Source organism: Pleurodeles waltl, chromosome 2_1 (genome assembly GCF_031143425.1).
Source record: "Pleurodeles waltl isolate 20211129_DDA chromosome 2_1, aPleWal1.hap1.20221129, whole genome shotgun sequence".
In the NCBI taxonomy this organism is placed as follows: domain Eukaryota; kingdom Metazoa; phylum Chordata; class Amphibia; order Caudata; family Salamandridae; genus Pleurodeles; species Pleurodeles waltl.
This window is the reverse complement of record NC_090438.1, coordinates 208037513-208614228: the sequence shown is the minus strand read 5'-3', so window position 1 is coordinate 208614228 and position 576716 is coordinate 208037513.

Below are 576716 nucleotides of genomic sequence, written 5' to 3'. Positions count from 1 at the left end.
CTAGAGCTGTGTGACATAGGTATGTAGACATTTGAATGGACATTGGGTTTTTCCTCAGTTATTGCAAATACACAATTGTGAAAGCACAGAATGACTCCAGATTGTTTTGTGATTCAAGGGTGTTTATTTAAGTGCACAATAGTGGAGGGGATTGTAAAATGGGCAGGGTTGTTGGTGGAGGAACGTCCATGGCAGAGTCCAGTCTATTTGTCTCACAGGTGCATTGCCCAAAGGGGCATAGAAAGTGGAGCTAGGGCAGTTTAAGGATGGACAGGGTGAGAAAGTGGGACAGTAGGATGACATTCAGGGTGGTCTTATTTCTTGCCGGGGGTCTTGGCATTGTTCTCTGTCTTTGTCCTGGATCTCAGGGACCGCTTGCGGGGTGGTTCTCCATCTGCAGGGGGTGGGGTGCTGGTGTCGTGGTCATGTGGCGGTGCCTCCTGTCCACTAGCGCTGGTGAAGGTGGTGGGCAGTTCATCGTCCAGGCTAGTGTCAGGGGACCCTTGTTGTGCCACAGTGTCCCTCCTAGTGTTCACAAGGTCCTTCAGCACCCCCATAGTGGTGCCCAGGGTGGTATTGATGGACTTGAATTCCTCCCTGATCCCCAAATACTGTTCCTCCTGCAGCCGCTGGGTCTCCTGAAACTTGTCCAGTACCGTTGCCATCGTCTCCTGGGAATGATGGTTCGCTCCCATGAAGTTGGAGAGGGCCTCGTGGAGAGTGGGTTCCCTGGGCCTGTCCTCCCCCTGTCGCACAGCAGACCTCCCAGTTCCCCGGTTTTCCTGGGCCTCTGTCCCCTGAACCGTGTGCCCACTGCCACTGCCCCCAAGTCCCTTCTGTTCTTGGGGTGGTGGGGTTGCCTGGGGTCCCTGTAGTGGTGGACACACTGCTGCTTGACGTGTCCTGGGGACAGAGGTTTGGGCCTGCTGGGTGGGTGCTGTGGTGGTGTTTCCTGAGGGGGGAGGCTCTGTGGTGGCTTGTGAATGTGTCAGGGGAACCGACTGTCCCGAGGTCCCTGATTGGCCGGGCTGGTCATCTAGATCCAGTTGGACAGAGCTGCTGTCATCACTGTGGGGGAGTGGACCTGTCTGGAACCTCCTGTCCGGTGACTTTGGGTAGCGGTCCTGCAGGGGTGTAAAGGCATGATTATTGCATCTGTGTGTGCCATGGTGTGCAATGGGTGGGTGACCCTGTACCCCAGTGCTTACATTCTTGTGTAGGACCTTGTGTGATAATTGTTTTGGGGTCTGTGTGGGTATCTGTAGTGGACATGCATTGATGATGGGTGTCCATGTTCTGTTGTTGCATGCAGGACTTGGTTTTGAGATGTGTGGTTTGTGATAGTGAGACATATGTTAGGAGTTGGAGTGATACTTTTTTCTATTAACTTCTGTTCATACCTGGGATGAACTTAAGAGATTGCAGGAAGACGTGGCAGAAGAGGAACAACAAAGTTAGGTTAGAGCACAATGTTTCAAGAGAGATGAGGATGATATTTGGGTTTCAAGTGATGAAAGAGCAGTATTGCCGAAAAGTTTGTTGTCACCCATCACTAGAAACTATCATGGACAGGCTAATAAAGGTAGAGATGCCATGAACAGAATTTTTAGAAAGACATGGTTTAACCCCAGATTCATAGTAGGTGCAGAAGCTGTGTGCCACAGGTGTGTCACATGCCAGCAGATGATTGAAGGAAAATGCACAGTTGTCACACTGGAGACCCATGAGATTTCCAGCAGTACCTGTAAATGCACTTGTGAACATTAAAGATGACTTGGTAATGGATTATTTCAAAGGACTGGCTGGCGTGGTTCATTCTTTGTCTCATCAGGTTGGAGAAGCTACAGTACTGCCACAGCAGGAGCTCTGCCAAGCCCTATGTGCAGGTGATTGGGTCATGGTAAAGAAGCATGTAAGGAAACCACGTTGGAAGAGTCCCTACCAAGTGGTTTTGATAACCACCAAAGCTATGACGTGTGCTGGTGTCCCCAACTAGGTACACGCATGCCACACTCACAAAGTTCCAGGGCATCTAGATGATACAGCACCTGTCTAAGAAGGGCCGGTTACAGTGAGCGAGAGGGATCAGGTTAGTCAAGCTGTTGGAGCTGGACAAGTGACTGCTACAGCACAAGTGTGGTCTGAGGCGAGTCTGAGCAAGTCAACAACAGTGACTGGTACAGAAGGATCGAGACAGAATCCGTTGACTCATGCAAGCTCGGATACTGACGAAGGACCAGTTGCTGTAGATAAAAGAGATGTACCAGGAGACAAGTAGCCAATTGAGCACCCAGTGCCAGCTGTACAAGTGCATCCGACTATTGCTGAGGAGACTGAAGAGTCGAGTCAAAGTGACAATGATGCTTCACTCAGACATTTCAAGAAAGGGCTCAAAGCCTGGCTTTTTGAATGAGACCATCCTTTGCGCCTGGATACCCTTGAGGATTACAAGTTGCGCTGTACAAATACTTGATTGATTCAATGATGCTGAGGTTTGAGTAAATCAGAGATCAAAGGGAAAGAAAATACCAAGTTGAAAATACTCAGAACCTGAATGGACATATTCTGCTGCTAATGACCGGGAGTAGGAATTTGCAACCTTTTGCTTTAACAATTCAAATCCAGTTCAATATTCTTGAGTTTGAAATTGTGGTGGAGCTGAGCTTTGAAATCAAGTCAAGTCAAAGTATCTTTAATTGGTTTTGTAGTCAAATCCATTAAGGAACATGAAATAAAAGTCTATAAATGCATAAATATCATCAATCATTTAAAATAAGTGCAAATATACTATGCAACAAAAACATTTGAATAATAACATTATTAGACAAAATCAGCCAAAATGTATTATCTTGATACAGTAATCACAGGTAGTTATTTCATGCGATGCTATTGCCTCAAGTGCTGATGATCACAATCATCCTGCTTTCCAAGCTAATCAATCAAGGCATGATTTAAAGGTAAAGTCTCAAGAGACATTAAGAATTTCTTCATACAGCAAGTTATCTAAGTAAGTTAGTGATTTGTATCTCGGAGGGCCTTCTGAATATATTCAAGAATAACACAACATGTGAACATATTTGGCAGGTTTTTTTGAAAAATAAGTGCCTCCTGATGGTATTAAATGCCCTCTAAGAAAAAATGAGGACATAAGGTAGAAGATCTGAGATCACTGTAGAATTGGCAGAACTGTAAAAAGTGAATGTTTTTCTTTTTTGCCTTTCCATCAGACGGCAACTTGGCAAGTTCAAAAGCCATGATTGCATTTTAGGCAAGGCCAGTAGCTAGTGGATCCACTCTATACGTAACCTGGCTAGAAGAAATCTGTTGTAAAACAATTTCACATTAATCAAGTATCCTTGGATCCCCTGACAAATTCCTCCCCTAGAGTATCTATCTACTGTAGGTTTAATTTTTTCCAGAAATTCCCTATGTCATTAGGGGCGCCCATAGCTATTTATTTCCACCAATGTTGATATGATTTCTCTTTTATTGAATTGCATAATACTAAGAGGTTCTAGTGGATTACAATTTACCGCTAGATCTAACAACAACCGTTTTTTATGTTGAATCCACAGAATTGTACTATAGTGATCCAGACCCAAACAATCCCTAATTATTTACCTTATAAGCTTAGTACTTTGTTTTGTCCAGATGCTGTACCATTTAGGTAATACATTTAGATCAATAATGTCCTCTGTATATTCTATTTCCAGTACCAAATGTGCAATATATGCTGGAGTCGACTTTGGCACAGCCAGGAGCCTACATAAAAAAACATTTTCCTGAAGCTGTAATGATTTATGCTTACACTTACCCCATATTGAGGAGCCAAACTGAGCCACTGGGAGACACTTACTTCTATACAGTTTATGGATTTCTCTTAACGGTTTACTGCCTAACTTCTTGGCAAAGCCAAGAACAGCGTCAGTAGCCCTTCTAAACTTTAGCTTGGCCATTTTCATATGGGGCGACCAATCACCATTCTGGGAGGAGACAATACTCAGATAACTAAAAGTTTTCAATTCTTCTAGCATGTGTCCATTCACAAAATGCCTTGTCCCCTATTTTAACCTCCTGCCACATACCATGGTGCAGGTCCTAGTCAAAATCTTTTTAAATCACTTCTTCCATAAAGGTAACACAATTTGTTATCAAGTGCTAGGGGCTGATAGCCCTGGGTTCGTTTGGCGTGTTTCCTCTGACTTTTTGCCTTTTGACCTAGTGGATATGCTGGACTCTGTTTATGCTGGTTTTAATGTTTCTGCGCACTTAAGTTCAGATGCTCTCTTTGTAAATTGTATTGGTGAATCGGTCTATCCGAGATTGCCATATTTGTCAAGTGCACTATATGTGCCCAGGGCCTGTACATCAAATGCCACTAGTGGGCCTGCAGCCCTGATTGTGCCATCCACATGAGTAGCCCTGTGAACACGCCTCATGCCTGCCCTGCAGTGTCTGTGCATGCAGTTTTAAACTGCCAGTTTGACCTGGCAAGTGTACCCACTTGCCAGGCCCAAACCTTCCCTTTTACTACATGTAAGTCACCCCTAAGGTAGGCCTTAGGTAGCCCCATGGGCAGGATGCAGTGTATTTAAGAGCTAGGACATGTACTGGTGTGTTTTACATGTTCTGATAGTGAAATACTGGCAAATTTGGTTTTCACTATGGCAAGGGCTATCTCTCCCATAGGTTCATATGGGGACTGCCTTTAAATATAATTTCAGTGCAGTTTCCCATTGGGAGCAGCTAGAGACCTGAAGTTTGGGATCACTGAGCATCTTCTTGTAGATTTATTTTTTAGATTGTCTGTTTGAAAATGCCACTTTTAGAAAGTGAGCATTTTCTTGCTTAACCATTCTGTACCTCTGCCTGCCTGTGGGATCCATGTCTGGGTCAGACTGACAGTTGGATTCCCTCTAGAAAGTGACACAGAGGGAGCTGAGGTGTGTCCTGCATATCCTGATGAGTCTCCTGGGCTAGAGTGGGGAGGGAGGAGCTGACACCTGCACCTTAAAAGGCTGTGCCTGTCCTCACAGAATGCAACCTCCGACCCCCTGGTGTGTGTCTGGGACCAGACCTGGGCAAGGCAGGATCTTGTGAACAACAGAGACTTTCCTCTACCGTTTGCCTACTTCAAAGGCAGAAATTAGTATAATTAGTCGACCCAAAAACACACACTTTTAGAACACTTCTGGATCAAGAGGAACCTCTGCCAAGGAGATGAGCTGAAGAGCTTGAGGAGGAGTACTTACCCTTTGCTGTGTGGCTATGCTGGATTGGCCCGCAGTTGCTGCTTCTAACTTAAAGGGTACAAAGACTAGTCTTTGCCGTGTATCCTGCTTATGAAGTTTCTCCAAGGACTTGAAGTAGAGCTTGCCTCCTGTTGGAAGTCTTAGGGATGTCAAAGACTCCAGGTTCACCTGCCTACAGCACCGTGAACTGTGTGTTTTGTGCTGCAACAGAAGAAAAACCACCATGATGTAGTAAACGACGCTGCGGCCTGCACTGCAACCTGACGCTGCCGCCTGGAGCCGTGCCCCGCTGCTACCACAACCCTGGTCTCCCGCCCGCCACCACCTGACTCTGTCACAGAGCTTCTGCTTGCACTGTGACCTGTGGGCCCTGCACTCTGCATCACCTCGCACACGCCGCAGCTTGGGTATCCCCGCCCCCCAACGATCTGCGTTGGCAACTGCACCACTGCCTGCACAGTGGCCTGAGGATACCGCTCATGAGGTAAACAAAGCATCGTCCTGTCTCATCCTGCACCACAGCCCTGGTCCACCGATGCCAGTGCAATTGACTCCAGCATCATCAACAGATGCCCCTGTCTGCACCGTGACCTGTGCGCACCGCACGGAGTCTGCCCACATCGTACTGCTGCCTTGGGCCTAGCAACGACAGCACTTCTGAAACAACGATGAAGCTGCCTGCACTGCCACCTGGAGACACCACATGTTGCACCGCCCTGCTTTACACCGCAGCCCTGGTCTCACCGGAGCCACAGGACGCACCACATCCCCGACACCAATAAAGCCTGCGCCCCTGACTTCATCATCTGCTCGGAGTTCAATCTGCAATGCTTGTGACTTCAAGGGGCTGACGACCCCTGCAGAGACCTCTGGAACCGACAGCCAACGCCTGCCAATGCCAGTTATGTCGGACCTCATCGTGAGGATCACGATGCCCTACATTTCCAAGGTACTGTTTGCGGGTCTTCCCGACACTGTAGCTGGCCCGCGACCTTGCAGTCGGACTGAACTATTGGATTTGTTGTTCACGACACTGTGATAGCCCCAGTCAGAGCTATGGACTTCAAGGAACTGTATTTTTAAGTAATTCTTGCAAAATTCATATCTTTATCACTGTATGTTGGATTTTTCTCGTTTTGGTATTGTTTTACACAGATAATCATTGGCTATTTTTCTAGTCCTTTTGTAGTGTTTCCACTGTATCACTGTGTGTTATGTTAAATGCTTTACACATTGCTTCTGATATAAGCCTGATTGCTCGTGCCAAGCTACCAAGAGGGTGAGCAGGGGTTATCTGAGTGGAGTAACTCCATTACCCTGACTAGAGTGAGGGTCCCTACTTGGCCAGGGTGTAAACTGACTGCCCACTAGAGGCCCCATTTCTTACTGAGGCCAATGGCCATTCTAGATAAAAGTACTGTATCATCTGTGTAGAGAAGTAAAATACGGGAACCCACCCTAGGGGCATCAGCAATTATATTCTGCAGGTAGCCCCATTTATGTGTAATGAAAATAATCGTGGTGCTAACACGCACCCCTCCCTAATCCTCTGGGTCACCTGAAATTTATCTGTTCTTTCCCTATTCTTCCCATAACGTACACAGGAGGTTAAGGAGACTTACAGCTGAGAGAGGTGACTTACTATGTCATTTGGGGCACCCATAGCTATTAACACCTGCCTTCACAAGATCAAAGGCCTTGAGAGGTATGCAAAATACAGATGAATGTGCCCCTCCCTAGCCAATGGGTACTTGCTAATGACTAGATGTAAGTTTATTCCCTGTTCCACAATGCCTATTTCCTGCCTGAACCCATATTATGATTCCATCAGAATACAGCCCCAAGTACTCAGGACCGCAAGGCGCTTTTATAGCGCTGTCAGTCGCTGATGGTGCAGGGAGGGATGACGGGACTTGTAATCCCCAGCGGGTGGTTTGTGGATGTTGGTGGCTTTTTTCCCTGTAGGAGCCTAGCCCAATGTAAAAAAGCACCCCAGTGACACTCAGTACTCAGATGTCCTTTCAAAACTTGCTCCAAGCAGCCTCCAAGTGCTCGGAACCACTGCATGCTTTTATAGCACGGTCAGTAGCTAGTGATGCGGGAAGGGATGACAGGACTTGTAGCCCCAAGTGGCCAGTTTGTGGACATTAGTGTCTCCCCCACATGCCCCACCCCGTTGGAGCCTGGACCAGTGTAAAAAAGCACCCCTGTGACACTCAGTACTCAGATGTCCTTTCAAAACTTGCTCAGAACAGCCCAAAAGTTCTCGGGACCGCCACATGCTTTTATAGTGCCATTAGTCACTGGTGATGCAGGAAGGGATGACAGGACTTGTAGTCCCCAGCGGACGATTTGTGGATGCCGGTGGATTTTCCCCCATAGGAGTTAGGTCCAATCTCAAAAATCACCCTAGTGACGCTCAGTACTCTGATGTCCTTTCAAAACTTAGTTCAAGCTGCCCCCAAGTGCTTGGGACCGCTGCACTCTATTATAGCGCCGTCATTCGCTGGTGTTGTGTTAGACCTGACAGCCTTAGAGTGGTCACCCCTAACTTTTTGCCTGCGTCTCGCCACTTTTTGGACATTGTTTTTGCTGGTTTTTAGACTCTGCGCACTTTACCACTGCTAACCAGTGCTAAAGTGCATATGCTCTCTCCCTTTAAACATGGTAACATTGGATCATACCCAATCAGACTATTTAATTTACTTATAAGTCCCTAGTAGAAGGCACTATATGTGCCCAGGGCTTGTAGATTAAATGCTACTAGTGGGCCTGCAGCACTGATTGTGCCACCCACTTAAGTAGCCCCTTAACCTTCTCTCAGGCCTGCCATTGCAAGGCCTGCGTGTGCAGTTTCACTGCTAGTTCGACTTGGCATTTAAAAGTACTTGTCAAGTCTAAAACTCCCCTTTTTCTACATATAAGTCACCCCTAAGGTGTGCCCTAGGTAGCCCCTAGGGCAGGGTGCTGTGTGGGTAAAAGGGAGGACATGTACCTGGGTAGTTTACTTGTCCTGGTAGTGTAAAACTCCTAAATTCGTTTTTACACTACTGTGAGGCCTGCTCCCTTCATAGTCTAACATTGGGGCTGCCCTCATACATTGTTGGAGTGGTAGCTGCTGTTCTGAAAGGAGTAGGAAGGTCATATTTAGTATGGCCAGAATGGTAATACAAAATCCTGCTGACTGGTGAAGTTGGAATTAATATTACTATTTTAAAAAGTCCACTTTTAGAAAGTGAGCATTTCTCTGCACTTAAATCTTTCTGTGCCTTACAATCCACGTCTGGCTGGGTTTAGTTGACAGCTCCTTGTGCATTCACCCAGACACACCCCTAACACAGGGTACTCAGCCTCACTTGCATACATCTGCATTTTGAATGGGTCTTCCTGGGCTGGGAGGGTGGAGGGCCTGCTCTCACACAAAGGACTGCCACACCCCCTACTGGGACCCTGGCAGACAGGATTGAACTGAAAGGGGACCTGGTGCACTTCTAAGCCACTCTTTGAAGTCTCCCCCACTTCAAAGGCACATTTGGGTATAAAAAGAGGGCCTCTGCCTTACCACCTCAGACACTTCCTGGAGAAGAAACTGTAACCAGAACCTGCATCCTGCCAAAAAGAACTGCCTGGCTGCCAAAGGACTCACCTGACTGCTTTCTGTGAAGGACTGCTGCCTTGCTGTTGCCCTGCTGCCTTGCTGCTCCCTGGCTGAGGTGAAGAAGTGCTCTCCAAGGGTTCGGATAGAGCTTGCCACCTGTTCCCTGAAGTCTCAGGACCAAAAAGACTTCTTTCTTGCAACTGGACTCCTTGTGCGGCAAAAATTCTACGCACAGCTTGCTAAAAACAACGCACAGCCTGTCCCGCGGTGAAAAATTCACTGCACGCCGAACCAGAACGATGCTGCTCGACTTTGCAAGGAAAAGATTGACGCTGCACCTGCGGTGTGACCGGAACTTCGACGCACGGCCCACCAGATCGACACACAGCCGACCTGGGACGACGCAGCCCGACTTCCAGAGGAGAAATGGACGCTGCGCCTGCCGTGCGGGAGGAATTTCCCCGCACCGCACACCGGAACAACACAGAGCTTGTCACAAGCCCAGGGTTCCACGCACAGACCCCGGGGCACCTGAAAACCCCGCAACCTGAAGAGGATCCACGACCGAGTGCTGGAAATCAACGCACAGCCGTCCCTGCGTGGAAACTAAACGACGCATTGACCGCGTGCGGCCCAAGAAATTGACGCACACCCCTTTGTTTCCCCGCTTCTCCTCCTCTGCGGTCCTTTGCGGAGATTTTTCACGCGAACCAGGTACTTTGTGCTTGAAAGAGACTTTGTTTGCTTTTAAAAGACTAAAGACACTTTATATCAGTTTTCAGTGATATCTTTACATTTTCTTATTGCATCTTTTGATCGTTTTGACCTGCAAATATCCAGATAAATATGATATATTTTTCTAAACACTGTGTGGTGTATTTTTGTGGTGCTATATTGTGTTATTGTATGATTTATTGCACAAATACTTTACACATTGCCTTCTAAGTTAAGCCTGACTGCTCACTGCCAAGCTACCAGAGGGTGGGCACAGGATAATTTGGATTGTGTGTTACTTACCCTGACTAGAGTGAGGGTCCTTGCTTGGACAGGGGGTCACCTAACTGCCAACCAAAGACCCCATTTCTAACATTGGTGATCAGCGGTGAGGATAGGACTTGTATTTGTGCAGTGAGATACAGTAGCTAAGTATTTCACTACCTACCCACAGTTGAAGGTCAACTTGATTTTTATATTCTTTCTGCAATTTCGTTTTTCCTGTCAATTATTTTTACCAAAATCCTCACTCAACATGTCTCAGGCTGGGTCTCAAGCAGGAGATTTTGACCTAGCCCTGCTGGAGACATACACTGTAAAACAGCTGAAAGGATTCTGCAGGGATATGGGAGTACCCACCCGAGGTGCCTCCAGAAAGGAAGAATTTCAAAAGGCGCTGAGGGCCTGGGCAGAAGCCCATTCAGAGAAGAGTGCTGAGGAGGAGGAGCCAGAAGATGGCTCCCCAGAGGATTTTTTGCCACCAGTGGATGTTACCACTGCAACTGTGCTGTAAGGAAATGCCTCCTCGGTTTGGTTACCCCCTGACGTTTTGCCTTTGCTGATGCCAAGTTATGATTTGAAAGTGTGCTGGGACCCTGCTAACCAGGCCCCAGCACCAGTGTTCTTTCCCTAAACTGTACCTTTGTCTCCACAATTGGCACAACCCCAGCACCCATGTAAGTCCCTTGTAACTGGTACCCCTTGTACCAAGGGCCCTGATGCCAGGGAAGGTCTCTAAGGGCTGCAGCATGTCTTATGCCACCCTCGGGACCCCTCACTCAGCACATACACACTGCTTGCCAGCTTGTGTGTGCTGGTGGGGAGAAAATGACCAAGTCGACATGCCACTCCCCTCAGAGTGCCATGCCAACCTCACACTGCCTGTGGCATAGGTAAGTCACCCCTCTAGCAGGCTTACAGCCCTAAGGCAGGGTGCACTATATCACAGGTGAGGGCCTATGTGCGTGAGCACTATGCCCCTACAGTGTCTAAGCAAAACCTTAGACATTGTAAGTGCAGGGTAGCCATAAGAGTATATGGTCTGGGAGTCTGTCAAACACGAACTCCACAGCACCATAATGGCTACACTGAAAACTGGGAAGTCTGGTATCAAACGTCTCAGTTCAATAAATGCACACTGATGCCAGTGTGCACTTTATTGTAAAATACACCCAGAGGGCATCTTAGAGATGCCCCCTGAAAACATACCCGACTTCCATTGTGGACTGACTAGTTTTTGCCAGCCTGCCACACACCAGACATGTTGCTGGCCACATGAGGAGAGTGCCTTTGTCACTCTGTGGGCAGGAACAAAGCCTGTACTGGGTGGAGGTGCTTGTCACCTCTCCCTGCAGGAACTGTAACACCTGGCGGTGAACCTCAAAGGCTCACCCCCTTTGTTACAGCGCCACAGGGCATCCCAGCTAGTGGAGATGCCTGCCCCTCTGGCCACTGCCCCCACTTTTGGCGGCAAGGCTGGAGGAGACAATGAGGAAAACAAGGAGGAGTCACCCCCAAGTCAGGACAGCCCCTAAGATGTCCTGAGCTGAGGTGACTCTTACTTTTAGAAATCCTCCATCTTGTAGAAGGAGGATTCCCCCAATAGGATTAGGGATGTGCCCCCCTCCCCACAGGGAAGAGGCACACAGAGGGTGTAGCCACCCTCAAGGACAGTAGCCATTGGCTACTGCCCTCCCAGACCTAAACACACGCCTAAATTCAGTATTTAGGCCCCCCAGAACCGAGGAAGATAGATTACTGCAACCTAAAGAAGAAGAAGGACTGCTGACCTGAAGCCCTGCAGTGAAGACGGAGAAGACAACTTATTTGGCCCCAGCCCCACCGGCATGTCTCCCTACTTCGAGGAAAACTGCAACAGCAACGCATCCAATAGGGTCCAGCGACCTCTGAAGCCTCAGAGGACTACCCTGAATCTAAAGGACCAAGAAGCTCCCGAGAACAGCGGCCCTGTTCAACAAACTGCAACTTTCTGCAACAAAGAAACAACTTTAAAGACCCTACTTTTTCCGCCGGAAGCGTGAGACTTTCCACTCTGCACCCGACGCCCCCGGATCGACCTGCGGAAAACTAACACTACAGGGAGGACTCCCCAGCGACTGCGAGCCCGTGAGTAGCCAGGGTTGACCCCCCTGACCCCCACAGCGACGCCGGAAGAGGAAATCCAGAGGCTCCCCCTGACCGCGACTGCCTGTAACAAGGAACCCAACGCCTGGAACCAGCACTGCACCCGCAGCCCCCAGGACCTGCAGGAACCGAACTCCAGTGCAGCAGCGACCCCCAGACGACCCTCTGCCTAGCCCAGGTGGTTGCTACCCCGAGGAGCCCCCCCCTGTACCTGCCTGCATAGTTGAAGAGACCCCCGGGTATCCCCATTGATTCCTATCTGAAACCCGACGCCTGTTTGCACTCTGCACCCGGCCGCCCCTGAGCCGCTGAGGGTGTACTTTCTGTGCCTGCTTGTGTCCCCCCCGGTGCCCTACAAAACCCCCCTGGTGTACCTTCCGAGGACGCAGGTACTTACCTGCTGGCAGACTGGAACCAGGGCACCCCTATTTCCATTGAAGCCTGTGTGTTTTGGGCACCACTTTGACCTCTGTACCTGACCGGCCCTGAGCTGCTGTTGTGGTAACTTTGGGGTTGCCTTGAACCCCCAACGGTGGGCTACCTTGGACCTAACTTTGAACCCTGTAAGTGTTTTACTTACCTGTGAACTTAACATTTACTTACCTCCCCCAGGAACTGTTGATTTTTGCAGTGTCCACTTTTAAAATAGCTTATTGCCAGTTTTGTCAAAACTGTACATGCTATTGTGATCATTCAAAGTTCCTAGAATACCTGAGTGAAATACCTTTCATTTGAAGTATTACTTGTAAATCTTGAACCTGTGGTTCTTAAAATAAACTAAGAAAATATATTTTTCTATACAAAAACCTATTGGCCTGGAATCAGTCTTTGAGTGTGTGTTCCACATTTATTGCCTGTGTGTGTACAACAAATGCTTAACACTACCCTCTGATAAGCCTGCTGCTCGACCACACTACCCCAAAATAGAGCATTAGAATTATCTCTTTTTGCCACTATCTTACCTCTAAGGGGAACCCTTGGACTCTGTACACACTATTTCTTAATTTGAAATAGTATATACAGAGCCAGCTTCCTACATGTGCCCCCTACAAAACCAGGAAGCAGTGTCTCTGATCAAAGCTTAACTGCAGAGGAAAGGAGAGAGGAGAGAGAGTTTCAGTTGCAAATGGCAAGGCTAAAAATTGAGGCTCAACAGGAGGAAAGGAGGGCAGAGAGAGAAGCCAAGCAAGGTGAGGCTGAAAAAGCAGCCAAACAGATTGAGGCTGAAAGAGCTGAAGCTGCAGCTGAGAGATCCTTGGCTGAGAAGAAACTATTGTTGGCTCATGAACTGAGTCTCAAGGAGCTGGAGATCAAGGCGAGACAGTCTGAGTCCAGCAGTAATGGTGGCAGCATACAAACAGGACCTGCTGGAGAAAAGAAGGTTTGTATACCCACAAATGTGGTGCCCAGTTTTGTGGTGGGAGATGACATAGATAAGTGGCTAGCTGCTTATGAAGTTGCACTAGCGGCTCATGAGGTTCCTGAAGGGCAATGGGGTACAGTTATGTGGAGTTATGTGCCAGCACTGGGGAGGAACATACTTCTCACACTGGATCCAAAGGATCGAAACACATACCCACTTCAGAAAGCTATTTTACTTGCCAAGTTTGGGCTGACCCCTGAGGGATACCGTCAGAGGTTCAGGGCCAGCACCAAACAGTCCACACAAACATGGGTAGATTTCTTTGACATTTCCAGTAAGGCACTGAATTGTTGGGTGCGGGGCAGCAAAGTAGATGATTATAAAGGGTTATATGACTTGATTCTGAGAGAGCATATACTCAATATTTCTTTTACAGAGTTGCGCCAGCACTTTGTAGATAGTAAGCTGACTGACCCCAGGAAGCTTGCTGAGGAGGCAGACCTCTGGGTTAGCACCAGAGTGTCCAAAAAGGCATCTGGGGGGGACTCCCACAAAGGTGGTCAGGGTTCCCAACAGAAGAAAGAGGGGAGAGAAAAACTTAAAGATAAGGAGTTTTCAAAAGGCCCCTAAAAGAATTCCCAAGGGGGGGGGTGGATGCCATTCCTCTTCTAGGTTTGCAAAGAAGCCAGGGTATTTTGATAAAACATTAGGGAAGTTCATCCCCAAATGCTTAGAGTGCTACCAGTTTGGACACTCTAAGGGTGACTCCCAGTGCCTCAAGAGGGCATAGTCCACCACTGGACAGCCACCTGGGTTGGCTAGTGTAGCGCTCGGGGGGGAGACAGTCCCAGTTAGCTTTGGGGAGCAGGCAGAGGTTTCCCTAGTGTCCCTGGGAGAAAGAGAGATGGTGCCTAAAGCCTACATGCCAGAAAATACTTCCAAGTGTAGGCAGTGGGTCACCATTGATGGGCAAAGAGTGGAGGCTCTGCGTGACACAGGAGCCAGTATGACTACTGTCAAGAGTCAGCTGGTGTCATCAGAGCAGATAGTCCCAAATACATTTCACCAGGTTATGGTCGCTGACAATCGTGAGAGTCACCTACCGGTGGCTCTGGTTCCCTTTGAGTGGGGGGGGGGTCTCTGGTACTCTGAAAGTAGCTGTGAGTCCGTCCATGCCTGTAGATTGTCTGTTAGGTAATGATCTTGAGCATACTGCCTGGAAAGAGGTAGAGCTCAGATCCCACCTGGAGATGTTAGGTTTGCCTGAGTGGGTCTGCATGACCACAGGGTCCATGGCTGCCCTGGAAGGGAGTCAAGGGCATTTGGAGCCTGGAACAATGGCCCAGACAGCTGCAAAGAGGAAGGGCAAGAGGCGCGGGAAACCCGCCTCAAATGTTCCCATGGTGGTGGACGGGGCCCCTGAGGAGGAGGAGGAGGCCCCTGAGCCAACTGGGGAAGACATAGCTGACCTGGGTAACCTACCTGAACTTGATGGCTAGCAAGTAGAGGGTGGGCCAACCTGGGCAGAATTCTTCAAGGTGCAGAAGGAATGCCCAACCGTTGAGGGTCTGAGGTGACAGGCCACAGCCCAAGCAGCAGGTGACGCCTCCGGCACTCACCATATTTACTCGGAGAATGATCTCCTTTACAGTGAGCCCAAGGTTCCAGGTCCTGGGGCAGCACGTGTGCTGGTGGTCCCCCAGTGTTACTGGGCCTTCCTACTGGGTCTGGCTCACAACATCCTCCTGGCAGGACACCTGGGCCAAGACAAGACCTTTAACAGGCTTGTCGCCCACTTCCATTGGCCCAGAATGAGGATAGCCTCAGATAATTTCTGCAGAGCTTGCCCACCTGCCAGGCTAGTGGGAAGACAGGGAAACAACTTAAGGCTCCCCTGCTCCCACTCCCGGTCGTAGGCACCCCCTTTGAAAGGGTGGGAATCAACATTGTTGGTCCCTTGGACCCCAAAACTGCCTTAGGCAACAGGTTTATCCTGGTTTTGGTGGACCATGCCACCCGCTATCCAGAGGCAATCCCTTTGAGAACAGTGACTGCACCGGTGGTGACCAGAGCCCTGTTGGGAATATTTACCTGTGTGGGATTCCCTAAGGAGGTTGTGTCTGACAGGGGCACAAACTTCATGTCTGCGTACATGAAGTCCATGTGGGATGAGTGTGGGGTGACCTACCGGTTTACCACCCCTTATCATCCTCAATCCAATGGGGTTGTTGAGAGATTCAACAAGACCCTGAAGGGTATGATTAATGGCCTGACTGAAGCCATGAGGCGTAAGTGGGCCGTCCTCTTACCATGCCTGCTGTTTGCTTACAGAGCGGTGCCCCAGAAAGGGGTGGGGTTCAGCCCCTTTGAGCTTCTCTATGGTCACCCTGTCAGGGGACCTCTAAGCATTGTTAAAGTGGGCTGGGAGAAAGCTCCCAAGACACCTCCCCAGGATGTGGTCAGCTACATGCTGGCCCTCCGCAACCAAACCCAAAGCTTCTGGAAGCAGGACAAGAGTAACCTTGAGGCCAGTCAAGAGATGATGAAGGAGTGGTATGACCGGAAGACCACTCTGGTTGAGTGCTCACCTGGAGACAATGTTCAGGTGATGAAGCCAGTAGAGCCCAGGGCTCTCCAGGACCGCTGGATTGGCCCCTTTGAGATCAAGGAGCGTAAAGGGGAGGCCACTTACCTAGTGGACCTCAAGACCCCTAGGCACCCCCTAAGGGTCCTCCATCACAATAGGCTCAAACCTCACTTTGAGAGGTCTGAGATCAGTATGCTCCTGGTCACAGATGAGGGCATGGAAGAGGAGAGTGAACCTCTCCCCGACCTCCTCTCTGCCAAAGAAGGTGATGGGTCAGTGGAGGGTGTCATTCTCTCTGACTCCCTGACTCTAAACCAGAGATGAGACTGCTACAAGCTGTTAGAGCAGTTCTCCTCCCTGTTCTCCCTTACTCCTGGACTGACCCACCTATGTGTTCATGACATTGACACGGGTGACAGTCCCCCTGTGAAGAACAAAATTTACAGGTTATCGGATAAGGTGAAGGCCAGCATCAAGGAGGAGGTCTCCAAGATGTTGACTTTAGGGGTTATTGAGAAATCCAGTAGTCCCTGGGCCAGCCCTGTGGTGCTGGTCCCTAAGGCTGCTGCCCCCAGTGCAAAGCCAGAACTCAGGTTCTGTGTGGACTACCGGGGTCTCAACTCAGTCACACGGACTGATGCTCACCCCATCCCCCGAGCTGATGAGCTCGTTGACAAACTAGGTGCTGCCACGTTCCTGAGTATGGTTGATCTTACTTCAGGGTACTGGTAGATCGCCCTGACTGAGGGGTCTAAAGAGAGATCAGCATTTTCCACACCTGATGGCCATTACCAGTTCCGGGTGATGCCATTTGTGTTGAAAAATGCCCCCGCTACCTTCCAACGGTTGGTTAACGGGGTCCTAGCTGGCAAGGATGCCTACTGTGCAGCCTACCTGGACGACATAGTTGTCTACAGTTCCAGCTGGGAGGAATACCTGCTCCACCTCAAGGAGGTGCTTCAGGCTCTGCAACAGGCAGGCCTGACCATCAAGGCTAGTAAGTGCCAGATTGGACAGGGTTCCCTGGTGTACTTGGGACACCTAGTAGGTGGTGGCAAAGTGCAGCCACTCCAGGCCAAGATTGAAACTATCAAGGCCTGGCAACCACCTACAACACAGACTGAGGTGAGAGCCTTTTTAGGCCTCACTGGATACTACCGCAGATTCGTCAAGGGCTATGGTACCATTGTGTCACCCTTGACAGAACTCACTTCCAAGAAACAACCTAGGTTGGTGAATTGGACAGAGGCTTGTCAGAAAGCCTTTGATTCTCTGAAGGAAGCCATGTGCACGGCCCCCCTGCTCAAGGCCCCTGACTACTCCCAGGAATTTATTGTGTAGACAGACGCTTCAGAGCATGGCATAGGGGCTGTTGTAGCACAGCTGAATGAGGAGGGCTCAGAACAACCAGTAGCCTTTATTAGCAGAAGGCTATTACCACGGGAACAGAGGTGGAGTGCTATTGAAAGAGAAGCATTTGCTGTGGTCTGGGCACTGAAGAAGCTGAGACCATACCTGTTTGGGACTCACTTCCGGGTTCAGACAGACCACAGGCCCCTCAGATGGCTCATGCAGATGAGGGGGTGAGAATCCAAAACTCTTCAGGTGGTCCATTTCCATACAGGGGATGTACTTTACGGTGGAGCATCGCCCGGGGATTGACCACGCCAACGCTGATGGTCTCTCCAGATACTTCCGCCTTAGCGATGAGAGCTCCCAGGAGGTTGGGTAGCTCTACCCACTTTCAGCTGGGGGACACACATGTGAGACCTGACAGCCTTAGGGTGGTCACCCCTAACGTTTTTCCTGCCTCCCTCCACTATTTGGACACTGTTTTTGCTGGTTTTTAGACTCTGCGCACTTTACAACTGCTAACCAGTGCTAAAGTGCACATGCTCTCTCCCTTTAAACATGGTAACGGTGGATCGTACCCAATTGGACTATTTAATTTACTTATAAGTCCCTAGTAGAAGGCACTATATGTGCCCAGGGCTTGTAGATTAAATGCTACTATTGGGCCTGCAGCACTGATTGTGCCACCCACTTAAGTAGCCCCTTACGTTGTCTCAGGCCTGCCCTTGCAAGGCCTGTGTGTGCAGTTTCACTGCCAGTTCGACTTGGCATTTAAAAGTACTTGCCAAGCCTAAAACTCCCCTTTTTCTACATATAAGTCACCCCTAAGATGTAGCCCCTAGGGCAGGGTGCTGTGTGGGTAAAAGGGAGGATATGTACCTGGGTAGTTTACTTGTCCTGGTAGTGTAACACTCCTAAATTCGTTTTTTCACTACTGTGAGGCCTGCTCCCTTCATAGGCTAACATTGGGGCTGCCCTCATACATTGTTGGAGTGGTAGCTGCTGATCTGAAAGGAGTAGGAAGGTCAGATTTAGTATGGGCAGAATGGTAATACAAAATCCTGCTGACTGGTGAAGTTGGAATTAATATTACTATTTTAGAAATGCCACTTTTAGAAAGTGAGCATTTCTCTGCACTTAAATCTTTCTGTGCCTTACAATCCACGTCTGGCTGGGTTTAGTTGACAGCTCCTTGTGCATTCACCCAGACACACCCCTAACACAGGGTACTCAGCCTCACTTGCATACATCTGCATTTTGAATGGGTCTTCCTGGGCTGGGAGGGTGGAGGGCCTGCTCTCACACAAAGGACTGCCACACCCCCTACTGGGACCCTGGCAGACAGGATTGAACTGAAAGGGGACCAGGTGCACTTCTAAGCCACTCTTTGAAGTCTCCCCCACTTCAAAGGCACATTTGGGTATAAAAAGAGGGCCTCTGCCCTACCACCTCAGACATTTTCCTGGGGAAGAAACTGTAACCAGAACCTGCATCCTGCCAAGAAGAACTGCCTGGCTGCCCAAAGGACTCACCTGACTGCTTTCTGTGAAGGAATGCTGCCTTGCTGTTGCCCTGCTGCCTTGCTGCTCCCTGGCTGTGGTGAAGAAGTGCTCTGCAATGGCTTGGATAGAGCTTACCTCCTGTTCCCTGAAGTCTCAGGACCAAAAAGACTTCTCTCTTGCAACTGGACTCCTTGTGCAGTGAAAATTCGATGCACAGCTTGCTAAAAATGACGCACAGGCTGTCCCTCTGTGAAAAATTCACTGCACGCCGAACCAGAACGACGCCGCTCGATTTTGCAAGGAAAAGATTGATGCCGCACCTGCGGTGCGACTGGAACTTCGATGCACGGCCCACCAGATCGACGCACAGCTGACCTGGGACGACGCAGCCCGACTTCCAGAGGAGAAATCGACGCGGTGCCTGCCATGCAGGAGAAATTTCCCTGCACAGCCCACCGGAACGACGCAAAGCTTGTCACAAGCCCAGGATTCCACGCACAGACCCCGGGGCATCTGAAAACCCCGCAACCCGAAGAGGATCCACGACCGAGCGCCGTAAATCGACGCACGGCCATCCCTGCGTGGAAACTAAACGATGCATCGACCGTGTGCATCCCAAGAACACACCCCCTTTGTTTCTCCACTTCTCCTCCTCTGTGGTCCTTTGCGGAGATTTTTCACGCGAACCAGGTACTTTGTGCTTGAAAGAGACTTTGTTTGCTTTTAAAAGACTTAAGACACTTTATATCACTTTTCAGTGATATCTTTACATTTTCTTATTGCATCTTTTGATCGTTTTGACCTGCAAATATCCAGATAAATATTATATATTTTTCTAAACACTGTGTTATGTATTTTTGTGGTGCTATATTGTGTTTTTGTATGTTTTATTGCACAAATACTTTACACATTGCCTTCTAAGTTAAGCCTGACTGCTCAGTGCCAAGCTACCAGAGGGTGAGCACAGGATAATTTGGATTGTGTGTGACTTACCCTGACTAGAGTGAGGGTCCATTGCTTGGACAGGGGGTAACCTGACTGCCAACCAAAGTCCCCATTTCTAACATGTTGCAAGGAGGGATGATGGAATTTGTAGTTGCCAGCGGCTGATTTGTGGACGTCAGAGGTTTTCCCCCATAAAGAGCCAGGCCCAGTATCAAAAAGCACCCCTGTGATGCTCGGTACTCAGATGTCCTTTCAAAATTTGCTCCAAGCAGCCCAGAAATCTCATTGCCGCTTGATGAACCAAAACATTACATTTTGGAAGTGATTATTAGTGATTGCAACGTGTGCTTTTATTAGAGACATTCAAACTTTTGTTAAAAAAAAATTTAACATTTGCAATTTAAGAAACCTTTTGATGAACTTTCTAGAAGTTCAAGGAACTTTTTGTGAATAATTTGAACTTTTAAAAAGCAATTTTATTTTTTATTTTTGCTTTGCTCACAAGTAAAAAGGACAGTGATATATTAAATCCTCTATACATTTTTTAATTTTGGTTATTGGTCTGTAATTAGAGAACTCATGGAGTAAAATACAAATAGATGTTGTAAGTGTAAATACATATGTATAGGTTTAGCGGTTGTGACAATTATCATGATTATATTATCCCGCATTGGGCTGATTCTATCCACAACAAGTGATTCAGAGAAAGTTACACCTACAAGTGCCCCGAGTTTAGCAAATCACATAGCAGATCAAAATCCATTTTATATTGTTGAGAAATTCATACATGCTGAGAAATATTTACATACTGATGGTTCAAAATATGATTTATCTGGAAATGTATATCATAAACTGTTTTACTAATATGTAGATACCTTGGAAGCTGAGAAGTGTTTTCTGTGCATTCAATTACCTTCATTAGTAAGCGAGGAAATCACCTACCATAGTTTACCCTTAACCTATGGAATTTCCTTACACTCTTGTATCAACCGGAGTTTTATCAATGTTATTACTGGAATTATGACCTTTTGTTTTCAATTGTCCCAATCATGAAACATTTGAGCAGCCTTGTAAAGAAGAAAAACATTGACACAGTGGGAGGTTTATTTGAGCTTACATTGACATTAGGTACAGTTTATGCCCAGTAAAGAAGGGGTTCATTGGACAAGTTGAGGAAAGGAGAAGAGCCATGAAGACAAACATAGAAAAGCGAATAGTTTTACAAAAGTGGGTAAAAAATGAAACACATTCAGTAGCAGGAAGGATTTTTTTGCTTTAGATTGGGAACATGTAAGGAAGTTATATGCATATAGACTCAGATCATAGACTGGCACACATTTTTTATAAGAGCTAGTGAATGTAGGTTTTGGCTTAAGAGTGTTTGGACCTTTATGTTGAATGGACAAGACCCCGCCATACCAGGTGTTTATTTCATTTGTGGAAAGAATGCCTATTACAAGCTGCCAAAAGGCTGGCATGATACATGTTACCTGGGAGTAGTTTTTTCAAAGATATATCATGTGGACCATTTTTACGATCCAGTCTGAGATGAGAAATCTAATGCCTGAGTTAAAAGAGGTGCTAGGACTTTAGAGACTGTAGGAGATATTTTTGGTGCCATCATTGCATCAGTAGGTGTTTGCTTGAATGATCTTAAGATAAGGAAGTTGTCAACAATAGTAGATTAGTTATCTACAGACACCGCAGGCGCCATTTTGTTAATGGACACAGAAATGGTAATGGTGTAGGATCAATGTTTTTACAAAATCACATTAGACTTTTTTCTTGCAAAGGAAGGCACAGTTTGCAAAATGTTGCAAGCCTAGCAGTGCTGTACTTATACACCTGACAATAGTAAAGAGATAGTAAAGTACATTGCAAACATGTCAAAACCTGAAGGCGGTAACAGCAACAGGTGCCTGGGAAGCACTAGGTAATGGTATTTCAGCAATTGGAAGATGGTTTGGAAGTCTAGGGAAAGGAATTGTTGGTACTATTTTTAAACCTCTATTGATTATGATTTTGTGTGCCCTAGTTGAAGTTGGTCTTTACAAATTGTTCAAGAAGCTGAAAGAGAAAAGAGCCGCGAGTTAACAGAGTAAGGAGGAGATTGAGATAGAGACTATTCTATAGTAATATCAAGCAGTTAGAGGAGTACAGAAGACCTTACCTGGATTGACCTCTGACATTTTAAACTCTCTCATTGAAAATGAGAGTTGGAGTATTTTGTGATGGCTAGATTCGCCATTAGAGAGGGGACAGATGTAGCAGAAATGTTAGTACTGTCCCTCATGTCACAATGATCATCGATATGTGACAGTTTATGTATTATGTTCATCAAAATACTAATAGTTTGATTGTAAAGTAATGCACTGAGAAGCCATGATAGTGTAAATTCACAATAGACTAATGACTGAAACCTAGGTGGTATCAAGACTAAATTACATGTTTGGAGAATTATTCTGCCATTATGGCATAATTTAGAGTCAAAACTAATAGTCTGCATTGAAACAATATGGAGTTTCTGATAATAAATGTTTAAGATTCATATGCAAAAGTGGATAAATGTAGTTCTGTGCCACACTAATGGAAATGTATTGACAAAGTTATTTTGTTTTAATGTTATTGTAACGCGAATGCTAATGATGATTTATTAATGCTAAATTTATAGTTTGCATATTAATTTTTATTTGAATGTATTAAAGTGTTTTTTAATTCACTTGCCTTAGCCTAAGTGAGCCTGCTGGGCCCTATATTCGTGACTGCAGAAAATGTCGTAATCTTGCTTACTTGTACCTTTCTTCCAGATTTTGTTCCCATGAGAAGGCTAGCTTGGTAAAAGATGTCTGTTTTCTACACAAAGAGAGTGTGAGAAAGCATCCTTGAGAAGAGAACATCCTGGACTGTGAACTGACAATTTAAACATTTGTTTCAATCTTACATGGAAGAGTACAGATGAACACCGTTCTCATGACAACCTCTGAAAGCATGCAGATGTTTCAGGTTGGAGCCACATGATCGATTTCTATAGGATGTTGCCCCTTCAACTTCAAATTGACTGTTGCATTGAAATTCAGCTTGCCCTATGAACTTTAAAATATTCATTCCCAGCTGGACCTGGGCAGAAGCCCTAGAGATCCAAGCAGATGCCGGACTTGCACTTCCCCATGCTGAATTTCTCTGGCCATTGCTTGCTGAGCCCTTTGGACTCAGAGAGGTATTGGCCTTTCTGACCTTGCCCCTTTGAAATGCCTTCCTGAGACTTAGAGATTTCCCCCTAACCCAAACAAGAAAACTCTTGACCAAGCTTCTGACATTCTGATGCTTTCACTTTTTACTTACTTTTCCCCATTTTAGCTAACATGATGCCCAAGATTACCTTTTTCTAAATTCGTTTTATCCTTTTTGTCTTTTACCCACATGTGTTCCGCCTAGCACATATTATTCCCTGATTGGTTAACCTGTATGGTTTTCCCTTGACCAAATTAGCTGAACTTAGATCATTTGAATTTTCTTAATGCTTGTTATTAATGAGCAATGCTTGTTTTCCACCCAAAAGATCATTTTACGTATGTTCTGTATCGTCTTTATTGGATTCCTTTTTCTCTTAATGTTAGTCAGCCTTAACTTATTTCATCGTCCTGGTCAGCCCTTGATGATACTGTATCTCTATAATTTTGTCTTGAGAATTGTCTATATGACTATGAGCTTAAGTTTGTAATAAAACCCCTTAACTTTATTCCTGGCTGGAGTTTTCCTTGTATGGCAACATTGGTCATACAGTGCAATGTAATTGGTTTACAATGAAATTTGTTGTTTGGTTCTACTACACCGTTATGCAGGGTCCAAAGATCCATTGACCTAATCGGACATTGATTCCTCCAAAGGATGAAAATGCTCCAGCACTAGCCAAATGGATGAGGGAGAACTGCCTAAAGCTCAACACAGACAAAACAGAAATCCTGATGTTTGGAAACAAGAGGTCCCGATAGGACTCCTCCTGGTGGCTAGCCAAACTGAAAGCCAAGCCCACACCCACAGACCACGCTAGAAACCTCGGTATCACCTTGGATGACAAGCTCAAAATGACTAAACTGGTGAACACAGTGACATCATCCAGCTTCCTCATACTGAGAATGCTCTGCAGGTTTTGCAAATAGCTTCCCATGTATCCGAGGAGCACTGTTACCCAGGCCCTCATAAACAGCAGACTGGTTTGTGACAAAGGCTGGCATCTCCAACCAGCCCCCTCAAAGACTCCAGACCATCCAAAACACCGCTGCCAGACTCATCCTTAGATGTCCCAGGAGATCTCATGTCACTCCCGACCTCAAAGAACTGAAGTGGCTAACCATCCTGAAGCTATACCAATTTAAGCTGCTCGTCCATGCCTACAAAGCCCTCCATAACACAGGATTTGCGTACCTCACCAACCGACTTCAAGTCTACCCTCCAACAAAACATTTATGCTCAGCCTCACTTTCCCTTGCACGTCTCTCTCGCATTCGCAGAAGCAAGTCAGGAGGATACTCCTTCACCTACATCACGAAGACATGGATTGAACTCCCTCAAAACATCAGGACCTCCCTTTTGCTACTCAGCTTCTGCAAGAAACAAAAGCTCTGGCTGTTCAACTAGGAGCTCCACCTGACCTATGTTCCTGCTCCAGTGTCTTGATACCCTCAGGAGCGATAAGTTGTGCTATACAAATTGACCTAACATAACTGGGATGGATGACTTACTTGCACTGCATTGATATGGATGACATTATTGAGTTTGTAACACTCACACATGAACACAGAGACATATCAGATTGCACTCTAGACCAGGCCAATAGTTTTTAGGCACATGAAATGTTCTATTGAGATTAATAAACACTTGATAAATTCAGTTGTTTTGTTCTTTCGAGTATACATTGATGTCACACATAGATGACGGGTGTAATCTATGTTTCAGGGCACGTGTATTCAGCTAGTGTGGACACATTTATGCCGTTTTTAGCGTGTCATGTGCTTATTCTGTTGTCTGGCAAATAACAGTACCCTCCCATGCGATACTGATTTGTGTAGTGCACAGGTGATTCGTGTTATTTTGTGCTTGAAGGAATTTATAGCAAACTCACATTTATATATTGTTGCTGTTTTGGATATGTGGCTTACGCTTTGGCAAAGTCAATGTAGCAAATGGGAAATGTTTGAAATCTGTGCTTGAAGGTAATTTGTAGCCAGTTCGCAGAGATTTATTGATGCTGCTTTGGGCTGTTAGTGCTTTATTAAGCACTATGTAGAAGTTTAGTAAGTGACTAATGTTCAAGAATTGTGGTTTCCCAGAATGTGAAACAGGCAGACTGATATGATTCTGCTTCATACACACTGACACATTAATGTGCATCTTTTCATTGCAGTTGAATTTAATGAGCCAACTTCTAGGCATCACGATTAGACAAACCTCTGCATGTGAAGGATATACACATCTTTTGAAGTATGTTTTGATGATTCATATATTGTAACTCAGACATTTTTGTCTGGTCCATGACGTAAATAGCCTTTCTATATGCTTTATCTTGTAGGTGTGTGCCAGAAAGCATGTTTTGTCCTGAGGAGACCCACTAGAATTTGGGTGTGAATCGAAGTTTCAACACTGGAATAGGGATTGTTTACTGTATATATGATTCGAATCAGAAATCAGAATTTGTACTGAGCCATGTATTGTCATACATTTGTGGACATCCCTACTGTATATATGTATCATATTTTTGCTGACATCACTGCACACATGAGCACCACTGTAATTTGCAAACCACGTATTTGGAGGATAAATACAAGAAGTCATTGTTGGCACTGAGAAAGACATTATTGTATGGTAACTCCTTTATGATACATGAATGAGACCTATGGAACTGCTAAAGTTTATTCTATGTTATACCCCGGCTCGGTTAATGGGCAAAAGGGTTTGGTCCAGTGTATTTTCAATATATGACCTATTGCTAACATTCAGTGAATCTGATATTTGCATACATTTGTCTTATGTATTATATTGAATTGTTTTTCATGTTAGACAAATATATTTTGCATAACCTATTCAGAATAAGCATTATTTCGTATATATTTTCTAAGGTTCTCTAGTTGTTACTAGTGGTCTTTTTCTTTTGACACCAACCATCTAAATTAAGTTGAAATTACATGTGAGTTACTCCTTCAGGAGCTGCACTTTTGGGGTATTTAACCCAGAATTTTTGGGTGTAGGGTACCCTAATACTCTAGACACCCTAAAATTCACCTCAATGAGAATGTCCATTTTTGCTGAATTGGAGACGGTCTTAACTCTCAATTTCCTGACGAAATGTGACTCTGTGTTAAGGCACCTCCTAATGCATAAAAAATCGGAAGTACAATCGATTTAATAAATGGTGGGGCACACTCAGTAACTGAGTTCTAGATCAAAGGAATAGTTAAAGGGTTTTATTCCAAAATTCAAAAGTAAAGCGGTACAGAGTCAGTGCCATGAAAGTGCTCAGTGAAATGAATAATACAGCTACGTTCAAAATCAGAAATTATTCTAAGTTTCAAGTGGGCAGCACGATCATGAGAATAACGGACAGCATCCCTAGGAGAACAGGAAAGTCTTCTGGCTTATGCCCAAAATCGAGGGTTTTAATACATTATTATTCCATCTGAAATTAATCGAACTGCAGAATCACTGTGTTGTGAGCACATCATAGAAAAATTGTTTCAAAAGCAACAGTACTATTGTTATGTAGCCATTTTAGTTATAGCTTCATGCACGTTATTTTAACATACTAGGCCTGCCGCTGTGCACTTTAACCTAGATATATTTTTATTTGGCTTTTCTTTATTATTGTTACAGAAGTAACTTTTATGGCCTTGTTTTATTTTCTCTCTATCTCACTGTTTTTGCCTAGGCCGGCACTCTGTTCTCAAACAAGACATTGCTCACTCTGTGCTTCTTTCAAGACTGCAGTAAGATAGGTTGCAGGTTAACATGGTATAAGTTTAGTCTCTGACATTCATAGAAAATACACATCCTTACGTAGGGACATTTTCTTAGAATGACAGCTGTTTTATTATAAAAACACTTCCCTCTCCCTTACATGTTAGAGTGAGATTCCAGCCAGAGAGGCACGACTGTATGCTGATTGCCGAATGCTTTGATACAGCTGTATTGAAGACTTCAGGCCTTTGCTCAGGTATGGGGGATGATGTCTTCCCAGGGGAACATGAAGGGCAGAATTAGAGCTTAACACACTGTGCTCTATCATAGCCTAGGTAGGAATTAGTCTATTGATTCTAGTGAAAATATGGTAGCATTTTTCTTTTTTTATTCTCCTTGTCACAATTTTAATCTTGTCATGCTGTATCGTCCTGGTTATTGCAGTCCACGCTTTGCTATCTAAGATGCAGTCCCTTTATGAAAGCATTTTTAAAATATATACTGCCTCTGTTTGACATTGTGTATGTGAGACTAATGTAACTGAGAGAAATGGATGAGACCTGAGTGACCACGGCTTCCCTGAGAAACCAGTTATGTCATGCTCTTAGCTGCCAATCATCCCTGTCCTTGGTTAGAGATGAGGCCCTGCTAGTTAGCCCGAGCAGAACCAGGATTGGAGCGATAGGTGTCACCTGTAGTGGGTCAGACTCAGTCTCCCACACCGCAGGCAATTCTGCCACTTGAAATCCAGTAGTCTCATTAGAATAATGAGAGCCTATGCAACACTATATCTGTCCACACATGTGTAATCAAGTGTGAAAATAAATTTACGTTATTAATGATGCACACAAATGTAAGCACATACAAATCTCTAACACTGGCTATTGGTCCATGTTCTTTTAAAGGTTTATATTTGTCAGGAGTATCAGTTGTGACCAAAAATGTGTTACGTGAATTGAATAGTTGCTTAATTTCAGGAGCTGTTCCATAATCATTTGGCTAATTATGGGGGTCATTCTGACCCTGGCGGTGATGACGGAAGCACCGCCAACAGGCTGGCGGTGCTTCATAGCCCATTCTGACCGTGGCGGTAAAGCGCGGTCAGAAAACCGGGGCCGGCGGTTTCCCGCCGTTTTTGCCCTAGCTGGGCGAATCCGCAATGGCAGCGCTGCAAGCAGCACTGCCATGGGGATTCTGACCCCCTTACCGCCAGCCTGTTTCTGGCGGTTGTCACCGCCAGGAAGAGGCTGGCGGTAATGGGTGTCTTGGGGCCCCTGGTGGCCCCTGCACCGCCCATGCCACTGGCATGGGCAGTGCAGGGGCCCCCGAACAGTGCCCCGGCCGGCTTTTCACTGTCTGCCTAGCAGACAGTGAAAAGCGCGACGGGTGCAACTGCACCCGTCGTACGGCCGCAACACCGCCGGCTCCATTCGGAGCCGGCTTCTGTGTTGCAGGCCTCCTACCGGCTGGGCCGGCGGGCGCTAACATGGTTAGCGCCCTCCGGCCCAGCGGGAAGGTTGGAATGCCGGCAGCGGTCTTTTGGCCACGTAGCGGCCAAATGGCGGTTCCCGCCTGGCGGGCGGCTACAGCCGCCCGCCAGACTTGGAGTGACCGCCTATGTTTTTGAGTTAACTATATATATTTTGTGCTGAAGTTTTGAGCTTAGCATTGCTTCAGTTGATCTTCAAGTTTTATTGTCTTGGCTAATCTTCCTTTTTACTTTATTGCCAGATCTACATGCAATTTAACAATTATGAAAACATGGCATTAGCTTTTGTTTAAAGAGGATAAAGGTGCCTTAATCAACCTTCTTTATTTTATACCTCTACTGTCTGTCTTGAAGTTGTAAATATCTTACACTGATGGTTTTTATTGTTAAAGAATTTAATTTTTATTGTTTGTATTGAATTTTCTCCATTAAAATACTGTACATTGGAAAATAAAATGATTCACTGCAGACATATCTTTTTGGTTTTCCATTGCTATGAACAGTAAAGTCGCAAAAAGAACAGATGATGGGTGGAATGCTGAACAATGCAAACATTCACCCCCAATCACAAAGAGCTGGGTTTAATTATTTGTTTTTTCCCCACCACACCACTCCAATTTGGACCCAGCCATATGCAAATCACTCTTGACCCTGCTCCCCAGGGAAACAGTCCAGCCCGAACTGCCAAGCGAGGTCCTCCCTGGACCGGGAACAAGTTTCCTGGGACTGGTTTCAAGGTATCACTCCGCTCATCAGCCAGGCTCACTTGAATTCAGTGGTGCAGTGAGCACGGGACCCACATCTGGGCATTCCCTTTCCACTTAGGTCGACAAAAGAAAAAAGAACAGATGATGGACGGAATGCTGAACAATGCAAACATTCACCCCCAGTCACAAAGAGCTGGGTTTAATCCATTGTTTTCTGCCTACCACACTACCCAAGTTTGGACCCAGACATATGCAAATCACTCTTCACTCTGCTCCCCAGGGGAAAAATTCAGCCGAACTGCCAAGCGAGGTCCTCCCTGGACAGGAAACAAGCTTCCAGGGACTGGTTTTGAGGTATCACCCCTCAACAGCCAGGCTAGCTTGAATCCAGTGGCGCAAGCGCAGTGAGCACAGGGCCCACATCTGGGCATACCCGTCCCACTAAGGGTGACAAAAGCAAAAGAACAGATGATGGACGGAATGCTGAACAATGCAAACATTCACCCCCAGTCACAAAGATCTGGGTTTAATCCATTGTGCTTGGTCCAAACTGGGATGGTGTAGTGAGCAAAAAAACAATGGATTAAACCCATATCTGTGACAGGATGAATGTTTGCATTGTACAGCATTCCGTCAATCATATGTTCTTTTTGCGTTTGTGAACAGTACAGTGTCAGAAAATAATGGACACGGGGGTCATTACAACATTGGCGGTAAATGCCCCTTACTGCCGTGCAGAAGACCGCCAACACACAGCCACGGAATTCCGCCACAGCTATTACGACCCACAGCTCGGAATCCGCCAAAATCCAGACACCCACACAAATCCGCCACACCAAAGGTCAGTGATAAACTGGTGATAACAAAACCCACACCGTCACGCCAACAGGAATACGCCCACACTATCACAACCCACGAATCCACGCGGCAGTCTTTCAACCGTGGTATTCCTTGGCGGTACACACGCCGCGCTCAAAATACACACACATTTACAAAACACTGCCACATTGGACAATTCCAAATACACACACCTGATACAAATACACACACCACACCCACACACCCAATCCAATATAAAGCACACACCCACATCACCCACAAACCCTTACGACCAGAAATTTAGACGAAGGCCAGAGAGACAGCACAGCAAAGACAACCCCATCATACAGAGGCACACAACACCATCACACATACACATCCACGCAAAAAACACCACACACCCCTAAACATCACATCACACATCACAACACACCATCTCACACATCACCCACACCAGCCCATGGCACGGCAAAGACACCCCAGGTTTTCTGAGGAGGAGCTCAGGGTCATGGTGGAGGAAATCATCCGGGTAGAGCCACAGCTATTCGGATCACAGGTGCAGCACACCACCATAGCTAGGAAGATGGAGCTATGGCTCAGAATCGTGGACAGGGTCAACGCAGTGGGACAGCACCCAAGAACTAGGGATGACATCAGGACGAGGTGGAACGACCTACGGAGGAAGGTACGTTCTGTGGTCTCAAGACACCACATCGCGGTTCAGAGGACTGGCGGCGGACCCCCACCTCCTCCCCCACAACTAACAACATGGGAGGAGCAGGTCTTGGCTATACTGCATCCTGAGGGCCTCACAGGAGTAGCTGGAGGAATGGACTCTGGTGAGTCAAATCTTTCACTACTTCATCCCACACCCTACCTGCATGCTATCACATACCCCCACCCTCGCCCTCACCCCATCACTCCAACTCCTCACATATGTCTCACTATCACAACCCACCCATCCCAACACCAAGCCCTGCATGCAACACCAAAGCATGGACGCCCCTCACCAATGAATGGCCACTGCACATAACCACACACACCCCTAAACAATTATCACACAAGGTCCTACACAAGAATGCAAGCACTGGTGTACATGGTCACCCACCCATTGCACACCATGGCACACACAGATGCAATAATTATGCATTTACACCCCTGCAGGACCCCTACCCAACGTCACCGGACAGGAGGTTCCAGACATGTCCACTACCCCCACAGAAGAGGCCCACAGTGATGACAGCAGCTCTTTCCAACTGGATCTAGATGACCAGCCCGCCCCATCTGGGACCTCGGGACAGTCCTCGGTCCCTCACACTGGCACAAGCCACAACAGAGTCTCCCCCCTCTGGAAACACCAGCACAGCACCCACCCAGCGGGCCCATACCTCTGTCCCCAGGACACGTCAAGCAGCAGTGTGTCCACCACTACAGGGAACCCAGGCTAACCCACCATCCCAAGAACAGCAGGGACCTGGGGGCAGTGGCAGTGGGCACACGGTTCAGGGGACAGAGGCCCAGGAACACAGGGGAACTGGGAGGGCTGCTGTGTGACAGGGGGAGGACAGGCCCAGGGAACCCACTCTCCACAAGGGCCTCTCCAACATCATGGGAGCCTACCATCATTTCCAGGAGATGATGGCAACAGTACTGGCCAAGTTTCAGGAGACCCAGCGGCTGCAGGAGGAACAGTATTTGGGGTTCAGGGAGGAACTCAAGTCCATCAACACCACCCTGGGCACCATTGTAGGGGTGCTGAAGGAACTTGTGAACACCAGGAGGGACACTGTGGCACAACAAGGGGCCTCTGACACTAGCCTGGACGATGAACTGTCCACCACCTTTGCCGGCGCTAGTGGACAGGAGGCACCGCCACAGGACCACGACACCAGCACCCCACCCCCTGCAGATGGAGAACCACCCCACAAGCGGTCCCTGAGATCCAGGAAAAAGACAGAGAACAATGCCAAGACCCCAGCCAAGAAATTAGACCACCCTGATTGTCATCCTTTTGTCCCACTTTGTCACCCTGTCCATCCATCAACTGCCCCAGCTCCACTTCCTATGCCCCTTTGGACAATGCACCTGTGAGACTAATAGACTGGACTCTGCCATGGACATTCCTCCACCATCACCCCTGACCATTTTACAACCCCCTCCACTATTTTGCACTTAAAAAAACACCCTTAAATCACAAAACTATCTGGAGTCAGTCTGTGCTTTCGAAAATGTGTATTTGCAATAACTGAGGAAAAATGCAATATCCATTGTATTGTCAACATACCTATGTCACACAGCTCTAGTCCATGAGAAAACAAAGCAGATGTCACACAGTGGGACCCACATCTGTGAAATTGAAAGGGAAAGTGACAACTCAGGGTCCATACACTGAGTGAAAGTGACAGACAGATGAGAGGTAGAACAAGTGTATCAGATGTAGCAGGCAGTGATGTCTTCTTACCTGTGTCTCACTGGAAGTATTGATGAATCACCTTTTTTCTGTTGTTGATATCCTCTTCTTCTGCTTCCTCTTCTTCACTGTCCACAGGCTCCGCAGCTGCCACAAGACCTCCATCTGGACCATCCTCCTGCAGAAAAGGCACCTGTCGTCGGAAAGCCAAGTTGTGAAGCATACAGCAGGCCACCATGATCTGGCACACCTTACTTGGTGAGTAGAATAGGGAACCACCTGTCATATGGAGGCACCTGAACCTGGCTTTCAGGAGGCCGAAGCTCCTCTCTATAACCCTCCTAGTTCCCCCATGGGCCTCATTGTAGCGTTCCTCTGCCCTTGTCCTGGGATTTCTCACTGGGGTCAGTAGCCATGACAGGTTGGGGTACCCAGAATCACCTGCAAATGTCGAGGGACAACTGTTAGACACACAATAACCCTTAGGGACAACCCCAGACCCAGACACCTAGTCACACTGTATAGGGTCCTCACCTAATAGCCACACACTTTGCTTCTGGAGTTGGCCCATCACATAAGGGATGCTGCTATTCCTCAGAATGTAAACGTCATGCACTGAGCCAGGAAATTTGGCATTCACATGGGAGATGTACTGGTCGGCCAAACACACCATCTGCACATTCATAGAATGGTAACTCTTCCAGTTTCTGTTTACCTGTTCCCTCCTGCGGGGGGACCAAGGCCACATGTGTCCCATCAATGGCACCAATGATGTTGGGGATATGTCCCAGGGCATAGAAGTCACCTTTCACTGTAGGCAAATCCTCCACCTGAGGGAAAACGATGTAGCTGCACATGTGTTTCAGCAGGGCAGACAACACTCTGGAGTGCATAGGCTGGGACATCCCTGATGCTAAGGCCACTATCGTCTGAAAAGACCCACTTGCCAGGAAATGGAGTACTGACAGCACCTGCACTAGAGGGGGGATAGCTGTGGGATGGCGGATAGCTGACATCAGGTCCGGCTCCAACTTGGCACACAGTTCCCGGATTGTGGCCCGGTCCAGTCTGTAAGGGACAATTACATGTCGCTCTTCCATTGTCGACAGGTCCACCAGCGGTCTGTACACCGGAGGATGCCGCCATCTCCTCACCTGCCCCAGCGGACGTGCTCTATGGAGGAGAACAGCGAGCAGAGGGTCAGCCAACACTGAGGTACGAAAACACAACTTTATTGCACACATTTTTCAATCCGCTATGTCCCTGTCTTAATGCGTATGCAAGGTCTAGATATGTGTGACGCATTTAAAAATAATGCCATGTGGCCCCCTGAAATGGCTTCTGCCTGACCTGTAATGTGGGACAAGGGGATATGAGGTAACTGCACTGGCGTTGTACACCGTCGCGGTTGGCGGTCGAAGACCGCAGCACAATCCTGCATTGGTTAACATTGGACCCTATGGGTCCCAGGAGCCAATGGCGATTTACGCCGGCGGTGACGGTACGCACCGCTGTGGACGTGACCGCCATTTTCTATCTGTTCACTCACTTGATACCTGATCTTCGAAGGGAGAGGACCTACACTGCAAGTGCTGCTGTGACCTCAGTCTGGAAGAGACAATGGCTCATGTGTCTGGGGAAAGGGCCCCTGCCTTCACCACGGAGGAGTTGGAGAAACTAGTGGATGGGGTCCTCCCCCAGTACACGCTACTCTACGGTCCTCCAGACCAACAGGTAAGTACACTGTGAGCATGCTGTATGGGCAATGCCTGTGTGGAGTGGTGTGGATGAAAGATAAGGGGGGGAGAATGAGGCGTGCATGAAACGACGGTGAGTGCAAGGGTAGGAACGCGGGCCAATGACTGTGACTGTCCGGATGGTTATATCTTCTCCTTTTCCCCTCTACTATTCCTGTAGTTCAGCGCCCACGAGAAGAAGGATATTTGGTGTGCCAACGCCAAGGAAGTCCGGACCCTGGAGGTCCACCACAGACAGAGCACCCACTGCCGGAAAAGATGGGAGGACATTCGCCGCTGGAGCAAGAAGACGGCGGAGGCCCAACTGGGGATGGCCTCCCAACGTGGGAGGGGTGCCTATCGCACCATGACCCCTCTTATGTTCCGGATCCTGGTGGTGGTGTATCCAGAGTTAGAAGAGCGCTTGAGAGCATCACAGCAGCCACAAGGGGGTGAGTACAATCTCATTCAGCTGAATCAGCGTGCATTACAAGGTGTCTGGGTGGGGGAGGTGGGCTGTGGGTTTCCCTAGGCCAGGGCGAGTTTAGTAGGCAAGGTCCGTTCGTAAGGCAGGCCATGTGGCACCCCACCCCACCAGTGTTTAGAGCCAACTACACCTAGTCAGGTTCGTGTGACTTCCATGTGTGCAGCAATCGGGCATAGGCCTTGTACCCCATGTCCCTGTGATTAATTAGGGAACTCTAAGTGAACGGTGTAGTGCAGAGGTCTTCTGTGTCTGTAGTGTCCGCCAACTGTAGCGGTATTGCATGCACTCAACATGTCTTTCTTCTGTCTCTCCCCCCCCCCCCTTTTTAGGTCTCCCTGTTCTTTTGTGCAATAGCATCATCAGGCAGAGGAGTAGTGGCACCGTAGCAGGAGGGAGCTGCATCCCACATGGCCCTGGAGGGTGAGACAACGGAGTCTGAAGGAACCAGTGGGACGGAGGGCGAGGGGAGCTCCACGGCGGGGACAGGAGCTGAGACCAGCGACACGGACTCCTCCTCTGATGGGAGCTCCCTTGTGGTGGCGGGCCCCTCTGCGCACCTACAGGTACAGCCGCCACCCCACTACCAGCACCGCCCTCCCAGCAGCCCTTCAGCATGTGCCCCGTGGCCGATCACCCAGGAGGGTGGGCATCTCCTTCGCCCCAGGCACCTCAGCCCCTGCCCCTGTCAGCCCTGCTGCCCTCAGTGAGGAGGCCATTGACCTCCTCAGATCCCTCACTGTTGGGCAGTCTACCATTCTGAATGCCATCCAGGGTGTAGAGAGGCATTTGTAACAGACAAATGTATACCTGGAGGGCATTCGTTCTGGTCAGGCAGCCCAACAGCGAGCTTTTCAGACTCTGGCCTCAGCCCTGATGGCAGTCATTGTCCCTGTGTCCAGCCTCCCCCCTCCAGCTTCCTCCACCCAGACCCAAACCCCTGTACCTCAGCCTATCCCAAGCACACCATCAGACCAGCATGCACACACCTCAACACACAAGGGAAGCTCTGGCAAACATAAGCACCACACATCCCACAGGCACTCACACAAGCATCATACCCATGCAGACATACCAACAGCCACTGCCTCCACTGTGTCCCCCTCCTCCTCGCCGCCCTCCTCCCTCCCTGTCACGTCTCCACTCACACCTGCATGCATTACATCTTCATCCACTACGTCCATCACCAGCACACCCATCACCACACACCGCTCACGTGCACTCACCACCCCCACTACCATTCACACATCCCCTGTGTCCTCTCCCAGTGTGTCTGTGAGCCCACCTCCCAAGGTACACAAACGGAGTCACACACCCACCCAACAGCCATCCATCTCACAACAGCCTCCAGCCCATGCAACTTCACCCAAAGTCAGCAAACGTACACCTCCTACAACCACTACCTCTTCCTCCAAACCCCCTCCATCTACCCGTCCCAGTGTGTCTAAAAAACTTTTCCTGTTCAACCTTTACCTCTTCCCCTCATCCCCCCCACCCCTTCAGTCCCCTAGGGCACGCCTTTCCAGGTCCCAACCCAGCACCTCAGCCACCACATCAGCTGGATCAGTGGTGCCAGCAGTAACCGGCTTCTGGAGTGTGCCAGGCAGCAGGGCAGCCAGTGTGCCTAGGAGCCAGACCACAGACAGTCCCCCACCTCAGAAGCATAAGAAGTTGGCCACTGCCCAGAGGGAGAAGGGCAACACACCTGCCACCAAGGGCTCTCCCAGGACTACAGTTGGGAGTGGGAAGACAGCTGTGCCACCATCCAAGGTGGGGAAGGGCCACAGAAAGAAAGGGAAATCACCGCCAACCTGCACGGCGGACAAGACCGCCACCAGCACCGCTGCCAAGGACACCACCGCCACCAGCACCGCTGCCCAGGACACTGCCGCCAGCAGCACCGCTGCCAAGGACACCACCGCCACCAGCACCGCTGCCAAGGACACCGCCGCCACCAGCACCGCTGCCAAGGACACGGCCGCCAGCAGCACGCTCACTGAGCCACCCACCAGCACCGCAGGCCAATGAGCGGCGCAAGCACCGCTGCTACTGAGGCCGCCACAAGCAGGATGAAGCACTCTGGGCACAAAGCCCCCTCCAGAACCAGTGGAGATTCACATCCACTACCTAAGTCCTTGGCAGGATGAAACACTCTGGTCACAAAGCCTCCTCCAGAACCAGTGGAGATTCACATCCACTACCTCAGTCCTTGGCAGGATGAAGCACTCTGGGCACAAAGCCCCCTCCAGAACCAGTGGAGAAAGGCATCCACTACCTCAGTCCTTGGCAGGATAAAGCACTCTGGGCTCAAAGCCCCCTCCAGAACCAGTGGAGAAAGGCATCCACTACCTCAGTCCTTGGCAGGATGAATCACTCTGGGCACAAAGCCCCCTCCAGAACCAGTGGAGATTCACATCCACTACCTCAGTCCTTGGCAGGATAAAGCACTCTGGACACAAAGCCCCCTCCAGAACCAGTGGAGACTGTTATCCACTTGTGAGTCTGTGGCTTTGCACTCCCCAGGATAAAGCAGTGGGCAACCCACCCACTGGAGAGACTTGAGAGACTGTGGCTTTGCACTCCCCAGGATAAATCAGTGGGCAACCCACCCACTGGAGAGACTTGAGAGACTGTGGCTTTGCACTCCCCGGGATAAAGCAGTGGGCAAACCACCCACTGGAGAGATTTGAGCGACTGTGGCTTTGCACTCCCCGGGATAAAGCAGTGGGCAAGCCACCCACTGGAGAGACTTGAGAGACTGTGGATTTGCACTCCCCAGGATACAGCAGTGGGCATGGAGCCCCCTTGTGGATCTGGTGTTGTGCACTCATCCGGCTGAGGTGCCCCCCCTTCCTTTCCCCCTGAGGTGCCTGTTGTATTTCTATCTGATGCCCCTGCAGTGCTCTCTCGGTTTTGATCGGGTATCTTGTGTGGGCTTCGCCCATGCATTTTGGGCTCAGTGGTCCACGGACTATAAATGGTGCAGTCCCTAGACTTGTATTCTTGGTGTATATATTTGTTAATAGTGTATATATATTTTTGAGTACTGGATTTTAATTGATTACAATCGTTACAATCATTTCCTTTTGTCTTTTCATTCTTCCAGGGGGTTTGGGGGGTGTAACTGTAATGTATCAACCTGTATTAGTGTGTGTGTTGTAGTGGGTGAGGGTGGGGGTGGGGGTGTTGCATGTGTGTGTCACTCTCTTTTCCCTCCCCTGTGTCGTAGGTGCAGTGCTCACCGTGGTCTTCGCCGCCGACGTTCGTGCTCCTGGTAGAGGAGCAGGAAGACAAAGGCAGGTAGAATATGGAGTTCTGGCTCCATGGCGTCCTGGTTCCTCGTGGGGTGTGTAGAGGTGAGCGTTTTCCCTTCCAAGTCCTGTTTCTGCTGTGTTTTTGTTTGTGGTGAATCCACCCCGGAAAAGGTGGAGGAATGGCCTGTTGTAATACTGTGGGCGGTACATTGTGTTCCGCCTGTCTGTTGGTGGTTACTTCCGCGGTGTTTGTTTGTACCGCCGTGGCGGTCGGAGTGTTAAAGTGGCTGTCTATGTTGGCGGTTTCCGCCATGGTCGTGATTCAATTTTTTTGCCGCCGGCCTGTTGACGATTTTACCGCCGCTTTAACACCGACCATTACCGTTGTAATGAGGGCCAGGGTGTTAACAAGTCTTATTTTTTCACCCCTGTTCTTACAACCCCGTCCCAAATAATCTTAGACTCAAAGAACTGGAAGAGCCAGTGTGTCAGCCAGAGACATTTATGTGTAAAGGCCACCTGTGAGAGGAAAAAAGTAAAGAAAATACTTTTGTCACAGGAGCTTTCTGCGATTTTCTCAGTACTATGCCATCCCATTCTCATATTCTTTATAATTTAGGAAAATGTAACATATACTGAAATTTAGTAGATAAATAGATTTATGGATCACAGTTTTTGGGGACAGAAGAAACTTCTTGTGAGGAGTATGGCAGTGACGGCCCCAATATTGCAACTAAGTCTTTGTAACAATCAGATAGTGTCTTTGACAATCATTCAGTTGCCATCACATTGCAAAGTCGTTGATTCCTGGGCGAAATGAGGGTGAGAATCTCTCTTGCAAGTATACCGCTAATGTGGATGTGTCAGCCCCCAGGCATTTCCAATTAAAGAGGCATTCTGCCGTATTGTTGTCTTGTAAGATGGGACTGCGAAAACTGAGTAGTATAAAGGAGATATCTAAGGGAATAGGGTACCGCAGAATCCCTTTCATAGCAGCCATATTGACACCAGAAAATGATTTATTGATTGAATGTGAGGGTAGTCCCCCTGCACCATAGAGCATTTGTTGCTGAGTAAAATTCCATTGGACCTCCCATATCTCCCTATCTAAGACTTAACCCCATTTCACTCTATGGGGGGAGTGGGGGACAGGTGCAGCCTCTAACAGTAATGCTATAGACAGCAGAAATAATTCAATTTGTACAACAAGATGTCTTTACACATTTTCTGTTTGTGGTTAGGTCTCTCATGCCAGCTTCTCAGTAAATGTCTCATCACTCAGTGTCACAAGTGGGCACAGTGGTAACATTCAGTTTCACCTAGATGAAACCTCTGTTTGCATGTCTTAAAAGACAGGACTCTCTACCATGGAACATGTTTGGCATTAAAAAACAATCTCCCTCACTCCATCAGTCAAAGGGAGTAGGTTCTTTGGCCGGTTTAAAGTCTGAGTTGTAGTGAATAGGGGTATGTAGTGAGGAGAGTGTGGTTAGATGTTTAAAGTGTGGGTTATAATAAATATGGGTGTGTAGTAAAGGGAGTATGGTTCGATGTAGGTGATTTGTGATCATGTACTATACTGCCAACATAGCGTTCGTGGGGGCACTGACATGGGCACCTTGATGGTCTGTCTTGCTTTATTTTCCATGCTAGGTCCCAGAGGTTTCTGTTTACTACTGCTCGGTCAATATGTAGCCATGGTGTATCAGTTTGCCTGAGGAACCACTCTGTAAGTACTCACTATTGCATTTGTGCATCTGTGTGATAGGTTTGAAAGTTTGAAAGCTCCAAACATTCAGCAAGCTTAGATGGGCACAGAACCCCATATGCTAGCCTGGATCGCCGCCCAAACAAATTCCCTACATGAGGGGGACAGGTAGAGCCTGGAAAAAAAGAGAAGACCCTAGATAGTACTTTCATTTTGACTGCATTTATCCTGCTCAGTCATGGAACAAATAGAGGTGACCATTTGCGATAATTGCTGCTAGAATTACGGGTAGGTTTAGGGTAATATTAACCTCGAGGTACCTAATAGAGCAAGCAAGGCAGTTTAAAGTGCATATGAGATGGGAATGTACACACCTCCTGTGGAGTAAGTGTGAGAGTTATTATTTCTGGTTTTGAGAGATTTGATTTGAAACCTGCAGATCTCTCATATTGTGAAAGCTTTGCCTGAAGTTGGAACATGGATAGGCTTTTGTTAGAATTAATAGAACATCATCTCCAAATAAGTGATTTTATAAATGTCTGAGACAAATAGGATACCCCTTATGTCCTCATCTGCTTTAATTAAAGTTTGATTATCGAAACAAATAAAAGGAGAGAAAGTGGATACCCCTGATGAGTTCCCCTACCGAAGACAAATGAGCATTACAGCTTGCCTTTTAAGAAGACCCTAGTGCCATAGATATAAACAGTATTTAATTTGTAAACAAATAAGTGCCGGGTGCCTCAGTAGGTGGCTACTGCTGCTTGCACAACCCATTGCCACTGCCAGTGTTGCCAGTGACAGCACTAACAGAACTACTGCCTTCACGCACCTACACGTGTTATAACGCAGAATATTCCAGACCTCCAAAGCTATAAGAATTATCATTCATTTATGATGCACAGTGAATTAATAAACAACTGTTGTTGTGCAAATCCCTAAATCAGACAGACAACACCAGCATGTGTGCAGACTGCCATAAGTGCCAATAGTGACAATTAAGTACTGGTGCCAACCACCGGAAACCACTGGCTCAAATTAAGCACTGGATATAAATGTTGGGTTCAAACGTGGGTTTATGGAGGGTTTTTTTTTTTTTTTTAAACTATTCATCAGGTTAAAAAGCTTTCTCAGTATCTAAAGAGACCCATATAGCTGCTTTTTCATTTTTTTCCTCCTTTTCCAACAGGTGGAATTTGTGGCAAATATTATCATGATTTTGCCATCCTTTGATGAATTCCAAATGATCAAGGTGTATGAAGTTGGGAAAAAGGCTCCAATCTAGTCAAAAGAATCTTTTTAATCAATTTGGTGTCAGTTGGGAAATGGGCTTTTAAAAGGCGTACAGTTTGTGATTTTTCCCGGTTTCAGTATTAGGGAGATAATTGCCTCGGCCATCGTCTAAGTCGCTTTCCCCTTGGTCTCAAATCCATTGAACAAATATGTTATATATAGGACTTTGGTAGTAGAATCTCCTCATTTGGGGCCAGATGTACCAAGAAGGCCTTTTGCGAGTCGGAAATAGCGATTTTTAAGAAATCGCTATTTCTGATTCGCAAAATGCAATGTATCACATTTGCGATTCTGTCATAGCGATTTCTTTAAAAATCGCAAACGCTATTACCGAATCGCTAATTGCGATACCGGCCCCATTCGCACCCATGGGCCTGTAGGCCCACATTTGCTAATTTTTTGCATTTCCAAAATTGTGATTTCTTAACTGGAAATCGCAATTTTGGAAATGCTGGGGGCCTAAGGCCCCCTCTGCTGCACCCCAAAATGTTTTTTAGGACATGTAAGGTGCACACATGCAAAAAGGGCATGTGTGCTTTACATGTACATTTTAAAAATGCATTTTAAATGCATTTTTAAAATTTGCACATGGTCACCACCAAGTTCAACTTGGTGGTAAATAGCGATTCCTTAATGCTCAATTCGCATTAAGGAATTGCTTCTTACATGTGCTTAGAAATCGCAAATAAGGAATCCTTATTTGCGATTTCTTATTTAGAGAGTCGCATTTTGCAACTCTCTCAACAGGGTCGCAATTTTAAGGAATTGCTATTTTAGCGATTCCTTAAAACTGCTTTCAGAATGCCTTTAATACATTCTGAAATGGCTTTTTGATTCGCAAACGGGCATTCGCACCGTTTGCGAATGCAAAAAGCTTTCATACGTCTGGCCCATAACCTTTAGTCCAGTCACATTTAATATTTTAATGGATTTAATTGTTGCTAGCACTTTTGGTTATGTAATGGTCTCTTTAAGGGTCTCCCTCTGGTCACTGGTCAAGCATGTGATATATTGACATTAAGGGCCTCATTACTACTTTGGCGGCCTTTTTGGAAGACCACTGCAGTGGCGGCCGCCAAAAGACCACCATGTTGGTGGTAATCCGACTGCGTATTATGACTCAAACCGTTAAAACTGCCAAAAAACTGACAGAAATCTGACATCGCCAGGAGACATGAGGGTGGGAAAGAGGCGGTTCCACCACCAGCACAGCCAGCCCAACAGAATTCCACCCACCATATTACGAGCCACAAATCACCACAGCGGTTCTTTCACATCTGAAAACCATTGGCGGTGCAAACTTCAGCACTCAGAACCCACTACAGTCAGAACACAACACCACATTGGACAGTTTGAATAACCCACACCAGACACACATACACACCTCCTCACTGCACTATATAACACACCCCCACACCACCCACAACCCTTTGCTACAAAATCGATTTTTACAAACACCAAGAGCAGGCAAATACACTTATATAGCACCATTACACCATAGGCACATATACACATCTCACTCAGCCCACACCACACAACTGTACTGCCAACACAAGACACACAAAATGAGCACACACCACAAGCGTCCATCACCCACTACGCACCACCCTTACTCCATCAATCACCCTACACAGCGCCCTTAAACACACAACATACCCTCATCCTCAACACAGCCAAAACGATGTCCCCCCAAAAGCTCCCACTGTTCACAGACGACGAATTGAGGGTCATGGTGGATGAAATTTTCAGGGTAGAGCCACAACTGATCCAGCAAACCTCGATAGCCAGAAAAATGGAGTAGTGGCAGAGAATAGTTAACAGGGTCAATTCAGTAGGCAACCATCCATGTACAATGGAGGAGATGAGGAACAGGTGGAATGACCTTAGGGGGAAGGTGCGTTCCATGGCATTACAACACCAGATCGCTGTGCACAAGACTGGCTGTGGGCCCCTACCTTTCCCTCCACGGTTCACATCTTGGGAGGAGAAGGTCTTGGACATTCTGCATCCAGAGGGCCTGACTGGAATACCTGGGGGACTGGACACTGGTAAGTACCCACAACTTCCATGTCACACAGTTGTCATGTCCTGCATGCTTCCTCTCACCACCCAAATACTCCCCAATGTACTGTATGTCTCACTACACCTCCCAACTATCCACCTAATGCCCCTCTCCGGCATGCCACACCTCCACCCACCCCAACTGCTCACACAGCCCTTGGCTAAGGCACAGATAGCTTTGGCTAATACTATCACTACGACTCCCACAATGCACTAGCCCATCTATGTGAATACCTGGAATGTGCACATCACATCACATCCCTTGCATGTATGGCTATTGTACTAGCTATACCAACTAAATGAGGACTAAGGACCACTGCATGGCAATGACAGGAATGTAATGCACAACACAATGCCAAACAAGGCTAAACACAGCTGCAGCACTGTCACTAACCCAATTGGCCACTAATCAGGATCCACAACCCCGAAATTGATCCAACACTGATTTGCCTCCCCTGTGTGCCACTGAGACACCCTGTTGACTGTTCAATGACATAACTCCATCTTCCCATTGGCACATGGACACAGGACCTTTGCGACCAACAGCTGGACCACCTACTCTGATGATTCTATCAAGCATGACCTCACTCATCACCTGTTGGACAATGTATACACCATTATTCTGTTACCAAAATTTAATTATATGCATAATAAACACTAATGGAACACAGCTACTGTATATGTGCCTTCATTAAAACATTAACAGTTATCATGATTGCTAAATGTGAACTGGTTATGCCCCCCTACATCCAACATGCAGTGTAATGGACAGCAGAGGGAGGCATCCTCAGCAGGAGACACAGTACAAGACATATGTCCCAGGACAGATTTCAGACACTCAAAAATCCAGGGCTACACAAGAGTATAGTCAGTATTCCAACCTGCAAAAAGGCAATGACAGAGAGTACCATGCGGATGGAAGGCATAGAGCCACACACAGCACATATGCTCACATTGATGTTGTGCCCAGTGTATAATACCTCCTAAGTAGGGGTCACTGGAGATTACCTATACATCACCAGTCCAAGAATATTCATCATAAATCACTTTAGCTGCCATCTGTCATGTGCAACCCTCAATTCTCAAATCATTTAGCAATGGCTAATGATTATGAATGCCTCAAGCAATAGGTGGTAGAGGAACATATTGCAATACCACAGTCAGTGGGTGGAATGGCATGAGAACAGCAGAATGCAGCAAACATAACTCAATACTGGTCTGTACATTGGAGATGTGAATCTTGGAAACTTCAGTGAGTACACTTGTTAGAGTTGAGACACATTTACTGTGCACCTTACATTCATTCAGTCAGCTCCCCTAACACACACATAGGGATAGGACCACATTACACCCCAACTGATGAGTCAACTCAGGAGGACTATTGTCAGCAAATTGTGTGGATATACAACACTTGCAAACCCACACTCACCATACCTCTATGTCACTGGAAGTACTGATTGATGAGCTCAGTTCTAGAGTCAGCTGCACTATCCTCCTCTGCAACCTCATCACTTGCCATGCCAGCATTGCCAGCCACTGGTCCAGCTGCCTCACCCTCATCAGCTAGCAATGGTATCCGACGTCTCAGGACTAGATTGTGGAGCATGCAGCATGCTACTGTTTTCTGGCATACCTTTTGGGGTGAGTAGAGGAGGGCACTTCCAGATAGGTCCAGGTGCCCGAATCTGGCTATCAGGAGGCCAAATGTTCTTTTGTTTACATGCCTCACACTCCCGTTGGCCTCATTGAAACGGAGTTCCCCATCCGTGGCAGGGTATCTCACTGGTGCCTACAGCCAGGGAAGGTTAGGATATGCAGAGTCACCTGTGTGAAAAAATGTAGGACCAGTGAAAATACAGATACAGTGACAGGGAAGAATGTGATGACAGGTGCTATAACAATCAAACACCTTCATATGCATACACACCAAAGAGCCAGCCTCTCTCTGTGTGTAGTCGTGTCATCATGTGTGGGACATTGCTGTTCCTCAAAATGTAGGAGTCATGCACAGATCCAGGAAACTTGGCTGTGACCTGTGATATATACTAGCCTGCCAGACACACCACCTGAACATTTAAGGAGTGATAGTTCTTCCTATTCCTATACACCTGTTAATTGGCACTGGGAGGGACCAGGGCTGTATGGTTATCATCAATGGCCCCTATCACTTGAGAGATGTGTCCCATATCATAAAGGTCTGCCTTCACATAGGCCAAATCTGCACGTTGGGGGAACCTGATGTAGCTGTCCAAGTGTTTCAACAATGCCCACAGTACATCCTTCAACACAAGAATGACCATGGGCTGTGACATCCCTGCCGTCATGTCCGCTGTATTCTGAAAGAAGCCTGTGGCAAGAAAGAGTAGCACTGACAGGACTTGTACTGGGGCAGGGATGCAAAAGGGATTGAGTATGGCTGGTAAGAGATCAGGCTCCACCTGTGTACATAGATCCACGATGGTCTGACAATTCAGACAATAGGTCTGGATGATATGCCTTCTCCTTCATGGTTGCAAGGTCAACTAGTGGATGGTACACTGGTGGTTGTCTCAATCTCCTCATGGCAGGATATCTAGATAGAGAGGAGAGAATGTACGTTGAGAAATGCACTTGGCATATGTAAGCAGAACATGTAAAAAAAGCACACACCTAACACTGTAGGACATGCATAGCACTGCTGACATATACTCATATGGGCATGCTGAAGCACTTTGGACACCATCCTTGCAGCACAATGCTGAACCTGTAAGTCGTATAGGACCCATATCACATGTGTAATGTACCATATGTGGCAGACTGAGTTGATCTGCACTTATCAATAGAATAGTAATGGGACACACGAATATAGTGCCACCGCCTATGTGCCTCCGAGTATCTAAGCATGCCATCATCAGATATACTGCCACATCACATCACTGTGTCATGCATGTCGCATGTCTTTGCAATGCCATGATGGCACAACATAGGCTTTCTCCGCCATTTGGCCGAATATGTGTATCCCGCACTTATTTTGACACATCAGTGCATGCTATGGGCACAAAATGGCAGCCGCCTGTCCTGCTGCACTGGACAGTTGGAAGTGACCAACGTTCGCCGGCGTATGTTGTCATGGAGGTAGGTGGTTGTAACCGCCGTGCAACTTGTCATTGGTTAACATTGCTGCCTATGGTGGACTGGGGCCAATGGCGATGACCGCCGGTGATGGCGGTCTGTATGTGGCGGCTGTGACCACCATTTTCTGCAGCCTTACTCACTTGACTCCTGACACTGTTGCTAACAAGACTTCCCTGACCTGAGCTGCTGTGTATTGTCTATGGGAGCAATCATGCCTTGCCCTGCAGGTGATAGGGCCCCAGGCGTCACCCCAGAAGGGTTGAAGAAGCTTGCGGAAGGGGTCCTACCCCTGTATGACAGCTATATGGGGCACCAGAGGAGCAGGTGAGCCCAATACCATAGTCATGTGTAATAGGGGTGCGTGTGATGGTGAATGGGGTAAGTGTCTCGGTGAGGGAGTATATGCATGTGGAGGGCATAAAGTAATGGCATATGAGCAGAGGGGATGGGCATGTGTGGGCACTTGTAGACAGATGTGTATAGGCCACTCCTGTTGGTACGATGCCAGTGTTCATGACTTTCTCCTTTTGCATGTGTCTTCCATGCAAGTGAACACCCACCAGAAGAAAGGGATCTGGCGTCGCCAAGCTAGTGCAGAACCTGGGGATCCAGAGCCAGTGGACCACCCATTGCCGCAAGTGGTGGGAGGACCTGAGATGCTGGGGCAGGAAGACCGCAGAGGCCCAGCTGGAGATGTCCTCCCAAAGAGGGAGGGGTTCCAGACAAAGCCTGACTCCCCGAATAGCCCGCATTTTGGCAGTGGCCTACCCTGAGGTGGATGGGCATTTGAAGGCAGCACAGCAGCCATAAGAGGGTAAGTACTGGCTGTATCCTGGGACTTGGCTCGAGTTGTATGGGATAAGCTGCCTCACTGTAGCTTGTGTGACAATGTAGTCAATGCAACATGTATGTAGATTAGTGGGATTGGGTAGTAACCACCCAGCCTGAGTATAAGTTGTAGATGTGTTTTGATGGTTTGGTGTCAGTGGATGTACATCTCTCATAACAATACATCTCCATGTCTGCATTGCAGAGATGCTCTAATACCATTGGCACATGTGTGACTCCATCCTACCTTTACTATGAATGTGAGCTTGTGTATCACCCTACCCATTGAGTATGACCTGCTCCATCCATCTGCATTTGAGCATTTGTGGCTCTAAGGTGTCATTCCACTCCCATCTGTATAAGCAACTGTGTGACTCACATTTTACCACAAGGACTATATTTATCAAGTACTGCTAATGGTATTGACTCCATGTGAGGCAGCCATTACATTTACACCACAGATATGTCCTGTATATGATTGTACTGTGTTTTGTTGTGGCTGATGAGCAATATCTCTTGGATATTGCCTGTGTTTAAGACAAAGGGCCTGATTTAGAGTTTGCCAGAGGTCACAAACGTGATGGGTAACCTGTCCGCCATATTATGATCATATTATAGCCTACTGAGATTGTAAGACCTAGCCTAACAAGGAAAGTATTAATGGAGGAGAGCAAAGCTTAGGTAAAGGTAAGTGCTGGACCCAAAGAGAGTCAGACAAATATGAATAAATCTCTACAGGAGTACCGTTCACTGTTTTGCAAAAGAGTTGATGCACATGTATTTGGAGACACCAGATATTTAGGACAGGTTTGTGAGTTGTGAGATTGCTTGCGGAGCTCAGGCTTTGAATGATGTATGATAGGCAACTTTGTTATTAAATTGCTTGCCCTTAGAAGGTACAAAATTCATTGGAAGGATGCATGTGACTGAGCAAATAGCTATTACTGTATAAGCAAACAAAGGCAGCTTTTACTACACAGTTTTGGCTGATGCCAGTTCAGTATCTTCACAGCAAGATAGTAAATGGTGTTCAATTTGAAACCTGGATGTATGCCATATTGCTTGACTGGAATGGGTAGGTGATATGGATGGAAGCAAGGATATTCACACCCTTATCCAGTTGATGGGGAAAGACAGAATTAAAGAGTGTGCCTACCCCACTTAGGCAATACCTGTCAGTTCTGAGAGAGAAGGATCCAGAGAAATCTGTTAGGTAACAATGTGATTAGCTAACAGAGTTAATTAAAGGCTGGAGCAGCATGACTCTATGCCATAAGGAGAGAAGAACTTTTAACATTCTGCATCCAAATTGAAGGAAAAGGGACATGGCAATTTTCAAGGTTCCAAGGGAGGACACAAGCAGAAAGGTAATCATGTTCCAAGCCAGGAACCACAACAGAAAAATGAAGGACAGGAATGTTCTTCAATGCCCAAAGTGATTACTTGTTTATGTGCCAAAAGGTGGAGCATTATGTTGTCAGGTGAAAGACCATGGACCAGTTGTACCCATGATAGCGAGCGTGTTGAGTGTGGGCAATGGGACTGGAGAGGTCCCTATTGCACTCAGTCTAGGGGCTATGGACAATTGGTTGGGGGACCCAGATGCTTAGAAGCACATTCACCAAACCATGATGGGGTTTGTGTGAGAAGCTACTATCGATGGGAGGAAGGTTCCTGTCATGAGAGGTACAGGAGCTTATAGAACTATGGTTGAGAAGAATTCTTCCTGGGGCCAATGTCACAGGTTTGGGAGCCTGTGGAAAGGACATTGGTTATCTGATTTCTTGAGTTGAGGTAGAGACCAATGGAAGTCAGCCAGAGTATATTTAGGGTTGAGAGTGAAGCAGGGTGCTGGATGTCTCTTGGGTAATGATTTGTTTGCCCTTTGTTTAGTACCAGAACCAGATACTTTCACAGCTTTGCCCACATCAGCTGAATTGTCAAGACCACAGGCTGCACATCTGTCTCAAGAGGAGACTGGAACCATTCCACAATTATCTAGACCAGAACAGGAGAGTAAGCAATAAGGGCAGTGTTGGGAAATTGCCCTCTCTAAAGGGTCACCCCAAACTTTTTGCCTTCCTCCTTCTCTTTTTCTGACCTCATTTTTGTTGGCTTTAGGACTCTGGGCACTTTACCACTGCTGACCAGTGCTAAAGTGCATGCACTCTCTCCCTATAACATGGTAAGATTGGCTCCTACCCAATTGGCTTATATAATTTACTTATACGTCCCTAGATGAGCCCAGGGCCTGTAAATTAAATGCTACTAGTAGGTCTGCAACACTGATTATGCAACCCATACTTAACCATGTCTCAGGCCTGCCATTGTTAGGCCTGTGTGTGCAGTTTGGCAGCCACTTCGACTTGGCATTTAAAACGACTTGCCGAGCCTTAAACTCCTATTTTTCTACATATGTCACCCATAAGGTAGGCTGTAGGTAACCGATGGGGCAGGGTGCTACGCAAGTAAAAGCCAGGACATGTACTTATGTGTTTTACATGTCCTGGTAGTGAAAAACTTACACATTCTTTTTCCACTGCTGTGAGGCCTGCTCCTCTCATAGGCCAGCATTAGATTTGCCCTTATATACTTTTAAGTGGTAAATTCTGATCTAAAACAAGTAGCCCTGTCACGTTTAGTATGGCCAGAATGGTAATGTAAAATCCTGCTTACTGGTGAAGTTGGATTTAATATTACTATTTTAGAAATGCCACTTTTAGAAAATGTGAATTTCTCTGCACTTACTGCCTTCTGTGCCTTACAGCCTATCTATAATCCGCATAATATATAAAAAAAATGTTTTGGTCCCTCTGGGGGAAGGAAAGGAATTAACCTCCATGACAGTGGTTGTACCATAACAAACTTTCTGTGCCAGTGAGGTTTGTGAGTAATATATCACATTTATTCAAAACTTACATTTAACAATTTAAAGTAAAGTAATCGAGATGCTCCCATGTAAACAGCACTGCAACACTTATACTTACACATAATTCACTCACACTGCTCCATTATACAGGAGCACTTCAATTACTTTACTTCAAATTGTTGAATTTAGACGTAGTTCTGTCCCTTGACATGAAAGAGGTCCTGGACCTGTGTGATGACCAGCAGATGTGCACCAAGCAAGTTCTAGTTTTGCTGATAGTGTACTACTGTGCCTGTCATGGGTGACCCAGACAGGTCACAGTATAGTGGGGGAGAGAAGGGGTCCACGTCTTTTCCAGGAGTAGGATAAGGGGTGGGAGTGATCAGAGGCCCAGGGTGCCCTATCTTCAGCCCCAGTGCTTGGATTGTTCTCAGAGGGGGCACAGGCAGGGGGACCTGCTCTGTACCAGACCATCCACTGATGGGAGTCCCATAGTGTCAAGAAACCTTTTAGGAGGGGGCGGCTGTGACAAGCGCCCCACCAGTTCTTGTGTCTGGCAGCACCACTTCAGAGAGGAGGGTGCAGTAGCCCATATGGAGGGAAGAGAGGGGGAGGCAGTCCCCAGTGAGAGGATCAGTGGGTCAAGGGTTGCCAGCTCTGAGGTCAAAGCACCCTCAAAATGACCCTGATGACACCTCGATTGACTTGTGAGAGCTTGATGCTCTGTCAGATGGGTAGGGGTCGGGAGACATGTGCCAGGCACATACTCACAGAACACGTGAGGAATGTGTTTCCATTGGGGGGTGGTTTTACTCCACTGAAAGTCCTGGCTTACCAGGCACATGATCAGCCCAAGGGTACTTGCCCTGGGTTGGGGTACCAGTTGCAGGTTAGCACCCCTAAACTGGTGGAAGGGATAGTGGACAAAGGGTGCCAGTCACCTGGGGCTCATGTGCCCCCCCCCCACTCTGAGAAACCACAGTGGTTAGAGAGTCCTGGAATGGCTGAGGCCTGACTGTCATCACTGACACCTGTCAGTGGCCACTGTGGGTTTCTGTCCTTGTGGACAGAGTCGCCCTTTGGTTGAGGACAGGAGTCACACCCCGAGGGTGAAATGGGCCACACCACGTCTTTGGCCACGGTGGTACTGCCTGCCTCCTGGGATACATCTGTGTGCAAAGTAAGTGCTGGACAGATGGGGTCCACAGGTGAGGAGAAGGATTCCCCATGCGTTAGCTTAGTGGGCCCTGAGATTATGGACAGAGAAATCCAACTGGGTTCAAGAAGGCGTAGAACTGGAACGCATTCCTGCTATTGTGGGCCAGGGTCCATGTTCTATCGCCCTAAGTATGAAAGTCCATCAAGGTATTGGTTGGTCTACCCTGGCTTTAGGCTGAAAGGGGGTTGTGTTGGACCTGGCCCTTTTTGCAGGGTTATCCCCACACATTTTTCCTTCTTCCTTCTATTTTTTCTGACCTGTTTTTGTTGGCTTTAGGACTCACAGCACTTCACCACTGCTAACCAATGCTAAAGTGCATAGGCTTTCCGTCTAAAATGTATTGGCGGTTGGTTTATCCATGGTTGGCCTATTTGTTTTATTAGTAAGTCCCTAGTAAAGTGTACTATGTGTGACCAGTGTCTGTAAATCAAATGCTACTAGTAGGGCCTGCAGCACTGATTGTGCCACCCAGATGAGTAGCCTTGTAAACATTTCTCAGACCTTCCACTGCAGTGCCAGTGTGTGCAGTTTTAAACTGACATTTCGAACTGGCAAGTGCACCCACTTGCCTTTTACTACACGTATGTCGTCACCCCTAAAGTAGGCCTAAGGCAGCCCCATGGGCAGGGTGTAGTATATTTAAAAGGTAGGATATGTACTGAGGACTTTTACATGCACTGATAGTGAAATACTGCTAAATTCCTTTTTTCACTATTGCAAGGACTATCTCTCCCATAGGGTAACATGGGGATTGCCTTTAAATATCTTTTAAGTGTAATTTCCAATTACGAGCAGATGGAGATATGGAGTTTGGGGCCTCTGAACTCACAATTTGAAAATATAACTTTTGTTGAATTGTAAGTTTGAAAATGCCTCTTTTATAAAGTGGGCATTTTCTTGCCTAATCATCCTGTGCCTCTGCCTGTCTGCTGAATACACGTCTGAGTCAGGATTACAGCTGGGCTGTTTGTGTATTCACTCTAGACAGTCAAACAAAGGGAGGTGAGGAGTGCCCTGCAGATCCTGATGGCCTATCTCCAGGCTGATGGTTCTTTCTGAGCTACAGTAATGGGAGGCGCTGACACTTACACCTGACTAGGGCTGTGCTTGTCCTCATACAAAGCAGTCTCCAACCCCCTGGACTTTGCTTTCTGCACCCTGCTTCACATGAGCTTGCCTCCTGTTAAGTCTCAGGGCCATCAACGACTTCATCTGCCAGCACCTGGGCTCTCTTGGTGAGAGTCCTGACTTGCCATGTGGTGCCAAATCCAGTTCCTGGGCCCTTGGAAGTGAGTTGTGATTCAACTAAGAAGAAACTAAGCACATCGACTCCAGAGCAACTTCAGAACTGGCGTCACTCTCCGACTCCACACTGCGTCTGTACCGGAGGTGTGGTCCCCGCTGAGTGCAACAACCGCAACCTGCAACACAGGCCCGATGCTGCCGCAACGCCTCGGAAGTCCTGCCACAGCATGAGCCCCAAGTGCAGTGTCACTGACATCCAGGATACCGGACTTCACCGCATTACATGTGGCCCCATCGTGTGATTGCAACACCGTGAAGTTGACACCTCGCATCTTGACCCTGCCAGGTCGTAAGGAACCAACACCTCACCATCAGTGCTGCATCACCTTCCCTGCAACCATAAGGAACCAACACCTTACCTCCCCTGCCTAGTTGTAAGGAACGGATGCCTCACCTCCCCTGTAGCAGTAAGGAACAGACGCTGCACTGGCTCCAGTGATGCCTCACCTCCTCGACTCTGTGCTCCCTTTGTGACGTACCTTGCAAATTGTTTCTCCCTCTTTGAATTCTTGTTCAAACGCAACTATGGATTTACTTGAAATTTCAGCATTACATGCATTTGGAACAACATCATCCAAAGCTGAATCACCATTTATCCACAAACGCTCTTGAATTGCAAGATTACACGCATACATCACTACTTGATCATGTATAAACTCATCTTGTAAGGTACCAAATCTACAATCCACAGCTAGTTCTGGGATGCACATACAAATTGAAGGTTTAAAATACAAATCAAATCATAAATGCCAGTATCAACAACATTCACATCCCCCACAACCACTGCTTTGGTCATTTGTGAACAAACTTTTAATCCATGAGAACTTATATAATGTAATAGAATCAGTTTTTTCTGTCCTGCAGACATTTTGTTTGCGTTGTCCATGGGTGCAAGATAATTGAAAAAATATTCCTTCCACTCTACCCATTTTAATTTGGGTGCAGAACCTGAGGACCAACATGGGTGTGATGCACTGATATTCAAATTTTGATTAGACATATTATTATGCAAATATAGATGTGTTCAATGTCCAATCTTCACCAAAAATATGGACTAGTCCACTGTCCTTTCCTCACCACAAACTGTCCTTTCTTCACCACAAACACACCCTAAAGTAAATGGTGATCAAAATAAAAAAAACAAAGATGCTTTAAATGATCCAAGTATTTGAAGAACTTAAATGGATGTATTTGCATTCAACTTATCTTCAAGGTTCCTGTGACAACAGCTATTACTGTTTTACTTGAAGCATGCTTTGTAGAAAATGTAAAATGTGAAGGAAAATTATTAATCTTTCTACCACATCAATAAATACCTTGAAAAATGGCATTGAGAGTATTTTATCTATTATGATGTTTCATTCCGATACTGGAAATGATTAATTCCGATTTCCTCACCCACGTCAGAAACTTTGTACACACACGTGCTATGCAAAGAACACATCAGGGCTCTTGCGGTAGAAAGCTTGTGCAATGCAGTAATTACAAATGACAGCGAAGATGCTACCTTAGATGTAATGACAACTTTTGCTGTACCTCCAACAATGAAATGCGAAGCACAAGGTAAGATCAAGGTATTTAAAAATGTGGCCAGTAGATGAAAAAGCTGCCATATGCAGAGTTTGTTATTTCACAATTAGGAGTCTACTGATCCGATACCATCTTTGCCACAGCTATCGTCACCAATTGTTGTAGCAATAAAATCAGTTAGGCATGACTAGATGAAAGTAATTTATTGGAGAGAAATGGTAGTAGCAATGTACAAAGGCAGCACACGCCCTCCTACCTCTATATCTTCCTCCAACTGTCATTCCTTGCAGTTCCCTAGAATATCAATCATGTCACGCTTATTATTACATGCTCAGAATTCCAAGAGTACCCATTACAACACATTCCTAAGTTCCCCTTGTAGTATAGATGATCTTAGTACAGCATTCTCTGTACATTGCACTGCCCTAATACAAGTATGATGTAATAAGCACAGAAACCAGGAAAATTCTGCTTGTTTGTTGCTAAAAGCAGGACACAACATAGTAGATCATGGAAGATATTTGAAACATTGTTACCTTGTGTGATAAAGTTATGTTTGAGCTAAACATTCCCCAGAAGTTTCACATTGCTTTAATCAGTTGGGAAAGTGTCCAGTGAATGATGGCAGCTCAACAGGAGGGAGGAGTTTTCAGAAGTCTCTTGAAGAGTGAAATGAGATGTCCATCTTGGATACATAGAAGATAAGTTGTGTCATGACTGAGGAAATTAGAAAACAGGTACCAGGCACACACATGAATAGGTACCATTATGTTGACAGAAAGGAGCTTCTGAATACACAAGATACCTAAAAGAAGACATACCTTTTAGGTAGACAGGCCACCTACCTAGAGAGAAGACCTAAATATCCAAGAATACATGGAAATTATTAAGAAAGAGATAGGCGACTATGACTTAGCCGCTTTGGAAGATAGGAAGGTTGTGTTTGTAAAGAAACTAGCACATGCTTGACAGTGTCAGAAGCTCAGTTACTAATTTGTGCGGGGGCCTAACAACTTAATAAATATAATTTGGTAAAGCCAAAATACAATTCTGAGAGAATCTCTGCTCAAACCCTTACAGCTATGGCTTAAACAGCAGGCAATTCTCCGAGTACTACAGGTTGGATTCAAGCAACACCAAAAAAATTTACAATAAAGAACAAAGCACAATTAAATTTTCCAAACAAATTAAGAAAAATACAGAAAAAGTTAATGAACAAAAAGACACCAGTAAGTGGTTTATCAGGACTGACATGCAATTTCAGATCAACTCTGATGGAGCAGGTCACACATATCAAGCAGCTCATACAGGTCAACATTTTTACTTTCAAACAGTCTGAAATGGAAGTCAAAACCTTCCAGTGTGGCAAGGTCCACATCTGTGGCTGACAAGGGTCCCATGAAGTCATATAGACAATTGTTGATCTACAGATGAAGTCATTGGTTCTGCCGCTGGAAGCTCAGGCTAGACAAAACCACGGGCCAGATGTAGCAAAGTTTTGCGAGTCGCAAATGGCCCGAATCGCTATTTGCGACCTCGCAAAATCAGAAATGGGCTGCAAAAATCCCATTTCTGAATACCAAATGGTGATGTGACACAGCACCGACTGGCAAAAATTGCGACCTGATTTTGTGACCCGCAAACAGGAAGTCGCAAATTGCGAGTCGCAAACCATATGCAAAAGCCAGTCGCAAATTGCGACTAGTCGCAAAAGGTCAGTTTTGCACATCCAGATTACCACTGATTCAGAGCAGGTGGTAACCAGAACCAAAGTATAAAAGGAGACCCAGAAGGCATTGAACTGTACGTGATAGCATGGAGGAGGAGAGTCCAGGCTGCCCAGCAGATGAGGAGGAGGCAGAGACAGGAGAGGATATACCAAACCAGGCAGACACTATTTCAACAAACTGAGGAGGAGATATATGACAAATATAGACTGAGCAGTGCTGTAATCTTAGAAATAATTGAACTACTGAATCCTAAGCTTGAACGACAGACAATGCGCGGCAGCGCCATCCCTACACCTGTGCAAGTGCTATGCTCACTGCACCTCTTGGCCTCGGGTAGTTATCAGGGGGTGATTGCTGTGGCAGATGGGGTATCCCAAAGTGCACTCCCACGATTCTTCAGATGTTTCCTAGATGCCATACTCACACACATGTCCAGATATATATACCTACCCAGGAATGAGGCAGAAATTAACAGCACCAAGTTGGACTTCTACAGAATTGCCAACTTCCCCCATGTAATGGGGTGTGTGGACGGGACACATATACAAATTTTCCCACCTGTAAATCTGGAATATGTATTCCGCAATAGGAAATGTACCCACTCACTAAAAATCCAGCTGGTATGTGACATCCATAATGTCATTACTGCCATTGTAGCTAAATATCCAGGGAGTACACATGACTCATACATATTCAGGCACAGTGGGATACACCAACGCCTAGAACGTGGGGAGTTTGGAGACAGATATCTATTAGGTATTGCTGACTACACCCTGAAGCCATACATACAGGTCACCGTGTAACCCATTGATGCCCTGCTAAATTTGCCTTTTTCGTCAAACAGGTGATAGTGCATATGCCCTGAGACCATGGATACTCACCCCGTACCTAACACCTGGCAATCAGAATGAGAGGCGATATAACAGTGCACATCGGCGGACCAGAACTGTAGTGGAGAGGACCTTTGGCTTACTAAAGGCAAGATTCAGATGCCTCCACAAAAGTGGAGGTGCACTCCAGTATGCCCCAGAAACAGCATGCAAGATAGTTGCCGCCTGTGCCATCTTACACAACATTGCCACCAGACGTGGGCTACATATCACCCCTGAAGACACAGACACAGAGGATGATGAGCAAGAGCTACAACACCGACAGCATGGGGATAGAAGCATCGCAAATGAGGGCAGACAGAGACGGAACCACATTGCAACCCAATACTTTGGCAGGTACGTGGCAACTGTGAAAACACTCACTAATGTCAGACACACATAGCCCAGTTGTGTAGTCAAATAAACAAAACCTTTTTATTGCTAAACTATGAAAAAATTTGAATTGTTCTGTATGCCACACTCTTGAATTGTCAAAAGTCATTTCAGACACATGAATTGCATGTGCCTTATTAAGAGTACATTTTGGTGGCTCACAGCCTCCTCCTTCTGCGGCCACCATGGCTCAATCCTGGTGGGTCCCCTGACCTCTGCCGTACACTGCTACTCTGCAGCACACAGGAATAGGTGGCAGACACACTGCTGATGGTCGAGCCCTCCTCGCTGTCCTGCAGGGTATCTCCTGTGCCCCTTGCAGCCTGCCTGGTCTCCATTATGTCTACCACATGGCTGATGCGGCCAAGTCCCCATGCCACATCCCCTGCGAAATGACCTAGTTCAACCTGCAGGCTGACAGTACGCCTTGACAGGTATGTGGTGTTTGTAGCCAAGTGCCAATTGAAGCTGCTAGTCAGTCAAACTGGGCGGCAGTGTTGCGCTCCCTGCGCCGTGCCTGTGCCCTGTCTGCCACGAGTTCCCTGACCAAATATTCGATGGCCTGTGTAAGGTTCCCCAGATGTTGGTTCATGTGTTGGAACTGACTGTCCACATTTGCCATCCCATGGGTCATGGTGGTCTGCTGTCTATTAAGGTTCCTATTTATTGACCGCAAATGTCTGTTTTGCAGGCGCTGACCCTGAACCAGTGATGCCTCCAGTCCTGCAAACTCTACGTCTGCGACATCATCCCTGTGCACAGACCGCACTTTGTGCCGGCGTCTGCGCACTGCTCCTGTTGCTGGCTGTATGTGCCTCTCTGTGGGGCTGGGCCCTGGTGCTACCCCTGCTGCCTCCATGTCCTGCGCAGGATCTTCCATGGACCCTGGTGGCATTTCCATGGGTGGTGGCGTCCTGCTGGGCCCTGCTGTGTCTCTGGCAGCCTCCTGCTGTGGGTCTGGCCCATGTTCCTCTCCCTGCGTGTGTTCGCTGATGGGGGTGCCTTGTGGGAGACCTGTGGGACATAGGGGATACACTGTCAGTCTCGCACATCTGTTTTATGCCTCATAATAAACATTTGCCTATATTAGAACTACTGTACTACATTGCCCATAATGCACTATTCTAGAGGTTGCTAGACTGGAATGGAGCTAGTCTGGTGGTGCCTGCTGCTGTGTACTGGGATAGTGTGTATACTGCATTTGTGGGTGTCAAAGCATATATCATGGTACTCACTTTTGTATGATCCAGGTGCTGAACTGTCCACTTCTCCTATGCCCAGTACGGCCCCCGGCTCCAGTGTCATCTCCACCATGGTTTCCAGGGCTGTAGGTGGTGGAACGGTGGATGGGCCTCCTCCGGTGCCCCTCATCTCCCTCATGCGCTCCGCAACCCTCTCCTTGGTCCTGGAGCGAAGGTCATACCACCTTTTCCGGATTACCTCTAGGGTGCGGTGGCTTACCCCAATGGCATTGATTTTTTCTTGAATTTCTAGCCAAATTCTTTTCTTCTAAGTGTCAGGGACACTCATTGCTGCCTTGCCAAAGAGTTGGTCATGGTGCAGGCAGCACTCCTCCGTTAGGACCTCCATCTCCTTGTCTGAGAATTTCAGTTTTCTCCTCCTGCCAGCACTGCCTGTCTCCTCCAGGGTTGCTGCAGCTCCTCTCCCCTGGGTGTGGCTCTGCGGTTTGGGCTGGGTGTGCTCCTCCCCCCTCCCAGTTCTATTTGATGACTTCCTGGTTCTGATGTCATCACCAAGAGCCAGGAAGTGGGTTTCCCAAACTTTTTATGTTGCACCTGCAGGCAGTTTGCGAGGCAGTCGCAATTTGCGACATCGGACCACACCCTTCATGCAAATTGCGAGCTCGCTTTTTGCGAGGTTGCAAATTGTGACGTCGCTAAAAACGGAGGTCGCAAAATGCAGTGCGACACATCTGCGACTCGCAATTTGGTATCGCGAGTCTTTATGGCATTTGGTTTTGCGATTCGCATGGAGTCGCTATTTCCGATTTGCACATTTTTAGCTACCTACATCTGGCCCCACATTTCTTAGCCACCAAGGGGGCTTTTTCTTTCAGATGAATCTGCCACCTAGCCTTGCTCCAGGGATTTACCTTGAAACTTAGTTGCTTTCTTGGAAGTCTAAATTCTCAAGCTGGACAATGCTGGATCTGTAGCAATAATAAACACAATTTTTGATCAAGATGGGGAAAATAGGTGCCTTGACTTCCACAGCAAAGTTAAATTATCAAGCAAAGGAACCCTTTTCACTCAATATGGTATCCTTGAGTTATTTCATATTTTATTTGCAAAAACATTCAATATGACCTTTTTGTTCAAATACAGATATTTTTTATAATTTTAAAATATTAGGTACTAGGTGCTCCTGAAATAAAAACACAGTGAAAGTGAATATTGTGGTGCATAAAGTAGCAGTGTTATGTACAATATATGTAAGAATGTGGTTAGAAACAAGCAGTGAACTTCCAAAAGACTCCTTCAATCCAGGAGTCTTGAAGTCACTATATTATTTTTACAACAATCAACATCGATTTTTTTTGTCGACGTTTCGACCCTTTACACAGACGTAAATCAATAACAGGTCATCATTAGGACTGGAAATTTCTCTATATTGGTAGCACCTAGAAACAAACTAAATATTTATTTTATGATCTTTCCATGAGAAAACTTCATGTTTTTAAACCTTTATTTGTGTAATTGTCCAGAGTAGAGAACCACTCACCTATTTGTTCCAAGATTATCTACATTAATCCTCACAATTGTTTCTTGGTAGTAGTTGCCAACACTACTGATTGTTTTCCTAATAAAAAAATGAGTAAATAGACTTTGTGACCATCTCATTTCCTAATTTTGTCAAGTTATCTATGGTAAAATAGTAATAGGCCAGAGAAAGAAAAACAGACTATCTCTTAATCTATATTTTCCTGTGATGTTATTGATATTTGCTCTTTTAAAAATTATAATTTCTAATATTTCCTTAATGAGAGAGCTGAGAAACCCTTACGTTGGGTAATAATTAATATTAATTAACCAATTTTGATTTTATATTTAAACCCCATAACGATAAAGGTCACGTATTCGAATGCAACCATGAATACTACTGATTAATCTCATGAAATTTGATGTTAGTCACTACTTACGGCGGTCCGAGACTAAGATCTAATTGTTTTAAGAGTGCAGCCTTCGCAGCGATGTCAAACGCCGTGGCTTCAACGCCTCCACCCTGAAAAACAGGGCAGGTTTCGTCAAAAAACATTTGTAGAATTACTCAATCTAATAAGCCATATTGAACCCACTCAAAAGTTCTCTTTTTCATCCTTTTTGGTCATAATCACTACTTACATAGGTCAGAGACTGCCTGTCAGAACAGCGATCTGTCTTTAAATTACAGCTTTTGTAGCTCTGTAAAACGCAGCGGATTTGGCCTCCTCTACCCTGAAAAAACACACACAGGGCAAGGCTCGTCAAACCCATTCCTACAGCTAAACAATTGAATAGGATATATTTGAACATATTCATAAATTCCCTTACTTCATTGGTAATAGTCGAGACAAATTGCATCCTTCCATGTCTGCCGAAACCGGCCATTTAAATAGATTACGATCATACACAGTGTCTATGTCTCAGTATAGCGGTGCCCTCTCTCGTCCGCCCGAGAAAAGCCCGGGAAGACTGGGTCGGTTTCTCCATTCTCGTGAGACGCTGATCGTGTTACAACCTGACAGTAGTTATTCCCTTGTTTACGCAACGTCTCTGTCTCGGTATAACGGTGCCCTCTCTGGTCCGCCCGGGATTTAGCCTGGGAAGACTGGGTCTGTTTCTCCAGCCTCTTGAGGCGCAGATCGTCTTACAACCTAACTGTAATTATTCCCTTGTTTTTTGCAAATGTGATATGCCTCGTTAGAATATTAATAAATCGAATATTATAAGCTGAGTGAGGAAGGGTTATTTTCACAATTCCAACGCTCAACAACGAGTTAACATGTTCTATTCACAGTAGCCAGCTAGTGTATTTTGTAAGTTTTTTTTTTATTATTTACTTAGCCAAAGATCCTATATATATTTAGCCTGACAATATGATTCAAAGAGTCAGAAGATTATTTTCAGCTAACTGTGACACATGTATGTTAACACATTATATTCACAGTAACCAACTAATGTATTGTGTAGTTTTTTTTACTTATTTATCCAAGGGTCTTGTATTTATTTATCCTGAGAATATGACACAAAGAGTCAAAAAAATTATTATTTCTGCTAGCTATGACACCTGTCCCTTTTCAGACAAAGACGTACCAGGTTGACAATTGCATGAAGATAGCATGACAATCCAATTAAATTGTCGTAGCTTGTCTCCAATCCTCTAGAGTGTTAAGTCCATTGTTTATAGTTCCACATTTTTCCATCCAATACAATTCACGTTTGGAGAGGAAATTATTTGTGTCCCCTCCTCTCGGACCCAGAGTAATTTGTTCAATGATTTGCCATCTCAACTCATCACTATTGTGTTGAAGCCTTTGATAATGTTCCACTAGTGGCGCCCCCACAGTTTTGCATTTGATTCTGCTTTTATGTTTTAAGATCCTGCATTTCGCTTCTGTACCGTTTTCCCAATGTACATGAGATCGCAAGGACACCAAATTACATAAATTACATCATGTGTTTAGCAATTTGTGAAATAAATCAATCAAAGTGAATGTGTTATCCCCATAACAAAAATCAGTTGTGTTAAAACTCAATATGCATGCCGCACAATGCCCACAGTTATAATACCCCAATACAGCTGGAAGGCCCCATAGTCTATTGTTTGGTGTTTCTAATGCCTGTGGTAAGGATGCCCTTGTCAAGGTGTTCTTTAAGTTTCTTCCTTTCTTAAAGGAAAAAAGGGGGAGATCTTGTGTATTAAGAGATGTTTCTTAACCAATTTCCAATGATGCATGATGTTCTTTTTAATGTCATTACTGGATGGGCTAAATGTAGTGGCACAAGCAAGGATTGTGCTCTAGAAGACATTCTCTATGATTGTACCATGCTCTCTTTCTTGCTCTTTTACCAGTCTTTTAGGATAACCCCTCTCAATAAGTCTTTCTATAAGGGTATTGGATTCTTTAAAATAATCTAACTTTTTTGTGCAGTTTATCCGAATCTGGAGAAATTGTCCAAAAGGGAGATTATCCCTCAAACATTTTGTATGATTGCTGTTATAATGTAGTAAGGTGTTCCTTTCTGTTGGTTTTCAGTATAGAGAGACAAATAGCGTGTCTTCATCTACTCCTATTTTCAAATCTAGAAAAGGGATGTTTTCTTTCCTATAGTCCATGGTAAACTGTATAACAGCTGACCTTTTATTAAGCCAAATATGAAATGCCTGTAGTTCTACGTTTGAGCCTCGCCAGATAAGAAAAACATCATCAATATATCTGGACCATTTCCTTATATTTTTTAAAAAGGGATTTGTCTGATTGAAAATTTTATGGGTCTCGTAGTCAGCCATGAAAAGGTTTGCTAAATCCGGTGCAAATCTTGCTAATTTGGCAGCACCTTCTGTCACCAGACAGGCTTTTTTTCTGCTCCTTGGCCACACTACTAGTTAAAGGAGCTCTCCTGACAGGTTCCAAACTGGCTTTCTCCCACCTGTGACAGGAGCCTGTCCACCTAGGAAGGTCATGGAAATGAATAGTAGACACTGTCCCAGTTGATGATATCCTTGGTTTAACCACCTGTTCCTTTCCACTCCTAGATGGCTAATCCCTGCTAAGTGGTCAGTCCTCCAAAACTGCTGGCCAACCTCCATCAGCAACAACAACTTATGGTAGCAGACTTTCCAACTCCCTACTCATAAAGAAATCATGAAAAGACACTGGGGTTAGATAGGTCACACTCTCTGGAAGTCCGCATGAAACACCACATGGGAAGCCCTGACCTGGAACCCTAAAGGGAAAAGAAAAAGATGGAGGCTAAGAAACACCTGGTGTTGAGGCTTTGAGGCTAACTGCAATGAGATGGGTTACACCTGGAGTCAGATTGAAAGAAATCATCTGGACAGAGATGGCTGGAGAGTCCTGGTTGAGGGCCTATACCCCAGGAAGGATAGTAGGCATAAGTAAGTTCTATGAGGGCACTCTTTGTAAATAGATACTGAGCACTCTGCCTTGAGGGAGTACAAGGTACACTTTAGGGGTGAACTAATAGATTAAAAAAAATTCTGGATGGCAAATGTACTTTTTCTTTAGTGCCTTTAAACTACAACCCAGAGAGCTGCTAGCATGGGCAGTAGCATGATGTACCATAATTGGGGAAGTAGACAGCATTTGGGGGCCATGGACAAGCAGGGACTACTGTGCCTCAGCTATGGGGGCTGGTGTTTTTTGCTTCTAATGTTCCAGGGCTTATCCTACTGTAGCTCTGCAAACTGGGCCAAGTACAACCCCATCAGCATTTGAATCAGTGGTAGTGAAAACAATCAGTCACAGACTTCTCAGGGAAGTAGTGTTGGGGTTGCAGACTCAGAATTCAACAATCACATAGCAGAACAATAACTGATTGTCCATCCTCAAGACTTTAATTTAATAAAGAAAAATATTTTATTACACACACTTAAAACAGAATACTACACAGGATAAACTAACCGGCACAACTAAATGAACTGGCGCTAGAGATAGTGTACCACCCACTCTTTCCCTTTCCCTTTACTGGGGCCAGTGCGGCGTCCGTTCCTTACTGCTTCTGGGGAGGTGAGGCATTGAACCGTAAGGCTAGCCAGAATCCCCTTAGGGTTAGAGTATCTATGCAGCACTAATCAGGGGTCAGTTGCATATGCTGAACAACTGTTCAGCATAAGCAGCTCTCAGTTCATCATAGTCTCACCAACTTTGGTCTCTATGTTCAAATTGTGGCAGACAGGGAAATATCAGAAAAAGTACCTACCCACTTCTGGGAGGGGCCATGCTATTCACAGAATCAGCCTTTGTACTACCCAAGTTGCTTTTCAGAAACATCATTTCTGTACAGTAATCCTCCTCTGCACATGGCTAGCATGGCTAGCATAAGCCACGATGGACAATGAATAGGGTAAAGACTAAAGGCTGGCCTCAGGAAGCCCAATCAGCAGCTTTTCTCACCAGAAGGCCTAAATGAATTTCTAAAGGAGTTCGGTCTCCCTTCTCCCTACTTCAATGTCTAGGTCTCCTCCAGCCTGCTTCAGGAATGTCAGCAATACACTTCCATTTTCTGGGAAAAGAACCTTGGCAGTGGTATCCAAACTAGATCTCACAGGTCTTGATTACTCTGGTTTATTCATGCACACAATGCATATAACAGGCACACCTAACGCACACACAAAACATGCACAACATACACTTGAAATGGCACAACTAAGACTCAGATTAGCTAACCAAAGTAGGTAGTAGGTCTCCACTTCAATGACACAGATAAGAAGGTCTTGTCTCAAAAATTGATTAATAAAAATGGTGCTTTACCATCACTGTTAAAAATGGGGTCTCTAGTTGGCAGTGGTGTGCAACTTGTCCAGTTAGGGATCTTAATTCTAGTCAGGGTAAGGGAGCCACATAGCTAAGATAACCCCTGCTCACCCCTTTGGTAGCTTGGCACGAGCAGTCAGGCTTATTTCAGAAGCAATGTGAAAAGTATTTGTACACACACAAAGAGTAACACAGTAAAAACACCACAAAAGTACTCTACACCAGTTTAGAACAATAGCTAATATTTATGTGAGTACAAAAAGACCAGAATAATAATTATCCAACATACACAAGTAAACAGACGAATTTTGATGATTAAATCTTAGTAAAGTGTTTAGAAACACAATAGCTCCAACTGGGGCGATCACGAAGTCTTGATGGAGTAGTCTCCAACGGTCTGACACCACTCGCGAAGAGTGCGGGCCAGTCACAAAGTCACACAGACCCCAGGTACCGTACCTTTGAAAACAATGAGGAAACAAAGACGTTGGCTGGAGCAGTGACTGCCACTAAGACAAATTCTGATGCTGCTTTCATGTTGTGTTTAGCATGAAAGCAGTGCCAGGATTGCTAGGGACCCTGTGCTGCCCACATGGAGGGAAGAGGAGCACGAGGCAGCAGGAGATGGAGACGGAGGTAACCCAAGTTTATTTTAGTGATTTATTTCCCCCCTCCCTCTCCGTCTTCTCCTCCTCCCCACCCCTCCCGTTGAGATCTGTGGGGGCCGCAACTGTACATAATGCAGTGGAATAGTGGGCTTCTAGTTAACTACTATGGGCCTCATTATGAACATGGCGGTCTAGACCGTCATGCCGGCGGCGGCGGAAATTACTGCCACCGGCATGGCGGTCTAAACCACCATATAATAATCAAGGGAAGACCGCCACAGGCAGCCCTCCGCCACCGCCAGGCTTTCACCGACAGGCAGCCTGACGATGGTGGATTTCTCTATCCGACAGGGCAGGGCTGCAAGCAGCGCTACCCTCCGAATAGAGAACCCTTGTTCCTCCAGCCTTTCCCTGGCAGTTTCCCCTGCCAGGGAAAGGCTGGAGGAAGTGATGCTTTGGGGCGCTTGGCATGGGCAATGCAGGGATCCCCGTGCACAGCCCGTCATGCAGGTCACCGCCCGATTTACGGGCAGTGATATGCGTGATGGGTGCTGCTGCACCCGCCACACTGCGGCATTCATGACTGCTCCATGTGGAGCCGTCGGCAATGTCGAGGCCCAGCGTTCCGCTGGGCCAGCTGGCGGAATGACTATTTCCACCCGCCAGCCCAGTGGAATGTATATTATAGGGCCAGCGGGTTCTTCTAGGGGCTGGTGGTCTATGCTGGTGGTCTATGTTTAGCTGCCAGAATGAACACGGCAGGGAATCCCGCCTTGTTCATAATGAGCCCCTATGTGCTTCCGTCCCTACAATCACACCAGAGGCGTAAGGTTGACTTTTCCGAACTAACTAGCCATCCGACTGGCAAGAGCCAAGCTGATTGTCAAGAAATCCTTCCACACATTCACCTCGGGCTCAATGAAGAGTTTAGAGGGTTTAATCTGTCCAGTGCAACATTCAAACTTGTAATGCCATGATGCTCATGGAAACTGCCATCACAAAGAACTGTACAATGTGTCTGTCCCCTTTCTTTTCGTGGGTTGCAACATTGACTGTGCAAAAATATAACGCATGCAGAATTGGTGGAAAGACCTTGCCCGTATGAATCTCTATCCATTTACGCATGCTTAATGTAGGCGAGAAAACACACAACCGATTCCTTCTTCAAATATAATTTGCAGCTGGGTGTTTTGAGTGTTCATCGACTCTCTAGTCTGCATAAATGTCTAAATTAACATGTTTTTGTTTATTTACCATCATCATTGGTTTATTTATTGAAGCACCACCAAGCTCTTGATTTTATTATTGCTTCACATAAAAGTGAAATTTTATATTTACTCCCCGCTTACATTGCAGTGAAATGTCTGCAATCAGTTAACTTTCAGTATCTCTGGCTAGCGGCAAGCATTTTATGTAGGACAAAATAAAGCCTTTTTTCCAACCAATAATGAATTAAATGAAGTGAAGCCATTAACATTCCCATGTCGGGAATGCAACTGAAAGCGAAGTTCTGATATTCCTCGATTCTGTGAAATGCTAATTTCTTTACGTATTCGGTGATAAATGAGTTCTTTCCTTTTTTGTTCAGGGAAGCATTTGTTTTGCTCTGTGCTGTGACTGCATAATGAGCTCCTGCTGACACAGCATGTGTAGGGCATACTTGGATGTATCAAATCACAGAACAGATCTCCATCATATGGCATTGTTTACAGGATGGTGTGGCAGAAGGGAATTATGGGTGGCTGCATGAGGTGAGTGAACTATGCTTTTCTTATTTTTATTGTTGTGAATTGTGATTAGTGTAAAACAGCTGCCTCGAAGGCTCTTATTATTTAATTGGTATGTAATTTGTGCATAAAAAAAGGAAAATGAGCTCAGAGGCTTCCAGTTTTTCACAGGAGCCCTCCGCTGAGGTGGCCCAATGCCAGGAATGGCGAAAACCAAAGGTGCCAAGCATTTTCTTTGCAGAGTTATATAGCGCTACCAGGAAGTCAATATATTAAAACGCTTTACATCAGCACCAGTTACATTTACAAGGACACATTCAGTTTTATTTTTTAAGGCACTAGGAGGTTAAGTGATTTGCCCAGAATTACAGGTCGTTGAGCCTATGCCAGACTCAGACCTGATTCCGTTACGCCACATCCTCTTTCTTTTTTACTTCACTTTATTTTCGAGTTCTTTCCATCCCTCTTTCTCCCACTGTCACTGTTATCATTTCTCTCTAGGTCCGCCTGATAATGAAAAGTGAGCCCTGGTCCAACAAATGAGTGTCGGCGAACACTACAGAGGCGGACTCAAACAAACAATAAGCCCAGGGCCAAAATAAAAGTGGCCCCATTAGTGAATCAAAAAGTGAAATAAACAAGCATTGGTAAATACATTACTTTTCGGCGATGTGATTAATAATATTTTTGTTGTTGTTATAAATAAAACAAATTCTAACTTACTCGTCAAGAATTTTCAATTGTATTAAGGACACGGAGGCGAGGATTATGCTACCTCTTTCTTTACTGACCAAACACAGCAGCCAATCAATTAACAGTTAACAAAAAACTAAACATCCCATGATGCTATAATACAGTATCACATGCCCCAATCACCAACCACTACCTCCATAAATAGAATGACCCCAAATGTCACTTCCTCTTTCTTTGTCCAAGTTCGATAATCCTTTAACTTCCGAAACTTCTTACATAGTCGCTGTTCCCTCGATCTTCCAAATCAGATCTGGAAACACCAAAAGAGCTCAACAGGAGCCAGATGTTGCAGAAACTTCCAAAGGAACTGATCCACATATAGATGACTTCATTTACACACAAACGGATTAACCTTCAGGTGGTCTTCTGATCAGACCCTAGAAATATAAAATAATAGAAGGTAATATCTCATAAAGCTAAAATAGTCAATAATACTTTGAACTATCTAATATATTAATAAGGGAGGGAAAAATAATATCGATATAAGATCCATGTGGGACCTACATATTTTTTGAATAGATGACATAACACGTTATTTAAGGGAGGGATAATCCTCATCTCCGTGTCCGTAATTGAATTGAAAATTCTTGCCGTGTAAGCTAAACTATTTTTTATTCTATTTTAGGACCGGAGGCTCCGATTATGCATGTTTAAAGCTGTCCAATTACCACAGTAGCAACTTCTACCACAGGTTTATGATAACATTTACAAAACGTAGATTCAGAACACCATTCAGCTGCCTTCATAATGTCCTCCAAACAAGAACCTAAGGCATACGTCTTGGAGGCCATAGCCCCTCTAACAGAATGCGCTCCAAATTGACTGGTATCTATACCTGTTTCACTCATTAACCATCTCATCTATCTTGATAAAATGGCTGATGAAACTGGTTTAAAAGTTTTTTGCAAGGAAATTAGTAACTGACCAATAGCAACCTGCCTAAATTCGTCGGTAACCGCCTCATAATCATTTAAACATTGAACTTCACATATTTTTGAATTATCCGGATACATTGGATAAGTTACTGACCTGCAATTCGTTTTTGTTCTTCTGGTAATAGTAAAAGTAACTCCTTCAGGGGAATACACCTTACCAGGCAGATCCAAAGCCTTGAGATCCGATACCCTCTTACAGGAAATCAGACATAATAACATAGTCAGTTTTGCTGAAATCTGTTTATGAGACAGATATTTATTGGCAGGCCACACATCTAAAAACCTCAATACAATGTTCATATACCACAATACAGAATATCTGGTTTGAAGAGGATTAGATAAACAAATACCCCTCAACAATTTATAGACCAGAGGATGTTCACCTACAGGCTTACTATCAATATGAACATGGCCAGCTGAAATGGCTGATCTGAAATTATTAATAGTTCTATAAGACAAACCTGAACCAGCCAGTGCAGCTAAAAAATTACAATCAGCTCAACGTCTGACTCCACAGGATTAATACCCCTTACATCACACCAACCATTCCATCTGCACCATGCTGATGAATATCTTTTATGAGTGCCTGAGGCCCAAGCCTGCCTGATGAAATCTGCAGCTTGTTGCGAAAGGCCTGGGGAATTCCATCTTGACCTGAAACCATCCAAGCCATCAATGTCAGTTTTCCTAATATGATCAGTGGATGTTGAAGGCATTCCAGGCTCAAGAGAAGATCCTGACGAGGAGGAATGAGAAGCGGGAGAGCACAAGCTAACTGTAGAGCAATTGGGAACCAAGGTTGAGCTCTCTAAAATGGAGTCACCAGTATAATGTCTGCTTTCTGTCTCTGAACCTGAGACAGGACCCTGAATATCACCAGAAAAGGAGGAAAGGCATACCCCCGAAACTGAGACCAATCCTGAAGATAGGCATCTGTCACCAGGGCCAGAGGATCCGGGCACCAGCTGAAGAATTTTGATATCTGAGAGTTGAGGCGAGATGCAAAAAGATCCACTTCGCAAGAGCCCCACTCTCTGATTATCTGAAAGAAAATCACTGGATTTCTGCTGCCATTGTGAGGGACAGCCTGTCCCAGGAACCACCAATGAGCCCAGGGGGTGGGGCCACACACCCGCACCAGCACTACAAAGTGCCACCGGCCCCCCACACCGCAGGACATTTCTGCTGCTATTGTGAGGGACTGCAAGTCCCAGGAACCACCAAGGAGCCCAGGGGGCGGGGCCAGACATACACACCAGTGCTACAAAGCGCTGCCGGCCCCCGCACCGTGGGACGCGTGGGCCATGCCCGGGTGAAGCCCGGGCCAATGGCGGGTCTGTCCTCGCCTGTCAGCGACAGGAAGAGGCAGGGCTCCCCCTCTTGGCTTCTTGGCTTTTTCAACAGGAATCCTCCTGGTGAGGTGTTAATACTAACTTCCTGTGCTCTTTCTTTTAGCCTCTCAGAGCCTATTTGAAGTTTTGATTATCCCCACAAGCAGGATGGGGAAAAGGAAAGCCAGTCGCAACTGTACAGGACAGGGAGGGACTAGGAAATTACCTGGACATTCAGCTGAGAATTGTACCATGGAACAAATAGACAAACTTATAGAGGAAGTGGAGTGTTTATTACCCCCAAAGTCCAAAATACCTGTGAAGATGTTCCAACGAAGGACATAAAGTCCTTCTTCGCCCCCACAAGTAGAAAATCTCAGCCAAACTCACCAAGGAGGAACCACTCGGAGCCCATTATCTCCACAATCTCTGCATCTCCCACAGATCACTTGCAAGTTAGGGTGCCAATTTTGCACTGGCCCATAGTTCCCTCATAGAGTGCTCTAATCGTTTTGCACTACTTGCGTCTCTACTGACCAGCAATAACGATGATACTAAATTAAAGGGCAGAGAGGAGATATCAAACCAGACAGCTAATATGGGGGAAGATTCTGTTGGTGAGATTGTGACTCTAAGAGAGTATATGATAACCTTGAGTTACACGATCCATGAGAAGCTGGATGGCATAACTGCTATAATTGGGAACATAAGGAAAGCGTCTTTCGGGTCTGACCCTAAGCGCCTTCAACCATAAATCCAGCAAAGTGGAACCCTCATCCTTGGAGGGCGAAATGAAGAGAGAGTAAACATGGCGCTATCGAGCAACAATGGGAAGGTATGCGTTGCCTCTGATGAAGGCCAAGTGACAGTGACATTTTGGAATGGGAGAAACAGGATTTGTATCATAAAAAAGAGTGGCTGAAACCTAGGAACAGAGATACCTCCTGGAAACCTCCCCAGGCTCTTAATGGTTCTAGTCAGCCTGATTTGTTCCTGATGAACATCCCAAAGTTAACCTATGGACACAAAGAATCGCAGAACTCACTAAAAAACAAAGTAATCCATTGGATTAGAGAAATAAAGAAATGTAGATGAGTCCTAAGAGAAGATATAGTTCATGCCCAGAGATACTCAGGCGAAGGTCCTGGAAGGGACTTTATAGGCCTGAAACTAACCAACCAGTCACTAGTAAAAGGATTACTAGCACTCAAACAAAGACCAAGACCTTATATCCAGTCTCAAATTAGTCTCAGCTGGTCAATCCCTGTACCGATTGTAAACCTTTGCTGCAGGGGAAACCAAAGTATTTCCCCTTCCAAAAGCACACATAGCTTAGATCAAGCCCCAAGGGATGAAATTTAAAATGTCGATTGACAAAAAGCCCCCCTCCCAAATGGATTGGTAAAGGGCATCCCGACCAATAAAACTGTGGAGTGCTGTGAATTGATTAGCCCTACACCTGGCTGTGTGGAAGTGAAGGATACAGTGCACTGGAACATCCCCAGTGGACATCAGGTCGGGAGGGATAGGGTAGTAACTATTTCTCCTATCAGGGGCACAGACCAGAGGTTGGATGTGGGAGGCCATAATGATTTTCAAATCAAACTTCTATCTTGGAACGTGGCAGGATTGAGACTCAAAACAATTAACCCAGAGTGGTGTAATTTCATAGCTCAGCAACAAGTTATCCTGTTACAGGAAACACGGGCACCCTCACCAACCCATAGACCAGGCTATCTGACTTTCTAGAAGGTTTCTCTCCCTTCTCCATCTGGGAGAGCCTTGGGGGGATTAATAATCTGGCTGAAACAAGATTTGTTCCCGAAGGCAAATGAGTTACCCTGCCCCACTAGCGATATATTGGCAGTGGAACTGGGAATCAGGAACCCCAAGGGCTACACTCGGGTAGTGATTGTAAATATCTATGTTAGACCTGGGTCACGAAGCGCACAGATTGCTATGCTGAACCTTCTTACGGGTCTCCTGGTCCAGCTGCCTGGGGGAACAGACCTAATTGTAGCAGGGGATTGTAATATGCAACTAAGTGCCAAGGATTACTTTTCCCGACTAGGAACACAGTATGTAGACCGTTGGGATAGATCAGGCTCAGCTAAGGAAATGACTGAACAAACTGGGGGAGTGATAGCTCTATTAGAGAATTTAATAAACAATTTAGGGTTAAGGCAAGTGAATGGGAATACCAAGTCGGATACCCCGGCTAAGCCGACATATAAAAAAGGAACTTATGCAAGCCTCCTTGATTACATTTTTTTGGATGATATCCTTTTGCATTCCCTTAGCGATCTGGCAGTTATTCCTAGGGCTGATAGTGACCACCAGGCAACACAAATGTTAGATGGGCAGCAATGGCAAATGATAAGAAGAAACAGGTTGCAATCTATGATGCAGTTAAAATGGTTTTATCTCCCCTGAAGTATATTGATAAATCGGTTGAGGCCACTTTTTCTAGTAGTGAGAGAAGGAGGGAAAGCCATAGGCAGACCATTGAGATGGTTCTCTAGCTGTTGCCACCAGGCCAAACTGCAGCTGCTGAGAGTGTTGCAAATAGGGAATCGCCCTGAGATAAGAGCGGCGAGGAATTTATTGAAAATACTGTTAAAAAATGCCAAAAAGGATTGGGAAAATAGCAAATGGAACTCCCTGGTCCACGCTCTCCAAGAGGGCGACATAAAATTGTTTTGGAAAATGGTGGCAGAGAAGAAAGATCCTCAGAAAGATGAGAGTGATCCAGTAATCCAGCCAGCAAGTTGGGATGCACACTTTGAGAACCTCTACAGGGTAGCCCCTAACTGTTGTAACAATGAACCTCAACTAACAACCGTACCTCCCTTAATTAATTCCCTAGAAATGCAAGTCTGCAAAGCTTTGGTTTTGCCCAATTCTCCCTGAAAGAAACCTCTTTGGCTCTCCAATCACTGCGGAGAGGGAAGGCTGACATTCCAGGCGATCTGGACCTATCGCGACCTGGAACATGGTCGCGTATTTAAACACTCTTAGTAATGCCATCTTGAGGGGAGGTGACCTTCCCCCTACGTGGCGAGGAATAACAATAGTCCCCATTTATAAAAAGGGGGCAGGAGAGCTTCCAGCTAACTATAGACCAATAAGCTTAATTGATGTTAGCCAGAAGGTATTCTGTAAGCAGGTCCTGGCCAGACTGCATTCCTGGATCAATGATCACCAGATCCTTTCAGATTTGCAGGCCGGATTTAGGAAAGTGGTTAGTACAATTGATCAGGTCTTTATATTTAAACTCCTTTGCTGGAAATACCTGGGGCTAAAAAGAGACCACTTGTACATCACCTTTATTGATCTAAAGACTGTGTTTGATTTGGTCCCATGTGACTTGCTATGGAATGTTTTGGAACTTTACAACCTCGACAGCGAACTGCTGAGGCTGATAAAGCATCTTCATGAGGGAACTTACGCTTGGGTCCAATGGACCCAAGGGGGTAATTTGACAGACGCCATCCCCATTGAGAGAGGGGTTAGACAGGGGTGTGTTTTGGCCCCCACCTTGTTCAACCTCTATATCAATGGGGCAGTAGACCAGCTGATGCCCCCAAGCTAGAAGGAGCATCAGTTCCGATCCTTATGTTTGTAGATGACACTCTACTGATGTCAAGAACTCCACTGGGTCTCCAGAATGAATTAGATGCTGTTGCTACGTTTTGTGAGAAGAGGGGCCTTGAAATTAACACAAACAAGACTAAGTTCATGGTTTTAAATCCACCTAAGACCTTCAGGGGGAATATGACCACTGGTGGCCAACCTATAGAACAGGTTAACCAATTCGACTACCTGGGGATTAGACTAACAGATGCCCTCCAATGGTCGGCACAAATAGAGAAGAGTGTCACTGCCCTCCAACAGCAGTCAGTGGTGATCACAAGGAAAATCAAAAACACCATGGTGGGGCAAATTACACCAGCTATCACCGTATATAAGGCTGCAGCAGCGACGGCTGCAACTTATGGTGCTGAGCTCTGGGGCCATTGTAATTCTAAGAATTTGACCCTAGTTGAAAACAGATTCATACACCTTTTTCTGCACTTACCGACAAGCACACCGCTCATACCTCTTAGATTTGACCTAGCATCTAATCAGATCCACAATGAAATTGCTTTCAGACCGCTCATATATTGGGTGCGCCTTTGGTCTTCTGATCATTTGCCTCTCTAACAAGCAGCCGTAGCAGAGCTATTAGCTCTTGATGGTGTGGTGTCAATTCCTTGGTTCAAATACATTAGAGATATGTGCCATCACATCAGAATGGAGGAGGTGTGGAAAGCTCCTCGCAATCTATCAAAGGAGGTGACACCACACATAAAGGAATGCTACTGGGAGATGGTCCTGACGCAGATAGTGTCTAGCCAGAGACAAGGTAGCAGGACAGTCCATATTTTAAATCATAAATGTTCACCGAAGTTTGAAACCTACATGGATAGTGTACAACCAGCTTACATTAAAATTATTTTTATTAAATTCAGATTGGGGATCCTGCCACTGAAGTCCTTCACCTCGGGTTGGAACAAGGCCAATTCCAATCCGGGTTTTTGGCACTTTTGTCCAATGCAACCTGAGACCTTGGCCCACTTTGTTTTCTTTTGCCCTAGATATTTGATCTCTAGGAGGAAGTGGATTATTCCCTTATGTAGATTGCTTGGAATAAGGAATTATAGACAATCTCTTCGCATATTGATAAGCGATACAAGTGATAAGTTAGTGTTTGCAATAGCAAGGCATCTTCAATGTGCTTGGGCGGTAAGATCCAGAGAGTCCACATCTGACTGACTTGTAATCCCGTAAAAAGATGTGGCTGACTATTGATTTGTTAAATTGCCATATACTGTCAGGACATCAACTGTGTGACAATACAGACTGATCTTAAATAGTTTTATTCTTTTAAGATTTTATGTATATATATATTTATTATCTTGTAAATGTTTTAGGGCTTGGACTGTTTACTAATTGTGTGATATCTTAGATTACTTTTTAAGCTAAGTCTTATTTTAAGACTAACGTTCACGTGTATTTATTTTCTTCAAATGCTTTTATGGCTTTTAGCCGAAATAAAGAAATATTTGACAGTTACTTTTGCAGTCTCCAGTCACTGGAATCCGACAGAAAACTGGAATTCCAGTCAACTATTGTATTCTGAACTCCCTGGAGATATTCTGCGAGGACAATCAGACAATGATTGAGACAGTAGTGCCAGGAATCCTTGGCAATCTCTTTCAGGATCCTGGACTTCGTCCACCCTAACTTGTTGACATACCTCACAGCTGAGATGTTGTCCGTCCTCAACAGTATGCAACAATTCGTCTTCTGAGGAGAAAGACTCTTTATGGCAAAAGAACCCGCTAGTAGTTCCGGTCAATTGAAATGAAGAGTCTGTTCCAATTTCGACCATTGTCCTCAGGTCACTAAGGATCTGCAATTGTCTCCCCAACCCCAACGACTGGAATCTGATTTGATCACCACTTCTGGGTAAGAACCGAAAATGGCCCTGCCATTCCAGGCTTCCATGTGCTGGAGCCACCAATGAATCTCTGACTTCACTTTGACGGTTAAAGGAATCTGTTCCGAATAACTCAGACCCTGTTGCAGATGTCTAATTTTGAGTCTCCGCAAAGCACAGTAGTAAAGGGAAGCTGGAAAGATTGCCTGAATAGATAAGGCCAGAAGACCCACTATTCTGGCAATGTTCCTCAAAGATATAGTCGGACTGGACAATCCAGACCTCAGTTCCCTCTTGATATTGCGAATCTTTTGCGAGGGTAGAATTAGCTGAAAGCGGACTGAGTGTATCTTGAATCCCAGAGATTCTATCACTTGAGTCGGTTTCAATAACGACTTCTGCACATTGATAAGGAAATGCAGATCCTGTAAAAGACTGATGATCCAGTCTAAATGAGTCAGAAGGGATTGAAGATCCTGAGCCATCAGTAAGATATCGTCTAGATAGATGATCAATCGAACTCCCTTTGTCCTCAGCCATTTCAACACTGGTCTTAACAGTTTTGTGAATCACCAAGGGGCTGATGACAGGCCAAATGGAAGTCCATTGAATTCCAGACATTGGCCCTTCCAAAGAAATTGTAGAAATCTCCTGTGAGGGGCAAGACGGGAATTAAAAGTTAAGCATCCTTTCTGTCCGGGCGGACCATCCAGTCTCCTTCTAATAGAATATCTTCTAATAGAATATCCCTTAACATGTGAATCCCTTCCATTTTGAAATGTCTGTACAAAATCCAATAGTTGAAATCCTTTAGATTCAATAATAGACGATGACCCCCGCCTTTTTTGTCTACCACAAAAATGGGACTGAGAAACGTTGAAAAACGTACTGCTCCTTTGTCTAACAAGGCTTGAACCTCTATGTCTATAAAGGTCTGATCTGCAAGGGAAAAAGTAATTTGAAGCGGAGGGGTTAGTTGTTTCGGAGTACTGATAAACTCTAGATGAAAACTCAAAACTGTCTAAAGAATCCAAGGATCCCCAAAATTATTTTTCCAGTTTTCTAGAAACAATCCCACTCTGCCCCCAAGAAGCACCTGAGAAAAGGGTATAATGCTCACCTGAGTAACCAGTTTCTTGGATTGCTCCTTGTTGTCCCCCATGGGGTCCTCTGAGAAACCTGGACCGACCTCCTCTGGAGCGAGTGGGGTAGAAAGTAGATTTTGATTGGTCTTCATACCAACCAACTCTCCCTCTAGGATAATAGTTCTGAGGACTTGTGAAAGCTCCTTGGCCGGACATGGGTCCTCCATAACGACCGGCCCTGACAAAAAGGCCTCCTTTAAATATCTTTTTAAGGGACATCTGCGCCTTTTCAAGAGAAGAAAAGGTAGAACAAAAATTGGCCAGTTCTTTGATAAAAGATGATCCAAAAAGAAGGCCATCCGCAGCCGGGCCTGCCTCAGAAGAGGCTAAATCAGATAATTTAGGGTTAATTCACCTGAGAATAGATTTCCTGTGCTCCGAAGACATTGCGCAGTTAGTATTGCCCAGTTGACAAATGGCTCTCTGGGCCCATCCAATCAGTACATTAGTGTCTACAGGACACAGGAGTGTTAGACTCCTTGGCAAGAAAGGCCATATCCAGAATCTTAGTTAATGGACCTGTTAAATCAAGTGATTTATCCTGACAGAGGCGCCAAGACCTATCCAGTCCTTTCTTTGGATCTTTCATGAATTTTTTCATGAAAGTGACCATGGTTGGGTCAATTTCAGGAGTGTCGGACACTTTATCGTCTAAATCTGGTCTAGGGCATTCCACCAGAAGGCGCAACTGTACCTCTTTGTCAAAACTTTGTCTCATATTGGAGTGTACATATTGTGCCACTGCAGAGGATGGGACCCAATTGGAAGATCTGGGGTGCACAATTTCAGTGAGGTCAAAATCAAGCACCTGAAGAGGAGGTACCTGTTTCTTTTGTTTCTTACTGGGACCTGGAGCCTCCGAGTCATCAGAATCCTTAGAAGAGGAATCCTTATCCGAAGAGGATGGGGAGAATGTAGAATCCTTTCTTGAGCTATAGTTATGTTCGGTAGCTCACATTTTATGCAGTTTTTCAAAAATGTCAGCATGCAAGTCCCCAGAAGCAGCATCAGTTCCTTCTAAATTTTTCGATTTAGACTTGGACTGTGATTTAGCCCCTTCAGATTGCGGTTGCTGCCAGTGAAGCCAACCCTGGGAGCAGGCGTAATCAGAAAGTTGGCATGAAAAGGGCTCTAACGCTCTCACTAGGGCATCATTAACTGATTGCTGAACCCTAGTATCAAAGGCTTCTACAAGGTTAACCTCAAGCTGGTTACCAATGTCTTAAGGGTAGTACCCTGCTTCGTGCTTACTACACTGAGCCATAATGTTAATGTGGATCAAGCAATAGTATAATATTAATAGTAAATATTATTAAGTAAAAGGGGAGTGCAAAAATCCCCTTACAGGCAGAGAAAAAAGGGGGGGAGCCAATAAAGAGTGGAGGGAGCAGTCTGTCAAGCACTTTAGGCCAAGCCTTCTTAATTTTACAACACAAACGTTTTAGCACACGCTGGGCGTCAGGGAGCAAAGAGGGAATGCAAAGCACGGGTCTCCAGTGTAGCGCGAGCAGCAGACACGAGCCGATCTCCCAGAAAAGTGAAACTGAAAGGATCAGCTCGTGAAATAGCCTGCAAACACGGGGAAAGTGAGAGTACTAAAGAAAGACTACGTGTGACGCGTGTAGCACGCTCCTGCTCGCAGTCCACATAAAGGGCACCAAAAATCGCCATAAAGCCGATACCTCAGTAGCGCACCAGGTGCTAAAAATAACAAACAAGCGAGCGAAATCGCATCGCTGTCAACAATAAAATACAGAAAACATACATCGATTCAATAGTAATTATAAACAGTGAAAGGAAAAACGCATAGTACTTTTCTGCTGCAGCAAAGAACGAGGAAGTGACATTTGGGGTCATGGTATTTATGGACAGAGGTCGTGGTTGATGATTGGGGCATGTGATACTGTATTATAGCATCATGGGATGTGTAGTTTTTTGTTAAATGTTAATTGATTGGGTGCTGTATTTGGTCAGAAAAAAGAGAGATAGCATAATCGGAGCCTCCGGTCCTGAAGAAGAATACGAAATTTCCTAGCTATCGTGAAGGAAAGTTTCAATTCTATTAAGGACACGGAGGCGAGGATTATGCAGATCTTTCTTCACTTTTAATTAAACAGCAAGTTCAAAGTAAAACAAAACATGAACAAAAAAACTACAAGTTCCATGAGCCCGCCGCCATGGTAACGAGTATCCAATGAGGTGCACTCCTTCACGTTGGTATAAATATCCCGAAATGCGTCACACTTCCTCGACTTCACTGCGGAAGGAATCCTGGTAGAGTCAATTGGTCGTAGTTTCGGAACCTACCAAAAAAGGTATAATTAGATGCAAATCCGATAAAACACAGATACATACCGACTGCAATAAAGTCATGAACCTTAAAATACCTCTAAATAGAATGTGATCACATCTGAATCAAGTACTACATGATGTATTTAGAATATGATCAGAATAACAATAAACAAATGTACAAACTCAAGTATACTACCTTGTTACGCAGGTAGATGTAATCGGGAGGGGACACACCAGCGTAATGTATGTGGGTGGGATAATCCTCGCCTCCGTGTCCTTAATAGAATTGAAACTTTCCTTCACGATAGCTAGGAAATTTCGTATTCTATCACAGGACCGGAGGCGAGGATTATGCAAGTTTAAAGCTTACTCACCACAAGTGCGGCTGCTTCATGAATTGGTTTAAAGTAAAACTTCTTAAAAGTAGACTCTGAAGACCAATCAGCAGTATGCATGATGTCCTCCAATCTGCCCCCCACTTGTATGGCTTTGGAAGCCATAGCTCCCCGAGTAGAATGGGCGCCAAAAACTTGAACATCTACTCCTGCCTCAGAGAGAATCCATCGAATCCATCTGGCAACGGAAGGGGAAGAAACCGCCTTGAACGGTTTCTTTATAGAAATCAATAATTGCTTGACACCTGGAGGTCTACAAGAACTGGTTACTTCCTCATAGACTTTGAGACATCGAACCACACATAGCTTCGGGGAATCAGGAAAAGCGGTATAGGATACCGACCTGGTATTAGACTTTGTCCTCCTTGCAATAGTAAACGTGACTCCCTCTGGAGTAAAGACACGAGCGGAAATATCCAATGCTCTGACATCGGACACTCGCTTACAGGAAATGAGGCAGAGAAGCATGACTAATTTGGCTGACAATTCTTTCAGTGACAAATATTGGTTGTCCCGCCAAGAGGACAAGAGATTAAGAACTAAGTTCACGTCCCAGAGTTCCGAATATCTGGGTTGCGGAGGTCTGGAGAGTCTAATACCCTTAAGAAGTTTACAAATCCAGGGATGCTCCCCGATCGGGAGATTGTTAAGGGGCGGGTGGCCCGCCGAGATGGCCGAACGAAAAGAATTGATAGTGCGATACGCTAAGCCAGATTCCCCTAATTCTGCAAGGAAATTGATGATGTCGGTAATATTGGCCCCCATGGGATCGCAGTGTTTGCCCACACACCAACGAGACCATCTGTTCCATGCAGACCTGTATCGTTTGCATGTACCCGGGGCCCAGGCCTGTGCGATGAAGTTATTAGCCTCCTGCGAAAGTCGGTTGTCTTGCCAACGATGCCGGAAATCTTCCAAGCTATGAGGGAAAGATGACCTTGAAGGACCAGAGGGTGATAGGAACCCAACGGATCCAGGAGTATTGAGGGAAAATGCGGGAGGCGAAGAGGACACTCGCACGAGAGTTCCAACAGGGTCGGGAACCACGGCTGTGACCTCCACCAGGGGGTTATCAGAACCACCGTCGCCTCTTGGCGGCGAACCTGAGCCGCAACCCGCGGAATAAGGAGAAACGGGGGAAAAGCATAACCCTGAAGGGTACCCCAATGTTGGAGAAACGCATCTACTGCCGCCGCTCCCGGATCCGGCCGCCAGCTGAAGTATAGGGGAAGTTGAGCATTCCAACGAGACGCAAAGAGATCCACTGAACAGGGACCCCAACGATCCATGATCGGCTGAAAAACCGAGCGATGTAGTCGCCAATCGCTGGGATCCTGGAGAAACGGAGAATTCCAGTCTGCCCATACATTCTGGGTTCCCGGAAGATACTCTGCTGTGACTGAGATTTGGCGTTGAAGGCAAAAATGCCAAAAATTCTTCGCCAGTTCCGCTAGGGCTCTTGATCTTGTTCCCCCTAAGCGATTTATGTATTGTACCGCCGATACGTTGTCCATCCGTAGTAGAACAACACATGAGACTTTGTCTCTCGTGAGAGATTTGATCGCAAAAGATCCCGCCAGGAGTTCCAGGCAGTTGATATGCATGGTTAGTTCCTGCGGGGTCCAGCGTCCCCCGAACGATATGTCTCCGCAACGAGCCCCCCATCCCTGGCGACTGGCGTCTGATTCGATCACCAGATCCGGGGCTGCACCAAAAATGGCCCTGCCATTCCATGCCTCCATGTGGTCCAGCCACCAAAACAACCCCGTCCGTGCCTCTGGAGACAGGGAGATCAACTCGGAGTACGTGACCCCTCGGCGAAGGTGAAACGCTTTCAAGCGTTGCAGGGCTCTGTAGTGTAGGGGACCCGGAAAAATGGCCTGAATCGAAGAGGAAAGCAGGCCGACCACCCTGGCTAATTGACGTAGTGTCTGTAAACCACCCATTCGTTGAATGCCCGAAGGTTGATAACGGGACGAAACCCCTTGTCCTTCTTCTCCACCAAAAAGATGTTGCTTACGAAACCTGTGGGGTGAAGGGAAGTGAAGGAAATGGCTCCCTTGTGGAGAAGGGCCTGAACCTCTAACTCTATGAGCTCTGAGTTTTCTGCCGAGAATACGATGGGCGGAGGCAGTTTCTCCTGAAGTGGGGTACCCCAGAATTCTATCTGAAAACCTGAGACAGTTTGGAGAACCCATGCGTCGGAGGTAATGCGCCTCCAATTGTCCTTGAAAAACCTCAATCTCCCTCCAAAATTTTTTGGGGAAAAAAGGGATAAGCCTCACCAGAGGGACCTCCAGGGGCGTTAGATGCTCCTCGCGTGTTTCTGGACCCTCTGCCTCTTCCCCACCTTATCCGATAAAGACGGGCGTGGGCACTCCGCCCGTAGCCGGGCCCGCACCTCCTTGTCCAGAGGTTGCCTAATTTTGCTGGCGACCTACTCAGCCACCTTGTGGTCTGGGCGCCACTCCGAAGAACGTGGATGGTAGATACCCTCCGGCTCAAACATATCGGAGTCAGAATCAGCGCGATCCGAAGGATCTGGTAGGGTAGCCCCAGGGCGCCAAGGGCGACCTGAGTCGTCATCCAAAGATGATGAGTCCTCATCTGAACCTCCCATGAAGCCTTTGGGGGATTCCAAATCAGGGTTCAATAGGCGGTGAAGCTTGTCACCCATTACCCCGGGCAAACAGCCCTCCCGGGAGGGTAAGCGCGTATGCGCGCGCGCACTCTTGGGATGGGAAAAAAACTCGCCCTCCTCCAGGTGCCCCGCGTCGCGCTTGCGCAGTTTCCTGGGAGCCGAAAGGGTAGAGGAATCACCCTCCGCTCCCGTCACACCAAACATGCCCGTACCTCTGGACACCTGTTCAGTAAGTTTAGCTACAGTATCCCTAAGAGGGGCTAAAGCGTGGGAAATAGCTTGTGAAAACAAAGTGTCCACCCCGGGGGGGAGGGTACGGTGAGAGGAACCCTCACCTGGGGACATGTTGGGAAAAGGTTCATTCTCATGAGAGGAGTGCATAATGAGGACTGGACAGAGTGTACACCCAACAAAAAATATGATATATAGGGTAAATCCCTACCCACTCTGTCACTGTAAGTGCAAGAAAATAATGTCTTCCCTAATGGGGTAAACCTTACCCAAATGGGTGTCACAGGTAGGGACAAAACTGTACCGAAGGTACAAACGTGTTATTGAGGGCAAAACCCTCAATTTGGAAAGAAAAGAAAACAAACGCGAGGCGCGAGCGCCGAGCGCTGAGAGCTACATGCTCTCCGAAAAAACAGCGTGCGCGCGCCCTCTAGTGGGCCCGACGTGTATTTAAACACGCCGAAGTAAAGAAAATGAAAAAACGCTCGAACGGAACGTTCGTTCCGGCGAACGAAATAATACAGACAATGCAATGTAGCAGAGACGCGCCAAAGCAATAAACAGAACCCCCGAACCGGAGGCAGAAAGGCACTTATCTGGCTCACAGCAGTGAAGAAAGAGGAAGTGTGACGCATTTCGGGATATTTATACCAACGTGAAGGAGTGCACCTCATTGGATACTCGTTACCATGGCGGCGGGCTCATGGAACTTGTAGTTTTTTTGTTCATGTTTTGTTTTACTTTGAACTTGCTGTTTAATTAAAAGTGAAGAAAGATCTGCATAATCCTCGCCTCCGGTCCTGTGATAGAATTTTAGCTTGGTGAGCAGTTGTGCAATGTAAGGTACTGAAACTCCATAAAAGTATTATGACTCGTTTATTGAGAAAGCCAATACGTTTGATAATATAATGCGGGGAGGTTCAGTAACGGGCAGCAGACAAAATAAAAAAACACTCATACCCTGCTCAAAACACCAGGCAGTTTGACAGGCAAATGAGACAATAAACGAGGCAGGCGGGTGTAAAGCTGCATTTCAAATGTGTCACTGTGTGTTCTGCACAGACTGTCGGGCATGGATATTGAGGAGATTGTGCAGCCACACAGGATGATACCTAAAGTCAGCAGAGGGACATCACTACACAAATGCTGTGTTTAGAGTTCAGCCTTGAAGATATTTGAAATGTAAACGTGTTGAGTCAGAGAACTGTCTCCACAAAGCCCTTGTCTAGTTCAATCGAGTTGAGCAGGAAAATACAACACAAACTCAAGCCACAATGCCAACTTTAATTCTTAGCTCCGTCCGGCTTTGTATAAGAATTCACATTGTAATGGTCACTACTTAGCTGAAAGTACAACATAGTAATATTTATACAAACTTGTTAAAAGAGACTCACACTCAACATGAACCCTTGATCACATTTCTACATCACTAAATACAAAAAAAGTAATTTGGTTTGGGTATCACCGCACATGAATGCTTTCCAAAGTAATATGAAATTATAAAAGTAAACAGAATGTGAATTTAAGTGCAATGTGAAATATGAACAGTCTCAAATTGAAGTCGCATTCACATAGTCTCATCTAAGTCCTTAGAAGCTTCCTTATCCATGTAAGACCGGAACTGTGGATAACCTATTTTGAAAAGTTTGTGGAGTATTGAGTTTTTAAACTTTGTTTATCCTTCTTTCATGCTGGTGAGATGGACCAGTGGGTTGAGCGCCGCCCGTTGAACTCAGACTGCTGCCTCCATTGTAGAGAGAAGCGCGTATACCATGGGACTGGCTCATCTGCTCATACCTCATAAAAGCATATTTCGATTGTTACTGAGTTAAGCAATGGTATCTGCCCAGAGAGGCGATAAAGCATGCGCTCTGTAAAACCCCAGTGAATGCCTGTGATTTAATAACTGTGCTCCACCAGCTTATAGGCAGCTATCCTTGGGTTTAGAATTCTTCTAACATTTCATCTGCAGTGCTATCACGAGAGAAGCGGGCGCATTAATAATGAGAAAAAAGTCCACAGTGGCTACAAATGTATCAACACATGTAGTGGACTAAAAGGAAAGCCATGGTATGACAGCTGGGACACGGACTGTGTCAGAATATATTTATAAAAGACCTTTGCAAAACCAGATGGAGAAGCAGATAGATACCCGTGTCGACAAAAAACAAGGCAACATTTACGCCCCATGACAACAATAAACAGGGAAAAAACATGCATTTTCGGAGTCAGCGGGTGGGTGATCGCAGTGTTATGGTATACACCTTACGATATCCAAGTGTTTGTGTAGTGAAACGAATGTAGCATCACCAAGAACATTTCTAAAGGAGACCAACACATACTCACACTGACGACAGTGTGCAGGACTGCTTCCCGAGCCGACACTTCTAACGGCTTTGCCCCATGCCCAGGCCATGTTCATGGATACCACAGAACATGTACACTCCGTAATCCCTGTGTGCACACAGACTTTGCACGCACAAGAAGCCTGCATTTTAAGACGTACAGAATTGGCTTTAGCAGCATGTGGGCACAGAGGGTACATTAGCAGGCAATCTAAAATGAGCTGTTTGAAGACCTGTAGGGGTTTGGGGTACACGAGACATCAGGCAAGCCTTCGCAAAAGATCTGCTCACATGCACAGCCAACACACAAAAACAAGGTGGGTATATAATTAGGGTGAAGTTGTACTGTCCAATTGGGAAGTGCACTGGAAAATCAAGAGTTAATGTGGATATAATGAGTAATGGTGCAGAGAAAGCAAGATAATGGCTATGAAAAGAAGAACTAACCGTAATCAGTTAAGAATGACTTGAAAAATGGCACATGGAATCCAATGAAGGCATACACATGACCAGAGGAATGAGAAGATGGGGCCACGACAATAAAAAGTGTTTCAGGCCAGGTGAACAACTGTGAACAATGGTCAAGAATTAACGGCGGGGGGGGGGGTGTTCAGGGGGTCGGATGGGTCAGAAAGAGACTCAGCATGCAGCAAAATGCCGGGAGGGATTATGCCTAACACAGGTAAGTATAGTGTAATGGCAATACCAACCATAATTGCACAGGTCACGCTCTGCAAGGTAACGTGGCTGGGGAAAGGAAGGCGGGGGGAAATCAGTGAGAATGGAGACTGGTGGGTTGGACCAAGTGCGTGGGAAGCAAGGGAGAAGAGGGCAGTCACTGGGGAGCAGCAGTGACCGGTCAAGGTTCACTGCATGTATCCGGTCCAATCCTGCCGAGATGAAGCGAGACACAGGTAACTCAGGTCGGAGGAACAGAGGTGAAACTGAATAGCTGCGCATGCATGTTAAGAATTGAGAGCGTGCAGCATACGACAGCCAAAACAGGGGAAGTAGGCAGCCAGCGTATTGGAGAGGGACCGCAATGAACCTGAAACACCCAAAGCAGCCAAAGGAAATAAGGGTATAATGTAAAAATGGTTTCAAAAACAGCTGTCATAAAGAGAAAGGACCCAAAGCATTGGGGACAGTTAAGGGAAATAAGGAAATACATGCAGACAAAACTAAAGGAGCCGCATATACTCAGTGCAGTGTGCCCATGTGTGCTACCATGAGGGGGCACAGAGTCCATAATGACGACTCGGCATGCGCAATGAAGAAAAGTCAGCCATACAGAGAGGCAAAGTAATTCCTGATGGCGAAGGCAGACTGGCGGATATCCATGAGATAGAAACTATGGGAAAGGAAGTTGGGCACACAGTGAGACCGATGTAAAACCACAGAAACAATTATGCAATGTAAACCACAATGAGTGTGGGCCAGTGACAGAAAATAGTCCCACAAAGTGGATGAAAACAGTACTTGGTCCTCGGGACACTGATCAGAGCAAACACACGAGGAACAACAGGAAAAAGTATGCTACAGCCAAAAGAAATGGAGGAAAGGTAAGTGGTAAGCATACCAACCACTGAAAAGTGAGGGCAGGATGTACACCCTTTTTTAAGATTTATATTAACTACAATAGATTTCATAAGCACAGATGGAAAAAAGGGGAAGATTGAATGGAAGAAAGAAAGATGTAATTGAAGAAGGAAATAAACAAAAAAGCAAGAAAGAAAGAAGAAGAAAGGAAAGAAAAAAGCAAAGAAATGATATAAGGAAGAAGTAATGGAAGAAAACAATGGAAAGGAGGGAAGAAAGAAAAAATGAAAGAAAGTAGTAAAGATAGAAAGAACAAATGGAATAAAGAAAAAGAAAAGGAAATAAAGAAATCAAGAAAGATAGCAATAAAAAATGTAAGAAAGCAAGAAAGAGAAAGAAGGAGAGAGGTAGAAAGAAAGGAGAAAGAAATGGGGAGAAAGAAACAGTAAATGAAGAAGATAAAAAGAAGACAGGAGAGAAAGAGAGCACAAAAGAAGGGAAGAAAGAAAGAAGGAAAGAAAGAAACAAAGCAAGGAGGTAAGACACAAAGGAGAAAATAAATACATTTTTAAAAAATGTTGCAAGTGCTCTTAAATTAAATATGAAAAAGGCTGCTTTGTTGAGTTCTGAATTAATGTGTTCTGAAGAATTGTACACTTATGAATTCACTTGTATAATAATTAAGCTTTCGGTTTGTGTACTGAGTGCACAGTAAAAAGAGAATACCTTAAAAGTTTCAAATGGAAGCAATCTGATATGCTGTGAAATTCCAGAATTGAGATAAACAAAAGACACTTCAAAAGGAATTTACTATAGCATTGGTAGGACACAGGAACTGATAAAGCATGGAATTGGCCTGTGCTGACATCTGGCAGAAGGGTCCTGCTTTTACCTCAGGCTCTAAACACAGAGGCAACCATAAAGTGATTATAAATTAAAAACAAAAACACTAGCTCTGAAGGGAAGTGTGTGTGTGTGCTCATAGTTAAAAAAAAGCAAAACGCAGCCACTCAAAGTGAAATTAGTCAGTGGCTGATGTAGTCTGACCCAATGCCCTATGCATTTTGCTGTCGTGGACAGAAGCAAAATGTGAATGTCACAACAGACCAGTGGATGAAGAGAGGTGGCTGAAAGCTCCTATGAGTATATTACACATAGAAGTAAAATCAAAAGGTCTTTAGCTTGCGCCAGGCCTACAAAACGGCCAACCAGTTCATAAAAGAAGGCCACAGACAGCCAAAAACCCACCTTGATGTGTCATGCCAACCTCTCTGGCACTGCCTTATTGCTGTATAGGCCAGTCTGACTTTCTCAGGGGCAAGATGTGGCCATCAAATTCACTCATGGCATCTAGCAGTGAAAGAAAACGCAGCAGATGCTGATCACAGAAGTAGCACTCTCAGTAGGACAATATCTCAATCTGTTATTGGAAATATACGAGAGAAGAAATAGATTGATGTGTCACAAGTCTAACAAAACTCCCCAAGTAATTTAACAAGTCCTGGAGGAACAATTCAGTGAGATAAAACTGGCTGCTGAAACACTGTGATCTGAAGCTCACAATTTAAACCCCTTCAAGGGAACTCAGGCCCTCATTACGACTTTGGCGGTCAATGTCCACTGACCGACAAAGCTGAATCCGCCTTATTACGAGTGGGGGCTGCTCACCACCATTTGTGAGGCGGAGAGCAGCCATCATTCGTTCTGACAGTTTTCCTCGCCAACACCGCCACACCAGCAGGCATCTGCCTTCCGTATTACAAGCCTTAATACGGCTTGGCCATGTCCTGCAGGCAGTGTGGTAGCAGACAGGGAAGACCGTCTGGACCCATCCCCTCCTGGACGTCCTCCTCGATGGAAGAGGTGAGTGGGTGTCCGAAACGGGGGGGTCAGAGGGAGGGTCTGTGGTGTGTTTGGGTGCGTGTGTGTTTGTGGAGGGGGTGCTGAATGCGTGCATGTCTGCAAGTGTATGTGTGTGTGTGTGCGCGCACGTGTATGGGGGTGCCTGTATGGATGAATGCGAGTGAGTGGGTGTGTCTGAGTGCATGTATGCGTTTGCTGAATGGGTGTGTGTGTGAATGCATGCATGCGTGAAGGGGTGTGGGGTGCCTGTGAGTGTATGGATGGGTGGGGGGATGTGTGCATGTGTAGTGAGGTGTGTGTGTGTGTGACCGCCAGGCTTTTCATGGCGGGGTGACCGCCACGGAAAGCCTAACGGTTTGCAACCTTGTAATCCAGACGGTGGCCTGAGGCCTGCCGCCTGATTGGAGGAGGTCACCGCCAGCAGTGGCAGTGCAACCGCACCGGCGGGCCAGGCAGAGTTGTGGAGGTTTGGCTTCAGCCAAACCCCACAACTCGTAATACGGCGTTCTTCACCGCCAGCTCTGCGGTGGTGAGACACAGCTGCTTATTAGTTTTTTCATGATACCATCTAATGTACATTTACATGGGCAATGTGTTCACATGGGCAATATGTTCAACAGTTAGCTTGCAAATACAGTAGGTATATACATGTTTAGTGATCTCTCTACAACCAGAAGCCATGTGAGTTCAAAGTGATATAACAGCATTTACATAACTTTGTCATGCTAGAAGAACTCCAGTTTAACCCTGCTACACCTATTGTTTGTTCCATTAATCCATCCAGTTATCCATGTACATCCCTCACCTATTTGTCACCTATTGCTTATTTTCTCTTGTTAGTGTCAGTGTCCAGTGTTGACCTCTCAGTAGCTCTTTATGTTGGGCGTTGCTTCGCCGGTACCCTTTGTCTGGTCGGGGCTCTATGTATGTCCATGGAGTGGAGGGCTGAGTACCCAATATTGCCTAGGTACTTTAATAGTGATCATATTGCTGCATTCAAGGGGAAATGTCATCTGATTTAAGCTGCAGTGCCAGAAATAATGTGTCCCAAATGGCGGTGGCCGCTCCTTTCCCTGTCTGGGGAAATGTGCGTGTTAGTACCTTGAAATGCACCATGCTTCAATTAATTACTTTCTAAAGTCGATGCCCCATCAGTGGTGTTGAGGACACTTTTCCCAAGGAGTAGAGACAGATCTACAGATCTATAAATTTAGAGACATGTTTAGCATTTTTATCTCTCTGCTTTGTTATGTAACAGCCTACTAGTTAGGTCAGTAACTGGAGAGCACCTGTTCAGCAAGTTACAATATGTGGGCATTCCCACAACATATGAAAATAAATCTGCCTCTTCAGTTGGGCATCGGGGACATTCCGACGGATACCCCAAGTGCATGTTGCCTAATCTCCCTGGAGTTTATTAAATGCATTGAAGATAGTTGAGTTGTGTAAATTTAAAACAACGGGTTCAACTTACTGTTTTGGTGTATTCTAATATTTTCTCCCAATTTTTGTCAGATATGTCATGCTGAAGTTTTTGTTTTAAGTTAAACTTCAGGGAGACATATAAAGAGGGGGCAAGTGCCTGGTGAATGTTGGTCACTTCCTTACATTAAGTCAGTAGGGTAGTCAGTACCTCTGACCGTCGATGGATTCAGTGTCTCCTCCCCACATGTCTTGGATCACCGCTCCAAGTACGCAAAGGTTAGGAATTGTCCCCTGTTCAGTCCGAAGTCCTTGACGAGCACTTCAAATGTGAGTAGTTAGCCATCCACGTATGTCGCCCAGATGTGTTGCTTCCAGCCTGTTGCCACATCTGTGTAGCATGATTCGCCACCATTCCTGCTAGCTTCACAACCAACCACAATAGGAGGTCGGGGGAGGATGGGTCATCCAGGTATACACATCCTGGCTGGATTTAACCAGCCTAACCACTCTTGGGTATATATGTTTAGTCTTGTCCCATAGTGTTTTCAGAAAGTCCTGTTCCACAGTAGGTGCCTTAAGTCTTCTTGTTCCGAGTCGACCTCAAGCATCAGCAAACTCATCATCCACACTAGTTGAGTAGCTATATATATAACCTCAGGGTTTGGGACTCTCATTCCACTTCCATCTAGGGGGCGCATGACTGTTGATTGTGAGCCGTCTACTTTGAGTTCCCCATATCAGTTCTGAGAATAAGGATCTCAGGTCCCAAAAGAAGGTCTTCAGTAAGATCAGGGTAAGGCTGTACAGAAGTATACTAAATGAGGTAGAACTATACTTTTTAAGAAGCCACCCGACCCATTAGGGAGAGTGGTAGTTGGTGCCAGAATGGTAATATGTGGTGCACCCTGGCAACACATTTATTCAGGTTGCCATCTTCAGAGCTGGATCCGCGTGGTAGATCTAAACTTTTACATATTTAAAAGTGATGTTTTCCAAATCAGCATGTCCCTAATGTAGTGTGGTCTGTCCTCCATAGGTGGTGATATCAGTGGGTATAAAATAGGACTTTTCCCACTTAACCTTAAGGCCCAAAACTCTCTGAAAGTATGTATGCACCGATTCAAGCAAGGACAGAGCTAGCTCTGGGTCTCTCAGGAATATTAAAGCATCACCTGCATACAATGCCACCACACAATAGTTACCTCCCAGTGAGATCCCCCATTGTAGTCACTTACTCCATAAAAGACAAGCTGTTGGCTCTAGTGCCAGAACAAACAGGATCAGGGACAAGGAGTACCCCTGTTAGTACCACAATGCAGTTGCCATTTGCTACAATAATCCCTGCCTGTGTGGTTCCCAGCCACAGGATCTTTGTGCAGCATACAGATCCACTTTAGTAACACTTCTCTTTTCCCCATAGTGGAAAACACATCAAACAAGTAGTATGACCATAGTAGAGTGTCAAAGGCCCTTTCAATGCCAAATGACACCACTGATTTTTTACCATCAACAAGAAAGGGACTGGGAGCAAAGAAGGTCTACATGCTTTCCTATATTCAACTAATACACAAGGAGTATGCAGTTTACAATGTTATCTGTAGGTGAAACACCACTAGAGAGTCTCCCGGGAGATACGGTGTGGAATTAAATATTAAAGAGCCAGGGACCTCACCCATCAAACTTGGTGGCATGCTTCATCATTGGGCAGCTCCCTGTTCGGCCACTGCTGCAATAACCAATGGGCCCCTCAAGGGGGTTCTTTGCCAGAGATCTTTTGATTTGATTTATCATAGCAAACCTATAGTGTGGGTACTAAAGTGATGTAGACTGGTAGACTGGAGTGAAAGTTAGTGAAATGCTAAAGTGAAGATTAACCAAGGGCCCCCATATCACCAGTATATTGTAGTGGTGGTCCTTATTAAAGATTAAAAATAATGTGAAGCTAGAAAGGAAATAGTGTTCCTTCTTATTCCTCTAAAATTGGGTTCAATGATTGGTCAACATGTTTCTTGCCATAAAGGTAGTCGAAGTGCTCTGTGGCTATTCATCAGAACCTTGTGATGTCCTAATATACATACAATTGGGACCTAAGTCTAAAGTGGTGAATTGCCCAATACTATCGTCTACCTGCACAGTATGGAAAAACCTGAATCTCTTACTTCTGATGGAGATACTGTTGTGAAGAGAAAGGCTAAAAAAGCTTTCGACCTGTAGAACAAATAAGAAAATAGAAGCATACATTAAGTATCTCCATTGATCTAGTTTGACAAGTACATTATGCAAAATCTGTGCAGTAGAAAGCATGGCTAAATATCAAAGTGGTTCCGGCATTCACCTGTGTGTGTGATGCCATAAGTGATGACTGCAATATAAAACTCACATCACACACATCCCAAACAGTAGTGAAATGCATTTCAGTGATAGATTGAAAAACATATTTTTTCCTGTCTTACCCTGTGGGACGAATTATCAGGTTCCTTCACTATTTCAGGAATCAAGTATCGTGCAGTGTGTGGTTTCTGAAAATGAAGATGAGTACTGCTGTCATTGTCAGGCACTTACGAGGTATTTAAAGAGATATTGGGAATAGGAGTATACTCACGGCCTCATGTGTGGTCAATGCTAGATGACCTACCCCATCAATGCAATCCTGGAGGTAACCAGAAAGGGGAGGCTGCAGCTTAAATCACAGCTATATTTGCACGTAGGCAGCGCTGTACTATCATTGAGTCATGAGCATTGAAGCACTGGCCCAAGAGGAGCTGCCCGATGATGAAGCATGCCACAAAGTTTGGTGGGTGAGGAGTCTTGCTCCTGAATACTTATTTTCTACCGACCATATCTCCCTGCACACACACTAGTAGTGTTTCACCTAGGGGTAATATTAGGAACTGCATACTCTTTGTGTTTTAGTTTTATATATATAGGGAAGTATGATTACAGGACCTTAATTGCTCCCAATCCCTCTCTTGTGGTGGGTACTGCACAGCAGCTCAGCCATGGGACATTCATTAGTACTTAGGGCCTCGTTACGAGTTTGTCCTGAAAAGACCACCACATCAGCGGTCTCCCAAATGGGCGAATTATGAATTATTCAGGCAGGACCACCAGGTAAAAACGGCAGACCGCCAGCGGTGCGGAGGCTTGGATATCAACAGGTGGATCAGCGCCGCAGCCAACCACCGAGCCTATTACAATCACACAGTCACTGTGGCAGTGTTCTCGTGACAGTCAGCCAATGGCAGTCGACCGCGGCAGTTCGCGGTCAGCAAAGTAACAGACAAGTGCACATTGGATGAATTAAAAAAAAACACAGCTGACATACATTGGCCAAGTGGACACCTGTAAAGGACCCTATAAGACACACCCCTTAACAGGCAAGAATACTTTCAACACTGAGCCAAAGAACTACAACCAGCACATATTGATTATTACATAGACCAGGCAACCCTTTTTTCATCATCCCATAGAACACCCTGAACACACTTTTGTTCATTCACACTCTATTGTACTTACCCGTTAAGTATGTTCCTGTCACCCTCTTTTTTTTGTCCACCATATCACGTGTAAAAAATTCCTGATTCTCTGAAGATGAGTTTAGAGTCATTGAGGATGAAATCATAAGAGTAGAGCCACAATTGTTTGGAGCACAAGTCCAGCTTACTCTTCTCAGTAGGAAAATGGAAATGTGGACAGGATCATCGACAGAGTGAATGCTGTAAGCACCACCCTGCGCACAAAGAAGGACATTAGGGAGAGGTGGGACGACCTGAGGTACGAGGTCTGTTCCCTGGTCTCCAAGCACCAGCGGCAGGCCAAGAAGACTGGCAGTGGCCCTCCCAGTGCCCCCTTACAACTCTTTCCCTGAGTGAAGGTCTTGGCCACCCTGCATCCTTAGGGCTTGACAGGAATACCTGGGGGAGTGGAGTCTGGTAAGTTACAACACAAAAACTGTCAAACAAGTTCAATGTCATGCATGCTGACAGCTCAGCTTTTGCCACTGTCTTGTTCATGTACTTCACCAACATTCAATACCCAGAGCCTCTGTATTGTTGGACCCAACATCTATTGTTGGACCCAACATCTGCCAATTTGTATTGTTGGACACCACATCACAGTTACCAAGGCCCTTCACATGCCTTATGTCCAAATGGTGCCTGGAAATCTCACAATAACAAAAAGACATTCCAGGATCCATGGTATGTCCCAGAATATAAATGTATGCTCAAACCTAAATACAGATATGTAATACACAACAGTTAGCAAGTGTTGGGGAGTCAGAGAGTGACCTGACTGCAGCTCCTACCAGGCCCTTTTTCTATAACTTCAACCACCAGCCGAAAGGTCACTTGTCCAAAGACCCCTGTTTGTCAACTCCCAAATGAAGATTACTCACCTGAGGGGATAACATTTGTATAGTGTGTGTTGTAGAGAGTGACATGACTGCAATTCCCTGTCGGCCCTGTTTCTATTACTCCACCCCCCAGCCAAGTGTTCACTTGCCCAAACACCCCTGTTTGTCAACTCCAAAATGAAGTTTACTCACCTGGGGGATAATATTTGTATAGTGTGTGTAGTAGAGAGAGTGACCTGACTGCAACTCCCAGGAGGCCTTTTGTCTGTAACTACAAATACCAACCCATGGTACACTTGTCCAAATCCATATTTTGCCTCGCCACTATGTTGGCTGCATTGGTGGTAAAATTTAATTTTCAGGCCATCTTCCAAAGTGTAAATGATCTGCACATCTTATCAGCTGCTTGAATCAAATTGGGTTGGCATGCTTTACACATCATGTCAGATCACCAATACCATGGTTACTTAGCACAATTGGATAAACTACAACTTAACTTTGTTCAAGGTCTCTGCTAACTGTAACACTAAACCTTTGGAGGTAGATGCAACAATGCAGCCAGTAACAATCTACGTTTTTCATCAACCGATGGATCTGCTGCTGGGCACACGAAGGCCGCGGAACATACTACCACTACGCCATGGATGAAGCCCTCACTGACAACAACACTCCTGGATGTGGAGGACAGTTCTGGCCCCTCTGGGCAATCTGGTCAGATGGCAACAATGACTCTCACTGTGCCCACAACATCACCCCCCAGCTCTGTTGCTTTAACATCCTAGGTAACCATTCGCCCCCTGACCTGTGTCCCTAGCAAATTGTCAACCATCTTGTGCCCCCCAGTCCTGGATCCTGAGTTGCAGCCCAACACTTCAGACAATGAGGGTCCAGGAAGAGGTAGGAGAGGGCATCCTGTGGCTGAAGCACATTCCCATGGGGGTAGGGTGCATGGGAGGCATGCTATGAGCCAGTGGGGTAAAGCCACTGGGCCTGCTCTTGGCCATGACACAATGAGCCACATCTTGCGGGTCTATCAGGAGTCCAGAGGCTTGATGGGCCAGGCGTTTACTGAACTCTGGGAAATCAAGCAACTACAAAGGGACATGCATAGGGACATTCATGAACAGATGTAGGCCCACAATTCCAACATGGCCTCCCTAACAGGGGTGCTGAGGGACATACACACCACCCTGAGCAGGGCTTTTCAAAACAAGTCCACCCTTTCCTTTGGCTCATCAACAGCAGGCCAATCGACATTGGTGCCAGCCACAGGAAGGGAGGCCCTGCCAAAGGAACAACAAACCACAGGTACCGCTGCCTCTGTAGCAGCTGATCCCCTCCACAAGCGAGAACTTCCAGCAAAGAATCCATGAGGTGAGGATGGCAAGACACCCACCAGTGCCAGCAATAACTCTCTTCCTTAAAGACCTCCTTTATGTGTTACACATTCACTCAGGACTGACCCTGAACCACCTACCATTTCCAATGGGAGGAGTACTCTGGATTTTGGACTTACAACGGGGTGGCATCTACTCCAATGATTTCATTCACCATGACTGACCTCTTCACATCTGAATTCTTGTTGAGTCATGTCTTTTATATTTCCTGTTAGTCGTAGCTTCACAATAAATGATTTCATCAGCTTGACCCTTATCACATAATCCAAGATACAAACAGATGGCAGTACAACAGTCCCAGATCACAGGCCCATCATAATCCAAAGCTCATGCATCTAGTGGTATGACACAAACATATGTCAGTATTATGGTACAGGCACAGAGACCTACAATGATAAAACACATCTACAGCTATATAAAGGTCATATAATAAGAGTGTTTAGCCAGTGAGAAGGGAGAATGACTTGGTTGTAAGCTAGGACTACATATTTCATGTCCACATGATGACACATGATGCATCATACAAAAGTTCAATGGGTCCTTCTGGCCCTCCACCCAAACACTGTGAAAGCTGTCTTGGCACAGGTCTCGTACACCCAAAGTCTGTGACCTACATTATCTTGAACAATCCATGTCCACTTCGTATGTCAGAACAGCATTACATACCTGCCAATGTAACACATCTGAAATGCCCACATGAAGATGTCATGGTGAAGGTACCTTTACAAAGAACAAAACAAGGATTATAGGATTGAAATCATACATATGACGCAAGTCACATAGAAAGCATCTGGAAAACAAAGTACATTGCAAGGGGACGCTCTGCAAGTGACGACGGGGCAGGAGCCCTTTAACTTTAATTATCCGAGAGTGCCCGCCTCGCGGGAACGCTTTGATTGGCTGGGAAGCCCTTCTTCTGCAGGGGAGCGCTCCCGCTGCGCGGGCGGCGCCCGGGCAAAGCCCAGGCCAAGGGCAGGCCCGTCCTTCGCCCGTCATCGCCAGGAAGAGGCTGGGCTGGGCCCCCCTCTTTAATTTTTGGTTTGGCCTCCCTTGGAACAGTCCCTTTCAACTCTGCGGTCAAAGGTTAAAGGACGGAAAGAAGCTTCATCTACACCGGGCAGATAAGGATTTCTCCTGTCTTGTCCAGCTTGATAGGGTGTGAAAGGCCCAGGGTCATTTCAAGAGGCTTGAACAAGTGAGGTCGTTCCTTCATATACGACATTTGACTTTTTGAGCAAGCTGGGAACTGCGAATATTGAGTGTTGAATGGGATTTGTTGTTAAACCAGGGTAGTGCATTGTAGTGGATTGGTTAGCTAATTTAATTGGTACCTTTGTTTTGTTTTACCATCCATATAGGAAAAAAATTGACATCATATAAAATATGGGTAAAAGGAAGCATTCAAAATTGAATCACCCTTCAAGTCTAAAAGATAGCACATCTATATTAAAATATATTTCAGGGGCGATGGGGATAATAGACAAACAAATTGCTACTGTGGAAGGGAAACTGTAGATGCCTGAAGAACAATCTTACGAACTATCAGGAAATACAGAGATGCATAATAATTCCCCGCTTGGTGATCACGGGGATGTGTATACAGAAGTAAGGTACGCAAATGGATGTATTAAAGATACCTTGAATCTAATTTACTACCTGGATGAACTCTCTCCTGTAGCTAAACGACCAAGGAATCCGGAGGTGGGAACTGTAGATAAGACCCCAAAAAAACTGCCAAAGAAAGATTTAATAACCACCCCAGCAAAAAAAAAATCAAAGAAACCATCTCGAAAGAAATCTTCAAGTAATTTAGGAGATACGACTCGATCCCTCCTTATAAATCTTCATGAATTAGTAAATACTTTGAAATCATCTATCGGAGCCACTTTGTATTCTATGTTAGAGCGTTTAAAAGGGGTGGAGAGTAATCTTGAGGCAGGTTTAGGAATGATAAAGTCCTTACAACGTGAAGACATACATTACGCAAAAAAGGATTCCAACACCACTGTTGACTCCAAATTATGAGAGTAACATCCAATTTGTCATGCAAGATAGGACAAATGACGCACATTCGAATGCAAATCCCCTGAGAAAGCCACAACCTCCACCATCAGTGTTAAATCCTAATCAATTATACCGGACTCCAACCCCTTTGACTAAAGTACAAAAACCTCCTACAGACCCAAATGCTACATTACCTAAGCTAGCAAATAATATTCCATCTAGGACGGTGACAACCCAGCCCCATTTAAACTTAGGGGGGAATCAATCCAGCAGGACAAGACCCTTGGATCTTGTATACTTGCCAAGTGATCTATTACATCTCCCTCCGGAGGCAACACCATATGTAGTGGTCTTGGCTAATGTTCCATCTATAGATGATCAACAGCGGGAATCATGGTCGGCTTTGAGAAACAAGGCCCTCAACTGGATAAGAACACGCTTGGGCTCTGGAATGCTGGGGGTTCTCTTTGATGACATAAAAATGGCTAGAAGAGTTAAGTGGATAGGAAGTAGTAAGAAAGCACTGGAAGGAGACTGTGTGGTTCTTTCATTTAGATCTCCAGACATAGTGGATAGAATAATTCACGAATTAGGAGCAAGGCAAGTTACATCCCAAGGAATCTCGCTATGACCTCTAGGTTTCTTTTATCAAAGACCGGTGGGGTATAACCTTAAGAATCCACAATCAGTAAGAAGAACAACTTTAATTATACCAGACCCTATCCCACTGTGTAATAGATTCCATCCTCTTACAACCTTAGAAGATATAGATTGACTTGATAAGACGAAGAAAGTTCTTTCCAACGGATCGGTTCAACAAGTATATACACCAGGGCCTGGCATAATTAAGGAAGATATATCCCACATAGTGGCACCTGTAAGAACTATAACACAAACTCAGTTAAGTGGGTAACTCCCCTACAAATATAATTCACTCAATAGATGGTGACATACCTCTCCGAATTCCAAATGACCAGTACTGTCAACTCCAACAGAAAGCGGAAATAGCCTTACTTTTTTGGAATATTGCAGGTCTACCTAATAAGATCAGTAATGAGATGTGGGTGAACTTCATAGAAGATTTCTCATGTATATGTCTCCAAGAGACTTGGCTATTAAACCCTGTCCACATCAATGGCTATAAAACATTTCACACACCAGCCGCCCAGACCAGACATGGCAGGCCAAAAGGAGGACTGTGCACATACATCTCTAATAAGTTATGCTTACAGAATTTAGAGATGCAAACTATGAGTTTGTACTACCAAATGATAGAGAGTAATTTGGATCATAAGACTCATCTAGTAATCATTAACCTTTATAATAATTCATCCCCAGGAGAATTTTCTAGTATTCTAATGGCGATGGGAAACGATCTAAAAAAAATATGTGCAAATAACAGACGCAAGATTTTCATTATTTGGGGTGGTGATTTTAATGTCCATCCTTGTAAAGAAATCTCGGAAAAGGTATGTGGCTGGGATCCTGAAGGCGTTGGCTTAAGACTTCACTTCTCACATAATATTCAAGGAGACGCAATGAACCTAATGGCTCGAACTTATAACTTGTCTTTTGTAAATGAATTACACTTGGATGAATCTCAGTTTAAACCAACTTACAATGGAAGGGGTGCTAATACTGTGATTGATTATGTCTTAATGTCAAACCACTTTGCACACTACCTTATGAGCTATATTTTGCACGACATTGCAATTAGTGATCACTTTCCTCAGAGCCTGAACCTCTCACTAACCCCTTTTATAGCGGCTAAGGGTGATAGGGCCACGCTGGTAAATTATATTGAATTAGTGCCGTGCAATGGATACATACTGAGATGGTCTCAGACAGACCCAAAGATTCTGCTGAAACAGTTAATATGTGATTGCAATCAAGCCTTTGTAGACTTTCTCAGTGAGAATTTAGACCCAGGAAAATGTTTAAGTGCTTTTACACAGACCGTGCAAGCCATAAAAGAAGCTCTTACTATTAGAAGAGGGAAGATGGGACAGAAAAGGGAAACTGGATGGTTTGACCATAATTGTACAAAAGCACATAAGAGATTAAAAAAGGCTTTAAGTGCCCCCAAAAAATGCCTGACTGATATACGCATGTGTAGACAGGAATATAAGACAGCCATGAAGAAAAGGAAATTGACCTTGAAAAGAACCTTGTGGGAAACCCTACATAAAGCAAGCTGTACGAACGATAATATCCTCTTCTGGAAAACAATAAATTCTCCTGTGCTAGGGGATAGAGATACCCCTAGGGTGGAAATTGCAATTTCTGAAGAGGACTGGATTGCATACTTTTCCAAGATATATTCGCAGGCCATTGATATAAACCCCATAGATCCCGTAAAGGGCCTAGGCCCCCAGGAAGACCCATGCTTGACCATAACCCCTCAGTTCAGCCTAGAGGAGGTAGTGGAAGCCATAAATTCAAGCAAAACAGGGAAAGCGCCGGGCCCCAATGGCATTCCGATAGATTTATATAAGGCCAATATACAGCTATGGGGTCCTCTATTGACGCAGACATTGAGGGCCATTTGCATTCAAGGACCCTTACCATCATGGCGAGACTCTAATATTATTCCAATTACAAAAAAGGTGATCGCCTCAATTTAGCCTGCTATAGGCCAATCTCCCTGCTGGATACATCAGCTAAACTAGCAGGGAGAATCATTCTGAATAGACTGCAAATATGGGTGGAAGAAAAGGGCGTTTTATCTCCAGTACAGTATGGCTTCCGCAAAGGAATTGGGACAGTGGAACAGAGCCTGAATTTAAGTATTATTATTGGAAAGTATACAAGGATTAGAGTAGGTAACTTGTATTTGGCCTTCATAGACTTATCATCAGCATTTGATTGTGTACTACATGACAAGCTATGGGACATTTTAAGCAGCATGGGGGTAGAACCAGCTATAATTCAATTCATACGGGATATGTACACAGGGTGTAGAGCAAGAGTAAGGTATGGGCTAAGAGGGGAATGCACTCGCCCTTTCGGCATACATAGAGGAGTGCGCCAAGGCTGTGTTCTTGCCCCATTCCTGTTTTCAATGTATATAAATAACTTAGAAAGCGAACTGACAAGTAAATGTGAAGCTCTACCCCAAATAGGTAATCGCGCTGTCCCGGTATTACTCTATGCAGATGATGCAGTACTTATGGCCAGGACCCCATTAGCTCTTCAAAAACTTTTAACTACTTGTATCACTTTTATGTCAGACTTGGGACTCATCGTCAATCGTTCCAAAACGTTTATTATGAACTGCGGTGGGAAACGCAGTAAGATTTACAACACCACCATCCAGGACGGGAGGGTTGAAATAGCTCGAACATTTTCATATTTGGGCATAATGTTTGACAAACAGGGTTCTTGGGCTAATTGTATGAAAATGAAAAGAGATCAGATTATTAAAATAACGGCGGCTCTAAGGCTTTTTTCAAAAAGGCTCGGGGGGATTACCCCGCTGAACATGATAAAAAGTTATAAAGCCAAGTGTATTCCGGCTGCTATGTATGGGTCAGGAATTTGGGGGTACATCAATTGTAACCCAGTTCAGACAGTGGAAAATGATTTTTTCAGATACCTGTTGATGGTACCAAATGGTACATCATCGTATATCAGCCACTCGGAACTGGGGGCCCCCTTTCTAGCTGACTTGATAAAGATTCAACCATTATTGCTATGGCATAAAGTCTGGACCTCTGAATACACTGGATTAAATAAGGCCATTCTGTCTGACTGCATGGAGTCAACATATTCAGCGAGGGTCCTCTGGTTGAGATATTATGATCTTTTTTGAAAATATGGGTAGTAAAGACTATTACACAAACCCAGTCTCATTAGGAAAAATCACCAGGAAGGAATTGAGGGCCCTGGCATTAAAGTACTTAGAAGAATTGCGATGGGAGGCAGAATCAAAAAAGGCCAGTGTCATGTCTAACCAATTAATTTTGTCGGTGGGGGGTATGCAGCCCTACCTGGTAAATGTGGTAAACCACCGACACCGTTTTGTTCTTACTAGACTAAGGTTAGTTACTTTTCACTGTTTAGTAACCTTTCCAACTATGAATGACTGGAGCACTACACTAAGGGTATGTCCCTGTGATGCAAAGGCATCTCAAACTACGATCCATGTGGTCTTATTTTGTAAATTCTATGCCAAGCAGAGAAAGCGCCTATTAGTGCCTCTTTTAAGATTAATTAATTTGCCCCAGTGTTGTACTGCGTATGTTAGCCTTCAGGTTTTATCCTCTATTGAGATGTGTGGAATTTTGGCTAACTTTTTATGTTCTGTATTAACTATAAGAAAGTCAATGGGGGTATTGGTGTAATTTTTACTCAACTCATTTAAATATTTGTGAATGGGAAATTTAATGCTATGTATTATTTTTCTCTTTTTGCTGTTTATCTGTTTACTATTTTATCCTATTTATTGTATTTATATATTGAGACGTGTTATATCTGATACTTTTATGACTTGCTGAAAGTCGAATAAAGTTATTTCTACCACTACATTGCAAGGAAACTGACACAAACAAAGCAACATCATGTGTCAAAAGCTATCTAAGAGATCAGCCTTTGACCGATTATTGCACAGCATCAGCTCCCTGTTTCTCAACTCCACATATTCTCACAACTTCAATTCATTGTACAGATACAGTCATAACATTAGATGACATACTTACATTCATGAGAAATAGCTGTGGATGAGATCTTCTTGCAAGACAGCACCTTCCTCTTCCCACTGTCATCTTCAGTTGCCATTTTAGGATCCTTATCCGGTGGCACTGCAGGCTCCCCCTCCTTTAGGATATAGAGGATATTCCTCTGCCGGGTGATGTTGTGGACTATGCATCATTCCACAGTGATCTGACACACTTTCCTAGGTGAGAGGACGAGGGGACCACCAGTCCTGTCCAGACACCAAAATATGACCTTCTGGATCCCAAAAGCCTGCTCCATTGGCCGCCTTGTTTTTCCATGAGCCTCATTGAAGAGAACTTCCCCTGGCATAGTTGGATTCCTCAGCAGCGTCAGTAACCAAGTACAATTTGGATATGCTGAGTCTCCTGTTAAGGAATGGGACATAAGTGAAACAATGAGTCACTCACTTCATGATTGTAGCACCTGACATTGCTCACACACATTCAGGACAGACGTGACTTACCAACCAGCCAGGCCTTCTCTAGTTGCAGTTGTGACATTAGCAGGAATATGGTGCTGTTCCACATTATGAAGAAATCATCAGCTGATCCTGGATACTGGGCACACACATTTAAAATGTAGAGATCTGCCAAACAGACATCTTGCACGTTGATGGAATGGGAGTTAATGGAAGTTCTTTCTGTTGCAATAGACTCGTTCAGTGGCCTGCGGTGGCACCAAGCCAACATGTGTGCCGATAATGGCCCCTACCACATGTGGGAGTTGGGAAAAACCATAGAAGTCAGCCTTCACATTGGCTAAATCCTTATGTCAGGGAAATCGGACAAAGCTGTCAATGTGTTTCAACATTGCTGATAGGAAATCTCTCAACACCATACTGAACATAGGTGGGGACAAACCAGCAGATAGGGCCACTGTATGTTGGAAGGACTCTGTGACCGGAAAGTGCAATGCTGACATGACTTGTAGAATGAGTGGTATCCAGTATGGATTACTGTTAGCTGGCATCAGATCTGGCTCCAACTGACGTCCTAAGTCCACTAATGTTTGCGTATTCAGACAGTATTACTGGATGACATGGCGTTCCTCCATGGTCTGAAGGTCTGGCAGTGGACAGTAGACAGGAGGTTGTTTCATCTTCCTTCTCCCAGTTTACCTTTGTGTGACAAGACATGATTTGTATTAGTCAGTGTGTCCACAGCAACATAAATGATGTATGGCAACAATAATTGAAAGAATTTCTGACTTGATAGAAATGGCATCCAGTACACATCACAGCTGACAACTACACAAGGGTCAAATGTGAACCCCTTGGTTGTCCACACATGGGTCCACAACATGGTTCCGGGCGATACCCAACTATCTGCTACACATTTGCCACTCTAAAATGTGACTTTATTTTTTCCGACCGCCGAAAATACCATCATATGCCGTCTGTAGCCTGCAACACACTACACTGGTGGTTGTGTACTAGGACCTACACAACAAGACAGAATAAGGATGTTTGTGATGATTCTACACATATAATGTAGGTGTGATGCAATTTACAGAGCCATATACAGTATTTCAAACCACCAAAATGGAAGATGCCTGACCTACTTCACTGGACATTAGGAACTGCTCACGACCGCCGGCAGAAGTTGTCTGTGTGGTAGGCGGTTCCAACCGCAGGGGGCATAGCCATCGGCTAATATTGTTGCCTTTGGTGATCGTGGACCAATGGCTGTGTCTGTCGGTGGTAATGACTGCCTGCTTGGTGTAGGTGTCTGCCATGTTGTGCCAAATCAGTCACTTGACTCCTGAAACTGCTGCCAGCAACACCTCCACTACTTCAGCTGCTGGGTGCCGCCTCTGGTAACAATCATGCCACGTCCAGTAGGTAAAAGGTGCCCTGCCTTCTCTCCAGAGGAGCTGGAGAGGCTTGTGAATGAGATCCTTCCTCTGTATGGACAGCTCTATGGCTCACCAGAGGAGCCGGTAAGTACCTCATGTGCACAATTTACTCTGTTCAACACCATCCTTTCCCTCCTTACAGTCTACAATGTGCCCCTATGTGCTAGTTAGACTTCTTGAGTGTCTGTTGTTGCAGTCTGTGTGTCATCAATAGGATGTACATGGTGCAGGTATTGGTGACCAGTACTATATGTTGTGTTCATTCACATGCTGTTGTGTGATATGTTTTGGGGTCCTAGATCCTCCTTGTGTTGGATGCACAAAACTAGGCAAGGAGACTTTGCTGCATGCAATGACATTTCTTTCCTTATTTGGCTGTAAATGTTAGACAACATGTATTTGCATGACAGTATGAGATGTGTATGCATCTTGTCTGAGTCATTTAAGGATCTTGTAAGCAATGTGTATAATGCAACAGATCTTTTACCCCACATCCGACCTTGCCAAATTATTATCTGGAAAGGCATATTGTTAGACGTGACAGCTTAAGGGTGATCATCCCCAAACTTTTTGCCTGCCTTCCTCCACTTTTCTGACACTGTTTTTGCTGGTTTTAGGACTCTGCGCATATTACCACTGCTAACCAGTGCTAAAGTGCATATGCTCTCTCCCTTAAACATGGGAACATTGGTTCATACCCAATTAGCATATTTGATTTACTTCTAAGTCCCTAGTAAAGTGCACTACATGTATAGATTGAATGCTACTAGTGGGCCTGCAGCACTGGTTGCACAACTCACATAAGTAGCCCCTTCACCATGTCTCAGGTCCCGCCATTGCAAGGCCTGTGTGTGTGGTTTCACTGCCACTTCGACTTGGCCTTTAAAAGTACTTGCCAAGCCCTAAACTCCCCCTTTTCTACATATGTCACCCCTAAATTAGGCCCTAGGTAACCCATTGGGCAGTGTGCTATGTAGATAAAAGGCAGGATATATCCATGTATGGTTTATATGTCCTGGTAGTGGAAAACTCTTAAATTAGTTTTCCACTACTGTGAGGCCTGCTCCTTTCATTGGATAACATTAGGGCTACCCTCATATACTGTTTGAGTGGTAGATTCTGATCAGAAGGGGGTAACCAGGTAATACTTATTATGGCCAGAATAGTAATACAAAATCCTGCTTATTGGTGAGGTTGGATTTTATATTAGAATTTTAGAAATGCCACTTTTAGAAAGTGAGCATTTCTCTGCACTTAAAATCCCTCTGTGCCTTACAGCCCGTCTCCAATCCACATCTGGGCTAGGCTGGTTAACAGCTCCCTTGTGCATTTCACCCAGACAACAACAAACACAGGATACTCAGTCTCACTTGCACTCATCTGCATACTGAATAGGTCTTCTCGGGCTGGGAGGGTAGAGGGCCTGACACTTACATTTCAAAGGCTAGTGGCCTGCCCTCACACAATGGACTGCCAAACCCCCTACTGGAACCCTGATAGACAGACCTGTACTGAAAGGGGACCTTGTGCACTTCAAAACCACTCTTTGACATCTCCCCCACTTCAAAGGCATTTTTGGGTATATAAACTGGGTCCCTGACCCCACCAAATCAGACACTTCTGGACCGGAACCTGCAACCTGGCAAGAGGAACTGCCTGGCTGCCCAAAAGACTCATCTGGACTGCTTTGGCTGTGAAGGACTGCTGCCCTGCTGCCCTCTGACTTTGCTGAGACGTGCTCTCCAAGGGCTTGGATTGAGCTTGCCTCCTGTTTTCTGAAGTCTCAGGGCCAAAAATCTTCATCTCTTCAAGGAACTTTTTGTCTGCCAAAAATTGATGCACAGCTTGTTGGAAAGCGACACACAGCCTGCCTTAGGATGAGATGAGAAAATCGCCACTCAGCCGAACCGGAACGACGCAGCCCAACTTCCCGAGTCAAGATTTGATGCAGCGCCTGCCTTGCGACTGGAAATTTGACGCACAGCCCTAACAGATTGACACCCAGCCGAACCGGAATGACACAGCCTGACTTCCTGAGTGAATAATCGATGCAGCGGCTGCCGTGCAACAGAAAATTTGATGCATCGCCACACCAGATTGACGACACGCCTTTCACTTCATCCTGCACGCCTAGAATTTTCACGCATCGGTGCTGGGCATCAGAAAGATCCCTGCCTCGCAGAGAGGAACCAAGACTGCACACCAGAAATCAACACAAAGCCCCTTGAAGCATGGAAAGAAACGGATCATTTGAGCCACGCTGGAAATTTTGATGCGCACCATTTCCATGCATCTCTTCCTCTGCGGTCTCTGTGCATGGTATTTTTTTACACAAACCAGGTACTTTGTGAAACCAAGAGACAACTGTTGATTTCTAAGATTTACGACTCTTTTTAATTTTGCAAAAGTAATATCTCACCTTGGGCTTATTGAATCTTATCGTTTTGACCTTAATTTAACCAGATAATTAATATATATTTTTCTAAACCTGTGTGGTGCATTTATGTGGTGTTTTCACTGTGTTACTTTATGATTTATTGCACAAATACTTTAACATTCTCTTCTAAGTTAACCCTGACTGCTCAGTGCCAAGCTATAAGAGGGTGGGCACAGGATAATTTGGATTGTGTATGACTTACCCCCTCTAGGATTGTGGTCCCTATTTGGACAAGGGTGTATACCTCTGCCAACTAGAGACCCAATTTCTAACACATAACATGACTCACTCTGCCCTTCATTTTGCCGTACAAACCACAAGTCATTTGCGATGGCCACATGATGTCCTGTTAGGCATGGAAGTGACGGAAATGTGAGTGACATGTAGGTGCTGGATGCTCAGCCTGCAGAGACTAAGGTCTATCAAATGTAACATTTGATTGGGACATAGTCCAGGCTGTGGCTATGCAACTGTGGCACTGTGCACACTCCCTGTACACCAGCAGATTCTGTCATGTGGACAATACGAGGCTCTAGTTGCAATCCTTGCCCTGAATGCCTCAGTCCATTAACTAGATTAGGAAAGGGTACAGAGGTAAATCCCTGAATAAGTCCATATGTGCATTTTGCATCATTGTCAATGTGTGTCCCGTACTCCCACAGCTCTGTTGTCACTTTCACAGAAGTCATATTTGTCCTGTACAGGCCTATTGCACAAATGACAGACCCACAGTGCAGACAGTTTGTAGATTCCTGGGAGGCCATGACATGTCCCTCAGTAGCTTGGTTACATAGCAAAAATAGTACAAGGAATACCTTTGAATGTTGGATGCCTCCTCTGTAGTTTAGACACATATGTCGAAAGCAGTGTTCTGTGGTACAGGTACATACCACAGACCCCCCCCCCCGAAGTAGCATGAGTCTGCATTTGGAAGGCCACATGTCCACACATGCACAGGGAAGACACTTTCTGTACCCACTATGACAGCCCCTTTATTGTCATTCAAGTGTAAGGGTGAAGTCTGTGGAATACTGCCTATGGAAGTTGCCTATAGGGACTGTATGCAGAGTCAGTCTTGCAGCATGTAAATGTGTTGGTCCATTCAGGCTTAAGGAGCTTACTCTTCAGAAGCCACATAGGTGTGTAGTGTTTCATTGTGGCTCACATCACAGTACTTGTTGCTGGAGCATTGGCTATTGGCTACTTGATCTCAGTAGGCTTGCTTAGTCATTGTAGGCCATGAGCAGGGTAGCTAGTTAGTCTGCAGATGGATACAAACGTTTGTAGTCATGTCCTTGTACCTATTGGCAAGCATGCTTTACACTTGTGGTGTGTTGAAAAATTGTAAATTTTTGATTGGTTTTTCTAACATGTGTGTGACACAACCATTTGGGCTCAAACTTGTGATTGTAATCACTTCATTTGTCTCTTGCGTCCATACAGCTAAATGTCCATCAGAAGAAGGAGCTATGGAGAGTCATCGCCTGGAAGGTGCGGACCCTGGGGGTCTTCAGCCAGCAGTGTGGCCACAGTAGCAAAAGGTGAGAGGACCTGAGATGCTTGGACCAGAAGATTGCAGTGGTCCAGCTGTGGCTGTCCTCCCAATGTGGGTGCAGCACATGTCAAACCATGACACATCTGATGGCCCGCATTTTGGCGATGGCATACCCAGACCTTGACGGGCATACAGCAGCTACAAGTGCAGGGGATATTCCTGCCTGTCACATTGCTGAGTTTATGTGTTAGGTTCTGACATCTCCCCCTGACGGTTAGGGATGAGCCATGTGTGACACAGTAGATGAGTAACTGTTTGTGTAGATATGTGATGTGCTACAAACTGATCTGCCTTGCCTGTTGGTCCAGGGACCTAGAATGTAAATGTAAATTAGCACTTGTATAGCGCACTACTCACCCGTTAGGGTCTCAAGGCGCTGTACTCATACCACTATGGAACCCCTCCTGGCTTTTCCCTGTGAGGCACCCACTCCTGAGCACCCCCAGGGTGAAGCCAGGCATCCAAGCGCTGTTGGGGCCGTTGTGGAGATTAAGCAAGCTATTGCCCAGAGTTGCAGAGTGGGACCCATGAATTAGATTAGGCACCGAGGCCAGAATTATCTGGTCAAGGGGAATTGAGCCCAAGACCTGCCGAAGCAGGACTTGAACCCTGGTCTTGAGCCAGATCTCTGCTTCAGGGTCTGCCGCTCTAACCATTGAGCCACACTTCTCCACAAGCTGTGTACAACCCACAAAGAATTTGCTCTCCAGGGACAACATATGGCTGTGTACATTGATTAAGCAAGTAATGTTTGTTGTTGTAGTGGGTGTACATTCTACGCTACAGACCAGTACTCCTCAGTGTTACAGGCCAAAGAAAGAGAAGGGATGGATTACTTTCCTTAGCCATGTGTCAGGTCCCAGACGCCTCTTGTCTTCAGTATGTGACAAGTGCTGGTGCCTCACTACTGTCAGTAATATGAAGATGACCATCATACATTTGACAGAGCATACATTGCTCTCTGGGGGCGCCTACAGACCAAAACTTTCCCTTGGTAAGTGGGGAATGTCCATTGACATGATTTATGGGCTTTCAGTGTTGCCAACATTCCTTGTGCCATCATGTTAGCATGTGCCCCTTTCTCTTTTTTTAAAAATGTGTACACTGCTGTTTCATGCATGGGCTGCCTGTAGTTATGGGACGATTTCTGTATTCTTTCACATACAGGTGCATGGCAACCTGTGTTTGGAATAGGATATTTGCAATGGGGCTACATTTCATGTGGGGCCACAGACAGGAGTGTGTCATCATTGATTGTTGGCTCACACATACCCTCACCCATCATAGCACATCATTTGCTTTCTACATGTACTTGCAAATCTTTGGGCCTCTCCAACATACAATGTCATTGTAAGGGGCACCAGACATTAGTGGTGATGTCCCTGGGGATTGCTGATTCATTGTGTTTTCGAATTTAGACACATACCTTCCTGACCCCCACAAGCACCCACCCCCCACCCCAAGAAGAAGCCCACCCCTCCAAAGAAAAAGACCCTCCTCCCAAACCCAAACCCGCCCATCCTAAATGTGATCCCACCCCACCCAAGGATAATCCATGAGGTGCCTTCATGCCCACATAATGCCCCTTTGTGAGGCAGGTTCCCTTGCAGTGATTGGAGTCAAGTGTGGGCACAGTAATGTGCATGGACATCTAACTGGACTGGCCAATGGCCTTTGTTCTAACTCATTTGGATAGAATAAACCCAAGTAGTTATTTTTTGGGGTACACATGTGTCCTTCAATTCCTTTTCCACCTTTATGTTGTTCCTGGGTAACTTGCCTTGTCTGCCTACAGTTGTATGTGTTTCAGCCTGATTGCTGATCCATTTGCTGATGATTGCAATATCTGACATTGTGGGCAGTGCTGGTGCCACCCAAGACAAAGTTAGATGTTGACTGTATAGATATGTGGGTGTTAATCCAAATGGGGTGTCATTGCATTGTGTTATGTTTGGTATGGTAAGTATTTTATCTTGTGTTCTCTAATGTCAGCATGTGTGGTGTTAGTCTTGTCCCCCTGATATGAACTGTACATTTGTCTCATGTGTGGAAGCTAGATTTTTGTTTGTCCACACATGGATGCTGTTCAATTATGCTAGCTTCCTTTGCATTTGACTGAGCATGTGTCCATTTTGATGTGTGTACCTTGCAGCTACTTCATCTAGATGTATGGCCCATGCTGCTGGTGTTGTATTTGCTTTCTTGTCTCGCACTTCCATATTATGCGGATAGGCATGTCATTTGGCTCTACTGTTGTTTGTCCCTGAGATACATGAAGGGCAAGTTCCTGTAAAAATTTTGTTTTAGGTGCATGAGCAAAGTGAAATGTGTCCCAGGGCAGCATCCTTCCATGAGCGCTCCCGATGACCCCATCCCTATTGTACAGGTATTGTTTGCATAGTGAGCTTTAGATATTTGTCTCTCAAACTATTGTGAATCCCATTGACCTTCCATTGTGTTGCAATGTGGGTGATGTGTGGGTCCATTGCAGGACTGTTTCATAGGATGGGTGATGTGTTGTATGACACATCCATACATATGTGTGTTCAATATGATGATAGTCCATGACGTGTGCAATGTAAGGGTGTCAGTTGAATTGGTAGATGTGATGTTGATGTGGTCTTGCTGTTGTGTGACACAAAGTTGTGTACATTTCACTGTCGTTGTGCCTGAGATGGGCAGACGTGTGTTTTTGTGAGGTGTGGTGGTGCAGTGTCAGTGACCTGCCCAAAAGGGGGCATTTGTGGAACTTGTGGAACTCTTTGTGAATGACTGTGACTGCGGACACAATGAGACCTGTACCTTGTCCTCGTAGCATGACCCCTATATCATGTGGACGATGGCATGACAATCTGTTTTTTAGATTAATTTCACAGGTAGGTATTTGTACTTACTGTCGGTTGCATCCACAGCAACGTGGTTTTTGGGCACCTTCGATAAGCAGCTGCAGTATTAACAGGACATATGTCATGGGACCCACGTTGGCACAGGATATGTAACGCTGCCTACAGGTGAGTTGCTTCCTTCATGCTCTCTGTTTCTGACAGCTAGGACGTGGTGGTTGGACCGCCACGGTCACATTGGCGGTGTGCAACATCATAGTGAGTCTTGTGGGATCACTGGCTCTGTCGCCCTGTTTGCCCTGCCTCGTCACCTCAGCGGCCTACGCTACCTGGTGGTACCGGCGGGATCTCAGCGGTCTTTCTGCTATGAGCCCACCAAAATCGTAATACAGTGGTCCAAATGACCACCAAGCTCATAATCAGGCCCTTACTCTCTTATCCAGGAAAAGATTCTCCTGATTTTTTCTGATTGATACTGATCCAACACACTAAGCATGGGCAACACCTAAGGTCTCAGCTATCATAACACTATCATATCTGAGATCCTGAAAGCACCATCCTTATTAGGGACGGATGGTAGCACACCTTCTTGCATTGTTAATGATGAGTAAAATTCACTGGCAGTATCAAAAAAGAACAAAGATAGCTCTGCACGGAGCTCTTATGACTGAATATTTGAGAGCCAACATATCACCTAACAGTTTAATAGTCACTAATGCCCCACTCATCTTTCTGGAGGACTTGTCCTTCGATATTAAAGATCACACAGTGCCTGGAAATGTATGCACAACTGGCTGGTTTGTGTCATTAACCCAGGAAAGAGAGGCTCTGCTCATTAAGTTCAGTATTACTGAGAATGCCCTAATAAGAGCATCAAAATCTTGACTTTTAAAACACAACCAGCAGAAATGACCATGTAGGCTTCTAATTGCAACAAATAATATCTAAACTGCAAAAAGACATCAAGAAATTTGACTTGGAAAAAAATCTATCCCTACAGAAGAGAGGACTTCCCAGTTGGGAATGACACGTCCTGAGATGAGGGTGTCCCCACACAAAAAGGCACACTCAGTCATTTAGTAGTGCATCTAGCACTGACAGTTGGGGGAGTGATGGAAGACGAATGGGCCCTCCCAATATGTATGGATATCCAGTGGGCCCATCTTAATTTCCACAACCGATGTGGCCAAAATGATTTCAGATGTTCTCTCCAGGACTCTAACCACCTATCTCTCAACCTTTTCCTCAATCTTTTTTTAGGCAGAGGCTGAGACAGAGGAAGAGTCAGAAGAAGAGGAGAGGGCAATCAAGTCCAGTGTAATCAAGGAGAATCCTAGATGCTCACAAGGAACAAGACAAAAGATCAGAAGAGAAATTGATTGTTAATCTCTGTCATAGAATACTCACCAATGATGAGAGTAAGATGCTCAATAAGGGCTTAGGGTCTGTATTAACTCCCAAAGTGCTTCAGACTCAATAGCGAGCTACACAACATTTTTAGAAAGATAAGTCTGCAAGCCTTTTTTTCACAAAAAGACCCCACCTGACTTGACAGGAAACTCAGGATTGAGAAATCCTTCTAAATTCACCCCTAGTGCGATGCAATGAGATCCTCACTTTTGAACAAGCGTTTTTTATGACATCAAGGACTATGAAATCCCTTGCAGATGATCCATCTATAACGATCAAGCCAGCTGACGAGGAGGAGCCATTTTGGTCTTCTCTGCAACTGACTGTAGAGAAGAATGTAACAGCCAATTAGCAGAGAGCAGGTACTACAGGATCATTAAACACGACCCCACATAGAACCTCATCGTTAAGGTGCACTCTTTAGTGGAAGAAGCAGAAACATTAGTCTGGGTGACTAAAAAAAAACAGATTTTCTGATCAGTGTTTAACCTAGGAAACATTAGTTCTACACACTTCCCAAAATATGTAAGGACATTTTTCTACCACCAGGCACACCACGTGTCATGGATCAGTTCCCTATTAGAACCTCTCTTAAAATTCTTCAACCACTTTCTTAAATCTCTGGTGGAAATAACTCCATCATTTGTAAAAGACACCAAAGATGTTCTCAACCTTATTGAGGAGGTTAATCAAGGCAACAGCATTGACCAATCGGTCACCTCAGATGAGGAGGCCCTCTACACTAATAGCCCCCAGGATGCAACCTTTGAGGTCTTTGAAGAAATCATGGGATCAGAAATGTGGACCTCCCTCGAACCCTTACATTTCATCATCGATATGCAGCCATTGCTTTAAAAGATAGCATTATTTCAGTTTGAAGACAACTTGTATCTTCAAACACAAGGTACATCTATGGAAAGCACATTTGCTTCAAGTCTATCCTGCTGGTACATGTCCAACTTCTGAGAATGAATTTGTCCTTTGTACCGACAACCCATATACAGATAATATACAATTATGGAGTCCCTACATAGATGACATTTTGATATTATGGAAAGGTGACTTGACCACGCGTAAGGAATTCACAGTCTTGATTAATTCTCTTAATCTATACCTACGTTTCACAAAAAATGTATCTAATAATTAGCTACTTTTTCTGGAGTATCACATTTGACAAAGGGATCCTGTTAAATATAACATTCAAGAAACCTACGGACTGTAACAGTCTCCTCCTTTACAATAATGTCCATACTATTGTGAGGGTCCGCCAAAACTGCAGTGACATTAAGGACTTTGGAAGGCAATCTGCGATCCATTATAGACAACTTGCGAGCGAGGAATTACCCACAACATATTATTAATCAAGCATGCAAGAGAGACAGGAATAACAACCGGATGCCCGGTTAGGGAATATAATAAAAGAACCCATGACATTCTCACATGTGTAATTACTTTCACCCCCAGTTCCAACAAAATTAAAAAAAATCATTCATAAATGATGGGACATTCTCAAAATTGGATCCCTGTAGAGCTCCACCCCTATATTTGCGCACAAGCATACTAGTAATATAAGAGACATGCAGGCTCAAACTAGACAAATTCTTCAACATGTAAAGAACAGCTTGGATCTTCCACCTGTAACAGGACACTATTCATGAATCAATTGCTGCATTTGCGGGCTTACAAAACCTAACCTACGATAGTACTTGATGACACACAAATGTGGTCCCTGATTAACTATACAAATTGCAATACAAGGAACGGTATTTGCATGATCACATCTCACTGTAGATGTAGGTGCATAAGACCTATTAAGAGGTCAATGCACACAGAAGTGGCATTAGATACAAAGGGGTCACCACCAAAATGTGCGCCCATTTCCAAGAAATCAATCACACCTCCAATTAAATGGACAATACTGGAGCATAATGATAATAAAAACACTTTTCTTTACAGAGAACAATACTGGGGGTTCCTCCTCCAATCACAAATTACTGGTCTTAATGATGATATCCCATGGAGTGAAATCCTCCAACTGACTGCTCTGTAGGCTTTACATAATTTTTTCTATACCCTTTAAATCATAAAATAACTTATTGTGACATTTTTAACTCCACACAGTCCCATATGTAGGGACTGTGGTCCTTAAAACATTGTACATATTGAGCCTTCATTGAGCCCTTCTCCTTATATTTCCCTTGGTTAATAACATATAGGTGGTCATTATGACATTGGCGGTCTCTACCGAAGACCGCCGTGGTGACGGCCACCAACAGTGTGCCGCGGAGGCGGTAATCTGCCTGCCAGATTATGACACACAAATACAAAACCGTCAGAAAACTGCCACAACCACAAGTCCGCCAGACCCAACTAAGGCGAAAAAACTGCCGGACCCACTACCCACACCGCTATGCCAGAAAAACACTGTCCTCCAAATTATGACCCACAAGTCACCACAGCGGACATTCAACGGCGGTCAACCATTGGTGGTACAAACCGCCGTGAAGGAATTGGGTACCCATCATCACTACAAGCCAAGATTGGGTAGTTCAAAAAACCCACACCTGACACATTAACACAAACCCTACATACCCACCAACAGCACTATAAAACACACCCCCATACAACCCACAATCTTGCAAACACAAAAAGACTGCCACACCTTGCCAGGCCAATCCCTGACAGAACTGCATACACCTACCAATTCCACCTATACATCAGTCACGCATCACACATCACACACCACACACCCCACCACAACACTGAACACACTCTGCACAACACACAATAGGCATGTCCCCACAAAGCACCCCAGTTTCACAGATGAGGAGTTGTGGGTGATGGTAGAGGAAATCGTCAGGGTAGAGCCACAGCTGTTGGGTGCACAGGTTCAGCAGATCTCCATTGCCAATGAGACAGAGCTATGGCAAAGGATCTTGGACAGGGTGAACTCCATGGGACAATATCCACGCACAAGGGACGACATCTAAAAGAGGTGGACTGACCTACGGGGGAAGGTGCGTTCCATTGCATCAAGGCACTAGGTTGCCATCATGAAGACTAGCGGTGGACCCTCACCTCCTCCCCCATGGCTGACAGCACAGGAGGAGCAAGTCATGGCAATTCTGCATCCTGAGGGCCTCACTGCAGTCACTAGAGGGCTGGACATGGGTAAGTCACCTTTATTTACCTACCACCACCGATACCTGCATAGCATGTCATCCCCTCACCCTGACCCCCTTTACCCCCACTCCATCCCATACAGTGCACCACCCCAATGACCAAAGGTAAATCTGTACCCCTGCATGACTTACCCAATGCAGGCACTCCCCTCCAAGCACTGCATGCACATCCACCAGCAATGCAGGGACAGCATGTAGTACTATGAATCCCACAATCCAACACCATACACAACCAAAGGTGGGAGGACAACACCAAACCCATAGGGAAAGGCAAAAATGCAGAAAATGTGACAGACAATGACCCTAACAAGTCACTTACATCCCCACAGGTGCCCCAGCCAATGTCAGTGTCGAGCAGGTGCCACCGCAACCCAGTCCCCCACCAGAAGATGCCCCCAGTGATGACAGCAACTCTGGATTTTCTGAGCTGGATGAACTCCCTGGCCCATCTGGGACCACAGGTCAGTTGGCTTCAACATCCCACAGTCAGTCCACCACAGCCCCCCTCTGACTCAAACACCACAGCAGCCACCCAACGTCCCCAATCCCCTGTCCCCAGGACACGTCGATCAATAGCGTGCCTACCTGCACAGGGACCCAAGCCGATAACACATAAGCAAGATGAAGAAGGTCCTGGTGTAAGTGGGAGTGGGCATACCATTTAGGGGACACAGGGGGCCAGGGACAGTGGCAGGTCAGCTTTGTGCCAGGACAGGATGGGCCAGGTCATCACTATCATAGAGGAGAACCAGCTGCTGCAAGACAGACACCAAGACTAAGACCAACGCCAGGAAATTAGCCCCTCCAGAATGTCCCCCTTGTGTACCACTGAGTGACTGAGTCACCTTGTTCACTTTGGACTGCCATTGCTCCTCACCCTATGGCCCCATGGACATTGTACCTGTGCTCCTGACCAAATGGGCCACTACACTGTGGTTTACCTCATCCCTTCATTATTGTCACTTCAATAAACACCCTTGAACACAACTGGTGTAATAGTGCTTTACAGACAGAAATGTGCAATGTAATGGACTGTATCATACTGTGCAAATGTCCTGTAAAATGTGATTCCGTCAAACAGATGTTGTAAAGCAGTTTGTATCCATCACATCACTACACAGTTATTACCACACCAACATCTCCACAATGGGAAGGCATAAGTAACAATCAATTGAAAGGGTAATGCAGTGATTGGCTCAACACAGCTGGCAAACAGTACTCCACAGAAATTAATAGCTCTACCGTCTTACCTGTGTGTCATTGGAAGTATTGTTGTATGATATGTGTCCTGTTGTCCACATCCTCCTCCTCCTCTTCCACACTGTCCTCATTGTCCACTGCTGCCACAGGTGCATTGTTACCCCCCTCATCCTGCAGGTAGGTCACATGGCATCTGAGGGCCAAATTGGCATAGCATAGGGACCCACCTGTCAAATTAAGGCACCTGAACCTGGCTTTCAGTAGGCCAAATGTGCATTCTACAACCCTTCTATTACGGCCATGTCTCTCATTGTACCAATTTTCAGCCCCTTTTCTTGGATTCCTAACAGGGATTCACAGCCAGGACAGTTTTGGGGAGCCGGAGTCACCTGGAAGTAGTGAGGGACACACATTACCCATTTATATTGGCATGGAGTACATTTCCAGTTGCCATACCCTGACAAACATTGTGTGATGCCTCATGCTCACCTGTGAGCACACTCTGTGCCTCTGTAGTCATGCCATCACCTGTGGGATGCTGCTATTCCTCAAGACATAGGCATCATGCACAGATCCAGGATATTTGGCAGTTCACGTGGGAGACGTACTGATCTGCAAGGCACACATTCTGAACATATTTGAGTGGAAACACTTCCTATTCCTGTATACCTGCTCATTTGCCCTGAGAGGGACCAAGGCAATATGGGTCCCGTCAATGGCCCCGATCACATGTGGTATGTGTCCCATGGTGTAGAATCCAGCCTTCACAGTGGTCAAATCTTCACTCTGGGGGAAGGTGATGTAGCTGCTCATGTGTTTGAGCAAGGCAAACAAAACCCTACTAAGCACAATAGAAAACATTGGATGTGACATTCTTCCTGCCAAGCCCATAGACACCTAGAAATAACTACTTGCCAGAAAGTGGAGCACTGAGAGTACCTGTACTACATGGGGAATAGCTGTAGTTCCACAGATATCAGGCATTAGAGCATGTTCTAATTGTGCACACAGCTCAGCAATGGTGGCCCTTTCCAGACAATAGGTTAGTATGATGTGCCAGTCCTCCGGTGTAGCCAAGTCCACAAGGGGTCTGTTCACGGGTGCTTGCCTCCTCATCCTCATGCCCCACAGTGGTTGGTATCTAAGTGTGTCAAAAGTAAAATGGGTGTGACTACAGGACCTATGGACACACAACATCATAGTACACAGAGCATGTATGTACGTAGGAGACTGGAATTGTCTAGGTGTGAACAGTTGATACCAATGATGCACATATATCTTCCCAGCATGAGTACTAGCAGTAGGACATGGCAACTGCCTGTCCTGTATGCAGGGAGAAGTGGAAGTGACCTCACTCTGCAGGCGTTAGGTGTTATGGCAGAAGGCGGTCTGCACTGCCGTGCAAAACCTCATTGGCTAACATGGGGCTCTATGGAGTACAGGAACCAATGATGATCAACGCCGGTGGTGATAGTGTTCACCACCGTGGACGTGACTGTCATTTTCTTTCTCAAACTTCACTTGATTCCTGACTTTCCACGGTACTACATCTCCAATGCATGTGCTGCTGTGACCTGTGTCTGGAACCTGCGATGGCCCGTGCTACAGGAGAAAGGGCCCCAGCCTTCACATCTGAGGAGTTGGAGAAGCTTGTGGATGTGGTCCTACCCCTGTATGGGTAGTTGTATGGGCCTCCAGACCAATAGGTGAGTATGTTGGATGCAACAAAGCTGCATGTAGATGTATGTGAGTGCTGGCAGTGTGTCATTTGGGGGGGGTTTGGCTGCATACAATGTGCATGCAGAGGTAGGGGTCATGTGTGTGCCTGTTGGGGGTCAAATACAGTATGTGAGCCATTTGTGTGACAGACTGGATTGTATAGTTCATGGTTTCCTTTTGTCTGTGTTTCCTCTGCAGGTCAGCGCTCATCAAAAGAAAGGGTTGTGGCATGCCATCACCAAGGTCGTGCAGACCGTGGGGGTCCATAGCCGGCGGAGCACCCACTGTAGGAAATGGTGGGAGGATCTGAGATGCTGGGCCCGGAAGATCACAGAGGCCCAGCTGGGGACCAGCCCCCAATGAGGGAAGGGTGGCCGTCGGAGCCTGACCCCCCTAATGGCCTGCATACTGGCAGTCACCAAGCCTGAGTTGGATTGGCGCTTGAGGGCAGCACAGAAGCCACAAGGGGGTGAGTACAGAGTGTGTGGTATTTTGTATTTGTTGACTGCCATGGGGTTTGGGTGCAAGGTTTTAGTCAGTGGATGCACCAATATGCCGGTTTAGCTATTCCTGTGTGGTCCTGCTTAGCTATGTAGGGTGGTATGCATTTTTGGTATTGCTTAGTAGCTAGCATACGATGGCAGACAGGGCTTAGTTAGTCCTAGTAGGTGTGCAGTTAGTAGTATTTGGGTTCCTTACTACTGTTATACCTAGGCAATGGTTTGTCACTGTGGTCCATTCTTTGCAATGTAAGTCCCAGTGAGTGATTGTGATGTGTATGCCATATGTGCTTTCTGTGCTGTGATTGACCCTCTACTACCTTGCTCCCTCTCCTTTTGTCATCATGTCCATGTGTGCATTAGCATCATCTGGAAAAGGAGCAGGGGCACCGGCGAGTGGGGGAACTGCAGTCGACAGGACCCAGGAGGCGGAGAGCACAAAGGTTGAGGGGACCAGTTGGTTGGAGGGTGAGGGGAGTACCACGGGGGAGACAGGAGCAACTACCACAGACTCAGATTCCTCCTTCGATGGAAGCTCCCTGGTGGTGGCGGACCCCTCTGGGACCACCCCAGCTACTCCATCTTCCACTGCCCGTACCAGCACCTCCCTTCCAGTTGCCCTTGCCCGCTCACCCAGGAGTGTGGGCATCTCCTTCACCCCAGACACCTCAGGTTCTGCCCCAGTCAGCCCCACTGCCCACAGTAAGGAGGCTATTGACCTCCTGAGATCCATCTCTGTAGGGCTGTCAACCATAGTGAATGCCATCCAGGGGCTGGCATCCCAGATGCAGCAATGCAATGCCTTCCTGGAGCACATTCATGGTGGCTTGGCTGTCCTAAATAGATCGTTTCAGGCTCTGGCCTCCTCTCTGACAGCAGCCAGTGCCCCTGGTTCGTCCGTCCCCCTCCAACTACCCGTTCCCAGTCCCATAGCCCTCTCCCCCAACCCATCCCATGCACACAATCTGACAAGCACATACACAAAACAACAGACAAAACTCACACCGACAAACACAGGCACCACTCTTCACTCCACAAGCATACACACAGCCAACACACAGATGCACATACTACAACAGCCACTGCCTCTAATGTCTCCACTCCTCTTCCTCCCTTACAGTCCGCCTTGCCCACAGTCACCACAACAGCAGACACGTGGACATGTACCCCACACACCACATGCGCAGTCACCACCACCACCCTCACCACCTCATGCAGCACACCCACCTCAGTTGCAGACACCACCACAATATACATACACACATCCTGTTTGTCCTCCACCACCCTATCTGCTCCCCCTCCAAAGACACATAAATGATCCCACTCCGAAACCCAACAGCCATCCACCTTACACACGCACACTGTCCATGCACCTGCATCTAGCACATTTCCTTCTCCTACAACCACTCCCTCTACTTCCACTCCCATTCCTCCTCCCACACCCCCCATTGGTCCTGAGAAGCTTTTCCTTTCCCACCTTGACCTCGTCCCTCCTCCACCCCCGTCCTGCCCGTAAGAGAAAAGTCCCACCCCCAGCCCAGTACCTCCAGCTCAAAGTCAACTCTGGCCCCCTGTCCCAAGGCCACTCCTCCGCCCACTAAACAGAAGGGCAAGGGCCCGCCCCCTCCCAAACCCAAGCCCAAGGAACCCCGTCCCAAAAAGAAACCCCACGCCCCCTGAGGTGCCTGCCTACCATCGCCTTGATGCCCCTGCCCAATGGAGGACTGGGATGTCAGGAGTCAAGTTGGGCCTTGGACATTGCCCTGTGGCCATTTAATGGCTTTGGACTGGTCAATGGCCCTTGCTGTACATGTGTACAACTGTGATTTATTTATTAGAATTTGAACATGTTTTCCAACATGATTACAGTGGTTGGACCAGAGGTATGTTGGCTTTCTTTCCTTCTGGATTATGTTGATGTTGGATTTCTCTGCAGATGTTTCTGTGTGTGTGGTGTGTGTGTATGGTGTGTGTTGTGCGTGTGTGTCACTCTCCCCTCCCTCCCTTTTGTGCTAGGTGGCTGTACTCACCGTCGTCGCCGGAGTTGGTGCTCCTGGATTGCCATCGCGTGGTACAGCATCGGGAAGACTTCCAGTTCTGGTTTCATGGCGGCCACGGACTCCTCTGTGTCCCTGAAGGTGAGTGTCTCCTTTTATATGATGTGCTTCCAGCAGGCTTTTGATGGTGGTGATCCTGCAACAGAAATCCTGGTGTTCTGCTGTGTCATAATATGGTGGGCGGGTCATTGTCTTCCGCCTGCCTGAAGATGGCTGCCGCTGTGGTCAGTGGACGGACTGCAATGGCAGTTCAAGTGGTACATTGGCTGTCTATGGTAGGAATCACCGCCATGGTCATATTTGACCGCCAATGTCATAATGAGGGCCATAATGTTTTCCATTAACAACTACTCCAGACAATGAAATATAGACAATATGGGGCACCCACACTGAGGGGCCGATTCACAAAGGTAAATGTAGACTTTTGGTCTAAGTTCAGACCAAAAGTGTATGTTTACGATTTTCAAGTTTTCACAAAGGTGACTTACAAGTAGTATCTTTACGTCCACAATCGGGGAGGATCATCTGCACTTGGAGCGGCTCATCCACACTCAGGGCAGAACATCTGACCCTTGGCTGGGATCAATGTAATTACATGCACCTGCACATTATCAATCCCGCCTGCAACCCAGATCCAAAAAACAGATAAAAGTAGCACACAAGCAAAGGTCTGGTTTCTCCACAACCACACTGTGCCTGCCTGTGCTGCATATCCTGAAGCCATGCTGCCCACTAGGAGGAAAGGAAACCATACAGAGGAGGAGACCACCATGATCCTGAAATTGATTGTGAGGAACTACAAAAGACTGCACGATCCCCAACCCTACAGCAGCAGTTCCTCTCAGAAGCAGCCTTATGGCAGCAGTTGTCCATGGCAGTTATGGCACTGGGGAAGGACATCCATACCGTGAATGACGTCAAGAATAAGTGGCAAGATGAGAAGAGGAGGGTGAAAGAAAAGTACACAAGGATAGAGGTGGCCAAAGCTCTCCTGAGTGAACAAACTAGAGCCCGCCTCTGACTCACCCCACTTGAGAAGGATGTCCTCTCCACCACAGACCCCACACCTGCTCCATGGGCTGCCTATGAGTGCTGCACACAATGTGGTGCCAGGTATTATGCAATGATACTAACAATGACACCAAATGAGTAATGTTTGTGATACTAAAAACAGGTGACCATGAATGTTGTCCCAAGTAAGTGCAATCTGCATGGTGACTGAGATGCTCATGTGTCTCAATTAGCCTATTACACTACAAGTACCAGAATCCTTTGTGATGGCAATTGCAAATTACAAACCCCAGGCCCAAAGAGTGATAAATCACTGCTGCCTCATCCACTAAACACTGCTGCAAGTCAATTGATAATGTCCCTCATTCATTTACCGCTGCTGTTGGCATATAGATGCAAATGTGTAGTTATGTGACAGGTTGCACATAATCAAATATCTTGGTCATGTCTGATGACCTTTCCCTTCTCTTGACACATACAGCCAGAGAACAGTTACACACAGGTCTCTGCACCATCAGGGAGGCAATGTCACGGAGCACAACAACCCATACCATCAGCACAAACTGATACGTAAATATGAGCAGGGGAGGACATTATATCTTACATTGTTACCAGTTAACTCATAGTTATAGTACATGGAATTCATAAACTGTGGCAAACCTGTGCAATTAACTAGGTAATGTTGTGTATCACATGTGTCAACTAGTATGTTAACTGAATACACACATATTACTATAGCCCATGTAACATTGTCCAGAAAGGAACAGCCTGCAGTGACCTCTGCCACATGTTTGGGTGTGAAATCTGCTCAGGCACCACACATTGGGTGGATGTCAGACATTGGTAAGGATACATGAAAATTACTTTACCAAATGCTTATGTTCCATAACTGTGGTGTAAATGCCAGCAGTCTGTGGTGTGTGTCTAATGTCACTGTCGTCACTCATTCCCACATGTTCATATATGGCTCATAACAGAATACCACATCCTGACATGTTGGTCAATGATAGGCCAACCAAACATTTATGTGTACAGTTCCTACCTAAGGGTTAATTTTGAGCCTCATATAGTTTGATAAGCGTGGGTCAGTGCAGCAAGCCTAGATCTTACAAGCCAGTGTGCCTCACCTCACAATGTGTAAGGTATTTATGGCTTCTAAGATATACATGGTTCTGTCACTCTGGGGAACTGCCACAAGTGCTTCCATTGTTGATGGAATGTACTCAAGTGGGGAGTGAGGCAACACATGGATTTTTTTAGCCTTGACACAGTCTAGGAGGCCATTTCAAACTATGCAAAGTTCCTTGCTGTGACCTCATAGACATGATTTACTGGTTATGTGCAGCTGGAGTTGCACAAAGAGTGAACCTCCAATGCCTTGAGGGGCTCATAAATGTGTCCCCAAATCTATCATGGCGAGGTAGAGTCACAACTTGTTTCTAAGTTCACGACATGGCTACTTGCTGACAAAATGCCAGGAACCAACAGCTAAAGTAATGATGTTAGTGAGGGGTGTACTGATACCAGTAGGCTTGCATTTTGGGAGTGTGGTAGTGATTGGCATGGTGGTTGTAGGGGAGGGGAAGCCTACACATCAAATGGTTGAACTGCACAGCGTGAAAACAGTAAAGGTGGGGATCAGCCCAGCTTTTTCGTTTGAAAAAATTCTGGGATCCTAGAACAATGTTTATTTTACTTTGCCACCATGATCACAAATGAGTGGACCTCTGAATAGGGGACTAGAGAATGTGTGCTGTACATGACTGTATTCAATGTCAGGTAAAATAGACCATGATGTGGTACACACACATTGGAAACACAGGTCAAAGGAAAAGTGCACAGCAGAAATGGCTGGACTCACATTTCCAAAATAAGCAATGTTGTCCTGGTTGGGGGTGTGAATAAATGTTACCCATATTTTGGTTGATTGTGTATATCAGACATGTACTTGTCACTGTACTGACAAAATCTGATGTGCACAGATTAACCAGCTCTGCATGTTCTGTCCTTTACAAATTAGTTATTTCTGTCCTATTGCTCTCAGTAACCTCCAAATACATGTTTATCTATAATTGTGATACCTAGTTGATATGAGGGCTGCCTGTAACTTCTAGATCACTGGTCCATGCCTCTGGCATGTACATGTAGAATCATCACCATCATCCTATGCACTCAGTAATGCATACATAATGCATACATATGTTACATTGCAACTGCTGCCAGGACTACTTTAGTGTTACGGATGACACCATCCAGGGGTTTAGGAGACATCCTGGATGCAGCAGTCAAACCCACTGCCATCCGTCCATCAAATAAGTGTGTCATATAAGCCCTAATTTTAACCTCGGCGGTCTTTTTTTCAAGACCGCCGAGGTTCCTCCGGGCCGAAGACCGCCAGTGGTGGCGGTCTTCCACCAACCATATCATGACTGCTGGCAGCCCTCTGCCCTTTTTCAGACGGAGAGCCGCCAGTAGCCATACTGGCGGTCGGCGGTGAAGTGGAGGCTGCTCCACCGTCACCGCCACGTCATAAGAACACCGCCCACCGAATTACGTCCCAATATTCGGCGTGGTGGTGTTCTGGTGACGGGGTGCTGGTGGCGGAGTAGCTCCCATGGATCCCATTCCCTCCCGGAGGATCACCGGAACAGGTAAGGTGATTGTCTGTTAGGGGAGGTGGGTGGGTTTTGGTGTTGTGTGGTGTGTGCGTGCATGGTGGTGTGAGTGTGTAGAGGGGTGTGTGAGTGCGTGTATGCATGCGGGGTGTAATGTGTGTTTGGGAAATGTGACGTGTATGTGTGCATGTGTGCATGTATGTGTGCGTGTATGTGTGTGAGTGGTGTGAGTGTCCGTGGAGAGGGTGTGGGGGGTTTCTGTGGTTGTGGGGGGGGTGTGGGGGATAGTCCTACCACCTTTGAGGGGTGTAGGGGGGTCGTGGGTGTTGGGGGAGGACTATGGGTAGGTGGAGGGGAGACGGGGAGACCCCAATTAGTGCCAGGGAATGAATTCCCTGGCACTGATAGTGTCTACCGCCATGGATTTCTTGGTGGTACAAAACCCCAGGAAATCCATGGCGGTATGCGGGATCCTGATACCGCAGGCGGTCTAGTGACGGCCGCCGGGCTGGAGACCGAAGTCTCCAGCCCAGTGGTCGTTACCACCCTGGCGGTCGGGGTGTGAAAGTGGCAGTTTTGCATGGTAGTAACCGCCATGGTCAAAATCCCAGTTTTTTTCTGCCGGCCTGTTGGCGGTATTACCGCCGCTTTAGCACCGACCGCCAGGGTTGTAATGGGGGCCATAGTGTTGTAATTTATTGATACCTTACCCATGAACAAGAACTAGGGGCCAGATGTAGCAAATAAAAAATTTGCGAGTTGCAAAGTGCGAGTCCATGCGACTCGCAATTTGCAACTCGCAAATTGGTATGCAGTACGGTGTCTCAGACACCGACTGCGACTCGCTATGGGGTCGCAATGACCCACCTCATCAATATTCATGAGGTGGGTCGCAAATTGCGGCCCCATAGCGAGCATAGGCACTCGCAAACATGGAGGCCTGCTGTCGTCAGCAGACCTCCATGTTCGTGACTGCTTTCAATAAAGCAGTTTTTTTTTTTTTAAGTGTAGCCCGTTTTCCTTAAAGGAAAACGAGCTGCACTTAAAAAAAAAAACGAAACCTTTAGTTTTGGTTTTTTTTCAGGGCAGTTAGTGGTCCCTTGGACCACTACCTACCCTGAAAAAATAGTTTTGGGTCCATTCACAAAGTGGAAGGGGTCCCATGGGGACCCCTTCCAATTTGCGAGTGGGTTACCATCCACTTGAAGTGGATGGTAACTGCGACACCATTTGCGACCACGTAGGCGGTCGCAAATGGTATTGCATACCACTCAGAATCGCAAATAGGAAGGGAACACCCCTTCCTATTTGCGATTCTGAAATGCATATTATGAGTCGGTCCCGACTCGCAATATGCATTTCTGCATAGCAGAGAGGCATTTGCGCCTCGCAAACGGCGATTTTCGCCGTTTGCGAGGCGCAAATCCTTTGCTACATCTGGCCCCTAAATCCTTGTGGAAGGGGATGAGCAGATTTTGCCATTTTAGCATTACTCCTGTAGTTGGTGTAAAATATACCCAACAAGATCAGTGATGTGTGAGTCAGGTGTGCACAATCACATATAATACATGCAGAACAGTAATCAGGGTGTCAAATCTTTCCAAAGCTGCTGGTTTTCAGACCAGTTCTTTTGCTACACACTCAAGGAACCCGGTCTAACAGGTAACATCCAGGGGGATCTCAATACCACACAGACCTGTGTTTCGAACTGGTGCATTTGCTTTTGCATTTGACATCTGCATTGAACACCTCAGTGCCACAGTGTGAGGTATCATGTGTAGGGGTACACAAACCAGGTCACATGTGTAACATCCATTGATGTGAAGATAATCTGGCTCAATCCCTGTGGTGCAGCACATCATTTTGTAAGCCACATCCTTAGCCTGTTGCAACCTCTGTCTCACAGGTGGTGAGGATGAAGACTGAGGCCCTCATTATGATATTGGGGGTAAAAACCGCCTACCGCTGCGGCGACGGCTGCCAAAAGACCGTCACCACGGCTACCAGCTGTCTGCCGTATTATGACCACAGCCGGATTTCCACCACAAGAATGGCGGAAATCCGGCTGTGGCCATGCCGGCGGATGGCGGTAAGGTGGAGCTGCGGCCTTCAGCAGCACCACGCCAGTAGACTGCCGCCAGCTGTATTATGTCAAATAATACGACCTGGAGGTGTTTTGCTGGCTGACGCTGCTGCTGACAGCAGCGCCCCTTCCTGTCTCCTGCCAGAGGACCCCCTGCACACAGGTAAGTGGGTGCTCTGACTGGGTAGGGGATGTTTTGTGTGTGTGTGGCGGTGTGTGTGAATGTGTGTGCGTGTATACGGGTGTGTGTTTCATGTTGAATGCGTGTGCATGTATGGAGGTGTGAGTGCGTGTATGTTGTGTTCTGTGAATGCGTGTCTGCGTGTATGTATGAAAGTGTGGGCTGATGTGTGTGTGAATGGATGTATGGATGAAGGGATTCCCTGTCACTGATAGTGCCTACCGCTATGGTTTTCGTGGTGGTAAGGAAACCACGGAAACCATGCCGGTAGGTGGGGTCATTATCCCACAGGCAGGACAGTGATGACTGCCGGGCTGGAGATTGATATCTCCAGCCCGGCGGCTGTTACCGCCGTAGCGGTCGGTGTGGTACATTGGTGGTTTGGCTCCAGCCAAACCGCCAATTTCATAATATGGTGGAAAGTACCGCCAGCCTGTTGGCAGTACTTTCTACCATATTACCACCGACCGCCAAGGCCATAATGAGGGCCTGAGTCTGGAAGAAGGACAATCTACTAGCGATGGGTGACGGGCAATCCGAAGGGAGAACCCACTCCTCTTGCAAGCTGCCGTGTCAGCTGCCAGAACAGCATAGGAGGAGGAAACAGAAAAGGAGGAAGAACAGGGGATGATTTCAAGTGATGTGGAGGCCAATCCCCTGACCACTATTGTTGGCCCATGCAGCTAACCAACAAAATCTACATCTGCTGTGGTTGGCATGATGCCTCATCCTGCACCCACAAAGGACTGCCCAGTCCCCACACACCTCAACCCAAACTTCACCTGTTCACAGCGCTCACATCCAGGTCAGATGTGTTGGTTCCCCTACACACTCCTCTGACATTTTCTCCCAGGCCTTTTCTCCAACATCTGAGGGACATTCTAGCCCTAGTGAGGAACAGGTAGCTCCTAGGCAGAGATATAGTCCACACAACCTTCTACTTGCCACCTCCCACCTGCTGGTGGACCTGCTGGTCGTATCCGAGGCTGTCCCAGGTTGAGAGGGCTGGCAGATATCCATGTTGGAGAGAGGGAGGAAGATTTTTTTTAGTAGCAGTCAGATGTGAGGCAGGACATTTGTGACATAGAAGCTACACTGTCTGACATGTCTGCCTCACTACAGGACATGTGCCAACTCCCACAGCCGGTGCACAGAATAACCCAGGTGTTTAAGAGGATGAATAGATCCTGGCAAGACATGGGGAAGAGGCTGAATGATATCATGGTCTAACGGAGGGAAGAGAGTGCAAGACACCATGCATTGGCTATGAAGATAATGGAGAGGATATGCTTCACAGGCAATGCATGGAGGGGAGCCAACACATCTACCTGTGCCATCTCATCTCCAACTCCTGGTTAGGCAACCTGCACAGGCCCCAAATAATCCATGACAGTGAGACTCCCCTTGCACACGCCCTCCACTGCACAGTCTCGTCCTCTCCTGCTACAGGGTCTGACACCCCCTGCTTAAGCAGACCCCCATCATGTACAGGGTCTGACAACCGTGGCCCAGGCAGTCCCCACCCTTTACATGGTCCAACAGCCCCTGTCCAGACAGACCCCCACCCTGTACAGGGTCCAACACCCCCTGTCCAGGCAGACCCCCAGACCGGGAACACCACCCCCTGTCCAAGCAGACCCCCACATTGCACAGGAAATACCACTCCCTGTCCAGGCAGACCCCCACACTGTACAGGGAACACCACCCCCTATTCAGGCAGACCCCTACACTGTACAGTGAACACCACCCCCTGTCTAGGAAGACCCCACACTGTACAGGAACCACACCCACCTGCAACTAAGAACCCCAAGAGACATGCCAAAATCCTCACCACCAAAACTGAGAAGACAGAAGCGAGATCCCCCATGGGCACTGTAAAATATGTTTACACAGCACTGTGTAAATAAAATACATATTCCATATTTAAAATGAGCTGGGTATTAGTTGATGATGGTCAAATGCTTAATGTGGCTGTACGCCATTTATGTTTCAACAACGTGGGTAAGACATATTCATCACTAGAACCATCTATGTACAGTTGTGTCATGTGGCAGGCGTAGCTAACCAACTCCAGATGTATACTTTAATACTTTAGTTCTAGCATGGACAATGAACTACACAACATACTTTTTGGTTTTCTTTTTTTATATAAATATCATGGTAAAGTAAACAAAAAATGTCCAATGGGAAAGCAGAAACAAAGTCAACTCTTCATGGAGTAGGGGTGGGGGACGACGAGGGGGTTGGACAAAAAAAAATACGTCAGGAAACGTCAGGGAAATCAGTCTATGAACAAGGAGGAAAGGAAAAGTCCAGGCAAAGTTTAATGCCCAGTCAAATGTCATCCTGGCCATCCTACTTTTCAATGACAATCAGATCTTCTGCAGTAGTGGCCTCTTCCTGGCTAGACGTTGGAGGACCTGACACTGCATGGGACTGAGACACACAGGGGTTATGAGGGTTAATGGGGGGAAACATAGGGGGTGATTCTGACCCCGGCGGTTCACTACCGCCGGGGCCAGGGTCGGCGGGAGCACCGCCAACAGGCTGGCGGTGCCCCGCAGGGCATTCTGACCGCGGCGGTTTGGCCGCGGTCAGAAAGGGAAAACCGGCGGTCTCCCGCCAGTTTTCCGCTGCCCTGGGAATTCCCCATGGCGGCGCAGCTTGCTGCGCCGTCATGGGGGATTCTGACAGCCCATACCGCCATCCTGTTCCTGGCGGTTCTCCCGCCAGGAACAGGATGGCGGTATCGGTTGTCGTGGGGCCCCTGGGGGCCCCTGCAGTGCCCATGCTAATGGCATGGGCACTGCAGGGGCCCCCGTAAGAGGGCCCCACATTGTATTTCAGTGTCTGCATTGCAGACACTGAAATACGCGACAGGTGCCACTGCACCCGTCGCACCTTCCCACTCCGCCGGCATAGTGGGATGATGAACAGGGAGACACATGGAGGGTGGTATGGGAGGGACGCTGGCACAGTGAAGCCATCATGGCAGCTCCCAAGGAAGTGAGGGTGGCAAAGGCCAAAGTATTCTCCTCTCAGGACCTATGCAGTTCCTCAAGCATCTGCTATAAGAGCCGAGGGGAGATGCGCTGCTCACCGTCAGATGCCACCATCCCTTCCTGGGATGCAGCCACAGGGGGAAAAACACAGGGAGGTGTTTGGGTGGAACATGAGGGATCTGGGGGTGTTGGGGACATGGAAGCTCCTCATGGGACTGAGGCAGGCACTTGGAAGGAGACTAGTGACAGGGAGTCAGCTGGGGCCCCAATGGAGTTGGGGTCCATGAGGTAGGGAGGGGTCAGAGGCAGGCCCAGGTGTAGAAGTTTCCCACTCTGGGGACACCTTTGGCAGGTCATGGTCTCCAGTTTCCGGGGGAGGAGACACCCCCCCAGCCCCGGCCAGGAGTGTCCAGTTCAAGGCTCCCTCTACATGTTCCGCAGCCTCCACCTGGTCATTGTCAGCTGAGTTTGTCTGGGTGGGCTCACTCCCTCTCCCTGTAGATGTCGCTGGTCCCGTCTCCTCCTCTTCCGTAGATGAAAGAGGCTGTGCACGCCGATGTCCCCAGGAAGCTCTGCTTGGTCCCCGGTCCTTTTCCTGGCCAGCCGAGTCCACTGAAATAGAAGTGAGAACATTATGTAGTTGATGTCCAAATCAAGGCAAGGTACATGAGTACAAGAAGCAAGTGCTGACTTTGTTCTTTTTTGACCTCACTGACCAATTCCAGGTGACTTAGAACCCAAATGTATGTGCACTATCACTGAGATGTCCAGATATAACTCACACATTGACATCTATCAAATTATGGGTGGTATACCCTTCTGTAGGGACAAAGCCTAACCTTAAGCAAGATTGCAATATCTAGGGCAGATTCTCAAGGGCCATAAAAGCTGTATGAGTGAAACATTGGGCAGAAGTCCAAATTTACCTAAGTAATTTGGGTCAAGGGTTTCCTGTCCTCGCTACCTAGTCATCTTCACAAGTCAGTCTACAAGTGGAGATGGGACACAGTCTGGATGGATCTGTCTGCCCCGAAGCATGTGGCATGTGTTCATCCTGTGAAGTGCAGACTTGATAGTCTCAAACTATTTCATGTCATCTGCTGTGTAGCATGGTCTGATTCCACATAAATACTTGAATGGGTGTACATGTAAAAAACAGCCCTTGGTTCTGACCTTTGCTAAGCTGTGAGTACATATATTGGAGGATCCCTGAAACTATCAGTCTGTCTACATGGCATGTGCCACATTTGGCAGGTCAAGACTGCATGTTGATGCCGTACACCAGTTGGCAAGTGTGCAAAGTTGGCTCAGCTATCTAGATGTTACATAAGACATATAAGCCACTGTTGGGAAGTCATGTGCATTTGTTTAACCTTGGTAATGTTGGAACAATTTTGTGTGGGACTAGTATTCAAAACTCAGCCATTACTCCAAGATACATGAAATAATACTTTACACTGATGAAACACACAACAAAGGCATGTATGTGACAGCATCTGGCACCCAAAATAACCTCTTGAGCCCACACTGGACAGTGTCTGGACCATCCCTTTGCCTTGCACTCAGCAGTGATAAGACCCTTGCTTCACCAGTCATGGTGTTGGCATTGCAATTCTTCATATAAATGTAAGACTGATGACTATTTCCGGTGTAGTGTTCAGGACACGACAAATCCCAGAATGCATTTTGGTTAGTGCTTCCAATATGATCCCATGGGGCATTGGCCTTATGACTGCTGCCACAATTGCCCAGATTGTGTGTCATGTGATACATGTTGGTGTAGCTCAGTCACCGCTCTCACCATGCTACCAGACACAGTATGCAGCACATGCACTTACCAGGTCTCTGCTGCTCCAACTCCTCCAGCTGGGCATGGAGGGTTGACCAGGCTGTCCTCAGGAACCTCCTGTATAGTGGCTTGAGGCGCAGCCAGTGCACATGGAGCTGGGAGGACTGTCCCAATAGTTCTTGGGCCCTATGTCAGGCCCAACGTTTCAGGTCCTCCCAGCACTTGCGCCATGTCCGCCGGCAGTAGATGCTCACTGCACTGTAGTGCTGCATAATCTCCTCCTCGGACGCACACTGCATTGCTTAGCTGGTCCTCTGGGCCCCCATAAAGCTGAAAGGTAATTATCTAGCACCCCCCAGCCAAAATGTCCAATTCTGCCTCACTGAAGGAGGTGCCCTCTCATCAACTCCCTCAGTCATGTTGGGGGCAGTTAGGGTGAACAGAGCAGCAGGATGATAGAGGATCCTGCCTGTAGGTGAGAATGACTCAGAATGGCAAGAAAATGTCTGGCTTCAACTTTGTGTCATGGAATTCCTGCCTTGCTTGTCCTTTGTTTAATTTCCTGTTGAATATCACTGGGTTGCAGCCCATCTCTGGATTCTACACCCTGAGGGGCGGTTATCCGCTCACGCTGCATACACTCGGAGAATAGGATCTGCATGTGGGGCGAACAATCTGCAATCAGAGTGAAATAAAAAACAAAGACAAGTGTGACATATGCAAATGTGAAGGAAGGGCAGGAATACTAACAGAGGAAGGAAAGATTTTGTAGATACACTATACACTATAGCACTTCCCAGCATAGTTTGGTCCTTTTCATTGCATTATGGCGCATGTGGTCAACATATCTTGCTTACATCTAAGAAGACTGTACTGTATCACCAAAGTAGGCGCATGTAGTGATGCCAATCCCTGGACACATAGGCCCTCATGTGGCCCGCACTCCCGCCGCAGCCATTATGAGATCCCCGCTGGGCCGGCCGGTGGAAACCTGGTTTCCGCCGGCCAGCCCAGCAGGGATCTCGGCCACAACACAGGAGCCGGCTCCAAATGGAGCTGGCGGTGTTGCGGCTGTGCGACGGGTGCAGTTGCACCCATCGCGCTTTTCACTGTCTGCTGTGCAGACAGTGAAAAGTTGCACGGGCCGTGGCAGGGGGCCCCTGCACTGCCATGTGCCAGTGGCATGGGCAGTGCAGGGGCCCCCAGGGGCCGCACGACTCCCCTTTCCGCCAGCCTTTTCATGGCGGTTCTTACCGCCATGAAAAGGTTGGCGGGAGGGGGACTCGTAATCCCCTGGGCAGCACTGCAAGCAGCCCTGCCCTGGAGGTTTACTTCAGCCGGGACAAAAGTGGCGGAAAACCGCTAGTCCGCCGCGGTCGTCATCCCCCATGGAAGCACCGCCAGCCTATTGGCAGTGCTTCCTCCAAAACAGCCTTGCGGGTCGAAGACCGCCAGGGTTGTAATGACCCCCATAGTGCCAATTACACCGAGGGCCAGAGGTACAGAGCAAACTGGGAAGCCATAGCAGCAATGGCAAGTTTGTCACACCAGCCCCAACATAGAAACAGTAAACCCAAGTGTGTGGATCATACAAGATTGTTGCTTTGAAACTGGAGGCACATACTGCTGTGACATTTCTGAACCAAAACACAGTGATGAGACCCGCCCCTCCCCCTACAGCACCCCTGACAGAAGCCCAATAACCCCCTGGCCAGTCTGACCATGCCCACATGACCTATTCACTAGTGGCAGAGGCTCCTCAATCATTGCACGTGGGGCACAATCCCTACACTGTGAAATCTCATAGCAGGAATTTCCCCTTGGTTACAGGTACTCACCCTCTGATATGGCACCTTCACCCCAATGGGCAAGGCCCTTTATGAAGAACAGCCCTCTTCTGATACTGTTCAGGGAGGTCCCACACATGCAGACATTTGATCCCCAGAGTCAATGATGCCTTAAGAGACGTTGTCTACGGTAGTGCATGACATGTGCACATGATACAATGCACGGCCAATCTTCTGAATCTTGAGAACAGCTGTTATACAGACATCATGTATAGCTTACAAAGTAGTCTCAGGATGGCATATGTGGACAAAAGAGTCCACCAATCATCATTGACAACAGACTACAGACACAACATGTTGAAAAAAAGTGTCACCAGCTGGTTATGCACCTGCATACGCTTCTCTCTGTTTTGTTCAATGGCCCAGTTACCTGGATTCAGACCTAGATGAGGGTCCAGAGGTATGTGTAAGCAATGACTTAATGCTATGTTGTGGAAAACACAACAGGCTACTATAATCTTGCACCTAATTTGCATCCCTAAGCACAGTCAAGGCATCTGCATCTTGACTTCAAGAGCCCAAAATTGTGCTCAAAGATCGTGTATGTATGTGTGCCCTATTGTACCTCTGCTAAGGTACAGTGGTTGCACGTCTATATGGTGTGAGGAGATGAGGGGAGAGTGCTATAGAGTGATATTTGTAAATGTCCCTCATGCATCTTTACAGTACGTGCTGTATGAAATGGTACATACTGTGTCCATTGGGGGCATGTATGTGGCATGAGGGTTAGTGTTGTCTAATGGTTGTGAACATGTACAAACACAATTATACATATCATACTTGCGGGGTGCTTGGTACTTACCCAGTAGCCACATGTTGCCAAATTCTCCCTCTGCCATCTGCCGGGCAAGAGGTGACCTGCGGAATACATAGCTGTCATGTGTACTGCCTGGGAACATGCACAACAATTAAGCTACCACTGGCATCACAGAAACCCTGCATGTTAATGGAGTGCCAGCAGTGTCTGTTGCAGAAGATGTGTGCATTGCGGTGAGGTGGCAGAAGACTCACATGAGTGCCATCAATTGCACCCACCACACGTGGGAAGCGATAAATTAGGTAGAAATCCCTAGCTACCCTTTGCCTTCTTGCCAATGTATGGGGCATTCGTATGTGGTGATGGGCTTTCCTATTGATGCAGCTCAGTACCTGATGTAGGCATCGGATGTGTTGCCAGGGAGAGGCCCACAAGAGCACCGAAGACCCCCTGGAAGTATGCTATAGCAAAGAAATGGAGAGCTGCTAGGATCTTGATATAGGCAGGGATGGCATGGGAGTGGCAGGTCACATAGTCAAGATCCTGCTCCCACTCACAAACTATCTCCAAGATGATATCAGGGGGAAAACAGTATCTGGCCATGACATCTTGGCTGGACATCCCAAAGAGGTTTATCCTTTTTCTGGAGATCCTCTCTACTCTCCTCCCACTTCTCCTTCTCCTCAAATAATCATGTTGCATAGCAAGGAGCAAACCAAAAAAACATTCTGCACCTTGTTGAAAAGTCTGAAAGGGTTTGTTTGTGGCACCTGTGCTTTTATGTGTGTAGCACTGCTGGGATTGGGTTTGGGCCGAGGAGTTTCAGCTGGAGTTGGGTGGGGGTGATAGACACTTACACAGGTGTGTCAGTATGCATTTGCATTTTTTGCCTCATCCGGCCCAAGTGCAGATGATCCGCCCTGAGTGCGGATTATCCGTCCAGGGTGCGGATGATCCACCCTGAGTGCAGACATAAAGATACTACTCGCAACGTACCTTTGTGAATACCTGAAAATAGTAAACTTACACTTTTGGTCTAAACTTAGACCAAAAGTCTACGTTTACCTTTGTGAATCGGGCCCTGATTGTTTTATGACGTGTTGCTTTCACTTTAGCCTTGTATCCATACAAACCTCTTCTAGATAGGTGGTGTTGGGACATTTGTATTCCATATATGTAAGGAAATGCCTCCTTGGCATGGTTACCCCCTGACTTTTTGCCTTTGCTGATGCCAAGTTATGATTTGAAAGTGTGCTGAGGCCTGCTAACCAGGCCCCAGCACCAGTGTTCTTTCCCTAACCTGTACCTTTGTCCCCACAATTGACACACCCTGGCATCCAGGTAAGTCCCTTGTAACTGGTACCCCTGGTACCAAGGGCCCTGATGCCAGGGAAGGTCTCTAAGGGCTGCAGCATGTCTTATGCCACCCTGGGGACCCCTCACTCAGCACAGACACACTGCTTGCCAGCTTGTGTGTGCTGGTGGGGATAAAAAGACTAAGTCGACATGGCACTCCCCTCAGGGTGCCATGCCAACCTCACACTGCCTATGGCATAGATAAGTCACCCCTCTAGCAGGCCTTACAGCCCTAAGGCAGGGTGCACTATACCATAGGTGAGGGCATAGGTGCATGAGCACTATGCCCCTTAAGTGTCTAAGCAAAACCTTAGACATTGTAAGTGCAGGGTAGCCATAAGAGTATATGGTCTGGGAGTCTGTCATACACGAACTACACAGCACCATAATGGCTACACTGAAAACTGGGAAGTTTGGTATCAAACTTCTCAGCACAATATATGCACACTGATGCCAGTGTACAGTTTATTGTGAAATACACCCCAGAGAGCATCTTAGAGATGTCCCCTGAAAACATACCCGACTTCCAGTGTGGGTTGACTAGTTTTGCCAGCCTGCCACACACCAGACATGTTGCTGGCCACATGGAAAGAGTGCCTTTGTCACTCTGTGGCTAGTAACAAAGCATGTACTGTGTGGAGGTGCTTCTCACCTCCCGCTGCAGGAACTGTAACACCTGGCCGTGAGCCTCAAAGGCTCACCCCCTTTGTTACAGCACCCCGGAGCATCCCAGCTAGTGGAAATGCCTGCCCCCTCCGGCCACGGCCCCACTTTTGGCGGCAAGGCCGGAGGAGATAATGAGAAAAACAAGGAGGAGTCACTGGCCAGTCAGGACAACCCCTAAGGTGTCCTGAGCTGAGGTGACTCTGACTTTTAGAAATCCTCCATCTTGCAGATGGAGGATTCCCCCAATAGGATTAGGGATGTGCCCCCCTCCCCTCAGGGAGGAGGCACAAAGAGGGTGTAGCCACCCTCAGTGCTAGTAGCCATTGGCTACTAACCCCCCAGACCTAAAAACACCCCTAAATTGAGTATTTAGGGGGCCCCAGAACCTAGGAAAACAGATTCCTGCTACCTGAAGACGAAGTAGGACTGCTGACCTGAAGCCCTGCAGAGAAGACGGAGACACCAACTGCTTTGGCCCCAGCCCTACCGGCCTGTCTCCCCACTTCAAGAAAAACTGCAACAGGGACGCGTCCCCCTGGGTCCAGCGACCTCTGAAGCCTCAGAGGACTACTCTGCATCTAAAAGGACCAAGAAATCCTGAGGACAGCGGCTCTGCTCCAAAGAAGAAACAACTTTGCAACAAAGAAACAACTTTTAAAGGACTGCACGTTTCCCGCCGGAAGCGTGAGACTTTCCACTCTGCACAGGATGCCCCCGGCTCGACCTGCGGAGAAACAACACTACAGGGAGGACTCCCCGGCGACCGTGACCCTGTGAGTAGCCAGAGTTGACCCCCCTGAGTCCCCCCAGCGACGCCTGTAGAGGGACTCCAGAGGCTCCCCCTGACCGCGAAGGCCTGCTCCTAAGAACCGACGCCTGGTAAAGACACTGCACCCGCAGCCCCCAGGACCTGAAGGATCCAACCTCCAGTGCAGGAGGGACCCCCAGATGGCCCTCTCCCTTGCCCAGGTGGTGGCTACCCCGAGGAGCCCCCCCCCCCCTTGCCTGCCTGCTTCGCTGAAGAGTCCCCTGGGTCTCCCATTGAACTCCATTGCAAACCCGACGCCTGTCTGCACTCTGCACCCGGCTGCCCCCGTGCCGCTGAGGGTGTACTTTTTGTGCTGACTTGTGTCCCCCCCGGTGCCCTACAAAACCCCCTTGCCTGCCCTCCGAAGACGCGGGTACCTACCTGCTGGCAGACTGGAACCGGGGCACCCCCTTCTCCATTGAAGCCTATGCATTTTGGGCACCACTTTGACCTCTGCACCTGACCGGCCCTAAGCTGCTGGTGTGGTAACTTTGGGGTTGCCCTGAACCCCCAACGGTGGGCTACCTTGAACCCAACTTTGAACCCTGTAGGTGGTTTACTTACCTACAAAACTAACAAATACTTACCTCCCCCAGGAACTGTTGAAATTTGCAGTGTCTAGTTTTAAAATAGCTTATTGCCATTTTTGTGAAAACTGTACATGCTATTTTGCTGATTCAAAGTTCCTATGATACCTGAGTGAAATACCTTTCATTTAAGGTATTGATTGTAAATCTTGAAACCGTGGTTCCTAAAATAAACTAAGAAAATATATTTTTCTATATAAAAACCTATTGGCCTGGAATTGTCTTTGAGTGTGTGTTCCTCATTTATTGCCTGTGTGTGTACAACAAATGCTTAGCACTACCCTCTGATAAGCCTACTGCTCAACCACACTACCACAAAATAGAGCATTAGAATTATCTCTTTTTGCCACTATCTTACCTCTAAGGGGAACCCTTGGACTCTGTGCATGCTATTTCTTACTTTGAAATAGTACATACAGAGCCAACTTCCTACACTGGTGGATCAGCGGTGGGGTACAAGACTTTACATTTGCTGGACTACTCAGCCAATACCTGATCACACAACTAAATTCCAAAAATTGTCATTAGAAACTGATTTTTTAAATTTTAGCTATTTTTCTAAATTTGTAAAAGTCCTGCTAGGGCCTTGTGTTAGTCCCTGTTAGCATTTCTTTTAGAGTTTAAAAGTTTTGTAAAAGTTTGAATTAAGTTCTAGAGATAGTTTTAGATTCTTCTTAAAAAGTATTCCAACTTTAAGAAACAGAATGTCTGCTGCAGAAGAAATAGTGATGGAACTCAACCTCACCCCTTACCTGCATCTTAGGATGTCAGAGTTAAGGTCTCTCTGCAAAATAAAAAAGATAAAGACTAGTTCAAACCCTACCAAAGTACAGCTCCAGGAGCTTTTGGCAGAGTTTGCTAAAAACAACCCCTCTGATGATATCTTCACAGAGGGGGAAGCTAGTGATGAGGAGGGAAATCTCCCACCCCCTCTCCTAGTTAGGGAGCCCAGGGTTTCTCCAACCCTGACTCCAGAAGTGATAGTCAGAGATGTTGCTTCTCTCACAGGAGAGTCCAACAGCTCTGCAAGCATTGAGGGCAGCCTCAATGAAGATGACCTCCTGCTAGCCAGGTTGGCCAAAACATTGGCTTTGGAAAGACAATTCCTAGCCATAGAAAGGGAAAGACAAGAGATGGGCTTAGGACCCATCAATGGTGGCAGCAACATAAATAGGGTCAGAGATTCTCCTGACATGCTAAATATCCCCAAAGGGATTGTAACTAAATATGAAGATGGTGATGACATCACCAAATGTTTCACAGCTTTTGAGAGGGCTTATGCAACCAGAAAAGTAAACAAATCTCACTGGGGTGGTCTCCTTTGGGAAATGTTCACTGGCAAGTGTAGGGATAGACCCCTCACACTCTCTGGAAAAGATGCCGAATCCTATGACCTCATGAAGGCTACCCTGATTGAGGGCTTTGGATTCTCAACCGAGGAGTACAGGATTAGGTTCAGGGGGGCTCAAAAATCCTCGAGCCAGACCTGGGTTGATTTTGTTGACTTCTCAGTCAAAACACTGGATGGTTGGATTCATGGCAGTGGTGTAAATGATTATGATGGGCTGTACAATTTATTTGTGAAAGAACACCTGTTAAGTAATTGTTTCAATGATAAACTGCATCAGCATCTGGTAGACCTAGGACCAATTTCTCCCCAAGAATTGGGAAAAAAGGCGGACCATTGGGTCAAGACTAGGGTGACCAAAACTTCCACAGGGGGTGACCAAAAGAAAGGGGTCACAAAGACTCCCCAGGGGAAGAGTGTTGAGACATCCAAGGGAAAAAGTAAAGAGTCTTCTACAGGGCCCCAAAAACCTGCTCAGGAGGGAGGGTCCAAAGCCTCTTCATAATCCAATTTTGGGTACAAGGGTAAAAACTTTGATCCCAAAAAGGCCTGGTGTCGTAGCTGTAATCAGCAGGGACACCAAACTGGAGACAAGGCCTGTCCCTAGAAAGGTTCCACTTCAAACTCTACTCCAGCTAACACTGGAATAGCCAGTCTCCAGGTGGGATCAACAGTGTGCCCAGAGCAAATCAGGGTTCACACCGAAGCTACATTAGTCTCTGAGGTTGGGGCGGACTTAGCCACACTGGTTGCCTGGCCCCCTAATATGCAAAAATACAGGCAGCAACTCTTGATTAATGGGATTAGTGTAGAAGGCCTGGGGGATACAGGTGCCAGTGTCACCATGGTGACAGAGAAACTGGTTTCCCCTGGTCAATACCTGGCTGGACAAACTTATCCAGTCACCAACGCTGACAATCAGACTAAAGTACATCCCATGGCTATGGTAACTTTAGAGTGGGGAGGGGTCAATGGCCTGAAACAGGTGGTGGTCTCCTCAAATATCCCTGTAGACTGTTTGCTTGGAAATGACCTGGAGTCCTCAGCATGGGCTGAGGTAGAACTCAAAACCCATGCAGCCATGCTGAGTATCCCTGAACTGGTGTGTGTCAAGACAAGGGCACAGTGCAAGGCTCAGGGTGAAAAAGTGTTGTTGGAGCCTGGAATAATGGCCCAACCCTCCAAGAGGAAAGGAAAGAAGACTTGGGAACCACCTTCAACACAACAAAAGAAAAAGAACCTCTCTTCCCAGGAAGAAGTTCTGCCCTCTGCGGGAACTGAGCCCATGGAGTTGGAACCTTATCAGGTTGAGCTCCTAGCCCCAGGGGGACCCACAAGGGAACAGTTGTGTAAGGGGCAAGAAACCTGTCCCTCTCTTGAAGGCCTTAGGCAGCAAGCTGCTGAAGAGACCAAAGGAAAAATCACTGGAACACATAGGGTCCATTGGGAAGATGGACTCCTCTACACTGAGGCAAGAGATCCCAAATCTGGTGCCACTAGGAGAGTGGTAGTGCCTAAGGAGTTTAGGGAGTTCATTCTGACCTTAGCTCATGATATTCCGCTTGCTGGGCATTTGGGACAAACCAAGACTTGGGAGAGGTTAGTCAACCATTTCTATTGACCCAACATGTCCCAGAAAGTAAAGGAGTTTTGTGTCTCCTGTGCCACCTGTCAAGCCAGTGGTAAGACAGGTGGACACCCAAAGGCCCCCCTCATTCCACTTCCAGTGGTGGGGGTTCCCTTTGAAAGAGTGGACATAGTGGGTCCACTTGAACCTCCCACAGCCTCAGGGAACCAATACATACTAGTAGTAGTGGATCATGCTACTAGATACCCTGAAGCAATTCCCCTTAGGTCCACTACTGCCCCTACAGTAGCTAAAGCACTCATTGGTATCTTTACCAGAGTGGGATTTCCTAAGGAGATGGTGTCTGACAGGGGTACCAACTTCATGTCAGCATACCTGAAGCAAAAGTGGAATGAGTGTGGGGTGACTTATAAATTCACCACACCATACCATCCACAAACCAATGGTATTGTAGAAAGATTTAACAAGACATTGAAAGGCATGATCATGGGGCTCCCTGAAAAGCTCAAAAGGAGAAGGGATGTCCTCTTGCCATGTCTGCTTTTCGCCTACAGAGAGGTGCGTCAGAAGGGAGTAGGGTTTTCCCCCTTTGAACTTCTGTTTGGCCATCCTGTCAGGGCACCACTAGCTCTTGTAAAAGAAGGCTGGGAGAGACCTCTTCATGAGCCTAAACAAGATATAGTGGACTATGTACTAGGCCTACGTTCCAGGATGGCAGAGTACACGGAAAAGGCAAGCAAAAACCTTGAGGCCAGACAACAACTCCAGAAGATGTGGTATGACCAAAAGGCTGCTATGGTTGAGTTTCAGCCAGGGCAGAAAGTCTGGGTTCTGGAGCCTGTGGCTCCCAGGGCACTTCAGGACAGATGGAGTGGCCCTTACCCAGTGCTAGAAAGAAAGAGTCAGGTCACCTACCTGGTAGACCTATGCACTAGCAGGACCCCCTAAAGGGTGATCCATGTGAACCGCCTCAAACTCTTTCATGACAGGGCAGATGTGAATCTGTTGATGGTAACAGATGAGGACCAGGAAGCTGAGAGTGAAACTCTCCCTGATCTCCTCTCCACAGACCCTACCTGTGGCTCAGTAGATGGAGTGATCTACTCAGACACCCTCTCTGGCCAACAGCAATCTGACTGTGAGAAGGTCTTACAAGAGGTTGCTGAGCTCTTTTCCCTAACCCCTGGTCAGACACACCTGTGTACCAATCATGTGGACACAGGAGACAGCATGCCTGTCAAAAACAACATTTTCAGACAGTCTGACCAAGTTAAGGAAAGCATCAAGGTGGAAGTCCACAAGATGCTGGAATTGGGAGTCATTGAGCACTCTGACAGCCCCTGGGCTAGCCCAGTGGTCTTAGTCCCCAAACCTCACACCAAGGATGGAAAGAGAGAGATGAGGTTTTGTGTGGACTGCAGAGGACTTAATTCTGTCACCAAGACAGATGCCCATCCCATTCCAAGGGCAGATGAATTGATTGATAAACTAGGTGCTGCCAGATACTAAAGTACCTTTGACTTGACAGCAGGGTACTGGCAAATCAAAATGGCACCAGGAGCAAAAGAAAAGACAGCATTCTCCACACCTGATGGGCACTATCAGTTTATTGTTATGCCCTTTGGTTTAAAGAATGCCCCTGCCACCTTCCAAAGTTGGTGAATCAAGTCCTTGCTGGCTTGGAGTCCTTTAGTGAAGCTTATCTTGATGATATTGCCGTCTTTAGCTCCAGCTGGCAGGATCACCCGGTCCACCTGAAGAAGGTTTTGAAGGCCCTGCAAGCAGCAGGCCTCTCTATCAAGGCATCCAAATGCCAGATAGGGCAGGGAACTGTGGTTTACTTGGGACATCTTGGGGGTGGAGGCCAAGTTCAGCCACTCCAGCCCAAGATCCAGACTATTCTGGACTGGGCAGCTCCAAAAACCCAGACTCAAGTCAGGGCATTCCTTGGCTTGACTGGGTACTACAGGAGGTTTGTGAAGGGATATGGATCCATAATGACACCCCTCACAGAACGTACCTCCAAGAAAATGCCCAAGAAGGTAAACTGGACTGTAGAATGCCAACAGGCCTTTGATACCCTGAAACACGCTATGTGCACAGCACCAGTTCTAAAAGCTCCAGATTACTCCAAGCAGTTCATTGTGCAGACTGATGCCTCTGAACATGGGATAGGGGCAGTTTTGTCCCAAACAAATGATGATGGCCTTGACCAGCCTGTTGCTTTCATTAGCAGGAGGTTACTCCCCAGGGAGCAGCGTTGGAGTGCCATTGAGAGGGAGGCGTTTGCTGTGGTTTGGTCCCTGAAGAAGCTGATACCATACCTCTTTGGTACTCACTTTGTAGTTCAAACTGACCACAGACCTCTCAGATGGCTAATGCAAATGAAAGGTGAAAATCCAAAACTGTTGAGGCGGTCCATCTCCCTACAGGGAATGGACTTTATAGTGGAACACAAACCTGGAACTGCCCATGCCAATGCAGATGGCCTTTCCAGGTTCTTCCACTTAGAAAATGAAGACTCTCTTGGGAAAGGTTAGTCTCATCCTCTTTCTGTTTGGGGGGGGGGGGGTTGTGTAAGGAAATGCCTCCTTGGCATGGTCACCCCCTGACTTTTTGCCTTTGCTGATGCCAAGTTATGATTTGAAAGTGCATGAGCACTATGCCCCTACAGTGTCTAAGCAAAACCTTAGACATTCTAAGTGCAGGGTAGCCATAAGAGTATATGGTCTGGGAGTCTGTCATACACGAACTCCACAGCACCATAATGGCTACACTGAAAACTGGGAAGTTTGGTATCAAACTTCTCAGCACAATAAATGCACACTGATGCCAGTGTACAGTTTATTGTGAAATACACCCCATAGGGCATCTTAGAGATGCCCACTGAAAACATTCCAGACTTCCAGTGTGGGCTGACTAGTTTTGCCAGCCTGCCACACACCAGACATGTTGCTGGCCACATGGGGAGAGTGCCTTTGTCACTCTGTGGCTAGTAACAAAGCCTGTACTGGGTGGAGGTGCTTCTCACCTTCCCCTGCAGGAACTGTAACACCTGGCCGTGAGCCTCAAAGGCTCACCCCTTTGTTACAGCACCCCAGGGCATCCCAGCTAGTGGAGATGCCCGCCCCCTCCGGCCACGGCCCCACTTTTGGCGGCAAGGACGGAGGAGATAATGAGAAAAACAAGGAGGAGTCACTAGCCAGTCAGGACAACCCCTAAGGTGTCCTGAGCTGAGGTGACTCTGACTTTTAGAAATCCTCCATCTTGCAGACGGAGGATTCCCCCAATAGGATTAGGGATGTGCCCCCCTCCCCTCAAGGAGGAGGCACAAAGAGGGTGTAGCCACCCTCAGGGCTAGTAGCCATTGGCTACTAACCCCCCAGACCTAAACACTCCCCTAAATTGAGTATTTAGGGGCCCCCAGAACCTAGGAAAACAGATTCCTGCAACCTGAAGACGAAGTAGGACGGCTGACCTGAAGCCCTGCAGAGTAGACGGAGACACCAACTGCTTTGGCCCCAGCCCTACCGGCCTGCCTCCCCACTTCAAGAAAAACTGCAACAGCGACGTGTCCCCCACGGTCCACCGACCTCTGAAGCCTCAGAGGACTACCCTGCATCTAAAAGGACCAAGAAGTCCTGAGGACAGCGGCTCTGCTCCAAAGAAGAAACAACTTTGCAACAAAGAAACAACTTTTAAAGGACTGCACGTTTCCCTCCGGAAGCGTGAGACTTTCCACTCTGCACCCGACACCCCCGGCTCGACCTGCAGAGAAACAACACTACAGGGAGGACTCCCCGGCGACTGTGACCCTGTGAGTAGCCAGAGTTGACCCCCCTGAGCCCCTCCAGCGACGCCTGCAGAGGGAATCCAGAGGCTCCCCCTGACCGCGACTGCCTGCTCCTAAGAACCCGACGCCTGGTAAAGACACTGCACCCGCAGCCTCCAGGACCTGAAGGATCCGACCTCCAGTGCAGGAGCGACCCCCAGGTGAGCCTCTCCCTTGCCCAGGTGGTGGCTACCCCGAGGAGCCCCCCCTTGCCTGCCTGCTTCGCTGAAGAGACCCCTGGGTCTCTCATTGAAATCCATTGCAAACCCGACGCCTGTTTGCACTCTGCACCCGGCCGCCCCCGTGCCGCTGAGGGTGTACTTTTTGTGCTGACTTGTGTCCCCCCCGGTGCCCTCCAAAACCCCCCTGGTCTGCCCTCCGAAGACGCGGGTACCTATCTGCTGGCAGACTGGAACCGGGGCACCCCCTTCTCCATTGAAGCCTATGCATTTTGGGCACCACTTTGACCTCTGCACCTGACCGGCCCTGAGCTGCTGGTGTGGTAACTTTGGGGTTGCCCTGAACTCCCAACGGTGGGCTACCTTGGACCCAACTTTGAACCCTGTAGGTGGTTTACTTACCTGCAAAACTAACAAATACTTACCTCCCCCAGGAACCGTTGAAATTTGCAGTGTGTCTAGTTTTAAAATAGCTTATTGCTATTTTTGTGAAAACTGTACATGCTATTTTGCTGATTCAAAGTTCCTATGATACCTGAGTGAAATACCTTTCATTTAAAGTATTGATTGTAAATCTTGAACCTGTGGTTCTTAAAATAAACTAAGAAAATATATTTTTCTATATAAAAACCTATTGGCCTGGAATTGTCTTTGAGTGTGTGTTCCTCATTTATTGCCTGTGTGTGTACAACAAATGCTTAACACTACCCTCTGATAAGCCTACTGCTCGACCACACTACCACAAAATAGAGCATTAGAATATCTCTTTTTGCCACTATCTTACCTCTAAGGGGAACCCTTGGAATCTGTGCATGCTATTTCTTACTTTGAAATAGTACATACAGAGCCAACTTCCTACAATATACATCTGTTAGAAATTGGGTTTCAGGTTAGTAGATGTATACACCCTGTCCAAGTAGGAATCACAATCCTAGTCATTGTAAGTGTCAGGGAACCGTAGGTTAACTTGTGCTCACTACGTGGTAACTTGGCACAGAGTAGTCAGGCTTCACATAGAGGCAATGTATAAAGTATTTGTGCAACATGTCATACAGTTCACAGTGAGAACACCACACAATAAAGATACCACACTTGGTTAGAAAAATAGAACATAACAATAAATAAATCAGGACCAAAATGTAAAAATTCCAGGAAGTAAAATTTGAGGTATGAATTTTTAAAGAATAAACTGTACAAATATCTCTTAAAGCAAGAAGTACCAACCAAGAATATTTGGTCACACTGGACTGGGACAAAGTAAAAAGTTCAGGCTGACCACAATGGAGCACAGGCTGGATACAGAATCCCAGTGAGGCCTGCTGAACGAAAGTACCTTATTCCTTGTTGCATCAATGGCAGAGATGTGTGATGAAACTGAAGTAATGCCCGGGTGTCGTTCCCCGCTGCAGAAGAGATGTGTTGATTTTTCCCATGCAGTAGAGGAGATGCGTCAATTTTCTATACCCAGCAATGGCAATGCATCAATTCTGAAATGTGGTGGGTTGAAGGTGATGTGCTGATTCTCTTCCTGCAGTAGCAGAAATGTGTTGGAGTTGATCCCCACAGCAGAGGGCCTGTTGTGATCCATGCAATAACGGCTATGCTGCGAGTTGGCAGAGGATGCTTTGGTTTGGGTGCTGCTAGCACCTTTGGCCCACTTTCAAGGGTCCATGACTGGAGTGGCACCATATGACAGGACAGACTCACAGATGACAGTGTCCAGGTGGAGCGGTAGATTGATTGGAAGTCTTTTATGTCCCTGAGACTTCCAATCAGGAGACCAGTCACCTAGCCCTTGGAATCACTGTGGGTTTTTGGTTGGAGAGATGCAGGTCCAATCCTTATCACTCCCAGGCAAGGGGGCAGAAGGCAGAAGGTCTGTACAACAGAATAGAAGTCCAGCAGAGTGGCAGTCCTTGTAGTAGCACAGCAGTCCTTCTTCCTAGCAAGGTATCCACAGGTCCAGGAATGTAGTGAAGCAGTGGGGTCTAAGGTCCAGTTCTTATGGTCATTTGTGCCTTTGAAGTGTGGGAGACTTCAAAGAAGTGTCTTTAAAGTACACAGAGGCCCTTCCTTCCTGCCCTGGCTCCAGACTCACTACAGGGGGGTATGTGTGGGGACAGGACATAGCCTATTCAGGTGTAAGTGTGAAACTGTGCCCGGCTCCCACCTCCCATCCTTCCAGGATGTCCCATCAGGACACACCTAAGTTTCCATTGTGTGTGGTTGTCTGGAGGAAATACACAAAGCCCAGCTGTCATCCAAACTAGATGTACAATCAGAGGCAGTCTGCAGGCACACAGGGCTAAGAGCAGGAAAATGCCAACTTTCTAAAGGTGTTATTTGGAAAATGGTAACATTAAATCCGTCATTGCTGTTTCAGAGGATTTATAATTACAATTCTATAGCTACTAAACATGCTAGATCTACCTCCTATTTACTAGGAATTACATCTTATTAAATGTAATAATGAATCCCAAATGTTATGCTGTGAGAAGGGTAAGCCTCACAGTACTGAAAAATGATTTTTTTTTTTTTTTTTACCACCAGGATGTGTAAAACTTAAAGCACATTACTTACCTTTAATGACATAGCACCCTTCCCTCTGGAGTACCTAGAGCCTACCTTAGGGATGACATATGTAATGTAAGGGATGCTTGAGGCTTGGCAAGGGGTTGTAAATGCCAAGTTGACATGGCAGGGTAACACTGCATTCAGCCTGCAATGGCAGGCCAGGGAAGTGTTTTAGGAGGGATACTAAAGTGGGTGACACTGGTAGCACTTAATTTGCAGGCCCTCAGTATATGTTATGCTACTCTACAGGGGACTTACAATTAAATCAAATATGCCAATTGGAAAAATGTTTTAGATATAGAGCACTTTAGCACTGGTTTGCTGTGTTAATGTGCCCAGAGACTTAAGGCCAATAAAAATGAACTAAGCAAAATTGGAGGCAAGCAGGCAAAAGGTATGGGGGATTACCACCCTAAGGCTGACAGGTCTAAGAACATCCAATATAACTCTGCTTTGTTCCACCCAGATGCTCACCTCTGTCTTCATGCTAATGCAGGTACACGCTGCATACATGCGTCATGATGCACCACACGTCATGATGCAATGATGGTACGGTGTTGCCAAGGCATAAGTATAGCAACGATTTAAGCCACGGCTCCTATTTCTTGTTACCTTCACGATTGCAGTGACAGGGTAGGTTGTCCTGTGCACAAGGCTGTGAGTATACTCCTATTATGAACATTGTTTCAAATACCTTGTAAGTGCCTGACAATGACAGCAGTGCTCATCATCGTTTTCAGAACAGAGAGGAAATAAATTGCTTTTCAACCTATCACTGAAATGGATTTCATTATTCAATCAATCAATCAATAATTTATGAAGCGCGGTATGTACCCGTTAGGGTTTCGAGGCGCTAGGGGGGGGGGGTGCTGCTATCGTTCGAAGAGCCATGTCTTGAGGAGTCTCCTGAAGGTGAGGAGGTCCTGGGTCTGGCGTAGTGAGGTTGGGAGTGCGTTCCAGGTCTTGGCGGCGAGGTAGGAGAAGGATCTGCCGCCAGAGGTCTTGCGCTGGATTCGGGGGACGATGGCGAGGGCAAGGTTGGCAGAGCGTAGTTGACGTGAGGGAATGTAGAAGTTGAGTCTGGTGTTCATGTAGGTGGGTCCGGTGTCGTGTAGAGCCTTGTGTGCGTGGGTGAGGAGTTTAAAGGTGATCCTCTTGTCCACGGGGAGCCAGTGGAGGTCCCTCAGGTGAGGGGAGATGTGACATCGGCGGGGTATGTTGAGGATCAGGCGGGCGGATGCGTTCTGTGGCCGTTGTGTGGGGTGTGTGTGTTGTGTATTTTATACTGCAGTCATCACTTATGGCATCACGCACACAGGTGCACGTCAGGTACACCTTGACACTTATCCATGCTTATTCTGCTGCACTGATTTTGCATAATGTACGATCTATGACTCTCTTTTCTTATTTGTTTGACAGGTCGGAAGTTTTTGTTACTCATTCTTTTCACATAAGTATCTCCATCATGAGCTCTCCCTGACAGCCATGGCCAATGCCGCCCCACTCTCGGTGCCGGCAGCACACCCGGAATGCACACTTTCTGCCATGGCAGACAGTGTGCATTCCGGGTGTGCTGACAGGGGGGCCCTTCCAGTGCCCACCACATGATCGTGGGCAGTGCAGGCGTCCCCCTGTAGCCCCGTTCCTGCCTTTCCATGAGCCTTTTCATGACGGTGACCATGCCATGGAAAGGCTTGCAGAAAGGCAATTCTGACTTGCACCGCTGCAAACCTGTCTGGATTCATGTGCCTGGCTATGGTGGCAGTCTCTTGGCAGTTCAACAACCAGGATAGTAATCTGGTGTTTGGACCACCAAGATTGCGGCCGTCAGACCACCACAGTGAGTACGGTAGTCTTAGGATCATCGTACTCACAATTAGCCTCTAAATTATATTTAAATTGTATTGCATGTTGCACATTTTCCACTTTTAAATTGTTTACATTTTTAAAAAATGTTAATACATGCATTCAACATTTTTAATTTGTTTTCATTCATTTCTAATTGAAGATAGTATTTTTTTAGCGTCATTAACAGCCATTTTTTTACCGCTCCTTCTATTTTGTTGTTTATTTGTGTCATTTTTAGACTATTTTCATGGATCCAGGTGGCAGTAAGGTGCTACTGTTCCTCAGACCAAGTACGTCCTTTTTAAGACTGTTTTAAGGTTTTAGGGGTAGAAGAATTGTAGGGAGGAGGTCTAGAGGTTAGTTATAGTTATGTGCTAAATTTCGTATACAGTTTTAGTAAAATATTGTTATGTTATATTACATTGTGTTCTATTACTTATTTTCTAATGATTAAGCATAATGTATATGTGTTTTTGGGAATGTAATGTTCTTTGTGGGTGGGTTTTCTTGATTACTTTACATATTTTTGTCTACTAACATCCTATGGACACTGGGAATTACTTTTTTTTCAAGTAAATCACTTCTGTTTCACCAATATTTTTAACTGTGATTCCTTAAATTTTTTTTAAACACTTCTTCAGGTTTTGTATGACTCATAGATACTTTGGTTTGCTTGCTGGGATGTATTTTGGATTCATTTGTTTTATTGCATATTTTATTTGGGATTTTTGGAAAATATTTTTCCATTTTTGGTGGATTATTATTTTTGACTACGTGTTTACAGAAGATATGCACGTACAGAAGAATAAATCATATTTATTTTATTTCTTTGGGATGGAAAAGGTTATATTTTATTGTTTGTATAAATATTATGTGATAGGTATTTGCACATGTGTGGTTTATGTGCTACATTTATTGTACTTGATGAATTAAGTTTGTTCTTTGAGCTTTTTGGTTGGTGAGGTTTACATTTTTCATATAAATAATTAATATATTATTTTATTATCTCAGTTTTATTTCATGTTTTCATATAAATAATTAATATATTATTTTATTATCTCAGTTTTATTTCATGTTTAGACTGGTGTAATAAAATATTATGTTTATTATTTATATTTCAAACGGATTTTAAATTTTATTTTATAATATGATTCAGCCCTTTATTTTTTAAGTAATCTCCTTGTTTGTTGTTTATGAAGTGTTTGTCTTTGAATTTGTAGCATGCTGTATGTTCTTTTGGCATGCCTGCTAAGCTTAACTACAATTTGGCTAACAGATTGCTTCATTAGTAGTTGTTGGTAGCTTTGCTGTTTTTATAATGCTTATATAAATTTATGGAGTGTATGTAGGGTTCTGGCTAGTGTGAATTGGAAGGCATTCTGCCATCCTTCCACTGCAGTGTTTGTTTTGGCTTCCTGTGCCAAGCTGCTGTCATGCACATTCCACCATGCTATTTGGAATTTGGGTTGCATCTGTGTCCAGAATGAGTCAGTCTGCCCACCCAAGTATCTTCAAAATAATCCATTAGAGGGCTTAGTTTGTCTTAGTTTTGTTGGTAGAAATGGCTTTCTATTTGGCTTGTGAGGTGCTCAGGGACTTTAGAGAGTATGGTGGTCATTATGACATTGGCGGTGAGTGATAAAGTGGTGGTAATACCGCCAACAGGCTGGGGTTAAATTCTGCCAAATTATGACCATGGCGATGATACCTCCCGTAGAAAGCCAATGTACCACACCAACTGCCAGGGTGTTAACACCACTGACCACGGCCGTAGCCATCAACAGCAAGGCGTAAGCCAAGGTACCACCCACCATATTATGACATAGCAAACCGCCACGATTTCCGGGGCGGTGCCAACGCCATCAAAAGCCTGGTGGAAACAGAACACAGAAAACTAAAGACTCACCAACAGGTACACAGAGGACTCCGCCGGATGGAACCGGAACTTCAAGTCTTCCCAATGCTATTCTACACCATGGCCCTCATGGAACACCAACGCCGACAAAGACAACGACAGTGGGTATAGCAACCTAGCACACAAGGGAGGGAGGGAGGAAAAGGAGAGTAACACACACACGCACAACACACACACACACACCTTACACTGTACCAGCAGAAGAGTTAAACCAATGTCACAGGACACATGTTAAAATAAAACAAGTACAACTATGAGAATCAGCAAACACTGTAATTTGATGCCAACAGCCACCATATTGTCCATTCGATTCCAAATGCCGGCGGCGATCTTCAGAAAGGGCCAATGGCCAGTCCAAAGTACAAAAGGGCCAAATGGCCACAGTCCAAGGCCCAACGTGACTCCTAACAACCTACAGAATCCACTGTTCTGGGGCATCATGTTGGAAATGGGCAGGCACCTCAGGGGGAAAGGAGGAGGGGTGGGGGGGGCACCTCAGCTGAAGTAAGGAACTTGCCCACTGGTTTTGGAGGGGGCTCCATGCCCATTTTCTTTGCTGGGGAGTACAAGGCTGCAGTCTCTGAAGTGCGGAACCTGCCCACTGGTTCTGGAGGGGGCTCCATGCCCTTTTGTCTTTGCATGGGAGTGCACGGCACAGCCACTGAAGTGGGGAACTTGCCCACTGGTTCTGGAGAGGGCTCCATGCCCATTTGTCTTTGCTGGGGAGTGCACGGCCACAGCCACTGAAGTGGGGAACTTGTCCACTGGTTCTGGAGGGGGCTCCATGCCCATTTGTCTTTGCTGGGGAGCGCAAGGCCACAGTCTCTGAAGTGGGGAACCTGCCCACTGGTTCTGTAGGGGGCTCCATGCCCATTTGTCTTTGCTGGGGAGTGCACGGCCACAGTCACTGAAGTGGGGAACTTGCCCACTGGTTCTGGAGGGGGCTCCTTGTACAACAGTCCCTGGAGGTTGGCCTACATGCCCTCTGTTGGAGGTGAGGGCTGCTGTGCCTCTGCTGGAGGTGAGGGCTAATGTGTTTCTGCTAGAGGTGAGGGCTGCTGTGTCTCTGCTGGAGGTGAGGGCTGCTGTGTCTCTGCTGGAGGTGGGAGCTAATACACACCTGGACAGAATGACAGAAGATAATAGGGAGAGAGAGAAAAAGGAAGCACTGGGTCAATTACAGCAAAAATACCATAGTTGGCATACACATTACCATCACACACAGGGATCAGGATGGAGCACTATGCATCGCACTGGCATTACATTGGCTAAGTGCCACAGCAAGATTAGAGCCAACTACCGCCAACTGCACCCCTCCTGGGACACACAAAGCCCTATCGGACATGGAATGATACCTATCTAGGTTACCAGATTTTGCTATACACCCATTTACCTTGAGCAGGATCACGCAGCAATGGCTGAGCTGGCATTAAGGGGCACCCACTAACTGAAACCCACCACCAGCATTCCATGCCACCTAAAAGTAATTGTTGTCACCCTCACTGTACTCATCCCCTTGTGGCTGCTGTGCTGCCCTCAAGCGCCCATCCAGCTCTGGGTAGGCCACCGCCAATATGCAGACCATCGGGGGGTCAGGTTCCGACGGGCACCCTGCCCTCGTTGGGAGGCCATCCCCAGCTGGGCCTCTGCGGTCTTCCGGGCCCAGCGTCTTGGGTCCTCCCACCTTTTCCTGCAGTGGGTGCTCTGCCTGCTATAGGCCTCCAGGATCCGCACATCCTTGGCAATGGCACGCCACAATCCCTTCTTCTGATGGGCACTGACCTGCAGAGGTAATACAGACAGGAGGACACCATTAACCATACAATCCAGCCTGTTACACATATGGTCCACAAATACCATTTCCATCTCCATTGGCACACACATCACCCGGAGCACTGCATGTACACTACCACCAGACATACCCCTACCCAAATTACTCACTGCTAGCACACACATCTCCATGCAACCTTGTCACATGCATCATGCCCATGGTGTACTCGCCTGTTGGTCTGGAGGTCCATACAACTGTCCATACATGGGTAGGACCCCATCCACCAGGCGCTCTAACTCCTGCGAAGTGAAGGCATGGGCCCTTTGCCCTGTCACACGGGCCATGGCAGGATCCAGACACAGGTCACAGCAGCACACGCAGTGGGGATGTTGTCCTGTGGAAAGTCAGAATCAAGTGAGGTTTTAGACAGAAAATGGCGGTCATGTCCACGGAGGTGTAGACTGTAACCGCCGCCAGTGATCCCCATTGGACACTGTACTCCATAAAGCCCCATTTTAGCCAAGGAGGAATAGCACGGCGGTGCAAGACTGCCTTTCGCCATGATGCCCAGCACTGGCTGAGTTACATCACTTCCACCTGTCCATACTTACAGGACAGGCGGTCGCATTTAATGGTGGTGGACAACATTCAGAAATTGGAAACTGTGTCATTGCTATAAATTGCACATACATTGCCATTCACATTGTCCGATTACATACATGCTCTATGTACACTGGGGTGGTGGTTCTATTGTTCAGATTGTGACACCCTTCTCACTCTTGTGTCCCTTAGATACCTACCACTGTGGAGGAATAGGAGGAGGAGACAAGACTCGGTGTACAGATCCCTTGTGGACTTGGCTACACTGGAGGACAGGCGCATAATACTGACCTATAGACTGGACAGGGCCACAATCACAGAGCTGTGTACTCAATTGGTGCCTGATCGGATATCAGGTATCTGTCTTCCCACTGGGATCCCCCCTCTTGTGCAAGTTCTATCAGTGCTCCATTTCCTGGCAACTGGTTCTTTCCAAGTGATGGTGGGCTTGGCAGCAGGAATTTCACAGCCAATGTTCTCAATACTGCTGGCAAGGGTGTTGTCTGCCTTGGTCAAAGACATGTGCAGCTACATCGCTTTCCCCCAATTGGAAAATTTGGCCACTGTGTAGGCTGTATTCTATGCAATGGGACATATACCAAATATTATTGGGGCGATTGACGGAACACGTATTGCATTCCCCCCCCTGGCACAATGAACAGGTAATCAGGACTTGGAAGAGTTTCCACTCACTCAATGTGCAGATGGTGCACCTGGCTGACCAGTACATCTCTCACGTCACTGCCAAGTATCCTTGGTCAGTGCATGACGCCTTCATCCTGAGGAATAGCAGCATCCCAAAGGTGATGGCACAACTACAGAGGCACAGGGTGTGGCTAATAGGTGAGCCAGAGTCCCCACCCACTGTATGTCAGTGTATGCCTTCAGGAGTCATCCACCATACCACTGTGTAAGGCTAAAGTTTGTCCCTCAATACTTGCAGGTGACTGTGGATACCTAAACCTATCTTGGCCCTGACCCCTGTGAGCAATGCCAGGACAGGGGCTGGGAATCGGTATAATGATGCACATGGGCGAACCAGGAGGATCATAGAACGTACCTCCGGCCTCCTGAAGGCCAGGTTCAGATGCCTCCATCTTACAGGTGGATCCCTGTGCTACTCCCCTGAGAAGGTTTGCCAGATAGTTGTAGCATGCTGCATGTTGCACAACCTGGCCCTCAGACGACATGGGCCTTATCTGCAGGAGGAGGAGATTGGAAAGGACCATGTGGCAGCAGTGGACCCTGAGGACAGTGAGGATGAAGAGGCAGAGGATGAGGATGTGGACAACAGAACATCAGTTATACGGCAGTACTTCCAATGACACACAGGTGAGACAGTGGAACTGACCATTCCTCTGATTATTTATCCTTTCAGTGTGGCTGTAGCATGATGGAAGTCAATTCCTTTGCATCTCAACTGACTGTCACCTATGTCTTCTCATTTTGCAGATGTTAGTGTTATACCAACTGTGTACTGATGTGACGACTATAGACAGCTACAGGTCATTATTTGAATGCTATCAAAGAGTTCAGGTCATTTGCACAAGATGTAACTGTTACCATGATTGCACATTTTCTTCACATAAAGCACTATCACTCAAGTTGTGTTCAAGGGTGTTTATTGTAGTGAAATGTATAGGCGGAATAGTGCAATGGAATGGGGTGATGGTAGAGGTAAGTCCAGGGTATTGGTCCAGTCTATTTGTAGCACAGGTTCAGTGTCCAAGGGGACATAGGAAGGGGAGCAAAGGCCGTTCAAAGAGGACAAGGTGACAGAGTGGGACAAACAGGGGGCATTCAGTAGGGTCTCATTTCCTGGTGGTGGTCTTGGTCTTGGCAAGTGTCTCTGGCACCTGTCTGGGTCACAGAGACCATTTGTGGGGTGGTTCACCTTCTGCAGGGGGAGGGGTGCTGGTTGCCTGTGGGTCCTGTGGCATGGCCTCCTGTCCACTGGCTGCAGCAGATGTGGTGGGCTGTTCAGTTGACTGGCTAGTGGAAGGGGCCCACTGGTTTGCTGTATATTCCCTCATTATGTTGGCCATGTCAGCCAGCACCCCTGCTATGGAGACCATGGTGGTGTTGAGGGCCTGCAAATCTTTACTGATCTCCTGTTGGTGTACCTCCTGCAGCCGCTGGTTGTCCTTCATGATGTAAAGAATCTGGCCTATTTGCTTGGCATTGGGATTAGTCATATGTGAAGGTGCACTGTGTGGGATGAAGTGGAGTGTCCAGTCCTCAGGCTACTCCAGTGAGTCCCTCAGGATGCAGTATTGCCAAGACTTGCTCCTCCCATGCTGTCAGCTGTGGGGGAGGAGGTGGGGTCCACTTCCAGTTCTCTTGATGGTGAGCTTGTGCCTTGCTGCCATGGAACGTACCTTCCCCCGTAGGTCGTTCCACCTCTTCCTGAGGACCCAGTCCACAATCTTCCAACATAGCTCCATCTTCCTTGTAATGGATATTTGCTGTACCTTTGCTCCAAACAACTGTGGCTCTACCATGACTATTTCCTCCACCATGACCCACAACTCCTCATCTGTGAAACTGGGGTGCGTTTGTGGGGACATTGGTGTTGTGTGGTGTGTGTTGTGCAGTGCGTGTTGAATAATGTGGTGGGGTGTGGGGTACGTAACGGATGGCTGGGTGTTAGTGGTGTGTGTAGTTTTGTCTGTGATTTGTGTGTCTGTCTCGTGGCTATTTTTCATGTTCGTAAAGGGTTGTGGCTAATGTGGGTGTGTGTTTTATAGTGCTGTTGGTGGGTGGGTGTGGTGTTTCTATTAGTGTCACATGTGTGTTTTTGGAATTGGCCAAAGTTGTGTTGTTTTGTATTTGGGTGGCCATTCTCACCGTGCCAGTGTGTACCGCCTATGGTTTACCGCAGAGGGCATTGTTTGTTGGCGTGACAGTGTGGGTGTTTATACCGATAGTTTAACACTTATCTTTGATCTGGCAGATTTGTGTTTGTGGCAGTATTCTGTTGGTTTGGTCTGTGTATATCATAATATAGCGAATAGATTTTTGCTTCAGTGACGGTATGTTGGCGGCTATCACTGCAGTGGTAAGCGGGATTTACCGCCAAAGCCATAATGACCACCTATATCTTTTAGGATCTTTATTGTGGGTTCCTAGGAGCTAGTGCTTGTCTCTCTTATATCCTGCAATACCCCCTTACTTCTATTTTGTCATTTTTGGTGGTGGTTGTTTTCTCTTACATTATTTACAATATCAGATTTTGCAGTGGCATTCCTATGGCGTCCATTAGAATAATATTTGGTACAGTTCCACATTCACAATTTCTGTTGAAGCACTTTTTTGGTTGTAGGTGTAACCCATATGGCTTGGCAATGACTTTTCTTTCTGGGATGTTATATATTTGTCTCTCTGTGTGTCATGATGGGCCTACCTCCTAGCCAACTCCTTGCCCTGTCCAGTCCTATTTCATAGTCTACCTCACCTACTGTGGTATCAGAACCTCCAGGTGCTCCTTATTAGTTGTATCTCAGCCCCTGAGCACTGTCACATTCCATGTGCTTCTTATTATCCCACTGACATCTCAGCACTGCACCATCAATGATATCATTCTGAGCCCCAAGTACCGAAACTTGGTTTATTGTTTTTCTCAGCCATTGGTATTGTGTGAAGTACATATTGTGCTTACCAATTTATGTGCTAAATATTATCATTTGTGGCTCCACTGATATTGAGACCCTCACCAGGACTCTGCTTGCCACAGCAGGCCACTCTTCTCTTTGCCGCACAATGAGTTCAGCCTCATCTGGATCTCCTCACTGGGACATCACATGTTTGCCGTTCACCGCCTAGAAAAGCAAAGCAAAGCCAAACAAAAGAAAGCAAAAGAAAAAGCATGCTATGTTTAAGGTACTAATAATGTTTCAATATACCTCAGGAGCGTAACAAGGCATAGCAAGGATTCTTTGCTTATTCAGAGGGACAGACTTTACATGAGCAACGCAAGTAAAGATAAAGTCAGTTTGGTATCCGTAATATTAAGTAACACAACTCGAGAACTTAGAACTGGAACTTTCTAGTTAAACTGAAAGAGGTAACTAATTCCAGCCGAGTTTCCTGTGAACTTACATTGTTTGACAAAACATGTTGTGGTTAATTAATAACTGTATATTCCAGATGTGATCATATTGGAAAAGGTCAATAGCAAAATATTGCAGAATACAATTACCAGAAGAACTGCACAACTCCACAGACGCACAAACAAACACTTATTCTTTCACCCCAGTCGCTTCGAAGGCAGAATATACTCATACATACACTTACAGGGAATCATTGGGCAGATGAGGCTGCAGCAGCCACATTATCAATATGATTATTAATCATAGCTTTTATTTTAAGGTTGATGGCTGTCAGATATTGAACAATTCCCAAGAACAAGGCCCCTTCCCAGGTTCTAATACCTCTGCTTGACATTCAACCAGAAGTCTCAGGTAGGGACAGTTGCAGCACTGAAGGTGTATCATTATTGTCTCTGAAAATCCACATCATGGACCTTACAAGGTTAGAGCCTATGTTGCTAGTTCTGGCACTGTGCCATTGTAAATGAAAGTAGTGTAATAGAATAAATATTTTTTTTTAGGTTTATATGTTTGTTATTTACATATAAAACTATGCAACCACTTCTATTTGTCATACTTACCTGTTTGCTCTTTTTAGATGTTTCACATTGTTTTGCATCTTTTCCGGTGGGGGTGTTATAATCTGGAGCAGGTGGTTTCTTTTCTGTTGGAAGAAAGAAAAACATCAGTTCCATTTTAAATGTTTATTTATGGGTAGTATGAAGAGGTTGAGGCTGTTATGCTTATTTTTACTCATTATTGAGGTAAGTTGTTTTTAAATGATTTGTGTATACATTGTTATATCTTTTTGCTGGTTCGTGATGAGTGTTTTTTTTCTGGCATCACTTTTCAAAGTCACAGTGTTTTCTTATAAGAAATATATCTAAAGAAATAGAAGTTGGAGAGTGTTTTGTTAATTATTTGCTATTTTACATTTCTAAGTTTATTTACAAACAAGTTTTAGTTTAAATATATGTTTTACTTACATGGGGCCTCATTACAAGTTTAGCAGTCCATGCACTACCAGGCAGTGGTTGTGGTCTGACCGCTATTGTCTTGGTTGTCGGGCCACTGCATTTCGAGTTATGTAGGCCTATAGAGCAAAGACGGACACGGTCCCGCTGGCACCCCCAGGCAGCGCAGACCGCCGCGGTCACGTGGCAGCACAAACAGACCGGCGGAGACAGTGTTGCCTATGGACACATTATGAGGTTGCACATTGCCAATGTGATTGTGGCGGTCCAACCACCATGTCACAGCAGGCAGAAATGGAGAGTATCGAGGGAGAAACTCACCTGCAGGCAGCCTTACACATCCTGGTCACACCCATCACACCCGTCCTGCTGCTGCTCATCGATGGAGCACAAGATCCATGCCGCCATGGACGCAACTCACTGTAAGTACACACACCTACCTGTGTCATAACACTCAACAACAGATCATCGTGCTGTCATCCACATGAGATGGGGGGTCATGCTACGTGGGCCAAGTACTCATGTCACAGTGTACACAGTCGGAGTCATTCACAAAGAAGGACACATTCACAGCCACAAAATGCCCCTTTGGGCAGGTTGCTCACACTGCACCGCAACACTGCACAAAAATACACATCTGCACATTTTAGGCACAGAGACAGTGAAGTGTACACATTGTGTCACATAACACCAACAACACAGCAACTTCTCATCTACCAATATAACTGACACCCTCACATTGCACATGTGCCATGGACTGTCATCAGATTCAACACACTTATGTATGGATGTGTCATGGAACAGAAACACAACTCCCATGAACCCACATATCACCCACATTGCAACATAGTGGAAGGACAATGGGAAGCACCATAGACAGAGAGACAAATATACAAAGCTCACTATGCAAACAATACCTGCACAATAGGGATGGGAGCATCAGGAACACTCAAGTAAGCATGCTGCACTGGGGCACATATCACTTTGCACTTACCCCTAAAACAACATTTGCACAGGAACTGGCCCTTCAGGTATCTCTGGGACAAACAATACTAGAGCCAAGTGACATGCCTAGCTGCATAATGTGGAAGTGCAAGCCAAGAAAGCAAATACACCAGCAAGAGCATGGCACATACATCTAGATAAAGTAGCTGCAATGTGCACACAGTAAGATGGACACATGCAATGGAAGACAGCACAATTGGACACCCTCCATGTCTGCAAGAAAATTTGAGCTTCCACCCATAAGATGAATGTACAATCCATATCCGGGGACAGCCCCAACACAAATACATGCTGACATTGGACAACACACATATTCATACAGTCACCATCTACCTTTGTCTTGGGTGACACCAGAAATGCCCACAAAGTCTGATATTAGAAACACCAGCAAATAGATCAGCAAGCAGGCTGAAACACACACAACTGTAGGCAGAAAACATAACTTACTCGGGAACAACATAAGATATAAAGGTAATTCAAGGACAAATGTATACCCAAAAAACATCTGTTCGGGTTTATTGTTAAGCCATTGCAAAATGTCCAAGACCATTGGCCACTCCAGCAGTCTTTCAGTGCATAGTACTGTGCCCACACTTCATTCCTATTACTGCCAGGAAACCTCCACAGGAAGGTCCATCAAGTGGGCAGGCATGTACCTCAGGGATCATCAGGGGGTGGGTTGGATTTGGTATGGATGGGTTTGGGAGGGGTGGACTGTTTCTTTGGAGGGGTGGGCTTCTTCTTGGGGGAGGGGAAGGGGTGCTTGCAGGGGGGCAGGTGTGACAGGGGAGGCCTTAGATGTGGAAGGAATGGGTTGGGATGTGGTTTGGGGCCTTTTGGGTTTGGGACAGGGGTGGAGAGAACAGGGGAAAAGGCAAGGCCAAATAAAAAAACTTCCTTGGGAACAGTGGGAGGGTCTTGAGAATGGTTTGAGGATTTGGAGGTTGAGGGAGTGGTTGTCTGCTGTGTTGGTGTTGATGTCTTGGATGTGTAAGTGCGTGGGGTATGCTTATGTTTGAGTGGTGTCTGTTGCATGTGTGAATGTGGGTGTTTGTATGTCTTGGGACCTGGGAGGTGAAGGTGCTGGGTGATGCTGGAGTGGTGGACGTGTGCTTGTCTGTTGGGGTGGTGTCTACACATATGCTTGTAGTGGTGTGCTAGACCTGACAGCCTTAGGGTGGCTGTCCCCCAAATTTTTGGTTGCCTCTCTCCACTTTTCTGACACTGTTTTTGCTGGTTTTAGGACTCTGGGCACTTTACCCAGTTCTAAAGTGCAAATGCTCTCTCCCTACAAACATGGTAACATTGGTTCATACCCAATTGTCATATTTAATTTACTTGTAAGTCCCTAGGAAAGTGCACTACATGTGACCAGGGCCTGTAAGTTGAATGCTACTAGTGGGCCTGCAGCACTGGTTGTGCCACCTGCACTATTAACCCCTGTCTTAGGCCTGCCATTGGAAGGCCTGTGTGTGCAGTTTCACTGCCACTTTGATGTGGCATTTAAAAGCACTTGCCAGGCCCCAAACTCCCCTTTTTCTACATATAAGTCACCCCTAAGGTAGGCTCTAGGTGACCCACAGGGCAGGGTGCCATATAGTTAAAAGGCAGGACATGTACATGTGTGGTTTGTATGTCCTGGTAGTGGAAAACTCCTAAATTGGTTTTCCACTACTGTGAGGACTGCTCCTTTCATTGGATAGCATTAGGGCTACCCTCATATACTGTTTGAGTGGTAGATTCTGATCAGAGAGGGGTAACCAGGTAATATTTAGTATGGCCATAATAGTAATACAAAATCCTGCTTATTGGTGAAGTTGGATTTTATATTACTCTTTTAGAAATGCCACTTTTAGAAAGTGAGGATTTCCCAGCACTTACAATCCATCTGTGTCTTACAGCCTGTCTGTGGCTGGGCTGGTTGACAGCTCCCCTGTGCATTTCACCCAGACAACCACAAACGCAGTATACTCAGTCGCACCTGCACTCATCTGCATACTGGATGGGTCTTCCTGGGCTGGGAAGGTGGAGGACCTGGCACTAACATTTCAAAGGCTAGTGGCTTGCCTTCACACAATGGTCTGCCAAACCCCCTATTTGGACCCTGACAGACCTGTACTGAAAGGGGACCCTGTGTACTTCCAAACCACTCTTTGAAGTCTCCCCCATTTCAAAGGCATTTTTGCGTAAACAAACTGGGTATCTGACCTCACCAAATCAGACACTTCTGGACCTGAGCCTGCAACCTTTCAAGAGGAACTGCCTTGCTGCCCAAAGGACTCAGCTGGACTGCTTTTACTGTGAAGGACTGCTGCCATGTTGTTGCCCTGCTGCTCTCTGACTTTGCTGAGAAGTGCTCTCCAAGGGCTTGGATTGAGCTTGCCTCCTGTTTTTGGAAGTGTTAGGGAACAAAAGGAATTCATCTCTTCAAGGAACTCCTGGTGACTCAAAAATCGATGCACAGCCTGTGAGAAATGATGCACAGCCTGGCTTGCAATGAGGAAATTGCTGCACAGCCGAACAGGAACGACGCAAACCAACTTCCAAGTGAAAAATTGATGCAACACCTACCTTGTGGCCAGAACTTCGACTCACAGCCCTACCTGATCGACGCACAGCCGAACCAAAATGATGCAGGCCGTGAATAATCGACACAGGGACTGCTGTGCAACAGAAAAGTTCAATGCATCACCATACCGGATCGACGCAATGCCTGTGACTTTGTCCTGCATGCCCAGGATTTCCTTGCATCGTCCCTGAGCATCAAAAAGATCCCTGCATCGTGGTGAGGACCCGCAACTGTGCACCAGAAACCGATGCAAAGCCCCTTGCAGCGTGAAAAAAAAAGACACATCGTCTATGCAGTGCCATGCCGTAAATTTCAATGCACACCTTATTTTTCCACGCATCTCCTCCTCTGCGGTCTCCGTGCATGTTATTTTTGACGCAAACCAGGTTCCTTGTGCAAACACGAGACAACTGTTGATTTCTAAGGTTCAAGACTCTTTTTAATCTTACAAAAGGGATATCTCAACTTGTGCTTTTTCAATCTTTATCTTTTTGACCTTAATTTAACCAGATAAATATATTTTATATTTATAAACCTGTCTGGTCTATTTTTATGGTGTTTTCACTGTGTTACTGTATGGTTTATTGCACAAATACTTTACACACTGCTTTCTAAGTGAAGCTTGACTGCTCAGTGCCAAGCTACCAAGGGGTGGGCACAGAATAATTTGGATTGGGTGTGGCTTACCCTGACTAGGATTGTGGTCCCTATTTGGACAAAGGTGAATACCTCGGCCAACTAGATACCCCATCTCTAACATGGTGGATATGTGTGTGTCTGGTGGGGTGGTGTGTGCAGGTATGGGTGATGTGGTGGATGTATGTGTGTCTGCAGGCATGGTGGGTGTGGTGGATGTCTGTGTGTCTGCTGGGGTGGTGTCTGCATGTATGGTGGGTGTGGTGGGTGTGTCACTACCTGTTGTTGTGGTGCCTGTGGGTATGCTTCATGTAGTGTGTGGGCTAGTGGGGGCTGCTGGGGAAATGGTGGCTGATATTGTGTATATGGGTGTATGTTGAGTGCCTGTGTGCCGCTGCGTTATATGGTATTTATGTTTATGTGTGCTGCTTTTATATGTTGAGTTGCGTGTAAGTGGATCTGTCTGTGTGCATGGGACAGGTAGGGGAATGGGGGATTTGGACTGGGAAGAGGGAGGTGGAGGGGGAACTGAAGGTGGGGAATGACTAGCTGCCGTCAGTGAGGAGGCCAAAGCCTGAAAAGATCTCTGTAGGCCGGACATGGCACTATGAATGACTTCCAGGAAAGCAATGGTCTGCTGAAGGTGGTAGTCAACCCCTGGATGGAATTCACAATGGCAGTCTGACCCACAGATATACTCCTCAGGAGGTCAATAGCCTCCTCACTTAGGGCAGCAGGGTAACAGGAGCTGGGGCGGAGGTACCTGCGGCAAAGGAGATGCCTACCCTCTTGGGCGTGACCAATAGGGTGGGGAGAAACTGGGAGGGTGGCAATGGAACTGGAGGTGGCGGACAAGAATGGTACTAGAGTATGTCCTGATGGGCATGACCAACTGGGTGGGAAGCAACAGGGAGGATGGTGATAGAACTGGGAGTTGTGAACAAAGATGGTACTAGAGTATGCCCAGATGGGTCCGCTACCACTTGGGAGTGGCAACTGGAGGAAGAATCCGATGATGATGATGTAGATCCAATCTCCTCTGTGGCACTCCCCCCACCCTCCGGGCCACTGGGTCCCTCTGTGTTGGTGGTGTCTTGGCCCGAGGTCCCATGGCCAGATGGTTCCCCACTTGGCTGTACCCTGTCTTCTTCGCTTATCTGGGCTGATACTGCAAATACAAAGAGAAATTGTGTCATCACATGTCCCTGATCACACCTGTGATTAACAAACATGACCATGATTGCAAATAGGACCTAGCAACAAACTCCAACTAAGTGGCCCCTGCATGTACCATACCATATTCATGCATGCCATCTGAACTGTCAACATTTTCCCAAAGGAAAATCAGGATCTCAGATAACTACAATTGCATGGCTAAAGTAACCATTCATCAAGTAGGAGACCACATCACCTTCAATGATTTGCCTCATGGAGCATTCATCACTTACCTGTTGACATACAATGCATTGCCACGGATCCCACACAAGGTCATGCAGACATTCATTTGTCACAAACACAATAACACAACAATAAAAAATGATGCTCCCAGAACATGCCATGTTTCTGACAAGAGTACAGCAGAATGGAGAAGGTGGCATTGAAATACCCATGTCACACTGGAAACATAGACAGAATGCACACTTAACCAAGTGCAATTTGTCCTAATGGAGTCATGGTGGTAGTATCAATGTTGCTCTGTTAGGCCACACATTTGTACTGAAAGGTAGACTATAGACATCATGTGCAAATTGGCAGGGAGAAATGTCCCTCAAATCCACAACACAATGAATCAGCAAGCCCCAGGGAAATCACCACTGATGTCATACACCCATAACAATTACATTGTATGTTGGAGAGGCCCAAAGATTTGCAAGTACATGTAAAAAGCTTTCAACATGTTGCCCAGTAGGAAGCTACATCATTGTCTATTCTTAAGACCTGCAAACCCACCAGTAGATGCCATTAATCCTTTGTATGTTGGAGAGACATAAAGATTTGCAAGGACCTGTAGAAGTACCTGTAGAAGGCCATCAACATTTAGCTCAATGAGAAGCTACATCACTGTCTATATTTTGGTCCTGCAAACCCAGATATCGGTGGATGAATGGGTGTACCTAAACACATGTGATTTCAACATACCTGCAAGACATTCCATGAATCATGCCAACAGTCAGGTAAAGAATCTTACTGGTTGCACATGTGCAGTGCACTTTGCTACATGATGACACATCAATAGCCTTGAAATGTAAATTGTGGCTAATCTATCTAGTCATACAGGTCTTGTCCCTTATTGTTATTGCAGTTCTACATGACAAATTACATACAATCACGGTTGAGGATAGGTGTCAGCCAACAATCAATGGTGACGCACTCCTGTCTGTGGCACCACATAAAATGTACTCCCATTGCAAATGTCCTATTACGAACAAAGGTTGGCATACACATATAATGAAGAGAATACAGGAATCCTCCCATGAACACAGGTAGACCATGCATGAAAAGGCAGCGTACACATTTTGTCAAAAGAGAAAGGGACACATGCTAACATGTACACACAAGGAATGTAGTATTTTTTTATTTTTTTTCATTTTGCATTTATTGGTAACAGAACCCAAACTGAACAAAGTTCTGAGGTCAACAAGCACAGATTATGGCAATCATAAAGTACAAGCCTCAACTGGAGTCACAAGAACAATCATAAGTCTAAGTCAAGAAGAGGACGGCATGTCGCCGCTAAGCACTGTGCAAACAGAACTGCATCATTTAAACATCCTGATGCAAACAATGAAAGGAATAGGGAAGGAAGAGGAAAGGAGGAAGACCAAAGAGCAAGATGAGGAAGAAGAAAAAAGGGGGGGGACAAGGGATCAATGCAGCCTTCAAACCACCAACATAAGTTCAAGTAGTAATTGAATGGCAGTTTAGGGGGGTGTAACTACTGAATAATCAGTGGGAGGCATTGGGCAACTGTGTGTTATTCGATGCTCGGGACTCCAAAAAGGAGTGCAGGGGGACCCATATATCTCTCGGTCAGGAACCTTCAGGCATAAGTTCCCAGTTTATTTTTAGCTGTTCCTGACAGTACGCAGCGTCCTGCAACCATTCACAGCAACTGGGAGCCCGCGGTCGCCCCCAGCACATTGCAACCCTATGCTTAGCCAGCAGCAGTCCCACTAGTCTCATGTGCCCGAGGGGGGATCTCCTTGACATATCCCAAAAAAGCAAGCTTAGGAGTGTGCAGCAACAGGGTCCAGTCATCCCCTGAGTCACCTGCAACACCTCAGTCCAGTATTCTTGCAGTGCCGCACAACTCTACGCAAGATGCAAGACGTCCACCTCAGGAGCACCTCTCGCAACACGCATCAGCTCGAATACCCATATTCTTCAATCTACTGGCCATATAATAAAAACGATGTAGAAAATTTAAGTGAATAAGGCGCAGTCTATAGTTAGGGGACAGCTCTCCTATGTGTGTGCAGCAACGTCACCACACGTCATCAGGAATGGTTTCACCTCCCAGTGGGTTTTAGCTTTAAGCCCAGCCTCAGACGCCGCACTCTGCATGCAAACATATGTACTCATGATAAGCCTGCGTGGGGGCCGGGTTTGATACATAAGTTCCAGCACTCAGCACACCGTGGGCATTACAGGAAAGCAGGGGTAGTGCGTGCGGAGCATGGCTCGAACTCTGAGAAAGAATAGTGGGTGGAGTGCTGTGTCAGGCACATCACCAAGGGCAGCCTCGGAGGAGATAAACATCCCATCCAAAAATCAAGATCCCAGAGTATTTAAGTTCAGCTCTCCGAGAAACTCACAGACTTGAACGTCCTCCGACAGCGGCATGTCCGCAACATCTTGCACCAGCATCAAAGGCAAAATGGGCCTGTGCGCAGTGATAATAGAGTTCTAGATCCGGGACCGCCAAACCACCCAGTTTGAACGGAAGTGTCTGTTTTTCCCATTAAATTCTGGGCTGTCGACCAGCCAAGCAAGAGATACAAGCGCAGACTTAAGCCTCTTCATCAAGTTCATTGTAAGGACACGAGGTAGATTGATTAATAAATACACGAATTTGGGCAGAATGACCATCTTCGCTATTGCTATGCGGCCAGTCAGCGAGAGCGCTAACGAACGCCACGCCTCCACCTTAACTTCCAACGACGCAATTGCTTTGCCGTAATTTGCTGACCAAAGAGTATTAGTGTCCCTACTCAGCAAGATACATAAATACCGCTCTGGTTCATCAGCCCAGCTGAGGGGATATCTAGAGGGGCACTGCACTGTAGCTTCGGACAAGGGCAGCATCACCGACTTGGACCAGTTGATGGTGATCCCAGAAATCTGCCCAAAGCAAACTATCTCATCTAACAGAGCGCCAAGGCGCAGCTGCGGATCGCAAACGGATAGGGCAACATCATCCGCCTACATAGAGATCAATATTGGACGCTGTTGAAATGCTTATCCGCTGTGGTTATGGTGTTGCCTCAAGCGTGCTGCAAGCGGTTCTAGTGCAACTGCAAAAAGCAGCAGAGAGAGTTGGAATCCCTGACTAGTGCCCCTAGCTATCGGAAAGGGGTCAGAAATTGTCCCGTTGACTCTTAGCCGGGCGGTTGGCTGCAAGTAAAGCAGGCCGATCAGTTGAATGAACCTAGGGCTACCCTAGCTAACAAAGCGAACATAAGAGAGTCAAAGGCCTTAGTGGCATCAAGGAACACCGCCGCCGTGTGGTCCTCGGGATCGATCATACTAGATATTACACAGTAGGTGCCGAGATTATACAAAGTAGAGCGCTCCGGCACAAAGCCGGACTGATCCGGCAGCACCAAGGAAGGGAGCAAGGGCTGCAATCGGGCCGCAATACGTTTCGCTAGAATCTTAATATCTATGTTTATTAAGGAGAGGGGCTGATATGAATCACAACAGCACGGGTCCTTCCCGTGCTTCAAAATAGTCACGATGAGAGCCTCCCGCAACGAGGCCGGGAGAACACCGCTCTCAAGTGCCTCCGCATAGACCTCCAGGGGGTGTGGCACTAATATATCTGCATATTCCTTATAGAAGGACCGCGTCAAGCCATCCAGCCCCAGGGCCTTATCACCCGGCAGACTTTGTATAGCCTCGATCACATTGTCCACCGAGAAGGGAGCATCTAGATATTGCCTATGCGAATTCTCAAACCAAAGCAGGCTTATATCCTCAAAGTAGTCAGTGGCAGCCGCAGATCTCAGCCCGAGTGCTCAGCTTACAGGTCAGAATAGAAGTCAGTGAGGACTCGCCTGATCTCCTCTGTGCCAGTATGACGCGCACCAGTCGAATCACTCAGCTCTACAACATAATTATCTGCCCACGGCTTACGAAGCATTCCTGCCAGCGTTCGGCCAGCCCTCTCACCCTCTCACCCTCACTGTATCTACTCGCTGTAACATTTTTCCTTAGAAAACAAACCTCGCAAAGAGCAGCCTCTTCATACTGTGACATCTTTCCTCTCAGTTCAGCCAGGTCACCAGACCAGTCAGAGACCAATTATTTTTCTAGATCAGGGAGCTGGGCCTCCAGATTCACCAAGTCCCGCCTTTGCGCATTCAGCACTCTGTGCTGTTTAGAAAGGCAGAGCCCGCAGATTACTACCTCAAAAGCCTCCCACACGGTGCCCGCAGAGGACACAGATCCCTGATTCTCAGCAAAGTAGTGCACAATAGCGTCACGGATCTCGTCCCTAAAAGCCTGATTCCTAAGCGCACCATGGGGCAGCCTCCACATGAAGGCACGGCTGGGGCCTCCAGGAACAAGCAGCTCCAGCACGACTGGCGAATGGTCAGACAAGGTACGGGCTTTATGCTCAATGGACTGCGCCCACAGCTCTACGTCTCTGGTGCCGAGCCATCTATCTATGTGGGACCAACTGCCACGCACATAATTGACACAGATACCCTCCCTGCCAGTTCCATGTTTTGCCCTCCATAGGTCTATCAAAGCACCCTTGGCCATCACAAGAGACAAGGCCTTAGCAGCTGCCACATGCTGTGGCCTGGCCTGGCTTTCACAGTCCGCCACAAAATCCAGTACCCTGTTGAAGTCCCCTACAACAGCAGGGACCCGGAACCTAGTGAGCCAATCAGCCACCACACTCCCCCCAAAAATTCGGGGTCATCAGTATTTGGGCCATAAATCGACACCAACCTACATGGTCTATCTAGCAGTGTTCCTCGCAACATGACATTATGACCATTCGGATCCACAAGGGCCTTTTCAGTATGCCATTGCAGCCCCTTCTAGATCAAGATCACCACGTCCCGTGCATACCTCAAATACATCGCAGCATGACACTCAGCAATCCAGCCAGCTTTCACCCGGTGTTTCGTGGCTTCCACCAGGTGAGCCTCCTGCAGCATACAGATGTCTATCGCATGGCACTGCATATAGGCAGAGGCAGAAGGAATGTTGGCAACAGGAATGGCACACAAATCATGTCCATGGATATTACCCACATACCGAGGAAAAGTGTTGATCTGTAGCTGCACCCAAAGATAAATGTATGCTCTGTCACATGCAGTATGGCAATCTCCACATTACAGACAATAGTGAAGCACCAGCACCCGTCACACGCTGAAGACAAGTAGCCTCTGGGTGTCATATGCCAATATACTAATTTAACCAGACGCATGGCTAAGGACAGTGATCCATAACTTCCTTTACTTTGTCCTGGAACACTGAGGAGTAGTGGTCTGTTGCATAGAATTTACAACCATTACAACAACAAACAGTACTTAATTGATCAATGTACACAGCCATATGTTGTCCTTGGTGAGCAAACTGTGGATTGTACCCAGTTGTGTCCTAGCTCCCTGGGCCAATAGGCAAGGCACATCAGTATGTACCACATTACATATTCACGCAGACAGTCACTCATCTACTATTCCACAAATGGTACATCCCTAATCGTCGTGGGAGATGTCAGAACCTAACACATTAATATGGCAGTGTGCAGGCAGGATTATGCCCTGTACTCACCGTCTTGTGGCTGCTGTGCTCCTCTCAAATGCCCATTATGGTCTGGGTATGCCACCGCCAGGATGCGTGACATTAGGGGGGTTATAGTGTGATGTGTGCCCCACCCCCCTTGGAAGGACAGCCCCAGATGGACCTCTGTGATCTTCTGGGCCCAGCATCTCAGTCCTCCCACCTCTTGTGACAGTGGGTGGCCCACCAGCTGTGGACCCTCATGGTCCACACCTTCTGGGCGATAACTCTCCATATCTCCTTCTTCTGATGGGCGTTGACCTGCATGGATGTATAGGACACATCAAGGGATAACAATCACAAGTTCTCACACAAATGGTTGAGTCATACACATGTCAGAAGAAAACAAGCTAGAAACATTCAATTTGTTAGCACACCACAGGTGTAAAGCACACAAGTCAATAAGTACAGGGACAGACTACACACTTTTGTATCCATCTGCACACTAACCCACTATCCTGCTCAGGGCCTACAATGAATAAGCAGGCCTACTCACATCAGGTAGCACATGCTCCAGCAACATGTACTGTGTTACGAGCCACAATGAAACACTACACACATATGTGGTTTCGGAAGGGTAAACCCATGAAGCCTCACTGGACCAAAACATTGATACTCTGCAAGACTGACTCATTGCATACAGTCCCTACAGGCAACTGTCCCAGCACAGACTTCACCCTTACACTTGAGTGACAATGAAGGGGGAAGACATATGGACTAGTTCATGGATTAACCTCAGTACCCATTCCTAATCTAGTCAATGTACTGAGGCATTCAGGGTAACTAGAGCCTCATTTTGGCCACACTACAGGATCTGCTGGTGTACAGGGAGTGAGCATAGTGTCACAGTGTCACAGTTGCATAGCCAGAGTGACACTACCACAACATGGAATATGTCCAGTACTGTGAGATGTATTTGACAGGGCCTGGTCTCTGCTGGCTGACCATACAGAACATACATGTCACTCCAATTCCATCACTTCCGTGCATGACAGCACAGAATGTGGCCATCAGCAATATGGCATGTGGTGTGTGTGGCAACCTGAAGGGCAGAGTGAGTCAGGATATGCTTTCCAGACTACAGTTTGGTAAGGCCAGATGTGGGGTGAAAGATTTGTGGTACTATACACATTGCTTACAAGATCCTCACATGACTCATACAAATTGCATACATAGTTTATGTTCTCATGCACATACATGTTGTCTATCATTTACAAACATCATGAAGAAAAAGATGGCAGTGGATGGCAGTAAAGTCTCCTTACGTAGTTTATGTGCATCCAACACAAGAAGGATCTAGGACCCCAAACGCCTCACACAACACAATGTGACTTAACTTAACATATGTTACTGGTCACCAATACATGCACCATGTACATCCCATTGATGCCACACAGACTGCAACAACAGGCACACAAGAAGTCTAATTGGCACACAGTGGCACATTGTAGCCTGTGAGGAGAGAAGGGTTGGTGTTGAACAGTATCAATTGTGACTATGAGATTCTTACCTGCTCCTCCGTTGAGCCATAGAGGGGTAGAACCTCATTAACTAGCCTCTTCATCTCCTCTGAAAAGAAGGCACTGGCCCTATCTCCTTCTAGATGTGGCATGATTGCTCCCAGAGGCGGCACACAGAGGCTTAGGTCATAGAGGTGTTGCTGGCAGCAGTGTCAGGAGTCAAGTGAGTGAATCTGAACAACATGGCAGTCACGTCCATCATGGACGTGGTCATCACTAGTGCCAGACACAGCCATTGGGCTGCGACCGCCACAGGCACCAAACGTTAGCCTATGGCTGTGTCCGCAGCGGGTGCAACCGGCTGCCGCTCTGATGACTTTGCCGGCGGTCGTGGGCGGTTCCTAATGTCCAGTGGAGTAGGTCAGGCTTCTGCCACCTGAAATGCTCTCTTTGACTTTATAAACTGCGTCACATCTACAATATATGTTTAGTTGCATCGCAAACATCCTTATTATATCTTGTCATGTACTTCTACTCAACCACCATTGTAGCTTGTTGCAGGACACAGATGACATTTAACAGATGTACAAAGGCCACTATCACTAATGCTCTTTCTGGAGGTTGGAATATACAGTCACATTTTGAAGGGCAATTGTATAGCACATCTTTGAGTTCCATCGAAATCCATGTTGTGGGCACGTCTTGTAAACCATGGGGGTCACATATGATCCTTGTGTAGTTACCACTGTGATGTGTACTGAGTCTCATGTCTATCCAATCAGAAATGCTTTGTCACATGAGATTGTTGGCATGCTGTCACGGGGTCCTTTCCTCTGGATCTGCACGTTGCTGAACAAAAGGTTCACCTCCTGGCGTCACCAACTCAGAAAGCTATTATAGCATAGAGTTATGGTGAAGCCAGTTGGGTGAAGGGAATTTAGGGAAGGGAACAGCAGCGAGAGAGATCTGAAAAGGAAAAGGTTAGAACAATATGCATTTACTCATTCATAGAAAAACGTAAATCGTTTATAGACTCTTGACTAAATGTGTCTCCGAGATATCAAGTAGAGACCTCTTCTAAAACTATGATTTTACACTGAATATCCATCCTGTAACATTTATGTATTCACATCATAAACCTTTGATCATGACTTAGAAAATGTCAAAGACTTCAAAGTTTTTTTTTTCATATCTTAAGTAATTCAAAGATCAATGAAAACTTTGATTAGTTTTATCTCCAAAATACTTTCACATTCATGAGAATAACTGACAAAAGGGTTTTACTAATCGAAACCTAAAGCGCCTTACTTAATAACACCAGAAAGCACTTTTTATCTGTGAACTGAAACACCTTGAATTACTAGTACACATAACGCGCTTTCTCTGTGAACTGAAATGCTTGAATTACTACGCCAAAAGAGCGTTTTACATCCGTGAACAGAAAGCACCATGAATTACATGTGCACTAGGCGCGTTATCTCTGTGAGCTGAATCGCTTTGAATCACTGAGCCAAAAGAGCGCTTTACATCTGTGCACGGAAACACCATGAATTACTTGTGCACTATGCGCGTTATCTATGTGTACTGAAACACATTGAATCACTGGGCCAAAAAAGCGCTTTACATCTGTGAACAGAAACACCATGAATTACATGTGCAGTAAGCGCGTTATCTCTGTGAACTGAAACGCTTTGAATTCACTGAGCCAAAAGAGCGATATACATCTGTGAACGGAAAACCATGAATCACGCGTGCACAAAGCGCATTACCTCTTGGAAGTATTAACTTCCTCCAAACTTAGATTCAGCAAGACCTTATGGCTACGAGTGTGACCTACTCATTTTTTAATGCACCATGGACTCTGGTTATACAATACTCAGAAACTCTGGACTTTTCCAGAGAAACCTCCACGAGGTCTGGCTGCATCGAAGTTTTCAAAATAGTGAGCAACGTGCTTGGGTGTGGCTGATCTTTATTGGCCTGCCACATCCCAAGATGGCCGCTGCCTCTAAAAACATGGGAAATGTAGTCCTTTCATAGGATAACACTGATAAGTGCATCTTGACCACCAATGCCCTTAACCTGCAGCTACGTGAACTTTACCACAGGGCAGACGACGCTGATGGCCATTCTTGGAACAAGCGGGGATGACCAATGGTGCGCACAAAGCGCCACAGAGTTGCGCAGTGGAATTTTGGGCGAGACCTAGACTGCGTCTGGCCTTATTCCTGACACATGCATCATGTGTGTTGCTGGGGGCACACTGACTAATGTTACATATCAGGTCTTGTCAGACATAGGCACCCTGGAAGAGGGAGAATGCGACAACCTCCAGTCTACCGCCCACTGCCAGACCTTCAGACCATGGAGGAATGCCACATCATTCAGCTCTACCATATAAATTGGCAAACAATAGTGGACCTATGCATCAGTTGGAGCCAAATCTGATGCCAGCTGTTTCCAACCTGCATACCACCCACTGTACAAGTTATGTCAGTATTACACTTCCTAGCCACAAGGTCCTTCCAACATACAGTTTCCCTGTCTGCTAGTATATCCTGACCCATCAGTCTGGTGTTGAAGGATTTCCTCTCAGCAATTGTGAAACATGTTGACAGCTATATCAGGTTCACCCGACGTGAAGGCTGGATTTGATGGTTTTGGCTGCCTCCCACATGTGGTGGGGGCTATTGATGGCACACATGTTGGCTTGGTGCCTCCGTAGGCCACTGAACAAGTCTATTGCAACAGAAAGAACTTTCATTCCATCAATGTGCAAGTAGTCTGTTTGGGGAATCTCTATATCTCACTTCTGGGCCCATTATCAGGGTTCAGCCCAAGATTCCTTCATAATGCGGAACAAACCATACCCCAGCTAATATCAGAACTGTACATAGAGAGGGCCTGGCTGGTTGGTAAGTCACATCTGCCCTGATTTCGTGTATCCCATTCCTTGACAGGAGACTCCGCATATTCAAACTGTCTTTGGTTTTTTGACGCCACTGAGGAATCCAACTACACGAGGGGAAGTCTGCTTCAGTGTGGCTCATGGAAGAACAAGGTGGCCAGTGGAGCAGGATTTTGGGCTCCTGAAGGCCATATTTCACTGTCTGGATCGGACTGGTGGAGCCCTCCTTTACTCACCCGGGAATGTTTTCAGATCACTGTGACATGCTGAATGCTGCACAACATCACCCTGCGTAGGAATATCTTGTACATCCCAGAGGAGCAGGAGCTTGCATTGCCACTGGGTAAGAATCCTGAAATGCCAAGTGAGGATGACAGTGGTGAAGGGAAAGCATCTTATTTGTGTGAAGATCTCATTACCAGCTACTTTTTGTGAGTGTAATCATGTCATGTGATGTAATGGCTGTGTCTGTACAATGAACTGTAGTTGTGAGAATATATGAAGTTGAGTGTTTTAGAAATAGCTAGGGAGCTGATAATCTAAAATATTCAGCCAAAGACTGCTTGATATGAAAGCCTTTGACACATCTCCACCTTGATGATGTTGCTTTGTTTGTGCCAGTTTCGTTGCAATGTACTTTATTTTCTAGATGCTTCCTATGTGACTTGTGTCATATGTATGGTTGCAAGCCTGTACTCCTGGTTTTGTTCTTTGTACAGGTACCTTCACCATGGCATCTTCATGTGGGTATTTCAGAGTTGTGACCTTGGCAAGTATCTGATGGTGTTCTGACATACAAAGTGGGCATGGAGTGTTCCAGGTAATGTTGGTCGCAGAGATTGGATGTATGAGACCTGTGCCAGGACAGTTGGTGCAGCGTTTGGGCGGAGGTTCAGAAGTGCGCATTGCACTTGTTTTGTGTCTTTTGGTGGGCCTGATGCATCATTTGTGACATCATGTGGTCTGAAAATATGTAGTCCTAGCTTTTGATCAAGTCATTTTCCCTTCGCATTGGCTAAACACTCTTTTTGTGTGACCTGTATATAGCTGTAGATGTGTTTCATCATTGCAGGCCATAGTACATGTGCCACAACACTGACATATGTTTGTGTCATACCACCAGATGCATGAGAATTAGAATATGATAGGCCTGTAATCAGGGACTGAGGTACTCCCATCTATCTGTATCTTGGATTATGTGATGTTGGATTACTTTGGTGTGGTATGTGATAATGCTCAAGCTGATTACATCAACCACATCAATGTTTGCCCATTCTACAGGACAATGTCTGACAAATCCCTTCCTTCCATGGTCTGGGGGTCTGTACCTTTAAATATGTATTTTGACTTAGTATGAGTCACACATTATTTTTCCTAAGAGTCCAGACATATTGACAGCCTTTGTGCTGTGCACTGTAATACCATTTCTGCTTTGAGCGGACACTTGTACTGATGTGTTGGTGTGTAATGTATCTAATCCTGAGCTGGACACTGTGTACCTGTAACATAGCCCCGCTTGCACAAGTAGCGTGTGTCTTCATCGTATGTTTCACAGTGGCCTGCCCGCACACAATGTACTGCCAAACCCCCTACTGGGACCCTGGCAGACAGGATGGAACTTAAAGGGGACCTGGTGCATTTCTAAGCCACTCTTTGAAGTCTCCCCCACTTTAAAGGCACATTTGGGTATTTAAACAGGGCCTCTGACCCTACCAACTCAGACACTTCTGGACAAGATACCACTGGTGAAGACCCTGCAACCTGCCAAGGGGATCTACCTGGCTGCCTAGAGGACTCACCTGACTGCTTTTCTGCAAAGGACTGCTGCCCTCTGGCTCTGCTGAGAAGTGCTCTCCAAGGGCATGGATAGAGCTTGCCTCCTGTTCCTTGAATTCTCAGGACCAAAAAGACTTCTTCCTGCAAAGAACTCCTTGTGCAGTGAAAATTTGACGCACAGCCTGCCAGAAATGACGCACAGCCTGCATCGCGGTGAGAAAATCACCACACGCCGAACCAGAATGACGCAGCCCGGCTCCCTGAAAGGAGATTGACACAGCGCCAGCGTTGCGAACGGAACTTTGACGCACGGCCCACTAGATCGACGCACAGCTGAGCCGGAATGACGCAGCCCGACTTACTGCGAGAAGAATCGACGCAGCACCTGCTGTGCGCAGACATTTCCCCGCATCGCCCACCGGATCGACACAGCTCTTGTGACTTTGTCCTGCATGCCCAGGATTTCTCTGCATCGTCCTCGGGGTGTCCGAAAACCCCGCAACCCGAAGAGGATCCAGGTCCGTGCTCCGGAAATCATCGCAAAGCCTTCCCTGCGTGGAAAATTATCGACGTATCGTCGGTGTGCGTCCATTTTTCACGCATCTCCTCCTCTGCGGACCCTTGCGGAGAATTTGAATTCAAACCAGGTACTTTTTGCTTGCAAAAGACACATGTTGCTTTTTAAAGACTAAAGACTCTTTTTATCATTCTCTGAAGTGATATTTCAACGTGTATTTATCAAATCTTGATTATTTTGACCTGCATTTAACCAGATAAATATTCTATATTTTTCTAAACACTGTGTGGTGTACTTTCGTGGTGTTGTACTGTGTTATTGCATGATTTATTGAACAAATACCTTACACATTGCCTTTCTAAATTAAGCCTGACTGCTCAGTGCCAAGCTACCAGAGGGTGGGTACAGAATAATTTGGAATGTGTGTGACTTACCATGACTAGAGTGAGGGTCCTTGCTCGGACAGGGGGTAACCTGACTGCCAACCAAAGACTCAATTTCTAATGTTGCATAGGCTCTCATTATTCTAATGAGACTACTGGATTTTAAGCGGCAGACTCGCCTGCTGCGTGGGAGACTGAGTCAGTGACACCTGTTGCCCTAATCAGGGTTTTTTTCTCTGGCTAACTAGCAGTGCCTCATCTCCACCCCAGGGCAGGGATGATTGGACAGCCAAGCGCATGACATAATTGATTTCTCAGGGAAAACCGTGGTCACTCAGGTCCCATCCGTTTCTCTCAGTTACATTAGTCTGTGTCAGTCTCATTGAGGCCGCAATCTGCAGCTTTTGTGTTAGACAGAGGAGCAACATGCAACATCATGTGTAGGCCTGAACACAACGTGTCAGTCTAGTTGAAGCTGTCACTATCAAATGTGGATGTCTTCCAATGGGTAGGAAAGTACCCTGTGGCAAATCTGGGAAAGCTCTGCAAGACCCTGACTTATAGCAACCTCAAGCCAAAAAGAGGATGTATGCTCAATAGTTAAGTACCAGAACCTTGCCTCCTCAAGAGTGACACAGCAAATCTCACAAGGCAGTTTGCCATGACTGACAATGTGTTGCTCTGTTAAAGATGAAAAATGAAAAGATGAAAAACACGTCACAGTTCACTTTAATGCAGTGATTCACCAACAAGCTACATCATGTGTCTGCACTCCTGTAGTAATAAGCACTAGAAGAACTATAGAGTCTGATCAAGAAAGACAACATTTATCATGCCAGTGGTCCTGCTCCATGGTGGCCCCACATTTGGACCATGCCAAAGTGAAGCAAAAAAAATCTGACCAACATGATCAGTTGCCTCAACAAAGCATGCGTCTTCTCCAAACTGGATCTTTAAAAAGGATATAAGAGCTAGAGCTGAAACCACATCCTTGCTACATCATCGCATTCTTAGCTTACCTGGGTCTGTTTTGGTGTAAATGGTTCTGTTTCAGAGTGTTGTGTGCAGCAGAGATCTTCCCTACCCTAATTACAGCGATGACATGCTTGTTTTAGGTTGCACCAAAAAAGAATGTGACGCTGCACTGGTGGTAGTATCTGACCGCCTGGCGGGAACTTGGTTGACCCACAATGCTGAAAAGTGGGAGATGGAGAAAGAGGAGTTCATGTTCTTTGGTCAAATCAGTCTCATGGTACTCTTAATTACACCCCAACTTCAAATCTTATTCTCAGGTAAGGTACTGTTTACGGTATGTAAAAGACTTTAGCATGCCACTCAGGGAACCCAAAAAACAAGAACAACCATTCACAAGGTCGCTAGGGTGCACCAAGGCATTCAGAGAGAAAAAAGAAGCAATGGCATTTGTAGATCATCTTGCATGCTTCAACTCAATTGCTATACCGAATTGACATTTGATTGCAGCACTATGGGGCTTGGTGCTAAACCAGCTCAACACAAGCTAGGGTGAGACTTCCCTAGGATGGTCATTGGCTATGCATGTCAAAGTCTGATGGTGATAGAAAATGTTGACTCCTAGCAAGAAAAAAGAGTCTTCCCATAGTTTGGGCTTGTGAGCATCACCGTATATTTCTGTACAGAAACCCATTCATCGCTGTGATGGCTTGCCAGGCTCTACTGACATCCTAAGGAAAAGTGAGAGCCACAATTCCACTGAAGATAGAAAAGTGGAGAATATATCTGATGGAATATTATTTCAGGAGAATACACTGGCCCAAAAAACACTACAACCTTGCAGACTATGTTTCGAGACATCCATTACCTGTCACTTGAAGAGAAACCAGCACTTGCAAAAGAATACATTAACTTGGTGCTAAGTCAGTCAATACCCGATAAACCTTCGTTGAAAGAACGCATCCAGAAATTAAAAGGAAAGAGAAACAGAGATACAGATGTATCAATCACAACAGCCAATGCTAGTTGTAGATCAACAGAGAGGAATTGCTAGTGTTCAAGAATGTGCAAGAAGAGTTATCAGAGACTGACATTGAATCCTCCTTCATGTCACCAGAATAATCATTCCAGGGTCACTATTCTGGCAAATCGTAAAACTTCCAAATGAGACTTTGCAACATAGTAACCACCAAGAAACTACTACAAGTAAAGGTTGTCTTCCAGAAACTAGACACTCTGGTGGATGAGGTGCCAGAGCACAGAGAAGACTTCAGGATCAAATCAACTGAAGATGTCCACCCGCCCAGAAGTAGTGTGGTCAACACTAGCTATGGACGTCTGCGTAACTTTTGACTGAGGTCAATATCTCCTGGTGGTAATTGATGAATACTCTTGTTTTCCCTGGTGTGACATGTCTATTTCACATCCACCATAGCAGTATTACCCATACTTGCAAACATGTTTGCTGAAAGCAGATAAGAGCCCTTCATTTCAACAAATGTATGGCTTATGCAGGGGTTACACTCTGAAAGATCACATCTCTCTGGCTGCAGGCAAATAAAATGGACGAATGCTTCATGTGTACAGTCAAATAGATGATTCCACATGCCAAACCAATCCAAATATCAGTAAGGCATGTCCCCTGTCAGGCCCTCAGAAATTATTGCCACACCCTGCATAGCTCCTCATGAAAATGTCCTTCAAAGCAAGCACGCAGAAGGAGCAGTGAGACAAAAATGGCACTGTGAAGGAGTGAACACCCAGCAGAACAATATACCTTTACAGCATCCAATCAAGAAAGTAAAGGCCAAATTGAAGAAGTATTTAGAGAGAGGCTTCATTAGACAATATCCAAATTGATGCCTGAAGACCTAATGCTGGTACACCAGCGTGAGAACTGAAATCTGGATTCCCCATTTTTAGAAACCACAATGATGGTGCCCCTCAGCAAGACAACCATAGTATCAGCAATCAGCAGCATCAGACATACAGTCCATCATCTCATACTTCTAGAAATTCTGTCAGTCTGTTGTAAAGGGTGAACAACTGATACACATGGATGATGACAGAAACTGGAAAATCATGACCTCAGGTGAAGAAGCTGGTGGTTATGCTGTCAACAACTGACCAGATGGTGAGAGGAACACCAAAATGTCCAGCCCACAGGTAAACTCTTCAACTACTCCCCATCGTCTCCTCCCATCAGAAGACTCTACAACCCTTTGAGGATTGCAACATAATTACAGCCACTGATCGGTCCTCTCCCATTTCCCATTTCTGCTGCTTTTTAGCTGGCTTAAATTTGAGATAATTGATTGGTAATTTCCAAAATCTCAACCAATCCACTGTTAATTTAGTGGAGTGGAGTGAAGAAACTGGAGTGAACGCATGGAATGGTTTGCTTAAGCACACAAGACTAATCCCAATAACTAACAGTAACCAACAACACTGGACTTCAATAGTAGTGTGCTGCCCATATAAAGTGCTTCGATGCCTCATCAGGGGCGGTAAGAGCTATATAAATGCAACTATATTTATAAAAGTGCAAAAAATCTAAAAATACGTAAAATGTGCAGGAAAGTAGGAAATCTGAATGGAAAAATAAAATGGAGTTTCCATTGAACAATCTGTGCCATTGACTTGAGCAGTACCTACCGTAGCTACAGGGTTTGCATTAGAGATTGTTTGGTTACTATTATCTCAAGCTCTAATCAGGAACATGTAGACAAATAGTATCCACTCAGTTTATCTGCTGGCCTGATAGGTTTTATATATATAGAAAAAAACCTAGTGGCGGTTGCCACTAGGCAGTTATAGTCATATAGTTAGGACCATGTGCCCAAAGAAAAAACGTTTTTTGACTTGCCTATATCTTTGGCACATTTGAGGCTTCTTCAGAAAACTTTCCCCCAAAAATTTGCTGGAGATTCTTGTTGAGCACTGAAAGTTTTGGGGTGATCCGTCAAGCATAGGCCGAGAAAAGGGGGGGGTAAATAAAATTGCGTTTCCCATGTTTATTCCTATATGACCTTTAGACACAACTACAGCCTGACCCGCTGGATGGAATTACATCAAGTTTAGCTGAAAGTTAGCTTTCCGTACACAGATGGTGCTTTTGCTTATTTGGTGTAAATCCAATCAGTAGTTTTGGAGATGTTAAAGGGAAAATACATTTGCATATCTCAGGCCACGACCACTTTGCAAAAAAAGATGAGCTCGTGCTCATGGACACACTGCCTCCTTAGCTCTAGTGGTGGGTCCCAGAGGGACCCCCCCCCAGGGATAAAAAGCATACTTTGAAAACAAATTTCGCCACAAATTCACAAAATTCCTGGGGAAAAAACAACCCAAAAACAATCATGGGCTCACACGCTTGTTTCTGTGAGGCTGAGGGTGGGCCACGTCCTGGGGTCTTTTACATTTTTAATACAGGTGGCCCTCGATTACCCCCACAGCCCCAGGGACCACCACCTCCATGGCGCTTCAAACAATTGTAACACGGGCTGTCTGGGCCCCCACAGCCCCAGGGACTGGCACCTCCCTAGGGCATTGCTGAATTGGTGTGCTGGCGGGGTCGTGCGGCCCTGCCCATCCCTGGTGACCACCTCTTCCCAGGGTCAAATATTAAAAAAATAGGAAGGGGTTCTGTTTCGGACCCCTGCAGCCCCTGGAACCACCACCTCCCTAGGGCTCTTTTCATGCGAGGTTGGCTGCGCAGCTCTCCTCAAGGAGCTACCGGTGGCTGCGGGAACTACCTTCCTCTAGGGCCAGCTCCAGATATTTACCCGGGTGCCCACCCCCCGGGAGATAGCTGTTTGCTGTGGCTTGGCAGCAGCATTGACAGCTGCCACCAAGTAACAGCAAACAATGTGCTCACAGTGAAGGAGAGCTGTCAAACATCTCTCCCTCGCTGCAAGCAGAGGTTTCCTCTTTTTCCCTTCCAGCGAGATGCAGGCAGGGAGGCAGAGGAAACAATTACTCTCACAGAGAGGGACCTGCTTTAGCAGCTCTCTGTGACAGCAATGCTGGCTCTTGCAGGAGTCAGGGCTCCGGCTGGGACTGTGGGGTCTTCAGTCTCCCTCCCACAATCCCCAACATTTGGACTGGGTGACCTCAGGGGCACCCTGGTCACATGCCCGGGCCCTGGGGGATGGGGTGCACAGGGCTAGATCAGCCCTGGGGAGGGGGTTCATGCGGCTCCCTTCCCCATAAATAATAAATAATTAAGCCGGACTCTTGGTATAGGGACGCCGGGACTGAAATTGGCCTGGGGAGGGGGGCTTGTGCAGAGTTTGCTTGTTATAAGGGGTTGGCTGCAGGGACTGCCCACATGCCAAAGGCCGTGCACAGCCAAAGGCCGTACGCAGCGCGGATTGGATTGTTATAGGGGTTAGCTCTAGGCCCTGCGGCCAACCACCGTTGCGCATGGCTGAAGGTGGTGCTCAGCGGGGGCGTTCGGTTGTTAGTGGGGTCGGCCGCAGTGCCTGGCCGCGGCCAGCCTCTCTGGACAACCACCACTGTGCATGGCCAAAGGCCGTGCGCAGTGGTTGTTGGATTAAAGTATAGTAATGAAAATTACATTTAAAAAAATCCATAGAAGTTCACTGAAAAAATAAAGTTTACAGGGACGTTATAGGTAGGAAATTAAATTTTAAAAAAACCTTAGAAATTCACTGAAAAAAACAAAGGTTACAGGGAGGTTATAGTTCTAAACCACAGAAATTCAGCAGTTATAGTTCGAGTTCTTTCAAGTAACTACAACTTGTGTCCTTAGGTAAACTACAACTTGCACCCTTGTAGGTGTAAATTCAGAACTGTAACGTCCCTGTAACCTTTTGTTTTTTTTCAGTGAAAAAATAAATATATATTTACATCACCAGCTGTATTAAAAATAGCAACACAGTATGTTCCGTAATTTTTAACACATATCGAGATTGTGTTTACACCAAGGCAGCGCCATTCTGGAGATTTTTTTCCCCAGACAGGTCCCTTTTCTATCGGGCACCGGATGGAGCTGAAAGAATCATGAGGTTAATATTCAGCCACAAGATGGTGCTACTCGTTTTGATATTACAGCGAAATTGTAATTTTACACGCTATTATGGAGCTTTGTGTAGCGCAGCGCTACACATTAAACCATGCGGACATAAATGTGTTTGAAACTGTTCTCTCAAATGGATGGAAGGGAAAATGTCGACAACGGCTCCTTTTGGTGCTTGTCTCAAAAGGTAATACTGAGAAAGCTTGCTGCGACGTTATTTTTTATCTGACCATATCAAAACGCAAGCCGTCGTACACTCCCCTTCAAGACACAGTTATCTTCGCCTTTCCAACATATGATAGTGTTTCCCGACCTCTAGTCGACAGGGGGAATGGGTTTAGAGTCACTATGAAGGAGTTCATATATATTTAAAAAAAATCGAAGCTTCACAGATGCTGCTGGTGGTAAGTTGGCTTTCTCGCACCACGAGACCAAGAACTGGTTTTCTGCAAAGGAGTGCTGCTGCTATGTATAACTCAACAGATGAAGCTTACTTGTTGCATGTGAGAAATATGGGCTGGACAGAGCTCAGGGCATTGCAGGGTGACTGGGTCTCAATTTTGAAAAGTGGGCTGTTTTTACTTGTGGTGTTCTGGAGCTCGTAGACTGCGAATGCCCTAGACAACTACCCCTTTTGGCACGAGTCTCATGGAAGAGTGGCAGAGCCGTCCAAGGCTTACCGTGGACTGGAAAGTTAGAACTCAGTAACACACCAAATGACAAATAAAACAAAGTCCAGTCAGTGTTTTAATTTAAAAGGAAAACCACACAAAAGTAAATACTATGCACACATTTCCAAATATATACAAGATGGCAAAGGGAACACCTGGCTAGAGGGTGCCACAAATTACAGAGGGTGCAAACTAAGGAAAGGTCACTGTAAACAAATAACCCCTTTGTTGCCAACTAGACACCATAGACCACAGGCACTTTTAACATTTTACATGCAGCCGACCCTGTCCCCTAAAACCATAATTACCCATAAATGCCAAAAGCAAGCATGTAATGCGCAATGATAAAAAGTTAGGACTATTGGCTTAGTCACTGGATGTCTACCAACAGTAGAACTAAGCCCTTCAGTAATAATAAATATGTCACCAAACTGAAATATTTCACAATGGTACTACAAATGTTCAAGTATTTTGTCTTTTACTGTACATGAAAACATCCCTGTGGATTTGTCAAACGTGCTATAGAAAACGATACAGAACAAGTAACATATCTTTGAAAGTCTTATTTCTGCACATAAACAAGGTTACCAAGACCCCAGAAAATGATTAGGTTCATGAAATGATAGGAGTCGCCAAAATGCAAACCCTAGGAGTTCTTAAAAAATATTAAACCCTTTTCTGGGTTCATTTATCCTGAACCCCTGCAAACGTTAGTGGACTGTAATCCTAAAATCAAATTGGACAGTTCCTAGGGAGGCTTGCAAGGCTCCAAACAACCCCAGGGACACAGCAGTGATCTTTTTAAATAATTCAAGTGCATCCTGCCCCTCAGTGAACACAATAAGGGTAATATCCAAAATGTTTATGCCCATACAGGGGCTTGAGGGACACTCCTTTGTTGGCAGGCTATTCTGTGATGCAACTCTTGGCCCATATTTATACTTTTTTTGTGCCGCATTTGCATCACTTTTTTGATGCAAAAGCGGTACAAACTTACAAAATACAATTATGGGGCATAATTATACTTTGTTTGCGCTGGATTTGCGTCATTTGTTTTGACGCAAATCCGGTGCAAACTTAACTCTTTATTTATATTTTGAGTTAACATCATTTTTAGCCTGCGGAAAACTACCTTGCGTCAATGAGATGCAAGGTAGGCGTTCCCAGGCAAAAAATTACTCTAAGGCCTTTGCGCCTTATTTATCCTCCTGTGCAAAAATCATGCACGGGAGGAGGAGGGCCTTAAATAATGACGTTAAGCCTGTTTAGCACCATTATTGAACACCTGGGTCAGGGCAGGAGTGAGGGGACCTGTGAGCCATTTTCCATGGTCAGAGGCCATGGAAACAGCCCACAGGTGTCCTTCCCTGCACCCAGGGACACCCCCATCCACACTTGGAGGACACCTAAGGATGGGGGGACCCATCCCAGGTAAGTCCAGGTACGTTTTTGGGTTTAAAAAAAAAAAAGCCATAGGGGAGCCTAACTTGGGCCACCCTACATGGCACTGTGCCCAATGGCCAAGCCCAGGGGACATAAGTCCCCTGGGCATGGCCATTGGGCAGGAGGGCATGACTCCTTTCTTTACTAAGACAGGAGTCATGTCCATGGGTGTTACGCATCACAAAATGACACTAGTCAGGTTAGACTCATTTTTCTGACTCTAACCTGACTAGCGCCATTCTTTGACGTGCAACCTCCTCTTTCCCCTACGTCTCCCCCACCCAAATAGCGTAATTTATTTTGATGCTAATCAGGCCTTACCACCGGCTAGCATCATTCCTTAACCTCTTAAGTGCGGGCGTCGGCCACTGGCCGACGCCCACACACCCTCCCTGGTGCGGGTCACGACCAGGGGCCGACACCAGGAAGGGCATTAATAAATCCTCGGGTGCGTCGCACCCGAGGATTTTTTTTTCCCCCGGGAGACACGGAAGCTACCGTGTCTCCCCCCATCCCCCACCCGCCCCTTTGTGACGTCAGCGCGCCGCGAGGCGCGCTGACGTTGCAAAGGTGTTTTCCCCATGAAAGCAGGAAGCAGCCTTGCGGCCGCTTCCTGCTTTCATGGGGAAAACGGCCTTTTACACTTTCAGGAAGGCCTCGTAAGAAAGGGGAGACACTCCCCTTTCTTACGAGGCCTTCCTGAAAGTGTTTCCTGGCCCCCGGTCGCAGCTGTGCTGCGATCGGGGGCCAGGAAACACTTTCAGGTTTCCTGGCTCCCCCGATCGCAGCACAGCTGCGATCGGGGGGGTCAGGAAACATTTTGAAAAGGCATCGTAAGAAAGGGGAGACTCTCCCCTTTCTTACGAGGCCTTCTGAAACTGTTTCTGGCCCCCGATCGCAGCTGTGCTGCGATCGGGGGCCAGAAACAGTTTCAGAAGGCCTCGTAAGAAAGGGGAGAGTCTCCCCTTTCTTATGAGGCCTTCTGAAACGGTTTCCTGGCCCCCGATCGCAGCACAGCTGCGATCGGGGGCCAGGAAACCCCACTAGACACCAGGGATTTCACTTTTGGGGGGCGGCCCCCCCCGGAAAACGGGCCGCCCCCCCCCCGGCATAATTTTCTTTAAAAAAAAAAAAGGTAGGTGCCCCCTGGGGGGGGGGGGGGGGGGGCGTGATCGCGCCCTGCCCCCCAGGGGATTTAAAAAAAAAAATAAAAAATAAAAAAAAAAAAAAATGAAATGGGTGACCCCCTGTGGGGGCAATTTTTTTTTTAGATGTTGTAGGGTTTCCCTGGGGGCCATTTTGGCCCCCAAGGAAACCATACAACAACTAAAAAAAAATATATGTATATATCTATATATATATATCTATGTAGATAGATATATCTAGGTACATGGATATATCTATAGATATATCTATGTAGATATATATTTATATATATATATATATATAGGTAGATCTGTATCAAAGAGATTTATAAAGCGCGCTACTCACCTGTGAGGGTCTCAAGGCGCTGGGGGGGGGGACGGGGGGGAGGGAAAGGGGCTAGGAGGTTCACTGTTCAAAAAGCCAGGTTTTGAGGCCCTTCCTGAAAAGAAGTAGGTTTTGGGTCTTGCGAATGTGGGTTGTGAGTGCGTTCCATGTTTTGGGTGCAATGTAGGAGAAGGATCTGCCCCCGGTGGTGGTGTGTTTGATGCGGGGGTCAGAGGCGAGAGAGAGGTCAGCTGAACGGACGTTTCGTGTGGGGGTGTGGAAGGTGACTCTCGTTGAGGTAGGCAGGGCCTGTGTTGTGGAGTGATTTGTGTGTGAGGATGAGGATCTTGAAGGTGATCCTTTTGTCAATGGGGAGCCAGTGGAGGGATTTGAGGTATGGAGAGATGTGTTCGTGTCGGTGGAGGTCGAGGATGAGTCGTGCTGCTGAGTTCTGGATGCGTGTAGTTTGCACTTGAGTTTTAGAGTGGTGCCGGCGTAGAGGGCGTTTCTGTAATCAAGCCTGCTGCTGATGAGTGCATGAGTGACAGTTTTTCTGGTCTCTGTGGGGATCCATTTGAATGTTTTTCAGTATACGGAGTTTGTTGAAGCATTAGGAGGTAAGAGCGTTGATTTGTTGGGTCATAGAGAGGGAGGAGTCTAGGATGATGCTGAGGTTGCGTGCGTAGTTGGCGGGGGTGGGTGCAGGGCCTAGCGTGGTGGGCCACCATGGGGGGTCCCAGGTTTTTTGGTGAGGGCCAAAGAGGATTATTTTGGTTTTGCTTGAGTTGAGTTTCAGGTGGTTGGCTGTCATATATACATCACTTTTGTCAATATGTGTGTGGTTTCCCTGGGGGGAAAAGGGTCCGACTTGTCTAGTGGCAGTTTTAGTGCCATAAAGAAGCGCAGAAGGTTTATATGCCTACTGCAAAGAGCACATCTGTATTTTATGTAAATAGCTGAGTACATTAGTAAAGTCTATGGAGAGATGAAGGGCACTTTTGCTGGGTGGTAATGAGGGAATCCGAGGAGGAGGGAGTGGGAGCACCAATAATGATTGTTGGACTGGGCGCAGGAGGTGCTAAAGACTGTGACGAATGGTATGTGACAAGGTGTTTTTTGAGTGTCTTGAAAGTACGTGCTGATTGAGGGAAGAAGCGCAGGTAAGGTGGCCTCTACTGTTGCACGTATCTCACACACACCATCGATTTTGTGACTGTCTACGTAGGCTAGTGTTTTAGAGCAACAGTTTAGCCAATAGCAGAGATGGCATCTTGATGGATGACTGCTGCCTGCACTCGGGTTATAGAGGACCGCTCTGACATAGGATCAGAGACTGAGACATCAGATACTGAGACAGCATCTGGGGGATAGGACAATGGCGCAGACTCTGGGAGTGATTTTTCAGTCAGAGGAGTCCCATTCGAAAACTCCTCTTCCAGTACATTATGAGGGAGGTGATGAGGACAGTCCTGCTGTCCCTTCGCAAGCTGTTCGTGCAACTGGGTAATAGTGGGTTAGGCCAACCCAGAGAGCAGGTGAATGCGGCGGCAAGCAGAGAGAGAGTGCTCTCTTGGGAGCTCACCAATTTAGTTCAGCCCCAAATTCCACCACCCAAATCATATTGTGGAGACATCAAAATTGTCTATGGCAAAACAAACTGGTTTTGTAAGGCAGGCACCTGTGTTTTTGGTCCTGGATTCGGCGGCCATATAGAGAAACACACTAAACCCAAACATTTCTGGAAACTAGACATTCGGGGGAGTCCACAGAGGTGTGACTTGTGTGGATTCCCCAAAGTTTTCTTACCCAGAATACCCTGCAAAGCTGAAATGTTGAAAAAAAACTCTATTTTTCTCGCATTTCTGTCACACAAACTACAGGAATATGCTGGGATCCACAACATTCCTACCACCCAGTGACTCCTCACCTGTCCTGATAAAAACACTACCCCACTTGAGTGCCTACACCTAGTGCCTGTGTCAGGAATGGATCACCCCAGGGTCAACAGCTGCCTCACGTAAGGACCAACATTGACCGTTGTGTGATCTATTCCTGTCGCAGGCACCAGGCCTAACCACACAAGTGAGGTATCATATTTATCGGGAGACTTGGGGGAACGCTGGGTGGAAGGAAATTTGTGGCTCCCCTCAGATTCCAGAACTTTCTGTCACCGAAATGTGTGGAAAACGTGGTATTTTAGCCACATTTTGAGGTTTGCAAAGGATTCTGGGTAACAGAACCTGGTCCGAGCCCCACAAGTCACCTCATCTTGGATTCCCCTGGGTTTCTAGTTTTCAAAAATGTGCTGGTTTGCTAGGTTTCCCCAGGTGCCGGCTGAGCTAGAGGCCAAAATCCACAGGTAGGCACTGTTTTCTATGAAAAAATGTGATGTGTCCACGTTCTGTTTTGGGGCATTTCCTGTCGCGGGCGCTAGGCCTACCCACACAAGTGAGGTATTATTTTTATCGGGAGACTTAGGGGAACGTCGGGTGGAAGGAAATTTGTGGCTCCTCTCAGATTCCAGAACTTTCTGTCACCGAAATGTGAGGAAAACTTGTTTTTTTGGCCACTTTTTGAGGTTTGCAAAGGATTCTGGGTAACAGAACCTGGTCCGAGCCCCGCAAGTCACCCCTCCTTGGATTCCCCTAGGTCTCTAGTTTTCAGAAATGCACAGGTTTGGTAGGTTTCCCTATGTGCCGGCTGAGCTAGAGGCCAAAATCTACAGGTAGGCACTTCTCAAAAAACACCTCTGTTTTCTTCCAAAAATTTTGATGTGTCCACGTTGCGTTTTGGGGCGTTTCCTGTCGCGGGCGGAAGGCCTACCCACACAAGTGAGGTATCATTTTTATCGGGAGACTTGGGGGAACGCCGGGTGGAAGAAAATTTGTGGCTCCTCTCAGATTCCAGAACTTTCTGTCACCGAAATGTGAGGAAAACTTGTTTTTTTAGCCACTTTTTGAGGTTTGCAAAGGATTCTGGGTAACAGAACCTGGTCCGAGCCCCGCGAGTCACCCCTCCTTGGATTGCCCTAGGTCTCTAGTTTTCAGAAATGGACAGGTTTGGTAGGTTTCCCTAGGTGCCGGCTGAGCTAGAGGCCAAAATCTACAGGTAGGCACTTCTCAAAAAACACCTCTGTTTTCTTCCAAAAATTTTGATGTGTCCACGTTGCGTTTTGGGGCGTTTCCTGTCGCGGGCGGTAGGCCTACCCACACAAGTGAGGTATCATTTTTATCGGGAGACTTGGGGGAACGCCGGGTGGAAGAAAATTTGTGGCTCCTCTCAGATTCCAGAACTTTCTGTCACCGAAATGTGAGGAAAACTTGTTTTTTTAGCCACTTTTTGAGGTTTGCAAAGGATTCTGGGTAACAGAACCTGGTCCGAGCCCCGCGAGTCACCCCTCCTTGGATTGCCCTAGGTCTCTAGTTTTCAGAAATGGACAGGTTTGGTAGGTTTCCCTAGGTGCCGGCTGAGCTAGAGGCCAAAATCTACAGGTAGGCACTTCTCAAAAAACACCTCTGTTTTCTTCCAAAAATTTTGATGTGTCCACGTTGCGCTTTGGGGCGTTTCCTGTCGCGGGCGCTAGGCCTACCCACACAAGTGAGGTATCATTTTTATCGGGAGACTTGGGGGAACGCCGGGTGGAAGGAAATTTGTGGCTCCTCTTAGATTCCAGAACTTTCTGTCACCGAAATGTGAGGAAAACTTGTTTTTTTAGCCACTTTTTGAGGTTTGCAAAGGATTCTGGGTAACAGAACCTGGTCCGAGCCCCGCGAGTCACCCCTCCTTGGATTGCCCTAGGTCTCTAGTTTTCAGAAATGCACAGGTTTGGTAGGTTTCCCTAGGTGCCGGCTGAGCTAGAGGCCAAAATCTACAGGTAGGCACTTCTCAAAAAACACCTCTGTTTTCTTCCAAAAATTTTGATGTGTCCACGTTGCGCTTTGGGGCGTTTCCTGTCGCGGGCGCTAGGCCTACCCACACAAGTGAGGTATCATTTTTATCGGGAGACTTGGAGGAACGCCGGGTGGAAGAAAATTTGTGGCTCCTCTCAGATTCCAGAACTTTCTGTCACCGAAATGTGAGGAAAACTTGTTTTTTTAGCCACTTTTTGAGGTTTGCAAAGGATTCTGGGTAACAGAACCTGGTCCGAGCCCCGCGAGTCACCCCTCCTTGGATTGCCCTAGGTCTCTAGTTTTCAGAAATGGACAGGTTTGGTAGGTTTCCCTAGGTGCCGGCTGAGCTAGAGGCCAAAATCTACAGGTAGGCACTTCTCAAAAAACACCTCTGTTTTCTTCCAAAAATTTTGATGTGTCCACGTTGCGTTTTGGGGCGTTTCCTGTCGCGGGCGGTAGGCCTACCCACACAAGTGAGGTATCATTTTTATCGGGAGACTTGGGGGAACGCCGGGTGGAAGAAAATTTGTGGCTCCTCTCAGATTCCAGAACTTTCTGTCACCGAAATGTGAGGAAAACTTGTTTTTTTAGCCACTTTTTGAGGTTTGCAAAGGATTCTGGGTAACAGAACCTGGTCCGAGCCCCGCGAGTCACCCCTCCTTGGATTGCCCTAGGTCTCTAGTTTTCAGAAATGGACAGGTTTGGTAGGTTTCCCTAGGTGCCGGCTGAGCTAGAGGCCAAAATCTACAGGTAGGCACTTCTCAAAAAACACCTCTGTTTTCTTCCAAAAATTTTGATGTGTCCACGTTGCGCTTTGGGGCGTTTCCTGTCGCGGGCGCTAGGCCTACCCACACAAGTGAGGTATCATTTTTATCGGGAGACTTGGGGGAACGCCGGGTGGAAGGAAATTTGTGGCTCCTCTTAGATTCCAGAACTTTCTGTCACCGAAATGTGAGGAAAACTTGTTTTTTTAGCCACTTTTTGAGGTTTGCAAAGGATTCTGGGTAACAGAACCTGGTCCGAGCCCCGCGAGTCACCCCTCCTTGGATTGCCCTAGGTCTCTAGTTTTCAGAAATGCACAGGTTTGGTAGGTTTCCCTAGGTGCCGGCTGAGCTAGAGGCCAAAATCTACAGGTAGGCACTTCTCAAAAAACACCTCTGTTTTCTTCCAAAAATTTTGATGTGTCCACGTTGCGCTTTGGGGCGTTTCCTGTCGCGGGCGCTAGGCCTACCCACACAAGTGAGGTATCATTTTTATCGGGAGACTTGGAGGAACGCCGGGTGGAAGGAAATTTGTGGCTCCTCTCAGATTCCAGAACTTTCTGTCACCGAAATGTGAGGAAAACTTGTTTTTTTACCCACTTTTTGAGGTTTCCAAAGGATTCTGGGTAACAGAACCTGGTCCGAGCCCCGCGAGTCACCCCTCCTTGGATTGCCCTAGGTCTCTAGTTTTCAGAAATGCACAGGTTTGGTAGGTTTCCCTAGGTGCCGGCTGAGCTAGAGGCCAAAATCTACAGGTAGGCTCTTCTCAAAAAACACCTCTGTTTTCTTCCAAAAATTTGGATGTGTCCACGTTGCGCTTTGGGGCGTTTCCTGTCGGGGGCGCTAGGCCTACCCACACAAGTGAGGTATCATTTTTATCGGGAGACTTGGGGGAACGCCAGGTGGAAGGAAATTTGTGGCTCCTCTCAGATTCCAGAACTTTCTGTCACCGAAATGTGAGGAAAACTTGTTTTTTTAGCCACTTTTTGAGGTTTGCAAAGGATTCTGGGTAACAGAACCTGGTCCGAGCCCCGCAAGTCACCCCTCCTTGGATTCCCCTAGGTCTCTAGTTTTCAGAAATGCACAGGTTCGGTAGGTTTCCCTATGTGCCGGCTGAGCTAGAGGCCAAAATCTACAGGTAGGCACTTTGGAAAAAACAGCTGTGTTTTCTATAAAAAAAATAGGATGTGTCCATGTTGTGTTTTGGGGCATTTCCTGTCGCGGGCACTAGGCCTACCCACACAAGTGAGGTATCATTTTTATCGGGAGACTTGGGGGAACACAGAATAGCAAAACAAGTGTTATTGCCCCTTATCTTTCTCTACATTTTTTCCTTCCAAATATAAGAGAGTGTGTAAAAAAGACATCTATTTGAGAAATGCCCTGCAATTCACATGCTAGTATGGGCACCTCGGAATTCAGCGATGTGCAAATAACCACTGCTCCTCAAAACCTTATCTTGATCCCATTTTGGAAATGCAAAGGTTTTCTTGATACCTCTTTTTCACTCTTCATAATTCAGCAAATGAATTGCTGTATACCCAGTATAGAATGAAAACCAACTGCAGGGTGCAGCTCATTTATTGGCTCTGGGTACCTAGGGTTCTTGATGAACCTACAAGCCCTTTATATCCCCGCAACCAGAAGAGTCCAGCAGACAAAACGGTATATTGCTTTCAGAAATCTGACATCGCAGGAAAAAGTTACAGAGTAAAACATAAAGAAAAATGGCTGTTGTTTTCAACTCAATTTCAATATTTTTTATTTCAGCTGTTATTTTCTGTAGGAAAACCTTGTAGGATCTACACAAATGACCCCTTGCTGAATTCAGAATTTTGTCTAGTTTTCAGAAATGTTTAGCATTCCGGGATCCAGCATTGGTTTCACACCCATTCCTGTCACTAACTGGAAGGAGGCTGAAAGCACCAAATATAGTAGAAATGGGGTATGTCCCAGTAAAATGCCAAATTTGTGTTGAAAAATTTGGTTTTCTGATTCAAGTCTGCCCGTTCCTGAAAGGTGGGAAGATAGTGATTTCAGCACCAGAAACCCTTTGTTGATGGCATTTTCAGGGAAAAAACCACAAGCCTTCTTCGGCAGCCCTTTTTTCCCATTTTTTTGGAAAAAACTAAATTTTCACTGTATTTTGGCTATTTTCTTGGTCTCCTCCAGGGGAAACCACCAACTCTGGGTACCATTAGAATCCCTAGGATGTTGGAAAAAAAGGACGCAAATTTGGCGTGGTTAGCTTATGTGGACAAAAAGTTATGAAGCCCTAAGCGCGAACTACCCCAAATAGCCAAAAAAGGGCTCAGCACTGGGGGGGGAAAGGCCCAGCAGCTAAGGGGTTAAATATGACGCCCGGCTGGCGTCCAGGAATGGCGCTAGCCGGCGGTAAACGTATAAATCAGGGCCTATATTTTGTAAGTTTGCACCGCTTTTGCGTAAAAAATTACGCAAATACGGCACACAAAAAGTATAAATATGGGCCTTGGATTGGTAATTTTTAGGATCGAGCCTGCGCGAACCACTCCACAGCATTCTGTAAAATAAAAAAATGGCAGTTTGCATCAAGAATGAAAAACAGCGTTTCTTCTAGTCAGACCCCTGCCTGTCTAAACTGGCTTCTCTCATCCAAGACTTCAAAGGAAAGCCCTGTGATGGCTGGTGCAAGTATTTTGCTTTTCCTACCTTTGTCCATTGAGAGAACATCCTGCCATTGGTTGTCAGGGAGAAGAAGCTAATTACTCTATGGAGATTTCTTACCTGCTCGCTTCCTCTTGTCATGAACTGTGGCCCAAGTTTACATCTTCATGCTGGTCCTGCACGGAGATTCCGTATTCAGAACATTTTCCGAAAATACTCACTTTCAGAAGCAGAACAGGCTGGTGCGGTGTGCAGAATGGGGACGCTGCCTGAAAAGCAGCTTTACATCTCTGATGGATCAGCTTCTCAAGACGCCCAAGTAAAGTCAAGGAAACCTACACGTGCAATGGAGCCACATGACCCTTGCAAGACTTGCAGTGATGGTGGCCATCTTGAACTATTAGCGTATAAGTTCCTCGTGCTCCAAAGGGCCCTTGCTAGACAATTGAGTAATATGTTTGCTGCAGCCAAAGCCTTATTTTAGAGTTTAGAAATGTTGCTGACTATCATTACCTTCAGAAGTTGACAAAACAGGATACAGAGAAGTATTCTAGGATACGTATTGTATTATGGTATCAACTTAGGTAGGGAAGCAATTGCTTGTTGTTAGGGGAGCTCCATGTGTTTGTTGTGTTTTAGTTTATGAACCTGTCACATTAAAAGTAATTCAAACTTTACAATACATTCATATTAAAATGAAGACTTTTACCTAGAGTAGGAACTACATTGTAGCTTGGAATAACCCTGGCATATTTTAAAATGCTTACATTGTGTTTTCAGCTCTAAGAAAAATAGTTTCTCAAGACTGTAGAAAGTGGAAAATATAGAGATTATCAAGAGGTATATCAATATTCAAACCCCGGGGAGGTGAGCATTAGGTACAGAGCGGGAGTGTCACTTTGAGGAAAGTGTGACTACAAGCATCCCAGAGGAGCTATGATATGAGAGTCCAAATACGACCAAGTATCAATGACTGTCACCATAAACGATAGGTATCTTATGACACCACATTAGTTAGGTGAATTGCACCATATCACTGAGCATGTATTATTTATGCTTTCTTTAGCCGTAGTCAAACTAGGAGTGGCACCAGGGAGTCCACCTTAGTCCTGAAGAGGAGCCTAGGGGTAAGGCTCTGAAACATGTAGACTAGGAAGTCAGGTACATTACATCCCCCACTTCCGCAGCCCCTTTTTAATCAAAGAGATCTAATAAATCATTGGAAGTACTAGGAGACAGGTATTTTTATCTCTCCCAAGACCCCACTTCTCCTATCCCTCCTGTGATTCACATTGACAAGACTACATCAGTGTTCTCATGTACCCCATAGCTCTTAGCACGCCCGCTCCATAGCGGAACGGGAAGAAACCCAATGATGAAGCATGCCACCAAGGCGTAACCCTGGTGGGTGAGGGTTTTTCTAACACAAAAATCGTTTCCCTATCCATCCTGTGGAAGTTCTTTTAGCTGGGCCTCTGTTGCAATGTTACATTAAAGGTAACTCAAACTTACAATACATTCATATTATACTGAAGACTTTTACCTATAGTAGAAACTGCATTGTAGCTCAGAATAACCCGGGCATATTTTAAAATGCTTACATTGTGTTTTCAGCTCTAAGAAAAATATTTTCTCAAGACTGTAGAAAGTGGAAAATATAGAGATTATCAAGAGGTATACCATACACAACATTAGGGAATACATTTCAAATCCTAAATGACAAAATCAATGAATATTTCCTCTTATCCTTAGACATAAATGACCTTGCTGTGCAACCTAAGTACAGAGGTGCTAGGCGACAGGTGAAATAAGTCCAGAGTCTCTATTTCTCCCTTTTATCAAATTTTCCTTTCCCCAGGTCTACTTCTAGCCAACATATTATCAGTGTATGACTGACTCAGGGAAATGTGTCCAAATTTAAAGTGCAAAAATAAAATGAATGAATATAGGACAAAAGGAACTGGCACTGACACTGGTTATGCTTTTAGGGCCCAGGAATTATCACGGATAGTCATGTCAACTGCTTTCCTACCCCATTCAAAACTTGCATTTCGGCACATTTTAGCCATAGTGTAAAAACATTCAAAGCACTGCAGATGCTAAATTTCATCTAAAAAGTGGCATTTCTACTTAGACACAAATTGAAATATAAGGCATAGAATGCCATAGCCAGTTTGATGTGGATCCTATTTGTGACAATAGTTTCTGTGCATAGATAGAAACCAGACTGAGAGGCTGATTATGAGTTCAGCGGACGGTTTACACCTTCCGCCGAACTTCTGACAGAGAGGTTGCCACCATACAGGCCACCTCCGTGCCGGCCTCATTAAGAGTTTCCCACTAGGTCAGCGGGTGGAAACCTGAGTTTCCGCCCGCTGGCCTAGTGGGAAACAACCTACAATATTGTCTCCGGCTCGTAATCGATCTGGCGGCAATGCTGTAGAGTTCAGGGTGCACCAGCACCCTCGCAATGTTCTCTGACTGTCAAGCAGACAGTGAACATTGCAATGGTGTTGGCCAGGGGGGGCCCCAGCACTGCCCATACCAAGTCCATGTTCCCTTGGGCCCCCACATCCATTCTTCGCTGGCAGAGAAGGGGGTTGTAATCCCTAGGGCAGCACTGCCTCCTGGCAGATTAGGACTACACCACCTCCAGACTGCAAGGATCTCCGAACCTGGCAGAGGCAGCAGTTCCCTGGTGGCCCGACCGCCAGGGTTGTATTGTGGAGGTCTGACCGCTGCATTGGTGGTGGTGTGACCGCCATCCGCGAGTCTGACGTTCTAGTGACCGCCAGACTTGTAATGAGACCCTGCGTTTCACAAGCAGTCCCTATCTCAGCCTCTACACATGTGCACAAACAAATGGATCTGTGATGTGCACAAAATACTCTGAGCCCTTTACCCAGCTCTACACATCAGCTGACCTTAGGTTGACAAATAGACTTGTCAGTTGCATCTCAGGTCCACTTAAAATGTATATTATACCAAAAGGAAAGATGAGAGCAACAGAGAATTATAGTGGATATCCATCTAGCTAACCTAAAAATAAATACAACTCTAATGACAGAGCGGTGGACATCGGTTTTGGCATCTTATAAGCATCTCTGCAATGGCTTGGTAGATGACATTAGCTAGCGTTTGATGCCCTTATTATTCTTTTTGGTCTTCCCCTTTACTGCTGCAACCATAGTTCAAAACAGTTTAAATGTGCGGTCCTAGAGTGTGCAGCAAACGGCGCACTTTAGTGCTGTGTGAGCCAGGAGGGCATACCACGACAACTGTCAGGATAATAGCAAAGTGAACAGTTTAAAGAGAACTGAAGGACAGCAAATTACCTTCCTTAAAGTAAAAGGCCCAGCATTAACCCAACATATTTTCTATTTTGCTAAAACCTACAATTGGCGTAACACAGAATTGTGTTAAATTATCACAGCGTGTTCTGGAAATGAAACACAGATGGGGAGGAAATTTCATGAGAGACTTATTGATTCAACCCAATTTTGCTGAATCTGTTAGTAAAATTATGTCTACTCACTCTCTATCCTCGGGTCTGCGCTGACACTGCTCTCTGCATTTATATCCCACTTTGTAAAATTCACACAATGGCAATAAAAAAGACGAAAGTTTATTGCCCATCAGCACAGTACAAATCAACCTCCTCCGACCATATCCTTCTCTCGTATATCGATTCTTCGAACCCCCAAGCATTCCAAATTCCCACCTTCCACTCCCTTTAACATTCTACTTGACTCTTACATTTCAAAATATAACACACTTGTATTGTTGCTTCCACCTTAGTTCGAAATACAACCATTGTTTTTATCTTATCAGAATCATTCTTCTGTTTCCTGCAACAATAACAGTAAGACTTTCTTTTTTGCTGAATCACAGGTCATGGCTGACTGGGTTGTTGCATTAATCGCCTACAAAGAATCTATGTGAGATGATCTATTTCTATTTCCCCTTCTCACAAAACTTTTTTAGCATTTCTTTTATTTTATTAAACCAGTAAAAGAATCAATAAGGACAAGTGCTGAAGTGTTTTTATTAGTTAGACAATATTATTTATTTACTTGTGTTTTAGTTAGAATAACTCGGCTGCACAATCTAATTTACTGAGCCTTTGGCTATTTGCACAACATCCATTAGAAAGTTGCTGACTTTTAAAATTGCATGAACAATGTTCTTACCTGCATGCTTCTCTTCTGTTTTTTTCTCCGCATAAAAGATTTGATGGAGCATTTCACTCTTTGTCTTTAGGGGATGAGTCTTTTCTTCTTAGAATGACAAGCCAACATTAATTTACAGTGTAACCAATTCCTCACACAATGAAGACCCAAATCGGAAATAAACAAAACGCTTTATTACAAATCAGCACTCAAGTGAATGTAAGCAAATCTCAAAACCATACTGTAAAAATACAAAATAACAATAGAATAGAAAAATATCCTGAAGAAATTTAAATGGATTAACAAAGGCAAAACAAGAATTCAGTTAGTGCAATACATAATATCAGTAATAGATGTCTCTGATGTTCAGAGAAAAGTCTTCGGTCCCCCCCCCCTTACACATGAGTACAATCTAAGAGCATCTAACTAAATCAACCTATAAATTAATGAGGGAAATCTAAAAAGTCAAAAAGCTATGGTCTAATGGAAAACTCTATATAAAAAGGCAGAGGATAAAAAATAGAACCTGAAAGTGTCGGCATTTCAGAAGCTCATTCAAGAGTTTTCTTAAAGAGAGTTAAGTTTTAGCCTAAGCCACATTCCAGCAAAGCATGGAGACAGATGAGGAAAGTAAGAGGTCTATACCTTTCAAAGTCCAGGGGAAAATGTCCTAAAATCAATCTGTTAGAACACTAGTTAATACCACACAATGTCTTAGGTAACACTCTCTATCACACCATCTGAGCTCCATTGTATTCTCCTGTCCCATATTGCAACAATTGTATTTTCTCCCAGACCATTCCTGAGAACGTTGCTGTCCTTGGTCCTCTAGACATCGTATGCAACATGTATGAATAATGGACAGTCCTCTCATACTCGTGTGTCCATGTTCTTCCATCAAGGTCTCTTTCTCAGACTCTACGTTACTACAAGAATAGTACATCTCTTTCTAAACTAATATTTTGTGTGAATGCACCAGAAATTAAATAACATGTTAGCAGAAAATGGAAATCAGTTTTTTCACGTTAAAAGAATTACAGGCCTTGTCAGGAACTTTTAAAGAATATTATTCACTAATGCACACTTAATTCCATATTATACCATGCATATGTTATCTTCATTTTTCATGTGAATGTCATTTGCATAATTTCAAATAAACTTCATGTTACAGTCAGAATAAATGCAATACTTGCGAATGTATGAACATGAATATATATGAGAACTACATTTTCAATGTTAGCCGTAAACATTAGTGCACACATCTACAGAGATTCTCCTAGTTTCAAAGATGAATACACCCCATTTATGTGAGGATGGTTTTTATAATATATAACAATGATTACATTTTGTTAAATAAAAGTTAGAGCACACGGTGTACATGATTTACAAACACTACAGTAAATGCACTTTATTACTGAATTCAAGCACAACACTTTAGACTAATAACATTAGAAGACACAATATATATCAAGTTACACATAGGTCAAGATTGTGATATTTGGAGTGCAGAGAAAATTCAATGATAGATGAAATTGGATTATTTTATGATGTTGTTTTCTTGAACTGAATAAAATGTATTTATCTGAGTGCCTTAGAATGAAGCCATGCCAAGATGTTCTAATTTCTTGCAATGTTGAAGGCTGCTGTTGCCCTAGCCACAACTATATCTTTATTTATTCTAAAATCACTTATTTGATTTGCTTCCATAGAGCAAAGCAAACACCCTTGCTTGTAGGGTAAAGGATATTTAACATATATTTATGGCTTAGGCATTTCCTAAAGTAATTTATTTTATGCAGCATAATTTCCAAACAATGTTGATTGATTTATGTCATGTATTATTTTTAGTAGAACCCTTTGATACCACTTCCGGTGGGTTTGTTTTTCACTTATCTGAAACTGTAAAGTTTCCTGTTTTAGAGATGTGAGCCAGACAGTTTGCTGTTTTATCAGTGACAGACTACATGTCAGCCTTCTTGTCCATTGCTCTCCTTTGACTTAGATTTATGCTAGTTCATTTTTTAATTATATATTTTGTTATGATTAATTCATTCCCTTTTGTTAAGACCTCTTGCACCTGGCTTCTTTATGCATTGTTGATGATAATTTGCATCTGAATAAATCTTTATGGTTTTGACTTTGAATATTGTCCTGCAAGGTTTTCTTTATTTGCTCAAGGGCCCCTGTTATTTGTGAACCACCTGACCTTGCAGTTAGAACCTTTGAATTAATTAGTGTAAAGCATAATTTTGGCAGATCAATGCAGGCAATGCGGGCAATGGTAGAATAGAATTAGTAGATTTAGAATAAGACATTAGGTGCAAATTAAGGTGCACATTTTAATGAAAAATGTGCACTCCCAAATTTGTTAGGCATGAGGGAATCCTAGAAGTGCATAGGCTAATGTTGCTTTACCTGTTGGTAGTGTCAGGAGCTGCTTTACATGATTATCAATAGGGCTTTTTTGTGTGAAATTAGTTGTCTTGTGTGGTGAGTTGTCTTATGCGAATTGTGATCATGTTGCCTTGCAACATGATTTGAAGTGAGTATTTTGTTTTCTGAAAACTACTTAGCAAGTTTACTTTCATTTTATGCATGTAAAACTGTGTTGCTTTGTAATGTTTTGCACAAATTGCTGAAGCTATTCAAATGTTGCTCTTAGCAAAGATGTATTGTTATTTTATGTAACCTATGTGAAAATATCTATGGATGGATGTGTGAGGTTTATGGATTTATGGAATCTAAGATCTCAAGACAATATATTAAGGTTGTCTGAAGGAAAGGTATGTGGCATTCCATCAGGTTATAAGTTAAAGTACTACAGGTTGAAGTTCTATAAAAACCCTTAATAGTCTAGCTGTGTGTGAAGTAATCTGGGTAGTGTTGTTTATTCCTTTTTTCACAAAGCTAGACATTCTGACTCTAGGGGTAGGTTCCCCTTTTATGTAGTGATTTTGATTTTCCATATCCTGACAATCAGACCAAGGTTATTTATACTGGTGTTATATTTTGCATTTGAAATCCCGTTTTGGAACTGTATTGTGATTGGTTGTATTAACCGGTTCTGTGCACAGGACGTAATGGCTAGCGCTCCCTCTATGGGGTTCCCCCCACCCCCCCAAGTCAGGGATGGAAGGGGAAACCCTTCCCCTTCCACCCCCCACCCCCCCTCCCCCCCTGTGACGTCAGCGCGCGAGCGCAAGCTGATTTGTCACAGGGTCTCCCCCATTCCAGCGCGATTGAAAGAGAAATGCTCAGCAGAAATGTATTTCCTTCCCTTTGAAGTCTCTCCCAGCGTTTCAAAAGCCGGATTGCTTGCAACGCTGGGAGAGACTTCAAAGGGAAGGAAATACATTTCTGCTGAGCATTTCTCTTTCAATCGCGCTGTAAGCAGAGCTTTCAGCGCGATGGGGGAGACCCTGTGACAAATCAGTTCGCGCTCGCGCGCTGACGTCACAGGGGGGGAGGGGGTTTGGGGTTTGGTAGGTTTCCCTAGGTGCCGGCTGAGCTAGAGGCCTAAATCCACAGGTAGGCACTGTTTTCTATGAAAAAATGTGATGTGTCCACGTTGTGTTTTGGGCCATTTCCTGTGGCGGGCGCTAGGCCTACCCACACAAGTGAGGTATCATTTTTATCGGGAGACTTGGGGGAAGGCTGGGTGGAAGGAAATTTGTGGCTCCTCTCTGATTCCAGAACTTTCTGTCAGCGAAATGTGAAGAAAATGTGTTTTCTTAGCCAAAGTTTGAGGTTTGCAAAGGATTCTGGGTAACAGAACCTGGTCCGAGCCCCACAAGTCACCCCATCTTGGATTCCCCTAGGTCTCTAGTTTTCAAAAATGCACAGGAATGGTAGGTTTCCTTAGGTGCCGGCTGAGTTAGAGGCCAAAATCTACACGTAGGCACTTTGCAAAAAACACCTCTGTTTTCTTTCAAACAATGTGATGTGTCCACGTTGCGTTTTGGGGCATTTCCTGTCGCGGGCGCTAGGCCTACCCACACAAGTGAGGTATCATTTTTATCGGGAGACTTGGGGGAACGCTGGGTGGAAGGAAATTTGTGGCTCCTCTCTGATTCCAGAACTTTCTGTCACCAAAATTTGAGGAAAATGTGTTTTTTTTAGCCAAAGTTTGCAAAGGATTCTGGGTAACAGAACCTGGTCAGAGCCCCACAAGTAACCCCATCTTGGATTCCCCTAGGTCTCTAGTTTTCAAAAATGCACAGGTTTGTTAGGTTTCCCTAGGTGCCGGCTGAGCTAGAGGCCAAAATCTACAGGGAGGCACTTTGCAAAAAGCACCTCTGTTTTCTTTAAAAAAATGTGATGTGTCCACGTTGTGTTTTGGGGCATTTCCTGTCGCGGGCGCTAGGCCTACCCACACAAGTGAGGTATCATTTTTATCGGGAGACTGGGGGGACGTTGGGTGGAAGGAAATTTGTGGCTCCTCTCTGATTCCAGAACTTTCTGTCACCAAAATTTGAGGAAAATGTGTTTTTTTTAGCCAAAGTTTGCAAAGGATTCTGGGTAACAGAACCTGGTCAGAGCCCCAGAAGTCACCCCATCTTGGATTCCCCTAGGTCTCTAGTTTTCAAAAATGCACAGGGTTGGTAGGTTTCACTATGTGCCGGCTGAGCTAGAGGCCAAAATCTACAGGTAGGCACTTTGCAAAAAACACCTCTGTTTTCTTTCAAACAATGTGATGTGTCCACGTTGCGTTTTGGGGCGTTTCCTGTCGCGGGCGCTAGGCCTACCCACACAAGTGAGGTATCATTTTTATCGGGAGACTTGGGGGAACATAGATTAGCAAAACAAGTGTTATTGCCCCTTGTCTTTCTCTACATTTTTTCCTTCCAAATATAAGAGAGTGTTTAAAAAAGACATCTATTTGAGAAATGCCCTGTAATTCACATGCTAGTATGGTCACCCCGGAATTCAGAGATGTGCAAATAACCACTGCTCCTCAACACCTTATCTTGTGCCCTTTTTGGAAATACAAAGGTTTTCTTGATAGCTATTTTTCACTCTTTATATTTCAGCAAATGAATTGCTGTATACCCGGTATAGAGTGAAAACGCACTGCAGGGTGCAGCTCATTTATTGGCTCTGGGTACCTAGGGTTCTTGAAGAACCTACAAGCCCTATATATCCCCGCAACCAGAGGAGTCCAGCAGACGTAACAGTATATTGCTTTAGAAAATCTGACATTGCAGGAAAAAGTTACAGAGTAAAACGTAGAGAAAAAGCGATGTTTTTTTCACCTCAATTTCAAAGTTTTTCTTTTTCAGTTGTTATTTTCTGTAGGAAACCCTTGTAGGATCTGCACAAATGACCCCTTGCTTAATTCAGAATTTTTTCTACTTTTCAGAAATGTTTAGGCTTCTGGGATCCAGTATTGGTTTCATGCCCATTTCTGTCACTGACTGGAAGGGGGCTAAACGCACAAAAAATTGTAATAATGGGGTATGTCCCAGTAAAATGCCAAATTTGTGTAGAAAAACTGGGTTTTCTGATTCAAGTCTGCCTGTTCCTGAAAGCTGGCAAGCTGGTGATTTTAGCACTGCAAACCCTTTGTTGATGTCATCTTCAGGGAATAAAACCACAAGCCTTCTTCTGCAGCCACTTTTTCCCATTTAAAAAAAAAAACGAAATTTTCACTGTATTTGGCTAACTTCTTGGCCCCCTTCAAGGGAACCCACAAAGTCTGGTTACCTCTAGAATCCCTAGGATGTTGGAAAAAAAGGACGCAAATTTGGCTTGGCTAGCTTATGTGGACAAAAAGTTATGAGGGCCTAAGCGCAAACTGCTCCAAATAGCCAAAAAAAGGCTCGGCACAGGAGGGGGAAAAGGCCTGGCAGCGAAGGGGTTAATATTGTCTATTGTGAGCTATGTTGAGACTACAATGGGTTCACTTTTTATATGTTTTTGATTCCTGCTAACAGAGGAGATACTCCACCCCCAATTGATAATCCTGGTCACGAAATGTCTTTAGACCAAATTACAGGTTCATGTGTACCTTGAACTTTTGTGGCTACATGTTTGTGGCTTAAAGAATGCAATAGAGTTACAGATGACAATAAAAAGTTACAGTCTTCTGTACATGGTACATTTGAAGTAAGAAAGATTGAGAATTTGAGGCATGCCATGTTTGAGAGGAAGCCAGGCACAACTTGATGCCTGGAATGAATGGGATTATGCGGAAATTGAGACGGCACATATGAAAATGCCGAAAGGGCAAATTGGTAAGTCTATCAACCTTGGGATGGATGTGAGATTGTGTTTACTTAAGAAGGCATGGAGACAGGAAAGTTTTGGAAACTATGGCCCTCATTATATCTTTGGTGGTAAAAAACGCCTACCACTGTAGTGACGGCTGCCAAAACACCGTTGCCACAGCTACCTACCATCAGCCATTTTATAATGGTAGCCAGAAGGCTGGCGGAATTCCAGCTACCGGCATGCCGGCGGATGGTGGTAAGGTGGCACTGCTGCCAGCAGCAGCGCCACACCAGTAGACCGCCGCAGACCGTATCATGATCCATGAGACGGCCTGGCAGTGTTCTTCTGGCGGACACTGCTGCTGGCAGCAGAGCCACACCCATCTCCTGCCGGAGGACCCCCTGCAAGCAGGTAAGTCAGGTGCTCCGACAGGGGAGGAGGGTGCCGGGTGTTTTGTGTGTGTGTGTGTGGGGGGGTGTATGTGTCTATGCGCGTGCATGTGGGTATGTGCATGTGGAATGCGTGGGTGCATGAATGGGTGTGAGTGTATGTTGTGTTGTGTGAATGCGTGTGTGCTTGTATGTATGTCAGTGTATGTGGATGTGTGTCTGAATGTATGTATGCATGCGTGGGTGAATGTGGGTATGAGTGTGTGTATGCGTGTGTATGTTGGTGTATGAATGTGTGCGTATGTCGTGGGGGGATCGGGAGGGGGAGGGTGACAGGGGACTCCGGGGAGGGGGGCGGGGGAGACCCCTATCAGTGTCAGGGAAGGAATTCCCTGGCACTAATAGTTCCTACCGCCTTGGTTTTCGTGGCGGTACGGAAGCCACAAAAACCATGGCGGTAGGTGGGGGTCATAATCCTGTGGGTGGGACAGTGACAGCCTCCTGGCTGGAGACTGAAGTCTCCAGCTCGGCGGCTGTTACTGCCCTGGCAGACGGAGTGGTACATTGGCGGTTTGGCTTGAACCAAACCGCCAATGGCATATTTTTGGGGAAAGGTACCGCCAACCTGTTTGCAGTACCTTTCTCCAAAATACCACCATCCGCCAGAGTTGTAATGAGGGCCTATATGTGCTTTACCTATGATTAATAATGAATCAGCTAAAAAGAAAACAAAAGATGATAAAAATGAGAAGAAGAATGAGCTGAAAAATAATGTGCATAATTATTAGGGTGAGGATGAGTTTATGGACAGATTGTTGACTATGAAGGTGAAACCACCTACATATAACGAGGCTCATGTTCAAGTGCAGGTGAAAAAGTTAGGAGCAGGAGAGCTAATTATCAGGAGAAATGAGGTGGTATCTAGTTCACCTTCATGTGGTCAAACTAATGTGATGGAGATTGATACTTCAAAACTCAAAGGAGATTTGGAAATAATGGCAGAAATGGGAACTCATAAAGGCAACATTTCACTGTAAATAAAAATGAGTTGCCGCTTTTCAGTGCAGAACCAGAAAGCCATTCTCAACATGCTTTTGAGAAAGTTCAGGTATTGGCTTAATTGACTAAAGAATTAAAAGTGGACTTATAACAAAGGAGATTTTGTGAGTCATATAAGAAAAGGGTGATTGAAAATGAATTGATAAATCAGAACCCCAAAACAAAATTGAGTAGAATTATTAGACATGAATAGAAATTATAGGAAGATGTGACAAGGTATTGTGAAGAACGGATAGAACCACCCAATAAGCCTGGGTTGTGAAAAACTGGTAGAATGAAGAAAAGTGTGAGTGATTCTAAATATGAAGTTGTTGTTGAAAAAGAGTTTCAATTGACAGAAGAGCAGGGAGGAGCATATGTGGATGTACCTAGGTAAAGGAGTGATATTTACATATTTACAAAACATTTTCAGAAGCTCAGAGATAAGCCTGAAAAGTAGCATACAGAGGTGGAAAAGATTCTGACCATTTCTGAAAAGCTTTGGGCAGATTTGTATGCATTATTTTAAACTGTTGTGCCTCAAGATTTCTGGACTGAGCGAAGACCATAGTACAGTGGCCAAAAAAAGAGTAACAAAGAGAAGCCCCTCACAATAAGCCATCTCCAATTGTAATGGAGTAATATAATCAGGTTAGTGAGCAGTTGAAAATAAAGGTTCCCCAGAAACTAGTATAGTGGGCAAAGATCATGAGAGCAATGCAAACGTCAGGTAAAACAGTGCATGAATATTATGAGAGATTGATGCAGATTTACGGACAGCATAGTGGAGTTGAAGACCCCATGAAAGAAGGAATTTCTGTATTCCTTTCAGCTTTTGTATTAGGATTGTGCCCAGAAATGAGTGTGCATTTTCAGCAAAGTGTGATGTGTTGGCAGACCAGATCGTTAGATTAAATATTGGCCTAAACGAAGTATTGAAGTGATTGTTGCAATGCTAAAGGGAAAATAACGAAAGAGATATTGATGTTAGTGTAAACAAAGTTTTTTCCAAAAGAGTAGTCGGGCTGGTTTTCAGGCCCCTTCTTTTGATTTTGGTACTGATGCTCGTGTTTGTGTACAAGCTGTCAATGCTCAAGGAAATGGTGCACAATTTGTGCAAAGTTGAAACAATAATCTTCGTGGCAGAGATAGAGGCCTTACTAACAAAATGCTTAATTTATATAGTAATAATATGTACAGATAAGAATTGGTCCTTGCTACATCTGTGGGTAAAATGGACACTGGAAGAATGACTGTAGGTTTTAATAAAATATATTTCAATATGAGTCGCAAATGATTCCCCAGAAGCAACAGAATATGAATCAGATGGTACAGTAAGGGATGATACAATACAGTCAATGGTCCCAGCCATTCAATTGGAATATGCCTTCAGCTTCAGTCATTCAACAGCCCATGCAAAATAATATGCAAGGTTTCCAACATAGTTTCACTTTTCAGCAAAAACCTTCAGTTATTAATGTTCATTTTCTACAATTTACAGGTACACTCTGAGTCCCTAAAGGATTGAGTTCAAAACAGTGATTGCACCTCAGGGGGGATGAGACATACCTGTTTGGTGCAGTCCTAATGGAGAAATCAAGATAAAAAATTGCTTCAATCATAAATTAACATGAATTCATAATCAGTGACACGAGTCCAGTTAATTTGTCTTGTGCAAACTTGAAGCGTGATTTACTGCACACCAGATGGTGTTGGTATTCACACAAAGGTTGAGGATTCTGAGTTTAAAATAAAATCACAAGAATCAAGATTTAAAATGTTTGCAGTTCTCACAGAAGATGGCTTACCTCCAGATTTAAGGCACACCGGGAACAAGGAGGTGTGAGATTTCTCAGAAAAAGAAATTGGATTGATCAAAAATGGAGAGCCAGCACAGATCACTGTAAAACTGAATTCAGTGTATTCCCACACTCCTGAATAAAAGCTTACTTGTGAAGCAGAGGAGGGGATTTCACCTGGTATCGATAAAATGTTTGATTAACGCATTCTAAAAGAAGTACTAGTGAGCACATGTAACTCTTTGATTATGGGGATGAAGAAATCTAGTACAAAATGGAGGTTCGTACAGGACCTGCGCAAAATGAATAATATAGTGATCCCTTGCTGTCCCTTGTTAGAAATGTGGTCTCTAATTAGCAGAGGTATGCACCCTGTCTAAGTAGGGACCATGATCCTACTCAGGGTAAGTCAGTTACACACCCTAAATTAACTTGTGCTCTTCCTCTGGTAGCCTGGCACAGAGCAGTCAGGCTTAACATAAGAGGGAATGTGTAAAGTGTTTGTGCCATGCTTAAATTGCAGTAATTCAATGGAAACACCAAAAAAGCCTCCACACCAATTTAGAACAATAGAGTATATTTATCTGAGAAAAACAAGGCCAAAATGACAAAACTCCAATAAGTAGAAGTCTAAATATTAATTTATAAAGATTAAGGGCCTGAATATGACTACACAATGGCGGTCCCAGAAAGACCGCTGCAGCAGCAGTCTCCAGACCGCCATATTATAATGTGTACAGGCTGAACCACAAGACAAAGGGTGGCTCACCAGCTGTGCAGCGGCTTGCAATCTTGTTGGTGCACACTCCATCGCCGTCCTGGCCACTGGTGTCCGCCGAGCTTTTTACAAAAACAAAGTTGACGTGGACACCTCCTTATGGCACTTAGCTGATGGCAGTTACCTGCCATTGTATGCTTTCAGCAAACCAACAAACAAGTGCCAATTGGATGGATTCAAAAACAAGACAGCTGACATCCATTGGTCCAGTAGACATATCTGCAAATCACGCTAAAAAACACACCCCTTCCCAGGCCATGATCCTTTGCCTTTCCACTACAGCACTGCAAGAAAGAGACAACTATTTTTTTATTGATAAATAAGGCACCCCTTTTTATTACTATCCTATTTATCACTTTCAAATGCTTTTGTTCATGTACTCCTATATAACTTTTCTTGTTAAGTAAATCCCTTTCTCCCACTTTAATTTAACACTCATGTCACATCCCAAAAATCACAATTTTTCTGAAGATGAGTCGTGAATGCAATCATAAGAGTAAAGCCACAATTGTCTGGAGCCCAAGTCCAGTATACTCAGCTCAGTAGGAAAATTGAAATGTGGCAAAAGATTGTCAACTGTAGGCACCACCCTGCATACAAAGGAGGACATTAGGAAGAGGGGGAATGACTTGACGGAGAAGGTACATCTCATGGCCTCCAAGCAAGACATGGAGTCCCTAAAGACTGGTGGTGGTCCTAACAGTGCCCCATTACAACTCTTTCCCTGGGAGGAGAAGGTCTTGGCCATCCTGCATCCAGGAGGCTTGATAGGAATAGCTGGGGGAGAGGAGCCTGGTAAGTCACAACACAGAAACTCCCAGTCCTCCCAGTGCCCCATTACAACTCTTTCCCTAGGAGGAAAAGGTCTTGGTCATCCTGCATACAGAAGGCTTGGTAGGAATACCTGGGGAGAGGAACCTGATAAGTCACAACACAAAAACTGTCACAAATCTTCAATGCCCTGCATGCTCACATCTCACCTTTTGCCACTGTGTTGTTCATCTACTTTCCCAACATGCAATGCCCAGAGCAACAGAGATGTACGCTTGTCAATGTGTATTGTCACACATAACATCACATGTATGAATCCCCATTACATGCCATATGTTGGAATGGGGTCTATAAGTGTTTCAATATCAAAAGAGCATCCCAGGACCCATGGTATGTGTCAACATGTAAATGTATGGGCCAACATAACTGCAGTGTGGCAACAGATATTTAAGACTAAACATTTGTCAAGTGTTGGTAAGTAGAGAGAGTGGCATGACTAAAACTACCAGGAGGCCCTGTTGCATAACTCAAACCAACAGGCCATTCTGCACATGCCCAAATACACCTGTATGCCGTCTGTCAAATGATGTACCCTCCCCAGGGAGTATAGCACTTGTGAAGTGTGGGTAGTCAGCAAGTGACATGCTTACAATGACCAGGAGACCCAGTTTCTGTAACTCAAAGCAACAGGCCATTCTGCATTTGCCCAAATACATCTGTTTGCCATCACACAACTGATGTTCACTCAGATGGGAGTGAACAATCTACATATCATGCTCAACTCAGATACGTGTCTGTCTACACAGCTTGCTCTTGTTCTGGAATCCTAAAATTAAACTATTGAGGACAGAAATAAAAACCTTATGAAGTGTGTACAGCAAGTATTCCTAAGACATTAACCTGCTTCATTAGATTGGTAGTGGCAGCTAACACATTGATTCAGCACTGCTCAGCTACGTATACCACAAAATTGTGTGCTTGCCTGTATCTCACACAACTAGGCCTTGGAATGGTCAAATACACATGTTTCCTCATCACTGTGTTGGCTTACCTGTTTGTTAGAAGTCAAGTTCATTCTCTCATCTAGTGTCGCGTGGGCTCTCATTATTCTAAATGAGACTACTGGATTTCTAGGTAGCAGGATCTATAACGGTGTGGGGGACTAAGTCTGACCCACGTGTAAAGAACTCTGTCACCCTAAATCCGGTTTTTGCTCCGGCTAACTAGCAGTGCCTCATTTCTCCCATGTGGAAGGAATGATTCAGCAGCCGAGCGCATGACATCTTTGGATCTTCTCAGGGAAGTCGTGGTTACTCAGATCCAAACCAACTCTCTTATTTCCAATATGATCTCATATACAAATGACAAAGACAGTATAAGTTTTATATAATAATGTTAATAAAATGACTGTATTTTAGATATTAAGGCGTGAGCCGCAATAACCAGAACGATACAACACAGTAGGATTGTAATAGTCACCAGGAGAGTAAAACATAAGAACAAAGCTATCATATTGTCAAACAGTTTCTACTCTCCCTTTGCTTGTTCTATTTAGAGCACAGCATGTTAAGCTTCTAGCTTGCCTATTAGAATCACTGTGGAGACATCAGCCCTCATACCTGAGCAAAGACCTGTGATCTTGGTTCAGCATCTGCAACGAGGAAGTCAGCGTCTAGTTGTGGTTCCCTGGTCGGAATCTCCCTCTTGCGTGTATTGGGACAAGGAAGTGATTTTATAACTAACATGTCATCGTGATCACAAAATGTCCCTACGCAGGAATGCCAAGTCTAAACTCCTACCACGTCTATCGGCAATGTACCAGACTGTATCCTTGACTGAAGCACAGAGTAAATATGTTATGGAGAACTCCAGTGCTGAAGTAGGCAAAACAGTGTGATATGAATAAAAAACAACACCGTAGAACTGGCTATTTGAAAAATAACAGTACGAAGCCTAATAAAAAGCATGCAGAGCAAAGTGCACAGAGGCTCTAAGCTGTCAGCAGATGAATAAAATATATTCAGGGCAAAGTGCACAAAGGCCTAAAGCCTGAAGCTAAAGCGCAATGAATACGTAAAACTAACCACACTACACCCTCCCCTTGTCGGTAGCAAGTGGTTCCAATAATATAAAAGGATGCCCTAAATATAAACAATACCTAAAACAATTATTTCGACAAGGTGAGAAGACAACAAAGTCATAAATTTAGGTAACGTGATCATAAAGCCAAATTCAATATAGTGTCAATTTCGTAAAAATCCAAACGTCACATAGAAGCAATAGAACGCAGGAGTTCCTCCACTTCGATATATGTCAATATCGGAAGATCCACGCCACAAAGTACCATGGAGCAGGTGTGATCCAAAGCCCCAAAACCATTCAGGGCGGCACCCCGTGCAGGGCCTATGAAAGAGACAATACCATCTTCCTCCAGGAAGGGAATCTCATAAACTGCCTCACGAAGCAAGCGCATCCGTAGTGCACAAGTCTGGGAATGAGCCTTAATCGGGAACATCAACAGACCAGTATCGACCATTGGAGGGCGCTGCAATGAGAGACAGAGAGCCAGTGCATGTTCAAACGAGCACCAAAGGCATCAAAACACGGGTTGCACTCAATCCAAAACCGGTCTGAATGACAGAGACCAGTCACACTCCAAATGTCCCAGGAGTGTCGCTCCAAAATGCTGCATCATGCGTTCACGACACAGCTGCGCTGACGGGAGCAGCAATACAGGATCTCGTCGTGACAGGACAGCCATTGCGAAAAAATAGCAACAACAGCAAGACTCCAGCCAATAAAGCCAAAGAAATCGGGAAACCCCCAAAAATGCTTCCGAAAATAGAATGTATAGCCGAAGGTATCAAACCGAATATGGAAGAGAAGGTATGAGCAAAACCAACACCAACGACTTTGAAAAAATGTGCAATACCAGCAGTGCTGGATGCATTAAATATACGTCCCAGAAGTTCACCGAAGTGATTCGGAAAGTTAGTATTCAAAAGGGACTGTATCTCCGCCGATGACCTTGCCACCTGAAGTGCGTAGGTCTCGCTAGCAGATGTAAGGGCCACATGCTTTTGAAACAATAAAGCTTTTAGCCGACTCAACTTGTCGAAATCAACCTTGGAAGTAGCAATATGAGGCCAGATGTCCGCTACCTCCCTAAATTGAGTGGGGGGAAACAACACATTCCTGCAGCACGTAACGGCCTTGTTGACAACAACGATGTAAACTATTCCGGCACGCATGCCACAGCAGCGTTCGCTGTTAAGAACAATGTAACTGCCGTTAGAAAGCACCTGGAAAGTGTTTTTAATAACCGGGACTGGAACTCCCTTCAGATAACAAGCTAAGTTAGCAATCGAAGCGTTACAAGCCCCGTGCAAGGAAAGCTGTTTACAAACCATTGAATGGCTGACAGAAGCTTCGCATTCGCTGCCGCTGAGAAAAACCTCCTTCAAACCATTAACACATCTGTACTGAAAGGGAAGGTCCCGCACCTCGTGTATGTAACTGTCTCCCAATAATTCATATCTACCCACCGGAATGTGCTTCAAACACGAAGTAAATGGCAAAGTAGAGATAGGCAAATTAATAACCCCATGAATTAACCATTCAGCTGACGGAATCTCAGCTACCGTGAAAGGCAGTTTCTCTAATTTCTCAATATTTAACATAACATATGTCGCTTCCTTTTTAGCCATCAGTTGTTGTTGACGAGTCAAATTAAAAGAGATAAAGATCTCTCTGGCACGAACGTGCTGCCATGGAACGCGACCCGCCTTCAAGGTCTGAAGAGTCCAACCCAGCTGCATGATGGACCGCGTCTGACTCTGCCCATGATATAAAGAAGACATGTCCGATTTAATAATGTCAATGGCAGAGGAAACAATGCTGTCAATCGTGTAAACACGGTCAGAAAGGGTATGCATGCCATTATCAACAACAGACAAAGTCTGCATCAGATTTTCCTGATCAATCTGCCTCAACCGGGCTGCAGCCTCTTGTTGTGAAAGCTTCCAAATCTCATTATAAACCTCGTATAAGAATCTTTTCTTCCGCGGTACCTTGGGACCTGACAAAAAATCTTGTAAATCAGTATCATTAGACAGTAACGTGAGATGTGACTTAACTGCATCCAGCGTGGATGACTTCAACCATTGCTGACAAAGCTTCCCCACACTGTATGTAGTTATAATATCAGCATGTTCTGGTGATACGTAACGAGGGTCTGCCCTACTAGCCCTGAACCCCCCCGAAGAGGTGACAAAACGTTGATGACGCACATTAGTGTCTACAGGCCATAATAACCACCCGCCTGGATGTAACGATGAAGTGTTAAGCGTACCATTCTGGACCCAATGTGTAAAGTCACTAAAAGTAGCATTCACATAGCGCTGCCAATTTGTTAACTTAGAAGGGACAGGTATACTAGGCAAAGTCAACTCCCTAATTGTCGCTAAGCCCAAACAGCTAGTCTGTTGTACTGTGTCATTGAGGAAAATCATCTGCACAGGGATAATACATGCTCTAAATAACGTGTCACTGCCTTGCATTTGCCAATTTTTCGAACCCAAAACACTTTTCAAGTCAACAGTTTTAAACCAGTATTCATACCCCTCGACCGAAAGTTTAGATACAAACAAATTTGAATACAGTAATTTAGTATCGGTCAATAACATTTGCTTATTAGAACACGGCGCAACTTTAAAATAGTAGGACTTAGCATTCCGTTGATCATGCCCAGAAAAATATGCAAATTTATCATAATACGTTTTCGAACTCCCTTGTGGAGGAGTCAAGCAATGTTCCCATTGCACATAATTAAACATGGGCTTAGGGCTACTAGCTTTATGAATAAAATGGTGTCCATAATAGTTGTAGCAAAACATGTCACCATGATTATCTCTAAATTGGTAAGCATCTTCATCATCATAGACGGTATAATATTGCAAATCTGGTAGCATAGAATCTACTGTCTTCACATCCCAATCATCAGAAACAATGCCAGGTATAACAATATCATTCATTGATAATTTGAGGACATACGGTATTTGAATCAATTCAGTGGGACCATATATATCAAACATTACTTTATCCCACACAATTCCATCGGAAACCGGTATTGCAAAATTTTTTACAGTGGACAAGTCTTTTCGAACCATATGAGACGAAAAATGTGGTTTTAACACAGTCTCCACGTGCTCAATGTAAGATCAATCAGGAAGAAAATGACCATGTATTATCAGGAAAAAAGTAACCACAAATTCCAACCATAATAAAATAGTCATCACGGCCAAAAATAGCCAAAAATAGTTCCAAGGAAAAACAAAATATGTGCGTTTAAGCCAACCCAGCAGCCGTCGTGGACCGTGGACAGAAGACATCGAGGACGAGGAGCCGGACACATCATTATCAGCGTCGTTGAAGCAGCCAGAAGCAGTTCTAGCAAAAGGTGCAACTGTGAACAAAGAAGCAGATGGAGGCTCTCGCCGTGGCACGCTATAAACCACATGTTCAGAAACGTCAGTAGAACGTACAGCAATTTGATCAAAAGATTCCATATTAATCGCCGTCGGTGGAACAATCGCAAGATCATCATCCACCCTCCCCAAGCTCGGAGAGGAAACAGGGTCGGTGAAAATCACCTGCAGCGGGACTTCTTCCCCAGTAGTGAGAGGGATTCCGGAACTACTGGGTGTCCCTCTTGGTCTGCTGTGCAGAATCGGCCACATGTTGTAACTTGACATTATCAATGGAAACAAATCGATTTCCTTTGGCCCCTCGCAGCGGCGGTAAAATCACAGTTCTCGTGCCGCTCACCCCCAACACAGGGACAGGTTCTCGATAAGAAGGACCAAATTCTTTTTTAACTGTGACCTTTTCACGCACTAGATCCCCAATCCTGGGTATCCAACCAGTAGGTGTCACTGGCTCATCCTTAATTCCTGAGGAGGCAGCACTGGCAGAAGAGTTATCTTCACGGAATTGTTGTAAATCCTGCAAAACAGTGACACGATCATTTATGTCAAAGGGCGTATCTGCCGCCTCCACACCAGGACCATCTAGATCAGGAACATACATTTGTGTTCCAAACAGGCACTCATATGAAGTACGACCCCCCAGTGACCTTCTAGGCAAGTTATTAAGTGCTCTGTGTACTCCATATAGGTGGGCTAGCCAACCACGACCCGTACCTATAAATCTGGCCGTTAAGGACTGCTTTAAATCACGATTTAAACGCTCCACAACAGAATTTCCCTCTGGATGAAATGGAGACGAGAATTGGAGTTGGACCCCCAACGAAGCCATGGTGTCCCTGAATGCCTTAGAGGCAAAAGCAGGGCCCTGGTCCGAATGAAAAGCCGCAACTGCAAATATATCGACAAAGATGCGCACATCTTTAATAACAGTTCGAGCGTCAGCCGAGCGTTGTGGCCATACCCATACAAATCTGGAGCACGAATCTACAGCAACCAATATATATTTGTATGCACTATCTGGTGTCAGCGGACCACAATGATCCAAGTACACACACTGTAATGGTCTATTTGAAATCAGAAGGGGCGTCTGCTGCGGGCGTCTAGCCGACGATGCTTTAATTTGTTGACAAACGTCACAACAAAGGACATATTGTTTCGTCTCTTTATAGAGACCAGGCCACCAGTAACGAGCCTGTAAAAGTGAAATCGTGGCAGCCACCCCAGCATGTGCAGAAGCCACCCCCTCATGTGCTGCAGAAATCAATCGAGGTCTCTCAATTTTATTGGGAATTTCACGTACACCAATGCCTGGAATTGTAACAGTAGCATTCAGCGCACCATTCAAGCAGTAACTATATTTTGAAGGAAATCCTTTAGGAAAGGGCGTGCCAGCAGCCGTAGCCTTTATGGCAGCCGAAATTTCTGTGTCTGGTTTGGAACTCGAACGAGTCACTGCAGCCACAGTGGCGACAGCCACTGCCGATTTCGCGGCTTCATCAGCCAAAGTATTCCCAGCAACGTGTAGTCCAACGCGCTGGTGTCCAAGTACAACATGGACATTAGGAAGCGTTTCCTTCAGATCCGCAACCTTACCCCACAACATTTTATGTTTAATGGTGTTGCCTTTAGAATCTCTGAACCCATTCGTCTTCCAATAGTGTAAATATTCGTTGAAAGACTGCACACAGTAGTAGGAGTCACAGACCAGCAAGGTTAATAGTGCCGGATCCGCGTGCTCCAACGCTAACAATAGAGCTTTGAGCTCAGCCAGCTGTGCCGTGCAATCTCCCAAGGTTTTAGTATAAGTATGTCGGGGGCAGAACACTTCCCCCTCCATAGTGCCGCTCACCACCGCACATGCAGCAGAATACTGTTGTTTAGTCCCAACCGCTGGTTGCGCAGAGCCATCGGTATACATGACCACTTGATATTGGTCAATAGGCAACGTACCAGCAGGAACAGGGTATTCCATTTCATATTGAAGAAATTCTTGAGTCTGCAGTTTAGGGTTAAATACATAATCTACATCAGTGGCTGTCAAAGACGTAGCCCATTGTATCCATCGTGGGTGTAAAGCTTTCGAATTTGGAACACTCGCTTTTGTAACTGCCTCCAAGGCCGGAATTGGGGAAACGACAACAATTCGTTGACCCTGGGCCAGCGGTCTTTCTTTAATAACAGCCATCTGAACTGCAGTGAGAATTTTCTCAGTCTGTGCAAAACGTTGTTCTGCAGCAGAATACAAGTGAGACTTGTATGCAATCGGGACTGTCTCCCCCTCATTAAAGGTGACATAAGTAAACCCAACAGCCCCAGGTATCACCCTGATGACTAAATGTGTCTTATTGTCCTGTGTGTGTAAGTGTTTAACTGCTAAGAGATCACTTTGTAATTCTCGTAGTATGTGTGTATGTTCAATCGTCCAAAATCTACTCGAAAAATTCAGGCAAATCAACTCGTATAAGGGTTTTATACGCGTCGCATAATCAGGAATGTAAGTTCTGCCAAAATTCAGAAACCCCAATAATGACTGGAGCTTCCGAACCGTATTAGGAGGCTGCAATAAAGCACATTTCTCCAAAAAATGTGGCGCTAAGCTCTTGCCCTCACTCGACAACTCATATCCCAGGAAAATGACGCTGAGGAAGGCAATCTTTGATTTCTTAAAATTAAATTTATAGCCAATATCAGCAAACCCCACAACAATGCGCGATACACGCCTTAGATGTTGCAGAATCTCATCATCTGTCAGATATATGTCATCAACATATGATAATGCTTCAGGGTCGAACTCATGCAGCATTTCAGTTACACGAGCCGAAAACAGTCCTGGGCTATTCTTATACCCCTGAGGCAAACGACAAAAAAAATTCTGAGAGCCAAACGTACTGAAACAGGTATAGTCCCGACTCTCGGGCGCTATATTCTGGCAGAAAAATCCATTCGAGATATCTAATGTTGTCTTGTATTTTTTACGCACAATATTATTCATAAGCGCTGCGCTGTGTGAATTCTGTATTGCATATGTGCGTGTATGACTATTCAAATGTCGGTAATCCACCACTATCCTATATGAATGGTCCGGTTTAGCAACCGGAAACAAGGGATTATTCATCGGCGAGACACAGGGCTCAATTACACCCTGGTACTCCAATTGTGTAAGAATTTTCCTAACCGATGCCCTTGCTTCAAATTTGATAGGATACTGCGGTTGTGGCTGAGGTTCGCCCTTTATTGGAATTACATGATAAGGTGATTGTCTGTCCCACCCCACGTTATTTCTATACAAGGCGGGAGCCTGTGCTAGGGCCCATGATTTACTATAGGACTCCGCTAGTTCTCTCGGAACAAGTGGTGAGAAGGAAGGTGTAATAACCTCCTCCCCAACTGGACAGTCGCGAACAAAGTCAGGTGGCCAATCTTGTTCGGCCAGCAGAACATCATATGATTTTACCACATGGTCCCAAAAAATGGCGTTTATAATACGGTCAATGTCCCCTTCCAATCGCAGATTCACTTCATATACTCTATCAGGATCAGAGACTCGCATATCCGCCGTCTCTACTTGTATGAAGTCATCAGTTGCTTTCACCTCCAGATGCTCTAGAAGACTCCGGCGAACTATTGTGACCTCTGCTGCGCTGCCTAACAGTGCTAACGCCCATGTCTTGTTCGTCAAGAGAACTCTCTTCTTGAGCGGCATGTCTAACTGAGACTGCTGCCACTTTCTTCTTTTTAAATTGCTGTTTTTGTTGCAGCGGTTTCTCTTCTTGTTTAATAGAAACCTCCGCTGAGCGTTGTGAATCCTGTCTTGGTTTCACGTACTCCGTCCTCCGCTCTCACCGCCCACCTCTCTCACTTCTCTTTTCCGAGGAGTCCTGAAAGGAACGAGATTGGCGTGTATCAGTATATTGATATCTATCAGGCGTCTTCAAAGTATCCCTATTCCTGAGATTATACTTATTCTGTGGGGTCTCCGGTTGCGGAGACTGTCCACCATCTTTCTTAGGTGTTTGCTGTTTCTTTTCCCAGCGCTTTTCCGAACCCTCAGGTTGTTGCTGTTTAGCATTATCTTTATTACTTTTACCCTGTAACTGGGGTTTTTGTGGTCTAGCCCCTAGGCTATCACGACCAATACTAGAATATGTTTCCGCTATTATTCTCGGAAGTTCCCGCTCCTGATTAAGCAGCGGAACATCCCGAAGACGCATTCGCACTGCTAGTGCTACTGCCTCTCCCTTGAGATTACTCAAAATAATAGAAGAAACTGTGGCAAAATTGCCCAGCAACTGCATGCCCAAATCCAAGGCAGGGGCAGCCCCATATTCATCTTGAATCTGTTTAAGCATGTCCGGTAAATTAGCTAATGTCGGTGTACCGTGTGCCGTAGTGTAGAGCGCGGCAAATACCGTGCCCCAGGTATTACAAAGGTCCACCGGAGGAACCATCCCATACGGCAAACACATCATCAAAATTCTATGTTTATCCTGAGGTCCCGTATGGGGAAATACTGCTTCCAGCGTATTAATTTTTTGCGCCAGCCAAAATGGAGTCTCCTCTCGTTTAGCCGGTACTTTAGCCATAACTGAGTGTACAGTGGCCGGATTAATACCCGGAACCACTGCCTGTGGGTGCGCTGGAGCAGCACGCGCTGCATTCGTATTTAGTGTCTGCATTACAAACTGAACTAATCGTCTATAAGTAGCCGTTAATTCTGTATATAAACGACGAACTTCAACCACTGCCAATTGAGCCACCGCAGGATGAGGTGTATATGTAGCCAATAAAGGCCAGGTAGGACCATCATTACTCAGTGGACCTAACCTAACTTGTGCTACAGTGTGTGGGAGGGCGCCATCAAGCCAATTATGGTGTTCTGATAAGATAGAGGTATTTCTAAATAAGCGTAAGCCCTGTATTGTCCAGGGACATTCGCAACAGTGTATTTGTGTTAAGTATTTGTTCCCCCATCCACTGCTGGAAATCCGACCCAAGAATAAAAAAGTTCCGTTCTATAGGCTGCATGGGCGTCCACCACAAAAGTGACTGGACCCCCCTGGACTGTCAGTCCATGTGTCTGCAGATGTCCCGTGAGCGGGTGACGCATATTAATTGCTATATTCACTACATTAGGATTCGCCATTTTATCAAAAATAGCGTCAGGTCAGAGAAGGCACACCAATATCGGGGTTTTTCCTTTCAAAGTTCAAGCTTGAACAACCAACCACTAAGCAATAGGAAGCACCTATGCCGTGGCGGCGGAAACCCTCAGCCCCACGGACGTCTCCGTATACGGAACTGAGGAGTCAAACTATATATGAGACCAAGAGAGTCAGTCGGACCTAAACATTAGAGCCAGACCAAACGTTGGCGGCGCCATGTCGCGTGGGCTCTCATTATTCTAAATGAGACTACTGGATTTCTAGGTAGCAGGATCTATAACGGTGTGGGGGACTAAGTCTGACCCACGTGTAAAGAACTCTGTCACCCTAAATCCGTTTTTTGCTCCGGCTAACTAGCAGTGCCTCATTTCTCCCATGTGGAAGGAATGATTCGGCAGCCGAGCGCATGACATCTTTGGATCTTCTCAGGGAAGTCGTGGTTACTCAGATCCAAACCAACTCTCTTATTTCCAATATGATCTCATATACAAATGACAAAGACAGTATAAGTTTTATATAATATTTTTAATAAAACAACTGTATTTTAGATATTAAGGCGTGAGCCGCAATAACCAGAACGATACAACACAGTAGGATTGTAATAGTCACCAGGAGAGTAAAACATAAGAACAAAGCTATCATATTGTCAAACAGTTTCTACTCTCCCTCTGCTTGTTCTATTTAGAGCACAGCATGTTAAGCTTCTAGCTTGCCTATTAGAATCACTGTGTAGACATCAGCCCTCATACCTGAGCAAAGACCTGTGATCTTGGTTCAGCATCTGCAACGAGGAAGTCAGCGTCTAGTTGTGGTTCCCTGGTCGGAATCTCCCTCTTGCGTGTATTGGGACAAGGAAGTGATTTTATAACTAACATGTCATCGTGATCACAAAATGTCCCTACGCAGGAATGCCAAGTCTAAACTCCTACCACGTCTATCGGCAATGTACCAGACTGTATCCTTGACTGAAGCACAGAGTAAATATGTTATGGAGAACTCCAGTGCTGAAGTAGGCAAAACAGTGTGATATGAATAAATAAACAACACCGTAGAACTGGCTATTTGAAAAATAACAGTACGAAGCCTAATAAAAAGCATGTAGAGCAAAGTGCACAGAGGCTCTAAGCTGTCAGCAAATGAATAAAATATATTCAGGGCAAAGTGCACAAAGGCCTAAATCCTGAAGCTAAAGCGCAATGAATACGTAAAACTAACCACACTACACTAGAGTGCAACTGATTACCAGATCTAATGAGCTGCTTAAGTCTAACAGTTCCTGCAAGCTTCACACATGTCATGTCAACAATTTCAATACCATGGTAACCTAACACAATCAGCAAACCTACCACTTAAGATTGTCTAAGGCCTCAACTTACAGTCACACAGACCCACTGGTAGTAGATTCCACACTTCAAACAATAACAATATGCTCTATTTCTCAACAAGGCGAGCTAGCACAGCACCTGAGTAAACAGTGTCCACCGACCAGTCTCCCAACCCACCTCTGGATGAAGCCCTCAGTGATGACAACACTCCTGGACATGTGGACATGGATAACAGTCTTGGCCCATCTGGGCAGCCTGGTCAGACAGCAACAGTGAGTCTCACTGTGCCCAAAATAACACCTCCGTCCCCAGTTGCTTCAACATGCCACCCACGTGTGTACCTAGCACAGTGGCTACCATCTTGTGCCCCCCGTCCTGGATCCTGAGGGGCAAATCAACAATCCTCACACTGAGAGTTCATGACCCAGTTGGAGAGTGCACCATGTGCCAAGGGCACAGGCCCGTGCTGTAGGGTCCGTGGGAGGGATGTAGACCAGCAGAGTGAGGCTACTGGGGCCACTCACGACCAGGATACCATCAGCCAAGTCTTGCGGATTTATCAGGACACAAGGTGTGATGGGAAATGTGCTAACCAAACTCTGGGAAATCAAGCAGCTGCAGAGGGACATGACCCAACAAATGGAAGACGATAATTTTAACATGGCCACCCTAACAGGGGTGCTGAGGGGCATCCATACAACCTTAAGCAGGGCTATTCCCTCAATTTCTACCACTTCCTGTGGGCCAACTACATCAAGCCCAAGTATATCTGTGGCAGACACTGGAAGGGAGGCCCTGCCAGAGGACCAACCATCCTCAGACACCCCTACCCCTATAGCGGCTGAAAAGCGGGGACTGCCATGTAAAATTTAAGGAGGTGCAGATGGCAAGACACCCACCGCTTCCAGCAAGAAACCTCATCCTTAATATATTTCTTTGTGTTCTCATATTCACCCTGTGGACAGATCCTGAACCCCACTCCATTTCTGATGGGAGGAGTACTCTGAACTTTGGACCTGCAATGGTGTGGCATCTACACTTTTGATTTAATTTTTAATGACTGACCTTTCACTTTCCATTTATGTTACTTTTTGCCACAAGTTTGCTTCTACCCTTAGCATTGTAATAAATTCACCAGTCACAAACTCTTTGTCAGCGGTCTTAAATTTCACATTTAGCAATGTAGATATGTAAAACATGTGAACCATACAATGAAAAAACAAGCTACTTGTGGAAGCAGGGATATGTTTCATGTACAGAGTATCCAGCTTTGGATTACAACCTTTCCACACAAACACATGCATAAAGTTCTCATCAAAGAAAACATTTTATGTCATTGTTCAGCTCATAGGCAGTCAATGTGTCTGTAACAATGAAAACCATACATGGTTGAATTATATTGAGCAAATGATCAAATTTACAGGTACAGACCTCCAGACCATGTAAGGAAGGGATATATCAAACATTGTCCTGTAGGCAAACATGACATTTGTTGATGTCATCAGTTGGGCCCATATTGCCTACCTCACAAAATGAATCCAACATCACATAATGCAAGACTCAGATGGATGGCAATACAACAGTTTCTGATCACAAGGCTGGTCATTACAGTCCAGTGCTTCTTCATCTGATGGTATGTCATAAACAAATGTCAGTGATGTGCCACAGGCACTTGGGACTAAAATGATGGAACACATCAACAGCTACATATAGTTCATAGAAAAAGAGTGTTTAGCCAATGTTAAGCCAAACTAAGATTAGTTCAGCCTAGGACTAAGTATTTTCTGACCACATGGTGACACACATGATGCATTAGGGCCACCACACGACAAAGAACAAGTCCAACGTAGTCTTCCAAACGTCCATCCTATTACTGTGCAAGCTGTCTTGTACACCCAAAGTCCATTCCCAGGAACAATCCATGTCCACTCTATATGTCCGAACAGCATCATATGCCTGCCAATGTCACAACTTGGAAATGTCCCAATGAAGATGTCAAGGGGACAGTACCTGAACAAACGCAAAAACAAGGAGTATAGTTATGAAACCATGCATATAACACAATTCACATAGCAAATGTCTGGAGATCTAACACAAACAAAGCAACATCTCCAAACTGTGATTGTGTGAAATGCTTCCTCATTTGACACACTGACAGTATTTGCCAGAGCTTTTGCTTCTGAACGTTTCAGCAAATATACTCCTCACATCATTACAACAAGAGTTAATCGTACAGTCAAAGTCATGGCATCTCATGACATACACTTATGAGAAGAAGCTGTTGAGGAAATCTTGTCACAAGTTATCTCCTTCCTCTTCACCACTATCATCTTCATTTGGGATTTCTGGATTCTCACCCAGTGGCACCACAGACTCCCCCTCTTCTGGGATGTAAGGGATGTTCCTTCGCAGGGCGATGTTATGGACCATGCAGCACACCACGGTGACTCGATGCACCTTCCTGGGTGAGTAGAGGAGGGCTCCCTAGGGGCCAGATGTAGCAAGGCATTAGCGCCTCGCAAATGGTGAAAAACGCCATTTGCGAGGCGCTAATGCCCGCACGCGATGCAAAAACACATTTTGCGAGTCGGAACCGACTCGCAAAATGTGTTTCCGACTCACAAATAGGAAGGGGTGTTCCCTTCCTATTTGCGACTCGCACCGCGATGTAAATTGATTTGCGACCGCTAAAACGGTCGCAAATCATCTCGCAGTTACCATCCACTTGAAGTGGTTGGTAACTCATTCGCAAACGGGAAGGGGTCCCCATGGGACCCCTTCCCCTTTGTGAATGATCACAAAATTATCAGAGCAGGCAGTGGTCCTATGGACCACTGCCTGCTCTGAAAAAAAACAAAACAAAAGGTTTCGGTAATTTTTTCTATTTGCAGCTCGTTTTCCTTTAAGGAAAATGGGCTGCAGATAGAAAAAAAAACTGCTTTATTTAAAAGCAGTCACGGACATGGTGGTCTGCTGTCTCCAGCAGGCCACCATCCCCGTGAGTGCCCAGACTCGCAATGGGGTCGCAAACTGCGACCCACCTCATGAATATTAATGAGGTGGGTCTTTGCGACCCCATAGCGAGTCGCAGAAGGTGTCTGAGACACCTTTCTGCATAGCAAATTGCGAGTTGCAAATTGCGAGTCGGAAGGACTCGCAATTTGCAACTCGCAATTTGCTTTCTACCTACATCTGGCCCTAGTTCTTGTCCAGACAGGAAAATCTGGCCTTCAAGAGCCCTAAACTTGCTCAACTGACTGCTGTGTACTTCCCTGGGCCTCATTGAAGCGAACTTCCCCTGGCGTAGTTGGATTCCTCAGTGGTGTTAACAACCAAGGACGGTTGGGATATCCTGAGTCTCCTGTTTTGTAATGAGACAGAAGTGCCACAATGAGTCACACACTTACTAACTGTACCAGGACAAATGAAGCTTACCAACAAGCCAGGCCCTCTCCAGCTACAGTTGTGACATCAGCTGGGGTATAGTGCTGTTCCACATAACAAAGGACTCATGGGCTGAACCTGGGACCAAGGTACAGACATTTGAAATGTACAGATCTGACAAGCAGACAACTTGCACGTTGATAGAATGGAAATGCTTCCTGTTGTGATAGACTTGTTCACTGGCATGCAGTGGCACCAGTGCAATATGGGGGCCTTCAATAGCTCCCACAACATGTGGGAGGCGACTAAACCCATAGAAGTCAACCTTAACGTTGGCTAAATCCTTGCATCTGGGGAACCTGATATAGTTGTCAATATGTTTCATCATTGCTGATAGCACGTCTTTTAAAACACCACTGAAACATAGGTTGTGACATATGACCAGTTATAGCCACTATATATTTAAATGACACTGTGGCCAGGAAGTTCAACACTGCCATGAGTCTCACAATGGATGGTACACATGTTGGATTATTGTTTTGAGGCATGAGATCTGGCTCCAAGTGATCTTGGATTGCTTGCCTATTCAGACAGAACTGTTTTATTACGTCATGTTCTTCCATGGTCTGGAGGTCTGGAAATGGACGGTAGACTGGAGGTTGTCACATCCTCCCTGTCCCAGGATACCTATTTGTAGAATTAAATGAGTTGCAGCATTAGTCACTGTGTCCAGACCAACATATCTGATCAGAAAGAGCAAAGACATGTGACAAAACATTACTGACTGGAAGTGCATTACACCCATTGCACATCAAAACTGTCTACTACTCAAGGTCCAGCTACAATCCTTATGGTTTCCTAGACATGTGTCTACAACACATATGTACAGATAACACACATATCAGCTCCTCTTGTGCCCCTTGATATAGTAAAGTATGTTCCGACTGCCAAAAATACCATCACCGGCAGGGTACAGTGCACTGCAGTTACATTGCATCTATGACCAGCGACATACTACGCTGATAATTGTGTAGGAGAATCTACATATCAAGGGAGCTTACCATATTTTGATACATTACTACTCGTTATAGATGTTGTGACGCATATAACAGTCACCAAAACGGTAGTTTCAACTACCAAAATGAAAGATGCCTGCCCATTTTTTTGGGGGACTTTAGAAAACTCTTGCCACCAATGGAAGTCGACCGCGCAGTAGACAGTTTCAACCTCAGCGGACACAACATTGTTGACTGTGACAGTTGACTTCCAATGGCTAAGCCCGTCTACGGTGATGACCTGTTACATGGCATACATGTATACCGCTGTTTGGAAAATATCTCACTTGCCTCCTGACACTGCTGCCATCAACACCTCCACCACCTCAGCTGCTGTGTGCCACCTCTGGGAGCAATCATGTCAGGCCAACAGGTGAAAGGGACCCTGCCTTCTCTCCAGAGGAGCTGTAGAGGCTTGTGGAAGAGAGCCTTCCTCTGTATGGTTGGCTCTATGGCTCCCCAGAGGAGCAGGTAATTAGCTCATTGGCATGTTTGACTCTGTTCAACACCATTCTTTCATTCCTCATAGGCTACAAGGTGCCTCTGAGTCCCAGTACGTTATTTGGGTGCATGTTGTCACAATCTGTGTTCCATACATAGGCTGTATAGGTTGTGGGTCCCTGTACTATGTGTATTTCAAATGACCATTGTGTTTGTGTGATGTGTGATAAGCCCTAAATCCTCCTTCAGTTGCATTCATATATCTATGCAAGTGAACTCTACAGCCAAACAATAAAATATATCTGCTGATGGTAAATGGCCATGAACTGTGTATGTATACTCTTTGAGTCAATTGAGGATGTTGTTAACAATGTGTAAAGTTCCAAAGATCACTCAACTCAGATCAGGCGTTGGCAAACTGTCATATAGAACAATGTAAAACTCACTGAGCCCTTCAGAGTGCCACACAACCCTGAACTCACGTATAGGATGGACACAGGATGTATTGTCATGCATGGAAATGTGATGTTCATATAGGCTCTGTATGCTCGGCCTGCAGAGGGCAAGGCCTGTCAAAGACTTTTCCACTATGGAACATAGCCCAGTCTGGCGCAAAATAACTTTGGCTATGCAACGGAGACACCTAGCACACTCCCTGTAGACCTGCAGATCCGTGTATGTGGCCTAAATTCTTCAGAAGCAGGATTTAGTCTGAATGCTTTTACGTTGACTACATTAGCAATGGGGACTGAGATAACGACCTGACCTGGTACTTATTTCCATTGTCCCTCATTGGCACTATGGCCCTCATTCCAACCCTGGCGGTCGGTGTTAAAGCGGCAGTAAACCGTCAACAGGACGGCAGTAAAAAAAATGGAATCATGACCGTGGCGGATACCGCCAACATAGACCACCACTTTAACACTCCGACCGCCACGGCGGTAAAAACAAACAGCATGGTGGTCACCGCCAACAGACAGGCGGAAGACAATGTACCGCCCACAGTATCATGAGAGGCCAATCCGCCACCTTTTCCGGGGCGGAATCACAGCGAACAAAAACACGGCGGAAACAGGACTTGGAAGGGAAATCGCTAACCTCTACACACCCCATGAGGAACCAGAACGCCATGGACCGGAACTCCATATTCTACCTGCCATTGTCTTCCTGCTCCTCTACCAGAAGTACGAACGCCGGCAGCGAAGACCATGGTGAGTACTGCACCTACGACATAGGGGAGGGGGGAGGGAAAAGAGAGTGACACACACACGCAACACGGAAAACCCCCACCCTCACCCACTACAACACACACACAAGTACATGATGATACATTAAATTTACACCCCCGCAACCCCCCCTGGAAGAATGCAAGGACAAAAGGAAATGAGTTGAACAAATCTACTCAATAAAAATCCACAAATATATATACACTATTAACAAATATATACACCAAGAATTCAAGTCCATGTACTGCACATACATAGTCTATGGACTGCTGGGCCCAAAATGCATGGGCGAGGCCCACACTCAATACCCGATCAAAACGGAGAGAACACTGCAGGGGCATCAGATCAAAATATAACAGGCACCTCAGGTGGAAGGGAAGGTAGCGCACCTCAGCCCGATGAGTGCACGACACCAGATCCACGAGGGGGCTCCATGCCCATTGATGTATCCTGGGGAGTGCAAAGCCACAGTCTCTCAAGTCTCTACAGTGGGTGGTTTGCCCACTGCTTTATCCTGGGGAGTGCAAAGCCACAGTCTCACAAGTCTCTCCAGTGGGTGGTTTGCCCACTGCTGCATCCTGGGGAGTGCAAAGCCACAGTCTCACAAGTCTTTCCAGTGGGTGGTTTGCCCACTGCTGCATCCTGGGGAGTGCAAAGCCAGTCTCACAAGTCTTTCCAGTGGGTGGTTTGCCCACTGCTGCATCCTTGGGAGTGCAAAGCCACAGTCTGGAGGGGGCTTTGTGCCCAGAGTGCTTCATCCTGCCAAGGACTGAGGTAGTGGATGTATCTCTCCACTGACGGTAGGACTACATGGAAGCTGTCCAGGCCCCTGAAACTGACCACCAGCTTCATACGACTGACCACTGGGGATGGCAGCCATGTCTGCGATGGTGCCACTGGCACATGATGTGGCGTGGCCGCTGGCGGTGCTTGCGTCGGCCTCTGTAGCGGCTGTGCTTGTGGCGCTCATTGGCCTTCGGTGCTGGTGGTGGCTCAGTGAGTCTGCTGGTGGCGGCGGTGTCCTTGGCAGCGGTGCTGGTGGTGGCGGTGTCCTGGGAACCGGTGCTGGTGGTGGGGGTTTCCTGGGAACCGGTGCTGGTGGCGGCGGTGTCCTTGGCAGAGGTGCTGGTGGCGGCGGTGTCCTGGCAAGCGGTTCTGGTGGCAGTGGTGTCCTGGGAAGCGGTGCTGGTGGCGGTCTTGTCCGCCGTGCAGGTTGGTGGCGACTTCCCTTTCTTTCTCTGCCCCTTCCCCACCTTGGATGGTGGCGCAGCTGTCTTGCCACTCCCAACTGTAGTCCTGGGAGAGCCCTTGGTGGCAGGTGTTTTGCCCATCTCCCTCTGGGCTGTGGCCAACTTCTTATGTTTCTGAGGTGGAGGACTGTCCGTGGTCTGGCTCCTTGGCACACTGGCTGCCCTGCTGCTTGGCGCACTCCAGAAGCCGGTTACTGCTAGCACCACTGTTCCCGGTGATGTGGTGGCTGAGGTGCTGGGTTGGGACCTGGAAAGGCGTGCCCTAGAGGACGGAAGGGGTGGGGAGGTGTAGGGAAGAGGTCAACATTTAAGAGAAAAAGTTTTTTTGACACACTGGGACAGGTAGATGGAGGGGATTGGGAGTGGAGGAAGAGGTAGTGGTTGTAGGAGGTGTACGTTTGCTGACTTTGGGTGAAGGTGCATGGGCTGGAGGCTGTCGTGAGGTGGATGGCTGTTGGGTGGGTGTGTGACTGCATTTGTGTACTTTGGAAGGTGGGCTCACTGACACACTGGGAGAGGACACAGGGGATGTGTGAAGTGGGGATGGTGAGTGCACATGAGCGGTGTGTGGTGATGAGCGTGCTGGTGATGGACGTAGTGGCCGAAGATGTAGTGCATGCAGGTGTGAGTGGAGACATGACAGGGAGGGAGGAGGGAGACGAGGAGGAGGGGGACACAGTGGAGGCAGTGGATGTTGGTATGTGTGCATGGGTATGGTGCTTGTGTGAGTGCCTGTGGGAAGTGTGGTGCTCATGTTTGCCAGAGCTACCCTTGTGTGTTGAGGTGTGTGCATGCTGGTCTGATGGTGTGCTTGGGATAGGCTGAGGTACTGGGGAATGGAGCTGGGTGGAGGAAGTTGGAGGGGGGAGGCTGGACACAGGGACAATTGCTGCCATCAGTGCTGAGGCCAGAGAATGAAAAGCTCGCTGTTGGGATGCCTGACCAGAATGAATGCCCTCCAGGTATGCATTTGTCTGTTGCAACTGCCTCTCTGCACCCTGGATGGCATTCAGGATGGTAGACTGCCCAACAGTGAGGGATCTGAGGAGGTCAATGGCATCCTCACTGAGGGCAGCAGGCCTGGCAGGGGCTGAGGTGCCTGGGGCAAAGGAGATGCCCACCCTCCTGGGTTAGCGGCCACAGGGCACACGCTGAGGGGCTGCTGGGAGGGCAGTGCTGGTGGGGGGGGTGGCGGCTGTACCTGTAGATGCAGGGGGCACAGAGGGGCCTGCCACCGCAAGGGAGCTCCCATTAGAGGAGCAGTCCGTGTCGTTGGTCTCAGCTCCTGTCCCCGCCATGGAGCTCCCCTCGTCCTCCGTCCCACTGGTGAATTCGGAGTCCGAAGTCTTGCACTCCAGGGCCATGTGGGATGCAGCTCCCTCCTGCTCCGGTGCCACTGCTCCTCCGCCTGATGATGCTATTGCACACAAGAACAGGGAAACCACATAAAGGGGGGGGGGAGACAGAAGAAAGACATGTTCAGTGCATGCAATACCGCTACTGTTGGTGGACACTACAGACACAGCAGCCCTCTGCACTACGCCATGCACTTAGAGTTCCCAAATTAATTTCAGGGCCATGGGGTACAAGGCCTATGGCCGATTGCTGCACACATGGAAGCCACAGGAGCCTGACTAGGTGTAGTTGGCTCTTAACGCTGCTGGGGTGGGGTGCCACATGGCCTGCCTTATGAAGGGACCTTGCCTACAAAACTCGCCCTAGCCTAGGGGTACCCACAGCCCACCTCCCCCACCCAGACACCTCCAATGCACGCTGATTCAGCTGAATGAGAGTGTACTCACCCCTTTGTGGCTGCTGTGATGCTCTCAAGCGCCCATCCAACTCCGGGTACGCCACCGCCAGGATCCGGAACACCAGGGGGCTCATGGTGTGACAGGCACCCCTCCCACGTTGGGAGGCCAGCCCCAGCTGGGCCTCCGCCGTCTTCTTGCCCCAGCGGTGAATGTCCTCCCATCTTTTCCGGCATTGGGTGCTCCGTCTGTGGTGGACCCCCAGGGTCCGGACTTCCTTGGCGATGGCATGCCAAATATCCTTCTTCTGGTGGGCGCTGACCTACAGGAATAGTACAGAGGAATCAATCAATCAAAAAAAATTGTAGAGCGCGCTACTCACCCGTGAGGGTCTCAAGGCGCTGGGGGGGGAATGGAAGTCAGGGGGGGTGGGAGGGAAAGGAGAAGATATAACTGTCTGGACCGTCACAGTCATTGGCCCGAGTTCCTACCCTTGCCATGATGCACATACACTCACCGTCGTTTCATGCACGCCTCATTCTCCCCCCGTATCTTTCATCCACACCACTCCACACAGGCATTTCCCATACAGCATGCTCACAGTGTACTTACGTGTTTGGCTGGAGGACCGTAGAGTAGCGTGTACTGTGGTAGGGCCCCATCCACTAGTTTCTCCAATTCCTCCGTGGTGAAGGCAGGGGGCCCTTTCCCCAGACACATGAGCCATTGTCGTCACCGCCGTCGTACATCGTCATTGCCTCCTTGGACCCATAGGGCCCAATGTGAACCAATGCAGGATTGCGCCTACCGCGACGGTATCCAACGCCAGCGCAGTTACCTCATATCCCATTGTCTCACATTACAGGTCAGGCAGCCGCCATTTCAGGGGGCCACATAGCATTATTTTTAAATGCGTCACACATATCTAGGCCTTGCATACACACTAAGACAGGCCAATAGCAGATTGAGAAATGTATGCAATAAAGTTGTGTTTTCGTACCTCAGTATTGGCTGACCCTCTGCTTGCTGTTGTCCTCCATAGAGCACGTCCGCTGGGGCAGTTGAGGAGATCCTCCGGTGTACAGACCGCTGGTGGACATGTCGACAATGGAAGAGCGACATGTAATTGTCACCTACAGACTGGACCGTGCCACAATCCATGAACTGTGTACCCAGTTGGAGCCGGACCTAATGTCAGCTATCCGCTATCCCACAGGGATACCCCCTCTAGTGCAGGTGCTGTCAGTACTCCATTTCCTGGCAAGAGGGTCTTTTCAGATGACAGTGGCCATAGCATCAGGGATGTCCCAGCCTATGTTCTCCAACATGTTGTCCAGAGTGTTGTCTGCCCTGCTGAAACACATGCGCAGCTACATCGTGTTCCCTCAGGTGGAGGATTTGCCAACAGTGAAAGGTGACTTCTATGCTTTGGGACATATCCCCAACATCACAGGTGCCATTGATGGGACACATGCGGCCTTGGTCCCCCCCCCCCCCGCAGGAGTGAACAGGTGTACAGAAACCAGAAGAGTTACCATTCTATGAATGTGAAGATGGTGTGTTTAGCCGACCAGTACATCTCCCATGTGAATGCCAAATTTCCTGGCTCAGTGCATGACGCTTACATTCTGAGGAATAGCAGCATCCCTTATATGATGGGGCAACTCCAGAGGCTCTGTGTGTGGCTATTAGGTGAGGACATGGACCCTACACAGTGTGAATAGTTGTCTGGGTCTGGGGTTGTCCCTAAGGGTTAGTGTGTGTCTAACAGTTGTCCCTCGACATTTGCAGGTGACTCTGGGTACCCCAACCTGTCATGGCTACTGACCCCAGTGAGGAATCCCAGGACAAAGGCAGAGGAACGTTACAATGAGGCACATGGGCGAACTAGGAGGGTTATAGAGAGGACCTCCGGCCTCCTGAAGGCCATGTTCAGGTGCCTCCATATGACGGGTGGTTCCCTATTCTACTCACCAAAGAAGGTGTGCCAGATCATCGTGGCCTGCTGTATGCTGCACAACTTGGCTTTGCGACGACAGGTGCCTTTTCTGCAGGAGGGTGGTCCTGAAGGAGGTGTTGTGGCAGCTGTGGAGGCTGTGGACAGTGAAGAAGAGGAAGCAGAAGAAAAGGATATCGACAACAGAAACCCAGTGATTCATCAATACTTCCAGTGAGACACAGGTAAGAAGACATCACTGCCTGCTACATCTGATACACTTGTTCTGCCTCTCATCTGTCTGTCACTTTCACCCAGTGCATGGACCCTGATTTGTCACTTTCCCTTTCGATTTCACAGATGTGGGTCCCACTGTGTGACCTCTGCTATGTTTCCTCATGGACTAGAGCTGTGTGACATAGGTATGTTGACAATGCAATGAATATTGCTATTTTCCTCAGTTATTGCAAATACACATTTGTGAAAGCACAGACTGACTCCAGATAGTTTTGTGATTTAAGGGTGTTTATTTAAGTGCTAAGTAGTGGAGGGGGTTCTAAAATGGGCAGGGGTTATGGTGGAGGAATGTCCATGGCAGAGTCCAGTCTATTTGTTTCACAGGTGCATTGTCCAAAGGGGCATAGGAAGTGGAGCTGGGGCAGTTGATGGATGGACAGGGTGACAAAGTTGGACAGAAGGATGACAATCAGGATGGTCTCATTTCTTGGCAGGGGTCTTGGCATTGTTCTCTATCTTTGTCCTGGATCTCAGGGACCGTTTGCGGGGGGTTCTCCATCTGCAGGGGTTGGGGTGCTGGTGTCGTGGTCCTGTGGCAGTGCCTCTTGTCCACTAGCGCCAGCGGAGGTGGTGGGCAGTTCATCGTCCAGGCTGGTGTCAGGGGCCCCTTGTTGTGCCACAGTGTCCCTCCTGGTGTTTACGAGTTCCTTCGGCACCCCTGCAATGGTGCGCAGGGTGGTATTGATGGATTTGAGTTCCTCCCTGAACCCCAAATACTGTTCCTCCTGCAGCCGCTGGGTCTCCTGAAACTTGGCCAGTACCATTGCCATCATCTCCTGGGAATGGTGGTAGGCTCCCATGATGTTGGAGAGGGCCTCGTGGAGAGTGGGTTCCCTGGGCCTGTCCTCCCCCTGTCGCACAGCAGCCCTCCCAGTCCCCCTGTGTTCCTGGGTCTCTGTCACCTGAACCGTGTGCCCACTGCCACTGCCCCCAGATCCCTGCTGTTCTGGGGGTGGTGGGTTAGCCTGGGTTCCCTGTAGTGGTGGACACACTGCTGCTTGATGTGTCCTGGGGACAGAGGTATGGGCCCGCTGGGTGGGTGCTGTGCTGGTGTTTCCAGAGGGGGGAGGCTCTGTTGGGGCTTGTGCCAGTGTGAGGGGAACCGACTGTCCCGAGGTCCAAGATGGTCCGGGGTGGTCATCTAGATCCAGTTGGACAGAGCTGCTGTCATCACTGTGGGCCTCTTCTGTGGGGGGAGTGGACATGCCTGGAACCTCCTGTCCGGTGATGTTGGGTAGGGGTCCTACAGGGGTGTAAAGGCATAGTTTTAGTATCTGTGTGTGCCATGGTGTGCAATGGGTGGGTGACACCGTGCCCCAGTGCTTGCATTCCTGTGTAGGACCATTTGTGCTAATTGTTTAGGGGTCTGTGTGGGTATGTGCAGTGGCATGCATTGGTGATGGGTGTCTATGCATTGGTGTTGCATGCAGGGCTTGATGTTGGGATGTGTGGTTTCTGATAGTGGGACATATGTGAGGAGTTGGAGTGATGGGGTGAGGGTAAGGGTGGGGGTATGTGTTAGCATGCAGGTAGGGTGGGGATGTAATAGTTAAGATTTGACTCACCAGAGTCCATTCCTCCTGCTACTCCTGCGAGGCCATCAGGATGCAGTATAGCCAAGACCTGCTCCTCCCATGTTGTTAGTTGTGGAGGAGGAGGTGGGTGTCCGCCGCCAGTCCTCTGAACCGCGATGTGGTGTCTGGATACCACGGAAATCACCTTCCCCCATAGGTCGTTCCACCTCTTCCTGATGTCATCCCGTGTTCTTGGGTGCTGTCCCACTATGTTGACCCTGTCCACGATTCTGTGCCATAGCTCCATCTTCCTAGCTATGGTGGTGTGCTGCACCTGTGATCCGAATAGCTGTGGCTCTACCCGGATGATTTCCTCCACCATGACCCTGAGCTCCTCCTCAGAAAACCTGGGGTGTCTTTGCAGTGCCATGGGGTGGTGTGGGTGATGTGTGAGGTGGTGTGTGTTGTGATGTGTGGGGTGATGTTTAGGGGTGTGTGGTGTTTTGTGCGTGGATGTGTATGTGTGATGGTGTTGTGTGCCTCTGTATGGTGGTGTTGTCTTTGCTGTGCTGTCTCTCTGGCCTTTGTCAATATTTTAGGTAGTAAGGCTTTGTGGGTGATGTGGGCGGGTGTTTTATAGTGGTGTGGGTGTGTGGGAGTGGTGTGTGTATGTGTATTTGGAATTGTCCAATATGGTTGTGTTTTGTAAGAGTGTGTGTATTTTGAGTGCGCCGGTGTGTACCGCCAATGGCTTACCACGGTTGAAAGACCGCCGCGTGGATTCGTGGGTCGTGATAGTGTGGGCTTATTCCTGTTGGCGTGATGGTGGAGGTTTAGTTCTTGCCAGTTTATCACTGACCTTTGGTGTGGCAGACTTGTGTGGGTGTCTACATTTTAGCGGATTCCGAGCTATGGGTCATAATAGCTGTGGCGGAATTCCGCAGCCGCGTCGGTGTGTTGGCGGTCTTCTGCACGGCAGTAAGCGGGATTTACCGCCAATGTTGTAATGACCCCCTATGTGTCATTGACTTATGACAGGTCCCTTACACATACAGGTCTGTTGTCACCTTTCCATAAGTATTGTTTGTACAGTACAAGCATATTGCACACGTGAGAAATCCACAGTGCAGATAGTTAGTTAATTCAGGGAAGATCATGACATGTAAATCAGTAGCTTTTTTACATATAACCAACAGACCAAAATAGCTTGGTGTGTTGAATGTAATCTGTATAGGAGTGCCACATATGGTAAAAAGTGTCTCATGTGATACCAGTACATACCACACAAACCCACTCAGAAGTGGTATAAGAATCCAATAAGTAGACCACAGGTCCACACATTCACAGAGAAGAGGCTTTCATTGACACCCATGCCAATCCTTTCATTGTCAACTAAGTCTTAGGGTGTAGTCTGTACCATGGTAGTTGCCTGTACGGGCTGTAGGCAGTACGTCAATGTGCCTGGATGTAAGGTTGTCTGTACAGTCATGCACAAGTAGTTTACCCTTCAGGAGGTCACAGTGGTGTGTTGTGTTTAATAGTGACTCACACAGTACATGTTGCTTGGCCCTGGGCTACACAATGCCAGTGGTCTTGCTTAGTCACTATGGGCCATTACCAGGATTCTGCACAGTCAGCAGATAACTCCAAAAATATGTATTATGTCCCTGTATTTATCACCATGTCTGCTTTACACATGTAGTTGACAAGTACAAAATGCTTGTGCTATGTGTTTCCAAAATGTGTCATTAACAACCGGTTACTCTAAAAACGTTCAATTGTGACCTCTTGCAGGACCCTGACCCATGATGGCCCGCTTGCTGGCAGTGGCCTACCCCAAGCTTAATGGGCTTTGGATGGAAGCACAGCAGCTACAAGAGGGTGAGTCCTAGGCAGATTCCTACCTGTTACATTGCCAGGTTGATTACTTAGGGGCAGCCATCTCCTCATGAATATTGGAGATGACCCATGTGTGATACACAAAATGTGTTATCGTTTGTGTAGGTACGATAGTTGGTGCATATTCATGTGCCTTTCCTATTGTCCAAGTGACCAGGGACACAACAGAGTACAGTCCACTACCAATATACCCTATTGGGCATACACATGGCTAATTTGAGTGATCAATCATCTTATGTTTTTTCATGTTGTGGGTGTCATTGTACTCAACATTCCTCTTGTCTTCAGTGTGTCCACCCCAGCATCAAACAACATGAGATACTAGATCACTGTACTTAGCCAGGTGTCTGCTCAAGAGAGTATATTGGCATCTTTAACCAACAGCCCACTTGTCTTCAGTTGATGCACCACTATTGTCTTTCAAGTGATGGTGGCCATTATACATGTGATATAGCCTACATTATCCTTTGTGTGCAGTCCTTGAGATATACTTGCCCTTGATAAGTAGGGACTGTGCAGTTACATGATTTCAGTACATCACTGTTGGCATCAGTATTTCTGCCTACATGTTAGCATGTGTACCTTGAACTTTTGTAGTATCGTTTTGACTACTGTTTTATACATGATCTACCTATATTCATAGGCTTATATTTGATTCCATCACTGATGTGTGCATCCCTGAATCTCTTGGAAAATAATTTAATTTGATGGGTATACAGTTCATGTGGTAACACGGACAGGAGTGTGTCAACTTGTTTGTTGGTCACACATACACTAACCCGGTACTATATGTCATTTAACATGAAAAATTGCAGAAGCAATGAAGGACATGACAGATGCACCTACAGTAATTGCTCACAATGTGCATTTACATGCCATTGATGTTGAATCATTTGGCTATGTGCGTTGCACATGCTAATTGGTGAAGGTTCATTGCCTGACTGTTGACATGCATCAGGAAGTGACATTCAGAAATGTTGTACACTCAGTAATCCAATGGATTCTGTGTTTGCTTGATAAAAAGGTACAGTGATGTGCCTTCCTATTGAGAAACATGTTAAAGGCCCTCTTCAGATAATCGAGATTCCCTGAGGCACAACAACATTCAATGGACTATTGCCTTTTAGTTATGCAATGTTAGAAGGGTGTTCTCATCAGTACTAATCAAGTCAGGTAATTTCCCTAAGCCTAGCTGATTCATTGTGCTGTGGATATTTGTAGACAAATCTCCCAGACATTTTGACCAGATTGTCTCCCATGTACTTTAATGTGAAAGATGAGTTATCTAGCAAAGCAACATTAGTGCAATTTCCATGAGACTATTTAGGCGATGGGCATATTGTTAAGTGACCATTGGTGGGCTTTTACAGTGTAACAAGGGGGTTTTCTTGTCATTTTCTTCCAGCTACTATATTTCTTACTGCAACATATCTGGATTAGTTGCCCATCATTTCATCATGATGTGGTATTGTGTATATGAACATTTGCTGATTGCAGGAGCATGTGTGGAATCTGTGCAACTGCTCTTGGGATTGCCATAGGAGTTGATGCCAACAGGTTACTGAGGGGTGCTCAAGAGCCAACCTTTCAAGGTGACAAGGTCTCCTACTTGATCCATAGGTATTGTGATTGGACAACTCAATTCATGCAATTGAAGTTGTCTGTGAATCTGATTTCCTTGTGGGCAATTGTTTGCAGTTCATGCAGCAAGCAAGCATGTGGTGTTGCGAAACATCACACACAGAGTGGCCCAGTGGCCCAGAGAGTGAGAGGAGTGCCTTGGAAGGCACCGGGTCTACATTATCTTCTTCCGAGTCAAACTCCAGTGGAGACTCCCTTGTGGTATCGGAATACTCAGGACCTACACCTGTTCCATCCTTGTCTACCACCCCCAGTTCTATCTCCATCCTCCCTGTTGCTTCCCCCCAAGAGGGTAGCTGTCTCCTTCACGCTAGGCACCTCACCCCCTCCCCCTGTTACCCCTACTGCCCTGAGTGAGAAGGCTATTAACCTCCTGAGGAGCATCTCTGTGGGTCAGAATGCCATCCAGGTGCAGGGCAACCAGTTCCAACAGATGGTTGCATATCTGGAAGGCATTCACAGTGCTATGTCTGTTATGCCACAGGTTGTGGTACGACCCACGGCGCTACCATCTTCACCACCGTGGGTGACCGTGGCGTCTGCGGCACTTCCCTCTTCTATGCAAACACACCGCAGTTCTATGCGGCAGCCTGCTGTGACTCTTTTGGTGCCACACATATGTTCTGCAACACCTGCTTTTTTCTATCTCAGGCTTGCCGCAGATCTATGCAGTGGTCTGTGGTTGCTGACATTTACAAGTTAGCCATGGTTCCAGTTTGGAGCCGCAGCTTTCCATATAATCATCACTGGATCCTGACTCTCCTACCTGGTTTTTCTCTCACCAGGGGATCACGTTCCTCCAGGTCTTCTTCCCATGCTCCTCTCCCCTGTTCCCAGTATGCTCAGGGAAGGGTGTTTCTTGTACCAATTCATAATAGTGTTTCTCCCTATCTCTTTCATTGTTGTTTACCTATCCAAGATCAAGGTTCCTTCTTCCTGTTGCATCACTTCCTTATCGTGGGTATATAAGGGGCATTACAACACTTCCTGCTTTTGCTGTTGTGTCCTCGCTTCTGTTGGTGGTTTCTGCTCCAGTTGGGTGTTTCACTTCCAAGTTTGCTTCCTGTTTCTGTTTTCAGGGTCCTTGGAGTTTGTAGCCCCTGTTGTCATCTTCCGGTCTGCTTCTTTGGCCTTCAACTTGGCCTCCTTTCCTCCTGGAGTTCCCACTTGCAGCAAGAGGTTTTTCCCCTTGATACTCCTTCTGGAAGGCACAGTCTGCTTTGGTGTTACATTGTCAGCAGCACAGTGGTTACAGGAAAAGGTCATCCTTATCTCAGACAGACCAGGAACCTCAAGAACCAGTGCAGGTCTTTGTCTGAGCACATGAAAAGCAGTAAGAAAGGCTCTGAACATGGCAATGTCTGGCCTCCTTCCTCATGCGTTCCAGTCCCCACACAATCCTGCCCCTCTTCCTCTTTTCAATCCAATTTCCCCATTCCCATACCTGTCCCATGCACAATCACACATACGCACACACATACATCAACAGCCACAAGCAGCACACATAAACGCAAACACCACAAGACACACAAGCATGCAAGCATTCAAGAGACACTTGCCCCACTCACACACACTGCCACACACCCATACCTTTATACACCACCGAGTACTCACAGACACAGTCACCACTCACCCCATGCCCCCAGATACCACCCCAACACCCACAGACACCACTCACCCCATAGCCCCAGACACTACACTAACACTCACAGACACATCCACCACTCACCCAATACCTCCAGACACCACCCCAACACCCACAGACACAGCCACCACTCACCCCATACCTCCAGACACCACCCCAACACCCACAGACACAGCCACTGCTCACACCATACCCCCAGACACCACCCTCACCCACGCAGACACATCTACCACTCCCACCTTGCCCATCACATTCACATCACAGCCCACCAAGAGATGCAAATGCCCACACTCACACACACAACAGACTCCAACAAAACACAAGCATACTTCAGACACACACACACACACACACTAGCACCAACAACAGCCATACTCACATCTGACAAAAGCACGTCCTCAACATCCCAACCCCTAATCCCTCCTATTCGCCCTACCCATTTTCTCGATGAAAGTTTAATGTTTGCCCTTGCCCTTACCCCATGAAACCCCACTCCCAAAGCAAAAAGGACCCGTCCACACACTAACCCATCCCTTCCACGTCCATGTCTTCTCCTGTGACACCTACCCTGATAACAGTCGTACCCTTGCCAAACCCAAAAAGAAGCCCACCCCTCCCAAAGTGAAACCCACCACTCCGAAGACCAAACCCTCCCATCCAAAACCCGACCCCATTCCACCACAGGGTGATCATTGAGAAGCCTGGAATGCCTACTAGATGGCCCTTCCTGTGGAGGTTTCTGTGGGAGTGATCTGTGAGGCAAGTTGTAGGGCACAGCAGTGTGCTCAGCACATTTGAGAGATCGACTGGCCATTGGCCTTTTCTCCATTTTGGGGGGTATTTAAATAAACCTCAGTTTTGCTACACATTGGTCCTGACATTACTTTTCAACCTTTTCAATATTCTTGAATAATATCTGATGTATGACTACAGTTGTGGACCCTGGAAACCGCCACCTTTTCCGGGGTGGTATCAACAACATCAAAAGCCTGGCGGAAACTGAGCTCAGAAGGGAAAGGATTTACCATTGGAGACACAGGGAAGAACCACAGTGCCATGGAGCCTGAATTGCATGTCTTCCCCATTATCTTCTATGTTCTGCTCCAACACGAACACCAACGCCGGCGAAGACAACGACGGTGAGTACAGCCACCCAGCACACAAGGGAGGGAGGGAGGAAAATGAGAGAGACACACAGACGCACCACCCCCAGCCACCCCACACCATGCACACAATCAGCTGCATTACAAAAACAATTTTACCCTGTTACTAAAAACGGACAAAACGATTTCGAAAAAAGTCAATGTAATGAGATCAACACAGCATGAAAAATAAGTTAGGCAAGATAATGGATATATATATATATATATATATATGTACAGAAAACGGGACACAGCCCAGTCCACAATGTTCGTAGGCCACATGACCACAGGTCAAAGTCCAAGGCCACACATGTCACCTGCTTCAACACGGAGAGTACACTGTATGGGAATCAGTTGGTAAATAGGCAGTCCCCTCAGGGGGATGGGGGACGGGAGGCACCTCAGCCGGGAGCTAGAGGGGGCAACATGCCCTGTGCTTGGTCCTATGGAGTGCAAGGTCACAGTCTCCCATATGGTTGTCTCACCCACTGGTTCTGGAGGGGGACTCGTGCCCTCTGCTCTTGATCCTGGGGACTGTTGGGCATGTGGGTGTCTTACCCACTGGTTGTGGAGGGGGCCTCGTGCTCTGTGCTCTTGATCCTAGGGAGTATTGGGCATGTGGGTGTCTTACCCACTGGTTTTGGAGGAGGTCTCGTGCCCTGTGCTCTTGATCATGGGGAGTGTTGGCCATGTCGGTGTCTTACCCACTGGTTCTGTAGGGGGCCTCGTGCACTGTGCTCTTGATCCTGGGGAGTGTTGGGCATGTGGGTGTCTTACCCACTGGTTCTGGAGGGGGGCTCGTGCCCTGTGCTCTTGATTCTAGGGAGTGTTGGGCATATGGATGTCTTACCCATTGGTTCTGGAGGAGGCAACATGCCCTATGCTTGGTCCTGGGGAGTGCAAGGCCACAGTCTCTCAGGTGAGTGACTTGCCCACTGGTTCTGGAGGGGGCCTCGTGCCCTGTGCTCTTGATTCTAGGGAATGTTGGGCATATGGATGTCTTACCCATTGGTTCTGGAGGAGGCAACATGCCCTGTGCTTGGTCCTGGGGAGTGCAAGGTCACAGTCTCTCAGGTGGGTGTCATACCCAATGGATTTGCATGGGCAGGCCGCACAGTAGCCGACGGAGCCAGGATTACATACCGCCCAATGGCGGTGACGGCTGTTCAGTGGTGGTGCTGCTGCTGGTAGGGGGAGGCTCCTTTGTCTTCCTGCCTGCTGGGGCAGGCTCCTTGCTCTTTCTGGCAGCTGGGGAATGCTCCTTTCCCTTCTTACCTGCTGGGGCAGGCTCCTTGATCTTTCTGGCAGCTGGGGCACGCTCCTTTCTCTTGAGGCTGCCTGATGCAGGCTCCTTCACCTTCAGGACATGTGACCTGGACCCTTTTCCACCACAAGTGGGTGTGGTGATGACTGGGCCCGTGGACTGGGTGGCTGAGGTGCTTGGCTGGGTTATTCCAAACCTGCCCATGCATGCAGGACGTGGGGGAGGGGTAGGGAAGAGGTCAGTGGTGGATAGGAACAATATCTTAGGGACATTGGGGCAGTAAGTGGGAGAAAGAATGGGAGTGGAGGAAGAGGGAATGGTTGTTGGAGGTGTCTGCTGCTTTTGGGTGCAGGTGCATGGGCTGTATGCTGTTGTGAGGTGTATGGCTGTTAGGTGGCTGAGTGCTTGCGTTTGTGTACCTTAGGAGAGGGGGGGACAGACACAGTAGGAGAGGACACAGGAGACGTGTGCATAGCTGTTGTGGAGGTGTCTGCCAGTGAGGTGTTTGTTCTGCTTGGTGTGGTAATGATGCTGGTACTGGATGATGATGTAGTGCATGCAGGTGTGAGTGTAGACAGAACTGGGAGGGAGGTGGAGGAAGAGGAGGGGAAGACAGTGGAAATAGTAGATGTTGGTGTGTCTGCATCTGGATGGTGTTTGTGTGAATGTCTGTGGGATGATGTGTGGTGCTTGTGTTTGCCTGTACCACTCTTGTGTGTTGTCTTGTGTGCATGATCTTCTGGCTGTGTGCTTGGGATGGGTTTGGGTTGAGGAGAATGGGACTGGGAAGAGGAAGTTGGAGGGGAGAGGGTAGAAACAGGGACAATGGCTGCCATCAGAGAGGAGGCCAGAGCCTGGATCGATCTCTGTTGGGCTGCCAATCCAGTGTAAATGCCCTCAGGAATGCATTAGTCTGTTGCATCAGGCCTGCCATGCCCTGGATGGCATTCACAATGGTTGACTGTCCTACAGAGATGGATTCCAGGAGGTCAATAACCTCCTCACTCAGGGTAGCAGGGCTCACTGGGGTAGGGCCTGAGGTGCCTAGGGAGAAGGAGATGCCCAAATTCCTGGGTGAGTGGGCAACTCGATGAGGTGCTGCTGGGAGGGCGGTGCTGGTACGGGGGTGGCGGATGTACCTGTAGCTGGGGTGGTCACAGAAGTGTCCGCCACCACTAGGGAGCTTCCATCGGAGGAGGTATCTGTGTCAGAACTGTCCCCTCCAGTGTCTGCTGTGGTGTTCGCCTAGCTCTCATCTCACTGGTGCCCTCAGCGTAGGTGGACTCTGCCTCCTGGGTGCAGTGGGATGCAGTTTCCTCTGTCGCCGGTGCGTCTGCTCCTCCGCAAGATGATGCTAATGCACATAAGGACAGGATGAAAAGCTAAAAGGGGGAGAGACAAAGGATACACTGGGTCAATGGCTGCACCAACACCACTGTTGGTGTACACAGCACCCTCACACACAGGCAACACGCCTACTAAATATGCCATAGCACTAGCAGAGAAATAGCTTGCCACCAAGGCAAGGGGAGGGGTACACACCACCAAATGCAACACACCTGGGACCCAAGCAGCCCTGACCAGTAGTGGATGCCTACGAGCTAGGTAGCAGGATTATCCCTTCAGAACCCTAGCCACCAGGGGACATATGCTGCAATGTCAGGCTTGACCTAGGGGCACCCACTGAAACACATTCCCAAACCGGATACCACCTTACTATGCGTAAGTTGTTATGATGTGTACTACACTCACCCCCTTGTGGTTGCTGTGATGCCCTCAAGCGCCCATCCAGCGCTGGATAGGCCACCGTCAGTATGGGGGCTATCAGGGGATCAGGGTTTGACGGGCACCCCTTCCCCGTTGGGAGGCCATCCCCAGCTGTACCTCTGCCATCTTCCGTGCCCAGTGTCTCAGGGCCTACCACCGTTTGCAACAGTGGGTGCTCCGCCTGCCATAGACGACCAGAATCCGCACCTCCTTGGCGATGGCACACCATATATCCTTCTTTTGATGGGTGCTGACCTGCGGAGGCAATACACACTGGAAAACTGAATTAGACAAACAGTCCTGCCTGTTACACTTATGGCCCACCATACCCCTTCACATCACCATTTACACACACATTACCTATGACACAACGTAAACGCCGCCCAGAGGATATCCAACCACCCCCTTACACGAGGTCTTTGCACACACCACTCCATGCATTCTTGCCACATGAATTGTGCCCACAGTGTACTCACCTGTTGGTCTGGAGGCCCATACAGAAGTCCGTACTGGGGTAGGACCCCATCCACCAGTCTCTCCACCTCCTCCGAAGTGAAGGCGGGGGCCCATTCCCCAGTCATACGGGCCATGGTCGGTTCCAGACACAGGTCACAGCAGTACAGGCAGTGTAGGTACTCTCCTGTGGAAGATCAGGTAGCAAGTGAGGGATCAGATAGAAAATGACGGTCACTTCTGCAGCAGTGCATACCGTCACCACTGGCGTAGATCACCATTGGCCAATGTAACCCATAGGGCCCAATGTTAACCAATGAGGAATTGCACAGTGGTTTCCGACCGCCTCCAGCAATGGCGCACAACGTCAGCAGAATTACCTCACTTCCACATGTCCCTCCACACAGGACAGGCGGGTGCCATTTCAGGGGGAAGGGCAGGCCCTGGAAAATTTCTGCGTCACTGGTGAAATTAGGACATACTGGACAAATCACACTGACTCATTACAAATTAACAGCATGCAAAGTTGTGATGTAGCTCCATTGTTCAGTTTGTGACCGGCTCCTCACTCTTTTGCCCCATAGATTCCTACCGCTGCGGATGAATAGGAGATGGAGACATACCCCCGTGTACAGACCCATGGTAGACTTTGCAACACTGGAGGATAGGCATATAATACTCACCTATAGACTGGACAGAGCCACAATCACAACGCTGTCTGCCCAATTGGAGACTGACCTGATATCTGCTATCCGTCACCCTACTGGGATCCCCCCTCTTGTGCAAGTTCTATCAGTGCTCCATTTCCTGGCAACTGGTTCTTTCCAAGTGACAGTGGGCTTGGCAGCAGGAATGTCACAGCCAATGTTCTCAAGAGTGCTGACAAGAGTGTTGTCTGCCCTGATTAAACACATGTGCAGCTACATTGTATTTCCCTAGGTTGAAGATTTGTCCACAGTGTAGGCTGCGTTCTATGCAATGGGACATATCCCCAACATAATTGGGGTGATTGATGGAATACATATTGCATTTGCCCTACCCCGTCAGAATGAACAGTTGTTCAGAAATCAGAAGAGCTTCCACTCTATGAATGTACAGATGGTGTGCTTGGTGGACCAGTACATCTCCCACGTCAATGCTAAGTATCCTGGGACGGTACATGATGCCTTTGTCCTGAGGAATAGCAGCATCCAAAATGTGATGGGCCAAATACAGAGGCACACGGTGTGGCTAATAGGTGAGCCCTGGTTCCCACCCAGTATATGTTGGTGTATGGGTATGGTGTGGGCCATATGGGATAGTGTATGGCTAAATGTTGTCCCTCAATAATTGCAGGTAACTCTGGTTACCCAAACCTATCATGGCTACTGAGCCCTGTGAGGAATGCCAGGACAAGGGCAGAAAAACATTATAATGAGGCACAAGGGCGAACCAGAAGGATCATTGAGAGAACCTTTGGCCTCATGAAGGCCAGGTTCCGGTGCCTCCGTCTGACAGGTGGATCCTTGTACTACTCACCCAAGAAGGTCTGCCAGATAGTGGTGGCATGCTGCATGTTGCATAACTTGGCCCTCAGACGCCATGTCCCATTCCTGCAGGAGAAGGAGGCTGGAGATGCCTGTGTGCCAGCGGTGGACCCTGTGGGCAGTGAGGATGAGGAGGCAGGGGATGAGGATGAGGACAACAGAACCAGACAATAGTTCCAATGAAACACAGGTAGGAGAGTATTCACATTTCATTGAAATTTGTTTGAATTTATGTGGCACTGACTTGCTGAAATTTCCCATTTCCATGCCCACTTACTGTTCCCTCTGGCAATTCATTTTGCAGATGTTGGTAACCTCAATTATACTCCTGGTGTGATCACTGCAGCCAGCTACAGGTCATTAATCTATCCTCATTTTCTGTACAGTTGAATTGCAATGTTTGTACCTGTTTCAATGAAGACATAATTGAAAAACATGACATATTCCAAACTTCTTTTTTTTCCAAGGGTGTTTATTGAAGTGCTAAAATATTGAGCACTTCAAGGGGATGGGGTGATGATGGAGGAAAATCCAGGGTATTGTTCCAGTCTGTGTGTAGCACAGGTGCATTGTCCAAGGGGACATAGGAAGGGAAGCAATGACAGTTCAAGGTGGACAGGGTGACTGTGTGGGACACAAGGGTGACAGTCAGGAGAGTCTAATTTCCTGGGCGGGGTCTTGGCAAGTGTCTCTGGCTTCTGTCTAGGTCGCAGGGAATATTTGCGGGGTGGTTCTCCTTCTGCAGTGGGAGGGGTGCTGGTGGCCTGTGAGTCCTGTGGCAGGGCCTCCTGGCCACTAGCGGCAGCGGAGGTAGAAGGCTGTTCAGCTGTGCGGCTAGTGGCAGGAGCCAACTGTTTTATGACTGCCTCCCTCATAATGTTGGCCATGTCTGCTAGCACCCCTGCTATGGAGATCAGGGTGTTGTTGATGGCCTGCAAGTCCTCCCTGATCCCCTGGTACTGTCCCTCCTGCAGCCACCTGTTCTCCTGTACATTGTCCAGGATCTGGCCCATCGTGTCCTGGGAATGTTGATAGGCTCCCAGGGTCTCTGCAAGTGCCTCCTGAAGAGTCGGTTTCCTGGGCATGTCCTCCCTCTGGTGCACAGTCGTCCTCCCAGTTTTCCTGTTGGCCTGTGCCTCTGTCCCCTGAGCTGTGTGCCCACTGCCACTGAACCCAGGTCCCTAATTGTCTTGGGTATGAGGTGTGGCCTGGGGTCCCTGTAGAGGTGGACACACTGCTGAATGACATGTCCTGGGGAAAGAGGTGTGGGTACGCTGGGTGGGTGCTGTGATGGTGTTTCCTGATGGGGAGGCTCTGTGGTATGTGATGGCATGCAGGGAGGGGGTAGTAGTAGTAGAGATTTGACTTACCAGAGTCCAGTCCTCCTCCTACTCCGGCCAGGCCCTCAGGATGCAGGATTGTCAAGACTTACTCCTCCTGTGCTGTTAGTTGTGGGGGAGGAGGTGCAGGTCCACCGCCAATTGTCTGTACAGCGAGCTGGTGTCTTGCTGCAATGGAACATACCTTCCCCCGTAAGTTGTTCTACCTCTTTCTGATGTCATCCCTAGTTCTTGGTTGCTGTCCCACGGCGTTAACCCTGTCCACCATTCTCCGCCATAGCTATCAATATCTGCTGTACCTGTGCTCCAAATAGCTGTGGTTCTACCCTTAGCTTCTCCTCTGTGAAACGAGGGTGTCTTTGTGGTGCCATGGAGGTAGTGTGATGTGTGTAGGTGAGGGTGTGTTGGGTAATATGTAGGGATGTGTGTTGTGCCTGAGTGGTGTATAGGTGTGTATAGTGTGTGGGTCTGGTTGTGTCAGTGGTCTTGGTGTCAATGTCCCAGCTTTAATTGTTGTTTGTAAAGGGTTGTGGGTAATGTGGGTATGTGTTTTATCATGGTGTGGGTGTGTGGGTGTGGTGTGTGTATGGGCGTCAGGTGTGTGTTGTTTGAATAGTCCAATGTGGTGTTGTTTTGCATGTGTGTGTCCATTTTGAGCGCAGTGGTATGTACCACCAATGGTTTACCGCAGTTGAATGTCTGCTGTGGTGATTCGTAGGTCATAATGTGATAGACGTTTTTCAGTTGGCAAAACAGTGTGGGTTTTGAGACTGCCAATTTATCACTGACCTTTGGTGTGGCAGATTTGTGTCTGTGGCAGAATACTGACGGATTGGTGTGTGTCATAATATGGTGAATGGATATCCGCCGCCACGCCCGTAAGTTTGCGGCAGTCAGCGTTGCGGTAAGTGGGATTTACCGCCAATGTCATAATGTTTTTTGTGTCCACACATTGAGCGTGTTCAATTGTGCTACCTTCCTATACATTTGAATGGACATGTGTCCATTTTAATGTGTATACCTTATACCTACTTTATCTAAATGTGTGACCCATTCTGTTACTGCTGCATTTGCTTTTTAGACTTGTACTTACCCATTTGCCAGATAGCCATGACACTTGGTTATTGTGAGAGAACAGGGCTGATTGTAGAAGCCCCCTAACTTTTTGCCCCCATTTTCCACTTTTGCTGGTGTTTTCCTGACTCTGATGGTGCCCTGGGTACTGCTAACCAGTCCCAGGGCCTGTGCTCTGTGTAAAATCAGTATGCAAATTAGGCTAATTATAATTGGCAAAATTAACCTACCTATAAACCCCCAGTATATGGTAGGGCATGGAGGTTTAGGGACCCCAGCATAGGTAGTGCTCCCATAGTTGCACTGCTGAGGGTGCCCAGTGTCATTTTAAAGGCAGGCCTGCCTTGCTGGCTGCTTTTAAATTAAAGTTACATGCAAATTCAACTTTGAAATTAAAAGTAGTTCCAAAGTCTTAAACTACCTTATTTTGATATATAAGTCACCCCTAAGGTGTGCCCTATGTGCCCCCAGGGCTGGGTGCCAGGTAACTATAAGCAAGGACTTTATAAAAATAGTTTTATAAGACCTGGGGCCAGATGTAGAAAAGAAACATTTTGCGACTTGCAAATAGCGAGTCATAGCGACTCGCTATTTGCAACTCGCAAAATGTTATGCAGTACGGTGTCTCAGACACCGACTTAGACTCGCTATGGGGTCGCAATGACCCACCTCATGAATATTCATGAGGTGGGTCGCAAATTGCGGCCCCATAGCGAGTCAAGGCACTCGCAAACATGGAGGCCTGCTGTAGTCAGCAGACCTCCGTGTTCGTGACTGCTTTAAATAAAGCAGTTTTTTTTTTTTTTAAGTGTAGCCCGTTTTCCTTAAAGGAAAACGAGCTGCACTTAAAAAAAAAACGAAACCTTTAGTTTCGGTATTTTTTCAGGGCAGGGAGTGGTCCCTTGGACCACTCCCTGCCCTGAAAAAATATTTTTGGGTCCATTCACAACGTGGAAGGGGTCCCATGGGGACCCCTTCCAATTTGCGAGTGGGTTACCATCCACTTCAAGTGGATGGTAACTGCGACTCCATTTGCGACCGCGTACGCGGTCGCAAATGGAATTGCATCCCACTGCGAGTCGCAAATAGGAAGGGAACACCCCTTCCTATTTGCGAGTCGGAAATGCATTTTGCGAGTCGGTCCCGACTCGCAAAATGCATTTCTGCATAGGAAACTCACATTTGCGACTCGCAAACGGCAATTTTTGCCGTTTGCGAGTCGCAAATCTTTTCCTACATCTGGCCCCTGGTGAGGTAAAACAGCCAATTTTGTTTTTTCCTCATTGTTGTGAATGGCCTCCATAGGCTAGAATGGGGAGACTTTATTTTAATTTAAAAAATCTCCTTGAGTAACAGATACAAGAAGTTTGGTATCAAATCAATTGTTATAGTAAATCCCACAACTTCCAGTTGTTGGATTTAATATAACCTGTTCAGGTAAAGAGTTTTAAACTTTACCTGAAAAGTTGCCAACTTCAGCCCTGCAGTGTTTTTGCTGCTGTGCTCTGATTGGCCAGCCTCTGGAAGCCTGGCCTGGCTGCCTTGATGAGGTGTGAAATGCCGGGCTCCACACAAAGAGATGTGCCTGGGGAGGAGATCGCCCCTCAGCAGATGGTGAAGCAGGAAGGGGGAGGGCTGCCAAACTGGTCTTCAAAGGCAGAGAAGGACATTTGGAGCAACCCAGCAACACCCACACATCCTGCAAACCCAGACAATTAGGTGGCCCCTTGATTAGATTAGTAGAGGGCAGCAGAGGGGCGTGTTTAGGATTTTTAGCCACACCAGTGGGTGGGCTCAGCCAGATGTAACCTCCAAAAATCACTTTCAGCCATGATGTATTTTTGAGGAATGTTGCTCCCTGGGATTGATTTTTGCCACACTTCCCAGGAAGTGGTCATCACAGGGGGAAGGACCCTGCACCTGATTGGAGAACCAGGACCCCCCTGTTTTTCACCCACGAGCAGGGATAAAACTGGCAGATCTGCACCCACACTTCAGATCCCTATCAGATTCCAACAAGGAAGAACTACAGGAGAAGAAGGACTGCCCTGCCGGACCCCTGACCTGCACCTGGACACTGCACTCTGGAGGATTGCACAAGCTGCACACTTGGGCTTCACCACTAAAATGACTTTACTTGTCTTCTACTGCTTCAAGAAGGAACTCCCTGTTTGCTACAGGTACAAAGCAGCTGCCCAGAGTCCCCTGCATCAAGTCCTGCAAGCAGAGCCCAGCTGACCAGCGTCCAGTGGTCATTTGAGGATTCTGACCAGGTGCATTCTGGGAATTGTAGTCCCAACTCCCAAGGAGCAACTCAGAGCTTCTGGAACCTTGGGTCAAGTTGTGGATACTTCAAGGACACAAAAGGGACCTCTGGAAGAAGATCCAGAAGTTTGGAGACATTTGGAGCAACTCCATAAGTTGAAGAAGTGTATTGTGGGAGTTGTAGTCCCAGACCCCAAGAGGCACCCCTTGGCCTCTGAACCCTTGGCTGGTGCTGTGGACCACTTTCCTGAATCAAACACTTCTGAAAGTAAGTGTGACAGTGTTAGCTTATGGGGGTCTGAACTCTGGACTTTGTTCCTTTCCAGTGTGACCTTTTTTAACCCTTTGAGCGCTAGTTGCTTTTATGCGCTAGAATAGAAAAATTCATATCTCCGGTTCCCCTTATCCGATTTTATTCGTTTTGGTGTCATTTTAAAGATAAAAATATGATCTATTTTTATAAATTGATTTTGGATTTTTAAACAGTTTCCTGTGTTTTATTTAATTACTGTTTTGTGATATTTGAATGCTTTACGCTTTGTCTCCTAAGTTAAGCCTTGTCGCTCGTTGCCAAGCTACCAAGGGTTGAGCTGCGTTTAATTTAGTGATACCTAACTGGACCTAAGTGGACGTTAGTGGCCTATTGCTAAGTATAGGTACTTACCTGCCCTTACTAATGACCCATTTTCCAACAGTTATACTATTGGTTGTCCTTGGTATTCTTCAAGTCACAGTTCCTGTGCAAAAAGTAGTTTTGAGGCATGTGCTAAAGTGAAATCTGTCCCAGGCTAGCAGCCTTTCTTGAGTCCCCCTGATACCATCATACCTATTCTGAAGCAATAGTTTAAATTGTCAGCTTTGGATGTTTGTCACACAAATTATTCTGCATCCCATCTACCTTACATTCTCTTCCAATGTGGGTGATATGTGTGAGTGAGTCCATGACAAGGATTTTGCAGGGAAGGTGTGTTTGGGGTCAGTGACACATCACTACAGATGTATATGTTATGTTTGAATAGGCCATGGCATGTCAACAATGTAAGGGTGTGTCACAGGCCGACACCCACGTCTGACCGCGACACCAATGAAGGAATCCCCATAAAGTGCCCCAGGAGCACTTTAGAAAGAAGCCTTGCCTCGCAGGATGCAAGGAACTTCCCGGGTTGCGACGTTATGACGTGGACCTCACCGGAAGAGGAAGAGTTTGGAAGAGATGCAACACGGGCCTCGACTATTGAGGGAGAAGAATCAACAGCTCCAGGAGGGAAGGACGACACAGGACCAGATAAGCCACTCGAGGACCCACAGAGAGAGGAGGAGAACGGGGAGGAGTTGCCGAAGGTGCCGAAGAAGAACCAGGCTTCCCTCCAAGGAAAAGACTCCACGAAGCAGCCCAGCCACGCTCCAGGAGGAGCGTGGCTCCACAAGGTTCGGGCCTTTTTGGAGGAGGGGCGGGCAACCGCAAAAAGGCATATAAAAGGACCAGAGAGGGGCGGGGAGACAGGAAATAAACCCCAATAACGAACAGGAGACTTTACCTCCCTTGCATGCAACCAAAATACATTATCACTGATATCAGGGTGTGAAATCATTGCATGCACACTTGAAAGAATAGTGTTCCACCCTCACATGTCCCCCAAACCTCCAAGGTTCCCTGGACAAATCCCACCACAATAATACCCTAGAGGGGACACTTACCTGATACTGTCCTTTTCTGTTATTTTGTTCGAGGGACATCCTGACGACAGGAACAAATGCAAAAAGAACAGATAATGGATGGAATGCAGAGCAAATCAAACATTCACCCCCAGTCACAAACATTTAGGTTTAATCCATCATTTTTTTGCTTACCACGCCACCCCAGTTTGGACCCAGCCATATGCAAATCAGTCTTGACCCTGTTCCTGATGGGAACAGTCCAGCCCGAACTGCCATGCCAGGTTCTCCCTGGACTGGAAACAAGCATCCTAGGACTGGTTTCAGGGTATCACCCTTCATCAGCTAGGCTAGCTCGAATCCAGTGACACAGTGAGCACGGGACCCACGCCTGGGCTCACCCTTCCCAATTGGGGAAACAAATGCAAAAAGAACACATGATGGACGGGATGCAGAGCAAATCAAACATTCACCCCCAGTCACAAAGATCTGGGTTTAATCCATCATTTTTTTTCTCACCACGCCATCCCAGGTATGACCCAGTCATAAGCAAATCAGTCTTGAACCTGTTCCTCATGGGAACAGTCCAGCCCGAACTGCCAAGCCAGGTCCTCCCTGGAACGGAAACAAGTATCCTAGGACTGGTTCCAGGGTATCACCCTTCATCAGCTAGGCTAGCTTGAATCCAGTGGTGCAGTGAACACAGGACCCACGTCTGGGCATACCCTTCCCACTTGGGGCAACAAATGCAAAAAGAACAGATAATGGACGGAATGCAGAGCAAATCAAACATTCACCCCCAGTCACAAAGATCTCGGTTTAATTCATAATTTTTTTGCTCACCACGCCACCCCAGTTTGGACCCAGCCATAGGCAAATCAGTCTTGACCCTGTTCCTCATGGGAACAGGCCAGCCCAAACTGCCAAGCCAGGTCCTCCCTGGACCGGAAACAATCATCCTAGGACCGGTTTCAGGGTATCACCCTTCATCAGCTATTGAGCTATTTTTCTAAATTTTTAAAAGTCCTGCTAGGGCCTTGTGTTAGTCCCTGTTAGCATTTCTTTTAGAGTTTAAAAGTTTTGTAAATTAAGTTCTAGAGATAGTTTTAGATTCTTAAAAAGTATTAGAACTTTTAGAAACATAGGGCCTGATTCTAAGCTTGGCGGGCGGCGGGAACCGCCAGAAGACCGTACCGCGGTCAAAAGACCGCGGCGGTCATTCTGGGTTTCCCACTGGGCTGGCGGGCGACCGCCAAAAGTCCGCCCGCCAGCCCAGTGGGAAACACCCTTCCCACGAGGAAGCCGGCTCCGAATGGAGCCGGCGGAGTGGGAAGGTGCGACGGGTGCAGTTGCAGCCGTCGCGAATTTCAGTGTCTGCAAAGCAGACACTGAAATTCTTTGTGGGGCCCTCTTACGGGGGCCCCTGCAGTGCCCATGCCATTGGCATGGGCACTGCAGGGGCCCCCAGGGGCCCCACTACACCCCATACCGCCGTCCTGTTCCTGGCGGGTGACCCGCCAGGAACAGGATGGCGGTATGGGGTGTCAGAATCCCCATGGCGGCGCAGCAAGCTGCGCCGCCATGGCGGATTCCCATGGGCATCGGAAAGTCGGCGGTACACCGCCGGCTTTCCGCTTCTGGCCGCGGCTGTACCGCCGCGGTCAGAATGCCCGGCGGAGCACCGCCAGCCTGTTGGCGGTGCTACCGCCGACCCCGGCCCTGGCGGTATTTACCGCCAGGGTCAGAATGACCCCCATAATGTCTGATGCAATGTGATGGAACTCAACCTCACCCCTTACCTGCATCTTAGGATGTCAGAGTTAAGGTCTCTCTGCAAAATCAAAAAGATTAAAACTGTTTCAAACCCTACCAAAGTACAGCCCCAGGAGCTTTTGGCAGAGTTTGCTAAACATAACCCCTCTGATGATGGCCTCACTGAGGGGGACCCTAGTGACATGGAGGATCTCCCACCTTCAGTCCTAGATAGGGAGCCCAGGGTCTCTCAAACCCTGACTCCAAATGTGATAGTCAGAGATGTTGCTTCTCTCACAGGAGAGTCCAGCAGCTCTGGAAGCATTGAGGGCAGCCTCAATGAAGATGACCTCCTGTTAGCCAGGATGGTCAAAAGATTGGCTTTAGAGAGACAGCTCCTAGCCATAGAAAGGGAAAGACAAGAGATGGGCCTAGGTCCCATCAATGGTGGCAGCAACATAAAATAGGGTCAGAGATTCTCCTGACATGTTGAAAATCCCAAAAGGGATTGTAACTAAATATGAAGATGGTGATGACATCACCAAATGGTTCACAGCTTTTGAGAGGGCTTGTGCAACCAGAAAAGTAAACAGATCTCACTGGGGTGCTCTCCTTTGGGAAATGTTCACTGGAAAGTGTAGGGATAGACTCCTCACACTCTCTGGAAAAGATGCAGAATCCTATGATCTCATGAAGGCTACCCTGATTGAGGGCTTTGGATTCTCCACTGAGGAGTATAGAATTAGGTTCAGGGGGGCTCAAAAATCCTCGAGCCAGACCTGGGTTGATTTTGTAGACTACTCAGTGAAAACACTGGATGGTTGGATTCATGGCAGTCGTGTAAATGATTATGATGGGCTGTACAATTTATTTGTGAAAGAACACCTGTTAAGTAATTGTTTCAATGATAAACTGCATCAGCATCTGGTAGACCTAGGACCAATTTCTCCCCAAGAATTGGGAAAGAAGGCGGACCATTGGGTCAAGACTAGGGTGACCAAGACTTCCACAGGGGGTGACCAAAAGAAAGGGGTCACAACGCCTCCTCAGGGGAAGAGTGTTGAGATATCCAAGGGAAAAAGTAAAGAGTCTTCTATAGGGCCCCAAAAACCTTCTCAGGAGGGAGGGCCCAGAGCCTCTTCACAATCCAATTTTGGGTGCAAGGGTAAAAACTTTGATCCCAAAAAGGCCTGGTGTCGTAGCTGTAATCAGCAAGGACACCAAACTGGAGACAAGGCCTGTCCCAAGAAAGGTTCCACTTCTAACTCTACTCCAGCTAACACTGGAATGACCAGTCTCCAAGTGGGATCAACAGTGTTCCCAGAGCAAACCAGGGTTCACACTGAAGCTACATTAGTCTCTGAGGGTGGGGTGGATTTAGCCACTCTGGCTGCCTGGCCCCCTAATATGCAAAAATACAGGCAGCAACTATTAATTAATGGGACAAGTGTAGAAGGCCTGAGGGATACAGGTGCCAGTGTCACCATGGTGACAGAGAAACTTTTTTCCCCTGGCCAATACCTGGCTGGACAAACTTATCCAGTCACCAACGCTGACAATCAGACTAAAGGACATCCCATGGCTATGGTAACTTTAGAGTGGGGAGGGGTCAATGGCCTGAAACAGGTGGTGGTCTCCTCAAATATCCCTGTAGACTGTTTGCTTGGAAATGACCTGGAGTCCTCAGCATGGGCTGAGGTAGAACTCAAAACCCATGCAGCCATGCTGGGTATCCCTGAACTGGTGTGTGTCAAGACAAGGGCACAGTGCAAGGCTCAGGGTGAAAAAGTGGTGTTGGAGCCTGGAAAAAGGGCCCAACCCTCCAAGAGAAAAGGAAAGAAGACTGGGGAACCAACTTCAACACAACAAGAGAAAGAGAACCTCTCTTCCCAGGAAGAAGTTCTGCCCTCTGAGTGAACTGAGCCCATGAAGTTAGAACCTTATCAGGTTGAGCTCCTAGGCCCAGGGGGACCCACAAGGGAACAGTTGTGTAAGAGGCAAGAAACCTGTCCTTCTCTTGAAGGCCTTAGGCAGCAAGCTGCTGAAGAGTCCAAAGGAAAAATAACAGGAACACATAGAGTCTATTGGGAAGATGGACTCCTTTACACTGAGGAAAGAGATCCCAAACATGGTGCCACTAGGAGAGTGGTAGTGCCTCAGGATTTTAGGGCGTTCATTCTGATGTTAGCTCATGATATTCCTCTTGCTGGGCATTTGGGATAGACCAACATGTGGGAGAGATTAGTCAACCACTTCTATTGGCCCAACATGTCCCAGAAGGTCAAGGAGTTTTGTGTCTCCTGTGCCACCTGTCAAGCCAGTGGTAAGACAGGTGGACACCCAAAGGCCCCCCTCATTCCACTTCCAGTGGTGGGGGTCCCCTTTGAAAGAGTGGGTGTGGACACAGTGGGTCCACTTGAACCTCCCACAGCCTCAGGGAACCAATACATACTAGTAGTAGTGGATCATGCTACTAGATACCCTGAAGCAATTCCCCTTAGGTCGACTACTGCCCCTGCAGTAGCCAAAGCTCTCATTGGTATTTTTACCAGAGTGGGATTTCCTAAGGAGGTGGTGTCTGACAGAGGTACCAACTTCATGTCAGCATACCTGAAACATATGTAGAATGAGTGTGGGGTCACTTACAAATTCACCACACCATACCATCCACAAACCAATGGTCTTGTAGAAAGATTTAACAAGACATTGAAAGGCATGATCATGGGGCTCCCTGAAAAACTCAAAAGGAGATGGGATGTCCTCTTGCCATGTCTGCTTTTCGCTTACAGAGAGGTGCCTCAGAAGGGAGTAGGGTTTTCCCCCTTTGAACTTCTGTTTGGCCATCCTGTAAGGGGACCAATAGCTCTTGTAAAAGAAGGCTGGGAGAGACCTCTCTATGAGCCTAAACAAGATATAGTGGACTATGTACTAGGCCTACGTTCAAGGATGGCAGAGTATATGAAAAAGGCAAGTAAAAACCTTGAGGCCAGCCAACAACTCCAGAAGATTTGGTATGACCAAAAGGCTGCTATGGTTGAGTTTCAGCCAGGGCAAAACGTCTGGGTTCTGGAGCCTGTGGCTCCCAGGGCACTTCAGAACAGATGGAGTGGCCCTTAGCCAGTGCTAGAGAGGAAGAGTCAGGTCACCTACCTGGTAGACCTAGGCACTAGCAGGACCCCCAAAAGGGTGATCCATGTGAACCGCCTCAAACTCTTCCATGACAGGGCAGATGTGAATCTGTTGATGGTTACAGATGATGACCAGGAAGCTGAGAGTGAACCTCTCCCTGATCTCCTCTCCACAGACCCAAAAGATGGCTCAGTTGATGGAGTGATCTATTCAGACACCCTCTCTGGCCAACAGCAATCTGACTGTAGGAAGGTCCTGCAACAGTTTGCTGAGCTCTTTTCCCTAACCCTTGGTCAGACACACCTGTGTACTGATGATGTGGACACAGGAGACAGCATTCCCGTCAAAAACAAAATTTTCAGACAGTCTGACCAACTTAAGGAAAGCATCAAGGTGGAAGTACACAAGATGCTGGAAATGGGAGTCATTGAGCACTCTGACAGCCCCTGGGCTAACCCAGTAGTCTTAGTCCCCAAACCTCACACCAAAGATGGAAAGAGATAGATGAGGTTCTGTGTGGACTACAGAGGACTTAATTCTGTCACCAAGACAGATGCCCATCCCATTCCAAGGGCAGATGAATTGACTGATAAGCTAGGTGCTGCCAGATACTTAAGTACCTTTGACCAGACAGCAGGGTACTGGCAAATCAAAATGGCACCAGGAGCAAAAGAAAAGACAGCATTCTCCTCACCTGATGGGCACTATCAGTTCACTGTGATGCCCTTTGGTTTAAAGAATGCTCCTGCCACCTTCCAAAGGTTGGTGAATCAAGTCCTTGCTGGCTTGGAGTCCTTTAGTGCAGCTTATCTTGACGAAATTGCTGTCTTTAGCTCCAGCTGGCAGGATCACCTGGTCCACCTGAAGAAGGTTTTGAAGGCACTGCAAGCAGCAGGCCTCTCTATCAAGGCATCCAAATGTCAGATAGGGCAGGGAACTGTGGTTTACTTGGGACACCTTGTAGGTGGGGGCCAAGTTCAGCCACTCCAGCCCAAGATCCAGACTATTCTGGACTGGGCAGCTCAAAAACCCAGACTCATGTCAGGGCATTCCTTGGCTTGACTGGGTACTACCGGAGGTTTGTGAAGGGATATGGATCAATAGTGACACCCCTCACAGAACTTACCTCCAAGAAAATGCCCAAGAAGATAAAATGGACTGTAGAATGCCAACAGGCCTTTGACACCCTGAAACAAGCAATGTGCACAGCACCAGTTCTCAAAGCTCCAGATTACTCCAAGCAGTTCATTGTGCAGACTGATGCCTCTGAACATGGGATAGGGGCAGTTTTGTCCCAAACAAATGATGATGGCCTTGACTAGCCTGTTGCTTTCATTAGCAGGAGTTTACTCCCCGGGGAGCAGCGTTGGAGTGCCATTAAGAGGGAGGCCTTTGCTGTGGTTTGGTCCCTGAAGAAGCTGAGACCATACCTCTTTGGTACTCACTTTGTAGTTCAAACTGACCACAGACCTCTCAGATGGCTAATGCAAATGAAAGATGAAAATTCAAAACTGTTGAGGTGGTCCATCTCCCTACAGGGAATGGACTTTATAGTGGAACACAGACCTGGGACTGTCCATGCCAATGCAGATGGCCTTTCCAGGTTCTTCCACTTAGAAAATGAAGACTCTCTTGGGAAAGGTTAGTCTCATCCTCTTTCGTTTGGGGGGTGGTGGGGTGTAAGGAAATGCCTCCTTGGCATGGTTACCCCCTGACTTTTTTTCCTTTGCTGATGCCATGTTATGATTTGAAAGTGTGCTGAGGCCTGCTAACCAGGCCCCAGCACCAGTGTTCTTTCCCTAACCTGTACCTTTGTTTCCACAATTGGCACACCCTGGCATCCAGGTAAGTCCCTTGTAACTGGTACCCCTGGTACCAAGGGCCCTGATGCCAGGGAAGGTCTCTAAGGGCTGCAGCATGTCTTATGCCACCCTGGAGACCCCTCACTCAGCACAGACACAATGCTTGCCAGCTTGTGTGTGCTGGTGGGGATAAAATGACTAAGTCGACATGGCACTCCCCTCAGGGTGCCATGCCAACCTCACACTGCCTATAGCCATAGATGAGTCACCCCTCTAGCAGGCCTTACAGCCCTAAGGCAGGGTGCACTATACCATGGGTGAGGGCATAAGTGCATGAGCACTATGCCCCTACAGTGTCTAAGCAAAACCTTAGACATTGTAAGTGCAGGGTAGCCATAAGAGTATATGGTCTGGGAGTCTGTCATTCACGAACTCCACAGCACCATAATGGCTACACTGAAAACTGGGAAGTTTGGTATCAAACTTCTCAGCACAATAAATGCACACTGATGCCAGTGTACATTTTATGGTAAAATACACTCAAGAGGGCATCTTAGAGATGCCCCCTGAAATCATACCCGACTACCAGTGTGGGCTGACTAGTTTTAGCAGCCTGCCACACACCAGACATGTTTCTGGCCACATGGGGAGAGTGCCTTTGTCACTCTGTGGCTAGTAACAAAGCCTGTACTGGGTGGAGGTGCTTCTCACCTCCCCCTGCAGGAACTGTAACACCTGGCGGTGAGCCTCAAAGGCTCACCCCCTTTGTTACAGCACCCCAGGGCACTCCAGCTAGTGGAGTTGCCCGCTCCCTCCGGCCACGGCCCCACTTTTGGTGGCAAGGCCGGAGGAGATAATGAGAAAAACAAGGAGGAGTCACTGGCCAGTCAGCCCCTAAGGTGTCCTGAGCTGAGTGACTCTGACTTTTAGAAATCCTCCATCTTGCAGATGGAGGATTCCCCCAATAGGATTAGGGATGTGCCCCCCTCCCCTCAGAGAGGAGGCACAAAGAGGGTGTAGCCACCCTCAGGGCTAGTAGCCATTGGCTACTAACCTCCCAGACCTAAACACACCCCTAAATCGAGTATTTAGGGGCTCCCAGAACCTAGGTGACTAGATTCCTGCAACCTAAGACGAAGAAGGACTGCTGAGCTGAAAAACCTGCAGAGAAGACGGAGACACCAACTGCTTTGGCCCCAGCTCTACCGGCCTGTCTCCCCACTTCAAAAGAACTGCTACAGCGACACGTTCCCCAGGGTCCAGCGACCTCTGAAGCCTCAGAGGACTACCCTGCATCTAAAAGGACCAAGAACTCCACAGGACAGCGGCTCTGCTCCAAAGAAGAAACAACTATGCAACAAAGAAGCAACTTTTAAAGAACACACGTTTCCCGCCGGAAGCGTGAGACTTTGCACTCTGCACCCGACGCCCCCGGCTCGACTTGTGGAGAAACAACACTACAGGGAGGACTCCACGGCGACTGCGAGCCTGTGAGTAGCCAGAGTTGACCCCCCTGGACCCCCACAGCGACGCCAGCAGAGGGAATCCAGAGGCCCCTGACCGCGACTGCCTGCTTCAAAGAACCCGACGCCTGGTAAAGACACTGCACCCGCAGCCCCCAGGACCTGAAGGATCTGACCTCCAGTGCAGAAGCGACCCCCAGGTGGCCCTCTCCCTTGCCCAGGTGGTGGCTACCCCGAGGAGCCCCCCCCCCCCTTGCCTGCCTGCTTTGCTGAAGAGACCCCTGGGTCTCCCATTGAATCCTATTGCAAACCCGACGCCTGTTTGCACACTGCACCCGGCCGCCCCCGTGCCGCTGAGGGTGTACTTTTTGTGCTGACTTGTGTCCCCCCGGGTGCCCTACCAAACCCCCCTGATCTGCCCTCCGAAGACGTGGGTACTTACCTGCTGGCTGACTGGAACCGGGGCACCCCCTTCTCCATTGAAGCCTATGAGTTGTGGGCACCACTTTGACCTCTGCACCTGACCGGCCCTGAGCTGCTGGTGTGGTTACTTTGGGGTTGCTCTGAACCCCCAACGGTGGGCTACCTTGGACCCAACTTTGAACCCTGTAGGTGGTTTACTTACCTGCAAAACTAACAAAAACTTACCTCACTCAGGAACTGTTGAAAATTGCACTGTGTCCAGTTTTAAAATAGCTTATTGCCATTTGTGTGAAAACTGTATATGTTATTTTGCTAATTCAGAGTTCCTAAAGTTCCTAAGTGAAATACCTTTCATTTAAAGTATTGGTTGTAAATCTTGAGCCTGTGGTTCTTAAAATAAACTAAGAAAATATATTTTTCTATATAAAAACCTATTGGCCTGGAATTGTCTTTGAGTGTGTGTTCCCCATTTATTGCCTGTGTGTGTACAACAAATGCTTAACACTACCCTCTGATAAGCCTACTGCTCGACCACACTACCACAAAATAGAGCATTAGAATTATCTCTTTTTGCCACTATCTTACCTCTAAGGGGAACCCTTGGACTATGTGCATGCTATTTCTTACTTTGAAATAGTGCATACAGAGCCAACTTCCTACACCACGCCACCCCGGTTTGGACCCAGCCATATACAAATCAGTCTTGACCCTGTTCCTCATGGGAACAGTCCAGCTCGAACTGCCAAGCCAGGTCCTCCCTGGACCGTAAACAAGCATCCTAGGACCGGTTTCAGGGTATAACCCTTCATCAGCTAGGCTAGCTTGAATCTAGTGGCACAGGGAGCATGGGAACCACATCTGGGCTCACCCTTCCCAATTGGGGAAACAAATGCAAAAAGAACAGATAGTGGACGGAATGCAGAGCAAACAGACATTCACCCCCAGTCACAAAGATTTGGGTTTAATCCATCATTTCTTTGCTCACCACGCCACCCCAGTTTGGACCCAGCCATATGCAAATTAGTCTTGACCCTGTTCCTCATGGGAACAGTCCAGCCCGAACTGCCAAGCCAGGTTCTCCCTGGACTGGAAACAAGCATCCTAGGACCGGTTTAAGGGTATCACCATTCATCAGCTAGGCTAGCTTGAATCCAGTGGCGCAGTGAGCACGGGACCCACGTCTGGCATACCCTTCCCACTTGGGGCAGCAAATGCAAAAAGAACAGATAATGGACGGAATGCAGAGCAAATGAAACATTCACCCCCAGTCACAAAGATTTGGGTTTAATCCATCATTTTTTTGCTCACCACGCCACCCCAGTTTGGACCCAGCCATATGCAAATCAGTCTTGACCCTGTTCCTCATGGGAACAGTCCAGCCCGAACTGCCAGGCCAGGTCCTCCCTGGACCGGAAACAAGCATCCTAGGACCGGTTTCAGGGTATCACCCTTCATCAGCTAGGCTAGCTTGAATCCAGTGGCGCAGTGAGCACGGGACCCACGTCTGTGCATACCCTTTCCACTTGTGGCAACAAATGCAAAAGGAACAGATAATGGACGGAATGCAGAGCAAATCAAACATTCACCCCCAGTCACAAAGATTTGGGTTTAATCCATAATTTTTTTGCTCACCACGCCACCCCAGTTTGGACCCAGCCATATGCAAATCAGTCTTGACCCTGTTCATCATGGGAACAGTCCAGCCCGAACTGCCAAGCCAGGTCCTTCCTGGACCGTACACAAGCATCCTAGGACCGGTTTCAGGGTATCACCCTTCATCAGCTAGACTAGCTTGAATCCAGTGGCGCAGTGAGCACGGTACCCACATCTGGCATACCCTTCCCACTTGGGGCAACAAATGCAAAAAGAACAGATAATGGACGGAATGCAGAGCAAATGAAACATTCACCCCAGTCACAAAGATTTGGGTTTAATCCATCATTTTTTTGCTCACCACGCCACCCCAGTTTGGACCCAGCCATGTACAAATCAGTCTTGACTCTGTTCCTCATGGGAACAGTCCATCCCGAACTGCCAAGCCAGGTCCTCCCTGGACCGGAAACAAGCATCCTAGGACCGGTTTCAGGGTATCACCCTTCATCAGTTAAGCTAGCTTGAATCCAGTGGCGCAGTGAGCACGGGACCCACGTGTGTGCATACCCTTCCACTTGTGGCAACAAATGCAAAAGGAACAGATAATGGATGGAATGCAGAGCAAATCAAACATTCACCCCCAGTCACAAAGATTTGGGTTTAATCCATCATTTTTTTTCTCACCACCCCACCCCAGTTTGGACCCAGCCATATGCAAATCAGTCTTGACCCTGTTCCTCATGGGAACAGTCCAGCCCGAACTGCCAAGCAAGGTTCTCCCTGGACCGGAAACAAGCATCCTGGGACCATTTTCAGGGTATCACCCTTCATCAGCCAGGCTAACTTGAATCCAGTGGTGCAGTGAGCACGGGACCCACGTCTGGGCATACCCTTCCCACATAGGGCAACTTTAGCAACACAAAAGGATGATGGACAGAGTGCTGAACAATGCAAACACTCACCCCCAGTCACCGATCTGGGTTTAATCCATCATTCTTTTGCTCACCATGACACCCCAGTTTGGACCTAGCCATATGCAAATCAGTCTTGACCCTGTTCCTCATGGGACCAGTCCAGCCCGAACTGCCAAGCCAGGTCCCCCCTGGACCGGAAACAAGGATCCTGGGACCGGTTTCAGGGTATCACCCTTCATCAGCCAGGCTAGCTTGAATCCAGTGGCAAGCAAAATAACGATGGATTAAGCCCAGATCTGTGACTGGGGGTGAGTGTTTGAAAAGTTTCAACACTCCGTCTATCATTTTATTTTGTGATGTTGCCTTGTGCGCCCTAAGTGGCTAGGGTATGCCCAGACGTGGGTCCCTTGCTTGCTGCGCCACTGGATTCAAGCTAGTCTGGCTGATGAAGGGTGATACCCTGAAACCTGTCCCAGGATGCTTGAATCCTGTCCAGGGAGGACCTAGCTTGGCAGTTCGGGCTGGGGTCAAGACTGATTTCCATATGGCTGGGTCTGAACTGCGTTGACATGGCAAGCAAAATAACAATGGATTAAACCCAGATCTGTGACTGGGGGTGAGTGTTTGAAAAGTTTCAACACTCCGTCCATTATTTTATTTTGTGATGTTGCCTTCTGCGCCCTAAGTGGCTAGGGTATGCCCAGACGTGGGTCCCTTGCTTGCTGCGCCACTGGATTCAAGCTAGCCTGGCTGATGAAGGGTGATACCCTGAAACCGGTCCCAGGATGCTTGAATCCTGTCCAGGGAGGACCTGGCTTGGCAGTTCGGGCTGGACTGCTCCCATAGGGAGCAGGGTCAAGACTGGTTTGCATATGGCTGGGTCGGAACTGGGTGACGTGGCAAGCAAAATAACAATGGATTAAACTGAGATCTGTGACTGGGGGTGAGTGTTTGAAAAGTTTCAACACTCCGTCCATCATTTTATTTTGTGATGTTGCCTTGTGCGCCCTAAGCGGCTAGGGTATGTCCAGACGTGGGTCCCTTGCTTGCTGCACCACTGGATTCAAGCTAGCCTGGCTGATGAAGGGTGATACTATGAAACCGGTCCCAGGATGCTTGAATCCTGTCCAGGGAGGACCTGGCTTGGCAATTTGGGCTGGACTGCTCCCATAGGGAGCAGGGTCAAGACTGATTTGCATATGGCTGGGTCTGAACTGGGGTGACCTGGCAAGCAAAATAACGATGGATTAAACCCAGATCTGTAACTGGGGGTGAGTGTTTGAAAAGTTTCAACACTCCGTCCATCATTTTATTTTATTTTGTGATGTTGCCAGGAACTTCCTAAACCAGACAACAAGCAACCTAGGACTTGCTTTGCCCTAGTAATGTCTTATCAGCCAAGTATCACTTTGTTCTAGTGACACTGTGCACGAAAGCCACGTGTGAACATACCTGCCCTCTTACATGCATGCACGGCTGTGGATCAGTAAATGCATCCATCAATGTATTCAAAATCTGTCACCCCTCCATTCACTCTAATTCACTACACCATCCATTCATCTAATCATTGATTCGTTCATGTATTCAGCCATCCACACATCCAAACTTGCCAATCAATAAAAAAGCACTTTCATTCATAAAACCAGTATCTATTTACTTTGGCAATGCCTGTTGCATTATGGCTTCGTGTCTTCTACGACTATGCAGAGTTACAGGAATATTATTTTTGCACGGTTACAGTCTTCGGTGTATATACTAGTACATTTCAATTTTTCTACTTTTCCTGTTAAGAACTCGCAAGATGCCATATTTCTAAAAAGACTGACCAATCAAATTACCCTTCGTAATGTGTAAATGCAAGACTTCTTTCGGCAGATGGCAGTGGAAAGATGTGCTTCTCTGCAAGGGTTGCTATTTTAGCAACAAATATAATTTAAAGCTTCCAAATGACAGCAAATGTGAATAAAACTCCTAAGGATTGTAAATGCGTGGGCAATAAATCAGAGTTAGATTGGGGATGCAGCTGCTTAGTGGCAAGAATGATTTATTGTAATTCAGATGTAATGCTGAGGTAAAGCATGGCAGTAAATCTAATCCTGCATAAACTGTAAAACAAATATCCCTCCCATATTTTTAGGAAAGTAAGCTAGTGGTGCCAGGACTTGCCCGTACAATCACAACTAAGAGATGGTGCTGCTATATTCCTGCCTGCTTATTCTGAATATATATTCAAATAAAGACAATGGCAGAACATGCTATTGTCAAGTGAAAGAATAAAAAATCTCTTTTTGAACTGCATCTTAATTAGTGCTGGAACAATCCAAAAACAAGGATTATTTTCAGTGTTCGAGATTTAAAATCACATTCAGGAGCAGCATGCTTTGGTAACTTGACTCATTTGTATCTTGTTAAGAGAACACACATTATTTCTTTTCAATAAACGTATTACAATAATATCCTTAGTGGAGAAAATCGTTAATTTATGTAAATTGTAACTTTTATTGCAAATATATTTATTCATTTGCATGTTTTTTTAACATGAAACAGGCTCTGGAGGGCATCGAAGCACTCTACAGAGGTCAGCATGTGATAGACGTTCAGCATAACATAATACAAAATTAAGGGCCTGAATAAGAGTATGGCGGTCCATAGGACTCTGTACCCACTGTGGCGGTCTGACCACTGCATCCCTGGGGGGCCAACTGCCTGATTACCATCCTGCCGGTCACCACCAAGATCAAAGATCCCGACTAGTTGACGGCGGATAAAGTCCTGGTCAGCAACAGCAATGCCGAGTTCGACACCGCTGTGCTGATCATGACGTTCCTTCCCGCCAGGCTTTTCATGCAGGGTCTCCACCATGAAAAGCCTGGAGGAAAGGCAGAGTTGGGGCCACAGGGGGAACCCTGCACTGGCCACAACCATGTTGTGGGCAGTACAGGCCCTCCCCTGTCAGCACACTTAGTGCGCTGTGTGCGGTGACATTGGCCTCGGCTTTCTCTGAGACCCGAGGCCAATGACGTTGCACTGTTTCCACCGGCCAGCCCGGTGGAACATCGTAATACGGCAGTGGGGAGGTCCACCGGCTTGGCCGCCTCCTCCCCTCCGCTGTATTGGAGTTCTGGCAGTCTGGCTACCAAACTCTTAATTCAACTCTAAGGCCCTCATTATGAACTTGGCGGTAATCACCGTGACAACGGTGAACGGAAGATCACCAGTGGCGGTAGACTGCACACCGCCGAATAATGATGCCAAAAAGTTAAACCTCCAAAAATCCTGCAACCTCCACCCACTGCCAGGTCCTACGACGGCAGAAATGCAGTACATCCCACCCTGCCTCTGCCATGCAGACAAATCCTCTGCCCACCAAATAATGATGCACAAATCGGCATGCCGGATAGTGAATGCCAAACGACAACTGGCGGTATGGACCGCCACGGCCAGCGATGGGACCGACCAACAACAAATGCACACATTGGCAACTTTGAAACCCCATACACCTGACATACATCCACAACACTATAAAACACTCACATACATACCCCACAATCCTTTGCATCGACAATAGCACAACACATATTGACAACACAACATGCATACAGTAAACCCAACATCACACAAGTCACACAGTCAAATACACCACCAAAACACATACATACCCCAAACACCAATACAAGCCACACACCCAACCACACAACAGCACCCTCACCAATACACCCACAACACACACCATGGCACCCCCTAAGCAGCCCTGCTTCACAGACAGAGCACTAAGGACCATGGTGGACGAAATACTCAGGGTCGAGCCACAAATATAAAGGGCACAGGTGCAGCAGACACCCATGGCCAGGAAGATGGAGCTATGGCAGTGGATAGTCAACAAGGTCAACGCAGTGGGAAACCATCCACACACAGGGGACGACATTCGGAAGAGATGAAATAACCTGCACGGGAACGTTCAGTCAGTGGCATCCAGGCACATCGCCATACAGAGACTGGTGGTGGTCCCCCAAGTTCCTGGCGATCCTGCACCTGGAGGGCCTCACTGGACTCACTGGAGGACTTGACTCAGGTAAGTCAACTACAATACCTTAACAATCACCCCACCTGTAATGCATATATCACCCTCCCCTCTCATTACCACCAGAACCCCATCCCCTACCCAGTCCACAGCACCCACATCCAACTTCCCTACATGCCCACAATCCCACAAAAAGACCTCCATGAAGCCCCCTGTCAACATTCCCCTACCCCTGCACACCCACAATGCACCTCCACCCCCAAATAAAATGCAACTAAATGTACACAAAGGGACCTTGCATGCCATGACAGGGGAATATAACCATCAAATAGTGCAGAGCAGTGCAGCAATTGCCGATAAAGTACCTGACACCCACCTGTCTATTTCCCCCACACACCGGAACCACCACCCATGCCACCCAGATGGAGACGTCAAGGAGTGCCAGTGCCTCACCTGACGACAGAGGCCTCAGGAAAGTGCAGAGGGATGTCTGGAAATAGAGGAACTCCCTGGCCCATCACACAGTCCTGCACTGTCAGCCCCCAGCAGCTCCACCCAGGATACCACTGACACCTCTACCACCTAGCCACCACCATCAGCTGTGTCCAAGCGACCCCACACCAGTGTCTCCCGGGCACAGACTGGCAGCCCACATGTACAGAGGCCAGAGTCTCAAACCACCAACAGGCAGGATGATGGAGGACCAACTGCAAGTGGGACTGCCAGACCTGTGCAGGGGACACAGGCACAGGGGGCTAGGGTCAGTAGGAGGGCATCAGTGGCCCAGGGGGTTGGCCAAAGGATGGATGCAGCAGCCCAGGAGATGATATCTGAGGTCCTGGGAGCATACCACCATCCCCAGGACTGGATGGGCCAGATCCTGGCCACATTGGAGCAGAATCAGAGGCTGCAGATAGCACACCACCAGGAGGCCATGGAGCAATGGAAACAGCTCAATACCACCATGGCTTTCATTGCAGGGTGCTTCAGCACCACTACCACAGCAAGTCTGAGACCTCCACCGACCTGCAAGCCCGACCACTAGCCATGACACTGCCCTGCCATCTACATCTGCAGCAGCTACTGGGCTGGGTTGCCTGGCAGAGGACATACAGGAAACCAGCGCCCCTACCCATGCAGCCCAGCTTCACCTTTGCAAACATGCCCTCAGACCCAGATATTCCACTGAAACACCAGCCAAAACCAAGCCCAGCGCTAGGACGTGACTCTGCCCTGAACTGTCTCCCTTGTGTGCCACTGAGATACCTTGTTGACATGCCACTGTCATCACACCAACTTCCAATAGCCACATGGACCAACACACAGTGCTACCAACAGCTGAGCATATGCACCTGAGGATGTATGTGCACCATGTGCCCACTCCCTTTCACTGTCCCAACACCTATGTATATTTTGCCATTCAATAAATACACCTACGCACTCAAATCGTATCTCCCTCATCAATATGAGATGTGAATTGTGAGTGTGTATGCATTAGCCAGTTAATATCATAATCACACCTTTATTGCAGGAGGGGATCCAACGGACTGTAGTGTCTGAAGTATGTCACACTGTATATAATATTGGGTTTCCTGGCACATGCCACTTCAGTCATCAGTTAGCTTTGTCACTGACAATAGACACAACATTACTTATCACAAGAGTCAGACTGAAAATATGCAGTGAAGACATCAGCATCATTGAACAGTACCTTAGAGTCACTGGAAGTATTGGCGGATTAGCTGGGTCTTGGAGTTGAGATCTTCCCCCTCTTCTTCCTCACCATCACCCTCATCCCCTCTCTGAGATTGCAGGGCTGGTTGGACAGCACCCTCCTCTTCCAGAAGGGAGATAGCTTTCCTCACAGCCAACTTGTGCAGTATGCAGCAGGCCACCACCATCTTACACACCTTGTCAGGGACATAGCACAGGGATCCCCCAGAGAGATGGAGGCAAACAAATCTAGCCTTCAGGTGGCCTATAGTGCGCTCAATCACCCTCCTAGTACGTCCATGGGCCTCATTATAATTCCTCTCTGCATGTGTCCTGGGATTCATCACAGGTGTCAGGAGCCATTGCAAGTTGGGGTAACCGGAATCACCTGCATCCTTGCAGGCAGATCGCTTCCTCCTCACCACTGCTCCGGTAAGTGCTGCCATTGTTTTGGGCTTGTTTGGGCTTGTTTGGGCTTCTTGGCTTCTCCTCTCCCGGAAGGTTCGCGCTGCTGTTTCCCTGCGGTCCGGCCCCGCTCCCTTCTCGTCGGAGCTCTTCCCGCTCCTGACTCCTGCTGCCCCTGCCCCCTGCACTCCCATTGGATGTTTCCCTCCCTCCTCCCAGCTGCCACTCCCTCCCACCTCCCCTCTTATGCCGGCCGCAGCGCGGACGTGCCGCTAGCACGCCAAAGGCAAGCCCGTCTGCGCCCATCTGCACCAAGACCACGCCCAGCACCAGACCTCCTGGCCAACACGCCTCCCGCGCCACCGAACACCTTTACACTGCCAACGAACTCCACGCCCTTAATCCAGGACGCTCCTCCATCTGCTTCCAGTCCACACTGACGCGCACCAAAGGACCCTTCTCCTGCAAAGCCTGCAATTTCACCTGCAACCTAACCTCCAAACTCCAAATCAAAACAGACAACCGCCTAAGATGCATCCTACTTAACACCCGCTCCGTCCACAAACATGCAATTGAACTCTGGGACCTCCTGACCACATACTCGCCCGACGTCGCATTCCTCACCAAAACCTGGATGAATTCGGCCTCAGAACGAGACGTAGCCATAGCCATACCAGAAAACTACAAGATCACCAGAAGAGACCGAATCAAGAGACCAGGAGGAGGAATCGCCATAGTCCACAAAAACACCATAAGAGTCTCCACCAACTCCCACGACACCATCAACTCCGCCGAGCACCTCCACTTCAAAATCCACATCAACGCCAACAACACACTCAGAGGAACACTGGTCTACAGACCCCCTGGACCCAGACCGCAGTTCCGAAACGACATCACCGACGCCATCAGCTCCCAAGCCCTCGCCTCAACAGACTACATCCTCCTCGGTGACCTAGACTTCCACCTAGAAAATAACAACAATATCAACACCACCAACCTAATCGACAACCTCGCCAACTTCGGCCTCAAGCAACTCGTCACTTCACTCACCCACTCCGCAGGCCACACACTCGACCCCATCTTCTCAGCCAGCAACCACGTCTCTTTCAGCCACACCACCGAAATCAGCTGGACAGACCACCGCTGCATCCACTTCTCCTACCAGAAACCAGTCACTCACCACCACCGCACACAACCCCCCGATGCAACTGGAGCAAAATATCAATGGATCAACTGATCTCCACTCTCACCCAGGCCCCACCCCCTGGGACCCCGGACCCCAACACAGCCACCACCAACCTGCATCGCTGGATAGAAGAATGCTCCAACACCCTCGCACCGCTCAAAAAAAAAACAAACACCTCCCACAGAATCAAGGCCAGCTGGTTTACCCCAGAACTACAGGAATCCAAACGGCTATGTCGCAGAATGGAAAAAACCTGGCACCTTGACCCTACCAACTCCAACCACATTGCTTTCAAGATGCCCTACACAAACATCACCAACTGATCCGCACCACCAAAAGGACCCACTTCAAAAACCACATCGACACCAACGCTCACAACAGTAAAGAGCTCTTTGGCATCATCAAGGAGCTCTCCACCCCCAGGACCTGCTCCAAAGAACCCCCGCCATCGCAGAAGTTCTGCAACTCACTGGCAACCCACTTCCGTCGAAAGATAGAAGAAATCCACAATAGCTTCAAACCCCAGAACCACCAGCTGACTACAAGCACCCAAGAACCCAACGCTCCAAGAAACACCCACCTCCTCCACACCAAGACCCCGTCAACATAAAGGACACCGCCACCACCATAGCCTTCATCCACTCCGGATCATCATCGGACCCCTGCCCACACCATATCTTCAATAAGGCAAACATCATCATCGCCCCCCACCTCTGCAAAACCATCAACAGCTCCTTTGAGTCAGCCACCTTCCCAGAAAGATGGAAGCACACAGAAATCAACGCCCTGCTTTAAAAACCAAAGGCAGACCCAGACGACCCCAAGAGCTACAGGCCGATCTCCCTCCTCCCCTTCCCAGCCAAGGTCATCGAAAAAATCGTAAACAGCAAACTATCCCGGTTCCTGGAAGACAGCAAGGTACTCGACACCTCCCAATCCAGATTGCGCAGAAACCACAGCACCAAGACCGCACTCATTGCTGCCACAGACGACATTAGGACCACGCTCGACAAAGGAGAAACAGCAGCACTTATCCTCCTGGACCTCTCCGCAGCTTTTGGCACGGAATGTCATCACACTCTCTGCACACGCCTTCACAACGTTGGAATCCGTGACAAGCCACTCGACTGGATCTCGTCATTTCTCTCAGGCTGAACCCAGATAGTCCGCCTCCCACCGTTCCTGTCAGAAGCCTCCAGAATCATCTGCGGTGTTCCCTAAGGATCTTCGCTCAGCCCCATGCTCTTCAATGTTTACATGGCCCCCCTCGCCAACATCGCACAAACCCACCACATCAACATAGTTTCCTACGCAGATGACACTCAGGTCATCCTCTCCCTCACGAAAGACCCTACAACTGCAAAGAACAACCTCCACAACGGACTTCACGCCATCGCCAGCTGGATGGAATCAAGCCAACTCAAGTTAAACACAGACAAGACAGAAATCCTCATCTTTGGCACCAACCCCTCAACTTGGAATGACTCCTGGTGGCCCACCACCCTAGGAACCACGACCTCACCCACCACCCACACACGCAACCTAGGCTTCATCTTGGACTCCACACTCAGCATGACTCAGCAGGTCTATGCCATCTCCTCTTCCTGCTACAACACTCTCCGCATGCTCCACAAAATCTTCAAGTGGATTCCGGTTGAAACCAGGAAAACTGTCACCCACGCCCTGGTCAGCAGCCGTTTGGACTACAGAAACACCCGATATGCAGGAATAACAACCAAACTCCTAACAAAGCTGTAAAGAATCCAGAACGCATCCGCCCGCCTCATTCTGGACATCCCACGCCGCAACCACATTTCACCCCACCCCAGAGACCTTCACTGGCTACCAGTATCAAAGAGGATCACCTTCAAACTCCTCACTCTTCAAACTCCACACACAAGGCCCTCCACGACACAGGCCCAGCCTACCTCAACAACAGACTCACCTTCCACACCCCCACCCGCAATCTTCGCTCCGCCAGCCTCGCCCTCGCCTCCATCCCCCGCATCTGCCGCACCACCGCCAGAGGAAGATCCTTCTCTCACCTAGCCGCCAAGACCTGGAACTCCCTACTGCTCCACCTTCGCCAGACCCAAGACCTCTTGACATTCAGGAAACGCCTCAAGACATGGCTCTACGACCAGTAGTTCCCCTCCAGCACCTTAAGACCCTAACAGGTGATTAGTGTCGCTCTATAAATCCTTGATTGATTGATTGAAGTAGTCAAAAGAGGACTTTAACAAACTGCCTATATTTGCATACAGCCTGGCTGTCAGCTATGTACTGACCAGTGTCATACACACTCACCTATGAGCCATCCTCTGTCCCCTTGTAGTTATTCCATCATGTGTGGCACACTGCTGTTTCCCAGGACAAATGAATCATGGACTGAGCCTGGGAACCTGGCAGTGACATGTGATATGTAATGATCAGCAGTACACACCAATTGTACATTCATGGAGTGATAGTTCTTACGATTCCTATACACCTGTTCATTCACTCTTGGGGGTATGAGAGCTGTGTGGGTCCATCAATGGCACCTATCACATGGGGGATATTAGTGAAGGCATAAAATCCAGATTTAATGGGATGTTCAGCCCTTTGGGGAAACTAGACATATGTTTGCAAGTGTTGAACGTAGGCATCTAGGAATTTGGACAGGATGAGGCTTAACATTGGCTGTGAGATCCCAGCACCCATGCCCACTGTCACCTGAAATTAGCCGGTAGCCAAAAAATGGAGCACAGATAGCACTTGCACAGTTGTAGGGATGGCATGCTGATTTCAATTGGCCGGTTTCAGAACAGGGTCCATTAATGCACAGAGGTCATGGATTGTAGCTCTATTGAGTCTGTAGGTGATAATTATGTGACCTTTCCCCATAGTTTCCAGATCTACCAGTGGTCTGTATACAGATGGGGCCCTCCTTCGCCACATGGGTCCTTAAGTATGGGGTATGAAAGAACACATTCTGAGTGTCAACTTACACTTGCATCTCATGATGTCACTGTATTTTTAAAAGTACGACACATAGGTAACACACACAAACGGAAAGTATGAGGTACACTTCAGGCAAATGTGTGCTGAGTTAACCCTGTCATAATGGCATCAAAGTGTGGACACACTTCCAAAGATGGGTACATGTGAGGATTATAGAATCATGTCAGCAAGTGACGAAGGGGAGAGGGATTGTGGCCCTGGATGAAGCCCCTGGCAGGCTTTGGTGATGTGGTGGTAGCAAAATGACAGCCTCCTGCCATCCAGGTATGATAGAGTGGAAGTGACTTAATTCTGCTGAAATTAGTCATCATGGCGGAAGGCGGTGTTCAACACCGTGCACCTGATCATTGGATTACATGGTTGTCAATGGGGAACCTGGGCCAATCATGATCACCGCCGGAGGTGACGGAGCACACCGCAGCGGTACCTATGCCATTTTGTCAGACCCTTGACTCCTGATTCCCATGAAGGGTAGTACTCCACTGCGTGTGCTGCTGTGTCCTGACTCTGGTCCATGAGATGGCATGTGTTACAGGGGAACGGGCCCCTGCCTTCACCGCAGAGGAGCTGGAGAAGCTGGTGGACAGGGTCCTACCCCTGTATGCGAAGTTGTATGGGAGACCAGAGGAGCAGGGGAGTTGGCATCTGTCATACTTAGATGCGTGTGATTGCGGTGGATGCCTGTATGCATGTGGGTTCGATGTGTGACTGCCCAGCCATAGATTGTCTGGCACGTTCTGCCTATGAGTTGAAAACATGCCTGTCTACAATGGTCGTTCCATATGGAACAACATTGCATTTGTATTCGGTGCACACATACTGACATCTGTTTATTTGCTCTGTGTGCCCCATGCAGGTCAGTGCTCATCAAAAGAAAAGCCTGTGGCAAGCCATCACCAAGGAGGTGTGGATCCTGGGGGTCTACAACCGGCAGAGCACCCACTGCAGGAAGCAGTAGGAGGACCTGAGGCACTGGGCCAGGAAGACTGGAGAGGCCCAGCTGGGGAAGGCCTCTCAACGAGGAAGGGGTGCCCATCGGACCCTGACTCCCATAATGGCCTGCATTCTGGCAGTGGCCTATCGGGATTTGGATGGGCGCTTGAAGGCAGCACAGCAGCCACAAGGGGGTGAGTAGCAACACTGTTGTGATACCGCCTTGATGGATGTATGTTGGTGCTGTGGTATGCATGCATTGTAGTGCCAGACACTTGGACAGGTGTGTTCCTGCAGTCCTGCCCCCTCCAAGTCCTTGGGATGGTGTAAGGGCTAGTTTGGGCAGTCTCTATAGACCTATGAGGTTTCCCCTTTCTGTCATCTGGTATTCATTGTGGCCTTATGGACTTGTAAGTGCAATGCCTAGACATGGTCTCTCATAGGTGTGCTCCACACAGTGTTTCAGGTTCGTGTTTCATGACGGTTATTTGGTGTACTCTGGGGTCATGCCCACTAGTCAGGGGCACATTCATTTTGTATGTTGTCTGTGCTGAGTGTACGTGCGTTACCTTGATGGGAGTGTGTGTGAGCCAAAATGTACATATATTCAGTATTTGACAAAGTTCTCCCTTGTTTTGTTTCCTCACCCCTGTGCTCTTGTGTTCTTTGTGTACATTAGCATTATCTGGCGAGGGAGCTGAGGCACAGGCGAGTGGGGATGCAGCAGCCCACGGTTCCAAGGAGGCAGAGTCGAGCGATGCCAAGGGGACCAGTGGGTTGGAGGGCGAGGGGAGTACCACGGGGGAGGCAACTATCACTGGAGGCAGTGACTCTGATACCTCCTCTGATGGCCGCTCCCGGTGGTGGCAGGACCTACTGGGCCCACCCATTTTTTGCCATCTTCCGCCACCCCGATACCATCAACGCCCTCCCAGTTTGTCCCCACCGAGTTGCCCGTGCTCACTCACCCAAGAGGGTGGGCGTTTCCTTCGCCCCAGACACCTCATCCTCTGCCCCAGTCAGCCCTGCTGCCCTCACGGAGGAGCCTATTGACCTCCTGAGAACCATCTCTGTTGGGCAGGCAACCATCGTGAATGCCATCCAGGCGCTACCATCCCAGATACAGCAATGCAATGCATACCTGGAAGGCATTCACGGTGCCATGTCTGGCCTACAGGGATTTATTCAGGCTCTGGCCTCCTCTTTGACGGCAGCCAGTGTCCCTGGTCTTTCCATCCCCCCCACCACCTTTACCCCTTCCAGCACGCTACTCCCTTCACCCATCCCAAGCACACATACAAACAGCCATGCACACAGATCAATACACAAGAAGCACACTGAAAAACACAAGCACCACAATTCCCACCACAGGCAGGCACACACCCAACATACAAAAGCACACACAACAACATCCAATTTCCCCAGTGTGTCGACCTCCCCTGCCACCCTGTCTGTCACCTCAACATGCACACCCACACACACTGAACCCTCAGTCACTGCTGCTGGCCCCATTCATGCAGTCACCACAACATCTGACATCCAGACATGCACCCCAGACACCACACCTGTACTCACCACAACCACTTTGGCAGACACTTGTAGCACACTCACCAGACCTGCAGACACACAGACAACATCCATGTACACTGGCAGCCTGTCTTGTTGCACTGTGTAGACCCCCCTCCCAAAACACTAAAACATTCACTGACATCCACACCACACACATATGCCACACATAAGCTTACTTTACAGGCACCTGCGTCCACGTCCGGAACTCCCCTATATCTGATACGAGCACTCCCTCAACCTCCACTCCCAGGCCTGCCTCCAAATCCCCTCCAAATGCACCTATGAAGCTTTTCCTACCCTGTGTTGACCTGTTTGAACCCACTGGTCCACCCCGTCTTGTCCCTAAACGTGCCCATGTCCTTGCCCAGTCCACTCCTTCCTCTTCCAAGCCCACCCCAGTCCACCCTTCCCATTCCCGTGCCCCTTCCCCAGGGAGGAAGAGGCCCTGTTTAGCCCCAGGTCCCTCTGCCATCCTCCGGTCCAAGCCGACTCTCCCTCCTTCAAAGGGCAAGCCCAAAATCCCTCCACCTCCCAAACCTAAGCCCAAGCCCCCTTCCAGATGTAAGTTCCCACCCCCTGCCCCATTCCCTGAGGTGCCTGGCTGCCCCATTGATGCCCCTTTTGAGTGGAGTATATTGGCTCTTCTGGGATTTAAGAACGGACTGGCCAATGGCCTCATTTGTGCATTACGCTTCTGACATTTAAATACATTTGAGTGCCCAGTAGTGCTGTTGGCACAATGTAGTGACGTTGTTCAGCGTTTCACTGTGGAGGTGTGGTGTGCACATGTGTGTACTCTGGTGCAGGTCTTTGTTGGCTTGTGTCTTATAAGTACATTTTGTTATGGTATGTTTGGCTTGGGATGCAGGAGGGGTTAGGAGTGCATTGCAGGGTCGGTGGGGTGGGTGTGTAACTGTGCCCTTTCTTCCCATGTGTACTAGGTTGCAGTACTTACCGTCATAGTCTTCGTCATCGGTCAAGGTCCTGGAGGAATATGGCAAGGAGCAGCACTGGGATTATTTCCAGCTCTCTCTCCATGTCTGTGTTGGCATTTTCTGTGCGCCTCCAGTGAGTGTTTCCTTTTATATTGTTCGTTTCCGCCACACTTTGCCTGGCGGTGGTTCCCGCCCCGGTACTGATGGCGGTCTGGTGTTTCATTACTTGGTGGGCAGGTAGGACCTTTCCGCCGGCCTGAGGTCGGGCTCCTCCGTCCTCGTTGGGACTACAAAGATGGCGGTGTGTGGATGGACCGCTACCTGTTTTTCATATGCTTCATTATTTGGCTGTCCGGACCGCCAGCCTGTTGGCAGTAGTTACCGCCAGAGGTGCGGTGATTAACGCCCTGTTCATAGTGACCACCTAAGTCTGTGCAACATTTCAGACATTATATGGTACATGTGTAGAATAAAGCTTGGGCTCACCCAAATATGGGTGAGTGGGTGCAGTGGGATTAGAGGTTGTACTTTAGGGGTCTTTAAAAGCAGCATGGAACTCAGATACTGAGGGCCTGATTCACGAAGGTAACTTACACTTCTGAATAGATTTAGTTATTCAGAAAGTCCTAGTGTAAGTTACTTTCATAAAAGTTGTCAGTTCACCAACACAGACACACTATTTCAAATTTAAAAATTAATGCAAAAATAAACAATAACAATAAGGCCTGACTCACACTTTTAAGTAGTTTACAGTTTTGAGTTAGTTTACTACTTCACGAGTATATTGAAACAAAATGGAGGGTGGAATTAAAATAAAATCATATAGGAACCAATGTTAACTTATATGATTTAAATAGTTAAACATTTAAGTAAATATAATGTTTTGCTGGAAACTATGTAAAAATAGTGTGTATTTATTGTTTAATTATGAGATATTCCTGTACGCTATTTTAATGTAAAAATGATGGTAACAGTATTTTTTCTTAAAATGCAACTAAATGAATTTCAATTAATTCTATACACCACTTTTAGTACTTATTAGTGCATAATAAAACGCTATTCCAAGCCACAGCAATCACTCTAGGTTTTGACAGAGGGTCCCGCTGTCAAAAACTGAAGCTTTCATCTTTGTGGACAGAGATGAAATGCTTCATCAAGCACAGCGCTGCTGCCAAAGCAGCTCCAAGCTTGCTGAAGCAATGACACAAGTTATTGTTACTTGAGGTAACTCTGACTACAACTGGCGAACTTCTGTGGTTTTGCACATTCAAAGTGTGAGCCTAACTATAACATCCCTGCAACCTTTGTTTTTTAAGTGAATATATATATATAATATTACCTACTGGCTGTTGCCAGTAGGTAGTTAAGGTAGTTATAGTTAGGACCAAGTGTTTTTTGACTTGCCTATATCTTTGGCACCGATTGACAAACTTTCACGTGTGCTGGTGATTCTTGTTGGACACAGAAAGTTTCAGGGTGATATGTCAAGCGGGGGCTGAGAAAAAGAGGGGGGGTCAAAAAACATGCGTTTCAAATATTAATTCCCATAGGGGTTTGAACACAACTACAACCCAAAACACTGTACCGACTTATAACAAATTTGGCAGCAAGGTAGCTTTTGGTACATAGATTGTGTTTGTTTGTTATTTGGTGTACATCCACTAAGCAGTTGTTGAGAAATTAAAGGAAATCCAAATTTCTATATCTGAATACGAATATCAACAAGCTCTTGCAGAGATGTGCAGAGCGCTGATTGGCTGCCAACACTTCAACCAGGAAGTATTGGCAGCCACAAAAAGGTAAAAAAATAATACAAGGGGCCAGGGTAGAGTCACCCTGACCCCTTAGCTCTGGGGGACCCACATAGGGCTAAGAATCACTTTAAAGAAAATAATTGTGCCGCACATTTGAAGCAATATTGCAAATTTGCGGGAACAATTAAAAAAACAAGTGCCGGCTCCCACGCTTGTTTTTAAGAAGCCCCCGGGTGGGCCAGATGCCGGGGGCATCTAAAATGTAACTAGGGGGGCAGATGGAGCTGCCTCCTAGGGCATTATTATGTTCCGGGGACTGCCACCTCCCCGGGGCACATAGGGTACAAATGCCCGACCCCTTAGCTCTGGTGGTGGGGTCCCAAAGGGACCTCCCCAGGGCTAAAAAGCATTTTTGTTTTTATTTTAAGGTCAGATCTGCAATGGATCTGCAGTAAAATAAAAAAAAGAGAGCAAGGCATGGTCTCCCGTGCTTCGTTAATATTTGTAAATGCGTCCGCCTCTGTTTGTGCCAGGGGCTGCCACCTCCCCAGGGCTTCTAATGTATATGCTGGGGGGAGCATGCCCACCCTGCTGCCCTGGGGACTGCCACCTCCCTAGGACTGTGTTATACTAGGCGTGGAGGGTGGCTGGTCTCCTCCCGCTTCCCCAGGGACCACCACCTCCCTGAGGCGCTTAAGAAGTAATCGCCGCACCCAGGGGACATCACCTCCCGGGGCACATTCTTAATAATGTAAAGGGGGTCAGTTTCAGACGATTGTACGACGAAACAACGACTTCAAAAACAACTACTGCCTTAACAACGAGGTCGGAACACCGACCTCGTTGCTACTACTAATGATTTTACCACGAATGCCTTAACAACGATATTTTGTTGTAAAGGCATTCCTAATAAAATCATTAGCAATAGGCACCATTCACCCTACATCCCTCACCCCACCCCCCCAACCCCACCCCAAAACCTAAAACCCCCTGACCCCCCACCCACTCCCCAAAACCAAAAACGCCCCACCCCCCAACCCCACCCCAAAACCTAAAACCCCCTGACCCCCTACCCACTCCCCAAAACCAAAAACGCCCCACCCCCCAACCCCACCCTAAAACCTAAAACCCCCTGACCCCCCACCCACTCCCCAAAACCAAAAACGCCCCACCCCCCAACCCCACCCTAAAACCTAAAACCCCCTGACCCCCCACCCACTCCCCAAAACCAAAAACGCCCCAGCCCCCCAACCCCACCCCAAAACCTAAAACCCCCTGACCCCCCACCCACTCCCCAAAACCAAAAACGCCCCAGCCCCCCAACCCCACCCCAAAACCTAAAACCCCCTGACCCCCCACCCACTCCCCAAAACCAAAAACGCCCCACCCCCCCAACCCCACCCTAAAACCTAAAAACCCCTGACCCCCCACCCACTCCCCAAAACCAAAAACGCCCCACCCCCCCAACCCCACCCCAAAACCTAAAACCTCCTGACCCCCTACCCCCTACCCACTCCCCAAAACCTAAACCCACCACTTACCTTCGCCAACTCCCTTCTTTGTACCTTAACCACGCATGTTCGTTGTTCAGAACATACGTAGTTAAGGCACCAAAAAATGGAGTCGTGGTTAAAAAAAGCGTTGTTGCGCTTTCGTTAACCACGACTTTCGTAAAAAAAAAGTCGTAAAAAAGGATGTTTCCCGTTTCAGACCCCCATAAGCCCCACCAGCTCCCCTCGGGCTATCTTAACGTTGGAGGGGAGCCACGTGCCCCCCCTTGTGGAGCCACAGATGGGCCTGGGGACCTCCACCCTTCAAAGGGCGGCTTCTGCTATGTCCCGGGGGCCCACCCCATGGACATAGCTGTCTGCTGTGGCTTTGCTGCAGCCAAGCCACAGCAATCACTTTAGGTTTTGACAGTGGGTCCCGCTGTCAAAAACTGAAGCTTTCATCTCTGTGGACAGAGATGAAATGCTTCATCAAGCACAGCACTGCTGCCAAAGCAGCTCCATGCTTGCTGAAACAATGACACAAGTTATTGTTACTTGAGGAAACTCTAACTACAACTGGCGAACTTCCGTGGTTTTGTACATTTAAAGTGTGAGCCTAACTATAACATCCCTGCAACCTTTGTTTTTTTATGCTGGTGATTCTTGTTGCACACAGAAAGTTTCAGGGTGATACATCAAGTGGCGGCTGAGAAAAAGGGGGGGTCAAAAAACATGGGTTTCAAATATTAATTTCCTATGGGGGTTTTGAACACAACTATAACCCAAAACACTGTACGGACTTACACCAAATTTGGCAGCAAGGTAGCTTTTGGTACGTAGATTGTGTTTGTTTGTTATTTGATGTAAATCTGCTAAGCAATTGTTGAGAAATTAAAGGAAATCCAAATTTCTACATCTGTGGCCACGAATATCAACAAGCTCTTGCAGAGATGTGCAGAGCTCTGATTGGCTGCCAACACTTCAACCAGGAAGTGTTGGCAGCCACTAAAAGGTAAAACAATAGTACAAGGGGCCAGGGCAGAGTCACCCTGACCACTTAGCTCTGGTAGTGGGGTCCCAGAGGGACCCACCCAGGGCTAAAAATCACTTAAAAAAAAGAAATTGTGCCGCAAATTTGAAGCAATATTGCAAATTTGCGGAAACAATTAAAAAAACAAGTGTCGGCTCCCACGCTTGTTTTTAAAAAGCCCCCGGATGGGCCAGATCCGGGGGCATGTAAAATTTAAGTAGGGAGGCAGATGGGGGTGCCTCCTAGGGCCTTATCATGTTCCGGGACTGAAACCCCCCTGTGCTACTCTATTTATGTATGTGGGGGGCCACCCCACCCCTAATCCCAGGTGCTAAAACAAAACAATGAGGGGGAGGTACGTTGCAGACCCCTGGCCCTTGGGATCACCACCTCCCTGGGGCAATGCACATTGGAGGGCCCCCTTGATGAGCCAATTATGGCCCTGGGGACTGCCACTCCTCAGGGCCAGCTCCTGCTATGTCCCGGGGTTCTCACCCCAGGACATAGCTGTTTGCTTTTGCTTAGTAGGAGCTGCCAGCTCCCACCAAGCAAAAGCAAACAAAATTTGCTTTCTGCTAGCGGGAGCTGTCAAACAGCTCACGTTGGTAGAACCAGAGTTTTCATCTGTTTCCCTGCATGTGGGAAACAGATGAGAACATTGCTCCCGCTTTAAATAGCAGCTCCCTGCTTGCAGGAACAATGCCAGCTCCCGCAGGAGTCGGGAGCTGGCTAGGACTGCGGGGGCCTTCAGGCTCCCCCCTCAGTCCTCTAGAGCTATAAAAAAATTTTTTTTACTGGGACAGTTATTAGACTGCCCCCCAGCAGGTTGAAGGGGTTCAAGTCTTGGTACGTTTCTTTATTCACTAGGTGTGACTATGGTAATTTCTAGATGACAATTTTTTTAACTTCAAATTTTCAAGGTACATACTGAAAGGTGATCTCACTGTTCTTACATGTCAAATAATTTTTTTTTTTATTTGTCTGAAAATATTTCATTCTAAGTATATCATTCATGAAAGCCTGAAAAATATCTCTCTTTCCCCTCTCTCAGTTTCTCTCTGGGTGGTTACAGGGGTTTGTCTGCAGGGGCTGGCCTGTGGTGAGGCCTGGCAGCTCACTGCGCAAAGCCAAAGGCTATGCATGGTGCTCAGTTGGGAGGTTATAGGGTGCCACAGGCAGGTCCTGCTGCCAACCTCTGCTGCACACGGCCGAAGGCCTGGCCAGGCCCTGTGGCCAACCCCTGCTATGCACAGCTGAAGGCCTTGCACAGCATAGGGTTAGGTTACAGTGGTTGGCTGTAGGCCAGGTCCTGCAGCTAACCCCGCCCATGCATGGCTGGGTGGTTATAGAGTTTGAGTGCAAGGCCTGGCTATAGGCCAACCCCTGCCGCCACCCCCTGCTGCACACAGCCAAAGAGTTCTAAAATGGCCGCCACAGTTACATATTTTGAAACGAGGTTTAAAACGTTGTTAGTGTTATATGTCTTAAAATGAGGTCATTTTGCTTGTTTAAGGTGGAAGCGATCACACAAGTATTAAAACGTCTATTTTGTCTTAGTAGACGATGAAAATAACAACTTACATCAAATTTGCTTATGTAGATTCTGTACAAACATAAGGTAAAAGGTGCCTTTCTAAAATGGCCGCCACCAGTATATGTTTTCAAATGAGATTTTACTGGCATGCCGAGCGCATTATATATAAAAGGTGCCATTTCAAAATGGCCCCCACTTTCACATGGTTTAAAAAATGAGGTTTTCTAAGGTTTTTTAGTTTGCCCCAGATGTTAGTGATTGCACAAGTATAAAAACGCACACTTTGTTGTAATAACATGATAAAATAACAAGATATATTTAACCCGTTTATGTGGAGTTCATATAAATATATGGCAAAAGGTGCCTCTTCAAAATGGCTGCCATCATCACATGCTAAAAAATGAGATTTTATTAGCATGTTGAGTGTATTACATGCTGCAAGTGCGAGGTATGGATCAGTGTTTCTGGTGTAATGATTGACATTTTTGCCATATGTTACTGTAGGCACAGTCTATTTTGTTTTAGTGGGTGACCAAATAATAATATATATGAAATCGTCAGTGCAAAGCTTATATAAAAGTGTGGTCCAAGTGCCATTTAAAAATGGCCGCCACCATTACATATCTCAAAAGGAAGTGTTTCAGTTTGCTTCAGGTGGAAATGGTTAGTGCAAGTATAAAAACGATGTGTGAGAACACAATCGGTTTCATTGTCAGGAGATCAGATGGCGTTCTGCCGTGGAGCGCGTTACATACTGCAATTATGAGGTATGGGTTGATGTTTCTTCTGTAATAGTGTGTACCATCTTTATTTTGTCCTAGTAAATGATCAATTGACAATAAAAAATTGATATGTAGCCTTACTTCTAATGGAAATGGAATAGTGTTGGAAAGATTGAAAGATGAGAATCAGAAGAATACAAAATAAATCTTTGAAATTTGGAGTTGTTTGTAATTAAAACTAATTGATAACCAAAATTAAGTTAAATGTGGAGGATAAAGTTTGTCACTTGATAGGAAGTAACATATATGCAATTACTATATTAAGAAACACATTTTTTAACAACATTTGATATATATATATATTTTTTTATAATTAAAAAAATATAAAGAAAAAATATATATATAAAAATGAAGAGTTTAAAATAAAATAAAATACATAATAAGATGACATAGGTAGTTTTGGAGGAAGTGAAGGAAATGAAGAAATAAATGAAAAACTGACAATGTTGGAAATTATTGCAATTAATTAAAAAGTTTAAAATTAAAAAAAATATATTTTAGCCACTTTCCCTCTACTTATATTTTTCTGTACGTTAAGTCATTAGTTTAATTTCTTTAATAACATTTAAAATTACCATGATGGTGATTATTGATGATTTTAATTTTTTCACTGCATTTTATATTTAATATTGGTGGAGGATGTATATAGAATATTATATTGATTGATATTTTATGGATTTGTATATTGTTTATAGCCCTGAAGAAGTCTGTTTGGACAAAACGCGTTGGCTATGATTGATTAGATATTATCATTGTGGATAAATAAAGAACAAAAAGTTTTCATAAGAACTCCATTGAATTATGTGATTTTTCGAAGAAATGTGATAATTTTGTGGATATCAATGGACACTTCGATGTGCTGGGTCTACTTTGCAATATATATATATATATATATATATATATTCCTCGAAAAAACACAAAGGTTAAAGTCACACTATAGTTCGGTGAATATGTCAGTGACAGTATAACATTTTGAAATTAATCAAACAAATTAACAGAAATTCACCAGTTATAGTTGGAAGTACTAACTATAACTTGCATCCCCTCCTCGCGCTGCTAATGACCTCACTTATTACATCACTCATGACATATTCTATGATATTTTTTATGACAGCCCAACTACTTTTGTACACTTTACCCCATAAATGAGTATGGCATTAGAGTTGCAAAAGTAACCACCAATCTTATTTTTTTTAAAAAACTAAATCATATCTTTGTATCACATCTAACTATAACATCACTTTAACCTTTGCTTTCTTTTTTCAGTGAATATCTAGGTTTTTTTTTACCATAAAGTAATATTTTCTACCATACGTAAAGCCAAGCCCGGCTGCGTGGCTGTGCAGGAAGGGAGGTTGCCTGTAGCGTTTAGGCCTGCAGCCAGGCTCTGCGTCCAACCCCCCTGCAAGAAGCCAACACCCCACTAGGGGAGGGGGTCGGGCAGCCCCCTTCCCAAGCTATTATTGGCCTTGAGGCACTTTGTTTTTAAAAAGGGGAGGGAATACACGCAGTCCCCTCCTCAAGGCAATATTGGCTGTGGGGACTCCATTCTCAGGGCTAAAAAATATATTATTAGAGAAGAGGGCCACATGGTCCTCCTCTGCGAGCCTTAAGAGGCCACAGGGAAAGCAAACCTGGGTCTAAATACATTAACATTAGGGAATGAGGCATGTGACTCCCTCCCCCAGCCCAAATGGGTCCCAGGAATACCAGCCCCCAGGGCAATACTTTAATTGTATGGGAGGGGGCGTTAGCCCCACCTCCTGGAGCCTTAAGAGGCACGAAGGACTTCATCCCCAGGGGCAAAATACTTTTACCTTATAGGAAGTGGTACATGGCCCCCCTCCCCAAGTCAAAATGGGTCCTGGGGACTCCATCCCTGGGGCCATACTTTAATTATAGGGAAGGAGGCCACATGCCCCCCCCCAAGCTTTAGGAGGCACCCGGAACCCCATCTCCTAGGGACATATTTTAGTTATAGGGGAGGGAGGAGCTTGTTCCCTTTCCCCGAGCCTGAAGAGGCCCCGGGAACCCCATCCCCAGGGTTAAATATCTTACTATTTCAAAAGGGAGACATGTGCCCTCAACCTCCCCGAGCCCAAATGAGCCCCAGGGACCATGTGGTGTTTTTTGGAAAGGGGTGGGGGGGGGTTCTGACTTGACTTTTCAAGGTGAACTGTTTAAATGAGGAACAGGGTCTATACTGATTTGCATAGATCTGGCCTCTGCCTAGAGTGGCACAGTGAGTGAGAAACAGTGAGTTCCATTATCTTTTTGGGGTGTTTCCTGTGCTTGCTGTGCTTTAGGACTGAAGTTGCATCCTATTGGTGAGGCTCAAATGGGCTGAAACTGGCCTTGGGTGCCTGTGCTCCTGTTCAGAGGGGATTTGGCAAGCCAGTTTGTGCAGGACTTCTCCTGTTAAAGAAGGACTAAGAACAATTTGCATATGGCTAGTTCCTGTGGCATGGTGGCTAAAAAACAATGGACTGAATTGTGGCCAGAGTAATTACCAGATTAGTTCAAGCAATCCACGTATAACTTTTTTCTTTTCCTCATTGAAAAATATCAGTACATGGTTGAGTGGGGCATAGGTTGATTTCAGGTCGACTGTAATGGAGCATTTTTCATATATACTAAGCAATCTGCCCTAGTCACGTTTTTACCCTCTGACTCAGTGGGTCATTGCGAGTGTGACGCCACACTTGTGATGGCGGTCAGGACCGCTGCAGATGTAACGGTCTGACCCCCACATTACCACCTTGGCGGTTAGACCAAGGAACCCCCACCTGGCGGTGGTGGAGATCGTAATCTGCCAGGGCAGGGCTGCCCTGCGGATTACAACCTTGTTCTCCACCAGCCTTTTCATGGTGGTAACACTGCCATGAAAAGGCTGGCGGAGAACAGGTGCTGTGGGCCATGCACTTGGTATGAGCAGTGCAGGGCCCCGCTGCCCAGCACCATTGCAATGTTCACTGTCTGCTTTGCAGAAAGTAAACATTGCAAGGGTGTTGGTGCACCCTGCTGGCTACAGCATTGCCGCCAACTCGATTATGAGCCAGAGACAATGCTATTTCCTGTTTCCTGCTAGGCCGGTGGGTGAAAACTCAGGTTTCCGCCCGCCAACCTAGTGGGAAACTCATAATGACTGTGGTAGGGAGGTCAACGGGTAGGCAGCGGCTACCCTATCGGTAGTTTGGCGGACTGACTTTCCCATCTTCCAAACTCAAAATGAGGCTCGTAGTGTTTTTTCCCAAAGTCAGAATTCTCCGGTTTAACAATTTCCAAGCCTGAAGCCAGCAAGGGTCCCTAGAAGTCATTTATCCCAACTTTAAGTGCCTGATGAAGTCATTGGCCTTGCAGCCAAAAGCTTCAGATGGGACCAAGATAGAGTTTGTTGCTGCTTTGTTTGCTTTGCTGCTGTCACATCTTTGCCACTTCATTTCATTCCAATGTTTTACTTTTGAACTTAGAAACATTTCGGGTCTCAACATCCTCTATGGAGCAAGGCTGGGACCTGTACCAGGGTAGAGCTTCACACGGCCAGGTACCATTACTGCAAAGTAATGTACAACTGAAGTAATGTACAACTGAACCCATTTCAGCATGCCAAAAAGCTATTTGCAAAATAAAACCTGTTTTCGTGCATATGTAGGGTACAAACTCCCTGGGCAATCCTCAGCATCTTGTTCCAGCCCTCCTTAGGTAGAAGTGGACAAACTCACCTTTGTCCAATTGCTGAGAAATTTCTTTCTGGTCCTTGCTGAAGCACCTTGGACCTCAGGGCAGGCTTTTACACCCCATGTCTCTCTACAGGTGAGGGCTCCTGTAGTGATGAGTCTTTAGTGATCAGTTGGACCTTCTTAGAGTCAGGAGTTATTATGTTTTTTGTCCACCTGGATCAGGCAAAAAAGAGATCAACCACTTGATCGTTGGAGAGCAGTGAGAGTCTCTTTGTGGCATCCAGAGTCAAGAATGATTCAGTTATTTTCTTCCCTGAAGGACATCTTTCTTTGGGTGTTGTCATACCCAGGTCCGAGAATGATCGGGGGAGGTTGAGGTAACGTCCCAGTCATATCCTCCCCTCAGCAAGTAACGGAAGAAATTGTCCACTCCAATCCAGTATACTTTCTCACCCTGTCACCACTTTCTTTTGTAACACTTCCTCTTTGCTTTAATTTAAAAATTCCCAAGAGTCCTAAATCCACAATGCCCTGTTCCAAAAGAAGGGGCTCTGGCTCTCCCCAAACCACTGCCATATTTAGGTGATGTACCCTCCTTCTGTGAGGGACAGAAATTGATTTTCCCATGCTGAGACTGGAGCCAGGACGAACCAGGGATGATTGGAATCTCCATGTCAAACGAGGTAGTTTGAAGCTGTCCTTTGTTCTACTAAACTACTCTTGTGCCCTTCCGAGATGCCTAAACCCTGTTGAGTGGCCAGTTGTTGACAACACCCATGCATTCCTGGGCACAGAGGTCAGGATTGTTGTTAGCTCTAGCCAGAAATGTGAATGGAGCCTTTTAAGATGGCATGAGTTGCAAAACTTGTTGTAAGCTAGTTTGGGCCCTGAACGCACATTGTACATTTATATAAGCTGACCTTTCCACTGTTGCTATAAAAAATCTACTTTCAGCATGAAAGTAGATTTGTAGCACTAAGTGGAAAATAACCTTTGATTATGTCGCTAGTATTTTCTGGGAAAAATAAAAATGAAGGTTTTATTGATAGCCAGGCCTAAAATCTAACTTGACAAGAATTCTTATATGTAGTGTGCTATTTCTTTTTTATAAAGTAATCATTCAGTCATGTGGGCTTCTAAGGCACACTTTAGGGGTGACTTTAGTAGTGACTTACTAATATATATAAATAGGTTTTCCTATATGGCATTTTTCCATGTATCATTGTAGTACTTCTAACCTTCAGCCCAGCCAGAGTACAGTGGTGCTTCTGGCAGCCATATATTTTTGTCCTGGGGGATGGTGTAAATGCATATTGTGGCCCCCATTTGACATTTACCATGCATGCAATGTATGTGTTTTCTGCAGCACTTTACAATGGTCTTAGTGGACATTTAAATAGACAAGTTGTGTGAAACTGATTTTATGGTACCATTTTATGGGCAGAGCACATTCACTGGGGCACTGCTTGCCAGTTTTACAGCGCATAGAGTCGTAATATCAACAAAAAAGGCTCAAAATAAGGTGAAAAACCCAGGATGACAACTGAGAAAATGCGACTTTAGTACAGCTTCTCTGGGTGTTTTTTGACTTATGTCAAAACATCATTTTCAAGGGTGTGAAAAATTGCTTCTTCACACTTCTGCTGAACAGTGACTGTCCCAGGAGAGCACATATAATTCAACAGGCTCTATATTTGTTTCCGGATTGCAATGTAAGGGTTTTTATCATTTTTCCACTTGCTGAAATAAATAACATGCAACATAGACTAAAGGGAATGTCGATTATTATAACCATCAACATGTCTTACAAATGCTATATGATCTACAAAGGCTGCTGAAAGCAGGGCCGTCTTTAGGGTGGTGCGATAGGTGCGGTTGCATTGGGTGTTGATCTAGGGAGGGGGGGGTGTTGGCCTCAGGGAGGACACAGTGTTTAGCAATAACTTGCTATTTAAAAACACCTGCTGAAGAGTTTCTTGTGAGTCCAGCTTTCAGGCAGCAATCAAAATGTCAAGATACATTTTGTGATTAATGTTACTGCTAGAGAGAAAGATCAGAGTTTTGGCATTTTTGACTCCCCACAAAGTAGCGCAGAGGGCTAATATGCCTGCTGTAAAGCACGTATACCTAGCAGATCACAGTTCTGTATTTATGCGGATTGCTGAGTGGATTACTGCTTTAGTCACACAGATTCTTTTGTTACCACACTTCATAAGATAATATACAACCAAGATATAGAATAATGACTCTTACAAATTGTCATCAAAGAGCAGTATGCAAACTGGATAAACTAGGTCAGGACGTTATGATTTTTTGCCCAGTCCTTCATTATGTATTCCTAATGTTGCTAAATAAGGATTGCTAAAAAGGGACTCCAGGCTCCCTCCATGCAATTTATTTAAATAGCTGTATTTTGATTTTAAAAACACTTACTTTGGGACTGTGGTTGGTGGGAGGTGAATCTTTTATCTTTGTTTTGCTGCCGCTTTAACTTGCCCTCCGGTCTGCAAAACTTAGGCTGTTTCAGCGGAGAGGGTGTGGGCAGATTTGCAGGGTTTTTGTTGTTCTACTTCCTGAGTGCTCCTCTAACGCACCAACATTTTGGTGGTTGATGGCACCTACATAAGGCACATGTTAGCGCACATGCACTACTGGTATGTCAAAGGCAAGCCTGTCTGCGCCCGGACTGTGCCAGGGATGCTGTTGGTTCTGAGTTCCATTAGAGCATGGACAAGGTAATTCGCTATTCCCATGCTCAACTCATTGACCTTTGGGAAACAGGCTCTAAGTTGGCTTGTCAGACTTTACTAAATACCTGCAATAGCACAGTTAGTCACTGTCCCAACTGTAATTTTCAGTTTAACATCCACTGTGGCTGTAATCCTCTTCCACTGCGTGTCGGGCTATGCATGTTCATGAAGCTGTAAGCCTTTGCTTCGACAGCCAGAAATCTCTCCATGGTCTGTTGCTTAACCCTTAGTCCCTCATAAAGCTAAAGCACATGATTTGATTCTTGCATTGCATCTGGACTGTTTATTTATAACAGAAACATAGGCCAGAGAGGGCTCTGGTCCTGATCTGGTATACACTGACCCACCAGGCTACAACATCTCTAGACTTGACTACTAGTCCTCTGGGGAGGTGGGCTGGCCATTATAGTATGTGATAGGCTCTGCTGCACCTTAAGCTCGGTCCCATGAACATAGAGGATTCTATGGAGGCTGCTGTTTGTAGGTTCAAAATTTCTGCTAATGACGCCTTCTCCGATCTCCTGCCATACTGCCCTCCAGGCTCATGGACTATCTTTTTAAAGTACTGGTGTCAGACCTTGGAACCATATTTGGTACACAATCGCATAACCATCCTCTGGGATTTTAACTTTCACCAGAATGATCTCTTATGTAAAGACAAAACCTCCCTCCTTCAATTAATGTCCAACCTTGGTTTCTCTCAGAGGGTGTGTTTGCATACCCATACTGCAGTTCACATTCTCAATGGTATTCTTACCAACTATGAGAATCTGACTGTGTTCAGCCCCTTAGCTGGGCAGACTATCAGGCTATTTCATTCATTGTCCTTTCTTCACGCCCCATGTCAGGGCGTGTCTGGCCTCACCTAAACCCATCACTTGTTGAAATCTGAGAAAAATTACACCTGATAGCCTGGAACAGGTACTAAAACTCTCCAGATCTAGACATGTTGACTACTTTGGCTATTCCGCAGAATGCTTTCAAGCCTAGGTCACCACTGCTTTGGATAACATAGCCCCTCTTGAGGTCAAAATGGTCACTAGCAGTAAATTGTCCATGTCCTGGTTCTCTGTTGAACTTAAGGGACTCAGGTCACAGACAATAGCGGAAACAGAAGTCTGCTTTTGACCCTGGTTAAAAAAATGGAGCATAAGGCTCTCTTGCTGCATTATAAATGTGCCATCAAATTGACCAAAGCGTCCTTTTTACAGAGCAAATTAGGGCTGCTGACAACTCCCCAAAGCTACTTTTTAAAATAGTAAAAGACCTGTCCCCTCCTTCCCAGGTCATGCTAAATTCATCCTGAGACTTCTGTGACAGAAAGGCACTATACTTTCAGGATAAAATGTTGAATATTTATTCAGACTTTAAATTACTGGTGCAAAGCGAGTCCCTTTCCAAAACTTTCACCCTGTGCCCTCAGTCTAAACAGCTCACCAAATTTCCCCTCATCTCTTTTCATCAAACCAAAGACTTGTTGTTGAGTGTGGATCTCCCTCTGATCCTTGCCTACCTAAAACTCTTCCACTGGCCCTAGAATCAATTGCCGACTTTTTGCAGAATGTGTTCACCTTCACGCCACAATCAGGAGTCTTTCCTACCCCCAAAAGGCAGCGATCTTTACACCGCTACTTAAAAAACCCAAATGCTGATCCTGAAGTTCTGAAAAACTTTTGCCCTATTTACCTGCTACTAGTGCCGGCCAAGGTACTTGAACAGTTTGTTAACAAGGAATTGGTTACATTTATTGAGTCTCATGACATCCTTGACATCTCGCAAAATGGTTTCAGGAGTAGCTGCAGTACTGAGGCTACTCTTATTGTGGCTGCAGACAGCATCCGCCGACAGGTTGATCAGGGTGGGTCGGCCATTCTGGTGATGCTTGATTTATCTGCATTATTCGATCCTGTCTCACCAGTACGTATGTGTGGGAAAACTGGGTGAATTGAAGAAGCCCCCTCACTTTTCCCCCCCATTTTTATCTGATTCTGTTTTTTTCTAACTCTGACTGTGCCCTGGGCCCTGCTAATCAGTCTCAGGGCCAGTGCTCAGTTTAAAAAGTTATTTGCAACTTAGTCCTAATTATAATTGGCTCTGACAATCTACCTATAATTCCCTAGTACATGGTAGGGTGTGTAGGTTTAGGGACCCCAGTATAGCTAGGCCCAAATTTAAGAAGGGCCTAGCACCACGTAGTGCCACATAAGCGTCATTTTTTATGTTAATGTGGTGGTAGGTTGACAAAAACGTTGCGCCAAATTTACAAAGTGGTGCAATGCACCAGGCATAATGTAAGCAAGGGGTGTGTTCCACCATTAGGAGGCAAAGAAAAAAGGCAAAGTAAAATGGCGAAAGATTAACATAAGATAAGATAAGAGAAAGATAAGTTTCCACTGCACCATTTTTCTCATCATTTTTAACTCCTGCTCAGGCATTCAATTTAAGCAAACTATTGTTTATAATGCGCCTCTATGTACTTTACAGGATTAGCACCAACATTTTTGGTGCTAAACCTACAAAGTACCACAATAGCATTTGAAATTATGACACCATTGATCCTAACGTGCCCCATGGTGCGCCATGTCATTAATAAGGCACACACATGATGGCGTTAAGGGGAGCAATGGGGGTGCAAGAAAAATGGTGCTTCATGTAATGAAGCACCACTTTTCTTAAATCTGGGCCTTAGTGCACCCTTGGGTGCAACACTGTGGTCCACGGTGTCATTGTAGGCCTGCCTTGCTGGCTGCCTTTAAGTTAAAATTAACTCCAAATTTGACTTTGGAATTACAAGTACTTCTGAAGTGTCGAACTACCTTATTTTTGCATATAAGTCATCCCTAAGGTCTGGCCTGTGTACCCCAGGGTTGGATGCAGTGTAAAAATAAGCAGGGACTTTATGAAAGATGGTTTATAAGCCATGGTGAGGGAAAAACAGCCAAACGTGTTTTCCCCATTGTTGTCAATAGGCTCTATAGGCTATCATTTGGGAGACATTATTTTAAAATAATAAAGTCTTATTTCCAATAGAGATGAGCTAAATATAGGCTATCATGGAGAGACTTTTATAAAAAATAATAAAGTCAAATTTTCCATAGAGATAAGCCAAATATGGCAAATTTGGTATCAAATGAATTGTTATAACACATCGAACAACTTGCCAATGTTGAATTTAATATAATTGGCACAGGGGAAGAGTTTTAAACTCTTTCTGAAAATTACCAAATTCAGCCCTGTGGTGTCCTTCCCTGATTGGTCAGCCTCTGGCAGCCTGGGCCAGGTTACCTTAATGAGTTGTGAAGTGGCCTGGGCTGAGACAAAGTAAACATCTTGTGGGTGGAGAACTGCTGCAGCAGATGGCAGAGCAGAATGGGGGAAAAGTAGCCAAACTGGTCTTCAAAGTGTCAAAGTAAGCCTCAGCAAGGCGTACTAGAGCAAGGGGTTCGCCCTTCTCTGCACAAAGTCCTCAGACCATATAGAAAGAAGTTGGCACAGAAACTGAAATAAAAGACAAAGGGGGTCATTCTAATCGCCGCCCGTCAAGCGGGAACCGCCAGAAGACCGTACCGCGGTCAAAAGACCGCGGCGGTCATTCTGAGTTTCCCGCTGGGCTGGCGGGCGACCGCCAGAAGGCCGCCCGCCCAGCGGGAAACCCCCTTCCACGAGGATGCCGGCTCCGAATGGAGCCGGCGGAGTGGAAAGGGTGCGACGGGTGCAGTTGCACCCGTTGCGATTTTCAGTGTCTGCTATGCAGACACTGAAAATCTTTGTGGGGCCCTGTTAGGGGGCCCCTGCAGTGCCCATGCCATTGGCATGGGCACTGCAGGGGCCCCCAGGGGCCCCACGACACCCGTTCCCGCCAGCCAGGTTCTGGCGGTCAAAACCGCCAGAACCAGGCTGGCGGGAAGGGGGTCGGAATCCCCATGGCGGCGCTGCCTGCAGCGCCGCCATGGAGGATTCTTCAGGCCAGGGGAAAACCGGCGGGAAACCGCCGGTTTCCCTTTTCTGACCGCGGCTTTACCGCCGCGGTCAGAATTGGCCTGGATGCACCGCCAGCCTGTTGGCGGTGCATCCGCGGTCCCAGGCCCTGGCGGTCTATGACCGCCAGGGTCGGAATGACCCCCAAAGTTTATTAAACCTCATGAGGTGGTACTACAGTTCAAACAGCACCCTTCGGTAATGTTTGAAGTAGCACACTGAACTAAGAGAGCTTGGTCCTTTTATACCCATGCAGGGGCTAAAAGAAGGTGGTACAATTATAGAAGCAAGACTTATATACATATAAGGTCATATGGAAATGCACAGTCGACAGGTAGGAGGGGCTAACAGTTTTCAAGGACTAGTAGACACATTACTGTTGGTTACTAATTACTAACAGCTGCAGACCTTACTGGGCATGTGCAAAGTGGGAGATGCTAAATATAACTTGTCACTAGACAGATCTTCAAGAGTAGTTAACAGGAAGGTAGGATAGAGCACATGGCTAGCACATGGCAGCATGTGGCAGAGACAATGGCTGCCATAAATGCAAATGGATTCCGTGAAAAGTTCACAATAGTTGCTAAATGCAAGATGTCTTCTGCTAAAGCTTAAGCTAATCGCTACTAAATTACAACAAAAGGAGCCAAAGCCACTTGGGAAAGAAACTGGACCTCCCTCATTTCCTGCTCCCCCATACAGATGGGAGCCCCACTGATTAGATCAGGAGAGGGGCTAGAATGGGTTTGCTAAGTGAGACGTAGCCACACCAGTGGGTGGACTCAGCCAGATCTAACCTTCAAAGAATGGATTTTCTCTATGTTGGATTTTTGGAGAATGTTGCTTCCTGTGATTGATTTTTGTCATGCTTTACAGGAAGTCGTCACCCCAGAGGGTGTCACCCTGCAAGCTATTGGACAGGAGCATTCCACTGACTACTGACCCATAAATATGGCAGAGGCGCCCCACAATTCCGATCCATGCTGGAAAAAGATACTGGAGAAGAAGGACTGCCCTGCTGAACCCCTTGTCTACACCTGAAGAACTGCACTCACAAGGACTGCACCAGCTGCACACATTGGGCTTCACCAAGAAAAGGGCTTTGCCTTGCTTCTACAACTCCAGGAGTGGAGTCCTTGTAAGCTTCAGGTACAACTGCATTAAGTCCTGCAAGAAGAGTCAAACTGGCCAATGTCCAGTGGCCATTGGAAGATTATGACCAGGTTCATTCTGGGAATTGTAGTCCCTATTCCAAAGGAGCAACTCAGAGTTTATGGAACCTTGAATCAAGTAAGTGGACACTTTAAGGACGCAAAAGGACCTCTGGAAGAAGTTCCAGATGTTTGGAGAAGTTTGGAGCAACTGTTGTAAAAAGCTCCATAGTTTGAAGAGGTGCATTGTGGGAGTTATATTCACAAACCCCAAGAAGCAAATAATAGCCTCTGAACTCTTTGCTGGTGCTGTTGATCACTTTCCTGAATGAAGAAACACTTCTGAAAGTAAGTGTAACAGTGTTACATTGTGGGGGGCCTGATCTCTGGACTTTGTCTTGTTCCAGTGCAATCTTCTTTTAAACCCTTTGAGCGCTATTTGCTTCTAAGCGCTAGTTTTGTTTTTAATCTTTAAAAATTCATATCTCTAGTTCCCTGCAATGGATTTTTGTCATTGTGGTGCCATTTCAAAGATACAAATATTTCCTATTTTTACAAATTGGTGTGGAATTTTTTTTGTGAGTTGTGTTTTACTTATTTACTGTTTTGTTGATATTACATGCTTTACACATCTGACCCCTAAATTAAGCCTAACTGCTGATAACGCGTCCAGCCCTTATAAATTACCTGTACCTGGACACGTTGGAGGTCGGTGAATCTTTTAACCGAGTCGGGCTCTCCTCATCCTAGAATAGTCGGGTCACTCGGATCAATAATCAATAACTATTGTAATCGATAATCAATACTCAATTAATAGATCAATATATCACATCAGAAATCAATAACAGTTTGTAATTCGGCGCACCATGACCTTTCAGTCATGAATAACCACACCAGTTTATTAAAAGTTAGTGAATTTATTTCCCTATATTAACAAAGCTAGCACAATGTATATAAGTCTCAAAACCAAATGATATATGTATATGAACATTGCTAGTTGTCCATAGCGGCGGAAGAAACGCAATCTACGCAAAATCTGGATAATAATACACTCAGTTATCGCAATACAAATCACTAATATAACTAACTGTATTTGACTAATTTCATACATTGGTCAGCATAACAAGATTTCAAATCAACATGGTGCATCAAATGAATCCCTCGACTAACCTCTAATTAGCATTGGCATGTGGGACTTCATGCAAAACGAATTTAGTCAACACAAATTTGGAAAACTTCTAGCTAGGACCCTATCAAAATAGCAGTTGGTACCTAAAAGGGAAAACACAATGCATAATATATTTGTCCTTTCATATTTACCAAATACAATCAGCATTCAAGAAAGTCTTCGCCCTTCAGGTACCGGTTTGATCAGCATGGGGCAGATTTCAAAAGGGGCAAAGGTAAGGGCAAGCTTCCTTGCAACGGCAGGGAAAATGGGGCAAAGTTACTTCATGGGCAAGACGGGGCAAATCAAAGTTAAAGTCTGTAGGGTGAGAATTCTTAAAGTCTCTTTCCCTCAGATAGAGAAAAGAACATCAGGGTGTCGTCCAAAATGGAGTCTGGCATCTGGCTTCAAATTAGCATCAAGGAAAATGGCTGACTTCTCTTTGTCCAGTGAGTTTAAGTAAGAAACATTCCAAATTCTGCAGGGTCTTCCATTGGAGGGTTCATAGGTTGGCTTCAAATTGTCCAATGAAAATTGTCTTTTACTAGCGCTCATTTATGCATACACTGTCCTTGGAGCCTTGGAACACAAGTTGTAACATGGTTTGCCAATTATTTTACTATCTGTACCTTCATTGTCCGCACCTGCAGACTGGCCTTGTATCAAAGGGGATGAAACCGGCCTAGTACGAAACCTTGGAGATAAGTGTATTAGTCATCTCTGCTGGAAAAATACAACTTCAAGCAAGAATATATGTTCCATTAGTTCAAGGAAAAAGCCACGCAGTTAGAATTTGAGACCAGGCAACTAGGCCAAAGCCTCTACTAAATTTAAGCTAAGCAAAACAGTTTCAAACGAGAAACCATGGCATACATTTGCAATTATGACGGATTACTACATTTTCAACACTTCATGATTAATAGAGCTCGTTTACAATGATGACGAACTACCCCGAGGGCACAATTTTCCTCGTACATTTTTTTCTTTACTAAAATCACACTACATTATATGCTTTCGATTACATGATATGTATGAATATATGTTGGACCCTCTTTTTCTGCGTCATCACTGCTCATAGGCCATGCTATGCCCCAGGGCTCGTCAAGTGAGTCTGACTCTCTAATGTGTTTGCTGCTCTATTGGCTGAACTGGTGAACTCTTTTCGGTTTCATGTGCTGTGGTATACAGATGATACCTAGATCATTGTTTCTATTTCTGATTTTCTGTAGCTGAGAAGTTCAATCATTTTATGTCTAGCGCTTTGACACCTCGTGGTATAGTGCACTTTTTAAATTGCTTAGATTTCGTTTGGGTAGATGTGCATTTTTATTAGTAATGCCAGCTTTTACCAGTGATTTAAAACAAATTAAATGTATTTGAAATAGGGGCTATAGAGAGATGTAGGATTCTTTTGTCCTGTGGTAGTGAGGGGATCTAAGGAGATTACTAGGGGGGGGAGCAAAAATTATTGTCTCCCCAGACACCACCGGCCCTACCTGAAGGCTTAGATTTTCAATTAAAGCTGCAGCTATTTACAAAGTGTTTAATATTGCAAAAGATAGTGAGTGTTGACAACAGAAATATTTATCCTAGAAACGCCCCGGACAGTCTGTCTCGATTCCCACTTCTGACTTGCCATAAAATTGGTGAGAATTACCAGTGAGTGTTCGAGCCTTTGTAATATAAAACATATTTTGCAGTAACGTGCTTCAATTTTACTGACACCTTAAACATGAAAAACGAGAAAGGAACAGATTGTAAATGTCTGTTAAGGAGCAAAAAGCTCATCAGATACTAATTACTAAGGACATTTTGCCATATTCCACAAAGTATTTACATAATGCATGCCGGTCTACAACCATGGGGAGGCACGGCGTTGCCTGCAACATACTTAACCCGGTTTCCATGGAAATTGAAATATTATTTTAAAACATCATCTGTGTCAGCTCTGGTAATTCATGGTGCATTTGTAATTGTACACAGTTATCCAAAACTTACCACACGAGCTTGCTGTATTCTGGTAGCCAGCGAATAGGGGAGTCTTGTGAAACGGGAGTCCGTACAAGCTTTCTGTTTACAAATGTACTGATGGATTCTTTGATATGGTTGTGCACATTTTCGCAAAACGAATGTAGGAATTGTCGAATTTCAGAGAACTATGAGTAAATGGTGACAAAGATGTATATTTGCAAATCATTGAAACCTTGCTTTTGTTTAGCAATGGCAGAGATGCGAGAACAGTCAACGTCGAGCTATTCTTAATGCTGAGGCAGGGTGCATTGTAGCTTGTAAGTGGTTTGTCCTGTCAGTGAACTCAGTCCAATGTACACGACATCACCCTTCTCAGAGGTGAACGCTAGTTCAGCCATTAAATCGAACAGCTCTGTCCCAGGGCTCTCTCGCAGAGCTTGAAAATTGTACCAGTTCTTGCTCTTTAATGTGGTGGGAATTCAATTTCTGCAGGGAAATTTATAACAAGGTGTACTTGTCGGCCCATTTACCAGTGTTTATATAAATATATTATTCATGTATCCAATTCCCCACTGTTTGCACATCTAAGGGACCCATTTAGATCCAAGCCATATCATGGGCACAGAGCACAGGAGCAGAAAAGAGCTGTGTGCCCGCTTTTAATGGTTCTTTATATTCGCTTAAATCTTAAACAGCACGAGACTGAAACACACAGCAGAGCTTCCTGATTCCTGTTCCGAGCTCAGCTGCACCGTCTGCAGCTCATGCACTGACTCGTAAAGTTGAATAAGAGGTACACAGCTCAGTTGCGCGCCTGTGCACTGATTTCATGGTATCATTGGAGAAGGCAGTTTTTTTTGCCTGAGAAGGTCCAATGCTCCTTGCGGGATATCATCAGCCATAGCTGTTGAACTTTCCAAATTGTTGGGATAGCAACATAAAGGGCATTTGTGAAGTGGTGGTTGGAGAAGGTTAACAGAGGTGTGGCATAAATATACAACATTGGTCTCGGTCTATTTAATAACACCACTTCCATTCTCTAGCAGCTAAAAAGGAGAAACTGAAACCTCCCGTCATTGTTCACAGACGGCTTTAGGGCAGTGCGACCTGTGCGGCCGCACTGGGCGCTGCCATAGAAAGGGGATGGTGACCTCAGTGTGGGCACTGTGTTTAGCAATAACACCTGCTGCAGAGGTCATTGGCATCCAGCTTTTAGGCAGCAATAACAATATAATGATAACTCTTGTGAAAAATGCTCCTGCTAGAGAGAGAGATCCGAGTTTTTTCTAGTAGCAGTTTCGACTTGCCATAAAGTAGCGCAGAGTGTTGTAATGCGTAGGGCACCAGAAATGATTATCCCACGCGTGCCACCAGCGTTTAAGCTGCTTCTGCTTGTGTTAACAAATTTAGGGTCAGCCAATAAGCTGGCAGAGGAAGATCACAATGCATGGAATGTTTACCAGGAAAATGCATTTCTGAATAAACCTTGAATGGATAGCTTGACAAACTGTACAGGGTACCTTACAAAAGATTTGATCCTGGATCACGAAGAGAAGAAAACAAGAGGAAATGCTAGGCAGGATTTATAACCACCCAGAATCAGTCAAGGCGTTTGGATTTGAAGGACCTGGATACATCTTAATAAATATTCAGGATTTCCAAGTAATTGTCTTAATCCAGCCTACCTCCAATAATAGCAGATATGACCAATCTTTCACCAGCATCATTTTGGTATGTTTGCAGTTTCCTTATGCCTCTCAAGTAGAAGATGCAGGAAAACCAAAGGCTGAGTGGGATAGTCTGTCAACAATCTTCATGCATAAACTTGTTAAAGATCAACTCCAGGCATCACCAGAAGCTGGGTATCCTCTATGTAAATAAAGAACATGAGTCTCCAAACTTTTCAGGATGAGGGCCACATCGTATATTATACAAATATTTGTGCGCAGAAAAAAAATCTGTTTTTATAAATGAATCAATAAAATTTAAATGAAGAATAGTTTTACATGGATCCTTCTTGTAATCTGTATGAAATGATTCGAACAAAAAAGAAATGTGACAATTACAAGGAAATAACAGTGCTAAGACTGTATATAATGAGTAAAAATGTAAAATATAAGCAAATGCTTTGACAAAACAATCAATTACTTAACTCTATATAAGAAAAACAGGCTATTCAATTTTTAATTAATTTTAAATACTGAATATTCACATGGAATGAGAATGTGTCCAATTTTGTGGCTCACAATAAGAAAAATAAACACATTACAAGAAAGAACTTCAGTAAAAGAAAGCAAAGACATTCTAAATAAACTTAAGCCATTAATAAAGGTCGGACAAAAATAAATTCAGTCTGCACCATTCTACACGATTCTTACAATTGGAGATTAAGTTCAAGATTAATGGGAATGATGGAATTGATTTATTAATTTTAAAATCTCTCTGAACTGAGGTTTCAAGCTTGAGGAGCCAATTTTTATAATGGACTTCAAATGCTCCTCAGCATCAGATACATTTACCAGGGACTTTTATTACAGTGTGCAATTTTAGGATCAAAAATATTTTTGCTTGTACCAATATTTTGTGTATATTGGTGAGGGACCAGCAGTATTACAAAAACATGATAAAACAAAACATGCATTGACAAATCCAAAAGGCTAGTGGTTAATGGCAGTTTTTTTGCTTTGCTAATGATTGTTTGAAAAATCATTGGGAGCGTCGCACTATTAAGATGCTATCAAAATGAAAAAAATGTGAAGGTGAAAGTGCACACAATTTAGAACTTTTCACACAGCATTGAGAAATAATGGACTTTATGAATCTAAACAGATCAGGTTAAGAGAAGTCACTTAAAACAAGAAATGACACAGAGGAGATAGCTATGAGGAAGAGAACAAGCAAATTCATTGCAAACAGCAGGCACCGACAAAGACAAGTTGCCAAACAGGAACTTAGCTAATATAGACCATGTCACAGTAGGCACAGATCAAACACAAACCGGGATCTGAACAGGCACACACATGTGACAAATCAAGCTCCAATGGGAGACAGCAAAAGACATGCTACAAAACAGGCTCAAAGTGTCACAGACCAGGCACCTGACTAATTAGTATAAAAGCAGTCACAATCAGAATTCACACAGTAACATACTATGTAACAAAGCAGGCTTGGAGCAGGTGAGATAGGTTTCAACACAGACCAGCCAAAGAGAGTGCACAAACCAGACAGACCCAGACCAAAGAGGATCCACACAGAACGCAAACAAATAAGACTCGGAGTAGGCACACACTAGGCACAGACCAAGTACGGACCAGTGAGCATACACTAAGATCAATGAAAACATAAACCAGACTTACACAGAGAACATAACAGGTACAGACTGGGGGTTAGGCCCAGAACACAGCAGGCAACCAGTAGGTACAGAGCAAACCGGGCCGAAGACAGGACAGAGTGGAGTCAGATACACAGACACACACACACACACACACACACATACAAAAAGAAAATGCAGACACACAGATTAATATGGAGGCACCAGAAGAGACACACATCCTGTACCGCCAGGGCACGATGCATGTAGTTTGTGTCAGGTGGGGTCTTATGACTGTAGTCGCTTTCATCCAGTGCACACAAGCCCAGCCACTGCCCCCTGCACAATCAAATGAATGGGACCCCACGCAGTGCATTTCCAAATTCCAAGATGAGAAGTATTTGGGACGTTTGCAGAGGAGCACACAATAAATTCTGCAATACGCTGTGAAGATAACAGTGAAATAAACCACCTTTTTGACTGAGAAGGGGACAGGCATCATATAAATTGAGTCTATCTTAAAACCAGGGCAGTGTAATGTCCTGATCAGAATTGTCTTTCTGTTCGGTAGGAGCTGGGAATAGCATTGCCAAATTAATAGGATGGGGGCAAACCATTGTAGGAAGAATGTCTCAGCCCGAAGTGAAATGTACCCCAACCTTATTGCAGCCCATGTTCCTCCCCTACTCTTGTGTTCAAGGGATGAAATGCACCACCAACAGACCTAGTGGCTGGTGTTTGGAATGCAGGCATGCCCTGACCACATACATGTCATTGTGAGTGTAAGAGTAGGAGCACATGGGTGTTGTAATGGCACGTGGGTTGGGCAACTGGCATGCAGATGATCCTGTTCCAAAGGAGCAGTAATCATATTAAGACATGAACAGCGTCAATTAGCCTATTTTGTGTTTTAAAGGGAATTTTTGTAATAAAATCACAGTGGCAGCTAGTAAGAGCAGAAAGCTGAGCAGCTGCGGGCTCGATAAAATCTTGTAGTGGGCCTGATGTGGCCCATGGGCTGTAGTTTGGAGACCCCGGATGTAGAACATTGTCCCAATGGAATGGATGAGTTTGGCAAGTGGAGCTGCATACAGATTGAAGAGGTAGTGGGACCATATGGGATACCATACTCCAGTATGTAAATATAGCTGTGGCAGTAAATGGTAGGAGCTGTACCAACTGAGTTCAACCAGTTAAAAAAGACCAGAGCCAAGTCAGTGCTTAGCCCATAATCTCAGCTAGTGTATGACAATCTTTAATATAGCCTTAGAGCCACTGTAGCTAGCTATAGCGGCAATTAAAGGCCCGTTCCAGCGTGTATAACTAGGGAGCAGGACTTTAATTGCAGGTATAGCCCAGCTCCAAAGCGCTATAAGTCTATTAGAACATTCTGCCACTAGAGGGAAGAATGTTCTAATAAATAAAACAAAGACCTCATGGAGTTGAGGGGATTGAAATCCCCTCAGGCTATGTCAGACCTTTGTTCACAGCTGTTGCTGTGAACAAAGAACATTGGCATGGTGATGCTCCAGGCTTTTACCAGCCAGTAAAAGCCCAGAGCACTCCATTGTCTCAAGAGGAGCTTCCAACATTCCAGTGTTCTAATATAGCCTTAGATCGTGCCATGGCGGGCTCTACCGGCTATTAAAGGCCCGCTCCCGCGTTAAGTGCCCGAGCCGAAGGCGAGGGCTATTAACAAGGGAGAGGGCCTTTAATAGCCGGTAGAGCCCGCTACGGCCGGTTCTAAGGCTATTAGAACATTCTGCCATTAGAGGGCAGAATGTTCTCCTAAATAAAACAAAGACTTCACGGAACCGGAGGGGATTAAAATCCCCTCAGGCTCCGTGAGGCTTTGTTCACAGCTGTTTCTGTGAACAAAGAAGATTGGAATGTTGGCGCTCTGGGCTTTTACCGGCCTATAAAAGCCCGGAGCACGCCATTGTTTTCAATGGAGCTGCCAACGTTCCAATGTTCTAATATGGAATGGTTGACCGTGTCAAATGCAGCTGGTAGATCGCATAAGGTCATTGCACTGACACTTCTATCATCAGATGCCATCCTAAGACGTTAAATGCGTGAGGGCTGTTAGTCAGATGCAGCTGTTTCACTCTTTTGCAATATAATTTGTATCTAATCTTGCTAACAGTTCATACTTTGTGAAGAGCCCTCATGATACAGTCAAGTGCCTTCATTGTGTGCTTAGCAAGCCTGACCCTAACCAGGGGTGTTCTGGGCTTACCCTTTCCAAGAAAGCTTTTTCTCCTTTTTGCAGCGCACAAAATATCAAGAATTGCTGCCATTATGTGAGGGTGCTCTTCATCAGTCCAAAGATGTTGCGGGCCTAGTTGGTGCCTGTCTCAGTATGTTATGGGACACTGATAGAGTTTAGAGTGAGGTGGGGACTGCAATGTAATAGACGACATGAGAGTGACAGGTAATAGGATGGTGTAAGAGTTGTTTTGGGTGACAGGGACGGGGAGAGTTTAAAGGATGGGCAGAGTGACACGTTGCAGAAGACAGGTGGTGGAAATGTGATAGAGACTAGAAGTATGATGGCGACTGGGCTATGACTGGGATAAAAAGGGTCATAAGGATGGGGAGACTGGTAGAGACTCAAATGTGAAAGGAACAGTCACATGGATAGAGAGAATGAAAGGTTTTTGCAGTGTGCTAGCTAGGTGTATGGTGACAGAGATGGTGCACAAGACAATAAGTGCATCATGGTTGGGGAGTGTGATAGGGACTGGGAGGGTTAAAATGATGTAAAGAGTGATAGATTAAAAGGTTGACAGGGCTAAAAAGTGTGAAAGATATGTGGAGGCTGACAGGGAGGTAGAGGGTGGCAAGGTACTGGGACTATAAGATAAATAGGTACACTGTTCCAAAAAATTATTAAAGTGTGATAAGAATGCAGGGTCGGGATCAGTCAGAGATATCAATGATATCAGGGGAGCCCTCAAGCACCCATTAGGGTGACAGGTTTCATGACTGGGCTATCTCCTCGTCAGACCGTTGCTGCAGTGTCTGGCGGACCACCCCGACAACCGGGATGGTACTGAACCGAAGGCAATTTGCCAGGTTAGGGTCTGAAACGAATACTGACTGTGAAAGCAAAAAAATGTGAATAGGTGTAGGAGAGAATGAGAAGGTTAAAATTAGCTCTGAGCCTTAAACATCACTTTAATGAATCAGGGAAAAGGTTCAGGCCAAGGATAAGAATCATACGGAGTGCATGCGGGAATAATGTCCCGCTACACTCTACAGAGGAAAAAAGGTAGTGTACCTAATCCTGTCGAAATATGGTCAACATGTTTCGCGTCTTGATGGCCAGCAAATGATCCCATGACACTTCATCAGGACCCAGATTACTACTTCTCTTAGCAGTGATACATACAAGTCACAAAGGTAAACATCCAGTAAATCCAGACGTGTAAGTATATTCTTACACTTTTGAATGATTTGGGCTATTCACAATTTCTGAATGTGAAGTTGCTAAAAAGTGTAGATTTACATGTATCCACTCCCCTGGAACAGGGGATGGGGCCTAAAATACAAGAGTAAAGTTACTACAGCCAAAAAAGAGCAGTGATAAATCCAACACCACACATTGCCAAGCAGGGATAGTGCAATTACCACTCATGGAAAATAATGGAGGCAGGAATTTAAAATAGAACCGCATCAGAAATAATCCTGAATTAAAATAATTGATTTTGACTTTTTAGAAAAAATATAAAAATTTAATTGAATGCTGAAACAATTATATGTATTTTAAAAATATGTTTTACTGATAAAACATTTTAATACCTTTCTTATTATGTAAAAGTAGCAATTTGAATTTCAATTAATTCTCTACATACTTTTATGTATTTTTAACACATAATAAGTCAATACAAGCATTGTACTTTAAGTGGGATTTTTTTAAAATAAATCCTTCACAAATATGTTTTTACTTATGCTAACATATTTAAAATAATTGAATTATTATATAAAAAATAAGCAAATAGTTTAAAGTTACTTCTAATAACTTTCTGCCATGGGGCAGAGACCCCTGCATCGTAAAGTATAGGGAAAGGTAAAAAAGTTTCTTGAACTTTAAAAATTAAATAGAAATAATATTTTATTTTAAAAGATTAATGTTAAATAATTTAATACAATTATTTCAATTTTAGAACAAAAACTTGCTACAGCATTGATAACGTAATGTAAATTTAAAATGTATTTTTTTTAATAAAATAAAAAATAGCTTTCTGAAATTTAAATTATTAAAAAAATCCACATCTAATATAACGTAGGTATATTTTTTATTGTATATTTTTGCATTAAAATCCTTAAAAGTGATGTATAGAATACATTCTAATTTAAAAAAACTTCTTTATTTGGTTTATAAAAGAAATAAACTAGAAAAAGATCAAACAATAAGACATTAGAAATGTAGTATCATGAAAAGGATTAAAATCCTATCATAATACAGCCTCAAAACATTTAGGGCCTGAGTACGACCTTGGCGGATGGAATATTCCATCACATACATGACGGTTTTTCCATCCGTTGTATTAAAAGTTCCATTATATCCTATGGAACTTTTAAAACAGCGGGTGGGATATCTGTCACATTTGTAATGGATTAGCCCATCCACCAAGGTCGTAATTAGGCCCTTAATGTGGAGCATTCAATAATCTGTAGTTCATATTTTCGAAATGAGTTAAACATTTTCTTGCTTGTGTTGCTTGTAATACATGGCTTACTACAGCATTACACATTGTTAAAACATTACTAAAGTTATTAAGGTATAAAAAAGTAAATTTATAATTAGTAATATACTTGCTTATAAATAATGATTTGGAAAAACACTTTCTTAATTTCATATAACATTTACAAAATAATACAAAATGCATTGTAGATTGTATTGATATTCTACGCAAAGACTTGAAATAATTTCCTTATTCCCTTCTGTGCTTTGGGGACTGCCGCCATGTGGTGTACTAATTATAAGTGGAAACGTTTAACAATATACATGTGGTGTGAGTTTGGATGATGGAGAATATAAGTTTGGATACCATAGAACATTTGTGAATAATACTTTAAGGGACTCCACACATGCTCTCTCCTGCTCTCTCTATTACAAATGAGCAATGCCTTGCGCTCCTTTTTTGAGTATCGATTTATACGCGTTGGACTTTGCAAAAGGTTTCCGTCATGCAACTCCAACTTATTTAAGAGACAGGCATAATGTGTCGCAAGGGTTTGCTAAGTGGTGCAATGCATGCATTGTGCCACTTTGTAATTATGGCGCAGGGAAAATGCCACTTTAGTGCCCACTTAGAGTAAAACAAATGATGCTATGGTGGTGCAAAGATGGTGCTAGGGGATCTTAAATATGCCCCCTAGTTCCTTCTGAATAATGGACATGGTGGTTGAATGTGAGAGAGCTAGTAAGAAATTTGTTTTCCTGTCTTTGGATAGTCTTGTTTGTACCAAACTGCCAAAGACCTTCCATATATAAGGCCCCAGTAAGACACTTTTAAATATGTCCAACATTTCTCTTATAGGTTTACACCCCAAGTAGGTAGCAAAGCCATTGAGCATACTAAATTTATGTTACAAGTTCTCTCACCTTTCTCCGTGTGTTGGTGCCTGAAAATTGGTAGCTCAAATATGCGCACCTTTTATATGGTGAGGACAGATCTTAGGCCTTCCCTTCCCACACTTCATAATGGAGCTTTTCTTCAAAATAACCTTCAGATCACCTTCCTCCATATATACAGTAAAGACACAGATAAGATGCTGTAAATCATTTGCTGTGCATGACAGCAAAACAGCATAGTCAGCATATCATATAGGGAACCTTCTAAGAACCAACTCTTGAGAGTCAGAGCAAAGTGCCTGAAGTGCAGTGTCTAACCCATTAATATAAATGGGAAAAATAGAAAGAGCGCCTTAAGACAACCCTTCCTTATGCCCCTCTTTATCTGAAAAGGCGACATACATTCCTCTCTCGGGCTGTATCTTTTCCTTGCAATTCTGTTTGCATACAACTTAGCTAATAATATAACTAATCTCTCAGAGGCTCCTAATATTCTCAGTTTATTCCACAACTTATTGTGATAGATTAAGTGACAAACCCTGCTCATATTCATAAAACACAGGTTGAGACATCTGCCTTTTCCCCTTGCATATTTCCTCACAAATAGATTGAGATTCAGTGCTTGTTCAGTGGTTCCCAGACCTTTCCTGAGTCCAAAATGGATTTTGGGCACAATAGAGTACTCTGCCCAATACTCTTTAGGATGGAGCTGCCCTTTGACTTGGCCAATGTATCAAGCAGGGATATTGGACAATAGCATGACGGGTTACCTTTAATGTCCTTCTTGAATAATGACTGTCTCCAACCTTGTAGTGGGGAGGAAGCCAGCTCCTAGGCATGTAAAACCATGCTGAGAACTTGAGCCCAGAGATTAATAAGAATTTTCTATACCTTCAGCGGGACACCATCCAGACCCGCAGCCTTTCCTTTGCAACTTTTATGAAAGCTTGAGGTGGCTTAATTCAGCATAAAGATAACTCTAGTCTCTGGAGTTAGCACCTCATTGTTGAATGAAGGGATTCCTTCCTTTAGTAGATAGAATACCAAAGTGAAATTTTTATTCTAGTCTTGCTGAGAAATCAGGAATCTACTGGGGGAAATGTTTTATCTCTTACGAAGAAGCCATTCATGAATTTCCAGAAGAGAGAAGTGTCATTGGTTTCAGGTGCTTGCAATAGTTCAGGCCAAGTTTCGTCATGTAATTGTTTTTTTCTGAGGGCTAAAACTTATTTAAATCTCAATTTTAAGTTTACATTTCAACTCTATTCCCTGGTTTTATGTGCAGGACAATTTTCAAATTTCTTTGGCTAGTTCTACAAGCCTTGTGAAACTGTCCCTTGACTGTTTGGTTGCTATCTTATCTTCGTATTACTAAGAGAGAGTCTACTCCCGACCATTTCATTTTAATCATGTTTGGACTCTGGACTCTCAAAGGGTTTGCGATCACTCACACAATTGTTCCAATCTGGAGGTCAGAAATGTTTATTAACCGGTTAAATGAACTTATAATATCACCAATTATTGTCGAGGCACCCCTCACAATCATTGTTGGTTGAGGAGTTGGCAAATGATTACAAATTTGCTCAATGAAATTCACATTGTATTTAGCTAGTATAGTGTTCAAAATGTCTCTGTAATGGTTTTGTAAAAAATGGACCCTCAGGGTCAACTACGCCACACACTTCCCTTGTGGGATAAGGACATGTAGTGATGTTAAAGCCCCCAGCCACAATTATGAAAGGATCCCTCAAGACATGGCTTTTCGAACAGTAAAACGGCAGCCCACCTCGCCCCCTATATCGCCCCCCCCAGCGCCTTGAGACCCTTACGGGTGAGTAGCATGCTCTATACATTTTTTTGATTGATTGATTGATTGATTTCTGAAAATATATAAAAGATCTAGACCTTCTATCGGGTATGGTCAAATATAATATTATGACATTTATAATCAATAAATCAGGACTACCATTTACAGTCATTCAAACAAATTGATAAAAGGAGGAAGCTGTAAATGACTTAGAAATTGACACATGGAATAAAAATGAAACTAAAATGGCAAGGCCACCCTCTACCTTTCCCGGCACTGAAGAGGTAGCTAAGGTAACCACTGAGACAAAGTCCTATAGAAAGATCAGGTCTTTGGACTATGCTTTCTGAATAAATATTATCTGTGCTGGTGCTATATGTGTTCTGTCATTCTGAGGAAATTGTTTTCCCTGTAATCCTTGCTTTATTCCTTGAGACTATGGCCCTCATTACGAGTATGGTGGTCTTTTGGCAAGACAGCCACTGTTGGCGGTATCCCGTCTGCTGTATTACGAGTCCACTATGATGAACGCCAAAATTCAGCCACAAATCTGACACCACCAAGACACTAGCAGACGGGAAAGATGTGGTTCCACCACCAGCTTCGCCACACCAAGAACTCTCCGCCCACCATATTATGATCCACCAATCAGCACAGCGGTCCTTCCATGGTGGAAAACCATTTGGCAGTCCGAACCGCCGCAGACAGAACACACTCCTTTCAGAACACAACACCACATTGGACAGTTCAAAGACCCCGCACCTGACCCACATACACACACCAGACACAGCCACTCACAGCACTATATACTACACCCCTATACAACCCACACGCCTTTTTGACTAAAACCACAGATCGATAGACGAGAGTAGCCATAATCACAAATCTAGCACCTACACACAAGAGGCACATATACACTTCACACACACCACACAACTGCACCACCAACATTATACACACATCACAACTATACACCAACACCACAACCTACCAGTACTCACAACCAAACACCCCCACCCCACCAAACACCCTACCCTGCACACTACACACACAACACCCACCCACACCCACAACACAACCACCATGTCAAGCCAAAAGCACCCATGTTTCACTGACCATGAGCGTCATGGTTGATGAAATCCTCATGGTAGAGCCACAACTCTTCAGAGCACAGGTACAGCAAACCTCCATAGCCAGGAGAATGGAGTTATGGCAGGGAATAGTTGACAGGGTCAACTCAGTGGGCACCCATCCACGCACAAGGGAGGACATCAGGAAGAGGTGGCATGACCTATGGGGGAATGTGCATTCTATGGCGTCCAGGCACCAGCTGGCGGTACTGAAGACTAGAGGTGGGCAATACCTCCTCCCCCAGAGTTCACATCGTGGGAGGAGAAGGTCTTAGACATCTTATGACTGGAATACCTGGAGGACTGAACTCCGGTGTGTAAATAACACTTCCCTGACACTAACCTGGCCTGCCCAGCATGCTTCTTCACCACTGAAACACTCCCCAATTCACTCCATCTCCCACAACACCTCCCACCCGGTCACCTAATTCCCCTCTCCTGCAAGCCACACCACCACCCACCCCCAATGCCCACACACTCCTTGCCAAGTGCACAGATAGCACTGTCAAGTACAATCACTACAATGCACTAGCCCACCCACATCAAAACCTGCAATGTGCATGTAACATCACACCTCTTGTATGTATGACTATTGCACTAGCTACAAAAACTGGATGCTTCAACTGAGGACCACTACATGCCAATGACAGCAATGCAATGGCACTACACAATGCCATACTAACCCAAACACATACACAGCACTGTCACCAATCCTAAGGGCCACAAATCCAGACCTACTACCCTGAAATGGACTAATCCTGGCCTTGAAAGTAAAAAAGTATACTCCAAGCACAACAGGCACAGACAGGACAAACAACCTTGCATACTCACATACCCCCCTCCCATATGGACACCATGCTTCAATGTACAGCCATTTCCACTCACATATACCAAGCCAGAATGCCCACCAGCTAACAGGGCAAAGCTGTCATGTGAACCATCATACAGGAACCCACCCACCGAGCTGAAGTGATCAAGCCTGATTCAAAACAACCCCAAGGAGCATGGTACACATGTCTCTATTCACTATCCACAAACAGTGTTAGCTGTGCTGCACCTGGCAATGCCATTGCTGGAAATGAAGTCAAGCCACTGCATGCATCAGACTAACAGACAACCATACACACCTCCAACATTGAGCTCTCTCTCACTCCATCCACAGGTACTCCTGTCACAGCCACCATGGAGAGGTTACCAGAGACTGACAGCCCACCTCAGGATGAAGGCCCCAGCGAGGACAACGCCGCTGGATGTTTGAACAGTGATGACCTACCTGGCCCATCTGGGACCCCTGGTCAGTCTACCATTCCCTGCCTCACGCTGTCCACGTCAAAACACCCTACCCTTTGGCCACAACATCTCAGCCAACCCTTCGTCCCCAGACCTCTGCCCCAAGGACTGTTCAATCAATTGTCTGCTCCATAGTACAGGGGCCTGAGTCGATCCCTCAGACCCAAGACAATGAAGGTCCTGGTGAAACTGGGAGTGGGCACACCGTACCAGGGGCACCGGCACATGGAGGCAGGGGACATGGGATGGAACCTGTGGGCCAGAGGTAGGGTCGGCCAAGGGAAGCCTCTGACCAGGAAGCCATCTCCCAAGTCCTGGGAGCATATCAACTGTCCGAGGTTAGAATGGGCCAGATCATATCCATATTTGGGGAAAACCAGAAGCCGCAGAGGGAATACCACCAGGAGGTCATGCAGCCACCATTGCCTCCATTGCAGGGGTGCTCAGGGATCTCACCACCATCATGAGTGCTTACTCCACCCACCAGCAGGCCTCTTCCACTAGCCACATCACACCTGGGCCTTCTACAGCTGCGGCTGCTAGTGGAATGAAGGCCCTGCTAGATGAAGCCCTGGGCTCAGGTACCCCTCCCTCTGTAGCTGAAGAATGCCCCGGAACACATGGACGTCCACCCAGACATCCGGCTGGAGCAGATGCCAGGACCAAACCCACTACCAGGAAGTGACCCTTTCCAGATTACTCTCCTTTGTGTGCCACTGAGACACTCTGTTGACTGTTCAATGACATTACTCCATTTACCTGTGGCCATAGATACTGGACCTGTGCCACCTACTCAGAGGATTTCATCTAACACGACCCCTCTCATCACCTGTTTGCCACTCTATTCACAATAAACACTATAGTTTACAGCTGCTGCTTATGTATCTTTATTTGTACGGAAACATCTATACGTTTACCAAATTGTCAATGTGGTATGGGCCACAATCCAAAAGGCAGTGAAATGGACTGCGGAGGGAAGCATCCTCTGCAGCAGACACAGTACAACAGATCTGTGCCAGGGCGGATGTAAGGGACTCACTGGTCTTGCCACACTCCAGAGTAAATCCACTTATCCAACCTGCAAAAAGACCATGGCAGAGGCTACCATCAGGATAGTAGGCATGGTGCCACACAAAGCACATATGTAGTCCATAGTTGACTTGCCCAGGGTAGTAGGCAACTAAACAGGGGGCAACAGACAACACTTTTACATCACCAGTTGCTGAACATATATCACAAAACACTGTAGATGGCACCTTTCATGTGCAACACACCACTCAGTGAACAGTAATCAAAGGATACTGAACATGAATGGCTCTAGCAATAGGTAGGAGTGACAAAGATGAACAGTGCACAGCCAGTCGCTTGAATTACATGAAAACAGGAGAATGCATTGCACAATACAGGCCTGTCCATAGGAGATGTGATTCTTGCAACCTGTTAGAGATGAGACTTTTCAACTCAACACCTTACATGCAGTCAGTCACCTCCCACAACACACACAAAGGGATAGGAACAGATTACACCACCATTGATATTCCAAATCAGGAGGACCATTGATACCAAAGTATGTTGAAATACTAGACATGCAAATACATAAATAACATACCTTTATATCACTTGAAGTACTGATTGATGAGCTCAGCCCTTGAGTCAGCTGCACCTTCCTAATCTGTCTCCTCATCCATTTCCATTTCTGTATCACAATCTACTGGTCCAGCTGCCTCCTCCTCATCAGCTAGTGAGGGTGTCTGATGTCTCAGGGATAGATTATGGAGAATGCAGCAGGCAACTATGATCTGGCATTCCTTTTGGGGGGTGTAAAGGAGGGCACCTCCTGAGTTGTGCAGGCCCCTGAATCTGACCTTCAGGAGGCCAAATGTCGTTTCTATAACACGCCTCATCCTGCTGTGAACCTCATTGAAACGGTGTTCCCCTTCAGTGGCAGGGTACCTCACTGGTGTCAACAGCCAGGGAAGGTTAGGCTAGCCAGTGACACCTATGTGCACAAAGATAGGACCTGTTACAGGATAGCTGCAGCCACAGGGAACGTTGTGATGACAGAGCCATAACAGGGACACACATCCAAATGCTTACATATCAATAAGCCAAGCCCTCTCCCTCTGTAGATGTACCGTCATGTGTGGGACATTGCTGTATCTCAGAATGTAGAAGTCATGCACAGATTCAGGAAACTTGGCTGCCTCTTAGGAGATGTACTGGTCTGCCACACACACCACCTGAACTTTGATGGAGTGGTAGTTTATCCAGTTCCAGTACACCTGTTCTTTGTCACTGGGAGGGACCAAGGGTATATGGGTGCCATCTATGGCTCCTGTCACATGAGGGATGTGTCCCACATCATAGAAGTCTGCCTTCACATAGGCCAAATCCTCTCATTGGGGGTACCTCATGTAGCTGTACAGGTGTTTCAAAATAGCACACAGTACATCCTTCAACACAAGACTGAACATGGGTTGTGACATTGCTGCTGCCAAGCCCACTGGAATTTGAAAGGACCCTGTGGCAAGACAATGTAGCACTGACAGGACTTGAATCTTGGAAGGGATGGCATGGGGATTACATATGGCAGGCAATAGATCCGGCTCCAGCTGGGTACAGAGATCCATGATGGTCTGACGATTCAGATGATAGGTCTGAATTATATGCCTCTGCTCCAGGGTTGCAAGGTCCGCTAGCAGATGGTACACTGGTGCATGACTCAATCTCCTCATAACAGGGTATCTAGGATGAGAGGAGTGATTGTACAATGTGATATGCACACCATACGTTAGGAAAACCTATCAAAATAGCACACACCTAACACTGTAGACATGCTGTACACTGCTGACACATACTATATTGGGCATGCTCCAGCGGGATGGACACTACCCTTGATACACATTGCTGCCCCTGATCAGTAGCTTCTGACATACATCACATGTGTCATGTTTTATAAGTGGAAGACTGACCTGGCACGCACCGAGCATGCATGTAGTCATACCATATACCTATACGGTGACAGCACCAGTCAGCTGACAAGTATCTGGACATGCGGGTCATTAGATTAACAGTCACATAAGGTCACTGTCTAATGCATGTCACATGTATGTGCCTAACCATGATTGGACAACTTGGGTCTACTCTGCATTCTGCCGAAAAAGGTGTATGGCGCTGCATCAAGGCATGATTTGTTCATAAGATGGCAGTTGCCTGTCCTGCAGCACTGGACAGGTGGAAGTGACTTAAGTCTGCCGGCATATGACGTCATGGCGGTAGGCGGTCGCAACCGCCGTGCAACTTCCCATAGGGTAACAGTGCTGCCTATGAGGGACTGGGGCCAATGGCGATCACCGCCGGCAGTGACATTGCTATACGCAGCGGCCGTGACTGCCATTTTCTGCCGCCTTGCTCACTTGACTCCTGATAGTAAGCAAAACATCCATGAGCTGAGCTGCTTGTAGTGTCTCGGAGAGCCATTATGCCACCTTCTGCAGGTAATAGGGCCCTGCCTTCACCCAAGAAGAGCTGGGGAAGCTGGTAGAAGGGATCCTACCCCTGTATGGACATCTGTATGGGGCACCAGAGGAGCAGGTGAGCCCAATGCCATAGTCATGAGTGATAGAGGTGTGTGTGATGGTGAATGGCGTATGTGTACCGGTCATGGAGTACTTGCATGCAGGGGGCATAGAGTTTGGCCGCGTGAACTGTGAGGTGGGTATGTGTGGGCATTTTGTGGGTCTGCTGTTAATAATGCACTTCTGTTGGTATGGTGCCAGTGTACATGACTTTCTCCTCCTGTCTGTATCACCCATGCAGGTCAACGCCCATCAGAAGAAGGGGATCTGGCGTGCCATCGCCAAGCAATAGTGGACCCTGGGGGTCCATAGCCGGCGGAGCACCCGTTGTCGCAAGCAGTGGGAGGACCTGAGGCGCTGGGCCTGGAAGACCACAGAGGCCCAACTGGGGATGTCCTCCCAACGAGGGAGGGGCGCCCATCTGACCCTCACCCCCTTAATGGCCTGCATTGTGGCTGTGGCCTACCCTGAGGTGGATGGGCATTTGAGGGCAGCACAGCAGCCACAAGGGGGTGAGTACTGACTGTATCCTGGGATTTGGCTGGCCCTAATTGGGATTGGGGGCCATATGTACAAACACATTTTCCCATAGACACAGAATGGGCAAAATTGCTTGCTACCTCTGGCCCTGGGTGCCTTAATGCTGACAAAGTGCCATTGTAGTTAATGCTACATATGCATCAACATTCGGAAATTGCCAATAGGCACCCTGTTTATATTTTGTAGATGTGACCCCATGCTTTACTGTCAGTGAATAAACATCTCCCTGTTCCAGACCTTTCCAAATCTGTACTGGGCAATGCACTAATGCCATAGGCACATGTTGACTCCACCCTGGCCATACGACGGGTGTGAGTGTCAGTAGCACCCGAAGCATTGTATATGAGCAGTTCTATCTATCTGCAAAGTAGCTCTGTGGTGTCAGTCCACTGCCATCTGTGTAGACTACCTGAATACGCGACTGTGTGACTCTCCTTTCATCACTAGGATTATGTAAATCGTGTACTGTTTCTGGTATAGACAGATTGTGGGGCTGGCATTGCAGAACTGGCCTTCATGGGACAGGTGTACTGGCCTGAGAACTGACTAGGCATATGTAGGTGATCTGCTGACTGTAAGTAATGTGTAGGTAGGCAACCTGGAATAATGATACATGTAGATTTGATGAATTCTGACTGTACAGATGTTGCATTCCTAGGAGCAATACTTGTGGGGATGTGGCCAAACTATGGGTTGGTACTGGTGGTAGTAACTGCCCTGGGAGATCCCTGATGTGTCTCCATGGTGTGTATATGGCATGTATTACCATGCCCTAGCTTGTCTCTGTTGCATTGCTGACTGACTGCCTATACTTTGTCAACATGGATAGTTGGGGCACTTCAGATGTCTTGTGACTCTTACATCTTGGCTTGGCTATTGGGTTGTGGCAGATTAGCAGTGGTTTGGGTATTGCATGGCACATGGCATGTTGATGTGACAGAAATGTCTTCTCAGGCTGCTTATGTGGTAGTGGGATGTGTCTTAGGTGTACTGGCATGGATTTCTGTCCATGTGTACCTAATTCATGCAATCATTTGCCTCTTGAGACATCTGGCCTCAGTGACGGGTTTTGCCAATTGTTGTATGGTGTGTGTGAGGGTGGAGTTGTCATGATGCGTAGTCCAAGTAGTGTACCAGCATGTGTGGTGTCTGTTCAGGAGGTACATCTGTTGTGACACTATTCTCAGTGGATGGGTTAGTATGTTTAACATATGCTACATGGTCTATTGTAGATGCACTAAGCAGCATGCTGAGTAGTGATATATGTGTTTTGTGTCAGCAGCTCTGGCTCTGTGATGGGGTTTGACTACTCACATGGCTAATCCACACATTCACATAGTACACATCTGATGTGATGTGTTTGGGTGTATGACTGGTACTGGCTAAATCTGAATTGCCCTCCATAATGGCATCACCATGCAGAGTGGCCAGCCATGTGTAAGGACAAGTAGGTGGTGAGTGCTAGGTAAGTGGAGTTGTCTTCACTGTATTGGGCATATTACAGAGGACATGGACTAATCAGGTGTCACTGTAGAGACCTGCAGTGTTTTGTTGTGTCCACTGCACATCCAGTGGGTGATAGGGGAATGGAGAGGTAAGATGTGTATTCAGGCATAGTATTGATAGTGCATCCAGGGCATGCTGTGTCAGCTTAAGAGGGCATTGATTGGCATCATGGGGATGAGTCTAGTAGTGCAGTCCCAATTAGGTATTGCTGTAGGCGTGAGGGCTGGCAGACAGGTATGGGTAATAGTGACATGTCATGACATGATGTAGATAATGGCCCTCATTACAACCCTGGCGGTAAATGCTGCTTACCGCCGTGCAGAAGACTGCCAACACACTTATGTGGTAGCGGAATTCCGCTACAGGTATTACGACCCACAGCTCGGAATCCACCCTAATACAGACACCCACACAAGTCTGCCACACCAAAGGTCAGTGATAAACTGGAGATAACAAAACCAACACCGTCACGCCAACAGGAATATGCCCACGCTATCACGACCCACAAATCAACACTGTGGTCTTTCAACTGCGGTAAACCATTGGTGGTACACACCGCCGCGCTCAAAATACACACAAATTTACAAAACACAACCACATTGGACAAATCGAAATGCACACACCTGATACACATACACACACCACACCCACACACCCAACCCAATATAAAGCACACACCCACATCACCCACATACCCTTACTACCAGAAATTTGAAACCACGCCGGAGAGAGACACTACCTTAAACAACACCAGCATCCACAGACACACAACACCACCACTTACACAACATCCACCCACCTCAAACAAAACACACCAACACATCCCCTCACACATCACAACACACACCACCTCACACATCACCCACACCACATCATGGCACCCCAACAACACCCCTGGTTCTCTGAGGAGGAGCTCAGGGTCATCGTGGAGGAAATCATCCAGGTATAGCCACAGCTATTCGGATCACAGGTGCAGCACACCTTCATTGCAAGGAAGATGGAGCTATGGCACAGAATTGTCGACAGGGTCAACGCAGTGGGACAGCATCCAAGAACACGGGATGACATCAGAAGGAGGTGGAACGACCTACGGGGGAAGGTGCGTTCCGTGGTCTCCAGACACCAGATTGCTGTACAGAGGACTGTCGGTGGACCCCCACCTCCTCCCCCACAACTAACAACATGGGAGGAGAAAGTCTTGGCAATACTGCATCCTGAGGGCCTCACAGGAGTAGCAGGAGGACTGGAGTCTGGTAAGTCAAAGCTTTATTACTATGTTCCCCACCCTACCTGCATGCCATCACATACCCACACCCTCACCCCCATCACTCCAACACCTCACATATGCCCCACTATCACAACCCAACCATCCCAATACCAAGCCCTGCCTGCAACACCAAAGCATGGACACCCATCACCAAAGCATGTCCACTACAGATACCCACACAGACCCCAAACCAAATACCACACAATGACCAAGCCAAGAATGCAAGCACTGGAGTACAGGGTCACTCACCCATTGCACACGATGGCACACACAGATGCAATAATCATGCCGTTACACCCCTGCAGGACCCATACCCAACGTCACCGGACCAGAGGTACCAGACATATCCAGTCCCCCCACAGAAGAGACCCACAGTGATGACAGCAGCTCTGCACAACTGGATCAAGATGTCCAGCCCGGCCCATCAGGGACCTCGGGACAGTCGGTTCCCCTGACACTGGCACAAGCCACCACAGAGCCTTCCCCCTCAGGAAACACCACCACAGCACCCACCCAGCGGGCCCATACCTCTGTCCCCAGGACACGTCAATCAGCAGTGTGTCCACCACTACAGGGAACCCATGCAACCCCACTAACACAGGACGATCAGGGACCTAGGGGCAGTGGCAGTGGGCACACGGTTCAGGGGACAGAGGCGCAGGAAAACAGGGAAGCTGGGAGGACTGCTGTGCGACAGGGGGAGGACAGGCCCAGGGAACCCACTCTCTAAGAGGCACTCTCCAACATCATGGGAGTTTACCATCATTCCCAGGAGACGATGGCAACGGTACCGGCCAAGTTTCAGGAGACCCAGCGGCTGCAGGAGGAACACTACCTTGGGATCAGGGAGGACCTGAAGTCCATTAACAACACCCTGGTCACCATTGCAGGGATGCTGCAAGACCATGTCAACACCAGGAGGGACACAGTGGCACAACAAGGGGCCCCTGACACTAGCCTGGACGATGAACAGCCCTCCACCTCCGCCGGCGCTAGTGGACAGGTGGCACCACCACAGGAACATGACACCAGCACCCCACCCCCTGCAGATGGAGAACCACCCTGCAAACTGTCCCTGAGATCCAGGAACAAGACAAAGAACATTGCCAAGACCCCGCCAGGAAATGAGACCTCCCTGAATGTCACCCTTCTGTCCCACTTTGTCGCCCTGTCCATCCTTCAACTGCCATTGCTCCACTTCCTATGCCCCTTTGGACAATGCACCTGTGAAACCAAGAGACTGGACTCCGCCATGGATATTTCTCCACCATCCCCCCAGCCCATTTTACAACCCCCTCCACTTATTTGCACAGAAATCAACACACTTCAATCACAAAACAATCTGCAATCAGTCTGTGCTTTCACAAACGTGTAATTGCAAAAACCATGGAATATAGCAATGTCAATTTACTTGTGCACATACCGATGTAACAAAGCTGTGGGCCTGGAGGAAATATAGCAGAGGGCCCAAAGTGGGACCCACATCCGTGAAATGGAAAGCCAAAGTGACAAGTCAGGGTCCATACAATGAGTGAAAATGACAGACTAATGCTAGCTCCAATAATAGTATGAGATATGGGAGTCAGTGACATCTTCTTACCTGTGTCTCACTGAAAGTATTGCGTGATTATGTTGTTTCTGTTGTTGATATCCTCTTCTTCTGTCTCCTCTTCTTCACTGTTCACAGGCTCCACAACTGCCACAAGACCACCAGCTGGACCATCCTCCTGCAGAAAAGGCACCTGGCGTTGCAAAGCCAGGTTGTGCAGCATACAGCAGGCCACGATGATCTGGCACACCTTCTTTGGTGAGTAGTAGAGAGAACCAATTGTCATATGGAGGCACTGGAATCTGGCCTTCAGGAGGCCGAAGGTTCGTTCAATCACCCTCCTACTTCGCCCATGTGCCTCATTGTAGCGTTCCTCTGCCCTTGTCCTGGGATTCCTCACTGGGGTCAGTAGCCATGACAGGTTAGGGTAACCAGAGTCACCTGCAATATCGAGGGACAACTGTTAGACACGCACTAACCCTTAGGGACAACCCCGTACCCAGACACCTATTCACACTGTATAGGGTCCTTGGCCTCACCTATTAGCCACACACGGTGCCTCTGGATTTGCCCCATCACATAAGGGATGCTGCTATTCCTTAAAATGTAAGTGTCATGCACAAAGCCAGGAAATTTGCCATTGACATGGGAGATGTACTGGTCTGCCAAACACACCATCTGCACATTCATCGAATGGTAGCTCTTCCGGTTTCTGTACACCTGTTCACTCCTGCGGGGGGTACCAATGCCACATGTGTCCCATCAATGGCACCAATGATGTTGGGGATATGTCCAAGGGCATAGAAGTCACCTTTCACTGTGGGCAAATCCTCCACCTGAGGGAACACGATGTAGCTGCGCATGTGTTTCAGAGGGGCAGACAACACTCTGGACAGCACGTTAGAGAACATTGGCTGGGACATCCCTGATGCCATGGCCACTGTTGTTTGAAAGGAACCACTTGCCAGGAAATGGAGTACTGACAGGACCTGCACTAGATGTCTGTACACCGGAGGATGCCGCCATCTCATTACCTGGCCCAGCAGATGTGCCCTATGGAGGAGAACAGCGAGCAGAGTCAGCCAACACTGAGGTATCACAAAATGTCATTTGCACACATTTATTAATCTGCAATGTGACTGTAACTGTGTGTATTCTGGGCCTACATTGGTGTGAAGCAGTTATTATTAATGCCAGGTGGCCTCCTGATATGGCGGCTGCCTGACCTGTAAGGTGGGACAAGGGGATATGAGGTAACTGCACAAGCGTTTTACACCGTCGCGGTGGGCGGTCGAAGACCACGGCGCAATTCTGCATTGGTTAACATTGGGTCCTATGGGTCCCAGGAGCCAATGACGATTTACGCCGGCAGTGACAGTACGCACCCCCGCGGACGTCACCGCCATTTTCTCTCTGTTCACTCACTTGATACCTGACCTTCAACAGGAGAGGACCTACACTGCAAGTGCTGCTGTGACCTGTGTCTGGAAGCGACGATGGCTACAGTGTCTGGGGAAAGGGCCCCTGCCTTCACTTCGGAGGAGTTGGAGAAACTAGTGGATGTGGTCCTCCCCCAGTACACACAACTGTACGGTCCTCCAGACAAACAGGTGAGTGTCCTGTGAGCATGCTGCATGGGCAATGCCTGTTTGGAGTGGTGTTGATGGAAGATACATGGGGGGGATGAGGCCTACATGTGCGGATGGTGAGTATATGTGCGTCAGGCCAAGGGTGGGAATGGGGGCCAATGAGTATGACGGTCTGGAAGGGTAAAGAATTTCCTTTTCCCCTGTACTATTCCTCTAGGTCAGCGCCCACCAGAAGAAAGCTATTTGACGTGCCATCGCCAAGGACGTCCGGACCCTGGGGGTCCACCACAGACAGAGCACCCACTGCCGTAAAAGATGGGAGGACCTGGGCCGCTGGAGCAAGAAGACAGCGGAGGCCCAGCTGGGGATGGCCTCCCAACGTGGGAGGGGTGCCCATCACACCATGACCCTCCTGATGTTCCGGATCCTGGCGGTGGCGTATCTGGAGTTGGATGGGCGCTTGAGGGCATCACAGCAGCTACAAGGGGGTGAGTACACTCTCATTCAGCTGACTCTGCGCGCATTACGAGGTGTCTGGGTGGGGTGGTAGGCAGTGGGTTACCCTAGGCCAGGGCGATCTTGGTAGGCAAGGTCCATTGTGAGGCAGGCTATGTGGCACCCCAACCCCACTAGTGGTTAGAGCCATCTACAGCTAGTCAGGCTCCTGTGACTTCCAGGTGTGCAGCAATCGGGCTTAGGCCTTGTACCCCATGTGATTAATCTAGGAACTATAAGTGCATGGCGTAGTGCAGAGGGCTGCTGTGTCTGTTGTGTCCGCCAACGGTAGTGGTGTTGCACGCACTGAACATGTCTTTCTCCTGTCTTTCCCCCCCCTTTTTGTGGTCTCCCTGTTCTTGTGTGCAACAGCACCATCAGGCAGAGGAGCATTGGCACCAGAGCAGGAGGGAGCTGCATCCCACTTGGCCCTGGAGGGTGAAGCAACGGAGTCTGACGGAGGGCGAGGAGAGCTCCACAGTGGGGACAAGAGCAGAGACCAGCGACAGCGACCCCTCCTCTGATGGGAGCTCCCTTGCGGTGGCGGGCCCCTCTGTGCCCACTGCATCAACAGGTACAGCCGCCACCCCCCCCTACCAGCACTGCACTCCCAGCAGCCCCTCATCATGTCTCCTGTGCCCGCTCACCCAGGAGGGTGGGCATCTCCTTCGCCCCAGGCACCTCAGGCCCTGCCCCAGTCAGCGCTGCTGCCCTCAGTGAGGAGGCTATTGACCCCCTGTCATCCCTCACTGTTGGGCAGTCTACCATTCTGAATGCCATCCAGGGTGTTGAGAGGTATTTGCAACAAACAAATGCATACCTGGAGGAAATTCATTATGGGCAGGCAGCCCAACAGAGAGCATTTCAGGCTCTGGCCTCAGCGCTGATGGCAGCCATTGTCCCTTTGTCCAGCGTCCCCCCTCCAGCCTCCTCTACCCACACCCAATCCCCTGTACCTCAGCCTATCCCAAGCACACCATCAGACCAGCATGCACACACATCAACACACAAGAGTGCACATGGCAAACATAAGCACCACACATCCCACAGGCACTCGCACAAGCATCATACCCATGCACACACACCAACATCCACTTCCTCCACTGTGTCCCCCTCCTCCACGTCTCCCTCCTCCCTCCCAGTCTCGTCTGCACTCACACCTGCATGCACTACATCCTCAGCCACTACCTCCATCACCAGCATGCCCATCACCACACACCGCTCACGGGCAATCACCACCCCCACTTCCATTCACACATCCTCAGTGTCCTCTGCCAGTGTGTCAGTGAGCCCTCCTTCCAAAGTATGCAAACGCAGGCACACACCCACCCAACAGCCATCCACCTCACAACAGCCTCCAGCCCATGCACCCTCACCCAAATTCAGCAGACGTACACCTTCTATAACCACTACCTCTTCCTCCATTCCCAAACCCCCTCCATCTACCCGTCCCAGTGTGTCTAAAAACCCTTTCCTGTCAAACCTTGACCTCTTCCCTTCAGCTCCCCCCCCCGTCCTTCCCCTAGGGCCAGGCTTTCCAGGTCCTAGCCCAGCACCTCAGCCACCACATCCCCAGGCACAGTGGTGCCAGCAACTGCGGGGTCATGGAGTGCGCCAACCATCAGGGCTGCCAGTGTGCAATGGAGCGAGGGCAAGGACATTCCGCCACCTGCCAAGGTTAAAGAGGTGTCCACATCCTGGAGGGAGAAGCCGAAGACACCTGCCACCAAGGGGTGAGCGAAAATGAAAGGGGATAGTGGCAAGAAAACTGCGCCACCATCAAAGGTGGGGTAGGGGAAAAAACTGAAGGGCAGGTCAGGAGAGGGCATGGTGGCACCTACTGAGGGGCCAGTGTCACACCTTCTGTCCACGTCCACGCCAACCTGTACGGTGCCGAACACCGCCACCTGCACCGCCACCTGCACTGCCACCTGCACTGCCACCTGCACCGCCACCTGCACTCCCCAGGATAAAGCAGTGGGCAAACCACCCACTGGAGAGACTTGTGAGACTGTGGTTTTGCACTCCCCAGGATAAAGCAGTGGGCAAACCACCCACTGGAGAGACTTGTGAGACTGTGGCTTTGCACTCCCCAGGATAAAGCAGTGGGAAAACCACCCACTGGAAAGACTTGTGAGACTGTGGCTTTGCACTCCCCAGGATAAAGCAGTGGGCAAACCACCCACTGTAAAGACTTGTGAGACTGTGGCTTTACACTCCCCAGGATACATCAATGGGCATGGAGCCCCCTCTTGCAGCAGTGGCATCGTGCTTTCATCTGGCTGAGGTGCCCTCCCTCCCCCTCCCCCCGAGGTGCCTGTATATTTTAGGTCTGATGCCCCTGCAGTGTTCTCTCCGTTTGGAGTCCGGTATCTAGTGTGGGCTTGGCCCATGCATTTTGGGCCCAGTGGTCCACGGACAATGATTGGTGCACTATCCAGACTTGTATAGTTGGTGTACATAATTGCGTTTACTGGATTTTGAACTTTGATAATGAGATTCCACATGATTACATTCATTCAAATCAATTCCCTTTGTCCTTGCGTTCTTCCGGGGAGGGGTGTATATGTAATGTTGCTGCATATATCTATGTGTATGCTGTTGTGGGTGAGGGTCGGGGTGGGGGTGTTACGTGCTGCATGTGTGTGTCACTCTCTTTTCCCTCCCCCTCCCCTGTGTTGTAGGTGAAGTACTCACCGTGGTCATCGCCGCCGTCGTTGGAGCTCCTGATAGAAGAGAAGGAAGACCATCATCAGCAGTATCTGCAATTCGGGCTCCATGCAGTCCTGGTTCCTCGTGCCATGTGGAGAGGTGAGTGTTTTCCCTTCTGTGTACTGTTTCCACAGTGTTTTTGTTTGCGTTGGTTCTGCCCCGGAAAAGGTGGCGGATAGGCCTCTTGTGATATGGTGGACGGTACATTGTCTTCCGCCTGTCTGTTGGCGGTGTCCGCCGCGCTGTTTGTTTGTACTGCCGTGGCGTTTGGAGTGTTAAAGTGGCTGTCATTGTTGGCGGTTTCTGCCACAGTCGTAATCCCATTTTTTTCTCAGCCGGCCTGTTTGCGGTATTACCGGCACTTTAACACCGACCGCCAGGATTGAAATGAGGGCCTATGTGTCTTTTCAAATGAGATTGCCTAGCCATGATATGTATTGTGACAGATGTACATGTTTAGCTGTGTCAATGGGAGGTGTATGTTAACCATGTTGCCCCCTATCTCTCTCGCCCTCCCTCTCTCATTGTGTGCAGCAGAATCATCTGGTAAAGGAGTAGGGGCACAGGCGAGTTGGGAAGCTGCAGTCCACAGGACCCAGGAAGGTGGCACCACAGACACCGAGGGACTCAGTGGGATGGAGGGTGAGGGGAGTGCCACAGGGGAGACCGGATCCAACACCTCATCTTTGGAATTATCCTCCAGTGGACACTCCCTGGCGTTGGCAGACCCATCTGGGACCACCCCAGCACCTTCTTTGTCCACCACCCCCTTTACTACCACTGCCCTCCCTGTAGCTCCCCACCCAGTTGCCCGTGCCCACTCACCCAGGAGGGTGGGCGTCTCCTTCGCCACAGGCACCTCTGCCCCAGTCAGCCCTGCTGCCCTCAGTGGGGAGGCTATTGACCTCTGAAGTCCATCTCCGTGGGTCAGTGAACCATTGTGAATGCCATCAACGGACTTACAGCTCAAGTACAACAGAGCAATGCGTTCCTGGAGGGCATTCATGGTGCCATAGCTAGCCTCCAGAGATCCTTTCAGGCTCTGGCCTCCTCTCTGACATCAGCCAGTGTCCCTTTGTCTACAGTCCCCCCTCCAACTACTTCTTCCCAAACCTAAACCCCTCCCCCCATCCCCATCCAAAGCAGACATACACACAAGCATGCATCCACGTCAACAGACAAGGGTTCCACAGACAAACATAAGCAACACAAGACCCAACACTGGCATGCACAGAAGCAACACCCTCCAGCAGACACACCAACATCCACTCCCTGCACTGACTCCCTGCCACTCCCTCCCTCACAGACACTATACCGGACACACCTGCAGCCACCCCACCATCAGTGACAGATCCAGCCACCAGTCCCATCTTACACACAGTCAGCACAATATAAGATCAGCAGACATCCATCCCAGTCACCACATCCACACCCTCCACAACCACCAACACCCCCACATGCAGCACATGTACCATACCTGCAGACACTACCCCAATAGACAGTCACCTATCCACCAGGGCACCTACCAGCAACTCCTTCCCTCTCCTCTTAAAACACCTAAACGCCCACACTGACCCACTCAACATACAACCAGCACCCACAAGCATTTGACGCACTCACTCACACCTATAACATCCAGACCAACACATCTGACTACCACTCCTTCTCCCTTCACTCCCAAACCCTTTTGCCATGACTGCCCTGTGTGCGTAAAAAGGTGTTCCTCACAGAGTTTTCCCTGTTCACTACCCCTCTCCCACCCCGTGAGACCCTCAAGTGCTCTGTGTCCCTCCCCAAGTCTAGCCTCTGCACCTCCAAGTCCTCCCCTGTTCCCCCTGGTAGTGCCCGTGCCCCTCCTCTTGCCAAGAAGTCTACCCCTCCCAAGCACATGCCCAAGCACCCCAAGCCCAAGGACCCCCCCTCCGGAGCCCAAGCCCAAGGATCCCCCTCCCAAGCCCAAATACCCCTTCCCCTCAATCCCCGAGGTGCCTGTCCGCCCCCTTGATGCACCTATCTTGTGGAGGTCATTTTTCAGCCAGGAGTCAAGTAGGGGCACTGGTAGGTGTCATTTGTGACTTCGGCACCTGAGACTTTGGACTGACCAATGGCCTTATGCATATTTGTACATAGTTCCTTATTTATTTATATTTGTACATAGTTCCTTATTTATTTATTTATTTGATGGCATTTTAATACATCTGGGCCAACCTGCTGTTGGCTTTGATGGCAACATACCTGTCCTGACTTTCTTTTTTGCATGGGTGTTTAGTGTTTGTGGACTTTGGTTTGTGTGTGTGTGACTTGTGTGTGTGTGTTGGTTGTGCTAGTTGTTGAGCCTGGCTTGCATGTGTGGGCCTGCCATCGTCCCCCTGCCATTGATGTGTTTTGTGTTTTAGATACGTTTGTATTTGTGTTTGTTCCTTGCATGTGTGTAGCCAATTTGTATAGTTTGTGTTGGCATGTGTAATGTTGGTGGTGTGTGCCCTTGTGTGGTTGTTCTGTGAGTGTGCGTGGTGTTGGCTATGTCCTATGCGTTGTGTGTGGTATGGGTGTGGTGTGACAAATAGATCACTGCATGGCTTTGTGATAGTATTGATTGGTTGTGTGGTATTGTTACGTGTTGTTGTATGTATGTGTTGTCATGTGAAGGTGTGCAATGAGAGTGGTTGGTGAAGCATATGTGTAGTAGCGGTTGTGATGTTGTTGTGTGAGCCGGTGGTGTTGTGAATAATTGTTTTAGACAGTTGCTGTACTGTGTGTGCAGGTTGGTGTGTGTGTGGCATGTGTGTGTTGGCTGTGGTGTGTATAGTTTGTGTGTGCATGTAGTGTGTATGTGTGTGTGTGTATATAGGTGTGTGTGTGTTCGGATTGGTGTGGTTCCGTGTGTGTGTGTCTTTCACAAGGCACACAAACACCTTGTGTGTGGGTGTGTACTAATGCCTTTCCCTCCAGTGTATACTAGGTGGGTGTATTTACAGTTGTTGTCTTCGTTGCTGGTTCTAGAGTCATTGTATGAGCAGGAGCAGTGGGAGGACTTTAAGTTTAGGTTCTATGGCGGCTCTAGGGAGCTTTGTGTTCCAGAAGTTGGTTTCCGCCAGGGTTTTGGTGGCAGTGCGACCGTGGCAGAAACCCTGGCGGTGTGCAGCCTCATAATATATCTGCTGGAAACATGGTGCGCGCCGGTCTGAAGATTCCTACCGCCATCTGCGGCCTGACTGCATTGGCAGTACTGGCAGTGTATTGACTGTAAACTGTTGGAAAGACCACCATGGTCATAATTTGGCAGTCTTCACCACTGGGCCATCGTCAGTACAATCGCCACGCCAATATGGCGGCCTGGGTAACTGCCAAACTCGTAATCAGGGCCTATGAGATATTCATAAGTATCTTATTTCAAATGCCACTTCCTCCTGGAGTTAAGCAGAACGTGTGACTAGAATTTTGGCGTCTACAATTATTTATTTGGATGTCCTAATAAGGTGTATGATCTTTAATACCATCATTATATTTCTGGCTATGTCAAATGAAAATTTGTTAGTGGTGCTCATGTCCTCAATTGGCTTCAGATGGCCGATTCTCTTGTGTCTCAACAAAATATTTGGGATTATAAAAAATTGTATTGTGTGACTGAGTAAAAGACAGCCTCAGTAACAACTGATAGGCAAAGTGAGGTTAGCAGAAGTTAACAACAATACAGCCTTCCAGGGTGGTTTCCTTAGATTTATCTACCCACTTTATTCTCCTTACCATCACAATTTTATTATATAAAGCCTGTGTAGACCTACCCCTTGTGACTTACAGCAAACTGCCTTATGTTTAAAGTTTCTGGTCTAGATAAATTACAGCACACATTGCAGTATTGTAACATATGGAGTAGCATCTGGGGGGTAAACGAAGCACATCTTGAGATCATAAGGAAGGGTCAAGATCCAGGCTTGAGCTAGTTTTATTAAGACCCTCTGTAGTCTTCATCGTTCAATCTGAATGTATGGGCAATTGGTTGGCCAATCTCTTACTTGGTTCTAGAACTTTACTAAAATACAAAGCTATTTGGGCAAAACGTTTTTGTGGCACCATTCTCTGGAAATGTTCAATATTATCTCTTTACCATATTCACCATATTAACCCATGTAACAGTCCATTCCGCAGTCCCCTTATTAAGAACATCACAAGTTTGCTATTCCTGTGGGGTTTTATTTTGTCAATATCTCTGTTTATTTCTTTGGAAAGTTGTTATATGAACAGTAGACCTACACTAGCAATGAGTTACAGTATGTTCACTACTGATTTGGGTCCTTTTTGGCTATTGTATCTTTAGAAGTGCAGTTTGTGAATAGGAATGGACCTACTCTTTTGTGGGTAGGTGTCCCCTTATAAACTCCTTCCTAACCCTTACTTAATTGGTCTAATATGTCCTTACTCCTCCCCTAACCACTCCAATTTTGTAGTAAGTGTTCCCCATTTTACCATGCATGTATTTACAAGGAACATTTTGTTGTAAAGGCATGCTTGGCAAAGGTATTTTGGCCACAGAAAAATGAGGGGGTGCACAAAGCCCCCCTCTTAGGGCTTTGAAAAGCCCCGGGGACCACCACCTCCCTGATATATGCTAATTAAGAATGACGGGGCCATTCCCCCACCCCGCGGCCCAAGGACCACCATGGGGACACAAGGGCAAGATAATATAAAAGTAATAGGAGGTCATGCGGGTGCCCCCTTGTGCCTCCTCTCCAGCTAAGGAGATGTTCTAGTAACTCTTGGCCCTCTGTACCCAAGCAATCAGGGAGTAAAGCCGATTTACTTTCCAAACCCAGATTAGGACCAGATGCAACTTCATCGTTTTGAAATACTTTTTTACCCATTTTTCCTAGTGTAAACGAGGCTCGCATGCCTGGGGATGTAAAAAAGCGGTAACAGTTTGCATGGCTTATATAATTTCTAACTTTTGTTTACTGTAGGCGGAAAGGGAAAAATATAGTGTAAGATTGAGCAGTGAAAATTGCAAACAACTACTTCAGAAGTCTCATCCTTAATCAAAATGATCAAAATTGAGGTAAATGTGTATTGTCCATAAAATACTAGTGTGTAGGTCACTATTTGGGTAGCCAATTTGGCCTTCCTGTTGAATCTGTCTCTGCGTGATATAGCCTAACAATGGACTCTAAAAACATCCTGGTGCAAATAATATTTGTGCCTCGTGCTTGCTGTGTTTTTGTACCTGATTTGCAGATTGGAGCTACTAATGGAATTAATGCTCCCAGTTGTGTTTTGCACCTGTTTTGCTGACGTTATTACCACATTTTATTTGTCTTACACTCGCAGAGACCACTATCAAGAAGCTAGTGGCAAAAGCAAGTGTAAAATATGAAAAAACACAGTTTACCCTGAGGTCCTCATTGGTGGTGGTGCACACACTGGTATCATGTATGTCTCATTTAAATGTGCAGACATTTGAACTGGGGTTAGAAATGAGGGTTTGTTGATTTTATTTCCTGATGTATTTCCAGATACAACTTTTCAGAAATGTTCACATTCTTGCAGATTTTCATAAATCAAGAGACAAGGGGTGGAGATGCAGCAGTGATTGAATTTTGAGGATATTCGCAAGCATTTAAATTAGCCAGCCCCACACTTAAAACTAGTAGTATTAAACATGTTAGCATGTTTGCAGGATAGGATGGATTATGGCAGTCCTACCTTATTTTTCCGGGATGGAGAGAAATTTATTTATGTACTCTGCATGGAGAGACAAATAGAAGGATTACATATGCTAATGCACACATAGGTAATAATCATTCAGTGGCTTTTTTAAGTATTAAGAGAATTAGTAGGAGTAGACAGCAGTAGGAATGTATGGCAATGTGTAATATGCATATATTTCCCTGCTTAGTCCCAGGGATTGTTATGAATCAAATAACATCGAGAAAAGCACAAATGTTATTGGAGGAAAACTATGATCTGTTTATTTCAGACTTTATAAAAAGTCTTTGTGAGTCAGCCTCTTCAAAATTGCTGCTATATGTGTATTTCGCTTTGAAATAGATTACTTTGGTCAGTATTCACAAAAGGCATTACGTCTACATTTTGGGCTACAAAATAGCTTTCTTTTGATATGTGCTAACGCTAAGCCAAAAACAGTTTACAGGCCATAGTTAAGTTTTTTTTGCAAATACATAAAAAATAAAAAAAACGCAGCAAGGTGTACGTGTTCTTCATATTTACTTGTTTTGTGATTATTTTTGATTACTTTTGCATAACCTGAGGTTTATGCAGTAGACAAGAGTCAGACAATTTTGTAGTAAAAGATGTCCCAGTTCAGACCCCATATAATGTGACGTTTTGTGAGTTGAATCGGTTTTGATTTCCAGAGGCTTAGAAGTATGCCTAGTGTCAGACATTATTTGGGAGGGCAGGGGCTACTGGGCCCCAACCATGGTGCTTGATGTCATTGCCGTGGAACACATCTTACTATGATTCTTCAAGTATTCTCTTTCTGCACTTGATTTACAATGTAGCGAGAGCGAGTAATAAATTTTTTTCAAGCTTACACGTTAAGAATTTTCAATTCTATTAAGGACACGGAGGCGAGCCTTATGCTTCTCTTTCTATGCTTTAATCAACACAGCAGCCAATCAGAGAAGATGGTATTGAACGCAAACATATCCCAGAGTTCAAAGGATAAACAACAACCATAGAGAACACATAGTCTATATAAACTCCAGAGGCAATGGGACTTCCTCTTTCTTTGCAAGTTTCAGTCAGTAAAGTCCATGAAGACAATCAAAATCGTACCTATACACGTAACCATCCAGAGTCCAAGGAGGAAACAGCTACTCAGAAACCGGAAAGACCAAGAATTCCATGGAATGAAGAGCTTCAATTCTGATCGAAACCTGTGACAAAAGGAAAACGAGAACTAATCATAGTATATGCCATACTAATAACTGACATCCATAAGTACATACACTGATACAATCAATGGGTGGGTAAAAACAATGAGGCATGATAGCAAAACAGAATACTTAACTCGTTAGCAGATGCTTTATTGCTAACTAGGGGGGATAATCCTCACCTCCGTGTCCTTAATAGAATTGAAAATTCTTAACGCGTAAGCTTGAAATTTGTTTATTCTATGTCAGGACCGGAGTCTCAGATTATGCTAGTTCAAAGCTGATCAACCACAATCGATGCAATGTCTAAAATGGGTTTATAATAGAAGGTCTTAAAAGTAGATTCTGAAGACTAGTCTGCTGCCTTCATAATGTCTTCTAATCTCATGCCTAAATTAAAGGATTTTGAAGCCATAGCTCTACAAACTGAATGGGCCCCAAACATGGAGACATTAATTCCTGCTTCAGAAAGAAGCCATCTGATCCATCTGGCTAAAGTAGCCGATGAGACCGGATTGAAAGGTTTCTGAAGAGCAATCAAAAATTGACCTCTAGGGTCTGTACGAAATTCCTCTGTGGCCGCTTCATAGGCCTTTAAACATTGCACCACACACAGTTTGGGGTTATGAGGAAAAGAAGGGTAAGATGCTGATTTGGTGCCTGTTTTAGTGCGTTTGGAAATCGAAAAGGAAACTCCAGTAGGAGAAAAATTCCTACCCGCAAGGTCATGGGAGCGGACATCAGATACTCTTTTGCAAGAAATGAGACATAATAATAGGGATAGTTTTCCCGAGAGTTGTTTGCGTGACAGGAATCTATTGTCTGGCCAAGAAGAAATGAATGAAAGAACCACGTTCATGTCCCACAGGGAAGAATACCTAGGGCAAGGAGGATTTGAAAGACGAATGCCGCTCATTAATTTGCAGACAATAAGGTGTTCACCAATAGGTTCACCCAAAACTGGCAGGTGACCCGCTGAAATGGAGGATCTATAATTATTGATCGATCAGTTAGCCAGGCCCGCAGCGGCCAGTGAAGCCCGAAAATTGACTACTAAACTGACATCAGCATTAAAGGGATCGGAACCCCGTTCCTCACACCAATGAACCCATCGCTTCCAAGCGGAGGTATATCGTTTGTATGTACTGGAAGACCAGGCTTGTTGGATGAAGCTGGAAGCCTGTTCCGAAAGGCCTAGCAAGAACCATTGACGCCGTAAATTCTCCAGGCCACCAGGTGTAATTTGCCCTCCACAATCAGGGGATGTGGAGTCCAAGGAGGATCCAGCAGTAGGTTGTGTAGAGGAGGGATCAGAAGGGGAAAATCGCACAGTAATTCTAGCGCCAAGGGGAACCAGGCTTGAGCTCTCCAAATGGGGGTTATCAAACCAAAATTTCCGCTCTCAGACGGCGGACCTGGGACAGGACCCGAGGAATCATGCTGAACAGGGGAAACGCATAACCCCGATGGGGTGACCAGTCCTGGAGAAAGGCATCGGTGGCAATCACCTCTGGATCTGGTCTCCAGCTGAAGAAGAGAGGGAGCTGGCGATTCAATCTGGAGGCAAACAGGTCTATCGAGAAAGGACCCCATTTCTGATTCTGAGTGGCAAACACTTCTGGGAGGAGCATCCAATAGCTGTCATCCCGAAGGAATCTGGAATTCCAATCTGCCACTGCATTGTGAGTCCCCGGAAGGTACTGCGCAATCACCGAAATGCGATGTTGTAGGCAATATTGCCGAAAATCCTTGGCAATTCGAGCCAAGGTCTGAGATCTCGTGCCCCCCAGCTTGTTTACATATCTCACCGCTGAAATGTTGTCCATTCTCAAGAGAATGCAACAATCCGATTTCAGAGGTGAGACACTCCGGATTGCAAAAGATCCGGCTAGAAGCTCCAGGCAGCTGATGTGGAGATGGAGTTCCTCCTCCGACCAACGGCCTCCCGTGGTCAGATCCCCGCAACGGGCTCCCCAGCCCCATCTGCTGGCATCCGATTCCAGGATCACATCTGGGGAAGTGCCAAAAATCGCCCGTCCGTTCCAGGCCTCCATGTGACGGAACCTTCTGAAGATGGGATATCTTGAGGCGTTGGAGAGCTCTGTAGTGTAGGGGGCCCGGAAAAATAGCCTGGATCGAAGATGATAAAAGACCCACCATCCTGGCTAAGCTCCTCAAGGGCACCTTCTGTCTGGATAAGAGCAGGCGCAATTCCTTCTTTATATTGCGCACTTTCAGCGGAGGAAGGATCAATTGAGCTTTCACGGAGTCTATCCGGAAGCCCAGAAACTCGATCTGTTGAGATGGACGGAGATAAGACTTGGGTTGATTGATTATGAAACCCAGATTCTGAAGGAGTTGGATCGTCCAAGCCAACTGGACTTGAAGGAGAAGGGGATCGTGAGCCATAAGGATCAGATCGTCGAGGTAAAAGATCAGGCACACGCCCCGGGCGCGAAGAGATTCCACCACAGGCCTCATTACCTTGGTGAAACACCAAGGAGTGGAGGAAAGATCGAAAGGTGGTACTTGAAACTCGAAACATTGGTCTCGCCAAAGAAACTGAAGAAAACACGATGAGGAGGGAAGATAGGGATGCTTAGATAGGAGTCCTTTAGGTCTAGGCGAACCAACCAATCTGCTTCTTGAAGTATATCCCTGAGGAGGTGGATTCCCCTCCATCATGCTTCAACATCCTACGCATGCTCCGAAAGATCTTCCGATGGATCCCCACCGAAACCAGGAAAACGGTCACCCAGGCACTGGTCACCAGCCGTTTTGACTACGGTAACACCCTCTACACCGGAACCACAGTCAAACTACAGAAAAGACTCCAACGCATCCAGAACACCTCCGCACGACTCATCCTGGACATCCCCAGTCACAGCCACATCTCCGGACACCTGAAAGACCTGCACTGGCTCCCCGTCAGCAAGAGAATCACGTTCCGACTCCTCACCCACGCACACAAAGCCCTCCACGACCTGGGCCCCAGGTACCTCAACAACCGCCTGACCTTCTACACTCCCACCCGCCAGCTACGTTCTTCGAGCCACGCCCTCGCTGCTGTTCCACGCATTCGAAGAGCCACCATGGGAGGAAGATCCTTCTCCTACCTGGCAGCCAAGACATGGAACTCCCTCCCCATCCACCTCCGTCTTACCCAAGATCACCTCTCCTTCAGGAAGCATCTCAAGACCTGGCTATTCGAGCAGTAGCGGTCCACCCTCCCCCTAGCGCCTTGAGACCCTCCGGGTGAGTAGATTGATTGATTGATTGATTGAATGTCGATAGACTAGCCAGGCATTGAATTGTTTGAGATTTAGGACCAAACGCGACCCACCGCCCTTATTGTCTACCAGAAAGACAGGGCTTAGGAAGCCCTGGGGATGGGGAACAGCCTGACAAATAGCCCCTTTCTTGAGAAGGGTCTGAACCTCCAGGTCTATGATGTCTTGATCGTGACGGGAAAAATGGAGAAGAGGAGGGTGGATTGCTGGAAAGGGGTCTGGTAAAATTCCAATCGGAACCCTTGAACAGTTTGTAACACCCAGGGGTCCCTGATTAATTTTTGCCATTCTGTCAAACAAGTCTGAACCTTGCCCCCAAGAATCACCTCCGAGGGGTGAATGATTCTCACCTGAATTGGTAGAGTCTTGGGAGGCTCCTTGTTGACCTTTATAAGCGTTCTTGCGGTAATAGCCCCTGCCTCCTCGGGGTCGTGATGGATAAAAGGTGGCGTTTGCCTGTTGATCTCTGTAGTATCCACGGCCCCAGGAAAGGGCATCTCGGCTGGGGCCTTGATAATAGGGGCTGCCAGACGAGCGACCCCGCAGACATCCGGCTCTCCGAAAAAGGGTCTCTCTGAAGACCTTTTAAGTGACAACTGGACTTTGTCCATAGTATTGAAAGTCGCAGCAAATTTGGCTAGGTCCTTAATGAAGGGGACTCCAAAAAGGAGGCCTTGGGCTACCGGACGTGCTTCAGAGGGGGCGAGTTCAGTGAATTGGGGGTCTATTCTCATTAAAATAGAGCGTCTTCTTTCGGTAGATAAGACTACGTTGGCATTGCCAAGGTGACAAATGGCTCGCTGAGCCCAACCCACCAGAATGTCAGGGTCGATAGGGGACTTTGATTCTTTGGCTACAAAAGCCATTTCTAAGATTTTTGACTGCGGGCCGGAGAGGTCCAGGAGTTTATCTTGGCATGAGCGTCAAGCGCGGTCAAGACCGTTCTTGTGGTCTTTAGCCTACTTCTTTAAAAAGTTGACCATGGTCGGGTCAATGTCTGGGGTGTTGGTGACTCTACCCTCTAAATCTGGACGAGGACACTCAGCGCGAAGCCTGGCCCTCACGTCCTTGTCGAAACCAGCTCTGATGTGGTTCTGGAGGTACTCTGCCACCTCCGGAGGGGGAGTCCAGCTTGAGGAGCAAGGGTGAATGATCTCCTCTGGGCTGAAGGTCAAGACCCGTGGTGCTTTGGAAGGTGGGGCTTTAGCTGTCTCTGTCTGTTTGTGCTTGCTTGGGCCAGGCAGGTCCCTGAGGTCCTCTTCTGAGTCAGAGTCAGATGAATGTTTAGAGGAAGACTGATCCGAATCTGTATCATAAGCGTCTTGCACTTGTGAGGGGCTATATCCGTGCTCCTTTTGAATGGAGGAAGACAGTTTTTTAAAAAGATCGGAGTGTGCCCACTTCTTGGCTTTTGATTTACCTTTGGAGGTAGAGGGCTGGTCAGAGTGCGCCTCTTCAAATGGCGTAATGTGGGGGAGCCAACCTTTTTGCCGCGCAAAGCTCTCGAAATGATGGGTGAGGGGGGCCCAGAGCTTTCGCCAGCGCTTTATTTACAGATAGCTGCACGCTTTTGTCCAGTGCCCCCACCAGATTTTCTTCAAACGAGGGGGGGTCGCCCAAAAAAATATATTCATCATCGTCATAGGCGTATGCCTGGGCTATAGTATCTCTGGCACGTTCAAAAAGTGGATTCAGGGTAGTCCAAGACTTCAATAAGGGGGAGTGCAAGCCCCAGAAGGCCAATTAACAGATTTGTAATACTTCGAATGTGGAGAGAGCAGCCTGCAGGACTCTAGGCAGCGTCTAATCAAATTTTCCAACCCTGGTCACCACCATGAGCTCAGGGTGTCAAGGAGCGAGGTAGAGTTAGTCAGAAAAATATTCAAGCAATTTATGAGCCTGACGCGATGACTGCTGCGCTCGGAAAGGCTCTAAACTATTCAAATTCCAAAACGCTGGGAGGGGAAAACGTGTCTGAAGCACCCGCGATGTCTCGTTCTCTGGCCGAGCCGTTGGAAACGAAATCCGTTTTAAAAACGGGCACCAGAAGAAACGAGCGAGCGCGGGCGCGAGAGTGCCTGCGTGCGCGCGCGTATGCGAGGAAAACCGCTAGCGCTGACTAAACTCTACCGTCGGAGGAAGAACCTCTGAGACGGGAGATATCCTGTAATAATGCTCCTGCTCCCACTCCACATACATGCAGCGCGATGAAAGCAAGCGCTAATGACACAACAGGAACAACAGCACTGTAGAGAAAACTATGTAAACAGAGCAAGGTACTTAACTGGCTGCGGAAGCAGCAAAGAAAGAGGAAGATCCATTGCCTCTGGAGTTTATATATACTATGGCCCTCATTACAACATTGGCGGTAAAAGCCGCTTACCGCCGTGCAGAAGACCGCCAACACACCGCCGCAGCAGCGGAATTCCGCCACGGTCATTATGACCCACAGCTCGGAATCCGACAAAATTGAGACACCCACACAAGTCCGCCACCCCAAAGGTCAGTGATAAACTGGCGATAACAAAACCTCCACCGTCACGCCAACAGAAATACGCCCACACTATCATGACCCATGAATCCACGCGGCGGTCTTTCAACCGCGGTATTCCATTGGCGGTACACACCGCCGCGCTCAAAATACACACACAATTACAAAACACAACTACATTGGACAATTCAAAATACACACAACTGATACACATACACACACCACTCCAACACACCCAATACAATATGAAACACACAACCACATCACCCACAAACCCCTACGACCACAATTGCGACAGAAGGCCAGAGAGAGACACTACAATCTACAACCAAGCATGTACAGGCACACAATACCATCACCCACATAACATCCACGCACCTCACACAACACACCACTAAGTATCACCCCACATATCACAACACACACCACCTCACACATCACCCACACCACCCCATGGCACGGCAAAGACACCCCAGGTTCTCTGAGGAGGAGCTCAGGGTCATGGTGGAGGAAATCATCCGGGTAGAGCCACAGCTATTCGGATCACAGGTGCAGCACACCTCCATAGCTAGGAAGATAGAGCTATGGTGAAGAATAGTGGACAGGGTCAACGCAGTGGGACAGCACCCAAGAAATAGGGATGACATCAGGAAGAGGTGAAACGACCTACAGGGGAAGGTGCGTTCCGTGGTCTCAAGACACCACCTTGCGGTTCAGAGGACTGGCGGCGGACCCCACCTCCTCCTCCACAACTAACAACATGGGAGGAGCAAGTCTTGGCTATTCTGCATCCTGAGGGCCTTGAAGGAGTAGCTGGAGGAATGGACTCTGGTAAGTCAAACCTTAACTACTATATCCCCCACCCTACCTGCATGCCATCACATACCCCCACCCTCGCCCTCACCCCCATCACTCCTACTCCTCACAAATGTCCCAATATCACAAACCAAACATCCCAACACCAAGCCCTGCATGCAACAACAAAGCATGGACACCCATCACCAATGCATGGCCACTGCACATATCCATACACCCCCCTAAACCATCATCACACAAGGTCCCACACAGGAATGCAAGCACTGGGGTACACGGTCACCCACCCATTGCACACCATGGTACTCCCAGATGCAATAATCATGCTTTTACACCCCTGCAGGACTCCTACCCAACGTCACCGCACAGAAGGGACCACACATGTCCACACCACCAACAGAAGAGGCCCACAGTGATGACAGCAGCTCTGTCCAACTGGATCTAGACGACCAGCCCGGCACATCTGGGACCTCGGGACAGTCGGTTCCCTTCACACTGGCACAGGCCACTACAGAGCTTGCCCCCTCTGGAAACACCCGCACAGCACCCACCCAGCGGGCCCATACCTCTGTCCCCAGGACACCTCAAGCAGCAGTGTGTCCACCACTACAGGGAACTCAGGCTAACCCACCACCCCAACAACAACTGGGCCCTGCGGGCAGTGGCAGTGGACACACCGTTCAGGGGACAGAGGCCCAGGGAAACAGGGGAACTGGGAGGGCTGCTGTGCAACAGGGGGAGGACAGGCCCAGGGAACCCACTCTCCACGAGGCCCTCTCCAACATCATGGGAGCGTACCATCATTCCCAAGAGACGATGGCAACGGTACTGGCCAAGTTTCAGGAGACCCAGCGACTGCAGGAGGAACAGTATTTGGGCTTCAGGGAGGAACTCAGATCCATCAATTCCACCCTGGGCACCATTGTAGGGGTGCTGAAGGAAGTCCTCAACACCAGGAGGGACACTGTGGCACAACAAGGGGCCCCTGACACTAGCCTGGATGATGAACTGCCCACCACCTCCGCCGGCGCTAGTGGACAAGAGGCACCGCCACAGGACCACCACACCAGCACCCCACCCCCTGCAGAGGGAGAACCACCCCGCAAACGGTCCCTGAGATCCAGGACAAAGACAGAGAACGAAGCCAAGACCCCGCCAAGAAATGAGACCGCCTTGAATGTCATCCTTTTGTCCCACCTTGTCACCCTATCCATCCTCAAACTGCCCCAGCTCCACTTCCTATGCCCCTTTGGACAATGCGCCTGTGAGACTAATAGATTGGACTCTGCCATGGATATTCCTCCACCATCACCCCTCACCATTTTACAGCCCCCTCCAATATTGAGCACTTAAATAAACACCCTTAAAGCACAAAACTATCTGGAGTCTGTCTGTGATTTCAAAATAGTGTATTAGCAATTACAGTGATAAAATGCTCTTTCAATTGTAATGTCAACATACCTATGTCACACAGCTCTAGTCCATGAGGAAACAAAGCAGATGTCACACAGTGGGACCCACATCTGGGAAATCGTAAGGGAAAGTGACAACTCAGTGACCACACACTGGGTGAAAAGGACAGACAGTAGAGAGGTAGTAGTGTTAACGTACATGTAGTAGGCAGGTTTGCCTTCTTACCTGTGTCTCACTGGAAGTATTGCAGGATCACAGAGTTCCTGTTGTCGATGTCCTCTTCTTCTGCTTCCTCGTCTTCGCTGTCCACAGGCTCCACAGCTGCCACAACACCTCCATCTGGACCATCCTCCTGCAGAAAAGGCACCTTTCGTCGCAAAGCTAAGTTGTGAAGCATACAGCAGGCCACGGTGATCTGGCACACCTTCTTTGGTGAGTAGAATAGGGAACCACCTGTCATATGGAGGCACTGGAACCTGGCCTTCAGGAGCCCGAAGGTCCGCTCTATAATCCTCCTAGTTCACCCATGTGCCTCATTGTAGCATTCCTCTGCCCTTGTCCTGGGATTCCTCACTGGGGTCAGTAGCCATGACAGGTTGGGTTAGCCAGAGTCACCTGCAAATGGCGAGGGACAACTGTTAGACACACACTAACCTGTAGGGATATCCCCAGACAACTATTCCCACTGATTTGGTTCCAGGTGCTCACCTAATAGACACACACGGTGCCTCTGGAGTTGACCCATCACATAAGGGATGCTGCTATTCCACAGGATATAAGCGTCATGCACTGAGCCAGGGAATTTGGCATTGACATGGGAGATGTACTGGTCTGCCAAACACACCATCTGCACATTCATCGAATGATAACTCTTCTGGTTTCTGTACACCTGTTCACTCCTGCGGTGGGTACCAAAGCCACATGTGTCCCATCAATGGCACATATGATTTTGGGGATATGTCCCAGGGCATAGTAATCACCTTTCACTGTAGGCAAATCTTCCACCTGAGGGAAAACGATGTAGCTCTGCATGTCTTTCAGCAGGGCAGACAACACTCTGGACAACACGTTGGAAAACATAGGCTGGGACATCCCTGATGATTTGGCCACTGTAGTTTGAAAAGACCCACTTGCAAGGAAATGGAGTACTGACAGCACCTGCACTTGAGGTGGGATTCCTGTGGGATGGCGGATAGCTGACATCAGGTCTGGCTCCAACTGGTCACACAGTTCCAGGATTGTGTCACGATCAAGCCTGTATGTGATGATTACATGTCTTTCCTCCATTGTCGACAGGTCCACCAGTGGTCTGTACACCGGAGGATGCCACCATCTCCTCACATGTCCCAGTGGACGGTGCCTATGAAGGACAATAGCGAGCACAGAGTCAACCAACTCAGAGGTACATAAACACAGCTTACTCAGAAAACCATTCATAACCCGAATTTTGCCTGTATGAGTGTTGAGGCAAGGCCTAGGTATGTGTGACGCAGTTAAAAATAAAGACATGTGGGCCCCTGAAATGGCGGCTGTCTGACCTGTAAAGTGGGACAATGGGCTGTGAGGTAACTGCGCTGGCGTTGTACACCGTAGCGGTAGGCGGTCGAAGACCGCGGCGCAATTCTGCATTGGTTAACATTGGACACTATGGGTCCCAGGAGCCAATGACGATGTACGCTGGCGGTGACGGTACGCACCGCCGCGGACGTGACGGCCATTTTCTATCTGTTCAATCACTCGATACCTGATCTTCGACAGGAGAGGACCTACACTGAAAGTGCTGCTGTGACCTCAGTCTGGAAGAGACAATGGCTCGTGCGTCTGGGGAAAGGGCCCCTGCCTTCAGCACGGAGGAGTTGGAGAATCTTGTGAATGGGGTCCTCCCCCAGTACACGCTACTCTACGGTCCTCCAGACAAACAGGTGAATAAACTGTGAGCATGCTGTATGGGCAATGCCTGTGTGGAGTGGTGTGGATGAAAGATTGGGGGGGGGGGGAATGATGTGTGCATGAAACGACGGTGAGTGCATGTGCCACATGGCAAGGATAGGGATGCGGGCCAATGACTGTGACGGTGCAGTTGGTAATAACTTCTCTTTTTCCCCTGTACAATTCATGTAGGTCAGCGCCCACCAGAAGAAGGATAATTGGCGTACCATCGCCAAGGAAGTTTGGACCCTGGGGGTCTATCACAGACGGAGTACCCAGTGCCAGAAAAGATGGGAGGACATTCGCCGCTGGAGCAAGAAGACGGCGGAGGCCCAGCTGGGGATGGCCTCCCAACGTGGGAGGGGTGCCCATCGCACCATGACCCCACTGATGTTCAGGATCCTGGCGGTGGCGTACCCGGAGTTGGATGGGCGCTTGAGGGCATCACAGCAGCAACAAGGGGGTGAGTACACTCTCATTCTGCTGATTGAGCTCGCAGTGGAGGTGTCTGGGTGGGGGATGTGGGCTGTGGGTTTCCCTAGGCCAGGGCGAGAGTGCTAGTTAAGTCCCCTTTTTCAGGTAGACCCTGTGGCACCCCACCCCACCTGGGTACAGTGCCAACTACACCTAGTCAGGCTCCTGTGACATCCATGTGTGCAGATATCGGCCATAGCCTTGTAGGCCATGTCCCAGGGATTGAATAGTGGACCCCAAGTACGCGGCGTAGTGCAGGGGGCTTCTGTGTCTGTCGTGTCCGCCAATGGTAGCGGTAATGCATGCACTCAACATGTCTTTCTTCTGTCTCCCCTCCCCCTTTTTGTGGTCTCCCTGTACATGAGTGCATTAGCATCATCAGGCGGAGGAGCAGTGACACAGGAGCAGGAGGGAGCTGCATCCCACATGGCCCTGGAGGGCGACACTACGGATTCTGATTTCACCAGTGGGACGGAGGGCGAGGGGAGCTCCACGGCGGGGACAGGAGCTGATACCGGTGATACGGACTCGTCCTCTGATGGGAGCTCTCTTGTGGTGGCGGCCCAATCTGTGCCCCCGCATCTACAGGTACAGCCGCCACCCCCCCTCCAGCACCGCCCTCCCAGCAGCCCCTCAGCCTTTGCCCCGTGCCCACTCACCCAGGAGGGTGGGCATCTCCTTCGCCCCAGGCACCTCAGCCCCTGCCTCAGTCACTCCTGCTGCCCTCAGTGAGGAGGCCATTGACCTCCTCAGGTCCCTCACTGTTGGGCATTCTACCATTTTGAATGCCATCCAGGGTGTAGAGAGGCAGTTGCAACAAACCAATGCATTCCTGGAGGGCATTCATTCTGGTCAGGCAGCACTTCAGCAAGCTTTTCAGGCTCTGGCCTCGGCACTGATGGCAGCCATTGTCCCTGTCTCTAGCCTCCCCCCTCCAACTTCCTCCACCCAGACCCAATCCCCTGTACCTCAGCCTACCCCAAGCACACTATCAGACCAGCATGCACACACCTCAACACACAAAGGAAGCTCAGGCAAACATAAGCCCCACACATCCCACAAGCACTCACACAAGCATCACACACATGCAGACAAAGCAACATCCACTGCCTCTACTGTGTCCCCCTCCTCCTCGTCTCCCTCCTCACTCCCAGTCTCGTCTCCACTCACACCTGCATGCACTACATCTACAGCCACTACTTCCATCACCAGCACACATACCACCACACCTCGTGCAGTCACCACCCCCTCTACCATTCACACATCCCCTGTGTCCTCTCCCAGTGTGTCTGTGACGCCCCCTCCCAAGGTACACAAACGCAGGCACACACCCACCCAACAGCCATCCACCTCACGACAGCCTCCAGCGCATGTACCTTCACCCAAAGTCACCAAACGTACACCTCCTACAACCACAACCTCTTCCTCCACTCCCAAACATCCCTCCAGATACCCGTCCCAGTGTTCCTAAGAAACTTTTCCTGTCCACCCTTGACCTCTTTCCCTCACCTCCCCCACCCTGTCAGTCTCCTATTGCCCGACTCTCCAGGTCCCAACCTAGCACCTCAGCCACAACTGGAGTGCACCAGGCAGCAGGGCAGCCAGTGTGGCAAGGAGCCGCAGCACGGACAGTCCCCCACCTGTCAAGCATCAAAAGTTGGCCAGTGCCCGGCGGGAGAGGGGGAAGACAACAGCCACCAAAGCTGCTCCCAGGGGTACAGGTGGGAGTGTGGAGTCAGCTGCGACACCTTCCAAGGTGGGGAAGGGGCACAAGAAACCCGGCAAGTCTGGGAAGATCAGCACGGCGGAGAAGACCGCCATCGGCCCCGCTGCCCAGGAGGCGACTGCCAGCAGCAGCCCCGCTGGCCCAGACAGGACCGCCAGCATCAGCCCGGCTGCCCAGGAGGCGACTGCCAGCAGCCCCGCTGCCCTAGACAGGACCGCCAGCAGCAGTCCCACTGCCCAGGAGGCGACTGCCAGCAGCCCCGCTGCCCTAGACAGGACCGCCAGCAGCAGCCCTGCTGCCTAAGAGGCGACTGCCAGCAGCCCCACTGCCCCAGACAGGACCGCCATCAGCCCGCTGCCCCAGACAGGACCGCCAGCAGCAGCATCGCTGCCCCAGACAGGACCACCAGCAGCAGCCCCGCTGGCCCAGACAGGACCACCAGCATCATCCCCGCTGCCCAGGAGGCGACTGCCAGCAGCCCCGCTCCCCCAGACAGGACCGCCAGCAGCAGCCCCGCTGCCCCAGACAGGACCGCCAGCAGCCCCGCTGCCCCAGACAGGACCGCCAGCAGCAGCCCTACTGCCCCAGACAGGACCGCCAGCAGCAGCCCCGCTGACCCAGAGAGGACCGCCAGCATCAGCCCCGCTGCCCAGGAGGCGACCACCAGCAGCCCCGCTGCCCCAGACAGGACCGCTAGCAGCAGCCCCTCTGCCCAAGAGGCGACCGCCAGCAGCCCCGCTGCCCCAGACAGGACTGCCAGCAGCAGCCCCGCTGCCTAAGACAGGACCACCAACAGCTGAAGCGCTGCCAAGGACACCGCCGCCACAAGCACCGCTGCCAAGGACACCGCCGCCACAAGCACTGCTGCTAAAGACACCGCCGCCACAAGCACCGCTACCAAGGACACCGCCGCCACAAGCACCGCTGCCAAAGACACCGCCGCCACAAGCACCGCAGGCCCATGAGCGGCAAAAGCACTGATGCTACTGAGGCCGCCACGAGCAGGATGAAGCACTCTGGGCACCAAGCCCCGTCCAGAACCAGTGGAGATTTACATCAACTACCTCCGTCCTTGGCAGGATGAAGCACTCTAACCAGTGGAGATTTACATCCACTACCTCTGTCCTTGGCAGGATTAAGCACTCTGGGCACCAAGCCCCCTCCAGAACCAGTGGAGACTGTTATCCACTTGAGAGACTGCGGCTTTGCACTCCCCAGGATATAGCAGTGGGCAACCCACCCACTGTAGAGACTTGAGAGACTGTAGCTTTGCACACCCCAGGATATAGCAGTGGGCAGCCCACCCACTGTAGAGACTTGTGAGACTGTGGCTTTGCACTCCCCAGGATTGAACAGTGGGTATGGGGCCCCCTCATGGATTTGGCGTTGTGCACTCAACCGGCTGAGGTGCCCACCCTTTCCCTTCTCCCTGAGGTGCCTGTTTTATTTCTATCTGATGCCCCTGCAGTGTTATCTCTGTCATGTTCGGGTATCTTGTGTGGGCCTCGCCCATGCAGTGTGGGCCCAGTGGTCCACGGACTTTAAGGGTGGAATACCTTGGACTAATATTCTAGGTGTATATATTTGTAAATAGTGTATGTATATTATTTGACTACTGAATTTTAATATATTACAATCGTTCACCTCAGTTCCTTTTGTCTTTGCATTATTCTGGGGGGTTTGGGGGGTGTAACTGTAATATATCATGCTGTGTGTGTGTTGTCGTGGGTGAGGGTGGGGGTGGGGGTGTTGAGTGTTGCGTGTGTGTGCCACTGTTTTTTCCCTCCTCCTTCCCCTGTGTCGTAGGTGCAGTACTCACCGTGGTCTTCGCCGCCGTCGTTCATGCTCCTCGTAGAGGAGCAAGAAGATAAAGGCTGGTAAAATGTGGAGCTCTGGTTCCATGGCGTCCTGGTTCCTCGTGGGGTGTGCAGAGGTGAGTGTTTTCCCTTCGAAGTCCTGTTTCCGCCGTGTTTTTGTTCGCGGTGAATCCGCCACGGAAAAGGTGGCGGATTGGCTTGTCATAATAGTGTGGGCGGTACATTGTCTCCCACCTGTCTGTTGGCGGTGACCGCCGCGCTGTTTGTTTGTACCGCCATGGCGGTCGGATTGTTAAAGTGGCTGTCTTTGTTGGCGGTTTCCACCACGGTCGTAATTCCATTTTTTTTCCGCCGGCCTGTTGGCGGTCTTACTGCCGCTTTAACACCGACCGCCAGGGTTGTAACAACCACCTATGTGTTCTCTATGGTTGTTGTTTATCCTTTGAACTCTGGGATATGTTTTTGTTCAATAACATCTTCTCTGATTGGCTGCTGTGTTGATTAAAGCATAGAAGGAGAAGCATAGTCTGAGCCTCCGGTCCTGACATAGAATCAAGGTTTCTAAGGGAAGTACTGTGGGGACAAGAGCTCAGAAGTCAACATTCAATCAAAAGGCACAATAGCTTATTATCCTGCCCAGTGGTTATTTTGTGACCAAGCAAAAGTAGTTTACCACAGCGTTACCTAATACTACACAGCGCAATTAGGGGAATGTGACACAGAGTAATGTTTACAATCTTGAAGCATTACAGCCCTTAGTACCCACCCCCTCGCTAATGGAGTTCCCTAGTGTCTGTACTCCCTGGCATATAAACTGGAATAAAGCTCTGATTAAAAAACAGGTGCAGTTCACTCACTGATCTCCAAGGTGTATATGTCCCAAGAGGTTTAGTTCCATTTTCATATCTTGAACTAATTCATGAAATATCTTTTGTTCTGCAGACCTCGGTCTACTCTACAGTCTCTCATTCTCACATAGTTCTCAAGTTCTACATTTACCTGCAAATAAGAGTTGCAGTCTGGGCGGTTGCAGGTCAGATGCATGCTGTAGTTCTGCTCCTGGGGTTGTGGCTTCTCAGTTGTTGGGACGCAGCCTTGCTTGGACTTTGAGGACTTTAATGATTTGAGCACAGAAGCTGTCTTTGGCAGCTCTCTTCTTGGGCAATTGCGACCTCCGTAGGGCGGGTGTAGATGAGAATCTATCATAGCAAGTGTGGCCTCATGATTGATCTCTACTTCATGCATGACTGGCAGATGTGGCCTCTGGCCTATCAGTCTGGTCACTTCAGCGTTGATGGAGCACTTGGATTCTGATGATGGCAGCAGCAGTACAGGTCCCTCAATCATGCTGGACTGATACTTGATTCCTTTAGAAGACTTGATGCAGTTTACAACCTGAACTCTTAAGGGAGACCACAGAAACCTTTCTATGCACAAGTCACTCCAGGCTTTGCTTCCTGGCAGTCACTTGTAGTCGTTGACATTTCTATATTTTGGGACCATAGTGTGCTTCTCCTCCTGGACAGTCTCTTCCTGAAGAGTGAAACAAAATCCTTCCCTCTCTCAGCAGCCAGCCAGGCTTCTATGCTCTAGGCAGACACTCATATGCTCCAGCAGAAGGTACAGAGCTCCGGCTACCCCTGCACCTCTGGGACAGCAGGCCTCAATGTACAGTCCTTTAAAGGCTCTGCGGAGCACTCCCTTTCGTGGTCATGAAAAAACTTGGAAAAGGAATAAAGTGAGCTGGTTTGGATCTCAGTTGAAGCCAGACAGGGGCTGTGGACCCACTGTCTGAGGTCCTCATTGAAATATCATTTTCTGGCTGGTCCTCAAACCCAGGGCCTGATTTAGAGTTTGGTGGAGGGGGCTACTCCATTACAAATCTGACAGATATCCCGTCCACAGTATTACGATCCCATAATAGTCTATGGAGAACGTAATACAGTTGACAGGATATCTGTCACATTTGTGATGGAGTAACCCATCCACCAAACTGTAAATCAGGCCCATAGCCTTTTAACAAGGTGATGGTTCGCATTTCAGGTAGCAATGATGCTGACTTCAAGCAAGAGTTTCTAGACCAAGGGCACAATCAAGTATGAAATCTCTGTATATGAATATCATCAGTCTTCTCAAAGCAATAATCAGGGTCAGACTATGGACAGTACATGTCAAAAACTTCCTCACCTTGAGAACAAAATCTGCAGCCCAACCCCTCACTCCTAGCATATACCAAATGTCAGTTCCCAGGAAGAAAGAATGAGCAGATCTTTGACTTTTCAAGGGTAGCCATCTTCTTTCACTTAAGTGCCATGTTCTCCACCCTCCAACAGCAGGAATTCAGTTAGTACACTTTCAGTGTCTGTGGAACTTGTATTCACCCTCCATATAATGCTAAGCCATGGGCCATCCAATTGGATCTTAACGGCCCCAGTATGCAGACTCTCAACACACAAAGATTCCTACTGCAGCACACACTCACTGGAAATGCACACAGAATGACAGCACAAAGATCTGGGGCTCACGAAACAGTGGAACTTTACATAAAGGGGTCAGTAGACTATATTCTCGGTGGGACATAGAAAATGTTCCGGGTAACTAATGATTCACACAAATTCAATATGCTGCCAACACTACATCATGTCATTCACCCAAGGTATGGCCAGTACTACTCCACCCCTTATAACGATGCACTTGGTGAGCCTCTGTAGGTAGCAGAAGAGTATTTAGACCTCACATTGCCAGTGATAGGTCTGGGCATCTGTGCACACGCTAATTTAGCATGACTGTAGGATCATCCTTAAAGTCCAAGGTACCTGTGTCACGTGCAACCAATGCAGTCAGGCACTCAGGGCAGGTGTTTATGTCCAGTCATCAGGCAGGAGACATTCCCATCCACACAGAATTATTCTGTTCAAAATGGAAGTGCTGTGCAGCGTAGTTTGAAGGAACCAAAGAGCTCCAAAAGTAGAAAATTAACACTTCACTTAACAGTTCAATTAGGGGCAGTTTTTACTTTGTGAACATGTACTGTTGGAACAAGGGGAAGCACTCAGTGGTCCAGAGAATCGTAGCATGCTCCCCAAATGTAATTTGCATCATGCCATTATTTTATTGCAGCAACTGCCCCTTTTCAGCTTTTTGCTGATTCAGCTCGTAGCTTTAAACATTTACTAGAAAAATTTAAACCTATCAAAATATTGTGCTCGACATATTAAAATAAGAAAAACATTGTGTCCAAAATTTTGTTCTGCAAAAATCTACTACAAAACACAGATCACCACAATATTGAGTTTTAAAAATAATACTGATATTAACAAAAACTATTGAAAACCAATATATGGATTACATATATTGATAATCTAACTTTATTCCAATTAAATAAAAAAAAAAAAAAAAAAAATTAAAACTGCAAACATTTTCAAGAATATATGCAACATAATAAAACATATTTTAGTAATTATTCTTTATAAATAAGTTTTTATATCCCAAATAATCACAAATTGATATAACATTTTATAATGTACAAAACCTCACTAGTAAAAAGTAGATCAATTATTTAAAAAAAATATTTTCTGGGAAGAACTCTTTATATAAAATCAAAACTAAAATTAAATATATTCACAAATGCATTTAATTTTCTAATTGTTAAACATTGAACGTTTTTTTATAGAAAGCTCTGAAAATCTGAAACATCTTTCATTATTTTTATTTTTTAATTAACTAACATAGTTACATAAACATATACCCTAAAGTAACAACATTTAAATGAATATTATTTATTGCGGGAATTTTATATACTAGGCTGCCTCCAGTCCGACTAAAATTGGGAAAGTGCATGTGTTTTAGGGGGAGCCAGATTCACTATTCAAACTTGCATGTAAATAAATTGGGGAGAGTGCTTCTATTTGGGGTAGGGGTTGGTGTGTTATACTTAGTTTTCCAACTCTAACCTATTTTGCATCGGAGAAAGTGCATCTGTATGTAGGGGCGTAGGTTTACTATTTTGATTCCAACCTGGGACGGGTGCAAATATGAAGGGGGTTGAATTTACTATTTTATCTCCATTCCAACAAAAAATTTGGTAATTCCATATTCTCTGGGGGCGGGAGATATTTACTGTTCTTTCTTGAGTCCAACATAAATTGAGGGCAATGCATATAATTGCAGGGAGGACTAGGGGCACAATCACTATTCTAACTCACCTGCAACAAACATTTGGGTAAGCAAATATTATGGATGGTGTCAAAATTAATAATAAAACCTAATTTCCTAAAACACTACTTTTTTAAAACATATTTGTACATCTTTACTTTGAAATTCAGAATCCAGTTGCCTACACATCATTAATTTTGAAGTAATTTTAAAATATAACCCAATTATTTAAAATATATTAAATAATACTAATAATCCACATGATTTATTTTAGTATAGATCATTATGTGTTATTTATTTACTATTTAATACTAAAATTTAATAGAATTAAATTGATTAAATACTACAAATACTACAAATCATAAAAATATTTTATATCTGAAATATTATGGCCCTCATTCTGACCCTGGCGGTCTTTGACCGCCAGGGCGGAGGACCGCGGGAGCACCGCCGACAAGCCGGCGGTGCTCCAATGGGGATTCCGACCGCGGCGGTAAAGCCGCGGTCGGACCGGCACCACTGGCGGGGTCCCGCCAGTGTACCGCGGCCCCATTGAATCCTCCGCGGCGGCGCAGCTTGCTGCACCGCCGCGGGGATTCCGACCCCCCCTACCGCCATCCAGATCCCGGCGGTCGGACCGCCGAGATCCGGATGGCGGTAGGGGGGGTCGCGGGGCCCCTGGGGGCCCCTGCAGTGCCCATGCCACTGGCATGGGCATTGCAGGGGCCCCCGTAAGAGGGCCCCTACATGTATTTCACTGTCTGCTGCGCAGACAGTGAAATACGCGACGGGTGCAACTGCACCCGTCGCACAGCTTCCACTCCGCCGGCTCGATTCCGAGCCGGCTTCATCGTGGAAGCCTCTTTCCCGCTGGGCTGGCTGGCGGTCTGAAGGAGACCGCCCGCCAGCCCAGCGGGAAAGTCAGAATTACCGCCGCGGTCTTTCGACCGCGGAACGGTAACCTGACGGCGGGACTTTGGCGGGCGGCCTCCGCCGCCCGCCAAGGTCAGAATGAGGGCCTATGTATTCATATTTTGAAAGTAAATCACCACCTACACTATCACCTGCTAAAAACCAGACCCCGTAAACAAATGAATAATAAAATGATAATTAGCTAAACTAGTGAGATTTTAAATTAAGATACATAATTAATCAAAACATCGTAAAAGATATAAAATAAACTATTACACACCCAATACCTCAAACAACTGTTGTGCAACCCAAGTCGTTCTTTAAAAATAAGAGATTAACTACATGCTAAGAGTTCTTCTGATTTGCTTTTGAAAAAACTGCCAGCTGGCCCTTGTTGTCACTCTGAGTTCTGGGTTGGAGAGTTGCAGGTCCAGTTCTTCTCGCCCAGGAAAGGAGGGTACCAGGCAGCAGGTCAGCACAGCCAGACAGAAGTTCTTCCAGAGCAGCTGTCCAGAAGAGTGGCAGTCTTTGTAGAAGCACAGCAGTCCTTCTTCCTGGCAGGGTATCCTCAGTACCATAAATGTACTGAAGTGGTCAGGTCAGAGGTGCGATTCTTATACCCAGTAGTGCCTTTGAAGTGGTGGAGACTTCAAAGAAGCCTTTCAAGTTGACAGATTTCTCCCTTCCTGCCCTGACTCCAGACTTACCACAAGGGGGTATGCAGCCATTTGTATGGGGACAGGACACACCCTATTAAGGTGTAAGTGTGAGACTGTGGTCAGCTTTTGTCTTACATTCTATCAGGCTGGCCCATCAGGGCCCATCAAGTCACACCTAAGCTCCAATTTTGTGTATCTGTTTAGAGGGAACGCACAACTGTCACCCACCCCAGAGAAGTGATCAGAGACTTGCTGCAGGCACACAGGGCTACAAGCAGGAAAATTCTCTAAAAGCATTTCTGTAAGCTGCATTTGCAAAATTTTCTAAAAGTGGCATTTACAAAATTGAGACAAAGAATCAGACTTTACAATTCCATAGCTACTAAACATGACAGATCTACCTCGTTGCAATTATGAATTACAACTTATTAAATGTATTTAATCCCCAATTGTATCCTACGAGAGGGGTAGGCTTCACAGTAGTGAAAAACACATGTGGGAGCTTTTTACTACTACGACATGTAAAACTGAAAGACACATGTCCTACCTTTAATTTACATAGCAACCTGCCCTATGGGCTACCTAGGACCTACCTTAGGGGTGACTTATCTGTAATAAAAGGGCAGTTTAAGACTTGGCAAGGGGTTTAAATGCTAAGTCAATATGGTAGTCTGGCACTGCATTCAGGCTGCAATGGTAGGCCCGGGACATGTTTAAGAGGTTACTTGGGTGAGTGGCACAGTCAGTGCTGCAGGCCCACTAGTAGTATTTCATTTACAGGCCCTGGGCACATGTAAGGCACTTTACTGGGAGCTTATATATAAAACAAATATAGAAATTAGGTATATACCAATCAAAGCATGTTTAGGGGAGTGAGCACAAGCATTTTAGCACTGGATAGCAGTGGTACAGCATACAGAATCCGAAGGCCAACAAAAATGAATTCAGCAAAAGTTGTCGCAAAGCAGGCAAAACATTTCCGGGAAAACTACCATAAGGCTGACGGGTCTAACACCCATAATCACTCAGAGTGTTGTTCATTATGTAAACCAGACTTTAACCACCGTGAGCTCTGGTTCCCTAAGCATATTTGCACAGCAGACTCACACAGAGGTCCGGTAATGTTAATCTCAAAGTTACTAGGAACTTACATTCAGCACTCTGCTTTTTTAAAGGTATTTTACATAGCACAGAGTTAGCTCAAAAGGGTAGTGAAGTACCTTACAGAGAGCAATAAGGGATATGGAAGTCTACATAAAACCAGATCATAGAAACCCTGGTGTAATGGTAAGGGGAATTAGCGACATAAAATTTGGTCAGTGCACTTTAAGATGGCATTCTCAGAAATTTACAATTTGAGGCACAGATTTACTTTTTACTGTGGTCTTTTTGTAAGCGGCAATGCCAGGATTGCATCTCAGTCTCTGTATTTAAAAATGAGGTACCTAACCAAGAGATCACATCTACTGCTACACACACAAAGCTGAATTTGAGGCAATGGCCTGCTTTAGCATGTGGATATGAGTCTGGTGCCAGTGTACCAGAGTTGTGGGCCTTGTGCCATCTCTTACCTCCAAATACTCAAATACTCAAATAATCAGAAGGTTTCTTCACTGGTCTAAGCCCTTACAGAATAATGTCACTGTTGCGGAAAGTTTTCCTCAGCCTGTCCATTAGGCATAGCTTGTAGCTGAGAATACCAGTATGAGACTACACCCATTCTACCTTTTACAAACCCAGTGAGCTCTCCAATCACCCACAACCACACCTACTCAACAAAATAAAACTTAACAATGTTGTGATACATGTGTGATATTTGGTGGTTGCATTTGGTTTGTGTGTGCTGTTATTGTTCATGGTAAGACTGCCAACTGTTAGTTCTGTGACTAAGCTTGTTGTTAAGCAATGTGTTTTTAACTCCTTCCATGCGTCAGGAGGCTGGAGCCATCTGATGCCACAGTGCTTGTGTGTGCAGGATGGCTCTAAGCCATCCTCACACACGAGACAAGAAATCCCTCTGGTGCAGGTACCAGAGGGATTTATTGTTACTAAAAACAACCTTGGGATCTGGGGAAGAGCTTCCCCAGCAATCAAGGCTGTTTTTACATTTTCAGTGAAATAACGATCACTGTGCATGGTGTGCTGAGTCATTCCACTGGAAACTAAAGTGTAATGAGCAGATCAGCTCATTTCACTTTCTCTGCATCAGTGCTTGTATGGCTATCTCAGCCCCCAGAGCACTGCTACAGACTGGAGAGGTATCTTTGGAGAGTCACCCCTTTCCAATTGTACCTTTCCCTAGTGGATCCCTGCTTGGAGATCGCCGCAGTGGGGATCTCACAAGCAGGAATCTACCACTGGACCAAGGAGGAGGTGCATCCCCTTTGGAAGGGTTTTTGCTCCCCCTGGTCATTTTATTGGTAAATTCAGTGTATCTGCTCCCCCTCCACCAAGGTGGCAGATGGGGCAGTAGCCCTAAAGCCAACTAGACACCAGGAACTACATTTTTTTAATAGTCTAGATGTGGGGGCTGCCCAAAATAGGCATGTAAATTCTCCCACCCCCCCAAAAAATAACACCCACTAGAAACCAGGTATTTTATTTTAACTTTTCTTTTTTTTTTTATTTAAAATGGGGTGAGGCTACTTACAATGGGTATGGCCATGTCCACACCCCTAATAAAGTGAGACTAATATCTTTCTGCTCCTTTTGGGGAGAAGATGAGGCAATAGCCCCCAATCTCCCCCCCCCTGGGGAGGCAGAAAGCCCATTAGGCACCAGGGGCTACTCTTTTTTTAATGGTTTAGGATTGGGGTTGCCCATATGGGCATGCCAATGTCCCTATCCCTAAAAAAATTAAGCACAGTCTTTCTGCCCCCCAGGGGGCAAAACAGGGTTATTACACACTGATCTGCCCCCAGGGGGGTGGAAAGCTCACTAAACACCAGGGATGGTTTTTATACCAGAGGGGTGGGGGCTACCCACAATGGGCATGGCCTTGCCCCCACCTTAAGTAACTAGAGACTAAAATATTTCTGCCCCCTCTGGGGGTAGATGAAGCAATGGCCCCCAATCTGCCCCCCCAGGTGGGCAGGAAGCTCACTAGGCACCAAGGGTTATTTCTTTTTAGAAAAGTCCAAGGGTAGGGGCTGCCCAGAATAGGGCACAGTCTCTCTGCCCCCCTCTGGGGACACGTGGGGTAATTACTTCCAATCTGCCAACCGTGGGGCAGAAATCCACTAGACACCAGGGAATCTTTTTTTTTTTTTTTAAGTGGGGGTGGGTGCTCACCATGGGTATGGCCTCATTTAAATGGGGCAAAGTCTTTCCTCCCCTGTGGGAGGGCTGATGTAATTACCCCCATTTGTCCCCCTGAGGGACAGCCCACTAGATGCCTGGGAATCTTTTTTAAAACATTTTTTTTTATAAAGAGGGGTGGGGCTGCACACCATGGGCATGGCCATGCCCCCACCCCAAATAAATAGGGACACAGTCTTTTTGCCCCTCTGGGGGGGCAGATGGAGGTAATTGCCCCTGATCAGCCCACTGGAGAGCAGATAGCCCACTAGATGACAGAGACTTTTTAAAACAATATAGAGGGTTGGGGACTGCCCACCAGCATGGGCATGTTTAAGCCCCCATCCCAACTGAAGGGGACAACACTCTTTCTGCTTCCCCTGTGGACTAAAGCATCTCATCCCAATAGCAAGCAAATGGAAATTTTACCCTTTTGGGTGTTGATTTTACATATAGGCCAGGAGAGCTAGGCTAACTCCCAATATTGTTCCACTTGCAATGGTGAACTGCTGACTTTTAGGGCTTGGGTAGGCTGCCACCTAAAAAACAACTACCAGAGTCAGACACTTCTGAAAGCTAGGCATCTGGGAAGTCTGCTTCACATGCACCCCATGACATTTTTCTACCCAAATTAACCTTCAACCCTCTAGCTTTACCTGAAGTCAATCATTTTCCCTACATTTCTATGATGGAATCTTCTGGAATCCGCAAGAACCCACAAAATTCCTACCACCCAGCTTGGCCCCATCTGTGCTGATAAAAACTCTGCCTCACTTGTGTGGCTGGGCCTATTGCCAGCGACAGAAACACATCCAACCGTGCTCAATAGTAGTCTTCCCAAAATTGCTCCAATTGTGCAATTGTGCAATTGTGAGCGATGTGCTGAAAAGGAAGTCTGCATCTTGAGGCTGCATCTTGAACAACCTGGAGTCTATTGATCAATTAATCCAGAAGGCCCAAATTCAGAAAATTAGCATAGTTCAACCTACAGGTGATGAGGGCATGAACCACTGTTTTCCTGGAAAGCAAAGGCGGAAAAGAGAGAATTTTCTTTAAGGTCCAAAGCAGTCCAAAACAGGTGCCTACCACTATGTACTCCTGTGGGGAGACTGTCAAACTTCCCCCTTAAATTCTTAGCAACCTCTGAAGGCAGGTGCTGAGGAAGGGCGCTCTCAAGCTTTCAATTTGGCCACAAGTCAGCTTGAAAAGACCCCAACAATAGGATCTCAGTATTATCCATTTCAAACATTAGATAATTAGGCCCTCAATACAACCTCGGTGGACGGTGGTAACTTGGTGGTAGCACCGTCAACAGACTGGCGGTAACTACCGCCAAATTATGAGCCAAACCGCCAATGTACCACACCGTCCGCCACAGTGGTAACCACTGCCAGGCTGGAAACATCAGTCTCCAGCCCGGCAGCCATCACTAGTCCACCTGCGGGATAATGACCCCACATACCGCCATGGTTTTTGTGGCATCTGTACCGCCACAAAAACCATGGCGGTAGGATCTATCAGTGCCAGGGAATTCCTTCCCTGGCACAGATAGGGGTCTCCCCGTCCCCTCCCCCTTCCAACAGTCCTCCCCCAACAGCCACAGCCCCCCTGCCCCCCCCAAAGCTGGTAGGGCCCCATCCCCTCCCCGCCCCCAAACTCCATGGTCTCCCCATACATACCCCCCCACTTCCCCACTCACGCATGCACTCACCACTCACTCACATACACATGCATACACATGCACACATGCATGATACTCCCCCCTGACACACACACACCCCTGCATTCATACACGCACTTACACACCCCCTCTATACACACACAGTCACACCCCCATTCACGCACATGACACATAACACCTCCCCTCCCACCTCCCCTGTCGGACGATCACCTTACCTGTCTCGGTGGTCATCCGTGAGGGAATGGGTTCCATGGGGCCTGCTCCGCCGGTTGCACCCCGTCACCACAACACCGCCACGCTGAATACTGTAACGTAATTCGGTGGGCAGTGTTGTGTTGACGTGGCAGTGACAGAGGAGCAACCTCCACTGCACCGCCGAGTGCCAGTATGGCTACTGGCAGCTCTCCACCCAAATTATGGCGGAGAGTCGCCAGCAGACATAATATGGTGGTCGGAAGACCACCAACACTGGCGGTCCTCAGTCTGGAGGGACTTCGGCAGTCTTCATAGAAGACCGCCAAAGTCATAATGAGGGCCTTAGTGCCTTCCCCAGCTGGGGTATGTACCAATAACTATGCCACACACATAGCTGTATATTACACGTCTTTATTCGTCTGCATGTAACCTCAAACTCAACATTCTAAACTTGCATTCACTTCACCATGATCTAACATTTACGTCACAGTTTTACGGAGTCCTTCAGGAGTCACTCACATCTCACACAACACTACATCTCCCCCTCTGTTAATAAAAAACATTTTTTACAAATGTACATACTATCATAGCTCTTTGATGAGCCTTCGTGGCACTCTGATTACTCATCCTGATTGTGTCTTCGGAAACTGGGAACCGGCAATAGTAGTGTCCATGATCTGCATTGGCGATGAAGGAGAAACAGCAATCTGGGGTTTTTCAATTGTCCTTTCTGAACGAATCTCTGCGTTGACATCAGTATCTGATGAGTGGTGAGCCACATGTTTGAAATGCAAGTAATCTTACATAATGTATTTCCCAGGATGTTGGGCAGTCACCATGTGTCCTTTGCTTGTTAGGTCATGGAATGGCTCATCATCAAATGGAGCATTAAACTTACATTTTCTCAGCTGATGGGCAAGCACTTGATCTCTTCTCATGAAAACAATGCCATTTGCATGTTGTTGCTTTTCTGCATAGGCCTTCATTTTCTTTTTATGATCCAAGTCTTTGGTACAGGTTTCTTCCTCAGTACTTGATCTTGTGTTGGACCATTGAAGTAACTTGGTCTTCATTGCTCTCCCGAACATCAAAGTTGCAGGGATTTCTCCTGCGGTTGAATGAGAAGTTGAACGGTGAGCTCATAGGGTAGAATTCAAAACAGTTTTAAGGTTGAGCTTTTCCAATATGGCAAAATGAGCAGCTTTTTCTTTGGCATTCATGAAATGTTCAACAAGCCATTAGACTGTGGCCAAAAAGGTGTCATTTTCTGATGCTTAACATTGATATAATTGAGACAGTCTTTGAATTCTCGACTATTGGAAAGTGTGCCATTGTCAGTTTTTAAGATCGCAGGAATACCTCATGTCATGAAGATGCCGCCTAATAGCTCAATGAGTCTCTCTTGAGTGATAGAGCAGAGATCTTCTACCAATGGAAAACGAGAATATGCATCAACCATCACCATCCGGTGATGTCCATTGTCTTGTGGACTGAAAAAGTCAACAGCAATTCATTCCCAAGCATGCTTTGACAACACTGACTGATTAAGGGGTGTTGAGTGTTTTTTTATGACAGGCAGTTACATAGATGACAAGCCTTTCAACTCCGAGAGTTCGATTTGTCGCAACTATTCCACAATGTCCTTCATGGGCCATCAATTATCTGTTGTCACAGACCCTCCAAAATAACAATACTCAAACCTCTCAAGATAAGGCCTTCTGGAGTCACAGACAGTTAATTTTGAACATACTTGAACTTCTGTTATTCACTGTCACTGGCAAGAGGTTGAGTGTGCTGGTTCCAAAACTGATGTGTAATAATGTCTCTCAGTTTTAACATGTCACTATCTTGACTCATGACAATGACAATTTGCTCCAACGATATGGCAGCTAGTGTGTTTGTATTCACAGTGAAGTTTTTAAAGGCTTCAGCTGACTTGTATAGGCACACTGGAGAAGTAGTCGGCAGGGTTTTGATATTTCCTTGGATGATGCTCAATTGTGTAGCTGAACTCTTGTAATCATAGACCCCCAACGTTCAGTGCAAGGAGGCATCTTAGCTTTTTGATTGAAAAGATGGTCAACAATGCTTGATGATCTGTCACAAGCGCAATAGGATTTCTGTACAAGAATACGTTGAAATGTTCACTAGCCCACACCACTGCTAAACTTTCTTTTTCCGGTTGTGAATAAGCACGTTCAGTTTGATACAAATCTTTGCCTGCATATGCCACAATATGTCCTTGAGCAATTCGGTGTCTGCAGTGCTGTGCTAGTATTGCGTCTAACCCTACTAGGCTACCGTCAACAACTTCGGTATGGAGCTTTGGATCAAAAAATGCCAATTCATTAGAGTTTTTGATAGCTTGTTTGATTATCTTAAAGCTTTGCTCATATTCACATGACCAGCGAAATTAACATTCTTTTTCATCAAGTCTCTCAATGGAGCACTCACAGTGGCAAAGCCTTGTATGTATCTGGAGCAGTAACTGACCATGCCAAGGAATGAACGTAAAATGGAAACATCTTGTAGGCGACTTGCAGTTGACAATGCTTGCAATTTAGCTGGATCAGGTGTCATACCCTCATCTGAAAAGATATTGCAAAAGAACTTCAGTTTGTCTAATTTAATTCACATTTCTCAGCATTGAAAGGTGAACCTACGTCAACCAGTCAATGACACACTTGCTTGAGAGTTTTATTGTGCTTCTTCCGTGTAGAAGACTAATATATCATCACTATAATCAAAAGAATTTGTAACAGGCTGTCTGATGCGTCAAATGACATCTTGAAAAAGCTCTGCAGCTGTGGACACACCAATACTTAGGGGGTCATTCTGACCCCCGTGGGCGGCGGGAGCCGCCCGCCTGGAGGGAGCCGCCATATGGAGGCCATTCTGGCATTCCCACTGGGCTGGCGGGCGACCTCCAGAAGGCCGCCCGCCAGCCCAGCGGGAAACCCCTCCCCACGAGGAAGCCAGCTCCGAATGGAGCCGGCGGAGTGGGTATGTGCGACGGGTGCAGTGGCACCCGTCGCGTATTTCAGTGTCTGCAAAGCAGACACTGAAATACAAAGTGGGTCCCTCTTACGGGGGCCCCTGCAGTGCCCATGCCATTGGCATGGGCACTGCAGGGGCCCCCAGGGGCCCCACAACACCCCATACCTCCATCCTGTTCCTGGCGGGCGACCCGCCAGGAACAGGATGGCGGTATGGGGTGTCAGAATCCCCATGGCGGCGCAGCAAGCTGCGCCGCCATGGAGTATTCTGCAGGACAGCGGAAAACCGGCGGGAGACCGCCGGTTTTCCTGTTCTGACCGCGGCTCAACCACCGCGGTCAGAATGTCCTGAGGAGCACCGCCAGCCTGTTGGCGGTGCTCCCGCATCCCCGGCCCCCGGAATGACCCCCTTAGTCCCTTATATCAAAATAGACCAACATGTGTAGAAAAGGTTGTAACGGAGATGCAATTCTTAAGTTCCAACTAATGATATCCTTTATTTAAATCAAGGCAAGAGAAGACTTTCTCACAATTCAGTTGTATTACTATGTCAGCAATGTGCGGACCTCGATGTCATTCTCTTTCAATTGCGTGTTTGCTTGATGCATATCCACACAGGTGCATACAGCTCCTTCACTGTTTTTTTTGGGTACTAGCACTATGGGAGAAACCCATGGCGCTGGACCAGTAGAATGCTTAATGATATAGGGGGTCATTCCAACCCTGGCGGTCGGTGTTAAAGCGGCGGCCAACCCGCCAACAGGCAGGCGGTCAAAAAATGGAATTCTGACCCTGGCGGAAACCGCCAACACAGACCGCCACTTTAACACTCCAACCGCCACGGCGGGACAAACAAACAGCGCGGCGGTCACCGCCAACAGATAGGCGGGAGACAATGTACCGCCCACCCTATCACAACTCACCAATCCACCACCTTTTCCGGGGCGGGAGCCCCGCCAATAAAAACACGGCGGAAACAGACTACGAACGGGAAAACGCTCACCTCTACACACTCCACGAGGAATCTGGACAGCATGGAACCAGAACTACACATCCTACCAGCTATTGTCTACCTGCTCCTCTACCAGGAGCACGAACGCTGGCGCAGAAGACAACGGTGAGTACTGCACCTACGACACAGGGGAGGGGGAGGAGAAAAGATTACGGGCACACACATACGAGACACACCCACCCTCACCCACAACTACCTACACATCAATGCAGAGCAACAACTCAGAGTGACACCCCCCAAACACCCCGGAAGAATGCAAAGACAAAATAAAATGATCATGAAATTCAAATATATTGTAAGGCTACGTAAAAAAAAAAAATTCAAACATCTATAACTATATACACATATGTAAATTGTCCTGTCCAAATTGGGTTTCAGTCATTGTACGTGGGCCGATGGGCTTCAACACATGGGCAAAGCCCACACAGGAGACCCGAAGCCATTGGAGAGAACACTGCAGGGGCATCAGATAGAAAAACTACAGGCACCTCAGGAGGAAGGGGAGGCACCTCAGCCACATGAGTCCACGATGCCAGATCCACGAGGGGCCTCCATGCCCACTGTCCCATCCTGGGGAGTGCAAAGCCACAGTCTCACAAGTCTCTACAGTGGGTGGCTTGCCCACTGTCCCATCCTGGGGAGTGCAAAGCCACAGTCTCACAAGTTTCTACAGTGGGTGGCTTGCCCACTGTCACATCCTGGGGAGTGCAAAGCCACAGTCTCACAAGTCTCTACAGTGGGTGGCTTGCCCACTGTGCCATCCTGGGGAGTGCAAAGCCACAGTCTCACAAGTCTCTACAGTGGGTGGCTTGCCCACTGTGCCATCCTGGGGAGTGCAAAGCCACAGTCTCACAAGTCTCTACAGTGGGTGGCTTGCCCACTGTTACATCCTGGGGAGTGCAAAGCCACAGTCTCTCAAGTGAATTACAGACTCCACTGGTACTGGAGGAGGCATGGTGCCCAGAGTGCATCGTGCAGCCCTGCCCGACACAGATCCGGGCCTGCCCCTTCTGCCAATGGGCCAGCGGTGCTTGAGATGAAGGGCCCAGCGGAGCGGTGCTTGAGACGGCGGTGCCCAGCGGAGCGGTGCTTGAGATGAAGGGCCCAGCGGAGCGGTGCTTGAGATGAAGGGCCCAGCGGAGCGGTGCAGAGATGAAGGGCCCAGCGGAGCGGTGCAGAGATGAAGGGCCCAGCGGAGCGGTGCTTGAGATGAAGGGCCCAGCGGAGCGGTGTTTGAGATGAAGGGCCCAGCGGAGTGGTGCAGAGATGAAGGGCCCAGCGGAGCGGTGCTTGAGATGAAGGGCCCAGCGGAGCGGTGCTTGAGACGGCGGTGCCCAGCGGAGCGGTGCTTGAGTTGAAGGGCCCAGCGGAGCGGTGCAGAGATGAAGGGCCCAGCGGAGCGGTGCAGAGATGAAGGGCCCAGCGGAGCAGTGCTTGAGATGAAGGGCCCAGCGGAGCGGTGTTTGAGATGAAGGGCCCAGTGGAGCGGTGCAGAGATGAAGGGCCCAGCGGAGCGGTGCTTGAGATGAAGGGCCCAGCGGAGCGGTGTTTGAGATGAAGGGCCCAGCGGAGCGGTGCAGAGATGAAGGGCCCAGCGGAGCGGTGCTTGAGACGGCGGTGCCCAGCGGAGCGGTGCTTGAGATGAAGGGCCCAGCGGAGCGGTGCTTGAGACGGCGGTGCCCAGCGGAGGGTGCTTGAGATGAAGGGCCCAGCGGAGCGGTGCTTGAGATGAAGGGCCCAGCGGAGCGGTGCAGAGATGAAGGGCCCAGCGGAGCGGTGCTTGAGATGAAGGGCCCAGCGGAGCGGTGCTTGAGATGAAGGGCCCAGCGGAGCGGTGATTGAGACGGCGGTGCCCTGTTCAGCGGTGCTTGTCTTGAAGGGCCCTATTCAGCAGTTCTTGAGACGGCGGCGCCCTGTTCAGCGGTGCTTGTCTTGAAGGGCCCTGTTCAGCGGTTCTTGAGACGGCGGTGCCCTGTTCAGCGGTGCTTGTCTTGAAGGGCCCTGTTCAGCAGTGCTTGAGACGGCGGTGGCCTGTTCAGCGGTGCTTGTCTTGAAGGGCCCTGTTCAGCGGTTCTTGAGACGGCGGTGCCCTGTTCAGCGGTGCTTGTCTTGAAGGGCCCTGTTCAGCGGTTCTCGAGACGGCGGTGCCCTGTTCAGCAGTGCTTGTCTTGAAGGGCCCTGTTCAGCAGTTCTTGAGACGGCGGTGACCTGTTCAGCGGTGCTTGTCTTGAAGGGCCCTGTTCAGCGGTGCTTGTCTTGAAGGGCCCTGTTCAGCGGTGCTTGTCTTGAAGGGCCCTGTAGGTGTCCTCCTTCACACCCGGAATGGGGCTGGTGGGGCCCTCCTGGACAGCTCGCCTGCTGCTGGACTTGTCAGCCGTGCTGCCCTTGCCATCCTTCCGTGATTCTCTGTGGCCCTTGCCTCCCTTTGTAGATGTGCCAGGTGGCACCCCACTTCCTGACGGTGCCAGGGTAGTGCTTTTGGAGGCTGCCGTCTCTGGCCTCTCGCGCCGGGCCTTGCCTTTCTTGGTTTTCTTCCCAGGGGGTGGGCTGGCTGTCCCTTTACTGCTGGACGATGTTGCTGCCCTTGAAGGTGGTGGACTCCAATATCCCTGTTCTATGGACCTTGTAGGTCCAGGGGTTGTGGTGGCTGAGGTGCTGATTGGACTCTTACGAGATGGAGGGGGTGGGTCAGGTGATGGGAAGAGGTTCATTTTGGACAGGAAAAACTTTTTAGGAGCAGTGGGAAGGGTAGGTGCAGTGGGTATGGGAGTGGAGGAAGAGGATGTGGTTGTAGGAGAGTCAAGTGTGGTGTCTTTGGGTGCAGGTGCTTGTGACGGAGGCTGTCGTGAGGTGGATGGCTGTTGGGTGGGTGGCTGCCTGCGTTTGTGTGGTTTGGAAGAGGGGGTGACAGACACACTGGGAGAGGACACAGGGGACGTGTAAATGGCAGTGGTGGTGGTGACTGCACGTGTGCGGAGTGTTCTGGTGGGTGTGCTGGTGATGGACGTAGTGGCTGATGATGTTGTGCATGCAAGTGTGAGTGGAGACGTCACAGGGAGGGAGGAGGGAGACGAGGAGGAGGGGGACACAGAGGCGGCAGTGGCTGTTGGTATTTCTGCATGTGGCTGTTGCTTGTGTGAATGGTTGTGTGATGTGTGGTGCTTATGTCTGGATGAGCTGCCCTTGGGTGTTGAGGTGTGTGCAGGCTGGTCTGTAGGTGTGTCTGGGATAGGCAGAGGAACAGGGGAGTGGGACTGGGTGGAGGAAGTTGGAGGAGGGAGGCAGGAGACAGGGACAATGGCTGCCGTCAGTGCTGAGGCCAGAGCGTTGAACGATCGCTGATGGGCAGCCTGACCCGAATGAATGCCCTCCAGGTATGCATTGCTCCGGTGCACCTCCCTTTCTACCCCCTGGATGGCATTCAAAAGGGTAGACTGCCCAACAATGAGCATCCTGAGGAGGTCAATGACCTCCTCACTGAGGGCAGCAGGGGTAACTGGGGCAGGGCCTGAGGTGCCTGGGGCGAAGGAGATGCCCGCCTTCGTGTGCGAGCGGGCACGGGGCGATCGCAGAGGGGCTGCTGGGAGGGCGGAGCTGGTGCGCTGGGTGGCGGCTGTACCTGTTGTTGCGGTGGGCACGGATGTTGCCGCCACCACAAGGGAGCTCCCTTCCAAGAACGTGTCTGTGTCGCTGATGTCTCCACGTGTCCCCGTTGTGGAGCTCCCCTCGCCCTCCGTCTCACTGGTGAACTCCGAGTCGGTTGCATGGCCCTCCAGGGCCATGTGAGATGCAGCTCCCTCGTGCTCCGATGCCACTTCTCCTCTGCCTGATGATGCTAATGCACACATGATCAGGAAGAGCAGCAAAAAAGGGGGGGGGAATGAAGACATGTTGAGTGCATCCATTGGCAACACAGTTGGCGGAGAGGACAGACACAGAAGCCCCCTGCACTATGCCGCGCACTTGGGGTACACTACTCAATCATTGGAACTTGGCCTACAAGCCTATGGACGACAACTGCACACATAGGTGACACAGGGCCATGGATAGCTGTACTTGGCACCCTACAGAGGTGTGGGACGGGGGCACAGGGCCATGCCTTACGGAGGGGCCTAGCCTACAGAAATCGCCCTGGCCTAGGGATACCCACAGCCCTCCTCCCCCACCCAGACACCTCCACTGCGCGCTAAGATAGCAGAATGTGCTGGTACTCACCCCCTTGTGTCTGCTGTGTTGTCCTCATGCGCCCATCCAAATCTGGGTAGGCCACCGCCAGGATCCGAGACCTCAGGGGGGTCAATTGACGAGTGGCAACCCTCCTACGTTGGGAGGCCATCCCCAGCAGAGCCTCCGCGGTCTTCCTGGTCCCACAGCGGATGTCCTCCCACCTCTTGCGGCAGTGGGTGCCCCGTCTGTTGTGGACCCCCAGGGTCCGGACGTCCTTGGCGATGGCACGCCAAATGTCGATTTTCTGATGGGCGCTGACCTATGTGACATGTACAGGGGGAGAAATAACATTATTATAATTTTCTGCATGCTGGATGTGAGTGGCCCCCCATCCCCACCCTTGCCATGTGGCACATGCTCTCATCCGTCGTTTGATGCATGCCTCAATCGCTCCCCTCCCCACCATCTTTCATCCACCCAACTCAACACAGGCATTGCCCCCAAAGCATGCTCCCAGTGTACTTACCTGTTGGTCTGGAGGACCGTAGAGTAGTGCATACTGGGGGAGGACCCCATCCACGAGTTTCTCCAATTCTTCAGAAGTGAAGGCAGGGGCCCTTTCCCCAGTCGCAGCAGCCATTGTCCCTTCGAGACCGAGGCCACAGCAGCACTTGCAGTATAGGTCCTCTCCTGTGGATGATCAGGTCTCGAGTGATTAAGCAGATAGAAAATGGCGGTCACGTCCGCGGCGGTGCGTACCGCGGTGGTGCGTCCCGTGACCGCCGGCGCACTTCGTCATTGGCTTCTGAAACGCATAGGGTTCAATGTTAACCAATGCGGTTTTGCGCCGCGGTCTTCGACCGCCTACCGCCACGGTGTGCCACGCCAGCGCATTAACCTCACATCCCATTGTCGCACTTCACAGGTCAGGCAGCCGCCATTTCAAGGGCCCACATGGCTTAATTTCTACTGCGTCACACATGCCTAGGCCTTGCATCGACACTCATACAAGCCATTCAATGCATAGAGAATCGTGTACTGTGCAAGCTGTGGGAACTTACCTGTGGGTTGATTGACTCTGTGCTCGCTGTTGTCCTTCCTAGGCACCGTCCACTGGGACTTGCGAGGAGATGGAGGAATGTTCCCGTGTACAGACCGCTGGTGGACCTGTCGACAATGGACGAACGACATGTCATTCTGACATACAGGCTTGACCGAGCCACTATACATGAACTGTGTGCCCAGCTGGAGGCAGACCTGATGTCACCCATCCGCCAACCCACAGGGATCCCCCGTCTAGTGCAGGTGCTGTCAGTACTCCATTTCTTAGCAAGTGGGTCATTTCAAACAACAGTGGCCATTTCATCAGGGATGTCTCAGCCTATGTTTTCCAAGGTGTTGTCCAGAGTGTTGTCTGCCCTGCTCAAACACATGCGGAGATACATTGTTTTCCCTGAGGTGGGGGATTTGCCTACAGTGAAGGGTGATTTCTATGCCCTTGGACATATTCCCAACATCATTGGTGCCATTGATGGGACACATGTGGCTTTGGTACCCCCCAGTGAAAGTGAACAGGTGTACAGGAACAGAAAAAGTTATCATTCCATGAATGTCCAGGTGGTCTGTTTGGCTGACCAGTACATCTCTCATGTAAAAGTTCCCTGGGTCAGTGCATGACGTGTACATCATGCGAAATAGCAGCATCCCTTATGTGATGGAACAACTACAGAGACACCGTGTGTGGCTAATTGGTGACTCAGGTTACCCCAACCTGTTGTGGTTACTGACCCCAGTGAGGAATCCCAGGACAAGGGCAGAGGAACGCTACAATGAGGCTCATGGGCGAACTAGGAGGATTATAGAAAGAACCTTCGGCCTCCTGAAGGCCAGGTTTAGGTGCCTGCATATGACAGGTGGATCCCTAATGTACTCACCAAAGAAGGTGTGCCAGATCATCGTGGCCTGCTGTATGCTTCACAACCTGGCATTGCGACGCCAGGTGCCTTTTCTGCAGGAGGATGGTCCAGATGGTGGTGTTGTAGCAGCTGTGGAGCCTGCGGAGAGTGAAGAGGAGAAAGACGAAGAGGACGACACAGACAACAGGGACACAGTCATACAGCAGTATTTTCAATAACACACAGGTAAGAATCAACACCGGCATTTTACATTTACTTACAGTCTCCTGCCTCTCTACTGTCTGTCCTTTTCACCCAGTGTATGCTAACAGAGTTGTGACTTTCCCTTCCAATTTCAGAGATGTGGGCCCCACTGCGTGACCTCTGCTTTGTTTGCCCATGGACTACAGCTGTGTGACAGTGGTATGTTGTCATCACAATGTAACTGGTCATTTTGGCATGTTTATGTCTAATACATATTTTCAAAAATACAGGCAGACTCCAGATTATTTGTGTGCAATAAGTGTGTTTATTAAAGTGCTCAATTTTAGGACATGGTTGAAAAACGGTGATGGGTGATGGTGGAGGAATGTCCATGGCAGAGTCCAGATTCTCAGTCTCACAGGTGCATTGTCCATATGCCTGTGGAAGGTGGAGCAGGGGCAGTTTAAGGTTGGACAGGGTGACAATGTGGGACAGTGGGATGACATCATGGGGTATCCTTTCCTGGCGGGGGTCTTGGCATCCTACTCTGTCTTCTTCCTAGATCTCAGGCACCGCTTGCGGGGTGGTTCTTCTTCTGCAGGAGGTGGGGTTCTGGTGGCCGGTTGTTCCTGTGTCGGGGCCTCCTGTCCACTAGCGCCGGTGGCGGTGGTAGCCTGTTCCTGGTCCATGCTAGTGACAGGGGCCCTTTGTGGTGCCACATGGTCCCGCAATGTGGTGACAATCTGGTTGAGAGCCACAACGATGGTGCCCATTGCGGAACTAATGGTTCTCAGTTCTTCCCTGAACCCCATAAACTGTTCCTCCTGCAGTACCTGGTTCTCCTGGAACCTGGCCAGGACCGTCACCATCGTCTCCTGGGAGTGGTGGTATGCTCCCATGATGGAGGTGAGGGCCTCGTGGAGAGTGGGTTCCCTGGGCCCGTCCCCCCCCCTGTTGCACAGCAGCCCTCCCAGTTCCCCTGTTTCCCTGGGCCTCTGTCCCCTGGACCGTGTGCCCACTACCACTGCCCCCAGGTCCCTGTTGTTGTTGGGGTGGTGGGTTAACCTGGGTGCCCTGTAGTGGTGGACACACCGCTGATTGACGTGTCCTGGAGACAGAGGCATGGGCCCGCTGGGTGGGTGCTGTGCTGGTGTTCCCAGAGGGGGGTAGGTCTGCTGTAGCCTGTGGCTGTCTGAGGGGAACCGACTGTCCCGAGGTCCCCGATAGGCCGGGCTGGTCATCTGGGTCCAGGGAGACAGAGCTGCTGTCATCACTGGGGGCCTCTTCTGGGGGTGGGATGGACATTTCTGGACCCTCCTGGGCGGTGTGGTGGCGTTCGGGTCCTGCAGGGGTATAAGAGTATGGTTATTGCTTCTGTGTGTGCCATAGCGTGCAATGGGTGGGTGCCTGTGTACCCCAGTGCTGGCATTCCTTTGTGGGGGCTGTTGTGACGGCGGTTTGTGGGGGAGATGGGTATGTGCAGTGGGCATGCTTAGGTGATGGCTGTCAATGGTTTGTGGTGGAATGCAGGGTTTGGTGTTGGGATGGGTGGGTTGTGATGGTGAGACATTAGCAATGAGGATGTGTGATGGTGGTGGGGGGGAGGGTGGGGGTATGAGTTGGCATGCTGGTGGGGTGGGGGGATGAAGTAGTGAAGATGAGACTTACCAGAGTCCATTCCTCCAGATACTCCTGCGAGGCCCTCAGGATGCAGGATGTTCAAGACCTGTTCCTCCCATGTTGTAAATTCTGGGGGTTGAGGTGGGGGTCCGCCGCCAGTCCGCTGCACCGCGATGTTGTGCCTGGATACCATGGAACGAACCTTCCCCCGTAGCTCGTTCCACCGCTTCCTGATGTCGTCCCGATTTCGTGGATGCTGCCCCACAGCGTTGACCCTGTCCACTATTCTTTGCCATAGCTCCATCTTCCTGGCAATGGTGGTGTGCTGCACCTGTGTCCCGAAGAGCTGGGGCTCCACCCGAACTATTTCCTCCACCATGACCCTGAGTTCTGCGTCTGAGAACCTGGGGTGTCTTTGGGGTGCCATGGGGTGGTATGGATGAGGTGTGGGGTGGTGTTTGCGGTGATGAGTGTGGTGAGTGTAGTGGTGTGTGGTGTTTTGTGCGTGGTTGTTGTGTGGGTGATGGTGTAGTGTGCTTCTGTGTGATGGTGTTCTCTATTCTTTGCTGTCTCTCTCTGGGCTTCTTCTCTGATTTGTTGTCGTAGGGGTTTGTGGGTGATCTGGGTGTGTGTTTTATAGTTAATTGGGTGTGTGGGAGTGTTGTGTGTATGTGTCTCAGGTGTGTGTATTTCAAATTGTCCAATGTGGCTGTGTTTTGGAGCTGTATGGGTATTTTGAGCGCGGCGGTGTGTACCGCCAATGGAATACCGCGGTTGAAAGACCGCCGCGTGGATTCATGGGTCGTAATGGCATGGGCGTATTTCTGTTGTCGTGACGGTGGAGGTTTGGTCTTCGCCAGTTTAACACTGGCCGTTGGTGTGGCGGACTTTTGTTGATGTCGGGTTTTTGGCGGTTTGCCTCTTGAGGGTCAGAATGACCGTGGCGGTTTACCGCAACCGCGGCGTTGTTGTGGCGCCCTTCTGACCGGCGGTAAGCGCCTTTTACCGCTGAGGTCAGAATGACCCCCATAATGTTTAAGTGATGACTCGAGTTCCTTTTCAATAGCTTCTGGTAAATGAAATGCCATTCTTCTGTATTTTTGTGCAACAGAGCAGACATTCTCATTAATATGCAATTGTACTTTCATAGTCTTAAGTTTTCCTAACCCATGAAACAAAGAAGGTAAATGACTTACTGTTTTGTGATGATCATTCATGTTATAGTTCACTAAGATCAGTCCCATATCGGTAGCTGTGCTGAAACTGAGTAAGCAGACACTTGACGCTGTACCTTGAAGCACATGAATGGACACTTGCACCTTTGTCATCTTGTGTTTCATTGTTGCTATGAATGAACCTTGACTTTTCAATGGCATCGATGAAGCACATATATTTACTTACGTTTTCAATGCTGTCAGTGGTGGGAATGGATATAGCTCAGTATATTTCTCGTCAGGCATAATGTTAGTCAATGCACAACTGTAGATAATGAAAGGTATTGAACAACTGTTTACTTTCAGTGTAATCTTCAGAAAATGTTTGAATATGTTTGAATAACTTTGGTGCTTTTTCATGTCAACTTTTCTATGACTGGTATTTTTCTTCACATGTGGCCAGTCCAACATGCGCATATTTTTCTGAGGTGAGCATCGACATTGCACAATCATCTTCTTCACTTTCACTTGATTTTGTCTTCTTGCCATGACGCACTTACTTTTTCCTTCGCCTTGCAAACTGTTACAAATGGTTATCCTTGTCACAGCCTTTGCAAATCTGTCTAATGGTGGGACACTTACTGTTGTGTGGAAACAGCAATCCACACCAGAAGCACAACTTCTGTTCACCTTGTGTCCTTCAGCTTTTTGCTTCTGCCTGCTTTTCATGTTCATGACTGACTCACTTTGGGTACCTCCGGCCTCCGTGTCAGCAGCTTGTCAATCGGCATGCTCTTCAGCTCTGGCATCCACGAGAACTCACTCCAGACTAAGACCCTGATTATGAACTTGGCGGCACTCACCACTGACCGCCGTGCTGACGGTGAACAAAAGACCGCCAGTGGCGGTGACCTGCATACCACTGTATAATGATGCCAAAAAGACCAACCTCCAAAAATCTTGCAACCTCCACCCACCGCCAGGGCCAACGATGGCAGAAAGCCAGTACACCTCACCCCACCACCAACATGCAAACAAATCCCCAACCACCAAATAATGATGCACAAATCAGCTTGGCAGACAGTGAATGTCCAATGACCATTGGCGGTACGGACCGCCACAGCCAGCAATGGGACCCGCCAACAACAAATGCACAAATTGGCAAGTTTGAAAAGCACACACCTGACACACATCCACAACACTTTAAAAAACACATACACACCCCACAGTCCTTTGCAACACCAATAGCACGACAGATATTGACACCAAAAAAAGCATACACTGAAGTAACCATCACACAAGCCACACACACAAAAACACCACCAAAACTCATACATTGCTCAACCACTATCACAAGCCACACACCCAACCACACAACAGCACCCTCATCAATACACCCACAACACACCACCCACAACATACACCATGGCACCCCCTAAGCACCCTGCTTCACAGACAGGGAGCTAAGGACCATGGTGGACGAAACACTCAGGGTCGAGCCACACCTATTCGGGGCACAGATGCAGCAGACACCCTTGGCCAGGAAGATGGAGCTATGGCAGAGGATAGCCAACAAGGTCAACCTTGTGTAAAACCATCCACGCACAAGGGATGACATCAGGAAGAGATGGGAGGGCCTTCGCAGGAAGGTTTGTTCCATGGCGTCCAGGCACAACTTCGCCGTACAGAAGACTGGTGGTGGTCCCCCACCTTCTTCCCTCCGAATACACTGACTGGGAGGAGAATGTCTTGGCTGTCCTGCACCCAGAGGGCCTCACTGGACTCACTGGAGGACTGGACTCGGGTAAGTCAACTACAATACCTTAACAGTCACCAAACCTGTAATGCATGTATCATCCGATCCCTCTCACTACCACCAGGACCCCATCCCCTACCCAGTCCACAACACCCACATACTCACATCCAAGTCACCTGCATGCCCACAATCCCCCATACAAATCACCATCCAGCCCTCTGTGCACAGTCACCAACCCATGCATATAATCCCAGTAGCACTACAACACCCACAATGCACCGCCACCCCCCTCAATAAATGCATCAAAATGTACACGAAGAGACCTTGCTTGCCACTACATAGGAATTCAACCACCAATTACTGCTGACCTGTGCTGCAATTGACAAGAAAGGGCAGGACACCCACATCTCTATTCTCTCACACACAGGCACAACCACCCATACCACCTAGACGGAGACATCAAGGAGTCCCAGTCCTCCACCTGAAGACGAAGGCCTTACTCAGGAGAGTTCAGAGGGATGTCTGGACACAGAAGAAATCACTGGCACATCCCACAGCCCTGGACAGCCACCCACCATAAGCCCCACCCAGGACATCACTGACACCCCTACCACTCCATCACCATCAGCTCTGGCCAAACGACCCCACACCAGTGTCACCAGGCCATGGACTGGCTGCCAACATGTACAGAGTCCCGAGTCTCCACCCACCACCAGGCAGGATGCAAGTGGGACTGCCAGACCTGTGGAGGGTATACAGGCACAGCGGGCTAGGGCCAGAGGGAGGGCATCAGTGGCCGGGGGGGTGGCCCAAGGAGGGATGCTGCTGCTCAGGAGGTGATTTCTGAGGTCCTGGGAGCATACCACCATTCACCAGACAGGATGGGCCAGATCCTGGCCACCTTGGATCAGAATCAGAGGCTGCAGGTAGCACACCACCAGGAGGCCATGGAGCAATGGAAACAGCTCAATGCCACCATGGCCTCCATTGCAGTGGTGCTGCTGCGCTAGAAAAACATCCAGCCTGAATCCTCCACCCACCCCTCAGGCCCCTTACACTATCCAGGACACTGCCCTGCCATCTACATCTGCAGCATCTACTGGACTGGTGGCACTGCCAGAGGACTCATAGGACACCAGCACCCCTACCCTTGCAGCCCAGCTTAACCCTTTTAAACGTGCCCTCTGACCCAGACATCCCACTGAAACACCAGCCAAGACCAAGCCCAGTGTCAGGAAGTGACTCTGCCCTGAACTGTTTCCCTTGTGTGCCACTGAGCTACCTCGTTGACATGCCACTGCCATCTCACCATCTTCCAATGGCCCCATGGACTATACCCCTGTGCAACCAACAGCTGAGCATATGTACCCGAGTATGTTCTTCACCATGTGCCCTCTCGCATCCACTGTCCCGACACTCATGGATTTTTTGACTTGGAATAAATACACCTGTGCACTCAAAATATCTGTCCTTCATCAATATGAGCTATCAATTGTGAATGTGAATGCATTAGCCAGTTATCATCATAATGCCACTTTTATTGCAGGAGGGGGTCTAACAGACTGTAGTGTCTGAAGTATGTCACACTGTACATTCCATTTCATTAACTGGCACTTCAGTCATGATTTGGCCTTATCACTTGTAAAGGACACGACAGTACTTACTCCATGAGCCACCCTGAAACAATTCAGTGAAGCCATCAGCATTATAGAAAATGTACCTGAGAGTCACTTGAAGTATAGCCGGATTAGCTGGGTCCTGGAGGTGATATCTTCCCCTCTTCTTCACCATCACTCTCATCCCTCCTCTGAGGTGGCATGGCTGGTTGAACAGCATCCTCCTCTTCCAGAAGTGGGATAGCTTTCCTAACAGCCAAGTTGTGCAGCATGCAGCAGGCCACCACTATCTTACACACCTTGTCAGGGACATAGCACAGGAATCCTCCAGAGAGATGGAGGCAACAACATCTTGCTTTCAGGAGTCCTACGGTCTGCTCAATCACCCTCCTAGTACGACCATGTACCTCATTATAATTCCTCACAGGTGTCAGGAGCCATTGCTTGTTAGGGTAGCCAGAATCCCCTGCAAAAGTGGGCGAAAGAGGGTTGAAACACACACAATCTACTTACATACAGTCTGACTGTCAGCTATGTAACTGATCCAGTGTCATACACACTCACCTATGAGCCAAGCTCTGTCCCCCTGTAGTTGTCCAATCATGTGTGGCACACTGCTGTTTCTCAGGACAAATGAATCATGGACTGATCCTGGGTACCTTGCATTGACATGTGAAATGTACTGATCAGCAGTACACACCAATTGGACATTCATGGACTGATAGTTTTTACGATTCAGAAACACCTGTTCATTTACTCTTGGGGGTATGACGGCTTGTGGGTACCATCAACGGCACCTATCACATGCGGAATATTTGCAAAGAGATAGAATCTTGATTTGATGGTGGTGAGATCAGCCCTTTGGGTAAACTGGACATAACTTTGCAAGTGTTCAACTAATGCATTCAGGAAATTGGACAGGATGTGGCTGAATATTGGCTGAGATACCCCTGCACACATGCCCACTGTCACTTGGAATGAGCCTGTGGCCAATAAATGGAGCACAGACAGTACCTGCACAGTTGTAGGTATGGCATGGTGATTCCTATTAGTCGGCTTCAGAACAGGATCCATTTCTGCACAGAGGTCAAGTATTGTAGGTTGATTAAGTCGGTAAGTTATGATGATGTGACATTCCTCCATGGTGGCCAGATCTACCAGGGGTCTGTAAACAGATGGGGCTCTCCCTCACCACATAGGTCTGTACCTATTGGTGAGAAAGGAACACATCTTTTGTTTGGACATACACTTGCATCATATGGGGACACAATTCATGTTTTCATTGTGAAACATATGTAAAACACACAAACACAAAGAATGAGGTAATCCTGTCAGGCTAATGTGTGGTGAGGTGTCTCAGTCATGATGGCATCACTGTGTAGACAAACTTCCCACCATGATTACATGTGGAGGACCAGTACTCATGTCAGTACTCGTCAAAGAGGAGAAGGAATGGGGCCATGGATGAGGCACCCAGCCAGGCTATGGAGGCGTGTTGGATGCAAAATGGCACCCTCCTGCCATCCAGGTAGTGTAGTGTGGAAGTGACTTCATTCCGCTGGTGTAACTCGTCATGGCGGTAGGCGGTGTTTACCGTCGTGCACCTCATCATTGGATAACATGGTTGTCAAGGGGGAACCTGGGCCAATCATGATCCCCGCTGTCAGTGACGGTGTACACCGCGGCGGTACCTACTGCCATTTTGACAGGCCCTTGACATTTGACCCCTGCACTACGAGAAGGGAAGAACTCCACTGCATGTGCTGCTGTGTCCTGACTCTGGTTCCTGAGATTGCACGTGCCACAGGGAAACAGGCCCGGCCTTCACCGCAGAGGAGCTGAAGAAGCTGGTGGACAGGTCCTACCCCTGTATGCCAAGCTGTACGGGTGACCAGAAGAACAGGTGAGTTGCTATTTGTCCTCCTTATATGTGTGTGAATGTGTCAGATGCCCGTATGCATTTTTGTCCACTGTGTGAATGCTCACCCGTAATGTGTCTGGCAGTTCTTGGCTTGAAATTTGTCCATATATATGTCTCCATGGACCATGACAGTTTGAATGGGCCTGGCATTTTTATGTATGTGGCACCAACACTGACGTCTGCTTCTTTACTCTGTGTGTCCCATGCAGGTCAATGCCATCAGAAGAGGGGACTGTGGCAAGCCATCGCCAAGGAAGTGCGGACCCTGGGGGTCTACAACCCGTGGAGCACCCACTGCAGGAAGCAGTGGGAGGACCTGAGGCGCTGTGCCAGGAAGACCGGAGTGGCCCAGCTCGGGAAGGCCTCCCAATGAGGGAGGGGTGCCCGTTGGACCCTGAACCCCCTAATGGCCTGCATTCTGGCGGTGGCCTATCCATATTTGGATGGGCGCTTGAAGCCAGCACAGCAGCCATAAGGGGGTGATTGCCAAATCTGTTGTGATGCCACTATGATGAGTATATTTAGATGCTAAGGGGTGCATGCATAGATGTGCCGTGCACATAGACAGGTGTGTCTCTGCAGTCCTGCCCCCCTCCACATCCGTGGGATAGTGTCATAGCTAGCTTTGGCAGGGTCTCTAGGCCTGTGAGGGGTCCCCTGTTTGGCCCATTGTATTCAATGTTGCCTCATGAACTTGCAGATGTGTTAGCTTGGCATTGTTTCTCATTGGTTCACTTCACAAAGTGTATCAGAGTAGTGGGTCAGGATGGGAATGTAGTGTACTGTGGGGTCATGCCTACCAGTCTGGGGCACATTCATAACATGTGTTGTGTCTGCTGAGGGTTTGTGCCTGAGCTGGGTGGGAGTATATGTGTCCCAACAAGTACATATTTCCTGGAATTGACATACTTCTTTCTTGTTTTGTTTCCCCACCCCTGTGCTTTTGTGTCCCTGTGTACATTAGCATCATCTGGTCGAGGGAGCTGTGGCACTGGCGAGTGGGGATGCTGCAGCCCACAGTTCCCAGGAAGCAGAGTCCACCGACACCAAGGGGACCAGAGGGTTGGAGGGTTAGGGGAGTACCACGGGGAGGCAACTACCACTGCAGGTAGTGACTCCGATACCTCCTCTGATGGCAGCTCCCTAGTGGTGGTGGACCCTACTGGGCCCACCCATTCCTTGTCATCTTCTGCCACCCCCCATACCATCACTGCCCTCCCAGTTGCTCCCCACTGAGTTGCCTGTGCGCGCTCACCCAGGAGGGTGGGCGTCTCCTGCGCCCCAGGCACATAATGCCCTGCCCCAGTCAGCCATGCTGCCCTTACAGAGGAGGCTATTGACCTCCTGAGAACCATCTCTGTAGGGCAGAGAGCCATCGTGAATGCCATCCAGGGGCTAGGATCCCAGATGCAGCAATGCAAGGCATTCATGGTGCGATGTAGGGCCTACATAGAGCTTTTCAGGCTCTGGCCTTCTCTTTGACAGCAGCCAGTGTCCCTGGTCTCTCCCACCACCTCTACCCCTTCCAGCACCCCACTCCCTTCACCCATCCCAAGCACACATACAGACAGCCATGCACACAGATCAACACACAAGAAGAACACTGAGAAACACAAGCACCACACTTCCCACTACAGGCAGGCACACACCCAACATACCAAAGAACACACAACAACATTCACTTCCCCCACTGTATCACCCTCCCCGCCTCCCTGTCTGTCACCTCACCATGCACACCCACATCCACTGCACCCTCAGTCACTGCTGCTGCCCCCATTCTTGCAGTCACCACAACAGCTGACATCCAGTCATGCACCCCAGACACCACACTTGTACTCACCACGACTACATTCACATACACTTGCAGCACACTCGCCAAACCTGCAGACACCCACACAACATCCATATACACTGGCAGCCTGTCTTCTCCCACCTCCCAGAGCACTCAACTGCTCAAACTCATCCACACCACACACATCCACCATACATAAGCAGACTATACATGCACCTGCATCCACATCCGGCACACCTACACCTCGTACCACCACTCCCTCAAACTCCACTCCCTGACCTGGCTCCGAATCCCCTCCAACTGCACCTAAGAAGCTTTTCCTCTCCCGTGTTGACCTGTTTGAATCCACTGGCCCACGCCGTCTTGTCCCTAAACATTCTCATGCCCTAGCCCAGTCCATTTATTCCTCGTCAAAGTCCTCCCCTGTCCACCCTTCCCATTCCCGGTTCCCTTCCCCAGGGAGGAAGAAGCCCTGTGTTGCCCCAGATCCCTCTGCCACCCCCCGGTCCAGGCCCACTCCCCCTCCTTCCAAGGACAAGCCCAAACCCTCTCCACCTCCACCTCCTAAATCTAAGCCCAAGACCCCCCCTTCAAGATCTGACTCTCCACCCCCGCCAACCCCTGCCCATGTTCACTGAGGTGCCTGGCTGCCCCATAGATGCCCCTTCTGCAAGGCCCCTAGTAAACTGCACTGGAGGTGCCCAGTGCCTGTAAATTAAATGCTACTAGTGGGCCTACAGCACTGATTGTGCCACTGATATACATTGCCCCTTAACCATGTTTCAGGCCTGCCATTGCAAGGCCTGTGTGTGCAGTTTCACTGCCACTTTGACTTGGCATTTAAATTTACTTGCCATGCCTTAAAGCTCCCCTTTTCTACATATAAGTCTCCCCTAAGGTAGGCCCTAGGTACCCCATAGGACAGGGTGCTATATAAGTACAAGGCGGGACATGTGTTTTACATGTCCCAGTAGTGAAAAACTCCCAAATTCGTTTTTCACTACTGTGAGGCCTGCTCCTCTCATAGGCCAGCATTAGAACTTCCCTTATATACTTTTAATTGGTAGATTCTGATCTGAAAGGAATAGCCCTGTCATGTTTAGTATGGCCAGAATGGTAATGGAGAATCAAGCTTACTGATGAAGTTAGATATTTCTATTTTAGAAATGCCACTTTAGAAAGTGGGTATTTCTCTGTACTTACTACCTTCTGTGCCTTACAGCCTTCTCCAATCCACATCTGGGCTGTGCTGGTTGACAGTTCCCCTTGTGCATTCCGCCCAGACAGCCATAAACACAGGGCACTCAGACACATCTGTATACTGAATGGGTCTCCCTGGGCCGGAAGGTTGGAGGGGCTCTCACTTACACTTCAAGTGCCAGTGGCCTGAATCCACACAAAGGACTGATAATCGTCCACAGGGATCCTGGCAGGCAGGGCTGGGTTGAGAGGGGACTTTGTGCACTTCAAAACCACTCTTTGAAGTTTCCCCCACCTCAAAGGCATTTTTGGGTATATATACTGTGTCATTGATCCCACCAAATCAGACACTTCTAGATCTATAACTGGACTCTGTCAGAGGTTCTGCCTGGCTGCACAAAGGATTCATCTAGACTGCTTTTGCTGGAAGGACTGCTTGTTGCCCTGGTGCCTGATGGAAGGACTCTGACTTCCCCACAAGTGATCTCCAAGGGCTTGGATTGAGCTTGCCACCTGTTCTTAAGTCTCAGGGCCACAAAGACTTTACCAAAGAGAAGAAATTCCCAGTGCATCGGGAAATCGACACAACTCCTGCAGAAATTGATGCAGCGCCTGCCTTCGGCTGAAAAATCACCACACTGCCTATTCTATTGACGCAGCACCTGCTCCTTCTTACCGGTGCATCAGGGATTCTCAGCCTATCGTCCCTGGGTTTCAAAATATCCCAGCATCGCAGTGAGGCTGCATTTCTGGAAATCAACGCATCACCTTGCAGTGTGGAAAGAAACGACTCATCTGTGCCATGCCAGAAAATCTAACGCAGTGCTTTATTTTTCAACGCATCTCCTCCTCTGCAGCCCCTGTGCATTGTTATTTTTTATGCATCCCAGCTACAACCACTGATTTTGAAGGTTTGAGGCTCATTAAACATCTCAAAAGTAAATTTCTAGGTTACCTTCTGCAGAAAATGGTATGAGCACAAAAAGTTGTGAACAAGACAATTTGGATATTGAGGCGCTGCCTAGTTCACCATAGAAAGAAATAGAGTGATATTATGAGGAGAGGATCTCATTGCTGATAGTCACAGGAAGTGTGTATATGCATCTACAGTTGAGGAAATCACTACTATGGAGTTACAAGGGCTGTAAATGATCAGACCCCGGAGGTCAGGCTGAAAGAACATAAGAACCCCACTGGGCTTTCCAAAGTACATTCCAACAGAAGCTTTGCCCTGAAGAAGGCAACTGTGGAATCTTAGCCACCAAAATGTGTGTTGACTAATTTAATGTGTTCCCAGTTCGCAACAATACAACGGCTGCGAAGAAGAAGATCTCTTCCTGTTGCACATTGGTGTGTGCAAGTTGTGCCTGGGATTGGAAAGGGTGTGATAGTGTGTGTGTATAAGGTTATGTGTGGCAAGTGATAGAGTGTTAATGTACGGGGTAGGGATTCATTTTGTATTTCAACTTTGTTATGACGTATTGTAATACTGATGTCTTTGTGATAAAGATGTATGTCCAAGTCATTAACTAATGCTTTGCACATTGTACATATGTTGGTGATAAAGATATGAAATAATGAACAAATTGGTAGTGAGCAATAAAAATCTCTCTGTGTTTGTAAGTTATTAGTTACAGGTCAGACCAGACTGAATGAGTTCAGATATAGGAGAAATACAGGTCATTAGGGATATTTTCTGTGTGTATTTTACAGTCTTCCCCTCATCACAAACCTAAAATAAGGAGCCAGGAGTAACCGTTTGTCTATAATGGTAGACTGGTGGTGGCCATCTCTTAATAGGAATGCAACATGTGTGAAGTATTTGAAAGGAAGTGCATATACAAATGTGCAATCGTTTGTGCAAAGGTCAGTGTGTGGAAAAGCTCAGATATCTATAGATGAATGAACAGTAAACTTAACTTTGAATTAAAAAAATATGCTATTTTAAATAAGAAATGTAGGAGCCAAACTTCTGTTTTCAGAAGATTCAAGATATGGCACACCGCTATTTTGCTGTGCAGCCTAAGAGTACTTGGCTGTCTACAAAAAATAACAAATATGGGTTTAAAGCATGTTACATACATGTTTTATCCACTCATCAGAATACATTTTTTAATGTTCATAATCCTTCTTTTGAATATTTTTGAGGGGTGGGCTTTTTTGGCTCTCTTATGGAAAGCCTTGTGCTAGCTTTAGCCTTTAAGGGGGATTGTGCCTGCTTCGAATTTCAAACCTGACAACACATAGCAGTGGACAAGCAACAGCAAACAGGGACTGCAGTCAGATAGGTAGCATCTGGACCCCAGGGGGAAGAACACATACAGCAGACAATTGGTGCTTGGGGACACAGTGTTTTGGGACATTAGCAGGAAGTAAATTGAATGAGACACATTAGCTGGGCTTCTGTGAAAAGGGAAAGTGAAAACAGGAGACAAGTACATAATGCATCTGGGCAATTTACAGGATGAGTTCACTCTGCTGCCTGTAAATAAACACATTTTTTATACTATCCAGTCTGCAGAGTAGGTATCAGGCAGACATTCTTATTGGTCCCATGTCATCAGTGGCACCTTCAGCCACACTGACATTTTAGTCACGTGCAAAGTGTTTCTTGGTTTATGGTAGTTTTGATTTTTGACATGCTAAGCAGTGTTTCGAATTGGCAAAATCCTATCTCTACAGAGCCCTAATTGCTGTCCTTGACAGTGCTGTCTCAACAAAAGAAATCTGGAAGCCAAAAAAGAAAACCTGACTGACAGGATTGGAGGGTGTACTTGACTGAAGTCATTGAGGAGAGGAGCTGGGCAAGAAAGGAGCAGGACCAGCAGGAGGGAGGATGATGATGAGAAGTAGGAGAATAAGGGCCATGGGGGAGGGTAGGATGGCCACAACCAAGAAGAACTACGCCCAGGGAGACTTAGGGCCTGATTCCAACCCTGGTGGGCGGCGGTAGCCGTCCGCCAGGCGGGAACCGGCATTTGGCCGCCATGCGGCCAAAATACCGCTTCCCCCATTCTGACATTCCCGCTGGGCCGGCGGGAATGGGGGCCGCAACACAGGAGCAGTTGCACCCGTCGCGCTTTTCACTGTCTGCTAGGCAGACAGTGAAAAGCTTCATGGGGCCCTGTTAGGGGGCCCCTGCACTGCCCATGCCAGTGGCATGGGCAGTGCAGAGGCCCCCAGGGGCCCCAGGACACCCCTTACCGCCAGCCTCTTCCTGGCGGTGAAAACCGCCAGAAACAGGCTGGCGGTACGGGGGTCAGAATCCCCAGGGCAGCGCTGCTTGCAGCGCTGCCATGGCGGATTCTCCCAGCCGGGGCAAAAACGGCGGTCGGAATGGGGATTGAAGCACCGCCAGCCTGTTGGCGATGCTTCCGTCATTCGTGGCCCGCCAGGTTCAGAATGACCCCCTTAATCTATGAGAACCAGGGTCACCAATGCTAGGAGGTACCAGAAATGAATAGAGGATGAGGAACACTGCAAGAAAAAACAGGGCTAAGTCCATCTGGTCTCGCGTGATAGACCAGGAAGTACAGGGCCAGGAAGTTCTAAGGGTAGCATGAACAGGAGGTCAAGGGACATCAGAACTCAGAAAGGATAGGATGAACTTTGGTGGGCCAGGGCAAGTTATTGCGCAAACATGGGGGCAAAGAGCAGGATGATTTGGGCCAGGGGGATCAAGACCAGACTTAAGAGCACTATGAAGATCAGGACCTATCGGACAATGACCAGAAGTACTACTAAACCTGAGTAAGCAGGACAGGGACTAGGAAGACCATGACAACAAGTCCCAAGACTAGAATAAGGAGGACTCAGTGAACTAAAGGATCATGGCCAGGAGGACCGGAAACAGGGTTAAAAGGACCATTAAGATCAGGACCTAGGGCACCAGGGCTCAGGAAGACCTGAACAAGGAGAACCTCAGGCTCAGGAGGGCCAGGGTCAATGCTTGCACTGCCAAAAAGACTAAGAGGACAAGGAAGCGATCCAGGAGAAACAGGACAACTCAAACCAAGTGGACAAAGATTAATGGCCAGAACACAAGAGATCAGATGAACCAGGACCTTTGGTACAAGGGCTAGGACGTTTAGGGTGACCAGTATGAGGTGACCCAGGCCAAGAGGACAAGGAAGGAACAGAACTAGATGGGCAAAGATTGTGGGAAAGAAAAAGGGCCAGGATGGCCAAAAGGCAAGGTTTATGATAACAAGCAGAATGAGACAAGAGCAGGATGACAGGTCCAAGAAGACAAAAGCTAGCATGGTTGGTGAACTAGAACGAGGTCCAGGAGAAACCAAATTACAAGGACCAAAACCAAGAGGATAAAGACCAATGGGCACATAATCTCAAGAAGGACAAACACTTTTAAATGAATAGCACAACCATGGCCAGGAGAGCTAGGGAGGTGAGACCTGAGGCACCAGCAACCAGAGTCAGAAGGAAAAGTTCTCAGAGGACTAGAAAACAAAGGACTAGGGGAATGAGGAAGATCAGGGCAGAGAGGATCAGGACCTTGAATACCACGACTAGGAAGACCCGAGAAGGGATGAAAAGAACTACAGGATCAGGGACATTAGGACCCGATGACAGCTCCCTGGAGGTCCAGGCCACAGGGCTAGGAACAAGATGATCAGGAAAATGAAGAGTAGGATGGCCAGGTACAGGATGACCAGAACAAGGAGGACCTTGATCAGTTGGTGTAGAAGCTTGAGGACAAAGAGCAAGAGGGGCTTTACCTCAGATACAAGGAGGATCAGGGCCAGGAGGAATAGGATCAGAGCAAGGTAGATTAGAAAGACCAGCACCAAGACAAACATGGACAGGCCTAGAAGTGCTGGAGTGCCATGTAGAGGGGAAAGTCTAGAACTTGGGGGTAGCAGGACCAGGGTGAGGAAGATCAGGAGGACCAGAACAGCCAGACAGAGGTAAATGAAAGGGACTTGACTTGAATGTGCAGGAGGGCCACAACCAAAATGACACAGCTCAGAAACACCCAGACAAAGAGTACCAGGACCAAGAGGGCCCAGGCTATTGGTCGCAGTGCCAGATAAACCATGAGGACTAAGCACAGGGCTAGGAGGACCAGGATAAACCAGACCAGGAAGACAAAAGCTAAGAGGGAAGGCCTAAGAGGACCAGGACACTGGAGGCCAGGTAGACCAATTGGACCAGCAGAACCAGTCACCAATATATATTAGAAATTGGATGATCAGGGTGAAAAAAGTCAGAATGAGCAGGTCAAGGGGACGAGGATCAAGAAGATCACAAAGGAAGAGAAAGGGCTAAGAGATGGGTCTCTGAAAAGACTATGATGGCCAAGAGAACCATAACAAAGATGATTGAACATAAGTAGACCCAAACAAGAAAAACAGACACAAAAGCACCCGGTCAAGTGGGCACAAAACCAGCCAGAGAAAATGAGCTGTGAGGGCCAGGAATAGGATGAACAGTGCTAGGCAAACTAAGCTGAGAGTGAGGAAGCCTAAGCAACAGGACTTAAAGAAACTGAAGGAGATTGCCAGACAACAAGAGTCAGAAGACAAAAGCAAAGAGGGCTAGGTCAAGGGTAACCATTAGGACCAGAAGTAAGGGAAAAAGGAAGATCAAGTCACAGAGACCCAGGAGTATAAGGATTAGGCATACTAGGACAAGAAGCACCCGGGTTAGGAGGAACACCGGATGACAGGAGCCAGGATGACCAAATCTGATGGCTGAGAACAGGAGGACCTGAACAAGGAGGATCAGGACTAAGTGGATACATTAGTGCTGAATCAGAATGACAAGGAGCAAGATGGCCAGGCCAAGAGTATCACAACAAGTTGGAGGAGGACCAGGAGAACTAGTCAGGGCAGGAGCAGGTAGACTACAGCCATAAAGACCAGGGGCCAGATTAAGGAGGAATAGGTGTACTAGAAGGATCAGAATAAGCAGGACCAAGAACAGGGCAAGGATGACAAGAGGAGTCAAAACCAAGAGTACCTGAACCTGAAGCACCAAATGGAGCAGGAGGAACAGGAGCTGGGCTACCATGACCAGGCTGATGAGGATCAGGAGGATCAGGACAAAGGGAGCCTCAATGACCAATGGGGCCAGACCAGGACCAAAATGAACAGGCCCAGTCCAAGAGGACCTAATTAGGATGACCAGGACCCATGGGCTCAGTAGCAGGTGGACCACAAAGACAGGGGCCAGAGAAAAGAGAATCAGAATGACCTAAACTGGGAGTGCCAGACCTAGGACTACCAGGACAACAGGGTTACATGGAAAAGGACCCAGCAGATCAGGAGGATCAAAGTGAGGATCAGTAGTTGTCATAACTTCGACTAGCAGCTCTAGGGGCTTGTTGAACAAAATCTCTGTCCATGTCTGTGGCAAGGCCTATGGCATAGTTGCCACATTTAAGTATTAGTGGCTCTGTCACAAATCTCTGTGCCTTTCTAAGATGTCAATGTACAGTTGAGTACACTCAAACCTATAGCTCCTTGAATACCCTGCACCTGGGTTTGTTTATCCTTTGACATTCTCTCAATTCCTATGTGGGGGCATTTTTTACATGATGCTTTGAACAGGATAGCAAACTTACAATGAATTTAGATGACCCGTTATACACTGCAGTTTGCCTGTGATGTAGCTGGACATTGTCCAGTGTCTTATGAATACTTTCTCTTTATTTGGTCAAGTGGGGCGACCTGTATGTTGGATGCGCTCTCCTTATCTTTTGAAAGCTTCTCAAACACATAGAGCATGTAGAAAGGACTACAGCTCTCAGCCTCCTGAGTGTGGCATCCATAATGGGTGGGGCTCCGGCATAAAAATGAGCCCCGCCCCAAATACCACACTCGTTATTCTTCGGCTTATGTTTGGAGCAGCTCTGGCCGTGTGTATTGTTCCCTGCGCCTTCTGCAAGGCCTTTCCCGCTCTCTGACTGCTTCAAGCTCACAGATTGGACACCGCAGACTGCAGGCAGCTGTTGGCAACGCATCAGACTTCCGAGACTTTGCTTCTGGTAAAAACACATGCTTGAGACTGGCTGAGTCTTGTTTGGTAAGAGCACTTAGAGAGAAACGAACAAATGCACATTGAGGCATAATTTTTGGAAACTCTTTAGGCAATTGTGTGAGGCAGGTCCCGCATTTATGTTGAAAAACTACAACTTTTGATTTTCTGTAAAAAATCTAGTGAACGTTAATGGCACAACAAACCCAACTTAACAGTGAATATGCAACTCTTGTTACAGCGTCAATGGCCAGACCTGCTCAAGACCATTAAAAGAGAAGTATTGGGTAGGTATATTGTGTAAGGGACTTCACTATAGTTAGTCTTCTCACGATGTATGATTTATTCTAATATACCCTTTTAATTGTATTTCTATAGAAAGCCATAAATCATTCCTATACTGAAACTGTGAGGTGATGTACAGGTGAATACTGGGAATTCTTGATCTAAAGGGTTTAAAGGAAGGGTTTTAGGCTGAGACTAGTTACGATTCTTAGTTGTTCTCTCCACTGGTCTCCCTCCCTACAGTTTCTTACCCAACTGCCCTTCCCTCACCTGGCCACTCCAATAATCTATGCTATACTGGCATTCAGTTGCGGAGGTGCCTGGAGGTGGACATTTTTTAGCATCAATCAAGCTCCGAGCAATCAAGAGGCCTCTGACAGTATTAGCAGGATCAGGAGGCCAAGGAAGGGCCATGAGCAGGGCCAGGAAGACATGGGTCAGAAAGGACTAGAACCAGGAGAGTCAGATTCAGGAAACAAGTACCCGGGTGACCAGAACTAGTTGGACTAGGGCCAGGTAGAAGATCTGCAGGACCAAAGCAACCCAGAAAAAGAGGACTTTGAAAAGGACCAGGAGGAACAACACCAGAAGGCGCAGAAGGTCCTGGAAAAGAAGGAAGAAAACTGGGAGCAGGAGCCCACCTATGTGATTCTACATCACAGGTATTAGGATAGCACCATGTAAATGGTTCTTATTCATGCTTCAATGCTTCATATGCTGTCTACCTCCAGGAATGTCCACCTTTTTCAGCCCACAAATTGAATTGGTATTTGTTTTGCTGGCACAGTAGTCTGAAGGAGGATCTGAGAACAAATGGGCTGAAACTTGGCAGATAGATCTAAAAGTGAATGAGTGAAAAGGAATGTGGTGTATGAAGAATACCAGAAATGGTTGAGAAACTCAGATGGTTAAAGTCAGGGAAAATGGTTAATGGCTAATAAAGGGGGTCAAAGGGTGGATCTGAAGGTAGAGGGATTGAATCTTTGCAGATGGGTCTAAAGGTAGATGGGTGAAAATGAGTATAGTGATTGAGGAATGGCAGATAGGGTTGAGAAACTCAGATGGCTAAAAATCCGCAAAAAAGGTTAATGGCTAATAAAGTGGGTGAAAGGGTTATGGCATTCAGCAAATGCGGGGCTCAGGATCATAGGAAGATGAGCAGAAATTGGGCGAGGGAAGTTCCTGATCAATTGTCTCTGATGACCTAAAAAGGGATTCTGAGTTACAATGGGTAAATCAGGCCCATGGTTTTTCTTCCTTCAATCACAAGATTGTTATAAATCCTCCATGGACGTCAGGTCACCAAAATGCCAGGGGTAGCGGAGGTAACATCACACACTCTTAGACCTTCACTTTCACATGCACACACATTCACAAAACAAGGAGAATGGCGCCCCGACAGACATCCATAAGAAGGAGCTCTGGGCAAACTGCTGTTCTATTCTAGACACTGGTCCTACCCCCCTGAGTCTAGGGGTCACAAAGGAAGTGGCGGGGTTGCAAGGGGCAAACCAAGGGTCACAGTTGTGACCCCTGGTGACATCTAAATAATGGCCATGGAAGCCTCTCAATTATACTTTTTGGGCGACTTCATAAGGGTCGCTATGGAATTATTTCTGTTTTGATAACATCACCCTAAATATTCAGTTGTGGCTACTTCATTTACAGGGTATTGCCTTCAGATGTTTTAGTCTGATTTGTTTAATTGAACTGAGCCAGAATGCATAATTCCTGAATGCACTGATTTGCTACAGAAAAAGATGTGCTCTGATAACATGGAGCCTTTTTGGAAATTGTATATCTGGCTCTGATACACTACCATGGCTTTATGAGTAAGAGCGAGTACATAGCTGTAAAAGAGTAAACTGCTAAATAATATTTTGCTTTTCTCTGAGATAATTACGTGGCTATTTCTGACACTGTGGGGGTCATTACGACCCTGGCGGTCAGAGACCGCCAGGGGTAATGTGGCATCCGTACCGCCAACAGGCTGGCGGTACGGAGACCCGTATTACAACCGCAGCGGTAGCGCCGCGGTCGCACCGCCGGGGCTGGCGGTTTCCCGCCGTTTTAGCCCCAGCGGTGATAATCCGCCAGGGAAGCGCTGCAAGCAGCGCTGCCCTGGGGATTATGACCCCCCTACCGCCAGCCTGTTTCTGGCGGTTTGCACCGCCAGGAAGAGGCTGGCGGTAAGGGGTGTCCTGGGGCCCCTGGGGGCCCCTGCACTGCCCATGCCACTGGCATGGGCAGTGCAGGGGCCCCCTAACAGGGCCCCAGGCAGCTTTTCACTGTCTGCATAGCAGACAGTGAAAAGCGCGACGGGTGCTACTGCACCCGTCGCACGGCCGCAACACCGCTGGCTCCATTAGGAGCCGGCTCCTCTGTTGCGGCCTCGTCCCCGCTGGGCCGGCGGGCGTAAACTTGGTTTGCATCCGCCGGCCCAGCGGGGATGTCGTAATGGGGTCCGCGGGAGTGCGGCCACTTTGGCGGCCGCACGCGGTTACCGCTTGGTGGGCGGCGGTAGCCGCCCGCCAAGCTTGTAATGACCCCCTGTATCTGCAAATGTTAGATGCATAAAATTACGTGGCTGCTGCTCAAATTCTAAATAATGTCTGCTCTTTTGCCAGCAGCCAGGTTATGAGTGAAGCTTCTTTGCTGTTTAATTGCCAATTACCAAATAGTTCATAAACTCTGCAAATTAGCCAGTGGACAGACAAACAGTGAAGGTTCCTTGTTATTTGCACAGCTGCTGGCCAAATAGCGCAGAATGCCTATTATTTAGCCAGTAGCTGGATAAATAGTGAAGTGTTTTCTGTCATTTGCATGGCCGCATCCAAAAGGTAAATAATTTATACTATTTAGTCTGTGGCCAAGTAAATAGCAGAGAAAGTTCACTATTTACCCAGTGCCTGGTTAATAGCCCCTTCCAGAGCTTCATGCTATTTGACGGGACCCCATACCAGTTGCATAACCTCTTTGCCATTTAGTCGGCGGCTGGGAAAATAGTGAATTTCATTTCCTATTTGCATGGTTCTAGATCAGATAGTACAAAATCTCTGCTATCTAGTTGGAGGTTTGGTAAATAGGGAAGCTTCTTTACTGTTGGCACCTCTGCTGGCCATATAGTACATGGTCTCTGCTATGTAATCAGTGTCCGGGAAAACAGTGATGCTTCTTTACTGTTTGCAAGTCCACCGGGCAAATAGTACATGGTCTCTGCTATCTTGGCAGTGGCCGGCTATATAGTGAAGCTTCTTTGCTGTCTGCCAGCCATATAGTACATGATCTCTGTAATTTAGTTGGCGGCTGGGTAACTAATGAACTTTCTTTGCTCTTTGCACAGCCTTTGGTCAAATTGTGCATACTCTATGTTTTGTATTCGTTGACCAGGTACATAGTGAAGTTTCTATGCTATTTGCATGCTGTGGGCAAATAGTACATAACCTCTGCTATTTATTCAGAGGACAGATAAATAGTGAGGTTTCTTAGCTGCTTGCATGGTTGCTGGGGAAACAGTCCATGATCTCTACTGTTTTAGGTGGCAGCTGGATAAATAATGAACTGTTTTTGTTATTTACACAGTTGCTGGCCAAATAGTATATGATACTTCTATCTAGCCAGCGGCCTAAAAAAGTACATAATTCTTGTTCTCTAGCCAACAGTTGACTAAACAGTGAAGCTTTTTTTCTGTTTGAACAACCACCTGTCAAATAGTACATGACCTCTGCTAGTTAGTCGACTGACAGCTAAATACTGAAGTTTCTTTGCTATTTGCAGGGCCGTTAGTCAAATAGTTCATAATCTCTGCTGTTTTATCTGCGGTTGGGTGAATAGTGAAGTGCCTTTGCTGTTTGCACAGATGTCAGCCAAGTAGTTCATAATCTCTGCTATTTAGTGGCCGACTGGGAAAACAATTACATTTCCTACCTAGTTACATGGCTGCCGTGGAAATTCATAATTTACCCCGCAGCCAGGTAAATAGCCACTACATATTCTAAACCTAGGGTTGATATCCTGAATCTCCTGGCATGCCTGCATTATTTTTTAAGGCAATTTTTTATTGACATTTGCAAGTTATCACTTGGTTATAAAATATGAATTTGAAAACATATATGCCACAATTTTTCAAGTCAACACAAGGGATTTAGATGCAGTGACCATTCTTACACATATTCATAGATATTCCGCAAAAAATGTACTGAATATTGGACAAATAGTTTGCTCCAGTTAGAGGCTTACAATAGAAAGGAGGAATGTCGGTAAAAAAGGAACAACAGGCGTGGCAACAGATTTTTGTGACATGTCCATGCATAACATCACACATCTATCAGAAAACAAAGACAGTAGAGCAGCTGCTATTGACGACCTTCAGTCTCTCTGTTCTCGTAAATCAATGTGAATATGTGTGAAGGGGGACTGAAAGAAATGGATGAAAACAGTGATGGCGTGAGAGATAAGGATGGTTTTTTGCACTGTGGTAACTTGGCGCAAACTCAAATCTCTGCTAAGTCTACTGACATTAACTTTGGGACAGATGTATCAAAGTGTTTTGCGATTGGGCCGTTTGCGATCGCAAAAACTGCATTTGGTATGTAACAAATACAATTTGCGATTCGGTAACAAGTAAATTCGAATTGTGACTATATACCGTTTCGGTATTAGGAAGAGGCGTGTTAAGGGCGTCCCTTCCTAATACCGAATCGCAGGGGTATGTATGATTGTTTCGTGACCGTGAATGCGGTCGCAAAACAATTGCAGTTACCACCAATTTCAAATTGGTGGTAACCCATTCACAAAGGGAAAGGGATCCCCAACGGACCCCTTCCCCTTTGTGAATGTATGCGAAACAGACCACTGTCTACTCTTAAAAAATGAAAAGAAAACTTTTCATTTTTCATTTTTAAACACATCCCGTTTTCCTTTTAGGAAAACGGGCTGCATTTAAATAAAAAAAGATTACTTTATTGAAAAGCAATAACAGACATGGTGGTTTGCTAAGCCCAGCAGGCCACTATCCCTGTGAATGCAGCCATTCACAATGGCTCAGAAATTGCAACCTACCTCATGAATATTAATGAGGTAGGTCCATTTGCGAGCCCTTGTGAATCACAGTATCAAACTCCTGGAGTTTCATACATTCCAATAGCGATTACTTAATTGTGATTCGCAAAAAATCGCAATTAGGTAATCGTTATTGGATAAAATGATACATCTGGCCCTACATCTCTTACTGTGCTTAAAATGATAAATTCAACAATATATCAATGACAGTGAAGCAGAACTTGCCACACAGAAACATCGGAGAAGAGTGATTTTGCAAACCTTAATTGTTTATTACTGTGGCCTTCACCATATGTCACAAATGAGAATTCTACTCTGCATCCCATCCGGTGCAGGTGTTGAGAATCATCATCAAATCAAATAATGGCAAAAACATGACCTTCAAACAGTAAGCTAACAAAGAAATAATACATTTACTAAAACACGGTGTCTATGATGCCTGAAAGAGAGAGTTATGCACAGCAAGCAGAAAAGCAACATTTTATTTTTAAGATGTAGTCGAGCACATCGGGCCTATGTCAACTTATGTCAATTTTAAAATGCACATATTCTAACTATAGTTTATCGAAACTTATAACTCACTAGTTTCAGGAAATCTAAGTGTATAATAACGTGTGCACACATGAAAGTAAGGGCTATGCATGTTACAGGTTCATAAAGTGCAAATAATAATATTTTGCTTTTATCTGAGGTAATTACGTGGCTATTTCTGACATTGTATCTGTAAATGTTAGATACATACATTTGCGTGGCTGCTGGTCAAATTCTAAATAATGTCTGCTGTTTTGCCAGCAGCCAGGTTATGAGTGAAGTTTCTTTGCAGTTTGCTTGCCTATTACCAAGTAGTTCATAACCTCTGCAAATTAGCCAGTGGACAAACAAATAGTGAAGTTTCTTTGTTATTTCCACAGCTGGTGGCCAAACAGCGCATAATGTCTATTATTTAGCCAGTAGCTGGATAAATAGTGAAGTGTTTTCTGCCACTGCATCACCAACAGATTCCATCTTTACAAACAGATGTTACCTGAAAGAAGGGTATTGTGACCCTAGCTGCGGATCTCATGTCTCAATATACAGACCTTAGCCGCTGCTAGTGAGGTCACTGTTGCGTAGGCTCTCATTATTCTAATGAGACTACTGGATTTTGAGTGACAGAATCGTCCACGGTGTGGGAGACTAAGTCTGACCCACTGCAGGTGACACCTGTCGCTCCAATCCAGGTTTTGCTCTGGCCAACAAGCAATGCCTCATCTCCACCCAAGGGAAGGGATGACTGGGCAGCCGAACGCATGACATAATTGGTTTCTCAGGGAAGTCGTGGTCACTCAGGTGTCATCCGTTTCTCTCAGTTACATTTAGTCTCATGTATACAATGACAAACAGAGACAGTATATTTTTCAATAATGATTTTAATAAAACAACTGCATCTTAGATAGCAAAGGGTGAGCCGCAATAACCAGGACAACACAACATAACAATATTAAAATTGTGACGAAGAGAGTGAAGCATAAGAACAACGCTACCATATTGTCACGATAGTCTGGAGACTAACTCCTACCTAAGCTATAAAAGAGCGCAGCGTGTTAAGCTCTAATTCTGCCCTTCAGGTCCCCTGGGAAGACATCATTCCCCATACCTCAGCAAAGGCCTTCGGTCTGCAAGACAGCTGCAGCGAAGCATATGACAGTCAGCATACAGACGTGGTTCCCTGGCCGGAATCTCCCTCTAACGTGTAAGGGACAAGGAAGTGTTTTTATAACAACACAGCTGATGTTTTGAGAAAATGTCCCTACGTAAGGATGTGTGTTTTTCTTGAATGTTGGAGACTGAACTTCTACCACCTTCACTGGCAATGTACCATGCTATAGCCTTGGAAGAAGCACAGAGTGAGCAAGAATGTCTTGTTTGAGAACAGAGTGCTGGCCTAGGCAAAGACAGTTAGACAAATAGAAAGTAAAACAAGACTGTAAAAGTGGCTATTGTAACAATAAAATAAAGCCAGATAAAATATATCTAGGCTAGAGTGCACAGCAGCCTGGCCTAGTGTGGTAACATAACGTGCATGGAGCCATAACTAAATTGCTACAAAACATCACCAGCTACCTGTGTTTGTGCATTGAAAAAGCCCCATAAACTCCATTGTGTAGCATTGCCAACTGGGCCAAAGATGGGTGTGCGAGTCACAAGCAGAGGCCAATATGTTCTAAACTCCTGATCAGTAAGAGGTCAGAGCAATGCAGCCCCACAAAATATGCAAAAAACGCAGTGGGTTCAACAATTAGAGGGTGTAAGCCATGCAACTTCATAAGATATGCAATCAATTGCAGTGTATTTGTGGCCATCTATTACTACAGGAGTGTGGAAGTAACCCTGCCCCATTCAAACTATGGGGGGTCCAGTACCAACTGTGTAGAACTTTGACAAACAGGTACTCCAGCTTTAATATGTTTCAGCTCAAATATGTTGGAGCAGTCTTTCTTTGTGTGATCACACAGTAATGCAGACTCCCAGAACAGTCTGGTCAAAATCTCAGCTTTGGTCAAGTTGGGAGTGGGATGCGAGTACAATGTATAAGCTACAGTGAGTACATAAAGTAAGTCAAATGTTTGAAAGTCTCGTAGTTGATCAGTTGACCAACAATGGAAAGCCACTTGTCTAGCCATGAGCTCCATATGAATTTGGTAGCTCTGACTTGAAATGTCAAAGATTGCTAATGGGTGCAGCGATGAATGCCAATGGATCAATGTTCATGTCATGTGGACGCATTGGAAATTCTTCAATATGGCATGACGAACTGGTCTATCCAGGTCCAGCTGAATTGGTATCTATAAAGGGAGAGTGAGCCTTCTGTGGATTCCAAGGAATAGTTCACATTCCATGAAGATTCAGGATGGGGCAGACTACTCTCTAGGAAGGAAGCTGTGATAATTTGAGTTTACTTAATGGAGACATAACCTGCCGGAGGTTGGATGGGTTTAAATGTTATCCAGTTTAAGTATTGGGTGAGTACCACCCCACACTTTTTGATGTCCACATCAATTTATGAGAGAAAGGATGAGTGTGTAAGTAGAGGAAGCATCCCAAATAAATAGTTGTAGAAGGGGGTGACATCGATCTTCGCTATCTGGTTGCTAACCCAAAGAGATTAATTCAATAGTGTCCAGGGGGCGAAGTCAATTCATGTTTTATCTGCAACCGTTTTCTGAGCTACCTTTTAATAAACGCTCCACGATACTGAAGGTTGTTTGTGACCCATTTCTTTGTATCCACAGAGGTGAGTTTTCATAGTACGACCTTATCAGAAAAAGACCTCACAAATATCACAGTTAATTTTATAGCCAACAAAATAAAAACAATGAAATCATTGACATTGTTACCTGTAGTGAGCTCCAGGCTTAGAAAGGGTAATCAGTATATCAGGGCTATAAAGGGGAATATTTAATAGGCCCCTCAGGTTTGTGTACATAATTTTATGTTGCACATAACAGTGTTTCCCAAGCCAAACCTCTCAAACTTTCTTAGATACAATGCATTAGATTCCAAGGGGCTGTTCCTTGTCCTTTGCAATAAGCGGGCTAGGGGTTGAAGACCTATCCCGGATAATCCCACTTGTGAGTCATGCATCCAAAAGGATATTACTCTGCTAGTTTGTTGGCCAAAATCCTGGCCAAGATCCTGACATCTACATTGATGAAGGATATGACTCAAATGATAAAGCATTCCAAGCGACCATTCCTTTCTTTGGGAGTGTAATATTAGCTTGGTTGGATACATGCTGCTTCTTAAAAGTCAACTTACAGCATTGGTACCAGATTTGTGGCATCAAGCTTAATAAACTCAAAAGTGAGTTCCCCTGGGCATTTACATGTAGGTAAGTCATTTAATTGAGAGTAAATTCACCCTCCACCAACACCCTAGACTTGGGGAGAAGAGGGTAGGGATACCCTGTCTAAAAAATACTTTTTCTTCTGATGTACATTGACCAGGCCAGAACAATATAGGGTCTTGCAGTAGTAAACAAAGGCTTGTACTATATCCAATGATTTTACACAGTAGTGCTCTTCCCTTATTGCAAAAATTCAGTGTAGGTATCTGTGCTTCCTTCTGCTCCAGTTCTAGTGCCAGCATTCTTCCTACCTTTTTCACCCTGAATGTAATGGAACCACCTTGGATTCATAACAGCATATTCCACTTTCATGGTAAAGGGTGCATTCTTATTTTGAGCTGCAGAATGAGTTGTGAGGAAATCTAGCCTTCTCTAATGTATTTCTCTGGTTGCTAAAAGGGTGCTTCATGTTCTATTTGGTCCTGTATCTTGCTGTCCTTTCAAGCTTTTCTTGTTCCTGTCTCACTTCTTGGTTTGCCAATGTGAAATCTTGCATCAAGAAACCTCTCCGGTTCACCTTTCCAGACACCCACAGTAGTTGAGCAGACATTGTTTGGGTCATCATTATTTTCACAATAAGGACAGATGTTTAACCTTTTATCTAGCTTTGTTAGCTGGGGGCATTTATCTACTATGTTGCATGCACCACATTGTGGGGGTAGGGGCCTAATGTGGCCTACGTTCAGGTTTATTTATTTCATGGAGTGGTTCTGATATGGTCCCCTTCAGTATCCCATGTAGTGAGATTGTCAATAGCAATTCATAAATAATCAGGAAATAGTCAACACTTGAATTTGTACCATGAGCCGGTCAAAGAAAAGTAAAAGTCTTTCTTTCTGAAGTGTAGCAGTTTTTCAGTATCTAGATGGTCATAGTCAGCAATAAGATCACAAAAGTACTGCGCTGCCATTGTCATTAGAGCCCTCTATGAGGCCAAATTTGTCTAACATAGGCTAAAATGCTCATGGGCTGGGATTCCAAAGCAGAAGGCGTTTCCGTAGTCAAGTCTATTTGAGATCAGAGCCTGGGTGACGGTTCATCTGGTGTTAAGTGGGATCCACTTGAAAATCTTGCACAGTATTCACAGGATGTGGAAGCATGTTGAGGCAACGGTGTTGAAGGTGGCTATCCATAACAAGTAAAAGATATGGGAACAAAGTTCTCATACAGTCAAGGGACACATGTTTTTTCTTCTATAGATATTGTGTGATTGTTCTAGAAGCATCACTAGATAAACCATTGGTAATGGGGCATGATTCAGATATTCTTCACAGTATCAGGGTGCAGTTTCACATGTGCCACGACACATACCATCTGTAAGGACCTGATGTTTCAGCTGACTTCATAACACAGCACAAGCCTTCCCTGTTCAAGTATCACTAGCCCTGTTTTTGGTATGTCTTGGGGGAGCTCTCAGACACTGTATGGGCATGACAGTGTGATTGTCACAACTCACTTTTGTGCCCTATGTGCAGTGGATTTTACTTTCCCTTGTGATGCCTCTCTGCCATGAGTACTCCAAGTCATCCTTCTCTTGTGGCATCTTCCAGTCTCGAACACTCCATAGCCCCTCTCCCACAAAGCTTGAACTATTGACCCTCCTTTTCCGTTGCTAGGCAAGTTTAGTCTGATTTGCACCTGCAGATTATCATGTGTCTAATTAGGATAGCTAAGCTTCCACTGTGAACCATTGAATTGCACCATCATGTACTTGTTTATTGTTGCCAATTACCCTTACATCTGTCACCTGCAAGGCCTCATATCCATTGTATGCAACATGTGATCTTCCCCAGGTTCATTAGAATATTGCACACTTCCATGTGGTACAAATGTCTTTCTGGAACGCTCTTTTCTTCCAGCATAAATGCCCCCTCTGGACCTTTATTGGTGCTTGGCCTCATTTCCAGTCCTGTGCAAGCATCCCCCCTGCACTTACCTCCTGAGTCTCCTGGATCTTTCAGCTTTCCAGTCCTGCACAGGCCTCATCACTACACTCATCTCTTGAGTCACCTGGAACATCCAGTGCTCTACTGTAGTCTTCCAAGCCTTCCTGATAAGCCTGTGATTCCGGTGTCTTCAACGCTTCCAGTGTCTTCCTTGATGAGCTACGATTCTGCCTCATCTTGTGCTGCTTGCACCAAGAATCCTGTTGTCTTCAGTTTCCTGTTCGAACACTGTAATGGTTAAGTACTTTCCCCTCAGGTTAGTGCACACTAATCCATAGGTAGTGAGTGCGTATAATGCAAAGCTTGATTCCTATGAAGGTGTAAGCAAGTTTTCAGACATTGGACATTGAGTATTACCCCATGAACCCCAATGATATGGGCTGTGTTATTGCAGCGCTCTAAACTCTATTGTCCCCGAACTGAAAATGTTCCACTGTATTTCTTGACAAGTTGTTTCTAGTATTTTAGGAGAGTCTTCTAGAGCTTGAAATTGTTTTCAAGTTTGATTCTGAACCCTGTATGTTCAGAAGTGCCAGAAGATCTCCAATTATTACTTGAAGTAGTTTCTGCTCCTTCTCATGCTTTTTTTATGATGGAGTCTGTAAGCATGAATATAGAATTAACAATTGATAGATCATTCTGAGTTGGGAACCTGATGGATAGCATTGCTATTATTGTGTTTAGTGTGCATACCTGCATTGAGGATAACAAAGTCCAGGGAATCCGGATCCTACTAGGCAGTGCACAAGACAGCTGAGCAGCCCCTTCAGTGACACACGTTCACCTTTTCTTGTTTTATTCAATCCTCAATCCCTTCTGGGGACATTTTTTGGAAGCACTACGTTGCCCCAGCTGGGATTGGGGGTACCATTGTCCACACGGTTAGAACTAGGTGAGTGCATGACACAAATGACAGATGAAGAATGTCTGGATGATTGTTGTGGATCGAAAGACACCTCCATGGGCATTCGAGGTGAGTGAGTCCAGAAAGTCCTTCATAAACTCCGGATCATAGTACTCCCTCAGACCCCATGGTCATGCTATTCATGGTGAGGGTCAGAGATGCAGACTCTAAAAGCCTGTATTTAATGTCACACTGCCATGGGCGCTTTGTTTGCGCAGGGAACTACTTCTGTTTTATATTGGTGTTGTGAAAGAAATCTGCAGACATGGAGATCGACACATCATCCAACTGTAAAGGGGCATTGTTTCCTAGCTGCATGATGTATCACCTTGGTGTGTTGATGGTGCAAAAAACAAACTATCACTGTTTGATTCTTTATGTTGGTTTTGCAAGGGTGGATCCTTGGTATCCCCTTTAACACTAGTAGTTTTTTAAAGGTGATTTTGAGATGTGGAATGGTAGCTAATAAACTCACCATGTCCTTCTTTTCAGTATTCTTTGGTATAACATTGAACTAGAAGCTGTCCCTGCAAGAAAGGGCTTTTAAGTCCATAACTTTTCATGTAAGGTGGTAAATCTCCTCTTGTCTCATCTAAGCTGGCATTCAATACCCTCTCCCATTCCATTCTTTAGCAATATCTTGCCAATTTGGGGATTGGAGGTAGGCACAGGGCTGGCTTGAGTCCTTTTTGGACTCTGGGGAGCAGACTGTCTGGTTGGCTCTGTTTCATCGGCTAGCAAACCACTTAAGCGAGGGATGCCAGTGGGCTCTTCCTAGAGGCCTACTCAATTTAATATATACAGGGCTCTGTTGGCCCCCCTGTTTGAGTCATTTGGGTTTAAAATAATCTCCTGTCCCGATGATATTCAACTACCTCTCTCTTTTGAGAGTGTTTGACAACTGTTGAGAAGTCATTTGAAGCCTGTTTATAAGCAGCCTTCAACTGGATGCTCATGAACCAGCTAAAGTGCAATTCTGGTAATATTGAAAGTCTTTGGTGTGGGTCCCACAGTACCAATTGGAGGGGGTCAGGCTGTCCAGAAACTTTACACTCCACTCCACAACTCACCATTATGGCAATAAATCTTGGCGTCAAGGCCAACAACCAACTTTCCTTTCAGCTTCAGGTGTCTGTAGTGGTAGGTTGCTGATTTGCATTACTCTGTGCCCACAAGAAGTTCCTTTTCCCACTGTCATTGCAGTCCAGGAAGACAGTGGTTCACGTGTTGATAACCTCCATAAAGCATTATACTAATGCTCTCTATCTTGGGCTCCCTGATTGTGAGTGGTACAGAATGCTGAAGCTCCACAATTTTTTAACTACCTTGGCGTGCATCAGGTCCTATTTATCTTAAAACTATTCACTGGCTGCCAATTCACTTGCACTGGGCCTGTGCAAAATATAATTAGATGTGCAGGTCTGATAGCAGACATCCTGGTCCCTCAACAGGCTGTTCTGGACCCTCTATCAACTACCTCCGTGCGCCACATTAGCATAATTTGTTTTTACGCTAATGTGGCTAATGTGGTCCAAAGAGGCCAAAATCACCACAATTTACAAAGTGGCACAATGTATGCATTGTGCCACTTTGTAACCCTTTGCGCTACATTATGCCTGCGCCAGGCATAATGTACGCGAAGGGAGCTTTCCCCCGTTAGGTAGGCCCAAAAAATAACACAAAGAAATCTAAAAGATTTCTTTGCGTCATTTATTTCGGCACTTTTAACACCCAGGGCGCTAATGTGCAATGGATATCCACTATACCTTGAGAAAGATCCCAAATTTGTCATATCCCAATTTGTCAGGACCAGTATTATGTCAGTGAAAATTACCATCATTCCATGAATGGGCAAAAATATCACTATTGTTCTATACCCATTATATGGGGGCAGCATTTTACCATGGTTGAGCCTCATGCCATGGATGCCAGAAATGACTGCTATAGTGAGGAGGCCAGTAGTTTGCCAACATGTTGGCAAGAATTGCCATCATCATGCCCAAACACATATTTTAACAGTACTAGGTGTTATGCCATGGATGTCCACATGTTTTCAAGAATTTCCACTATTTTACTAAGGTGGCAGTGGACTCAAGTCATACACATCCGTGTATGTCTGAATTTTCTTCCTCTCTCTCTCACACACACATACACACACACACACACAACACACAGTCTCTGACATGCACACACAAACACATGCATGCAGACAGATACACACCCACAAATACACAAATAGAGCATTAAAACATTTTTTGTCATAGTTATCTGTCACTGCCAGCTAGGACTGCAGCTGATGTCCACACGCCTCCCCTGGCCTGCCTGTCCTCCCCCACACATGAATACAATGTGCCTGAGAGGTGATGTACCCAACTGGATCTCCTAGGGGAAGAAAGGGGGAACAGGACTTTCTCAGGAGACTTGGGTGAGGAGGGAAGATGCAAGTTCCTCAGATACCTCCAGGAGGGGGATTCATGGGAGTGCCTTAAGGGCAAAAGGGGGATAGTGCACTAGAATACCTTGGGAGGTCATGGAAGAAGTACACTGGAGTGTCTTAGGTGGCCTGTGGGAGTGTCAGACTAGAGTGCTTGGGCCAGCTTGAGGGAATGGAGACCCTCAGGTGGCAAGTGGAATGGTCGGGGGACTGGTAGGTGTTCCACATGATTCTAGGGTTGGGGATAGATGGGTGTGTCCCCTCTCGCCTACCCCTATGGTTCATTGTGCCAGTCTTGCCTTCTGTGGTCTGCTTGGTACCCTGCCCTTGCCCACACATCTTTTATCTCAGTTCTCCATGTGCATGACTCTGCCTGTCCTCCTGCTCTCCATGGCCATTGTGCTGACACTGCTCATGGCAGCCTACTCTCTGTGTTCAGATTGCTGCCCCTGACCCCATGCTTCCTGCCCTCTATTCACCATCTGCTTGCCTCTGCCCCATCCTGTCAGCCCAGTTTGAACAGCTTACTGCCCGTGCCTATGCCGGCCTGCCCTACATGGGCAGCTTGCTGCCTGTATCCCTCTCCTCTCTGCCCATTTTTATCTGGGTGCATGCCCAAGACCTCTCCCTCCTGCTCTCCATAGTCCATTGTGCCACCCTTGCAGGCCTTTCCTATGTGCTCTGCTTGCATAGTCTTTTGTACTGCCTCTGCCCCTCCCATTTGCCCTCTGTGCTTAGGTTGCTGCATCCACCCACCTTTTCCCTTCCCTCTGTTGTCCAACCCCTTTCCCCTGTCCCCTCCTTCCTGCCATGCATGGTCTGATGTGCTGCCATTGACCATCCCTTTGTATTTGCCCTTGGTGGGGTATCTTGTTGTCCCTACCCTCCTGCCCTTGCCCTCCACTGTCTGAGTCAATGACCCTGCTCCCTCCATCCAGCATTGTGTGGTCCATTGTTCTACCACAGTCCCTCCTACTTGCTCTGTGTGGTTAGCTTGCTGTCCCTGCCCCTTTCTGCCCCCCATTGTTCTTATGCCAGCCTCTGCTACCTCCCTCCCTCTTGCACTCCATCATCCATTGAGTTGCACTGCCCCTACTGACTGTCCTGCACAGTACATTGTGCTTCCACTTCCCCTTCCTCCTGCCTAGCATGTTCAGCTTGCTGCCCTGTCCCTGCTCCCTCCACACTGCCTTCCATCATCCAAGGCCATCTATCCCCTCTCCCTTGTACTCCATAGTTTGTTATCATGCCCCTGTCCCTTCTCCCCACCCAGCATTGTTAGCTTGCAGCCCCCACCTTTCTGCATACCCCCTATTGCCTGTGTCTAGCCATTAACCCTCACTTCTGTCCTCCATGGTCCTTTGGGCATGCATCTGCCATCTCCCTCTTGCCCACCATAGTCCATTGTGCTGCCATTAACCCTCCTGCTTGTCCTATCTGGTTTGTTGTGATCTCACTGCCACTCCTACTTGCCCTGCATGGTAAGTTTGTTCTCCCTGCCCCTGACATCCTCCCACTTTTCCTCCACTGTCCATGTCCATGCCCTTGTCCTCTACTTCCTGCCCTCCATGGTGCTTAGTCTTTTCACTGTCCCTCCTGCCTGTCCTGCATGATCCGCTTGCTGCTCCTGCACTTGCCCCTTCCCCCCTGCCCTCTGTTGTTCATGTATGGTCCTCTACCTCCTTCCATATGCCCTCCATGGTCCATTGTGCTACCACTGCCCCTCCTGCCTGCTCTATGTGGTAATCAATGTGCCCTTTCGCCCTCTCCCTGCCTACCATTGTCCATGTGTGTGCCTCTGCCCACCAACTTGACCTCCTTGTTCTGTTGCGCTGTCCCTGCCTCACCTTCCTGTTTTTCCAGAGCCTCTTTTGTCTGTCCTGAATGGTTGACTTGATGCCCCTGCTCTCCTCCACCCAGCCCTCTATTGTCTGTTGTTCTGCTGTTTTGCTACTGCGCCTTCTGCATGCCATATTTAGACTGTTGTGCTAACCCCACCTGCTCTGCGTGGTCAGCTTGCTGCCTCTGCTTCAGCTCACTCCCTCCTGCCCAAGTCTGTGCCCATCCCCCACCCTCCCCTCAGTGTTCCAGTGAACAACTTGAGAGGAACACCTGAAGTAATTTCGATGGAAACAAAATTGTAAAACCGGAAGCATTTGCTTTAAAAATCCTCAGAATGAGGGGGTTCTTTTTCTTCTGGAAATTATGGTTATTGCTCTAGAAAGCTAAAATAAAGACTCATTATCTTAGCTCTCAAATAGGGACAAAGGGCTTTTTAACTAGTTGCTATTCTTTTTTTATCCAGTTGTTTAGTTGATTATTTGTTGCCAAGTTACTTAAGCTTTTTACACACTTCTATTATTTGGCTATTTATGTTCTACTTTTAGGGGATAGTTGGACTACAATTTGGCTCTTTTTTCTCAGTCAAGCTTCTTGGGAGACTTGTTTTCAACCTCCCTTATTTCTTCATTTAGTGCATTATACTCTGTAACAAATAATTTAAGTTTTGCAGTTTTGATTCCATCAAAATGCGACATTGTTGTCATAAATACACAATGTTAGCACTCTGGTCGATCATTAGAACACTGTTTCAAAGCTGCAGTTGATCACCAGGGAGTTAACTGGTAGGCTGCTAATAGTGTTTAGAGTATGTTTCTGTCTGCATGTCAGAACGTTTTACTGAATTGGATGAGGAAGATATTTGAAAACGCATAGGAAATATATCCTAATTGTGCTTTCTACAGCACTAACCATAATGTCTATGACAAAACTAACCCCCTATTGTTGTACATTTCTACAGCAAATGTTTTAAGATTTAGATTTTGATTCAATCGACATGGCTTCAGGTGAGCCACACTTCTGTCAATAATAAAAGTGTTAGTGGTCTAGTTTTTCAATAGGACACTGTGGGAGGCTGCAGTAAGACACCAGGGAATCAGCTAACAGGCTGCTGTTGTTGGAAATACATGTTTAGTCAGTATGTATGATTGTATTCTCAAATGACTGAGGAAGATGGTGTGAATTCCCAAAAAAAATATTCTCATTTTAAATTCTGCGGCACCTTCCATAACCATAAAATAACCTTAGAATGCTCCACAGTTCCTAAAGTTAGTATGGTACTATCAACAATTGATTTGTATTGTATATGTTGAAGTCTGTTATCACCCTTTACATGTGTTCCTTTTTGTTACCCTCAAAAACGGCCTTTCACTACAATGCATATCAGTGTGGACCATGTCCAAGATCTCTGTAATGGCTGCCACAACATATTGTTCAGGTTGTGACCAGCCAATCAGGATTGACTAGTTCTATTTTGAGTGGCCAATCAGAGGATATCTGGACACCATCAGTTTAGAAAGCACTACAATTTGAGCACACATTTCTCGAAAACCGCTGAACAGATTTGCACCATATCACAAAATGTATTCTTTCTGAGGAATGATCTAGCTTGCTGACAAATTTTGTGTAATTCAGCTAAGCCATTTTTGTTTGGAGACCCTTCCCCCTCTTTTTCCAGGCCCTTACTTGACCTTTAGACACGACTACAGCCTATACCGCCTGGACGGAATTACTCCAAATTTGGAAGAAAGCTAGCTTTTGGTACGCAGATTACGCTTTTGCTTATTCGGTGTAAATCCATTCAGTAGGTTTTGAGATATTAATAGGAAAATACATTTGTATATCTAGGGCTCTAGATCCTTTGCAATGATTTGCGAAGAAAGACGAACTTGTGCAGTTAAATACACAGCTCTGATTGGTTGCCAAGACTTCAAACTAGGAAGTATTGGCAACCATCCTGGAACTCGGCTTCAGCCGCCCAGCCACCCCCACCCCCGCAGCACCTGGGACTGCCACTTCCCCGGGGCACTGAATGTTAAATAATGCCGGGGCCATCTGGCTCTCTGTGGAGCCCTGGGGACCACCACCTCCCTGGGGCACTGAATGGTCAAAAATGTGGGTGGGCTATCTGGCCACCCACCACAGTCCTGGTGACCACCACCTACCCGGGACAAATTTTAAAACAAATAAGGGGTCCATTTCAGACCCCGAGCCCCAGGAACCACCACCTCCCCTGGGCTATACTCAATGGAGAGAGGCCATGCGGTCCCCCCTCATGGAGCCACTGATGGCCCTGGGGACTGCCACACCCAGGACATAGCTGTTTGCTGTGGCTTGGTGACAAAGTCACAAGAAACACTATGATCCACTGTCAAACAGCTCTCCCTTCATTGGAGCAGAGGTTGCCTCTGCCTGCCTGCCTGCGAGATACAGGCAGGAAGACAGAGGAAACAATTGCTCTTGCAGAGAAAAAAGCAGCTTCCTCTCTGTGACAGCAATGCTGGAACTGTGGGGCCTTCAGGCTCCCCCCACGGCCCCCAACATTGTAACTGGCTTCCCTGGGGGCACCCAAGTCACATGGCCGGGCCCCGTGTCCCAGGGGCTGAGATCTTCCTGTGGAGGGTGGCTGCACGGCACTCCTCCCCCCAAAAAATTAATATTTAGGCTGGGCCCCTGGGGAGGGGAGCTGCACAGCGCTCCCCCTCCAAGGGGAAGGAGTCCCCGGGGCTGAGATTGGCCTGGTGAGGGAGACTGTGCGCCCCCCCCCTAAATTTTTTTTTGAAATATTTAGGCCCGGCTCCAGAGAATGGACACCCCAGGGCTGAGATTGGGCAGGTGCACCCCCCCAACCTCAGAATTATTTTATATTTACACTGGGCCCCAGGAGAAGGGGTTCCCAGGGCCAAGATCAGCCTGGGGAGGGAGGCGTGCAGGGTTGGATGGTTAGGTTAGCTGCAGGGCCTGGCAGCAGCCCAGGATCTGTGGGGCCGTGCATGGTAATTGTTGGATTAACGTATAGTAATAAAAATTACTTTGGCCCTCATTACAACCCTGGTGGTTGGTGATAAAGTGGCGGTAATACCGCCAACAGGCTGGCGGTAACTACCGCCAAATTATGACCATGGCAGAAAGATCTCAGATAGACAGCCACTTTACCACACCGACCGCCAGGGTGGAAACAACAGGCACCATGGCGGTAGCCACCTACAGACAGGCGGAAGTCAATGTTCCACCCACCATATTAAGACCCTTGAAACCACCACCTTTTCCGGGGCGGTACCAACAACAGCAAAAGCCTGGCAGAAACATTGCACAAAAGGGAAAGGACTTACATTTTGAGACACAGGGAACAACCATGACGCCATGGAGCCCCTTCTCCTTCCTGCCTGCTGGTGCAAGCCCCTTGACCTTCCTGGCAGCAGCTGGGGATGGCTCCTTGCCCTTCAGGGGAGCACTTGGGGCAGGCTCCTTGCCCTTCCTGGCAGCAGCTGGGGATGGCACCTTGCTCTTCATGGAGGCAGCTGGGGAGGGCTCCATGCCCTTCCAGGCAGAACATGGGGCAAGCACCCTTTCCTTGAGGCTGACTTGTGCCCTGGATCCTTTACCACCACGAGTGGATGTGGACACTACTGTGCCCATGGACTGGATGGCTGAGGTGCTTGCCTGGGTTTTAACCACCCTGGCCAGACTTGAAGGACGGGGGGAGGGGTAGGGAAGAGGTCAATGGTGGAGAGGAAAAGCTGCTTAGGGACATTGGGGCGGGAAGAGGGAGAAGGTTTGGGAGTGGAGGAAGTGGGAGTGGTTGTGGGAGGTGTCTGTCTGCTGTGTTTGGGTGCAGGTGCATGGACTGGATGCTATTGTGAGGTGGATGGCTGTTGGGTGTCTGAGTGCTTGCGTTTGTGTACCTTGGGGGGGACAGACACAGTGGGAGAGGACACAGGGGATGTGTGAATGGCTGTTGTGGTGGTGTCTGCCAGTGAGGTGTGTATTCTGCTAGTTGTGCTGGTGATGGTGGTAGTGGATGAGGATGTACTGCATTCAGGTGTGAGTGTAGACGCAACTGGGAGGGAGGTAGAGGAGGAGGGGGCCACAGTGGAGGCAGTGGATGTTGGTATGTCTGCATCTGGATGATGTTTGTGTGAGTGCCTGTGGGATGATGTGTGGTGCTTCTGTTTGCCTGTGCCACTCTTGTGTGTTGTCCTGTGTTCATGCTCGTCTGCCTGTGTGCTTGGGATAGGTGAGGGTTGAGGGGAATGGGATTGGGAAGAGGAAGTTGGAGGGGGGAGGATGGAAACAGGGACAATGGCTGCCATCAGAGAGGAGGCCAGAGCCTGGATTGATCTCTGTTGGCCCGCCAAGCCAGTGTGAATGCCCTCCAGAAATGCATTTGTCTGCTGCATTTGGGCTGCCAGCCCCTGGATGGCATTCACAATGGATGACTGCCCAACAGAGATGGATCTCAGGATAGCCTCCTCACTCAAGGCAGCAGGGCTCACAGGGGTAGGGCCTGAAGTGCCTGTGGTGAAGGAGATGCCCACCCTCCTGGGTGAGCGGGCCTGGGCAACTCGATGAGGGGCTGCTGGGAGGGCGGTGCTGGTACGGGGGTGGCGGTTGTACTCGTAGCTGGGTGGTCACAGAAATGTCCACCACCACCAGGGAGCTCCATCGGAGGAGGTATCTGTGTCCAAACTGTCCCCTCCAGTCTCCGCTGTGGTGCTCCCCTCGCCCTCCGTCCCACTGGTGCCCTCAGCGTCGTGGAGGTGGGGAGAGACAAAGGATCACATGGGTCAATGGCTGCACCAACACCACCATTGGCGTACATACCACCCTCACACACAGGGAACAGGCCTGCACACTATGCAATTCACTACCAGTAACAATGGTAGCCACCAGGGCATGGAGAGGGACACATACCACCAACTGCAGCATATCTGGGACCCACACAGCCCTGCCCAGTTGTGGATGCCTACAAGCTAAGTAGGAGGAATATCACATCAAAACCCTGCCCAACATGGGACCTACTCTGCAATGTCAGCCTGGCCTAGCGGCACCCACAGACACACATACCTCACCCGGATACCACCCCACGAGGCGTAAGTTGTAATGATGGGCACTGTACTCACCCCCTTGTGGCTGCTGTGATGCCCTCAAGCGTCCATCCAGCTCCGGATAGGCCACCACCAGTATGCAGGCCATCAGGGGGGCCAGGGTTCGACCGGCACCCCTTTCTTGTTGGGAGGCCTTCCCCAGCTGGGCCTCCGTGGTCTTCTGTGCCCAGTGTCTCAGGTCCTCCCACCGTTTCCAACAATGGGTGCTCCACCTGCCGCAGACCTCCAGGGTTCGCACGTCCTTGGCGATGGCATGCCATATACCCTTCTTTTGATGGGCGCAGACCTGCAGAGGGTATACACACAGGGAAAGGTGTTAGTCAGACTGTCCTGCCTGTTACACTTATGGCCCACCATAGCCCTTAACATCGCCATTTGCACACACAGGGCCCAGCACAAAAGCTGCATGCTGCCCAGGGGACATCCACCACCCCCCCTACATGAGGCCTTCACACACACCAATCCATGCATTCATGCCCCATGCATCGTGCTCACAGTGTACTCACCTGTTGGACTGGAGGCCCATACAGCAGTCAGTACTGGGGTAGGATCCCATCCACCAGTCTCTCCAACTCCGCTGAGGTGAAGGCAGGGGCCCTTTCCTCAGTCACACGTGCCATGGTAGGTTCGAGACACAGGTCACAGCAGCACATGCAGTGTAGGTCCTCTTCTGTTGAAGGGCAGGTAGCAAGTGAGAGAGCAGATAGAAAATGGTGGTGACGTCTGCGCCGGTGCATACCATCACTGCCAGCGTACATCATCATTGGCCACTGTACCCCATTGGGGCCAATATTATCCAATGAAGCATTGCACAGTGGTTCCCGACCACCTCCCGCAACGGCCCACAATGTCAGCGGAATTACCTCACTTCCACCTGCCCCTCCACACAGGACAGGTGGACGCCATTTCAGGGGGGGAGGCCCTGGATTATAACTGCGTCACAGTTCACAATTGGACATACAGGACAAATGCCACTTATACATTTGAAATTAACATCATGCATTGTACTGTTGTGGCTACAATGTTCAGTTTGGGAGCGGCTCCTCTCTTTTGCCCCATCGATTGCTACCATAGCGGATGAATAGGAGATGGAGACATGCCCCCGTGTACAGACCCCTGGTGGACTTAGCAACAATGGACGACAGGCACATTATCCTCACCTACAGACTTGACAGGGCCACAATCATGGAGCAGTGTGCCCAACTGGAGCCTGACCTGATATCTGCTATCCTTCACCCCCCTGGGATCCCCCCTCTTGTGCAAGTTCTATCAGTGCTCCATTTCCTGGAAACTGGTTCTTTCCAAGTGACAGTGGGCTTGGTAGCAGGAATGTCACAGCCAATGTTCTCAATAGTCCTGACCAGAGTGTTGTCTGCCCTGATTAAACACATATTCAGCTGCATTGGATTCCCCCAGGTGGAGGATTTGGTCACAGTCAAGGCTGACTTCTATGCAAAGGGACATATCCCAAACATAATTGGGGCAATGGATGGAACACATGCTGCATTTGCCCCCCCCTCGCAAAATGAACAGGTATTAAAAAATCAAAAGAGTTTTCATTCTGTGAATGTCCAGATGGGGTGCCTGGTGGACCAGTATATCTCCCATGCCAATGCTAAGTATCCTGGGTCTGTGCATGATGCCTTTATCCTGAGGAATAGCAGCATCCCAAATGTGATGGCCCAACTACAGAGGCACAGGGTGTGGCTAGTAAGTGAGCCCTGGTTCCCACCCAGTGGATGTTGGTGTATGGGTATAGTTGGGTCCATATGGGATTGTGTGTGGCTAAATGTTGTGCCTCCATATTTGCAGGTGACTCAGGTTACCCCAACCTATCATGGCTACTGACACCTGTGAGGAATCCCAGGACAAGGGAAGAAGAATGTTACAATGAGGCACATGGGTGTACAAGGATAATAGAACGTACCTTTGGCCTCCTGAAGGCCAGGTTTCAGTGCCTCCATCTAACAGGTGGATCCCTGTGTTACTCATCCAAGAAGGTCTGCCAGACAATTGTGGCATGCTGTATGTTGCACAACCTTGCCTTGAGACGACATATGCCTTTTCTGCAGGAGGAGGAGGCTGGAGATGGCCGTGTGCAGTATTGGACCCTGTGGACAGTGAGGATGGGGAGGCAGAGGATGAAGATGAGGACATCAGAACTGCAGTGATCAGACAATACTTCCAATGACACACAGGTAGGACAGTGTTACTTCATCTTTCATTGACATTTTCTTGTTTATCTTTGTCACTGGCATGCTGTTATTTCCCACTTCTATGCCCACTCCACTCACTGTACCCTTTGGTAACTCATTTTGCAGATGTTGGTGCCCCACTATCGCTCCTGGTGTGATCACTGCAGCCAACTACAGGTCTTTCCAATGTGAATATTACTGTACATTTGAAATTCAATGTTTGGACCTGGTTAAACGAATATATACTTAAATCATTTGACATACTCTATACTTGTATTTTTCCAAAGAGTGTTTATTTAAGTGCTAAGAAGTAGAGGGGCAAGTGCATTGGGATGGGGTGATGATGAAGGAAAGTCCAGGGTATAGTTCCAGTCTGTTGGTAGCACAGGTGCATTGTCCAAGGGGACATAGGAAGGGGAGCAATGGCAGTTCAAGGTGGACAGGATGACAGAGTGGGACACAAGGGTGACAATCAGGAGAGTCTAATTTCCTGGTGGGGTCTTGGCAATAGTCTCTGGCTTCTGCCTGGATCGCAGGGACCGTTTGCAGGGTGGTTCTCCTTCTGCTAGGGGAGGGGTGCTGGTGGCCTGTTGGTCCTGTGGCGGGGCCTCCTGTCCACTAGCGGCAGCGGAGGTGGTAGGCAGTTCAGATGTTTGGCTAGTGGCAAGGGCCCGCTGTTGTGAGAGTGCCTCCCTCATGATGTTGCCCATGTCTGCCAGCACCCCTACAATGGAGACCAGGGTGGTGTTAATGGCCTGCAAGTCCTCCCTAATCCCCTGGTACTGTCCCTCCTGCATCCGCCTGTTCTCCTGCACGTTGGCCAGGATCTGGCCAAGGGTATCCTGGGAATGTTGGTATGCTCCCAGGATCTTGGTGAGTGCCTCCTGGAGAGTCGGTTCCCTGGGCCTGTCCTCCCCCTGGCGCACAGCACTCTTCCCAGTTTCCCTGTTGTCCTGTGCCTCTGTCCCCTGAACCGTGTGCCCACTGACACTGACCCCAGGTCCCTGATTGTCCTGGGGGTGAGGTGTGCCCTGGGGTCCCTGTAGTGGTGGACACACTGCTGACTGACGTGTCCTGGGGACAGAGGTATGGGTACACTGGGTGGGTGCTGTGGTGGTGTTTCCTGAGAGGGGATGCTCTGTGGTGGTGTGTGACTGTGGCAGGCTTACCAGCTGTCCAGAGGTCCCTGATGGGCCAGGTTGGTCATCCAGATCCAGGCGACCAGAGCCACTGTCATCACTATGGGCCTCTTCTGTGAGAGGATTGGATAGTGCTGGCACCTCTTCTCTGGTGACATTGGCTGGGGTACCTGTGGGGATGTGAATGCAGTGTTATTGTTTTTGTGTGTGACATATTGTGCATCAGTGGGTTGCCCTCTTTGGTTGTATTTGCCCTAGCAGCTTCCACTTGTGTGAGGTGGTATATGGTGGGATAGCTGATTCTCTCTAGTGCTCATGCTTTAGTGATAGGTGTCCATGCAGGGCTGTGAGTGGTGTCCATGCATTGGTGGTTCATGCAGAGCTTGGCATTGGGATGAGTGATATGTGATGGTAGGGTGTGAGGGAGGTGGTGGAGTGATTGGAGTGAGGGTGAGGGTGAGGGTATGTGATGGCATGCAAGTAGTGGGTTGATAGAAATAGTTAGTTGACTTACCAGAGTCCAGTACTCCTGCTACTCCTGCCAGGCCCTCAGGATGCATGATTGCCAAGACTCGCTCCTCCCATGTTGCTAGTTGTGGGGGAGGAGGTGGGGGCCACCGCCAGTCCTCTGTACAGCGAGTTGGCGTCTTGCTGGTTCGTGGGTGCTGTCCCACGGCATTGACCCTGTCCACGGTCCTCCGCCATAGCTCCATCTTCCTAGCAATGGATTTCTGCTGCACCTGTGCTCCAAATAGCTGTGGCTCTACCCGGATGATTTACTCCACGATGACCCTTAGCTCCTCCTCTGAGAATCGGGGGTGTCTTTGTGGTGCCATGTGTGTTGTGTGAGTAGAGTGGGTGAGGGTGCGTAGGGTGATGTGTTGGAGTGTGTGATGTAAGGTGCGTGGGTGGTGTATAGGTGATGGTGGTATGTGGATCTGGTCTTGTCTGTGGGTGTAATGTCTGTCTTGTGCCAATGGTTTGTAATGGCAAAGGGTTGTTGGTACAGTGGGTATGTGTTTTATAGTAGTGTGGGTGTGTGGATGTGGTGTGTGTATGGGTGTCAGGTGTGTGTTGTTTGAATTTTCCAATGTGGTGGTGTTTTTTATGTGTGTGTGTATTTTGAGCGCAGGGGTGTGTACCACGGTTGAATGTCTGCCGTGGTGATTCATGGGTCATAATGTGGTGGGCGTTGTTCTCTTGGCGTAACGGTGTGGGTTTTGATACTGCCAGTTTATCACTGACCTTTGGTGTGGCGGAATTGTGTATGTGGCTGAATAGTGACACATTGGTGTGTGTGTCATAAAATGGTGAGCGGATGTCTGCTGCAGCGGTGGTAGGTTGGCAGCATAGCGTGGCGGTAAGCAGGATTTTCCACCAATGTCACAGTGAGGGCCTTTATGTTAAAAAAACCAGTAGAAAGTCACTGAAAAAAAAACAAAGGTTACATGGATGTTAAATTTAGGAACTAGAATTAAAAAACCTTAGTAATTCACTGAAAAAAACATGCACTGCTATTTACCCCATATATTACAGCACTCATGACAACTGCTATAACATCATTAAAAAAGTAAATGAGGCATTATCAGTCAAATTATTGAAAAACAAACTGTGCATGGTGGGGGTGTGAGTTATAGTTACCTTAGGGAATGAGTTATAGTTACTTGAAAGAACTATAACTGCTAAATTTCTATGGTCTTATACAAGTAAATTTAGAACCTAACTATACCGTCCATGTAACCTTTGTTTTTTTCAGTGAAGTTATATCTACATATCTATATATATCTGGCCCTGGGGACCACCACCCCACAGGGCTGGCTCCTGCTACCTCCTGAGGTGCCCACCCATGTGAGGTAGCTGTTTACTTTTGCTTGGCTTGGCAGGAGCTCAAAAGCAGATATAACTCCACTTTCAGCAAGCGGGAGGGCTAAAATTACTCCCGCTTGCTGAGAGCTGAGTTTTAATCTCTTTCTCTGATGCCTATCATGCGGCCAGGTCCTGCTCCTAACGCCATATAACCACCCAACCACATGTCACGCACGATCTACCTATAACATATAACTGAAACCTCTGTTTTTTTAGGTGATTTTTTTTTAATATATTGGATGGTGGTCCTACATTAGTTTCTACTTTTATTTCATTCATGGGTTGATCTAACCAATGCATTCTGGTAAGTGTAGTTTGACATTTCAAACAAGCATAACAACATGAAATCACCAGCCATTTACCATAATGACACACATCTGAGTGAGTTTAGTACATTTAACCTTTTTCCATTTATTAGTTGGTACATTGTAACAGTTATTTGGATCCACAGTCCTAGGGAAAGCATCTGATTTGACCTCTAAGTGAGATTGGCTCTCCACTAGTGCAGTTCAGATGAAAGCTTTGGCCACAGTCTCATTCTCCAGTTCAATCTCGAGATCAGCCTTTCTCAATGTTATTTCAAATGTACATGAAGTTCCTTATCATTGTTAAGGCCTTTCTGGCTTTTGATTCTGAGTCCTATAATGAATTCAGATTATTTTTGGCGGAGAGTGCACACTCTTTCTCCTCCTCATTGGGATTTTGTTACATGTTCAATTCCATAATATTTCAGGGATTTCCAAGTCTCTCCTCGATGTTGTTTCATCATATGCTTGGCAACCGCATAGGTGGCCTCTTTATTTGCAATTGCCTTTCTGTGTTTTAGAATATGTTTCTTTAATGGGCAGATTGTACTGCCGACATACTTCAGGCCACAGCTGCATTCAATTATGTAAACCACATATGTTGTTTCACAATCAATCCTTTGATTTATCACTATTTGCTTTCTCTCATGATCTTGTATTATATTCATGTTCTCTATTTTGCATGCCTTGCATTTGAAACAATTTCTAAAGCTATTTACTGATTTGGAAAGCCAGGTTTCTTGTGATTTACCTTCAAAATGCTTTGTATGAGCATGCTTCCAATTGATGAAGCTCTCTTATAGGTGAGAGACACATTTTGACTGAAATGTGGCGCAATGTCTAAGTCTTCTTTGGGGATATTCCAGTAATTTTGAAATATTTGTTTTATTTGAACATTTTTTTTGCTATATGTTAGTATCAGTTGCATTAGATTCTTTAATCAGGTATTTTTTCTTTTTTACTAATGAGAGTATCTACCCAGTTGATCAATTTTGATCTGTCATATCCTCTTTGTATGTGAATGTGTTGCTATCCTCTCATGCAGAATCTCTGCCACGCTTGTTTTCAAAGTTTTCCTGTTCTCGAACAATTTCGTTTTAGACGTAGGAATTCCCCATATGGGATGCTGCTAGTGTTTGTGGGTGAAAGCTTGAACCATGCAGATCTGCATTTGTGGGTGTCACCTTACAATACAACATTGTTTGAAGGTTAACATTTACAACATAGATGGTCACATCAAGAAAATGTACCCATTCTTTGTCAATGGTGTGAGTAAATTGGAGGCCATGCTCATTGTTCAGGTTGGCAAAATAAATGTATGGGTATACCTAGTCAATAAGATGATCTTCTCTAGATATTGTTCATTGTTTTCACACCACACCACCTCCTTCTCCCACCATCCCATTGTAAGGTGTGTGTAGCTAGGAGAAACTGATACTCCCATGAGGGTGCTGCACTGTTGTTTGTAAATTTGATTATTGAAAAGGAAGATGTTATTGTTCAAACATAACTCAATCATCTCATGGAGCATCGTAGAATGTTCATATTCTCCTACTTGTTTCAGAAAATAATAGGTGTAGAGAGATAGCACGCCAATGGTAACCAAATAGTACTCTTTTTATCAAACTATTCTGGTTAATATCCTTAATAAATCCTCAGTGTCGCTAATGTAGGAACTGAGGGCCAGATGTAGCAAATGTTTGCGACTCGCAAACGGGCAGAATCGCAATTTGCAACAGTGCAAAATCGGAAATGGGATGCAAAAAGCCCATTTCCGACTCGCAAAAAGCGATGGGACCCGTTTGCGAGTCGCATCCGGTGCGACCCCATATTGCGACCCGCAAATAGCAAGTCGCAATTTGCGAGTCGCAAACCTTATGCAATTGCAACTCGCAAATTGCGACTAGTCGCAAAAAGCCCAGTTTGCATGTCCCATTTACCACTAACTCAGAGCAGGTGGTAACCATTACCAAAGTATAAAAGGGGACCCAGAAGCCATCTGGGTTACTCAAGATGGCGGAGATATACCTGATAGCAGTGAGGAGGAGAGTCTACGCAGCCCAGCAGAGGAGGAGGAGGGGCCACAGACAGGAGAAGATATATAGAACCAGGCAGACTCTTTTTCAGCAAACTGAAGAGGAGATCTATGACAAATACCGCCTTAGCAGCGCAGCCATCCTAGAATTAATTGATTTACTGAAACCACAGCTAGAACACCAGACTCTGCGTGGCTGCGCCATTCCTACGCATGTGCAAGTACTATGCTCACTGCACCTCTTGGCCTCAGGGAGCTATCAGGGGGTCATTGCTGTGGCAGGTGGGGTATCCCAAAGTGCAGTGTCAAGGTTCCTCAGGGCCTTCCTAGATGCCTTAGTCACGCACATGTCTCACTTCATATACTTACCAAGGAATGAGACAGAAATCAACAGCACCAAGCTGGACTTTTACCGCATTGCCCACTTTCCCCATGTCATAGGGTGTGTAGATGGGACACACATTCAAATATGCCCCCCTGCTAATCTGGAACACATTTTCCGCAACAGAAAGTGTACCCACTCACTCAACATACAGGTCATTTGTGATGCCCATTATGTCATCACGGACATCGTAGCTAAGTTTCCAGGCAGTACCCATGACTCATACATTTTTAGGCATAGTGGGATACATCAACGCCTGGAACGTGGGGAATTCGGAGACGGTTACCTCCTAGGTAGAGCCACAGACACTTGCAGACATACACACAGGTCACTGTGCACGACAATCTGGACTTCCTAACAGTGTACTTTTTGTGCCCAACAGGTGACAGTGCATATGCTCTTAGGCCTTGGATCATGACTCCGTTTTTGACACCCAGAACTGAATCTGAGAGGCAATACAACAGTGCGCATAAGAGGACCAGGAACCTGATAGAGCGCACCTTCGGACTCCTGAAGGCAAGATTCAGATGCCTCCACCGCAGTGGAGGTGCACTCCAATACACCCCCATTACCGCATTCAAAATTGTGGTCGCATGCGCCATCCTCCACAACATAGCCACCCGACGTGGGCTACCTCTCACCCCTGCAGACCCAGATCCTGATGATGAAGAGCAAGAACAACCACATCGCCATCATGGGGATAGGAGTCTAGCTAATCAAGGCAGACTGAGACGGGAACACATTGCAACACAATATTTTGGACGGTATGTGTCAACTCCCACCATACTCACCTATTAACCAAAAACTCCATTTGTTAAGTGGAACAAAAATAACTGTTTTATTACTGTAATTGAGAAACTATATACAAGTTGAAATTGTCCATGGGCAGGGAAATGCCAACCAGTCATGTGGCACATTAACACCATGTGCCACATTTATTGGTCCTGGGTGTCATCTATGTTCTCCGGCCCCTCCTGCCAGCCTGTCTGGTCCCTGCTGCGTCCGTGGTGCTGTGCCTACCACTCCTCAGCACCCTGCTGTCAGTGGCAGATACACTGCTCACTGTTGAGCCCTCCTCACTGTCTTGGGGTGTTTCCCCGATGGCCCTTGACATTTCCCGTGTCTCCATAAGTTCAATTATGTGGGTGAGACGTCCCAGGCCCCTGGCAACATCCCCAGCAAAATGGCCCATCTCTATTTGCAGGCCAACTGTCCTCCTCGACAGGCCTGTTGTATTAATGGCTAGCCTGCCGATCGATGTGGCCATCCTGTCCAGTCGTTGCATTGTCTGGCGATCTCTGTGCCGCCGAGCCTCTGCCTGGCCCAGCAGTCCACCCGCCAGTTCCCTAATGGCAAGGGCAATGTCCCCAGTGTTCTGGCACATCATGTCCATGCGTCTATTGAGGTGCTGCATGCTTGCATGGTTGTGTCTAACAAAGCGGTGCAGCACACCACTAATCCTGCCCAATATTCTGTTCTGCAGGCGCTGACCCCGCAGCAGATGTGCCTCACTGCTGGTTGGAGGAAGTATCCCGGATCCAGATGGTCTTGCCCTGCGACGCCTGCGCAGCGGTGGCTGCCCTGTGCTCCCACCTGTATCCTCCCTGCCTGTTGCTGGTCCAGCTTCTGGCGGGATTGTTGCAGCAGGCGTTACTAATGCAGGAATGCTGCTGACTGTGCAGGTGGGGGTGCTGGCGGGTCCTGGGGTGTCCTCCTGGGCCTGGGTGGTTGGGGTGTTGGGGGTGTCTTGCTGGAGACATGTGGGACATGGGGAACACACTGTCAGTGTCTAGTATCTATTGCACAATTCCTAATAAACATTTGCCTATGAACTGCCTATTTGACTACATTTCCCATAATGCATCATTCTGGCTTTTTCTACCCTGTAATGGAGCTATCTTGGTTGTGCATGCACCTGTGTACATGGTGGGTGGGGTATGACATTGATAGGGGTACAGGCTTATCACATGGTACTCACCGGTTGATGTACTGGGCTCTGAGGTGTCCAGGTCCCCAAATCCACACACTGCCTCCTGCTCCAATGTTTCCTCCACCCTTTCTTCCAGGGGTGTGGGTGGTGGCACAGATGATGGTCCCCCTCCAGTGCCTCTCATCTCCCGGAGCCTTTCTGCCACCCTCTCCTTGGTCCGGGAGCGGAGGTCATACCACCTCTTCTTTATGTCCTCAATTGTCCTGTGGCTCACACCCAGGGAATTATTTTTTTCTTGAATGTCCTGCCAGAGTTTCTTTTTGGTGGCCTCAGGAACAGTGAGGGCTGCTCTCCCAAAAAGCTCATCATGGTGCTGACAGCATTCCTCTGTCAGCACCTCCAGCTCCCTCTCAGAAAATTTGAGTTTTCTTCTTCGTGGGGTTCCCTCCATGACTGCTGCTGCTTGTTCAGTGTGAAGACTGGCAGTTATAAAAGGGTGTGGTCCAGCCTCCTCCCAGGTGTATTTGTTAACTTCCTGGCTGTGATGTCATCATCATGTGCCAGGAAGTGTTTACAGAGTGTTCTGGTGTGCTTTCTGGAGTGTTCTGCTGCACCTGTAAGCAATTTTGAAGGTGGTCGCAATTTGCGACACCTACTCGCTAATTGCGAGTTCGTTTTTTGCACACTCGCAAACAGCGACCTCGCAATCTGCGGACTCGCACACAGCGTTGCGAGTCCGGCTGCGAGTCGCAAAATCGGATCGTTTTTTTTTCTGGCATTCCAAATTGCGACTCGCATCAACTCGCAAAATGCGAGTCGCAATTTTTATTTTTGCTACATCTGGCCCTGAGTTTTTTACCATTGGGGTGAGAAGTCCACATATCTCAAATTTCAGTAGTTTATGAAGTTTAAAATAAAGGTCCTCATTACAACCCTGGCGGTAAATGGCGCCTACCGCTATGCTGATGGCCGCCAACATACCGTGACCGCAGCAGTATTCCGCTACAGGTATTATGACCCACACTGAGAAATCCGCCACAATACAGACACCCACACAAGTCCGCCAGACCAAAGGTCAGTGATAAATTGGCAGTACCAAAACTCACACGTTACCCCAGTAGGAATACGCCCATAGTATCAGGACCCACGATCATGCGGCGGTCATTCAACCGCGGTAAACCATTGGCGGTACACACTGCCGTGCTCAAAATACACACAAACTTCCAAAACCACACCACATTGGACAATTCAAACTACACACACCTGATACACATACACACACCACACCCACACACCCAATCCAATATAAAACACACACCCACAATACCCACAGCCCTTTACGACCCAAGCATTTTGGCAAGTGAGAGAGAGAGAAACCAGGAGCACCCGCTCAATCAGAGCCACAAAACACCCTCACTCATACACCATTCACGCACCTCACACCACACACCTCAACACAGCACCCCACACACATGCACACATATCACTCACACCACATCCATGGCTCCCCAAAGACACCCTAGGTTTTCAGAGGAGGAGCTAAGGGTCATGGTGGAGGAAATTATCCGGGTAGAGCCACAGCAATTCGAATCACAGGTGCAGCAGATGCCCATTGCTAGGAAGATGGAGCTATGGCGGAGAGTCGTGGACAGGGTCAACGCCGAGGGACAGCACCCCAGAACAAGGGATGACATCAGGAAGAGGTTGAACGACCTACGGGGGAAGGTGCGTTCCGTGGTTGCAAGACACCAGGTAGCAGGACAGAGGAGTGGCGTTGAACCCCCACCTCCTCCCCCACAACTAACAACATGGGAGGAGGAAGTCTTGGTGATCATGCATCCTGAGGTTCTCGCAGGAGTAGCAGGAGGACTGGACTCTGGTAAGTCAAATCTTTACTACTTTATCCCCCACCCTACCTGAATGCCATCACAAACAACAACCCCTACCCTCACCCCATCTCCCCACCACCTCACATATACCCCACCATCACAACCCACCCATCCCAATACCAAGCCCTGCATGCAACACCAATCCATGGACACCCATCACAGACCTGTATGGACACCCATCACCACAGCATCCACACTAGTAACAATCACTTAGCCAAACCAAGCACAACTCACATGAGCCAAAGCTGCCTTGGGAATAACAACCATAGTGGGGAACATACCCATGCACAAGATGGCACACGCTGAAAAAATAACATAGCATTTGCATCCCCACAGGACCCCTACTCAACATCACCAGAGAGGAGTTGCCAGCAACATCCAGTCCACCCACAGAAGAGGCCAACAGTGATGACAGCAGCTCTGCACGCCTGGATCTGGATGACCAAACTGGCCCATCAGGGACCTCCGGACAGTCGGTTACCCTGCCACAGTCCCAACCCACCACAGACCCTCCCCCCTCAGGAAACACCAGCACAGCACCCACCCAGCGGGCCCAGGCCACTGTCCCCAGGACACAACAATCAGCAGTGTGTCCAACACTACAGGGACCCTAGGCAACACCACCAACACAGGACAATCAGGGACCTGGGGTCAGTGGCAGTGGGCACATGGTTCAGGGGACAGATGCACAGGACAACAGGGAAGCTGGGAGGACTGCTGTGCGACAGGGGAAGGACAGGCCCATGGAACCCACTCTCCAAGAGGCACTCACCAACATCCTGGGAGCATACCAACATTCCCAGGAGACCATAGGCCAGATACGGGACAAGTTGCAGGAGACCCAGTAGATGCAGGAGGGACAGTACCTGGGGATTAGGGAGGACCTAAAAAACATCTACACCATCCTGGTCACCATTGCAGGGGTGCTGGCTGACATTGCCAAGACCATGAGGGAGGCAGTGGCACAACCACGGGCCCTTGACACTAGCCACACCGAAGAACAGCCCTCCACCTCCGCCGGCACTAGTGGACAGGAGGCCCCACCACAGGACCAACAGGCCACCAGCACCCCACCCCCTGCAGAAGGAGAACCACCCCGCAAACGGTCCCTGCGATCCAGACAGAAGACAGAGAACATTGCCAAGACCCCCTCCAGGAAAAAAGACTCTCCTGATTGTCACCATTCTGTCCCACTCTGTAACCCTGTCCACCTTGAACTGCCATTGCTCCACTTCCTAGGCCCCCTTGGACAATGCACCTGTGATACCAAGAGACTGGACTTTACCCTGGACTTTCCTCCACCATCACCCCTAGCCCATTGCACATCCCGCTCTACTTATAAGCATTTAAATAAACACCCTTGGAACAAATACAAATCTGGAGTCTGTCAAATGATTCAAGTATGTATTAGTACAACATTATCAAAGCATTGCAAGTCATATGTACAGTTAAATTTGCATTGAAATGACCTTTAGTGGGCAGCTGTAAACACACCAGGGGCCAGAGTGGGCCACAGAGATCTGAAAATAGAGATGCCAAAGGGTACCGTAAGTGCCCATAAACATAGGGAAATCAGGATGCAATGTACAATGTCCAACATAAAACTGAAATGTAAAGTGAAGTTGCAGTGTCTTACCTGTGTGTCACTGGAAGTACTGCTGTATTATGGTACTTCTGTTGTCCACATCTTCTTCCTCTGCCTCCTCTTCTTCACTGTCCACAGGCTCCACCACTGCCACAAGACCATCTCCAGGCTCATCCTCCTGCAGAAAAGGCACCTGGCGTCTCAAGGCCGGGTTGTGCAACATGCAACGATGATCTGGCACACATTCTTGGGTGAGTAGTACAGGGATCCATCTGTCACCTTGAGGCACCTGAACCTGGCCTTCAGGAGGCAGAAGGTTCCTTCAATTATCCGCCTTGTTCGCCCATGTGCCTCATTGTAACGTTCCTCTGCCCTTTTCCTGGCATTCCTCACTGAGGTCAGTAGCCATGAGAGGTTGGGGTAACCAGAGTCACCTGCAAATATCGAAGGACAACTGTTAGACACATACTAACCCTTAGGGACAACCCCATACCCTGACACCTACTTATACTGGGCGGGGACCTTGGGCTCACTTATTAGCAACACCCGGTACCTCTGAAGTTGGCCCATCACATATGGGATGCTGCTATTCTTCAAGATAAATGCGTCATGCACAGAGCCAGGATACTTGGCATTCACATGGGAGATGTACTGGTCTGCCAAACACACATCTGCACATTCATAGAGTGATAGCTTTTTCTATTCCTGAAAACTTGTTCATTTCTCCGGGGGGGGTGCAAATGTCTCATGTGTGCCATCAATGGCACCAATGATGTTGGGGATATGTCCCAGGGCATAAAAGTCAGCTTTCACTGTGGCCAAATCCGCCACCTGGGGGAATACGATGTACCTGTGCATGTGTTTCAGCAGGGCAGACAACACTCTGGTCACCACGTTGGGGAACATTGGCTAAGACATCCCTGATGCCATGGCCACTGTAGTTTGGAAGGAACCACTTGCCAGGAAATGGAGCACAGACAGGACCTGCACTAGAGGGGGGATACCTGTGGGCTTGCGGATAGCTGAGATCAGGTCTGGCTCCAATTGGGCACACAGTTCTTGGATTGTGGCCCGATCAAGTCTGTATGTCATGATAATGTGTCTGTACTCCATTGTCGCAAGGTCCTCCAGGGGTCTGTACACCGGAGGATGTCGCCATCTCATATTCAGCCTCAGCGGTTGAAGCCTATGGAAGAGTACGGTGATCAGTGGGTCATATTCACACATCTATTGCACTAATTATGCATTTTTTCCTTTACAGAACCAGTATGTGATTCCGCAAGTCAGTTGCTGTGCCATGCCTTGTGCCCCCCTGAAATGGCAGCTGCTGACCTGTGAGGAGGGACAAGTGGAAATGAAGTAAGTCCGCTGGCGTTGTGCGCCCTTGCGGTAGACTGTCCAAGACCGCCGCACAACTTTGCATTGGTTATTATTGGGCCCTATGGGTTCCAGGAGCCAATGGCGATGTACGCCGGCAGTGACGGTACGCACCGCCACGGACGTGACTGCCATTTTCTAACTGTTCACTCACTTGCTACCTCACCTTCAACAGGAGAGGACCTACACTCCAAGTGCTGCTGTGAACTGTGTCTGGAAGCAACAATGGCTCATTTGTCTGGGGAAAGGGCCCCTGCCTTCACTGAGGAGGAGTTGGAGAAACTGGTGGATGGGGTCCTACCCGAGTACACGTTAATCTACGGTCCTCCAGACAAACAGGTGAGTAAACTGTGAGCATGATGCGTGGGCAATGAATGTATGGATTGCTGTTTGTGTAAGCCACATGCGGGGGGAAGAGGCCTCCTGGCCAGAGTGCTGCATGTATGGTGGTCAATGTATGTGCATCAGGGGATGAGAGGGATATGGTGGGCCATGAGTGTGACGGTCCGAACGGTTGACTAATTCCCTTTTCTGCTGTCTTTTCCATGCAGGTCAGCGCCCACCAGAAAAAAGGTATTTGGCGTGCCATCGCCAAGGAGGTGCGGACCCTGGGGGTCTTTGACAGGCAGAGCACCCACTGCTGCAAACGGTGGGAGGACCTGCGCCGCTGGGCAAAGAAGATGCTGGAGGCCCAGCTTGGGCTGGCCTCCCAACGAGGGAGGGGTGCCTGTCGTACCATGCCCCCCCTGATGTTCCACATCCTGGCGGTGGACTATCCGGAGCTGGATGGGTGCTTGAAGGCATCACAGCAGCTACAAGGGGGTGAGAACATATTCTGAATCCTGACTTTGCACGCGTTAAGGGTTACCTGGGTGGGGGATCGGGGCTGTGGGTGCCCCTAGGCCAGGGTGAACATGACAGGGTAGGTCCCTTGTTGGGCAGGCTCTGAAGCACTCCTACCCCAATGGTGTTAGTGGGCATCTACTGCTGGGCAGGGTCCTGTGGGTTTCAGGTGTGCAACTAATGGCAGTAGGCATTGTACCCCATGGGCTGGTGACTATCTTAGTAACTGGTAGTGCATGGCCTAGTGCATAGGGCTGCTTCCTGTGTGTTGTGTACGCCAACGGTGGTAGTGTTGCTGGCATTGACCAAGTGCATCCTCTGTCTCTCTCCCCCTTTTTGTTTTGTCACTCTGTCCTTGTGTGCATTAGCATCATCTGATCATCTGGTGGAGGAGCAGAGGCACTGGCGATGGAGGGAGCTGCATCCCACATGGGCCTGGAGGCCGAATCCACCGACGGTGAGGGTACCAGTGGGACGGAGGGCGAGGTGAGCACCACAACGGGGACAGGAGGGGACACCACAGACAGCGACTCCTCCTCGGGTGGCAGCTCCCTGGTGGTGGCGGACACTCCAACAACGGGTACAGCCGCCACCCCTCATACCAGCACCGCCCTCCCAGCAGCCCCTCAGCTTGTTTCCCGTGCCCGCTCACCCAGGAGGGTGGGCATCTCCTTCGCCCCAGGCACCTCAGGCTCTGCCCCAGTCAGCTTGCTTCCCTCAGTCAGGAGGCTATTGACCTCCTGAGATCCCTCACTGTTGGGCAGTCAACCATTCTGAATGCCATCCAGGGTGTCGAGAGGCATTTGCAACGAGCAAATGCATACATGGAGGGCATTAACTCTGGCGTGGCGGCCCATCAGAGAGCATATCAGGCTCTGGCCTCAGCACTGATGGCAGCCCTTGTCCAACTTCCACTACCCAGTCCCAATCCCCTCAACCCCAGCCTATCCCAAGTACACCTTCAGACCAGCATTCACTCAAATCAACACACACAAGTTGCTCAGGCAAACACAAGCCCTACACTTAATATCACAGGCACTCACACAAGCACCATCCCCATGCAGACACACCAACATCCACTGACTCCACTGTGTCCCCCTCCTCATCCACCTCCCTCCCAGTAGCGTCTCCACTCACACCTGCATGCATTACATCCTCATCCACTACCTCCATCACCAGCACACCCATCACAACACAACCCTCACTGGCAGTCACCACCCTCACATCCATGCACACATCCCCTGTGTCCTCTCCCACTGTGTCTGTGACCCCTCCTCCGAAAGTACACAAACGCAAGCACCCACTCAACAGCCATCCACCTCACAACAGCATCCAGCCCATGCACCTGCACCCAACACAGCAGACAGACACCTCCTACAACCACTCCCTCTTCCTCCACTCCCAAACCCTCTCCCTCTTCCCACCCCAGTGTCTCTAAGATGCTTTTCCTGGCAAATATTGACCTCTTCCCTCCCCCTCCCCCCTGTCCTTCCCCTCGGGCCAGGGTATCCAGAACCCAGCCCAGCACCTCAGCTACCATGTCATCATCCGCTGTGGTTCCTGCAGCTAACAGAGGCTCAAAGGGGGCACCCGTCAGCCCAGCCAGTGTGCCACCAACACCTGGCAAGGACAAAAACATTCTGCCACCTGCCAAGGTGAAGAGGGGGACAGCATGCAGCAAGGGGAAGGAGCACCAAGCACCCAGCAAGGCCACCTCAAAGACTCCAGCTGCCAGACCCAACGTCACACCACCATCTGCCAACGTGAGGAAGGGGCTGAAGACACCAGGCAAGGCACTTTGTCGTCGGAGGCTGCAGGTGAAGGCCTGGTAGCTACCAGCACATCCACCAGCACGCCACCTTTACTGTGGCCAGCACCACTAGCAGCCCCACCGCTAGCACCGCCGCAAGCACCACCACCTGCACCGCCACTAGCACCACTGCATCCATTACTACTGTCAGCTGCAGCAGCCCCAGTGGTCAGCCGTCTGAGGCTGCAGGAGAAGGGCTGGGGCCTCCACCCACCACTGGCAGTGCCGGCACCTGCACCACGGCCAGCACCGCCAGCAGCCCCGCCGCTAGCACCGCCACAAGCACCGCCACCTGCACCGCTGACAGTTGCACCACTACCAGCAGCACCAGCCCCAGTGGTCCGCTGTCTGAGGCTGCAGGAGAAGGGCTAGAGCCTCCCACCACCACTGGCAGCACCCCCACCAGCACCGGCACTACAACCAGTTTGCAGCCTTAGCCGTCGCAGGAGGGAGTCTAGCCCTGCTTCCACAGACGATCATGCAACCTGGTCCCTGCAAATCTCGTGCCTCAGACACCCAGGTGAGGGACTGTGAACTGCCACACCTCATGTGTTGCATCACTGGGCACAAGGCCCCCTCCAGAACCAGTGGAGAAAGGCATCCACTCATCCAATCCTTGGCAGGATGAAGCACACTGGGCACCAAGCCCCCTCCAGAACCAGTGGAGATATGCATCCACTCACCCAATCCTTGGCAGGATGAAGCATACTGCGTACCAAGCCCCCGCCAGATCCAGTGGAGATATGCATCCACTCACCCAATCCTTGGCAGGATGAAGCACACTGGGCACCAAGCCCCCTCCAGAACCAGTGGAGAAAGGCATCCACTCATCCAATCCTTGGCAGGATGAAGCACACTGGGCACCAAACCCCCGCCAGAACCAGTGGAGATATGCATCCACTCACCCAGTCCTTGGCAGGATGAAGCATACTGGGCACCAAGCCCCCTTCAGAACCAGTGGAGATATGCATCCACGCACCCAATCCTTGGCAGAGTGAAGCACACTGGGCACCAAGCCCCCTCCAGCACCAGTGGAGAAAGGCATCCACTCACCCAATCCTTGGCAGGATGAAGCACACTGGGCACCAAGCCCCCTCCAGAATCAGTTGAGATATGCGTCCACTCACCCAATCTTTGGCAGGATGAAGCACACTGGGCACTGAGCCCCCTCCAGAACCAGTGGAGAAAGGCACCCACTTGAGAGACTGTGGCTTTGCACTCCCCAGGACCAAGCAGTGGGCAAACCACCCACTTGAGAGACTTGTGAGACTGTGGCTTTGCACTCCCCAGGACTAAGCAGTGGGCAAACCACCCACTTGAGAGACTTGAGAGACTGTGGCCTTGCACTCCCCAGGACCAAGCAGTGGGCAAACCACCCACTTGAGAGACTTGAGAGACTGTGGCTTTTCATTTCCCAGGACCAAGCAGTGGGCAAACCACCCACTTGAGAGACTTGAGAGACTGTGGCTTTGCACTCCCCAGGACCAAGCAGTGGGCAAACCACCCACTTGAGAGACTGTGGCTTTGAACTCCCCAGGACCAAGCAGTGGGCAAACCACCCACTTGAGAGACTTGAGAAACTGTGGCTTTGCACTCCCCAGCACCAAGCAGTGGGCATGGAGCCCCCTCGAGGAGCAGTGGCGTTCTTCTATCTTCTGGCTGAGGTGCGCCCCCCCTTCCCCATCTCCCTGAGGTGCCTGTGTGTTTTTGAAATGATGCCCCTGTTATGTTCTCTCCATATTGAGGCAAGAGTCAAGTGTGGGCTTAGCCCATGATTTTTGGCCCAGTGGCCCACAGACATAATGAATGGACAATGTACCTACCGCCTTATGTACATAGTGTATATTTTTGTAAATACTGTTTTCCTATTTATTATGTGCCTATTTCTAAAATACCACTGATTTGACTCTATTCCTTTAGTCCTTGCATTCTTCCAGGGGGCTACGGGGTGTAATTGTGATTGTGTGTATGGTGTTGTGGGTGAGGGTGGGGGTGGGGGTGTTGCATGTTGCATGTGTGTGTCACTCTCTTTTTCCTCACCTCCTCCCCTGTGTACTCGGTGCAGTACTCACCGTGGTTGTCGCCGCCGCCTTTCGTATTCCTGGTAGATGAGGAGGTAGACCAGCATGGGCAGGACCTGCAGCTTGGGCTCCATGGGGTCCTGGTTCTTAGTTTGTGTCGAGCGGTGAGTGATTTCCCTTCCAAGTCCTGTTTCTGCTGTGCTTTTGATGGCGTTGGTACCTCCCTGGAAAAGCTGGCGGATTGGCGGGTTGTGATGGGGTGGGCGGTACATTGTCTACCGCCTGGCTGTTGGCAGTTACCACCGCGGTGTTTGTTGCTACCGCTGTGGCGGTCGGACTGTTAAAGTGGCTGTCTGTGTTGCCGGTTTCCGCCGTGGTCGTGATCCCATTTTTTTTCCTGCCAGCCTGTTGGCGGTATTACTGCTGCATTAACACTGACCGCCAGGGTTGTAATGAGGGCCATAATGTTTGAACTGACTATAACATCACTTTAACCTTTGATTTATTCCAGTGAATTTCTAGTTTTTTAAAATACATAAAGTAAAATGTCATTACCATACATAAGTAGGCCTACCCAAAGCAATGCCTTTGTACCTGCACCGCGTGGGGCTGCTGCAGGGCATGGCCTGTGACCAGACCCTGCTCCCAGCCCTCAGCAGACAACCAATCCTGAATGGAACCCCCATGGGTGGCCAACCCCCGCATCCTATTGCTTGCCACACCACAGTCACCTAACAACCCACAGACAGTGATGGAACTTTTTTTCCTTTTTTTTGTCCCACTGTAATTTTGTGGAAATGTTGCTGTAGTTTTGCAAATTTCCGCACTGAGTACAGAAAGTCTGCTTTTTGATCCCGGGGATTCCCCCTTGCAAGAGCCTGGGGGTTAGGGTGCTTCCTTCAGATGTTTATTTGTTTTTATTTTCAGAATATGGGTATGGAGTCCTAAAATTGAGGCTGCAGCGTTTCTCTTCATGTTGCAGCCAGCCAATCACAACCCAGCCAGTCTGTGGGACCAGTGTTGGTCCTGCAGATCCAGCAAATGAGAATGCCTGATTTAGTTTTTCGTACTCCTTCTGGAGTACAATGGGTCTGCGGTGATTCCATTCTTTTTATACTTCAACCCCTCTGTCCTCCGGTGGTAGTACTGCATCACTAGAAATCTATCAATTTTGAAGCTTGATTTCTAAAACGACTGAAGGGATTCATACCAAATGACAAAAAAACATGCTTTCTGGCTATAGATGTAGCTTTTTGCTAAATTTGGTGTAATTCTTTTCAGCTGTTGTGGATGTAAAATTATCTAAAGTTCCTAATGGAAATTGCATGAAAAAGAACATGTTTTGTGATCCTCCCTTTTTTTAGCCCCTGTCTGATAGATCACCCTGAAACTGAGCTGAAGTGGATGACATTTTTGTGAGGAGAGCTTTCTGAACATTCATCAAACAGCGCCAAAGTTATTAGACAACAAAAAATTCAATTTTCTAAGGAACTTTTCAATAAATACGTTTATCTGTGTTGCTCCACTGACATTTTGGTTCTAGCTTCTACTGTATGCATAGAGCAGTGGGCTTTTATATAAGCAACTAAGAATAAATTGAAGACACCAGTTTACTAGTGACTGCTAGTACTTTGTACTTGAAACCTGCCAGCCTGATGTGTTTCTTAAAAATTAGGAATACAAAATTATTTAAGGACTTTTAGTCAACCATTTCTATCAATAGGTTGCTCAATTGTTATTCAAATAATGCCTACTTCCACCACGGCACACAGGATATACCAATGGGTAAATCCACTTCTACCATTGAATACATTTACTTTATGAGGCTGGATTACACATCCTTACAAATTCACATAAACATATATGGACAAAATGAGTATTTGAAGTACTTGTATTTACGAGTGAATATTAGTTCCAATGCATAGCAGGGTGTTATCACTTACTTCGATAAAAAAACAAGAAATGTAGTGTAAACTGTCATTTTGACAAAAAGAAAGAAACTCTAAATGTTTGGGTTCCTCTCGCCCATAAGTGAATATATTAGGCTTTCAATGCCCATCAATTTATATTAGTCTCTCCAAAGTATACTTTCCATGCTGGCTTCACTTTGCCAGCATGACCTTTTTTTCAAAGTGTCTGTGCAAGGTTTCCTACAGTGATAGGTTACAAGGGAGAACTTTAAAGAGATGAAGCGGTACTAGCATATAACCCATCTGGGAAGTCCTCCCCTGGATCATGGTAAGCCCAGGACATAAGGCAGACTTGTCTGACGGGCCTCCGCATTTCGTCCACACACAGCAAGTGTTGCAGGAACCTTAAATGTAAATGTATTCATCATAAATAAAACAGGCACAAACCATTAAACTAGCAAAAGTGTGTGCACACAATTTTAAGTTAAAGGCACACACCATCTTGAGGAAAATAATTTGAAGCAATTTAATTGAACTTGAGAGGGACCTCTAGTAATGACTTGTAGAACTATGGCTACATTACAGAATTTCAATGATTTTGCATCTGACTCAAGAGGGACCTTGATAACGCATCCGAACCTTGATTATTTAACTTACAAGGGGACTCGTTTTAGGCCATTTAATCTTTTGACCACATTTGGGGCTTACCAGAACGAGATACCCGTTTAGCATTTCAATCAATAGATCAATAACCTCATCAATATTCACAATAACTAATCAATCAAATTAATCAATAACATTTAATAAGAATCAATCACACCATGACCTTTCAGCCATGAATAACCACATAGACCTAGTAGGATTTAGGATATTTATTCCCTATTAGTTACACTCTAGTATCATATTCATTAGTCGCAATATCCATAAGCACATCAATACCACTATAACTTGGCAACTCGAGTAAGACTTTATCAAAGCATAGGTCATGAACATTAGAACAAAGCACGACGTTAACATGAGTCAACTTTAGCAGAGTGTCATTAGTACATTATTCAACAAAGCAAGAAGTCGGTCATTTGTCTATTTGCACCCGATATTAGTGAACTCCTTAACTAACCTCTAATTAGCATCAGCATGTTGGGCTTCATGCAAAACATTTTGGCAACATGAATTTGGAAAACATCTAACTATGGCCTCTATCAAACGAGTAGTTGATACCTAGAAAGAAAAGGCAAACAATTACAATTTATCATCAGATAGTTACCCATCCGAAAGAGTCAGCATGCAGGATTAGTCTTCGTCCTCAGGACATCAGTCGATTCGCCATCAGCCAGGATAGATAGGTAAGTCTCAGTAGGGCATAGCAAGTAAAGACTCTTCCCTCATAAGGAGGAGAAGTGCATATCGGACAAGGGGGTAAGATGAGGATGATTTAAAGTATAAGACTGCCAAAGACAAAATCTCTCAGAACGGCAAAGGATGATGAAGAATGGCGAAGAATGGCTCGATAAAGACAAGGAACAATGGATGAATTCCCTTCATGTCACGCTGTTATATCAAAGTTGTCAAACAAGTCTCTAATTTCCCATTGGGTGATATTTGGTGCATCGTTATCTCTGTCCAATAATCCGTCACACACCTTACTAGAATTTTCACCTAAGACAGTTCTCATGCAGTTGATTGGCTCCTGTGATTGATGTCTTCAATGGGTGGAATGTCAGGTAAGAAAAGTTACACTTGTCGCTCCAGTCAGTAGTTCCATTGTCTTCTCCTAGTCCAGGCGACCTTGCACCTGTTGCGAATTAAACTGTTGCATTCGACAAGAATGTCTCCTTGAGCAAGTCGGGTCCCATGAGAAAGAATTTACTACAGCTACACACATATCTCTAGCTTCTGGAAAAGTACAGCTTTGTGTCCTTCAGGAAAGCAGCACATTGCACGTTAGAAAAACACAGTTATTATGAGACCAGGCAGCTAGGCCCAGACCCTCGCTAACTAAGGCTTAATGATTAACTTAGCAAAACCCTAATACATATTCCTTAATGCTAATACAAAGTCATACATTAGTACATTGTCAATTCATTAGTAGTCAGTTTCATTAATCATTTTATACATTGGTGGCCACTCCCTGTGGGTACATTTCAAAGGCGTACATTAATTTTATTCTAGGTTAATATATCTCCTATGCGGCTTCATTACACACTATATTGCAAGCTTTTCATGTTAATATTAATTTTAAAGTTCACACTCCAACAATCCCTCCTCTGATGACTCTTGTCATCACACAAACCCTTTCTTTTACAATTTGCATCTTAGAATTCTCTCATCTCAATTTTTTCCCTCAACTTTTCCCCTTCTAACTTTGCTCTGAACATTTTCTCCCTTTTCTTTTCTTCCCTCCTCTTATTATTTTTTGCCATTTACAATTTAATTCTTTGACTAATTTTGCATGACAACCATAATCCAAATAAGCAAGCTAAAACAATCAATATTCCCTGTATTATTTTTCCCAATATCCCTTGCCAAATGTTACTAAACCAATTTCCCACTTTAGCAAGTCCCTTTCCAACCTTTTCCCAAACGCCAGGTTCTTTCAGCTCCTTCAAATCTGTACTATCTCTTGTTAGGCTAGTAAGCATGGTTCTAATCTCATTACTATTATCAGGTATATAGGCACAACAATGTCGCTCATTAATCATTTTACAAACTCCGCCATTTTTCGCTAAAAGAATGTCTAAAGCAAGCCTGTCTTGAAGAGTCATAGCCCTGTCCGCAGCAAGTTCAGTATCCATCAGGAGTATAGCCCCTGTAAAATTTGTCAGCATGTTATCCACAATAGTAGACAACTTTCGAAAATTTATGGAATTCAGAAAAACTCCCACTGAGGGAATTATTGCCCCAAATATGTCTCCTACTACACCAGCAGCAGTCTCTCTCCTTTATCTAGTACGATGTAATTCAGACAATTTTGGAAACTTTTTCAAGTCCTCTAATTGATATATCTTTGGGAAAACTATCCCCAAATAACATGTCCCATACCATCCCTTTGGAAGACGGTAATAAGCATTAAGTCCACATATATAGTAGATCCCAGGGATCGCTGGATCATGTCCATTTAACATGAACGTCCGTTTACTCTGAAACAAAAACACATGCTTACGTTCACTCGTTCCCACAAACACATTATCATAATATCACTTTGGTCGCGTAATGCAAACCTTCCCTATGTGTAGTGCATCTAAAGCTAATTTCCCTTGTTCCGTAACTGCACTATAACTCTCACCACTAATAAAAGCTTGCTGCTGCAATCCTTTCTCCAATTTCCCCTTCAATGCCCTACTTCTATCTTCTGTGTGATCTAGAAAGCTTTTCTCTACAGATGTAAGCAAACATGTCAGATTACTGCGGTGCGCATAAGATGTGCTAATTGTTAATGTTGCTTCAAAGAACCCTTTAACTAATTTTATGCTATAGTATTTAGCTACACTAATTAAATCCTCTATGATAGGCACATAAGAAAACACAAGATCATTATTTGAATAAAAGAATTGAATCTCTTCCTGGTTGTAGAATCGTGTTAGTAACAAACTACAGCTTATCCCATATGTTAGAGGCAAACTATGGTAGGTAACTCCCTCTTGCACTGAAACAGGAATCTGTGTACACACATAACAATCTTTTGCATCCATAGTGTTGACATACTCACTCAGCAAATGATAGAAAACATTAGTTGATAGTTCTCCTTTTGCGTTAGTTCCCTCATGCAAATATCTTGTATCCTGCTCCAACCTCTCCCAAGCTGTTCGTGTAGCAGCAGTCTCAGGAATTGTAGCATTGTTAGTTTCACTCTTATCCACCAATGGCATTCCCACAATCACAACTATAATGAATATCACACATGCGACACCCAAACCAACACCCAAACATTTACAACGCCTACTTCCCCTATTATCATCTCTAGTGTTAGCCATGATATGTAAAGAATCAGGAAGCAAATTATTATAAGTTCAAACAACAACCAACAGAGGATGGATAAAGCCCCTTTTTTTCTCTCTTCAGCAAGTTAAAGCAAGCAAAAGTCTTTCTTCAGCAATTATTTACAGCTTTCACATTCACTCCCAGGATCCTTGTCAATTCTGGTTAGCAGCTTGTCAAAATCAGTTCTCAAAAGTCAATTCAGGTTAACAGTGTCACATCCGGTAATTTATCAGTCTCTTTTCTCGGTTTTCTCTAGCTCAATTTCTCTTTCTCTGGCCAGACTCAGGTGCCAAAGTACTGACCTGGGACTTCTCGATCAAAACAGAACGCCAAGAACTCTGGTTGCCACTCAGCTGATGTTGCATATGCCCATTCAGGACCTGCGTACCTTCTGTTGCTACTCTCTTTCTTTTCAACTTGTGGTCACCTTGCAACTCTCCTTCACTCAGATCTTCTCTCCTTGTGGTATCGACTTCTTCCTCTACTGCATCTTCAACAACCACTTTTCCCTTAGTCACCTGCAATTCTGGCCACTTATCTCCTTTCAGTGTCTCTTTGGTCTTTGATCTTCCTTGTGGCAGCTTGTCGCCCTCCTCTGACTCTATGGTGTTTTCTCTTGATGGACAAGCAATTTGCTCAGGAGGAGTCTGAACACTCTGATTCTCTTCCGCCTCAACTCCTTCACCTTCTGGGTCTGTCAGGGGCTCAAATTTTTGTCCGTATCTGCCTGCTTCTTGGAGAACCTCCTTCTGACTCAGTTGAGATAGGCTCACCATCACCCCTCGGGGTCTTTTCTCCTTCGTCTCTTATTGGAGTGACTAAGCCGTCCTCAAAGGGCTCTCCTTCTGTCTCAGTTCCCTTTTGATTACTATATTGCCCTGAGACTTCCTTTTCTGTTGCTGTTACTTTCGACAATTCAATTTCCTCATCAGTTGGCCACGTCACCTTTTTCGTGTGACTGGCATGGATCCAGTGTGGAATTCCTGCACACTTCACAGCAGTGGTAGTCGTTAGTATTACTTGATATGGCCCCTTCCAAAGTGGCTCCAAACACGACTTCCTCACGTGTTTCTTGATGACAACCCAGTCACCAGCTTTCAGGTTGTGACCTGGATCATTTATCGGTGGCAGTGTGGGGGCTTCCACCTGGTGAGAGAAAGAGCGGACCATGTCAGCCAGACCTTTGCAGTATTCCAACACCATATCATCCGTGATATTCACAAGAGCGTTTGCAGGCACTGCGGGCAGTCTCATAGCTCGGCCCATGAGAATTTCATGAGGAGACAGTCCTGTTTTCTTGTTGGGCGTGTTTCTCATTGACATTAACACCAAAGGCAATGCATCAGGCCATTTCAAATTTGTAGCTGCACACATTTTTGCCATTCTCAACTTCAGGGTGCCATTCATCAGTTCCACTAATCCTGATGCTTCAGGGAGGTAACTACAATGCAACTTATGCTCAATGTTTAAGGCTGCACACAATAGCTTAAGCACCTCGTTGTTGAAGTGACTTCCCCTATCTGATTCTAAAGAGATTGGAAACCCGAAACGTGGAATCAATTCCCTAAGCAGCAGCTTTGCTACTGTGAGACTGTCATTTCTGCGTATAGGGTAAGCTTCAATCCAGTGACTAAAGATGCACACTGTCACAAACACGTATCTCAGACCTCCACACAAAGGCATCTCAATAAAGTCCAATTGCATTCTGCTAAATGGACCTCCTGCTCTCCCAATTTGGCTCAAATTCACCATTGTCCCTTTCCCCGCATTCATCTGCTGACAGATGATGCACCTGTGACAAATCACTTCTGCGGCTTGTCTGAACTTTGGGTTAAACCAGTCAATTTTGAACAACCTGATCATGGCATTTCTCCCAATATGTGCTTGCCCATGGTAAAACCTTGCGAACTATGACAGAAGACTGTTTGGCAAAACCATTTTCCCCTCGTTTGAAACCCACAAATCATCTGGTCTTTGCACACATTGCATCCTAACCCAAGAACGTTTCTCATCTCTGCTGGCACGTCCCTGCAACAACTTCAATTCCTCCAACGTGTCAACCACCCTTAATGCGTAACCTGTGCATGTCTCATTTTCTGTTTCAGGTAACAATTCCCACTGATCTTTGAACGATATACAGTTCAATGCACAAAACCTTGCGACTTCATCCGCATATCCATTTCCCATGGAGACAAAGCCTTGTGATTTCAAATGCATTTCACCACGGCAATTTCATGAGGTAACTGAATCGCGTGCAACAACTCCTTAATTCTTTCACCATTTTTCACTGGAGAACCAGAAGTGGTCAGGAAACCCCTCTGTGACCATAGTTTGCCAAAATCATGAACGATTCCAAATCCGTATCTGCTATCAGTATAGATGGTTACTCTCAATTCGGCAGCGGCATGGCAAGCTCTGGTAAGAGCAACCAATTGTGCCACTTGAGCAGAATATACTCTCTCAAGCCAAGACGCTTCCAGGGTACCAGTGATCGTACACACAGCGTATCCGGCTATCAGCACTCCTACTGAGTCTCTCAAACATGAGCCATCAACAAAGATAATTTTGTCATTTTCTTCCAATTGAGTATCTTTAATATCAGTCCTCGGTTTGGTGCACATTTCCGTTACCTCAAGACAATCATGTTCTACATCATCAGCATCTTCAACTTCTGCATTTTCATTTGGAAGCAAAGTTGCCGGGTTCAGCACTGTACATCTTTTTAATGTTACATTTGGTGACCCAATATGACCGTTTCATATTTCGTCAATCTTGCATTTGTCATGTGTTGCATTTTGGTACGGGTTAACAAGATCTCAACTGAGTGTCGGACCATAACTGTTAAAGGATGTCCCATCACTATGCCTTCACACTGTGTGAGGCTTTGACTAACTGCTGCTACTGCACGCAGACAACCTGGTAAGGCTGCTGCAACTGGGTCCAAAGTAGCTGAACAATATGCTACTGGTCGGTTTACACCTCCATGGACCTGTGTCAGGACAGACAAAGGACAGACAAAGAACTTGCATCACGTTCATGACAAAACAGGACAAAAGGCTTCGTGTAATCAGGCACACCTAAAGCTGGAGCCTTGCACATACACCCTCTCAACTCGATAAACGCCTTCATTTCTTTCTCTGTCAGTGTGAGGACATCTGGCCCATCCTTAACCGTCAGCCTCACTAATGGCTTGGAGATGACTGAGAAATTTGGGATCCACTGGCGACAGTATCCCACTATTCCCAGAAACATTCTAATGTCTCTCTGTGTCGTTGGGGAAATCATCTGCAATACGGCGGTCACTCTTTCCCTGGATAACTTCCTCGACCCTTTCAAAATTACCTGACCTAAGTATTTCACCTCTTTCTGACAATACTGCAGCTTCTTGGGGGCCCTTCGTTCCCAAGTGGTTTAGTAGCGCAATAGAATCGTACTTGCAGTCATCTCTTGTTTTGGATGCAATCAACAAATCATCAATATACTGTACTAGAGTCGAACTGAAAGGCAGTTCTAATGACTCTAAATCCTTCTTCAGTATCTGATTGAAGATGGAAGGTGATTCCGAAAACCCTTGGGAAATTCTACACCAACTGTAGACTTTGTCCAAGAATTTGAAACTAAAAAGAAATTGGCTGTCCTCATGAAGAGGCACAGAAAAGAACGCTTTGGACAAATCTACTACTGTGAACCACTCTGCATCGCATGGAACCTGGAACATAATCACAGCTGGATTTGGCACCACTGGGCAACATTTCACCACTATGTCATTAATTTTTCTCAAGTCTTAGACAATTCAAACTTTCCCACAAGGCATTCTCAGTCCCATTATTGGTGAATTACATGGACTGCTCATCACTTCTTTCAAAACTCCTTGCTTCACAAATTCCGCAATTACCTGCACTACCTGTATAAGGACATCTTGCGCCATGTGGTACTGCGGTACCTGGGGGAACACAGCAATGGGCTTCAAACTAACTTTGACGGGTTCTACTCCTTTTATCAGTCCCACTTCCCTTCCTGTCAAGTCCCACACTCTCTCTCTGACTGTCCCCTGCAAATCTGCTGGCAGATCAGTCACTGTGAACATTGGGAAGAAGTTAATCAGAGGATACTCCTCATCTGTTGTTTCTGTTTCAGGATCTGAGATCTGACCGTCATCCCCTTCATCATCACTGTTTGTCTGGACCTCAATTCCCTCATTGGAACAGGTGATAGAACATCTTGTCTTGCACAGTAAGTCTCTTCCCAATAGGGACACGGGACTCGAATCACAGACTACGAACCTGTGCAACCCCTGGAAAGTACCAATCTGAACCGGATCTGTGAACGGGTTAGTCAAAAGTTGACTCACCACTCCTACTACCTTGACTGTACGTCCCAAAAGAGGCAACTTCGGAACCTCTGCACTTCTGACTGTAGAGCGTGTAGCTCCTGTGTCAACCAAGAATGAGACTTTGTGACCCATCACTTTCCCTTACACGTAAGGTCCCCTCTGATCTACCTCTAAGGACGCTTCAAGCCTACACTCTTCACCGTCTAAGCTCTCACTCGACCATTCATCGTTTATTCCATTCTCACCACGCAATGGGAACTGTTGTACTGTGTTATATTGACTCATTCCTTTACTTGTGACCTGTTGAGGAAGCATCACCTGCTGCTGTCCCATTGGTGCTAAGGGCAACTGCATTTGCTGTCTAGGTACCAAAGGAACCTGCTGTTGCATTTGCTGCATCTGCACTGGTTGCACACGTGGTATCTGCACTTGTTGAATGAGTTGAAGACCCTGCATCTGAACCATGTTATTCTGAAAGTTCGGATAGGACCTCTCATCCTTGGTCCTTCAACATTTTGGAATGCAATAACATCATTGCTTTGTTGAACAACACCCTCCTGCACCATCATCGGGCACTCCCACTTCCAATGTCCAACGCCCCCGCAAGCATGACAAGGTAACACCTTTTTCATCCCCTGTTCATCATTTTGAACCACTACGGTATTCAAATCTGGACCACGGTTCACAAAACCTTCTCGACCTCTGCCTCTCACTTGCCCCTGAAACATCCTGTTTCCTTGCAGCTGTTTCACCATCTGCTGTAAACCATTTCCCTGCATCCCTGCTTGTGCTGCCTTAATTTGCATTACCATCACTTTATCCTTCAACTTTCTCTGCTTCAACTCAATTTCGTCACCACAGTATTTTGCATACTGCAACACCTCATCAATTTGCTTCGCTTGCCAACAGATCAAATGATTCTTAATCATCTGGCTAATTTCAGGTCTCAATCCTCCAACAAACCTGAACACAAGGTGATTCATGTCCTTTGCCTCTATGACCTCTGTACCACTGTAGTGCTTGAACGCTTTCAACAACCTCTCATAGTAGGCATGTATTGACTCTTTGGCCTCCTGTGCCCTTCAATCAATCTTTTGCCAATCAATATTTTGCGGCGACACCTTCTGCTTCAAGAACTCAATCACCTTATAGTAGTACTTCATCACCCTAGGAGACGTTGCTCCTGTGGCTCTATCCCTTGACTGTTCCGCGGTTGGCCAATCCACACTCCTCTTGCACTCAAGCCACAAATCAGCTGGAACTATAATCTCAAAGAGAGTATTCAGGTCTTCCCAAAGATACTTCGCAAGCTTCACAAACCTATCTGTCTGCTGGTACCACTCTATTGAGTTCTCCCTCAGCCTGGGAAAGTCATTTGTGAATGACAGAATGTCACCTCTCGACCGTGGTCCATGGACAAGAACCCCTGCTGCCGGCTCTCTCATGGGTAGCATCTTTATTGTACCGGTATCCGGCACTGGTTTCGCCTGTTGTTGCTCCGGGCAGTCACTTTTCCTTTTATCTCTTTTCTTTGCCCATTTGCCTTCCCACTTCTCTAAAGCTCCCCAAACTTGTGCACTCTGCAGTATTTATTTAAGGTGTGCCTTCATCCCAGTAGGCCTCATGTGATTAAAATCCTTTGGCTCAAAGTCTAACCTGTAACTCCTCTTCAGATGTTTAGTATTGTCTAAGTCTATGCCGTATTTATCTGCCAGGTTTGCCAACTTCTGGTGCACCTTGCTCACTTCTTTAATTATCTTTGGGCACAGATACCTCAACTCTGCTTCAGTGTATGACTCTAACCTGTTCACTCCCATGCTCCCTTCAACTAGTTCATTTGCCTCCATGCCCAACCTCACAAAATTGAGGTACTCTTCCCTCTCCGACCGCTCTGCTGTCGCAGGGGTAGTCTGTGGTGAATTTAACTTGTCTAACCACTCATTCAGTTGTTATGCTGTTAAACCTTACAATGAGATATTTCCAGCATGCATTATTGGTGTTTGTGGTACATTCGCACTTGAGATCTGCGGAGTCAGCAGTCCCAAACCTGATTGTCTCATGGTATCTGGAGGAGCACCAATCGGACTGAAGTCTAACAAGGACCTAGATCTTTCTATTGTCTGTTCCACTGGAGTCATCCCTTGAGAGCTCCCTACGAACCCTCCTCTTGTCATTTCTTGGGTCATTACTCCCTGATCGCATACACCAGACTTCGCCTGTGCATATAATGGTACTGGCGGACCAACTGTGATAGGTAAGGATATGGCGGTTGGCGACTGCTTGCTTTCCAAACCCTGTGGAGCATTAGCTCCCATATTCTAATTCATTATCGGTGCTGTGGCTAACTGTGGTCCCGTGACTGAGGTGTAATTCGGAACCATCTGTTGCTGTGCCTGAGGCAGTTAAAGTGGAGTTGGCTCAATCTGTATTAGCTTTGGTCTCGTATATGCCGGATCTGACGGCACCATCAAATTCGTAGTAGTCTCTAATATTGGGACATCAGGGTAGAGCCTCTGAACCGGTGGTGGCTGCAGCTGTGTCTGCATCTCTGGAGCAGTAGACACACTGACACTGTTCTGTATCGGAACTCGTGTTGCAACAGTATTCACCTGTACCGTGTTTGTTGTCCCCTGGTTCTGTGTCGAATTTACAGGACCTGCACTATTACTTGGTCTATTGTCATCTAGGGCATATGGCTGTGGTCGATCATGTAGCAACTGATTAAGGAACTCATCATCATCTGAGTCATCTGCCTCTGCCCAGGACTTCTTAGTCTCCTTTTCTTTGCTAGAACCCTTATCTGTCTTACAAATGGCTTTCCCTCCTTGGGTTCTACCTTCTTGAGTTATCGCTGGAAACATCCTAACTCCGTCTATTATCTCTCTTCTCCAAACCCTCTGCTCGCTATCCCACCTAGCCTCCGCTAGTGTCTTTTCAGCCTTCCTCATTCTCCTCAAATTTCTGTTGCCGTTGTCGTATGGCCATTAGTTCCCAAATTGCTAATGCCTCAAACTCTGCTGGCCTCGAGGGTGGCTTTTGCTCATTTAAAACCCTCCGCAAATTTTCCAAAATCATTATATTGAACGTTCCATGCTCCGGAAACGCCAAACACCCTTCTTTCTCTCTAATTTTGCACCATTGCTTTAGCCAAATACATGGCGTGACTCCTCTCTCCTCTATTACGGCATGAGCCGGTGTGATGCTATTAATTGTGTTTGACCAATGACTTTGTGTTTCACCACTGCGCATATTAGTTGCTCAATGTTCACCAGTAGCACATTATGGCGGTCATTCTGACCTTGGCGGGAACCGCCAAGCAGCCGCAATGCGGCCACAATAACGCAGCCCACATTCCAACATTCCCGCTGGGCCGACGGGCGCTAACCATGCTAGCGCCCGCCGGCCCAGCGGGAATGAGGCCGCAACACAGGAGCCGGCTCCAAATGGAGCCGGCAGTGTTGCGGCGGTGCGACGGGTGCAGTTGCACCCGTCGCGCTTTTCACTGTCTGCCATGCAGACAGTGAAAAGCAGGCCGGGGCCCTGTTAGGGGGCCCCAGGACACCCCTCACCGCCAGCCTCTTCCTGGCAGTGTAAACTGCCAGAAACAGGCTGGCGGTAAGGGGGTCATAATCCCCAGGGCAGCACTGCCCTGGCAGATTATCACCGCCGGGGGAAAATCAGCGGGACACCGCCGACCCCGGCGGTGCGACCACGGCTTTACTGCCGCGGTCAGAATGGGAGATGAAGCACCGCCAGCCTGTTGGCGGTGCTTCCGTCATTCTTGCCCTGGTGGTCCAAGACTGCCAGGGTCAGAATGACCCCCTATATGTTTTGTTCAGTTTAGCTGCCTATTGGCTTTGACATGGCATTAGCCATTATATTCTGTATTCAGTTTAGCTGCCTATTGGCTTTGACATGGCATTAGACATTACATTCTGTATTCAGTTTAGCTGCCTATTGGCTTTGACATGGCATTAGACATTACATTTGGTATTTAGGTTAGATGCCTATTGGCTTTAACGTGGGGTTAGACATTGCAATTGAGACATTGCAGATGAGCTGTGTTTTTCCAAGCTGTGTTTTTCCACATGGTAGACCAAGCTGTGTTTTTCACACCAGACCTTAGCCGATGAGAGCACGGAGATTTTGTGTTTACCTCTCAATCCAATCTGAGAACGAGTGAGGCTCGGGAGAATTGGCCACTCTCCAAGTTTCTTCGGTTCTCACACTGAGTTTGCTTTTAAGGATGACTCTGGACTACAGCAGGGTTAGATTGAATCTGCTTGACTTCAGACAGGAACGGAGACGTCAGTAGCCTGTCTCCCGTTTGGGTAGAAAATCTCTTTCTCGCAGTTGACCGGGGTCATCATCTTGCAGACCCCAGAAAGATGAAGCAGTAATAGGCCCTACGGTGATGCAATTTTGACTTTTATGCTTTGAAGTTATGCTATAATATAATCACATGTATTTGCTGTGTACATTGCAACTGAGAAGTACTTTGATATATTTTGCTTTCATTGCTGCAACTACTTTTGAACGTGTGCTTCCAGTCTACTAATTTCGTCTCTCAGGAACCTCGTGGTGAAGTAATAAAAACAATAAATGTCTTCTTTAAACTCAGAAGTGCATTCCAGAGAGGTTCTGTAAGCTCGGTTATGAGATAAGAGCAGGAAAGCAGATCATTTTGGTGTGAGTCAGCAGTCTGGGAGTCAAATTGGGGTTTGGAAGTGCACAATTTAAAAGTGTAATTGTTTTTTGTTGTTTAGAGAATTAAAGAAGCACGGCAGACCATGTTTGAAAATGCATGTGAAGTTAAACTGCCTTATGGTGCTGTGAGAAACATGTTTTCATGTTTATCAGGACTGTGTGAGTCCTGGAATGAGTGCTGTGATAAAGCATATTTAGTAAATGGGCCTTTTGAAAGAAATGATGTTCCTTCTGTTTTTGACAGAAGGGTTTGCATACTTTTATCTGCTTACAGAAAAATGCAGGCGAGATGTAGGCAGTTAGAACATGAAAATAAGAATTTACGTGAGCAAATTAGCCAGAACACATTAATGCAAGATAATGCTGAAATCTATAAAACTGCTGTTTTAGAAGAATCTGGCTTTTCCCATTCCAGTAATGAGGGTGTTAAAACAGCTGTGTGCCAGTCTGAGCCTCAGTGTGAGCAAAACACCCCACTGTTTTTGGCAGTTGAAGAGCATTCCTTAACAGATAACACTGAGAACAGAGCTCAGAATGTTATTTACAGACAAAGTAAAATTAATTCGGACAAGGCAGAAGCACTGTCGCAAAATGTACTCGAAATTCAGTGGAACCCAGAAAATAGACAGATGTTTTCACAAGTAAAACAAAAGATTTTAGAGTTTCTTACTATTTGCACTAAGCAAGAGACACGGAGTTTCATGAGCTTGTTTGATTTTTGGAAACAGTATAGCCCTCATCTGAGTGAAATCTTAACACTTTGGCATAAAGTAACTAGGAAAAAACATGAGCAGCTGCGCGCTTTTGATTTGGCGAATGAAATAATTCAGACTTTAGGTTTCTGTGCAGTGCAAGAGAGAAACACTGATTTACATGTAAATCAGGAACAAGGGAAGACAAGATTGCCCCTGGAACTTTGGAGTATGCTTTTGACTTGTTATCGGTGGGTGATGAGTTCACCTAAATCTCACAGTTTAGGACAGGCGCAGGAGGCTAGTATCATACACTGGATCTGGTACATGCAAGACAGGGCTAGAGTCACTGCAGCCCTACATGAACAGGTGTCACAAGCCCCTTTTCAGGATGAGGAGAGGGTGCAGGGAATACCACAGGTAAAAGAGTCACCAGTGAAATTGAGTGCACCATTTCAATTCGTGTCCCCTGAGGATAAAAAGCATGTTTGTTTGACTAATGATTGACTGAAGAGTTGCTGTCTAGCATAGGAGAAGGAACAGTGTTGTACAATGTGTGTCAGACTTTAAAGCAAGAGCTGTTTGAGATGTGTCATTTTAACACTGATTCTTGGTTCACTGCCAATGGTTTAGCCGTTTGGTTTTCCACATGGCTTGTACCTAACTGGTTCAATTTCCTTGCAGATGTTAAAGAGAAATATTCAGAGTCTCAAGTGTCCACCCAGAATTCTGACTTAGTGGGGATGGCTAAGTGGGTGCACCAGAAATGTGGACATCTGGGAGAAAAAGCCACTTACAGGTGGGCAGATATTAGAGAGATGCACATTCCCCTAGATTTGATATGTACTATTTGTCAGCACGCACAGCAGCAATCTGTCCCACAAACAGTCACAGAGCAGTTGGGGAGAGGAAAGTTACCAGGACAGATATGGCAAATTGATCAGGTTTTAGTGGCAGTGATTGCTGCAGATTACCAAGGAGAAATCAAAATTATGCTGAGAACTAGAAAATAATCTGATTCATTCATACAAATTGGAGACAGAATGGCCCAACTTGTCAAAAGAGTAGTGAATGGAGGTTTGGTAAAGAAGGAGTCTGCCCTAGCCCTTGTGACAGTGCAAGGAAAGGGAAGCTGTGGTGCAGCAGATAATAACCTCAGTGCTGAGGTGTGGGTTGAAGCCCCAAATGACCCTCCTGAACCTGCAGAAATTATAACAAAGGGCCCGAAAAACGTCCTGCTGATTATAAAACAAGGAAAGGAAGAGGAAGGGCACATTTCAGATGACAAATGTTATTTGCAAGAAAAGTCATACTTTTTTCTTTTGCAGATCCTACCACGTTTCGCCACTGACCATGAGTGTGCTGTGTGGTCTCCCTCCGGGTGTGTGCGTGTGGGGTCAGGGGAGGGACCGAACCCCCAACCTGAACCTGATTGATTAAAGTACAAACCCCATGGATCCATTTTCCGCAACTGGCACCTTCAGTTCAAGTTCAACTTGTTTGATTACATTCTTCCACTGGAACTAAGCAACCTTAACAGTTAACTGTCCATGTTTTTTCGTGTGGAACTCTGACTTTCGCTTACATTCCAGCAAACCTTTCAGGTGGACCGTATACCTTTACATGAGTAAAAACTCATGCTACATCAAATTGCTATTTTAGAGACACTATTATCCTAATCAGAGTATATAAGTTTCAGTCTTTTCTGTGTAGATGTATCTGATGTGAAAGGTTATGAGATCAATATGTTAATCCACTTCCATTGCTTTACAGTGATTGCTTTTATCATTCACATCTGATTTGCTTATAATGTTTTTTTTTTGTGTTGATGTTTTTTTTTGTTTGTTTTTGTTTGAAATAAGAGGTATGTAAACAAAAATTCATTGGTCATAGGGTGGAATGTGATGCTATTAATTGTGTTTGACCAATGACTTTGTGTTTCACCACTGCGCATATTAGTTGCTCAATGTTCACCAGTAGCACATTATGGTGGCCATTACAACCCTGGCGGTCAGTGTTAAAGCAGCAGTAAGACCTCCAACAGGCCGGCGGAAAAGAAAATGGAATCACGACCGTGGCAGAAACCGCCAACGAAGACAGCCACTTTAACACTCCGACTGCCAAGGCGGTACAAACAAACAGCGCGGCGGTCACCGCCAACAGACAGACGGAAGACAATGTACCGCCCACACTATTACAACCTACCAATCCATCCACCTTTTCCAGGGCAGATTCACTGCGAACAAAAACACGGCGGAAACAGGACTTCGAAGGGAAAACGCTCACCTCTACATACCCCACGAGGAACCAGGACGCCATGGAACCAGAGCTTCACATTTTCCCTGCCCTTATCTTCTTGCTCCTCTACCAGGAGCACGAATGCCGTCGGCGAAGACCACAGTGAGTACTGCACCTACGACACAGGGGAGGGGGGAGGGAAAAGAGAGTGACACACATATGCAACACGCAACACCCCCACCCCCACCCTCACCCACTACAACACACACACTAATACAGCATGATACATTACAATTACACCCCCCAAACCACCCGGAAGAATGCAAAGACAAAAGGAAATGAGTGTAACCATTGTAATATATTAAAATCCAGTACGCTAAAATATATATACACTATTAACAAATATATACACCAAGAATAGTAGTCCAGGTATTGCTCCATTGAAGTCCGTGGAACACTGGGCCCACACTGCAAGGGCGAGGCCCACACTCAATACCCGAATATGACTGAGAGAACACTGCAGGGGCATCAGATAGCAATAAAACAAGCACCTCAGGGGGAAGGGAAAGGGGGGGCACCTCAGCCGGTTGAGTGCACGACGCCAAATCCACAAGGGGGCCACATGCCTACTGTTCAATCCTGGGGAGTGCAAAGCCACAGTCTCTCAAGTCTCTGCAGTGGGTGGTTTGCCTACTGCTATATCCTGGGGAGTGCAAAGCCACAGCCTCTCAAGTCTCTACCGTGGGTGGGTTGCCCACTGTTCAATCCTGGGGAGTGCAAAGCCATGGTCACTCAAGTCTCTACAGTGGGTGGGTTGCCCACTGTTCAATCCTGGGAAATGCAAAGCCACAGTCTCTCAAGTCTCTACAGTTGGTGGGTTGGCCACTGTTCAATCCTGGGGAGTGCAAAGCCACAGTCTCTCAAGTCTCTACAGTGGGTGGGTTGCCCACTGTTCAATCCTGGGGAGTGCAAAGCCACAGTCTCTCAAGTCTCTACAGTGGGTGGGTTGCCCACTGTTCAATCCTAGGGAGTGCAAAGCCACAGTCCCACAAGTGGATAACAGTCTCCACTGGTTCTGGAGGGGGCTTTGTGCCCAGAGTGTTTCATCCTGCTCGTGGCGGACTAAGTAGCGTCAGTGCCGTTGGCGCTCATTGGCCAGCGGTGCTTGTGGCGGAGGTGTACTGTTCAGCGGTGCTTGTGGCAGAGGTGTCCTCTTCAGCGGTGCTTGTGGCGGTGGTGTCCTTGGCAGCGGTGCCTGTGGCGGGGGTGTCCTGTTCAGCGGTGCTTGAGGCGGCGGTGTCCTTGGCAGCGGTGCCTGTGGCGGAGGTGTCCTGTTCAGCGGTGCTTGTGGCAGCAGTGTCCTGTTCAGCGGTGCTTGTTGCGGCGGGGTCCTAGCCAGCGACTCAGCTGCTGGCGGTCCTGTCTGGCCCAGCGGAGCTGGTGCTGGCGGTCCTGTCTGGCCTAGCGGGGCTGATGGCGGTGGCCTCCTGGCCAGCGGGGCTGATGGCGGTGGCCTCCTGGGCAGCGGGGCTGGTGCTGGTGGTCCTGTCCACCCCAGCGGGGCTGATGGCGGTGGCCTCCTGGCCAGCGGGGCTGATGGCGGTGGCCTCCTGGGCAGCGGGGATGATGGCGGTGGCCTCCTGTGCAGCAGGGATGATTGCGGTCGCCTCCTGGGCAGCGGGGATGATGGCGGTCTTCTCCGCCGTGCTGCTCTTCCCAGACTTTCCGGGTTTCTTGTGCCCCTTCCCCACCTTGGAAGGTGTCGCAGCTTACTCCACACTCCCACATGTACCCCTGGGAGCAGCTTTGGTGGCTGGAGACTTCCCCCTCTCCCGCTGGGCACTGGCCAACTTTTGATGCTTGACAGGTGGGGGACTGTCCGTGCTGTGGCTCCTTGCCAAACTGGCTGCCCTGCTGCCTGGTGGGCTCCAGAATCTGGTGACTACTGGCACCACTGGTCCCGGAGATGTTGTGGCTGAGGTGCTAGGTTGGGACCTGGAGAGTCGGGCCCTAGGAGACTGATAAGGGGGAGGTGTGGGACAGAGGTCAAGGGTGGACAGGAAAAGTTTCTTGGGAACACTGGGATGGGTAGCTGGAGGGGGTTTGGGAGTGGAGGAAGAGGTTGTGGTTGCAGGAGGTGTACGTTTGGTGACTTTAGGTGAAGGTGCATGCGCTGGAGGTTGTCGTGAGGTGGATGGCTGTTGGGTGGGTGTGTGCCTGCGTTTGTGTATCTTGGGAGGTGGCGTCACAGACACACTGGGAGAGGACACAGGGGATGTGTGAATGGTAGTGGGGGTGGTGACTGCACGTGAGTGGGGTGTGGTGGTGTGTGTGCTGGTGATGGAAGTAGTGGCTGTAGATGTAGTGCATGTAGGTGTGAGTGGAGACGAGACTGGGAGTGAGGAGGGAGACGAGGAGGAGGGGGACACAGTGGAGGCAGTGGATGTTGGTGTGTCTGCATGTGTCTGCTGCTTGCGTGAGTGCCTGTGGGATGTGTGGTGCTTATGTTTGCCTGAGCTTTCCTTGTGTGTTGAGGTGTGTGCATGCTGGTCTGATGGTGTGCTTGGGGTAGGCTGAGGTACAGGGGTGTGGGTCTGGGTGGAGGAAGTTGAAGGGGGAGGCTAGAGACAGGGACAATAGCTGCCATCAGTGCTGAGGCCAGAGTCTGAAAAGCTCGCTGAAGGGCTGCCTGACCAGAATGAATGCCCTCCAGGAATGCATTTGTTTGTTGCAACTGCCTCTCTACACCCTGGATGGCATTCAAAATAGTAGACTGCCCAACAGTGAGGGACCTGAGGAGGTCAGTGGCCTCCTCACTGAGGGCAGCTGGGGTGACTGGGGCAGGACCTGAGGTGCCTGGGGCAAAGGTGATGCCCACCCTCCTGGGTGAGCGGGCACAGGGCAAAGGCTGAGGGGCTGCTGGGAGGGCGGTGCTGGTAGGGGGTGGCGGCTGTACCTGTAGATGCAGGGGGCACAGATGTGGCTGCCACCACAAGGGAGCTCCCATCAGAGGACGAGTCCTTATCACTTGTGTCAGCTCCTGTCCCCGCCGTGGAGCTCCCCTCGCCCTTTGTCCCACTGGTGAATTCCGAGTCTGTAGTCTCGCCCTCCAGGGCCATGTGGGATGCAGCTCCCTCCTCCTCCAGTGCCACTGCTCCTCCGCCTGTTGATGCTAATGCACACAAGAACAGGGAGACCACAAAAAGGGGGGGGGGGGGGCGACAGAAGAAAGACAGGTTGAGTGCATGCATTACCGCTACCGTTGGCGGACACGACAGACACAGAAGCCCCCTGCAATACGCCACACACTTGGGGTCCACTGTTCTATCCCTGGGACATGGCCTACAAGGCTATGGCCGACATCTGCACACATGGATGTCACAGGAGCCTGACTAGGTGTAGTTGCCACTCTACGCAGGTGGGGTGGGGTGCCACAGGGTCTGCCAGAAGAAAGGGACCTAACTAGCACACTCGCCCTGGCCTAGGGAAACCCACAGCCCACCTCCCCCACCCAGACACCTCCACTGCGTGCTGAATCAGCTGAATGAGAGTGTACTCACCCCCTTGTGGCTGCTGTGATGCCCTCAAGTGCCTATCCAACTCCGGGGACGCCACTGCCAGGATCTTGAACATCAGGGGGGTCATGGTGCGACGGGCACCCCTCACACGTTGGGAGGCCATCCCCAGCTGGGCCTCCGCCGTCTTCTTGCTCCAGCGGCGAATGTCCTCCCATCTGTTACGGCAGTGGGTGACCCGTCTGTGATGGACCCCCAGGGTCTGGACGTCCTTGGCGATGGCACGCCAGATGTCCTTCTTCTGGTGGGTGCTGACCTACATGAATTGTACAGGGGAAAAAGAAAAGTTATTATGAACTGCACCGTCACAGTCATTGGCCCCCATTCCTACCCTTGCCATGTGGCACATGCACTCACCGTCGTTTCATGCACGCCACAATCTTCCCCCCCATCTTTCATCCACCCCACTCTACACAGGCATAGCTCATACAGCATGCTCCCAGTGTACTTACCTGTTTGTCTGGAGGACCGTAGAGTAGCGTGTACTGGGGGAGGACCCCATCCACGAGCTTCTCCAACTCCTCCGTGTTGAAGGCAGGGGCCCTTTCCCCAGACGGATAAGCCATTGTCTCTTCCAGACTGAGGTCACAGCAGCACTTGCAGTGTAGGTCCTCTCCTGTCGAAGATCAGGTATCGAGTGATTGAACAGATAGGAAATGGCGGTCACGTCCACGGTGGTGCGTACCGTCACCGCCGGCATACATCGTTATTGGCTCCTGGGACCCATAGGGTGCAATGTTAACCAATGCAGAATTGCGGCGCGGTCTTCGACCGCCTACCGCGACGGTGTACAACGCCAGCACTGTTACCTCACATCCCATTGTCCCACTTTACAGGTCAGGCAGCCGCCATTTCAGGGGCCCACATGGCTTAATTTTTAACTGCGTCACACATACCTAGGCCTTACCGCAACACTCATACATGCAAATTTCAGATTATGAATCGTGTTCTGTGTAAGCTGTGGGTACGTACCTCTGAGTTGGTTGACTCTGTGCTCGCTGTTGTCCTTCATAGGCACCGTCCGCTGGGACATGTGAGGATATGGCGGCATCCTCCGGTGTACAGACCGCTGGTGGACCTGTCGACAATGGAGGAAAGACATGTGATCATCACCTACAGGCTTGATCGTGCCACAATCCTGGAACTGTGTGCCCAGTTGGAGCCAGACCTGACGTCAGCTATCCGCCATCCCACAGGAATCCCCCCTCTAGTGCAGGTGCTGTCAGTACTCCATTTCCTTGCAAGTGGGTAATTTCAAACAACAGTGGACATAGCATCAGGGATGTCCCAGCCTATGTTTTCCAACGTGTTGTCCAGAGTGTTGTCTGCCCTGCTGAAACACATGCGGAGCTACATCGTTTTCCCTCAGGTGGAGAATTTGCCTACAGTGAAAGGTGATTTCTATGCCCTGGGACATATCCCCAACGTCATATGTGCCATTGATGGGACCCATGTGGCTTTGGTACCCACCGCAGGAGTGAACAGGTGTACAGAAACCAGAAGAGTTATCATTCGATGAATGTGCAGATGGTGTGTTTGGCAGACCAGTACATCTCCCATGTCAATGCCAAATTCCCTGGCTCAGTGCATGACGCTTATATCCTGTGGAATAGCAGCATCCCTTATGTGATGGGTCAACTCCAGAGGCACCGTGTGTGGCTATTAGGTGAGCACCTGGAAGCTAGTCAGTGGGAATGGCTGTCTGGGGATATCCCTACAGGTTAGTGTGTGTCTAACAGTTGTCCCTCGCCATGTGCAGGTGACTCTGGTTACCCCAACCTGTCATGGCTACTGACCCCAGTGAGGAATCCTAGGACAAGGGCAGAGGAACGCTACAATGAGGCCCACGGGCAAACTCGGAGGATTAAAGAGCGGACCTTCGGCCTCCTGAAGGCCAGGTTCAGGTGCCTCCATATGACAGGTGGATCCCTATTCTACTCACCAAAGAAGGTGTGCCAGATCATTGAGGCCTACTGTGTGCTTCACAACTTAGCTTTGCGACGACAGGTGCCTTTTCTGCAGGAAGATGGTCCAGATGGAGGTGTTGTGGCAGCTGTGGAGCCTGTGGACAGTGAAGACGAGGAAGCAGAAGAAGAGGACATCTACAACAGGAACTCGGTGATCCTGCAATACTTCCATTGAGACACAGGTAGGAATACAAACCTGCCTACTACATGTTCTTTAACACTACTACCTCTGTACTGTCTGTCATTTTCACCCAGTGTATCGTCACTGAGTTGTCACTTTCCCTTACGATTTCACAGATGTGGGACCCATTGTGTGACATCTGCTTTGTTTCCTCATGGACTAGAGCTGTCTGACATAGGTATGTTGACATTACAATTGAAAGAGCATTTTGACACTGTAATTGCTAATACACTATTTCGAAATCACAGACAGACTCCAGATTGTTGTGTGCTTTAAGGGTGTTTATTTAAGTGCCCAATATTGGAGTGTGCTGTAAAACGGTGAGGGGTGATGGTGGAGGAATGTCCATGGCAGAGTCCAGTCTATTAGTCTCACAGGTGCATTGCCCAAAATGTGCATAGGAAGTGGAGCTGGGGTAGTTTGAGGATGGACAGAGTGACAAGGTGGGACAAAAGGATGACAATCAGGGTTGTCTCATTTCTTGGCGGGGGTCTTGGCATCGTTCTCTGTCTTTGTCCTGGATCTCAGGGACCGTTTGCGAGGTGGTTCTCCCTCTGCAGGGGGTGGGGTGCTGGTGTGGTGGTCCTGTGGCGGTGCCTCCTGTCCACTAACCCCGGCGTAGGTGGTGGGCAGTTCATCGTCCAGGCTAGAGTCAGGGGCCCCTTGTAGTGCCACAGTGTCCCTTCTGATGTTGAGGACTTCCTTCAGCACCCCTACGATGGTGCCCAGGGTGGAATTGATGGATTTGAGTTCCTCCCTGAAGCCCAAATACTGTTCCTCCTGCAAAGGCTGCTGGGTCTCCTGAAACTTGGCAAGTACTGTTGCCATCGTCTCCTAGGAATGATGGTAGGCTCCAATGATGTTGGAGAGAGCCTCGTGGAGAGTGGGTTCCCAGGGCCTGTCCTCCCCCTGTCGCACAGCAGCCCTCCCAGTTCCCCTATGTTCCTCGGCCTCTGTCCCCTAGACCGTGTGCCCACTGCCACTGCACCAGGTCCCTGTTGTTGTTGGGGTGGTGGGTTAGCCTGGGTTCCCTGTAGTGGGGGACACACTGCTGATTGACGTGTCCTGGGGACAGAGGTATGGGCCCGCTGGGTGGGTGCTGTGCTGGTGTTTCCAGAGGGGGGAAGCTCTGTGGTGGCCTGTGACTGTGTCAGGGGAACCGACTGTCCAGAGGTCCCAGATGGGCTGGGCTGGTCATCTAGATCCAGTTGGACAGAGCTGTTGTCATCACTGTGGGCCTCTTCTGTTGGTGGTGTGGACATGTGTGGACCCTCCTGTCCGGTGATGTTGGGTAGGGGTCCTGCAGGGGTATAAAATGATGTTTATTTCATCTGTGTGTGCCATGGTGTGCAATGGGTGGGTGACTGTGTACCCCAGTGCTTGCATTCCTGTGTGGGACCTTGTGTGATGATGGTTTAGGGGGGTGTATGGGTATGTGCAGTGGCCATGCATTGGTGATGGGTGACAATGCTTTGTTGTTGCATGCAGGGCTTGGTGTTGGGATGTGTGGTTTGTGATATTGGGACATTTGTGAGGAGTTGGAGTGATGGGGGTGAGGGCGAGGGTATGTGATGGCATGCAGGTAGGGTGGGGGATATAGTAGTAAAGATTTGACTTACCAGAGTCCATTCCTCCATCTACTCCTGCGAGGCCCTCAGGATGCAGAATCGCCAAGACTTGCTCCTCCCACGTTGTTAGTTGTGGGAGAGGAGGTGGGGGTCCGCCGCCAGTCCGCTGAACCGCGATGTGGTGTCTTGAGACCACGGAACGCACCTTCCCCCGTAGGTCGTTCCACCTCTTCCTGATGTCATCCCTATTTCTTGGGTGCTGTCCCACTGCGTTGACCCTCTTCACGATTCTTCGCCATAGCTCCATCTTCCTAGCTATGGAGGTGTGCTGCACCTGTGATCCGAATAGCTGTGGTTCTACCTGGACGATTTCCTCCACCATGACCCTGAGCTCCTCCTCAGAGAACCTGGGATGTCTTTGCCGTGCCATAGGGTGGTGTGGGTGATGTGTGGGGTGGTGTGTGTTGTGATGTGTGGGGTGATATTTAGTGGTGTGTTGTGTGAGGTGCGTGGAAGTGATGTGGGTGATGGGATTGTGTGCTTGTGGATGTTTGGTAGTTGTTTGTAGTGTCTCTCTCTGGCCTTTTTTCGGTATTTTGGTCGTAGGGGTTTGTGGGTGATGTGGGTGTGTGTTTTATATTGTAATGGGTGTGTGGGAGTGGTGTGTGTATGTGTATCAGGTGTGTGTATTTGGAATCGTCCAATGTGGCTGTGTTTTGTAAGAGTGTGTATATTTTGAGCGCGGCAGTGTGTACCGCCAATGGAATACCGCGGTTGAAAGACCGCTGCATGGATTCGTGGGTCGTGATAGTGTGGGTGTATTTTTGTTGGCGTGACGGTGGAGGTTTCATTTTCGCCAGTTAATCACTGCCCTTTGGTGTGGCGGAATTGTGTGGGTGTCATAATTTTGGCGGATTCCGAGCAGTGGGTCATAATGACTGTGGCGAAATTGCGCTGCCGCGGCGGTGTGTTAGCGGTCTTCTGCACGGCGGTAAGCGGCATTTACCGCCAATATTGTAATGACCCCCTCTATGTTTTGTTCAGTTTAGCTGCCTATTGGCTTTGACATGGCATTAACCATTACATTCTGTATTCAGTTTAGCTGCCTATTGGCTTTGACATGGCATTAGACATTACATTTGGTATTTAGGTTAGCTGCCTATTGGCTTTAACGTGGGGTTAGACATTGCAGTTGAGACATTGCAGATGAGCTGTGTTTTTCCAAGCTGTGTTTTTCCACATGGTAGACCAAGCTGTGTTTTTCACACCAGACCTTAGCCGATGAGAGCACATAGATTTTGTGTTTACCTCTCAATCCAATCTGAGAATGAGTGAGGCTCGGGAGAATTGGCCACTCTCCAAGTTTCTTCGGTTCTCACACTGAGTTTGCTTTTAAGGATGACTCTGGACTACAGCAGGGTTAGATTGAATCTGCTTGACTTCAGACAGGAACGGAGATGTCAGTAGCCTGTCTCCCGTTTGGGTAGAAAATCTCTTTCTCGCAGTTGACCGGAGTCATCAACTTGCAGACCCCAGAAAGATGAAGCAGTAATAGGCCCTACGATGATGCAATTTTGACTTTTATGCTTTGCTTTGAAGTTATGATATAATATAATCACATGTATTTGCTGTGTACATTGCAACTGAGAAGTACTTTGATATATTTTGCTTTCATTGCTGCGACTACTTTTGAACGTGTGCTTCCAGTCTACTAATTTCATCTCTCAGGAACCTCGTGGTGAAGTAATAATAACAATAAATGTCTTCTTTAAACTCAGAAGTGCATTCCAGAGAGGTTCTGTAAGCTCGGTTATGAGATAAGAGCAGGAAAGCAGAACAGCCGGTGTATCCTCAGCCAGGATAGATAGGTAAGTCTCAGTAGGGCATAGCAAGTAAAGACTCTTCCCTCATAAGGAGGAGAAGTGCATATCGGACAAGGGGGTAACATGAGGATGGTTTAAAGTATAAGACTGCCAAAGACAAAGTCTCTCAGAATGGCAAAGGATGATGAAGAATGGCAAAGAATGGCTCGATAATGGCAAGGAAGAATGGCTGATTTCTCTTCAGGTCATGCCGTTATATCAAAGTTGTCGAACAAGTCTCTAATTTCCCATTGGGCGATATTTGGTGCATCGTTATCTCTGTCCAATAATCCGTCACACACCTTACTAGAATTTTCACCTAAGACAGTTCTCATGCAGTTGATTGGCTCCTGTGATTGACGTCTTCAACGGGTGGAATGTCAGGTAAGAAAAGTTACACTTGTCGCTCCAGTCAGTAGTTCCATTGTCTTCTTCTAGTCCAGACGACCATGCACCTGTTGCGAATTACACTGTTGCATTCGGCAAGAATGTCTCCTTGAGCAAGTCGGGTCCCATGAGAAAGAATTTACTACAGCTACACACATATCTCCAGCTTCTGGAAAAGTACAGCTTCGTGTCCTTCAGGAAAGCAGCACATTACACGTTAGAAAAACACAGTTAATATGAGACCAGGCAGCTAGGCCCAGACCCTCGCTAACTAAGGCCTAGTGATTAACTTAGCAAAACCCAAATACATAATCCTTAATGCTAATACAAAGTCATACATTAGTACATTGTTAATTCATTATTAGTCAGTTTCATTAATCATCGTATACATTGGTGGCCACTCCCCATGGGCACATTTCAAACGCATACATTAATTTTCTTCTAGGTTAACATGTCTTCTATGCGGCTTCATTACACATTAGATTGCAAGCTTTCCATGTTAATATTAATTTTAAAGGTCACACTCCAACAACCTCTAGTAAAGCCTTTGGGAAACTGCAATTTTTCCTCTGATTTGAAAGGTACCTTATGAGGAGAGGGTTAAGAATTTAAGTTGCAGACTGTGCTAATGGGGATTTCATCAGCTGATTTATTCATGATAGATTTTAAGTTTAGGGAAAGTGCACATTTCGATCCTTCTTTGCTAGGTTTTAGGCAGTTCAGATTCCATCTTTCCCGTGATTCATTCCTTCTTTAGGCTTTCTTCTCTTCTGTTTCGTGCCCTCAAAGTGATTAGCAGCAGGAGACTCCTCTCACCAGACCATCAGAAAACAAAATGATAGTTATCAGTAAAAAGAAGAATAAAAATTAAAACAAATCCAGTTCTTTGTCTTTTCTATTTTTCTACCTCTGGCTCTCCCCTTCCTTCTGTTCTTCTTTCTGTTTTAGCTGATGTCAGTCCTTCTGTTTTCTTCTTTTCCCTTTTCACAAAACACCTCTTTTTTTGTGTTTGAGTTCCTTTCCTTTCCTATCTATTGCTTTGAACTTTCATCTTGTCTAACACTCTTTTCCTTATCAGAGCTACCTACTTTTCCATGCTCTGTGAAGCTACTGTCTTCTCCAGGCTGATTAATTTACTAGTGCTATTTTTCTTTTCTTCTTTAAATCAACATTCCATTATAAACACAACCAAGAAAAACATCAAGGTCTGGGCATCATGCATATCTGTGAGACCCTGGGTATAGTTAAAACAGTGGCATTGTCGAAACCTCCTTGATCCTTTCGCTGGGCCAAGTGCTAAAATCATGCTTTGATCTTCGTACAGGATCGTAGGAGCCAGGGTATAGTTAAAGTATGAGATTGTGTGCATGAGAGCGCCGTTTGGAACTGCTTTGCATGAGCTCGGAAGCAGAGGCCCCACCCCCCCATCCCGACTCTGGGTTCAAGTGTCAAAAGTGGCAAGTGCAAAGGTTCCTAGAAACAAAAAGTGCCGAGTACGCCACTTTGAACTGCCTCGTGTGAGCTGAGAATCAGAAGCCTCCACCCAAAGGCCAGACTCAGCCCAAGTACAGAAGGAGCCAGTTGCAAGAAATAATGAGAACAGAAAATGCCAAATACTGAGCCGTTGCTTATATTTCAGTGGTGGGGTAGTGTCAGAGGCAGCCAAGACTGGTTACCAGAAAAGTCATAGTCGGGGTGCCTTAATGTCTCCTTCTGGCATCATCTTATCCATCAATGCAAGGACATTTTACTAATCGACAGTTCGACTGTGCATCAACAGGGGCAAAGCAGGCCAACACTGCCTGTCTCAGTCAGCAGGTCCCATTTTTTTGAAGAGAGCTTTTAACAACTGCCTCCTCTCTGCCAACAGCTATGCCGATATATAGAAAGTGTGGCAGATCTTCTGTATCTGTCCCACACAAGCAGCAGGCCTTCATTGTGGCTTCTCTCAGCCAGTGGGGAAGGTCAATAGAGCAAGGTACCAACCCAGGACGATATTTTATAGGTTGCTCCTTCATGTTTCTGGAGAAGCCTAGGCTGAAATTTTTCTGGGGAGTCGGAGCACTGTAGGTGCTCAATGACATCCACGCATGAGCTCTACCAGAGAAGGCTGCCTTATCTTCCACTAGCGATTGGAGCTTTATTGATTTCCATCCTAGTTTTTTTTTACACAGTATGGCTGGTACAGGATGCCTATAGTTGGATCAACCCGATCGTAGTCATGGATTCCTTAAGAAAAGTTCTGGCAGGCAATGAGACTCTATTTCAGCCTCTGCCATAAATAGTAATTAAGAGTACTGGAAGCAGCCTTCCTGATTTTGCCCCAGTAGATTATGAAGGCTCCTTGTCTTGCTAGGGACTGTTTTTGCAGACTGAACTCCAGCCTGATCTGTACTGGCAAGGTATATTTTGGCATGCTGAAGATTATTCTGTATGCTTTCACTAGGGTGCTGTCTAGGATTTTAGCATCCCAGCCTCTCTGGAGTTCGCTGCCGTATGTTACTGCTGGTAAAAGTTTGGCTTGCACTACCTAGAAGAGGGGGATCAGCGTTGGCCCCATCAGTTTTGATTTTAAATTCTTTAGCAACACTGCCAGCCCTTTTCTTTGTATTGCCTATCTTTGATGCACAAATTGACCTTTATTGATGATCAACCCTAGATATTTATATTCTGTTTCTGTCTGGATTTGTGTCTTGCCCCAGAACCAGACCGGTGGCTTTTTCCTGTTTTTTGCTGATCGTCATAGTGCATGTCTTGTAAAGATTGATGTTCAATCCATTTTCATCAGAGTATTTCTGTATTGTATTAAGGAGATGCTGTAGGACTACCTGGGCGTGCCGGACTAAAACTACATTGTCAGCATAGACAAAGCTTGACAGCGCCAAACCCCTGTGTCTCGGGGCATGGGAGTTGCAGACATTGAGTGCCTGTGTCATGTCAGGCAGAAAAGCGTTAAATAGAGTGGAAGCCAAAACCCACCTTTGCTTCAACCCTTTGCTTGTTGGTATTTGCCTTGAGAGGTGCGTTCTCTCAGCTTCACCATGTGTCCATGTGAAGAGTAATTAGCAGGTGGAGCAGAGCCTTGGATCCCCCTGCATGCCAGCTTACTCCAAATCCCGGCCCGCTCCACATGATTGAAAGCTGCCATGAAGTCAATTAGGCATAAATGCAGAGACTATTGTCTATAAGATGTGACATGGCCAACGTGTTTGTTCTCATGCCAGATGTTTTTGAGGATCCAGTTTTGTTGAATGGTATTATTGCCTTCTCCGTTTCCCATGTCAAAAGTTCCTTTAGCTGTGTCCCTGTGAAATATTTTGCCTTGTTTTTGATCCGGGCAACTAAGAGGTCATTTTTTTGGCAAGGATTTGTCCCTGCTTTTATATATTTGAGATATTATCAATCCCCTCCAAGAGGCAAGGGTTATGCCGCAAAGCCTTATTTTGAAAAAGGTAGTTCTGCCTAGAATTCCACGTTCTGTTTCACGATTGACGGGGGATGCAGTTGGGCCGATTTGCTGAATTATTTCATTTTGGGTGATGTAGGGGAGTGCCCTCTCTGTTTAGCGTCTGAAGGGAGGGTGCTGGAAAGTTGCCTTTCTTTGAAGAGATTTCAAGAGGAGTATTCATTAGTATCTTGCTGGCTTCCCAGCCTGTAGGTATTGCAATGCAGTGCTGATTGAGGTGGTCCCCAAGATACGTAGCCCAGGTATCTTCGGATATATGAGAGGTGACTCCCCATTGTGATGGGTATGTTAGCTTATTGATCATCACCCAGAATCGTGCAATGTCATTGTTCCTAATATCTGTGAACAGTTTTGCCCAGACCTCATTTACTCATGATCAGTTGGCAGCTCACTTCAGTTTCTTCAATGCAATCTTTTGCTGTCAGAGTGAAATTTACAGAGTGATACCCTCGGTGTTGTGTCTCAGAGACCTTAGGGTGGTGTTTATAGTTCTTTTGATTTGCTTAAGTTGGATCCATTGAGCCTTGGGATGCACACCACCACTGTGGATATCTGGAGAGGATTTGCTTTAAGTGGTATGGCAAAAGCTTCCCCCAGACTTCTAGTAAAGGACTCCCACCTTCCTATTTCACTTTCTGTTGGGCCTCATTGTGCTTATTGAAGTGCCATTGCCGACTGAGAAATTAGCTCTATAGTTGATTGTGTGAACTTGATCCTCTCATAATTGACCACAAAATGGAATAAGGAGCCTCCAACAACCAGTCGAATGTGGGCACAGTTGCTAATAGAGATGCCTCTTGAGGACAATGGTTGCTGTCACCTTTGTCACCTAGTGAGAGTGAGATGACCCGTTAAAACAATGGAAAGGAGACAAAGGTATAATCTATCATTATGCATGTGAAGGAGGAGTAGTAGGAGGCCTCAGGTGGGTTATTTTCCTGGAACCTACCAGTAAGAGCCCTTAGATTGAGATACTCTAAATTGTCCAGTAGGCCTGTGCCAATTTTGGTCAAGAAACCCTGAGTGTTTCTGCCATGCACAAGTATGTCTCAGATTGAGGTTTGAGCTATCACAGCACCATCTGATGAAGAGCCCAGCAGATTAGGTTTGGATCCCCTGTGAGGACCATGTTTGCAGTTTCTCCCTCGCTGATGTATGCCACAAGCTGGTCTACCAGCTTGTGCGCGTCTTTAGCGCTACATTTTGGGTAGATGTAGGCATTGATGATTATCATCTCAGTTCCTGTATTTTGATCAGGGGTGAGCAGCGAGCTCCGCTGGCCGAGCTAACAGAGTTTTTGGCACTCTGCGCTCCGCTTGGAGCGTAGAGTTCACCCAAAAACTCCACTAGCCCCTCCAGCGAAATGGAGGTCAACACGTGCACACTGCAGCCCAGTTATGCACAGACAGTCTGCGCTTGCGCTGTGTATCCTATAACTGGGTTGCAGTGTGCACTCTCGGCCTTGGGTTGGCGCAGCAGCTGCCTGCACCAGCTCTGGACGGGATCCAACAGGGGGCAGAGAGAGGCAGAGCATGTCTGACAACGAGAACCCAGGTGAGTCTTCAGTTTTTTGTTTTTTTTCACTGTGCACACTTGTGCAAAAGAGGCATTAAATTGAGACTTTCACTGCCTATGGCCCTGGCCTGAATTAATTCACAAAAGACCTGATTCGCAGAATCAGGCTGTTTGCGTCAGGAAGAAATAATTTTGCAATGCACAAATCCCAATTGTGATACAGTAACTTGTTGTGGAAGATGAGGCATATCTACACAGGCCAAGGGTGAGTTTGGCAGCAGTATTTTGGATTAGTTGAAGCTTATTCACCACACCCTGGGCTGCAGCCCGGAAATGAGAATTACAGTATTAGAGGAGACTAAGAATAGTTCCCTGGACCACTACTTAGCATGCTGAGTGGGGACAGGATAATTTTTCCATCCACACCTGTAACAAGAGAAAGCAGGAAGATGTTTGTTGGCCAGACTGTCTTTCCAGTGTCAGGTTTTCATCCAAATGGAAATCAAGCTTTTTTACGGACTTAGTTGGATCAGATGAGTCAGACCAAGTAGAAGGTCAGAAATTGGATAGAAAAGGTCAAGCCAGTGAGGTATGCGCGACCCAGAGGATCTCTGTCCTATTAGTATGGAATGATGGAAAGACTCAATCAAAGCTGATCCTGTCCTGTCCAAGGCAATGATTCACACAGTTTAATTCCCACAGGTGACACAAAAAGGCCTGCCTAGCATAGTCAATGGACAGATGTAAATATGGAACAAGGTGGCACTTAAAGTAAGCCCTTGTGGAACACCTTTGCCCTGAGCCCCAGATGTCAAAACAAATAGAAGGAAGTACACTGTTTGGTGTCTATCCTCTATATAGGATTTGCACCATTGGTAAGCTGTCCCTCCAGTTCCAGCCTCTGCCAGTCTGGTTAAAAGAATAGAATGGTACACAGTATCCAAAGCAGCAGACTGATGGAGAAAAACTAAGGCAACCCATCTTCCTTCTCTGCCGACATTCTCAGTTCATCTAAAACCGACAACAGTGTGGATTCGGCACTGTGTGCCCGGAGGAAGCCAGACTGTACAGGTTAAAAAAATATGTTCTTTCAGGAAGCCTGAAAACAGAGTTAACATGCTTCGCAAGGATTTTAACAGCAAAAGGAAGTAGAGAAATGGGGCGAAAAGAGGAGAAAGTGGTATAATTCGCAGTTGGATTTTTCAACAGAGGAACAATTAGTGTCTGTTTACACTCTGGAGGGAGTGGGTCTAAGCATTGGTTAGCAAACTATTGCAGAACTGTAACAGGGGTAGTGAGAGAACAGTCTTAGCCATATTCCAGAATTTAGGAGGAATAAGGTCCAATAGAGTCAAAAGGAGAGCCTGACTTGTTAGAGGATGCAATAGATGTGAATTGTTCTTAAGTCAGACTCTCGAAATGGAGTAGCCAAGGAACAGGGTCAGAATCAACCACAACACCAGTTGAGTCGGAGTCATCCATTTCACAAATTAAAATGTCAGGAAGCGCTTTAGTGGATTCAAACTAGTATTCCAGATTAGGCGTTGACTCATTTTGCCTGGGTCCTAATGAGTTTCAGATTCTGCTTCTTTTTCTTCAGAATCTTCAGAATACTAAGAGAAGTTGTCTAAAAGCCCTTGAGAATGTGTAATAGCAGAGGTGGTGCATGTAAGGAAGGCAAATGACCGCATCATTTTTAAGATTTCCTTAGAAGACAATAAAATTCTGCTTCCGTAGAGGCAATTATATTTTTATAATTCAACAATGCCTGATTCAGTTCAGATGTTGGCATTGTGGAATAGTCAATTTGCCATGCCCTTCTTAATTTCTTAAACCCTTGTTTAGCATCAGATAATGCCAGGGTGCACTGGGGGAGATGGAATGACATGTTTCAGGCTGACTTTTTTTAAGAGGCAGAGTCATATCCAGTGTGGCCTCAACTCATTAAGGGGCCTATTAAAGAAAATTGGCACTGGACCCTTTTCTTGCGCCCCTTACCGCCCCCTAACGCCACCATGTGTGCACCATATTTAAAATATGGTGTACCATGGTGGTCGTTAGCGGACTAATATCAGAATTTTTTACGCTAGTCTGTAGCTTTGCAGGATTAGCTTCGAAAAATTTTACGCTAACCCTGCAAAGGTTATTTAGACCCATTGTAACCAATGGTGTGCCTCCTTTTAACGCATGCTCTGAGAAGACGTTAAAAGTGCTGTAAAAAATGATGCAAATAAATCTGCTAGATTTCTTTGCTCAATTTTTTGGGGCCTCCTAACGGGGGAATGCCCCCTTTTGCATTCACCATGCATGGCGCAGTCATAATGTAGCACCAAGATTTACAATGTGGCCAAATGCATGCAGTGCACCACTTTGTAAATATGGTGCTGGGATTTTGGCCTCGTTGGGCCACATTAGCGTAAAAAAAATGAAATGGCGCTAATGTGGGCAAGGCGGTGCTAGAGGCTCTTAAATATGCCCCTAGGTATAACTACTGTATCTATTATGTGAAAGTTCGGGGTTCTGAGATCTTTTAGCCCCAGCCAAACAATTGGCAAGATTGGAGATAGAAAGTCCACTCCAGAGACGCTCCAGAGAAGTTGAGGTATTATAGGGCTCACTTGATCATGAGGCTGTGGTATTTAGATTTAAAATAAATTTGAAGAGATAGATATCTGACCAGAACTGAGTTACAGTAACCAGCCACTTTTCAAAGTAAGCACATCCAAGGACAAGGTCCAGAGTATTGCCTTTATAATGTGTGGGGCCTTTAACTTTCTGAAGAAGCTCCATAGTGGCCATACCCTCAATAAAGTCTGAAACTGTATTAAGAGTGGGGAAACTTCACTCCTTAGATTAAAATCATTGTCCACAACTACCTTAGAGTGGGCTAATGCTAATGGCAATATAACATCTAGCAAGGATTTTACACACTGGTAACAGCAGCACACCAGCCCCCTTAATGTTGGGGAGGAGAAAAATATGGTAAAGCCAAGTAGCTTGACTAGCAGAAACTCTGCTAGAGTGAGTTCCTTAATGGAATCGTCAAGAGTGATGGAGAATAAGGATGCCTGGTGGACATAAAGCAGCAATATCTGGGGAGTCAGAAAAACATGTTTCTGAGAAAGGCCTCCAGCTCCCCCATGTGCAACAACTCAAAGGTCTTAGTAGAGTGTTTAACTATTGAACACATCTCAAGTGTTCTATTGATTTATTTGTTGATGGTCTAGTGGGAACACGATGTGTGGGTCATTTTTACATCATTCGGTACACCACTACTGACACAATCTAATCCTGCTCCAAATAAAAACCAAGTGGGAGAGGGCTCTTGGAGCTGACCCTTTTGTTTGCTTAGGAATGTATTTAACCCCTTTGCTGCCAGGCCTTTTGCCCCTCAGGTGCCAGGCCTTTTTTTTGCTATGTGGGGCAGTTTGTGCTTAGGCCCTCATAACATTTATATCCACATAAGCTACCCACGTCAAATTTGCGTCCTTTGTTTCCAACATCCTAGGGATTTTAGAGGTACCCAGTGTTTGTGGGTTCCCCTGGAGGAGAGCAAGAAATTAGCCAAAATACAGCAAAAAAAAAGTTTTTTAAAAAGTGGGAAAAAGGGCTGCAGAAGAAAGATTGTGTTTTTTCACTGAAAATGGTATCAACAAAAGGTTTGTGGTGCTAAAAACATCGTCTTCCCAGCTTTCAGGAACAGGCAGAATTGAATCAGAAAAAACAAAGTTTTCAACACAATGTTGCAATTTTACTAGGACACGCCCCATTTTCACAATTTTTTGTGCTTTCAGCCTCCTTCCAGTTAGTTACAGAAATGGGTGTGAAACTAATGCTGGATCCCAGACAGCTAAAACGTTCTGAAAAGTGGATAAACTTCTGAATGCAGCAAGGGGTCATTTGTGTAGATCCTTCAAGGTTTTCCTACAGAAAGTAACAGCTAAAATAACAAAATATTGAAATTGAGGTGAAAAAAGAGCCATATCTGTCCACGTTGTCTTTTATAACTTTTTCCATCTATGGCAGATTTTTGAAAGCAATATACTGTTGCATCTGCTGGACTCTTCTGGTTGTGGATATATATAGGGCTTGTAGGTTCATCAAGAACCCTAGGTACCTAGAGCCAATGAAGGATCTACTCCTTGCAATGGGTTTTCATTGTATACCAGGTATACAGCAATTAATTTGGTGAAATATAAAGAGTAATAAATAGGTATCAAGGAAAAAATTGTATTTCCAAAATGAACACAAGATAAGGTGTTGAGAAGCAGTGGTTATTTGCACATCTCTGAATTCTGGGGTGCCCATACTAGCATGTGAATTACAAGGCATTTCTCAAATAGACGTCTTTTATACACACTGTCTTACATTTGGAAAGAAAAAAATGTAGAGAAAGACGTGGGGCAATAACACTTGTTCTTCTATTCTGTGTTCCCTCAAGTCTCCTGATAAAAATGATACCTCTCTTGTGTGGGTAGGACTAATGCTCCCGACAGGAAACGCAACATAGACACGTCACATTTTTATATTGAAATCTGACATGTTTTTTGGAAAGTGCCTAGCTGTGGATTTTGTCCTCTAGCTCAGCCAGCACCTAGGGAAACCTACCAAACCTAAGCATTTTTTAGAACTAGACACCTAAGGGAATTCAGGATGGGGTGACTTGTGGGGCTCTCACCAGGTTCTGTTACCCAGAATCCTTTGCAAACCTCAAAATGTGGCAAAAAACACCTTTTCCTCACATTTCGGTGATAGAAAGTTCTGGAATCTGCGAGGAGACACAAATTATCTTCCACGCAGCATTCCCCCAAGTCTCCCGATAAAAATGGTACCTCACTTGTGCTGGTAGGCATAGTGCCCGGGACAGGAAATGCCCCAAAACACAACATGGACACATCAAATGTCTATGTTGACAACTGACATGTTTTTGGAACGTGTGTAGCTGTGGATTTCGGTCTCTAGCCCAGCCGGCACCTGGGAAAATCTACCAAACCTGTGCATTTTTTAACACTAGACACCTAGGGGAACCCAGGATGGGATAACTTGTGGTGCTCTCACCAGGTTCTGTTACCCAGAATCCTTTGGAAACCTAAACATTTGGCAAAAAAACACTTTTTCCTCACATTTCGGTGATAGAAAGTTCTGAAATCTAAGAGGAGCCACTAATTTCCTTCCACCCAGAAGTCCCGCAAGTCTCCAGATAATAATGGTATCTCACTTGTGTGGGTAGGCCTAGTGCCCGCGACAGGAAACGCCCCAAAACACAACATGGACACATCACATTTTCCCAAAGAAAACTGACCTGTTATTTGCAAAGTGGCTAGCTGTGGATTTTGGCCTCTAGCCCAGCTGGTACCTAGGAAAACCTAGCAAACCTGTACATTTCTGAAAACTAGACACCTAGAGGAACACAAGATCGGGTAACTCTTGGTGCTCTCACCAGGTTTTGTTACCAGAATCCTCAGAAAACCTCAAAATTTGGAAAAAAAACACTTTTTCCTCACGTTTCGGTGCTGCAAAATTCTGGAATCTGAGGGAAGCCACAAACTTACTTCCACCCAGCGTTCCCCCAGGTCTCCCGATAAAAATGGTACCTCACTTGTGTGAGTAGGCCTAGTGACAGGAAATGCCCCCAAAACTATGTGGACACATCAAAAATATCAAATACAAAACTACCTGTTTTTGCGGGGGTGAGGCACCTGTGTTTTTGGTCCTAGGCTCAGCAGTCATCTAGGGAAACCTACCAAACACAGACATTTCTGAAAACTAGACACCCAAGGAAGTCCCGGGAGGTGTGACCTGTGTGGATTCCCCAGTGTTTTCTTACCCAGAATTATCAGCAAACCACAAATGTAGCTAAAAATTCAAATTTTTCCACATTTCTGTACGGAACCACCGCATCGGCACACATTTCCTACCACCCATGTTCCCCTCAGTCTCCTGATAAAATGATACCTCACTTGTGTAGGTGGGCCAAGTGCCGGTGACAGGAAAGGGCCAAAAACATGTCAAAATTGAGGGGGAACTAAAGCGAGTCCAAAAGGGCAGTTTAAAAAAAAACAGTTTTAGGCTGACAAGTGGGGCAGAATTGTTATCAGCATAGATGCGACAGTGCTGGGTGGTAGGAATTTTGTGGATTCCTGCAGATTCTGGAAGGTTCCATCTAAAATAATTGGGGAAAATGTGTGATTTTAAGCAAAGTTGGAGGTTTGCAGGGCATTGTGGGTCTGAAAATGGTGCAGGGTGCTTGTGTAGCACACCACCCTGGACTCCCCAAGATGCTTAGTTTTCAGATGTTTCAAGGTCTCATATACTTTTCTACAAGGCATCGTCCCAAAGTCCAAAAAGTGCAGCCGTCACCATTCCAAGTGGGACGGTTTTGAGAGTTAAACAAGCTCTCATGTCCCAAATGTAAAACCTAAAATAATCTAATGTCCTCTTGCTTGCCTTTGAGACAGGATCTTTCAGTGTGCGGGGGAAAGCTGAAAGACTATTACCCCTTTCAGTTTGGCTGGGGGCATAACCATGCCCATACTGGTTGGTAGCCACCACCCCACTATTTTTATTTTTTAATTCCCTGGCATCTATCAGGCTTTCTGCCCTCAAGGGAGGCAGAAATGGCTAACATTAATGTGCCCCTATGGGGAGCGATCGTTGCCCAAGGGTCTGCCCCCCCAAACAAAACACACACACTAACCATGGTGCCTAAGTGATTTCTGCCCCCCCCGGGGGCAGATCGGCCTAACATAAATAGGCCGATGGCTTAAAAATCAATTTTCTCCCCAGGGGAGCAATCCTTGCCCAGGGGTCGCTGCCCATATGTAAAAAACTTTTTTTTTTTAAATCCCTGGTGCCTAGTGGTTTCTGCCCCCCTTGGGGGAAGATCGAACTAATTAAAATAGGCTGACCTGCTCCCAAGGGGGGCAGAAATGTCCTAAAATAACTTTACCCCCCAAGGGGAGCGACCCTTGCCTAGGGGGTCACTCCCCTTGTGTGTAACTGACATAAAAAAATCCCTGGTGTCTAATGGTTTCTGCACCCCTTGGGAGTAGATTGGCCTAATAAAAATAGGCAGATCTGCCCGCAAGGGGGACAGAAATGGCCTATAAACAATTTGCCACCAAGGGAACGACTCTTGCCTAAGGGGTCGCTCCCCACATGTAAACGATAAAAAACAATAAAACCAAAAATGATCCCTGGTGTCTAGAGGTTTCTGGCCCCGCTGGGGGCAGATCGACCTAATTACAATGGGTCAATCTGGGGGCAGAAAAGGCCTTAAATAAAATGTCCCCCAGGGGAGCTACCCATGCCAAAGGGGCCGCTCCCCTTTATTGTTTACTTTATGTAAACACAAATCCTTGGTGTCTAGTGGGCATTTCTGCAGCCCGATCGCTTCATGATTGGGCTGCAGAAATGTCAGACAGACATGAAAGGAGAGGGCTTTCCTTTCATTTCATGCCTCTCTGCTCGCCCCCAACCCCGATCAGAAGAGAAATACTTTTATTTCTCTTCCAATCATGGGGCGGCCACTGATGAGGTCAGCGTGTGATTGTGCACTGACGTCATCAGACGTCACTGTGGGGCTAGAGAGAAGGGGTGGAAAGGGAAACATTTCCCCTCCCATCCCTGCCCTTGGGGAGTGGGTGGGAGGCTCATGGGGGGACCACAGCACTCTCCCCATGAGCCAGTCCCAGGACGTAAGCGCTGCAGCCAAGGGCATAACCATGATGTCCTTGGCGGGGAAGGGGTTAAGGAGACTTCATCACCCACAGCTTTGACAGAAACTGGTAAAACCAAATTTATGGACCCTCAAAGTTTGGCAGTGATAAGCCACCTCATATTAATATTTATAAAGCCTCTCTGGAATAGCTGACCATGATAGAGTGTAAATAATGTTACTGCACGCAAATAGGACATAATGCAGATGTGGAAAAGAATCTTGTTGTTTATTTATCTGCAGTGCTCCAGAGAGCCTGGTACTCTTCAGGCAAGCAACTCTGCTGAATGAAATATTTACACAACATATATATTTTCAAGACACCATTGGTTAAAATTGAAACAGATTAATCAGAAAATCCAAAATATCACAGTGGGTGCACACATTCTTGAAAGGATGTGGCTATAAATATTCCTGACAGATTCCTGTCAGATTTACCATTTTTGGACTTCTTGTCGTTCCCTCATTAGTTTCAAACATAAATTATAAAAGGCCTACTCAGAGACTTTCCAGGGTAAGAACACATAACTCAGCAGAATTTTCCTGCAGACCTCATCGGAAGCCATGAGCTATTACAAGACAGGAAAGAATAACACTATTCAGTTTTCCTGAGAATCAGAAACATTTGGAGGTTAGAGATATGTAAACAGATAAGCATTTCTCAGAAATAGAACAACACGTAGACGGATAAACCAGTGAACAGGAATAAGTAAAGCTTGGCTGGCACAGAATAAATAAGGACTGCATTAAACAAAGAAATTACACTTTCTCAGCGTTGGTCCATGTTTCATTCTCTGGCGGAAAATGGGAAGTGCGCTGGTGGTGTGCTCAGTCAGTGCATGGACAGGCATCAATTGGCTTGTCTTTGACATTCATAGGGCACCCCAGTAGTGCACCCATAGCGTGTGTGACCTGTGCAATACTGCAGCACATGCACTGCACAGTCCCACAAAAGTTGCAGTGCAGCACATTTAAAAAACGTGTAGGTTTCATTCTTATCTACTTTTTGTTAGATTTTACCACATGCATCAGTACACAGGTGGTATACACTAAAAAATCATTAGAAGATGCAGCTCATTGGATGGCTGTTGGTAATAAGTGTTTTTGAAGTACCAACAAACAGAAGAAGCTGATGCACATTATTGTATATTGTAAGTCAGCCATTGGGACTCAAAATTTCAGATGAAAATGTTGTCTTTTTCTAGTTTTTGTCTATGGGTTTTCATTATTTTTAGATGTCAACAATTGAACTAATTTTCAGAAATGTATAGCTTTTTAGGTTTAGCACTCCTATATTTACGTTAAACTGCAAACATGTAAAAGCCTTTCTCCTACTTTTTTTCTGACCCTCTTTTTGTTGGCTTTAGGACTCTGGATACTTTACCACTTTTAATCAGTGCTAAAGTGTATGTGCTCTTTCCCAGAAAACTTGGTATGATTGGCTTACAACTGTTTGGCATATTTAATTTACCTATAAGTCCCTTGTAAAGTGGTATACCATATAGCCAGGGCCTGTAAATTAAATGCTACTTGTGGGCTCGCAGTGTTGATTGCGCAACCCACAGAAGGAGGCTTTCAAACTTGTATCAGGCCTGCTACTGCAATGCTTCTGTGCACAATTTACTGCCGCATTGACTTGGCAATTCAACCTTATTGCCAAGGCCTAAACACCTTTTTCACTACACCTAAGTCACCCCTAAGTTAAGCCCTAGATAGCCCTATGGGCAGGTGGCTGTGTAAGAAAAGGTAGGACATTTACCTTTATGTTTTACATGTCCTAGTGTGGACAAACAGTCTATTCCTTTTTTCACTACTGTGAGTGTGGCTCCGTTCATAGGCTAGCTTTGGGAATTCCCTATATATTTTTAAGTGGTCGTTTCTGATCCGAAACGAGTAGTGTGGGCATGTTCGGTATGTTTGGAATGGTAGTGAGAAATCATGCTTACTGGTGTAGTTGGATTTTACACTACTATTTTAGAAAAGCCACTTTTAGAAATTGGGCATTTCTCTGCGCTTATCAGTCTAGTGTTTTGAAGGCTGACTTCAATCCATATCTACGGCAGAATGACAGCTACACTTGGTGCATACTTTCCAGACAAACACAACACAGGAGTGGCTAGGTATGACAGAAGAGGCATCTGCATCCATCTGCATACTGATATGCTTTCTGGGCTGGGAGAGAGGGAGGAGGGGCGGACTTCTATTTGGATAGACTGTGCCCCTCACACAATGAGATGATTTACCCCCTACTGATGTCTAGAGTCAGGGCTGGGTTGAAAGGAGTTCTGTTACATTTGAAAGGGTTCCTTTGAAGTCCACCCCTGAACAAAGACATTTTAGACTATAAGTACAGGGGCTCTGACCCCATTACTTTAGAGCACTTTTGGAACTGGGACTGAACCTCTTTCAGAAGGACTTCTGAGCTGTACAAAAGACTCATATGGACTGCTCTTCTTCTGTTGTTGCCCTGCTAGCTGTTGCTGCTGGGTGGAATAAAGGACTCACTGGATCACCTTTCTGCTTGTTGCCCTACTGCCAGCTGCACCCTGACTTTGTTCTGCAAAGATACTGTGGCACTGCAAGGAGAAATCGCCCTTGAGACTGTCGCATACGTTCACATTCTCCTAATGAGACTGCTGGATTTGGGTGACAATATCACTTGCACTGTGGAGCACTGAGTCTGAACCCACTACAGGTGACACCTATCGGCCTAATCTGGGTTTTGCTCCAGCTAACTAGCAGTGCCTCATCTCCACCCAAGAGTAGGGATGATTGGGCAACCAAGTGCATGACAAAATTGACTCCTCAGGGAAATCGTGGTCACTCAGATCTCGTCCATTTCTCTGAGTTATATTAGTCTCACATATACAAGGGCAATCAGAGGCAGAATAAAGTTCAATAAGGTTTTATTGAAGTAACTGCATCTTAGATAATAAAGCATGTAATGCAATAACTAGGACGATAAAGCATGACAGGATTAAAATAATGACAAGGAGAGTAAAGCATAAAATAAAGCTACCATATTGTCACTAGAGTTCTTAAACTTGTTCCTACCTAGGCTATGTTAGAGCACAGCATGTTAAGCTCTGATTCTGCCCTTCAGGTTCCCCTGGGAAGACATCATCCCTCTTACCTGAGCAAGAGGCCTGTAGTCTACATCAGCAGCTGCAGCAAAGCACTCAGCAGATATCATAAAGTCGTGGTCATCTGGCTGGAATCTCCCTCTAACGTAGATGGGTTATAGTAGTGTTTTTATGATAAAACAGCTGATGTTCCAAGAAAGGATCCCCTTGTAAGAGTGTGTATGTTTCTATGAACACTACAGACAAAGTGTTACCACGTTTGCCGGCAACCTATCTTACTGCAGCCTTGAGAAAAGCAAAGAGTGAAAGAAATGTCTTGTTTAAGAATGCAGTGCTGGCCTAGGCAAAGAACAGCTAGATAGAAAAAATAAAATAAGACCATAAATGTGGCTATTGTTAAAATAATAACATGAAGCTGAGTAAAATATGTCTAGCTTAAAGTGCACAGCGGCAGGTCTAGTTTGCTAAAATAAAGTGCATGAAGCTATAACTAAAATGGCTACACAACAAGACTGTAGGTCTGGATGTTTTGGTCTGCCTACATACTGCTGCCTGCCTTGTAATCCCCCTCAACTGTCCTCCCAAGGGCGCAGCACATGATGAACATTGGTTGCTGCCGCAGGTCCTGTAACTATAGCACCTGGCGAGTGCTGTATATGTGGTAGCGTGCCTGAGCGATCATAGCATATGGCTCGATCTTGATAGCGGTGCTTTGGTGCCCTTTAGCTCATGGGAAGTGCTTTACCTTTGACTATTTTTACACTCTGTACGTTAGGAGCGCCTGCTTATGTTATAATTTACCTTAGCGCTTAGGGAGCGCTCTGTGACAACAAGCATGTGAGGTGCTTCCCACGGGTACCGAGAGGAGAGTGGCAAGCAGAGCTTTTGAGAGCCTCATCAGTGGAAGTCAGAACTGGTGCCCAGGGAAGACCTCCCAGCAACGTGGTGACCATCGGTTGACTCCGCACCGCAAAGGAGTAGTTGCACTGGTGCACAACAGCATGCAGATGGAGTGAAGTGGACACGTCGAAGGAAGGTGAGCATTCCGGGAAGCCTGCTCTGAGATCCTGGGATCCACGGCAAATCCTTGAGAGTCGTACCCCTCATTTCCTGTGGGAAGTGGCTGAACACAATAGGGTATTTAATGGAGCTACCTTTCCTATATGTTATTAAAGGGTAAACCAGAAAGGGAGCACCCAGCCTCACACTCCAGCATGCAGTCAGCCCCAATGCATCATGGTAAATCCAGTCAAAATTCGTTTTTTATCCATAAAGTAAACTCAAGTTTACCAATCAATGTTATCTATTTGTCTTAAAACATCTTTTGTGCCTTTTATGAAGGAGGGTAGATATTTTTTACAAATTCAAACAAAAAATGATCAATAAACAAATCATGATCCTAATACCCAGTTGCAAGAAATCAGAGTGATAGAAACCTTTTGACATTTTTCTGCATTGTTCACATGCCTCAGGGGGACAGAGGAGGGGACAGAGTTATGAGATTGAGGAGATTGGAATAACGCTACATCATAGTTTTTCACCTTTGTAGGTGGAGCAAGTGCTGTAAATCTCTGAACACATGTTTCTGGGTTCAGCCCTTCATCAGCAGAGAGCAGCTTTGTCTAAGTGGTTGCTGGAAATGCTGCCAAGAGTCCTCTCAGGTTTGTGTACCACTCACTGGCATGCAGGTTCTCAACCAGAGCTCATTGGCTCAAGGGAGCCTTTTTAAACAGGAAAAACAGAAAGGGAGCACCCTGCCTCACACTCCAGCATGCAGTCAGCCCCAATGCATCATGGTAAATGCAGTCAAAGTTAGTTTTTTATCCATGAAGTAAACTAAAGTTTAGCAATCAATGTTATCTATATGTCTTAAAACATCTTTTGTGCCTTTTATGAAAGAGGGTATATTTTTTACAAATTCAAACAAGAAATTATCAATAAACAAATCATGATTCTAATACCCAGTTGCAAGAAATCAGAGTGATAGAAACCTTTTGACATTTTTCTGCATTGTTCACATGCCTCAGGGGGACAGAGGAGGGGACAGAGTTATGAGATTGAGGAGATTGGAGTAACGCTACACCATAGATTTACAAACAAAGGAACCCTTTGGTTTGAATAGGGAAGACAAACTTGCAGTGCACTTATGATAATCTTATATAATCTGAACGTGTGTTTTTTGGAGGCTTTTTCATGTTTTCTTTTCTTTTGTATTGTGGTTCCTTATTGTTGCCATCATGGAGTTGGATATTGTAGCTTGATCTTCTAAGGCGACATTATTATCCATTTAGTACCCAAATATTGAATATGAACAGTTGAGAATTCGAGATTGCCCATCTAGGGCTTTATGTTAGCATCATATCATTGAGTTTTGCCTATGTACAGGCCTATGTTGGGGAAAAAAAGCTTTTAAATGATTATTGCCTGACAATCTGAGATTTGCCCATCCTGGACTTTATTTTGTTGTTGATATTTGTTGACCGAGTTTATATTAGTGATTTATATATACAAGGTTTTGAGTTATGTATAGTGAACAAACCTTAGCCAGTATGAGCGTGTTTAAAGCTGTTTCAAAATGGCGACTGCATTACAAAGCCATGCATATAAAATGGAATTTAGTCTGCCTTCTGTTTTGATGGCTGTTTTTGAAACAATGAATAGTGTCATTTAAGCATGGCTCACTTCAGCAGAAACTAACAGTGACAAAGGCAGAACACCGCCAGACCGCATCATGTGTCATGATACGGTCTGCGCCGGTCTACTGTCGTGGCGCTGCTGCTGTCTGCTGCCATGACTGCAGCCAGAATTCCACCATCCTTCTGGGCGGATTTCCGTCTACGGTCATAATATGTTTTTTTCTCTCAGCACTCTTTTAGGACACCTTCTTTGAGTTCATGCCAAACAGCCTTTGGTAGAATCTTGATGGAGAGATTTGGGACACCTGATGCCCAATTATTGAAGTGCCCCAGGGGTGCCACGGGCATGCCCGCTATGCACACCCCGGGGCACTTTGATATTACAGAAGGGGCCACAGATACTTGTGTGGCCCCTTCTGTAATACTGATAACGTTGGTGCACATATAGTGCTAGTGCTATCACCAAAGGGTGTTTCCTCATTTACATGAGCTTGTGAGGGAATCCCTTTGCTTCTGCACCTGTGCCGTATTATAGACAGGGGCACAGAGGCAAGAAGCTGTCAGTATGTCCTTTGATGGCAGCCCTCTGGAGGGGGAAAACAGGGTCCCATGGGCCCCTTCAGACAAAACCTTGCGGGTGGGTGCAGTCACTCACTGCAGCCGTCTGCAAGGGGATCTCTAATTCCCGAAAGAAGTGCAGGTGGGTTGCTGCCTGCACTGTGAAACACGGAGGGACTTTAAAGCAGCTGTTCCATTTTTCACATGAATTTGTTGCTCCCAACGAAAGAAGGTGCACGCAACGCAAACAAGAAAATGTGCCACATTTGTGGTACAGCCCCTGGGAGCACAAATCAAACTTCCTCATTTTTGCTAGCTAACTTAGCTGTCAACTGAGGATTCTTGCTTCTGTTCCCACTGAAGAGAGACTTCTAGAAGTTTCAGGGTTCTGCCAGAGGAGGTATGCAGCAGCAGGCGAGTGCCAAGTGTAGCAGCTGTGTAGGGCAACTCATGGTGCCTGCAGAAAATGGCAGTAGAAGCCTGCCTCTCAGTTGCACTGCCAAAATCGACAAGGTGATGGAAGGAATGCATGAATTAATCTCAGCCACTGCAGATCGTGTCTTGGATGCATTCCAGACCATCGTTTTTCACTCAATGGGCCATTATAGCCAGAGGAGACTCACGTTATGCAAATCAGTCTTGGTCCTAGTCCAATAGGAACAGGCCAGCCGGAACTGCCAGGCCAGGTTTCCCCAAAGTGAGAACACAAGCAACCCCAGACCAGTTTCTATTTACTTAGGTCTAATCAACACACTTTCTAAAGTGACTGCTGCCCCCAGGATGTACTCTAATGGACTCTACACCCATCTACGGTCATATGCTGTGTTTCTGTGTGTGCTTAAAATACAGTTTATTCTTTTAATTAGAATACATAATTAGATTATTATCGTTCTCATGACTGTAACTCAGTGTGTGGTATTCATACTTGACAGGTATTTAGAACTTTGTGGAATCTTGTAATTAGAGAAACAGAATTCATGCAGAATGACAAGTGACAGCACATCTCAACCCCTGTCCTTGCATCCTCTGCTCCGTGGTGTGTTGTCAGTTCCTCCGACATCACGTTCATGTGAATCTGAGAGAGAACCGGCTCGCCGCTTTAGCTCCAAGCTGTCAGCAGAAAGCATCTCGAAAGAAAGTCATTTTTCAGCAGCGGTCGATCAAGGCAGCAGACAGCAAACAGCCTCGGGCCGAAGATAGATATGGTTAGCAATTGAGGTCTTCCGTCAAAAACAACTAAGGTTTGCAGTTTGAAATAAATGACGAATGCAATGGGAGTAACTGAGTTTTGCCCTAAGTATAAGGATCTTCAGTCAAATGTAACTGAGGTCTGCAGTGGTCATACTTTCTTAGCCAAAAGCACCACATTCCTGTAAGAAGTTCAACCTCGACCTGCTGGATATCCATATATGTGCAATTCCAGAGCGGGAGGCCGCTATTTTTCCATCTTGTTTCTGCTGCGTCCCAGGGATACTCACAGAAATGTAGGTCAGTCATAGATTTCCAGGCGCACTTCAATTTTACAGACTTCTGAACCATATAACTCTTCAACCCTACGGAATACAGGGTGTTCCCTCCCTTTCACATCCAGAAAATCCATTTAACTGTCAGTAAAGGCAAACATGCCCGCTTTCATAGGAAAACATTTGTGAGTGCTTGCGGGTGACCTATGATAGTGAATAAAATCAAATTTTCATGTTTGTGGCTACCTTTTTTGCAATAATCAGTCTTCCACACCTAAAAGCTACATGAAATTGCATAATGCACAATTTTGCGAAATTTTGTGAATTTCATGTTACCTTAAATTCGAGAGTTTTGCAGATGTTGTGAGCCTTGCTAAAATATTACTAAAACCTAATTTTACAATCACCTATGGCCAGTAAGCTTTGGAATGTTTTGCATTCTTTCTCTCTGAATGTGTTGCTAAATGCATTCAGATGGGTTGCTTAAGACTGTCCTTGGCGTTTTGAGAATCAAATGAGAGATGCATACTATTGAGCGCACTGTCTTGTTTTACATGTTGGGACATCCTGAATTTGATTTGCTGTACCTAATTAAAAAACGAACGGTGTGCCTCATTCCAGAAAAAGAGTGTGCTCTCCCCTACACAGGCTTGAATTTGGACAGTTTGCTCCTTCATGGAAACGCACAACAGTGAAAAACAAGGCTGTGGTTTTAGACCAAAGACCTGTCTTTCAATTGGAGTGGAGCTGATCATATTTTTAAGAGAAGGCAAGGATCCCTTTTGCAGGTGTGTTTGGTATTCCATTACACCTTCTTGTAAGGGATGGTGTTTGGTGATCCATAGAACCTCAGTGCCCCCTTGAAATGGACACCCTCAGGTGGTGCACTCACTGTAAGCCTGTCAGCGACTTCTTGTTATGTTAAGTTACGTGAGTTTGTATGGCGCTAATGTCACCCATTGAGGGTATTCTGGAGTAGTAGGATTTGCTTCCCTGAATGAGGTCTAGTGATTAGCCAGGTTTTCACGTTATTGCAGAAATCTAGGACAGAGCTGGTGGTTCTGCCATGCAGGAGGAGGTCGTTCCAAACTTCAGGAGTTGGGTACGAGAAGGCTCAGCTGCCTGCTCTTGCTCTTTGAATGCGGGGTCATGAGCAAGAAGGAGGTTGGCGGAGTCAAGGTGTCTGGTGGCTGTGTGGAAAAGGATTCAGCTGTTGAGGTATGCGGGTCCAGTGTTGTGAAATGCTCTATATGTGGGCGTGAAAATGTGAAAAGGGCTTATTTATTTATGGGGAGGTCAAGGTCTTTGAGATGGGTGGATATAGGAGTGCGGGACTGGAGTTTGAGCGTGACTCAGGTTGCTGATTTCTGGATGGCCTGGAGTCTTTTGGTGAGCTGTGTGGGAATGCCACCATCTAGAGCATTTCCTTAATCAAGCTTGCTTGTGTAGGAGGCTGGCTCTCTGCATAGTGTACAAAAATGATGTGCACTGTGCAGAGTCCAAACAACCCCACTTTTTTTTACTGAGGTAAAAACTAAACCACCTAATTCTCTAACTTCTATAGTAGCTTGGTCGAGCAGTTAGGCCAATCTTGGAGAAGTGCGAAGCATTTGTTGTATTCACTGTATCATGTATGTGGAACACACACTCAAACGGATAACTCGAGACCAATTTATAAAAATACTTCTGATTTTTATACCATTTTTAAGACCAAGATCATCAAAATTGGGTAACTACTTTTTAAATTGTGATTTTTTAAATTTTAGCAAAAATAGTATTTTTGTGCGTAATTAGGCACCATAGGAATCAATGGGGGTAAACTTTAAAAATGCATATAAACAATCAGGCAATGCGTTTACCAATGTCTCCTTTTGTTTATAGGTTGAGGTCATAGAGATGTCCTGTGGGCTAGCTGGGGAAGTTCAGCTGGGGAAGTTCAGCGGCGGGAGCAGCTCCTGAAAAGTCCTTGGAGCTGGTGCAGGACCACTGCGGGGGACCACTTGGGAAAGCAATGCACAGGCAGACTTCAAGGTGAGTCCAGTGGGTCCCCTTGGAGTGTAGATGTTGCAAGGGGTGGGAGACTCTTAGAGCAAAGCTGGCTATCCGGTGCAGGGGCCAGGGAGGCCAGGTACAGAGCAGATAGATGAGCCAGGAGCTGCAAGCAAAGGTACCCTTGGAAGAAGAAGGTAGATCACTTTGAGGGTGGATTGCAGGTCAGCAGGGCCACTCTGGGGGGTGGTTCTTATGTGTCCTGAAGTCCTTCAACTGGGGCTTGCTCCTGGTCCTTTGAGAGTCAGGATTGGACTTTTCTTCTTGGTGTCTGGTGTTGGGTGACCAGTACCCTGGCCTGTTGCACAGTTCAGCCACTGGAAGTTGCAGTGTCACCAACCTTGGCACACTTTCAAGATTTGTCCTCTAGGTCTATTGGGTGGAATTTGCTCTGGCTGCTGTGTCTGGTTCCTTGGTCAGCGGCCAGTCGGTGAACTGAATTGCACTGGCCTTTTGCTTCTTTCTTGCAGGGAGTGATGCCTTCCCTCTAGAGGGAGATCTTTGGAGATTTTCAGAAGGGTGGAGGTCCTCTGGGGTTTTGTAGAGTCCATCCGATGTTCATGCAACCCCTTAGCTGCGACTGTCAAGCCCTGGATGCAACAGGCAGGGAATGCAGTTCTCGGGCCTTGAGTCTTCTTTGTTGCAGGCCTTCTTGGGTTCTTGGAATCTGATTTGCAGGTCTAGGGTGCCTGCTAAATATTGCATTTAGTGGGCATTTAGGGGAGTACGTAATAGTGACCAATGGATAATCTAACTTAGGGTGGCTGCACCCACTATGTGACCACTTCCTGTGGGCAGAGGTCACTTCCCTATCTCTGATAGGCTATTTTCCTACCATGCAAGATGGAGGAAACTGAAATGGAGAGTCACCTCGCATGCAATCCCTGAGGGTGGCACAAGCTGTGCTGCTAACCTCAGGCGCTTATCCTTAGTAGCCCATGTCCTGGGTACCTAAGTACCATCTACTACGGACTTATAGTGGCAGATAAAGGTGTTGCCAATTTGGGCCAATGCATCACAACAGTTTTGGTAAAGAGATCTGGCCCAGGGAACCTCTTTAGCAGGGTTCCTGTGCACTAACAACTCTGAAACCATATCAAACACCAGGCAAAAAGTGGGAGGATAACCATGTCAAAAGAGGCACTTTCTCACTGCTTGTGATCAGTGTCTGGGTAATGGTTCAACAAATATTGAGCATAGAACATTTGACATTTTCCTGATACATTTGAGTGTGGAAGCAGGAAGAGGCTACTGAATTGGCTTGACTGTTCATCGAGATTTGATGATTCCTAGTTTTCTGCCTAGGGTGGGTCCTAAATCTGAACATGATCTCTGTCTTGTCAGAGGTGAGTTTCAAGCAGTTGGCCTTTATCTAGTTTGCAACTTTAGACATACAGTTGATGAATTTGGTCTGAGTGGTGGAGGTGTCATAAGAGAGACAGAGGATCAGCTGGGTCATCAGCGTAGAACACAATGTTGAGTCTGTAGGCTCAGATGGTGTTAGCAAATAGGTTGCTGTAGACATTGAAAAATGTGAAGCTGAGCAGGGAGCCTTGGGAGAGTCTACAGGTCCGGTTAGAGGCAATGGAGGTGTAGGGGACCAGGCTGACTGATTGTGAGGAAGGAGCTCATCCAGCAGAGTGCAAGTCTCTGAATTCCAGTCTTGTGGAAGGATGAGGTGGGTGTCATCGGTGGCTGCTATGAGGGCTGTCTTGTTGCTGTAATTAGGCCTGAAAACGTATTGGGAAGGACCTAGAAGAATGTTGTTGTTAAAGTGGTCAACTAGTTATTTGTTGATGAGTTTTTCCAGGACTTTAGTGAGGTAATGGGAAAAACAGCCTTAACCACAACTCCTAAACAACAAGGTATGTTGTCCACGAAAGTAGAACAACACTTTCGTGAACAACTCTGTTTTTCTCTGCCTTAACCACACATGTCCTGAACAACGACTATGTGTGGTTAAGGCAGAGGAAAACATACTCAGGATAGGGAGAGGATGCGGTCAGGTAAGTGGGGCTGGGGTAGGGTTGGGGGAAGCTTTAGGGACGGGTGGGGTAGTTTTAGTTATTAAGGGTGGGGCTGGGGGGGTCAGGGTAGTTTGAGTTTTTTAGAGGCAGGTTGGGGGGTCGGGTATTTTTTGTTTTTAGGGACAGGGGTGGGTGCTCGGGTAGTTTTAGGTTTTAGGGGTGGGGTAGAATTGTTTTTAGGGGCAGGAGTGGGGGTTGGGGTAGGATTGTTTTTAGGGGCAGGGGTAAGGGTTTGGTGTAGGATTGTTTTGTGGGGGGCTGAGATGGTAGGGGTAGGATTGCTTTAGGCGCAGGGGTGGGAGTTCCGGGGGGTGAGGGGGTCGCATGCTGGAACCATGCATGCCGTTCCATGCATGCCTTTACTAGGCATGCCTTTACAATGAAAAATCGTTGTTGAGGCATTCGTGGTAAAGGCATTAGTGGTAACAATGTGGTCGTTGTTCCGACCGTGTTGTTCAGACATGAGTGGTTCCAGCATGCGTTGTCCCGTGGTATATTTGAGATAAAGTAACAGTGAGATGGGTCTGTAGTTGGCTCGTGTATTTGGGTCCACTGAGTTTTTTTCAGTAGTGGTAGAATGGTGGCATGTTTCTAAGCATTGGGTGACGGTTGCAATATTGAGTTAGCTGTTGAGAATTGTAGTGAGGACAGAGCAGATGGGATTGCATCATTGGGTGAACATGAAATGTGGGCAGGGGTGTGACAGTACTCCAGATTGGATGGAGCGCATTGCATTGGTGGGTTCTGGCTGGATGATGATGGGGGAGATTCTTATGAGTTTGTCTGTTCAGATTACAGTGCTCTGAAGGTGGAGGGGTCCAGTTGGGGTGTAAAGTTGTTGTACACGGTGCTTATTTTGTTGCTGTTGTTTGGGACATCTGTTAGTATAGTTTCTGAGAAGGGTGTTGGGCCTGGAGATAGCAGAGGGGGAGGTGATTTCCTTCAATATGAAGAAGATTGTCATGGAGTTGTTGCAACTGAAGCGCTGGGTGGATCTCAGTCACTGGTAGTAGTGCCAGAGGGCATACTTGTACATGATTGTCTTGTTGTTGTTGTCAATATTGTTCTAACTTCTTGCATTGACCTTTGGTGGGATGTAGGTCATTATTGTACCATCTTGCTTATGGTCTGGTCTCATGGTGGAGATTTTGAGCAGGGCTAGCATGTCTGCATGGGTGGTGACCCAGGAGTTGAAGCTGATGATGGCTTTAGAGAAGGCATCTTGTTGCAGTGGGTGGCAGGTGTACAGTTCAGTGGTCCAGGTATCCTCAGGGATTTTGTCATATTTCCTTTGGATGTGTCTGGTGGGAGTGATTCCATGTTGGTGGGGTGGGTGAAGGCTGAAGTGGATGAGGGAGTGGTCAGTCCAGGGAAGGGGGTCCACTGTGATGTTGAGGAAGTTGGTGAAGACAAGGTCAAGGATATTTCCAGTGGCTTGGGTGCGGTCCTTCAGTCATTGGGTGAGTCTGAGAGCGTCCAGATCTTCCAGGAGGTTGTTAGTGTTTGGGTTGTAGTGGTCTTTGCCCGCATCTGGCACAGCCACTGGAGCAAAAGTATTTTGTTATTTGAAGGGGGCCCTTCCCCATGTAAACTGGAATGGTGCTAGTGCTATATCTGCTCCACATGTAACCTATATTACAGAAAAGGCACACAAGCATTTGCAGTACCTTATAGTGAGTCTAATTACCTGGGTCACACCCACTATAAGCTCTATTGTAATAGATTGTGGGTACGAACCACCAGCATCCTTCCTTTAAGATAAAGTCAGCCACTTCACAGGTAGCCGAGGAAGCGCTAGATTCTGTGCACACTTGTGCAAATGTATGCAGGCTGAAAGTGTAAGATTATCATCTAGCTCAGCTTGGTGTATACTAGTGGTAGCACAATTAAATCTGCCCCATAGACTTTCTTTGCCCCTCTCTCTTCAAGACCCCTACATGGTTCACCCAGTGCTGTTTCCCTTGGTCATGTTTGAAGAAGATGGGTTTCCTGGAGCCAAGCACTGAAGGAGGAGGAAGGACATATCCTGCCGGCTTGCAGTGTGCAGAAAAAGGAACAGATTGAATACCGTACAGTTGAGAGCAGCAGTCAATTCCCACCCCTTGGAACTGCAGTTGTGTGGTACAGGGTTCCTAAGCTGCAATGTTCCTACTGCACACACAGTCCTCTGCAATCAGTGCCTCCCACCCATACAGTCACACTTACCTGGGGCAGGAGTGTCTCCTCGTCTCTGCTTGCATGTTTTTCCGGCCTGTCAATGTACCTATAATTTTACATGGGGAGCTCCTTACAGAAAACAAATTGATGTGGTCTATGTAATAGTATTAAAGGGTAGTTGTAATTTTTTTTTCAGAATTTATGTTTGTTGGACATAGAAGGTGAGCTTTTTCCTGATGTCTTATGTTCTTTTGCTTAGTTTGTCGCAGCATAGGCAGGGTGATAAGACTTGAAGGAGTAAGGTGGGGCAAGCAAGAGTTCAGTTCTGTTTCCAGGCCCATTCAATCCCAGGCCTCTCTTGCAAGACTGCTAGATGATCCCCAATTGTATGGGCCCATCTTTGTGTAACCAGCTCCTGCCCCTCTTAGAAACTTGTCCTGTGGCCACCAGCTCATTTAAATGGTAAAAAATTGTAAAAAACCATGCAGCCTGCTGCATTTCTGGCAAGGGATTTACAGCGGCTGGAAAGCAGCAACCCATTTCCGGAAGAGGAACTAAAAGACCAAGAAATGTTAATGTTTCCTTCCCTTTGGCAGCATATATGGTAATTATCTAGCATATATTAATCCTGAATGTGCTGTGTTGCTAGGTCTAATTTCTGTTAAAGGGATGTTTCCGAGAGATATTCATTACACTCTGGGCCAGTGACACTAGTAGGGATTTAAGAAGCGCAAGACATCTGTGAGTGGGAAGCCTTGCTGTCATGCCAACCAGAGCTCTTAACAAGTTCCATTACAAAAGCAGTGATATATTCCTCTGGTGGAGCGGCAGAATTCATTAGTAATTCTGCGTTACAAGAGTAATTCAGGATTAGTAAATGTTTCTGATTCCACCAGCGGGATTTAAAATTGCACCAGCCCCTAGTATGCACACAGGTAGCCTGTCACAGAAGACACCTTTCATGATTTGGTTGATTACAGCTCATGGACGTAATAGGGTGAGTATATTCATCTAGAAGGTTTCACTTACGTAAGTAGATTGTTTACTGATTTATACACTATGGGTGAAATTTATACCAAACCAGAGTTTGGCATAAAGACTCAGTTGGGTATTAGGGTTTGGGTATTTAGGGTAAATCAGGATTGCAAACGTATATTTAACAGTATTCTTCCTTACTGCTCTTCAAGATTTATCCATTTTCTCTGACTCATCTTATATTGTGATATAGGACTTTCAATCACTCTGCTGGGCTAAGTTAAGTTCTCTGCTGGCTAGCTGGAGGATCAGAGGCAACCCCAGACAATAGTGCCATTTGCCGGTAACTAGGCCTGATCTTAGGAGAGAACAAGGTAGGGACAAAATCTGTATGTGCTAAATACTTTTCACACTGTGCCTGGCTTGGGAAGACACAACCCACAGACACAAAGGAGGATAGCCAGATATCTGTAGACAGTCACAGAAGGGGCTGCCCTTTGAAGATCTGGAAGAAGGGTACCAGGCAGCTTTGGTAGTTAGGGGAAGAGAATAGGTAGTTCAATAGCTCTCAGAATAGGTAGTTCAATAGACCACTAGACAATATCATCTTGGAACTAGTAAAATGCTTTGCAGGAAGGTTGTGGCAGGGGTGGAGTGATGATGTGGCACCCTTTGATTGGGCAGCAGTATCTCACTTCAAGAACTTTCCAAACCTCTAAAAAAACCTGCACAAGGAGAACAGGCTGGACCTAGGGCGAAGAAACCCAGTTGTAAAGAGAAGACTCCTAACCCCTACTACAAGAATAGATTCACGGACTTATGAATTTATTTGACACACAGAAATTAGGACATGGTTCTTTAGGGCCAGTGGTGCTGCCCCCCACACTCCCTCTGGGAACAGCAGAGGGATGATTCTGCTGGAGGGATTGGGGAGGGTTTCCCTGGATCTTCTGTGCATTGGTCCTGCAGCAGTGTTAGTGCAAAAAGGAGGGTGTCTCTGACTCCTGCTGACCTAAGTGCTCTGCAAGCAGGCAAGGAAGGCCTTGGTACCTGGAGGCTGCATAAAAGGAGGGCCCTCTGCTTTGTCCGAGTGGGAGTGCTGCTGAGGAGCTCTTGTAAAAGTGCCAAACACCTAGACAGGGCCTGTGTGAGAGAAAGAGAGAGAGAGTAGTGAAATTCAGGCTTTCTAACAATTGCAAAATTTAGAGGTTAGAAAACCTGAAGAAACTGTTCCTGTATCGGAAAGTGCTCAGAGGCGCAGCAGGTGTGTGCACCTGATTTATGCACCCCGTGACACTTTGGTATTACAGAACGGGCTGGAGCTGCTTGTGCGGCCCCTTCTGTGACATTGATATCACTGTCACATATGTAGGACGTTCCCTCATTTGCATGGGGGCAGCCCCATGCAAATGTGTGAATCACTTTGTATATTCGCCTGCACTGTATTACAGACACTGGTGCACAGACAAACATGCCCTAAGGAGGCACCATGAAAGTTTCCTCTAAGTGTTCCCTCAAGGCAGCTGCCTGAAGGTGGAGGGAATCCCTTGGACCTCCAGACATCCCCCTGCAGGTAGGTGCAGGCACTCTCTGCACCTGCCTGCTAGAGGATCGCTCTTAACTTTTTAAAGTGCAAGCAGGTTGCTGCCTAGACAGAGAAACATGGAGCGGTTTGAAGCTGCTGCTCCTTATATCACTGAATGCACTGCCCTGTGGGCAGCCCAAATTTGCCGCTGTCTTGAGGGCAGCACATGCATCATTAAAGGGTAGAATTAGCCTGAGGAATTCGGTGCCTACAATACCTAACTGTTTTTGCTCAAATAGTCAAATTCAAAAAATGTTTTTCTGATTTATTTACAAATCTATAGAAGCAAAATGAAAACAGCTTTAAAAAATCGCATAATGTATCCACATACATAGTTAAAACCAATAATTCAGTGCAAAGAATTGCAATACAGGGATTCACATTTAAAACAGTTAAAAGATTGAAACCAGGCTATTCAGTGCAAAGTCATAGTACAAAAGAACAAAGTAAATATTTCCATATAATCTTCGATTCCTTTTGTACTAATTTAAGTCTCCTATCAAAAGCACAAATGATTTAAAAGAAAAAGAGCTTGACATATGTACGGGGTTCTTAAGTGCAAAAGGGGGGAATCGAGGAGCTCTCCTGTGCATAAGCAATCCAGAAGGTTCGGAGTTTACATTTCATTGGTTTATTAAGTGGCATCAATAACACAAAACAAAAGACAATCATTTGGCATCTCAATTTCCAGTGCAACTTTCTTCGAAACATAGGTAATTTAAATGTGTCAATGATGTACATCTTCGTAAGGCCGTCTTCACGTACACAGGAATTTTACAACATATGTGGGTGTTAGACAGGTTTCGTAAGAAATTAAAGGCCTCCTGATGATAAATAAAGCCCTGCGTCACAAAAAGCGGACGTAATGTACAAGATCTAATATCTTTATCAAAAAATGCAGAACAACACAAAGTGAATTTTGGGTTGCCTGGCCTTTCCATCGCATGGGCACCTTGGAAAATTCAAAAGTCACAAATCTGATTTGGGGAATGCTACTAGATGGCGAAGCAACTCTAGGCGTAATCTAGTTAACCGAAATCTAGCATGAGTGTTCACATTTATCAAGTATCCTGAGATCCCCTGTTGAGGTGAACCTATACAATACCTAACACTGTGGGCTTGATTCTTTTCTGGGACTTTCTAATAACCCCCCCCCCCCCTCCCCACACACACACAAAATAGATCTTATTTCCTTTTTACTAAACTGCAAAATACTGGTTCGGTCTAAAATGGTAAGGCTTTCCCCCAGTTCTCATGATACATCATTTATGTACTGCAGCCATGATGTATTTTCGTAATGATTAAGTTCCAGGCAATCCATTATAATATCCCTTGTGAACTTGGTGCCTTGTTTCCTCCAAATACTGTGCCACCTAGTTAGTGTGTTAAGGTTGATGGCAACTTCCATATACTCAATGTTAAGTTCTTTACGTAAAATATAGGCAGTGGTCGAACTTGGCACCGCCAGAAGCCTACGTAAGAAGACGTTTTCCTGTACCTGCAAAAAGTTACAGTTTGACCTGGCCCAAACTAACTGGGGATCCATATAATGAAACTGGCAGACATTTACTTGTATATAATGTCATAATTTCTCTTATAGGTTTACTGTCTATTTTTTTTGCACAACTAAGAACAGCATGAGTGGCCCTTTTAAATTTAGTTTAGAAGTTTTCAAACGTGATGCCCAGGCTCCACTCTGTGAGAACAGTATACTTAGGTAACTAAAGGTCTTTACTTCTTCTAACCTCTGGCCCTAGACATAATGGTTTTTCCTATTTTTTATTCTTTTGCCACAAACCTTGGTATAGGTTTTGGTTAGATTGAGTTTTAGGTCTCAGCCCTCCATAAAAGCTATAAAGTTGTTTTTCAGTTGCTGGAGACAATTTGCCGCCCTGGATAAGAGCACCGTATCATCTGGGTATATTAGAATCAGGGGAACATGATCTTTATACCACGGCGCATCGACCTTTATACCCTGCAGGAAGTCATCTACCCCGTTTATGTACAGTGAGAATAACAGCGATGCAAAGATGCATCTCTGCTTGATTCCAGGTGTTACTCGACATTTCTCAGTGCATTCCCCATTCTTTCCCAAAGATACGCAAGATGTTACCATTGCGTACAGCTGAGAAAGATGATATTTAATATCTATTGGAGCACCATTATCAATTAGCACCTGACAGTTTTGCGTGGTTCACAAGATCAAAAGCATTGGTCAAGTCTGCAAAACACAGGTGGATGTGCTCCTCGCGTACCATTGTGTATTTGCTAATCATGAGGTGCAAGTTTATGCACTGCTCCACGGTTCCTATTTCTTACCTGAACCCATATTGTAATTCTGCAAATATGCATTTTTCCTGGGCCCAGGATTCTAACCTTCCTAGAATCACCCTTCCCATAATTTTCACAGAGGAGTCCAGTAACGATTTTGGATGATAACATCTGGCATCTCCTCTGTCACCCGTTTACCTCTTTTAATTATAGGAATGATGACACTGTGGTAACAGGATTTTGGGATGTAAACTTTGCTGCTGCATTAAACATTTGGGTCAGTATAGGTACCCATAAACACGTGTGTGAGTTAAATGTGTCTACTGGCCTCAGGGTTTACTAAAGGCACTGTTCTTTAAGGCTACACTAACTTCCTCCATAGTTATTGGATTAAAGAGCTCAAAATTGGTTATACTAGGTTGCCCCTGAAGAATATGAATGGCTGCATTTTTAGATTAAAGATACCACCAAAGTGTGTAATCCAAGCATCTGGTGGAACTGAGACCTCTGTAGCTGGCATAGAATTATCTTTAACAAAAGGGGAATTACGGTTTTCCAGAACAGGTTACTGTCGCCGTTTCTGAGGCTGGTTCCAGATCTGCCCACGCCTGCTCCAGAAGTTCCCTTTTCCTTCTAGCTTGCACTATTTTATAGTTCTTCTTTTTAGTTCATTGATCCTTCCCCTATTTCTCGGTATTTCTTGCAATGCCTTCCTTAGGGCCTGATTCGCTCTTGTACAATAAGAGTTAACCCACCATTGATCTGTTCTTTTTTTTCCTAGATCTTCAACCGGAATTTGTTGATTTTCTGCTATTGCTGAAATTATTTTATGAAATGCCTCAACCAGCCTTTTGTTACCCGCCCCCCATTTTGTACATGTAACAATAGCTTCACAGGACTCCCTGAGTGTAGTTTCCAGCATTCCCACAGGTTTAATAGTGGGCGCTCTTCCCAATTCATCTGGTTTGTTAAAGGTAACGTTTAGGACCAACGTAAGCACTGCATGATCACTAAGCATTGTACTTTCAATTTTAAAGGTTTTTATCAGATTGAGATATTTTACTGAGATCATGTGGTCAATAGTGGAGGAATTAACATTTCCATAAAAGCTTGGCTACTCAGATCCATTTTCTCCTATTTCCTGTTCTATCAGTTCCAGATTTAATTTATATAGGAGCCTGTTTAACGAGTCTGCATATGGATCATGGGGGAAATGGGGTTGTTCAGTCCCAAAGTAATCTAAAAAGGGTCAAACTGCACTATTAGAACTCTGACATTTACTCATTTTAAAGTCTCCAGCCCAAAAGTACACATAGCTGGTACCCATCCTGTTTGCGAATATCTCTATTTCCTTTCCCAGTTCCATGACAATCATATTGTGTGTATTGTTAAAACGTTGTAATAAAAAATTATTAAAATAACCTCATACTTTTGATCTAATAATAGGTGAGCCAGCTGGTAATACCGGGATTTATTAAATTTTTTGTTAATAACAATAGGTGATAGATTTGAGATGAGTATCGCCAAACCATCTTTGGCTTGCCTGTTTACCAAAGGTGTGGTCGGGGTAAGAATGGAGACAAATCCATCTATATGGAAATTCTCCCTGTGCCAGATTTCCTGCAGACATATTAGGTGGCCAACATTTATGATGTGTAGTCAATCCAAGTTAGTCCATTTGGATTTCCCTTGTGCTACATTTCAGGACTTAGGTGGTCATTATGACATTGGCAGTGTTTGATAAAATGGCAGAAATACCGCCAACAGCCTGGCGGTAATTACCGTTAAATTAAGACCATGGTGGTGATAACTCCCATGGACAGGCAATGAACCACATCATCCGCCAGGGCATTCATACCACGCACCACGGCAGTAGCCATCAACAGCCAGGCGGAAGACAAGGTCCCGCCCACCATATCATGACACTGCAATCCACCACGATTTCCGGGGAGGAACAAACGCCATCAAACGCCTGGGGGAAACACTGCACAGAAGACCAAAGACTCACCATCAGAGACACAGAGAAGAAAAATGCTGCCACAGAACCGGAACTGCAAGTCTTCCTGATGCTCTTCTACGCCATGCTCCACCTGGAACACCAATGCTGACTAAAACGACGACAGTGAGTACAGACCCCTAGCACACGAGGGGGGGGAGGGAGGAAAATGAGAGTGACACACACACGCACGACACACACCAGACACACACACCATACACACATTCAGCTGCAGACGTAAACCAATGGCACATGACACACTGCATAATAATACAAGGACTAGAGAACATAAGGATTGAAAATGTATTTGCATGGCAAAAATCACCACATGAACCAATTTGAAAACAAAGAGATATGTACAATTGTCCACAAAGGGCCAATGCCCAGTCCAAAGTACTAAGGGCTCACATGGCCACAGGGCACTGTCCAAGGCCCAACTTGTTTCCTGACAACATCCTCACAGAACTGTGTAGGGGCATCATCATTGAAGTAAGCAGGCACCTCAGGGAAAAAGGGGGTGGAGGGCACTTCAGCCGAAGTCGGGGACTTGCCCACTGGTTCTGGAGATGGCTCCATGCCCATTTCCCAATGCTGGGAGTGCAAGGTCACAGTCTCTGAGGTCTGGGACTTGCCCACTGGTTCTGGAGGGGGCTCCATGCCCATTTCCCAAAGCTGGGGAGTGCAAGGTCATAGTCTCTGAGGTCTGGGACTTCTCCACTGGTTCTGGAGGGGGCTCCATGCCCATTTCCCAATGCTGGGGTGTGCAAGGTCACAGTCTTTGAGGTCAGAAACTTGCCCACTGCTTCTGGAGGGGGCTCCATGCCCATATCCCAATGCTGGGGGGTGCAAAGTCACAGTCTCTGAGGTCGGGGACTTGCCCACTGCTTCTGGAGGGGGCTCCATGCGAATTTCCCAATGCTGGGGAGTGCAAAGTCACAGTCTCTGAGGTCTGGGACTTGCCCACTGCTTCTGGAGGGGGCTCTTTGTACAGCAGTCCCTGGAGGGTGGCCTATATGTCGGTTGCTGAAGGTAACGGCTGCCCCCTCTCAGATGGAGGTGAGGGCTCTGTGACCACTGGTGGTGGTGGTGGTGCTGTTGGTACCCTGCCAGCCTCTGCTGGAGGTGAGGGCTGCAGTGACTCAGCTGGTGAAGGCACCTCCTGGGCAGCCTCTGCAGGAGGTGAGGACTGCTGTGTCTCAGCTGTGGAAGGTGTCTCCTGGGCAGCCTCTGCTGGAGGCGAGGGCTGCCCAGTCTCAGCAGGGGATGAGGGCCTGTGCCCACTGGTGGTGGTGGTGTTGGTACTCTGCCAGCCTCTACAGGAGGTGAGGGCTGCTGTGTCTCAGCAGGGGAAGGGGCCTCCTGGGCAGCCTCTTTTGGAAGCGAGGGCTGCTGTGTCTCAGCTGGAGGTGAGGGCTTCTTCCCTTTTATGGGAGGAGGTGAGGGTTCCTTCCCCTTCCTGGCTGCTCCAGTGGGATCCATCCCTTCCTGGCTAGAGTAGTGGGATCCTTCCCTTTCCTGGCTGGTGGAGTGGAACCCTTCTCCTTCCTGGCTGGTGGTGTGGGATCCTTCACTGTCATGCCTCCATGACAAGGAGGTGCCTCCACTGTCCCGTGGACTGTCTGGCTGAGGTGCTGGCCTGGGTCGTTGTGACACTGCTCTGGCGGGCAGGACAGGGGGCGGGAGAGGGAGGGAAAAGGTCAATTTAGGTAAGGAAAAGCTTCTTAGGGATGGTGGGGTGGGATGAGGGAGGAGGGATGGGAGTGGAGGTTGAGGGAGTGGTTGTTGGAGGATATGTCTGCTGGACTTGGTTGCTGGTGCATGGATAGTGTGCTGATGTGAGATGGATGACTGTTGGCTGTCTGAGTGCCTGCGGTTGTGTCCTTTAGGAGGGGGGACAGACAGGGTGGGAGAGGACACAGGGGATACATGGATGGGTGGAGGTGTCTGCCAGTGAGGTATGTGTGCTGCTTGGTGTGGTGATGCTGGTGGTGGCTGCTGAAACAGTACATGGAGGTGTGAGTGTGGACGTGACTGTGAGGGAGGAGGAGGAGGGGGAGATAGTGGAGGCAGTGGATGTGGTTGTGTGTGCAACTGTCTGGTGTTTGCATGAGTGCTTGTGGGCTGAAGTGTGATGCCTGTGTTTGACTGTGCCACTCTTGTGTGATGTCTTGTGTGCATGCTTGTATGTATGTGTGCATGGGATGGGTTGGGGTTGAGGAGACTGGGACTGGGAAGTGGTAGTTGGAGGGGAGATGGTAGGGACAGAGACAATAGCTGCCATCAGAGAGGAGGCTAGAGCCTCAATCGATCTCTGTTGGGCCGCCAATCCACTGTGGATACCTGCCAGAAATGCATTGCTGCATCTGGGATACCTGCCCCTGGATGTCATTCACAATGGTTGACTGCCCTACAGAGATGGATCTCAGGAGGTCAATAGTTTCCTCACTCAGGGCAGCATGCCTCACTGGGGCAGGGCCTGAGGTTCCTGGGGCGCAGGAGATGCCCACCCTCCTGGGTGAGCGGGCATGAGCAACTCGCTGAGGGGCTACTGGGAGGGCGGTGCTGGTACGGTGGGTGGCGGCTGTATCTGCAGATGGGGTGGTCACAGAGGTGTCCGCTAACACCAGGGAGCTTCTATCGGAGGAGGTATCTGAGTCAGTGTTGTCACCTCCTGTCTCCACCATGGTGCTCCCCTCGTCCTCCGTCCTTCTGGTTCCCTCTGCATCAGTGGACTCTGCCTCCTGGGTCCTGTGGGATGCAGCTTCCTCTGTCACCGGTGCCCCTTCTCATCTGCCAGATGGTGCTAATGCACACATGGACAGGATGACAGAAGAAAAAAAGGGGGGGATAGAGAGAAAGGGAACACTGGGTCAATTACAGCACCAACACCACAGTTGGCATACACAGCACTGTCACACACAGGGATCAGGATTCAGCACTATGCATTGCACTGGCATTGACTTGGCTAGATGCCACTGCAAGATGAGGGCCAAACACCGCCAACTGCACACCTCCTAGGACCAACAAATCCCTGACTAACTTGGAATGCAAACGATCGGTATTTGCCATATACCTGTTACTTTTGCTAAGGGGAACCACTAACTCACACGCACCACCCGGATCCTATGCCACCTACCACTTATTGTAGTAAGGCCCACTGTAGTCATCCCCTTGTGGCTGCTGTGAGTCCCTCAAGTGCCCATCCAGATCTGGGTAGGCCACAGTCAGTATGCGGGCCATCAGGGGGGTCAGGTTCTGAGGGCACCCCTTCCTCGGTGGGAGCCCAGCGTCTCCGTCCCTCCCTCCGTTTCCTGCAGTGGGTGCTCTGCCTGCTGTAGACCCCCAGGGTCTGCATGTCCTGGGCGATGGCATACCACAATCCCATTTATTGAAGGGCGCTGACCTGCAGAGGGAATGCAGACAGGAGGACACCATTACACATACAATCCAGCCAGTCACACATCTGGCCCACCAATCCCGTTTCCATCATCATTGGCACACACATCGTCCAGCGCCCACCATGTACACTACCACCAGACACTCCCCCCAGATGACACGATGCTTGCACACACATCTCCATGCATCCTTCCCAGATGCATCGTGCCCAGGGTGTAGTCACCTGTTGGTCTGGAGGCTCATACAGAGGTCCATACTAGGGTAGGACCCCATCCACCTGTCGCTCCAACTCCTCCGAAGTGAAGGCAGGGGCCCTTTCCCTGGTCACAAGGAAAGTCAGGAAACAAGTGAGGATTTAGATAGAAAATAGCGGTCACATCCGAGATGGTGTACACTGTCACCACCGGCGCTGATCCCAATTGGCCACTGTACTCCATAGAGCCCCATATTAGCCAACGAGGAATTGCAGGGCGATGCAAGAACGCCTTCCGCCCTGACGTTCAATGTTGGCGGAGTTACCTGACTTCCAGCTGTCCCAAGATACAGGACAGGCTGTCGCCATTTCAAGGTGGTCGACAACGATCATATAAACCATAAATGCATCATTACCTAAAATTGCACATACATTGCCATTCCCACTGTCCCATCACATTGATGCTATATGTATACTGAGGTTGTGGTTCCATTGCTCAAATTGTGACAGCCTACTCACTCTTGTGTCCCTTAGATACATACTGCTGCTGATGAATAGGAGGAGGAGACAAACCCCTGTACTGACCCCTTGTGGACTTGCCTACACTGGAAGACAGGCACATTATACTCACCTATAGACTAGACAAGGCCACAATCACAGAGCTTTGTGCCCAATTGGAGCCTGACCTGATATAAACCATCCGCCATCCCACTGGGATCCCCCCTCTTGTGCAAGTGCTATCAGTGCTCCATTTCCTGGCAACAGTGGGCTTGGCAGCAGGAATGTCACAGCCAATGTTCTCAATCGTGCTGGCAAGGGTTTTGTCTGCCCTGGTGAAACACATGTGCAGCTACATTGTTTTCCCGCAGGTGGAAGATTTGGCCACTGTGAAGGCAGGATTCTCTGGAATGGGGCATAGCCCCAATATTATTGGGGTGATTGACTGTACACATATTGCGTTTGTCCCCCCCCCCACCAGAATGAACAGGTGTTCAGAAATCGGAAGAGTTTCCACTCACTGATTGTGCAAATGGTGTGCCTGGCGGACAAGTACATCTCCCACGTCACTGGCAAGTATCCTGGGTTGGTGCATGAAGCTTTTGTCCTGAGGAATAGCAGCATCCCAAATGTGATGACCCAACTATAGAGGTACAGGGTGTGGCTGATAGGTGAGCCAGAGTCCCCACCCACTGTATGTCAGTGTATGCCTTCAGGGGTTATCCCCATAGCATTGTGTTAGGCTAATTTTTGTCACTCAATACTTGCAGGTGTCTCTGGCTACCCAAACCTATCGTAGCTCCTGACCCCTGTGAGGAATGCCACGACAGGGGCTGAGAACCATTATAATGAGGCACATGGATGAACCAGAGGAATAATTGAGAGGACCTTTGGTCTGCTGAAGGCCAGGTTCAGGTGCCTCCATCTGACAGCTGGATCCCTGTGCTACTCACCCGGAAAGGTCTGCCAGATAGTAGTGGCATGCTGCATGTTGCACAACCTGGCACTCAGACGACATGTGCCTTTTCTGCAGGAGGAGGAGATTGGAGATGCCCCTTTGGCAGCAGTGGACCCTGAGGACAGTGAGGATGAGGAGGCAGAGGATAAGGATGTGGACAAGAGAACATCAGTTATATGTCAATACTTCCAATGACACAGGTTAGGCAATGGAACTGATCATTGTTCTGACTATTGATTGCATCTGTGTGACTGTAGCATGATGGCATTCACTTCCTTTTCATCTCAACTTACTGTCACCTTTGGCTTATCATTTTACAGATGTTGGTAATATGACAACAGTGTCCTGATGTGATTACTTTTCAGACAGTTACAGGTCATTAATTGTATGCTATCACAGTGTTCATATAATTTGCACCAGATGTTACTGTTCCCCTGAATGCACATTCTCAACACATAAAATACTATTAGTCAAGTTGTGTTCAAGGGTGTTTATTGCAGTGCTATAAAATTGAGGGTAAAGTGAAATGGACCTGGGTGGTGGTAGAGAAAAGTCCAGGGTATTGTTCCAGTCTGTTTGTAGCACAGCTCCAGTGTCCAAAGGGCCATAGGAAGGGTAGCAAAGGCAGTTCAAAGTGGACAGGTGACAGGGTGGGACACGGGGTGCATTCAGGAGAGTCTAATATCCTGGCGGTGGTCTTGGTCTTGGCAAGTGTCTCTGGCTTCTGTCTGGGTCGCAGGGAACGTTCACGGGGTGGTTCACCTTCTGCAGGGGAGGGGTGCTGGTGGCCTGTGGGTCCTGTGGCGGGGCATCCTGCCCACTAGGTGCAGCGGAAGTGGTGGGATGGTCAATAGACTGGCTAGTGGTAGGGGCCTGCTGGTGTGCTGTGGATTCCCTCATGATTTTGGCCATGTCTGCCAGCACCCCTGCTATGGAGATCATGGTGGTGTTGAGAGCCTGCAAGTCCTCCCTGATCTCCTGATGGTGTTCCTCCTGCAGCTCCTTGTTCTCCTGCATCTTGCCATCGTCTCCTGGGATTGTTGGTAGGGCCCCAGGATCTTGGTGAGTGCATCCTGGAGAGTCGGTTCCCTGGGCCAGTCCTCCCGCTGGCACACAGCGGTTCTCCCAGTGTCCCTGTTCCCCTGTGCCTCTGTCCCCTGAACAGTGTATCCACTGCCACTGACCCCAGGACCCTGATTGTCTTGGGCATGAGGTGTGGACTGGGGTCCCTGTACAGGTGGGTACACTGCTGATTGACGTGTCCTGGGGACAGAGGTGTGGGGACACTGGGTGGGTGCTGTGGTGTTGGATACTGATGGGGGAGGCTCTGTGGTGGACTGTGAGTGGGCTGGGGTGACAGACTGACCAGTGGTCCCTGATGGGCCAGATCCAGGAGTCCAGAGTTACTGTCATCACTGGAGGCATCTTCTGTTGGGGGATTGGTTTGTTGTGGCACCTCCTCTCTGCTGACATTGGCTGTGGCACCTTTAGGAATGTAAGTGATGTATTATGCTTGTGACATATTGCACATCCCTAGCTTCCCCTCTATCATTGCTGTTGCCCTGCCACCTTGGTTTGTGTATGTTGATGTATTGTGGGATTGTTAGTTCCCCTATGCTGTGCATGCTTTAGTGATGGGTGTTCATGCAAGACTGAGAGGGCTGTCCATGCACTGGTAATGCATGCAGGGCTGGGCATCGGGGTTAGTCATATGTGTAGGTGCAGTGTGTAGGATGGAATGGAATGATGGGAGTGAGGGTGAGGGTGTGAGATGGCACGCAGGTATGGGCGTTGATAAGTAGCAAATGTTGACTCACCAGTGTCCAGTCCTCCTGCAACTCCAGTGAGTCCCTCAGGATGCAGTATTGCCAAGACTTGCTCCTCTCATGGTGTGAGCTGTGGGGGAGGATGTGGGGGTCAACTGCCAGTCCTCTGTATGGCGAGCTGGTGCCTTGCTGCTATGGAGCGAACCTTCCCCAGTAGGTCGTTCCACCTCTTCCTGATGTCATCCCTTGTTCTTGGATGCTGTCCCACAGCGTTCACCCTGTCCACAATTCTCCACCATAGCTCCATCTTCCTGGCAATGAATATTTGCTGTGCCTGTGCTCCAAACAGCTGTGGCTCTACCCTGACTATTTCCTCCACCACTCTGATCCCTTTTCACAAGTACCCTGCTCTACTACCTCCTCGTATCAATCTTGGTCATCTAATTTGGTTAATAGGACAAATCTATTTGACGTGGCAATAGAATAATGGGGTTTGCAATTCTGGTCCTCATACATGCCACGCTGTATTGCTCAAGGCTGATCAACACTTTTTTCATAGGGGTCTGACACTAAAGTCAGAGATCTGCCTTGCTTGTAGGGTCTATAAAAGCACCCAAGCAGGGAAGGGGCTTCTATTTTGCTTATACAAGGGGTCATTTGTATGAGGTGCTGCAACAATAGTTCGACAATGAATGGCCTTCTAAGATGTACTATTATACAGCCCCCTGCTATCTCTTTCGGCTGAGATTCCAACCATGGTGTCCTCCTTATGTGCACCATCTCCCAAGTCAAGTCCCCCAGACACCAAGAGTCTATTTACAACCAGTGTACCAGCCATTTCTAACATATTTATCAAATCACTTGCAGGGAGCAAGGGAGGTGGCTTGGGCATTTTCCTATTCTAGTGATGCACCTAATGTGGCAGTACCAAGGCCCCAGGAGAACCTCCTCTCTGAGAGCTCAATTTCGGCTTTTACCACCCCTATTGCTGTTTCCAACATGCAGTCAATTGCCATGTGTTTTGTGGGGGAACTCTGGGCAGGGATTCTCCTCAGTAGCTTTCTCTTGACCATAGGCTGACCAGTTCGACAAGCAGCAAAGGCTGTGGCATGCTTCTTAAGCGCTGGTCGTCGATCCTCAGGGCAGGGGATGATGAGGATTTTAGTCCTCTAGCGTCTGTGTCTCACCACATGGCTTCCCCCCTGCTGTCTCCTCACATGCAGCTGAAAGCTCCCAGGCAATGGGCTGCGGCCCAATTCTTAAGCGCTGGTGGTCGCTCCTTAGGGCAGAGGATGATGGGGATTGTAGTCTGTAGTGTCGTGCCAGTGATGTGACGCTGGGCACTACAGATCTGTGTGGTGCTCGAGGGGTGTGGCGCTCCCCCGGCACCTCGTCTGTTTCCCCCTGTAAAGTGGGGTGAGTTGGTTTGCCTGCGGTCAGGTGACTGCGGTAATAAAGTTGAAGGGCAGGGGTGTAGCGGCAGAGATGCGGCGCCGGATATGAGAAGTGATCGCATCGGCACATCGCCGCTGCTGACGCGGGCAGGCCAGAGCATTTCTAAAAACTGCAAAAGTCGTGTCTGAGTAATTATTTCAAACTGAAGTGCCGGCGGTCGCCGACACTACAATTTGGCGACAAGGGTGGTCAGCCCTCACATCGTGAATTGTCCCGTGGCGGCTGCAGTCCCTGCGGTGCTCGTGCCGCGTGGGTCCCAGCACCTGCATCGGTGTTGCCCTGGCAACAGTGGCTCAGCCGTCTCGAACGGTCAGGAACTGGTGAGGGTTCAGCCCGGCAGTTGACAGCTGGCTGCCACATTCAGGTGCTAAAGATCAGCCACGACTGCTCCAACTGTGGAGCACATCACGTGGCTGCAGGCCTAGTCCACTAGCCACGCCCACGACATCCGACCATGCCCCAAAGGCTCCTGGTGCTGCTCAGCGGAGCAGTTTATGGCCACAATCAAAACCACTGTGTCAGAGCTGTGCTGTGTCAGCCACAAAGGACCCAAGAAAAGAGGTGTTACTCCAATTGGTCGGAGTCCTATCTCCAGGTGAGCCCACCAAGGAATTCCACTGCCTTAGAGACAGCACTCAGGTACTGAGGTACCCTGTTAGTCAGACTGTCAGCTCCACCATCATCCATCATGTCTGTTATTCCGCCCAATGAACAGTTTTTGGAGGAAGGAGCTCCTTCAGCACAACCTCCAAAGTGGAGAGACTGGGAGGCAAGAGTCATGTTATTTTTTGAGGCAACTAAACTGGAGGACGATCAGAAATGGGCGATGATCACCAATTTAGGGGGAAAAGATATTTATAACATATCGAAGAACCTTCCAGAAGACGCCCCCAAAACACATCACACCCTGATAGCGGCTCTGAACAAACATTTTGAACCAATGACTAACACGGATTATGAACATTTTGTCTTCAGACAAGCACAACAGCAACCAGAGGAGTCTATTGACTTGTTCCACTTGCACCTGCACGGTCTGGCCAGCATCTGTCAGTTCGCCGATGAAGCAGAAGAAATACGAGGGCAGGTAGTACAGGGGTGTGCGCCAATAAAATTACGTGAACGAATCCTTGAGGAGTCATTGAGGTCTCTAGCTGAAATCCTCATGATGGGACGCACTAAGGAACTGTCAAAGGCGTGAGCGTCTCACATGGAGACAGTGTTGCAGAGACCTATCAAGGAGGAATCTCTAAACATGGTAGCTGCACCCACGACCAGAACAAAGCCGCGCCCGCAAAGGCAGTAGCAAAAACAATGTGGGTACTGTGGTGGCCCACCACATCTACCGACGGAGTGCCCGGCAAAAGGAAGAAAATGTGCAAGCTGTGGGAAGTTAAATCATTTTGTGAGAGTATGTCAATCAGGCAAGTCACATACTGGCACCGCAGCAGTCAACATCACGGCAGGTAAATCGGAACACGGGAGTGACATGGACGACGATGAGGCAGAAGAGCATGTCATTCATTCACTGTTCACCATTGGAAACACAGCCCAGTCATCGGAAAGACTGGAGCGTCTATAAACATCCTCGCCGCCAGCGAGTACCAGAGGATGAGCCCGCTACCGGTGCTAACCAAGACAAAAATCAAAGTGTACGCATATGGACAAAACACCCCGCTCGCACTAAAAGGTGTGTTCCAAACCACTGTTGCGCATGGGTCCAATACTATTGGTGCAAAAATATATGTAGCTTAAGAAGGACACAGAATGCTTTTAGGCTGCTAGACGGCGGAAGACCTGGGAGTAGTCACGTTTGCGTTTGGCATACACCAGGAGACAGTGGCAGAACTCATTGCCCAGTATCATGAGGTGTTCAAGGGAATTGGGTGTTTAAAGAACAAAGAGGTGAGGTTACACATCGACGAGACTGTTCAACATGTGGCCCTCAGGCACAGAATGATAGCATTCCACCTCCGGCCCCAAGTAGAAAAAGAACTCGAACAACTTGAAAAGGCTGGCATAATTGAGAGAGTGACAGGACCAACGCCGTGGGTATCGCCCATAGTGGTGGCGCGCAAACCAAAGCAACCAGCCTCCCCAACACCGCTATCAAGCGCAAGAGACATCTGACACCCACAATAGATGACCTAATAGCAGAGCTAAGTGGGTCATATTGGTTCTCCAAACTGAACTTAGGCTCAGGACCCCACCAGTTAGTTCTGTCCAAGAAGTCACGGTACATAACGACATTCTCCACCCATGTTGGTTTGAGGCTTTATAAACGTCTGAGTTTCGGGATATCGAGTGCTGCGGAGGTGTTTCAAAACACGATACAAGAACTGTTGAGAGATCTGCCAGGCACGATAAATGTCAGTGACGACATTTTGATTCATGCTCCCACGATCGCGGAGCAGCACTCTCGGCTCCGCAATGTACTACTCCGGATTCAAGAATCGAGTCTCACTCTCCATCGCAGAAAATGTGAATTCCTAACTGACCACATACAATTTTTTGGCTATGTGTTCTCCGCTGCTGGTGTAGCTCCAAACCCGCCAAGGTAAGAGACGTCAAGGAGGCCCCTCCTCCTACCTGTGTGACTGAGGTCCAAAGTTTTTTAGGGATGGTCAACTATTGTGGCTGGTTTATCCAAGACTTGGCGTCATTAACACAACCTCTCCGAAACTTGACTAAGTCGTCGGAACCATGGACATGGGGTGCGATTCAGCAAGAAGGTTTTGAAGCAATCAAGAATGCTCTTTCTAGTGACACTACGTTGAGGTATTTTGACCCGAAGAAGGAAACCAAAGTAGCAGTGGATGCGGGCCCTAAGGGGTTAGGTGCGGTGCTGTTTCAAAAACAGAGCAGTAAAGACTGGTCCACGATGGCATTCGCAAGCAGGTCATTGACAGAGACAGAGCAGAGGTACTCCCAAATAGAGAAGGAGGCCATTGCGGTGCACTGGGGCTGCAAACATTTTCATATATATGTATAGGGTCTCCCGTTCTTGGTCACTACCGACCATAAGCCTCTTATACCTCTGTTCAACGGTACTGCCTCAAAGCCTCCGCCAAGGATTGAAAAATGGATGCTTCAGTTGCAGGACTACAGGTGCCAGCTTGAATATCATCCTGGGTCAGACAATCCTGCAGACTACCTGTCCAGGCAACCCCGAGCTGCCTCAGACAACGAGATCAACGATGCCAAGGAAACAGAGGAATACGTCCGTTTCATCTCCGACCGGTCCTGGCCCAGACCTCTGTCAGTAAAGGAAGTTGTTCAAGCCACGGCTAGTGATGAATGCCTTCAAAAGGTTTTAAGAGCTGTCCGCGACAATCAGTGGTTCATGTTAAAGAAACTGATTCCCACTTTGACTCCCTTGTCCCAAAGGGTCTTGGGGAGTTTGTATAACGTTCGAGACGAACTGACTGTCGATGCTGAAGGATGCCTCCTCAGAGGGTGCCAACTGGTGATCCCGTCGTCATCTCTCACATCCATAGTGGTACAATTGACTCTTAATGGACACCAAGGAATGGTGAAAGCAAAAAGTCGACTAAGATCCAAGGTATGGTTCCCACTCATGGATGAACAGGTCAAAGAGGTAGTGAAAACTTGTGAGTGGTGTCAAGCGTCGGGAGAGTCGAGCCGCCCCACTCCCGTTGAAACTGAGCCTGGCCCAACATCCCCTTGGAGGTCTGCTAGCCTGGATTTCGGGAGCCTTCCCGATGGCCGACACACTTTGGTTCTGGTGGATGATTTTTCAAAATATCCGGAAGTTGAAGTAATCTCCTCCCTCATTGCGGAAGTGGTAATCCTGCGTCTTGTAAAAATAATGGCGACTCATGATCTCATAGCGGAGATCAAGACTGACAATGGTTCCCCATTCCAGAGCAGGGAACTGTTAGAGTACTTTGAAAAATCGGGTGTCCGCCACAGAAGGATCACCCCAAGGTGGCCTCAGGCAAATGGTGAAGTTGAACGCTTCATGCTAACATTAAACAAGGTGTTACGTATTGCTCATGCTAGTGGTCAGCCCAGCGAATATGCGATATATTCTTTTCTAAGAAACTTCCATCAGAATCCTCATTACACGACTGGTAGGGCCCCAGGGCATGTTGTAGTTGGACAACCTGTGATGGACTCAATACCTCATCATCAGTCATGGGTTCCTAGTCCTATTGCTCCTGTTCAAGTCCAGGAACGTCGGTCTGCCACCAATAAGCTAGCCAGCTGCCGCCGAAGAGCCCGGACATCTGATCTGAAGGTGGGTGAGCAGGTATTATTCAGGGCCACAAGTCCAGGAAGCAAGTTCCGTATGCCTTTCGATCCCTCTCTATTGGTGATTGTTAGGCGACGCGGATCGTTGGTGGTGGCTCGACGAGGTGTAGACGTTGTGATCCGAAATGTGTCGTTGTTCAAGAGGTTCCACTGTTCAGAAGGGCCCCAGGTGGATGTGGAAGTTCATGTATGCGGTGACGACCTATCACCAGTTGACAACGCTGAGGACAATGAAGAGTGTTGTCCAGATGTGAGGGTTGGTATCCCGCCAGTATCCCTATCCGCTGAGGTGTCTCCCAATGATGTGAGCACCTCTGTAAGCGCAGGGCGAGCCGAGAGTACTAGGTACAATTTGCGCAATAATCCTGCCCCATCTGTGAGACTAGGTGACCATGTTATGGATGTTTAAACTGTTTGATCTGCATTTGTGTAAATTTGTTTTTTTCATTTTTAGCAGAAATGGAGTGTCGCACCAGTGATGTAACTGGACGCTGGGCACTATGGATCTGTGTGGTGCTCGAGGGGTCTGGCGCTCCCCCGGCACCTCGTCTGTTTCCTCCTGTAAAGTGGGGTGAGTTTGTTTGCCCGTGGTCAGGTGACCGCAGTAATAAGGTTGAAGGGCAGGGGCGTGGCGGCAGAGACACGGCGCCGGATACGAGAAGTGATCGTATCGGCGCATCGCCGCTGCTGACGCGCGCAGGCCCGAGCATTTCTAAAAACTGCAAAAGTCGTGTGCGAGTAATTATTTCAAACCGAAGTGCCGGCGGTCACCGAAACTACAGTAGTCACCCAGCGGCAGTGTCTCACCACTCGGCTTCCCCTGGGCTGTCTTCTCACACAAAGCTGAAAGCTCTGAGGCAGCTGGGCTGCAGCACGTATCTTAAGTTCTGGTTATCGCTCCTTATGCCAGGGGATGAGGGGGATTGTAGTCTCCCAGCACCAGTGTCTCACCACACAGCTTCACTCTGGCAGTCTCCTCACACAAAGCTGATAGCCCCCAGGCAACGGGGCTGCAACTCACATAAGCACTAGTCGTTACTCCTAAGGGCAGTGAATGATGGGGATCATAGTCCCCCAGCCGCAGTGCCTCACCACGTGGCTTGCCCCTGGCCATCTCCTCACACAAACTGAAAGCCTCCAGGCAGCAGTGCTGCGGCGTGTCTTAAGTGCTGGTCGTCACTCCTTAGGGCAGCTGAAAACCCAAGTTACTAACAGGTATATTTTCTCCAGTGAATTTGAAGGTTTTACAATCTGAATTTGACCTTGGAAATTTAAAAGGTGCGAGTTTATCACCACCGATAATTAGTGGGTGGTGTAACCTCTACATTACTTGGAATTTCGATCCCAGTGCAAACAGGAGTTTATCAAAATGTCATGACCCACCTGTCATGAAGGGCTAAGTTGGGCAAATTCTGCACCTAATTAAAATCCCTACCACCCTTACTGAGACCTACTTCAACTCTTCTGTTTTTCAAAATGAACTGAGAACTTAAGTATTTCAGAAATATTTTTACTATCTCTTTTGTATCACACTGCATATTGTCCTCCCTCGTGATAGTTTTTATACAATATTATAGTTTTGCCTTTTCTATTTTGTTTTAATTTGTAATTATCAAACAGTTAAATCGACAAGGTATGTGCTATCTTAAATGATGTATGAAATGAAATTGGTATTATAAATAAGATAAACTATCATTTTAATTTAAACTTGTGCTCATTATATTTACTTTTTCCCAAAATATGTTTCCTCACTCAGAGTAATCTGAAGTATTCACGCTTTGATTTGTTTTTTTAATCATATTTATTATACGATTGGGTTGACAATATACAGTTCTAATGTCCATTGATATCAAGTTGATATGGTGATGCCGTTGTGGTTCTGGGTGAGCTAGTCTTAATATTACGTCTTAGTAATCAAAGAAAACAGGTTTTCGTTTAAAATATCTATTTGCAGAGGAGAATTGTAAAAGAGTAATGTGTGTTTTTTAAGGAAAATACCTTTCGATGTGTTGTTACATTATTGATAGTAGGTGTAAACAATTACATAAATATGAAAAGTACAACACACCCGCAATACTGAAGGGTTGTCAGACATGCCTACTATGCTAATAATGTTTCTTTGTTTTCCAAACATTTCCTTAGAAGTCTATGCTTTAAGGGTGAGATGAAACATATTGTGAGCCTGTAATGCCTATTGAAACACACCGGAATGTGGAAGGATTTGCTGTGGAACGCACTCAGTGTCCCTTAATGACTGGCGCCCTGTTGCCCCCTGCTCAATGTGATGTAGTATCATGAATGTCATCTGTAATTTGTGACCATGAAGTCTATTCCTTTGTTTCCCCAGCAACAGCTCGGCCACATTACAAATCAATACCATTAACTCGGTCTAGTGCTCTCTACACTCGTGAACACGGTGTAGGTGCAGGTCCCGCACGGGTAGGACAAAGCAGGATGTTCTAAACCTTCATCACCACCGAGAAAACACATTTCGCATCTGCGGTTTACTACATTTTCAGGAACCTTCCGATGAGAATGGAAAAGTGCTCGAACTGGATACATTTTATGATTAAGAAAGTATTTTTCTGTTTCGGCATTACCGTTTCATTTATTTCTGAATAATTGTTCTCAATTGTTTCTCCTTTACAATAGTTTGAAAACTGCAGGACAGCCCATTTCAGTCTAGATGAAGTGGTAGTAGCATGAACTCTCATTATTCAATTAGGGTGGGGTTGTTTTTTAAAGTGCTCATACTGTTGGGTGGCCATGTTCAAGTGCTAAGTGAATGTGTCAAGAGGGGAATGGTTCCAAGCAAAGGAGGGACGTGGAGGGAAGTTTGAACAAGGACAAGCGATCAAGGAACCGTAAATTAAGCCTAACCAGTTGCTCACACGTGCTTTCTAGAACTTCTGTGGATCGAATTAGTTTTGAAGGGAGCTCTGAAGAGAAGGGGGTTCTAAAGAAGCGATAAACACGAATCGGCCGTACCAGTAGCTGGAATGGAGTTGGGCGCCTCTAATACCCGACTGAAAACAGAGATGTAAAGATGGGAACTATTTGAAATGTTAGGTGTTCCTTGCTGAAATGTGTTTGCTATTTTCCACAGAAAACAAATGAATAATTCAATAAATATTTCCTAAAAACATTCTACTCTTTCTGACCTTCAGATGGTCCAATTCAAAATGAAGAGGCTCCTAAAAGAGCACAAGATAAGCCACGTCCCCGTAGCTTGAACTTGCAAAAGCATTTGGTAACATTGAACTTAAAAACACAAGCTAGCAGAACTCAAATATACACGAAATGGGCAACTTTCAACTGTGCCCGTTGCAGATACATAACACTGCCATCCCAAGCTAGTTATTATGTACTGCACAAGTATCGGGACACATCTCTGGCCCTTGCGCAAGTCACAGAGGTGTAAGTGTGGTGTCCTCACGTGCTACCATCCTCCAACTTGGGTCTCCTGCTTGTTATGTTGCTACCGATGGGTTTATTTGGCCAGGGGTAATCTACACGAGCCGCTGGTATGCGGTCGCGTAGAAACCCCTCTCAATGTTGTTCCGGTTGGTTGGCTCCTGACGTAATGGGGCAAGGTAATAAAGGATCTGGTGTTCGCGCTAGAACGGGAGTTCCCCACAGACTACTACTGCGTATTTGTGTCATTTATTACACACCCTACTCAGATCCCCTCACACGATTCCTGCTAACATACAAGCTAGAGAAAGAACCTAACAAAGTGGCGACGAGACCGTGAGACGGCCCTCGCACCCCAATTACTGCCAGTTTTTTAAATTTTATTTTCACCTCAAGTGGCCCGTGGTGGTGGCGTGACGAGCGGGTGCGCATCACAACGTGTACCTGTGATCTGGCTGTGTGGCATCGACCGTTGCATCTGCTGAGCAGGAACTCCGGCGGTGAGTCTCCCAAGCGGTAGACTCCGTGGAAGCACGGGCATCGGCCGCGTTCTGAGCGGCTGGGCGGTAGGAGGAGATGACGTGCGTCCAACTCCAGTCAGGAAGACGCCGAAGACGCCGTTTGTCTTGGCGGCCGCACTCACATCAGTCAACGGCGTGTGAGGAGCATCATCAAAAAAAAAGTAAGAAACAAACAACCGGCTGGTGGGCAGATGAGGTAGCTGGAAACAACCACGCCCCCATCAGGAGATTAGAGGAAAGCGCATGGGGGAGCGCTATTCAAGATGTATAGGCAGAGGCTGCAGCCACTGGACTCTTGGTGAGTGACAGGAGCAGGGAGAAGACACAACATTGAGGCAGTGCATACTGCTACGACACACAAGGAAGGCAGTGCAGGTGAGGAAAGCGAAAAATAAACCTATCTCAATGGTTTCGTGGGGTGGCAGTAGGACTGCACATTTGCTGGGTGGACAAATAACTGGGTGCCGGCACAGCCAACACAGAGTACTTCGGACACCTTAGATCATTGAGTGGACGCCAACGCCAGTTGCAAGTGGCCCCTATTGGCAAGCACATCCTGTCAGCAACATGAATTCGTTCCCGGCGTTGGAACCGTTCCTAATCGATGGTCCTCCATCAGCACATGCTGCCAAATGGAAAACATGGGTGGAGCGTTTGGAGAACTATTTCGAGGCAGCAGCAATACACCCTGAAAGGAGAAGGCCGATGCTGTTGCATTTGGGCGGGCCTGCGATCCACAAGGTCAGCAAGTCGGTGGTAGAAGATTGTCCCCCATTCACATATCAAACTATGAAACGTGCAATCACAGCATATTTCGAGCCGTTGGCGAATCCAGACTATGAGAGCTTCCTTCTCAGGCAAGCCAGGCAACTTCCGGAAGAGTCTGTAGATGTCTTCTATGCCAGACTCAGGGATTTGTCGAGCACATGTACATTACCTGATACGGCTGATGAGATCCGTGCGCAGTTTATTCAAGGCTGTCACTCTACCAAGCTGAGGGAACATATCTTACAAGTCCCAGGCATGTCAATGGCGGACATACTTACAATGGGGCGCTCCAAGGAACTGTCTCGTGTGAGGGTGGCACATATGGAGTCGGCACTTGTAAAACCTATAAAGACAGAACCTGTGAATGCAGTGGTGGCGGCGACACCCATGAAAAAAAAGGAAAAGAACAAATCTGAGGGAGGGGGTCGCACCTGTTACATGTGTGGAGGAGCGTATCCGCACCAAGGAAAATGTCCAGCAATGGGGAAGCAATGCACAAACTGTCAACGTCTCAACCATTTTGCGAAAGTCTGCAGGTCGGCCAAGAAGCCTAAGTCAGGGGGACGGAAAGTGATACATGAAGCCCAAACCATCCAACAACAGAATGAGGTTCTGGACATGGATGATGATGACGAACCAGAAGGCACGGTGTATGTTATTCACACCACTCAACCAGGCAATGGTCGGGGAAGAGAATTCTGAGGTGCACTGTGAAAATTGATAGTCATCAAGTGCCTGCCCTCATTGACACTGGGGCCTCGATAAACATTCTGGCACAGTCGGTATTCCGGCAGCTTCCCACTCGTCCCCAACTTCGGCCCACCACCGTGCAGGTATATGCATTTGGGTCGGCAACCCCAATTCCTCTGGCAGGTGTGTTCACGACAGACATCGTACATGAGGACATTGCCACCAGAGCAAAGGTATATGTCACGAAAACTGGAACAGGGATGTTACTGAGCTGTCGCACGGCCGAGGAACTGGAACTAGTCACTTTCGCTTTCAGTGTCCATGTGGGTGCCTTGGAAAGTCTGGAAGAAGAATATGCAGACATCTTCCAAGGCATTGGTTGTCTGAAGGAACGACAGGTGAAGCTACACATCGACAAAACGATTGAACCTGTAGCCCTGAAACATCGACGCATAGCATTTCACCTGAGGCCAAAGGTGGAAGAGGAATTGGCCAAATTGGAAAGCGCTGGCATTATTGAAAAAGTTGAGGGGCCGACACCATGGGTGTCGCCCATAGTCGTCACCCGAAAGCCAAAACAACCAGGTGAGGTGCGCATATTCATGGATATGAGGTTGCCGAATATGGCCATTCGGAGGGAGCGGCACCTCACACCAACAGTGGATGACATTGTGGCGGAGGTCAGTGGGTCACAGTGGTTCTCTAAGATGGACCTTCGGGCCGGATATCACCAACTGTTGCTCGCTCATGAATCAAGGGCCATAACCACATTTTCAACTCATGTGGGGCTGAGGTGGTACAAGCGTCTCAGTTTTGGCGTTGCCAGTGCCGCAGAAGTGTTTCAGGACACGATTCTTGGTGTGTTAGCCGGGCTCGAAGGGGTCATCAACGTGAGTGATGATATTCTTGTGCATGCCCCCACTGTGGAAGGGCATCTCAAGAGACTCCGTGCTACCTTCCATAGACTTCGACAAAACGGACTGACGCTACACAGGGAGAAATGCGAATTCCTGAAACAAGATATCGCATTCTTTGGCTACCATTTCTCTACACAAGGGGTCCGGCCTGATCCAGAAAAAGTGGCTGACATACAGTCGGCACATCCTCCTACCTCCGTCACAGGTGTTTGCAGTTTTCTAGGAATGGTGACCTACTGCGGAAGATTCATTCCAAATCTGACATCTCTCACGGCGCGGTTAAGGGAACTCACGAAAACTCACACTCCGTGGGAGTGGACGGCTCTCCATGATGAGGCTATTCAAGCGACTAAACGGGTGTTGTCGGCAGACACCACGTTGGTGTATTTTGACCCTTCTAAAGACACTGAGATATCTGTGGATGCCAGTCCCATAGGTCTGGGAGCAGTTTTATCTAAAAAAGGAACAGATGGTGAATGGGCCCCGGTAGCCTACGTGAGTAGGGCTTTGACGACCACAGAACAATGCTACTCACACATAGAAAAAGAGGTGCTGGCGGTCCATTGGGGCTGTCGTCATTTTCATTTGTATATCTACGGCCATCCGTTCACAGTAAATACCGATCACAAGCCTTTAATACCCCTGTTCAACAAATCCACATCCCAACCCCCACCCAGGATAGAAAAGTGGATCCTCCAGCTCCAGGAATATCAATTCGTGGTGCTGTATCGACCTGGAGCCCAAAACCCGGCAGATTATCTGTCCAGACACACCAGACCCCTCACTACTCAGGAGGAAAAGGTGTCGGAGGATGTGGAGGAGTATGTAAGATTGGTGGTGGAACGGTCAAGACCACGTCCCATCTCAGTTCAGGAAATTCAAGAGGCCACCCAAGCAGACGAAGTGCTGCAGTTAGCCATATCGTGTGTTCGTGATGGGAAGTGGCATTTACTAAAACAAGACATGGGTCGTAGAACGACAGAAGCCAAAGTAACCTTGTCCTCCCTGCACAATATTCGACAAGAGTTGGTGGTGTCACCGGAAGAGTGCTTACTGCGAGGTCATCGTTTGGTAATTCCTGAAGCATTGCAGCAACGAACGATTGATTTAGCTCACGTCTCCCATCAGGGGAATGTAAAGACCAAAGCGAGACTGAGGAGTAAAGTATGGTTTCCTGGCATGGATGCCAGGGTAGAACAGACGATTCAACATTGCCACACATGTCAGATCCTCAGACCTGCTGATTTGCCTGCTCCGATCATAACAGAGCCGATTCCCCCCACTCCATGGCATCGAGTGAGTGTGGATTTAGGCAGTCTTCCTGATGGGCGCCATATGTTGGTTGCCATAGACGATTTCTCCAAATACCCAGAGGTGGAGGTCCTGACCTCTACCACTACTGATCGAGTGGTGCCATGCTTGGAAAAGATCATGGCCACCCATGGCATATTCAAAGAACTGAGAACGGATAATGGGCCCCCTTTTTCGAGCAATGAGTTTACAGAATATCTAGCGTCACATGACATTCATCATCGAAAAATCACCCCTCGCTGGCCCCAAGCTAATGGGGAAGCTGAACGCTTCATGAGGACATTAAATAAAGTGCTGCGAAATGCGGTCTCTCAGGACAAGGATGTGGAATGTGCTCTGTTTGAGTTTCTGAGGGAGTACCGCCTGACTCCCCATGGCACCACTGGCGCTATCCCCAGTGAAGTGTGTCGTGTACAGGGCGTGAGAGATACGTTGCCCCAAGTGAATACCTCGAGTGGGCTTCATGATCAAGTCTCTGGTCGTTTGCGAAGTCGTCAAGTGCTGAATGATCGGATGTCTCAGAAGAGGCGAGCCCGGGTGCGACGTTTGAGAGTGGGAGACCGGGTGTTGGTAAAAAATAGACATGCAGGAGGCAAGTTCAAGCTCCCATTTGAAGCTAGCCCCTGGACAGTGGTGAATGTGAAAGGCACGATGGTCACTGCCCAACGAGATAAGGAGATGGTAACTAGGAACGTATCTTTCTTTAAACCCTATTACTTGCCCACACCTGATTCTCTGGAGCCAGGGTTAGGTGCACCCATTATCCTGCCGAAGGGATGTATGGACCAGGGTTCTCCAGCACAGGACAGGCTCCCTTCGGAGGACCTGTGTTTGCCCCTGGATGAGACTAAACCATCAGATGGTGTTGTCGTTACAGAGAGGCCTACTAGCAAGTCTTTAGGCAATTCTTCCCCGACTGGAACTGTGCTGAGAAGAGGCGGGGATAGATATACTTTGCGTTCCCGAATATCAGCTCCTGGTAAACTGAAAGACTATGTGTGCCATTAGAGTATTTAGGAGTTTTGACATGCATGCAGTGTTTTCATGGACATTGCCATGAGTCATGTTGCTGGCGTGATGCCGTGTTGTGCTTTTTGTCAATTTGTTATTTTTATTTTAAGTTGAGGAGGAATGTTATGTTGCTACAGATGGGTTTATTTGGCCTGGGGTAATCTACACGAGCCGCTGGTATGCGGTCGCGTAGAAACCCCTCTCAATGTTGTTCCGGTTGGTTGGCTCCTGACGTAATGGGGCAAGGTAATAAAGGTTCTGGTGTTCGCGCTAGAACGGGAGTTCTCCACAGACTACTACTGCGTATTTGTGTCATTTGTTACACACCCTACTCAGATCCCCTCACACGATTCCTGCTAACATACAAGCTAGAGAAAGAACCTAACACTCCTCTGCATGGCCTGCATTGCTGTTCTAGCTGTCACGTGCAAGACTCTGCAGCATAATCGCTCATACCCTCCTGTTCTGTTCTGTAAGCTTTTCATGAGTCTCTTTCGCATCTCTTCCCAACCACTTTCCTGCATTTTGCTGCATGAAGATCAATGTACCATGACCAGAACACCTTTCATTCGCAATCACATCGCATACAAACGCTAAAAGGCCCCACAAACCTCCCATCCATGGTGACCTGTCCCAGTATGCATATTCTGAACACGATAACAGCACTCCAGCACAGCATCAGTGACAGCTATAAATGTAACACTTTTTCGATTTTAGCGACATCTGGACAGACGTTTTGTTGGACTGAAGGGGTTTGCTGGACGGAGGGAAAGGAGACGATCCACAATAATGAAATTTCTTCAATTTATGCTATTGAAAGACTTTCTGCAACTACATGCATTTTGTCCCTGTACAGTTGTTAAAGCTACTCACCTCACAATGTGCTCAAGAATACATTAGGGAAGGAGCAGTAGAGGACTTAATTCCCGTCCTGTGATTCACTTTTCTTCTACTTGACATCGCCACTATGTGCTTGAAAAATGCACTACATTAACAAAGGAATGTTATGACGTAGATGTTTTAATGAATGGAAGTAGTTGAAATATTTTGGTACATGCATATTAATTGACACCCTTTGCTTACTAATGTAAACCCTACATTGCTATAATATTTTTTTTTGTTTCAAACATCTTGGCCGCACTTGTTAAAATTTCCTCATCACCTGAACTCAAGTCAATTGCACAAAATAGCATTTCTCCGGGTCCTCATTAGCAGTCTTTACGACCATATGACAGAATGCAGTTCAAACACTGCCAAAGGCCTAAAGCCAGCATGTTTTGAGTTTATCATCTACAAATCAAGTCCACCTGAATGTGTCCCTGACTGAATAATGCGAAATAAAATTATAATCCACCATAACTGTGAATAACAAAAGGTAATTGGGAATATTTTTGCTCTGAAAAGTCACATGCGATGTGGTTTCCTTGTGACACGTACTTAATGGGGATGGATAAAGACTGAACGGTATTCTGATATTCTGGTAAACTACAAAAAACCAGGAGGCAATTTTAATTTAACTATTTTCCGCTCACTGAGATGTTAGAGAAAAATAGATAACAAATTCATACAATTTACAGATATGCAGTGAGCTCAGATTTGTAACAAAATATTTACAACCTTGATTTAACTATGGATTTAACCACGTGATGGAAAACAATCTAGTGAAGTTGGAGATAGTGAACTGTTTTGCTAAGTAATGTCCCCAAATGATACATAGCTGGTGAACAGGTGAAGAATAGGTTAAACAGTCACCATAATTAAATACATTCTGTCTTCTCAATATGGTCTACAATTTAACTGAGAATAAAAAATAAGGTACATTTTAGTTAACATGCTTTTCAATGTAGATACCTGAATAACTGTGTTGCCACAAACTATCCCACACCCCGGCACTGGCGTTCTGCCAGCCTTTCCATGATGAGATGATCGCCATGGAAAGCCTGGCAGAAAGCTGAGTTGAAACTAGCACTGCAGCACTGAGTTCAGCGCGGCCGTGGCTGACCACAACTCAGGCCGCAGTCTAACCGCTGGGAACCACGTTCCTGGTGGAGAAGGCGGTCTTGAGGAGGTCCAACCGCCAGGGTTGTAATGTGGTTGTCAGATCGCCTGGACTGCCGCAGTCTGACCATCACAGCGAGGCTGGCAGTTTGAAGACTGCCAGCCTCGTAATGAGGCCCTAAGTTTGTCTTGCCTTATTTTGCTTTGCATGGACATTTCTTATAGTCATGAAGAGGGTCCCTTACTGTTTTCCTCCCTAATGGTTCCCTCTGGTGTTCATTTCCAAGTTGAACAGACTATTTGCTAAAAATGTGATGTTTTGTACTGCATCTGTGGCACGTATACATGTTTCACCAACAAAAGGCTGGAATCAATTGGTTAAGTAAATATGCTTTAAACTATGTTGTGACTGGGTAACCAAACATTATTTCATCAATTTAAGACACCAGCCAATAGATTGGGAGGGAAACCCAAGAGGAAATGTTATTTCTGATATCAGTTTTTCGCCTTTAGATTTAATGCTGTGGAATAAATATGCCCCTCATTTATTTGTGCCACCGCATTGCGATACCAACATCTCAGATGTATTTCTTGAACTGGGGACTCTCTTCAGAGATGAGTACCTGACACAATAACTCCTACTATGAGAATTAAATACGACCATCAAAGCTTATTTAAATAGGGGCAATATCCCTCTTATGAATGCCATTCTGGAACACGTACAGGATAGCTGCACTTTAGACTTGGAGTGTCATATTACTTGTTATGGTACAGTGAGGTGCCCTCAACCTGCCTTCTTCAACTGAATGATAGTTCACTGACCTCTTTTGGATGTTTTTCTTTAATGGTTGCTTTTATTTCTCACTATTTTTGTTAATTGCAAAGTGTTCATATATCTTAGTTTTACTTTTATCTACATACCTCTGGCTGTCCTGTGCTGCCAGGATTCCACGTTGTAGAGCTAGGGCTTCTGTAGATGTGCCCTGGGGCAATCATATTGGTGTTTGGGGTAGAATTGTGAACATATTGTAATGGCTGACTACTTTGGGCCTAATTCACAAAGGTAAACTTACATTTTGGTGTACGTCCACTCTTTTTCAATATTCACAAACTATTACTTAATAGTAACTTTATGAATGTGGAGTCTCGGCAGTCAGTGTGGAGAATTCTGCACATAAAAAGATAGGCCTTTCCTATATTTTTATGTGTGGAGTTCTCTGCTCCGACAGGGGAGTCACCACAGTTCCAAAGTTACTATTAAATTATTGTTTGTGAATACCCAAAAAGAGTAAACTTATACAAAAGTGTACGTTTACCTTTGTGTATTTTAATGTTGAAAGTTTTTTGGGTCCCTGAAGAAGGGGAGCGTTCTAAATGTTTTTACGAGGTTCAAGGAGGTTGAATTCCAGTAGGTCATTTTGGGTGTGTCTAGTCTATTTCAGATGAGGTCAGGACTCCAGCAGTGCCCGTTGTTTTGGATCTTTGAGGGAGCAGGAGCTGTCATCTGTGGTTCGTCTATGAATTGACTTAAAACTTACCTGAAACCTTCACTTTCAGAGTTGACATTGAAAGACTCTCAGTCCCTCTTCCTCCAGAGCAAAAATGTAAAACCTGTCAGAGTGGTCTCCCCCCAAACCTTTTGCCTCCTCTCCTCCATTTTGACGAATTTATTTTTGTTGGACTTAGAACTTTGTGTACTTTCCCACTGCTAACCATTGCTAAAGTGCTTGTGCTCACTCCCCTAAAGCATATTTAAATTGACTTATACCAAATTCACGTATTTAATTTACTTACAAGTCCTTTGTAAAATGGTATGCCATATATCCAGAGCCTGTAAATTATATGCTACCACACACCTAAGTAGCACCTTAAACTTGTTGCACGCCTACTGCTGCAGCCTGAATGCAGCTTTAAACTGCCATATCAACTTGACATTAAAATGTGCCACTTATTGAAAGTTCATATACATAACAGGAGTCACCCATCAACCTAAAAAGGATCTGGGTTTAAATAATAACAAAAAATATTGTCCTAAAGGTATTATTCAAAAGAACAGTTATACACTTATTACAATTGAGACATTTTTTGTATAATCAAACATAAAAACAAAAAGAGGGGAGAGGTTTGACCCAAAGTTGTAATGACACTATATTTAAATTATTAATAGTTTTTAGGTTCAAGCAGCATTGAAAAAGTGTCAAAGTATGTGATTGTGCTAAAAAGTAGTGCAGGAGGCACAAGAAGAAACGAGGTAATGGCGAAATGGCGAAAAGGAATAATGGTTTCAACAATGTTCAATAAAATGCTTGATATGTCATGATTTGATTGTTTTACATCCTGCCGGTATAATGTCAACGGCTTTTTGACCTTGCATGATTCAACAGGTCAATATCAGAACAACATGATAAGGAAACATCCAAAAAGCAAATATTGTTGCATGGAGGATATTGTAGCAATAAGAACTCTGTATGTGGTATTTGATATGAATTAAGAATGACTTGAGAACCACAACTCAAGGTCAAAAAGCACCTACAAAGTCAGTGCTTGGACATCTGTGAAACAAAAAACAAGACCTCTTGTCAGTACAGACAAACTAGAAAGGAAATGAAGATCAGGAGGAATTGCCCAAAAGGCAACCCATTACTCAAGCCCATGAGATGGTTGCTAGAGTACCCAGCCTGAGTGCGTCCTGAACCTCCAAATCGTGCCCCACCATTCCTGGACCCTTGGTTGTAGTGCTAAGGGTCCCCAGATGGCAAATCCCAAAACTGAGGTTTTAGAATAATTTTGGCCAAAAACTGCTCAGTGAACATGGAGAAGACGGGGACCCTTCTGCTTCCCTATCTGCCCGAGGAACATGACCAGTTGGATTGACATTGCTGCTTCTCTCGCTACTTTCTTCAACACAGAAGCAAATGTATTTAGCGGTTCTTGCCAAAGGGGTATACAAACTTGTGGAACTGTCTTCAGCTCTGCGTTATCCTGCTGCTGATTTTTGACTTCCTTTTCAGAGATCAAACATAGGAATCTTCACCATGGCTTAGACCCAAGTCTATCCGACGATGATGCTCCCTCCTTGGACACCTCCTGCAGCCTTTCCCCAATGAACTTTACCTTGTCAGAACATTTTTCTCAGAAATTCTTCTAAGCGCTGACTGGGCCCAATCCATTTCTTGTATCTGAACTGCGCTCCATTGCAGTCTGACATGTCTTTTTACTTTGACACAGTCTTGCATGAATAGATCTCCACAGTTGTCATGTTGATCTATTAGGTGATATTTTTTACTGCACATTTAAAAAAATCATAACTCTGGTTCTACTGAATGGATTTTGTCATTTGTGTGTCAATTTATTAAAATTTGCTCTATTTTTCTAAAATGGTATTGGATTTTTCTTGTGTTGTGTTTTTACTTTAGCGCTGTTTGTGTGCTGCATACATACATTACACATTGCCTCTAAGTTAAGTGCGACTGCTTTTTGTGCCAAGTTACCCAGGGTTAAGCACAAGTTAATATAGCAGTTCTCCCTGCAAGGGACTGTGGCTGTTGCTTGCCCAGGGCGAACACCCCAGTCAATCACCAACCCAATTTATCACAGACAATATGACACAATAAATCACAACTTACCATAAGAATTTCTACTGCTATATTCGGCCTCAACAAAGGTAAGATTCAGGCACTGCTATGTGAATAAACCAAGTACTCACCTGAAGTTTTTCCCGCAAACTTATCTCAAATACCATAAAAAAGGAAAAAAGACAATTGTTAACAATTCGACACTTGTTTACAGAAAAAATCTTGCTAAGACTGTGAATATTTAAAGAGGACATTACTAAAAGAAACTGTAACAACCACAGATCTGAGTGCAAGTCATAATTACATGAAAACCACTTTCAGCATTTGATTAATGTATTAAGATCATCTAAAAATAAAGCTCATTAAAGGGTGGTCTTGTTCTTTGTCATCTAGCAAAGTCAACTCTTATATGTTATTTTTTCTCTTGGCTGGTAAGATCCCCAAATGTTGGAGACAGTCCTCACAATCTGCTTGACTTTCGATTAAGCATAATGCCATTTTCACCATAGCTTGAAAATTTCTCTAGATTCAGGAAAGTGACTTTGAATTGACATTAATGTCTATTTGCTCAAAATATAATTTAGTTTCTAAATAAATACACCTTTCTCACATATCATAAAGTTTTTCATGCCTCTACATGAGATGACTCAGGATGCTACCTAATAATTACATGCCCACCATGAACCCGGTGGCAACAGGGATAGCTTGTATAATTTGACTTGATGCTGCTAAAATCTACAAACAGTTTTCATTGTGAAAGCTGTAAGCTAGCATTTAATTTACAGCTGTAAGTATCATTGCATATTTTATTTTACTGCATATGAGAAACAAAAGTGAACTCTCACCACCAGTCTGCTTCCAAATCTTCACTCTAACTATTTTTCTTTTTATCTAGCTTTTTACCCACCATAGGGTCAAAAGGAGTACTAAGGAGCTGGTGAATCATCAGTTGTGATACAGTGATCTCTTTAAACATGATGAATAATTAAAATGCATTAGGAATATCTTTATTCTTATTGAATTTAATTATCACAAACAATCTACTGAGGACTAATGGCCTGATTTAGATCTTTGCAAACAGGGGACTTACTCAAGCACTGTTGGAAAGTAGATAATTGGTAAAGATAGGTAAGTACCTGCACCTAGCAATAAGCTACTAACCCCCACGTAGGTCCAGTTAGATCTCAAGAAATTAGATTAAGCTCAACCCTTGGTAGCTTGGCATCGAACAACTAGGCTTAATTTAGGAGACAAGTGTGTAAAGCATTTAAAAATCACAAAACAGTAAATAAGTAAAACACAATAAAAATCCAACACCTATTTATAGGAATAGATTATATTTTTATCTTTAAAATGACCCCAAAATTATTATAATCGGACAGGGGGAACCGGAGATATGAATTTTAAAAGATTTAGGGCCTGATTACAACTTTGGAGGACGGTGTTAATCCGTCCCAAATGTGATGGATATACCACCTACCGTATTACGAGTTCCATAGGATATAATGGACTCGTAATATGGTCGGTGGTATATCCGTCACATTTGGGACGGATTAACACAGTCCTCCAAAGTTGTAATCAGGCCCTTAATGTTTTCTAGCACATAGAAGCAACTAGTGCTCAAAGGGTTAAAAAAAGCTCACACTGGACATGGACAAAGTCCAGAGTTCAGGTTACCCATGAGGTAACACTGTTACACTTACTTTCAGAAGTGTTTCTTGATTCAGGAAAGTGGTCCACAGCACCACCAGTTCAGAGGCTCTTGTTTGCTTCTTGCAGTCTCCCACAATACACCTCTTAAACTTATGGAGTTGCTCCCAATGTCTCCCAACTTTTGGATCTTCTCCTTTTTGGGTCCTTGAAGTGTCCACAACATGATCCAAGGTTCCAGAAGCTCTGAGTTGCTCCTTGGGAGTTGGGACTACAATTCCCAGAATGTACCTGGTCAGAATTCTCAAATGGCCACTGGATGCTGGTAAGCTGGGCTCTGCTTGCAGGACTTTATGCAAGGAACTCTGGGCAGCCCCCTTGTACCTGTAGCAAACAGGGAGTCCCTTCTTGAAGCAGTAGAAGATAGGTAAAGTGCTTTTAGTGGTTTTTAGAAATGGGGTCTTTGGTTGACAGTCAGGTTACCCCCTGTTTAAGCAAGGACCCTCACTCTAGTCAGGGTAAAAGAGAATCACCCTCAGCTAACCCCTGCTTACCCCCTTGGTAGCTTGGCAGAGCAGTAGGCTTAACTTCAGAGCGCTAGGTGTAAAGTATTTGTACCAACACACACAGTAACTTAATGAAAACACTACAAAATGACACAACACCAGTTTAGAAGAATAGGAAATATTTATCTAAACAAAACAAGACCAAAACGACAAAAATCCGACATACACAAGTCAAGTTATGAATTTTTAAAGATTAAACTCAAAAATAGCGCTTAGAAACAAAAATTATTCGATGAGATGTTAACACGGCATTGTGACGGAGTCGTTCCCAATAAGCCGACAACAGCGGCGCCGGACACGGAGTCGCGTAGACCCCCAAGTACAGTACCTTTGGTGAAGAGTGAAAACAAGCGGATGCGCAAAGTCGGGGATCGCGGCGTCTGTGCGAAACGTTGAATCCACGCACTTCGAGCGGCGTCGGTCACAACGTCATGCAGCGACTTCCACGGAGTCGCGGACTTCAGCGGGGCTGCAGCAGCATCGGGCCTGCGAATAGCGTCGCGTTCCAGCGAAGGTCACGGCATCAGGTGCAGGCGGCGTTACCGGATTCAGCAGCGCCATCGGTCCGGAGTCGTCCGAAATCGATTTCCTTGGGTTTCCACCAGCTTTCCTTTCAAGGGCCCAGGGACTGGATAGGGCACCACTTGTCAGAGCAGGAGTCTCTCCAGAGACTCCAGGTGCTGGCAGAGAGAAGTCTTTGATGTCCCTGAGACTTCAAACAACAGGAGGCAAGCTCTAACTCAAGCCCTTGGAGATTTCTTCATTAGATGGAAGGCACACAAAGTCCAGTCTTTGCCCTCTTACTCTGGCAGAAGCAGTACTGCAGGAATTTTTAAAGATTAAACTCAAAAATAGCGCTTAGAAACAAAAATAATTCGATGAGATGTTAACACGGCATTGTGACGGAGTCGTTCCCAATAAGCCGACACCAGCGGCGCCGGACACGGAGTCGCGTAGACCCCCAAGTACAGTACCTTTGGTGAAGAATGAAAACAAGCCGATGCGCGAAGTCGGGGATCGCGGCGTCTGTGCGAAACGTTGAATCCACGCACTTCGAGCGGCGTCGGTCACGACGTCATGCGGCGACTTCCACGGAGTCGCGGACTTCAGCGGGGCTGCAGCAGCGTCGGTCCTGCGAATAGCGTCGCGTTCCAGCGAAGGTCACGGCGTCAGGTGCAGGCGGCGTTACCGGATTCAGCAGCGCCATCGGTCCGGAGTCGTCCGAAGTCGATTTCCTTGGGTTTCCACCAGCTTTCCTTTCAAGGGCCCAGGGACTGGATAGGGCACCACTTATCAGAGCAGGAGTCTCTCCCGAGACTCCAGGTGCTGGCAGAGAGAAGTCTTTGCTGTCCCTGAGACTTCAAACAACAGGAGGCAAGCTCTAACTCAAGCCCTTGGAGATTTCTTCACAAGATGGAAGGCACACAAAGTCCAGTCTTTGCCCTCTTACTCTGGCAGAAGCAGTACTGCAGGAAAGCTCCACCAAGCACAGTCACAGGCAGAGCAGCACTTCTTCCTCAGCTATCAGCTCTTCTCCAGGCAGAGGTTCCTCTTGGTTCCAGAAGTGTTTCTAAAGTCTGTAGATTTGGGTGCCCTTCTTACACCCATTTTAGTCTTTGAAGTCACCTTTCTTCAAAGGGGACTCACACCTACTTGTGAAATCCTGCCTTGCCCAGGCAAGGCCTCAGACACACACCAGGGGGTTGGAGCCGGCATTGTCAGAGGCAGGCACAGTCCTTTCAGATGAGAGTGACCACTCCACCCCTCCCTCCTAGCAGAGATGGCTAATCAGGAAATGCAAGTTACACCCCAGCCCCCTTTGTGTCACTGTCTAGTGCGAGATGAAAAACAACCCAACTGTCAAACTGACCCAGACAGGGAATCCACAAACACGGCAGAGTCACAGAATGGTGTAAGCAAGAAAATGCTCACTTTCTAAAAGTGGCATTTTCAAACGCACAATCTTAAAATCAACTTTACTAAAAGATGTATTTTTAAATTGTGAGTTCAGGGACCCCAAACTCCACATGTCCATCTACTCTCTAGGGGAATCCACACTTTAATCATATTTAAAGGTAGCCCCCATGTTATCCTATGAGAGAGACAGGCCTTGCAACAGTGAAAAACGAAGTTGGCAGTATTTCACTGTCAGGACATATAAACCACATTACTATATGTCCTACCTTATCCATACACTGCACCCTGCCCTTGGGGCTACCTAGGGCCTACATTAGGGGTGCCTTACATGTAAGAAAAGGTAAGGTTTAGGCCTGGCAAGTGAGTACACTTGCCAAGTCGAATTTACAGTATAAAAATACACACACAGACACTGCAGTGGCAGGTCTGAGACATGATTAAAGGGTTACTTGTGTGGGTGGCACAACCAGTGCTGCAGGCCCATTAGTAACATTTGATTTACAGGCCCTGGGCACCTCTAGTGCACTTTACTAGGGACTTAACAGTAAAACAAATATGCCAATCATGTACACATTTTAAACAGGAACACTTGCACTTTAGCACTGGTTAGCAGTGGTAAAGTGCCCAGAGTAATAAAAAACAGCAAAATCAGAGTCCAGCACACACCAACAACCTGGGGAACAGAGGCAAAAAGTTAAGGGAGACCACGCCAAGGATGAAAATTCTAACAGTGGTGAACCCCAAGTGTGCAGCTGGTGCAGTCCTTCAGAGTGCAGTGTCCAGGTGCAGGGCAGGGGTCCAGCAGGGCAGTCCTTATTCTTATTTGTCTTGTTCCTTGCAGGCATCTGAGGTGTGGGTGCAGCTCTGACATATTTATCCTTGCTCCTGGGTGGAAAACAGGGGGGTCCTGGTTGTCCAATCACAGGCAGGCTCCTTCCCCCTTTAATGACCACTTCCTGGGAAGTGTGGCAAAAGTCAATCCCAGGGAGCAACATTCTTCAAAAATCCAACATGTCTGAAAGGGATTTTTAGAGGTTAGATCTGGCTGCGCCCACCCACTGGTGTGGCTAAAAATCCTAAACCACTCCTCTCCTGCCCTCTCCTAATCTAATTAAGAGGGCAACTATTTATCTGGGGTTGCAGGTGGTGGGGGAGGTCCTGAGGTGATCCAAATGTCCTTCCCTCCCTTTGAAGATCCGCTTGGCTGCTCTCCCCATCCTGTTTCACCGTCTCCTGAGGCAAATCTCCTTCCCCAGGCACATCCTTTGTATTCAACCCAGGACACTTCACACCTCATCAAGGCAGCCTGGCCAGGCTGCCAGAGGCTGGCCAATCAGAGAAGGGCACTACAGAACTGAAGTTAGCAACTTTCAGGTGAAGTTTAAAAATCTTTACCTGAACTAGTTATATTAAATCCAACAAATGTAAGTTGTGGGATTGATTATAACAATTAATATGATACGAAACTCAAGGTATCTGGCACTTATGGGGACTTTGTTAATTAAAATAAAGTCTCCACATGTTAGCCTATGAAGGCCATTCACTACAGTGAGAGGAAAACAAATTTGGCTAGTTTACCTCACCAGGGCTTATAAAATAATTTTCTTAAGGTCCCTGCTTATAGTTACCTGGCACCCAACCCTAGGGGCACATAGGGCACACCTCAGGGGTGACATATGTAAAAATAAGGTAGTTTAAGACTTTGGAAGTACTTTTCATTCCAAAGTCGAATTTGCATATAACTTTAGTTTAAAAGCAGCCAGCCTGACTCTGACCGTGGGTACCTCAGCAGTGCACCTATTAGTGCACTACCTATGCGGGGGTCCCTAAACTTACATGCCCCACCATATACTAGGGACTTATAGGGAGCTTGACATTGCCAATTATAATTAGCCGAATTTGCATGCTCATTTTACACAGACCACAGGCCCTGGGACTGGTTAACAGTACCCAGGGCACCATCAGAGTCAGGAAAACACCAGCAAAAAGTGAAAACTGGGGGAAAAAAGTTAGGGTGCCTCTGCAATTAGCCCTGTTTTCTCACAAGCACAAACATGGTACAGTGCAATAGTCTCATTGCCCTATTTGGCGGTTGGAGGGCCACCAGATTTCTGACAACTGAGCCCCTGTTGGCTCTTTTGACAGAAAGTGTCCTCTGATAGCCTGATGGAGTAAAAGCCATTGGAGGAAAGACATTAAACTCTCTGATGCATTTTGGATGAAAGGTGTGATGTCTTTTTTTATGTCCCTCACACCCAGGTAAAACCCAGTGGTGAAGGGCATAAAAAATATATTCCCGCTCTCCACACTTGGGTAAAATGCCCTGGGTCTTGGATCATTAAGTTATTTGTTTTTCAGTAACAAATTTCCACTTTGGGACTTTTTTTGGGAAGAACTAAAACTTTTTAAAAGTTTGGTGAAAAGCCATCAAAACCCAGGAAGAACACATAACAAACGTTTTGGACCTTGACAGGTACTGCTATGACAGTGGTTCCTATCACTGTACAGAGATCACTGCTAGACCAGCAGCGATCTTAAAATTTGGCAGACAGTAGTCCATCAAGGTGGCAGATGTAATGTCCTCCGCCAACCTGATGGACTGTACTGTATCCAAAAACGATTAGATGAGGCCTTAAGTATTTTGTTTAATTTTAGCCTAATATGTATGTACATATCATATATCATGAGAAAGTAACTCCTTTTGCGTGGTAACGCCCTTTGGATGTCCTAATAGCATAGTTTTCTGAAGGTGCAATGCTGTGGGGGCCCAAGTGTATGTGCTGTGGCCCCTAACAATGTGAAAGAATTGGCTAACTCCTAATTGGCATATTTAATTTTTCAGGAAGTCCATAGTATATGATGCAGGAAACATACAAAATGGCATGGAAGTTAAATGTCACCTGTAGACTAAAACACATATTATTCCATCCACAAGGCTAATTAGTAAAATATGGTTTCAGGCCTACATGTGCAGTCTGCTGCAGCTTTTAAAACCTGTATGTGAACCTGTCAAAATAACCCCTTTTGAGATGAAGGAACCCTATTTTTAAAATTGGGTAAGTCACACCTAAGTAGGATGTGTACCCCACAAGGTAGAGTAACTATTTTTTAAAAGTGTAACATGTAAGAGTTTAGGTTTGTCATTTTCCTACAATGGCTAGCCCCCAAAGGCTAATCTCACTGTCTAGGTCAGTATTCATTCCCATGAGAACAACTGAAGTACAATTAAAATACAATATTTTGTCATTTTGGTATGGAATAAGCTACACTGGTTTAATATTTATTATTGAAATCCATTTGAATGGTGAAGGTTGTTTTTGATAATACATAGAACACGTAAGTTTTACAAAGTTAGGCCTAGATTTAAGAGGGCCTAGCACCAATCCAACGCCACATTAGTGTCATTTTTTTACGCTAATGTGGCGCTGGAAGGCCAAAAACACTGAGCCATATTTACAAAGTGGCAAAATGCTTCCAACCCCTTGCACCACATTATGTCTGCACCAGGCATAATGTATGCAAGTGGGGTGTTCCGGCACTGGGGGGGGGCAAAAAAATGGTGAAGTGAAATCTTAGAGATTTCTTTCCATCACTTTTGTCAGTATTTTTAACACGTGGTAGGAGCGGGCGTTAAAGGGAGGCTCCCATTGTTTTCAATGGGCCTCTGGGTGCTTTGCAGGATTAGTGCCAAAATTTTTGACGCTAATGCTGCAAAGCGCCAGACTAGCGTAAAAAAGTATGACGCTAGTAACCCTGACAACCACCATGGTGCACAGAATTTTGAATAAGGTGCACAAATGGTGGTGTTAGGGGGGTGCTAAGGGGTGCAAGAAAAGTTACGCTGCACTAGGTGCAGCACCACTTTTCATAAATCTGCCTCTCTGACTATACATACCTGTCCTGAAGCTGCAGTGGGCTAATTAGCTTTAGTTGTGTCAGATCTCAAGGGATGGGGGGAACACCACAGAAGAGAGTTAGGAAACCACATACATGAAGGAGATGGAGAATAGGGCAATGGAAACTACATTTATAGAGGACAAGGACTTCCTGGGTTGGGTCCTAAAAAGGTTCATCTGCTCCACACTCTACTGTCTAACAAAATTGGTTGTTTCAATTGATTTACTTTTTATACCGGTTCACACCAGTATTTCAGATGCTCGCTTTGTTGTTTTTTGTTTGGTCATTTCTTTCGGTTTCACAGTGTTTCCCTTTCCAAGACTTCCTGCAACCTCCTTTTTTAGCCAGTCTATTGAACTTTTGCTTTAGACTCGCTTCAAAATGTGCAATACGGCTTCCCAGTGCCAGAGAGTCTTTTCTACTTTGGTTCTCTGGCAATGTTCCAGGTTTGCCTGGGGGTTAGTTGAAGTGTGATTCCTTACTTGGCACGTGTTCCATGTCTTTTCTGTTAATCCATCTTATTTGTGAAACCCTTGTTTATCACTGCATACTTACTGGGTTCTTTTTTTCCATCTAGACCAATGAGTTGTGCTCCATACCTTGCTACTGTGAAGCTGTGCCATCCCATTAGCCAGGGAGTGAGACCTGTCCAGGTCATCCAACACCTAGCCTGCTAGAATGAGTCTCTCTCTTGTTCTCTTTTCTCTTTCCAATATGTTCTTTGCAATGTTCTGAGTTATATTCAGGAAGTGGGTAAATCTTCAAGAGGAGAAGGTGGGACTCACATCCCTGTGAGCAAGTGGTTGTGACAGCTTTCCTGCAGATGCCCTCCCTGTCAGTTCTTTCTCCTTGATGATGTATGAAAGCTGCTCACAAAGCACACATATTGTCTTGGGCCTTTTGGCAGGAAAACCTCAGAGAAATGTGACATCTTCTCTCTGAAAGGACACTTGGGTAGGATTCAGGAGTTGCATTAACTTGAAAGGGCCCAGGGTGAAGCCTGTCCGTTCATTCTTGACTGTAAAGTGAGTTGTAGAGGAAATGGGTCATGTGATTCATGGTCAGCTGTAGCCATCCTGGCTCCATTTATGTGGGAGGGGTAGCTGGTCCAGGAACCAATTTCATATGGTTGAGAGAGCTGCTCATTTTCTTAGATTCACCTTTGGGTGGGCCACTAGCCTTTATCAAGGGGCAAAAGTTTTCTGCCATCTTGATTTTCACAGAGACTTGTGCACTCTGGAATAATTTGCAGTATGAAAAAACTGGACGTGCAGTTTAAGGGGGGCATGTTTGCCTTTAGGACCTTTTTTCCCATTGGTCAGGGAGTGTCCAGTAGTCTCCTCCATCCTCTGGTTAGTACATTGCACAAAAGTGAAACCTCACCCCGCAGCTGCTTAGACCACAACTGGACCAGTAGATGAGTAGAAGAGGACTCAGTCTGTTGTCTGTGGTTTGTGCAGGGACCTGAAGGGCTGGACCTGCTCCCACTTGTACCCAGGTCTAAGAATTGGACTCCACAGGTCAATTGCTGACCTTTTTTGCAGCCACAGGCACACTGAAAGCTGCAAAGACTTTTTCCCAAAGTGACCTGTCGACCAGGTACCACTGACATCTGACTGGGCCCTGCTGATGACTGTGCTGGAGTGAGTCCTGGACCCGGAGTGCTGACTGTGAGGTCCTTGTGCCTTAGAAGTGACCAAAAGTACTTGCTTCACAAAGGAGGAAATAGGAGTTAGAAAATGTTCAATCTTCAATTGTTTTGCTACTGCTAAATACCACTGTTGTGAAGATAAGACCGTCTGTTTTGTGCCACAGCAGTTGAGCCCAGATTTATTTTATTAAACGTGTGTGTTGGACTTGATCAGATTTTAGACATATTATTTGGGAAGGGCTCAACTCCTCCTCAAATAATAGCCATTTTCTTCAATATAGATACATACAGACACCATACATGTATACTTTACAGAATATAGTTGGGTCTGAAGCGCACAACACCATGGGTTAATGGGGCCCCATGAACTCAGCAGAATGGTCTGCAGATATAGGGCCTGATTACAACTTTGGAGGAGGTGTTAATCCGTCCCAAATGTGACGGATATACCACCAGCCGTATTACGAGTTCCATAGGATATAATGGACTCTTAAAACGGCTGGTGGTATATCCGTCACTTTACCGTCGCTTTTGGGACGGATTAACAACTCCTCCAAAGTTGTAATCAGGCCCATGGTGGGGTATCTGTTTCTGCGATTGACAAAATACATGTACTGAAGGCCCCAGGGAAACAAGTAACCATCAACCTCAGTTTCACTTCTAATTTTTATACTAGTGTGGCTCTTAGGAACACATTCACATAACATATACCACTTAAGTTCGACCTATTTGCTTAGATAGCTTGATTTGCCAGTGAACATTTTTGTTGGTTAATTCTCGCAGGAATAGGGAGAAGGCCTTTTACGGCCAAAATGCTTTAGGACGTTTGTAAACACCAACAAACCAATCCATTTGCTGCAAACACTCCGACAGTTCATTTCCACCATAAGCATTTATTAATGTATAAACCTGTCAACACTTTCAAACAAAGTGTTTGGTGGAGGGAAAAGTGTTTGTTCACAGGGAAACATGTTTCTAACATGAAAAATATAAATATTTTATAGTGCATTTCCCCTATATCATTCAATGTATGCACGTGCAAAAGTACACGATGAGTGAATAGTGTAAAGGACGTAGGACTACATTTTCTTTCATTGAATTATGCTCTGTATCGCAAATGTATGGATGATTTGTGATAGAGTCGGAACAAGCTTTGTAATATCCTGACTCTGCCTATATTGTGACCTAGACTGTACTGATCTCCGTCTTAGGGACATGTTATCGGTACCATCTACCCACTCACCCCAGACATGGAAAAAAATTATTGTCCCTTTCAGGTCTTTGTTTTAAATTGATTTTGTAACCCTTTTCAATATATATATGCACTAGGGTAGGTCGCTTCCTCCGCCACTGCAGCTCCACCTGCCCAGGCTCCTGCAAAACCGTAAGTACTCCCTGCGCTCCCCCGTCCAGCCCCTCGTTACTCACCTCTGTCTCCTTAACTCTCTCTCCTCCAACTTTTCTTCGTACCCCTGCTGTCCTCTCTCTGTCCATTTCCCTTCGCTTTCTGCTCTTCCTTCTGGTAGCCATTTTCCTCCGTCTTCTGCTCCTCTTCTGTAGCCCATTTTCTTTGTGTTCTGCTCTTCTCCTCCTCTGCACCCCATCCTTCGTGTTCTTTTCTTCTTCTGTGTTCTGCTCTTCTTCCTCACTGCATTTTCTTCGTGTTCTGCTCTTCTTCCTCACCGCATTTTCTTTGTGTTCTGCTCTTCTCCTGTGTTCTTCTCTTCCTCTGCACCCCATCCTTCGTCTTCTTTTCTTCTTCTGTGTTCTTCTCCTCTTCTGCACCCCATCCTTCGTGTTCTTTTCTTCTTCTGTGTTCTTCTCCTCTTCCGCACCCAATCCTTCGTGTTCTTTTCTTCTTCTGTGTTCTGCTCTTCTTCCTCACCGCATTTTCTTTGTGTTCTGCTCTTCTTCCTCACCGCATTTTCTTCGTGTTCTGCTCTTCTCCTGTGTTCTTCTCCTCCTCTGCACCCCATCCTTCGTGTTCTTTTCTTCTTCTGTGTTCTTCTCCTCTTCTGCACCCGATCCTTCGTGTTCTTTTCTTCTTCTGTGTTCTTCTCCTCTTCTGTACCCTATCCTTTGTGTTCTTTTCTTCTTCTGTGTTCTTCTTCTCTTCTGCACCCGATCCTTCGTGTTCTTCTCTTCTTCTGTTCTGTTCTCTTCTTCTGTAGTCCATTTCTTTCGTGTTCCTCTCCTCTTCTGTGTTCTTCTCTTCTGTACTCTTCTCTTCTCTTCTTCTGTGTTCTTCTCTTCTTCTGTACTCTTCTCTTCTTCTGTATTCCTCTCTTCTCTTCTTCTGTAATCCATCTCTTCCCTTCCCTCTCTTCTTTCTCTTCCCTTCAATCTGACCCCCCTACCCCCCACCCTCTGCTTTCCCGCCGCCACCACCCGTTCGGCCCCGCCCCCCCTGCTCCCATTCGTTGCCCCCCTCCCGCCTCCCGCCCCCAGTTGACTCCTCCTCCCCCCCTCCTCCCTCTTATGGCGGCCGCGCCAAAGGCAAGCCCGTCTGTGCCCGTCCGCGCCTGGACCACGCCCAGCGCCACGACCCCTGGCCCCCAGCACTCCCAAACCCCGCAGCGCCGCTACGACCCCACCTCCCTCCACGCACTCAACCCGGGACGCTTTAGAACCTGCTTCCAAGCCAACCCGAAACGCACTCATGGACCCTTCGCATGCCTTACCTGCAAGCACACTTTCCCCCGCGACTGCACCCCGCCCGCCAGCCCACGCGACAATAACCACCTCAAATGCATCCTCATCAACGCACGCTCCGTCCACAAGCACGCCATTGAACTATGGGACCTCCTGGACTCCACCGCCCCGGACGTCGCCTTCATCACTGAGACCTGGATGAACGCCTCCTCGGCCCCCGACATCGCCATGGCCATCCCCGACGGCTGCAAGATCACCAGGAGAGACCGCACCAACCAAGTCGGAGGAGGAATCGCCATCACATTCAAGGACTCCATAAACGTCACCACTTCCACCGAAGACACTCCCCTCGCCGCCGAACACATGCACTTCCAGATCCACACCGACCCTAGGACCACCCTCAGAGGAACTCTCATCTACAGACTCCCTGGACCACGCGCCCTCTTCAGCGAATCCATCGCTGACTTCATCTCCCCGCACGCCCTAGCCTCGCCAGACTACATCCTCCTCGGAGACCTCAACTTCCACCTGGAGCAGAACAACGACCCCAATAACACCACCCTGCTCGACAACCTCACCAACCTCGGTCTCAAGCAACTGGTGAACACCCCCACCCACATCGCCGGACACACGCTCAACCCCATCTTCTCCGCCAGCAACCACGTATCCTTCAGCCACTCCTCCATAATACACTGGACCGACCACAGATGTGTCCACTTCACCTTCAGACGCAAGACTCTCCACCTCCGCACACAACCCATCCCACGCAGACATTGGAACAAAATCTCCACAGAACAGCTACTCTCCACTCTCCGCCACAACCAACCTACCATCTCCACCGACGCCAACAACGCAGCCCTCAGCCTCACACATTGGATCACCAACTGCGCGGACAACCTCACACCCCTCAGACGCCTCCCAAGACGGACTAACGCCAGGAAACCTCAATGGTTCACAGACACCCTCAAGGAATCCAAAAAAAACTGCTGTACCCTTGAGAAAGCCTGGCACAAAGACCACACCATAGAAAACATGTCTGCCCTCAAAAACGCCACCCGCAAACACCATCAGCTGATCCGCGCCACCAATAGAACATCCTTCAAAGACAGACTGGACAAGAACACTCACAACAGCAAAGAACTCTTCAACATCGTCAAAGAGCTCTCCAATCCTAACGCCAACTCCAACTCCATCACGCCCTCACAAGATCTCTGCAACTCCCTCACTACCTTCTTCCATCGAAAGATCACCGACCTACACGACAGCTTCGGTCATCAGCCCCAGCCAACCACCACAGAACCCACAGCCCCAGCCATCACCCTCAACGCCTGGAACACATCAGTGCGGAAGAGACCAAAACTACCATGAACACCATCCACTCCGGTGCCCCCTCAGACTCCTGCCCCCACTTCATCTTCAACAAAGCCGACGACATCATCGCCCCCCATCTCCAGACCATCATTAACAGCTCGTTTGCATCTGCCACCTTCCCCGAGAGCTGGAAACACGCGGAAGTCAACGCTCTCCTGAAGAAACCTACGGCGGACCCCAGCGACCTGAAGAACTTCCGCCCCATCTTGCTCCTCCCCTTCCCTGACAAAGTCATTGAGAAGACCGTCAACAAGCAACTGACCAAATTCCTTGAAGACAACAACCTACTCGACCCCTCCCAGTCCGGATTCCGAGCCAACCACAGCACAGAAACCGCCCTCATTGCAGTGACCGATGACATCAGAACTCTGCTGGACAACGGAGAAACAGCCGCCCTCATCCTCCTCGACCTCTCGGCTGCCTTCAACACCGTCTGCCACCGAACCCTAATATCCTGCCTCCGCTCCACCGGTATCCAAGGACAGGCCCTGGACTGGATCACCTCTTTCCTCTCTAACCGCTCCCAAAGAATCTAACTCCCGCCGTTCCGCTCGAACCCCACCAAGATCATCTGCGGCGTCCCACAGGACTCCTCGCTCAGCCTGACTCTCTTCAATGTCTACATGAGCCCCCTCGCCGACATCGCACGCAAACACAACATCAACATCAACTCCTACGCCGACGACACCCAGCTGATACTTTCCCGTACCAAGGACCCTACCATCGCCAAGACCAACCTGCAGGATGGAATGAAAGATGTCGCAGAATGGATGAAACTCAGCCGTCTGAAACTGAACTCAGACAAAACGGAAGTCCTCATCCTCGGAAACACACCGTCCGCCTGGGACAACTATGGGTGGCCCACGGCCCTAGGCACCGCACCAACCCCCTCAGACCACGCACGCAAACTCTGATTCATCCTGGACCCGCTTCTCACCATGACCAAACAAGTCAACGCCGTATCGTCTTCCTGCTTCATCACTCTCCGCCTGCTCCGAAAGATCTTCTGCTGGATCCCCGCCGACACCAGAAAAACTGTGACCCACACCCTCGTCACAAGCCGCCTGGACTACGGAAACACCCTATACGCAGGAACCACCACAAAACTCCAGAAACGTCTTCAGCGAATACAAAACGCCTCCGCTCGCCTCATCCTCGACATACCCCGCAACAGCCACATCTCCGCCCACCTGAGACACCTGCACTGGCTACCCGTCAACAAAAGGATCACTTTCAGGCTCCTCACCCACGCACACAAAGCCCTCCACAACAAGGGACCCGAATACCTCAACCGCCGCCTCAGTTTCTACATGCCCACCCGTCAACTTCGCTCCGCCAACCTCGCACTCGCCGCCGTCCCTCACATCCGCCGCACAACGGCTGGTGGGAAATCCTTCTCCTACCTGGCGGCCAAGACATGGAACTCCCTCCCCGCCAACCTCAGGACCACCCAGGACCACCTCGCATTCCAGAGGCAGCTCAAAACCTGGCTCTTCGAGCAGCAGTAACCCCCTCCCCTAGCGCCTTGAGACCCTCACGGGTGAGTAGCGCGCTTTATAAATATTATTGATTGATTGATTGATTGATTGACTATCAAAGCATTTGGAGGTGTATACTGCAATAACATTGCATGATTAAACTGACAACATTACTGTGGGTATGTTAAAATTAGACCAATCCATGCCGACTTGTATGGACAAAATCATTGTCTTTTCAGAAGCTTCAGGTTATAACAACTTGTAATAACGTATATCATGGGAATACGAAAGATCTGCCCCTTAATAATTTCTGTTTAATTGGTCATTTATGTTGTAAGAATTTATATGGCACAAAAACATGATCAACTATATAGGTATCTTGCTTAGCAAATCGAATGACAAAGCAGTCAATATTATTTGAAACCAATTTAGAGAAAACATATTGGGGGTCATTATGACCCTGGTGGACGGTGTAAAAGGTGCGGTAATACCGCAAACAGGCCGACGGACAAAAAAAGGGAATTATGACCCTGGTGGAAACCGCCAACAAAGAAAGCCACTTTAACACACCGCCCGCCATGGCGGTACAGACAAGCAGCGCGGCGGGCACCGCCAACAGTCAGGCGGGAGACAATGTACTGCCCACACTATTACAACCCGCCAATCCGCCACCTTTTTCGGGGCGGATTCACCATGGATAAAAACACGGCGGAAACAGCTTTTGCTATGGGAAAACGCTCACCTTAACATATCCCACGAGGAACGCCGACTCCATGGAACCCGAACTCCAAATACTACCTGCCCTTGTCTTTCTGCTCCTTTATGACCAACAGCGAAGTAGACGCAGAAGATATCGGTGAGTACTGCATCTACGACACGGGGGAGGCAAAAGTTAGGGGGACACCCACCAAACACCCCCACCCTCGCATATCACAACATACACACCAATGCAGTCAAAAATATCACATTAACAACCCACAATCTCCCCGGAAGAATCCAAAGACAAAGCGAATTTCGGTCAAACATTGTAATGTGCCAATATACATGTCATACAAAAATATACAGATATAAATGTCTAAATCACTCATAAATATATATACAATACAAGAAGTAGTGCAGATATGTACACAACAATGTCCGTGCACCAACAGTCCAAAAATGCATGGGCGAGGCCCACAATAGATACCTGACCAAAATCGGAGAGAACACTGCCGGGGCATCAGATAGAAATAAAACAGGCACCTCAGGGGGAAGGGAGGGCACCTCAGCCAGATGAATGCGAAGCCAGATCCACGACGGGCTCCATGCCCATTGATGTATCCTGGGGAGTCCAAAGCCACAGTCTCTCAAGTCTCTACAGTGGGTGGGTTGCCCACTGTGCCATCCTGGGGAGTGCAAAGCCACAGTCTCTCAAGTCTCTACAGTGGGTGGGTTGCCCACTGTGCCATCCTGGGGAGTGCAAAGCCACAGTCTCTCAAGTAGATGCAGGTCTCCACTTGTTCTGGAGGGGGACTGGTGCCCAGACTGGATGCGTCTCCCCGTGAAAGTTCCTGTCCTGTCACTGTCCCAGCTGCACATGGGATAAGTATGCCTGATGTGGCGGCCCATTCATTCCTACACAGTGCATGCCCTGTTCAGCGGTGCTTTGACATGGCGGTCTTTGCCCTGTTCAGCGGTGCTTTGCCATGGCGGTCTTTGCCCTGTTCAGCGGTGCTTTGCCATTGAGGTTCAGGACTGTTCAGCGGTGCTTTGCCATGGCAGTCTTTGCCCTGTTCAGCGGTGCTTTGCCATTGAGGTTCAGGACTGTTCAGCGGTGCTTTGCCATGGCGGTCTTTGCCCTGTTCAGCGGTGCTTTGCCATTGAGTTTCAGGACTGTTCAGCGGTGCTTTGCCATGGCGGTCTTTGCCCTGTTCAGCGGTGCTTTGCCATTGAGGTTCAGGAATGTTCAGCGGTGCTTTGCCATGCCGGTCTTTGCCCTGTTCAGCGGTGTTTTGCCATGGCGGTCCTGATACTGACATTGGTGTGTGGCATGACGATCTCTACACTGGGCATTGGTATGTGGCATGACGATCTCTACACAGGGCATTGGTGTGTGGCATGACGATCTCTACACTGGGCATTGGTGTGTGGCATGACGATCTCTACACTGGGCATTGGTGTGTGGCATGGCATTCCATCATTGGCCAGCGGGGCTGTGGCATCCTGTCCCCTCCAGGGCTGTGACTCTGGCGGTGGTCTCTGGACCAGTGACAATACTTGTGCCCTCCTGGGCTGTGACTCTGGCGGTGGTCTCTGGACCAGTGACGATACTTGGGCCCTCCTGGGCTGTGACTCCGGCGGTGGTCTCTGGACCAGTGACAATACTTGGGCCCTCCTGGGCTGTGACTCCGGGGTGGTCTCTGGACCAGTGACGGTACATGGGCCCTCCTGGGCTGTGACTCCGGCGGTGGTCTCTGGACCAGTGACAATACTTGGGCCCTCCTGGGCTGGGACTCTGGCGGTGGTCTCTGGACCAGTGACGACGGTGCTGGCGGTTGTGTCTGGACCGCCGGAAAAGATGGTGCACTTCTCCGCCGTGACACTCACAACAGGCTGGGCAGACTTCCTCTGGACCTTCCCCACCTTTTTGGGAGTTACAGCTGACTCACCAATCGCCTTCGATCCCATTTCAATTGTTGTCCCACCAGGAGTCTTGACACGGTCCCGTCGTCCACTCTCCAATTTTGGAGCCTTTACAGGGGGTGGGCTGCCAGTGCCTTGGCTCCGGGTCCTAGTGCCTGCCCTGGTGGACGGTGCACTCCAAAAACCTGGAACACGCACCACTGGTACTGGAGGCTTTTTGGCTGAGGTGCTACGACGGGACTGATGAATTGGAGGGGGGGATGGGGGCAAAAAGGTCAATTTGACAGAGGGACAGTTTCTGACGGACACTGGGATGGGTAGCTGGAGGGGGTCTGGGAGTGGAGGAAGAGGAGGTGGTTGTCGGAGGTGTCACTTTAGCTGTTTTGGGTGCAGGTACTGGAGGCTGTTGTGATGTGGATGGATGTTGGGTGAGTGATTGCCGGCGTTTGGGTACTTTGGGAGGGGGCATCACAGACACACTGGGAGAGGACACAGGGGATGTGTAAATGGCAGTGGAGGTGGTGAGTGCAGGTGAGCGGCTTGTGGTGCTGGGTGTCCTGGTGCGAGTCCTAGTGCCTGTAGATGTGGTGCATGCAGGTGTCTGTGTAGACGAGACTGGGAGGGAGGAGGGAGAAGAAGAGGAGGGGGACACAGTGGAGACTGTGGATGTTGCTGTATCTGTATGTGTGTGATGCTTGTGTGAGTGCCTGTGGTGTGTGTGGTGCCTATGTTTGCTTGAGCTACTTGTGTGTGTTGACTTGTGTGCATGGTGGTCTGTAGGTGTGCTTGGGATGGGCTGGGGTACAGGGGATTGGGTCTGGGTGGAGGAAGTTGGAGGGGGGAGGCTAGACACAGGGACAATGGCTGCCATCAGTGCTGAGGCCAGAGATGGCAGGGTTCGCTGAAGGGCAGCCTGACCAGAATGAATGCCCTCCAGGAATGCATTACCGTGTTGCAACCCTCGTTCTACACCCTGGATGGCATTCACAATGGTAGACTGCCCAACAGTGAGTGACTGGAGGAGGTCAATGGCCTCCTCACTGAGGGCAGCAGGGGTGCCTGGGGCAGGGCCTGAGGTGCCTGGGGCGAAGGTGATGCCCACCCTCCTGGGTGAGCGGGCACGGGGCGAACGCTGAGGGGCTGCTGGGAGGGCGGTGCTGGTAGGGGAGGTGGCGGCTGTACCTGTAGAAGTGGGGGGCACAGATGGTGCCGCCACCACAAGGGAGCTCCCATCATCGGACGAGTCTGTGTTGCTGGTTGCTGATCCGGTGGCCGACGTGAAGCTCCCCTCGCCCTCCGTCCCACTGGTGCATTCAGAGTCTGTGGTGTGTCCCTCCATGGCCATGTGGGATGCAGCTCCCTCGTGCTCCGGTGCCACTGTACCTCCGCCTGATGATGCTGATGTACAAAAGGACAGGGAGAGCAGAAAAAGGGGGGGAGACAGAAGTAAGAGAGTTTTAGTGCATGGCATACCGCTACCGTTGGCGGAAAACACAGACGCAGCAGCCCCATGCATTACGCCGTGCTCCTGGCCTCTGCACATGCAATTTCTGGGATATGGCCTACATGGCAATGGTGGACATCTGCGCACATGGATGCCACAGGGGCAACTATACCTCAACTTGCCACTCTTCTGAGGTGGGGTAGAGTGCCACATGGCCTACATTACGGAGGGGACTTGCCTACCTAACTCGCCCTGGCCTAGGGACACCCACAGCCCACCTCCCCCACCCAGACCCCTCCACTGCACGCAAAGTGCGCAGAATGAGGTTGTACTCACCCCCTTGTGTCTGCTGTGATGCCCTCAAGCGCCCATCCAACTCCGGGTAGGCCACCACCAGGATCCGGAACATCAGGGGGGTCATGGTGCGACGGGCACCCCTCCCACGTTGGGATGCCATCCCCAGCTGAGCCTCCGCCGTCTTCTTGCTGCAGCGGCGAATGTCCTCCCATCTCTTCCGGCAGTGGGTGCCCTGTCTCTGGTGGGCCCCCAGGGTCCGGACCTCCTTGGCGATGGCACGCCAAATGTCCCTCTTCTGGTGGGCGCTGACCTACATGACATGCACAAGGGAAGAGGAACAGTCATTACCAACTGCACCATCAATGTGAGTGGCCCCCTCCCTACTCTGACCATGTGGCCCATTTAATCCCATCCTTTACTGTAGTATGAACTCTGCCCCCTTCACTCTTCCACCCAGCCCTGTCCACCCAGGCCTAGCCCATACAACGTGCTCCCTGTGTACTAACCTGTTGGTTTGGAGGACCGTAGAGTAGCATGTACTGGGGGAGGACCCCATCCACAAGTTTCTCCAACTCCTGTGCAGTGAAGGCAGGGGCCCTTTCCCCAGACGCAGCAGCCATCGTCGCTTCCAGACCGAGGTCACAGCAGCACTAGCAGTGTAGGTCCTCTCCTGTCGAAGGTCAGGTATCTAGTGATTGAACAGATAGAAAATGGCGGTGACGTCCGTAGCAGTGCGCATCATCACCACCAGCGCACCTGTTCATTGGCTCCTGGGACCCATAGGGTCCAATGTTAACCAATGCAGCAGTGCGCCGCGGGTCTACGACCGCCTACTGCGACGGTGTGCAACGCCAGCGCTGTTACCCCACAATCCCATTGTCCCAGTTTAGAGGTCAGGCAGCCGCCATTTCAGGGACCCACATGGATTCTTTTTCAACTGCGTCACACATACCGAGGCCTACACTCAACACACATACAGGAAGGGTTCATTGTCTGGTGTAGTCTTGTGTGTGACTGTGGGTACATACCTGGAGGAATAGTGACTGTTTCTTCGCTGTTGTCCTTCTTAGGCACCGTCAGCTGGGACATATGAGAAGATGGCGGAATCCTCCGGTCTACCGACCGCTGGTGGACCTGTTGACAATGGAAGAGGGACATTTAATCGTCACCTACAGGTTTGACCGTGCCACAATCCAGGAACTATGTAGCCAGTTGGAGCCAGACCTGATGTCACCAATCCGCCATCCGACTGGAATCCCCCCTGACGTGCAGGTGCTGTCAGTGCTCCATTTCCTTGCAAGTGGGTCTTTTCAGACAACTGTGGCCATGGCATCAGGGATGTCCCAGCCTATGTTTTCCAACGTGTTGTCCAGAGTGTTGTCTGCCCTGCTGAAACACGTAAGGAGATACATCATTTTCCCTCAGGTGGAGGATTTGCCTACATTGAAAGGTGACTTCTATGCCCTTGGACATATCCCCAACGTCATAGGTGCCATTGATGGTACCCATGTAGCTCTGGTCCCCCCCACAGGAGTGAACAGGTGTACAGAAACCGGAAGAGTTATCATTCGATGAATGTCCAGATGGTCTGTTTGGCAGACCAGTACATCTCGCAGGTAAATGCTATGTTCCCTGGCTCTGTGCATGACGCCTACATCCTGCGGAATAGCAGCATCCCTGATATGATGGGTCAACTCCAGAGGCACCGTGTATGGCTATTGGGGGACTCTGGTTACCCCAACCTTTCCTGGCGATTGACCCCAGTGAGGAATCCCAGGATCAGGGCAGAGGAACGCTACAATGATGCCCATGGGAGGACTAGGAGGGTAATCGAACGCACCTTCGGCCTTCTTAAGGCCAGGTTCAGGTGCCTCCATATGACAGGTGGGTCCCTATTCTACTCACCGAAGAAGGTGTGCGACATCATCATCGCCTGCTCCATGCTCCATAATTTAGCATTGCGACGCCAGGTGCCTTTTCTGCAGGAGGATGATCCAGATGACGGTGTTGTTGCAGCTGCGGAGTCTGTGGAGCCTGTGGACAGTGATGAGGATGAAGCTGAGGAAGAAGAAAACGACAACAGGGAGTCAGTCATACAGCAATATTTCCAGTGAAACTCAGGTGAGTACATTTTCCGGGTTAACATTACATTAACTTTCACACGTCTACCTCTATCCTGTACCGACATTTCACTCACTATTTGTTAACTGAGTTGTCCCCTTCCATTTCAGTTTCACAAATGTGGTAACCTATGTGTCAACTGCTTGCATCCTTGAAGGGCTTGTGATGTGTGACATTGGTATGTTAGCCTTCCAATGGGTAACCCATTATGACACTGTCATTGATAATACAAAAATACAAATCATAGACTGACTCCAGTTTTTTTAGTGTTTCAAGGGTGTTTATTTAAGTGCTAAAAATGAAGGGGGGTAGTAAAATGGTGACGGGTAATGGTGGAGGAATGTCCATGGCAGAGTTCAGTCTATTAGTCTCACAGGTACATTGCACATCTGGCCATTGGAAGTGGAGCTGGGGCAGTTCCGATTTGGACAGGGTAACAAAGTGGGACAGTGGGTGGACAATCAGGGTGGTCTTATTTCCTGGCGGGGGTCTTGCCATCTTGCTCTGTCCTGTTCCTGGATCTCAGGGCCCGCTTGCGTGGTGGTTGTCCGTCTGCAGGGGGTAGGGTGCTGGTGTGGTAGTCCTGTGGCGGGGCGTCCTGTCCACTAGTGCCGGCGGAGGTGGTAGGTAGTTCATCGTCGTGGCTAGTGTCAGGGGCCCCTTGGAGTGCCACGGTGTCCCTCAAGGTCTTTTGAATGTCCATCAGCACGCCTACGATGGTGCCCAGGGCGGAGCCGATGGTCCTGAGCTCCTCCCTGAACCCCAAATACTGCTCCTCCTCCAGACGCAGGGTCTCCTGCAACTTGTCCAGGACCGTGGCCATCGTCTCCTGGGAGTGGTGGTATGCTCCCATGATGGAGGAGAAGGCCTTGTGGAGAGTTGGTTCCTTGGCCTGTCCTCCCTCTGTCGCACAGCAGCCCTGCCAGTTCCCCTGTGTTCCTGTGCCTCCGTCCCCTGGACCGTGTGCCCACTACCACTGCCCCCAGGTCCCTGTTGTTGTTGGGGTGGTGGGTTAGCCTGGGTGCCCTGTAGTGGTGGACACACCGCTGATTGACCTGTCCTGGGTAGGGAGGTTTGGGCCCGCTGGGTGGGTGCTGTGCTGGTGTTACCAGAGGGTGGAAGTTCGGTGTTGGGCTGTGTCTGGGCAAGGGGAACCGACTGTCCTGAGGCCCACGATGGTCCGGGCTGGTCATCAAGATCCAGTAGGGCAGAGATGCTCTTGTCACTGTGGGCCTCTTCTGGGGGTGGAGTGGTGTTGTCTGGACCCTCTGGTGTGGTGACGTTCCTTCGGGTTCCTGCGGGGGTATAAGTACATGATTATTGCATGTGTGTGTGTAATGGTGTTCAATGGTTGGGTGTGCGTGAACCCCAGTGCAGGCATTCCTGTGTGTAGGGTTGTGTGCTGATGGTTGGGGGGTGTTCTGGGTATGTGCAGTGGGCATGCTTTAGTGATGGGTGTCCATGGTTAGTTGTGTCATGCAGGTCTTGGAGTTGGGATGTGTAGTTGGTGTTATTAGTACATTAGTGAGGAGTTTGGGTGATAGGGGAGGGTGTGAGGGTGGGGGTGTGTGATAGCATGCAGGTAGGGAGGGGGATGTGATAGTAAAGATTTGACTTACCAGTGTCCGTTCCTCCAACGACTCCTCCGAGGCCCTCAGGATGCAAGATGGTCAAGACTTGCTCCTCCCATGTTGTTAGTTGAGGGGGAGGAGGTGGGGGTCCGCCGCCAGTCCGCTGTACCGCGATGTGGTGCCTGGATACCGTTGAACGCACCTTCCCCCGTAGGTCGTTCCACCTCTTCCTGATGTCCTCCCTATTTCTTGGGTGCTGTCCCACTGCTTTGACCCTGTCCACTATTCTTTGCCATAGCTCCATCTTCCTTGCAATTGATGTGTGCTGTACCTGTGAGCCAAATAGCTGTGGCTCTACCTGTAGGATTTCCTCCACCATGACTCTGAGCTCCTCCTCGGAGAAGCGGGGGTGTCTTTGGCGTAACATGAGGTGGTGTGTGTGATGTGTGGGGTGGTGTATGTGGTGATGAGTGTGGTGAGTGTAGTGGTATGTGGTGTTTTGTGCTTGGATGTTGTGTGGTTGATGGTGTTGTGTGTCTCTGTGTGATGGGGTTGTCTATTCTGTGCTCTCTCTCTCTCGCCTTCTCTCAGAATTTCTGGTTGTAGTGGTTTGTGGGTGATGTGAGTGTGTGTTTTATATTGGATTGGGTGTGTGGGTGTGGTGTGTGTATGTGTCTCAGGTGTGCGTATTTCGAAATGTCCAATGTGGCGGTGTTTTGGAGATGTGTGTGTATTTTGAGCGCAGCGGTGTGTACCGCCAATGGAATACCGCGGTTGAAAGACCGCTGCGTGGATTCGTGGGTCGTAATAGCATGGGCGTGTTTCTGTTGGCGTGGAGGTGGAGGATTTGTTTCCGCATGTTTATCGCTGACCTTTGGTGTGGCGGTATTGTGTGGGTGTCTGAATTTCGGCAGATTCCATGATGTGTGTCATAATAGCTGTGGCGGTCTACCGCCGCCGCGACGGTGTATTGGCGGTCTTCTGCACGGCGGTAAGCGCCTTATACCGCCAGGGTCATAATGACCCCCATTATGTCTTTTTAAATAAGTGGCTATGGGCTTTCTTTTCACGATGCGGCTATTCATATACTATAAAATTATGATTTTCCCAATTGTTTTGTATCCCTTTTCTATGCCGCCCCTAACATGACCTCAAACGTTATCCCAAAGGTGAATTATCTTAATTCTTGTTAAATAAAAGAGTGTCAAGAACAGCATCAACAACATTACAACATATAGAAATGAATGGGGGGTTAATTCACTGGATTAACTTTCTTATCCTTTGGACTAAATAAAGCCTTGTTGAGATTATACTAATTTATACTATGGCATCTCTTAATTCTTCATCGTAATGTTAATGTATTGACGTTTGATCACTGCTAACAAATTTATAAATCAGTTAGTAAACATTTTGCAAGGATTTTGTACTTACTTCTCCTTCCCTTACCTTCTTTACAGTTTCTTCATTTTAAATTCTTGAAGGAGTACATCTTGTACATTATGGGGCCAATACACGAAGGCAGTCAATATTTGAAATAGTACCCTTGTAGTGTTGCTTCACATACTCTTTCATGCCTTTGTGAATTGTCCCAAAAGATTTATATGGGAACATCCAGTTAATAGCCATATACAATTAATGCAAGTATAAAGAACCTAGGCATTCATAATGTTTATCTTGTAGGATAGCTGTTTGTGTGGCTATCTATTATGTGTCCTTGGACTCAGTCAAAATGCATCTAAAAGGAATATGCATTTCTGCGTGGTTTACCAAGCACCTTGCACCTTTAAGCCAGCACCGTGATTTCTCTAATACAAAGGGGACTTGCAAAATATAAAATAGGTACGGAAGGGTCTATCCTGGGTCTATCAAAGGAGAGATGTTTTTAAAGAATAGCTATTCTAGTTTCAGAGAGCAGGTCAGAGTAAACGTTTTGGTCCTGACCTCTGTGAGATGTCCGGTGCATTTTCTAATTAGTACAGTGATTTTTGCATTCCTGGAAATGAACTGGGATGGTCATTGGATGGAGCTGAAAGGCAGAAACAGCTTTCCACATTAGGTGACCGAGTTCAAAAGGCTCAGGGAGACACCCAGAGCAAAGGATAAACCCATACTGTCACAAATGTGGGAGTGAGACACCTCTACGTTTTTCTTAGGTTTAGTTTGGGGGGATAATAGTCCCCAAACTGAGGGCCAGATGTATCAAAGTATTTTGCGTTCGCAAACAGTGCGAATCGCAAAATTCCAATGTTTGCGAATGCAAAATAGCCTTTCATAATTTATGAAAGGAATTTGCAGTGCAATTTTAAGGAATCGCTAAAACAGCGATTCCTTAAAATTGTGACTCCAATTAGGGAATCGGAAATTGCAATTCTCTAAATAGGAAATCGCAAATAGGGAATTCCTATTTGTGATTTCCAAAGTACATGTATCATGCATTTCCTAAATGCGAATTGGCCAAATCCAATTTGGTGGCAAGCATGTGCAGTTTTTAAAAATGCATTTTAAAAAATGACATGTAGCGCACACATGCCCCTAGGGCATGTGTATGCCTCACATGTCTACAAATAATTTGGGGTGCATCAAAGGGGGCCTTAGGACCCCAGCACACTGGGGATTATTCGCAAATCAGGTAATGCAAAACCATTCACACCTATGGGCCTACAGGCCCATAGGGATGGATAGAGTCCCATTCCCTAATTGCGATTGGTAATAGCGATTGCGACTTTTAAGAAATCACTATTACTGAATCGCAATTTTCATACAACCCATTTTGCATTTCTTAAATACCGATTTCTTAAAAATCGCTATTTAGGAAATGCAAACCGGGATGATGATACATCTGGCCCAGAATCCTTTAAAGCTCATACTAATGCTAATGCAAGGAATTAACATCTGCATTAACCTCCCTGCAGGAGAAATGTGCTTCAAAAAGTCTGGGTGTTGTGTAGCTGAGAAGTGACTACCTGTGGCACAAAGCCTTCCTGCTCAGCAAATTCGCTCTGAGAAGTCTGAGAGCTGTGGGGCTGAGAAGAGCCTGAGACCATTAGGAGCTATTTCTCAGTGACCCTGCCAAAGGGATGTCAGAAATTCATCTAATAATATAAGAGGACGGATACCCCTACCAACTTACTAAATCCATACTGGTTAAGTCAAAATACAGTTGTGCGAAAATCTGTGCTCAGCCCGTGGTAGTTTTGGCACAAGCAGCAGGCAGCTTCCAGAGAAATGCATGCTAGAGTCAAGTAGTACCAACAATTGTAAAGTACAGAATACCATGCAATTAACATCAACAACCAATTTAGGAAAACAGATAAACCTTATTGAGCAGAAGGACAACAAGAATATTAAAATAGATTAAGGAGAACATGAAATGACCAGTTTATATAGTTTAAAGCAAAAAGCATCAAGAAAAAGTAAAGAATGATGTGAAAACAAAAGATAACGTGCAATTTCAGGCCAACCACATTGGGGTTTGGTAGGATACAGCAAGAGGATCATCCTGGTGAAAACATTTACCTTAAGATTTAGGGGCTGATTGCAAGTTTGGCGGTCCAATGACTGCCATGTTGGCGGAGGCGGTCAAACCGGCAACAGTCTGGCATAGCGACCGCCGTATTGTGAGTTTGGCGATCAAGAAAATAGAAGACCGCCAGCGGTCCGTTACCACAGCTAGGCAGCACAGATGGCCGCGGTCATTTGGAGGCACAAACAGGCCTATGGAGATCATGTTTCCACCGGACCTATTACGAGGTTACACACCACCAATGTAATAGCCGCAGTCCAAACTCCATGTAGCAGAAGGTGAAAATGAGCAGTTTAAAGGGCGACACTAACCTGCAGACAGAAATCCATGGAGTAATTCCTAAACATCATGCTGCTGCCCCTGCTCAACAAAAGGCAAAAGACAAGGGATACAACTACGACGTGGATGACACCAACCATAAGTACACACACACCAACCTGTATTATTAACATGTATAACAAATTTGAACCTCTACCAAACAATTATGGGAGGGGTTCGCCAAGGCAAGCAACTACACTTATCATTCCAGACACACACACTCACATACTGCAACATAAACACACATACATTCACAACATGCACACTCCAGACAGCACAACAGCCATATTAGGGGACAGGTCATTCCCCATACATGCCCACATCACACAACACAAAAGATACACATATCACTAGAAGCACAACACAATGCCATTACACCAACAATGCAACAACACACACATATCCATCACACAACACCACACAACACACACCCTTCCTTTGAGGGACAACAGCACTGCACACAAACTCACATACTGCAAAAAACACCGCAAGGAGCAAGCAGGCGAAACACACACAACTACAGACACAGGTGTATCCAAAACACACCAACAACTGGTTGGGTTTATTCAAGAAACTTTTTGTGGTCCAAGGCCATAGGCCAGTCCAAAAATGTCTGCCCAAAAGACACAGTGTTGGTCCCCTGCTTGACTCCTGACTGCCATGTAGCCTCCACAAGTAGGGGCATCAAGGGGGCAGACAGGCACCTCAGGGATTATCAGAGGGCATGGGAGGGGGGATTTGGGCTTAGGAGGTGGGTAACCTTCTTGGGAGGGGTTGACTTCTTCTTGGTAGGGGTAGGGGCATGGGTGCTTGCAGGGGGCATAGGAGGTCTTGGAGGTGAAAAGGGAGGTGAAAGGGATGGTCTTGGGGATAGAAGCTGACCTTTTTGGTGGTGGTACGGCGGAAGAACAAGGGTATGGTCAAGTCCACAGAGAAACATTTTTTTGACATAGGGGAACAGTCATCAGAAGGGGGTCGGAATTTAGAGGTTGAAGGAGTGTTTGTATGACATGTAAGTTTGGCTGTGTTGCGTCCGCGTTTGTGGGAGGTGTGCTTGTGCATGGTGGGTGTCTGTTGGGTGGGTGAATGAGGGTGTTGATGTATTTGGGGCTGAGTGGGGTGGAGGTGCTGGGGGATGCCGTGGTGTGTGGGTGGGTGTCTGTTGGGGTGGTGACTGTAGGTATGGTGGATGTACTGCATGTAGGTGTGTCTGTGGTTGTGGTATCTGCGGGTGTGGTGACTAGGGTGGATGTCTGAGGGTCTGCTGGGGTGGTGTCTGCGTTTATGATAGGTGTGGTGGCTGGATCAGTGACTGGTGATGCACTGTCTGTAGGAGTGCCATATTTTGTGCGTGTAATGTTGGGGGATGTCAGAGGAAATCGTAACTGTTGCTGTGTCTGCAGGTGGATATTGCCTGTGTGCATGCGGGAGGTGTGTCTCTTGGTGCTTATGTTTGTGTCCGCTAGCCTTGTCCGATGAGGTGGATGCATGCAAGTCTGTCTGTGTGCTTTGAGTGGGTTGGGGAAGGGGGGATTGGACTGGGAAGAGGAAGGTGGAGGGAGGACTGGATGCCATCAGTGTGGAAGCCAGAGCTTGAAATGATCTCTGTAGGCCAGAGATTGTACCATGAATGCCCTCCAGGAATGTATTGCTTTGCTGGTTCTGGCCTGTCAGTCCCTGGATGGCATTCACGATGGCTTTCTAACCCACAGATATCGACCTCAGGAGGACAATAGCCTCCTCACTGAGGGCAGCAGGGTTAACAGGGGCTGGGGCACAGAGGCCTCCGGCAAAGGAGATGCCCACCTTCTTGGGTGAGTGGGCATGGCCAACTGGGTGGGGAGCAAGAGGGACGGCGGTGATAGAATGGGGATGGCGGCCAAAGATGGTGCTGGGTTTGTCCCTGATGGAGCCCCCACGACTAGGAGGTGGCCACTGGAGGAGGAATCTGATGATGTAGAGCCAGATTATGTCTCACCGTGGCACTCCCCTCACCTCCCGAGCCACCGGGTCCCTCGCTGTTTGTGGTCTCGTGACCTGAAGTCCTGTCACCAGATGCTTCCCCAGTTGGCTCAGCTCCGTCTCCTTCACCTGATGGTGCTGATGCTGCCAAAAGAAGGTGAAGTAAGGTCATAACATGTACATGGTGACACAGCAATCTGAGTGACAAAACATACCATCATGTCAAGTGGCCCACCGCATAAAGTGACAGCAAAGTGCCACCATCATGTGCCATGCATGTCATCTGGAATCACAAAGGTAACACATAAACTAATCTTAGTCTCAGATAACTACAATTCCATGGATGAAGTGTAGATACCACACTAACCATAACCCAACTAGGTGACTGCTCCACATCAAACTTGTGCCACATGCTGCCCACCACATAGAACCAGTAGCCAACATTTGGATACCATTGTAAAGTACCCTACCAATTACACTCACACAAGCCTATGTACACAACTGACTTACACCAATATGATGTCTCTACAATAAGTGAAGTGGGAAGGAAAGGCAGACAACACTGGTTCAAACATGGCATGCCAGGATTAGGTGACATGGAAACATCCATGTCACAATGAACGCCTCACAACAATGTACAGCTCCACAAGTCATACCTTTAAAAAATTAGTCAAGGAGGTAGAAGCAAGGTCAACCAGATGTGCACCACATGTGTTTTTGCATCAATCAATCAATCAATCAATTTGTAAAGTGCGCTACATACACGTGAGTGTTTCAAGGCGCTGGGGGGGGGTGCTGCTACTGCTTGAAGAGCCATGTCTTGAGGAGTTTTCTGAAGGAAAGAAGGTCCTGGGTCTGTCGTAGATCTGACAGGAGGGTGTTCCAGGTCTTGGCGGCGAGGTACGAGAATGATCTGCTGCCGGAAGATTTGCGCCGCATGCGGGGGATGGAGGCAAGGGCGAGGTTTGCGGAGCGGAGATGCCGGGTGGGGGTGTAGAAGCTGAGTCTGTTGTTCAGGTATGTTGGTCCGGTGTTGTGGAGTGCCTTGTGTGCATGGGTGAGGAGCTTGAAGGTGATCCTCTTGTTGACGGGGAGCCAGTGAAGGTCTCTTAGGTAGGGGGTGATGTGGCAGTGGCGAGGGATGTTCAGGATGAGTCGTGCGGAGGCGTTTTGGATGCGTTGGAGGCGTTGTAGGAGTTTGGATGGGATACCGGTGTAGAGGGCGTTGCCGTAGTCGAGTTTGCTGCTGACGAGGGCCTGGGTTACTGTTTTTCTTGTTTCTGTTGGGATCCATTTGTAAACTCTGCAAAGCATGCGGAGGGTGTTGTAGCAGGAGGAGGAGATGGCGCTGACCTGCTTTGACATGGAGAGTGAGGAGTCGAGGGTGAAGCCGAGGTTTTGTGCACTGTTGGTGGGTATCAGTGGGGGACCCAGCGTGGTCGGCCACCATAAGTTGTCCCAGGCGGAGGGGGTGCGCCCAAGGATGAGGACCTCTGTTTTGTCCGAGTTCAGTTTTAGCCGGCTGTCTCTCATCCAGTCGGCAATGGCTTATAGTCCCTCGTGGAGGTTGGTTTTGGCGGTGTGCGGGTCCTTGGTGAGGAGAGAGGATGAGTTGGGTGTCATCGGCGTAGGAGATGATGTTGAGGTTGTGCTGATGGGCCACTTGTGCAAGGGGGGCCATGTAGATGTTGAACAGCGTCGGGCTGAGGGATGAGCCCTGGGGTACGCCGCAGATGATGTTGAAGGCTTTGGATTGGTACGGGGGAGGCGGACTCTTTGGGTTCTGCCGGCGAGGAAGGATGCGGTCCATTCGAGGGCAGTTTTGGTGCTGTGGTTGCGTCTGAAGCCGGACTGGGAGGGGTCGAGGCTGTTGTTGTCTCCGAGGTACCGAGTGAGCTGAGTGTTGACAATTTTCTCGATGACCTTTGCAGGGAAAGGGAGCAGAGAGATGGGCCGGAAGTTTTTCAGGTCCTTGGGGTCCGCCTTTGGTTTCTTGAGAAGGGCTTTGATTTCGGCGTGTTTCCAGCTTTCCGGGAATCTTGCAGTTTCGAAGGAGATGTTGATGGCTTTCCATAGGTGTGGTGCGATGGCTGTGTCTGCTTTGCTAAAGATGTGGTGTGGGCAGGGCTCTGATGGTGATCCGGAGTGGATGGAGTTCATGGTCTTGTGGGTTTCGTCGTCGCTGATGCTGGTCCAGGAGGTCAGTCGGCTGGAGCGGGTGGAGTTCGTGGTGGGTGGGGTATGAGCGTCCGGAGTGTGAGGGGAGTTGAAGCTGTTGTGGATGTCCGTGATTTTTCGGTGGAAGGCGGTTGCTAGGGCGTCGCATAGTTCTTGGGAGCGGGTGATGTCGTTGATGGTGGCGTTTGGATTGGAGAGTTCTTTTACGATGCTGAAAAGTTCTTTGCAGTCGTGGGCGTTGCTTTCTAGGCGGGTTTTGAAGGAGGATCTTTTTGCTAGCCTGATGAGTTGGTGGTATTTGCGTGTGGCATCCTTGAGTGCCGTGTGGTTGTCTGGAGTGCGTTCGAGTAGCCATATTTGCTTGAGTTTTCGGCAGTGGCGTTTGGAAGCTTGGAGGTCTTTGGTGAACCAGGTGGCTTTTTTGTTGATGTGGTTGTTGGAGGGTTTTCTGAGTGGAGCAAGGCGGTCGGCGCAGTCGTTGATCCATAGCTTGAGGTTGTGTGCGGCGATGGCAGGGTCGGTGGGGTTGACGGGGGGTTTCTGGGCTAGGGCGTTGGTTCGTTGAAGTTTGGTGACTTTGCCCCATCGTCGGTGGGGTGGTTGTTCAGTGAGGTGGTATTCTGTCTGTTTCTTGAAGGTGAAGTGGATGCTGTGGTGGTCAGTCCAGTAGAGTTCGGTGGTATGGTTGAACGGTACGTGGTTGCTTGTGGAGAAGATGGGGTCGAGGGTGTGACTGGCTGTGTGGGTGCGTGTGTTGACGAGCTGTGTGAAGCCGAGGTTGGCGAGGTTTTTGGTCAGGGTGGTGGAGTTGGTATCGTTGTTTTCGAGGTGAAAGCTTAGGTCCCCGAGGAGGATGTAGTCCGTGGAGGCGAGTGCGTGGGTGCTGGCCAGGTCGGCGATGGCGTTGCTGAAAGGTGCCCTGGGTCCTGGGGGTCTATAAATGAGTGTTCCTCTGAGCGTAGTGTTGGGGTCGGTGCGGACTTGGAAGTGAAGGAGTTCGGTGGCGCTGAAGGAGTCGTCCAGGGTGGTTTTGTGGATGATGGCTATGCCTCCTCCGGTTCTGTTGGTGCAGCCTCGAATGCTGACGGGGTGGCTGTTGCCGGGGCCAGGGGTTCTGGCGTTGGGTGTGGTCCAGGCGCGGAGAGGCGCAGACGGGCTTGCCTTTGGCGCGCTCGCTGCACGGCTGCGCCATGGCTGCCATAAGAGGAGGGGAGGGTGGGAGTGGCAGCTGGGAGGCCGGAGGGCCTGGCGAATGAGAGGGCTGGGAAGTGGGGCCGCAGCGGACGGTGAGAAGGAGGAGGGAGGTGGGAGGGGCCGCAGGGGACGCAGCGGTGGGGAAAAACAAGCTAAGGAAATGGTGAGAAGGAGGGGGGAGGTGGGAGGGGCCACAGGGGATGCAGCGGCGGGGAAAAACAAGGAGGAAAACAAAATACGGAGTGGAGGTGGCGCGGTGGAGCTCCGTGATGTGGCGCGGATTGGGCCAATCTTCTGATTGGCGTCGACCTGTCACAAGACAGAATATTATGTCCACAAGTCCTATACAAAATGGTTGAGTCACATACATGTCAGTGCACCTAGTTAATTACATCCTGTCCTGACTATCCTGTCCACCTGTCCACCTGTGGCACATGGCATGCATTGGACTCAGGGACATGACTGCAGACACTCCAGATTAGGGAGCACAATGCACACTGCACAGCTCAGGTCCTGCACTAACCAGGTACAAATGCAGTGACTTTGATGTGGCATGAGCTAACCACATGCCACTGACCGATAACACGATGGAACACATCTCACAAAGTGGCAGTTCACAGGTAAAGCACACTGCAAGCAATGCACAAATACTTTCACTACGTCTAAATGTCACCAGCTGCATAAAGTCGTGACATGTCACAGCAAGCCTACATACAGACCCATTGTATTTGGACCACATTGAAGGGTGTGATATGTTGAGCACACAAAGAGGCAAGCCTGTCCATGTGTGGACATGTGCAGATACAGATGCAGGCACCTGCTACTTCTTTCTGGTGGTGGTGGTGGTCTGTGTGTCACATCAACATTTAGGTACACACATCCACACGTGTGTTCACAAAACCTGTAGTACTGAAAGAGAAACCTGACCCTGCATTGTAGACTTTCTGCCTAATAATCATAACCGCAGAGTCCAATATCATGGCACATCACTCCACAGCACACTACCTGTGGATGTGCAATGTCCAAAATAATATGCGCCTGCACTGGACACATCAAAACAGGGTGGTGGGATCAAGGGATCGGTCAAGGCTATGTGACACACATTGTCAGAGATGATAGGAGCACATAATTCACAGATTATGACCCTGACCCCACTGCAATTCCCATATCAATCTGTGGACATGGCCTCAAGAAGCTGCATATTAGCAGTGAGGCATGATTTGGCATCATCACTTGCTGTCCAAGGATACAGGGAGTGCGCACTGTGTCACACTTGTAGTGGAAAAGGGAATCGATACCAGCCCGGATGTCCTGTTATGGAGAAAGTGACAATACACAGGCCCCCTTTTCTGCAGGCTGAGCAGACATACCTACACAATACGCCATGTCCAAAAACATCACATGCATCACAATACATCATGTAGCCTACAGCCAATTTGCATTGGCTGCCTCTGTGCAGAGCTGAGGGGTACAGTAGGTCATTACTTGGCTTCAGAATACCAGTCGAATAAGGCCAGATGTGGCCAGAGATCACTGTGTAAACACAGAAAGAGCACAAAACGTGGCCAACCAACACATACAACATACGTTCAACCCTCCAGCTGTCATGCAACCACATGTGAATACACATTACAGACATATTGTGGCAAGATTAGGCTGGGGATGGATGTCATAACACCTCACCTAGCCATGTGAATCAAATGCAAGTTAGTTCAGAGAACACTCAATGCACATTCACCACATTGTTTCAGGACTATAAACCTGTCATTTGACATATATGTATGCCCATTGAATCAACCATTAATGCACACTGACAGCACCTACAGGGCTTTGCAGACACAATCATACAAACTGGGCTTAGGCCCTATATGACTAAAGATAATGTAAGTAGAGGTAAAGAGAAAAGTGTGCACATGGTGCACTTATCTACTTATCTCCTCCTCTGGTGCACCATAGAGCTGTTCATACAGGGGTAGGACCTCCTCCACCAGGTTCTCCAGATCTTCGAGTCAGAAAGCAGGGGCCCTATCACCTGTAGGATGCAACATGATTGCTCCCAGAGGCGGTACACAGCAGCTCAGGTCGTGGAAGTCTTGCTGGCAGCAGTGTCAGGAGTCAAGTGAGAGAATCAGTAGAAAATGGCAGTCATGTCTGCCACGTACGCAACTGTCACCAGGAGCAGACACTGCCATTGGCCAAAGACTGCCACAGGCATCAATGTTGTCCTATTGTAGTGTCCACTGCTGTAGCATCTGCCATGAAGACTTCCGCCAGCAGTCGCAGGCTGTTCTTAAAGTTCAGTGGAGTAGGTCAGGCAGCCGCCATTTTAGAGGTATACAATGGAACTACATGATATATATTTTATGCGGCACAAGTATTAAAATGATGTCCTTAAAAATATTGAGTGCTGGCCTAGTCCTGTCATGTAGGTCATTCCTTGGCCCACATAGTTACCTTGGGAGGAGAAGCATCAGACGCACTCCTGTGTACTGTACACTAGCAGACTTGCAGACCATGGAGAATAGACATTTCCTACAGTTCTACTGTCTGGATAGGCAGGCTCTGTCATCAGTTGGACCCAGATCTGATGCCAGCTATATGTCATCCAAGTAGCACACCACCCATAGTACAAGTCATGTCAGTATTGCACTTCCTGGCCAGAGGGTCCTTCCAACACACAGTGGCCCTATCTGCTGGGATGTCCCAGTCTATGTTTAGTTATGTGTTGAAGGAAATTCTCTGAGAAATGTTGAGACACCTGGACTTACTTATTCTTGGCAATGGCAGTCCAGACATATTTGCAGTCTATGGGTTGTACAGTGTAAATAAAAATGACGGTGTGAGTGACCACTTGTGTTGTGTTGCTAGTAATCGTCACTGCCTGTGACATATCCCTCCTTACATTGCCATCTTAAGAGTACCTCATGTGCATCACATGAATGTCACATAGTACATCCCACAATGATAACAACAAAAAAATCACTATTAGGCATTGATTGTGTACTAATTGTGTTTATTCACATGTGCTCTGAACATAAAGACGGAATTTGATTAAAAATAAGTCAAGTAGTGAAGAATCAATCATAGTGGTTATAATCATTGGAATAGCTGCCACAACATTTGAAATCCAAAGTCCAGTGCCATACTATCCTGGAAAAGGGATAGTGTGAGAAGAACACTCAACAGAGTGATTCTGTGGCCCCCAAAGGTGTTTCATCAGGAAGGGGTCACTTCCTTGCAGTGGTTGAAGTCTTGGCTCAACCGCTCCTGGTTGTTTGGGTGGACGTCCCAGCTTGCAGGGGGTTCTTCAGCTACAGACGCAGGGGTGTCTGAGGCAGGTCCTTTCACTCACTGGGCCTCCCTTCCACTGGCTGCCACAGAGGTCGAAAGAGCAGATGTTACTAGGAGTCTGGTGTTGTTCTTGATCCTTGCTCATGGTGGTATTCATGTCCCTCAGAACCCCTGTTAGGGAGGCCAAGGTGGCATTGTGGAACTCCCACTGTTGCAATATTTCATTGTGGTAATCCATCTGCAGCTGCTTGATCTCCCTGAGTTCGGTGAGTACCTGGCCAATTACACATTGGAATTGCTGGTAGGCTCCCAAAACATGGGTTTTGGAGTCCTAGCCAGACCCATCCCCAGTTGCCTCATGCTGCTGGTCCACTCCATACCTCTCATGCACCCTACCCCCACGTGCCTGTGCCATTGGGGCACAGTTTGGCCCCTACCACTGGATCAGGGTCATCATTTTCAGAGATGTCTAGATGTAACTCAGGTACCTAGACTTGGGGGCACAAGATTGTTGATTCTGTCCTCAGGGACCCAGGTTTGGGGGTGACTGGTTACCTGAGATGTTGCTGCAACAGGGCTGGGAGGAACCAATGTGGCCAGGGTGAGGCTGACAGGTGTCATCTGACCAGGTTCACCTGATGGGCCAGTGCCGTCCTCAATGTCCACACGTCCAGGAGTGGTATCCTCATTGAGGGCTTTATCTATAGGGGGAGCAACAGTCTCTTGATAGGTGTCTGTGTACCCAGTGGAAGGTAAACCTGTTGAAGTGAGAGGCAGAATGTTACAGGTTTTATTGACATGTACCTCCAACAGTTTACATTGACATTTGATTAAGGCCATGTACACATTGGCTTTGCATTTTTCCATTATGTGAGAGGCACACCTGCTATCAACTTTATAGAGCTGACATTTGGAGAACAGATCAATTCCATTTCAAGTCACCTTGCTAAAGGATGTCTGAGTATATTGGCACTTAGATGTCTGTTCATGGACTCCTACCTTTCCAGCAGTGCAGTCAAAAGTGTAGCTGGGCATGATGTGGCTTAGGTCATCTCAAGACCTAGTAGACGGTTATGCGGATCCTTGTTGTTGTATATGTTAGCTGTCATCATATGCTCAGTGCACTGTGAATAAGTGTTCCGCCACAGTCAATTAGATGGTGCATCTTGGTACCTTAGAGTTGTCATACAGTCATTGGGTAAATAGGTTGAGCTGTCCTTCCTGCCCACATTATTTTCATCTAGGACTATTTGCTCTAAATGGATCTAGTTGAGTAGGCAGATCACAGAGTGTACCATGATCTGTATGTTGGTCACTCCCAGGTAGGTAACCTGCATTTGTGAAGTAACAGGTTATTGGATTTAGAGGGACTGTTCCTTCTGGGCCTCATAGTCATGTTACACCAATTACTATACACAGCGTACTTAAGTCATCCTTTCAGGTGAGTAGACGTTCATAGCGAGTGGCTGTACATGGATGTTAGGACAGATGCACAGTGAGCATGTGTTTTGCACTGAGTAGACAGCGCCTGCAGAGAACACAGTATTGGCTGAGTGGAGTGAGCTTACCAGAGCCTGCTGACCTTGGCATTGCTGTCTTTGCCTGTCCTGCCCACACCCTATCCAGTTGATATCCCCAAAGGTGAGTGCATGGCAGAGGCTGAATAGTGGGAGAATGGACTGAGTAGCAGAGAACACAGTATTGGATGAATGGAGTGAGATTACCAGTGCCCGCTGACCTTGGTATTGTTGTCTTTGCCTGTCCTACCCACACACTATACAGTTGATATTCCCATAGATGAGTATGTGCAAAGGCTGAGTAGAAAGAGAATGGTTCTAGTAGCAGAGGACACAGAATTGGCTGACTCGAGTGACATTACCAGTGCCTGCTGACCGTGGCATTGCTGTCTTTTCCTGTCCCAGCCACACACTATACAGTTGATATCCCCAATGGTGAGTGCATGGCAAAGGCTGAGTAGAGAGAGAATGGTTCTGGTAGCAGAGAACACAGTAATGGCTGACATGATCAGAGGCTAATTAGAGGGAGAATGGTCCTAGTAGCCGAGAACACAATATTGGATGAATGGAGTGAAATTATCAATGCTTGCTGACCTTGGCATTGCTGTCTTTGTCTGTCCTGCCCACACCCTATCCACTTGATATCCCAATAGGTGAGTACATGGCAGACACTGAGTAGAGGGAGAATGGTCCTAGTAGCAGAGAACAAAGCATTGGCTGAGTGGAGTGACATTACCAGTGCCTGCTGACCTTGGCATTGCTGTCTTTGCCTATCCTACCCACACACTGTACAGTTTAAATCCTCTCAGGTGGGTACACTCCAATGTGGATTTGACAAAGGTGGTGATTTGGATTGGGATTGGGATTGGGCTACACTGTTCTGGTAATAGTGATAGTGGAACAGTGCCTGCCTGCTGGGAACTGTAGTGCTGTGAATTCCTGCAGTACACCCACTATACAGAGATGTTATTTCCTGAGGTCCATGTGAGTGGCATGTAGGTGGCCAGACAGGGGTTTATGGACAGGTGGACACTGGACTGTTGAGTGGTGTGAGACTGTAGGCGGAGAAAGGTGATCAGTGAGCATGCATGCCAATACATTTTGGTGGGAACATTTTGTTGATGTGACTTACCTGACTCCACTACCCCCAGTTATTCCTGTCAAGCCCTCAGAATGCAGATTGGCCAAGACCTTCTCCTCTCATGATGTGAACTGTGGGGGAGGAGATGAAGGACCACCACCAATCTTTTGGACTGCCACTTGGTACCTGGTGGACATGGAACGTAGCTTCGTACTCAGGTCATTCCACCTCTTCCTGATCTCGTCCCTTGTGTGTGGGTAGCTGCCTACAGAATTCACTCTGTCGACTATCCTTTGCCACATTTCCATTTTCGTAGCAATGGTGGTCTGTTGGATGTGGGCTCCAAATATATGTGGCTCTACTCCAATGATTTCATCCACTATGACTCTTAACTCATCATCTGTGAAACAGGGAAGTTTTTGGAGTGATCTGGTTGTGGTAAAGAAGTGATGAAGAAAATAGATTGTATGTGCTATGTTATGTGGGGGTGATGGGGAGTAAATAGTGTGATAGGGTTATAATATGTGTTTTGGGGTGTTGTGAGGATGTGTGATGTGTGCTTTGTGAGAGATGGTGGGGTGTCTAATCTATGGTTTGGTTTGTTCTGATGTTCCTTTGGCTTCTGTGTTTGGCGTGGGAGATGCAAAGGATTGTGGTGTATGAAGGGGTGTGTTTCAGAGTGTGGCTGGTAGGTGTGTTGAGTGTGTGAATGTGTGTCACCTGTGTTGTTTTCAAATCAATCCAACGTGGTGTTGTGTATTAGTGTGGGGACAGTCGACTGCCACGTTTCTCACCCCCATAGGCAGGCCACCATGGCTAGACTGCTATGGATAATTTTTGACTTGTAATAGGTTCGGTGGTTGGTTGATGGGCTGGTGGTATCGGTGATCAGACCGTCTCTTTCACACCCTCCAGAGTGCCTGTGGTGTTGGGATATTGGCTGTCTTTAGGCAGGTCTGGCTGTGTAACTCATAATATGGCGGTCTGTATGCCCATCAACATGGTGAACTTTTAGCGCCCGCTACCGCATCGGTCTGGCTGACAGACTGCCAAACTCATAATGAGGCCCTGAGTCCCAACTTTTTCAAAGTGCTGAAAATATTGCTTCTGGTTAGTCCTGCAGCCCCTAGATCTTCAGAGCAAGCCTCTAGACACACTAAGTATCCTGAAGCCAGATCCTATGCAAGGTCCAGATCTCTGTGGTCAGCTGTGCAGACCTGGAATCAGAAGTCCTTCTGCTTTTTTGTGTCCCTGAAGTAGGCAAACAAGGAGAAGCCAACTACTTGGCCCTTGACCAGCCCCTGGGTGCCAGAAGGATTTAAGAGTCCTTAAGTCTTTGAGCAAGTTCTCTTTTTTCTGCAGGAGTCATGAGTCTTCTTCCAGCATTTCCTTGTTCTTCAGATGGAGTATTCCCATGCCTGGGAGTGTTCTGTTGAAGTGGTGATTTAGGTGCCATTTTTATCCTGTGTGTGGGCCAGTGATTGGAATCATTCTATCACCCAAAACTATTTTCTTACAGTCTTCCCACCTTCTTTTGCAGCACTTCCTCTTTTCCTTACTATAAAATTACCAGGATTCCTGTTTTAAGATGGCAGCCCCCAGCTCTCACCAGAAAGGCCTATCATTCACTCTTTGGCCACTCCCCTAATTAGATGAGATCTCCTCCCACCTGATAGAGTACAAACTGGTACTCTCCCGTACTGTGACTGGAGGCTGGCTTTCTCGGATGTTCTTGTGAGCCAACAGGAGAAACCCTCACTGGCATCTCAAAGTCAAATGAAGTTGTGCTAATGGTGCCTTTTGTTTGTCAGCACTTTCTACCCACTGTCGCATAGCTAATCCCTGTTCAGTAGTCAGAAGTTAACATCCAGCTGCTCTTCCTGGACTTAAAGTCAAGCTATTTTCCTTTGGGTTAGGACCGTTAACTCGCTCAGCCAAGGATGTGGACTCCAGCTCTGGAGGGGCTGAGGTGGCCAAACTGGCTTAGGAAGCACAAAGTAATTTTTTACAAAGTTACTCTTCTACTGAGGTATCTAAATCTGATTCCACTATTAAATCAGATTTTTAAAATTCAGTAGGAACTAACTTTGAAGCATTTTTCTTGCATTTCTATATGCAGAAATAGAAAATAAAGATTTAATCCCACTGAGGCCTGTTCAGGGAAAAATATAGCAAGCCCTACAGAGTGAAATAGCTTTTGGGTTTTATTTTACTGTACAAACACACTAATAATAATATTTTGTGTGCCCTATTTTTGCATATTTTCACCCTGCCCTATGGGTTTTCGAAGCAAACTTATTTATGAATATGCAAAACAGGCGTCACCTGCATGACAAAAGCACTGTCCCCTGCCATGTGGGATTGCAGTGCATTTCAACTTAAGCCAGGTCAGAGCACTGTAGTGCTCTCGGTACTTTATTTGAGCTTGTGACTGCCAGTGGGCCCACTGGCACTCATTTTAAGGGAACCAAACGTATTTTTCCCCAACAGACTTTAATCCAGTGCTAGTGAGAGAAACACACAAAAGAGGGAGAAAGGAGGAAGAGAAAGATGGAAAAACAGTGACCAAGGGAGAAAGCATGGATGAAAAAGAACCTGCAAGAGTGAGAACAAAAAGTCATGGAGTGTGTGATGGTGGGTTAAAGAAGCATGAGGTGGAATCAAATCTGTGCAGTATTTGTGTTGGGCACCCTTCTATAGCATTTGCAGTGTGTTTGTGAGCAAACCTTTGGGCCCAGGATCTTATTTTACAAATTTAGCACTGAACTACATGCTTCTGGCGCATATACTTTATCATATATATTGTTGGGGTAAATGTACACTGCAACCCACACATGACATTTAGCATCCATGTTCTGCACCAGCTAGAATGTTCTTACAAAAGGTTGAAGTCCTGTATATCGACCACAACAATATCGAAGTATAGTAAAATTGAGTTAAAAGTATAGATGTGAAACCTATACTATCCATCCTATTCCCAAAATAAAACCAACAACCCCATTTAAAAAACTGAACCAATAAGAAATAATACAAACATTAAAAGTATTAATCAAAATATCAATTAAATCATCTATTAATACATCACAAGATAACAGAGAACTACAATTGTATAAAACTATACCTAACTAATACCCCAATTAAACCACATAAGCACAGAAATAAACATTTTAAAGAAACAAATTATATAATAAATTTTACATTATTATTAACATACCAGCTCTGAATTCTTTAAAAAGTAAATACTATTTTAAAAACTACATTAAATTCCACAATATTTAAATAATCACTATTTAAACTTCATGATTAATGTAGAAAAAAACAATATACTTAATTTGGGTAGCCCGTTCATCAATATTTTTAAACTCATGATATTTTTACCTCAATATTTAGTACCATTGATAGTTTGGAATCAACATTCAGATTTGGCACCTTTTCAGGACAGCAATTAAATAGACCAGTTAGGTGAAACCAGTATACCCACTTTAGGATCAGAGCAAACACATGGGTTTAGTCTTACCTCAATTAGTGAGACTGTTGTTCAAACCTCTGTCTGAACAGCCTCACCAAAGCTTTGAAACCACTGAGCCACTATATGACATAGGTGGTTACTTTTGTGTGGCGGGCCACACTGCCACATAAAGAACCCCATGAGGGCCGCCATCGGCAGCCCTCACTCACCACCAGGCTGCCTCCGTCAGGCAGCCTGGCAGCGGTCAGAATCAGTACCCGACAGGGCAGCGGTGCTGCCCCTCGGATAATGATTCCTCAGCCACCAGCCTTTCCCTGGTGGGTTTCCCCACCAGGGAAAGGCTGGCGGAAGGGGTGCACTGGGGCACCCCTGGAGGCCCCTGCACTGCCCATGCACTTGGCATGGGCAGTGTAGGGCCCCCAGTGCAGTGCCCCATCACACAGGTCACTGCCCAATTTACGGGCAGTGATCTGCGCGACGGGTGCAGCTGCACGGCCACACAGAGGCATTGGCGGCGGCTCCAATGTCCTGGCCAGGCATTCCTGTGGGCCGGCAGGTGGAAACACAGGAATGTTCTTTATGCGGCCGGCGGGGATTCGGGGGCGCTGGCGGTCAGTAGTTTGACCGCCAGCATGAACACAGCAGTTTCGACCGCCATGTTCATAACGAGGGCCATAGTCTCTAAAACCATAGACTCTACATGAGGTGCCACATGTAAGAAGCATTTTTGCCATTGCAAACATCCTGATTCTCAAAATCGGGCCATTTGCAACACGAAAAATGATTTTCCAATGTACAAACACCCAAACTGCGATTCTCGGGAACTGCAGTGTGGGAGTAGAAATCGCTATTTGGAAGGGGTGTGTTTAGGGCATCCCTTCCATACAGCGATTTCCATTGTTATGTATCAAGCTTTTGTGATCAAAATGCAGTCACAAAACCTCGATATTCTGCCACCAACTCAAAGTTGGTGGTAATGCATTTGCAAATTTGAAGGGGTCCCCGTAGGACCCCTTGCCCTTTGTGAATATTGGAAAAACATTTTTAAGAGCAGGTAGTGGTCTCAGGGACCACTGTCTGCCCCTAAAAATGAAAACAAAACATGCCATTTTTTTTATAGTTGAAACATCTGTTTCCTTTAAGGAAAACAAGTGGCATTTTACAAAAAAACCTTTATTCAAAGCCAATCACAGACATTATGGTCTGCTGACCTCAGCAGGCCACCATCCATGTGACGGCAGGCATTCCTAATGGGTCGAAATCTGTGACCTACCACATAAGTATTTATGAGGTAGGTTGATTTGTGACCCACTAGGAATTGCAAGTATGGAACAAAAAGTTTCATACATAAGAAATAGCGTTCCGGATAAAATCGCTATTTGAAAATCCTACTCTGTGTACAAATAGCCCTTAATTATTTCAGAAGGATTCCCTTTGCATTCAGCTGTCATCTTCAAGCTGCCAAACTACCACCAGGAAATTCAGAATCATTTCAGTAGGTGGAACTGCCTTGTTCAACCTATTTCTCGTCGTTTGTACTCTATTTAACTATTTCATGCCTTCTAATATTTTTACACAATACCATTTAAAATGTTTTATCCTTATATCCCACTACATAGCTTACCTTGTTTATACAGACATTTTACCTTAGTCTGAACCTTTAGGTTATTTATATCTTTTTATTTATTTAAATATTTGGAAATAATTCAATAGAAGTCAAATCGGATACAAGTATAAGACGAAAAATATAAAATTACATAGAAAATGGCAGCATCATGGATCCATTTTAGTTGCTTTGATATAGGAGTTTAGCTTAGCTTTAGCTTGCAGGCCTGTGCCCTTTTACCTAGATAACATTTCTCCATTTTATTATTCAGTTTTATCCATTTCAGCTTTGCTTGCAATTCTTGCATTTTAGAGAAATGTTTTTATTTTATAATCAGTTGCCATTCCGTGAAATTTCAGTGATGTACATATTAGATTGTCATCATGTCCCTTTGCTTCATATTAGATGAGAACAGAATGTGAACATGTTAGGCATTTTTTTATGACATTGCCGATACATGTTTGCGCACACAATCTAACGCTTAGGTACATACTCATGTCAGGATGTCTGTACTGACAATAACGAAACACTCTGTGACACCAAGGTCATTAGAGGGGGTTCCACCCAGGATATTCCATCTCTACGCATGTCACTTTGCAGCAGACCTCAGTCTTTGTGTCTCGACGAAGCCTGACTGGAGGCCGACGTTGTCCTAAGGTAACAGGATTTGGGGAGCATCTCATGGGCATGGCTTGGGAAGATTAGCTTTATCAAGCCTTGCTCTCTTTTTAACACAGACAATACGCTTTAGGGAGGAATTTGCATATTCTTGTTTTGTGCACAATGTTGGGATTGTTCATATTCACATCGCTTATTTTCACAATCCTGATTTTGTGTCTTGTCATTATCCTAATCCAGAAGTCTTGTAGAGATACAAGAGACCACACGACAGCAGTAAGTGAGAGAGAAAAAATAAAGGAATACAGAGAGAGGGAAGCTAGCTAAGATGATAGCAGCAAGAGAGAGGGTTGAGGAAAGAGAATATGAGGATGTTATAGTTCCTCCCTCTTAAGAGTTTTTATAACGGAATTGCTTAACTGCTTCGCTGCTGGGCCTTCTGTCTTCCCAAGTACTCAACCATTTTTTGGCTAATCGGGGTAGTTTTGCACTTAGGGCTCAATAATGTTTTTTCCACATAAGATATCCAAGCTAAATTTATGTCCTTTTTTCCAATATCTTGAGGATCCTAAAAGTATCCAGAGTTTATGGATTCCCCTGGAGGGGATGGAGAAAATAGGCAAAATATAGCTTAATTAGTTTGGGGGGAAAACAGGAAAAAAGTGCTCTGGATAAAAGTGTCAGTTTTTTTCGAAAAATGGATTCAACACATGGTTCGCTGTGTTTAAGTCACCATCTTCCCAGCTTTCAGGTACATGCAGAGCTGAATACAAAAAACGTATTTTTCGCTACAGTATTGGCATTTTTCAAATAGGTACCCCATTATTCCTATTTTTTGTGACCTCAGCCTACTTCCAGTTTGTGGTGGCAACCAGTATGAGAACTATGGGTAATCCAGAAAAGCTATAGATTTCTGTAGACAAAATACTAAATTAAGCAACGGGTCATATGTGTAGATCCTTCAAGGTTTTCCTACAGAAACTAAGGGGCTGATTTAAGAAAAGTGGCGCTGCACTGCGCTGTACCTAATTCTGCACCACTTTCCTTGTACCCCTTAGTGTCCCCCTATCACCACCATGAGTGCGCCGTATTTAAAATACAGTACACCATTGCGCAGGGTAGGGGCAATAGAGTCATTATTTTCGACGCTATTGATGTACTCTGCAGGAGTCGTGCCAAAATGTAGGCACTACTCCTGCAGAGTACATAGGGGCCTATTGTATTCAATGGCATGCCCCTTTTTAACGCCTGCTCTGAGCATTAAAAGTGCTCAGAAAAAGGTGCAAGGAAATCTCTTAGATTTCCGTGTCCCATTTTTTTGTCCCCTCTAACGGGGATACATACATTATTCCTGACTCAGGCATAATGTAGTGTAAAGGGTTACAAAGTGGCGCAATGTATGCATTGTGCCAATTTGTAAATATGGCACAGCTTTTTTTGCCATCTAACTCCACATTAGCGTAACAAAATGATGCTAACGTGGCGTTAGGATGGCGCTAGGGGCTCTTAAATCAGCCCCTAAATGTTGAAAGGAAGAAATACGAAAATGAGTAGGAAAAAAGGCCATTTATGACAATTGTTTCATCTTTAACTTTTTGTCACAATGTGCAATTTACAAAAGTAATATACCATTACATCCGCTAGGCCCTTCTGGTCGTGGGTATATATGGAGTGTGTAGGCTTTTTTAAAAACCAAAGGAACCCACAGCTAACAACTGAGCTGCACCATACAATGTTTTTTTTTTATTGTGTACCTAGTATAGACAAATTCACATGGTGAAATATCTTGAGTGAATTGTGTATCTGAATTTGCAGGTACCTGTGCTAGCATATGCTTTAGAGAGTATTTTAAAAAAAAATGTATTTCTTACATACTGACTTTTGGAAGGCACAAAGGCAGTGAAATTCAGTTGGTAATAACAAATATCCTTTCATTCTATGCTTCCACATGTTTTCCGATACAAATGGTACCTCACTTATGTGGATAGGCCTAGTGCCTGAGACAGATAACGGCCCAAAACGCAACATGGATACATCACATTTTTCCACTCAGAACTGATTCCTTTTTTGCAAACTGGGCAGCTGTGGATTTAGGGCCCTAGCTCAGCCAGCACCATGGGAAACCTAGCATAATTGTAGATTCTTGAAAGCTAAAAACCAAGGGAAAAGCAGGATGGTGTGACTTGCATGGCTCTCACCAAGCTTTTCTATCCATAATTCTTTGCAAACCTCAAACTTTCACTAAAAAACACATTTTCCTCAAATTTCAGTGAAGGAAAGATGAGGGGAGCAACAAACGTCCTTCCACACCGCATTCATCTAAGTCTTCTGATAAAAATTGTACCTCATTTGTGTGGGTAGGCCTAGTGCCCACTACAGGAAATGACCTGAAACACAACATGGGTAATCACCTTTTTTCCACTCAAAACTATCACATTTTTTGCAAAGTAGGTAGCTGTGGGCTTTGGGCCATAGCTCATCTGGCACCGAGGGAAACAGCAAACCCTGTACATTTTTTAAAACTAAACACCTAGGGAAATTCAGGATGGGTGACTTATGTTTTGCCCACAATGCCCTGCAAATCTCAAACTTTTCCAGAAATCACACATTTTCCTTAGACTTCTGTGATGAAAAATCTCCGGAATCTGCAGGAATCCACCAAATACCTAACACCCAGCATTGCCCCACCTGTGCCTATATAAACGCTGCCCCACTTGTGTGGCTGGGTCTAGTGACCTCAACAGGACCGGATCAAACCATGGTCAATGGAAGCCCTGGCATGGGGACTCCAATTGACCTCGATTTGATCCCTTCCTGTCGCTAGCACTAGGCCTAACTAGAGAAGTGGCACAGTGTTTTTATCGGCACAGGAGGGTCTTGGACTGCTACCTGCAGAGGATGGGGACAACATCCTTCCAGGATTGGAGATTCCACCAAGGGCAGAGAGCAGTATGCCATCCAGAGGACCTGAGAAACAGATGGGAAGAGAGGAAGATCAAGCTGGAGATGGCCAAATTACAATTAAAGGAAAGTAGAATAGCCCATGAGCTAAGTCTTAGAGAACTGGACATCATAGTTAATCAAGTGGTGGCAGCATTACCCTGTTGCTCTCTGTAGACAAGAGGGTCCACATACCCAAGGGTCTGGTGTCTGACTTTGCGGTGGGAGATGACATAGATAGATGGTTTGAGGCTTATGAGATTGCTCTGCAGATGCCCAGAGACCCTTAAGGGAACTGGGGGCTGGTCTGTTGAGGTACATCCCTAGTGAGGTAACGGACACCCAACCGGTTCTATATATGGGTGACATGTTGAGGTACCCTCCCCCATGAAAGAAGCACTGATCAGGGAATTTTGTCTGACCCCCAGAGAAGTACAGGCTGAAGTTTAGGGACAGTCAGAAGCTATCCCAACAGACCTGGGTGGATTGTGTTGATTCCTTTTACAAGGCATTGGATGGTTTGGTGAAGGGCAGTGGGGTATAAGATTATCAAGGGCTGTAAACCTTGATTGCAAGGAAGCACATGTTCAGTCTTTGTTTTTCAGATCTGTGCCAACACCTTGTTGATAGTAAGCTCTCTGTCCCCAGATCTGGGGAGGATCACCACAAGGGTGAACAGGATCCTTACCAGAAGGAAGGAGGGACAAAAACAAAAGCAAGGAGTTCACTAATGGGCACCAAAATATTTCTTCAGGTCAGAACTCACATCCCCAGACTGTCAATAAAAATAGATGCTTTCCTGACAGTAGGTCTGCAGGGAAGGCACCTCCCAAGTGCTATGAGTGCAAGCAGGAAAGGCACTACAAGGGGAAGGCCAAGTGCTCCAAGTGGGCCCAGCCCCTTCACCAGGGGGCAGTCACTGGTGTTGGCTAGTATAGCGCTTTGGGTGGAGACAGATAGTGTGGGGGACAAAGTAGAGGTCACCCTATCGTCCCTGGGTGACAGAGAAATGGTGCAGAGAACCCACATGTCTAGTAATAATAGGAAGTACAGATGGGTTCCTTCAGAGTAGCTGTGAGTCTGTCCATGTCTGTGGATTGTCTGCTTGGCAATGGATTGGAGCATATAGCCTGGAAGCAGGTGGAGTTCAGATCCCATTTGGAGATTTTAGGAATTCCTGAGTGGGTGTGCCTGACCACATGGTCCATGGCAGCCTGAGAGGGTGGTAATAAGGACATGGAGCCTGGAAGAATGGCCCAGGGTTCTGCCAAAAAGAAGAAGGGCAAGGGGAATATGAAATCAGCTCCTGAAACTTCCATGGTTTGGGAGGAGGCTAACCATGAGGTGGATGCCCCAAAACTTACTGGGGAGGTTGTGGCGGAACTGGACAACCAGCCTGAGCTGTCTAACTGGCAAGGTGCAGAGAGAATGGCCTACTCTTGTGGGTCTGCAGCAGCAGGCTGAGACCAAGGCAACTGGTGATGCCCCTGGCAAATACCTCAATATAGTGAGCCCAAGGCTCCTGAGTCTGGTGCAACCCATGTGTTGGTGGTCGTTTGGGGGCAGGACAAGGCCTTTGACAGAAGTATCACCCAATTTTACTGGCCTCGAATGAGGGATGCCTCGGATGCATACTACAGGTCCTGTTGTACCTGCCAGGCAAGGGCCACAATGGGGGTGCGGGGAGTGCAAGCCCCCCTAAAACCTTTTCCTGTTATTGGCCTCCCCTTTGAAAGGGTGGGCATCAACATTACTGGGCCTCTGGACCCCAAGGTAGCAATGGGCAACAGATTTGTTCTGATCTTGGAGGACCATGCCAACCAGTACCCGGAGGTTATATCTCTAAGGAAGGTGACTGCACAGTGGCTAGGGCACTGATGAGGTCTTTACTCATGTGGTTTTCTCCAAGGAGGTGTATCTGACCGGGGTACATGAAGGTCATGTGTGGAGTGTGGGGTAGCCTACATCTTCTGAACTTCCAACCACCCACAAACCAATGGGCTTGTTAAATATTCAACAGGAACTGGACCATAAAGGGCATGATCATGGGCCTACCAGATCTCATGGGGAGGATGTGGGATGTCCTTCCGACATACATTTTGTTCACCTACAGGGAGGTACCGCAGAACGGGGTCGGTTTAGCCCCTTTGAACTTCTGTATGGGCACCCTGTGAGAGGTTCTCTCAGAATGGCGAAGGAGGGGTAGGAGCAAGCTCCTGGGAGAGCCTCCCAAGTTGTGGTCATCTAAATGCTGGCCAACGGCAACCAGACAGCAAGCTTCTGGATACTCACCCAGAAGAATCTGGAAGCCAGCTAAGAGGGCATGAAACACTATGACCACAATGCCACTCTGGCTGAGACTCAGACTTCCCAAAATATGTGATTGATGGAGTCCATGGAGCCCAAGGCCCTGCAAGACCAATGGTCTGAGCCCTATGAGGTGAAGGAGCGCAAGAGTGATGCCTTCTACCTGGTGGACCTCGAGACTCCCAGGAACCCTTTGAGGGTCCTGCATGTTAATCCACGCAAACCCCACTTCAAGAGGTCTGAACTTACCATGCTCCTGGTTACTGATGATAGGGTGGAAGGGGAGAGCAGACCTCTCCCTGACCGCTTGTCTTCAAAGGTGCAGGATTGGTCAGTGGAGGGTTACAGCCTCCCTCCTACACTGACCCAAGACCAACAGAATTACTGTCACTAGTTGCTGGAGCAGTTTACCTCTTTATTCTCACTTAACCCAGGGCTCACTACAACAACCTCAAACAGCCCTTGGTCCAGCCCAGTGGTATTAGTCCCCAAGGCTGCATCCCCAGATGTTACACCTGAACTTAGGTTCTGCGTGAACTACCGTAGGCTCAATGTGATCACACTCTAAGTTTCAGAGCTGATGAGCTCATAGACCGGCTTGGAGCTGCCACGTTTCTCAGCATGTTTGACTTAACATCTGGGTACTGGCAGATTGTCTTAATTTACAGGGCCAAAGAGAGGTATGCATTCTCTACCCCTGAAGGGCACTTCCAGTCCTGGGTGCTGCCCCTTGGGTTGAAGAATGCCCCTGCCACTTTCCAGGGGGACTAGGTCATGGCTGGATTTGAGAGCTTCAGTGCTATCTACCTAGCCAACATTGTGGTCTTCGGTTTAAGGAAGTGCTTCAGGTACTGCAGAAGGCAGGCCTGACTATCATGGTCAATAAGTGCCAGATCGGGCAGGGTTCAGTGGTCTGCTTGGGTAACCAAGTGGGAGGTGGCAAGGTGCAGCCCCTCCAGGCTAAAACTTAACCCATTCTTGCTTGGGAACCCACCCAGGACCCAGACTGTGGCAAAAGCCTTCCTAGGCCTCACTGGCTATTACAGGAGATTTGTCAAGGGATATAGCACCATTGTTGTCCCCTTGACAGAGCTGACTTCCAGGAAGCAGCCACATCAGCTTTTGACACCCTGAATGAGGCCATGTCCACATCACCCATGCTCAAGGCCACTGACTTCTCCAAAGAATGAACTGTACAGACAGACACCTCAGAGCAATGCATGGGGCTCTGCTCTCACAGCTAAATGAAGAGAGCCTGGATCAGCCTGTAGACTTCATCAGTAGACCACTACTTTCCAGGGAACAGAGGTGGAGTGCAATAGAAAGGGAGGCTTTTGCTGTGGTCTGGGCTCTGAAGAAGCTGAGACCATGCATGTTTGGTTCTCACTTCCAGGTTCAGACAGACCATAGATTTCTCAGATGGTTAATGCAAATGAGGGGCAAGAACCTCAAACTGATGAGGTGGTCCGTCGCTTTACAGGGAATGGACTTTATGGTAGCATAGGCCAATGCTGATGGTCTCTCCAGGTTCTTCTGGTTGAAGAGAACACCCAAGGGTTGGGTAGTTCTCCCCACTTTCAGCTGGGGGTGACACATTTTAGACCTTGCATCCTTGGTGTGGTTTCCACAAACTTTTTTTTACTTCAGACCTCCTGTTTTGCTTACCTTGATTATGCTGGCTTTAGGGCTCTCGGCACTTTACTACTGCTAACCAGTGCTAAAGTGCATGTGCTTGCTGCTTAAAACATTGGATCGTCCACAATTGGCATATTTAATTTACTTATAAGTCCCTAGTAAGGTGCACTATTTGTGCCCAGGGCCTGTAAATTAAATGCTAATGGTGGGCCTGCTGCACTGATTATCCATCCACTTCAGTAACATGTCCTAGGCCTGCCATTGCAGAGCCTGTGTGTGCAGTTTTAAACTGCCATATCGACTTGGCAAGTTAACCTTCCTGCCAGGCCAAATACTTCAGTCCTAATACATATGTCACCCCTAGACCTGATGGACCATGCCAGGCAGGATGGGAGGGAGGTGCTGACACTTACACCTAAGTGGGCTGTGTCCTGATTCCACACAAAGGGCTGCATAACCCCCTGTACTGAGCCTGGAGCCAGGGCTGAGAGAGCAGGGATTGTGTACACTTTAAAAGCCTCTTTTTGAAGTCCCACCCACTTCAAAGGTACTAAGGGGTACTAGAAGTGGACCTCAGACCCCCACCAACTCAGTACACTTCTGGACCTGTGGATACTTTGCCAGGAAGAAGGACTGTTGTGCTGCTGAAAGGACTGTCACTCTGCTGGTCTCTGCTGGACTCCTGCCCTGCTGTGCTGACCTGCTCCCTGCTACCTTCCTTGCCTGGTAGTGAGAAGGACTCGACCTGAATCTCTTCAACCTAGAACCGAAGTGACTCCAAGGGCTTGCTTGCCTCCCATTCGTCGGAAGTCTAAGGGAAACAAAAGACTTCCAACTCACCTGCTACACCTCCTGGACCTGTCTTTAACCAACTCCTGGCACCTAGGAGGCACCTCTCCAGTCCTGGGCCCTTGAAAGTATTTTTTGGGTTCCTGAACTCAAGCTTTTGGGCTCTTTGTGACAGGGGATGAGCCCGCTCACACTGGAACTGTGCTGCTCGCATGGGAAATCAGCAAAAGCTGCCTCAAATTTGTCTCTTTGCACAGCAAGCATCACAGCTCATGACTGTGAGGTTCTAGTCTGCCCATCCACAATACTCAGGCAAGTCTTCATACCCACAGACCTCTCCCATCAATGCTTTCCTTGCTAAAAGGGAACTTCTTCCCCACAAACAGGACTCTTAGTTCAACTTTTCAGAAGGTAAAACTTCAGCTGGACTTGTCTGGGACTGTATCCAACCTGTGCTCCATCACAGTCAGCCTGAACTTTTGGATTTCACTGGTCTAGCATGACCAAATACCCCGAGTTGGCACTTTGTGCTTTTAAGCACTATGTTGCATCTTAATGATTTAAAATTCATACTGCAACTTCTACTTATTGGATGTTTGTAGTTTCTAGTCTTATTTTACTCATAGAATTAAGCTCTATTTTTCTAGCCGTGTGTGGTGTCATTTTATGTGCTGTTCTCACTGTTTTACAGTTTGGAGTGCTGCACAAAGTTTGGAGTGTTGCACAAGTACTTTATACACTGCCTCTTAAGTTAAGACCGCCTGCTCTGTGCCAGGTTACCGGAGGGTGAGCACAGGTTAATTTATGGTGTGTATCTGACTTAAACTAACTGAAATTGTGGTTCCTACTTGGGCATCCCTCTGCCAACCGGAAACCCAATTTTCAACAACCTCAAATCCTGCAACTACCCTTATTTCTGATCTCTCTATGTAGCACTTAGCACTTTTGTGTCAAGGCCTCTTGGCCCACTCACACAAATGAGGCACCTTTTGTGTTGGGAGACTTGGGGGAAATCCGTGTAATAGGAAATCTGTGGCTCCCTGCCACAGGAAGCTGAGAAAAATATGTTTCTTTAATCAACGATTGAGGTTTGCGAGGCATCGTGGGTAAGAAAATTGTGTCTGATACATGTGAAGCACACCACCCTGGACTCCCCCAATGACTAGTTTTAAGAACTGGCTGGGTCGTGTAGGTTTTTCCAGATTGCAGCCTACCGAAGTCCAAAAAGTGCAGCTGTTCCTTCGTGCAAGTGGGATGATACTGAAAGTTATCCAAGCTCTCTTGGTCCATTTGTGAAAACAACACCTAAAAGAATCAAATGTCCTCTTGCTCACCATTAGGATGGGATGCTTCAGTCTGTACAGGCAGAAAAACCATTGGGATTTTAGGGTTGAGGGTGGGGCCTGATGTTAGGCAGGGTCCCATGCCACTATTATATTAAAAATATATATTGCTGCCATACAATGAATTTTTTGTCCCCCTCGTACCCCAAATGCTCCTTGTGAGGCAGAAAGACTGTTGCCCCATATACTTGGGGTGGGGACATAATCATGCCCATGCTGGACAGCCCCACTCATATATTTAAATGGCTTTTAGTGGGTTTCTGACCTCTGCCGGGGTGGTGCAGGGTAATTTTCCTAATCTTCCTCCCAAGGATGGGCAGATAGACTGTTGCCCCATTCAGTTGGGTTGGAGGCATAGCCTTGCCCATGTTGGGCATCCCCGACCCTATATTTAAAAAAATTCTCTGGCTTCTAGTGGGCTTTCTACCCCCCCCCCAGGGGTCAGATTGGGGGTTATTACCTCACTGGCTACTGAGGTGGCAGAAAGACTGTTTGCCCATTTCCTTGAGTTGAGGGCATAGTCATGTCCATGCTGGGCAGCCCTCACACATATATTTAAAAAAATAACTTTCTCTGGCCTGAGGTGGGCTTTCTGCCCTCTCCCGTTACAATTAGTACTTGGGGACTGAGCTATCCCCCTAAAGCTCTGATTCCGTAAAAGTAAAATTAATCCATTGGGTCTTTTTACTTTCACTTTTAGTGCATTGCCATCAGCATGCCCTGCACACCAATCATCATTGCAGTAAAAATAGAAAAGAAATAAGACTGCTCGGGAAGCTCTTCCCGAGCAGCCTGATGTGAAAGAAAATAAAGGACACCCTCTGGTGGAGCGCACTAGAAGGGCCCTTATCTTCCAAGTGTCAGCCGAGGGCTGGCACACATGCACTGGGGAAGTAGTGTGGGTGTTGCCCATTGGCCGACACCCACACCAAACAGGTTAATATAGATGAACAGACAGTATATCAGAAATGTGTCAGCTAAGATAAAGAGTGTGTTTTAACTAGAGATAAATGGTGAATTTGTGAATAGCTGGGCCCAAATCGTTTAATCATTCTTTTCCCCTTTCTTTCCCCCTCAGTCGAAGAATTGTTGTCTCAGTCTCATGTACCTGACCCAAGAGTGCCAACCAATGATGAACTGTAGTGGGTGTCAACGAAGCCCAATCCCTAGCTATATATACCCAAGCAGTGACAAGAGTAATTGAGATAGTAGCGAAATACATATATCAACTCCACACTTGAGACCTAACATGACACCCCAATGTGAAACTGCAAATCACAGTTTAATAGCTGAGAGAGAGAGAGACGACAATGCCATCCCAAACTGATGTGGACACCTAGCGAACATGCAGGTGAGGTCCACGGCCAACAACCCACATCAAGGACAGCTTTCCCTACCAGCATTGCCAGTAGTATAATTTTTCCTTTCATATGCTCTCTCAGGTGTGTAATAGAGCATGCACAAAATCATAAATGTTGTAGTTTCAAGCTCACCAAGGTGAAAAAAGAATAGATGATCTTAAGCATCCTTAAGATCGGATTCCTGCACCTTAGATAAAATCTTAAGACTCCAGTTGCTTGCCAGTTGGCCATGATCATCCTTTTTGTTCTCAGTGATAAAATAGAATTCACAGATAGGTAATTGATGATCTATATTATATAGATAAGTGAGAAATTCCGAATTATCATTACAAAGTCTATGTTTAAAGTGATCATGCATCTGTAGATACTTTTAAAATTTTATTGGAACGGTCTTATGAAGTTTGTAAGTCAAAAAAGATCAAACTCCTTGCAGATCAAACAATTGACTGGCCATGGAAAGGCCACCTGCAGGCCATAGCCTAATTACTGAATCATCAAAAATAAATGGTAAAGATGTATTCCCTCAAAGTGACCTATGATAGTGCAATGATGGAATTTTAACGGCGGTGCAAATTTAAGTCGAAATTCTACTGACATTGGCAACAAGTTTGAAGCGCACATACTTGAAGTAGTTAGGATCAATGAGTATGACCAATAAAAACTTCCAATCCTTTCCCATAAGAATCTGAAAAGGAAAAGAGTGACAGTCAGGCTGACAATCAACCAGAAAGCATTGTAAGTAAGAAGCAAAAGAGGCCCAAAAATAGCTCTTGAAATCAGGTAGCACCTCGTCTTCTTTAAGGGGGTGGCGTTTCAATAGGTGGATACCATGTTTAGCCCTACTGGAAGCTGCCCACTGCCCCTTCCAAATGTCAAAACAATGAGTCAGAGAGCCACAGGGGAATAGAGCAAACGATATATTTGAATTTGGGCAGAATGTTCATCTTCACAATGTTACACTGGACAATTATGCTTATTGAAAGCTTATTCCAAGCACTCATCTTCACTACAAATTGGCAAAACATGTTCATAGTTTAGCAAAATGATGCAGTTAACTGAAGAGGTGATCTTAATGCTCAGACAGGTGGTAACTGAGGTCACATTTTAGTTCAAGAACAGGTGCAGAAAAATTAACAATAACTTGAGTCTTAGGTACTTTAAGGCGACGCCCTACGAACGTCAGAATCTCTTGTCTTCTGTGGTGATTAGCCTAATTGCATAGAAATGATCAGATGAATTTACAGCCACGTTGTCCATGTACACACTAATTTTAATATCATGACCATGTATTGAAACAGGGAGAATTTCAGTGTGCTGAACTGTATGTATTAAATGGGGTTCCAGGTAGAGAGAGAGAATATCAACAGAGATAAATGACTCACTCTCTAGCATCACAGGTGATCATTAATGGAGAAGACATGAACCCATCAAGAATAATGCAAGCCATTGGATACTGGTATAAAAACTGAATCAGTCTCAGGAATAGATTCCCATTGCTTGCAACAATAATATACATGGCCAAGAGACTCTATCAAATGCTTTCAGGGCATTAAGTAGGATCATACCAACCCATGTACCAAGAGTGTTAGAGGCATCAAACAATGCTATAGCCGCATTATTATGGCTGATGGTATCTTTGCCTGTGATAAATCCATGTTGCCGTGGAAAGTTAAGCTCCCTAATACAAGCAGCAAGGGGAACAGCCAGAATTTTCACAAAAATCTTAGCATCAGCATTATTCAGAGATATCTGGCATTAAGGTCCTCTATCTTATACAGGTTTATCCTAACTGAGGAAGAACACAACATTAGCATGGCCCAAAGAATTGGGTATTCTATCTGTATGTCCTGCACATTGGATGACAGTCAAAAGCAAAGGTCCCATTACGGTTATAACGTTTTATAAAACTTCTCCGGGTGCGTGTCCTTACCAGCCTCTTTGCCAGAAGGTAGTATTCTGATGGCATTCTCAATTCCTCCAGTGCCTGCGAAGAAAAAGAACTAAGCTTGAATATATTGGCTATCTAAATGTATTCTTTAATAGCTTGTGTGGCCAACTGTCTTGTTATTGTGTACAGATCCTGATAATAAAGCCTAAACTGATCAAGAATTTCCTGGGGATCATAGTACCTATCACTATGGGTATCATGTATACATTGGACCATGTTCCAGTGTCTAATCTCAGCAGTTTTATAGGCCAAGACCTTCCCCACTTTTTCATTTTACTCATACAGAGCATCCCCTCTATTAAGATAGGCAGCAGCCACTTTATTTCTTTGGGCCCTATCCAAGCTATTCCAGCCTTTTATGAGCTCAGCTCTAACCGTGTGCTTATTCAGAGAATTTGCCAGGACTGCCTAGGAGTGCATCTGTTCCCACCTGAGCAATTCAGAGTAGGCAGACTGCATTTGGGCCCTTCAATCCTTACTCTGTTGAATAATAAATTGCTCAGTACTCCAGCCTATATGTACCTTTAAAGTATCACAGACAATCAGAGAACTGGCTGAACCAGCAGTTAAGGAGATAAAAGTAAGCAGATTCACATGTTTTATTTGAAAAATATAAACAGGGTCAGGTAAAAGAGATCTAGAAAAATAGTCCACTCCGCTGATTGTGCTTAAGATCAAAGGCACAAAATGTTATTAGTAAAGAATTGTGATTGGAGTTGATCTTTGGGCAGATTTCGACTTTGGATTTGTTGATTAAGGCCTGAGCATTAAAGATCATATGCATCTTAGAGTAATGGCAGTTAGAAGCAGAATAGTATGTATAGCCAGAAGTAGATGAATATACAGTTCTCCAAAGATCGAAAAGCCTGTGTACTCAGACAAGCTCCTTAATAGCCCACTTGGTATTTTTCATACACGAGATGGCATCTGTTCATTGTATGGTGCTTATAATTCATAATACTATTAAAATCACTAAATATCAGCAGCTCACCTGTCCAGCAGGAGAGCTCAAGATACAAGAAATTGAATATCAATGGGTCGTATCTATAAGGTCCATATACAGTGCAAGATACAAAGGGCCTGATTTAGAGTTTGACGAATAGGTTACTCCATCATAAATTTGACAGATATCCCATCCACCTTATTACGATTCCCATAGGATATAATGGGATTGTAATACAGCGGATGGTATATCCATCACATTTATGATGGAGCAACCCCATCCATCAAACTCTAAATTACACCCATAGACATTACAATTGAACATGACCTGACCAATAGCCCATCTGCCCTGCGAATCAAATGCAGTCCGAATAGTTTCATGGTTAGGTGTCCCAAGGCATAATATCACTACCCCACCGATCAAGACCTTCTGCGTGGTACAGACAATGGTTTTATAATCAAGCTGCTGTTGATACGCCCTATCTTTGTATGATAAATGAGTTTCTGTCAGACATCTCTTCCTTAACCAGTCTTCACTTCAGAGGAAGATATAAGCTAGCAACATTCCAGCATATAACTTTAAGCTGTGATATGACAAAGAGTAAAAACTCTTTACCATGCGAGGCTGCTTTTACACACCCATATTAGAAGTACAATTGGTGCATCCCAGTCTCTCTCTCTGCACCTCTTCTACAAGTGGTGGTATGTATACCAAAGGAAGAGAAATATGTTTAAAAAGTAAAGAACTAAAATTAACCCTCAAGTCAAGTGGAAGAGAGACAGAGTTTTAAGAATTGATCAATTGAATGTAACTTAACCCATTGTGGCCCTGATTACCTCCCCCCACCCTTATGTAATTTCTGCTACTGCAAATGGGAATCCTTGGCTTCATTTATGGAGAAGCAGAACCTGGTCTGACCCTCTCCTAAAATGTTAAGGCGTAGAGGTTCTTGAAGAACAGCTTGGATACCAGCAGCCTTAAATGGTTCAGTCATTTGCTTGAGTATCCATCTACAATCCACAGTTAATTTACAGAAATCTGAATGAACAAAAAAAGAGATACCGTTCACTGTGAACAGAGCAGAAGGGCGGGCCTTCAAGTAGATAGCCTGTTGAGGCAGGATGTTCCCCAAGCACATTAGAAAGGGGCATAGCCTAGTCTCAGAGCTGGCCAACCTAGTCCCAGTTGAAGAAGGTAGTTGATGTATTCTTTGGACCTGCCAATCCCAATCCTAGTCTGCCAGATCTGGGAAGGCCTTTGGGAACAGTTAAAACACAAACTGATGTGTGACATTTCCTCTCCTGCCCTCTGTCACACCCAAAGATCTGAAGATTACAACTACACTGTTTATTTTCAAGGTTTTGTAAGTTAGACTGCCAAGATAAGATCTGGTTATTGTGTTCATTGAGTCTCATTTAAGTTAAAGTTGTAGCTTCTTTGGTATCTGGAAACCCTCTGCTGAAGATCTTAAAGCTGAGAGGGCAAGTTCATCATTTTATCAGTCAGATCAACAATCATACTTTACAGTTGCAAATTCTCGGCTCTGACCTTGACATAGTGATTATAAGATTCAGCATGATGGACTTGGATCAGGTGAAAGAAGCTTAGTGGGGTTGACCAGGCTGTTGCTCTGGAGTTGTTGCTCTGTCACACTGCTGATTTAAAATTGTTACAGAAAGGTTTGTCTGCTGCTGTGGTCCAAGACCACAGAGACTAGCTTGTGTCACTTCTATCAACACATTTGAAACGCCACACTGTGCCAACTGAGTGGTCAGATCATGGATTGTAGTTGTGCCAATACTATCATTGGTCAGCCCCAGACCTTTCAGAGCTGGGGTCGGTAAAGCCTGTGCCCTTCATTTTCTTCTTATTATTAATTTTAACAGTCCATTGGTGCATTTTTGCACCTTTCATATTGCTGTGATCCGTATCTGTATGCAGGGTCAGACCATGTGGAGAGGCTACAGGGGTGTGATTAGCCATGGGGGAATTTGAATTTACAGGGCTAGTGCTGTTGGGCTGTACTGATACTTCTGGGATTTCCATAACGTTGTTTAACAGAAGGCCGAAGTCACCTCCACTAGAAGCACCAGCTAATTGTAAACCATCCACACTATCAGTTATTTCCCCTACAGGATTGTAACACTCCTGCTCCTTAGGCATTCCAGATGGTCATCAGATTCCCAGCCAGAGGCTTCAAAGAAATCGGCCCCCATGTCAGTTTTGTAAGCTTCAATATCTTGTGGGGTATCCTACAAAGGTAGCTCACTTCCTAGGGAGGGGAGATTGGGGTCTCATGTGGCATAGAAGAGGAATGGAGTAAAGAGGGTTGCTTCCTCTCCACAAAGGCCTTTGTCACTTGAATCACAACATGGAAGGTGAAATATAGAGCATCTTTGGTCTGGTTAGGCCGCTAAAATAGAATTGGTCCCAGTAGTAGAAACACAGGCAGAGATTGCAGAGGCTGAAAAATTAGTGATAAAGTTAAACACAAGTCTGCCAATTTTCGTTGTGGTGTCAATGCTGTGATGGGACACTGGATTTTCTGCGGACTGTCCCACCCAAGTTGCCCCTCTGTGAGATGACCAGCAGGGAGTGAGCCACCCTCATGGATTTTGAGGGGACAATGCAACCTGCCTGGATGATCCAGATGTAGGTGATGTGTCTGGTAATTGCTGAGATATGGTCAGAGAAACATGACCATGCCACAATAGAAAGGACCTGGAAAGCTAGTTAAGGAAACACTACAGCACTATGACAATGTTCCCTGCTCGTTAATAGCCTCCCTTATCGCAAACAAAGAAAACAGCTGGGGCAGGCAGGAACATCCAGTACAAGAGAGCGCACTATTGTTCACCTTGCGATCACAAACTACCTGTGTTTGATCAGCTCTCAGCCCCAGACTCCCCCACAGTCATCTGTAGTCGGGAAGCTGTGAAAAAGTAGCAGTGGGTTTTCCTCCATTAGGGCAAGAAACAAGAAGAGCTCTTACAGCGTGATGACTGCCAGTCAAGCAGGGCGGATTCAGACAACAATGTATACGCCTCCCAGCCAGCTCAATGATTCAGCTGTGCTGAGTGAAGCCATAGAGATGAGAAGTTGGAAAACAATGAAGCAGCGAGGCAGGAGCACATATTCAGCCAGCACAGCTTGAAAAAGAGATAGAGACTAGTGAACTTGTAGTTGTATTGTTGCTTATCTGGCGGCAGGTCCATGGTGTGCAGTATGAGGTGGGCGGAGTGATGAGTGCATTCACGGTGGCCTCAGCCTGCAGCCATCTTTTTCCCCTCATTCTAGGTTATTTATGTAGTGTCTTGCACGTTGTATAACAGAACTCTATTAGCTTCTTACAGACTCTGTAGCAAGGTGACATAATTGCTAGAATTAAATGTAATGAAAGACTGGTTTTGAATGCTGGATTTCAAAGGTACGCACAGAAGAATAAAGACATGTGATTTACAGCTCCATGTGTGGAGGTCGTTGGTGGATAACCAGGTTGGAGAGGACACTACCACTGGCAACAAGATACAGGATACGTAATCTAAAGAAGGACAGTGCTCTCCCAGAGAGTTTAGTCGGGTCCACACCCACTGCTCCTGCATGCCACGTGTGCCTTTGTCAAAGTGACGAGTTGTCCGTGGGCGTATGTGGAGTCAAATCGCAACTCCAGCCAGTGTGAAGCAGCTGATGATAAAGAAAGCATCATTGAGAAGTCTATGTATCTTTGGCCAAGAAACTAAGACCAAAGCCATACTAAAAGGTACTGCACTGACACACAAAATAAAGTTAAACACAGTATGGAGCGTTAATGCTAAGGAGAATAAAACCAGGTTTACATAGCACAAGCAAAGACAAATGTAATTTGGCAAATAAAGTTGCAAACAGATGTGCTGCAAGGCAGAGATCCACCATCTGTGAGAAATGTACATTTTTTAAAGCAGATAGCTCTTTACTTCATTTATTGTCTTAATAACATTTGTCCTTGATAGTAAAGTGATCAAAATGTTGGGTAAGTAAGGTCATTTATTAAAGGTTACGGTATTTTTTAATATGCAACACTATAACTATCATCACAGCATATTAACTCGTTTGCCACGCAAGCCCGAAACCTGTAATGTTAACAAACCTCCAGTTCTTCCCCAGAAATGTAACAGATGGCAATATTCCTCCCAGGCTACATAAATTTATCCTCATCAGCAGCAAGCAGATGTGTGTATCTTTTTTCAATCACTTTTTCAAATATGCCTGACCTTATTAGGAAAACATTACTTTCTATATAGACGACATAATTTCTGATTTAGCATAGTATCATATTACACATGGACAGAGCAGCGACAGCTGATGCTTAAAAGGCGATTCCCACTTATTACAAGCGCTCTCTTTACCCTGCTCTATTTTTTAATATTTCTATCATTCCACTAAAGGTTAAACACAAGTCTCAAAAATAACATTTATCACATTCTTGCAGAGTACCATGGCCAAGTGGGTAATTACCAGGAAACTGGGAGAGGAAATGCCTTTAATAGTTTTCAGATACAGTAATCATGTTTGACTTGGCTGTGTCCACAGAACTTCAAATAAAAATGTCTTTCTTTATTAGTCAAATTAGTATTTTAGTACAAGAGGAAATAGCTCTTGAAGCTTTCAAATCATAAAGAAACGCATTAAAATGATCACGCAGAAATGTGAAAGAATTATGACACTTTTGGTAGTATTACTATTGGATCAATGTAAAATAATCCGATACTTCCAGCTCATTGTCTGAGGCGCAAAAAAACAAATATATGCTAATTGTAATTGCTGCTGAGTGCCAAAAGGGAAGGCTTGCTGGGAGGGTGGGTAATGTCCCTCCCAGCTCTGTTTTTCTATGCGCTGCTGGATGGCTATTCTAGAAGAACTGCACTGGAGCAATGTTCAGACAGCCTGCTGCATCTGTGAGGGTTCTTGCAAAGTGCCTGTCGCGCTACAACTGAATGTATTCATCCAAGTTACAACGATAATTCTTGGTGTCCCTCCGTCTTGGGCTCGAGAAAAGAAAAGAAAATCTAGCAGAATTGGGATAATTAGTGCTTCAGTCGAAAATGTACAAATCTCAGAACACATTAATTGATCTGCTCCTTTACTTTCATTGATCAACAGATGAGATTTAAATGAGGCAAAATGAGCAAATCGGTGTGATTGAATATTTGGCAGGGAAAATGCAGCAGGTGCATTGGGAATGAACGCTGCTCGACAGTGCATTACGGTGAACGAAAAATGCATAAGCAAAATCAACGTATGGCCAACTGAAGATGTTGTTGCCTTGGTGGCTCCTCAGTAACAGCCTAGGGAGTTGACAGAGTACCCTCATGTACAACATGCACAGCTAAGCACGGTGACCAGATTCTCAAAAACAAAACAAAGAAAAAACAGGGATGAGTCAGACTTAAAAATAGGACTACACATAGCAACATACTATCGGTGCAGAATTAATTACATAAGGATCCCCCATAGGCATGGGGCCTGGGAGGGCTGGGTCATTTGCATGTTTTCGGGCTAACAACTATTTAAGTGATTAAAATCCATTTAAACTGATTGTATGCACTTTTTAACTGCATACTCATGAAAATCAGGCATGACTCTAGCTCGACTGAACATACGATAGGAGCGTACAGCTCCCACTGATGTGGAAGAGAGTACACTGGCATAGGCCTTTCAGACAGAGTAGATATACCTGTAAGCAATGTTTTACATATTTTTTTTGTTTTTTCCATTTGAGAACTTTTCAGAAGCCGAAGCAAGAAGGAAGGTGGTGGGGGGGCTTCAGTGGGGATACTTAATTGAAATAATTTGTATATTCTAGAAACAGAACCAAACAAAAAAAAAGTGTTTCACTTTTCACTTAACCAGGCTTACTATAGACCATACAAAGAAATATCTAATAGAAGCTGTGAGATGAAGAAACCGAAAAATAATGCTTTATTAAATAACCTCTCCCACTGCCATGAAGTTCATAGATGAGCCTTGACACTGAGAAGTATGTTTCCTCAGACCTCATTAAATCCTGCTTTGCTGCATGAGTGAGGCATAGTAGTGCAGAAAGGGACTCTTAAGTGAGCAACGTTTTGTCCTCAGTGTTCTTCAAATGAGAGGCCCAGTGGACATAAGAGGTGGACATAAGAACATGCATGCTTACCCTGACCCTCCCTCAATCATCACATTGAAAAGTGTGGCAGCACTGGGGCAGACCTAAAAAAACTGGCACTGTCCGATTAAGCCCTGCATATTTGGTCACCCTAATGTCAGGGCAAAAATTAAATAGTTCTATGAGTGACGTGGCAACATGGAGGAGTTTACACTGATCAAAGTACCTAAAAATAGATGTTAAATAAAATAAAACATCTCTTTTTGTCTGTAAAATTCATTTTTAAGAAGCTTTCATCAGTTCTCTCTTCCAAGTGCTTCCTGGCCACTCACTGACTGAAGAACGGTACCTCGTCCTTTACAGTGGATGGAGAAGGACACCCCTAAAAAGCCAGTAGAAAGAAATGATACGTTAGAAATAATCCAAAGGACTTAGCGAAAGGTTTCAGCCAATGTCTCAATCTAATGGTTGAAGAAGTTGTAGATCAAAAGTCACTAGCAGACAGAGGCGGAGCCAAAGCTATTTAAAATAAGTGTAGAATACATTATACTTACACACCCCAGCAGGCAACAACAAAACAGCGAGACTGAAAGATTCCTGTGAACTGGACCACTATTTCATTGATAATGTCCTGAGCCACTGGCTGAGGAGTCTGGAAAAAGAGATGCAAATTTGTTGTATAGAGTACAGTGGGCTTGAATATGAAAAATTCTTAACATGAATTAAAAGTGTCCACTTTTAGGGGATATTTCTAAACACAAGCAATCACAGAAATACACATATAAGGAATGCCACCTTCATGATTCCAGGCATATTTCTGGGAATGTATTCCCAAAAATGTATTACAGAGCTTAGATGCAGCAATAATGACACCTGCACACACAAATTGTACACAAAGTGTGAATGAGGGAACACAATTAGTTGAAGACATATTTGGAGCAATTATACCTGCTAAAGTAGTAGTCTTGAATGATGAGAAAATTAGAAAGCTTTCAACAGTAGTCGATAGAGTAGCAACTAGTACCTCTGGAGTTTTATTAGCAGAAAACACTGAGCTTGTAGAAATTAGACCTATGGTTTTGTAGAATCACTATGCCTTATATATCTTACTTGCTGAGAAAGGCAGAGTCTGAAAGATGCTGAAAATTGAGAATTGCTGTCCATATATTCCTGATGAGAGAAGAAAGATAGTAGAGTATCCAAAGAATATTTCGGATCTAAAGCTTATCTTAAACCTCTAGAAACTACAAGTATAGTTCAAAGGTTTGCGAAAGGGTTCACCACAGCAGCTAGTTAACTTAAGGCAATAGGAGGAGCAATTCTTACAACAATATTAGTTCCTGTATTAATAGTAGTAGCTTGCTTCTTTTCTATATTAGAAATAAACGATTTTGATAAAGAAGAATGAGAAAGATTTAGAATTGAGTGACAGAGTGAATGAACAATTTAAGAGACTAAAAGAAAGAGAACACCTTAAAAGGAAAAGACGAGATACTGAAGAAGAAGATACAAATGAATTCTGACAAATAAATTTGTGAATAAAATTATGTGATGTTCCAAAACATCAGATGGGGGAAGTAGGTAGAGATTTCATTAACGTTTAAATTCATTTAGCTAACAACTCATATGAGTGAAATCTAGGACTAACCATAAGCTGCATTTTAAATGTGAACTTTCCTTTCTAAACTTTGCATTACCTCATTCACTTGACTTGCTTGATTGCTAATGTTGACAAATTCCAAACAACATTAACTCAGCAGTAATGTTTCTTTTGTGACTTTTGCATGCCATTTGCATTACGCAAACCTCCTGTGCGAAAAAAGAAAGCTATATTATTTTATTCTTTTTAACCGATTGGCCTGCATTGGAATTTCAGAACTTGAAAAACTAATCTGATACTTGCTTCTTTATGAACAGGCTTTAGTGTGGAGATGTGTGAGAATAATTATGACTTAAGCTATTTGTGCAAAACATTTACGTGAGAGTCTTTTCTTTCAGAGACCATGACACAATGTACAATAGTTTGGAGTTTCATCTTTTGTAGAATTCTTGTTAAATGTATCTTACAGTAAAGCTGACTTTGTTAGACATTACCATCTCTACGGAAACTGTTC